Source organism: Artibeus jamaicensis, unplaced genomic scaffold, assembly GCF_021234435.1.
Source record: "Artibeus jamaicensis isolate MK-2021 breed Jamaican fruit bat unplaced genomic scaffold, CSHL_Jam_final contig_519, whole genome shotgun sequence".
Taxonomy (NCBI): domain Eukaryota; kingdom Metazoa; phylum Chordata; class Mammalia; order Chiroptera; family Phyllostomidae; genus Artibeus; species Artibeus jamaicensis.
In genome coordinates, this window is record NW_026521871.1 from 2,216,420 (window position 1) to 2,650,467 (window position 434,048).

A 434,048-nucleotide genomic window follows, 5' to 3' on the forward strand; every position below is an offset into this window, starting at 1 on the left:
GTTAACAACAAATTCTTCAGCCTGACCGGAAGGTCCAGGCACAGGGTCAGACCTAGCGAGCGACCCAGCAAGCAACCAGACAAGCGACCGAGGGGAGACAGCCGGGCCCGGGGCTGCGTGTTGACTGAGGTCGCGCATTTGTGCGAGGGTGGACAGGTGAGGGAGTGGGCGGTAGGACCCGGCCGGCGGGTCCCCACGGCAAGCGGCAGTGGAGGGCGCCGCCATTTCCCTGCTCTGACCCCACCTCCACATACAGCGTCATAACCCAGCGACTCTGAGTGGCCCGGCCCAGGTGAACCACCTAAGGCACTGCTCCTCCGCACCCAGCTGTGAGAAGCGGCAGAGGGGGTCGCCATTTCCCCGCTCTGGCCACGCCCCCACATACAGCGTCACAACTCAGCGACCTGGGAATCCAAGGCGCCGCTTCTCACACTTAAAGGGCCAGAACAGACCAAGAATGGCGCAGGAGGATCTCAGAGCCCCAGAGCCAATAAATCTAAGCAATGAAGAAATAGCAAAACTCACAGATGCACAGTTTAAAACACTGGTCATCAGGATCCTCACAGAACTGGTTGATTATAGCCACAAATTAGACAAATATATGAAGGCGAAACTAATTGAAATGAATGGAATTGCACAGGACACCAATAGCAATGAAAAGGAAACTGGGACTCAAATCAATGGAGTGGACCAGAAGAAAGCAAATAATGGCCAAACAGAAAAGAGTCAAGAAGCAAGAACTCAAAGAAATGAGGAGAGTCTTAGGAACCTCCAGGACATCTTTAAACGCTCCAACATCCGAATTATAGGGGTACCAGAAGGGGGAAAGGCACAGCCACCAGTGGAAAACTTATTTGAACAAATAATAAAGGAGAATTTCCCCAATCTGGCAAAGGAAATAGACTTCCAGGAAATCCAGGAAGCTCAGAGAGTCCCAAAGAAGTTGGACCCAAGAAGGAACACACCAAGGCACATCATAATTACATTAGCCAAGATTAAAATGAAGGAGAGAATCCTAGAAGCAAGAGCTAAGGGGACAGTCACCTACAAAGGAGTCCCCATCAGACTGTCAGCGGATTTCTCAAAAGAGACCTTACAGGCAAGAAGGGGCTGGAAAGAGGTATTCCAAGTCATGAAATCTAAAGACCTACAACCAAGATTGCTCTATCCAGCAAAACTTTCATTTAAAATGGAAGGACAGATAAGGTGCTTCTCAGATAAGATCAAATTCAAGGAGTTCATCATCACCAAGCCCTTATTGTATGAAATGTTAAAGGGACTTATCTAAGAAAAAGAAGTTAAAGAAACATGAACAGTGAAAGGACAACAAACTCACAGTTATTAACAACCACACCTAAAACGAAAGCAAACGAAAAGGACAGCTAGATCAGGAGTGGAAACATAGAAATGAAGATCTCAAGGAGGGTTAGCAACAGGGGAGTGGGAGGAGGAGAAGGGGGGAGAAGGTACAGAAAATAAGTAGCATAGACAGTAGATAGAAAATAGATGGGGGGGCAAGAATAGCATGGGAAATATAGAATCTAAAGGACTTGAGACACATGGTCATAAACTAAAGGGGGGGTGATGGTGGGGATGGGGGGTAGGGTGGAGGGGAATAAAGGGGGAATAGAACAACTGTAACAGCATAATCAATAAAAAAATTAAAAAAATATACAGATCAACAAGGCTAAAAAAAAAAAAAAGAAACATAGAATCTTCTAAAACTGAATCCAGTAGAAGCAGAAAACAGCTAATATAACAGCTAATAAAATTGAAGCAGTAATAAAAAAAAATTGCCAGTACACAAAAGCCATGGATTGGATGGCTTCACAGGTGAATTTTACCAAACATATAGGGAAGAGCTAACTCCTATCCTTTCCAATCTTTTCCAAAAAATTGAAGGGGAAGAAAGACTCCCATACTCATTTTGCAAGGCCAGTATTACAAAATGAGGTAAAGGCACAACAAAGAAAGAAAACTACAGGCCAATATCGCTGATGAACGCAGATGCTTAAAGTCCTCAACAAAATATTGGCAAACTGGATTCCACAGTCCATTGAAAAGATCATAAACCATGATCAAGTGGGATTCATCCCAGGGATGCAAGGATGGTATATTTGCAAATCAATAAATGTAATACACTGTAAACAAAATGAAAGATAAAAACCACATGATCACATCAATAGACTCTGAAAAAGCATTTGGTAATGTACAGCACCTACTTATGATAAAAACCCTTGGCAAAGTGAGAATAGAGGGAATATACATCAACATAATAAAGGCCATATATAAGAAACCTACAGCCAACATCACACTCAATGGGCAAAAACTAAAAGCTTTCCCCCAAGAACAAGAACAAGGCAAGGTGTCTGCTTTCATTGCTTTTACTCAACATAGTACTGGAAGTCCTAACCATAGTTATCTGACAAGAAAAAGAAATGAAAGGCATCCAAATTGGAAAGGAGGAAGTAAAACTGTCATTACTTGCAGACGACATGACAGTGTACATAGAACAGCCTACAGTCTCCACCAAAAAACTAACTACACATGAACTAACAAGTAAATTTGGCCAAGCAGCATACAAAGTCAATATTCAGAAATTGAAGGTATTTTTGTATATCAACAATGAAATGTCAGAAAAAGAAACTAGAGAAAAAACCCATTTATTATAGCAACAAGAAAAATTAAGTACCTAGGAATAAACCAAGGAGGTAAAAGACCTGTACTCGGAAAACTACAGAATACTGAAGAAAGAAATTTAGTTAAGATACAAATAAATGGGAGCATAGGCTGTGTTCATGGATTGGATGAATTCCTATCATTAACATATCTATACTACCCAAAGCAATCTATAGATCCAATGTAATCCTTATTAAAATACCAATAAAATACTTCACCGATTTAGAACAAATATTTCAGAAATTTATATGGAATGAAAACCAATCCCAAATAGCCACATCAATTTTGAGAAAGAAGAACAAAGTAGGAGAGATCACAATACTTGATATCAAACTATACTCCAAGGCCACTGTAATCAGAACACTCTGGTACTGGCATAAGAATAGTTACATATGGAGCAGAACAGAGAGCCCAAAAATAAACCCAAGACTCTATGGTCAATTAATATTTGACAAAGCGGGCAGGAACATACAATGGGGTAAAAATAGCCTCTTCAGCAAATGGTGTTGGGAAAACTGGAAGGGTACCTACAAAAAAAAAAAAGAAAGGAAGGAAGGGAGGAAGGGAAAGGAAAGGAAAGGAAAGAAAGAAAGAAACTAGATGACCAATTTACACCGTATACCAGAATAAACTCAAAATGGATAGAGACTTCAATATAAGCCATGACACAATAAAAGTCCTAGAGGAAAACATAGGCAGTAAAACTTCAGATATCCCACACTGCAACATTTTCACTGACATACCCTCAAGGGCAAGGGAAATAAAAGAAAGAATAAACAAATGGGACTACATCAAATTAAAAAGTTTCTGCATGCAAAGCTAAAGAAGACATCATCCAATGAAAAGGAAATCAACTGTATGGAAAAACATATTTGCCAACGATACCTCAGAAAAGGGGATTGATCTCCAAAATACATAAACAACTCACATGACTCTACTCCAGGAAGACAAACAATCCAATTAAAAAATGGGCAAAGGACCTGAAGAGATACTTCTTCAAGGAGGACATACAGAGGACCCAGAGACATATGAAAAGATGCTCAGCATCATTAACCATCAGAGAGATGAAAATTAAAACCACAATGAGATACTACTTCATACTGGTCAGAATGGCCATCATAAACAAATGAACACTGAATTCTGGTGAGGTTGTGGAGAAAAGGGAACCCTAGTGCACTGTTGGTGGGAATGCAGACTGAAGCAGCCACTGTGGAAAACAATATAGAATTTCCTCAGAAAACTAAAAATGGAACTGACTTTTGATCTGGCAATTCCACTGCTGGGATTACATCCTAAGAATCCTGAAACACCAATTCAAAAGAACCAATGCACTCCAATGTTCATCGCAGCATTATTTATAATAGCCAAGTGGTGGAAACAGCCTAAGTGCCCATCAGTAAATGAGTGGTTCAAAAAACTGTGGTAAGTTTACACATGGAGAAAAAAAGGAGTAACTCCTACCTTTCGCAATAGCATGGATGGAACTGGAGAATATTATGCTAAGTGTAATAAGCCAGGCAGTGAAAGACAAATGACATATGATGTCACCTATAAGAGGAACCTAATGAAGAAAACAAACAAGCAAAATAGAACCAGAGTCATGGAAACAAAGAACAGACTGACAGGAAACAGAGGGGAGAGGGAAGGCAATAAGGGAGGAAAGAAGGGAAAGGACCCAGTTAAAGAACAAGTGTAAATACCCAATGGACATGGACAACAGGGTAGGAATTGACTGTGGGAATGGGAGGTGGGTAGGGCACAGGAGCACAACAGGGGAAAATTGGGACAACTGTAATAGAAAACAATTAAAAAAAAAAGAAAAAATAGAATGGGGAAAGGATGAGAAATTGAGTCAAGGATGATCCCAGAGTTTTGGATGGCCACCTGGATGAGAGCAGTTTGGGGAGAGGTGAGTTAAGAGAATAAGGGACACTGTATTGTAAAAAGAAGGGGAGAAAAGAGGCTTTTTTATTTAAGAGAGAATGTTTATATGCTGATGTGAATGATTCGTTAGAATATTAGTTGAGAACACAATCTCAATCAACTGAAAATAATTTGATACCATTCAACATTTGTTTATGATAAAAATTGGAATAAATTAGGCATTACAATAGATTGGGAAATCCTGCCCTACTGCTGAGGAGATATTTAATGGTGAAGTATCAGAAACATAACCTTAAAAATCAAGACAGTGGCTATCATCAGTGTTGTGCTGAAAGAGGGGCCATTGATTATCTGCCAAAGGAAGCAGTGTGACCAGAGCTGGTCTTTGAAAGGAGTGTCCTATGGCCACTGCATTGTGGATGGGAGGCTGTTAAAAAATGCTGGATATGCCTGAAGCATTTGTGAATATGCACATGAGGATTTCTAAAACTGCTTAGTTATAAAACCTTAGTAACAATCACCACTATAATTTCTTAAAGAAATTATACATGCAAATACCCTTAACAAAACCCACGATCCTGAGGATGCAGTGCAATCTGTTAGACATACAGTCATTGTGAGCATACTATGTTCCTTTAAAAATTAGCAGAAGATTGTCTTTAGCAAATTGGCACAACGAAGTTCATGCTAGAGGGAAAACAAGTAGTACTGAAATGTTGGTTTCTTGAAATAACCCTTTCCCTGAACTCCCACCTATATAACCACTAGGGCTGAAGTGGTCACCGAGCAACTATGGCTTTTCAATCATGGCTTGGACTTACACAGTCTAGAGGAGAGGGAAGTCTCGAAACACTTCTCTTTTTTGTTTAAAATGTACTTGACTTTATTTCCCTTTTATCATTTTAGCCCAACTGCCTAAAATTAGTAGGGGGTGGGAATGGGAGGAAGATGGGGAGCACTGGGGGGTGGACTGGGATGGGAGTAAAAGACAGAAAACTGTACTTGAACAATTAAATTTTCTTTTCAAAAAAAAATTAGTAGGTGAGGATGACATGGTAAGTGATGCTAAAAGAAATGACATGCTATATCCAATCCCAGTGCAAGATGGGGACACTGAAAACTCAAGACTGCTGCTAAGTCAAGTAGAATACCTTACCTTCTGAGGAAGTAAATAATACAATTTTGAGAAGTACGAGTCTGTTTTTTCTTCTTTTTCTGAAAAGTATTACATGTTCATTATAAAATAAATCCAAGCAAGAGAATCAATCGCCTTGTAATTCTATACTGCAGAGACAGCTACTGTTGATACTTTGGTGAATATTCTCCATATTTAGACCTGTGTATGTCTGTGTATGTATGTGTGTGTATATAGTTTTTAATACATAATGTTCAAGAGTTATTCTGTGTAATTACAAATCCCAGTGGAATACTGTTAAGTCTCAAAGTAAGAGTTTGGACCGGAAAATGAAGTTGGAATCCAACAAATCTCTGTAAGGGAGGCCACATGGTATGAGACAAAGAGCACTGGACACTAAAGCCGGGAAAACCAGCTTCTGTCTGGTCCCTCACACCAGCCGTCTGATGTTAGGAGGAAGTACTTCCTTCATCTCTTCTGGGCCTACTTCCTCATCTGTAGAATAGAGAGCCAGGTTCATTTAGGTAAAAACACTACAAACTAAAGAATAGTATCCTTAGATGGATTTCTTAGTATATTAATATGAATGTCAGTAGAAAACTCCTGTCATCTAAAGTGACTAAGGCCACTATAAGCCAAGTTTCACACGTATAAGCTAAAGCAAGAATTCTAGAATTTTTATATACTTGATCTTATTTTTAAAAACAAATTTGTTGTGCTAATTTCAAACCCTGGTTCTCTGTTTTTTGCTAGAGTATTTTACACTTGATAAAAGGCCTGTCAAGGAAAATTTTGGCCCAGATCCTTATTTCCCACAGTTGGGGATACAAAAGGCTGAGAACTGAAGCAAGTCAGGATGCTAAAGGCGGCTTCCTAATGCTACAAGGTTGCAAATTGGTCACCTATGTGCTGCAACTATCCCTCCCCACAAGATGTTTTCAAGAAAAGAATTTATGGTCACCATATAAAAAATGAAAGATAATTAAAAAATCACTTACCCACCGACACTGGAAAAATGACAGATGAAGCTTACTTTGGGCTCGAATTCCCAGTCAACCAAAAAGGCTGTATGTGTTCTGCAGCATGGAGCTCACTCAGCCTGCTGTTATTGTACATTCCTGCCTGGTTGGCCCCACCAGAAGATGAGTTTGCTTTTCCCACACCGTCCCCTACACTGTGCACATGGAGTCAATGGTCACCCTCCTGCATTAATTACTGGGAGAATCTAGCCAAAGAATTCTTGAACTTCATCCTACCTCTGGTAGCTTCCATAATTTTCTGGTTTCACTCATGAAGGGCACAATATGAAATATCAAGTGATATTTATTTACTAAGTGATATAGAGCTAAACACTTCATTGTGTTTAGTTCCTTTTAATATTAGCGAATTTTTAAAAAAAATCAAAGTTGGAAACTTAATCTTGTCAGTTTTATAAAGCTGTATCATTTATAATACACTGTCCTAGTGTATGAAATAGAGTCACTGGAAAAAATTATCTTTTGTAATTATTTTGTAATGCATTAATACCATTTTTTTCTTAGTAAAATTTGATTGTGCATCAATTTTATCTATTCAATAAGAGATAAAGAAATATTTGAAAGCCATACCATGTTAGGGTAATATATTTCCTATATTAGAAAGAACAGCTTTGGGTCCATTTTTAATGTACTAACTCGCAGAATTTTAGGGATGAAAATACTGTCTAAAAACCATTTCTTGTTATTAAATATCTATACCTAACTTTACCTGAACCAAAGGACTAAAAGGATACCGATCTCATTTGCTCACTGAGCACATACACTGCAATACATGCATGATTTTATGACTGAACATGATTAGTCCTTTGTAGTCTAACCAATCATTAATAGTGGTTGATAGATTACTGATTGTTAGCAAATTATTGCATAATTCCAAATTAATCCTGGATACTGTTTTTAACCAATTTTTAAAAGAGGATTAATAACTGATACTTGAAATATTATTTGTTCCCATGATTATGGGAAATGGAGGGGGTAGGGGCTATGATAATCCCTCACTTAATGCTATCAAACTCTCAGTTGTTATTAACAAACCTCAATACTTCCCTGATAGCAATGGAGGAGTGAAGTTGAATCCCTATATGGAAAGTAGGAAAAGCTCTAATAATCACAGTTTGGATTTCAAAGCCATAGAGCCACAGGTTTGCATTATTCTTGTGTTTCTTTAGACCTACAAAAGATATCAAGAAATTGTAGCAGTTTGGTCCAGGACACTGTAACCTTGAAGTACGTGGTCAAGGGGGAAGGGCTTACCCCTTATCATCAGATATCTCTCATAATGGTGTAAGTTTCCTTGTACAGATTGGATATAAAAGGGACAATTTGCCAGTGAATGATCAGCCTTCAATTCAGCTATCATGTACCACAAATGTGAGACTGCCTTGGGGAACTGACTACTTGGACAAGACTGCAAGTAGGTGGTGCCCTGACAACTTCGCCAACCCTCTTAGCGGTTACCAGAGTCTTTTTCCCCAAGCATCTGCAATTACTGGAGTACCAATGCTGATAAAACTAAGTATTTGATTTTTGAGGATTCTGCTTTTCTCAAAACCCTCTAGGTTAGAGGCTGCTGGTTCATACACACCTCAGGAACTTTGGTGCCAGGAAGCAGCAGTTTCCTCTACTGGTCATTGTCCACTCTTGACCCTATACCCCTATTTTGTTCCTTGACCCTATACCCCTTGACCTGTTCCTAAAAGTGCTATGCCACTGTCATGACGCTGGTGCCTAGATCTGCCTCATACATTAGTCCCTCTTGAATACCGGTCATATTAAGTTCAACGTGGACTTTGCTCCATCACCTTGAACGAATCACTTGACTTGTCTAATCACATACAAGTTACCTGGAAGAAGGATCACAAGACTGGTCTTGAGAGAGCCTGCCTAGATCTGACACAGCAGCTTCCAGTCCACTCCGTGAATATCCACATTAGCCACACCCTCACACATACTCTTTAATTTTTGGCAATCTTCCTGCATAAGTTCTTGTAACTTTTCCATTCAACTAGTATCTGCTGTTCCACTTATCCTGGGGAAAGCAGGACAAAAAACAAAACAAAACCTATTACCTAAGTGGGTTCATAATTATGATGGAGTCAGTTGTCTCAACTTCTAGCTAAACCATCTTAACTCTATCCCTGATGTGATTTTTCACTCTTTATATTGGTTCTCTGTCTTCAACCAAATACTCTCTTCTTCAGGCTTTCATTTTGGGCTTTCCTCTCTCTGGGCCGTGGAGGATGGGCTTCAAGTGTGTAAAATCCTAGAAATGAAAGATAAAATGTGGTGCCTGTGCCTGTGATGAAAATGTGCTGGGGAAGGGAAAGCAACTTTATTCAGAAAGCCAGTAAGCCAAGAAGATGGAGAACTAATGTCCTAAAGAATCATATTAAGAAAATACAGAAATTCAGGTTTATTTTATGTCAATGGGAGGGGTAAAAGGGAGGGACAAGAGGTAACTGATGTCACAGACATCTGGGTGCCCGCAGGGATTCTGAGCAAGATTGTGAAACTTTGTTCTTAGTCTGCTGACTCTAACTGATGAGTCCTGTCACAATGTTCCTGCAAATCTTTGATAAACAATCATTACTTTTGAACATACTTCCCTTATCTCCTTAGGAGAGGCACTTACTAGTAAAGGACTGTTTCTGTTAAACTCAAGCCACTAGCAGAATGATTAGCATGTCTATATGTGAGACGGAGCAGGAGCTATCAACCTGAAGGCTGTGGGAAAAAAGCAGACTTGAACAAGATGAAGTCAGTGGTGGAGCTTTTTTCTCTTACATGCCTTTCCCAGAGAGAATCCATAACTACTTTCATGTGATTCTCAGAATCTGTGACAGAAAAAAAAGGTTTTCTTGTGAATGATAAACACAGATGAGCCTTGTACACTTGACTTCTGCTCATCAAGCAGCAATCAATGGTAGAGGAGGAGGAATATTACACATTAGGGGGAAAATGTAAGCCTGAGCTCTCCACCTTGGACCATGTATCATCCTTTTCTCTGGGAAGGAAATGGAAACATAAAGCCAACAGGGCAGGGTATTATAAGTGCAACTCCGGATTGACTTGTCAGGTCCTACAATCAGATTGTTTTCTTGGACCAAGTTTGGGACTCAGTTTCCTTGTATAAAGAGACCTGATTTTAAAATCATACATTCAGAACATTTTAGTCCACCTACAACAGGTTTGGAAAACCTATGGGTGAGGGGTGAGTATAAAGCTTCCTCCTCTTTATTTGTTCCTTCTGCCCTTCAAACTGTAGGTTTAAAAAAGAATCCTCCCCCTTGGATATGTTTACTGACTTTAGAGAGAGAAAAAAAGGGGTGGAGGGAGGTGGGGAGAGAGACAGAAAGAGAAAGAAACAACAATTGGCTTCTTTCCATACATGCTCTGAAGACTTGGCACCCACAACCTAGGTATGTGCCCTCACTGGGAAGTGAACCTGTGACCTGTGGTGTCTGGGACAATGCTACAACAGAGACACTTGGCCAGGGCATTTGCAGATTTTTTTTTTTCAAAGTGGGGATTTGTCCCTACTTGATTAAACATTGAGGAGAACTCTAAAAAGGTTAAGAGCCACTGATACGACAGACCAGAATTCACAGCCTGGTAATGCTACCTACTAACATTATGTAAAATGCTTGGTACAATAGGGACTCAATTAGATAAGCATTATTTTTAACATAATAATAAGCCAAGTTGAATAGTTACCTTTGTGAACTCATTCACTTCCATCTAAAAGTGAAAGACAACCCTCCAATTGTTTTACAGCTTCAAACCTGCCTCTAAAGCTCCATCAAGACTGTACACACAGTCACTGGCTACTAAACTTCAATTTCCCACCAGTAACTCAGTTTCATTGTTTTTTTCCTTCTCTGTCACCATATCATATATTTCACTCAAAGCTCATCAACCAGTTTGGCCAAGCTAGAAATCTGTGTATTATCTTTGAGACTCACTCTTCCCTTTAACATTTAACATGATTAGACCATAAGCCTATTGGTTCTTCCTTTAAAAGATCCCTGCAGCGGGTCCCCTCTTCATCCCCATGGTCACCACCTTAGTTTTGGAATCTTAAAAATTCCTACCTGGATTATTACAACAGCTTTGTAACTTATTTTTGTCCCAAGTTTCTTACATGTAGATTCTGTCCTGCTGTTATTGAAGAATCTTATGTGATGGGGATTTTTCAAAAAGTATTAAATTATAAGTGTGTGATTCTCTCCTTCCGCCTGAAATCTTTTTCTTTGGCTGACAGTCTCACCCTCCCCTTTAAGTGATACTTTGCTAGTGCCAGCTTTGGTCCCTGGGTTGTGAAAAATAAGAATAACAGACACCAAAAATCACAGCCTTACAGGGTCAAAGACTAATTCAATTAACTCCCATTAGTAACAAAAGTGAGAGTTTATTATAAGAAGGCAACTGCAAGAGTAGAAAGTGGGGTAAGAAGGGGGAGGACCTTAGGCTTGGTTTAGGGGGCAGCTTTTTGATTTGGACTTCAGAGAGACAAGGGTAAAGACAAATTTAAGGTAAAATAATCAAAATGCAAGAAGAAGGGAGACACTGAAGTGCTTCTTTGATTTTCCAATTTTGGTGGCTTCACCACACATGAACCTGTATCACGAGTATCTCTTGGCTCTAATAGTTACATTTGGTTAAACTATATGCTCCCAAGATGAAGGCCCCACGACATGTAAGGCCCTTCACTATCTGGCACCCACTTTTGCAACCCTATGTGCCCCCCCCAGCATACTTCACTCAGAATTATTCTCTATTCTGCATTTTTGGGTTTGCTTCCTCTGCCTAGAATGACCTCACCTACCTTTCCACTGTGAATTCCCTATACACCAAGATCCAAAACTACAAACCCCCTTCCTTGGAATTGGGATAGTTGCTTGCTTTCCATGGTCAAATCACCTTCAAGGAAGGGAATGTAAGAAAAAAGGGAAAGAGTTTGAGTACCTATATCTTTTCCCAGGAATTAAGAGGGACACCCAAAGAGAAAGGCGCTATCCACAGGGAGCTTTCTTGGAATGGATTTGAGTAATTGGTCTAGGAGAGAATGAGATGTCCACGGGCCAGTAAGTTTGAAGCCAGCCTAACTCCTTCATGTAAGGGATGGACATTTTTTCTAATACATAAATTAGTCGCTCCCGTTATTTTAAGCAACAAAAATAATTTGTAATTTATTAGAATTAATTATTTGCAAATGATAAAACCGGCCAAATTTCTAGAAATAACAGTATGCTCTGCTCTGAATAATGCTAAAATGCATTTGTGCTGTCAATAAAAGAGGTATGTAAAAACAAGGAAGAGACCAGACTAACACTGGATAAAAACTCACCTCTAAATCAAAACTGACCATGTGATATCAAATTTACACATAAACAAGTACAAGTAGAATGTGTTTCTCAATCTATCAACTCCTCTGTGTTGACAAACCTGCAGGGCAAGAAGCAGTAGTGTTCACTATTTACAGTTATTAATTTATCCAAGGCGAAGACCTGTGCCCAAGAATGGAAACATCCCAGGCCCACAGAAACACCTAGCTTTTAGAAAAAGGGAACTAAAGGAAGGTGCTTCACAAGGGTGTTTGATGACAAAAATGAATAAAAGACTAGATCAAAAGGAGCTTGGAATCACAACGAGGCAAAAACATGTAAAATAGTTCAATGCAGCCAACCTTATTTATTGAGAAGTCCTAATTTTATTGCCCGTTTAGTAACATGTTTGTTCCACAGACTAATTTCTCATAAAGCAAAGCACAACTTTTTCTTATAAATAGTATAAATTATTTTATTTACAGAAACCTGTTACAAAACAAATAGACTATATATTTCTTCTCTTTTAAATATCCAAAGTAATTTTCTATCCCTTGACATTTGTTCATGTTCTATACAGCAGCCAACACAAAGTCCAGCTGAGATGCTCTTGATTATGTGTACAAATTATCAAACTATTCACACACTTTAACACAGGAGATTGCTTTTATAATCAAGCTCAAAAAACAAAACAAAACAAAAAAACAAAACAAAAAACCCCAGCAAAATGCTTTCAAGCCCCTACATTCACACTGACAGTATGTAGTGCTCATTTAAATGATCTGAGAATGTAAAATGTTTTGCACAACATGTAAAAATCATTATTTTCTTCTAAACAATGAAACTTTTAACAATCATTTTCCAAAGCTCAACATTTTCCCCAGGACAGAATGAAAGATATTAAGAAATTCCTTGGCAACAGAACTCTTGCAGGAAGACAGCTGCCTTTATAAATTACATTTTCAAATTATACATTTTTTTCAACGTTCTCAGAGGTACTTTGTATTGTCTTTTTGGAATACAAAAATTTTAAATATTTGATTTTAAACTTAGTATTTTATGAGAGAATAACAAAACGGAAAACATCATGTACGCTGCTGGCTGACAAACATTTGTAACCCTTGGTGCCACTGGGCAATCCATCACCAGTTGAATTACTATGAACCAAAAAGCCTTAATTTTAAAACACCTTATAAAATTACCAGCATTGGTGGTTTTCAACTCGTTCCCTAAATTTTTAGAAACAGTATTTAGGTGGAAAAAGCAAACTCCAAAAGTTCCACTGAACATTCAAGTCTTTTTAAAGAGAGTCTGTCTATGCTTAAAATTAGGTTCAGGCACTTTCAGTTTTTTTTTCCATTAGTTTTAAACCATATCACATACCAACACACATGTGCTCAGAGGGTACACATACAAACACGCAGGCGCACGCACATACACTCTCTCACATAAAACAAAAGAAAAGCAGTGTGTCACTTAGTTACATGCTGTCTATCAAGAAACCAGGCAACTAGGGAGAAGCAATGCCCACTTCATCTGTATGAATCCACTCCCGAGACGCTAAAGGGACAAAAAAGACTTTCACAGAACAGAGGCATCCCTTAAACTGTAAAGGAGGCAGGTTCTAGAACTATTGGCTTGGCAGTGAACCACTTCAAATTATAAAAAGGTATTTACTTTTATTAATTAATAAATAAATACTAGATGATCTCAATTGTACCAAAACAGGATATCAGAAAAAAAGACCTGTGCAAAAATACATATTTAAATATGTACAATTCATTTTTAACAAAATATGTCTTCTGAGATAGGGATACTTCCATATTTATAATAGAACAAGAAATTCCAAAATAAAGGTACAAAAGTAGGTTTTCTATAATTCTTTGTTCATCATTGCAGCACTTTTTTTAAGGTTAAGAAAACTGCAGGAGTTGTCATGAAATTCTATTGGAAAGAATATAAAAATTATCTTGGTTTTAAATTGATACCAAAGTCTGTCTAGAAACAACCCAACCACTGCAAATTTGGTTTTTGCAAGTTAATTTAATTAAAAAAAAATACTTGTATTCCCATGTTTTAAATGGTCTTAATTGTCCATCATCATAAAAAGTCATTGTAGGAGAAAATAAAATATTTGAACAGTCTAAAATTTAATAGCACTGTTTAGAATATGTCTGTTTGTGGCAGGCAGAATCCAAAATGGCTAATTTCCTAATCCCGACGCTCTCTGTACTACCGGGAAACATAATAAAATCCAATTAAAACCTCAGTCTATGAAATTAAATAATCAACACCGCTAATCTAGATATAGCTACATTATTCTAAACCAACTTGCTACTGTGGATCCTATTCACATCTTTCGGTACAACATGATCTGTCTATAAACTCCACTGCTAAAAGCAACTTCATTTATAACCATCAATTCCCCTTGGCTCTGAAAATAAATTCTACCCATACCCCATTGCACTTGTCACCGAGGAATCAACTGAATATGTTCTGATTCCCTCTTACCTCCTCTTCTTTGTCCACTGGGATGGAACAACCAGACTGACTTCTCCTAACTACACCAAACCTGCCCTCCCAGGCTCAGGCTCTCTCCTTACTGAGCACTCCTACAGTATCATTTTAAAAACATTTACTGATTGATTGCATAATAAGTGCACAAGATACTGTTCTCCCCTTTTTAAAAAAATCAGTATTTTACATCAATTTATAGCTAAAGTATCTGCATAAAATTTTTTTCTTACATAAGATTAATTCTGTAGCAATTCACATTATTAGGCTGATAACCAAGTATTTATTCATCCCACCTGTTGTTGACTTGAAATTCCCTGAAACTGAAGTAACCCAAGAATTGCAGGGAAGAAAGGATGTACTGACTGGCCCTGCCCAGTCCCTGCCCAGGGTGGTCACCAGAGCCCCGGGAAATTTATCCTGTGTTCAGCAACTCTGTGTGTTCTTCTAAGCACACGTGCCTGGTTCTTGTTTCAGGAGCTGTGATCAGTTGACTGACCTGTTCAAAAGCTCCAACTTATCCCTCAAACTCCTTCTCAAGCAATGATGTTTTAACATATTAAGCTCCTTCTTTTGGGGTGGAGAACTAGAAAAAAATATCCTGGGGAGTCTCCAAAACTCTTAGAAAGATGGCCAGCATGAATCCCAAGAAAAGAGGGTGTGTCAGGGAAATACTAGATGTGCATCCATCCCCTCTTCATGGGTACCCGTACAGATTCACTACCCTCCCTCCCCAGGTGCCTGCTCCCTACCCCAGTGGCAACCAAATAAACATCTGTAATGGCAGGAGGGGGAGTGCACACACATAACATGGGGGAGTGCTCAAAGCAGAAATTTACCTTAGCCCAGGACAGTATGCAGAGGGGAGTTGGAAGATATAGTATGGAGAGTGCCTTGGAAATATTTAAGTATATTAATGACTTTGTGAATGACAGTTTCTGCTGCATCCTGATAATTTCACTTTACAAAGGTAAGTTTTTGAAAACAGGGGACTGGGCAGGACAATGAACCCAATCTGCCACAATGTTTAACATAAAGACTTAAATGGATAGAAAATTTCCACCTCTTTGGAAATCTTGGAAAAAATTTTTCCCGTATAGTGGTTTTTATCCACCACTCTTCAAAATTTTGGCTTTCCATTATCAAACTAGTTTTCTTCTTTTTTGTAAATCACACAGAATCGCTTTTGTACCATGAAAAGTAAGCTTCTAAAATGGTATATACTTGCTCTCTGGGCATCAGTAGCTTTAAACCAGTCTGTAAGTTTGAAACTTTTGACAGCTTCTTATCCTAAATGACTTGCAAAATGCTGGGAAAAATACAGGCTATTCTGTCATGATGTCTTGCACTAACACACATGTTCCATTCCTGAAACATGGCCATAAAAACCCAATGGCAGATTCCCTTCTCCAGAGGGCTGCTCAGGGTACAGTCCTGTCTCCCCTCTGGAAGGTGTCTCCAGTCAAGGTGCCTACCTGCTAGAACTGAACAAGTTCAATAGGCTAGACCCTACTCGCGTGAAAACTCACACCCAAAGCAGTTCCCATGCTCGGGGAGAGGGAACTCTGGCCATGAACAGACTACCCAGCCCTATCTCCTAGGCTTCACAGCATGTTCCACTGCATTCATTCCCTAGTTCAGGGAGCCTCAGCCAGGTCAGCTATCTAGCAGGGTGACACCTTAACTCTAGACAGTGACCTGCAGAAGACAGTGTAAAAAGAACTGGGGTGGAGAGAGGAGGAAGGGAGAAAATTCTACAGTAATGTTCTTACCAAAACACTCAACCCAGCCAATCTACTTAAAGAGTGGCTCCGTGATATACTGCAAGTTAAAAAACAAAACAAAAATGTCTCACAGATTGGTAACAAGCAGTCCAGACCACTTTAACACTGATAGAAGCAATTTGGTGGCTGAACCTGATCCAGTGTCCTTTACGAATACTCACTGCTACAGACAAAGCTTCAGGGAAATCCTGGTTAAAACAACAGCCCGGCAGATCTCTATCTTTGAGGCCCACAGGAGGTTGGGAAAACAGACTCAAAGGCATCTTGGAGTCCAGAGTGCTGAGTGGAGGTGTAACTTGTCGTCGAAAGTGTCCAGATTATTCCTCCCCATGCTATTTTCAGTTGTCAGGGACGTGTCTTTGGCTTTCAAAAAAGAGGGGGTAGGGAAACAATGAAAAGGTAAGTAAGCAGTAATGTACTGCCTGCACTACTCTGATGCTAAATAAGAACATTCCAAGGCCATAGGTCTCTAAAGTCTTCACTGACAGGGTGATGCCAGGAGCAGCCAGCTGAAGAATTTGGCCTTGGCTTTCAAAAGCCTTCATTGCTTTGGGCACAATCATTCTATAAGACTAACTTTTTAAAAAACAGTCTAGAAGAGATGCAGGCTGGGTTTCTAGCTTAGAGAAAAAGTTCATGTTTGCCTTTTGGTTTTATTTACTGACTTTTTTTTTCCTTGAAGGTACTGCAGGTTGTCAACTGAAAACTGAACAAAGTCAATAGGCTAGCCCATACAGGTATGAAAACTTACACCCAAAGCAGCTTCCATGCTCCAAAAGAGGGGACTCTGGCCATGAACAGACTACCCAGCCCCATCTCCTAAACTTCACAGCATGTCCCACTGCACTCTTCCCTAGTTTATGGAGCTTCAACCAGGTCTGCTATCTCTATTTTAAAGTCGGCTCCAATGAAGAACAGCAAGTTGGGGTCCCTACTTTTCTAAGAGCAGCATAAAGAATGCTTTAAAGAAAAGCATTTTTGGGTCATGGGTCTCTTTTAGATTTGGGTGAAAGCTATGGGATCCCTTTTGCAGTGAATGACATAGACATGAAAAATACAACACTTTGTTGGGGGTTCACAGATCCTCTGATTTCTAGCTATAGGTCCCCCTAGGATTTGTGCGGCATAATAAAAAGTGTTCCATTCCATGGAAGAAATCATTCTCAAATACAAACTTGTTAAAACTAATTTTAAAGAGAAGAATGGAAACTTAAGCTGTTTGTCCCAGTGGACATAGCTTCCCCGATGGTGGAAATCAGAGGTGGGAAATTGTTAGCTCGTAAGCCAAACTTAGCCTGTGTGGGCTATATTAGATTAAACAGACAAGACATGTTGCCCTGGCTGGTGTAGCTCAGTGGATTGAGCACAGGCCTGTGAAGCAAAGGGTTGCTGGTTCGATTCCCAGTCAGGACACATGCCTGGGTTGCAGGCCAGTTCCCCAATAGGGGACACGTGAGAGGCAACCACACATTGAGGTCTCTCTCCCACTCTTTCTCCTTCCCTTTCCTTCTCTCTAAAAATAAATAAATAAAATATTTAAAAAAAAAGATAAGACATGTAAAAAAAATACATAGCTTTAAACAGTGGCCAAATTTCTCACACAAGTCTGGATCTGCAGTTTCTCCTTGGAAATGGTAACAAGTCTATGGGAGCAGCATATGGGAATTCTACTCCCCAACTTTCCACAGGCACTGTTATTCTTTAATGGGCCTGCCCACCCTCTTCCTCTCCTTTCTGTCACTTGTGGGCCATGAAGTCTGCAGCCACAACTAAATGAAGACACACTGTATTCAGCAATAAAAAGTAGGCATCACTACACAATGGAATAACCCTCCTGCAGGGTTCACATAGAATCAGGAAAGTATATTCAGAATGGACTTTTAAAGGAAAGGTATATCATTTCTTGTGGCATTTGCACTGCATTTCTATGCTTCTCATATACTACATATAATCAGTAATTACAAACTCAGAAATAAAAGCAAATTTTCACCTGTCCGGGAACCTCCTGCTCAAAGACTTAAACAATATACAAAGAGCCCATATGTATTGGAGGCTCAGATAAAAGAATTTAAGCAGCTGCTATTTAAATTCATGGATAATTATTTCCCCAGACATTTGACACTGGGTATTAATTCACTCAGATATTAGAGGAAAATTATATCACAATAAGAAACTCCTTGGTATTTTCTGAAAAAGTCCTAACCTGGCATTTGAATTAGGTTCTGACACTGAGGAAGGACAAAAACAAACAAACAAAAAGAGCCTCACATTTTAAATCTGGGCTCGGGAGTGATGCTGCTGAAATTCCTTTTCGTAAGCAAGGTGAGGAGATATCCTGATGAATGAAATAACAAGATGAGAGATGAGCTGGAAGTTAGAGCAAAGGGAGTGGGAAAAACCGGCTAAAGGAGAGAAAGAAGGTCAGGAGAAAAGAGTAACGGAGGAGTGGGGAAAAGACGGAGCATTAGTAAGACATGGTTAATTAAGAATCTGACACCCACTTAGCCACTTCTGTACAAATGCACCACAGATTTCTTTTTAATCTGCTAACTTGGGAGATTTTAGTCTTCTGCTATGCCCATACTAATGCTGTTTTTCCTGCCTCTCTACAAAACAGAGGTGAAAACATACAAAGAAAATAGAAAATTCTCTGCTGGAAAAATATTAAAAGTGCTTTCTTTTTAAAATTTACATCATCCCTTTCTGGATCAGTTGGATTTTGGCCCAGCTTTCTTCTTGCTCTCCAGGAAACAGCCTGCCTCCTCCCTGGACAACATCGCAAATGAATGTTGTCCCCCGAGGACTACATTCACTGGTTGTGGGAATGGATTCTGCTGTCATGTGGGATGGTTTCCACAGCCCTATCTGTAAAATGCACTGCTCTGGCCTCCTGACCCAGGGGCATCCTCCAGGTCGTAAGAAATTTTGGCAAAGAGGAGCCTATTTTATCTTTGGATGGCCGTGAACTCTTCCTTTTGTTAAGATACCAGAAAGCTAGACATCTGTTTGTAGGCAAACCAACCAAGCCAACCACACAGATGTCCAAGCTGGCAAAAGATGTCAAGGGAGAGGAGTTAGCAACCCATAAAAGGCTTACAGTCCATTTCCTACCTGATGAAGGAAGGAACTGTTCGTCAGTCCTTGTGTCCCTGGGCTGGTGCCCATGTGTTTCATGTGGACGTTGTTCATGGCTGGCAATTTGGCAACTTTTGTGGGTTTGCTGCTGTTGTTGCTGATGCCACTTGAACCGGGTGAGCACTTTCTTTTCTTTCCTATGAGTTTGTCCAGAGGAGTGTGTGAGTGTGAGTAACTGCTATGGGAGTTGATGGGCAGTTCACTGGACTGGTGGATGAACGGGCCAAGAGAAAGCGTTGAGTCGCTGCTGTTCACCATCACACTCATCCTCTTGATGGACTCAGCAGGGCTCCCTCCAGGGGCAGCCCTCCCTGACTGCTCGTGCCGGACACTCACTGAGTTCGCTTTATTTGCCACACAATTGAGGCCCATGCCATGGGAAGATGTTAGCGTGGAAGGGTAGGGAGGCCCAGAGTGAGCCACACAGTTTTTCTTAAAAGACTCCATGGAATGAGAAGAAGAAGAGGAGGCAGAGGAGGAAGAAGAGTGAACTAACAGTGGAGAACTGGTTTTGCGTTTCTTTCCTGAGGTGCCGCTGGTACTGCTACTGGTGTTGTGACAGTTAGTGCTATTACCAGAAGACTCCTTGGGTCTTAAAGACTTGCTGGATTTCAACTTCTGAGGTTTCCTGGACATAGGGGAGGAGGGGACTGAGGAAAGGCCAGAGGGCATGGAAGGGGATGAGGATGAGGAGGACACTTGTCTGGATTGCATACTCCACACAGGATCCATTGCTCCGGACGTGGCAGGCTGTGCATTTAGGGTGGTTCCATGAGCTGGTACCGATTTGCTGTTTGGAGAGATGCAGGTGGATGAGAGCAGGACTGGGGATGTAGACACAGTGGCTGCTGCCAGGCAGCTGACCCCACATTGTGACGTGGGCACTGAGTTTGTCCGGTGAGGAACACGTGTAGAGACGGGGGACGTGATACTGGACACTGGTGGGATTTTCCTGAAGAGAGGAGAGAACAGTGAGTCACTTCTAGCAGAGCAATTCATAGACACTTTCACAGGGACACACACACACCCCTTCCCTCTGGCGCTGAGACACACACTGCTGTCAGAGGAATCACTGAAACACAGAGCCAATTCGGTCACTCCTCTCCTGCAAGCTCTTTAATGCCTTCCCTGGACTCTCAGGATAACCGTTCGCCAGGTCCCACGTGCAATCCAGCTGCTACTACGCAGCTTCACCCCCTGCCGCCGGTTGCCCTGCTTTCAGCTGTCCATCATTCCGAGAATAGACCATGATATAAGACCTGGTATATCTCCTGCCCAGAACACTGTTACTTCAACTTCTGCTCACCCTTCAGTTTTAGTCCATCATCTTTCTTAAGAAGTCTGTCCTGACCATCCATGGACTAACACTGCCCAGTCCCTGGACTCTGAAAGACTCAGTGGTTTTACTGTATGACTGTTGATCACTGTCTAACTTCTTTATAGAAAGAGCAATCCACAGCTTATTCAACACAGTAAGAGCAGAGCCCAGCATAGTGCTTGGAACACTTGAAGGCACTTAAACATTCAGTGAATTAGTGAGCGATAAAGGAAAGGCACAGCTAATTAGTAACAACTGTGGGCTCATCACCATCAACCTGAATGACTGGACAACAGAATTAAGCCTCAAATTTCAGGGGACTTCCAGTAGTAGTATTGAAACAGTGTATTCTGTTAATAATGCATGGGCAAGGTATTTATTTTGGGATGGTGGGCCATTTAAATAGTCAAAACAGGGAAGTCCCTTTCATTTAAGCTCTGATTTTAAAATACACCACCATCAAATTTCCAAAAACTCCATGGCAAAGTTAACTCAGAGGCGGCCAAACTGAAAGTGGCCTGACTGGAAGGGCAGCACCAAGACTGCTCTGCTCCTGATGGCATGGGGCTGCCCCAGTCAAGCCAGTCACCACGCCAGCTGGGGCTCCAGTTCCTCATCTTTCTAGTGAAAAAGTTGGCCCAGACTCCTGCCAAAGTGCTTTCCACGTGCTTTTAAAGAAGAACTATAGTAAATAACAAAAGGAATTAATTACTGAAGGTGTTTGCAGCAACTTTAAAACTCCCATTCAAGAGTGTGGCTCTGGCCCTAAGTCAGTGCTTCTTAATCTTGGCTGCATCAGACACCCGAGTTACTCGGGGGTGCAGCCCAGACATTGGTAATTTCTAAATCTCTCCAGGAGATTCCAATGTGAACCCAAGATTGAGAAGCTGGCTTCTAGCTTATCCTTGGACTCCCATGGAGGACAACCACTGATGCTACCTGAGAGCTTAGGAGGAATGCTGAGTCCCTAGGCCCCCAGGCATACTTCATCAGGATCTGACTCTCAAAAAGATGAGTTTGTGGGCACCAGCACCTTTAGGGAGCCCAGCTCTCAATGAAGTACTGGAGCTCCTGCTCACTGGATGCAATGGCTTCTCATCTCCACCAGGTGGCTGAGAAAGTCAGGCCCTAAAGACCAGGCTGTTGGACCAAGTCCTAGGAAATGAAAAAAGCCTGGGGTGGGTTTTTTCAAACAGAGTTGTGGATCTCTCTGGACTACATTACTGGTTTCTCTTTAACAAGCTCTTTTAAATCATTCATTACCTTTCATAAAAAGAATAAACAGAAAGGACACGTCATCACATTGGCCTGTGTTTGCATAAATGAATTCTGTGAAGATGCAAAAACAAATGGTAAAAAATGTTTCTGTCTGTGGAGGGTGGGTTGAAAACTGGGAGATGGAGAGGGAGAGAGAAAGAATGAACTCCAATTCATAATCCTGCTTCACAAGTTTGCAACAAAATGAGGAAAAACTCTCCATACAAGCCACTAGGAACTGAAAGCTTCCCCCAAATTGCTGGTCATAAACCACTTACCAATATAATGAGGATAAAATATCCTGAGGACCCCTCTAAACTCACAGAAGTACAATAATCCATAGTTTAGTGAGACTGATGAGCTCTCCAAGTCCCACCAGGTAGTGTAAATAAATAAGCTGAGATTTTGTGTACATTAGGGTTTTCTGATAGAGAGAGAGACCCCCATAATCTCTATAAACCACCACCCTGAGTGTGTCTCTGGACAGAGACAATGTTCCTCCATAAAGAAGAAAGAGGAGTCTTTTATTTCGTAAGAAGGAGGGAATATGGAAGAGAAAAACAGAGTAACATTACTCTGGCTCTGGTTTTCTTTCTTTTCTCTCTTCTCCCTCTCTCTCTTTCTTGAAGATTTTTATTTAACTTACTTTCAGAGAAAGGGGAAAGAAGGGAGAAAGAGAGGGAGAGAAACATCAATGTGAGAGCACCCCCAAAAGGAGACCTGAACTGCAATCCAGACATGTGCCCTTCACTGGGGATCAAACTGGCGACCTTTTGTTTCATAGACTGGTGCTCAAAACTCACCAGGACTGGCTCTGGTTTTCTAAGTGAACAAATTACAAGTCCTATTAATGATCATGGAGACAGTTTTCTAAATTGTGGACTACATGAGCTCTCTGGCTTCCTCTGACTTTATTAGCAAACCAAGAATGGCAAGTCCATTCAGGGAGGCACTAGTAAATGATGCCCAAATGGGGACTTAGGTTGGCCTATGGAATACTAACCATCTTCCTTTAGCAATGCTCAATGTTTCCCAAAGTAGGTACCCCTTCAACACTGGTTCCCCAAGATGCTATCCTAAAAGAGGTTCCCAGGTCAAAAGAGCTTGGGGGACATTCCATACTATACATGACATCTCCTGCTTTAAGATTACAATGGAAAGTACCCACTAACAGGGTCTGAAAAGTCCTACAGCAAGAAAAAAACTACAGCCCTTGCCAGGTAGCTCAGTTGGTTACAGCATCGTCCCATACACCAAAGGGTTGTAGGTTGGATTCCCCGTCAGAACATATATCTAAGCTGTGGGTTTGATCCCTAGTCTGGGTGCATACAGGATGCAACAGATTAATGTTTTCTCTCTAAAATTGATAAACATATCCTTGGGGAAGGGAGAAAGGGAGGAAGGGAAGGAGGGAGGAAGGCAGGAAGAAAGGAAGGAAGAGAGGGAGGGGAGGGAGGGAGGGAAGGAAGGGAGGGAAGGGAGGGAGGGAGGGAAGGGAAGGAAGAGGAAGAAACTACCTTACTTCTGGGATGACCATGGAACACTTCTTTCACTTAAAATACCATTGGGGAAACACCAGCATAAAACTGCCATACAAGATGATTGTCTTACCCTAAATTGTACATCAGGGCAAATGGCTCCTCTACCTAAAACCCTCAGCAGCCACCACTGCCCTCAGAGTCCAGGCCAGTGTCATGCGGCCCTTGCTGCCCTCTTGGATCTGGTCTTACAGCACATTCCCTTTCATGCTTTCTCAAACAAACCACATTCTATTCTGACTCAAGACCTTCCCACACATGGTTCTTTCTGCCTGGAACCCACACTTCCCCACCATCCCATGGCTGCTCTTTCTCATCCATCCACCTCAGTTCAAGATCAAGGGATGCCTCTGCATAGAGGATTTTCCTGACTCCCTCTGGTCTGCTGTCTTCCATCTCAGCTCTCTGGAACCAAACTGCCTTTGGGCCCAAATCCTGGCCCTACAATAACTTGCTGTGTGACTTTGTTTTTCAGTTTCATTACCTGTAAAATGGAGAAAATCAAGGGCGCCTGACAAAGTGATTTGTGAAAATTAAATACATTTAATAAGTTGCCTGGCATACAGTAAGCTTTAAGTAATTATCAGTGTTTCCATTATCTCCCTTAGGACAAGCCATCATCTAGCTCTAGTTTCTGTTTATTGGTTTTTTTTTCTCCACAAACTAGACTGTGAGCTCTATACTTGCACCTGGAACCCCAGCACCCAGAAATAAGACATATTTGCTGAAAAGAGTGAATGAATGAATGATGAGGGGCCTCTTTCTCAGGGCTAACGAAAGCCACAGTTTCATTAGATAAACATCTTCATGAAATTAGTCCCATAAGAAATAAAGAGGATGCAGTACTGAGTCATTAGTTGCCCTCCCATCCCAGAGGTGGTGAGACGGGCACTCACTTCCATAGCTGTGCGTTCAGATGCTTCTCCACCATGAGGTTGAGGGCACAGCGAAGCCTGTTCCACCTGGAGTCAAACACATAATAGCCTCTTCCAATCAGCCGGCTCCCGAATGTGCAAAACTGAAAGAGAGAGCACAGGTGCCCGTGCTTGCTAATTAGACAGCAGCACACCCAGCAAGGGCCCTCTCTCCTTCAGGCATGGAGCTACTGTGAAAGACAACTTACTCTGAGTACCACAGCCTATGAAGTGTAAGAGTGGCAATGCCTGGCCCTGAGTTTCATGGAGAGAAAGGGAAAAGCATGAGATGCCCCTGGACACAGTGAATGCCACCACTGGGACACCCTGTGCTGAGCTGATCTCACACCTTGAGCACGCCCCACGTGTATGGGCATGCCAAGGCCCCTGGCGTGCCCCTCTGCAGTGTCTTGTCCCTGCTATGCGGGGAGGGTCGACGCAGGGTGGGTGTGGCACTTACAGATGCTGGCTGAGGATGATGACCTGAATAATGACAGTCCAGTTTTTCAACAGATTCTTCTTTGTCATCGCCTTCTCCCTCCTCACTGGATAACCGAGAAGCTGGCTCAGTGGCAGGCAGGGGAGGGTGTAGAGATTCATGGACTGAAGGAGGGTCAATGGGGGCACTCCCACCTTGCTGAGCAGGGCAGCCTGGAGGCCTTGGTGAGCAGAAAGTGCAGGTCACATGTCTGGGAATCAGCCACCTTAACTCAGATACAGTAACGTATCTAAAACCACTTAGGGATCTGGGGCCACCTCTAGCACTGGGAAAACCTGAGCCAGGTGGCCTAGGAGTGAAGAATCATCTCCCCTGAATTGCAAGTTGTCAAATGCAGCTGTCTACCAGGTCTAGCCCAGGGGACTTAAAAACTAATTCTTCTTTCTACAGCCACTTGGGGGCTCAGGTCCTCCTCCTAGTCTTACCAAAGAAGGGAAAATATATATGGAATTTCAGAGAATCCTTTCTTTGGAGACTCCTCTTCAAATTTCACCTGGTTTTGGGTTTCTAAGGCAATGAATGAAATAACTGACAAAATGCTCTACAATAACCTAAGACAGACAGGAGGTGATAAAATAACTAGGTAACATTGGTACTTTATGTGAAAAAGTGACCTGAGATAGCAATGTATTTTTTCTCCACATACAAAGGCCTAGTGGTCCTAGAATTAAGCTTCATTTTTTTTTTTTAATAGATGGAAGAACTTCAATGAGAAGATGGCCAAAGAAAGCATTTGTTAAGGAATCATGCAGAGGCTCGGCTGCACTCTTGGGGAGCCTCCTTGACTGCTCTTCTACTGTGTTGCTCAGAAACCAGAGGGTTTGTGTTGGGATGGGCTCAAGGTCACGTCTGGGTTTCCATGGGAGAGGAACTTCCACCCCTCATGGAACAATTTCAAGGATCAGACATGAGAGTGTGAAATGTGAGGCTATGGCAACAAGAGTTGGCACATTCCTAAGCAGAAGCTTTTGCTGCCCATGGACAACCCTAGAGGATTCATTTTCTATGCTTTCTCTTTTCCTTTCCTTGGCAAATTGGGTACAAAGTCCTTTACTTCAATGTGGTTAAGTACACAAGCACAGACATACATATATGCAGCCCACCAGCACTGTTTCTGAGGCATGTGTATGATTAAGTTTGCGATAAAACACTCTGATCCATGGTTTAGTGCATGGCTAGCATGCCTAATACATGTTTAGGCCCAAAACCCATATGAATGAATGAAAAAAAATGTTGATAAATGGATGCTGAAAAAACTCAGGCTGAATATCTGACCCCAGCAAGGGATTCCCATGCTGCACTTTGCAAGAAGCAAGACAAATGAATGGGAAATTGTTGCCAAAGCCATGGGAAATGTTCTAGTCACTAACTGTGGACAGGACCCAAGTGTCAGTCCTGCTCAGTGGGCCTAAGAGACACAGAACACTGAGCAGGAGTGGGGCAGATAATTCTAGCTTTATTCTGCTGCCTGCACTGAGCCAAGAAGAGCCCAATCATGAGCTCAACAACTTTTTTTTCCTTACTGTAAAACCTAATTTAAAAACATCTCATCTTCTCATATGAGCCTGACATCATGACAACACTGGGGTTCTACTGTGTCTCCAATCTGTTCTCTGAATGCGGGGAAGGAGGTGGAAATCTCAGCTTACCTTGGAAGACTGGGGGTGTGAGGTTTAGGTTTACTAGCTACAAAAGGCTTTGATTCGGAAGGAGTCACTCCTTGACAGTTTGGGTGTGGCTCCTGTGAAGTTCTAGGAGGGGCGGGATGCGGGTCCCTGAGAGGCTGCATTGGTTGCTGAGAGTCCGGATGGCGAATCGTTTCCTTTTCCCTGGTTTTGTTTTTGTGCTCGGCTAATAACACATCAAATCGTTTTCTTCTACCCTGGACAGCCCTCCGCTGGGTTAAGGAATGTGTCTGTGGACCAAAAAAAGATAGAAACTGAGGTATCTCAGTAACAATTTTTTTGTCATATATCCCAAAACACCATTCCCAATAAAAAAGCAATCTAGACCATTAGCATAGTCAAAGGCTGCTCAGTGTTTGATAAGCTAAAAAACAAGAGTATGATCTTTTTTCTTCCACTAGAAGAGAGGCATGTGTTCCAGGTTCCACACGTAAGATAGCTTGGTGATTTTACTTCTGCCAGAAAGAAGAAAGAAGGAATGTTTGCTGTACTACTGGTATGTCACCAAGCAACAAACTGTAGAAACATGCAGGTGCCAACAGGGGCAATTACTTTTTCGGGCTCTTACTAACTCCATTACAGAATCCCTCTTTGTGCCATTCAGAGTTTTAAATGTTAAAGGCAAGAAACAATTATTCCACAAATTATATCAGAAAGTCTTCGTTTAGTGACCGTAAGAGTAAAAACTAAACATGACTGCTTCTCTATACTGCAATGAAAATGCCATTTCAAGACAGAAGTGGCTCAAAGCAAGCTGGAGACAGGGACTGTCAGGGCCAAGTGAAGTCTTATAAGGCTGACAGGAGAAGAATATAGAGCACAGTGTACCCCGAATTAAGTGAATTCACCCATATACTTCCTTCTCTCTTTTATATTACAAACCACTGCAAATGATACTTCATGTGCATTCATGGATCTACACATTATACAAATGTGTTGTTCTACAGGTTTACATGTTCCCCAAAATCAAGGGGTTTAAGAGGAATTAGGCCTCTACTGTCCTTTTCAAATTCAATAACATAACCTACCTCTTCCTCAGACACAATGCAAACTGTGTATGCCCAGAATCTAATCTGGCATAGACAATGTGCTTAGCTTCTTTCTAAATTTTGACTTAATTTTCTTTAATACGTAATATATTTACTTACAAGACAGTAAACTAAATGAAGACTAGGAACTGTTTTATTCGGTGCTATACCAACAATTAGAATAGCACCTGGCATTCAATAAATGCTTCAAACAAGAAATATAAGAAAATAATAGCCCTCCGACATGTGTCAAATGAACAAATGACTGTACAACATCACTGGTGCACCTGTTTCTCTAGCCAGATGTAGAAGTCTCTCCTCCCTGGTGCTCAGCACAGAAAAGCCAGGTGAAAAAAAATTGGGCTGGGATGATCAATATTTTCCCAGCTCAGTTTGAAGACTAAATAGTATTTCCACTGAGTGCTAAAGAGCCTTCCAAACACAAATCTGATGCCCCCAACCCCTATCAGTAATCTCTGGGGCTACCTAAAGTTTACAGGATAAAGACTGTGTACCTAGGCTTCTGAGCCATGCACCCATACCCTCTGTTCTTCGGTATCAAGTGCCTCCTCCGTCTGTTCAGTCCCCCGGCTGTCTTCAGACCACAAGGCCTGCCCATCACACAGCTGATGCACAAACCGTTTCCTCTGTCTCTCCCACCACTTTTCAGCCAGATAAATTATATGGGTTTTAGCTCCATGTTCCTGTGGCAAAGGAGGCTTCCCTGGCCCAGTCTCCCCACTGAAGGCTGTTATAACACAGCCCTCCTACTTTTCACTCATCATCAGTAACTTGATACTTATCTGAGTGATTATCAGATTAATCTGCATCTCTCTCATTAAACTGCAAGCCACACAAATGTAGGGAATATGCCCTTATTTGTTAAAACCTGCCACTTCTGGCTTGTGGACTCAAAATCTATTAGCACAGAGGGCACAGGACATTGGGCATATGAGAAAGCAAGGAGGGGAAAGTGACAGTGACAGGCAGACAACAGGCAGGGAACAATAAATAAGAGGTAAAGCAGTAGATCCCCTGACAGCAAAGAGAATGGAAAATGTTCTAAGTCCAAGACAGGAGACACCTGGGCAGTTAAGGTGGGGGACATTCAGTGAGGCACTTGAGCATGTTTAGCCCACCACAGCTGAATAGATTCAGGCCACTGAGGCAGAAAAGGGTGAGCCACCAACAGAGCACAGGAAGAAAGGAAGGGCATTCTATGAAAGGGCTGGCCTATCAAGATGCTGCATCTTCTGCCAGTTCTATGCTGAACTCACAACATGCCGGGGCTGAAGATATTAGTGTGATGAAAGGATCAGCATCACACCACAGATAGTACTGATACCGTTAATACATGGAGGGCATACATGATTTGAGAAGAAAGATGGGAGCAAAATGCAGGATCCATATCATGTCAGTTCACCCATCAATAAAGGTTCAGGAAGAAGGCTGGTTAAACCCCTTCCACATTCTGAGTTGATAAAGCTTTTGGTTCACTAGCATGCCTCAGAGGAGATTTAAAAAAAGAGCATGTTGCAAAAAGAAAGCATCCTTCACTGATCATAGGTATCATATCACTGAGAAATCTGTTCCTGAGAGTCAGGTAGGCAGTAAGAAAGCAGAGTGGATGGCAAACTATGACAATGATGTGAGGAGGCTGAGGTGCGCCTTCACAAGTACCTTAGGGGCAGTTAACATGGATACAATCCTGCAGAGCTTGAATGGCTATCTTCAAAGAACAATTACACACCATTGTGTGTATTCATTAATATTATATAAAACAAGAACAACTTGTTCTGAGCTAGGAGTTTTTAATCTAGTGATTTAGGAGTGGGCTTGCAGTGGGAATGTCCAACAAATCCCGAAATAGAATGCAAAATTCTGAGGTCAAAAGTTCAGTTTGGGATGCATAAACTTTGAAGACATCTCAGTGGAGGTGTCAAAAAGTTGGGTTTAAAAAAAAAGAAAGAATGCAAAATTCAGAATATACATGTAAAACATAGTGGGCAAATGAAAAAATAAAAGAATATAAATGGGTGTTTATATTTTTTCCCTCAAAGATGAATACCTATGATTTTTTAAAAATTAGTTATATTTAAAAGTGCCCATGACCAACCCCTTTCCCGAAAGGATCAGATCATTGTTGCAAGACAAAAATCCACATAATAAAGTTAAATTAGAAATTTAAATTACAATAAAACCACTGAGAAATAACATTTCCCATGTCTAGGAAATTATAATATTCCACCACTGTTTAGGGGTAGAGTGGAGCCCGATGCCCTTTATTCAAACACAATCTTTGGTAAAATTTAAATAATACCCCAACAATTTTACTATTAGAAGACAACAAATTTTTATAATTTTTAACCCCTGCAAAGAAGGAGTTTTAAATTACATAGTTCAACGCAATAATCCTTAATATTTCTTGAATTTTTCTGGAGGGTACATAAGGACACCCTCCAGAGAAATGCAAATAAACATACATGTTCATTTATGTTTGAACAGCAGGTACACTGATGCATGGAAGCCACCCTACATGAACCACCCTTATTTTATAACCAACATATCCCATCCTAGTTAGCAAAACGCCATTTTAACAGAAAACTCTGGACAAAAAGAAGGATCATTACATTTTCTTAGCTTACATATAAATTACATTGTATGTTACCTAATCATTATTTAAAATCTTTTTTTAAATTATTTTATTTTAGAGAGAGGGAAAGGGAGGCAGAAAGAGAGGGAGAGAAACACCAATGTGAGAAAGAAACAGTGACTGGTTGCCTTCTGCAAGCACCCCAGATAGAGCCTAGAGCCTAAAACCCAGGCATGTGAGCTGACCGGGAACCAAACTGGCGACCTTCTGGTTTGCAAGACAACACCCAACCAACTGAGCCATGCTGGCCAAGGCACCTAATATTAAAAACAAAACAAAACAAAACATCCTAGAAAAATAAGGCTATCTAAAAGCCACAAAATATTAAAGTGGCTCTTTAAAATTTAAGAACCACACAGATTATAAAAACATTTTAAGACTGTTCATATATCTGCAAAGGAAATTCCTGAACTTGTTCTAAGCCAGTATAATTTAAACATTAAAGGGTAGCTTTTCATATTAAATTTCTCTGAAGAAATGTTAAAAATCTTTGAGAACAACATACTGATAAATGAAGAACACTATTCTCCTGGATACAACACAGCTCACTGGAAACAAAACCTCTCTGAAAACTGCAGTTTATAACAACCAACTTCACATTTTCTGACCTGAGAGGCTTTCTCATTGAAACCAAGTTATTCCTTTATTTATGAAATTCAGAATAACCCACAGATTAGATCCCCTCTGGGTTACAGACTTGGGAGCAATGCCATCTATCCAAGCTCACTAAGCTTGTCAGAGCATTCAGTTCTGTCCAGGAGGCCACCTACCTTGCACGTCAAAGACCGGGTACAGGGCTTCTTGGTGTCGAGATCAATAACCCCACAGTGTATGTCAGGATCAAATTCTCTTTCTGTCAAAAGCACAGAGACATTACAATGGGCTCACCAAACATTCCCTTTTCTTATTTTGTAAATAAAAGAAGAGGAGAAATCTTAAAACAAATTGTAACTTGAATAAAATCTACATTTATCAATAAACATACAATAAACAATGTGTAAGTACTATAAAGAAGCAATGACATTGCTAAGAGAGTGGGAATTACTGCCACTAGGTGACATGAAAGAGACAAAGTCAGTATTACTGCATTACTCCATTCAGAAATACATTACTCGAAAGCTATTTTTACATTTATCCATACATCCATGCACTTTAAAACCAACGGTGAAGAGGTCAAGCATACTACTTAAGGAAATTCCTCCTAAAGCTGAAGTTAACCAGTTTTTAAAAGAGGACTTAATGATAGCAGTACATTTGCTCTCCTAAGAATGGCCAATTAAGACACAGAGAAGCATTAAGAGAAAATGTAAAGTTACCTGATAATCTCTTATTTAAAAATTTCCTGTTATTAGAATTATCTTCAGACTTCTTTTCCAGAGTGGGCAGTGTAGGAAGCCCTTTGCCATTCAGAATTTGTCCAGGTGAAGGCAAGGTTGGCTTTGGTATTGAGGGGCAGTTAAGGCCAGGCTTGACTGAGGAACTCACAGTAGCAGGACAGGTTGGCCCCATCGCAGATTTCAGTAGTGTGCCATCCATCTTCGGATGAATTTTCTCCACTTTAACAGAGGGCGTCATGCTGTGGTAGGAGAAACAAGAATACCAGTACCTAAGTGCCCAGAGGCCCCAGTGACCCAGAGAGATGGAAGGGAGCTTAGATCTACCTGTGAACTGCACACAGCTAGGCTCCCAAGACACCTTATAAAAATTTGTTAGGACTACCCAGAAAACTCAGGAAGGTGCACACTTACTCAGTCTATAAGTCCTTCTGGCAAGGCAAAGAGCTTGAGTAAACACCTGCTCTTTCACTATTCCAGAACAATCTTACACTATTCCAGAACAATCTTTCACAGGAGCCAATGGGAGATACAGACCTGATATCCAATGTAATCCCTACAAGAAGCAAAATCTGAAAAAGTCTAAAAGGATGAAAGGATACTTGCAGGGCCCATAGAGAATGTCTGAGAACTGTCATTTTTAAAAAGAACCCATCAAAATGAAGAAAATTGAGTGAGCAGAGAACATGGATTAAAATTTATAAGAAATGTCACTAAGGACTTACAAGAACTTAAATAAACCTAACAAGGTATCTCCAAGAAGAGGCTCTCTGCTCATGTTAGTAAGAACATGTTTAACTAATAAATGATGCATCACTGACGTGGTAATTCTGCAGTTCCTGAAAAAGGTTTCTAATATAGATGCTTGAAATAGTACTGCCTGGTACACAGCTGGGGACCACTAAATACTTGTGCCACTACCAAAGAATTGATCTCTTGGTATCTTACTGGCACAATTACTTGGGTGGCAAATGTTGGTACGAATCTAACAGTTGGCCTGGTCGCCCTCTAGAGCCCAGCTTCAAGTAAGAAGATTTGGATTGATGAGGTTTTATAAACTCTGTTCAGTAGAGGCAGTGCTCTAACAGCTGTTAAGCTGGCAAGTGACTTACACGCTGTGCTGGCATTTTCTTTGGCTTTCAGACAGCTCTAGGAACCAAAGCTAAGCTTGCTGTCCTTGCACTTCTGACAGATGAGCAGAGGCTGGGGCTTAGCAACGAGGACAAACAGCTCCAAACAGCTGTACCTGGGACAAGCCTGACAGCAGAGACACTGCAAGATGCCAGGGCCACTCCCAGCTGGCATGTCCCTGAGCAGGTGGGGGATGCTGCCCTGAGATTAGCCAGATACTTAGCCCTGGGACTGAGATGGGGCATACTCTGCAAAGGGAGGCAAGTCAGGGTAAAGCTGACACCATGAAGGTGAGGGATGCTGAGACAAGGCAATATATGCTTCTCTGGGAGTACACAGTGGCTCCATCACATGACATAGGGAGATGGTCAATCTGCAGGTCCGTTGTGGAAATGTGCCAAAGCCTTGCCTGGCTGGTGGGTGTGAACTTCCCCATCTTCCCTCATTGCACAGTACTGTGATGTGAACCAGGACAAGGGGAGGAAGCACTGTATCCCTATTTGGTCTACAGGCCCTGGGAAATCCTAGTACAGCATCTGGGAATCTCCTCCTCTTTTATTCCTACTATTACCTTTTAAAAGCACCAGCATCCATTTACTCTCTCCAGTGAGCCAGCCACTAAGCCAGACGCTTGGCTCTAATATATTAATCCTACTGCTCCCAATAACTGCAAAATGGTTGCTATTTTTAGACTTCAAGAAAAACAGTGTCATGTCCAAGGTCTTAGAGTCAAGAAGTGATAGAGTAGGGATTTACTTGAACCCAGGATTTGAATGAGGTCTCCTTAGCTAAATCTCCTCAACCTTACTATACTGCCTTCTCCTTAAAAGGGGGATAACAATACCTGTTTCATAGGGTTGTTGTGATAATTAAATGACAATACACACATAGGGCTAAGTTTTAATGGGCAGTACACAATAAAGGAGCAATAAATAAGTGTTATTCGCCTTACAATTAATGCAACTACTACTCTGTAAAGTTGTCCAAGATATGAAATGGAAACAAAAAGAAACCAAATATATCTGAATATTCCCTAAGGTAGGCCCCTCTTTCCCAGGATGTTCTACTTGTATCAGGTAAGCACTACGGAACCTCTTGGCCATACTCACATTCTAGCATGGGGGACTCGACTCTGCTGAGTGGGATGCATTGGCCTGGTGTTCCCCCTGAGCTGTAGTTTCTCTTTGGGCGATTTCAACAGCTTGGAACTTAATGAGGATGTGCTGAGAACACCTCCGCTGGCACAGTGGCTGCTTCCACCAGCACTGCTGCCTTTGCTTTTGGACAGAGAAGGGAAGAAGGAGAATACTGACGTGGGAGGAACGGCCAACGGAGGCTTGCTGGATGAGCTATGTCTTCTTTCTAAAAAGGAAAACGAAGAAAAAGAAAAAAAGACACTGTGGTTCAGGAAAGTCTCCAGTGGAATTCTGGAAAAGTCCCCTGAAATACAACACATTTAGGTTCAAAGATGCCTCACTAAGTTAACATATATTAAAATCTGCGGCTTTCAGAAAGGTCTTATCTAGGCCCCAGACTTATTTAGGATTCCAGGAACTGATCCTTCTGCTGAGGAAACAGCTCAGCATAAAGAGCTTTATCATTCATAGATAGCCATTAAAAAGTTAACCAGCCATTCTAAACCCGAGAATACTGGGTTTTGTACATGAACCTCACTGGCTTCAACTTGTAGTCAGAGAGAAGACAATGATTCATTCATCTGCAGAACTCTGCTAATTATCACCTTATTGAATTCATTCTTCCTTTCTTGCACAGTACCTCTCCAATTTTCAAAATAGCAAAGTGTTAAGAAACAAGGTGTACCTTCATTTTCTTCTGTCACTACCCACTAGCATATGACACCAAATAAGAATGTTTCTAGGGTTATCTTACCATTCTTTAAGAATTTGTGCTTAAATTTTCCAGTGAATCATTTCACCCCTCCCCTTTTTTAATCATGTCATTCAACTACAGATGGCATAGCTCCAGTTCACATCACAAAGATGCCAAAGGCACAAGACAAAAACACTACAAATAGCTGCAGCTGGTGTTTTACACCAGGAAGTAATGCACACTTAAGTAGAAATTATACAGGTATAACTGAAAATAAGTCTATCCCCTGGAGAATCAGGTTTTCTCAGAGTAAGGTAATCCATATTAAATAAAATGACAGCAGTTGAAGAATGTTACCATTGAAAACGGTAAATTATTTAGTAATGTTATCTACTTAAGTACCTTATGATGGTAGCTTGGTGCCTGCCTCACTTAAACTTATAATTTAAAATGACATTTGCTTAACTCTAAGTTTTAAAATGTATGTGGTCCAACATTTATTTATCACAATATGGAAGGTGCATGAGTATTTGAGAAATTAAGCATATTAGAATCAATGACTATAAGCATTACTTTAATGGCTTATTTCTGAAGGTCTTTTTATGCCAGTCTTGAGCCTCTCTATACAGCTGTGATGGCTCAATGATTTTCTGTGAGGTACCTAAGAATCTGCTCTACACCAGGACAAAATTATCATGCCATCTACAGTCAAAATTCAAATTCTCTAACTTGACCACACAAAGACCACAACCAGGTTAGAAAGGCTAAATTGACAGTGACTTATAAGTGCCAGTTGCTTCCCTGAGCCTCCACTTTCTTGATAAGAAAATTGTGCATAAAAAGTTTAATAAAATTACTAAACTTAAAATAACAAGTTTAATAATTTTCCAAATTTGACATTCGAGGTTTTTACATTTATTTTCTTGTCTGATCTCAAGCACTCTGAATATCCTTTCAGTCAGCACTTGACAGCCAGGACTGTAAAACTGTTTCCAACCTCCTGCCTGTCTCAAATGGTGAAGCTTCCCTAAGCCACAACTCAGTCCTCTTGCTCTGTAAGGCATGGATGGCACAGCGAAGGCCTTCAATTAAGACCTGCATGATCCACACAGCTTTTCTTGTGAATAAGAATGATTTTCAAATGGTCCTAGACCAGTGGTTCTCAACCTTGGCTACACATTGGCATAACTAAATGAGCTTAAAAAATTAGTGATAACTGAGTCCCACTTTCAAAGACTGTGACTGAACTGGTGTGGGATGTGGCCTGGGCACAACAGGGCAGCCAAGATTGAGAGCCTGCCTTACACCAGGCTAATGCCTCAAACACCATTAACCACAACTAAGTTAACATCTGCATACAACTGAGAACACTGCTTGGCACATGGCACTACATTTCAGAGTTTGTTAAAGCTCACTGCTGCTACTGTTCCTCAACTAGCATTTTCAAAATTCTATCAACTGTAAATTATTTTCATTGTTCTTACCAAAGCCACATAAAATACTACTTTGTGCTCAGCATTTTAATTTAAATGATTAACTCTATTGTTCTCTACTCCTCCTTAATCTAATATTAACCAGTCTCTCATGGGGGCATTATTGGTATTTTGGACAGGACAATTCTTATACAGGTAATTCCTGGTCTCCCATCCTTTCATCACAACAGTACCTGCCTCTCTGCCAGGTACAACCTGAAACTGCTCCCCAACCCATTTGCTGATAGCCTAGCATACAGCACAACACCTCACTTGATAGTTTTCCAAAACTGTAGTATCTATGAAAAAAAGGTCTGGTAATCTTGCCATACATATTTTTCTGAAAAACCAATTCAATTATAGCTGAGTTGGCCTCTTCTCATGGTTTTCACTGTGGGTCCTTATTTTTCACAAAAGATTTTAAACTGGACTTCCAGCTTAAAACAGTGTTATGGTTCTAGATCAAAAGTGAAATGGATTATATATATATACACATATATTATATATATATGGATTATATATATACATATATATATATGAATAAAATCAGTAATATTGTGTATCCCAACAGCAGTATACTAAAGAAGCTATACTATGTCTGTGGTGTGCAGATGGGGAAAAACCCAACAGAACTTGGACTTTAAAAAAGTATGCTCTTTTTACTATCCTCTGGGTATCAGAATTCTCAGGCGAAGTAGCTCCAGTAAATGTGATATATTTCCTCTTGATATCAAATGATATAAATAAAATTCTTAATCTAATTAAATAAGTCAGTTGTCTGATACAATGCTTGTTGTTTTGAGAATGTAAGTTTATTCCAAAGCCATTGATACACTAAAAAAACAATTTGAGCATAACAAAATTTCACATTTGGTTTTGCAAGATTTCACCTCCAAGAAGCACTAGATGAATGCAGAAACCTGTATGTGGCTGAACCGAACCCCATGGGAAATACAAAATGTCCCACACACCCACCATCCTCCTCAGGTCCCCAGGGATGTGAGGAGCCACACTCATCTACGTCTGGTGCTACAACCTTCCACTGATTTCAGAGCACCTTCCTCTCACCATGACACAATAGTTCACAAGCTGTAATCCTCTTGACACCTACTTCTAAAAGCAAATATCAGGTCATTTTCTAGGTAAATTGTCATATTTATTTAGTACTTATGTATTTTTAACCATTTAATCTATGTAAAATTGTACTACCATTTTTGTTAGGTTCCTATTTTTTTCTGTGTATTACTGAAGAAGTTTTTTTTTTTTCTGTTAAATCCTCACTGGAGGATATGCTTATTGATTTTAGACAGAGAGAGAGACAAAGGAAGGAAGGAAGGGTGGAGGGAGGAAGGGAGAAAGAGAGAGAGAGAGAGAGAAGAAACATCAGTGTGAGAAAGAAACGATTTGCTGCTTCCTGTACCTGCCCTGACCAGGTATGGAACACACAACCTTCTGGTGGATGGGATGATGCTCCAACCAAGTAATTCACCCAGCCAAAGCTCACTGAAGAAGTTTTTGAGGGTTGTGCCCATCATCTAATTTTCTCAAAGACTCTGATATGGTTTTTAGTGTAGAATTCTATATAGTGCAGTAATTTTTAAGGAATGTGTGTTGTTACAGCATAACCAAATGCAATGCTAAGCTTGTCCTTTTAATTTTCTATTCCTACTTTAGTCCTTTCTCCCCATTTTCTTTAGTTAACGCTTTTTTAGTTAATTCTTTTCTTGTTTAATGCTTGAAATGGGATTTCACTTACAAAATTAAGATTCCAAGCTTCCTAACATTAAAAGTCAGCTGATGTATCAATAACATTTCCAAAAAATTATATTTTCTACTTCAACAATAAAAGCTATTTAAAAACTGAGAATGGCAATCTATCATGTGAAATTCTTTCAGTTACTAAAACTGGAAACAGGCCTTTGTGCGTGTGTATGTGTGTATCTGAGATTCTGGGTGAAAAGTACCAGCTCAAATAAATCCTTGTCATGTTGCTGAAGGGAGTTGTTCCTTCACATCATAGTCTGGTAACTTAGTCTCTGGAATGGGCAGCATGTGGCTTTCCCTTTGAGAGAAAGCAAGGAGGAAAAAACCAATTCAATTATAGCTCAGTTGGCCTCTTCTCATGGTTTTCACTGAGGGTCTTCATTTTTCATAAAAAACTTTAAACTGGACTTCCAGCTTATTACAGGTAGGGCTAGGAACCTTATATTAAGTGGAAAAACTGGTGGCCAGATGCTAAGCATAACTGCAATGTGGCTTGGTGAGTAGTTGAACTTTCAAAGCACTCCTGTCTCCAGGGTCTGGAACAGGTCCAGACAAAGCACACTCTTGTCCCTGAATGAGGACGGCACTTTGAGTGACTATAGCAGAAGGGAGACCAACAGTCAGACAAACATAGATACAGAGAAAGATTGAGAAGAAGCAGAAAAAGATACATTGGTGAGCGTGTGTCGGGGGCAGGAGAGACTTGGTTGGTAGACAGATGTGAAAATAAAGGTAAAAAAAGAGACATCAAGATATGGATGCATTGGGCTTTCCCCTTGTGGCCTGAACATGTGACACCACTGAAGGCAAGGGCAGGATACTAGGGAGGGGACAGCACAGCTTTCTTTAAGTCTTTCAAAGTAGAAAGCAAGCAAAAATACTGAACCTGTAATTTAGGAATCATGCTGAAATTTATTTATACATATACATATACATATACATATAAATGAATATATACATATATAAGTACACACACACACACACACACACACACACGGAAGTACTGACCCAAGTACAAACCAAAAAGGAACTTGAAGCAAATACTTAGATCTTTTTAAGTCAAAAATAAATAATGCTGCCCTGGCTGGTGCAGCTCAGTGGATTGGGTTCGGGCTGCAAACCAAAGGGTCACTGGTTCGATTCCCAGTCAGGGCACATGCCTGGGTTGCAGGCCACATGAGAGGTAATAATGCATTGCTGTTTCTTTCCCTCTCTTTCTCCCTCCCCTCCCTTCTCTGTAAAATTCAATAAATAAAACCTTAAAAAAATAAATAATGCTTTGAAAATAACTAAAAATAATTTATAATGTACAAGTGTCAAGTTAGGGTGTAAACATAAAAAGCAGTCTAAGCAAACTGTAACTTCGAACTACTCATCCTTGAGGGAACCAACTATATGTGAAAATATATTTGCCAATGATACCTCAGACAAGGATTTGATCTCCAAAATATATAAAGAACTCACATGACTCTACTCCAGGAAGACAATCCAATTAAAAAATGGGCAAAGGACCTGAACAGGCACTTCTCCAAGGAGGACATACAGAGAGTCTAAAGACATATGAAAGGACGCTCAGTAGCCATTGGAAAGATACAAATTAAAAACACAACGAGATACCACTTTATCACACCTGTCAGAATGGCTATCATAAACAAATCAACAAATAGTAAGTGTTGGTCAGGATGTACATTGTTGGTGGAAATGCAGGCTGGTGCAGCCACTATGGAAAACAGTATGGAGTTTCCTCCAAAAACTAAAAATGGAACCGCCTTTTGACCCAGCAATTCCACTGCTAGGATTATACCATAAGAATCCTGAAACACCAATTCAAAAGAACTTATGCACCCCAATGTTCATAGCAGCACAATTAACAATAGCCAAGTGCTGAAGCAACCTAAGTGCCCATCAGTAAATAAGTGGATCGAAAAACGATGGCACATTTACACAATGGCATATTATGCAGCAGGAAAGAAGGACCTCCTACCCTTCACAACAGCATAGATGGAACTGGAGAGCATATGCTAACTGAAACAAGTCAGGCAGTGAAAGACAAATACCATATGATCTCAAAGGGGAAGCTAATCAACAAAACAAGCAAGCAAAATATAACCAGAGACATGGAAATAAAGAACAAGTTGACAGTAACCAGAGGGGAAAGGGAAAAAAAGGGAAGAATTGTCAAGGAACATGTATAAAGGACCCATGGACAAAGCCAAAGGGGGAAGGACTGAGGGTGGGGGTAAGGGTAGGTGGGGCAGGGGAGAGTGGTGGTGGGAAAATGGAGACAACTGCACTAAACAACAATAAAAAAAGATTAAAAAAAAAACCTATTCATGCTTGAAAAAAATCTAGACGTATATATGTCCAACCTTTTTAAAGAAGTAGAGCTATGATATAATCCCAGGCAGGATGACTCCAGCACTGAGGCTAAAACCACATTACAATCCATCTGCCCTTTGGTGGCATAATAGCAAGCATTTATGCATGGTCCAAAGGCAAAATGGGAGGGTAAAGGTGAAGGTCAGGGTGTATATCAGTACATCTTACCAACTTCTCAGCAAAAGTAGGATAACTATTAGCACCAAAGATTACATAGGCTGAACATACAACAAAGGTAAGGCTGAACATACAATAGGGTCAAGACAGAATTTTAGTAAACTTTGGGAGAAAGATACTTAATCTGTTTAAGGAAAACTCAGGATTTTGCCTTTCCATTTTGGAAGTCACTATCCTAAAGATTAGCTGTGATTGTTAGCCAGTGTAGGTTTTAAAAAAATTTTATTATTATTATTATTATTATTATTATTATTTTGCTCAGGGAGCCTAAAAACATCAAAGATGATTTGAAGAGTGAATTCTGGTAGAAAGTACCAGCAGAGCTGTCTGACTTGGCTAAAAAGACTCACCTTACAAAGTTCTGAGATAACTATGTTCTATAAAGAACCACCAATAGGAGCAGGAAATACCTCTTCTATAGGATTAGGCTGGCCCCCATCAACCAACACAATTATGCATGCTTCTCTAGTCCTGACTGCCTTTCCAACACAGGTTCGGGGCTGTTGTTGATAGATTTCATGTGAAATGATTGAGTAGCTAACCAGCCTGAATAGAACATAAAGTAAAATAAAAATACTGTTTTATAGGTCACCTGCATGGGCAAGAACTTTGGAGCCAGAGAGACATGTGAGTTCAAATTCTTATTCTGCCACTTACTAACTGGGTGACCCTAGGCAATGACCCAACTCCACCCACCTTAGCAGCCTTTTCATCTGTCAAGTCTACCTTGCAGGGCTGTTGGGGATTAAATAACAATTGTAAAGCCTGCATCCCAAGGCTGACTGACTATGGACCAGGTACTGGGAACTCAATAGGGAGTAAGACAGATGCCCCAATTAGTTCAGCTGATGCCAGTTACAGACTTAAGTGAGGAAGGCCTGCTGATTACCAAAGCAGGTACAAATCACTTAAAACAAACCAAACCCACTTTTAAGTTATCTTCTCTAATGTGGTACAGATTTAGTTTATTGTTAGTTCAGGATGATATTAAGTTCTCAAATAAGAGCTCAGAGGAACGACTTCTAGAATTCATTTTTTATAACTTCATATCAAACAAAAAGAATGCTCATTTAAGCTAAAATTATTTTATAAATAAAAGGTTGGCTCATTTTCTTGACAGAGTTGAGTCGCTCAGGAGGAAACACAAGTGAAATAAAAAAGGGTGAAGTTCAAGTTTATGAATCTCCGAAGATGGAAATTTTAGGCAGGTTATCAAAGTAATGATTACTAAAGCTCACAAAGTTTCTCTAAATCAAAGTCACACACTTGGATGGACTCGATCAGGAAAGGTTAAACAGTGCACACCTTGTAAGGAAATGGCTAATGAAAAATACGAATCCACGCTTCAAGGAATGTATGATTTCATGGGGTCTCTGAAGGCACCATTCCACTAAAACGCTACAATTGCTCCCATTTAAAGCAAGTATTTTTAACAGTGAAGCTTACCCAGGGCCATTAAGATGTAAAACACAAGTAAACATGTACAGGTTCTTTGTCCAAGCATAGCCAAGTAATAATTACATACACAAAAAGCTCAGTTTAAAAACTCTGGGTCATTCACTAAGCAACCCTTTCACAGAATTAGTTAAATTATTTATTCTGGTATCCAGGTTAAAAATAACTGCAATGTGCTACTATAGAGCTCTTGGTTAACCCAAACTGTTATACTTCCCTCTCAGGACACCAAACACAACCCACGAGGTATCAATTGGTATCATCTGTCTTTCATAAGGCCATTTATCCCCAAAGAAACATCCCAGATCAGGACCTGAGGTAGATTATAAATTAAGACTGAACAGATATATTTTTAAAGCCCAGAACTTCTTCCTTACAGATCAGATCTACTTTGATCCACACATCAGTGTTTCCCATAAATTTTACAGATTCAAAATGGAATCACATTCCAGATCTTTCATTCTATCTGCACATTATCTAGACTATTATTTACTTAATATACAGGCACAAACAACAACCTCCCGTTTAACAAATCATTAGTATGTAATTCTGTAACACAATATCACACTTGAGTATACCATGTCACATTTTAGGTGAAATGCTCAAGCTGCTGCCCCTCTCATGCAAAACATTCATGTACCCTAGACTCAGGCAGGTGTTATTTCTGCCAGACCCTGTATTCTTCAAAATTTAGTGGCTGACTAGGCATACCTAATTTAGCATTTATAAGCAATGTCTATGAAACAAGAATTTTGGGTTTGACAGAGTAATTATCTATTTTTCTCCTAGTAACTACTAAAAAAATACTTAGTATACCATTTAAAATCACACTATGAAGGCCCTAGCTGGTGTTGCTCAGTGGATTGAGAGCTAGCCTGTGAATCAAAAGGTTGCAGGTTCAATTCCTAGTCAGGGCACATGCCTGGGTTGTGGGCCAGGTCCCCAGTAGGGGGCATGCAAGAGGCAACCACACATTGATGTTTCTCTCCCTCTCTCTCCCACCCCCCTTCCCCTCTCTAAAATAAATAAAAAATAAAATCACACCAAGGACTATGAATGGACATAAGGCATTTAATAATGTCTTTTCACTACTTTCACTGTAAAATTCTCCCTATAATTCAGGGGTCCCCAACCCCCAGGATACAGAGCAGGATGTGATCCACGAGTGAGCAAGGAAAGCTTCATCTGTATTTATAGTTGCTCCCCAGCGCTCACATTACCTCGTGAGCTCCACCTCCTGTCAGATCAGCAGTGGCATTAGATTCTCACAGGAGCAAACCTACTGTGAACTGTGCATGTGAGGGACCTAGGTTGCAGGCTCCTTATGAGAATCTAATGCCTGGTGGTCTGAGGTGGAGCTGAGGTGATGCTAGCACTGGGGATTGGCTGCAAAGACAGATTATCATTAGAGAGGTTTGACTGCACAGAGACCATAATAAATCAACTGCTTGAAGACTCATATCAAAACCCTATCAGTTAGTGGCAAGTGACAATTAAGCCACACCTGGAGGCAAGTTATAAAGCCACCCCCCTCACCTCGGTCCATGGAAAAATTGTCTTCCATGAAACCAGTCCCTGGTGCCAAAAAGGTTGGGGACCGCTGCTATATGTTCCTTTTTTCTAAAAGCACTCACCATGTCCTGACCTGCAAACGTGATTCTACTCCACTCCTTGTTGTTTTCACATACTTTTAAAATCCCAAATATGCTTTTTCTTCCATCCAATTTCTTAACACCTCCCCCCCGCCCCCCACCCCGTACCTGATTAGTAATCTCATGCTAAAAAGTAAGTAAATGGGTGGGACTGTTCCTGGAACATTCCAATTTCAAGTAGGGGAATCCAGAGCTGTTCTGCAAAATGCAGTCCCTCAAAGAGTAATTAGCCAAAATTGGAGCCTGAGGCAGCCACAGAGTATGCCTAGGTGGGTCACAAACTGCACTGGAAAACTGAAGAAAAAGTCTTTACTGCAAAAGCACTTGGCATAATTTCCACTACAGAGATTTAACTGAAAAGGATGATTTCAACACTGGCTGCTCTAACAAATTAGTCTCCAGCTGCGACTTCTGCCAACTGCATTTCTCCTCCCCCAAACACAGAGGTGTTTTTAAATTAAAGCATAAAGGAAAAGTGCAGAAAAGACAGGACTTGAGGCACTTGAAACAACTTTTAGCCAAAGGTCTATAATCAAATTATCAAGTTCTTCAAGTCAGTGCTTTATGACAGAAATAAAGCCCACTAAAGTGCTCCATGTCTCTGGACATTTCTACATCTCTGGGCAGGGTGCAGGGCAGCACCCCATTCACAGGGCCGGAAGCATGAAAGAGAGCAGATCACAAAGGACAGATTACAAGGGAGAGAGACTCCTGTGGGGGAAGGGATGGTCATGAATGGATTGTAAATAATGTTGCTAAGAAAGAAGCAGAAATATGGCAACCTCAAATAATCCTCTGGCCAGCAATTCTTCCCATGGGGACTGTTCTTTCTGGACTTTGCTTTCAAGTATGTGAGAAATATGAAAAACTGACTGACTATCTGGGGGTACCCCTCCCCTGCCAGCTTAACTTGTAGCTCTTTGCAAACATTTTTAAAATGACTTGTTAAAAATCCAACACTTTAATTAAAAAGATAAAATGAGAGGTTCTCAATGGTGTAAGAGCTGATCACCTCAGTTTTATGTATAACATCATTTCTTCACAATCATGATCACGAGACAGCTTGTTTCAAGGAAAATTGAATGGTCTGAGTAAGTAGTTCATTTCCTTAAGGGGACCCTTCCTATACTCTTGCAACCTGTTCAAGGTGCAGACTCTAAACTTAGGGTTATCAGTGGGATCTCAGACACACACAGATGTTTTAGAGAAAGTACCTTTGGGAAAAAGCATCTGCTGCTGCCTTGAGTAAATAGTCATTCTCTATGTGGTTCTGTGATTCACAGAACCATGCCATTTCTGAGATCTTCTGGCGACAAATGTCACCATTTCTGTCTATGGTACACCATGAAATGCTGGTTTACATGCCTGCTTTGCTAATAGTCATAAGGGCCTCTCTCTGCTGTCTTCAGGAAGCACAGTGACACTCCAAGTGATATTGACAGAGTTCAGCAACCAGTCACCTGCCTGAAAGAAGCACAACGTCACTGTCTTGAGTGATGAACGCAGGTCCCAGGGTTTGCTCCTGTCTCCCTCCTACCCCAAAGTGGACTTGAAATGTTTGTATTCCTCAGATATCAATGTGTGAGATTGAAAAAAAAAAAAGCCCAAACCAAAAAGCCACAGGTTTCCAGCTATTTTTTTATTTAATCCTTTATCTGCTAGGGGAAAAAAAGGCACCCTATTTGTCATTTTAGGTTCAGCCTCTCAGTTCGTCAGACCATCAACACAGTCTTTACAAAAGCATCTCTGTGGTCATATTTTGGATCTGGGTCACAGTTTTTCCCAAATGAAAGATACAAGGGTAGAATCAAAATTCAAGAGAATTAAAAAAAACAGTATGTCTTTACCACTCCAATCCAATTTTTAAAAGGGTAGTGGGAGAAAGAGTTAAAGGAAGCTGGCAAAATGTAAATTAGGAGTTTTTTGTTGTTTATTCATTTTTTAAATGAAAACTTCTATGCAGTAACCCCTCTCGTCGAGCACTGTTTTTCTAGGCCTCAAATTTACTGCAAGTCCAAGGTGCAATGGAATGACAGCCCCATCTGCGGCCAACTGCTGCACTGAGGCTGTAAGTGACATCCTTATTGCTATGTCCCACTAATTTTCTATCCATTTTATTTTTTATTCTGGATGGGAGGAGCGGTGGTGCAAAGGACTGTGAACATGGGAATAATAACAAAACTCTCAAACTCAGAACAATCCAAAATGCCTCCTTCATTAAGCATTCCATTAGTAAGGAACGGGTGATTCATTACTTAACAATGCTGCTTGTCTTTAATGAGTTTACAGCAAGTATTAATTTTTTCTTAGGAGAAACATTATCTGCCTCACATATAGGTTGTGGCTGTCAACTAATAAAGACCAAAAGCAATATTCAAAAGTGAAACCAGAAATGGCAAAGCTAAAACTGCCTGACAACAAATAAGAGTTTTTAGAAAAATCAATTTTAGGGCGTTGACAGCAATTTGATTAAGGGTTTAAGATCTGTTTAAAGTCCTTCAAACTGGTAAAATAAATTTCAACCCCAATTAAAACTTTCTGGTCAAGCTCATTATTACAGAAGGAATGAAATGCAAATCTAGTGAAAAGTAAAGAACTCATCCATCACCTCACCTCCTGCTTTCAGACAGAGACATGAAATAGTTGAGGTAACTTGGTGAACAACCTCCCAACCCATCCAAGAAGAATCAGCTAAGCTATACTGTCTACCTTAATAAAACTGAGAAAACATCGTCTTTTCTGGCAGTCAGGCAGTAATTATATTTTTATACACTCAATTTAAGTTACTGAATGACTTCCCAGGGTTACTGTTTATATTCTGAAGTTATTTTTCCTCTCAACACAGTGTTCTGTTTGAAACTTTGCTGTGGATATGAAGTACCAGACAAAACAGCTTTCAAAAACATTTTTACAGGAAACAGTGTGAACTGCCTGTCATGAAACCTCACCACAAGTGAGATACAAAACAAACAGTTAAAGAATATTACAACGTTCCTCCATTTTTAGAGAGCGACGTAACCAATGCTCTCTCCCTGTTTTGAGATACAGGAACTGTTGGTGCAAACCTCAGCATTTTGTTGGAGTTAATAGCAAACTCAACTCCCATCTGCATTTGAACTTTGGCCAGATCACTCTAATGACATTTCAGAATGGCTCCTGTGGACGGCAGCAGCAGCTAATCCCTTCTGTGGCAATTCCACAGTCCACAGAGCTCACCCTCTCCACCACTTCAGCAACACAGCGCTTTGAGCCAGCCGGCAGGACAGGACAAATGCCAGAAGGGAAGAGGCCTTTACAAACTCTTCCTGCTCGCTCTTCTTGGTTCTGTGTAATGTTAGCAAAGACCTAACTCACCGTCTGCAGGCTCATCCAGAACTGGGATCTGAGCCAAGCCCAGCCTCTGAAAACTGCCTTAGAAAACTTACCCAGTGGAGCTTTCAGCCCTGGTGCGGAGGAAGGGCTGCTCTGGAGAGGCTTCTTGTTACCTTCCATTCACATAATTTGGCTGTGCTTAATTGCACACTTGCTACTGAAGGCTTCCATCATGATTTGGGTCTGCCCACCAAGTTGAAATATGCTCCATGTTTGGTCTTATGTAACATTTGCTACTACTGTAAAAAGCACTTGAATTACAAAGGTCCTGGCAGATCAACAGAAAACAAGGGGTGGAGTCTAATTTCATCTAATATGGTCATACAAGGAAGGCGTCCTGGTTGGTGTAAATTAATCCTTATATTTGAAAGGCAACTTGCCAAAACTGGGGAAGATGAAATTTATAAATTTAACCTGCTAAAATGTATTATTTGCACTCTGATTTTCTGAATACCTTTAAACAAACACTGCTACTACCAGATACATTAGAAAATCCACACAATTCTACCTTTTAAGCCTTGATAGACTAAGAAGTTTTTAAGTTATACATTTCTACAAATATCAGCAAGGCTTCCTCCACATTTTATCTCCTCATGATCTGTACTTTAAAAAAAGTTTATCACATCTAAGCACACCTTTTCTCCTATAGTCACAAAAAGTTGAACCCATTTTCTGTGCATATTTGTAAAACATATCTAATTTCAGAAGAATATGTACCTGATTGTCCAGAGTCTCAATCACTGAACAACTGACAAAAGCTGACTACCTTTTATATTCATAATCCAAAAACTTCCCTAAGTGGATCTTTGTAAACAATGTCTTCATGGTTTAGCTGTTTCTCTATCTCAGCCATATTATACTCCCCATATCAATACTTCGCCCCCCCCTTGTCAATCACCAAATCTTATTGTTAAACAGACATGGAAAAAAGAAAGCCAATGGATCTGAGTTTTACGATAATAAAGGCTACACACAAAAATAAGACTCAGGTATCTTATAGTTCAGAATGAACACTTTTAAATGTCAAGAGGGTGTGTGTCCTGGGGGTGTGGGGGCAGGCAGATTTGTTTAGAGAATCCCATCACCCCATGCAGAGTATCTGGCAACAAATCATGAACTACATGTGTGGAAAGAATTCAGCCTGGAAGGGGTGGGAAAGACTTGTGAGACATAGGAAATGGCTCCTATTAGACGAGATAAAAATTCTAAATTGACTCTAAAACAAAAGAATAGCAGCCACACTGCTTTATTTTCACAGCAAAATTCAGAGCCTAACCATTACAGCAATATTAAGACCCAGAGGATTCTCTGAAACATACTTTTTTTAAAAACAGATTTCTTACAGTCACATTCAAACAAAACTATGGTGGTCCTTCAAGGACAACAGACTACACAAAGAAAGAGCCATCAATGAGCCTTAGAAGGACAGGATGTGCAAATTTCTCAAAAGTTAATTAGCAACAAATAAGAATTTTAGGTTAATTCACTGAAGGTTTTCTTAAGCTAGTAGAAAAAAGTCCACTGTTGTACTACTACCTGATTGCATCAGGTCTTGGTACTATTCACTGTACTCACCCACCTCCCCAGAGGGCAGCACCTGATGACATCCAATGCAGAACAGAAGTGAGATGAGTGCATGCTTCTCAGACTATGCCTCAGTTCCACACAACTGTACCTGCCAGGCCTGATACTGGCCTCCTTACCAGTTTCCCAGCACTGATGCTTGCCTTTCTCATGTCCCCTTTTGTAGACAGAGGGTGACAGTGCAATGGGGAAAACAATCATCACAAGAACAGCCAATCCATGACAGTTCTGGGAACAAAGTCTCTGTAACCCTGACAAAAATCAGGATGAATTTCAGCAAATGTTTTTAAATGCTACAAACACATCTACATTTAATTTCATATATAACCAGGAGAGAAACAAACTTATTTCTAAGACCTATGTCAAAAAAAAGTGATGAATGATAGTGTACTCCAGGAAATTATAATTTTGTACAATATATACAAACACAGAAAAACCAGGCATAAAGCTCAAATTAATCTTTAAAACACACATACACCTCTCTCAATGCTCTGGGTAAAATGTTTAAGCAAATACAGCTCTGTTTGGCTTAAAAAGCAATATTATTATTTTCTTCAAACCATTTCCATTCTATAAACAAAGTTTCTACTGATATTAAATCCTCTGATGATGGCTCATATTAAGTGTCTAGGTCTGGGGACATGGTCACATGTCTTTTTTTAAAACATTTTTTTATTGTTGTTCAAGTACACTTTTTCTGCCTTTCCCCCACCCTCCCCACTTTTTAAAACATTTTTTATACTTCTTATGAAAGAATAAACGGGCTACAGACTAAAAAAAGACTATGGACTAAAGTAACATTTAAATCACAGGTGACAAACACAAGGCCCACGGGCCAAATCCAGCCCTTTACCTTGTTTTATCTGGCCGGCACCTTGTTTCTACCTGGCAGCAGCACCAAGCTCCTTGCCCCTAGTTAAGGAGTAGTTACATTTATACAGTCCTAAAATTACATTTGGCCCGTTGTAGGAAACCTCAAGGCTGATGTGGCCCCTAGTGAAAATGAGTTTGACACCCATGATTTAAACAGAATAATATTCAGGCCTTACAGTCCAAAAATTATAGGTAATGGCTATGGTGTGGATGGTGTGCACTCTGATCAGCTTTACTCTGGCTGCACAAAGGGAATCCTGACCTGACACAGATTCTTCTGTGCATTAACCTGCTTGCAACAAATGGTGGACCCGCTGCTGCAACTAGTATGGCCCAGGGCTCAGGCTCAGGGGCAGCCAGCCTGCAGTCTCAGCACTTTCAGCTGTGTAGCCTTGAACAGGAGATTTCTGTTCCTCTGGGCCTGTGTCCCCTGAGACGTGCTAAGACAGCCTTGCCCTATAGGGCTGCGTGAAGAGTAAGGGAGGTAAACACATGGAATGCAGTGCCCATTACATCCTAAATGCTTAGAAACAAGGACATTGGATGGTAGATACCACATTAAGAAATGAAGAGTAAGAGAAAGAGTGGTTTTGATCAGAGAACTTAGTGAAGTCTCCCCAAAATCTTGGGACCTCCTAAATCAAACCCCTGAGAAACCAGCAGAGGTGTCACCTGGTGGTATTCTGCAGGGCAACAAGCAGTTGGAAAATACTGTGTTCCTGTCACTGGTGGTAGCCAGTTCTCCAGTTTACAGGAGCACAACACGTCTCCATTAACTCCACTTCACTGTCTCAGCAGGCCGAGTAACTTATAATTGGCCTTAATTGGCACTTACAGGAGCTTTAACATTCTTTACCTGCTGCCAAGGAGCACTTGAAAGAGGGAGAAGTATTTTCAAACTTAGAAATACCAAACAATTCATTCAGCTGTGGGCCTGGAAGCTTGCTGTCCAGAATCAGATTAGTTTCACCAAGAAATGTTGCTATATTATTATCTATTGCTCATTAGGTCCTCACCCCAGATTAGGACAGATAGGACAAGAAGTGGAAATGGGGATAACTCACCTTGGTGGCTAAGAGCCCACAGCAGCCTTCCTCTGGCTGTCATCATCTGACCTTTTGGTGGATGGCTCCTTCAGGGTTCAGCCATACTTCATGTATGTGTTCCCTTTTCAACTGTTCCAATCGTTCAAAGGCAGGCAAATAAAATATAACCTCATGGCCTGATTTATACAGGCCATAATATATAATCATCATCATCATCATCATCACCATCTCAACCCAGTCATCATTTGATATACAAGGTGAACACTGTTAAAAAGGTGACCAATCACATCAAATGCAAGGAGGATAATGAGATCCAAAATAAAAATGGTAATAGTTTTCACTGGCCCTTCAATTATCTCACCAAAAACTGTTATCTTTTAGGAGATGACACATGTTATGGGGAGAAATACCAGCTTAACAGAACTAGAATTCCTCCCTGAAGGTAAATTCCCTACAGAATGATAGAAATTTTACATAGATGCTAGGAGTGCTAACATGCCTATAATTGTTTAAATGAGTATTTTTAAAAACCATCATTCATTTAAATGGCTTTTTGCCTCATGTCATTAATATTACTCAAACTCAGAAGATACATACTATTATAGAAAAAAAGTTTTCACTTGTTACAGAAAATTAGTTCAAAGTCAGATTTCAATTAATCACGTTTGTGTGTACACCTGATTGTAAAATGATGTGAGAGGCTATAGAAAAAGAAATGGAAGCTCAGAAAAATAAAGCACCTATTCCTAGTGGTGATACTCTCATACATGGCTGGTAGAAATATAAAGTATTACAGCCGTTAGGGAAACAATCTAGTAGTAGCCATTAACAATGCAAATAAATATCCTTTCTGATCCAGGGATCCCTTCTTGAGACTACTGCACAGAAACAAAACCACCAGAGTTAAGGACATGTAGTGAGGTAGTTATTGCTGCTTTGTTTACAGAGGCAGAAAACAGGAGACACAGTTAACCTCCACAGAGAACCAGGCTGAAGAAGTACAGTACAGTTCACTCCTGTATAGTACAGTCGTACCTTAGAGTAAGTTAGCATTAAACAGAGGGAATCAGTGTTATCCTGGGATGTGAATGAGTTTCAAATGTGCTTATTGAGTAGAAAAGAAGCAGAAGCATGCATAACAGGATTTTTTTTGGGGGGGGGGTACAACTATTATCCAAGGCCCCTGCTAATAAAACATGGAATTATATGTTCCTTTATAGAGTTTAAGCATGAGAAAAAATATAGAGTGATGTCTACTAATTATGTACAAGAATGTACCACATTACATAGATGGGTTAGAGTAAAATGGACTGTTACAGTTGGAGAAGGTGGTGAGGCAGAAAGAAACAATGGCAGTAAGAAATAAGGAGGCTTAACTGAAAATAGCATGGTTGAAATTATTCCATTTGTGTATGTAAAAATATTTGCTGGATGTATGTATTTGATATATTCACGTGCCAATCAAACAACCCATAGAGAAACTGATTAAATAAGTTTTGTTATAAAAAATGCACTGTACCCTGGGCTAGATCAGTGGATTGAGAGCAGGCTTGTGAACCAAAGAGTCACCAGTTTGATTCCCAGTCAGAGCACACGCCTGGGTTGTGGGCCAGGTCCCCAGTACAGGGCACACAAGAGGCAACCACACATGGATGTTTCTCTCCCTCTTTCTCCTTCCTTCCTCGTCTCTAAAAATAACTAAATACATAAAAATGCACTGTGGCCCTGGCTGGGTAGTTCAGTTGGTTAGAGTGTCCTTCAATACGCCAAGGTTTTATCCCTAGTCATCATGCATGGCACATACAAGAAGCAACCAATGAATGCATAAATAACTGAAATAACAAATTAATGTCTCTTTTTTTCTCCCTTTCTCTAAAATCAATAAAATTTAAAAAATGCACTGTGAAGGGAACTGAAAAAAGTTTTTAAAGTATGAAATTCTGGTATTACACTGAACAAGTTACCCTGTTTAAGATACCCATTTCATTTGTTTGGCTAAGCAAACTGAGATTCAATTAGCACAACTGAGCACAGTAATAGCCACACTGATGAAACATCTCAACTTTCAAAAGCTTACTACATATCTAGTATTAGGAATTCTAACTTCTAAAAATATGAAGCATGAGAAACAATAAAATTAATTTTCTTTCTAAAGTTTACTTTTGATCCTAGGAAACTACCAATCAAGAACTCTATCACGTGTGGGGTGGTTTACTGTTTGTACTGGGTTGGCCAAAAAGTCCATTTATGTTTTTTTCCGTAAAATGAAAGACATTTTTTATTTTCACCAGTAACTTTATTGATCTGGATATTATTGATTTGTATATTCCCACTATTGGCCTCTAGTGAATGGAGGCCAAGGGTGCTGCTGAACATCTTCCAATGCATAAGAGAGCCCCACAGCAAAGAATTGTGTGGCCAAAATGTCAATAGTACCAAGAAATTTCGCAAACCACTTTTGACACAGTCAGTCACAGCACCTTTTCCATACACTGTACAAATAAATCCTATTTTGCATTTCAGTTGTGTTTTTACCTTTCTTGAAATAATAAAGCATAATATTCTGAAAATGTTGCATTTTTCTTCCATCTTCAATATTAAAATGGCTAAATGAAAAGTCACCAATACTGATGGATGGTTTTGGAAACACATACTGTTACAATACAATCTAATAAAATTGTTTCACATGACAACTCAGCACTACTAAAGACATCATATGGAAAAAACTAAATAAACTTTTTGGCCAATCCAGTATTTTAACTTATTTTAAAATATGACAATTACCATCCCCAATCTTTCTCTCTCTCTTTTAACTTTCAGACACACAAGAGGAAAGGGTATATAATTTCTCTGAAGTTCAATTTAAGAAATGTGGTTTTAAAAAATAAAATGTGTAAGTAAACCTAAAAAATTGGCATTTTTATACACACAATCTGGGATCAGGAAGGAAATAGCTAAATTTAGCCACTACCCCCTTGCCACAAACCAGTATTTTTAATGGGCTTGAACTAGAACACGCATTAGAGGACTTATCCCAGCCAGGTGGTAGGTACTACAACCAAAGGAAGTGATAAAAACTCCCTCATCTGGTTCTATGTAACATCACAGCTTAAAAGGGTTGAAAGAGCAGGTGTGTATATGTATCTTAACCAGTCAACATACAAATTAGTCCTGTGAAATGATTTTCAGGAAAAACATCTTTTAGCAACTATAACCAAAATATGGGTTTATATCCTAAAATGTCCCCTTTAAAATCCAAAGTACAGCCATCCTAATGATTTCTGTATGTAGCAGGCAAGTCAAGAGCAGCACCAATGAATATTGACAATTTATTTATTGATGGTACTGGAAACTCAATTTTCACTGCTTCATCCTGGTGACACGAATCACAAGTTACAGTAGTTCATTAAATCATAGTCATCCTAACTTGCAGGTCAGCTATGAATGGCCTCCATGCAGAGAATCAACAGACTGAAGCACTGACAGAAATTCCCAAAGAAGAATTTAAAACACTGTGTGCAATAATGCAACACTGAAAATCTAAATCAATTGGAGACTAGTTAATTTACATACATTAATAAAGTAGTATAATAGGCAGTTTTCAGAAGAGTAATACATTAATGTGGAAAAATAAGGTGCATTATTGTTTTAAAAGTATATTTATAACAAATCTAATTTTGCATGAATATGAGGAACAAAAAGTATGCAGCCAAATATTGCTTTGCCCAGGTTTAGAAAGCTTCCAAGAGTACATACACACCACACTGTGCCCCTAAAAAGAAATATGAAGAAGCTTTATATTCATTCTGATTGGATATTTATCCTCTTGTTGGTTAATTTTTTTAATAATATATATTACTATTGTTAATAACAAAAGAAATTAAAACACGTTTTTGGTTTTTTACTAAGTCTTTGTTACCCAAATGAGAGCATGAGAAGTTCCAGAAAAGTATACGCATTCTCTTTTGTTTTCTAGCTTATACTGTTTCACTACAAAAAAAACAAACAAAAAAATCCTGAAATGAATAAATGACCCCAAAGTTTGGCATCTCTGTACTAATATTTTCTACCCCTACAATCTTTAGAAAATGTCTACTGACTAAATAATATATCAAGGCTTCAGCACGCCTCATTAAAAAAAAAGACACCCATATAGAAATTGAAAGAAGAAACCCATGATCCATAACCTAAATAAATTCATCCAGTTGCTTGAGCCAAAACCTGACGGAGTCATTCTTCATCCTTTCTTTTCCCATATTGCTCACCCCCAGCCCAGCAGCAGGCCCTGGCTTTCTACTTCCTTGCAAATTCCTATTCCAGCCATAGCTCTCAGCCTCTACTGCTACAATTTTAATCAAGCTTTCTCTCCTGATCCACTTGTCATGTGGACTGGTGCAGTACAACCCTCCAACTGGTCTCCCAGTTTATAATCTTACCTGAATAAGATCAAGATGCTTCCTTACTCAAAGCCCTCCTGTGGTTTTTGCCTTGCCCATACAATCCAATTCTGATTCCTTTAGTGGCTCACAAGGCCCAAAATGCTCTGGCTCCAGCTCCTCTTTCTCCAACCTCAACCTGGACCCCTCTTCTCCTGCATATTGCTTTCCCACCTCCTCACTGGCCTTTCTGCCAAATGCGTTTCTACCTCAGGATCTTTGCACTCTTTTCTATGTGGAACACTGGTCCTCCAGATATTCAAATGGCCGGCTCTTTTCCATCACTGGGCTTAAATATCAACTTCTCAGAGCAGCTTTCTTTGACTATCATCATCTAAAACATCTTGCCCCAACCATTCTTTTTCATATCATTCCTAGCATTTATCACTACTTGAAATAATTTTATTTTACATGACTTTGTCTTTCTTGTGCCACCCTCCCTAAACAGAATATAAGCTACATGAAATCAAAGACACTTCTTTTGTGGTCCAGTGGAGAGCAACGCCTGTAATAGATAGCAGGTAACAATAAATACTTGTTAAATACATGAATAGTGTCATTGTCAGTTTATTTTTCAAAGAAACCTCAAAGACACAGACATTGATAAAGGCACAGATTTCAGTATGAGGAAAATCAACACATATTTTAACAAAAAAGGAAAATGTTACTCTTACAAATAGCAAAATATAACACCATTTAAAGATGCCTGCTTATTACATAACAGAAAAAAAGATAAAATTATATTAGCACTATTTGGCTTATGCCAAAGAAAAACTGAATTCACTGCATCTATTTTACATCGTGCTATTCAGTGACAAGAAGTTTAGGTCAAATGCTCGACTGGGAATGTCCTCGGAGAGTTAAACTAATGTCCACTTTGACATGGTTAACGTTTTGATGTGCCTCCTTTGGTTAGCTCCCTTCCCTGGCTCAGCCCCTGACTGCTAGAGAAAAAGGCTCCGCATATGTCTCCGAAGCAAAAGGGCCAAGTATATTTTTGGCTCTGCAACAAATTTCAACTTTTATACTGACTTCAGAAATAAATATGCCAACCAATTCTCTAAAGAAGCTACAAAATGTCATGAGGCTGGAACAAAAAGAAGTTTGGCTTTGGCTAGCTACTATGATTTAGGGTTAAATAAAGTAGGAAAACAGTCTGGAAGAGAAATCGAAGGACTGTGCTAAATCAAATACCTACCTACTATCATTATATCTTTGAATTTCTAAATGTTCTCTCTGAGGTAATGGGTTTATAATGCTGACTCAGCTACTCTAAGCAAAATTAAAATTCCACCTGAGCTGGAAAATGTCACTAATGATAGTTTTGTGACAGGTGAAAGTCATCACATCTTCTCTGGATTTTTTTAACTCTATACATCCTTATCATATGCAAGAGCAACAGAAATAAGTGACAGAAATAAAACAGTTAGAAAACCTGGCCTGGTACATTTTATCTGTGTGAATGAAATTAAATTTAGGAGTTTGATCTGTAAACTGGGAATAAAACTATCCATTTAGTGGGTCTCTAAGAACAAGAAATGAGATAATACATGCAAAATGCTTTGTAAATATTCAAGTGCTAAAAATTACCATTAGTCTGTGGACTTTTAAATAAATGTCAATCCTAAAAAGATTAACTATCACTGATGTTTCAAAGTAGAAAGTATCTAGATTATAAAAATTTAGCAGCCAAATTTAGCTGGCACACTGGAGAGAAAAGAGAATTTTTCTTTATTCCCAAAGTTACTTAATAGCCACATAAAATAACTCATTAAAAAATACCTGATGCTGTCACTCCATGTGTAAGTCAATCAAATGACAAAAAAGAGAGGGAGTTATTCATTAAACAGCGAAACTTCTACTTTGTGATATAGATTAATTATACAATGGCAGTCACTGGACATACATATGTGAAGTGTCAACAATGGCCACCTGCATTTTTGCCAGAATCAGCCCACTGGATCTCAAAGAACAAGATTCATTTTGCTCTTATACTGTTCTTTGAAACCAATTAATTAGCTTAAATAAATATGAGTATTTTCTATTTACTCATCCTCTGATAAAAAGGACATTTAAAAAAATAGAATTTATATAAGTGAAGAAAGCTCTAAGATCGCAGGAGTGCTTCACAGTGTTATGGAAAAGTGAAAACTTACTCCTTTTCCAAATCTCTTTCATTTCTTTTGATAACTTCATACTACCATGTACATAACACTTACCTACAACCTGCTATCTCCTTTTCTATAAAGGCAGCAAGCCCCCGGGCTCAGAGCTGGCATTTGCAACAGCATCAAAAAATTTAATCATCTTTTCACTGAATTTATTTTTATACTTAACATCCAGTCAGGGCAAACAACATTAATTTTCCCATTGATGATTCTAGTAAGGTTTTTTAGGGTTTTTTTTGTTGTTCTTGTTTTCTTTTTTGGTAAAAGATTTATTTTAATATAAGCGATTTGATCTAAAGAAAAAATATTAAGTAGAATTAAATCATAAAGATGGATGGAACCCAATTGATTAAACTGGAAAGAGGTGGCAGAAGCACATGTGACTATGGGGGCCTTGCTCTGGGGCTCAGAGCTGAGCCAAAAGGTGAACGACTGGGTCAGCCTAACTATTCTGAGGCAAAATATCTCAACAGCTGATATTCCAGTTGTGTTTCAATTGATTACAGAGATTCTAAATATGGTACCTGTCTGAGCTGAATTAACATCACTCATTTATTTCACCTAGGTAAAGATCACCCCATGTCTGCATGAGATACGATGAAAAATTAAGATGTTCTTCATAAGCAAACTGAGAAAAGCAGCAGAGCACAGAGCAGTATAAAGTTATCACAATCACTTGGTATGCTCTTTCAACCCCAGAAGTACCCACAAGTCCTCTGCTAGTACTACCAATTTGATGCCATTCAGTTGCCAGTTTAGAACCAACACATTTATTACTAACTGATCAACTAAGATTCCCAACTTAGTAAACAACTTCAAACAAACAAACAAACAAATAAAAACAAAGGTGTTTCTGGCTCTACGAAATTCACCATCTGGTCCTCCTCCATACTAAAAGTTTTACAGATAACTAATGCAACATTTCCAGCACATAACATAAACAGTTAAAAACCAACTTAATAAAATAGCACCTCTTTTTATCCCATCCTTGCTAGGCTCAACAAATTTCTGAATGCTGACCTGTGTCAGTCACTATTCCAGGCACTGGGAACACAATGCAGTTGGGGATCTGTGAGCACAGGACACCCCAGAAAGCCTGTGGTTCTCAATCAGCCTTGGGAGCAGTTTAGAATGCAGATTCCTGAGTCCTATCCTTGGACATTCCCAGCTAGCTAGTAAATTCAGAAGGGCCTTAGGTAGTGGCCCACTTAAAAAGCTCCCTTTTGGTCAAAAGCACAGCAGGTCTGGAATCCATCAATTCAGATTACTGTATTTGTATTTTTTTCATTTACTTTCTTTTATTGATTATGCTATTATGGTTGTCCTGTTTTTTTCCTTCCCTTTATCGCCCTCTACCCTGCACCCCCCCCCCATGCCCTTCAGCACTCTCTTACCTTAGTTTAGGTCTGTGGGTCTTACACAGAAATTCTTAGGCTTCTCCTTTTCCCATACTGTTCTTAACCTCCCTCTGTATATTTTGTGCCTACCATTTATGCTTTTTATTCCCTGTACCTTTTCCCCTCTTCCTCCCACTCCTCCTCCCCTCCATGTGATCTCCATTTCTGTAATTCTATTCCTGTTCTAGTTATTTGCTTAGTTTGCTGGTTTTTTATAGGTTCAGTTGTTGATAGTTGTGAGTTTATTGTTATTTTACTGTTCATAGCTTTGATCTTCTTTTTCTTAGATAAATCCCTTTATGTGAAATGTGATGATGAACTCCTTTAATTTGACCTTATCTGGGAAGCACTTTATTTGCCCTTCCATTCTAAATAGCCTTGCTGGATAGAGTAATCTAGGTCTTAGGTCCTTGCTTTTCACGACTTGGAATACTTCTTTCCAGCCCCTCCTTTTCTGTAAGGTTTCTTTTGAGAAATGAGCTGAAAGTCTTATGGGCACTCTTCTGTAAGTAACTCTCCTTTTCTCTTGCTGCTTTTAATATTCTCTGTTTCTTTCTTTTTCTTATTTATTTCTAGAGAGAGGGGAAGGGAGGAAGAAAGGGAGAGAATCATCAATGTGCAGTTGCTTCTCACACACCCCCTACTAGGGACCTGGCCCACTATCCAGGCATGTGTCCTGCCTGGAAACTGAACGGACAATTCTTTGAATAGAGGATTGGCACTCTGTCCACTGAGCCACACCAGCCAGGGCTATCCTTATCTTTAATCTCGGTAATTTAATTATGATGTGTCTTGGTGTGTTTCTCCTTGGATCCAACATCTTCAGGACTCTCTGAGCTTCCTGGACTTGCATGTCTAGTTCCTTTGTCAGACTGGGGAAGTTTTCCTTCATTATTTTCTTAAATTCATTTTCAGTTTCTTTTTTTTTTAGATTTTATTTATTTATCTTTTTTTAAATATTTTTTATTGATTATGCCATTACAGTTGTTCTACTTCCCCCTTCATTCCCCTCTACCCTGCATACCCCCTCCTCCACCATCCCCCCCTTTAGTTTATAACCACGTATCTCAAGTTCTTTAGATTCTATATTTCCCCTACTGTTCTTGCTCTCTTTCCCCGTCTATTTTCTACCTACCGTCTGTGCTACTTATTTTCTGTTCCTTCTCCCCCCTCTCCTTCTCCCACTCTCCTGTTGCTAACCCTCCATGTGATCTTCATTTCTATGGTTCTGCTCCTGATCTAACTGTCCTCTCAGTTTGCTTTTGTTTTAGGTGTGGTTGTTAATAACTGTGAGTTTGCTGTCCTTTCACTGTTCATCTTTTTTATCTTCTTTTTCTTAAGTAAGTCCCTTTAACATTTCATATAATAAGGGCTTGGTGATGATGAACTCCTTTAGCTTGATCTTATCTGAGAAGCACTTTATCTGTCCTTCCATTCTAAATGAAAACTTTGCTGGATAGAGCAATCTTGGATGTAGGTCCTTGCTTTTCAGGACTTGGAATACTTCTTTTCAGATACTTCTTACCTGTAAGGTCTCTTTTGAGAAATCTGCTGACAGTCTGATGGGAACTCCTTTGTAGGTGACTGATGTCTTGTTGCTTCTAGGATTCTCTCCTTCATTTTAATCTTGGCTAATATAATTATGATATGCCTTGGTGTGTTCCTTCTTGGGTCCAACTTCTTTGGGACTCTCTGAGCTTCCTGGAAGTCTGTTTCCTTTGCTAGATTGGGGAAGTTCTCCTTTATCATTTGTTCAAGTAAGTTTTCCACTCATGGCTGTTCTTCTTCCCCTTCTGGTACCCCTATATAATTCGGATGTTGGAACGTTTAAAGATGTCCTGAAGGTTCCTAAGCCTCTCCTGTTTTTGAATTCTTGTTTCTTCATCCTTTTTTGTTTGGTCATTTTTTTCCTCCTTATGGTCCACTCCTTTGATTTGAGTCCCAGTTTCCTTTCCATCACTATTGGTTTCCTGTGCATTGCCATTCATTTCAATTAGTTTAGCCTTCATATGTTCCTCTAATTTGTGACTAAAATCAACCAGTTCTGTGAACATCCTGATCCACCAGTGTTTTGAACTGGGCATCTGAAAGTTTGGCTATTTCTTCATTGCTTAGATTTATTGGCTCTGGGGCTCTGAGTTGTTCTTGAGCCATGTTTTGATCTGTTCATGCCTGTTACATAGGAGGAGCAGAGCCTTAGGTTTTCACCAGGGCAGGGCCACCCAGGTCACTGGTTTGTGACGCTGTATGTGGGGGCGGGGTCAGAGAGGAACAATGGTGGTCTCCTCTGCCACTTCCTGCCGCCAGGGCCTGCGAGGGTCTGTCTCAGTGCTTGCTCCTTCGCCTGGATTTTCTGTGCGTGAATGTGTGGCTGCGGTCAGCCCTCAATGGGTCTGCCTGCTACTCCACACCTGGGATCCACCCACAGCTGCTGGAGCACCTGGGTCGGTCTGGTGGATCTTTCCTGCCCGATCCTGCTGTGCTGCTGGCTCTGCCCCTCTTAATGGTTTGGCTGACGGGTTCGTTGTTGTCAGACTTCTGTATAGTTCAATTTTCTGTGGTTTGGCTGTGTTTTTGTTGCTAAAACCTTGTTATTTTTAAACTTGGTTGTGCAAGAAGGCACAGTGCTTCCACCTACACCTCCATCTTGGCGGAAGACCCCTTTATTTATTTATCTTTAGAGAGGAAGGGAAGGAGAGAGGGAGAGAAATATCAATATATGGTTGTTTCTCATGTGTCCCCTTTTGGGAACTGGCCTGCGACCCAGGCATGTGCCCTGACTGGGAATCCAACCGCGGTTGTTTGGTTCACAGTCCTGCACTCAATCCACTGAGCTACAGTCTCCAATTTCTTGCTCTTCCTCTTCTCCTTCTGGCACCCCTATGATTTGGATGTGGGAATGTTTAAAGTTGTCCTAGAGGTTCCTAAGCCTCTCATTTTTTTGGATTCTTGTTTCTTCATTCTATTCCATTTGAATATTTATTTCTTCCTTTTGTTTCAAATTGTTGATTTGAGTCCTGGTTTCCTTCCCTTCACTGTTGGTTCCCTGTGTATTTTCCTTTATTTCATTTTGTGTAACCTTCATTTTGTGACTGAGCTCAATCAACTCTGTGAGCATCCTGATTTCCAGTGTTCAGAACTCTGCATCTGATAGGTTGGCTATCTCTTCTTTGCTTAGTTCTTTTTCTGCAGTTTTGCCTTACTGTTTCATTTAGGCCATATTTCTTTGTCTTGGCATACCTGTTATGTTGTAAGGGGTGGAGCCTTAGGTATTTGCCAGGGTGGGTCAACCCAGGTTGCTGTGTTTTCACACTCTATGTGGGGAAGGGGCCCAAGAGGGAACAATGCCACTTGCTTGGCTCTTGTCCTGCTTTTAGTCACTTCCCTCACTTCCCACCAGCTGATTGTGCCCTTTCAAGGTGGTGATTCCCAGGTGGGTAGGTTTGTATATGCTCTAGGACCCCATTGGCCTCTCTATGGATTTTCCTGTGAGGCCAGGAGTTTCTCCCGCTGCCTCAATCCCCACAGGTTTTTACAGCCAGAGGTTTTGAGGCTTTAGTTTCCCATCCTGGAACCCTGGGTTACACAGTCTGTCTCTCTCTCCACAGTTGTTCCTTCTGGCTTATCTGCATGTGAATATGGGATATCCTGGTCCACCAGCCACCATCTCGCCTGCCAGGTCTGCCAGCTACTACCTTGTTGTGTGTCCTCACTGCCCCCAGGTTCCCATCTCTGCCCCTCCTACCAGTCAGGATGAATGTTTCTTCTCTACCTCCTTGTTTGTCAGACTTCCATACAGTTTGCTTTTCTGGCAGTTCTGGTTGTTTTCGTTTTTGAATTGGTAGTTATCCTTCTTTTGGTTGTGTGAGGAAGCAAAGTATACCTACCCATGCCTCCATCTTGGCTGGAAGCCAGATTACTGTATTTTTAAATCTGCAATTAGTAGTAGGTAACATCTTGCTCTTAAGAAATACTGAGTAACTTTAAGAGAAATACAAGGCATGCTGGACTGTTTCAGAACACTAGAACAACATCAGGAAAGCATAGTATAACTATGCAGTTTCCAAGACAGAAAGTAACTTACACTATGAAAGCAATCACACTGTGTGAAACTGGAAATGCCAAAATGACACTATGTCACTAACATCATTGCTCACATGGAAATCCTAGTTAACTGTTAATTCCCAAAAAGGCAGCTCAGCTAGCAAAAACTTTATAGCCTCTTGCTCTGGTTAATAAGCTGCTCACCAGTTCAGAACATTACCACCAACACAAACTGATTCACCAGCCTCGTGTCCTTGGTAGCTTCCTTCCATGTGCTCATGGTAGTGGTTTTAAAGGAACTGTCTGCTGGATTTTGTAGCAACTGTTCATTTCTTCATAAAAGTCACAGATGAATATTAGCAACACATGAATTCAGAGAAAACTTCCCACACATTTTGACCAATTTCATCAAAGATTGGAAAGTAAAATAGGTTCTTCTTAATAGTCATTGGCTAACCAGTCATCTGCCCAGGACCAAGCAGGGGGAAGAGAGGGGGCAGAGGTGGTCCCCCTACAAGGAAGATAAGGGGGACCTTATCTTCTTTACTTACAGTAAAAACAGACTCCTGGGAAAAATTTTAAATTTGAAAATCTTTTTTGGTGTTAGAGAGCAAATGAGTAAGAATGAAATTATAACAAAAAAAAGAATGTATTTCCAAACTACTTTTTTACTGTTATAACCCCTATCCCAAAAGACAAGAGGAGACCCACTGGCAGCCCTGGGAAGGGTCCTTGGTTCTGGGGAGCATGCCCGCCTCTCCTTCCCTCCAGGTGAGTAGGGTACCACTCTCAAACCACTCCAGAGCCACCAACGGTGCCTCCCTCTATTTCACACAGATGTCCCCAACCCCTCACACCTATCTATCTTTAAAACTCCTGTTTATCCCATCAGCCCTCTTCTTGGTTTCTGCCTCAAGGATGGAACTCCTGCATTTCCCAGCCAAATCCTGCACTTGGCCACCATCTTTCTGCCAAGGACTCTCTTCTCTTCCACAAGATTAATATTTCTCTTACCACCAGAGGGACTAAAGTGACCCATCCAGTGGGTTTATCAATCACATTTCCTAAGTAGCCACAGAAGGCATCTGGTGTGTGAATCTCAAATTCATACCTTCTCATTTACATATTTGGAGTTACCACAATTCCTTTGTCATTCGACAAGTTTCTTATTAGAAGACACTGTTGTTGGGAACTGCCCTGCCTGTTTTCAGAAGCTGTAATCCCCTGTGGCCAAAGGACCTTGAGACCATAAGCCACTTAGGAGACAAAGTTTATCTTCCTTGAAGGGGGACCACCTCTGCCCCCTTTCTTCACTCTGCTTGGCCCTGGGCAGATGACTGGTTAGCCAATGACTGGTTAGCCAATGACTGGTAAGATTCCTCAAAAGAGGGACAACCTAAGACAGGCATGGTCATGAAGGGGCCCTCAGTGAAGGACTTGGGGGGCAACAGAAAAAGGGGGTGATGGACCCTTGCCCCTTGGCTTTGACAGAGCCTGAGTTCTCATTCTGTCTGCAAGAAGTCTCCTTATCTCATGGCTGCCTTACTTCCCCTGCCTGACTTAAGCTTGAAACAATGCCTTAAGGCTGAAACAATGCTGGTGGTGGGCATGACCCTGTGCTATAAAGGGTGGATTCCCTAAGGTGATCAGGCTTAACAAAAAATGCGTAAAATCCTATGAAACCTATTTTGCTAATACCCTCAATTTAAATGATAAGGGTCTAAGCAGGAAGTGAGTTTGTTCCCCAAAGTTTTGTGGCCCTTTAACTATCTGACCCTGCCTAAGAATAAGCCCTCAGAGTTCTTTGAATGTTATCTATTGTTTAATCATTTCTGCCTGACAATGCCTGATGAGCTTTACATATATACCCTGTATTCCTGTGCAAACTGAACCCAATAAAAGCCTGCCAAGGCAAGGGTCAAGGCACCTCCCGCTGCCAGAGTGGGAGAGGTGCTCCAAGGCGCTCTTCCCTTGAGAGAGAAGCCACACCGTCCCTTTTCCTCCACAGGACTCAGCAGTCCACGTGAATTTGTCTCATCTCATCCATAATACCGTGGATCCCAGGAGCCAGGATCCATGACACACTGTGCTTCGTGTGTACTAGTTACTGGTAGAAAAAAAGAGCAGAAAAAGGATTTTAAGATGTTCCTCCCCAATTCCTACTGTACACTGATGTTCTAAGAGAGACAGAGGAAGATAAAGAAAAGCATCTCTATGAAAAGTGCTATAATAGCTGTGTGAAGTATCTCTGGAAGACAAGACCAAAAAGTCCTCTTTCTGCCTAAGGAAGTCCTGGAAGAAGCTACATCTTTAAACGAGCCTTGACCTAAACTGCAGTTTTCACCCCTTCTTCCCCCCTCACTCCCAGTGCACTCTACCCATCAATCCCCAAGGTCCACTAAGTCACATCACTTTGGGGCTAAAAAACCTGTTAACAGGTCCCACTAACACATCAAGGCCAAAGGTGTCTGATGAGCACTGAGGCTCTCTGAGCTAGTCCCAGCCTGCCTTTGCACACAGCTCTTGCACACATGGGTACATCAGCTCCTGCCAATGGAGAATCCTGCAGTACATTCCAGACGGTCTGGAATTTTCTGCTTCTGCACTTGGTCATGTCACCACAGTTGCCAACCAGGGGCCACCACAAATGGCTGTTCAGTGCACTGTATGTGGCAGCCCTGTCTATCCCCATCAACATACTTCCCGTTTTAGGGAAATATAAGTGATTCTATAAAAGTATTTTCTATGTTTTCCACAATGCACAGGCATCATATATCTAAAAATTGAGGGGAAAATGCACATGGGAAAAGAATTCATTCTACTCTTTGGAATAGCTTATTGTGAAAATGCTTCAGAAGCCTTCTCTGAATTACTCAACAAGAAGTATCTGTTCTCTTCTTTATTCATAAGCCCTTGGACTATTTTATGACTTTAGACACATACTTTCCTGTATCCACATACAACTGTACCTTTATCTTTCGTATCTATTATATGTTAGGCACTATGTGAGGAGCTTTATCTATGTTGTTTCATTTAATCCTCATCAGGATCTATGAGGTTGCTATTACCATTCCCATATTATAACAAAGAAAACCAAGGTTGGAAAACTTGCTCAAAGCAAAGAACTAACCTATGCTTCTTGCCAGTTTAAATTTAAATATAGTCCAATCTAGCTTCAAAATCCTAACTCCAAAATACTTGGCAATTGATAATATCTTATTCATCTTTGTATTTTCTCTATCTGCCCCAGGGCCTTACCCAGAAGCAGAAACTCAAAGAACCTTCTTATGATTACATGAAAGATTTATTCCTTGGGAAAAAATGGTGGGATGTTGATTATGGTATCACTCTTAAAACAACTGCTGTCCTGACAACAAGCTCTGTAGGTTTCAGTTTTACAATGCATCTCAAAGCTATGCTGTCTCCTCAGTTCTACTGCCCTACCTAAGCCTTATTCTGTTATCATCTCCTGCCTCTAACTATTCTCCCTGCTTCTACGCTTCTCCCACAAGGTACAAGTGAGATTGGCCTGTGTTATTACCTTACATAAACCCTTTAATAGCCCACAAGCTTCTTCCTACTCTGGCCCAGAAGGCTGTGCACAATCAGGGTCCCTGCCTACAAGGCCAGATTTCTCTAGCCTCTACTTCTTTTCACTGTGTACCCTCTAGTCACACTGGCCTTCTTCAGGTCTGTGCACCAGCTCTTGCCTCTATGTCAAATGCTCTTATTTCAAATGGTCACATGGGTAGCTCCCTTCTTATCACTTAGGGTTCAGGTCACTGGGGTCACCTTCTCAGAGGCTTTGCTTAAACAGTATCTACAGAAGTACCCCATTGGTATTCTCTTTCTCAAGCTAGCATTGGGGTAGTGAGGAAAATGAGGAAATAACTTGTAGTTACTTTAAAAAATGTTTCTAGTCAGTTTTGCCAATTTCTTCAGCTAGATTTTAAACTCCATGGAGGTAGGAATCATACTACGATGTGTGTATTCAAATACTTCTGAATTTTTATTGAACCAAACTGAGTATATAAAACTAAGCTTTGTGATCAGAATTTTATTTTAAACACGTTAAGTGGCATTATGGTAATGCAGAAGACCTCACTGGGATACCTTTAGGACTAAACACCAGATAACAGGCTTGGAGACTGAAGCCCAGGGATAGCTCGAACTCATGAAACCCCTAAAGTCACAATGCATCATTTTAAGTACATGTTCAATTCTGATAGGGAGATCTCATAGCTTTAACACTCACAAATTAGAACATGACATAAAGACAGATTCAGAACGACTAAACTTGGAAGTTTCAAAATTACATTTCCTTAAAAAAACAAAAAACAAAAACCATGTTTCCATTTTGTGTGTATATTTATAATTTTACCTGCCACTAAATTACCAACCTCAAGATCTATAAGGAAAAAAACCGTTTATTATACTGACGTAATATTTCGAGAGATTTTATAAAATATGAAATATTTTATATTTAAAAAAATATACTCCCTGTCTAATAGAAATTGAAAAATGAACTTCACTTTCAATAAAATTCAGAAAATACCCAACATCTGATAGGCATTAACCCCTTCAATGAATGAAAAAGCATACTTCCTGACGGGAGGATAGCATATCCTACCTGGGCTGTCACTGGCCTCCAGTTTAATCCTGCTTTACCCTTTTACCCTCCAATAGTGACTTTTAAATGATTAAGCACTTACCATAATGTGACTGAAATGCCTGTGGTTTGACAACCTGATTACAATCATTACACACCACCAAGTAGAAATCATCATGGGCTGGACAGAGACCAAATATAGGCATGTCTGCAACAAAGAAAGAGAGCATCACTTACTCATGTGGTTCTGATCAATATGAAACCACTTGGGGTTGCCATGCTTTCTAAAAGAGCTACCTTAAGATAAACTGCACCATGACACATGTTACTGCAATTTAAAAGTAACTGATGTGGCATACCATGACTATTAAGAAAGAAATCGAATCAGGATTACAAAAAACAGTTACAAAGGATTAAAATAAAATGCACCCCAAATCATTGGTATGAGGTAAAAATGACAAATATATTGAAGTGCAAATAATGAATACATTGTACAATAAAGCCATTTTAGATGAACTCTACCAATGGTTATGGGGAAGGAATTTGCAACTGTATCAACTGCTTATTTTAGCAATTCACAAAGCTGTACCATCTAGTGCTTTTATCTCTTTGACTATGCATTCTATTATAGCCATCTGGTCTCTGAGTTCTATGAACAGTCAAGAAAGGAAGCAGAGGTTTCACTAAAGAGTAAAATTGCTGATTTTGTTTGCATGCAATACAAAGAAAATTATTTTTATACTTTTTTTTTTTCAGGTTGCAATAATCTCTAGTCCTTTTGCTTACATGCTTGATGCCACTAGATAGACAGAACTTGAGTACAAACATGGCATTTCACATAATACATTAATCTAAATTCAGTTACTAGCATAGAGTAAGATTTAAAGAAGTTAAATACTTTAAGTCAAGAGCTGGGATTCAATTCTGACTCATTGCAATGGCTTGGTTTTGGTCCCTTGAAGAGCACATGAATATGATTTCTACAAATTCCTTCCAGATTCCAATCCCAACAATTTGAAATGCCAGGGCTGACACCTTTGACTGCATAAACTGATTAGATAACATAAGTCCAGCAGACTACTGCTTCTCTGATTAAGACTAAAAATTTAATAAAAAAAGAGCCAAACAATATGCTATTTTCCATGAAAGCATTTCCCATGGCTATAGTTTTGACAGTTTATTTTTAAAAATAAAAATTCAAAATAGTTTTACCTTAAGTTCCATATACCCCTGAGCTGAATGCTTCCAATATAGGACAAATAAAAAGGAAAATCTGACTTACAGAAAGAGCACAACTGAAATGTCTATAACATCAAATCTCCAGCCTCATTAATAATAACTTAGTTTTATTAGTAAGTAGTAGTTAAAACAGTATTAAAGCATGTGCAGATCTAGGCCTCTTTGATGTGCTAGTTTGCATGGTTTCCTACAGCACTCAATGTCCAACAATGTTGTTTAAAATACATTACTTTGCCAATACCACTACTTCTCATAAAAAAGGCAATTTTTATAAAAATAAAAAATTGTACCAATCCTTTCAAGTCACAGGAATTCAACTGGCCACAATGACAGTTATGTAGAAAATTGTTATTTTTTGCTCTGATTCCTTTGATCATTTTGTTAGATACAGAAACACTAATAAAACTAAGCGGCTAGCAGTCATTCTGTAAGGGACCAAAAATCTATGCTTCTGTAAAAAGCTCAATTTCTCCATAACTTAAGATCATTTGCAGTAATAATGATAACTGTGATAGTAAAACAGTAGCATTTCCTGAGAGACTACTTTGCTAGGTCCTGTGCTAAGCACTTTGTATGCTTTATCCTTGAATATAATCCTGACTTGACTGATGGACATGTGAACCTATCTAGTATCACCCAAGAAGAAACTACAAACAGGATGCAAACTCAGGCTTGCACTACCTGTAAGCTCAGTTCTTAACCTCTGACTAGCATACCACATCTGCCTAAACAGCCTGTGTGTGGGCACGTTTACAGGTATGCGCACACACAGAATTCCTGTGGAAGAAACATGGTGTACTTATATCTCTTCCATGCTACCCTATGAAATCGAGCTCTGGTTATAAAAATCTAAAGCAAAATTAGTTTTCGCTTTCTAAATTCTTTACTTTCAGATATTCATATTTGGAAGTAAGCTAGATGATACAAAATAATTGAAATAAAACACCTTCAGAAAAAAAAAATTCTATATTCTTTTCTGCATTGGGACATTCCAGAGGCCTTAGCAACAGAAACAGAGCGTGGAATGTTGTGGCAATAGAGAAAATGAAGTAATTTTTTGTGAGATACAGTATATATTTGTGAATATATTTAAAGCATAAATTCACAATCAGCCCGTCTATGAATTAACATATGGACCTTGCTCAAATGCAAAGAGGAGAAAGTTTGATTTACTACTGAAAACAAAACAGAGTTGATAAAAACAAGTTCTTACTAAGTTTAAAAAAACTTACAAGATATACTTTAAATGTACAACTTAAACCATTATATACCTTAAAATAATAAAATGTTTAAAAATTTACGTGACCCCATGGACTCTGAACTAATTTAAAAGAATAGATTTTATTGTGTGTAAGCCCTGAATCTTCCTTAGAATTCAGGTCACCCCAATCTTCCAATTAGCGAGTGGCTCAGCACCCACATCTAGGCCATCACGTACTTTGTAGACCCCAGGCCAGCAGAGAAGGAAGAATGGGTTTAATTTAAGCACACGGACATGTGAGCACCTCTGTGCAGAACCTCCATGATCACATGCAGAATGAAGACCCTCTTCCTAAAATTAGACATTGAACAGGAGCAAATATATTCAGTTATTTGGTGCTGCTATGCCTATTTTGAGGATTGTGTCCATCAACAAAACTTGAGTGTTGTAGTAAAGCAACTCACATTTGCAATACCCTGGGTTGTCTCCTTTCTACCCTGCTCCCAAACTTCTATTGTACATGCCAACGACTCCCACATTTCTCTCTATCCCAGATGCATTCTCAAGCTCTGTCTAGATTCACATATCCAATTGTCTACTGAACAGTGCCATCTGTATGTCTTCTACACATCTCAAATGGAACTTCACTTTCCACCTTACCTTGTTCCCCACCCTTCAAAACTCTTCCCCCTTTGGGTAAAAGATACTATTCATCACCCCAACAATTCAACCTAAAAACCCATACCTCATATATGAGGGCTTCTCTTTTCCTCATCACATGCAGACCACTAGCAGGTCTGGTTATCTCTACTCTAAAACCTCTGTCCACTTTTCTCCATTATCTAGGCCACTGCTATTCAACCTGTCACTAACACCTTTCCAATGGACTGTGGAAGAAGTCGCCTAGGTAGTGTACAATTCCTTCCACAGAGCTGCCAGAATGATTCTTTGAAGTTCTCTGAATCATGTCTCTGTTAAAATTTCTCCAGTGGCTTCCCACTCTCCTTGGAGTAAAATCTTAGCCCTTCCCACACCCCTAAGGCCCTACCAGGTGTTTGTCTACCTTGCACTAGCTCTCTGTCCCCTTATTCCCTGCTCCTGTCTCCTTAGCTCGCTCACTCTACTCCAGGCACACTGACCTTTCCATTTTCTCCTTAGAACAAGAAAGCTCTTTTGGAGCCAGGTTCTGCCCTTGCACTCTTCACAAGGTACCTGGTGCATTCTCACACATCAGCTCTCCGGTTCAGCTGTCATCTCTTCGAACTGCTGTTCCTGTCCCCTCCTCAGTTAGTTACTCTGTGTCACAGGTATTTTAAGCAAAATGGCTAACAGTATGGGCTATTCTCTATTATTCTGAGTACAATGTGACCTTGGGCAAGATGGGTAACCTCTGAAATTTTCAGTCTCCTCCTTTGTTGAATGGTGAAGATCACAGTACCTAACTCGCCAGCACTTCACAGGGCAGAAAGATTAAAAGAATTAATTCATACAAAGGCATAGACGCTCCTAGGAACAGCTCACTCAATTTCCCCACCATAACCTGTGAGATGGGAGTCACGCACCCCTACTGTATTGCTCGGGAAACTAAGGCACACAGACACTAAGATCTCACAAGCTAGTAAGTGGCAGAGTCAAGATCTGAACCCAGACCTACCAGGCTCACAAGGCCAGGTAGTTCCCAGCATTTTCCCCAAAGCGCTGCCAGAATCTGTCTCTTTCATGCCACTCTCACAGCTAGTGCCCTGAGGTCAGGGCCTTGGTGACCCCCCACATAAACTCCATACCGAGGACAGAGCTCCTCACAGGGGCAGAGTTTCTTCTATCTTCAGCCTCCTCCACTCCGTTGCCAAATGCCATTTCTCTTCTTGAAGACCTCTAATGGCTCCAAAGTTGGGCTTGGACCCCTGACCTGCCCATCTACAACCAAGGACCCTAGCACTCTGGCTCCTACCATCTTTCCAATGTGAGCCAACCTGCTCCAGTTTCAAGATGGTCTCAGCCTTCTCAGGGCCTGACTTGTTCCCCCACAACACCATCTACTGGCTAGAAACATTTTGTAGTATGAAAAGCTTTTCCCTCTTCTTTCTGGAATTCCCACCATTCAACAAGAACCACCTTCAAGGCCCTCTCTACTGTCCCCTTCCTTATACCATTCACACCTCCATTACAGCCCTTCAAATCACTGACTCCTGATTTATCAATGGCAATTTATAAATGGATACCTCTGTAGTCATGTCTGACAGCAGCCTCCACACCTTACCTAGCACAGATCCTGAGAAGTGGGCTTTCAGTGTGTTTGAAATAATGACTAAAAATAATCTGGAACTCTTCCACTTCCAGGTGCTCTTGAGATAAAAACTTAGATTTGTGATGTGGTCCACAAGGTCTTGAACAGCCTGAACCTGCCTCTCTGCATCTGGCCCTTTCGTCCATCGTTTTGTTCCTGAAACACAACATGCTCTCTCCTGTCAGAGCACCCTGATGCTTGCTGTTCTCTCTGCCTGAAACTCACTTCCTCCAGATCTTTACTTGGCTTGCTGCTTTATTTCATTCAGTCTCAGCCTCAATGTCACTTCCTTCAAGACTTGGCTAGGTGAGGCCCAGGAACATGCACTCAGAAAACTGACTTACCCTGTTCAAATGGCAACATCCCTATTTATAAGTACCCATGTAGCTGTGTGAGCCTTATTCTGCTCCCAGGAGCCTAAATTCCATGTCTGTCTTATTTTCTGCTCTAGTGAGAGTGCCTAGCAAAGCCTACCTGGCTTTGATGGAAAGCAGCAGTGTTAAGTGTTATTTGATGGATAATAACTGAAGTATTCAATTAAGTCTCTGTGGTGCCATCATCAATCAAGGTTATAATTGTGCCTTTATGTCATTTAATGACAGAGTCAGTCAACCACTAGAATTGGGAATGCCACTCAGTGAAACAAAACTTCAAAATGAGAATGTTTCCCTGAACACATGATCCCATTCTAGCAAGCAGTTTCTTATAAACTTTCATGTTTCAGAGTCTGATTCTCCACATTATACCTTGGCCAACTCTCTTTTTCTAGTGTTAGCAGTGCAGTAACTAAGGGCAATTTTGGAGGCAGACTTCCTGAATTCTGATACTTATCCTTCCTCTTACTACGTATGTGAACATGGTTAAATTACTTAAATGCTTTGAACTTCATTCTCCTCATCTATAAAATAAGATTCAGGATCTATATTTCATAGCACTATTGTGAAAATTAAATAAACTAATCCATGAAGAGTACTCAGTGCTAAGTAGGCAGTAAACACTCACTAAATGTGGGCAAAAAAAAAAAAACCCAAAACATAAAATATACACACATTGATATGTCTGCTGCAATTAAACTCACAAGAGATTGATATACAAGGTCTGTCCAGAATAAGTCCAGTCATTGTTAATATAATGAGAATGGTTTGAGTGTCATCGATAGAACCTGGCAGCCAAGGAGAGTGGACTGGAATTCGCATGCATAAACAATGATGACTTCACTATACTTGTCAGTGGGGGTGGTAGATGTTGTTAAGTGAGCATATACACTTGTGTGGCTGTCACATTCAAAATGACCGAGCGAGTGAAGCAACAAATCCGCATCAAATTTTGCGTTAAGCTTGAACATTCCTCCATGGAACCTATTCAGATGATTCAGAAAGCCGCAGCTATGGGCAACTGGTGATAGACAGCTTCCTCATGACAATGTGCTCATTCATGCTTTACGCCTCATGCAGAGTGTTTTGTCAAAATATCAAATCACCCAGGTGACTCAGCGCCCCTACAACACAGATTTGGTCCCCTGAAACTTCTGGCTTTTCCTAAAACTAAAATCACTTTTGAAAAGGACAAGATTTCAAACCATCTGTGAGATTCAGGAAAATAAGATGGGGCAGCTTGATGGCGATTGGGAGAACTATGTGAGGTCCTAAGGTGCCTACTTTGTAGGGGACTGAGTGTCACTGTCCTATGTACAATGTTTCTTGTATCTTGAATCTTTTTTCAATAAATGTCTCTATTTTTTATAGTACATGGCTAGATACTTTTTGGACAGACCTTGCCGTACACCAAATACTAACTATTTTACAACCGCAAGTAGACCCTTTCTCCTACTGTTGACCACACACTCCTCCTCCCTGTAAGCAATGAAAGGGTGATGAACAGCAGAAGAGGGTTGCTAGTGCACAGTCAAGCCTGTGCTTCAGAGTTTAAGCTCTATCCTAAGCCAGGAAGAACCCAACATTTTAAGCAAGGAGGGTATATGATACAAAAAGTCACTCTGGCATGAGTGTGGCTCCACTTAGGTAAGAGGGGAAGGGTGATCTCCAAGGGCTGATTTAAAGGTCAGAATGAGACAGAAGTTTGACAAAGATGAGAGAAAATGAAGACATGCTCTGGAGGATCCTGCGAAGAGCTCAGGAGACTGCACAGGGAGGTAAAAGAGTGAGAAAGCCAAAGGTGAATCTACAGTTTCTTCCTTCTTCACTCACTGCAACTGTTGTGGACACATGGATGGTGGGAGACACTGATGAAAGAACTTTGTTAAGTCAGCACAGCCTAGTTCAAGGCAGAGCCTCTGAAGCCAGACTGGCTGTGTTCAAATCCCAGCCATGCTATTTATTAGCCTTTAACCTCACTTTCCTCATCTATCAATGGGTAAAGTACAAGTACCTCCCTCACAGGTTGCTGGAAAGACCAATGAATATATGTGAAGTGCTTAGAACGGTGGAAAGTACTTCATAAATGTGAGCTATATTTATCATCTTCCCCATCACTGTCCTGATCTTTCATCTAAACAGTGGCTGTGCTTCCCTACACCTAGTCTAATTCCCTCAGCCCCTGCACCATGATGTTTTTAAATCATAAATGTTACCTGGTGTGATTACAAAACCCCTTAGTGGTTCTCCAATGTAGTCAGAAGGAAAACCAATGCTTAGGAGGCCCTGCATTGACTTGAAGACACAGCTTTCTCTGCATACTTTCCAGTCCAGAATTTCAATCTCCTTGACAATTATGCCAACCTGCCAATCACTTTCCTAAGTCTGAGCTTCTGCTAATTCTGCTCCCTCTATACAGAATGCTTTGCCTGAATGGCTTCAGGTCTCAGCTTACTTTCCAGCAGAAAGACCCTCTTTTGGGAGATGGCTGATTTTGGTGCTATGGGCTATGTCGATATTATGCCTTTAGATCACAGGTGGCAAACACAAGCCCCGCAGGCAGTTATCTGGCCTAGCACCTTGTTTCTACCCAGAGACAGCACTGAGCTCTTACTTAACTGTTAAGAAACAGTTACATTTATACGGTCCTAAAATTGCATTTGACCCTTTGAAGGCAACTGCGAGGCTGATGTGGCCCCCGGTGAGAATGAGTTTGACACCCCTGCTTTAGATGATGCTTTAGAAAACCTAAATTTAAAAGAGGGTAATAAAGGAAATGAGCCTCCCCCACATCCTCTTGGATGACATCCCAATTCGTAGACAATGTCCTCTGTGCTGTATTTGTCAATGAAAGTAGACACCAAGAATCTTGGGTTTGTTTGGTGATTGTAATTTTAGGTCTGTCACTCGTTACATTGTGTACATTCAAAAGAAATAGAGAAAATATATACGATAATCATTTCCACATAACTGATTTTTACTTCTAGCAGGTAAATGCAGGAAGCAGTTCAGGGGTGATCTTTGATTCCTGTACTTTGACATGCAAAAGGCTCTCCTAATACTCTACGTTCAAACTGAGGAGGAAAACTGAAATCTCTAATGAAGTTGCTGTGTGTATTTATGAATATTAATGGATAAAAACTGCTTGGACGGTTAAAAAAAGACTTTCCCTTAACAACCCGATTTATAGCAGAACCCTCTTTTCTTCAGACAATACTCTCAGTCATTAGTTATGTATTATTGGTGTTTTGACTATCTCCCTCAATGAGATATAAGCTCCATGAGGGCAGGGGACGTGTCTACATAATAGCACAGTACCTGGCACATAGTAGATTCTCAATAAAAGAAATTGGAGAAAGGCCTCTGGATCAGACTTTCTGAGGTCAAATCCCAGTGCCATTACTTACTATCAGTATGACCTTGGGCAAGTTCCTCTGCATCAATGTCCTCATTTATAAAATGGGAATGATAATAGCAGCTACCTTAATAGATAGCTATGAGGATGAAGTACATTACTACATATAAAGCTCTTAGAATTATGTAAGGCACAGAACCTATCTATGTTAGGTCTGTCTTACCTATTATGATTATAATTACTTCCACTTTTACTCTCAGTGGATTACACTGGCCACTGCTTCTAATCTCTACTGGTCTACACCCACCACATCCTATAACACTCTGTATTAAATATGTATTGTGTGTCAAGTGCCATGGCAAGTACTTTATATGTATCATTCATTCATGTATTAAGGGCCTACTATGTCTAGACACTATTCTAGGTACAGGTATATTATTAGTGAGCAAAAATCACAACAAAAACCCTTAGAAGCATTAATATATATGACAAAAACAGCAACAGTTTGCAATTACTGAGTATTATCTAAACTCCAGGTAAAGGGCTAAGTATCTCTCAAGGTCACTTCCCCCAGCTTACACATAAAACAAGTGAGACACAAGATTACCTGCTTTAAGTTAGAGAACCATGATGTGTAGGAGCTGAGACTTGAAGGTAGGCTGCTCCTTTAAAGAACATGTTCTTCACGCTTCACTACCTGAGCCTCTCCACTGCTCAGCACCACTACTTCTCCCAAGAAATCTCTACTCTTCTACCTTATTTAATAAAAGTCAACCAACACATCCTATTGAACAGCAGATTTCTGAGTACTTCTGGACTGTCTGCTCTCACTGCTACTCAAAGGCTTGCTTAGATACCAGGGCTGTCAGAACCATTGGTGTCTGAAACACTGTGAAGTAGTCTGATAAACTTGAAAGTCTGGTCTGCATGTAACTGGGATTTATTTCAAATGATAACTTTCAATTCTGGGTAATCAAAGTAATATCAATGATATTTTTTAAAGTTTTAAATTGCTATTAAATGAGTTTTGACATCTTAACTCAGAAAAGATAAAACAGAATTCTACTTCTACCTTCCACACACACTTCAACCAAGTCCATATCCTTTGCTCCAATAATGAAAAGGGTTGGGTTTTCCTTTGACTATAAGATGTTGAATGATGAAACAAACCAGGGATAAGAAAGACTAATCAACAGCCTACTAAAAATGTATGTCATTTGGGGTTTTGTGTGAACTAAAGTAGTCAATAAAAACCGATTAGGAAAAACAGAAAAATGAGATGTTTTAAGTGAAAAAGCAAACAATCTAACAACAGTGGACTAAAAAGTCAGACAAAAAAACCCAGTTATGTCTAATACTTATTAATCACTAAGTACAAGTGGCCAACCTCATAGTAACTTTCCAAAGATAAAAGTCACAAGTGCTATTGTTGTCACTGCTTGTACTAAAATTGAGATATAGCACCTGGGATAGAACAGAGGAGGCAAATATCAAAATCATGTGAAACCTGGGTTAGAGAAGGCAGGTAGGGCTACAAAGATGACCAGCATCGCAGTATACAAAACAGGCTGTCTCATGTGTACTCAAAATACTGTTTGCAGATTCTGACCTTTCAAGTAAGCAACTAAGTCTAACATGTATCTTAAATCTCGAAGTGCCTGTGAAAATCCTTACTGAATTTCATCTGCATCATTACAATCACCTAAACTTGGAGCCTATGATAAAATGTGGACTATAAGGCAATTTACCACTTTACTACTATTCTCATCTCAAGCAAGATACTTAACTTCTGGACATCCAATTTTGGCATTTAAAAATGGTTAAAACAATAATATTTACCTCAGCAGTTTGTTGAATTCAATAACATAATTCATGTAAAATATGCTTATGTGTAAACACAGTAAGCAGAGTGTATATAAGGGCTCAATAAAGAGTAGTGTCAATTTTATTATCATTATTATTGTCATGGTTATACTCCCATGACAGTTAAGAATACCATTCCATTTTTTGTTCAAAAGACAGTCAATACAGCAACAGCACTTCTGCCAGAAAATCCACAGCTCTCACACAACTAAGAACAGCATTAACTATGGAATAGCACTGCCTACTGGCCTATCTTTTTAAATGGTTGACCTTTTAAAGACCATATCCTGGGCCATAAAACAAACCTCAAGGAATTTAAACGAACTGAAACTATACCAAGTATGTTGTCTGACCACAACAGAATCAAATGAGAAATTGTATCAGAAAGATAACAAGAAAATTTCCAAACACTTGGAAACTAAACAAGACATTTCATATAATCCACAACCAAACAATGTAATCCATGACACTGACAGATTAAAGAAGAAAAATCATACTACCATAATAATTGATGCAGAAAAGTATTCATAATTAAAAACAAACACCAGATAACCAGAAATAGAAGGGACTTCCTTCAATTGATAAAGAACATTAACAAAAAGCATAAACAACATACTTAATGAAGAAAGAATTCAAGTTTTCCTCCTAAGATCAGGAATGAGGCAAAAATATCCTCTCTCACCACTGCTGTTCAGCATAGTACTGATGTTCTAGCCAGAAAAATAAGGCAAGAAAAGGAAATAAAAGGCATATAGATTATAAAGAGAGAAGTAAAACTGTCCCTATTTTCAGGTGACCCAATGTTCTATGTAAAAAATCATGAGGCATCTATGAAAAACCTAGAATTTATCAGTTTAAAAATATCACAGGGTACAAAATTCCCTTAGATTATCTGGGCTGCTTTAACAAAATACCATAGACTCAGTGGCTTAGGCAAGGGAGCTCTCTTGAGCCTGTTTTTTATAAGGGCACTAATCCCATTCATGAGGGCTCTACCCTCATCCCAAAGGCCTCATGTCCAAAAATCATCACATTTGGGAGGTTTCAACACATGAATGGGAGGAAGGAGGACACAAATATTCAGTCTATACACAAGGTCAAAATTAACTGTCTTTTGCCCTAGCTGGTGTGGCTCAGTGGATTGAGCATGGGCCTGCAAACCAAAGGGCTGCTGGTTCAATTCCCAGTCTAGGGCACATGCCTGGGTTGTGGGCCTGGTCCCCAGTAGGTGGCCTCCAAGAGGCAACCACACATTGATGTTTCTCTGCCTGTCTTTCTCCTTCCCTTCTCCTATCTCTAAAAATAAATTGTGGGAGCAACTGTGCCCGCAAAGTCCCCCCACCCAAAGTCCCCCCATCCAACATGGATGAAAATGAAACAACCAAGACAAGATCTGCTTGGGGTGGAGAGGTGGCCAATCTCTCAGAGGAGAAAGGCTAAGAGCCCCTGCCTCAATAGCTTTTATTGGGTTGTAATACACAGGTACACAGGCGGCAAGGATCAAACAGTAGATAACATTTCAAAGAAATCTGAGGGCTTAGTTTGAGTCAGTGTCTGTCAGGTAAGGAGGTGGCAGAAACTTTGGGAAACATACTCATTTCCTGCTCAGGCCCTTAACATATGAATGAAAGCACTCTCAGCAAAGCAGGCTTCACAGGACCTTTAGGAATTCTTTCTTATGCCCGATCACCCCAGATCCTGCTCTAGCTGGCAACAGGCTGCACCACCTCCCCCATCGAAGGTTTTCAGGCATACTTGAATTAGAGCCAGAAAGCACTTCTCCCAGAGGACGTGGGGACTTCGGCTATGTCAGAATAGCCAGGGGGAGAGGGTCCATCACTCCCTCTTTGTTGCAGGCCTCGGAGTCCTTCCATGATGGCCTCCCCAGTGATCATGTCTGGCTTAGGTTGCCCCCCCTCTGAGGGGTTTTACCCACCATGGACTATCCAACCATGCACTGGGGGCAGGGAGGTAAAGCAGAAGCAGCATTTGCTACCAGAGACAAGCTTTGTCTCCTTCATGGCTCGCATTCTGGAGGTCGCTCACTTAGTCTTAGTCATGAGGGGCAGTTACAACTCCTGAAACCAGTCAGAGCGGTTCCCAACACTAAATAAATATTTTTTTTAAATTGTCTTTCTATATATTAATAATGAACACATGAAAACTGAAAGTAAATGACTAGCCTTCAGATGGCACATGCTAAGCATGTTATTTGCTTTATGCTATAGTTGAGTATTATTCAACAGCCATGTGGCTGTGATGAATGTAGCAAACTAGAGATCTGGATCTTTTGTAAGTACCTTAAGGGGATGTTATAAGACATAATTAGCTCATTATTTGTAAGTACCTAAATATCTTATGGAAAACATGCCCCAGAAGGTTCAGGACTTCTAATAGATGATGTAAGTATAGTTAAGTGTGTTAAGTGGTTCAGATGGCACAAGTCAGAAAATTCTCTTTAGTGCTTCTATCTTAAAGGTCACAATGGAAAAGAAAGTACACCTAACTCTATGTTCATCCTCAATATAAAGCCTTGCTACTTGAAGTATGGACATGTACCAATAGCCTGTGTATCACCCAAGAACCTGATTAAAATTACTGCATTTCAGGCCCAAAACCAGACCTACCATATAATAATCTGCTCTCTAAGGTTCCCATGTGACTTGTATGTCTGAGAAGCACTGAAAATAGTGCATCATGCAATCTAAACTAAAACTTAAATATTACTAATATTGGAGAAATTATTCAGATTATAGTAATCCAGATTTTTCCAAATCTATCCATCTACCAAATGAATATTGAGCATATTTGCTCAAATGTATATTTAGTATATTACATTGTAGAACATATTAAACATATAACATATATCAACTCTATTAGTTTATTTTTCCAGTTCTTGCAATGTCCTTGGTTTTGGTGTCAGAGTACTGGCCTTACAGAATAAATTAAGAAGTATTCCCTCCTTTTAGTAAAGCTTGGGACTTCCGCTAAGATGGAGGCGTAGGTGGAAACACTGTGCCTTCTCGCACAACAAAGTTTAAAAACAACAAAGTTTTAGCAACAAAATATGCAGCCAAACCACAGAAAATTGAACTATACTGAAGTCCGACAACAACGAACCACTCAGCCAGACCAGTACGAGGGACAGAGCCAGCAGCAGAGTGGGGTCGGGCAGAAAAGATCCACCAGACCGACCCAGGTGTGTAGGCAGCCAAGGACGGATCCCAGGTGTGGAGTAGCAACAGATGGACCCCCTGAGGGAACAAGGTGGCAGGCTGATCTCGGTCACACATTCCTGTGCAGATAAACCAGGCAAAGGAGCGAGCAGTGAGACAGATCACACAGGCCCCAGTGGCGGGAAGCAGCAGAGGGGACCTCCATATCCCTCTCTGACCCCGCCCCCAAACACAGCATCACAACTCAGCAACCTGGGTGGCCCCGCCCTGGTGAACACCTAAGGCTCCTCTCCTCATACGTGTTGTAGTAACAGGCGCGAACAAATCAAAACATGGCTCAAGAACAACTCAGACTTGATAAATCTAAGCAAACAGGAAATTGCCAACCTATCAGATGCACAGTTCAAAATACTGGTGATCAGGATGCTCACAGAACTGGTCGATGTTAGTCACAAATTAGAGGAACACATGAAGGCTAAACTAATTGAAATGAAGGGAAATACACAGGAAACCAATACTGATGGAAAGGAAACTGGGACTCAAATCAAGGGAGTGGAACAGAAAGAAGAAAAAAATGACCAAACAGAAAAATACGAAGAAACAAGAATTCAAAAAAATGAGGAGAGGCTTAGGAACCTCCAGGGCATCTTTAAATGCTCCAACATCCGAATTATAGGGGTACCAGAAGGGGAAGGGGAACAGCAACAACTGGAAATCTTATTTGAACAAATAATAAAAGAGAACTTCCCCAATCTGGCAAAGGAAATAGACTTCCAGGAAATCCAGGAAGCTCAGAGAGTCCTAAAGAAGGTGGACCCAAGAAGGAACACACCAAGGCACATCATCATTACATGAGCCAAGATTAAAATGAAGGAGAGAATCCTAGAAGCAGCAAGAGATAAGGGGACTGTCACTTACAAAGGAGTTCCCATCAGACTGTCAGCTGATTTCTCAAAAGAGACCTTACAGGCAAGAAGGGGCTGGAAAAAAGTATTCCAAGTCATGAAATCCAAAGACCTACAACCAAGATTGCTCTATACAGCAAAGCTTTCATTTAGAATGGAAGGGCAGATAAAGTGCTTCTCAGATAAGATCAAATTCAAGGAGTTCATCATCACCAAGCCCTCATTATATGAAATGTTAAAGGGACTTACCTAAGAAAAAGAAGATAAAAAAGATGAACAGTGAAAGGACAGCAAACTCACAGTTACTAAGAACCACACCTAAAACAAAAGGAAACTAAGGCGACAGCTAGATCAGGAGCAAAACCATAGAAATGAAGATCACGTGGAAGATTAGCAACAGGGGACTGGAAAACGAGAAGGGGGAAGAAGGTACAGAAAATAAGTAGCATAGACGGTAGGCAGAAAATAGATAGGGGGAGGGCAAGAATAGTATGGGAAATGCAGAATCTAAAGAACTTGAGACGTGGTCATAAACTAAAGGGGGGGAATGGTGGGAGAGGGGTGTGCAGGGTGGAGGGGAATGAAAGGGGGAAATAGAATAACTGTAATGGCATAATCAATAAAATATATATTTAAAAAGTTTGCATAAGATGGGTGCTGATTCTTTATACATTTAGTAAAATGTATAAAGCCATCTAGGTCTGGGCTTTCCTCCTCTAAAACCCAGGTGAGTCTTACGGTCTGAAAAATATGTTATTTAAGCTTATTTTATTACAGCCTAACATGATCCTAGAGAATGTTTCATGTTTACTTGAAAAGAATGTATTCTGCTATTGTTGATTAGGTCTAGCTGGTTTATGATGTTGAATTACTCTGCTTTCTTCTTGATCATCTGCTTTGCTTTTGTATCTGTTAATGAATTCAGCTATTACTGTTGTGGAATTGACCATTTCTCCTTCTAGTGTCAGTTTTTTGCTTCATGTATTTTAAAGTTCTGTCATTAGGTCAGGTGCATATATCTTCATAATTGTCACTTCTTCCTGGTAGACTCATTCATGATTTAAAAATGTCCTTCTTTATCTCTAATGACAATTTTTTTCAAAAAGTCTATTTTGTCTGATACTTGTATAGGCAGTTTAGCTCTCTTTTGACAACTGTTAGCATAGTATCACTTTTCCATGAACTTTTAACACTCTTCTGACTTTGAATCTGAAGTATGTCTCTTGTTGATAGCACATTGTTGGATCATAACCTTTCATAACTTATTTTAATTTTTGCCTGATTAGTGTTTACTTACATTTAATATTAGTTACTGATACAATAGAACTTATGTCTGTGATTTTTACTTTTTCCCTCTGTATTCTATTACTGTCTCATTTTGTGATAAACTGATATATTCTAGGATACCTTTTAATTACCTTTTTTTCCTTTTACACTTTTTTCTTTAAGTTATTTTCTTAGTGGTTGTCCTGGGGATTACAATGAACACCTTGACTTTAATGCAATCTGAATAAAATCAACTTAATTTCAACAGTGTATAAAAGACTTGCTTAGACATGGCTCCATCTCATGTCTCCCTCCCCACACACACACATATGGGCCATATTTGCTGTTTCTTTGGCTATCTTATAATTTTTTTGTTGAAAACTAGACAATATAATATAATGTGCCAACTGTGGGAATCAGATCCACATATCCTTTTTGTTTAATTATTTACTTGGTAACTGTGTAAAGTCTATGGTTCTTTGTCATGTTTGGTTAAGTCAGGTCTCTGCTTGGTTAGCTAATTATTGCACAGGGATTTTCTTAAATATCTTGAATCAGTAAGTTTCCCAGTTTTTGCTGAGGTGTTCTGTGTTTATATTGGAGTATGCTTCCAATGCTCTACCAAGCACTTTAAAACTCTTCTTTAGCCTTCACTTTCTGCATACACAGAGCCTCAAGGTCAGCCAGAGGTGAGCAATTAAGGACTTTTTCAGGTCATTCTCGGGCACATGTATAACCCTGTATATACATGCAGTTTTCTAGATTCTCAGGAATATGTTGGAACTCCTTAAAACCTTCACTCTACTCCTTATTCCCCAGTGTTTCATACTTTGTTTTTGGTTAGCCTCTTGTTACCCCCCAACTGGTATCACCACCTCAGACAATTTGGATGTTCAGTAATTGCTAATTTTTTTTAACAAACACCCAAAGGAGAGAGAACAGAATGAGCTCCAAGCCAGCTCAAATAAAGACAAATTCTGAGAATGGAGCTTTTTAGGAGGGTACCAGATAGTTCAAACAGTGACAGTTCTCTGGAAATAAGACTTTGGGGGGAGTTCCAAATTCATTCTGTCTTTCTGGTGGCTCCTAGGCTGCTAGGGTTTTATGTTTGTTTGTTTTTGCAGCTACCACAACTGTGAAGCCATTGGTTTTTAAAAGTTACTGTGGAACTGGGAGGGGTAGTAGTAGTTGAAATAGGAAGGATTTAAACACGACAGAGTTTGCTGTATTTACAGAAATTCAGCCACTTTTCTTGTATAAATGCTAAACAGATCCTGCAAGCCTTTAATTTTCAGAATTCTGAAAAAATTAATTTTGACAATTCTTGCCAGTGTTGTCAATGCTTTTATAGACAAGATTTTTGGAGGTCCTTACTCTGCCACTTGGAAATGCTTACTGAAGTATTTTAATAGAGAGCAATATCAGATTGCTTATTCTCATTTTCAACATTGCTCAAACCACAGTGTGGAGAAGGGTGGAGATTCATAGTTCAAAAGCAGAAGTGAGAAGGCCAGTCAGTTGCTGTTTGCAATACTACAGGTGAAAGACACGAGGTAGCTTGGACCAGGAGATGGCCAAGAGATGGCAGAGAAAAAATTCAGTGATATTCAGAAGGAACTGCTGATGTAACTTGGTAATAGTCTGGATACAAGGGTGGTACAGAGAATGATGCCAAGTCTCCCATCCTGCAGAACAGTACGGATGGGTGGTACTAATCTCTGAGGAAGAATCCTGGAAGAATGCCAGGTCCGAAAATGAGGAACAATATGAGGACATTTGAAATCAAAGTGCCTCTGAGATTTCCAAGAAGATACCAAGAAAGCCATCACCTTAAAGACTCTCCCCTAATTTTAGATAAATGCTTTATAAATTAAGCCCTAAAACATTATTTCCCCCATATGGAAAAACAATACAAAAAAGAAAAATAGGCAAGGCATATATTCTGAAGTCAATAATTCAAAATCACCCAGGAATTAAAAATATGGTTCCAAGAATGAGAACCATGCATAAACGTCTGAAACTACTCTATGCTTATATTCAAGTGAATTAAAGCTTTCCCTGAAGGCAGTTTTATTTAAAGAGGAGTTACAATAAAAATAAAGATAAATCTTCTCTATGTCTACTAAGATTCTATTGCACTCACACACATATGTCAACTTAATGTTCTCACTGATGCCTATGAAAACAACTCAAATCAATCAGATTTGTTCATGCCTCCACTCATTCCATAAATACTCAAGTGCCTCCTGGCTGACAGTACTTGGTCAGACCTAGAAAACAACTGAGAATAACTGTTCAGAGTAGGTTCCTGAAGTACAAATTGTTTTTTTGGTCTTAATACGAACTTCTCTGATTTCACTGTTTTTTTAGTTCTGTAATCATTTCTGTTCACCTTTGCTTCACACACAAAGCTCGCACATAGAGCTGCTTTTTCTGGTTGGGTTTGGGGAGGGATAGATTTGTAAGGAAACACTAATGGGGGGGAAGAAAACTGTTGACTGCTGGTTAATTAATTCTACTCCTAATCTCTCTTAATGTTACAAAGGCCTTTTCTCCTGAAACAGATTAGATACAGTTTATTACCACTAGAAAACAGTAAAGTATTTCATGTTCAGACTGTTAGCTCATTACTATTTCAATAACTGGAAGACCTAATGGCCAATACTTTCACAAGAAAGTTTCACGCATTCTCTTATCTCAGTTTTACTTCTTCAGACTTCGCAGTTTCACTCCTTGTCCTTCCAGGGGAAACAGGTCAAGACACCTGTACAAGGTACTCAAAGCTCACTACCACAACCATAATATGCAAACAGATGTGGCTGGCAGAGACAGCACCCTGTGTACCACAGTTCAGAGGGATGGCCCAAGTGAAACACCCACTTCTCCCCAGCTGTTTGTTTTTTGAGTGCTTCCAAAGCAAATGTAACGCAAATGTTTAAAATACAATTTAATACCAACAGCCACCTTACCAAACATTTATAGAGAACTTACTGCACCAACGTGCTAAGTACATTACATGCTTTGCATTATGTAATCCTTATAACAACCCTGTGGTATAGACACTATTTTTAGTCCAAGTTTACAAATCAGGAAATGAGCTTGGAAAGATTAAGTAATTGGCACGAGATCACAAGGATGACAGAGGTGGGGCTGGGGTTTAAGGTTAAACCTAGCTGACTCTAGATCCTAGTCCCTAACCATCATGCAATGACATGTCACTGGTCGGAGCTTCACTCCTTTCTGGTCCTAGTAGTGTCCACCTCTGGGGAACAGTAAATAAGAAATACAAAGATTCCTCACAGAAATAAAACAGCTTTTTACGTTATGAAAATTGTTTACTTTAAGGCTCTTGTCTGTGCAAAACTATTTGCATACATTATTTTATATATATTATCGTACTTAAAATTCAACACTAGCCTAATAAATTCCAATTACCCTAAACTCTGGTTCATAAAAATTTATATTGAAAAATGATTTTAGTGGGTGAGGTAGGATCCATTTACACTCAACTGAGGTACAAAGCATTCAAGTATATTTTTAAAAGACTAACATGACAATCCATACTTTCTCCCCCCATTCAGTTTATCAAGAATTACTTAATAGGGAAAAAAGGATTTTATGTGCTAAGAAGAGAAAACAGAAACTATACTTTTTGCCCAACTAAGCCTTTAGTTAACATCTTTCAGCCTGACCTCATTACAGAAAAACAGCCGACACACTGCTTTATTTACATCTGTGCTTATCAGTAGTGACGTGGCCATATCTCTGCAAGCAGTTAGTTAATTAAGTTAATTAATCTGCACCCCTATCTTCTGGCAGCCTGCCTATTCAACCGAACAGCAAAAAAAAATCACACTAGACTAAAGCGGGAACATTTCCACTCTTCTTGAGATTTCTTATCCTGGGGCCTGTTGCCTTTCTTTAAATGGGTTTCAGTTGTAGAACACTTGCAGATCATATTAAGGTCATCAGAGGATGATAGTTTCCATTCTTTATTGTAGCACAAATATTCAATCAGAAAAGAAAGGAGGAGACTGGAAAAGTGACCTACCAAAGGCATAAAAGTAAGGGCTGAGTGGAATCAAGAAGAAAAACCCAGCTTGATTCCAGGACAGATCTTCATCTCTTTTATTATATTAGAGCTGAAGTTAATATATCAACAAATATTTACCTAGAATCTATCACAGGCAGTCCCTTACTTTCCTTAAAAAAAAAAAAAAAAATCACACATGAGAAAGTCAAACAGGAGACTACTGGGAACCTCAGCATCACAGATCACAAAACTTCTAATCAGACATCACCTTCAAAAGTCTCCAGGGATATCTCTTTATCACTTCAAAGGTAAACACAATAGTTTCTTGAATGGTTTAAGTCCACCTAATATACAACTGATGTCACAGCTTTTTGCATGCCTAATTTTGATCTGTCTAGATTTTGACAGTGGAGTTCCAGTTTAAGAGAGGATTTGGTTGGTTAGTTTCTAAAGTCAGTTGAATTCATTCTTTTAAATTTATTTAAAAATTAATTAATTATAAAAATTTTCTCGCATACTACATGGAGCCCAGCTAGTAAGTCCTACACAGTCAGCTGTGTCGCTAATACTAGAACAGAAGGCTGTTTCTACTAGATCAAACAGTAGGCTTCTATTTAAGGCTTTTATTGTGTGAAAAAAAATCCATGGATTTAAACATCAGAATCATAGGACAATGAGATACTTACACTTTGAGATACTTGAGGGAACTAAGACCAAATAAGGAAGGATCAATATTCCATAACTATTTGTGTGCTTACTATGTTCAAAATATTCTTTCAGGATGAAGACGTAGCAGGGAGCAAAATCATGTCCTCATGGAACTTACATGTTAGATGATGCATACCTCCCATTTAGGCACATTTCAGGACAATGTTATATATTAGATAACTGGTGAAATTATCTACACTACTTTTTTATCTTTTTGTGCCATCACATAGTATAATTTGCTTAAGTTAACAAGCACTTATGATGCAACTGTCCTGTAAAAGTTTGAGACATGTTTTTTGTTACCAGTGTCAGAAAACTAGTTTGTACTGTATACTGATCTTTATAGTGAGCAAATGCAGTAAAACAGGCAAATAACCACTGAAACACTGCTGAATGAGCAAAACAGGGACTACTGAAAAAAAACACCAAAAACAAAAACAAAAACCTGTTGGTACTGACGTCACGTGAGAGACTGCAGTTTCTCATCCTGAGCTGTATCGAGGTCTAAAACCACTCGAAAGGCAGTTTAAGAGCACCGTAACAGAACACTGGAAAGTACAAGCTGTTCAAATGTTTGAGATGGTGTATTTGAACTACTGAGCTTTTCTGATCCATCTGCAAAGCCCAACATTCACAGAAATACATACTACAGTCCTTAATTTCAAAGCTGCCATCTAGTGTGTGTCATATCAGCCTCTGAGGAAGAATAAAATAATGTATCCTTCAGCTTTGCAATCCATTCTAATTTAAGAGATAACTAAAATAAGAGAAAAATAGGCACCTTGGAATCAAAGATAGTAACAACTGCTCTAGCACTTCATAGCACAGGTGCTGTAGTACATCAGTGACTCTGCAGGGAGCCAGAGTGCTCCTCTTGGTAGCCACCCTAAAGAATTAAGTACAGCAGTGCTCTAAGAATCTCAATGAGGGAAGGAGCACTCTTTCAACAGAATAACACCAGCAACACCAACATGCAAACATTTATCGACCACCTTTTATACAGACACTGAAGAATATTCCTATATGCCAAGCAATGAGTGGCATATAGAAATGTTTTACCTAAATAAAATTGGTGGTTCTTGACTGGGGGCAATTTTGCATGGCCCCTATGCCCCCACCTCCCCACATTGACAATGTTTGGAGATGGTTTTGATTGTAACAACTGGAGGGAGTGGTGCTAATTGGCATCCAGTGACAGAGGCCAGAGATCTTGCTAAACACCCTACAAGGCACAGCAGATTCCCCAACAATAAGGAATTATCTGGCCCCAAATGTAACACAGGTTGAGAAACCCTGCCTTAATTAAAAAGTACCCTCGAAATGGCCCTATGGAGGAAACTGCTATTGTGATACATGCCCACCTGCGAGGACAATGAAGACAGGAGGTTTTAAGTAACTTGCCCAAGGTCAGCAGGGAGGTGATGGAGCAGGGGTTATAACGCAAGGAAACGTGATGCTGCTCCGCTCCTGTAAAACTTTGGGTGTGATTCCAGGGACCCAGACAGGAAGTACTTAAAAACTGAGTCACCACCACATAGCACTCTTCATTTCACTCTTCTTCTCTCAGTTCCCAGTCAAAAGGATTCCCTTTCTCCCATCCCATCTTGATCTCTAGAGAGAGGTGTAAAGTAGGATGACTGTCTCATTTCTGATTTCTCCATCCAATGTTCAAAGAGGAATTACCATAAGCATAAATAAAAACATCCCTTGCCCCCAAGAACCCAGAGAACCAGGCAGTTCTTTCAGAGAATTCTCTTCCCAGAAGTAATGAGACTTCAGCATACAGTATGCCAAAAAGGCCAGACTCATATAGCCTCTGAGTATGGCAGGAATGAAGAGACTGAGAGGTGGGAGAGGCTGTCGGCTAGCAGGCAGGTATGAAAGGACAGGACACAAACGTGGTTTTCAAACTTCCCCAAATCCTGGAGAAATTAGTTTTTGGCCTCTCAGTGGCAGTTAAATGTTGGCCATTAGCTGCAAGGGCAATTCATAATTCTGAAAGTAAGGATGGAAAGCAGTAGCTTTTCAAGTGAAAAATTGGTGAATTAACCCAACCATCCAACTTCCAATTTTTTTTTTTTGAAAACTGAAGCTTTTATCTTAAAATAAATACCCCTCTTAAAAAAACAAAATCAACTAGCCACTCTCCCCATTATGTACCTGGTTTATTAAAAGTTTATTATCTCTTCAGCAGGAACCATTACACACATTCCCAGAAATGGTAGCTAACAAGCTACTTTGCACAGGTTTACTTTAATACCCAATAAAGAATATAACTTTATCAAGAGGGAGGTCAAGAGATTACCACAGTCCCAGGGAAATAATAGTTCCTCTCTTCTGTAAAAGAAAATTAGCTGAGACTACAGTCACTTGACATTCTGTTCCTTCGTCAACCCCAAATCCTGTTATGGGATGTATAGTTTACTCATTGTGGACTGTTTCCCAGGGAAGTAGAATACAGCTTTTGCCTTTGTTTGAGACTGTGAAGGATAGGGTTGGCACAGTAGATGAGTACAGTCAACCATAAAGTGGCAAAAAATTGTACCAGATTTTGTGTAGATTAAAGAGCAAATATCCTAGGTACTTTGCGATTCTCTGATGAAGAATATTATTGTAATTAGAAAGCCCATAACTAATACCTACCTTTAACAACAACACCTTGAAGGTCAGACTGCATCTTCAAATCACAGGACTCTTTTAAGTTTCTATAGAACAGAAGGCTGCAATTTCAATAGCCCCAAACTTAGGGGGAAATCCTGGATCCTGCCAGTTCCTTAAGGAGAGAGAGACTCCAAGAGAAAAGAATTGTGCCCCAAGCCATCGACATACTTTGTCAACTAGATAGACCTCCAACACTTGAAAAGCCTTTGTGGGGGGCCCTTTGACATTATCTACTTAAATATACCCTCCATTTGTCTGGTTATTTACAAAACAAATAAGCAGACAAAAATTTCACTAGTGGTAAGAAACTTGTAAAAGTACTTTAACTGCAACACTATTGGTGAAAGTAGCAAAAGCATCAACAGCGTAAATATTCATCCAAAGAAGTCAAGCTTAAACAACCATAGAAATATTCATAATACAAAAGACCATGTGGCAGTTAAAAAAAAACAAACAGGCTGAACTATACACAATGACATGTGAGGATCTCAAGGCTGAACACAAAAAGCAGACATAGAGCAGGACCAGCGGCTCAGAAAAGCTGCCTGGAAGAACTAATATGTAAGTTTGCATCTACAACATGAGGGTTAACTTTCTGTTGGGGAAGAGAGTTAGAGGAAAAAAGGGAACAGGGAAGAAGAAGGGTATCCGGGGAAAGGGAGCCACTGTCCCTACCTGGGAACAGCACGTAACCTAAAAGGAAGAGCTAAGGAGCCGTGGTGGCCTTAGGCAAAGAGAGCCTCGTGTCAGTCAGCCACATTAAGTAGTTTTACCTTTACCCTACGGGCAAGGGTAATCAGTGAAGTCGGTTAAACAAGAACAAATCATTTAAGCAATAATACATAGTTTGGGATGTGAGTATCAAAGAATTACCCAGTTTGTCCCTCATTTGTCCCTGATTTATGAACAGCTTCAGTAACAAAACTTTAGGTAAGATTGAACTTTATCTATCTATCTGAAAGGATGCAAGCCTGCAAGGTATCACTGACAAAAAATGGTTGGCATCTCAGGCTGGCTCACTTATGACCTTAACCTTCAATGCTATCTATATGTTACTAATGAGAATTACAGAAAATATTGCTGTGAATGCATTAATTAATCAAAACAAAAAAATTTAGAAACCAAACAGAGAAATTTAAAAACTTATCTTCAATATGGGAAGTTCAACAAATAAAAGGAATGCTGAATACTACTGGGTTATAAAGGTCTTTGAATATCTGTTGAAAAGTATGTACTCTTCCCCTAGAGAACTGTATTTATTCAAATAAGACAATATTTTGCATGTATCTATGAAGGGGTTCATGGACCTCCCACTGCTTAAATAAACCCAATTTGAGAACCCCTGATTTCAAAGCCTACGCATTAATTCTTTGACTGAATTAATTCTTTGACTGAAGAATTAATGTGGAAGTGTCTACTTCCACTTCTGTACTTAAGACTTTTCTCTCCTTTTTCAGATTTATTACAGTCATACTTTACATCACCCATGTGATGGAGGGCATTAAAAGAAAGCAGGATTTAAATGTGAACTCTTTTCCTGAAGAGTCAGAGGTAGGCGTAATATAAGGAGGGTGTGAGTGTAGAAAGGAGACCATGTAAAGCAGAAGAAATGTAGCCAAGGACATTTGGCTACAAAACAACCCCCCCAAAACAAACAAAAACAACAACCAAAAAACAAAACTGAGAGAGAGAGAGATATGGCAATGATGTACCTTTCTGAAGAGCAGGCAAAAGAGCCTTGAAGAAAAAGGAACACTGGGTCAGTCCCTCCCATCCTCACAGGCCAGAGACACAGCTTGTTTTCTGCAGCAAGACAAATTCCAAGAGCACCCTCTCGGTTCTTCATGGGCTCTTCCTTCCTGACACTAGTCAAGGCCAGACAGTCTATAAGCACAGAATCCATACATGGAGTGTCCACAGCTATTCCTCACAAAACCTTTATCGGAGCTAAGTTACAATTTGGAGCAAGTAAGCTTCATGCTCTCTCCTCTACTTTTTTGGGGAGGGCGGGGGGGGGGGAGATGCTTATAAGACGTAATTTTAAGATCATCAGTGGAAACAAGAAGTTAGAACTTTCAGTATACATGCCACTGATGCCAGCTTTAAAGGTCAATCTCTTCTAGACTCCTCTGTGTTGCACTTTAATTCCTCAGAGTTCTCTGAAACAGCACTCAGCTACTCTCCCATAGGGGAGCTACAGAATACTGAACATCCTATTTTAACAAAATCAACACACAAGCAGACTCTTACTATGTCTCCGCAGAAGTAGTCACCTGCCCAGTGTTTTAAAACTTGGCACAAAAATCCTTAGCAATAGGGGCATGTTAGAACCTACACCAAATTGTAAACTGTGGGATTTGAAAAAGATCAGGTAGCTGTCCTTCCACTCTGACTTCGCTCTTCATTTCACAGTGCCCAGATACAGACAATGATTATGGACAAGGCCTTCCAGGGAAAACTGTGGAGAAAGCTGCATACAAAGGGATCTCATTAGAAGATATTTTCATCAGGCAAATAGGACTTTGAGTGATGATGCCAAACCAACCACTTGCACAATATATTCCCTACTCACTACCTAATTACCTTTTCATAAAACTGACAGCACTTAAAATTTCCTTGGGATTTGGAAATAAAAATAACATGTTATGACAACAGGGACTGCTCAATTTCACCAAAATCAAGCATCAAAGTCTGACCTCTCGAAGTAATTGGCACTGTTTAAAAACCATGAAAATATATGTTAAAATCTATTTTTCCTGTTGAAAAGAAACAAATTATGCCCAATTTAGTCGTAACCATTTTAAAACTCTAGATTCCTGCAAAAGGCTATTGAGCAGGTAACTCCCAGTTCCTTGGATGGATGGGGAGTTTCTTACTCATCTCTACTACTTGTTAACTGCTTCACTCTCAGGCAGTATGAACCCACTGTGTGCAAAGATGGGATACTATGAGGGGCTTTTGTGGCCAGGAGGAGCAGCCTGGCCTGGCCTTCAAACTCCCATTTGCCTCACGCTAGTCGTAGCATACATAGGCAAGACCACAGGAATGCAACATGACAAAGCAAAGAAAAATATCTGATGAAAAGGATTGTTGTTGTAATCTATGTCCATTTTGGGAAGCACCACCACCAAGACAAGCAAAAATGGGGAAAAAAGAATGAACAGTCACACTAATCAAGTTAGCTACTTATTATCAACCAAAACACAGTTTGCTGAGTGAGAAAGACTCCTGGTTAATCTTGGCTTACAAGAATCTCTGTGCATTATTATAAAAGGTTGTATGAGCTGTGTTTTAGCTTTATCTTCTCAGCTGAAGACACTGTCCTGAAAGATTAGCATACATGTCACTCCCGTTTAAAAAATTTCTAAATTATCTTTATCTGTTTCAGCTAACAAACTATTACAATTTACTTTCTGAGAATTAAGCATTTCTCCATTATGAATTCTACAAATTAAGTTCACTATGGATTTTAAATGAATCCTTGCACGACCTCATGCATATATACACATACACACATACATGCTCACATTTCCCCAACCCCAGGATTTTAAGTCCAAAGTTCTCAGACAATATCCCCTCTCTCCCTGCCAGAACTCCATTGCTGTTGCTATTCCCTGAAACAATAACCAAGCAATTTTCTTGAGTTTAAACTGCTCTCTGGAATGTGTACTAATACTTTATTGGTTTACCAATATAGTAAAACCTATTCCAACTGTCCCCTCAAAAATGGTAGCTCAACAAACAGATTAGTTGCTGCTAATCGGACAAATCAAGGAACTATCTGGTTTTGGGATCTGCCAAACCAGAAATCTCGGCTTTGCCACTTATAAACTATTTAATTTGATACAAGTTAACTTGCTTTGGCTTCAGTTTTTTTCATCTTTAACATGGGGACACTATAAGTATCTGCTTCACAGTATTATACTAAGGATTAAATGAGGCAATCCATGTAAAGCTCCTAGTGCAGTGACTAACATATAGGAAGTACTCAAATAACAAACGCTACCTATTATTACTATTACTACCAGGTACTGGCTATGATGCTTAATTGTTCAAGATCTCAAATACCTTAAAAAAGCATTTCCCACTCAAATACAAAGGGTATGCCAACGGTATAACTATCAGGATTAGACAGGTTTTCATAATTCTTAAATTCCATCTATTGAAATCCTATATTTAAGCTGTTTTTATTTCAGAATTACTAGTGGGGAAAAATTAATTTTTGTGAATTTCTACAAAGATTTACCTGGCACTTGATGAATACTCATGCTTACCAACTTTATTAATCTGTCAGGATGGTTTGGTCTTTAAAGAATAAAAAAATCAATTGTTTTATCTGCTACTCTGGCATAACTATAATTCATGGATAGATTATAGCCTCACACAACATGGATTATTTTCAGCAACACTGGCTTTTAAAAGAAAACATCTACGAAACACAAGATCTTTTAAAGAAATAGCCACTGCAGCTGCCAGTCAACAACGAAAAGCTCATCAGACATGGGGCCAAGTAGAGAAATAGAAAGTGATGGGTACAGTATCTACAGTAAACTCTGAATCTGTCTCCAGTACAGCAGCTCATCAGAGTAGGCAGGAAAAGGCCTACACACAAAAATAAAGGGAAAGGAGAAAACAAATTTCCTATTCGAAGGCTGAAAATAGCACTGAGTTTATCTTGGGAAAGAAAACCATGGTGATATAATAGATATCTATACTGTTTTCCTGCTCTAAGTCAATACTGCAAATTTAGCCAAGACATATGTAAAAACTTGTCCTAATTCTTCCTGCCTGGCATTAACACCCCAAATCTAACACTAATGTCACATTCTAGCAAGAGTGATGGCTTTATATCAAAAAAAAATACCAATGAACAATTTTTGATAGGAGCTCTAAAATGAAAGATGACACCTAACCTAAGGAATGGGTGGGAAAAGAAGAAGCAGCAGCTTTGTAAAAGTTCAGAGGTGGGAAAGAGCCCAGTGTGTAAGAGGAACTGGAAGGTGGCTAAGGTGCCTGAGGCATAATAGGCAAGGAGGAAAATGGAAGGTGAAGAGGCCAGATGAGCACAGCCTGTGGACCACTGTAAAGGAATTGGGATTTTCACTGAACTACAAAGCCCCATGTGATCTGCCTCCCCAATGCACTCTCAAATCCTTAGCATGCAAATTCTATCTACTATTACCCTCTCCTAATACTTTTCTAGTCACCCCGGCCCACTGATGTTCTTAGGATACTCCTAAATCCTCTCCCACCAAGAACTTTTGGATTTGTTGCCCCTTCAGTCTGAAGGCTCCTTCAGGATATCCACTAGACTCATACCTTCATATCCTACAGTCACTGGTTTAGAAAACTCATCACCCTATTTTAAATTGTATTCTTCTACCTTTCTTCAGAACACACATCACTGCTTAACGTATATACTTCCCTTTGCTTTTCAATTTATTGCCTATCTCCCCCACTAAAATAGCTCTCAAGAGGGCAATTCAAGAATGTTTGCTGTTTTTCTGAAAATTAGAATACCAGCACTAAGTAGGTGCTCAGTAAATACATGCTGAAAAAAATGTATGCAAATGGACAGAAATCATTACAAGGTTCTATTAGGAAGAAACAATCTGCACTTCCTCAGTTTATCATTACCTAGACACTTGAGGATTCCACATCAATGAGGCAAGCGACATACCCCACTGGCCTCCAACTTCTACTTTGGCCACTGCCAATTCAAGTTTCACACTGTTATCATGGTAAGCTACCAAAGCCCACCTTCAGGACAAAGCACAAACTTCTTTCTAGTATGACTTGATTCCTGTTTCATAGGGCTCCATCACTGCCCTCCACTACTCACCCTCAAGGGCTACTGCCAAGTTTGAGACTCCCCAGAGATGGCCCTACCTCAAAAGCTGCTCCCATACCATACTGGCTGACTCACCAATCAAGGTTTAACAAAAGCTCTAACGTTCCCCTTAACCTCCTACAGGTAGGCTTCCTTACCTGTCCTCTGTTTTTGAGATTTCTAATTTTCTGGGCTCACACTACTACCTACCATCCAAGGCCTCACAGGCCTTACTAGGAATTTTGGATTTTCTTCGAATTGCACTAGGAGATTTCTAAAGGATACATGACAGGTTGTTTACTTGGGTATTCCGCTTTAGAGAAAGACACAAAATTCTTCTTCCTACCCTTTCTCAACTGATGACCTCCTAACTTCTCCCTTACTTCACAGAAATGACAAGAACTACCTACCTTATCTTCCCACAATTCCCCATCTCTATCTGCAACTGATCTGCATGTTTTGCCTCTCATTACAACAGAAGGAAGTCTCTGGTTCTATCTGAAACTGACACATTCACTTGGGCTCTGAGTCCCATCCCATTTTCCCAAATCAAGGTTATTATCCTTGTGATTATCCATCTTCTCAAATGTGCTCAATTATTCCTCAATACTGGATAATTTCCAAAGCAGACAAACATGCCCTAATACTATCTGAAATAAATAAAATTACACAAAACAGAATAAAATAAGCCTTCCCTTTATTCATGCCCCCATCCTGCTATTGCCTCATTGTCCATTCTCTTTCAAAACCAAATCCTTTAAAGACCTGCCTACACTTATCCTCTCCACCTGCTCTGCACCAATTCTTACAGCCTCCTCTAAATGGGCATCTGCCTCCCTGACTCTTCTGATTAAGGTCATTAATGACCTCCGCACTGCAAAAGCCCAAGATCAAGTCTCTGGCCTGGCTTTACCTCTCAGCAGCATGTGACACAGGCAATCACTTCTCACTTAAAGTGGTTTGTTTTCTCAAATTCTACACCACCTCACTCACCCGGTTTCCCTTCCCACATCACTGAAAATTCCTCACCCCTTTTGCAGATTCCTCCTTACCACAACCTCTTCAATGAGAGCTCAGCCATTGGCCCTCTTCTGTTCTTTACTGACACTTACACTCCATCCTGCAGTTTTCCAGGCCTTCTGTACAGTGATGATGCAGACTCACCTACTGTCTCTGGCCCAGGCTGTTCCACCAGCTCTAGGCTGTATATTCAATTGCCCATTCTCAACAGGTACATATGAATGCCAAGTATATTAAACACTGTGTGGCCGAAACAGAGTTCCTGACCCTGAGTCAAGACATTCTCTGCCATTCCTCAGCTCATTAAATGGTACCAACCTAGCTATCATTCCTCACACCCCAATCCTTCGCTTTCTGCCTCATCCACATCCAGTTCTTCACTAAATCATGTCAATTCCACCTCCAAAACATACCCTTAACAGGATAATCTCTCTGCATTGGTATTGCCATCAACAGGATCTAAGTCACCATCACCTCTCACCTAGTCTTTTGGGACTCTATACCTCCCCCCTTCTGGCTACCCAATTAATTTATTGTACACCAGCCAGCAGTCCACACACGGCAAATGAGATCAGGCCACTCCCCTGCTGAAGCAAACTTCCCCTTCCCCCAGGCTCTCATTACCCTTAGAATAGAGCCAAATTCCTGACCTTTGACCATGAAGATCTTGATCTGACCTTCATGAGCCTCACTTCCCACCACTGTTCTCCGTTCCCATCTCAGAGGCCATGTACTTGCTTTTTCTTTCTGCTTGGAACACTCTTTCCCCTCTTTTCACATGAGCCATAGACCACTTTTCTTTTATCATTCACATCTCAGCTCAGATGTTCAGTTCTCAAAAAAGCCTTCCTGATCATGTTAGCTAGAACCCTGCTTCCCCATCCCCAACTCATTAGCCTACTTTATTGAGTTTACTCAAAGTCCTTGAAAAATGTTTTCTATTTACTGTGTTTAGCTTCATTAGAGAACAGGGGCTCTTTCTGACATGTGTCCATTTACTTCCAACACCCATCAGAGAACCTGGCACTTAGAGGGCGACTCCATAAATATTTGCTAACCTAGTGCCTGACTTGGGGGTTAGGGCTGTGCCTTCTCACCTTGTTTGCAGTTGTGCCCTCAAACTCTTGTACAGCAAGTAGCACAGAGATTGTACCCGTCAAATGTGTGTGGAATAAAATCTAAATGAATGAAGGTGAAACAGCCAGAGAATTCTCAAAGTAGGAATCACGCTGGACAAAATATCTTGAGGCCTGCTCGATGACAAGATCTGGATCTTGTCAAGAAGTGAAATGAAAAGGCTGGCAAGTTTGAGCACTGTCTGTCAATAAGTGCTCAAAGTATTTACATGGGTGTCCTTGAGTAAGTATGCAATGCCCTAAGTCCAAATCCTATAACTGAGGATTTAAAATTGGCCCAGAGTAAGATTATAGAGAATGATGGCTTTCATCTTCCTTACTTCCATTAGTAGTAAAATCCTTATGAGTATGTATTAACTTCAATAATAATAATAATAATAATAATAATAATGTTTTTCCACTAAAACATATCTGTCTATAATTTCCAAAGACAGAAAAGTAACTTAAATGAAGAACTGCTTCAAGTTAAAATGGAAATTTCCAAGCCTTGAAGAGGAAATTTTCTAAATTCCTTCATCATGTAGGGACTGCCTGTGAAAACTCCCTGTGACTACCACGACATATATAAAATCATATTACTAATAGCCTCAATTATCTCTGATCCATTTCCCAACTTAGTGGAAATGACTTTATTGTGTTAAGCTGTAATTTACCTTTCTTGCCCCCCACCAAAGGGTCTGTAAAACATTGCAAGATGCTATCTAAAGAAACACAAACGGGTTTATGGGCTTCAAGAAGAGGAGAAGCAAAACTCTGCACACAGGGGAAGGTATATAACCACACTGGGCTTTTCTCTGCCTCTCCAAAGAAATGACAAAAGAGGAAATAAGAAATGTCGATTCCCACTTCTCATTTTTACTAGAGTCCAAAAAAGTGTGAACCTGGGGTTCATTTGCTACTCTATTATCCTGAGACCCTGCAGTTTCCTCACACTGTCTACATATTGCCTGCTAAAGGAAAACTGACATTTCACTGCCTGCTGCTCCCCTGAGCATCCTGGCTGACCACTTGATTAGAGGTATGCTTATGACACTGCATCCTCATTATTGATAAAAATAGTAAAATTAGCGCCTGGGACAGCATAGCTCAGTTGGTTGTGGTGTTGCCCTGTAACCAAAAGGTTGTGGGTTTGGATCCAGGTCTGGGTACGTACAGGAAACAACCAATTGATGCTTCTTTCTCACATTGGTTTCTTTCTCTTCCTTCCTCTCTAAAAAAGCAATGAAAAAATGCCCTCGGGTAAAGATAAAAATAAATAAATAATAAAATTAGCAATTAATATTTATTCAATAGTTACTCTGCTGGATACTATACAAAGTGCTGAACCTTCATTATACTATTTAATCCTCCCAAATACTATGAGGTACCAATTTTACAGGTAACTTAATTGAAGGTTAGCAAAGCTACAGGATTTGCCTTAAGTTAGTCACTTATTGGAGATGAGAGTTGAACCTAAGTTTGTTTAACTCTGGAACTGGAGTTCCTAATACTGCTTCTCTCTGAAAGCTGTCTTTTGTAAACTCACCACATGGAACCCTTTTTCTGCACAATACCCACTAATAGCACACAGAAGTAGAATTACATGGAAGATCCTTTGGGAAGCTTATTTAAAGCAGTGGTACTCAAACCTACTGATCTCCAAAAAGTCCACAAAGAAAAAAGAGAGAGGCCTTCCAGCCAAGATGGACACATAGTGAAAACACTGTATCTCCTCACACAACCAAAATTGAGTATAAAAAAAATTTAAAAGCAAAAACACAACCAGAACAAACATAAAATTGAACTGTATGGAAATCCAACAAATGAACCATTCATCCAGACTGGTAAGAGGGGCGAAGGTGGTGGCCAGTGAAGAGGGGCCTTGGCAGGAAAAGGCGGTGGCTGGCAGATCCATTACCAACTGCGCAGGCAGCAGCTGGCAGACCCCAGGCACGGGGTAGCAACAGGCAGACCCAGTGAGGTGCACAAGGTGGCTTGTTGACCACAGTCACACATTCACATGCAAATAAACCAGGCAAAAACAGGCAGTGAGACAGACTACACAACCAAGGGCACCAATGACAGGAAATAAAGCCTAAAAGCACCGATTGAAAAGGTATGGAAACTCCCAGCCTCACAGGAGAAATTGTTGGAGAGACCCACAGGGGCCTAGAATGTACATAAGCCCACCCACCTGGGAACCAGCATCAGAAGGGCCCAATTTGCTTGTGGGAATCAGAGGGCACTGAAATCCGAGAGAGAGCTGAGCAAGTGCATTGTTCCCTCTCTGACCCCGCCCCCAAGGAGTCACAACCCACCCTGGTGAACACCTAAGGCTCCACCCCTCATACATTATAAGTGCGACCTGTCCAAAAAATTATGGCTCAAACAGAAGAACAAATCAAAGCCCCAGAGCCAATACTTCTAAGTGACCAAGAGATAGCCAACCTATCAGATGCACAGTTCAAAACACTGGTAATCAGGATGCTCACAGAATTGGTTGAATTTGGTTACAAATTACATGGAGAAATGAAGGCTATGCTAAGTAAAATAAAGGAAAATGCAAAGGGAACCAATAGAGATGGGAATGAAACTGGGACTCAAATTAATGGAGTAGACCAGAAGAAAGAAAGAAACTACCAAACAGAAAAGAATGAAGAAACAAGAATTCAAAAAAATGAAGGGAGGCTTAGGAACCTCCAGGACATCTTTAAATGCTCCAACATTGGAATTATAGGGGTACCAGAAGGGGAAGAGGAACAGTAACAACTGGAAATCTTATTTGAACAAATAATAAAAGAGAACTTCCCCAATCTGGCAAAGGCAATAGACTTCCAGGAAGTCCAGGAAGCTCAGAGAGTTCCAAAGAAGTTGGACCCAAGAAGGAACACACCAAGGCACATCATCATTACATTAGCCAAGATTAAAATGAAAGAGAGAATCCTAGAAGAAGCAAGAGCTAAGGGGACAGTTACCTACAAAGGAGTTCCCATCAGACTGTCAGCTGATTTCTCAAAAGAGACCTTGCAGGCAAGAAGGGGCTGGAAAGAAGTATTCCAAGTCCTGAAAGGTAAGGACCTACATCCAAGATTGCTCTATCCAGCAAAGTTTTCATTTAGAGTGGAAGGACAGATAAAGTGCTTCTCAGATAAGGGCAAGTTCAAGGAGTTCATCATCATCAAGCCCTTATTATATGAAATGTTAAAGGGACTTATACAAGAAAAAGAAGATGAAAAATATGAACAGTGAAAGAACAGCAAACTTACAGTTATTAACAACCACAGCTAAAACAAAAGCAAACTAAGCAGCTAAAACAGGAACACAACCACAGAAATGGAGATCACATGGAGCAACAGGGGAGTGAGAAGAGGAGAGAAGGGGAAAAGGTATAGAGAATAAGTAGCATAGATGGTGGGGAGAAAAAAGACAGGAGGAAGGCAAGAGTAGTGTGGGAAATGTAGAAGCTAAAGAACTTATGACACATGGACATGAACTAAAGGGGGGAATGTGGGTCGGAGGGGGTATGCAGGGTGGAGGGGAATGAAGGGGGGAAATGGGACAACTGTAATGGCATAATCAATAAAATATATTATAAAAAATAAAAAGTATCAACATAAAAGAAAAAGAAAAGAAAGAGAGAGAGAGAGAGAGAGAGGAGGACAATGCAATGAGTCTTTCCTAAACCTAAACTTTCTTCAAATTTAGATGACTGTCTTTTATTCCAAAACAATGGCCCTCATAGTTTTATGATGGTAAGAATTATATGTGTGTCTAATTATATTTATTATAAAATGTTAGCAATCTGGTTTGGTTCTCAGTTTGTTACAGAAACTTTATGGTTTAAATTATAATAGCTTAAAGGAGCATTAGGTAAAAACTTTTTTTTTCCTATTGCAATTTTTGGAGCTCATAATTGTGGAAAACATCTGTATTATGGGAGGGGAATATTTTGTCTTAAGATTGTGAATCTAGTTGATAATAAACTACTACTTTTTTCTTCCCATAAGCTTACGTGTAAGAAAAAAAGCATTTCATGTTAGCAGGGTCTTTATTACAAAAAGGAACAAGACCATTTAATCTAGTTTTTATGTTATGAGTGCCTGAAATGTAATATCCATTATTCTCTTTCTCTTGCTCATTTATAATAATCCCTGCTGTACAAGATGAATACAAATGTAATCCTTTGCGCCTTTCTCTCAAAAGCACAGTAACTCCAACTGTTAAGTCTACTAACAGGCTTCCTTGTCTCCTTAGAAGTTCAATCAAAAAATACTTTAGTAATCAAGGGGCACATTTACTAGAAATACTGCCATAAACTTTGAATATCAATGTGATTAAAAGTAATCTTATATTGAAATGCTATTTAAATAGTGAAATTTCACTTCTCCTTTTTTAATGGCACAGATCCCAGGTGATAGTTTCCTATCTGCTGCAACCTTAGCTTTCATTTAACCTTTTTTAAAAGCCAATTTCTTCTAATGCAAACCTCACAATTCCCCTCCCCCTCAAAAAAAAAAACAGGGTTGGGCAAGTTCTTTTAAAAGAACTGCTAAATACAACATATAGACTGTTGTAAGGACACAGCAAGGGAAAAGCTCTGATATTTTTGCTTAAAAACATTTTTTTTTTTTTTTTTTTTTGGTAAAGATCAGAATTTCTAGCCAAGGGTAGGGACAACAAAGGTCACAGCAACCTGTTTTCAAGCTCATGAGAAGCAACTATACATTCTGGAATGGGTCAGCAAGGCAAAAAATTAAGCATGTGGATTGTGGAGTTAGGCAGATCTGGGTTACAGGGCCTCTTATATGCTTTGTGATCTTAGTGAGGTACCTCACTCCTCTGAGCCTCAGTTTCCTCCTCTGTAAAATAAGAATCCAGGTAACATTTAGGTCAGAGGACTGCTATGAAGATTACATAGGTCAAACCTGTGCTGAAACAGAATAAAAGTTCTCACCAAATCTGAGCTGCCCATACACACATAGGTTCATTGTAAGATGTGGACACGAGGAAGCAGGATGTCTTTACAAGTAAGAAATGAGACCACGTAAGATATAGGTCATGCTCAATAATGATACATAAATTCTTTTCACTTCCCTTCTGAGATTAGAGTTTACAAGAATCAATCAAAACTAAATGGAGTACAGTTGGGAGCCCCATCCTACTACAGGTAACACACATGGTTTCCATTAACTGTGAAGCTTTGAGGGTTGAGGAGTTCAGCATGGATTGTGCCAGGTGTTATACTTTTCAGTAAGTAAAAACTTCTATGATGTGGGATCTAAGGACACTGTATGCCTGCTTCATCAGTCAAAATGCAGATTTGTTTCCTGGTAAATCCTCCTTACAATTCCCAAACCTCCAACAAAGCTTCAGCTTCTCTTACTTATCCAGCTAAAGGGCAGAAAATCTGAAGAATATGAGTCAGGTAACGTTTTGAGTGGCCCATAAAAGTTTAGATTCTTTCACTAGAATATTTACCTACATCCAGGGGCTTAATAGAAGCTAAGCATCACCCTCACAGCCCAAGGCTCTTAGAAGTTGAGGCCATTACAGCTCCGTTGATGCTCTTATTTGAACTGCCCTGAAACAGGTTTACGCCCTAGAAAAGGGGTAGTAAATGACAAAAGCAAACAAGGATAGGTACCATCTTACACAAAACCGTTTCTATTTTTTTCTTTCTAGCTAAACAGATTTCTTCAATATTGAATAAACTCTTGGTTTACGAATAGTAGATTTTACTATTTGAAAGATTCACCCTCTCAAAATAAAAAGTTCAAGAATCACATTCTATAGAATGAGTTTCCCCTTCATTAACCAAGAAACCCATTAGAATAAATATAGCAAACTTTTTCTACGGAGTCAGACAGTTTACATGCAACTTGGGTTCTACAGTCTCTCTTGCACCTATTCAACTTTGCTATCCATTCTATGGAGATAGCAGTCAAGACGATAAGCAAATAAATGGATGTGGCTATGTTCCAATAAAGCTTTCCTTATGATGGACACTGACATTTGAATTTTATATTTTTCACATCATAAAACAATCGTCCTTTTTTTATTTTTTACTTAAACCATTCAACAATGTAAAACTCATTCTTAGCTAGTTTGCAGGCAGGATTTGGCCCACAGGCTATAGTTTGCATCAAAATAGCAAAGGTGCCACAATGAGGAGAAAGACTTCCTGCTACAGGGATTCTCTCCAGGTCTCTAGGGAATTACCTACAAGAACTATCACCAAGGATACTGACCTAAAGCTCACAGAAGTATGCATCAAATGTGGGCAATCTGCAACTGAATCACCTGAGTACTCAAATGCATATTAATGTGATTCTGATGCTGTGAACTGGATCTTGCAGATTCCTGTCTGTGGCTGAGATTCAAACTCCACTTGAGATGTAGGCAGACTATAAGTACTGTCACCTGCTGGACCCTTACACACTCACAGGAGACACCAGAAACAGAAGTCTGGCTTGTTTCAACAGAAAGTGCAGAGCACTTCAAGCCTTCATTTTGTAGGAGACAAGCTGAAGTCCAAGGAAGCATAAAAAACAAAACCAAGAGAAATGATATGATGTTTGAGACATGCCTCAAACTAATTTAGTGTGGGGAGCTGAGCAGAGGTGAAACAAGAATGGGCAGTGGCTCAGTTGTTTAAGCTGCATGATGGATACAAGGGAGTTGGCTCATTTTTCTCTATTTTTGTATATTTCAAACTGTCCACGCCCCCTAAAATTGGGGGGAAAACATAAGAAAAATCTTAGAGAAAAATAAAAATGCTCTTAACCTCAGGGAGAGGATTTTATGCCTACAACGTTACTTTAACAGTACTTCACAAAACACTATTTGTTTTATTATGAATCTATTTTTTTTTCTTTTTTACCTAGGAAGGAAAAAGGTGGTACTGTTATGTTCACTCGGTCTGTGTTGATCGAGGCTACCTACCTCTCTAATCTGTGGGGGTTTTTTTAACCTAGCTATCTGTAGGTGCCAATCAGCCTCTTTTCCATCTTGCCCTAGGGTCAACTGTGTTCCTGTTATTGTGATGAAAAATCACCTGTCATCAAGTATGGACATCATCCTGGGTTGCCATCTTATGCCTCTGCCTAAATATCAGAGATAACAGAAGTGATGTCCTGTTCTGTCTGCACTCTTTCTGGAAAGTGTAAATCAGGGGTGTCAAACTCATTTTCACTGGAGGCCGTATCAGCCCAGCAGTTGCCTTCAAAGGGCCGAATGTAATTTTAGGGCTGTATAAATGTAACTACTCCTTAACTAGAGGAGCTCCCCACTGCTGCCAGGTAGAAATAAGGTGCCTGGCCAGATAAAACAAGGAGATTTAGCCCTCGGACCTTGTGTTTGCCACCTGTGGTGTAAATGGAGTGCTAAACTCAGGACAGGGAGAGCAGCAAACAGGAAGTGCTGAAAGACAACCTCTGGCCTCCCCCTGGGGCCATAAAGCACATCTCTCCATAGAGGAGGTAACTTTTTTTTTAAGAGTCACAACACAATGGAAAATTGGTCACTTGAACACTTCATCTATGAGTGATTCGGTACAATCTTCCTGACAGGCCAATCAATTTACTTCGGGGGGCAAATATTTACTGAGCACAAAGTGTGCAGGACCTAAATACAGAGTAGGGCAAAAAGTAGGTTTACAGTTGTGAGTACACCAGAGTTTATTTTTGCATTATTAGTTATTGTATTATTTTCCATGTGAACAACCGTAAACATACTTCTGCCTCTCCCTGTGTATGTCAATCAGCCATGCCCCTGTCCTCTGGGAGACCACACTCCAAAGACAGGCCATCATGCTTTCACATGGTGATAGGTAAAATGTCTGGAGGAAGGAAAAGGACAGGCTACTCCGATATTCCAGTAACACTGTTGGCTCCCACAGGACACCATATAAATATTTTTAAATTGCTGTGAAATTAAGGCATTTAATGTTTTCATTTTTAAACTCTCCCTATATGTTCAGGCACTAATATAAAAACCTTAATCTCGGTAGGTAGATATACTGTGCCTCCTCCCACAACCAAAATAAGGACAACAAAAATTTAGAAACAACAATAACAAAAAAACAATCAGAACTGAATGAAAATAAAACTGTACAGAAGTCCTACAACCAAGGAGTTAAAACAGACACATTCATCCAGACTGGTAGGAGGGGCAGAGTCGGGCAGCCTAGTGGAGACGGGTCCAGGCAAAAAAAGCAGTGGCTTGCGGACCCCAGGTGCACACTATGGCAGCAGGTGAACCCTGGGCGCACAGGCAGCGGCTGGCAGACCCAGTGAGGTGGCAGATTGGGGAAGGGTGCGGCACACAAGGTGGCTGACTGCCTGCGGTCCCATACTCGCACGCAGATAAACCAGGCAAAACTAGGGAGCAAGACAGACCACTCAACCCAGGGCTCCAGTGTGGGGAAATAAAGACTCAAAACACCAATTGAAAACACCTGTAGGGGTTGAGGTGCCAAGAGAGACTCCCAGACTCACAGGCAAGTTTGTTGGAGACCCACAGGGTCCTGGAAAGTACACAAACCCACCCGCCCAGGAATCAGCACCAGAGGGGCCCAGTTTGCTTGGGGGAAGAGGTGGAAGGGACTAAAATCCGACAACAGAACAAGTGCCATTTTTTCCTCTTGGACCCCTCCCCACATACAGTGTCACAACACAGCCACATGGGTTGCCCCCCCCCATATGTACTTAAGGCTCTGCCCCTCATATGTAATAAGCACGTCAAGACAAAAAAAAATGCCCCAAATGAAAGAATAGATCAAAGCTCCAGAAAAAAATACAACTAAGTGATGAAGAGATAGCCAACCTACCAGATGCACAGTTCAAAACACTGGTAATCAGGATGCTCACAGAATTGGTTGAATTTGGTTACAAATTACATGGAGAAATGAAGGCTATGCTAAGTAAAATAAAGGAAAATGCAAAGGGAACCAATAGAGATGGGAATGAAACTGGGACTCAAATTAATGGAGTAGACCAGAAGAAAGAAAGAAACTACCAAACAGAAAAGAATGAAGAAACAAGAATTCAAAAAAAAATGAAGGGAGGCTTAGGAACCTCCAGGACATCTTTAAATGCTCCAACATTGGAATTATAGGGGTACCAGAAGGGGAAGAGGAACAGTAACAACTGGAAATCTTATTTGAACAAATAATAAAAGAGAACTTCCCCAATCTGGCAAAGGCAATAGACTTCCAGGAAATCCAGGAAGCTCAGAGAGTCCCAAAGAAGGTGGACCCAAGGAGGAACACACCAAGGCACATCATCATTACATTAGCCAAGATTAAAATGAAGGAGAGAATCCTAGAAGAAGCAAGAGCTAAGGGGACAGTTACCTACAAAGGAGTTCCCATCAGACTGTCAGCTGATTTCTCAAAAGAGACCTTGCAGGCAAGAAGGGGCTGGAAAGAAGTATTCCAAGTCCTGAAAGGTAAGGACCTACATCCAAGATTGCTATATCCAGCAAAGCTTTCACTTAGAATGGAAGGACAGATAAAGTGCTTCTCAGATAAGGTCAAGTTCAAGGAGTTCATCATCATCAAGCCCTTATTTTATGAAATGTTAAAGGAACTTATCTAAGAAAAAGAAGATCAAAAACACGTAGAGTAAAATGACAGCAAACACACAATTACTAACAACCACATCTAAAATAAAAACAGAAACAAACTAAGCAACAAGTAGAACAAGAACAGAACCACAGAAATGGAGACCACATGTAGGGTCAGCAACAGGGGAGTGGGAGGAGGAGAGAGGGGGAAAAGGTACAGAGAATAAGTAGCACAGATGGCAGGTAGAAAATAGACAGGGGGAGGGCAAGAACAGTATGGGAAATGTAGAAGCTAAAGAACTTATGACACATGGACATGAACTAAAGGGGGGAATGTGGGTGGGAAAGGGTGTGCAGGGTGGAGAGAAATGAAGGGGGGGGAATGGGACAACTGTAATGGCATAATCAATAAAATATATTTTAAAAAAAGAAAAAAATCTTGACCTCATACCAATCAATTTCATCAAGTCATAATTTTGTGAACTCCATAAATTCACAAATCTCTTGGAAAGAAAGGTAATTCATGTTCTGAGTTTAGTCATTTGGAAGACATCAAATGTATTACCAATTTTTTTCCCACCAATTGTGCAATCAACTCATGCTGCAAAGTAAAGAAAATAGTCCAGTAAACACATAAGGATACAGGTTAAAAAGAAGCTGACCTCTGAGAGATAAGTGAAATTTTATTCTAACATTTGCGTACTGTGCTAATAGGAAGAGGGACTGATATATCAGCTAAACCACAAATAATCTCACTTCCACATATATCAATTATTCCAACCTCTCCCACAGAATTAACTATTGGGCAGTCTTGCCATGGAGAAATTGGTCGAGATAAGTGCCAAGAGGATAAAGAAAAAAGAGAAAAAAAAGACGGAAATCCTAGGTTAACAGTTTTGAATTTAGAGGGTACAGAATGTAAAGCTTCTTGAAAATCCAACGAAATCTTTGTACACTCTCCCTAAGGATACATACTATTTTGCATACCATTTCAGGGGGACTATGACCTCCTGAAGTCAAGTCCCTGGTTAAAAATCCCTGACCTACATAGATATCAAATTAGGAAATCAGGTCTCAGATTATCAGCAGTTGAAAGGATTGAAAGAAGCATGTAGAGTCATTTTCAATACATTACCTAATTTAATGTCAAATCCTACAACAACTCTGGGAAGTATTATCATCTCCTTTTGCAAAGAGGGAAAACTAAATTCTGAGAGGTGAAATAACTAATTCAAGGTTAAGCATTCTCCTTTCACACCCAGATTTCTAAACTGAAGTCCTCAATCATGAATTAGAGAAGTCAAGAAGTCTAGCCCATATTCATCTTCCAGATATCCTCCAGGATGGAGAGATTCTGACTTTTAGGATTTTGTTTATATGATCAAGTTATCTACATATTTCTTCTCAATTTAACCTTATTGACAGGAGGAATTTAGCACAGATGTAATTCCAAAATACTATTTCTTGGAAGTAACTGTAACCAAAAACAAAGGGTAACTGTCTAATAATTTTTGATGATTTAAAATATATTTTCACTTCTTAAGCAGTCTGACATAAGCTCTTTGTTACAAAAACAAAGGCCCACTGCATGAGTGCTGAACCTTGATTGGCTTTTTAAAACTGTCCTAGAAAACTCAGTCACGAATGAAGAACGGACTGAATTAAAACTTCAGTTCCTACTCCAGTTTCTACAGGTAGCAGAGTTTCAGATAAGCTGTCCCCTCTGGCATCCCCTAAATGGTTAGAGCAGTTTTAAAAATGACACCCTTAACAATCACTAATAATTTGATAGGTCAGAAGCACATACAACCAAATCTATTACTGCTTTGTGCATCAAGAAGGTAATTAATAGGTCTTAGATCTTCATGAGTATGTCCCAGCAAAAAATGACAAATACAAGAGAAACCAGGTCCAGGTCACTAAATTAATTGGATCTCAGTCCAGACCAAGTTGTCCAGTGAAACACTAATACACTTACTCACCCCCTTTAGAGAAATCACCAATAATTAATACACTGTTTTCACACAGATTTAGAAACCCTTTATGGGGAATATATCCACACCCAGAGAATGAAAACTAAGAACAAGAGTGGGTCAGGTTCTCTACAACTCTACTCCAACTGCTTCCTATGCGAGTTGCCACCTAGTGATTTTAATTTTTTAAGCCCAGGCAAGCTGCCAATTCAACACTAAAACCAGACTAACAACTGACTTTTCCTATTGCAACATCACCATCAAGTCCTGTGCTTTCCCTCTTTATCCTCTGCTTGCAAACAAATATTCTCATCTTCAAAATCAACTAATTTGCTAATCTGTTCCAACTGGAAACTCTCAAAGAGCTGCCAGTGGAATTACTCTTCTTCCTAGTGCCAAAAGGCCAGTAAGTGGCTAATCCAAAAAACCAAATTAGTGAATGTGAAGACAGTAACAAAAAGCCAAATCTGGACTTTAATATGGCCCACTCACCAAAGTTCTACCTATTTTGGGGCCCTGGATAATATGCCAAAATTAAATAGCTGCATGTGAGACATAAAATTGCATAGGGGAACATAAAAATATTTTGTATACCAAATTTCCCTCACGGCCTTGTCCACAGTACCACTGAAAAAAATAACTTGAACTGAACCTAAAGTCTACTGGCCTCCAGAATTCTTTTCTGACCAATGTGTCCAGGCCTGCCACAGGCATTAATTAGACAGCAAAGGTGACTGTTCAAGGAAAATGAAAATCTGAAGGAAAGTCTGACAATTTGGATAGCTAATCCGACTTTCATTGGGAAGCACACCTTTATCTACAAATATTTCCCTAGAGTATCCTTACACCAAACAATTTTATTAAAAAACTGACCACTAATTACTCTGATTTCCCCTTTAGAGCACCAGAGGCTTATTTCACCATATGCCGCCTGCCCCCCCCACCCCCAATCTTGGCAGCTCACAAAAATCTGACTAACTGCTCCTTGGGTATGATGATCCCGTTGCACCTTTGTAACTTAAATTCCATAAAAGTAAGAGTGCAGAAGTAGAGTGTCATCTTTCCTAAAGTTTAAAATTCATTTTGACTTCCACCAGAAAAATTCAGGTGGCAAGGTTTCCTTCCCAGAGCCCCCTGAAGCATTTGTGGAAATGCTTTCAGAAGCGGAGAATCCCTTCCTTCACTGGTGTTTCTCCATAAGGGGCCAGACCTGAACTCACTGCAGGTGGCCAGTGATCATCAATGAGTACGCAGGCTGCACTGGGCCAGGCCTCCTCTGAAGGGTTCCAGAATGCTCCCCATCATGAGAAGACCCCCTACCCACCAAACCAGATTTTCCAAAAGCTCTATCCGTCCCTCCGCTTCTTTCTCCTCCTCTGGCAGCATCCTCGAGTGGCAGGAAGGAATGGGTAACGTGGGCCAGAGTCCTTTGCCCAGGTGAAGCCGGCAAGGAAACTTCCCTGAGGCTTGTACAAATTCCTTCAGTGGCCTGGACTCACCTTCACGACAGAGCCCCATGACTTCGCGGTTTTTCCCAAACTCCTTGAAACTTTCATCCAATTCCGACCCTAGGAGATACACACATACAGGAAGGGGGGAGAGGCAGGTCAGTGGCTGTGAGTGTGACGTGGGCTCACGCACACATGGAGTAGGTGCGGGCACCTCTGCCCTACCCAACAGTGTGATAGTATCTCGGACCCGAGGGGGCTGGTCACAAGATGGGGGAGGGGTGGAGCCGGGCCAGAAAACAGGGGGGAGCGGGGGGAAAAGGAGGGTGTGGACACTCACCATCCTTCCCAGGAAGTTTGGAAGCCTCGACCCACAGATTCCACGACTGTCCCAGCATCGTTTGGGGACTGGGCAAAGGCCTGCGCTCTCCGACGGTCGCCATTGCGGCAGCCGAGGAGGAGGCGGTGCTGGGGCCGCTGTCCTCCGGCCGTGGGCGCCGCGGCGGCGTCGGCTGCTGCCGCTGGGGCGGCTGCTGCAGCGGCTGCAGTTGGTGTTGAAGCCGGGCGGCCGCTGCTGCGCCCGCCGCCGCTGCCACTCGGCGCGGCTCCCCCCTGACGTCATCTACGGCCCGCTCCGACATTCTTTCCGCTCCTACAATGTAACAAAAAAGGGGGAAAAGAGTCGCTATGGGGGCTGCTTTTAAGGAAGCGCCGCGAGTTCCGGCGGCGTGCGCGGCCCACAGGCCGGGTGGGGTGCGCTGACAGCGCCCTCCAGCAGCCCAGTCCGCCTCCTCCAGGGCTACCCCTCCCGCCCAGGACTCAAAGTCCGCTGCGCGGGCTCGCTTTCGCTTTCGACTCCCGTGGCCCCTCGGGGGAGGGGACGAGACACCGGCGGCCTCTGCCGCCGGACCGGCAGGGAGGCCAGCATCTGTAGCAGCGCCCACCCCTCGCCCTACCACCGCTGCCTTTGGCCGGGAGGCCAGAAACACACCCCTGGCCCTGGGCTGCCCAGCCTGAGGCTACTCGCATCCCCAGCTCGGGCCCTGTGGCCCCGCTCCTTCCTTCCGTCTGCGCGTCCGTCCAAGCGGCGGCACCCAGCCGGCTCCCTTAAGTGGAGGCGCCTCCCGCCGCCTCCTCCCCCTCGTCGGTCCCTCCCTCTCAGCTTGCTCCTGTGAAGTTTGCACGTCAAGCCCCCGGAGTGGAGCCACAGCGAAGTCGGAAAGGCAGCCACCTATGCAGGAGCCGAGAGGCTGACCCCAGGGCACCGCTGAGTGTTGTGGCCGTTGGACCCTCTCGCACAGGGGCCTCAGGGACTGGTGCAGGGGGCACTAAACTGTCCGCTCACAGGGCCGCACAGCTGTCCAAAAAACAAACAAACATGAATGGGAAGCCACCACAGGGCGTCTGGCGTACAGGAAACCACTGGCAGTCAAGGAAATGTAGCCCAGGTGAGATTCAAGGTATGTCTGCTGGAGGTCCACCACTGGAAGTGGCAGTGTGCGCCTGGGGGACGTGAAGTTCTTGTCCAGCAAAGAGGAGACCATGAACTCAGAGAGAGAGAGAGAGAGAGAGAGAAGGAGGGAAGGAGGAAGAGGGGCAGGCATGAATCCGTTGACATGTTTTGGAGACACTACCCAAAACTTCTCTATTTTCTCTTCTATTGCTCCTGGAAGTGATTCCTTCACTCCCCAAATTAAAAAATAAATAAATAAATCTTGCCATTTTAAAATCGAATTCATTTTTAATTCTAGTTAATATAGTCTCTCCCTCTTTGCTTAGGGCCGGAACCCAGGGCTTAGAAAACCACAGTGCACAGCATTCCTAGAAAATGTGTTTAGAAAATACGGTTTTCTGTCAGATTTAGTTCACTAAATTAAGCACTGACCCACAACATTTTGAACCCCTCCCAACCACACACGCAGAGCCCAAAGCTTTTGCTTCAGTGATAAGATGCTGAAAGGCTACTTAATAAATTAGAGCATGTGAAGATGTGAAAATCTGAAGCCTGAGACAAAGATTTTGATCATGTTTCACAAAGCAGTAATATCAGCACTCCTGTGACACGTGTGTCTTGGTTGCTTGCTCACAGGTACTTTCCTTAGGTACAAAGAAAGCAGGTTTATTCATGTTTTTTATCTAGGACATCTGACGTGATAGAGGTGGCCAACTTCTCTGCTAAAGAAAAATAGTCCAACTTGCAGAAACATAAAAATGTTTAAATAAAACTTAATAAAGAAATGTTATTGCATGTAAATTCTACAGAGTGCTCTTGCGGAATGGATTTTAAATTTTAGGTTCAAAATTTGAAAGCTTTAGAAAAAATATATGAATTTTTAAATTTTAAACATATTTAGAAGTGTGTGCAATTTTTTTCTGGATTGCATGCAAACCTAAGTTTCAAAAAGTTAAACTATGGATGTTTCCTGTTCTTACCCAAGAAGTAGTAAAAACAAATTAACCAAACAAAGTAGAAACAATTGAAATTATTCAGAATCATTTCTAAAGCTTTAACCTAGTAAGAGCACCAATGAGAAAAATGCATGGGTAAAACATATAATTTCCCTTGGTAACAACAGGGTTCCTAACTCTTAACACAGGACCTCAATCTTAGATGGCCCCTTTGCAGACTTTAAATTTTTCGTTCTTACCAAATACTGAAAAACTGTGTAATTACATAAAAGCATCCAACTTCTCTGTTTTCTTAAAGTACAGAGTTTATGTGTTGCTTTGAATTTTGTAATTCCATACAAGATAATTGAAAATACGAACTTTAATGGCATTTGGAGTTACCACTAAAAGGGAAAGCTTAAGTCCACCCAACTATATGGACAAGATCCATGAAGTTGATCTCCTGAGGACAGCCCTTTTGAACCCTCAGAGGACAGGGTGAGAAGGAAAATAAGGGGAAGGCTGGCAAACATGCAGTACATTCCCACTTCCTCAAGATACTGCTTAATTTCCCCCTTTTTAAATGCAAAAAATACTTCAAGATTCACTAATACAACTTCTAGCCAATGGGGGTCAATACGGTGATTTGTTTAATACTTCAACTTCTGTCCTTATTCCAACTTGCTACCTTTTTTTCCCTTCAATTTTGATTGGTTTAGCAAAGAAAAAATAGGGCTTAAAATGAAAAAAATACTAAGTATCCTGTTAGCATTATGACAATTACTAAGAGAAATTACTAATAGTAGTTATCAATTATTAAGCACCTATTAGCACTGTCATTGGTACCTACTGCATTGTCTCGATATTCACAATTGTGTAAGGTAGAAGTTGTATTACTTAGAATTGACAGATAATGAGGAAATTGAGGAAAATGAGGGAGAGCTCTGGAGCAAGTCCCTAGCAACTCCAGCAAGTCCCTGGAGCAAGTCCCTACTTCTGGGTTCATAGAGTGGCTCTTCCACTTGTAAGCTGTGTCACCTGAACAAGTTATCTAACTTACGTCCACCATAGTTTAAAAGGGAGTTAAGAGCCAGACTTCTGGGAATAACATGAAAAGATTCATGGAAACTACTTTGTATAACATTTAACACAAAATAACACTATAAGTGTCCTATATCAAACCAAGCAATTCAGATCAATTCTTATCTGAGAAATTTATTGCCATGTAAATGAAGATGTGGGGACCAAGAGAATGGCAGGCAATTCCCCACAATCTCTTCAGCTACAGTTAATGCATTTTACCACACTCTCTTCAGACGTAAGTCCTAACCCTTCTGGATCAGGCAGTTTCTAATATCCATAGTTGGTATGGGTTTCCCAAATATTCAAATGAGTCACCAACAAAAGTCAAAACTGCCAGCTGAGAAAGTACAGTGCTCTGATATTCAATTTGGGTAACATATTAAAGGAGTTCCATACACAAAGGGTACTATAAACAAGGTCTATAAACAAGAGTATAACAGAAACTCAAGCATTAGGTCTTACCTACCTAGAAGGCCATAATAAAGAAAGGATGACCTCTTACCTAGTACCCCTCTTCTACACTAAAAAATATTTTTAAAATAACCCAGTACAGTTTATATTCATGTAGTGTAATTATTTTAATATAGCAGTGTGCCTTACATACAATCCATCAATCTGTTCTCCCGTCAGTGCACTTCTAATGATGTTATGTAACTGAGGATCTTTAGGATCTGCAGATAAGCAGTATGTTTTATAATGAGGACTCAAGTTGTCAAATGGGTCTGGATTTCCTACCACATAGTAGGCACTCTGCTAGCTAGGCACCAGTGTAAACACAATATAGTAATTTTGCTGAGGACATGAGATGAGTAAGAAGTAGCGAAAAAACATTTAATTCATCAAAATGCTCTTATGGAAAAAGCTGTAGTAACTACCAATTAGATTGTTTGTGGCTTAAGAACCAGGCTGTCAGAAGTGAAACTCTGCCAAGTCCTGAGCATTTCATCCCTTCCAGGGATGTATTTAAAATATGGCCTTACTTCACCATCCAAATTTAGGGATGTTCCCAATAGGTGCCAAGGGTAATAAGGTCTCTCTTAACAAGAATGATTCTTTGCACAACAGGTTCACTTGTAAAATGCTTGTTCAAATGCCAAAGGCATCAATAAGTGGGGGGGGGGGGAGTTGATCATCCCAGTTTTTAAATCCAGTTTAATGTAAAGTGGCTGAAACTTTCCAAAAATTTTCTAAGATGCAAGACCCCACACAACCTGCCTTTCTATTTAGAAAAAAACACTGGTCCCAATACAACATTTTAATAAACTTGAAAACAAGCAACCAAAGTATATTTATCTGTGCAAATTTCAGGGTTGGTAACAGATTCTTCATTATCAACCCCAAAGGACTGCCTTCATGAGTAACAAGAAACTCAGATCCACTGAAATAGAAAGTGTTGGCTTTGGTTTCTTTATTTCCTCCTAAAATTGGCTGAGCCTGTGCTCCTATCCTTTCTCCCTCCTCTGACAATATCTCTCTCTTTCATTTTCTCTTTTTCAGACAGAGCCAGGACTCTATTCTGCATATCAGGTATGGCAGGCAAGGCCCCACCTTAACTGTGCTCTCTCTAGTGAAATACTGTACCTTCCTTACATACTGTCATGAATAACTGTTCCACTAGGGGGAGAACAGTGGAAGGAAATTAAATTTATCAGCTCAGTGGCTGGAATTGCTGAAAAGTGAAAAATTAGAAATAATATAAAGAACTGCAAAAGTGGAGATTTAAAGATGAGGGTAATTATCTTTTTAAAGACTTAGACTGTCCACATATTACTTCTACACACTGTATCATTTGCCAAGAAGTTCAAAGCTTTGAATTTTTAGTTTGTTTTCTTAATCATATGTGTGTAGCTACATACAAATTCTCCCAAAGAAACTTTAACTAGTGATAAAAACTTTTAAAGAGAAAAATTAAAAAATACACACATACAAGGTAGTAAATTGTAACTTTAAACTGAATAATACCCAAATGTTTCTAGGAATTTAACAATGACCTGTACTTTATTAATTACTGACAAGGTTGATTTAAAATCTTCACCTAAAGACTTCAGGTAAAGTAGTAGTTTAAAAAAGAGAGAGAGAGAGAGAGAGAGAAAGGATTTAATAATAGAGAAGGAATGGAAAAGTTGGACGAACATTTAGCTATAAAAAGATGCTGACTGTTTAGAGTTCCAGAGTACTGCCTCATATATAATAAAATGCAAAATTAAACACACTGTTAAAAATAATTTCCTATGTCACCTTTGTATTAATACAACTATCACTGAAGTGACTAAATAACTGGCCCCTGATGGGCCCAACAGTTAATTGAAAGCATGGGTTCTAGAGCCAATCTGCCCAGGTTGAATCCCAATACTACCTACCACTTAATGGCTGTGTAACTCTGGAAATCACTTAACCTCTCTGTGCCTGTTTCCTCATCTATAAAATGAGGTATCTACTTTATGATAGTATTATTAAAGTTAAAGGTACAAAACACCCTTATAAGTGTTAGCTATTATTAGTGCCATGCCTATCATATAGTGAGTCCCAATTCTAATCTATCCATGTTAAACTATCAGATCAGTCTTGCAGAATGAAGCATGGCTTTACTTATGTTAGCCCTTGCTCTAACACTTTTAAGGGCTCCCCACTAACCAATGAATTTAATAAAAACTTCTCTTCTAGCACTCAGGGAGTGTGAGTGTTCCAGGTTCAACTCATCACATCTAAGTTTCCCATCTAGCAAGCACTCTACAGTCCAGCCAAAATGAGCAGTTCATAGTTTCAAACATGTTTCCTCCTCTAGATCCCAGCTCTCCAGTCTTTGTTTGTACAGGTAACTCCATCTATAATACTTTCCTTCCCTTGGCTGAAACCCTACTGCTCAATCAAGTACCCCTGCAAATTCCACTTCGTTAAGAACATCTTTCCTGATACCTTACACTAAGCACAGGGGAACTCATCCCCGCCCCTAAATCATAGGACTTCATGAATTGGGTTTAAGAGTACACACTCTGAAATCAAGGTGGCAATGAGATATATGCTTATTCCTCCAGGAATCAATAGTTTGCATTTCTAACATAAAGGTGTCATTTGGAGCTTAGAACTCACCTCCCCACAAATCATTAGATCTGTGTTTGTCAGGTCCCCAACCTGGTCCACAGAATTAAGTTAGGGCTGAACTCTTGACCAACAGTGCAGGCATGCTGGCACAAAAGGAAAGCAGCAGCATCACTGATCTTTCCTCTCCCTTTCCTCAGTAAAATCCCAACTCTAAGTAAAGTCATAGATCTGGCAAACAACACCACCCCAACTTTTTCACATTCTTTATGTGCATCTTGATTCAGTAGTCCATCTGGGTTTGTACTGCTTTCCAAAGGATACACTATCCCACAAAGGTTTGTATCCCCTTTCCACCTCTCAAATAAAACCTTCCTTTTCTTGGTAGAGATAAACAGCATGTGGATTTAACTGTTTTTCACTAACATGTGAATGAATGATGAATGAATACAGTTCCCTGTTACCAATACCCAACCCAAACATACATTGTCCCATATAAAAGAGGAGACCTTAACCCAAATCACTTTCTGCATGATCCATAAACTTTTCTTCCCAGAAATACATAATTACTACACTCTCATTTCAAATGGCACCATCTATGACTCAAGGCAAAATTTCTGGCCTTTTATTTTAATCCATTCAATATATATTAACCTCTCTTTTGATCACATAAAATCTCCAGGACCCAGACCCCAATCCTCTTCCCTACTGTGCACAAATTTCTTTACTTTCTTCTCCACATCCTCTTCCCCACCAAACTGCTTTAAGTCAGCGATTTTCAATGTTTTTCATCTCATGGCACACATAAACTAATTACTAAAATATTTCAGCACACCAAAAATATATTTTTTGGCTGATCTCACAAAATATAGGTATAATTTTGATGCATTCACACTAACGGCTATTACTGTATTGGCTGTTGTCATTTTTTTTAATTTGACACTCTAAGGGAAAAGGGGTCAGTGCCCCTACTGAATAGTCAGGTATTGCATGTTTTAAAAATTCTTGTAGCACACCATTTGGAAATCACTGCTTTAAGTGAAGGAACTTCAGGGGCAGAAAAGGTGAACTGAAACAATATGGCCACAGATAAGAAATCTTTACTACTTTCCAGAGTTTCTTGCCCTTCTCCACTTCAGTAAACGGGTATTTTCACAAAGCATTAGTTTCTAAATGATTTCTGGGGGCAATGGCAACAAAGCGGCAATCACAAGTGTGTGGTTAGTAGGCTATAGTCCAGTTTACCAGGTATTTCTTTAAGAACAAAGCCAAATAGGGATTTTTTGATAAATTGGGCTATTAAACTTTTGTACTTCAAATAATACCTTCAAGAAAGTGAAAAGACAACCCATAGAATGGAGAAAATTTGTACAAATTATATATCTGATAAGGAACTTGTATTCAGAATGTATAAAGAACTATTACAAATAATCCAATTTTCAAAATGGACAAAAGATCTCAATACATACTCCTCCAAAGAAAACAATACAAATGACCAATGAGCAAATGAAAAGGTGCTCAATATCATGTTAGTAGAGAAATGCAAATCGAAAGCACAATGAGATACTACTACATACCCACTATGATCACTATGAAGAACACAAAACCAAAAAAAACAAAAACAGAAAATGACAAGTGTTAATAAGGATGTGGAAGAAAAGAAATCCTTGTACATTGCTGGTAGGAATGCAAAATGGTACAACCCTGTGGAAAACAGTTTAGCAGTTCCTCAAAAGGTTAAATCTAGTATGTTCCAACAATTCCACTTCTAGGTAAATTCAAAAGAATTGAAAGCAGGGACTGAAAGAGATACTTGCATACAATGTTAATAAGAGCATTATTCACAATAGCCAAAAAGTAAAAACAACCCAAGTGTCCATCAACTGATGAATAAATAAAATGTGGTATATTTACACAGTGACACATGATTTGGTCACTAAAAGGAATGCTACAACATGGATGAACCTCAATAACAAGCCAAGTAAAAGAAGCCAGACACAATAGGCCATATATTATATGATTCCATTCATATGAAATATCCAGAATAGGCAAATCCATTGAAACAGAAAGCAGATTAGTAGCTTCCAGCATCTGGCTAGAGGGCAGGGTGAAGAGTGACTGACTATTTAATGGAAACGGGGTCTCCTCTGGGAATTATGAACATATTTTGGACCTAGATAGAGGCAATGGTTGAGCAACATTATGAATACACTAAAAACTATTAAATGGGCAAATCTGGGATATTTGAATTATATCCCAATAAGGCTATTGTTTTTTTAAGCAAACATTAAAACCTGAAAAATTTCACACAAGATTACAGATTGACTTCTTTTGAAAAACCTCTATAATCTCACACCATTGTTCACAGGGTCCCTCATGACAATAATTACTTGCAACTGAAGCTGGTCCTGGAGCCCATCTCTGGCACTGCCTAGCTCTGGCCATGTTTCATCCCTGCCTCATTTAAGCTTCTCTGTAAAACGAGGACCTTAACGCTATCTACCTCATCAGGTTATTATGTGGAGTCAGTGAATTAAAATGTTTAGAAAAAGCACATGGTAAATGTTAGTTACTTTTATATATTATGACATATCCTCTTTGTATAGAGGTAAATGGCCCCTTCCTTCCTTCCTTCCTTCCTTCCTTCCTTCCTTCCTTCCTTCCTTCCTTCCTTCCTTCCTTCCTTCCTTCCTTCCTTCCTTCTACAAATGGAAGTATATCATATAATGTAGAAAGAAGTGGAAAGGCAGACAAGATTTCCAAAAATATTTAAAAAAAATTGTTTTTATAGAGAAGGGCGGGAGGGAGAAAAAGAGGGAGAGAAACTTCCATATGCAAGAGAATCACTGATCAGTTACTTCCTGTGTACCCCCAACCTGGGCTCTGGCATGAGACCCAGGCATGTGCCCTAAGGGGATTAAAACTGCAGCCTTTCGGTTTGAGGGATGATGCCCAACCCACTAAGCCACACCAGTTCTGGCAAGATACAATTTTTTAAAAAGCAACATGGAAATGCTATGCATAGTAGATGCCTATTTATGTGAAAAAGAAATAATGATAAGCTATACATAGAAAACAGTCTAGGTAACTTGGATTTATGGGAAGCAGGAAGTTAAAGAGTGTAATTAAAGGGGCTGTTTTATCAACATGTTTATGTAATATTTAAATTTTTCTAGCTGTATTGAAATATCATTGACATATAATATTGTATAAATTTAAAGTATACAATGTGATGGTTTTATATAAATATATATAAATGTGGTCAATTTATATATATATATAAAATCATCACATTGTATACTTTATATATATATATATATAAAATCAGTTGACATATCCATCACCTCACACATCACCTAATTTTATTTTTAATGACAAACTCTTAGGAACTATAATAAGGATGTTTTAATTTTATTTTATTATTTAGAGGTCTTTTGGCTAAGATGGAGGCATAGATAGATACATTCTTCCTCCTCACACAACCACAAGAATAACACATTTAAAGATAAAAAACAGCCGGAACTGCCAGAAAATTGAACTGTATGGAAGTCTGACAACCAAGGAGTTAAAGAAGAAACATTATTTACATAGGTAGAAGGGATGGAGATGAGTAGCTGGGGAGGAAAGGACACACAGCAAGACTGTGGCTGGAGGACCAGGCAGTGGCACAATTGCATATAGATAAACAAGAAGAACAACTGGGGAGCAAGACAGATTGTGCAACCCAGGTTTCCAATGCAGGGAAATAAAAATCTCAAAACCTCTGAATGAAAAAACCTGGGTGGGTTGTGGTGGTGTGAGAAACTGCCAGCCTCACAGAAGAGTTTGTTGGAGAGACCCACAGGATACCAGAATGTACATACACCCACCCACCCAGGGAATCAGCACCAGAAGGGCCCAATATGCATGTGGGTAATGGGGAAAGTGACTGAAAGCAGCCTAAGAGCCAAGGAAACATCACTGTTCCCTCTTGAATCCCTCTCCCACATACAGTACCACAATGCAGCAATGTGGGTTGCTCCACCCTGGTAAACACCTAAGGCTTTGCCCCTTACTGCATAACAGGCTTGCCAAGACAAAAAACTATGGCCCAAGTAAAAGAACAGATCAAAGCTCCAGAAAAAATACGACTAAGCAATGAAGATATAGCCAACCTATCAGATGCACAGTTCAAAACAATGATAATCAGGATGCTCACAGAAATGGTTGAATATAACTACAAAATGGAGGAAAAAGTAGAGGCAACACAAAGTAAAATGAAGAAAAATGTAAAGGGAACCAATAGTGAAGGGAAGGAAACCAGAACTCAGATCAACAATCTGGAGCAGAACAAATAAACATCCAACCAGAACAGAATGAAGAAGTAAGAATACAAAAATATGAGGAGAGGCTTAGGAACTTCCAGGACAACATTAAACATTCCAACATCCAAATCATATGGGTGCCAGAAGGAGAAGAAGAGCAAGAAGTAGAAAACTTATTTGAAAATATAATGAAGGAGAAATTCCCTAATCTGGCAAAGGAAATAGACTTCCAGGAAGTCCTGGGAGCTCAGAGAGTCCCAAAGAAGTTGGACCCAAGGAAGCACACACCAAGCCATATCATAATGACATTACCCATGATTAAAGATAAGGAATATCAAAAAAGCAAGAGAAGCCCTGGCTGGTGTAGCTCAGTAGATTGAGCGCAGACCTGTGAACCAGAGGATCCGCAGTTCAATTCCCAGTCAGGGCACATGCCTGGGTTGCAAGCCAGTTCCCTGCGGGACAGTTCCCAGCAGGGGACACACTAGAGGCAACCATACATTGATGTTTCTCTCCCTCTCTCCTTCCCCTCTAAAGATAGACAGATAGATAGATATTTAAATATTACAAAAAAAAAAAAGCAAGAGAAAAGGAAAGATTTACCTGCAAAGGAGTACCCATCAGACTGTCAGCTGATTTCTCAAAAGAAACCTTGCAGGCAAGAAGGGGCTGGAAAGAAGTATTCCAAGTCATGAAAGGCAAGGACCTACATCTAAGATTACTCTCTACCCAGCAAAGCTATCATCTGGAATGGGGTAGATAAAGTACTTCCCAGATAAGATCAAGTTACTTATTTAAGAAAAAGATGATCAAAATTATGAACAGTAAAATGACAACAAACTCACAACTATCAACAACTGAACCTAAAAACAAAAACAAACTAAGCAAACAACTAGAACAGGAATAGAATCACAGAAATGGAGATCTAATGGAGAGTTGTCAGTGGGGAGGAGAGGGGAGAAAGGAAGAAAAGGTACAGGGAATAAGGAGCATAAAAGGTAGGTACAAAATAGAGAGGGGGAAGTTAAGAATAGTATAGGAAATAGAGAAGCCAAAGAACTTATATGTATGATCCCTGGACATGAACTAAAAGGGAGGAGGGGATGAGGGTGGAAGGGGTCGTGCAGGGCAGAGAGGAATAAAGGGGGGAAATAGGGCAACTGTAATAGCATAATCAATAAAATATATTTTTTTTTAAAAAGGAAGAGTTCAAAAGGAGCAAGACACGTCCTGCTCACCAATGCAGAATAACAAGCACAGGACATAGCACTGGCTGAGTGGGAACAGGACTGCTTAGCAGAGGTGATGACATCCTTATCCTTTAGTGGGTTTTGACCTCAAAACTGGCCTTAGTTTTTACGCCTCTTTTTGATGCTCAACACAGAAAATTGTTTAAAAACCAGGGGCCAATTTGACTCCCTTTGAAACCCAGAGGCTGGGATTCCTAAGGCACCAACCACCCTTCAGTTTCCTTCTTCCTTATGAAATACACATACACTGCTGTATTTTACTGCTGCCAACTGACACTCTAAACTCCTTGGTCTGGCAGTCAACACCTTTCACTGTTTTTCATGTACAATGCTAAGATCTTACCTTTTCAAAATATTCTACACTGACCATTTTTATTTAAAATTGTAAGTCTCACCCCTCATCAGCACGGTTGACTTTCCCTTCCAAGTGGTAACTGGGCCAACCCTTCCCAGATCAGAGGAGATCTGGCAGTTCAGCATGGATTGACTTGACAGCCCTCCTGACTTTCCTAACCCTGACATGCTATTTCTAACCAGTTACCATCATCTCGTATAATGAATAATGTATTTATTTATTGCATTTGCTATCTATTATCTGTTCCTTTCCATTAAAAAGGTAAGTGCCACAATGGCAGGGACTTTTCGTCCCTTTGATTTACTAATTAATTCCCAGTGCCTAGAAGAGCACAGTATGTAAGTAAGTATGCAATAACTATTTGTTGAATGGATACTGGGTTTACAAGGAGATAGTACTGAAAAGAGGCTGCCACTTTAGGTTGGTTATGAATTTGATAGTTTCTCAGTTCCACCTGCCCCATTTCATTTCTCTGTTTGGCTGGTCCCTGCAGACTAGAGTTCAGGACGCTTCTTTTGTCCCTGCCTCTTGCCAGTGACTTCTAGGTATCATATTAATCTTTTCATCAGAATAGTACTCAAAAAACAAACAAAAAAACCCAGATATAATAAATGCAATCTGTGAAATCACCCATTATTCTCCTCTTTTCGTCCTCAGATGATCTCCTTGCACATAGTAAAAACTCGATAAATAGTTATGGACTAAAGTGCTCCTTTGGCATTTCTGTCATATGTTTCCTCCCTCCATCCCCGCAAAATCTCACCATTGCCAGTTGCTGACCACCATGTAGGAAAGCCCTGCTTCTCTCTTCTCTGGTATCTTCCAGACATACCACAATAAATGTCATCCTTTGTGATGACTTGGATGATCACTGAAGGGCACCTATGCATTGCTGCCCTATCAGCTTTAGGCCAGAAAATTCTAAGGGCCTATTTTAGGGTTGGCCACTTCAGAGCTACCCAGTACTGTTATTCTAAACACCTAACCAGAACTGCCACATCTTTCCTGAAGTTCCTGTTTCTGCCTGGTAACAGTAAAAATATTATCTTTGTAGGTAAAATGTTCAAGTTGTTCAAAATGTTTCTAACTCTGCTACAGTTGCCTAAAACCTGATGGAAGCATTACATTTGTTACCTAAAGTAAACATCAATTTCAGAGGCTAAAAAGCTTTTGATCTTTCCTATTTGGATTCTGTTCAGTTTTATCTTTCAATAACTCATCTTAAATCTCATCTTAACATTTAAGCCCCACAGTGCTTTTAGGAGATGGGAGCATGAGTCTTTTTTTTTTTTTTTAAATAAAAATTCATCCAGGAAAAGGATCATTTGATTTGACAGCTCTGCACCTGGCACCATACTACACAGCTGGCCCAGGATAGCTAATTGCCCTTGTGTATGTGGGGGTGTGACAGAATGATACTAGGGAGAGGGGAGTCAGAGAGGCTTCACTGGGCAGGATTTCTACAAATGAGGTCTTTGTAACTTCATGAGGTGGTTCATATAATTGAAAGCTTTATGTTATTTTTCACCACTGTCCATAAAATTTAAAATAGGAAAAAAATTTTTAAATCCATGGGACAAAAGAAATTCCTACAAGAATTTTTCCTTTTTCATATGATGTGAAACTTAACCTTCCCTTCTCCCCAAACAGTAAATGCACAATGGCAAATGCATAGTAAAAAACAACTAGTGGTGGCCTCTATTCTTGTAAAGATGTGGGACTGCTCACGAGCACAGAGCCATCTGGCAGCTGGGCAAAGGCAATGGGCCCAGAAAGTGAATCTAAAGAACGCCTGCCTGTTTTGTAATTTGTAGAGAATCTTCCCAGCCCTGAGTAACTAGGTCTATGTTGCTTGTGGAGAAAAGAAAGGAGCTGGGGAAAGCAAAACTGGACAGAAACACAAGAGCATTATCTTTGGACTTCCTAAGAAAAAAATGAATATGAATTTATTGGGGGGGTGGCTATCCTACTTCCAAAGTCTTCCTGTAATTTTTAAAAATGGGGGCGGGGGTTGGACAGTATGTAGTAGTTTTTGTTTTGACAAACACGTAATAATACTATACTCTCAAATTTACTATCATTTCATGTTAGCAAAATCACATTCAGAGTTATGCTTAAAATTTGAAAACTTACTCAGATACCTTAAACTTAAAAACCATCATCCTTTGGTAAAACTTGCTCTGTTATATTCCGAAGCACCCCGTTTTTTCAGCTATGCTATGCTGGAACAGCCAGTTACCTTTTCTTTGGAGGGCAGGCCAAAACTCCTGATCAGTTTACCAGTGGATCTTCATCTGCTGTGAATGTGGAAGTGCCTTCTTCTTAATTCTGTTCAAATCTACAGAGAAAAGGGGCAAAGGGATGAAACAACAGGTAAAGCTAACTAGAAATCTACAATCTCATTAGTTCAGATGTTCCAAAATTATTATATGTGCTACGAAATGTCAAAGTGTTAAAATCTGAGGCACTTTATCAATTTTATAACAAATGTAATTCAGGTTTTTTTACAATGAACTTAATTGGCTATATTTACAATAAACTAAGAACAAATGACTATTCATGTTGACTAATACATAGAGAAGGCTCCTGGAGCTTAAAGTCATTGTGCATAACTTGCCACTAATGAGTTTTCAATTAATTTGTAAAATGGCTATTCAGAAAAACTGCTCCTATGAAACCTGTCAGAATCACAGATTTAAAAACACACACACACATTGATGAGATTATTATTTGGAGAGCTCACTCTGTCCTTTATCATCTAACAGTTTATAAAAGCAATTCATAATACCACAAACAGGAAACAAAAACTCAAACCATCTTCCTAAAAAGCACAAGAAAACTGTGTTTCATTACCTATGTATTTTTGTGCATATGTGTGCATGTACATTTCAAGTAGAATGTGGCTACTATTCAAATTATTGTAATTTGGGGTGGCTCACTGAGTTAAGGAGTCAAGGAACTGGAAATTAGCAAACCAGAGTTAGAAATTTAACTGGTTTTCATGTCTGACTCGCAGAAGAAGAGAACAACAAATATGGGCAATGACAGAGCTATGAAGCAGATGCTGAAGCATAAAGCAAAAGGCAGCCTGACATCGCATGAAAAATTCACCAGAAACATACTTCTCTTCCTACAATCTCATTGGCTACCACCAAGGTCACATGACAGGATTATTGCTTTGATCAACTTTTACTTATTTTCATGACTGAGATAATAAGTCAAATATTTCTATGGTGAGATATTAGAAAAACATCTTGGAAAGTTAGTACCTGAAACTCTATGCCATGTTTTAAACATTACTCTTAATTATCTTTATTGGCTTTTAAGTTATTCCTGTATCATATCCTTCTACTCTCTTTTTTTTAGACAGTTTCAGTTTTATTCACCCACAAAATGTTATTCAGTGATGTAATCACTCGGTAAAGTGATCATTCCTACAATTGTTATAAGCCAGGTGCTCTCTTCCCCAGATTTATAGTTCCTTCCCAGTGCTCCATCTTCCAAAATTTTCCTGATTTTCATTTTAGTGTTTCTTTCCTGCCTTCTTTTCAGTAAAACCCACTATCTTGTTTAACATGTCTGTCCTGAGCCAAACTTCATTTCTTTGCATCCTAAATACTGAAGGCAAAAATCACTCAAAGGAAGCTACAAATTACCAGAGAGAAGACAGCTAACAAAGATGTTATATGTTAGAGATAACCATTCACCTCACTAGTGGTGATTCCTTCAAAGTACACTTGAGGTGCAGGTGGAACAAAACCAGCATCAGATTAGACTGTGTGCTTGATCTTATTTCACTGGGTCAAGCTATTTTTCAGTTTTCCATCAGGACATTCCAACTATGTCTCCAAAGTATCCAAGGAAGCCGTCAGATTTTAGATGCTATCAAATTTCTCCCAAGATAGTACTTATCATAAACTCATTTTTCCAGTCCACATACCTTAAAAATGTTTTAAAGGAAACCCTATTCTTAGAGGAAAATGGTAGTGGCAGTTACTAAAAATAAGCACTTAAAAATAGTAACTTCTCTACTTAGAAGAGGGGTCAAAAATCTTTTTTTCATAGGGGAAAAAACTATCATATGTTTATATATATTCTCTTATTTTATCTTCACAGTGATGCTACTCAAAAGAGCAGTTATTATAATCTCCATTCTGCTAGTGAACAAGCAGATTAAGAGCAGTCATAATTTGCTCAAGATTACCCAGCAAATAAATGATTTGAAATTGGAACTAGGATGGAAGTCTTTGGTGCTATTTAGTACCCTTTCCAGTATATCAAACTGCCTAAACAACAACATTTTGTTTTGCCAAGAGAAAGAGAAATAGTTTAAAATGTAGACTGGGGAACACTTTCTAAGAATAGAAACAAAATTTGATAGCTTTTATTTATTCACTACCTACTATGTAACCAGCATTCAATAAATACAAAATTTTTAAAGATTTATCTTAAATGACAGAAGTGAGACATAACAAGGGGGGAAAAGGACCTAACTTGAACGTTCTCCAGTCATGAAAGGATAAATTTAATTTATTTTCTCTTTATTTTTTGAGGGCAGGAGAGTGAGATAGGAGATGTTGCCACTCTCTGAGTTAACTAGCCCATGGTGACTCTTTTTCTTAGCACTATGTAATTCTCAACTCTGTGCCAAGTCATATTTATTCTATGGGAGTCCCAACTGCTCCCATGTTAGCCAAAGTTGGACACATGACCCAAAGTGAAATTCAACTTGTTTCTCTTGAAACTAAAAATTAGAATGAAGAGGTCTCTTCTGTTCTAGGCTGCAAGTACTCCCGTGTGTTCTCAGTCTACAGGAAAGAACCAGTGGGCAAAGAGAAAAGAATAAACATGCTGCTCAAAGTGAAAGGGACCTAAGAGGCCACCTAACCCTACAGAAGAGAATGGAAAACAGTTTCTGCTTGGCACTCTTGGTCTTTCCTGTCCCAAGTCAAGTCCCCAGAGACCCAAGCACTTCTTCCCTAGACTTTCAAGAATTCCCTGGACCTGAAGGGAAGTTGGCCCCCTCTTCTGAGCTTAAATCTTTTCCAATTGATTTCTGATAACTGCAATTATAATAATCTTGCTCAAGACAGTTAAAACTTTTGTACTAAAAAAATAAAGGGGCTGATATCACTAGAATTTTTAATAAAAGAAGATTCAGTGCCCAAAGGTTCAGAAAAATCCTCTCATTACCTTTAAACAAAGAAAAGCCCATACTGTTTCATGGGCAGCATTCTATCAACTTTTACAGAGAAAATGACTTATTTTACAGAGTAACACCTCTAAGTCCTTTTAAAACTCTGAGACCCTTGTTGCAATTTAAGGCATAATCTGAAATATTCTTGTTATACAGTAGAGTCTGTAAAAATTAAGCAAAAACCTACTAGTGATGATAAAGAAAAAAAACAGGCTAAACTGAGCAGTCTTGTTTTGAAGCACAACAATACAAATTTTCTTTTTATTTCACAAACTTTCTTAAATTCTAGGCAAACCATGGAGATGTAATGTGAGAATGGTACCCTGGGTGCTTAGGGAGGGATGATAAGGAAGAGAGAAGTCTAGAGAGGCAGGCCCTACAAGGAGGGCAACACAAGTTTTGACTTGATTCTGTCTTCTAAGTTAGAGGCTGAGGGAAAGCTAACTCCTATCTTTCCATTCTATGTGTGAAAAAAACTGAAAACTAAGGGAAGTTCACACAAGCTGGTCTCTTTATTTAATCAAACGTGTTAAGTGTGTGTTCCCTGACAGGTACCGTGCCTGGCACTGGAATCAGCAGTACATCCAGCTTAGACACCTAACTCCTTATGCTATGCATTTCTCTCCACTCTTTGACCCTCACTGCATACAGAAAATCCAGAGGCCTACAACAGTTTACTTTTTTGTCTCTTTGGTGATCTTAGGGAAAAAGAAAAAAATGTTACTAATATTTAAAAGGTGTTAAGATTTACATAAAATGTTATGTTCCCATTTTCTCTTAGAATGTCCAAAAATCTGTTTAGGGACAACGGGGTGATGCTGCGTCCTGTGAAGCCTCTTGTCATTTCTTTCTAAGGCACCCACTTTTCTGAGTTACTTATTTTCTTGCCAGGCCTGTCTCCTATAGGCAGTCAAGCTTGTGACTCTGAACCTATGTTGTTTTCCTAAGTTTATTCTCCCAGATGAAAAACCACAAATGAAAATTTTTTTTTCTTTTTATTGATTCTAGAGACTGGGAGAGTCTAAATACTGATGTGAGAGAGACACTGATCAATTGCCAAGTGCATGCCCACAACCTGGGACCTGGCCCACAACCCAGGTGTGTGCCTGATGAACCGACAGCTTTGCAATTTGCAGGATGATGCCCAACGAACTGAGCCACACAAGCCAGGGTGAAAACCCACAAATTTTAAAAGCAGGTTACATGTCAGTGGTAGGGATAGTCTACAGAAATCTGAATTCATGAGATCCCCAGTATACTCCCAGTCCTCCTACCCAAATCCTACTTTGCTTTTACTCTGCTCAGCTTTTTTTCTGGCCAAGCAAATTTCAGAATGAACCTCTATTTCCCATGCAAACTTTCTTTTTCAGTCATGCTACTGGGTATTCCCCTCTTTGAAGCTCAGCTGGAGATTTTGCAATTAATGAACAACAGGTACTGCTCTCAAGGTCACTCCACTGAATACCAAATGAGAGTTTGAAAACAACTGGTAAAGAAGGAGATGAAACCACTTACCAGGAAGAACTATAACACCTCTGGACTAAGTGTCATTATTTTAGCCCCTGTGGGCAGTCTTGGACTTTGCGACCCTATTTGAATCTCCTCGCAGTCTTAACATTTTTAAAGGAGCTTCCATTTTCTGACAGCTTCTACATATCTGTACATACCCACAGCTCTCTTAGATCCAAAGGGTTCCATACTACCATCCCGCACCCCCTTCACTATTTAAGGTCTCACAGCTCTCCCATCTCCCAGGCTTCACTGAGGTTAACTGGTCTCTTTTTCCTTTTAGTTCAGGGATCAGCAAACCATTTCTCTACCAATTGTGCCTACAACACACTATTTCACCATTAGCCAAACAAAGAACCAAAGATAAAATAAAAGTCCCAGTACTTCTCAATTTGTCTCCATGCTGAAATCCTTGGTCAATTAAGTAAATTTTCAGGTTGATTTACAAAAGCACATGACAAAAACAGTAGTAGCAGCTGATATTTACTAAGCACTTATTATGTGCCTATCATCTCACTTAATCCTCTCAGGTTTGTGATACAGGAACTATTACTACACACCTTTAACAAAAGAAAACTGAGGCTTGTGAGATAAGGCCAATAAGGGGCAGAAGCGGGACAGTGCAGACCTGGGCTTAAAATCATTTCTTCCACTGTCAGCCACAGCAATCCCTACCTCTATTCCTCCACAACTACTGTTTTCACTACCTAAAACTCCTTTCATTCCACCTTGTAAGTAACTCCAGCCTTGAAAACCTTACTCAGATGATCTCTTCAGATCAACACCTATCACCTAAAATAGATTTCTTAGAGGCCATGTTTATAAAATTTCATTTCATTCTTGTATCCCCAGATCCTGACATTCTAAGTGTTAACATATGCCTACTGAATAGAATTGAATTAAGTGGAACCACAGGCTTTGACAGCTATGTCCACTAAGGTTAACATATGCCTGGGGAGGGATGTTCATGTCTTGCTAAGGACTTGCAATTAGGTCTGAGCAATAACTAGCTGTTCTGGTGTTTATTCTCAGTTATCCAGCCAAGCTCACCTACAAACCTCAACTCTGAGGAAGGAGAAGAAGGGGTAAGAGGTAAATTAAAGTGCAGTTCTCTTGTCCTCTTAATAGGGTAATGAAGTCTGTCAAGTTGACTGAGGGGAGAGAAGCCTGGGGGGGGGCGGGTACAGAAGTCTTCTCCTTCAATATTGTACAAGGGGAACATTAATCTCCTACTGGCCTGGAGTTACAGAATTCTAAAATTCATATAAATACCCTCAGCTGAATCATTCTTTGCTAGTCTAAGGTGATCCTTTTAAAAAAAGATGTCAAATAAATGAACTGCTAGTAAGCATTCCCCTCTAGGGCCATATTTATTAATAAGACTACCAATAATAACAACTTACTTCCTGAGTATTTACTTTGGGCTAGACTCTGTGTACAGAACTTTACATGCACTATCTTGTTTAATCTTCGACCCAACTCTATGACGAACCTTTGTAAGTGAGGAAATGGAGGGCTATAGTAGTTAAATGACTTACAGTAAAGGCAGTGGCTAGTGGATTAAATGTGTCATTTGATGAATAATGTTTGCAGCATTGAAAAAAACACTCTGGACTTATGGCCAGGATGGAGGTGTAGGTAGTAGATACACTTTGCCCCCTCGCACAACCAAAAGAAGGACAACAGCAAATTTAAAAACAAAAAATAACCACAACTGCCAGAAAATTGAACTGTATGGAAGTCTGACAACAAAGGAGTTAAAGCAGAAACATTCATCCAGACCCATTGGAGAGGCAGAGACGGGCAACCCTGGGCAGAAAGGACCTGCAGCAAGGTGGCAGCTGGCAAACCAGGCAAGGTGGTGGCTGGCAAACCAGGCGATTCCACATTTGGGCTTGGATAAACCGGATGGAACAACTGGAGAGCAAGACAGATTGCGTAACCCAGGATTCCAACCCAGGGTTCCGACACAGGGAAATAAAGCCTAAAAACCTCTGACTAAAAAAACCTGTGTGGGTTGAGGCAGGAGGAAAAACTCCCAGCCTCACAGGAGAGTTCCTTGGAGAGATTCAGAGTCCTAGAACATACACAAACCCACCCTCTAATGAAACAGCACCAGAAGGGCCCAAATTTGCTGGTGGGTAGCAGAGGAAGTGACTGAAAGCTGGCCAAGAGCTGAGCAAGCAGCATAGTTCCCTCTCGGACCCCTCACCCACATACAGCCCCACAACTGCAACAATGTGGGTTGCCTGTCCTGGCAAATTCCTAAGACTCCACCCCTTACTACATAACAGGTGTGCTAAGACAAAGATATAAGGCTCAAATAAAAGGACAGAGCAAAACTACAGAAAAGGAACTAAGTGACAAGGAGATAGCCAACTTATTAGATGCAGAGTTCAACACACTGGTAATCAGGAAGCTCACAGAAAGGACTGAGTACAGCTGCAAAATAAAGGAAGAAGTGAAGGCTATGCAAAGTGAAATAAGGCTCAATATGCAGGGAACCAACAGTGAAGTAAGGAAACCAGGAGTCAGATAAACAATCTGGAGAAGGAAGAAGTAAACATTCAACCAGAACAGAATGAAGAAACAAGAATTCAAAAACATGAGGAGAAGACCCTAGCTGGTGTAGCTCAGTGGATTGAGTGTGGGCCTGCAAACCAAAGGACTGCAGTTGGATTCCCAGTCAGGGCACATGCCTGGGTTGCAAGCCAGTTCCCAGCGGGGGATGCATGAGAGGCAACCATACATTGATATTTCTCTCCCTCTCTCCTTCCCTTCCCCTCTAACAATAAATAAATAAAATCTTAAACACACACACACACACACACACACACACACACACACACACACACGGAGAGGCTTAGGAACCTCCAGGACATCTTTAAATGTTCCAACATCCAAATCATAGGGGTGGCAGAAGGAGAAGAGGAAGATCAAGAAATTGAAAACTTATTTGAAAAAATAACAAAGAAGAACTTCCCCAATCTGGCAAAGGAAAAGAACTTCCAGGAAGCTCAGAGAGTCCCAAAGAAGTTGGACCCAAGAAGGCATACAGAAAGGCACATCATCATTAAGGTACCCAAGATTAAAGAGGAGAGAATCTTAAAAGCAGCAAGAGAAAAGGAGAGAGTTACCTCCAAAGGAGTTCCCATAAGACTATCAGCTAATTTCTCAAAAGAAACCTTACAGGCAAGAAGGAGCTGGAAAGAAGTATTCCAAGTCACAAAAGGCAAGGACCTACATCCAAGATTACGCTATCCAGCAAAAGTTATCATTTAGTATGGAACGGCAGATAAAGCACTTCCCAGATAAGGTCAAGTTGAAGAAGTTCATCATCACCAAGCCCTTATTACATGAAATTTAAAGGGATTTATTTAAGAAAAAGAAGATCAAAAATACAAAAGTAAAATGACAACAAACTCATAACTATCAACAACTGAATCTGAAAAACAAAAATGAACTAAGCAAATAACTAGAACAGGAACAGATTCACAGAAATAGAGATCACATGGAGGGTTATCAGTGGGGCAAGGGAAGGGAGATAATGGGGGAAAAGGTACAGGGAATAAGATGCATAAATGGTAGGTACGAAATAAATAAGGGGAGGTTAAGAATAGTATGGGAAATGGAGAAGCCAAAGAACTTGTATGTATGACCCATGGACATGAACTAAGCAGGGGGAAAGCTGAAGGGGGGAGTACAGGTCAGAGAGGAATAAAGGGGAGAAAAAAAATGGGACAACTGAATAGCACAATCAATAAAATATATTAAAAATAGAGATAAAAACTTATAAAAAATTCTTCTACCCCACCTTTTTAAATAACACCAATTAAAGGCAGGCTGGGTAACCTATTACAAATTTCACTTCTCTAAAAGATTCAAGAAAAAAACCTCTCCTCTTCCATTAAGCCTTTCTAAATATTATTTGTGATAGAGATTGTCATTGCTCACCTATATCCACATCCTTATCTTCCAGAGCACATAATTAGACTAAATTTTCCAGTATTCATTGCAGTGAGGCATAGCTTATGTGATGGAGTCCTAAATTGTGAACGGAAAGGTTGGCTACCATTTCTAGACCTGGCCCATGCAAACCTCATTGTCTTCATCTTCAGTCTCTCTGCTGGTCAAAAAGAGAGGGCTTCAACCACTTAGAGGTGGACAGAGCTACAAAATTTCACTCCTGAATGACTGAGTGAAGTAAGTGTCCGTAACAATCCACTCTGAACTATGACTTGACTGAGAAATAAACGTGTATTGTGTTAAGCTACTGAGGTTTTGTGTAGCAAGAGCAGTCAGCCTACCCCAATACAGTACTATTGTTGCTCCAATTACCATAAGAATTTTCATCATCAATAGCACAGCTAAAACTTATTAAAGGTGTAGTAAGTAACAGGCATTATGTTAAGTCTTTACATATATCTTTTATTCATTTCTCATTATGAGATACGTATTACCAAATTTTGCAGGTGAGAAAAATTAAGGATCAGAGATCAATAACTGTTTCCTACTCTGAACATTTATAGCTCTTATAATATGAAATACTTGATAATTAATTATGGGTTGCCTTTTTATACACATAGCATTGACAGGTTAAGCAGTTTTCATTCTTGTAGTTAGATGATTTTTCTTGTAATTTGTTTTCCTCAACTGTATAGAAAACTATTTTAAAAAGGGGTAGGCCTTACGTCTCTTGATTCTGTATTATTCACACATTGCCTCATGAACAAACAAATTAACAAATGTTTTGAAACTTACTATACATATTACATATTTTTAAAATTATACTATATATGTCTGTGTATATATGTATATATATGTGTGTGTGTATATATATACATGTATATGTGTATATATATATATATAAATAAAAAGATACATTGTGTTTTCAGCAATAGACCTTTTAAATAAACCTATCAAGAAAATTGGCCTATTTGTTAAGTTACTTAGTACTTAGAGTGCTGTTTATTTCAGATCCATGACTTAATGAGTATTATTAGTGCAATTTTTCAATACTGTAATTACATGTATGAGTATACACATAAACACTTAGAACAGTGTCTAAGAGATATCTGGTTGCCAATAAATATAATCATATGGTGCTTGAATAAAACAAAGATGATCAATAGAAAGCTGTTAAGCCCATAAGTAGAAGCTGATTTTAATTACAAAGAATATATTCCTATCTGAAAGGAAAACCATCTAAAACAGAGGTGTCAAACTAACTCTCACCAGGGGCCACATCAGCTTCGTGGTTGCCCTTTAAGGGCCGAAATAATTTTAGGACTATATAAATGTAACTAACTCCTTAACTGTTAAGGTGTTGAAATTACATTTGGCCCTTTGAAGGCCACCACAAGGCTGATGTGGCCCCAGGTGAAAATGAGTTTGACACCCCTGAAAAATGTAGGAGCCAGAGCCAAATGAAGACCAACCGCCAATCACACAGTTATAAGATGATCCCATTCATAAGAATCTGTCCTGACATAATCTCCAGGAACATACATTCTGGGCAAGCATAGGAGCCAGGCCTCAAACCCCCTCCTTCACTGCTAGTGAAGTGCAGAATGGTGCTGTGGGATTCAGTTCTGTAGGTCTGGCCACATGGGATTTCCTAGAGCCCTAATATCATTATTTGTAGCCAAACACGAACACGCCCTCCTACGGCTCCTGGAGTGTTTTTTATATTTTGTTAGAAAACAACACATTGGCATCTGAGAAAGATTTGTTCCTTCTGAGGCTGTGTGTTCCCAATCCTCTTCTACCCACAGGGCTCCATATTCTACTCTCAAGACATTCAAAGAATTTGATAAACAGGCTAGAGACACTGGCTTTCATATGGTGACATTTTATAATGATCACATATAACAATTCTGTGATACAATCTTTACATTAACTAATTAATGTAAATATTTCAATTGCTGTTCATTTAAATATGTTCCAAAAGTCTTTCTTCTTTGAAGAGTTCTTTTACTTTATTTGGTATACTTTAGTACACATTTAGACATTCATATTCAGTAATCAATTGTAATACCTACTTCATTGATGGGCTTTTCCTGAGGTAATTTTCCCTTTAACTTCATGGTATCAGCCTTCACAACAAGCAATAAGGTAAATGCTATAATCAGATATTATATCAGCACATACAACTTTATTGGCTGTTCAAATATAGCAACATAGAATACAGAACACTCAAGCTAGAAAACCATAGGTGTGACAATTAGTGAATCAAACTCTGGATAAAAACTTCTTTGAAAAAAATATTCTTTAAAAATGTTTAACATAGTTTTTTAAAGTAAAGTTCTTTGTTAAATGCTGAACAAAAAAGCCAATCTCAAAAAATCACATCTATGTAACATTCTCCAAATGACAAAATTACAGAGTTGGAGAACAGATTAGTAGCTGCCAGGAATTAGGGGCTGTGAGGATAACAAGAATGACTGTGCCCTGTACTCGCATCACCGGTTGTAGGTGCACATATTCTCTCCCCTCCCCCCCCTCTAAAGATAAATAAATAAAATCTTAAAAAAAAAAAAAAAAGAATGACTGTGACTGCATAGGGTTAGCAAGGGGGAGACTTCTGCAGTGATGGAATAGTTCTCTATCTTGATTATGGTAGTGGTTACTAGAATCTACACAGGATAAAATGACATAAAATTACATATTTTCTGCCAATATCAATTTCCCGATTTTGATATTGTACTATACTTAGGTAAGATATAATCAATGGGAGAAACTAGAGAGTAACCAGGACCTCTTTGTACTATCTTTGCAACTCCCCATGAATCTACAATTAATTCAAAATAAAAAGTTAAAATTACCTAAAAATACATTGTATTATACACATATTTTACAGAATAATGTATTCAGTTAAATAATACCCAAAACTTCATAAATAAATGTTCTGACTTTCCATTTTGTACAGATGAATTACCAATTATCTTGACATAGGCAAGAGAGTGGAAATGGAGTAGAGCACAGTAGGTACTGCAGTCACGATGCTTACTGTTCATGGCCACGTCAGCCACAGGGACCACACTAGCAGCCAATATCTGAATGTCTTACAAAGGCAGGGAGCATACAATGTATACAAATAAAAACATGTATTTAGAGACTTCTTATTCTTAAAATCGCTAAGATTTAGCCATTAAAAATGGAGAACAATGGGACAGCATTTCTAAAACATAACTGAGAAATAAAAACATATTTTGTGATTTCTATATGCTAATCAAGATTCCATTGAGTATATAATTACATATAATTAGGAAAATATATTAATTAGATCTATATGACTACCAAAAAGGGTTCTTTTTTTTAAATGTACATATGGCAACAGTTTCTAGAATCCATTTCTCTGGGTAAATTAATATAAACTGCTGCAATATGCCAATAATAAATAAGAGACAAAAAAATTCTAGAAGCTGGGAGATACAAATTAAACAAGTCAGTGTAAGCTATTTTCACTAGGGCTTTAGACAAAGATCTTTTTTTTAAAATCCTGATTAATATATAAACATTCTGGAACTACCTGTATCTCATACCTAAGCTGCTCAACACTGGTTCTTTGTGACTCAGGGTCTAAAGAGAGGTTGGCAGCACTCATACATACCTTGCTGTTCACTCCTTTCTGCAGTGAAGCAATTTGACCTACATTTCCAGTGCCCATTGAAACTTCTTAGGAGGGGAAAAGAAGAGTTTTTCATTAATCCTACCCTCTGATTAACTAGGACAGCAAATGCCACTCACAGGACTGCTACTGGGCATAAGCAAAGGGGTGAAAGATGTGCTACAGGAAACTGCATGCGAGAACATTTAGAAATACTGTGTTCTCTGATTCTGCAGGCAAACTGCCATGGCTTTACAAGACAGCAGCAAGGAAGAGCTGCTCCACTTCTACACAATAATCTGGCCAGAACACCAAACACTGGTTTATTTATCAGTACTTCAGGCTACCAGCATGATGAAAATTAAACTTGAAACATAGACTTGTCTTTGCCATCATTTTTAAAAATAAACTTTTAATTTTAGAATGGTTTTGTTTAGAAAGAAGTTAACATTATTCACAGTTCCTATATGGCCTGCACTTGGTTTTCCCTATCATTAACCTCTTACATTAGTAATTACTACATTTGTCACAGCTAATGAACCAATATTGTCACATTATTACTAAAGTCCATATTTCAAATTTCCTTAGTTTTTGCCTAATGTCTTTTTCCTGTTCCAGGATCCCATCTAGGGTCCCACATTATATTTAGCTGTCAGGTCTCCTTACTCTTCCTCTAGGCTGTGACAGGTTCTCCACACTATACTTTCTGATGACCTTGACAACAGTATTAAGGAGTACTAGTTCGGTATTTTGTAGAAAGTCTCCAATTGTCCAATGGTTTTCTTGTGATTATAATGTGATTATGGGATTTAGGAAGGAAGATCACAGAGGTAGCCATTTTCTTCTCTTTTTTTTTATAGATACAAAGATTTTCTTTACTAATGACCCCAACCATATTTTAAGTACAGGAGTTTGGAACTCAAATACTTAGAAGAAAACAAGTTAAGACTGCATTATTCTGGAGACTTCCAGCCAAGATGTTGGCATAGGTAAACACACTGTGCCTCCTCACACAACCAAAATAAGGACAACGATTTAGAAACAAAAACAACCAGTACCAACAGAAAATTGAATTGTATGGAAGTCCAACAACCAAGGAGTTAAAGTAGACACATTCATCCAGACCAGTAGGCGGGGCTGAGCCAGGCAGCTGGGATGGAGAGAGCTTGAGGCAAAGTGGTGGCCGGTGGACCCTGAGAGGCAGCGGATTGTGGAGGGACCAGGTGGTCCCACCATTTGTGCACAGATAAACCAGGCGAAACTGGGGAACAAGACAGACCCCGCAACCCAGGGTCCCAGAGCAGGGAAATAAAGCCTCAAAGCACCGCTTAGAAACACCTGTGGGGGTTCAGATGCTGGGAGAAACTCCCAGCCTCACAGGAGAGTTCGTTGGAGAGTCCGACAGGGTCCTGGAATGTATGCAAACCCACCCACATGGGAATCAGCACCAGAAGGGCTCAATTTGTTTGGGGAAGTGGGGGAAGTGACTGAAATCCAGCAGAGAGCGGAGCAAGCGCCATTGTTCCCTCTTGGACCCCTGCCCCACATACAGTGTCACAACACGGCCATGTGGGTTGCCCCCCCCTCAGGAGAACACTTAAGGCTCTACCCCTCATATGTAATAAGCACGTCAGGACAAAAAAAAAATGCCCTAAATGAAAGAATAGATCAAAGCTCCAGAAAAAAATACAACTAAGTGATGAAGAGATAGCCAACCTATCAGATGCACAGTTCAAAACACTGGTAATCTGGATGCTCATAGAATTGGTTGATTTTGGCCGCAAATTAGATGGAAAAATGAAGGCTATGCTGAGTGAAATAAAGGAAAATGCAAAGGGAACCAATAGTGATGGGAAGGAAACTGGGACTCAAATCAAAGGAGTGGACCAGAAGGAAGAAAGAAACTACTAAACAGAAAAGAATGAAGAAACAAGAATTCAAAAAAATGAGGAGAGGCTTAGTAACCTCCAGGACATCTTTAAATGCTCCAACATCGGAATTATAGGGGTACCAGAAGGGGAAGAGGAACAGCAACAACTGGAAAACTTATTTGAACAAATAATGAAGGAGAACTTCCCCAATGTGGCAAAGACAACAGACTTCCAGGAAGTCCAGGAAGCACAGTCTCTCAAAGAAGGTAGACCCAAAAAGGAACACACCAAGGCACATCATAATTACATTAGCCAAGATTAAAATGAAGGAGAGAATTCTAGAAGCAGTAAGAGATAAGGGGACAGTTACCTACAAAGGAGTTCCCATCAGAATGTCAGCTGATTTCTCAAAAGAGACCTTACAGGTAAGAAAGGGCTGGAAAGAAGTATTCCAAGTCAGGAAAGGTAAGGACCTGAATCCAAGACTGCTTTATCCAGCAAAGCTATCATTTAGAATTCAAGGGCAGATAAAGTGCTTCTCAGATAAGATCAAGCTAAAGAAGTTCATCATCACCAAGCCCTCATTATATGAAATGTTAAAGAGACAGATTATCTAAGAAAAAGAAGATAAAAAACGTGTACAGTAAAATGACGGCAAACTCACAATTATTAACAACCACACATAAAGCAAAAACAAAAACAAACTAAGCAAACAACTAGAACAGGAACAAAACCACAGAAATGAAGATCACATTGAGGATTAGCAACAGGGGAGTGGGAGGAGGAGAGAGGGGGAAAAGGTACAGAGAATAAGTAGCACAGATGGTAGGTAGAAAATAGATAGGGGGAGGGTAAGAATAGTATGGGAAATGTAGAAGCTAAAGAACTTTATAAGTATGACATATGGACATTAATTAAAGGGGGGAATATGGGTGGGAGGGGGTGTTCAGGGTAGAGGGGAGTGAAGGGGGGAAATGGGACAACTGTAATAGCATAATCAATAAAATATATTTTAAAAGAAGACTGCATTATTCTGTAACTCATTAGTAATATACTGCAAAGCAAGAGCTTGGAAGGAGGATGGAAGGGAAGGAGAGTGAGGGAGGGAAAGATAAAGAAGTGGAATTAAGTTGATCAAGTGGATTTTTCTTTTTTCTTTTCCTTTACTTTTAATTCTTGGTAACTATGAAGTCCTTGCAAGAACAACTCATTTCTGCAGATTATTTTTCAAATGTGTACTAAATGGAACCAAAATGGAGAATCCCTTAAGAAACTGAAGAGGTGCAACATTGGAGAGCTATGATTATCCAGTAGCAAGTGTTCCAGCCTTCAAGTGCCAGCTCCTTCCTCTTCTAGTTACCAGGAGTTAGATGGATGAAAAGGTCTTCCCCGTAATTATTTTCATTTATCTTTTTCTCAGCATCTGGGCTTGCGCAGTTCAGCAACTTGAGGAAGTCAGATGTTTTTGCCTGCATATGTATATGAATACAGGCCTTAAGAGCATTTGATGTGCTAGTACAGGCTGTCCCGGAACATGTATATCCAGTTGATGGTATTGTCTCGAGCACTGGCTTTGGTATAGCAAGGGAACAGTACAAAGGTAATAGCCGATGTTGTCACCCACAGCAGCACTGGTGTCTTTCAGCTCCAGAGGAGGTTCCCTGTGGCCAAAGAGGACCTGTGGGTTTGTGTGGCTGACTCTGTGTCCTTCTTTGAACTCCTGGATTGAACACCTTTCCAATGACCTATTGGCACCATTGTTGTTATATTTAAACATTGTGCTTAAAACTACTATGACTATGTCCTTTTAAAACTCAACATACATGGTCTCATCATCTCTATAATCGATGACTGCCCTGTTCCCACCTTCCTTGCCCTCTTCTTGGAACTGGCAGTATTTCTCACAGACAGAAACAAAACAATTTCATTTCAACAAGCCAACCTGGTGCACAATGGAATCCTTGGATGCAGGCAGATTTTGAAGGTTGTAGAGCAAAGACACATTGTATCCTGATTCTGGATTTACCAAGTAACTCCCATACATTTTCTTTAGTAACTCATCAGCAGCACATGCCTGAAGTTCCTTGTAGAATTTCAAAGAAATACTGACCATCATTTTTGTTTTGTCTCCGTTAGGATTTGAAATATGATAGAGGACCATCAGAATCTGCAAATGTTACTTCTGCTTCTGGTTTGTTACTGGCGGCCATGTTTTGGAACTTGAGCATGAGCGTCTCCTGGATTACACAGTTGTTCAACTCCAGCAGGATCATGACCGTGGCTGGCCCCAGAAACCTGAACCTGCCTGCTGAGCCACCACTGCCCTACCATTGCTGCCACTGCTTCACCCACAAGACTGGTCCCTGCCCAGTCCCCTGCTCTAGCCTGCTGCTTCTCCCCAATGCTGCCATTTTCATTACATCTCATCAAGATCACATTTATGGCTATTCACACTAACTTAATTATCTGGCTGAAATACTGTTTGGCAGATTTCTCCACTTTAAATATATATTTTTTCACCTTCCATACTGTACTCTTTGGAAGGAAGTCACTATGTACAGTCAGTCCATTTAAGGAATGGGCAATTACGTTTCACCTCCTTTCAGGAAATTATCACAAAAATCATTTGGAATTCTTCAACATATAAAGCCTGTCTATTCTATCTGCTTACTTATTCGATCATTTATTTATATCAGTATAGACTCATCAGTATTTGTATCAGTTTGTTTTATATTATTTTATTATATTTACATTATATATTTTATGTTCATATTTATAGTAATACTTATTTTACTACATATATGTATATTATGTATTTTATTTATATTTATATTGTATATTTTATTTATCATTATCTCTTTAAGACTCTTCATTTTGTGGCATGATAAACCATGAAGAAAATACATAGTTATCAAATTACCATCTAACTGGCACCTTTCAGGTTTGATGTGGCCAATAAGTGCCGTATCATAATGAAGTTCTTCCAGAAGAAATAATTTTTTTCTGTTGTTGGTGAGAGGGAGAGGAAATCTCCCCTAAATGTAGCATGTTAGATGTCCCACACAATCAGGTTTCCTGCCTTCTCCCCCATTATCATTAAATGGTATTTACTTTATGTCAACTCTTAATTACATGAGCTAAAGGAAAAAAACAAGTATCAGTCAGAGCTAGCTTTAAAATATAATACTGATGACTTAACAGGTGCAGCTGCACCTTCCAATTTATGCTTTGTATATTAATGCACACAGTTTTTCTCCATCAGCCCAACACAAGGACTGAACCAGGAGCTTATTGGGCTGTGGGGGTACCTAGTGGAAAGCAAACAGATTTCTATAGATAACTAAACTGCAAAGACCAGAGTTTATTCCCTGCAACACACAAAGGAAATTCCTTCACCATAGGTCCTCAGATTTCAACCTTTAGCCTGTATAAATAGGCTATGCCAGTGATTTTCAACCAGTATGCCACAAGAATTTTTAAAACATGCAAATTCCTGACTACTTAGGGACACTGATCTCTTTTCCTTTTGACTATCAAATAAATAATTACAACAGCCAACACAACAATAGCCATCTGGTATGAATTAATCAAAATTATAACGATTTTTTTGTCAGATCAGGAAAAAATATATTTTGGGGTGTACCTCAAAATTTTCATCATCAGTTCATGTGTGCCATGAGATGAAAAAGGTTGAAAATTGCTGGGCTATGCTAATAAAATCTTTAGTGACCTCAGACTTTTCTTTAAAATAGGAAGTAGGCTGAGCCCAGCACCTAATACTGCTTTTCTGTGTCACCTTTTTATTTTTCACCCAATCTGATCAATATTTATATTCAATAAAAATTTCCTGAGCCTCTAGTATGTACTAGGCAGCACATTATGCCTGGTGCTTCCAATTAATGTAACAGATTAGAAAAAGTTAAGAGCCCTATTTCTGTTTTTCCCTTCTGGCAAAGATGATGAAGTTGATGGAAGATAAGTGAAGCCTTTACAAAGCTGAGGACACAAAATGGTCTGGAGATGCATATGGTTTAATGTCTACCTCTATAGTTATCTGATAATATCTTAGAAAGAAAAAGATCTTAACTTCCTTATCCGTATAATAGATACAATCAAACCTACTTCCAGAGAGAACGCATGGAAAACTTAGTCCAGGCATATACAATGGTGCTGTAAGAATTAGCTCACATTTTGTATTTCATCATAAACACACGTAAGAAATACTAGAACCGCCCCATTAAGGTGTTTGCTTTTTTTCTTTGTCAATTTTGCTATCTTTGTAAACTCTAAAATCATGATCTTTAAAAATATGTTAATTCCTAAGTCCCAGTCAACCTATTTTTTGATAAATAAACAATGCACATTCATTCAAGCAAGGGACATGAGCCAGAATAGGCAGGAAATACTAACAACAATATAGCTAAGATTGTTGGAAAGCTTATTTGGCACCAGGCACTGTGTGGATGTTGTAAAACAAACCTATGAGGCGGATATTTTAATTATCCTTAATTTCCGAATGAGAAACAGGCCAATGAAGTGAAGTAACTTCTTCCAGGTTGCCACTCATCTGGGCTAAGCAATCTACCCTTACCAAAACAAGAACAAACAACATCAGAATTACACCAAACACCTGAATGTAAACATCTATTCCTTACCTTACATAGCTGATTCCTTCCCAACCACCATTGTGCTGAGTACTGCAATAGAATAAAATAATCAGCTAAAATGCTTCCATTCCTACAGAGACATAAACTGGGAGAAGGGTTTTGGACACTTCTGCTTCCACAATATTTTTAATACATAAAACCCATCAGGGTCTCCAGGCACCATTTTACAGAAAGTAGCAACTCCCTGGCCCAGCCAGCATATATGTACATTATATGTACATATACATAAGTCTTTCCACTCTCTGGCCCCAGTCTTTCCACTCTCTGGCCCCACTCTCAGGGCATTTGTACTGTAGGCTGCTTCCAGATCCAGCTAACTTCATGTTAGAACTCAGGTTAGAAGTCACTTCATCTAAGTGGAGTAAGTTACTCTCACACTCTGAGTTCCTAAAACTGTTTAAAAGATCTCCAGCCTGCTTCTACATTAATTTCAACATTCTCAGCATGGGCATCTCCTCTGCATATTACATGCCCCACAACAATCACATAAAGGCCTGGAGAAGAACAATCCTGTTTTGGAATTAAACAGACCAGGATTTAAATCCTGTTATGTAGAGGACTTCCACCAAGATGGAGGCGTAGGTGGAAACATTGTGCCTTCTCGCACAACCAAGTTTAAAAACAACAAAGTTTTAGCAACAAAAACACAGCCAAACCACAGAAAATTGAACTATACTGAAGTCCGACAACAACGAACCACTCAGCCAGACCAGTAAGGGAGCAGAGCCAGCAGCGGAGCGGGGTCGGGCAGGAAAGATCCACCAGAGCGACCCAGGCACACAACCCAGGCACGCAGGCAGCCAAGGATGGATCCCAGGTAGGAGTAGCAACGGGTGGACCCCCTGAGGGCGCAAGGTGGCAGGCTGCTCTCGGTCACGCATTCGTGTGCAGATAAACCAGGCAAAGGAGCTACCAGTGAGACAGATCACGCAGGCCCCAGTGGCCGGAAGCAGCAGAGGGGAACGTCATTGTCCCTCTCTGACCCTGCCCCCACATCCAGCATCACAACCCAGCAACCTGGGTGGCCCGCCCTGGTGAACACTTAAGGCGCCTCTCCTCATACGTATCATAATAGGTGCGAACAGACCAAAACATGGTTCAAGAAGAGCTCAAAGCCCCAGAGCCCATAAATCTAAGCAAACAAGAAATTGCCAGCCTATCAGATGCACAGTTCAAAACACTGGTCATCAGGATGCTCACAGAACTGGTTCATTTTGGTCACAAATTAGATGGAAAAATGAAGGCTAAACTAAGTGAAATGAAGCAAAATGCACAGGGAACCAATAGGAATGGAAAGGAAACTGGGACTCAAATCAAGGGAGTGAACCAGAAGGAAATAAAAAATGACCAAACAGAAAACTATGAAGAAACAAGAATTCGAAAAAATGAGGAGAGGCTAAGTAACCTCCAGGACATCTTTAAATGCTCCAACATCCGAATTATAGGGGTACCAGAAGGGGAAGAGAAAGAGCAAGTAGAAATCTTATTTGAACAAATAATAAAAGAGAACTTTTGCCCCAATCTGGCAAAGGAAATAGACTTCCAGGAAATCCAGGAAGCTCAGAGAGTCCCAAAGAAGGTGGACCCAAGAAGAAACACACCAAGGCACATCATAATTACATTAGCCAAGATTAAAATGAAGGAGAGAATCCTAGAAGCAGCAAGAGATAAGGGGACAGTCACCTACAAAGGAGTTCCCATCAGAATGTCAGCTGATTTCTCAAAAGAGACCTTACAGGCAAGAAAGGGCTGGAAAGAAGTATTCCAAGTCATGAAATCCAAAGACCTACAACCAAGATTGCTCTATCCAGCAAAACTTTCATTTAGAATGGAAGGGCAGATAAAGCACTTCTCAGATAAGATCAAATTCAAGGAGTTCATCATCACCAAGCCCTTATTATATGAAATGTTAAAGAGACTTACCTAAGAAAAAAAAGATAAAAAAGATGAACAGTGAAAGGACAGCAAACTCACAGTTATTAACAACCACACCTAAAACAAAAGCAAACTAAAAGGACAGCTAGATCAGGAGCGGAAACATAGAAATGAAGATCTCATGGAGGGTTAGCAACAGGGGAGTGGGAGGAAGAGAAGGGGGGAGAAGGTACAGAAAATAAGTAGCACAGATGGTAGGTAGAAAATAGATAGGGGAGGCAAGAATAGTATGGGAAATACAGAATCTAAAGCACTTGAGACACGTGGACATAAACTAAAGGAAGGATGGTGGGGGAGGGGTGTGCAGGGTGGAGGGGAATGAAGGGGGAGAAATAGAACAACTGTAATGGCATAATCAATAAAATATATATTAAAAAATAAAATAAATCCTGTTATGTATTAACAAAATGTGTGGCCTCAAGTAAGTCATTCAGTTCTGTGAGGAAGAATTGAGATGACACAAATAAAGCACAGTCCTGACATTTACTAAGTGTCATTATCATTATTACCCCATTATGCAGATACGAAATTGAGACTCCCAAGTGGTCAGATACCAAAAGCCACAAAACTGATGAGTGAGACGTAGGGGTCAGGGCCTGATACCAGTTATTTTCCTTTCTTCTACAATTCTTATTGAGCACCATTAAGCACCATGCTTGGTACTGAGGACATTGCTGTGAAACAGGCAGACACATAAACTATTCACATGGTGCTTACATTATGGTAGGGAAGATGGCCATCAAATGTTTACACAGATAAACTGAAAGGTGTTTGAAGGAGAAGAGTGGAGTACCTAAATCCATGTTCAGGATTTTAGAGCAAGTAACAAAATCCCTGGGTTTTGTCTGTAAGATCAGGGAAGGCTTCTGTGAAGAGGTGGCATTTAAACTGGGACCAGGAGGCAGAAAAGGTGTATGGAGATGAGAGTGGCAGCTGGCACTCAGCCAAAGGAAATCTCAATCGAAAGACTGAGGACACATGGCAAATATGAGGAACTAAAAGGAATGGCAGGGGAGGCTGGAGATGCAGATGGGGCCAGATCAGAGGACCACCGAGGGGCATGGTATGGTTCTGGATGTCATCCATTCTTGAAGGAATAGGAAAGCATCAAAAACTTGTCTTTACTGAAACAGTCAATAATAAAAGGCTCACTCTGACCACAGCTGGACATGACAAACGCAGATTTTGATACTGTGTGTGAGTCATATGAACAAGTTTCTGGTAAAGACAGACCAAATCACTTCTTTTTAATTACACAGCTAAATGGAAACTTTCATGTTTCCATTTAGTAAATACCTTATTTACCTTCCTATCTCTCAAAACCAAATGCTCAACAAAGCTATGCACATTAGAGAGAGAGCTATGCTTTTAGAGAGAGAAGAAAGGAGAGAGAGATCAACGTGAGAGAGAAACATTAATTGGTTGCCTTCTGTATGCAGCCAGACCAAGGACTGAACTCACAACCTAGATATGTGTCCTGACTAGGAATTGAACCTACAACCTTTTAGTTACAAGATGACACTCCAACCAAGACACACAAGCCAAGGCCAGACCCACTTTTAAAAACTAAAAATCTCATATTTATATTGGCTGAGTAAGAATTTTCTTGCCAATTCATTCTACCTTAGTTACATAGATCTGAAGAGATAATATTCAAGGACATAAACGAAAGTTCCACTTTTCCTTCATAGCTTAACAACAAAAACCCATTCCACCAATGTGTGATTAAAACCATAATTTTTATATTTTAGGATAAATCACTTGTGTACAGTTCACATGTATAAATTTTAAAAATCTTTGTTTAATTTTAACCAAGAACAAAATCCTCCAACAGAAGGTCTTTCAGTGATTTTCCAATTCTTTTGAGAATTTTTCAGATTCTTTCTTTGAATATTTAGCTACTCTGATAAGGGTAGGGTAACTGTTGTGACTTATATTAAAAGATAGAAATGAGTCATAATCAATCATTCACATGCTTTAAGATTTATTTTTCATATTTCAGGGAATGAGGATGATGGGATAAAATGATAAAAGTGGGATTATGAATGTGCTATTAGGGTATGATAGAAATTTTCTATTTGATCCCTCTTTTATCCCCAGATGAATTTTCCACCATTCTGACCCTGCCCTGTGCCCCAAAACCTGTCGTCTATGGGTACCATCTCTGGGTTCATGCAAACAGGCTTCCAAGTGGATATGGCCAAAACAACACACTGGAACTCCAAAGACCAAAAAGGTGGAGGGCAAGTGGGGGAAGGGTATAGTGCTTCTCATTCCCTCCTTCTTCTGGGTTGCATTTTCAATCAGTGGCTGAATCCCTCTAGTGGCCTTCTCCTCTGTGGCTCTAGCTCTCTCTCTGGACTCCAGGAGTGAATGCTATTTCTTCTCTTTGCTCCAATGGACCTAACACTAATAGCAGTTCTCAATGCATTAGTTTCTGGGTGAAGGAACCCCAAGTCACACTTAACTCTGTCCCCTCCTCTAAAAGTAAGCTCTTTATTAAGTCTCCTGAACTTTGTGCACTGGACTCTGTTTCCTGCCAGTCCTAAGAATTCAAACCATAGATTTGTAAAACCAGCAATCTCCCTTCTTTGCTTGTGAGCAGTTATCACCATGGTTATTCATCTTCCAGAGCAATTCCTTCAGACAAAGCACTGTATGTAAGCTCTTACAATTCTCAGGTAGAAATGACAACTTTCAAACCGGTCAGTGCAGGAGAACACCGGAGGTGCTTCTGAAAGGCACAACAGAGGGGCTGACAGGTAGGAGTCTTTTACACGTCAAGAACAAAATGTTTACAAGGAGATATCACTTTCTTCTACTTCTACATGGTTTTCCTCTTGCTGAGAGCTTGGAACTGAAGTCAGCATTGTATTTTCACCCCAAATACTAGTGAGTTGTATCACTGCTTGGGGAAGTGGCCTTATGTGTCAACTTCACTTTGTTACTTTCTCAGACCTGAAGATCTGCTTACCACTAGCCAATACAAACAGAAAGAAAGCCAACCATCTTATATTACTAGCCACCTGCCCATGATCTTTTCTTCTTTCATCCCAGGATAAATCTTTCTTCTGCACTAATGTGAAAGATAAGCAGGATAAGAAAATTCTGCTTTGCTTAGCCTTACCTGTCTCTTTAACAGATGAATACTTCTTTTCCGAAAGAGAGGATTGGCATATGCTTATACAATAATCTGCTCTGAGCTCCTTCTTTGGATTTTTCTTTTACCAAGGTGACTGAATTTGAGGTTAGATGTTAATTGGAAATCACCTGGGAGTCTATAAACACTCCACTTTGCTTTCACTTGGCACAAGTAACCTAGATGTTACTATCATTTCTAAATATTAGGGCATTCTTCTGAACAAGAGCAGATTTAAAGAATTCTTCCAGGGAGTTGATAAGAACTGACGTGGCTTATGTCAACAAGCTATTCCAACAAGAACTCAAATGTCTCCCCCTGTACCCAGCAGGCATTCAGAGCTGACAGAGCTGCTAAGATAAAGACAAAGGCACACCCAACACCCCTCTCCCCCCCCCCGATAAATAAATAAAATCTTAAAAAAAAAAAAAAAAGACAAAGGCACATAGATAAACGGCAGTCTGCAGAAAAGATAGATAAACGGCAGTCTGCAGAAAAGATATTCTAAACTCTAGCCATGACCAGCCAAAGGGAAAGACAGATCTCTTCTTCCATCCTGGTGGGGAAATCCCTTTCTTCAGCTGTAAGGCAACACCTGAGAGAGGCAGCGGGATTAGCAAAACTGAGTTCCCACTATATGAATATTTCTACCACGCTTTACTCTTACTTCTAAGCATTCATTTTAAAAGATACTATATTGAGGAACTATATAAGGAGCTGGGTGGATACACATCAAGTGTTAAAAGTGTTATGTCTGGGAAATAGAAGTGTAAGTCACTTTTATTTCCTTCTCCATATTTGTGAAATTTTCCAAATTTTTACAAACACCTATATGTGATTTTTGCAATCAGGAAAACATTTTTTTTTTTTTTTAAAAAAACATGCTGTAAGTATTCAGGAATCTGTTTTCTATAAGAACCTAATTTATGTAATTCTTGAAACTCAAAATCCAAATTACATTTCTTATTTCTTGTGTATTTTAAGATTGTCAATTGTATAATTATTTTATAAACTATTTTTTAAAGTTACAAAACCATTCAAAATGTGAAAAACAAGAATGCTAAATTGGATTTAACATTCAATTTTTTCTCCTGGTATACATCATGAACTTAACTGAGACAATTTAAACTCTTTAAGGTCAAAACTCACGATTTTCACACTTTGAAGTACTCCCTAATACACATGAAAAGGAACGGAACTGTTTCTCTTTGTAAGAACACCACACAGACAATATCATATGAAGTTATATGGCTAAGACACTACAGATAAAAAACAGACTGGTGTTTCTTCCACTACAAATGCTAGCCAATACAAACTTTCCAGTCCACAGTTGATTAATACTTGACACCAGATCTATGGAAAAGAAAGCTAATCGTTGCTGGCTGTTAGCTAAAGCAACGGACACACTAGAAAACCTGCCTACTACCAGTTCATGACTGCTGTTTAATAAGACAACTAGTTTTTCAGTTTATCACTATTTGTACTTCTAAACAGAAAACTGAAATACTATCTTTTCTAGAAGCTACCTTTCTCATAATCTATAATAGGTACACATGTGTTATTTGCTGTCTTATAATACTAAAATATACTAACAGTCTTAGAAATCATAAATATTCTTTACTAGCTTCAGGAAGCCAGTAAATTTGAACAAGTGATTCCTTTTAAACTGTCCTAATGTTGTAGCAAGTGGTCTCTTTTCTAACTTTGATTTCCAAGTGATTTATAGTTATAACTACCAGAAAGATAATAAACAACAGGATGGAGAGGGGAGGGGATAGAGAATGGAGTCTTAAATATGTCCTCTTAGAGCATGTAAGAGGAGATATGTGCCAGACCACTAAAAATTCCTTTGTGTTCAATATGTTGAAACTTAAACACATCAATGAATAAAATATATAAAAATAGAAGATCAATGTATCTCTTGCATGTTTCTCTCCCTCTTTCACTCCCTTCCCCTCTCTTTAAAAGTTATAATATCTGCCTTGGCTGGTGTGGCTCTGTGGATTGAGTGCTGACCTGTGAACCAAAGGGTCTCGGGGTTTGATTCCTGGTCAGGCACATGCCTGGGTAGAGAGCCAGGTCCCCAGTAGGGGGTGCACGAGAAGCAACCACACATTGATGTTTCTCTCCCTCGCCTCTCTCCCTTCCCATGTCTAAAAAGAAATAAAATCTTTTTAAAAAAAGTCCAGAAACTCTGCAAAAATAAGACCATAAGACAAACTTGAAATGCAAGAGAAAAAAAAGGCATTTTTTGAGTAGTGTTCTCTTAATTGAACATGGTTATAAGCTGTAGAAATCTGTACCTGAAACAAATTTAAAAAGACATTTCAAAAACTAGTGTTTAAAGTTATGACAGAGTTCTAAATGCTAGGGAAAAGTATGAGATCTCTCTATTAACAAAAAAGGTCTGGTGAAACAGAACCACCACATTACCAAGAGGAGCACATGTATGGTTCAGACTACAATGAAACTTTAAAAGCATGGGGGAAAGAGCCTAACATAAAACATTGCTAAGAGAAAACTGCCCAAAGACCCTAATTAAACAAAAGCGTCTAGTGGTCCTTTCAAAATCTCTTGTGATAGTGGACCTTCTGAAGAACAGAAAACAGAGCAGACCATTTAAAAGAAGGGTCCACAGTTTGAGAGGACAAGTGACTGCATCACAAGGTGGTAATTATACCATGGGGAAATAAAAAAGGCCAGACTGAAGGGCTCTAAGAGGTACTTTAAAAGAGCTAATCATTGCTAGAAGAGGTGGGGTAAGTCGGCTCCTCAACATGGGTATTTGTGGGGAAATAAAAAGATGCTGGGCCTCCAAAGTGATAATAAACAAAAGTGGTTGCTAATGACCAAGGTGACTACTAGACACCTTCCTTATACCCGAATGTTCCCCCAGTAATAGAGGCCAAACATTATGTATCCATCTCCGATTCAGCGCAGAACCTTCAGAAACCGGAAAAGAGGCTTCTGCAGTTGGTAAACCACAGTTCTAGAACCTCCTTCAAGCAAGGGCATGGGTAGAACACTCAGGTTCTCCAGCCTACAGTCCTAGACTGAAGGAGAAACCACTTGCCTTTTCTAAATCATGTGCTCATCTGAAAAATGAGGGAAAATCTGCTCTTTCCTGACTTCAAAAGATTAGAGTATAAAATAAAACACGGAATACATGTGAAAATGCTCTGAATAAAATCACATTGGATTTGCACATTTTATCATTTGAAACATAGTTTTACTTAAAACTATTAAGGATAGATAATGTTGGTTGGTCCTTTAGCCTAGGAGCTGTAAGGTCTAAAATGTCTGAAGTATTGTCAAGGTTACAATGTAAGCAGCTAGACACCAGCATAAGACAGAAAAACAAATGCAGGGAAGTTTGTAGAAGTTTAGTGCAGGGGCCAATTTATCTTACTGTGCCCTAAGAGGGTCACTATGTACTGGGTAAAAAATGTTTTTAACAGGGACCCAGTTACCAATAAACAGTTAAATTATAGTCCATATGCTTTTCTTTTTTAAAAATATTTTATTTATTTATCTTTAGAAGGGAGGGGAAGGGAAGGAGAGAGGGAGAGAAATATCAATGTATGGTTGCTTCTTGTACATCCGTCCCCTGCTGGGAACTGGCCTGCAACCCAGGCAATATGCCCTGACTGGGAATTGAACTGAGGTTCTTTGGTTTGCAGGCCCACACTCAGTCCATTGAGCTACACCAGCCAGGGCCCACATGCTTTTCTTTAAAAATCAGGAAAGACTTACGCCAAGATGGAGGCATAGGTGGAGACGTCATGCTTTCTCACACAACCAAGTTTAGAGACAACAAAATATTAGCAACAGAAAACACAGCCAGAACACAGAAAATTGAACTTTTCGGAAGTCCAATAACAACGAATTCTTCAGCCTGACCGGTAAGAGGGGCGAAACCAGCAGCTGGCGGAGCAGGGTTGCACAGGAAAACTCGGTCAGATGGACTCAGGCATGCGGATCCCAGGCGGGGTTGCAGAGGGCCAACCCAGTGAGTGACCTAGTGAGCACAACCCAGTGAACCACTGGCAGATCCAGCGAGGGTGAAGGGCGTGGCGGGTTTACTTGTGCTGGTGCATTCCTGGTGAACACCTCAGGCTTCCAGACTTCGCTCCTCTCCCAGTGGAGGGGACGCCATTTCCCCACTCTGACCCCACCACCACATACAGCATCACAAACCAGTGACCCCAACCTGGAGGCCCGCCCCGCCCCTAAGGCTCCGCTCCTCATACTTAATGGGCGCGAACAGACCAAAAATGGCTCAAGAAGATCTCAAAGCCCCAGAGCCCATAAATCTAAGCAAACAAGAAATTGCCAGCCTATCAGATGCACAGTTCAAAACACTGGTCATCAGGATGCTCACAGAACTGGTTGATTTTAGTCACAAATTAAAGGAACATATGAAGGCTAAACTAATTGAAATGAATGGCAATGCACAGGAAACCAATAGTAATGGAAAGGAAACTGGGACTCAAATCAAAGGAGTGGACCAGAAGGAGGATAAAAATGACCAACCAGAAAAGAATGAAGAAACAAGAATTCAAAAAAATGAGGAGAGACTTAGGAACCTCCAGGACACCTTTAAACGCTCCAACATCCGAATTATAGGGGTACCAGAAGGGGGAAAGGCACAGCCACCAGTGGAAAACTTATTTGAACAAATAATAAAGGAGAATATGCCAAATCTGGCAAAGGAAATAGACTTCCAGGAAATCCAGGAAGCTCACAGAGTCCCAAAGAAGTTGGACCCAAGAAGAAACACACCAAGGCACATCATCATTACATTAGCCAAGATTAAAATGAAAGAGAATCCTAGAAGCAGCAAGAGATAAAGGGACAGTCACCTACAAAGGAGTTCCCATTAGACTGTCAGCGGATTTCTCAAAAGAGACCTTACAGGCAAGAAGGGGCTGGAAAGAGGTATTCCAAGTCATGAAATCCAAAGATCTACAACTAAGATTGCTCTATCCAGCAAAACTTTCATTTAGAATGGAAGGGCAGATAAAGTGCTTCTCAGATAAAATCAAATTCAAGGAGTTCATCATCACCAAGCCCTTATTATATGAAATGTTAAAGGGACTTACCTAAGAAAAAGAAGATAAAAAAGATGAACAGTGAAAGAACAGCAAACTCACAGTTATTAACAACCACATCTAAAACAAAAGCAAGCTAATAGGACAGCTAGATCAGGAGCAGAACCATAGAAATGAAGATCTCATGAAGGATTAGCAACAGGGGAGTGGGAGGAAGAGGAGGGGGGAGAAGGTACAGAGAATAAGTAGCATAGATGGTAGGTAGAAAATAGATAGGGGGAGGGCAAGAATAGTATGGGAAATATAGAATCCAAAGAACTTGAGACACATGGTCATAAACTAACTGGGGGGGGGGGGAATGGTGGGGGGGAATAGAACAACTGTAATGGCATAATCAATAAAATAGAAATAAAAATAATAAAAAATAAAAATCAGAAAAATGCATATGCTTTAGAAAAGAATTACACATAAAAATGAATGTATTATTGCACTTACAATGGTAAGCACTGATCAGCAGAAATGGAAATGGATGATATAGAGTCACAAGAGTTCTCATACTGGCGTTTAAAAACTCTTGGAGGCATGTGAATTTGAGAGAATGAAGAGTGAATCAGGGACCACTGAGGTGTTGCAAATGTTAAATGTGACAGATAATACACAAAGCAACTCTCACATAGCAGCCCACAAGTGTTCGGACAGTGGATATCTGTTGGTTTTACCAGCCCTACATGAACTCCCCTGGCTGGGGAATGACAACTCCCCCAGTAAGTACTTTCTGGGAGAGGAAGTAACCAAGTACCTGTCCAGGGCCAGTCTGGGCCTGCGAGGTACTCTCAGTAGAGGATGGTGTTAATAACAGTTAGTTGGAGAGGTTAGTAAATCCAGTGTCCTGAGGTGGCACTGCTACCTGGATCCCTGAAGCTACTCTGGATCTGATCCACTCTGAGGTTTCCTTCCTCAGCTCTGTTGTCATTTCTGGGAGCTACACCACATCCTTCCAGTAACCTCCTTTTTTGCTTCAAGTAGCCAGATTTAGTTTCTAATGCTTACAACCAAAGACCTTTAGCTCATTAGCTAGTATTTCAAGTCCAGAAATATCCATTTTCTCAAAGCTTTTGGGAGATAAAATTTAATTTGATTGGCAAGCAATTTAAACTATTAATCTGATGGTAAGAAATGGATGTATCATGGAATAGAATATAAAATTCATGGAAAATATTATTATATTGGATTTTTCCATTGAGATTCTTTAAACATGTGCTTTCTTCTACTTCTCACTCTCCCTTTCCCATGAAAGTTTTTACAGCTGTGGGTTTATAAAGCACTGGTATAGTGATAAGTTTCCCCCAACTTTTAGGATCTGCCCCTAGCTAGGTAAAAGATCTAGACCAAATTACTTAACCTCCCTAAGGCTCACTTAACACACCTTAAAATGGGAATAACAGTGCCTACCTCATACAACTATTACCCCAAGAGAATACAGGGAAGCACTCAGCACTGCTTCGCACAGGAGTTTATCAGTCAAGGCAAACAAAAAATTTGGTTAATACAACAAAGTAAGGGACATGTTGTTTGCAAAGATAGCCTCAACAATGACCCCCACCCAATTTCCTGTAGGCAAGACCTGTGGTGTACTGGTTTTATGGCTTGCCATGACCAAGTGAATCTTGCAGAGTGTCACTACATGACTTTTCTTTTAAAGATCTTATTTATTTATTTTGGAGAGGGGAAAGGAGAAAGAAGAAGGAGAGAAACATGGATTGATTGTCTCTAGCACGCCCCCCAACCGGGGACCTTGTCGGAAACCCAGGCATCTGCCCCAAATGGGAATCAAACTGGCAACCCTTTGGTCTGCAGGCTGGTGCTGAATTCACTGAGCCACACGAGCCGAGGTGACACTGTATGACTTTTTAGTCCAGGCCTCCAAAGGCCTTTCAGCTGTCACCTTCTTGTAATAAGGTGCCTCCAGGTGAGAAAATCTGTTCCAGCTGCTGGAAGGTATGATCAAACGAAGATCTGATAAACTGCCCCCAACTAGAGGTCCCTGGACCAAAACTCCAAATGGAGTTTTCAATTGACAACAGCCACATTAGAGACCTCAGACCAGGCAAGACCAGCTAAGAAACTACCCTTCCCTTAATTGTGAGCAGATAAATGCTCACTGTTTTAAGCCACAAAGTTTTGGAGAGGGTTGTTGCTACTCAGCAATAGATAACTGACATATTTCATGAATTGTCATATTTCTACATTTTTTAAAATTCCATGCATTTCCCAAAATTTCCTATGAACAAACTCGAAGCTCAAGGTTGCCAAATAACTATGTCACAGCCAAATGTGGTTATACTTCTCAATCTTCCTGACCAGGTCAATGATTCCAATTCCTTATAAACACTGAAACATGTCTTTGCTAGAACTTGGGGGTATAAGGCAGGGAGTTGAACATGCTCTTAAAGCATAAAAACTTATGCGAAAAATTTTCTAAATTTATCAGTTATACCACAAGAATGCAGATGTAAATATAGTCAAATTGAAATTTAAGGTAAGAGAAGAAAAATAAAACAAAATTGCTATAATTTATTAAAAAACTAGGAATAAAACAGATTCTCCTTTAACAGTTTTTGTGCCTGCATTTTTCCCATATACTTTATTTTTTAAAGATTTTATTTATTTATTTTTAGAGAAGGGAGGGAGAAAGAGAAGGAGAGAAACATCAACATGTGGTTACCTCTCAAGTACCTGCTTCTGAGGACCTGGTCCGCAACCCAGGCATGTACCCTGACTGGGAATTGAATGGACAACCCTTTCATTTGCAGTCTGGTGCTCAATCCACTGAGCCACATCAGCCAGGGTTTCTTCCATATACTTTAAAGATGACAACAACCCTCTTTTAAATATTCATCAGAAACTATCAAGAGGAAAATGCTTACTTAGGTTACCATCCAACTGACAAATATTTATGTAGCACCAACTCCATGCCAGTGAGTTGTGTGCACCTGAACTTTTTCTTTTTTGAATTTTTTCTTTTTTTCTTCATTTTTGATAGTACACAGAGATACCAAGGGTTAAAGGAACATGATTGGGTGAAACTAGACCGCACACCTGTCCTGGTCAAGGTACCTGGTGTGGTTAGAGGAGTTACTCTAGTGAATGTAGCAAATGAGGCTCTACCCTAATGTGAACCTATGACTAGAAGGGAAGAAATATTAGCCAACACTATAATTATCAACACCAATATTATCATTATCATTACTGTTATTATTCGATACCCTATTGCTTCTACCACTTCTTCCTCATTAGTTACTATTTAGTATCTGGCACTCTGCTAAGCACTTGCCCCCTTTAATCTTCATAACAACTTAGCAAAGTATGACGCACATTTTAGAGATGAGACTGAGGCCTTTACCGGGTAAAGTAACATTGACAGTAAGTGATAGAGCTCATGATTTTAAATATTAAATACTACTCTATACTGCCTCCGCACATATGAATTCATTATGGTTTTATAGGAATTTCAAAAGGGGAAAAAGTCCTTCCACCGCAAGAATTGAACTTCAACATACTACTTGATCAATGTAAATGTGTGTGTTTTCAGTGAGTTTCTTCTGAAAACTGTTTAGTCCTGTGTGGAATTTTTTTCTTTCCTTTTCGAAGAGTCTGAACAACATTACTATCAGTAATACAGAAAACAGTTTTAAACGTACGCGAAAGTGTATTTCATTTCTTATTCAATACAACACAGACAGTGAATTAGTCATCTCAAGGAATGAAGGATCAATTAGCCACAAAAAGGGGGCATTTTCAATTACTGTTTATTCTTTAATAGCTTTGTTATTTTTTCCTGATTATCAAAGAAGCAAATGCTAAATAAGAAAAAAAGAGAAAAACACTTTTTAAAATTATCACCCACAATCTTATTACCTAGAAATAACAAGTACCTATTATTAAGTGTATTATATCCTTTCAGATACATCACACATTATACATATTCACATGCTATGCTTTTTTCTGAATATCATTACATACCAATAAATATTAACCTGCACCATCCTTTTTAAAGCCTGCATAGTATTTCACTGTATTGATACACATTAATTGACTTAAACCCTTTATTAATAGGCATTTAGATTACTTTCCATGTTTTTCTATTATAAAAAAAATTGGGGCACTGAGTAGTCTGGTTCATATATCTTTGTACACTTGACCAGCAGTTGGTTTCTTTAGGTTAATTTCCTTGATGTTGGCTTGCCACTTTATTTTATGCCTTTATTTTCATTGCCCAAAATGTCACCCAGAAAATGTATATCATGTTTACCTTTTTAAAAAAGGAAACCCTTAAATGTTAAGTATAATAATATATTTTACATTCCTAATATCTAGATAAAATGGCAACTTTTAAAAAATGTAACTTATTCCTAAATAGCTAACATGTTGATTCATGCACCTAGTATTACATTAGGTTTATATTTGGAAGGGGAAAACTCTAAAATACTCAATAACTTCTAGTGGTTTTATTTCCAGCATAATGTTGTTTTAAAAGTTAAAACTGAAAGAGAACATATTTGTTGCAAAACAAGCAAATTAGTACAGAATGTTAAGGAATGGATATATCAATCAGTTATAGCAATTACTCGGTCACCAAATCTTCATCCTATATAATGGCCGTGAGAGAAGGGTCACTGAAGAGAAAAAGGTGAAACTAAAAGCAGCATCCCTCAGAGCTTCAGTGATGGCTAGATGAAATTAAACAAAGACATATACATCTACATGCTTTGTACACACTAATTCTGGAGCTAATCTCTGGGGGTTAGAGCGCAAGAGGAATCTTTGTGTGCTTTATTTAACCAAACATCATGCAGAAAGAGGGTGAGGGAGGCTGAATAAAGATTTCCTTAACATAAAAGTGTCCAGTTAGCAACCTGAGGGCCTAGTATAAATTACTTCCCCTCCAGGGCTAGGGGAGAATAAGAGGAACTTGAAGCATAGGGCACCTCCAAAGGCACTGATTGCCTACAAAGCCATTACTCAGGACAAGGTGCAATCACCAAGTTCTACAAAAAAACTAAATGGTGAGAACTTTTTTAGCAATAAATAAAATTTACCGGTCATACAGTACAAAATGTGTGCTAAGAAGGCCATACATTATAATTAATAACAACATACTTGAGTTCCATCCTAATGGGGAGATGGAGCATTAGATTATGCATGAAATACCTGAAGTGGCAAATGGCTCTGTGTGTGGAGAATGAGAATTGCTTGGTGATGCCACAAATCTATAGGACTGACAAGTCCAATATTTTTCTAGGCAAAACACATTCAATGGGTCAAATCCAGTTGCTTGCCCATACAACACCATGACCCCAGAATGGCTTTTACACTTTTAAATGGCTGAAAAAGTAAAATATTTCATGGCACATAAAATTTCATGAAATTTAAATGTTAGTGTCCACAATATTTTACCGGAACACAGCCATGCCCATTCCCTTATGTTTATGACTGCTTTCTAGATTCACTGATGGAGTTGAGTAAGTACAACAGAGACCTGGACGGCTTGCAAATTTGAAAATATTTACTACCTTGTCCTTTATAGTAAGATTGCTGACAGCGGTTCTGGGCCATAAAATCATGCTGTTTTGAATGAATCACAGCTCCAAACCTGTGTGTTCTTGTTGGTTTGGCCCTTGAAATACCCAGAATTTAATTGCCAGCCTAACAGAGAATTCAACCTAAATGTTAAGTGTATGGGACAGGTCTAACAGGTCTTATAAAGCAGGGGTACCCACCCATGGAAACCAGAAAGATGTAAAAGGCTTTTCCTGAGTTGAAAGTAGGATGGTCCCGGGTTTATATAAGAATGGGTATAATTAAAAGTTTTCACTTTGAAAGAATGTATTAGCTATCTCCTCCAAAGGTGAGAATGAAACCATCCTCAAAATGGCTACCACCTTTGAGCATTTACTAGGAACCTAGAACTGGGCAAAGCTTTTTGTTTTTATTATCTCATTTAATGGTCATCTCTTCAAGACTCAGCAACTTGAGCTGACTGGCTCAAGTTGAACACAACCAGAAAGCTAAGGAAATGGAAGTCAATCTAAGGCTATCAACACCCAAGAGTCTAAAGCCGTGTTTATAGCTACTACCCCACTTGAAAACAGAAGGCATGAATGCTCACCAGGAACAAACGAGAAGGAAAGGAAAAGACCACAGAAATACTAGAAGCAAGTTATATCTTTATGGCCATGATATTATAAGCATTTTATTTATATATATATATCTTACTTTTTACTCATTACCTTAATACAATTCAGTTCTTCCAATTTCCCTATTGAGAAATGCTGGTCCAGGTAGCAGTTGCAAAGGCCTTTTAATGATACCAGAATTAGACAACCAAAGTTATAGGTGTAACTGCCACTAATAAAATCCCTGGGGTATCAGTGAGGATCCCATAAAGCAGGGAGTAAGCAAACCTCTTTAGAGATGATGGACTAGAAAATACATGTGTTTTTCTGTATTTTTTCCATTATGTCCGGCTGTCTTGCCAAGGCACAAGCACATTCATAGAGTGATTGCCCCCCAGTCAAATTTCAAATTTGCTGGGGAGTAATTAAAGAGTGGAGTTGAATGAAATGTTTGCTCCAGGAGCTGGAAGTCGAACCCAAGTCTCTGCTGATAGACCAAAAATCTTTCTCTTCTAAGTTTTTTAAATATAATTTAAAAACAGACATAGTACACTCAAGATAGCATGTCAAGCCTTTATGTGTGTGGTTTATCAACTAACAGGCAGCACTTTGCAGTGGGAACCAAATGGAAGTGTCTTTCTGCACCACATGACTAGGCTAAAGAAAACTTTAAAAGGCAAGCATTGAACACAAAGATCTACTTTTCCTACTTTTCCTCTTAAGTATTATTCCAACTCCCATTTTATTTAATAAAAACATATATACCTGAACTTTTTTTAGGCCCTGGTCCTCTTTTATAACAAAAACTATAGATAGGCCTTTTCCCCAGAAAAATATACATACACAAAAAGTCAGGGTAACAAATAGGGGTTTCAGGAATCTCTTGAAACCTATTTATGAACTCTAGAAGTCCACAGACCTCAGGATAACCCTTGTTTTGAACACATATTATAGAAATGCCTACATCATTTCAAAGAACCAGGGTAAAGACCATTTACCTAGTTCTTTCATCATCCTTTATAGTTTCAGAAACCTAAAATTAAATAAACACTCAAACTTTCTCAAATAGACTGCCACAGTCTCAAAGAAACCAGGAATCTAATGACTTGAATAAATCGCCAAATGTAAGGTCATATAAATCCAAAGTCCAAATCAGTTTGTTATAGCTTAAAATCTGCTACTTCTTTCTGCTCGGACGTTTCTCAGGAAAAGAAAATAAAAATAAATTTAAAAAGCAAAAAAAAAAAGAAATGTTAATATGGCCTAGTAGAGCTTGAGTCCTTTCTACTTTCACATTCATGAACATGTTGATATATTATTATTGATCACATGAAAAAGAGACCATTTCTAAAATTTACTAAAAGGTGTTCTTTCACTATATATGATATAAAATCTGTTAAAATTCTTAAATATTCAACACATAGATATGTGTCAATGGAATTGGGAGTTAAATTATGTGGCTGATAAAGCAGATCTTTAAAAGTTCATAAAGGTTCAAGTTATGATGTGTTTCCCATCACTTGAGTCAAGAACTTTCAGAAATGTTTATTTTCAGATACATCTCAAACTCTAACGTTTTCCCAATCTCTCTTGGTCAACTATCACTTTAGAACATTTCTAGAACTGTCCAATATGTAAGTTACAAAAGGACCTTACAAAAGCAGCCAGGATTCCATCTATGAATAGAATGTCTCATGAAAATTTAATTGCAGGGGGCAGGATACTTGTCTATACACATTAAAGATTATTTTGAATCACTAGACACTGTTTCAAATCAGCACCCTGATAAGACTAGTTATCAAGTAACTTAAACAAGAACTTCATTTCACCACTTGACGATTACCTTTTAAACAATAATTATCCTGACCAAAGTGCTACTTGGGATACACAGATAATCAGTTAATACTTTTGATTTATAACGTGTAGTACTTAAGATTTTGAGTAATTCTTTTGGTTACAGTATCTTCTCTTCTTCTAAAACCAAAAAAAAGGGGGGGGGGCAGCAAGTATTTTGGCCAGTATTATTAAGCCAGGGAAGGATTCCCACCCTGGAGGGGAGAGTTATACCTCAGAATCTTCACTCAAAGCTAACTTTTTTTTTTTGGGGGGGGGGGGCTCTCTGCCAAAAGTTAAAGATACTAACTCTTCAAAGTACTGTTCAAGAGCATTACTGAAATTTCGACCTCATATATATGAATAAAATTTCACATATACTGGTTTCTAGCTAAAGGTTAAATTAAACACACTTCACTTTCATTGACAACTTTCCCCTTTTGAAAGACCTGAGACAAACAGGGAGAATGAATCCAACTTCAGAAAGGAAACTGGAACAGCCAGATCCATCCTACATAATTGTTTCATCACGGAAATGAAGAGGCAGGATACTTGGGGGACAGGAAAATCGGAAAGTACTTCTACGCTCAATAAAATATCAAACCTCGGTTCGAAACTCAGGCTGTTGTAGCTAGCTGAATCTATCCCAATGGAGATAAAGCCAGTTGAATCGGCGCTTGCTTCTCCTCAACCTCTTATCACCTAAAGGTTGCCCTTTGGGAGAAACTCATCGAAACTGAATCAAAGTGACTTTTGGGAAGAGATGTCAATGTAATCCTCAGTGTGTTCCGGAAATGTGTAACTCTACACACAACTCAAGGTTTCTCATTAAGTACCTCCCTCCTCCTTCACTTTCAACTTCCCCTTAAGATGGGAACAGTCACAAAGACATTTTTCGAAAAACCAAAGAGTAAAGTGAATAAAAGCACCCCGTCCCTGATCAGCTACAGGACCCCGACGCCGGGTAGGACGCTCTCAGTCGAGCAGCGAGCTCCGCTCGGAGGTCGCCAAGTTTCTCCTTCCCCTTTTCCTAGCACCCGCTGGCAACCCCGGGAGTACCGGCGGCCGCTGGGGCCCGCTCCGCGCCACCTGGCCGAGGGGCCTTATTCAATCGCCTGGCGTGCAGGTCGCAACTGCGCGCATTGGAGACCCTCCCGGGCACGCGTGGACGCTAACTTCGCGGGACCCTCGCGCAACGTCCCTGTTCCACGTCCCCCCGGCTCAGCTGAATCCAGGCGCCCTCGCCGCCCTCCCCACCCCCTAGGGAACGAGCACACCCCAACAGTGGCAGCACCGATGGGGCGGCCGGCGCCGCGGTCTCCTTTCCCCGGAAGGCGTAGGGCCATGACTTCAGGGCTGCTCGCAGCCCCTGCCGCACAGACCCACCCAGAGATCTCACCTGGCTCCCGGCATCGGCCTCCCGGGCGGCCTCTGGGCGTGGGCCGGGCGGGGGCGGCGGGGACCGGGCTGCTGCCCCGGCTGCAGCCCTCCTGACCAGGCTCCCACACGCGCCGGCCGCAGCCGCCCCCGGGGAGTGCGGGCAGCAAGAGGAGCTCCGGTCGCGCGGCGGCGCGGCGCGGCGCTGAGCCGCTCAGGCGTCGGAGCGGGCGGCCGCGGGCGCCGCCGCCTCCGCCTCCATGGCTGTTTACCCGGCTGCATTGTGGGAGTTTGACCTCCGCCGCCGCCAACCGCCGCCTCAGCCTGCGCCGCCGCCGCCGCCGCCTTGCACGCCATGGGAGCCGTGACTGACGGTGAGGCCGCTCCTGCCACCTTGGCCGGCTCCCAGGAGCCGCGGCCTGCACCACTGCTTCAGAGAATCCCGGGAGCCCCTGGCCTCCCTGCGCAACCCCCCGGGGCTGCGCGGACTCCCCGGGCAGCTCCCTGGAAGCCGCGCCGGGCCAGATAAGGCTGTGCGGGCTGGGTGGTCGGGCGCCTGGGACGCACGTGGGCGGGTGGAGCACGGAAGAGGTCCGGGCTGTGGGGGCTGTGCCGAGGGAGTGCTCGGTGTGGTGGTGGGCTGTGAGGAGCCGCACCCTGAGTCCGCCGGTCGCGTGGAAGGCGGGAAGCAGTGGGAATCCGGGGATGGGGCGGAGTTGGGGCAGGCCGGGAGTAGAGAAGGTCCAGGACTGGTGTGCAGGGGGGTTCGTACCGAGGGTGACACCGTACAGAGTGTGACACCTGGTGGAGTCCTCTGGACAGAATGGGAAGGGTCCCTCACCTTGGGGTGAAGCGCAGTGAGGCCCGGAACTGGCCCTGGGGTGGGGGGTGGGGAGGAAAGAGCGCCGGGAGAGTATTTTAGACTTGGTGTGAGCCGCATCCGAACGACAGCCGGTGAGGGGCAAGTGTAGGGATGAGGCTACCTAGGGTAGATCTTTAAAGATTTGCGGGGGGAGCTTCATCCGCTGGAGTGGGGGAGGGGCAGAGGCTGGAAAGTTGTGACGGCAGTTTAGGAAGGTGACCGGTGTGAGGAGGGGCCCACAGGGAGGTTTGAGAGCTGGTGTGAGAGGTTGATTCCTCGGGGAAGGTGGACTGGCATGATGGGTAGCTGGAGGGAGAACCCAAGAAGCCGTCCAGTTAGGAAGGAAGTCCTTTAACATCTGGGAAGGGGACGCATAAGGGCGCTGTTTATTTGAGGAGAGAATAACTAGTAACCATAGCTACCAGTGGAGAGGACACTTTTGAAGAGTTGGGGATAGACAGGTCTCCACAGAAATGGGCAGAAGAGTAATAGGCCCAAATTTGTGGGTGTGATAAGGAGTAGTGGGGACATGGGTGATCTTAAAGATCCAGGAACTTCATGGGAAAATTTAACTTGCTTATTCCAGTTTCATTGATTCAGTAGATGTTCATCCCACCTGGTCTAGGCTTTAGGCTTACAGCCCAGAACCAACTGGCAAGACCTTTTGCCCCTTCTGAGGTTACAGTCTGGTGGGAAAGACATTGGATAATAGTTTTTGGCCACTGTTACTGTAGGGGAAGTACAAGGTTGGGAACTGTAGAAGCTTGTAACAAAGATTTCTTTAATCATTCTCGGAGATCAGAAAGCCTCCTTGAAAAAGTTACCCTTAATCCCATTATAAAGGATGAATAGATATAGTGGGACTGGTGTTCCAGGTGGGGAATGACTTGTGCAAAGGCCCCAAAGTGTTGGGAGAACTCAAAGATGGCAAATATTGGCTAGAACTTAGAAAACTATGAGCAAGAGATTTCTTTCTTTTTCCTTTTATTTTTTATATTTTTATTATTGTTCAAGTACAGTTCTCTTTTACTCCCAACCCAGCCCGCCCACCCCAGTGCTCCCCGCCCCCCCCATTAGTTTTTGTCCATGTGTCCTTTATACTTGTTCCTGTGAATTCTTCCCCCTTTCCCCTGAAATTCCCTCCCCTCTCCCCTGTGGTCACTGTCAGCCTGTTCTCTATTTCAGTGTCTTTGGCTATATTTTGCTTGCTTGTTTGTTTGGTTGTTTAGCTTCCTGTTAAAAGTGAGATCATATGGTATTTGTCTTTCACCGCCTGGCTTATTTCACTCTGCATAATGCTTTCCAGTTCCATCCATGCTGTAGCAAAGGGTAGGAGCTCCTTCTTTTTCTTCTGCTGCATAGAATTCCATTTTGTAAATGTACCATAGTTTTTGGATCCATTCATTTACTGATGGGCACCTAGGTTGCTTTCAACACTTGGCTATTGTAAATTATGCTGCTATGAATATTGGGATGCATAGGTTCTTTTGGATTGGTGTTTCAGGGTTCTTAGGTTTTACTCCTAGCAGTGGAATTGCTGGGTCAAAAGGCATATTCATTTTTAGTTTTCTTAGAAAATTCCTTGGTGTTTTCCATAATGGTTCTATCAGTCTGCAATCCCACCAACAGTGAACTAGGGTCCCCTTTTCCCCACAACCTCTCCAACATTTGTTGTTTGTTGCTTTGTTTATAATGGCCATTCTGACTGGTGTAAAGTATCAGCAGGGGATTTCTGAGGGCATTGGAAAATCATTAAAAGTTTTTAACATTGGTCTGTTGTGATTAGATTTGCATTAAATTTGACCACTATACTCTGCTATGTGAAGAATAATTAGAGAAGGGAAAGTGAGAAGTTCCTTTCCCCATTTCTAAAATTTATACAGTATTTGTTATATGTCAAGTAGTGTTCTAATTATTTTCCCCACTTTACAGGTGAAACTAGGACATGAAGATGTTAAGTAACTTGCCCAAGGTTGCACAGGGGTGTCAAACTCATTTTCACCAGGGGCCACATTAGCCTCAAAGGGCGGAATGTAATTTTAGGACTGTAGAAATGTAACTACTTCTTAACTAGGGGCAAAGAGCTGGGCACTGCCACCTGGTAGAAACAAGATGCCTGGTGGGATAAAACAAGGTGGAGGGCTGGAATCAGCCCACGGGCCCTATGTTTGCCACCTGTGTTCTAGAGCCTGGGTTCAAAATGACACAGTCTGGCTCCAGAGTTCTTGCCCTTCACTATTATTCATCCTGTCTTTCCCCTAATACTGCTGGATTCTGATAAGAGCTAGTGGGGGTTCCAACATAATGGGAATGCAGAGAAGTAGACATGTGGGAGAGAAATTTATGAGGGACAGTGTCAGGACATCCATGACTGAGTGGATATGAGGGGAAGGGTGAAGGATAATCCCGGGTGTCTGGAGGCGAGTGACTGTATGCTTGTTAATGGAACTATGCTTCTCTGTTTATTGAGGTAGAGAACTTTCAAGGAGAGGGGTTTTGTCAGATAGGAGATAAGAAGGAAAGATGAGTTCTAGTAAAGTTACTTACTGCAGTCAAGTGCCCCCTAAATCCTGAGAGGCCCATATGCCAGCTGTCTGACCTTATGCAGGTTAATTAACCTCTTTGAACCTTAGTTTCATTCTTTTTATGGGGATAATAGTGAAATCTACCTCATAGGATTGTTTTGAGGATTAAATGCAATAAAAGTTATAAAGTGCTTTCCACTGAATCTGACACGTAATAATGTTCAGTAAGTACCAGTAAGTATAAGAGCTGGTTTACTCATTTCTCCTCCACTATCCTTAGATGAGAACTGTGCTTTCTTCCTCTTTTTAATTTGTATGATTGTCCTCCTATGTCTATAGACAGATCTACCTCATCTATTCCCCATTCTGTCTCTTAGAATCAGTTAATTTTTCACCTGTAACCATATTAGTTCATGTATATTGCTGCTGTAGCCCTTGACACTTAACTTGGCATATTCTAAAAATGTTTACAGCAACTCATCATATGAGTAAATACAAAGTAAATGGATGAGGAAGCAAGGCAAAAAGAACATGAAGTCTAGGAAAGATAATAGGAAGTTAGAAGTGGGGGTGATCTTTAAAATGCTAAGGTACATTTATTAAGAAAGCTGTGGTGGTTCTTGTTTCTCTAGCAGTCCATACCAAGAGACAGGAGCTGGTCCATTCTGTGATGTACTGTTTATGAGAGAAAGCAACATTAGATAACCAAGACAAGCAGTGTCTTTTTTTAAAACACTGGAGAAAAAGCTTATCTTTGAGGTGCTTATAAAGCAAAGCCAGTGTCATATTAATTTTGCAGCACCAAGGATCTTGCGGCTATAAATTAGCATATCACTTACTAGGTGAAGGAAGACTAAAGCACCAGTTAGAAAGCATTCCAAAGCCAATAGACTGTGGTTCAGGTGAGTAGCTTTGCTGGTCTGCCTTATTTTAGAGCAAGAGTTGTTTTGTGGTTTGGGTTTTTTTGTTTTGTTTTGTTTTTTTTGCTTGTTTGCTTTAAGAATATCTAGACCATACAGGAAAGGACAAACTACAACTTTTTTTTTTTCCAGCATGGAGATTTTATTTTTATTTATTTTTTTAATTTTTATTTAGTTATTTTTCAAGTACAGTTTTCTATTTCTCCCATCCCAGCCCCCCCCACCCCGTGCTCCCCACATCCCTCCCATTTCCACCTCCCTTAGTTCTCGTCCCTGTGTCCTTTATACTTGTTCCTCCAAATCCCTCCTCCTTTTTTCCCCTTAAATTCCCTTCCCTCTCCCCTCTGGTCACTATCCCCTTGTTCTCTATTTTAGTGTCTTTGTTTTTATTCTGCTTGCTTGTTTGCAAACTACAACTTCTTTAGGCAATTCTCTATAAATGTGGTTTTCTTCAATTGAGATTTTGGTAAAATCAAGCAGAAGAGGTGTGTGATAGGCCAACAAGTGTCTATTGTACCTTCTAGGTACAATGCCAGGTGCTGGCTACAGCAATAAACTACAGAGGAAGGCCTGACTCCTACTTGGGGGAGGGAAGCAATTATGTGTGATCAATTAGTAAATAAGATAATTTCTGAAAAAGAGCATAAGTTATTTCTGAAGTTAATTGAGTTCTGAGAATGAACTAGATAGAATGTAAGAGCGAGTAATGGAGAAGGGCTGCCAACAGCTAGGTTAAAATAGAGTGATCAAGTATGGGTACTCCCCAAAGTGACATTTAATGTGAGACCCTCAGGGGTCAACTTGGTGAAGACCCCAGAAAAGTGTTCCATATAGAGGCAACAGCTAGTGCAGAGGCCTGAAATGAAAATAAATCCTTCTCCCTTTAGGGAGAATAGGGGCAGGGGGTGGGGGCAGGTGGACCAAGGAGCAGTGTGACAGAAAAGGAGGTTGGAAAAACTTGCAAGAAGAGCCTTATGGGCTATGGAAAGGAGATTGGGTTGTCTTTTGTGGGTATTTGGAAATTATTGGAAGATATTAAGCAGAAGATTAATCATCTGATACATCTTTTCAATCATTCTGTATAGGCTAAGAATGGATTCTAGGAAGGCAATAATGGAAGCAGGGAGGTCAATGAGGGGTATTGCAAGTGAGAGACAAGGTAGTTTTGAATTAGGGTGATGGCAGTGAAGACTGAGAAGTGGGTGGCTTGGATACCACAATCATCCTGAAAAGTTCTTGAAGGAGTACCAGTACCTGTCTCTGGAGCATAGAGGAAGGCTGTTGTCCTCTTCTGAATCTGAAGTGCCTGGCAAGGTGTTGTGCCATGTAATCCTTACATATGGGTCTATTTAACTGAACTGGGAACTCTTGGAAGACAAGCTCTTTATTTCATGCACCCAGCACAAGTATGCATTGATTAATTTGAGGAACTTTCGTGCCTCCCAGGGAAGTAAAGAAGCACCATATTGTTATGTATAGATACTGTACTATGGATACTATCCCCAGCACAGTCATTTTATGGATGGAAAAATGGAGGTCTTGGGAAGTCAGTGACTTTGTCATATAGTCAATTATTGGTGAAGCCATTCTTTCTCCCCTCCTGTTGTATGTACCCCAGCATTTTGACTAACTGAAAAGCAGTTTGGATGTTGTCACTTCTAATTTAAACTGTGTTCACAGTTTGTATTTTGTATGTTTAATTTAAGGGGTGCTAAACAGTATCAGTACACTGATAGAAATCATTTCAGAAGCCCTTTCTGCAATACAAAGAATGTTAAGTAGATATATTGATATGCCAGAGCAACAGATGGGAGATGAGAAAAGGGTGGTAGGGAGCTGGATGTAACCGTACATTCCATTTAGGACAGCGTGTTGTTTTTGACAGTGTTTATTTGATGTTTTTAAATTAGAATGTGTAATTCATGGCTATATGCTTGTGAAAACTTAAAGTAATGGTTTTAATTATGCCTATGAACAATGTGACAAAATGATGAAACTGTACTATGACTTTCTAATCATGTAATTATTTATAGTTTTATTTGACTGCAGAGGAGACACCACTAATCTGTAAAGGAAAATAATACACACTCTATAGGATTGTTTCAAGGATGAAGTGTAATACTATGTGTAAAGCACTTTGACCATTTATTTTATTATCCAAAGCAGGATACTTTTCAGAGTCATAGAAAACAAATAAGATGTATGTAATCAAATAGGAGTATATAAACACTGTATAAGTGTTTGCTGCTGCTATTTCTATTTCATTTGCCTATCTAGTGTTAATTAGATGCTATGGGCACAGGGGTCTTTTTGTTCTTTATTTTTTTTCACTAGTGCCAATGAATTTGCCCACTTTATTCATTAGGCTTTTGCCCCAGCACAAGGGTTACTACTACTGTTCAACTATTAAATAATGTTTCCTTATCCAAAATAAATGGTTTCACAATGCCAGATTGGAGTTTCAACCTTGACTTTATTAGCACCATACTCTAAATATTTAAATAAATCTAGAGAGAAACAAAGGACCTCAACACAATATTTTTGCTTTTCTAAAATTGAATTTTGGTTTAAGTAATTTACTTTGACATCAGCAATTTATTTAGACTGGTCCTAAGTATCTTACAAGAGATCACTATTTACATAAAGGAATCAAGTTATCTTATTTTTTCCACCTTCCATTTTGTGTCTTTCTAATAGTGTTGGCCTTAAAAATTGTTTTTAATGATTTTAAACTTCCTGAAAGGAGGGGCTAGGTGTTATTTTACCACAAGAAAGCTAACACAATGGAATATATGTAATTCACCACCTTGAGCAGTGGTGAGCTAATGATAATCTAACAGGAATCAGCACACGCATTGTTTTTACATGGCTTTAGTTTCTCCTCTTGTTAACAGTTTAGGCCAAGCCAATTTTCTTCTTCTTGCTGATATATCATAGATTTATTAAGGAACATTGATTAGAATTTTTAATACACAAAAAAATAAAGGAAAATACCTCAAAATGACTATTACATTCACTACCTAGATAACCATTGTCAATGTTTTTTTTTAAGTAATGTGTCAGAAAATTCAAGAAGAAATTTGACGAAGTGAGTACCTTCCTCTAATCACCTTCCATTACTAATCCCCTCTCCCCAAAGGTAATCAATCACTAGAAACTTTTTTGTGTGCCCTTCCAAAATGATTTTTAAATGCTTATAAATAAGGCAAATAGCACCTTCTCTGGTTCTAGACTCCTGAGTTTGAGTCCCAGCTCTACTCCTTACTTCTTGTGACATTAAATTTGGGGCAAGTAAAAATATTTTTTTGCCTTCATCTATAAAATAGGAGTAGTAATGTCCGTTTACTAGAGCTGTTTAGATTAAATGTGTTTACATGTGAAAATAATTTAGAACACTACTTAGAATATTGCAAGCATTATGTATTTGTTAATATGCCAATATGTATATATCCTTTAAAATTGTATACAAGGGGGACCTCCAAAAACCCTTATCTTCTAAAGGGTGGGCTCCTTGTTATACAGGCTTCCCCCCAGTAGGTGAGTGATCTAGGAACCCATCTGCATCAGTGTCCCAGCTGGTGTTGTTATGAGAAGCTGCATTCGGCTTCACTGAATTTTTTTGAAGACTCAGTGTATTTGCCCATTTCATGATGGGTGATTTATAAGCATTCCTGCCCACACCACACTGAGTGTTCAGCAGTTTTTGACCAAAAAATGGCATGACCCCTGTGCCCCACCCTCCCTATTCACCTGGTCTTGCCTCAAATGACTTATTTTTGTTTTCCTGGATGAAAAAAGTCCTCGAAAGGAAATGTTTTACCTATGTGAAAGAGCTGAAACATAAAGTGGCAGAAGCATTAAAAGGCATCAAAATTGATGAGTTCAGAAACTGTTTTAGGTGGTGGAAAATTTGTCTCAGTAGGAGTATTGGGTCAGATGGAAAGTACTTTGAAGGTGACTGAAGTTTAAACATATAAAAATAAATATACAAGTTTTTATAAATAAATTCCATTCTTTTGGATCCCCCCTCATACGAGTGTTTCCACACTCTTCTGTGTTATATGTCTGTTATCAGTGATAGAGCTTGGAGCTCTTCCTACCTCATTTTTTTTGTATAAATGTATAGTATTCTAATTTATAAAACATTTAGCTATTTTCAGTTTTTTTACTCTTAGAAATAGTGTTACAATGGAGCTATTTGCACAGATGCTTTTGCACACTTGTAGGAATAATTTCTAGCATACAGGTCATATGGTATATGTACTTTTAATTTTGATACATATTACTACATTGCTCTAGTGCCAGCTGTTTTTTCACTGTAATCCTGTCTCAAATTGTTATACCTTCCTTGGTTTTCAGTTTGGATCCAGAGGGTTTGAAAAAGCCAGTGGTGGGTTTGTATACCTACAGAATTCCTTGCTAACTTGCCTTTAGAAAAGGAATGCTAATAATCATTGATAGAGCTCAGGATTGCTCTTTCCTGGGAGCAGGTGAGGTGGCAGTACTGTAGGGCTTCCAGTGTGGGGAGTCACATTTGATACTAGGTGGAGGTTTCCTAACAGTGAGGGTCTTGACATTGGTTTTGAATCCTTCACCTGTCCCTAGAGAAATAAGTATTTTGGACGTTGGCCCACCATTATTATCTTCCAAATAGTTTTCGTCTTTCCTTTTTTGAATATTTACTCTTAGATATTCTTAAAAGTTGTTTTTTAATGGAGGTTCTAATAGCTACTGTGAGGAATAACAACTGGGTTTCAAAAGGAATATTAATAAGGGTTTATGAGAGATTGTCTTTCCACACTAAAATGAGAACACAGTTTAAATGGCTGTCACCCGACAAGAGGCTTGGAAATGGAGAGTAGGTCTAGTGACTGTAAAGGAATAATTTTTTTTGCCTATTTGTGGAAAATGGGCATTAAAATCTAACCCCCTGAAAAGACTTTTTAAGGCTTAGTGTATTAAATAATTTTATATTTCTTCTAGATATAGGTTGGCAGATAAGATAGGAAGGGATCTAAATGCATCTCAATTTTGTGAGCAAATATTTGCTTATCAGTATACAGGTGTCATAACTGATTTTAAAGTGTTTTTGAGTGGCAGACATTTTGTAGGTATAATTATGGTACCACATACAATATAACTGAATGCAGTGGGAAATCTTCCTACAAATGTAAAGTCAAATGGAAAAACCACCATTCACCAGACAAATGATAAGCATTTGGGTTTAAAAGCTCTTTCTAGATGGTGTTGATCCTCATAGTCAATAAAGAAAATAATTATGACAACTAAGAATGATGTTGATAACATCAATAAAATAGTTTCTAAGCCTTTTGTACTGTTTTTACAGGGTGTGCCAAGGTCTACCAGAATTATTATTAGCATTTGAATTGCTTATAAAGGGCTTCAACCATGATAATAGTTTATGAAGTCAATGTATATAGTAAACAAAACATGTTTTAGGTGTGTTCAGTCTAGATCTAATGGATGATGTATCATTAAAAATAATAATGCTTACACCATATGTGTTAGGAACTGTCAGCAGTGGGCCATCCTTGAATTTCACAAGAGCAGAGCCTATTTTCAAACTGGTACCTCATCCCTTTGATTTTGTTGCTGTTGGGAGTTGTACTTCGTTTTGTATATGGTTTTTCAGGAATTCTCATCCCCAGAGAATTTTTTAGGCAACTGTCTGTGCAGTTTAAGCTAGAAATATTGTAACCTTGCAATATGAAGTTTGAGACAGAAGTAAACTTGTGAGAGATCGTAACTGGGCAAAACTTTGTATGTATAAATGCATAGTATCTATTTAAGTATATTGATTTATCTATAGATATTCAACATTTACTTATTTTTGCCATTTTTAGAATGATACAAGTTATAAATTAAATTTAACATTAAGATAAGGATACCTTTTTTTCCTGCTTTTCTACTATGAACGAGCATTATGCTCCTTTGTATATATTTTAATAAAGTTTCATGTAAGTTCTATAAAGTGGATAGTTTTATTCCCATTTAATATATGAAGTTAAATACTTGTCACATACATACATACACCCAAAGTAAACACTGTGTGGGCTGAGCAGAACAGTGGCCCCAGTTTTGACTTCTGGCCTAGCAGTTTGGCTGTGAAGACATGCTCCTAGAAGAGGGATAGGACTGAAGCCAGAAAGTGGCCTTGACTGCCTTGATGGAATCCTTGGCTGGGGCTGCCAGACTGGTCATACCAAACTCCTCCTTGTGCCTCCCAGTGTTGGCTTTGCCCCTGCCTTTTCCTAACCAAATCTCTTCTCAGCCCAGACCTGCCTTCCAGGACCTGTGGTTCTCTAATCTCTGCTGTAATTCATGCCATTTTAGCTCCTAACTGTGTATGCTTTGGTAGCCTCCTAACCTCTCTCCCTGCCTTTGGCCTTTCCTCAGTTGTAGTCCATTTTGTACACTACCTTCAGCTTAATCCTGCCAGAAAGCCCTGCCCATGAATCTTTAGGAACTCCCAGTTGTCTACCAGCAAGATCCAAGTCTACTAGTATGGCTTTTACTAGTGTGGACACCCACAATCTGACCACAGTCTTTATGGGCTCGGGTCCCAATATTTGTCTTCACTCACCCAGCCTCACTGGTGTTCTAGGGTAGTCATGTCCCTGATCCAGCTGCTGCAGTTTATAGCTTTGTTCCTGCCTGGAGTGGAGGCCAAAAAAGGACTTTAGCTTGCTATCTTTTTAAACAGTGTTATGAGGCATAATTGATACACAAAGACCTTCATGTATTCAATGTGTACAGCTCATTACATTTGGACATATGTAAACACCTATGATACCGTCATTACATCATAGCTTTTTCAAATAATAGCTAACAGATTTTAAGTATACATATGGTTCAAAAGCAAATAATATAAAAATATTTCCCCATCTTCGAGCCCATTCCCCATCTATTCCCCTTATACTTCCCCTGTCTTGCTTTTATTAGTTTCTTGTATATCATTTTGGGGTGTCTTTGTCACAGTACTCAGTGAGAGCATATATTCTTAATCCCCCTCATTTTTATATGAAAGAAACATGCCAAACACAGTTCTTCGCCTTGGTCTTTGACAAGTTATCTTAAGTCATCTCTCTGTGTCAGCACATTGACATTTTTGCTTTTTTAAGGCTCATGCTATTTCATCATATTCCTATACCAGAATGTATTAACTAGTCCCCTGTTGATGGACATATATCATATTGCACATATGCAAGTATATTTAGCATTATTGGTTCAAAGGTTATGTATTTGAAATTTTGCTAGATGCCTTGTAGTTTTTTTTGATTGATGATTTTTAAATATCAAAAGAGCAGCTCAAAATCAACTTGCCCTAAAACCCCCAAGCCAAAGGGAGCTCTCCTCCTAATCTCTTGTATTGTGTGTCTGTGTCGCTCATTTAACAATCACAGCCTTCTCTGTGTGTGTATTCATATGTGTATTATATCTCCAACCAAAGAGAAAGAACTTGGGTCTGTATTTCACATCTTCAGAACTTAGTCTGGTACCTTAGAGACAAACACATCTGCTCATTGATCAAATATTCATGTCTTTTATTCAAAAAGAGAAATCTCTGCTGCTGACCTGAAAATAAGACAATTCCCTGCTACTTCTTGTTAGTGTTTTATGGAGATCAAGCTCTCTTTGGAGGGCAAGTGGTCCCAGGCAGGCACCCCAAATTCAATTGTAAAATATTTATTGAGCATAAGAAATGTAGACAGAGTGTGAGAGGCTCGGAAGGGAAAAGAATGAGCAAGACATAGGACTGGCCCTCATAAACCCTTTCCCAAGTTTATTTGACCTTTACAATGTTTTAAACATCTTTCAAAAACTTTTGTAATTGGGATATTACATACATATATAAAAGTGCACAAATTTTAAGTAGACAGGTGGAATGATAGCAAATCTGGTTGAAACATTTTTTTTTTGTTAGTCACCAAATTTTAAAAAAGTCTTTTTTTCCCACATGTGTTTTAATGGTCATTTCAAGTACAGTGGTCTCTATTTTAGCCCGAGTGCTCCCCCACAACCCCAGCCATCCCTACTTCCTACCCTTGATCCTACCCCCCTTTGGTTTTGTCCATGTGTCCTTTATACATGTTCCTGAAAACTCTTCCCCTTTTTCTCCCATTATCCCCTCCCATCTCTCCTCTGGTTACTGTCAGTTTGTTCTTAATTTCAATGTCTGGTTATATTTTGCTTGTTTATTTTGTTGATAGGTTCCAGAACTTATTTTTTGTTGTTTTTTATTTTTTTAATCTCTTGAAAAACAAGTTCTGGTAATAACTTTCCCCTAGGGTAGTCACTCCCCAATTTCTCTATTCCTTGAATGCATTTACATTTGAAATCCCTGGTCCTCAATGAAGTAGTATGTCCAGGTATCTGGGAGGAAGAAGGGGTTTAGGGAGACAGTGTTGGAGTAGGGGGTTTGGAAAAGCAAGGATAAGAAGACTGGCAAAGGAATTGAACAGTGTTAGTTTAACACCAGATTGCTTACCTGTTGTTATGTTTACTTATATTTTAACAAAGTTAAAACATGTTTGTGGTTTTTAAAAAAATCAGTTCATTTTCTGCATTTTAGTCTCTTCAAGGACTGAATTCCTAGAATGCAGAGAATGTGCATTTGTCTCAGTCTCCTCAGATAACATTGTTGGTGGTTAAAAACTAAAAAGTTTTTACGGACTAATTTTGAATTTTATTTTATTTATTTTTATAGAGAAGGGAATTGAGAGAAAGATCAATGTGGGTTGCCTCTTGCATGCCCCCACACTGGGGATCTGGCCTGCAACCCACGCATGTGCCCTGACCAGGAATCAAACCAGCAATCCTTTGGTTTGAAGGCTGGTGGTACTCAATCTACTGAGCCAAATCAGGCAGGGCACTAATTTTGTATTTTAAAATGTAAAATTAAAACACGTGATGAATCTGTAGTTTGAGCAGCCTATCAAAGCCATAACTTTGAGAACAAAACCCAATTCTAAAATGTTTATCTGATGTCACAGAGTAAATTTTAAAATGAGCCATCTGCCTTCTAGAATTTATCTCCACTGCACCTGCACTCAAAAATACTTCTGCCTACACACAGGAACTATTGTTTAAAGATTTGCTGTTGATTCATCAGGCAAGCTCTCCAGGAACTATTTACACTTTCAGATTTTTTACTAAAAATTGCATTCACTTGTTAAAAACCAAACACAGTTCTACAAAGCCATTTAGAAAATCAAATCTTTTCTCATCGTTTGTCATCTTTCTTACCGGAAACAACTAGTATTATCAGTTTCTTGTGTATCTTTCCAAAGATATTCTCTGAATAGATAAACACACCACATGTGGATGTGTGCACACATACACAAGACACACACCACATCTCCCCCTTTTCTACACAAATGGCAACAAGCTCTGCTCCTCTGCACCTGTTTTGTTTACATTTTACTTAACATATCTAACTTTTTTGTCAATGGTATGTACACCCACACTATGTGGCTGTATAATATGCTTCATAATTTAACCAATTTTTTTCCTGGTGAATGTTCAGGTTTTCAGTCTTTCCTTTACAAACAACACTGTTAAGGACATCCCTTTACATTTATCTTTGTGTGTGGATACACAGGTATCTATATTATGAATTCCTAGACTGCATTTTAAATGTTTGTTGGTTTTTGCTCAGTTGCCCTACTAAGAGTATACCTGTTTACATTCCATCAGTGTAAGTGCAGTTTCTCAGCACCCTTGTTAACATTTTTATTATTAGGCCTTTTGATCTTTACCATTGTGATATGTGAAAATGATATATTGTGATTTCAAGTTGCTTTTCTTTTGTTGTGATCCAGCGTGACATGATGCAGGAAGAACACTAGCCCTTGACTTCCAGACCACTTCTTAACTCATCATAATCATCTGTGCTGCTTTTCTAATTCCTTTTTTCCTTTGCCTTACAGCAAAAGTGACACAGGATCATTTAAACAAACAAACAAACAAACAAACAAACAAAGCCCTCATGGGGAAGAACATTGCAGATATAATAACTAAATTACACATTTTAAAAAACAAATTCATTCTTTTTTCTCTGATCTGTGTCATCCTTTTTCTTAGTCTGCCACTTAGTCTATTGGTTTTTGAGTCTGCTCAAAAACCAACAAACATTTAAAATGCAGTCTAGGAATTCATAATATAGATACATGTGTATCCACACACAAAGATAAATGTAAAGGGATGTCCTTAAATCCTCTTCTCTCTCTATTCCTTTTACTAGGACCTTAAACTATTCAGAGACGTGAACACTTCAGTCTTCCTTTTGTCTGAATGGGTTTTTCCCAAAAAAGTTCTCTAAGAATTATTGGCTTATTTCCTTAGTGGTACCTGAAAATTAATTCTACTCAACAACTCAGCAAGTAGAATCACAGTTTTGTGAGGACTTGGCTTTTCTCTGCTCCAACCCCAGTCCCTAGAATAGTACCTGACACAAGTAGACAATAACTATTACAAATATATAGTAGTAAAACCTATATAATACAGAATTGACCATTTTTAACAATTTTAACTGTGCAGCCTAATGGCATTGAGTACATTTACATTTCAGTAATTTCCTTTTGGATGAAAGAATGAGTAGTGATATTGGTGGTTGTTCCTGAAATTAACAAGAGCCAGATGGTCTTTTTAATTCACATCATTCTTCTTTCCTCCAGACGAAGTCATACGGAAGCGTCTCCTAATTGATGGAGATGGTGCTGGAGATGATCGCAGAATTAATCTACTAGTGAAAAGTTTCATTAAATGGTGCAATTCTGGATCCCAGGAAGAGGGGTATTTCTGTTTACTGTTGTTTCCATACCAGTGTCTTGATGTGACTTTAGACCTTATACACAATCCTGTTACTATTGCAAATTTTTACTCACCTTATATGTCCAATTAAGTCAACTCTTGGTTAGTCAAGAGTAGATTTTTCTGGCCTTAATTATCTCACTGGAGAGGCCTGCTTAATGTTTATTAACATGTGCAGAAGGAATGGTGGTAAGAAAAAATGAAGATTAAATTCAGGCCATTATTTGGTCAATTTTAGCAGATAAATGTTTAAGTATCTAAATGAAATGTTCTTTCTTTTAGCTAATAGGTTGCTGCAAAGTTTTACATAGATTTAATAAATTTTTTTAGTTAGAAATTTTCGTTTGAATTAGCTTTTCACATAAATAACTATATAGAGTGAAAAAATTGTGAGAACAGAATTATGAAGATTTAAAAAATCTGGTCAAAGTATTTTTTAAAGTATTTAAAACAAAATTCAAGCAAGTAGCTGTTTGAATTAAACTTGATAGGAGCAGCTCCATCTTTGTATTTATAAGTAGAGCAGTTTATGAATTCAAATTTCTTTTCCCAAATTTATTTGGGAAAAGAAAACACAAGGGACAGATATTCTGAATTATTTTAAATAAAGCAAAGGATTCTCTCAGAACTTTAAATAATTTAATTAGTAAATCTTTGCCTACATTATAAATATTTCGACTTTGGTAATCCACAGAAGTCTTTATTCTGTTTCTCTTTTTTATTAGGTATAGCCAGTACCAACGTATGCTGAGTACACTGTCCCAGTGTGAATTTTCAATGGGTAAAACTTTGCTGGTATATGATATGAATCTCAGAGAAATGGAAAATTACGAAAAAATTTACAAAGAAATAGGTAAAGAAACCTAAAGTAATTAATATTTCTCTATTTGTAATTTTAATTCTTATGGCCTAAAGGAAATAATGCCTGCTAATATTTTTCTTTGATTAGTGGCAAAAGGGTAACAGTAACAATATTAATAGTAAGAATATAGTAAAATTAGTTATAAAAATGTATTTCAATATGATACGGTACTTTAAGTTACAACTATTTTTAAATGGCAGCATTGATTTTATTAGCTTATTAAAAATATTTAAAAATTGAAAATGGATGGAGATTATAAATGTTATGACTATCTTAAAATAACTTTTTCTATAGAATGTAGCATTGCTGGAGCACATGAAAAAATCGCTGAGTGCAAAAAGCAGATTCTTCAAGCAAAACGAATACGAAAAAATCGCCAAGGTAAGGGTTTTATGGGATTTAGTTTGCAAATACTTTATTATTGACTAGTATTTACATGCTATGTTTTATGTTGTGGGGTAGAATCTTCAACTAGAATTAACCTGAATTATAAAAAAGAATTAGGAGCCAAACTTAATTCTTTAAAATTATTTTACTTTTTAAAATAGCTAAGAAGGAAGGCTATACTGAAAAAACTTTTTTTTTCCTGTATTGAATTGATTATGCAAGTATTCAGTATTCAGGATTTTGTTTGTTTGTTTTTTGTCTTTAGACAACTTTGCCTAAATAATATTATGGTTAATCAGCAAAGGCTATTTATGCAAGTACACTAGATTTATGTTTTTTGTTTGTTGTTTATTTATTTGTTTAGTGGAGCTATTATAAAAAAAATTAAGCTCATTTTGTACAAAGCAGGCATACATTTATAAGCTGCCTAAATAATAAGAGGAAGTTTAAGTTTTGTTTTTAATTTTTTTAAAGATTTTTATTTATTTATGTTTAGAGGGGACAGGAAGGAGAGAGGGAGAGAAATATCAATGTATGGTTGCCTCATGCGTGCCCTGCCAGGAACTGGCCTGCAACCCAAGCATGTACCCTGACTGGGAATTGAACCACAATCCTTTGGTTCACAGGCATGTGCTCAATCCACTAAGCTACACCAACCAGGGCTAAGTTTCGTTTTGTTTTGATCTCTTGTATTTAAATCAGGGTATGTCATTATTGCAATCTATAAAAACTATTTCAAAGTAATTTGTAATGGCACAGGCATTGTTCCTCCTATATGCAAATTCAAAGATAGACAAAAATATAATATATAATCAGAATTGTGACATATGTGAGAAACTAGAAGGAAATGAGAATTGTTAATGGTTATTTGGGGGTTGTGGGTTTTTTTATGGCTTAAATTTTTTGGTGTTTTTTTTACACTGAGCATATATTTTTTATAATCTAAAAATTTTTTGTTAATCACACTAAATATGCTGATTTCTAAAACAATGAATTTTTTTCATGAACCTATTAAGATGATGTTGAACTCCTTATTTTTAAAAAAATGTTTTTTGATTTTTCTTTTTTAAATTGTATTTCTTTATCTTTAGTAAGGAAAGGGAAGGGGAGGAGAGAAATATCAATGTATGGTTGCTTCTGGTGCATCCCCTGCTGGGAACTGGCCCCTGCTGGGAACTGACCTACAACCCAGGCATGTGCCCTGACGGGGAATCAAATGATCTTTTGGTTTGCAGGCCCATGCTCAGTCCACTGAGCTACACCAGCCAGGGCTAAAAAGATGTTTTTTGAATTCAGTGGGCAATTTCCAACAGGATATACCAACTTATTTAATAATTAATATAATTCTAAATAATGTTAAAAAGTTTTACATTTTTTTTGTTGATTAATGAGGCTTTCAAGTGAATGCTGCCGTTAATCATTTCAAAAGAAGGTTAACAGGAGATACATGACATATCCCGGAAGTCTCAGTGGTGCAGAAACAAGGTTCCTGATTTTTAAATCATTTCTAAGTTTCTAAAATCATTACCTTTAGAATGAGTGAGAAGTATAATTTGCTGTTGTCTAAGATCTAAAATTAATGGTATGACGTATTTACCTTGCTGATCATTTATTTGCTGGGCAAATAGGAAATACAGTTCTCTTTAGAATCAGTCCATTTGGTAATCAATAATGACTTAAGATCACTTATACTTCTGCTGGTCTCTTGTATTCTGCCCATGAATAGGTAAATGAAAAACAGAGTGGGAGGTAAAGGCCTTGTTTGGAACACCTGAAGTCATGTATCATTACAGTTATAGTCAAATCAAGTGAAGCTGGCAATACTTTCTGTTTTGCAATGTTTTCATCTCTTTATGTACTAGGAAAGTGATTAGGAGAAACTTGTGATATTACACATTGTATTTTGATATCCAGGTTAAAAAAAACTTAATTTGGTAAATATTTTTGTATCTTTCAGAATATGATGCTTTGGCAAAAGTGATTCAGCATCATCCAGACAGACATGACACATTAAAGTACGTTTAGAGTTTTACTTGAAAGTAACTAATCTTTACATATAAATGTTTATATACTAGCTAATCCATTTTAACAGGAATACATAATATGCTCCAAAAGGAGGGATCAGATAGTCAATATGATGTATTCTAATACTGTTGATTAGATTTTATTCTTCCAGCCTTACTAAAATAAATGTATATAATATGCATTAATATGAAAATGACAAATAGAATATGGTCTAGTCATACAGTATAACACTAAATATAAGTTTAAAAGAATATAGTAGATATACACATTTTAAATGCAGATCTCAAAAACATAATCAGTAAAAAAAACAGAAGACAAATATATAATAAGTGTTAAATTATTCCTAAGCTTCTGAAGTATATATAGAATCATAATCATGTATAAAAGTTGTAGGACCCCAAAATACTATATAGTAACACTGTATATACTATTTAGAGATATAAATATATACATTAAAAAAGGATTGGAATGATATAGTGATTGCCTGAGTGGGAGGGAAAGGAAGAAAAATAGCTTGGGATAGAGGATTTGGGGTGAGGTTAAAAGTGTATTTCAAATTACTCAGCAACTAACCAGGAATGTTTCATTTCTTTTACAAAAAAAAAAAAAGAGACTTGAAATAAGTATGGTAAAATGTTGTTAAACATATCAATTGTTGGGGTTTGATATTCTGTTATCTGTAGTTTTCCTATTCTGTAAAGATTATCTAGAAATTTAATTTTAATGAAAATAAGCGCATATTTAGAAGTTGAGAAGAAATCACGTTAGTTTTAAAAGGCTTATCATAGCAAGATGGAGGTGTAGGTAAACACAGTTTTCCCCCTCGCACAACCACAGCAAAAGTTACAACTGACACACAAAACAACTGTCACTCAGAATCATTAGAAAATCAAGCTGTATGGAAGTCCAACAAGCGAAGAATTAAGGAAGTCAGTTCATCTAGGCAGGTACGAGGGGTAGAGACACACGAAGTTGTGAAGACATGGAACAGGTGGTCCCCCATGCATTTATGGTAGATAAAAATTGTGAGGAATACTTCTAGAGTGAGGGATCCCAGCCTCACATCAGACCACCCAGCCCAGGGCTCCAGTGCCAGGAAGACAAGTCCCTATAACTTCTGGCTGTAAAAACCAGTGGTGGTTGGGGCAGTGGAAGAAACTGCAGTATTCTCAGGAGTCTCCTCTTAACCCACAAAAGACTTAGGACTTACACATACTCACTCCCTCTGAGCTACAGCACTGGGGAAGCAGCTGGAAGGGCACCAGTGGCATACAGAGAAAAACTGAAGTGACTGACATCAGGGCGAGTGCCAGGGGACAGATTGCTCCCAGACAAAACTCCAAAAGCCAGGAAGCAGCATTGTCCCCTTTCTGAGCCCTCCCCCACACAAAGCTACAGAGTGGGTACACCTTGTTGCAGACTCCATCAGCCTGGTTCACTGAGGTTGCTCTGCCGTCGTGATTACCTAAGGCTCTACCTCATCCAACTTACGGGTGCTCTTTTCTGCAATAGGCCACACTACTAAGACAGGGAATCAAAGCAGTTCTACCTAATACATAGAAACAAACACAGGAAGGCTGCCAAAATTTCAGAACAAAACTCTGGAAAAAGGACTAAACAATGGAGATAAACAGTTTATCAGATGCAGAGTCCAAAACACTGGTTCTTAGGATGCTCAAGGAACTCATTGGGTACTTCAATAGCATAAAAAGACCCAGGCAGAAATGAAGGTTACACAAAGTGATATGAAGAAAAATTTACAGGATACCAACAGTGGAGGGGATGAAGCCAAGAATTAAATCAATGATTTGGAACATAAGGAAGAATAAAACATTCAATCAGAAGTGTAAGAAGAAAAATGAATCCAAAAAAATCAAGGATAGGCTAAGGAGCCTCTGGGACAACTTCAAATGTACCAATATTCAAATCATAGGGGTGGTGGAAGGAGAAGAGAAAGAGCAAGAAATCGGAAATCTATTTGGAAAAATAATGAAAGAAAACTTACCTAATTTGATGAAGGGAATAGACATACAAGTCCAGGAAGCACAGAGGCCCACACCAAGACATATCATAATTAAAATGCCAAAGGTTAAAGATAAAGAGAAACTCTTAAAAGGAGCAAGAGTTAAGTACCTACCTACAGGGGAGTTCTCATAAGACTGTCAGCTGATTTCTGAAAAGAAACTTTGCAGACTAGAAGGGATTGGCAAGAAGTATTCACAGTGATGAAAGACAAGGACCTACAACCTAGATTATTCTATCCAGCAAAGCTATCATTTAGAATGGAAGGGCAGACAAAGTGCTTCCCAGACAAGGTAAAGCTAAAGGAGATGATCATCACCCAGCCATTATATGAAATATCAAAGGGATTTATTTAAGAAAAAGAAAACCAAAACTATGAGCATTAAAGTGGCAATAAATTCGCAACTATCAATTGAATCCACAAAGTAAGCAAACAAGCAGAACAGAAACAGAATCGTAGATATGGAGATTATTTGGAGGATTATCAGTTGGGAGGGGGAAGAGGGAGAAGAGGGGAAAAGGTACAGGGATTAAGAAGTGCAGGGATAGGTACAGAATAGATAGGGGATGTTAAGAACAGTCCAGGAAATGGAGGAGCCAAAGAACTTATATGCATGATCCACAGACATGAACTAAGGGGGGGGGGGAATTGCCGGAGGAAATGGGGGTACCAGGAAGAGGGGGGCAAAGGGGGAAAGAATGGGACAACTATAACAGCATAGTCAGAAAATATATTAAAAAATAAAAGTCTTATCATAATAGAGTGTTAACTCATCCTTTTTTATTTTTTTATTTTATTTAGTTATTTTTCAAGTACAGTTTTTTTATCTATTTCTCTTATCCCAGCCTCCCCCACCCCATGCTCCCCACCTCCCTCCCATTTCCACCCCCCTTAGTTCTTGTCCCTGTGTCCTTCCTATTTGTTCCTCCAAATCCCTCCCCCTTTTTCCCCTTAAAAATACTACTTAGTAACTAAAAAGTTAGGTATTGTAAATTCTGTTCCCCCAATTAGCAAAATAAACAGTTTTACTATTTTTCAGGGCACTAGAGGCTCTGGGCAAAGAATTAGAACATCTTTCACATATTAAAGAAAGTGTTGAAGACAAGGTATTTGCATACATATTTTATAGATTTCATGATATGTGTGTTTATAGATCAATGTGAATTAATTTTTCTCTTGTTAATACAGCTGGAATTGAGACGGAAACAATTTCATGTTCTTCTTAGTACCATCCACGAACTGCAGCAAACACTGGAAAGTAAGTAGAAATAGTTTCATAACAAATGTTTATGATTTTTAAATGATGTAGGAGCATGCCTTCTAAAATACACATCTTTAAAAGAAATATACACCTTCAGTTTTAGAACAGCAGTATATAGTTGGATAATGTTATAAGATACTCATGTTGTTTGACTTTCTAATATATGAAGAAAAGTCTGAATTTGTGACAATTAATGATTTAAATACATTCAGTAGTTTATATTACGAGAAGTTCAAGGATGATATATTTGGAAATTTCTTGGCTTATTATAGTTTATTGCTATAAGTATAAAGTAACAATTTCAGACTCAGGCAGACCATGGTAAGGGAGTGAAGTAATTAGTGATAAGCATATTTGCACATTTAGTGAACAGTGGATGCTTTGAGGCAACTGAAGATTTGCTCATTGTATTGACTATAGCCAATTGGAAATTATTGTGTTAATCTGATCTGATTGTTTTCAAGAAAAGCCTAAGACATAGAGGTGTTTTTTTTTTAGTGAAATCTATTATATAAATTTTACATTTTGATTCAACTAATTGCACAAGAACAGTCAAAACAGAACTTTTAAAACTAAAATGATTTTGTGTGCCAATTATAGTCCTAGGCTGTCATTTTGCCATCTTTGTTTTAAATATATTGGCTAATTAAGGCTAAACATGTTTTCATGTATTTATCAAATGTAATTTAATCATATTTGACTAAGCATTTATGTTTCTCAACTGCAGATGATGAAAAGCTCTCAGAGGTGGACGAAGCTCAGGAAACGAGCCTGGAAGCAGATCCAAAGCCATAGTCAGGCGGGCCACCATTCCCAAGACTGTTAAATCAGCAACATGATCTTAGTGTGTTTAGAATTTGCTGTTCTCCTGAGATATTTAAAGTTTTGACAGTGAACTACTCTGCTTTTAAATGTTATGTACAGTTTATGTTTCTTTACACAAAGGCAATTGACTTCAGTATAGATTTGTTTTATTGAAATACCTTATTTATTCTTAAACTTAAAAGGTAGAAAACAACATCCGAAAATGTTTAATACAACTTTTTCAAGTCAGATAATGTTTGTGCCCATAGTTCTTAAATGTTAATATTGATTTGTTGATAAAATAAGTTGAAGATTGTGAGAAGGTGGTGTTTCTAAGGTGTACGTGAAGAAAATGAGTCCGCTTCTGTAAATTGTTAACACTTTTGAAAATGGAGTACTTGAATATGCTTCAGGAGGTCTGTGAACTTGTGAAATTGTGTGCAAAATGTTTGTGGTGTATGGTCATTGTGGGCCAGGTTCCATGATATAAGAATCACTGGTGTAAGAGGAAATAAAATACAAAGTTAATCCATATGCATTACTTTCTAGCTCTCCTTAGTACTTAAGCAACGTGGTTGTTAAATGTTTTTTTTCATGTTTTCTCTCTACTGTTTTGTTCTTTAGAAGTTATTTTCAATGGGAAAAAAGTTGATAAAGTGAAGAGTAGTTTGAGGAAATTAGCCTATGAAGATGGTCTTGCATAAAGAATTTTATGACCTTTTTAAAAATTAAGCTAAGGCTGAATCACCTGTCATTTTCTTAAGTATTTAATTCTATTTTTAATACTTGTTAGATTTCATTCTTAGTCATTTCTTTTAGTTCACAAACATGATACTTTACATGAATCATACCTTAATAATGTTACATTTTTATAATTTTAATGAGAATTCTTATTTTTTTAACTAAAATTTAAAATTAGTCAGTTGTAGTTCATATTAAAAGTGTTGTAATATGGCCCTGGCTGGTATAGCTCAATGGATTGAGCATGAGCCTGCGAACCAAAGTGTCACTGGTTTGATTCCCAGTCAGGGCATGTGCCTGGGTTATAGGCCATGTCCCTAGTAGAGGGTGCACTAGGGCAACCACACATTGATGCTTCATTCCCCCTCTCTCTCCCTCCCTTTCCCTCTCTCTAACAATACATAAATAAAATCTTTTTAAAAAGCTATTTTTTAAAAAAAGTGTTGTAATACCTTTAAATGCTTCCGCTAATTTCATCTGGCAAATTGTAGAAATTTTTTTGCAGAATTTTTATGCCTTAATAAATGTTTCTATTTTCCATTATTAGTAAGAAATATAAAGCAAAAATTACTTATATTGATTCAGAATTAAAAAACAATTTTTGTAAAAGCATTTTTTTAAGGACTGTTGGGCAGAATATTCTTAAAAATTTACCTTCCCACATTGATTAAGTCACTAGAGAAATTTATTCAGGATTATGTATCAAAAGGGAAGAATCTCTATGAAGATAACTTTTATGCAATCAGGAACACAATCAGAAGCAGCAGCAGGTACATGGGAAACACACTTTTCAGTTTATAGTTCCTCATGGTTCTCTTGGAAATCCTCTGGAACTGTTTAGAAGACTGAAGAATTTTGTCGCCTAGAAACTCACACTGGTGAAGCTCAGCGTGTCTCTGGGCCAGTGACTTCATGGACTTACCAGTAACTGTTTCTGTGAGGTCATCCACCTATGACGTGCAGATACAATGAAATGAGGCCATGTGTTGGAAAACCTTGTCAAAAACCTAAGGGCTGGTTGTTTTTCCTGAGACATGAGTTCAGGAATTAGTGGATATTTTGCAAGTATCAAAGCATTATTCTAATTCGTGATAGAAAGTATCTTAAAAACTCACATATACCACCTAGTCATAAAGACAACCTCATTCCTTCTCCAAAGCATACTATGTGCATGCCTTTATTTTAATTGAATTCACTTAGTATTTATTAGGCACATAAAATCATTCTAGGTGCCCTTAGCGGTCCTTAAGCCACTTTCAAAATGCCCCCCACTAACATTACTTCTTAATGGTAATCATTAATTTTGTCCCCCATTCTTGCTGTCCAGCAGGGCTGTGCATTCAGTTAAACCTGATCTTCTGATGCTTTCAAAACACAAAAGTGAAAAACCCTTTGTCCACTACCTGCATTTGAAGCTTTCCTACTGTCAAATGTGTATGTTTTCCATGCTGTGTTTTTTCCTTTTAAGTACTGGAAAGTGTGGTCTCTTTTTTGAGGAACCTATCATAAAAATGCAAAAACATCAGATTAGGAAGTGCCAACATTATTTTTGTGACAGTACTTAAATAAGAATTCTCACCCTTGGGCAGTCTGTTACAAACTGGACATTTGCCACGTAACAACGTTGAGTTGGTGACCATATTCAGATTATTATTCACATCCCATGTATCTCCTTTGTGCCCAGAACTCTCTTTGAAGAGATCTATAGGGTGTGGAGAAATGAGGTGGTCTGGTTCTGAAAGAATATACAGTGTCTGGAAAAAAACAGGTCATTCGTAAGCGGAAGAAGAAATTGCCTGCGCCGCTGCTGAGCACAGTGAGTGTGGAGCTGCTGTGGACCAGTGCCCCAGAAAGCTCATTATCACTGGATCCAGTTGTTAATTTGGTCTTTTTTTTTTTCTGTAGGTTTCCTTATTTTCATGAAAGACATGTCTCCAAACATAAAAAGGAAGCTCTGCATTCTTTTCACTGCATGCCTGATTTTTGCCTCATCCCTGGCATGCTGGTTACAAGTATCTGTTCTAATAGTATTGCTATTAGAAATCATTCCTAGGTCATGGCTCCTGGCTAATATGCCCTTTTTGGTCTCATTGGGTTCACTCTTCCCCATCTGTCTAATAAACAGCATTAGGATGATTGTGAGACCTATATAAAGTAGGCTATGAGACCATATCTGGTTCCCAGACTTTGCCTGGTGAGGGAGTTTACAAATGAGTCAGCTGAGCTGCCTGCAAGCTTGCCCAAGCTCAAATGTTGCTTGCAGTACCTCCTCCAGTCTGTATATAGTTGGACTCCTCACTTCTGTCTCATAAAATTCAGTACTTTTTTGCCTATGAAGTACTTACCACCCTTGGTAATTACTAAGTTACTTGTGTGTTGTTGAATAACATTAATGTAAAGTCAAATGCCTAAAAAGGCCAGGCAGGTTTTGTAAAACAGGACCAGTGGGGCTGGTGTGAACTGGAGAAAACATGCCTCAAGCAAAGGGGGCGGCCCCTGCACAGCTCCTGCTGTTACCATGAGGAACTGGGGGCCTAGAGTTTACCTATCTTCCTATTTTTCAGAAGAATGCTGAAAATTCTGATTTTTATTTGAAATACTCTAATTTTTAAATGTTGCAAGTTAAATATTTTTTAGAATATTCTGCGACCTAATCAAAATCTTTCTATACCCAGTAGAGAACATTTTATTTAATTTTGTAAAATAAAAATTTTCCTGCTTTTTGTTCAGCAGTTGTTTACTTGAGCCTTTGTAGCCCAACTGATCCAAAAAGAATGGGTGTATGTATGTCGGGAGCAGGAGCCTACAGTGCATGGAGACAGGCTGGCCCTTGGCGGGACAGCCAGGTCTTGTGCCCTGTTGGTTACTGCCTCTGAGTTTTGGGGTAAGGCAAAGGACTTGAGGAGCCACTTGGGTTCTGGCCCTGTTCTAGAAGGGCTGGTTTTCACTGCTCCAGGGTCTAGGAAGAAGGGGAGGACACAAATTTTTTGTGGGTATCATCAGCCCCAAAATTTTATTTTACAAAATTAAATAAAATGTTCTCTACTGGGTATAGAAAGATTTTGATTAGGTCGCAGAATATTCTAAAAAATATTTAAATTGCAACATTTAAAAATTAGAGTTTTGTGGGAGCCCAGTGAGTGTTGGGCTGAAGGGTCCTGGGGCTCTGGGGCCTCTGTGTCCTTGGAGTGCTCCATCATCTCAAGATAAGCATCTCGCAATGCAGGGTCTGTAGGAACAGGTCCCCGGCCACTGTTTTCCCTGGCTGGAAGGGGGTGCCCTTTATTCAGTTAAATGGGGCTCTGAAAAGATCTACAAAGTTGCCCTTGGATGCCTGGAGCCACTTGACGTTCTAAGCTCTGTGGACGGCCAGGATCACTTTGGGATGCAGGTGGGTGTCAGGTGGATACAGGATAGCAATGAGCTGCTGGAAAGCCAGTGTGCTCACCAGAGCAGGAACCAGGTCCTCTACCCTCCAGCAGTGGAACTCAGCATTGATCAACTCATTGTTGTGGGTGTTCAGCCAGACAACTGTCAGCCTCCTGGCACATCTCAGTCCCCATGCCTCCATTTTCCAGGTCAGGGCCAGGCCGATGGTGTCAGTGCCTCAGACACATCCTGCACTGTGTTCCTGGTATCTAGCTGAGCCAGTCCTGGATGACTCTGCAGAGCACCTCAGCAGTAGGGCTGTTCACCTGGAAGGTGTGAGGGGAAATCTGGCAGATCAACCCCAGCAGATATTTGTGAATATGCCGGTCCCCAGCCATGCACTCCAGGGGCGAGTCCTTTCGGCTGGGAGTCTTACTGTCCTTCCTTCATGAATAGAGACAGGTAACTCCACTGGCCTTACCCGGCTCCACTATGAAGTGCTATACCAAGGAGGCCTTCAGCCCTGCCAACTCCTCAGGGCTCAGTTTCTGAGGGTGGAAGTCAGTGGCCATGACTTGGCCCCCGACAGCTAGTGCACACAGTCAGCTTCTTCCAGTGATCTGAGAATGTCTCTGGGTCATGTGCCAAGTGCCAAGTAGACTGGGTGAATTCCTGGAAGGCCTTTACTACCTACTTGGTGGCCTCATGGATGTGCATGGTGTCAAAAGGGGCCACCACAGCACATGTCTATGTACTTTCTTAGCCACACCTGACAGTGTTGTCCCTCTGTCCACTCGATGCCCATCAGAAACTCAAACTTGTTATGACACTCAGTCTGCTGGGGTGAAAGCCTGACCCCCTCCAGTGGCTGGCGGGCTTTGTTGTGCTTATGCCTTAGCAGGACAGCAGGGCATGGTTGGTATTCCCAATTTCCTTGGCAAGCTTCCGCAGCACCTGTTCATACTCTAGCCATTTCCAATCAAGCTGCTTAGCATAGGATACAGTCCAAAGAGTGTATGTTTGGATACACTCTGCCATGCATCCTCGCACTGCCTCTTCCTCATGCTGCCTCTTCCTGGCCATGGGTTCAGCCTTGGGCCTGACCAGGCCCATGCTGAGAGCGGGGCCCTTCCTGAGGACACTGTGTAGCACACAGAAGGCCTTGTCTCACTTAGTGGTACTGTGGAATGTCACAAAGGCACAGAAGGTTGCCCAAAGAATTTAGTCTTATGCAACTGCAGGCCAAAGTGGACCAGAAAACACCAGACCTCACTGAAGCTGACGTATGAGGCATATTCTGCAGCTCCAACTTGAAGCTCTCCAAAGTAAATAAGTCCCTGATGCAGGTGTAGAGCCCAGGCTAGGCCCTAACTGTGAAGCTACCCCAGACTCTTTTTTTCCCTCCCATTTGTGGGGGGCTAAGGCTGCAGAGAATCCCAGGGCACTACTGCCATCCTGGCTGCAGCCCTACATTGGCCCTAGACATTGACTGTCGAGCTCATCATTCGTCATTCAGTCAGTCAACTGCCTGGACTGAGGGCCTCATGAGGGCCGCCTGTACTGCCTCACCCTGGGCCTGATGCACCCTTTGGCGACCTAGGGGTGGAACTGAACCCTCTATACTCAGGTCCAGCTCTCGGGCATGGGGTGCACCACCCACCAGCCAGGGGCCTGTGCCAGCTGCTTATCTCCACACCATTCTCCCATTGGCCAGCGCATGCAGATGTGGCAGCACCTGATGTAATGTTTTTTGATGAACAAAAATTCTTGGTGTTCACATAGCCAAATGTATCTGTAGCAGGGAATGAATATACTATACTTATATAAAGCCACCCATATTAATCTTAGTAAATATCAAACCCAGCTTATTACTCTAGTTTTCCCCTCAAAACTAGAGCTGGAGTGTTCTGAGTTTCTTTTCTAAGTACACTTTATAGTTCAGCAGTGACAGTTGCTGTGTGAACCTAAGGAGCAGCCTGACTTCGAGGTCCTGGTTCACGAATTCAACTGACAAGAATCCAGGTGGCCAACTCAGGGATGTTGACCATGAACATTCATAATGTGACCTGCATGTCCATAGCCCCTCCCCTTACTCCCACCTTCCTCTTTCACCAACCAGCACCTACACATCGTCACTCCTCCTGGGAAGTTCCCTCCTTCCCCCCCCAAATTCCCACCACCTCCCCTGAGAACTCCTGGCTTGACCAGAGATGGCAAAATGGGCTTTGGGACAAGACTTCCCCCAAATCCTGGTGACATTTGAAATAAACCACATTACTTTCTCACCAATACCTGTCTTATGTGTTGGGCTTTTCCTTTTGATAGGTAGCTAGTCCTGTGTTTGGTTATATATCCATCTTTTCCTTTGTGGTGAGTGATGTGTTCTAAGAAGTCTTTTTCTATACTGAAAACATGAAGATATTCTTATTGTCCTTAAAAAGTTTTAAGTTTTTGCCTGTTCCATAAGGATCTATAACCCAACAGAAACTAAGCTTGCATATGGTGTGAGATAGGAATTAAATTTCATCTTTTCCTCCACCTCTGCCTGTCTCAGCACCATTTATTCAAATGATTATCCTTATTCCTCTATTCCACAGTGTCATGGTTTAATGTCTCTCTCTTCTATTAAACTATAGAATCCCACAAAATAGGACGATGTCCACAGGATCACCCCTGTAGCCTCAAACCTAGGAACTGCCCAGCACATAATAGGAATACGATAAATATGAACCTTGCATGAAAGAAGCCAGATTCAAAACTAATGTTGGTACACTCTGACAGTGATGTTTTAGAGTGGTGCTTTTTAACCAAACTCTCTGTGAAAACACAAATGTTCTTTATTTGTGTTGTCACTGGCCACATATTTACTGAGTACATCGAGTGTAGCTAGTGCAATAAAAAAACTGAATATATACTTTTTAAAATTTTTAAAAAATATATTTTATGTAAGCCATGGCTGGTATAGCTCAGTGGATTGAGCGCAGGCCTGCGAACCAAAGGATCGAGGTTTGATTCCCAGTCAGGGCACATGCCTGGGTTGCAGGCCAGTTCCCAGCAGGAGACGCACAAGAAACAACCATACATTCATAGTTCTCTCCCTCTCCCCTTCCTTTTCCCTCTAAAGATAAATAACTAAAATATTTTTAAAGATTTTATTTATTTATTTATTTTTAAAGAGGGGAAGGAAGGGAGGGAGGGAGAGAAGGAAACATCAGTGTGTGATTGCTGCTTGTGTACACCCCACTAGAGATCTAGCTCACAACCCAGGCATGTGCCCCAATTAGAAATCAAGCCAGCAACCCCTTGGTTCACAAGCCCATGCTCAATCCACTGAGCTACACTGGCTAGGCTGAATATTTAATTAAAAATTTTTTTAAAGATTTATTTATTTATTTATTTATCTTTGGAGGGGAAAGGAAGCAGAGAAATATCAATGTATGGTTGCCTCTCGTGCATCCCCTGCTGGGAACTGGCCTGCAACCCAAGCATGTGCCCTGACTGGAAATCGAACCATGATCCTTTGATTCACAGGCCCAAGCTCAATCCACTGAGCTATGCCAGTCAGGGCTAATTTAATTTTAATTAACAAATAGTCACCTGTAGCTATTGACTGCCATATTGGATAGTACAATTAGTACTTAGCATGATAATTAAAGAACAAGGACTCTAAAGCCAGATCTTCCTGGGTTAGAAGCCTGACTCTGCCACTCATCTGGACAAATTACTTAACCTCTGCGCCATCTCCACACTAAGGATAGCATTGCCATACCTTATGGTACTGTTGTAAGAATTATCTGCTAAGTCAATAAACTTTTTATCTTCACCAAAGGATATGTTTTTATTGCTTTTAGAGAGATAGGAAGGAAGGGAGAGAGAGGAATATTGGTGTGAGAGACACATCGGTTGGTTTTCTCCCATATGCTTCCTGACCAGGCATGGAACCTGCAACCTAGGTGTGTGCCCTGACCAGGAATTGAACCCGTAACCTTTTGGTGCATGGGATGATGCTGCAACCAATTGAGCCACCTGTCCGGGACGGATAAGTTGATATTTTTAAAGCACTTAGAATAGGGCCTAGAATATAGTTAACTATGTAAATGTTTGTTATATTTAAAATAATAATACTTCAGTCTGAGAAATTAAGGCTCAAATTTACCTACCTACAGATAAACACAAACTCATGTTTGGACAGTCATAGACTGTCTGAGGCTGCACTCTCTATGCTACCTATACATGTGGCCATTCACATTTTAATTTCAAGTAAAATGAAATAAAATTAAAAATTCAGTTCCTCAGCTGCACTGGCAACATTTCAGTCTGAAAATGCAGACATGGCTAGTGTCTGCTGTATCGGCCAGATGCACACTTGTATTCTCAGAGAAAGTTCTGCTGGGTAGTGCTGGTCTAGCAAATGCTCTCCACGTAGCATGCATGATAGGCCAGATGCTAGTATACTAACTTGGTATTGGAACAGTTAAAATAGTAATATAGAGCACTATAGTCTACTGTTGCCCAGGTTGTGGTAGAAATGACACAGCTTGTGCTCAGAAATGGAGGAATCGGACCTGATTAGCCTGTTTTCTGGACCCCAAATTTTTGGAAAGGAGACATAAACAAGAGGTTGAATGGCTTTCTTATGAGGTGGACATGTGGCGGGAGAGAATCTGGCATTTATAACATTCTGAACATTAACCATATGTGAGTCTTTAGAGGCCAATTTGTTTCAGCATTTTACAAACCTTCTGCAGTCCTGAAGGAAGGGATGTTACAGAAGACCATTTGGTGGTTCTCCTGGCCCAGAGGAGTGTATTTCCTTGGGTTATCTGCTCTGTCTCTGCTTCTACAACATCAAGTTGTGTGGTCGCTTAGAGTGAAAGGGGGAAGAAAAGAACCTGTAATGCTCACAATGATAAACATATTCTTCCTATTAGAAAGTATCCTGAAAAGGACGGCATCACCTGCTGCCTCAGTAGTTTTTTCCTTAGGATTAAAAATTACATATGGATTTGCTTTTCTGTATCTTATACTTTCTCTTGCCACATTTGCATTTTCTTGGGGTTGTGATATCAGTGTTAACAAGGTTGCTCACCTCTCTGCCTTGGAGACTTCAGTTTGCCCTCTGTTGCTTTTCCCTTCAACTCTTACGAAATTAGAAAAAGTAACCTTTAACATGTAAGACATCCTGAAATATTTGTTGCTGAAGTAAATTTTAAATTTACCCATCAGCAATATGGCTCAAGGCTCAGGGATTGACATACCATCTTAACAAAATTTTCCATAATCCAGGAGCCATGTGAACTATTTGTATTTTGATATCAATTCAATTTTTGATACAGTAAATGTATTTCTAAAGAAAACTTTAAAATGCTACCACAAATCAAAAACCAATATCATAAATAGGCATTAACATTAATATGGTAAAAACAAAACTATGTTACTGCCTATAGAAGGCACTAAACTTGAAGTTTATTTAAAAAAAAAAAGAGGAAAAGGCAGGAAGTGAGACATTTTCCTTGACGTAGTTAAAGAGATTGATGGGGGCAGTGGGAAAATGTATCTGCAGTTTGCTGTGTTCCAGTGATTTGCTGTGCACAGCACCTCAAGTCATCTTGTCTTGCTTGAGGTCTGTAGATAAGGACACTCTCCTCGAGCCACAACATCTAATCTTGGTGAATGGGGGCTCTCCTTTCAAAGCAGGTGCTCAGCCCAGGGACTCTTCCCTCTCCCCCACCCTCCACTGTCTACCTCCTCTATCCCCACTGCTGTGACCAGGCCTTGCTAATGTCATCCCTTGCCCGAATAAATGTAAGAGTCTGTTTATTGTTCTTCCTGCATTTGCTCCTGCCTTCCTCCAAACCAGCCTCCACTCTGCAGACTAAGCTATCTTTTAAAGACTCAAATCAGATTATATAAATCCCCAACTTGCAAGCATTTGATGGCTTCGTATCATTTTTAGGAAAAGTAAAAAATTCTTAACAGTGCTGATAACACCTTTGCCTCCTCAGTCCGAGCTGGATTAATTTCATTTTTTTCATTATATCTGGTGCTCTCTTGATATTGGGATTGAACATGCTCTCCTTTTCCCTGGGGCACAGTTCTCCTCATTCTTTCCTAATTTGACTCAAGGTGTCCTTCAGATCTCCCCTCAAGTGTGGCTGCTGTGTAATATGTATTTAGCAAATATTGCTTGAAAACTGGTATGGGGGTCAGCAGGGAAGAGCAATGGTATTTGGGCTGTAGCTGAGACAAGGTTGTAATATTTTAGCTGTAGTGTGAAGGACAAGCAGGTTTTCTGGAGAAATCTTAGTGTACAGATTTGTTACTGCAACTAAGACAAAAATAAGCCAATGCACACAAAGCAGGAAAAGGAATACACTCTTCCATTCCCTGCTAGACTCTTCAACCCCTGCTCCATCAATTACTTTCAACTCCTCCCTTGTTGAATAACTGCTCCCCTGTTACTTTCAACAGAAAAAGGCGGGTCATTCACTCCATACCAGGTAATTGATAGATGCTTGGATGTTTACATAGTTACTGCCTTTTCCAGAAGAGTTTGTTTGAAAGGACCATCAGCCAACTTCAAGTAATCAGTTTTTCATTTTATTTTTTCTGGGAAAAGTACCCACACGTTTTCAGCCTTATCAATGTGTGAAATGTGAAAATATGTTTGGCTTCCCTGCAAACACAGAGGGTTGTATATGTTCTCTGATGCTATGCTGAAAAGTATATTAAAAAGCTACAGGGGCTCTACAGGGCAGTGAAGCTATCCTGCATGATGTTGTCATGGTGGACACACGACATGACTTCATGAGTTTTTCAAACCCATAGAACTCTACAGGGCACAGAGTGAACCCTAATATAAACTAGGGACTTTAGTTCATAATAATAATATATCAGTAAGGGCTCATAAAGTGTGAGGGTGGGGTGAGGAAAAGGGCCATATTGGAACTAACTCTAGGTATTTTCTGCTCAATTTTTCCAGTAGAGCTAAAAACTGCTCTAAAAAATAAGATCTACTAATTTTTAAAAGTGACAGAAGAGAATGCAAATATTAGTGGTATTTGCATTAGTGGTTACCTACCACTCATAGGACCCCATAAATCAGCATTACTACCTTGCAGAAAAGACAATGTTTTTCTTCAGATGTTGATTCTCCCATAAAGTACACGAGAAGTTGATACAATGTAATAAAATATCCTTTATGACTTACTAATCAAAATTTTATTCAGAGAATTCTATCTATACCCTCTCTGTTAGAATTAGCCATCCCACTTTAGTCTGATTCCCTGTGCCTACACACATACATATGTCTATGTGTGCATATAGAGGGTCTATCAGAAGTAATGCCTGCTTGAGTGTGGTTGGTAGGACAATGATATGGGTATAATAATTGTAGTTTTAATTTGAACATTACACCTAAAATACCATATAGTATGCTTGAATGTGATATGGTTATGTTACAGAATTACATGCTTATTATTTTATAATAAAAGATTTTATAATAATAAAAGGGAGTTATTCGTGCCAGACCCTGTATATTTAAACAAAAAGGGGCTTTAAACTGATTAAATTAGTGATCAATTGGACTGGGAGGCGCCTCAAAGGCAATCTATTTCCAAACTTTTAAAAATGTGTGTACATTCAAGTTACCTGGGGATCTGTCTAACATGCAGATATTGACTTGGTAGACCTGGGTGGGGCTTGGGAGCCTGTATTTCAGACAAGCTCATCATTGGGTAGCAAGAAAATCCACCCTAATTTCATTGTTCCTATTGGCCTCAACCCTTAACTGTATATTGCCTATGATTGCCATTCTGTGAGAGCTTTCTCATTCTTGGTGTGGAGAATAATCTTGGCGATGGAAGCTCCTTGACAACTCTAGGAAGAAGGCTCTGCATGGTGCCCTCTCCACTGACATTTGCTGGATTGGATCTGTACTTGTATGACAACATCCTGTACACAAAAGTCTTCACTTTCTTCATCATATTTTTCTTCTGACTTTGCTGGCTTTCATGAAATTCCATGTCACTACTACTAGATGATTCCTCTTTGGGGACAAATATACATTTGTTTTACTAAGTTGGTAGACACAGCTCTGTGCTATCCAAACAAAATAAAAATAATTTGTATTAAGAAAATTAAAAACAAGCATTTGAAATCATTAAAATACAAGCTGTAAATGTGAACAAACTGCACGATCCAGAGAATAAAGTCACAGAAAAATAAAGCCAAAGTAACTACTTGGTGTCTTATCACCGAACTATAGTAAGTGCATTCTGGCCACTATTTCATTCAATCCTCATAGCAGGAAGGTTATATTATTATCCTAATTTTACTAATGAGTAAACGGAGACATAGAGAGGTTAAATTAACTGACCAAGCACAAATGCAGATTTTAATCCTGGTTTGTGACTGTTAGAATATATTACCTCATACTGACAAATTGGTGATCTTATTTCAATGATGGTTTGAGATAGTTTTTGCTAGATTTGGTGATTCTAAGGCTGTGGTGGTGAGAGGTAGGTGCTAGGGTAGTCAATACAGAAATAGTTTCCAAGGTCCCATTTACAGAGAACATTCATTTAGAATAATTCTAAACACGTAGTTCCAAACTTCTAAACAGTCACATACCATCATCATTTGGGCATATTTTAGTAATGAAAATAAATAAAATTTCTGAATAGCTTTCTATGTGCTAAACACCCTGCTTTTTTTTTCATGTGTATCACATAATTTAACCCTCATATGGTCATCTCCCTTTTGCAAATAAAGAAATTAAAACTTGGAAAGATTAAATAACTTATGCCCAACCAATCTGATCCCAAGGTCTGTGTTGTTATCCTCTGTGCTAGAGTGAACATCACCCATTATATGATACCAGGATTTACCTAACATTCTTCCTCAATTAACAGATTTTTATTAATCTCATTCAAAGCAGTAATACCCATAAAATCCCAGGAATTTTTAAAAAATTATAGTTTTTATTTTAATTGTAGGTTCATATGTAGTTGTAAGAAATAATTTGTTAAGTTTTTTAATATATTTTAGAGATTAAACCCTTGTCCAATGTATCATTGTCAAACATGTTTTCCCACATGGTCAGTTCCCCCTTTTCATTCTGATGATGTTTTCTTTAGGCGTGCAGAAGCTTTTTAGTTTTATGTAGTCTCATTTGTTTATTTTTTCCTTTATTTCTCTTGCCCTAGGAGATATATTGGCAAAAATATTGCTACATGGAACATCTGAAATTTTTCTGCCTATATTTTCCTCTAGGACTTTTATAGTATCATAATTTATATTCAAGTCTTTTATCCATTTTGAATTTATTCTAGTATGTGGTTTGAGTCGGTGGTCTAGTTTCTTTTTTTTTTGCATGTACCAGTCTACTTCTAAAACTGCTTACTGAAGTAAGAAATTTTCTTTAAAAAAAAAGATTTTATTTACTTATCTTTAGAGAGTGCGGAAGGAAGAAAGAGAAGTATAGAAAATTCAATGTGTGAGAGAAAAATGATGGGTTCCCTCTCAGCCTGCAACCTAGGCATGTGCCCCAACTGGGAATCAAACTGGCAACCTTTTGGTTCAGAGTGCTCAATCCACTAGGCTTTACCATCCAGGGTGAAAAGATTATCTTTTCTCCATTGTATGCTCATGTCCCCTTTGTCAAATATTAAGTGACCATAGAGACATTGGTTTACTTTTGAGTTCTCTATTCTGTTCAATTTATATTTGTCTCTTCTTATGCCAGTACCAGACTGTTTTTATATAGTGGCCTTGTAGTATAGTTTGATATTGGGTATTGTGATCCTTCCTACTTTGTTCTTCTTTCTCAAGATTGCTGAGGCTATTCAGGGTCTTTGTTGGCTCCATATAAATTTCTGAAATATTTGTTCTAGATCTGTGAAATATGCCACTGGTGTTTTAATAGGAATTGTGTTGAATATATAGATTGCCCAACACTGGGAAGACAAACAATCTAATTTAAAAAATGGGCTGAGGACCTGAATAAGATGCTTCTCCATACAGATGGCCCATTAACATATGAAAAGATGCTTAACATCGCTGGCCATCAGAGAGATGCAAATTAAAAGCACACCTCACACAGATCAGAATGGCCATCATAAACAAATCAACAAACAACAAACTGGCAAGGATGTGGAGAAAAGGGAGCCCTAGTGCACTGTTGGTGGGACTGCAGACTGGTACAACCACTGTGGAAAACAGTATGGAGTTTCCTCAAAAAACTAAACTGCCTTTGACCCAGTGATTCTGATGCTGGGAATATACCCTAAGAGTTTGGAAACACCAATTCAAAAGAACCTATGCACCACAATGTTCATAGCAGCACAATTTACAATAGCCAAGAGATGGAAGCAACCTAGGTGCCCATCAGTAAATGAATGGATCAAAAAATTGTGGTACATATACACAGTGGAATTCTATGCAGCAGAGAGAAAGAAGGAGCTCCTACCCTTTGCAACAACATGGATGGAACTGGAAAGCATTACGCTGAGTGAAATAGGCCACGTGCTGAAAGACAAATACCATATGATCTCACCTTTAACAGGAACCTAAACAACAAAACAAACAAACAAGCAGAATAAAAACAAAGACACTGAAATAGAGAACAAGGGGACAGTGACCAGAGGGGAGAGGGAAGGGAATTTAAGGGGGGAAAAGGGGAGGGATTTGGAGGAACAAGTATGAAGGACACAGGGATGAGGACTGGGGGGGGAGGAAATGGGAGGGAGGTGGGGAGCACGGGGCGGGGGAGGCTGGGATGGGAGAAATAGACAAAAAACTGTACTTGAAAAATAACTAAATAACTTTTTAAAAAAAAGAATACTACCCTTCTTAAGATATTATATTACTTCATTAGTAGTGAATTTATACAGTTGTAGTATTCAACCCTTATTTCTTCATATAAGTGAACATATCTGCAAATTTCATTTTGTTCATGAAAGTTCAAAAGTTTAGTCTTTGATGCTTCTGGTCTCATAAAAATTTATTTCTATGTGTCTGAGCTATTGCTAATGATCCTACTAAGAAAGAAGCCGAAGAAATTGGAAAATAAATAATCTGACTTGCCACATTAAAATGTATTATGTTTGGAATATTTCATGTCTGTGTTCATGGTGTTGCCATTGTCAAGAAATATCAGGTGTAAGCCAGTTTTCAGGCTACATTGAAGAGTATACACAGGTGAAATTCATTTAGTACATCTTTTAGCAGCCAAAATTGCTGAGGAAAAGGAATAAAAGCATTGACCATGAACTCATCTTGAAAGCATTAGTGAATTTTCAAAATAATTGGGGTAATGTTTAAAACTCTGAGACTAAAATTAGTGTCAGTGTTTCATTGGGGTCATATGCCACATTAAAACTCAAGCTCAGCCCTGGCTGGTGTAGCTCAGTGGATTGAGCACGGGTCTGTGAACCAAAGGATCGCGGTTCAATTCCCAGTCAAGGCACATGTCTGGGTTGCAGGCCAGTTCCCAGCAGAGGACTCATGAGAGGCAACAATACACTGATATTTCTCTTCCTCTCTCCTTCCCTTCCCCTCTAAAGATAAATAAATAAAATCTTTTAAAAAACCCTCAAATTCAGGGGAAAGGAAAGGTTTTCCTCATTATGATAAAGACTTTTCTGATCACAAAATGAAGCTTCTTAATCTAATGTCTAAATGCAGTACCCTTTTCTTCCATTGTACAGAGCCATGATTTTCAAATGCAGTGCTTAAAAAGAGATGCTACCTTTTCTAATGTCACAGTGAACATTGTTTAATGCAAAATCCAAAGAAACTCACTCGGTGAAAAAGAAAGCAAGCCCCACTTTCCTACCTTTCCATCCCCTTACTTTTGAACGAACCGTTTTTTCTTCTGGGTTGCCCAGCTCCTCGGTACTGGCTAACTCTTCCATAACCAGACTGAAAGGGCTCTGGTTGATGGAGCTAAGGGCTGTCCATTGCTCTCAATGTTACCTGCAGCAGCAATTTGGGGTATCTTTAGTTCTAGAGCTGACAAACTTCAAAACGAAATTACCCCGTGACTGAGGCACATTTAACTTCTGGACTGTTTGGGATAAAATATGTAGGAGACTTTTGAAATTTCTTTTTATTCCCTTCCAGGTGTTAGAGATATCATTGGTGGGACTGGCCTCGTCCACCACTTCCCAGAGGTCCCAATGATGCATTTGGCAGAGCAGTGGGAAATTCCTTTTCACTTTGTGGAATAGGTGTTGGATCTTCCTGGGCCAGGCAAATGCAGAAAAGCTGACCTAACCACCACCATTCTGGTTGGTAATAAAATAATCACACACAAATTGATCATCACATTCAGCTGTGCATGCTGAATTCCAGAGAGGAAAGAACCTGTAGCAACACAAATGATGTCGGTTTTTGTCAGATTTCTCAACTAGAGCTTATGATACTCTTTGTCCCAGAGATACACATGGAAAGGCCAGTAGTTATCTGGTCTTCTCAAACTACACCCCAAGAATTATTTTATTATATCTTGGAATTTTGTAGTGGTCTCTGAAAACACATGGCTAAAAAAGTTGAGCACCTGGTCCACCCCTTCCTTCTATTTCATGGAAAAGAGCAAATGTTGGCTGGGTTGAAATTGCTAACCACAAGGTGGCAGCAGACACTAGGATTTAATCCCATCACTCTCACGGGTGCTTCAGTTTTTTAGTCTGAAATAACCGGATATTAAGAAGGAAAAATCTAGAAAAAAATTAATTGGGAGATACAAAAATTACTCTGCTTTTTGTGTTTGTATTCATCAGTAATCTGGAGCATGCTTCTCAAACTTTCATGTGCACACAAATTACCTGGGGTCTTATTAAAATGCAGATGTCAATACAGTAGAGATGGGGTAGAATCTAATAATTTGCACTTCTAACAAACCCCTAGGTGATACTGATGATGCTGACCTACATGCTATACCTTGAGTAGCAAGCAAGGGCATTTGATGTCCTAGTACTGGGGGAAGGAACTTAAAAATGCTCAAGAATTAAATATGTAACTTTGAGAAGTTAAGAGAGTGCGTTTGGGAGTTACGCCTGGGCTTTTATTCCAGCTCAGTTGTGTGGCTTTCATCAATTCACTTAATTTATCTGTTTGTTTTCTCATCTGTAAAGTAGAAATACTAATAGAGCCCATAGGATAATGGAGGCAAGTGGTCCTTTGAGAAACACTGAAACACAGCACACCTGATGTGCTTTAGCGAAATGGGCATGTGGTTCTACCTGGTCAGTTTTTCTTCACCCACTGGAATCCCCAGAGCACAGTAAAAAAAAACAGGCGTATGAATGAGCATTTTCCTTAACGTGGCCCAATTCTTTTCATTCAGTTATTGGAATAGTTGTCTTAATCCGGAATGAAATTAATTCTGTAGTGGAAAAAGAGAGCTGATTTTTATTTGTGCATGTGTATGTCTGTTTGCACATGTCTATGAGTGTGTGTGTGTGTGTGTGTGTGTGTGTGTGTGTGTATAACAGGCTGAAACATTTGCTGCTTTGGCTTCTGTGATAAGATACCCAGGTTCTTCAGGGAGTCCTGAAGCTGATGATAGAAACTGCAAGAGTGGAACATGGGAGAAGACAGAAGAGCTAGGGCACCAATGGGCACTGACTTCAGCCAAATCTCTTTTCAAATTCTAGCTCTGCCCCTTACCAGTTTTGGGGCCTTGGACAGGTGGAAAAACTTCTCTGTACCTCCACTTTCTCATCTGTAAAATAGGAATAGTAACTGCCAACTTTCGTGGGTGTTTTATTCATTGTTACCCAACAACTATTCAGATGCTGGTGGATACTGGCATTTGACTACTCTCGACACTTGGAAAACTACAGAGAACAACAGTATCACCGAACTAACATAACTTATAATGCAGTGGGAGTGGATGAAACAGTTCTGCTTTATGAATCATTGGCCCTGAGAACTGAACTAGGAGAGTCAGTCACGTGAAAATATTTCTGTCCCAGGATGATGAATCAGCAGTTACCAAAGTTCCAAGTTGGAATAGTCTGATGCCTTAGGGAAGTATGATGCCTTAGGGAAGTCATAATGTAATCAAATGTAGGTTCAGCTGCCTGCAGCTACGAAAGCCAATACCTGAGAGGCAGGTGCTGATGTAAAGGAAAGGTGGTTTATTCGAAGATGCCAGCCATCTGGAAGATGGGGGAGTCAGGTCTCAAAGCTAATTGCCACTGCTCATTGAAGGCAGAGGTTTTTATAAGGAGGGAGAGGGGAACAGAACAAAGTGATCAAGGAAGGACCTTGCAAAGTTCTCTATGTGGAGATAAACACAGTCCATTCTGATAAGCCAAGTGATGGTCCGGTGAGCATCACCCTGGTTTACTCATCCTGGTCACATGTCCTCCTGGTCCCATGGTTGAAGGTCAGCAAATCTCCTGGAGTTGGGAGCCCTGGCTGGTGTAGCTCAGTGGATTGAGCATGGGCCTGCGAAATAAAGATACGTGGTTCGATTCCCCGTCAGGGGAACGTCAGGGCACATGCCTGGGTTGCAGGCCAGTTCCCAGCAGGGGATGCACCAGAAGCAACCATACATTGATATTTCTCTCCCTTCCTTTCCTTCTAAAAATAAATAAATAAAAATTTTAAAAAAATCTCCTGAAGTTGGGATGCCTGAATGTTGGGGTTTGTGTCTTTTGAAGTTAGAATCTAGGATTCTTTTTTTATTAAACATTTTATTTATTTATCTTTAGAAGGAGAGAGGGAGAGAAATATCAATGTATGGTTGCTTCTCCTGGGTCCCCTGCTGGGAACTGGCCTGCAACCCAGGCATGTGCCCTGACTGGGAATCGAACCACAATCTTTTGGTTCACAGGCCCGCAGTCAATTCACTGAGCTACACCAACCAGGGGAATTCTACGATTCTTATATGAATATACTGTAAATCTACAAGCTAGCATATTAGAGTCAGAACTTACAGAAACAATGTCAAAAGAATGCTGGGGTAGGTTATAATTTTCCACTGCAATAGTCAGGCAGGTGGCTATAGCAAAGAGCCAATGCAAATGATGAGCTGGAGGGATAGGTGGGGCAGAGTGGCTGGATCCTAATGAACAAATGACAGATCTTGGTCTTGATCTTCAGAGCAGTGCAGAGTTATAAAGTGTATTTAAAATTATTTAAAAATTATAATTAAGGTAAAATATACATAATTTTAATTCACCATCTTAGCCATTTTTTAAAAGTATATTTTATTGATTATGCTATTACAGTTGTCCTGTTTTTCCCCCCTTTGCCCTGCTCCACCCAGCACCCCCACTCCTTCAGGCAATTCCCCCACCATTGTTCATGTCCATGGGTCATGTGTATAAGTTCTTTGGCTACTCCATTTACTGTACTGCACTTTTATACCCCATGGGCATTCGGTAGCTATCTATTTGCACTCCTTAGTCCTCTCACCTCTTCACCCATTCTCCCCCATGCTCATTCCATCTCGCAACCATCAAAACTCTCCATATCCATGACTCTGTCTCTGTTCTTGTCTGTTCAGTTTTTTTTAGATTCAATTGTTGACAGATGTGTATTTTTTGCCATTTTATTGCTTAAAGTTTTGATCTTTTTATTAAATAAGTTTCTTTAACATTTCATATAATAATAAATCAGCAATAATGAACTCCTTTAGGTTTTTTCTTGTCTGGGAAGCTCTTTATCTATCCTTTGATTCTAAATGATACCTTTGCTGTGTAGAACAATCTTGGCTGTAGGTCCCTCCTTTTCATGACTTCAAATATGTATTGCCAGTCCCTTCTAGCCCGCAAAGTTTCTTTTTAAATTTTTTTTTAATTTTTATTTTTAAAAATTATTTTTCAATTACAGTATTCTTTTACTCCCATCCCAGCCCACCCCTCATGCCCCCCACCTCCCTCTCATTTCCACCCCCCTTAGTTGTTGTCCATGTGTCCTTTATACCAGTTCCTGTAAATCCTTCCCCTTTTCCCCCTGAAATTCCCTCCCCTCTCTTCTCCGGTCGCTGTCAGCCTGTTCTCTATTTCAGTGTCATTTTTGTTTTGCTTGCTTGTTTGTTTTGTTGTTTAGCTTCCCGTTAAAGGTGAGATCATATGGTATTTGTCTTTCACCACCTTGCTTATTTCACTCAACATAATGCTTTCCAGTTCATCCAAGCTGTTGCAAAGGGTAGGAGCTTCTTCTTTCTTTCTGCTGCATAGAATTCCATCGTGTATATGTACCATACAAAGTTTCTTTTGAGAAATTACCTGATAGTCTTATGGAAACTCCCCTGTAGGTAAGTAACTTCTCTTGCTGCTTTTAAAATTCTCTATCTTTAACTTTTGGCATTTTAATTATGATGTGTCTTGGAGTGGGTTTCTTTGCATCATCTTTTTTGGGACTCTATGCTTCCTGGACTTGTATGTCTATATCCTTCACTAAATTAGGGAAGTTTTCTTTCATTATTTTTTTTTTCAAATAGGTTTCCAATTTCTTGTCCTTTCTATTCTCCTTCTGGCACTTCTATAATGGAAATGTTGTACATCTTGAAGTTGTCCCAGAGGCAGCTTATACCATGCTCATTTTTTTGGAATCTTGTTCTTCTTGTTTTTTGGCTCCTTGTGTTTCAAATCATTGATTTGATTCTCAGCTTCATCCACTCTCCTGTTGTTTCCATGTAAATTATTCTTTATTTCTTTTTTTTAGGATTTTATTTTTTAGAGAAAGGGGAAGGGAAGGAGAAAGAGAAAGAGGGAGAGAAGCAGCAATATGTGGTTGTTTTTCATGCACCCCCAACTGGTGACCTGGCCTACAACTCAAGCATGTGGCCTGACTGGGCATTGAACTGGAAACCCTTTGGTTTGCAGGCTGGCACTCAATCCAATGAGCCGCACCGGCCAGGGCTGTTCTTTGTTTCTATCAGTGTATTCTTCATTTCTGACAGGATTTTTTTATGTCGATAAGGTCCTCACTAAGTTTCTTGAGCATCCTAATAAGCAGTGTTTTGAACTTTGCACTTGATAGATTGCTTATCTCCATTTTGTTTAGTTCTTTTTCTGGAGTTTTGTTATTTTCTTTCATTTGGGCCATGTTACTTTGTCTCCTCATTTTGGCAGCCTCCCTGTGTTTGTTTCTATGTATCAGATAGAGCCGCTTTGACTCTGTGTCTTTATAGTGTGAACAAATGTAGTAGGTGTCCTGCAGGGTCCAGTGGCATAGCCTCCCCTATCACCCAAGCTACATACTTGAGGTGCACCCTTCATGTGGGCTAAGCATACCCTCCTCTTGTAGTTGACACTTGGTTGCTCTGGCAGATCAATGGGTTTATCCAGGCCAGTCAGTTGCAAAAACTGGCTTTGACCACTGACTTCCAACCTCTGCTCTCCATGTAGGAACAGCTGTGCAGGGGCAGGGGCAGGTGCCAGGGGATGCTCTGATGTGGTCTGTAGCTGTCCACTGGGTAGGCTGGTCCTGGGGTTTCCTGGGTGGTGCAGGCCTATGTCAGTCCCTACTTGTGTTTTACCCGGGGCACCCTGTCTGAGCTATAAAGCAATCTGAGATGGCTGTTACTTGTGTTGGGCTTGGAGATTCCCAGGAGAAAATAAGTTGTGAATCTAAGCTGGCTGCTACTAGTGCTGGGCCTGAAGCTCACTGAAGACAGCTGTTGCTTGTTTGACAGGGTTTAGGAAGTTGTGAAGCATAAGCCAAGACCATTAGCATGTGAAAGCAGCCATTCACATGGGAAAGCAGCTTGGTAAATTGAGTGGAGCAGTCTGTGGGTACCTCTAAGGCGGGTCAAACAGTGTTAGCCAGGTTAATGGAGTCTCAGATATGCCACCAGCTTACTGGCTCTGTTAGGGGAGGGTTTAGAAAAGAGACAATGGCCTCTGCTTGCCTTGATGCAAAACTTCAGTTTTTCCCTGTATAGCATGGGGGCCTTTCAAGTAGCTACCCCAGTGCTGGAGCTCAGAGGGAGTGAGCCTAACTAGGTGACTCACTTCTTTACATGTATTCTTTAAGAGTAAGAGGACCTGCTTGGGGCTTCAGAAGTTTCTTCCACCTACTCAATGCCTCCTGGATTTTGCAGCCAGAAGTTGTGGGGACTTATCTTTCAGGCGTTGGAACCCTGGACTAGGAGGCCTGATGTGGGGCTAGGACTCCTTGCTCCCGAGAGGTGCCTCCTGAATTTTTATCCACCACACATGGGTGTGGGATCAGCCTATTCTATGTCTGGACCCCTCCTACCAGTCTGGGTGGATGTGGTTTCTTTAATTCCACAGTGGTCAGATTTCCATTTAACTCAACTTTTGATGTATCTGAGTGATGGTTGTTCTATAGTTTAGTTGTAATTTTGATGTGATTGTGCAAAGAAGCAAGCCATGTCTGCCTACACCAACATTTGACTGGAAGTACCATCTTAACCATTTTTAAATGTACAGTTTAGTGTCATTAATATATTCACATTATTGTGCAACCATCATCACCATTCATCTCCTGAACTTTTTTTATGTTGCAAAAGTGAAACTCTATAGCCGTTAAACTAACTCCACATTATCCACAAGCTTGGCCCCACACCCTAGTTGGAAACCACCATTCTGCCTTTCTCTCTCAATGAATTTGATGTTGTTTTTTTTAAAAATTTTTTTGCAGAGATAGTAACTATTTATTCTGTGCGATGGGGATCCAGCTGTGAACAAAACAACTAGAATGCCTGCCCAGGAATTACAATTTAGTGAAGGCAACAGATAGCAAATATATTAACAAATAGATAAAGCATTTCAGGCAATGGTAAAAAATATGCTATGAGAAAACTAGAAAAACATGGTAGAAAGTAAGAGGAAGTGGGTGCTTCTGCCAGAGTGATCAAGAAAGACCTCTTAAAGGACTCATATTTGAGGTGAGACATTTCATGTTGAAAAGGAGGCAAATGATGGCAAGATCCAGCAGAAGTATTTCAAAGAGGAAAGACAACCAGAGCAAAGGTCTGAGGAGGGCAGCGACTGGGTCATGTGAAGACCAATGTGGTGGGAACATAGGTGACAAAGGAAGGCAATGTTATGCTTGTGTATTATTCTTTTAAAATTTTATTCTCTATATTCACCCAAGGGCATGCTTATTGATTTTTTAGAGAAAAGAAAATGGAGGGAGATAGAGAATCATTGAGGTGAGAGAGAAACATCAATAAGTTGCCTCTTGTATGTGCCCTGACCAGATACTAAACCTATAACCCAGGCATGTGCCCCAATCAGGAATCAAACTGGTAAGCTTTCACTTTGTGGGAACATGCCCAACCAACTGAGCTATACTGGCCTGGGTGGTGTACTTGTACTTTAAAAATCTTGTTGTGTGCAGCTTGGAAAATGCATTGGAGGGTAAAAGTATAGTTGCTTAAATGCCATTATAGGCAATTGGTCCAGGCTAGACATAATGGTGGTTAGGACTAGAGTGAGATAGAAGTGTATAGGTTCAGGAAATACTTAGGAGGTATAATACTGAAATGAACTGGGTATGAGATGAGTAGAAAGAGGAAGATTCTGGACTGGAAAGGTGGGTTGCTGCAATCTTTAAAGGTGAGATTATAGTGGTTTAAGTAGCAGGTCCCCATAAGAGTCCCCATAAGTAACCTTCTCTTTTCAACCATCTTCTAGGGTTATGTCTTGGAGTCATATCCCTAGCGTCATTCCTGGGACATTTGTAAATGTTCCTCTGAAAAGACAAAAAGCCAAAGCAGGGCAAAGTCTGGTGAGAACACAATCTCCTTTTGTTCTCAACATTATCCTTGCATTGAATACATCTGAGATTGCATAATCCTATTTAGGTAGCCAAAACAATAGTGAACCCCAATTGAGATAGCAATTGATTGAAACAGCTAAATCAGAGATTGCAAACATGAATGCCTGCAGGAACCAGGCAGGTAAATATGAGCAGCTGTGGGGCATAGCAGGGAGGGATGAGAATGGTGGTAAACTGCAGAATGCTGGACCAATCAGATCCCACTGAGCTTCAAAGTTTTAAGAAGCTTTGCACATTTAAAATTGTGGTCTGCTGGTCATGTTTGGCTTGTGAATCACCAATTTGCTGCCCCCAGAGATCTTTTTACATACATACACTCTGCATTCAGCTAGTTAGGTCTTTCCCCTCAGTGGTCCTAAAGCTGATTTTCCCCAAGTCTTATTTTTAGTGTATTCACTTGCATTCTATTGGCTTTTGACTGATTGTTAAGTAGCTTTTGCATCTTATCTCTATCTGGTTGTATGTTAACCTCACCTAGCAACTTGTAAGCCCTCTGTAAACTTGGTAAGCAGAGATCCTGAGTCCTATTCCAATTCTGGGAGAGATAAACACATAGCACAGGGCAGTACACTATACCTTAGTGACCTGGAATCATTTTAAAACAAAATCCTTTTGAAAATAAATGAGCCTAGTGAGCCAACTGTTACCTGAAGGGTACCCACACATTCTAGATTTACCAGGACTTGGGAGGTCTTTGCATGTGGAGTAATATGAACTGGGGGATTTCCCCCCTTGTTCAAGCAAATCTCCTTACAGAACCTTTTGTCCTTTTGAAAGAAGGTGTCACTTTACGGATCACTTAGCAAGAATTGTGTCATGAGGAAATGTGTGCAGGACACCTAAGAGACAGAATGTTTCTCTGGAGAAGACTCCTGACCAAGAAGGTGCCACTTTCTGGAAGTCAGCAAAGGCAAGGGTTGGAGTGAGTGTTTCTGTAGAGGCAAGAGGCTTTCCAGTACATGATGCCTTTTTTATACTTGCTTTTGGTGTCGGTTGCTGCCCCAGGTTGGTATCTTTAACTCTGGACTCATAACATGTAACTCTGAAATAGTCATTTGATTTGGTTTTACTTTCTTTAGTAACTTCTCAGTGTTGGTCCTGGAAGTTGTCAAGCATGCTGGGCTGTGCCACATTGAAAAGTCCACATTTTCATCGAAACAACCTCTCAGATACAGTTGATCTGTGTTTAGATTGGTACAAGTTCTTTGAATGGTACTTTGGCAATATGTACCAGGTCTCAGAGCCAGCATTCCACTTCTGGAAACATTCAGTGGAAATACGTAAAGACAGGATATATGTAGGCTTATTTGTAATAACAAAAACTAGAGTCAACCTACATGTCCATCAACGCAGGATGAAATAAATGGTTCTACAGACATACTATGAACATTGGAGCCATTAAAAGGAGAAAGCAGATCTGTGTGTTCTGATATGCAGGTAAAAGGTAATCCATGGTGTACCATGGAGTAGAGACAGGATGTCCTAAAACTCTGAACATAAGAAGATCCCTTAAAATCTATCTATATTTATATGCACAGAGGAGTAGAAAGTTCTGAAAGAATATATACAAAATATTTAACAGTGTAATTTTTGGAGATTGAGAGTGGGATGGTAGTAGAACAGCAGAGGTGGGGAGGAATAAGTGGGAGATTAAAAAAATTTTACTTTATATACTTTATATTGTTTCACTTTTAAAAATGAGTATATATCACATTAAACTAAAATCAAGCCCTAGGATTTAAAAATTAATTACAAAAATTTTGAATGCATAACATCAAGATGTTAAAGTAATTTTTTTCTTACTGTTGCATGGTTTGATTTCATAAAATAACTCAATTGATGAATCGAGCCATTTGCTCTAGAACCAGTTACGTCTAGAACTGGATAAAAGCAAAATTGTCATTATAGCCAACAAAAGGTCATTTAAAATGTTTAATATTCTAAGAATAAGCAACAGCTATGTGAAAACTGAAAGAGCTCTCTAATTTCCAGATTCTTATTTAGGTGTGATTAGATTTGATATTTCCAATAAAAATAAATGATAATATTTGCAAAAACAACACCAAAGTTCTAGAGCTGTGCTGCCCAGTATGATATCCACTGTTCAATTATGGCTATTCAGCACTTGAATGTGACTAGTGTGACTTGAGATATACTGTAAGTGTAAAACACATAATAGATTTTGAAGACTTCATATGAATAAAACAATGTAAACTATTCTATTAACATAAACTTATTAAAAGTGTTAATTACATGTTGGAATATTTTGAATGCATTGGGTTAAGTAAAATATAATACTAATATTAATTTTATCTTAAAAAACTTTTAATATGGTTACTAGAAAATTTTAACTTACATATTGGACAGGGCTATTCTATGGTCCTGATATTCTTTAAACAGAACTTTTCTTCAGGTACGGAATAGTCTATATGAATTCACCAGTCCAGTTTTTTGTATTCATCTGTCTCTTTGAAATTGAAATAATAGATTAATCACATTAATTCAGTGGGTGGCACATTTAGTAAAGTAAGAATAAAATGAAATCTAAGTAAGATTTTATTTCAATATAATTTGTTCTATTTTCACTGATTCTCTGAGTGAAGAATTTTATCTTAAACCTGACGTCACAAACTAAAAACCCTCAATGCATTTGGTATACCAGATGTTTTGAATAATTGACTATCTCACCAACGCATCTCCATTTTAGGACCCTCACAAGAAATAAGAAGATCTGGCAACTCAATCCACATTCCCATGTGGGCAAATAGTTGATGTTCCCCTTATGTAGAAACAAATTCTCGGTTTTACTACAGTCTCCACTATGAAGTACAACAAGTTTTATCATTGGGTACAAAGGCGTAGCCTTTCAATCTTCATTATTAGTCTGTGGGCCTACCATCATTTTGATCCTTTTTATTTTGACTTGATTTAATTTTAGAAAGTAGAGAGTTTAATATTAAACTATTTTGACAAAGGAAATACATAATAAAATGTCAACTTTTTAACATTACAGTTTGGTGGATGAGTTGATATGCTCTAAAAATTATTGTTCTCTCTTCTAGAGATTATTATGTTCAGGTATTGGGTGTTTTTCAAAATATACTTTTTTAGTGGGAAACTAAGTATCCCCAAATTTTTCAACACATAAAAATAAGTTAAGAAAATCTAAAATTAATTAATTTATTTATTAATGCAATGGCAATGAGGTATAATCAAATACAGAAGTCACTCTTGACATGGATCAACCTATAGAACCGAATAGAAAATTTGAACCAGTGAAATGTCTTGCAGTTGCAACTTTTCAAATAATATAATGTCACAGAATAATAAGGTCTTGAGGAACAGGCCAATAGTATGTAATTGATATACCTCAGTGAAACAGAATAATTAAATTAATTAATTAATTAACTAATTAATTCACTTATTCATTCAACAAATATTTATTACCTGCCTACTCTGGCCAGACACTGTTCTTGGTCCTGGGGATATAGCAGGAACCTAACGATGAAAGTCCTCAATTTCATGAAGGTTGTGTTCAAGGTGGGAAGAAGGAGGTAGGAAATAAACATATACTATAAATAAATTAAACAAATATAAACAAACAATATATGAATTTTTATAATTTTTACCTGCAGGAGGGAGAAGACCTTTCAGATACATGGGCATTATATCAGAGTCCTAAAAGAAGTGTATAGATGAGAAATCCAAGAGAGATGGATTTAGACAGGGAGACTGGTAAGGGCAAAGGCCCTGAGGCAAGACCTGCTTGATATGTTTAAGGAACAGGAAAGTGTGTATGGCTAGAGCAGAGGAAGTGAAGCCAAGAGTGTAGAATATGAGGCCAGATACATAAAGGGGAGCATTGTCTGTCATGTGTGGCCTGGAGGCCAGCATATGAACTTGGCTTTCACTCTGTGTGAGATGAAACTCTGCCGAAGGATTTTGAGAAAAAGAGGGATGTTACTTGATTTCAGTTTCAGCATATTGTGGGTGGCTCAATTAAGTAAAAGCTTATTTATATTTTCTTATATAATCTAAATAAGGCCTGATTTACTTTTCTTTTGCTGCCATAACAAATTACCACAAAATTGGTGGTGACTTAAGTCAACATAAATTTATGAACTTCAGTTCTGCAGTTAGAAGTCTGACATAAGTAAAATCAAAGTACTAGCATATCTGCATTTTCTTCTGGAGTCTGTAAGGGTATGCCCATTTCCTTGCCTTTTCCAGCATCTAGAGGTCACCCCTAGTCCTCAGTGTGTCACACCTTTCCTCTGTGTTAAAGCCAGACAATTTGCATCTTTTCGATTATTCTTAACATCTCTTCTGACTCTCTTCTTCTGCTTTCCTCCTCCACTTTTAAGGACCCTTGTGATTATATTGGGCTCATCCAGATAATTCAGGGTATCTCCCCATCTCAAGATCATCACATTTACAAGGTCCCTTTGCCATGTGACATAACATACTCAGAACTTTTGAGGATTCGGAAGTGAGTATCCTTGGGGTGGAGCTATTATTTTATCACAACCCCCAAGCATCATACCTGCTAAATACCCACGATCCCCACCCCACCATACCCATGTATCCCTAATAGGATGCAAATTTCAGCTATGGAGAAAATATTCTGAATAAGACTTTGAAATGCTGTTCCAGATGGAAATCAATGAGCAGAAATTAAAATTTTCCACTTACAAACTTCATGGTTCAGAAACTTTCAAATCATATCCTAAACAGAAAGGATATGTAATGACCTTAAGCACATATTTAGAAGTAGAAGAGAATTTATTGATTTAGGAAAAAGTACAATTAAAATATTTAGGGGAGAGGCTTGCAAACATCTTTAGAAATAAGCTCATGAAATAACTCAGTGTCAAGAAGGATCTTTGGAAAAAGGGGAAGGACTTACAGGAACTAGTATAAAGGATACATGGACAACAACTAAGGGGGGTGGAAATGGGAGGGAGGTGGGGAGCACTGGGGGGTGGGGTGGGATGGGAGTAAAAAACAGAAAACTGTACTTGAACAATAATTAAATAAATTTAAAAAAATTTTAAACAATATAAATAAAATCTTTAAAAAAAGAAGGATCTTTGGATGGGGGAAAGAATAAAAAGAACGAAAGAAACACTAATTTCTTAGCACTGAAGTGCTAGTGGGCATCATCAGGCAAAAATATGTAGGTGTCAGCAGAAGGAAGCTGGGCCTGAGTGCCGTGAAATGATAAGAACTGAGGGAGAGTGGCAGGGCACTGAGAGTGTCTGCTTCATTCCTCTGCCTAGATACATCCCACATTCTGTTAGGCTGGGATAGTCTGGGGTGGGAGAGAAGAAGCAAATAGCAGGTTCTTATTCATTATTGTATAAGAGCATACATATACATGCTCTTACTGTGAATGGCCATTGGAATGTTCTTTGGGTTTTGTTATGCATTGTAAAAAATAATCATATAACAATACCAGGCTTACCTTAGCACTCACTAATTGCTTGACCAACTAAATTGGATCAGGGTTTTCACTTGAAAATGGAGAGGCCACAGGACCCAAATTCAGGGCATTGTCTTAATTTTTGCTTTTTCCAAAGAAGCTTTGAGAATCTAGACTTAATTCACTTTGACTAAAATCTCTACTCTAAAGTCCATCTGAAATTTAAGGGAAGTGGAGAACAAATAAAAGAGGGGAAAAGAAGGAGAGACAGAAAAACAGAGTCAAAATAGGCCAGCCCAGTAGGACATATATAATGATTTTTGTCTCAGAAGGCATTGTGATTTTGAGCACTGAGTAATTTCATGACACTGTAGGGTTATACAGAAGTTATCTGGAATAATGTGGTTTAGGGAACTATATTTACCCACTACTAAAACTTAACATAAATTGATGTAAAAAGAAATCCTACATTTCCTATGAGAGTGAATGGCAAATCTTAATATAATGACCAATAACCAAAGTTGCCTATATCTTAAATACAGTGATCTGCTCCCCAACCTACTTTGGCCAAAAAGTTTCTTATCAAGTAGCAGTTGACTTCTAGCATCAGAGAAGATTGTTTCCTCATGCAAGTGGTTATGTGGCCAGTAAGATGCAGAATTAGGATCTAAGTCATGATCTTCTTGATTCCAAGGTCTGTTGCTGATGTAGTCTCTTTCTTCCTTGAACTATTGCTAATAGTTTGGTAAGAGTCTTCTCAAATTTTGGAATTCTGAAGACTTTAGCTTTTTCCAATTTTTATACCAAGGAACTTCACACTGAATCATGAACTCATTCATTTAAGAATATGTGGTTTGGATCTAGCAAGTTTGAGGTTCAAATCTTGGCTCTACCTTTATTAGCTGTATAATTTAAGGCCATTGGACCTTTCTGCACCTTAGTTTTCTTATGTGCAACATGGAAGTAATAATAATAGTACCCCTCACCCAAGTTGTTTGTGAGGATTTAATGAAAAAATTTATGTGAAAAGATGTTCTGTGAAAGGCCACTAATATTATTTATTATTCATTCAACAAATATGTGTTAGGTGCTCTTCTTATTTAGTGTTCACAAGAAATACATCTCTTACAGTTAGAGTTTGTGGTTCCCTGGGGAGTCACATACATGAAAGGCAATTATGTAATACAACATCAAATGTCATTATGGGGACATGGAGAAACTGCAAAGGAGTAACCTAAGGAGCAGTGCAGGGCAGGCTTTCTGAAGGAAGTGGCACTTAAGAGGCCACTGAATGACGGGTAGAATTTTAGAATGTAAAAAAGTGTTTTAGTAACAATCTATATAATTGTCCAGACATAGACTAGAGAACTGGAAAGAAGGTCAGGAACAGAGAGTGTGAAGAGGAAAGACTAGAGAGATTAGGCCAGAGAGGTAGGCTGGGACAAGATACAGCAGGACCAGAGATCTTTCCAAACTTCAGTTTTAACCCAAGAGAGCTGCCTGATTTGATTCTCATTACTCTGAAGTCCACTGCAGTAGTCTTTGTTTTATCATACATTGTAAAAATGGTTATATCAATCAACTTACTTTGGATTCTCCTGGAAGTAGAACCTAAGAGAAGGGTTCAAGTACAAGTAATAAATTTGGGAGGTCATTCCAGGAAACACCAATATAAGAATAAGGAAATGAGATGATGAGTGGAAGGCAGCCAATGATGGGTATGTTATCATGCATGTGAACACTGAGAGCAACTGAGCTCAATCTCACTGGGGCCTCAGGGATCCAATGCAGACACACATTTTGAGTCTCCAAGTTACCCACACTGAAGGGTGGTTGGGGTTTTAACTACCAGGTCCCTGTGGGTCTTTGGCTGAGGGCTGCTTCCAGGGCCATGAACTCTTTGGTACCCACCCAGGCAGAGCTGTATATGCTCTCGAAAAGTAGCCTTCTGCACAGAGGTGAGTATGCACTGAATGGGGTGGGGCACTGAGCACTGGATACACATTTCTAAATAAATTTGGAAAAAAAAAGAAAAAGACCAAGCCTGCCTGGAGACAGTTCTCCATGGTCACTTGAATTCCTTGACAGCTCATGAGCTCTGGCACTGGCTGCCTGTGTTCTGGACTATCTCTTTGAGTGTTTAAATAGGGATAGAGGGAGTGCTTCTCTCCGTAAGAGAGTCCGCTGTTTACCATATTCTAAAATGAAGCTCTTTTCTCCCTCTGGGCAAGGATCAGGCAGGCTTATGGTTCATTTAAAAAGATTTGGGTTCCCTGAGCTCAAGGTTTCTCAAATGTGATGCAGGCCCAGTGCATGCATAGGTCTACTCTGTGTCATTCCCATGGGGCTTGAGGAGCCAGGGGAACCTATGTGAACATGAAGCTCATGCTGCCTGTTGCGCCAGGAGTAATAAAGTCCTGACTCTGAAATAGTCAGCTTGGGCTTTCATAACCAGGTAATACCAACCGAGTGGCTTAAACCACAGACATTCATTTTCTTCCAGTTCTGGAGGCTGCAACTCTGAGATCAGGGTATCAGCATGGTCAGTTTCTGCTGAAGGTCCTCTTTCTGGCCTTCTCCCTATGTTTTCATGTGCAGAGAATGAGAAAAAGAGGAGGGGATGGGGTTGGGTGGAGAGAGTTATCTCTCTTTTTGGGTTGGGGAATTCTATGTAATTTTATTTATTTTCCAAATTAAAAATATAAATTTTAATAGAAGTCATATATCAAGTATATGATAGATCCACCTCTTCTTATAAGGCCTCAGTCCTATCAGTTATAGGTTGCGCCCCTATAACATCATCTAATGTTAATTACCTTCTAAAGATTCTGTCTCCAGATACAGTCACATTGGAGGTTAGAGTTTCAACATATACATTTTAGGGGGACACAATTCAGCCTATAGCATTCTGCCTGAATTCAAGGGCCCTGATTCAAATATTAACCTCATTCAGAATGATGCTCACAGGCACATCTGTCATAATCTTTGGCCAAATGTATGGGCACTTTGAGGTCTAGTCAGATTGACACTTAAAATTAACCCTCACAGTCTCTGACCAGAAGACTGTGTACAACTGAGCAGGCCAACTTGTTAGCAGGATATTAGGCTGAGGTCTCAGATCCTTCGTAGTTCTTAATAATTTTACTAAGCCCCCTCAGCTGATTTATGACTTTCAATAAAAAAGGGACTGTAAGTTTTTACTTTGCTCTTCCTTTGTGGTTTTAAAATATAAAAGAGGTTGGGAAGCATTGCAAAAACCCTTATCAAAGTAATATTTTGTGTTTCCTTTTCTAAGATGTCCTAGCTTTTCCAAACTTTTCCATCGAAAATGCCAGCCCTCTTCTGGAGAATGTCTCTGAACATACACGGGTAGCTGTAATCACGGTGTCTGTCCCACCTCCTGCTTCTCTGATTGGAGATCCTGTTATCATTAATGCCAATCCTGTAGTCCATCCATTTGTGCTATCTCGTCGATCCAAACATCAGTGGGAAGTAAGTATCTAGACAAGCCGTAACTTGCTATCACAAGGATTCTAAAATAAAACAATCATCCTTTCCCTTCTTACATTCTGCATATTATTTAGCACCTACTCATTGGGACCGCATTATGTGCCAGACCCTCTAAACATTGTTGAGGATATCAAGAAGTATTTATTTTACAGAGATCTGTTGAAGACCTCCTCACACACAGGGCAAGGCACTGGGACTCTCATGGTGGAACATCATCCTTATCCTCATGATATTTATTGGTTCATAGGGAGGTCTATTAATCAAGTGAATGCTCACACAGGTATAAAAGTATAAATGTAATAAGAGCTATGAAACACAGGCCCACAGGTCTGTGAACACACCTAAAGGGGGCATAGGACTTGTTAGGCTTCCCTGAGGAAGAGCTATATAAGAAGAAATCTTAAGAATGATTAGGAATTCAGTAGATGAAGACAGAGAGAGGAGAACTTTAGGTAGAGCATGTGCAAAAGACCCGTGGCAAGAAGTACAGTGAGGGAATAGGACCAAAGGAGGCCAAAGTATAGGAGCTGATGGGAAAGTGTAGTGAGAGATTAAGCTGGAGAGGAGGCAGAGCCAGTATGGCCTGCAAGCCATGTTAGGAAGTTTTTTAAAAATATATTTTATTAATTATGCTATTGCAGTTGTCCCAATTTTTCCTCCTTTGCCCCCTCCACCCAATACCCCCATTCCCTCCAGCAATCCTTCCCTTAGTTCATATCCATGGGTCATGCATATAAGCTCTTTGGCTTCTTCATTTCCTGTACTGTTCTTAATATCCCATGTCTATTTTGTACCTACCGTTTGTACTTCTTAATGGTTGCACCTTTTCCCCCATTCTCTCTCTACCCCTTCCCAACTGATGACCCTCCAAATGATCTCCATATCTATGACTGTTCCTGTTCTGATTGTTTGCTTAGTTTTGTCTTTTAGATTCAGTTGGTTTTGGTTGTGCATTTTCGCCATTTTGATGTTCATACTTTTGATCATCTTTTTCTTATGTAGTTTCCTTTAACATTTTATATAATAATGGCTTGGTGATGATGAACTCCTTTAGCTTTACCTTGTCTGGGAAGCACTTTGTCTGCCCTTCCATTCTAAATGATAGCTTTGCTGGATAGCTTAGCTATTCTTTGCTGAATAGCTTTGCTGGTAATCTAGGTTGTAGGTCCTTGCTTTTCATCACTGTGAATACTCCTTGCCAATCCCTTCTAGCCTAAATTTCTTTTGAGAAATCAGCTGACAGTCTTATGAGAACTCCCCTATAGGTAACTCTCTGCTTTTCTCTTGCTGCTTTTAAGAGTTTCTCTTTATCTTTAACCTTTGGCATTTTAATTATGATGTGTCTTGGTGTGGGCCTCTGTGCTTCCTGGACTTGTATGTCTATTTCCTTCACCTAAATTAGAGAAGTTTTCTTTCATTATTTTTTCAAATAAATTTTCAATTTCTTCCTCTTCCTCTTCTCCTTCTGGCAAACCTATGATTTGGATATCAGTATATGTGAAAATGTCCCAGAGGCTTCTTATTCTAGTCTCATTTTTTAATGCTTTTTTCTTCTTGCTGTTCTGATTGAATGCTTTTTTTCTTCCATATGTTCCAAATCCATTGATTTGAATCTCAGATTCATCCCCTCCACTGTTGTTTCCCTGTGCACTTTTCTTTGTTTTACTTAGTGTAATCTTCATTCCTTTCTGGGTCTTTATTTTGTTGCAGTACACAATGAGTTCTTTGAGTAACCTGATCACCAGTGTTTTGAACTCTACATCTCATAGGTTTCTTATCTCCATTTCATTTATTTCTTTTCCTGGAGTTTTATTTTTTTCATCTGGGCTGTATTTCTTTGATCCCTCAATTTGGCAGCCTCCCTGTGTTTTTGTTTATTAAGTAGAACTTCTTGACTCCTTGTCTTAGGAGCATGGCCTATTGTAGGAGAGGCACTTATAAAATGTGTAAGGCAGAGCCTTCAATAGTTACCAGGATGGGGCAATCTGTTTAATCAGTTTGTGGTTTTGTGTGAGGGAGGGCTCAGAAAGGGGATAATGCCACTGCTTGGCCTTTGGAGATTACCTGAGAAGAAGCTGTATCCCTAGCATTTTCCCCCTTGCCAGTCACTTTACTTTCTCCCCTTTTGCCTATATGCTACTCATGCCCTTCTAGCTGTTGGCCTGGTGCTAAATCCCAAAGCGGGTGGGTCTGCATGAGTCCTAAGTCTATTGTGGGCCCTTTAAGAGAAGTCGCTTGAGAATCCTGCAGTTTTTTACTACCCCAGCCCCCACTGGTTTTGCGTCCAGAAGTTATGGGCACTTATCTTCCTGGTGCTTGATGGGTCATCTGGCTTGGAACTAGTATTGCTTGCTCCTGAGGTGTCCCTCCCAATTTTTATCCATCACATGTGAATGTGAGACTGTATTTTCCACCACCTGTCCATGCCTCTCTACATCACTCTGTGCCTCTGTGTTTCTGCCCCTCCCACCAGTCTGGATGAATGTGGCTTCTTTAAACCCTTGATTGTCAGGCTTCCGTACAGCTCAATTTTCTGACGAATCGGTGAAATTTGTTTTGTAGTCTAATTGTAATTTTTGCTGTAGTTGTGCATGGAGGTGAAGCATGTTTACCTATACCTTCATCTTGGTCAGACCATGTTAGGAAGTTTTGTTATCATCCAAGATAATAAAGCTATTTTTTTCCACTGGGGTAAAGTTCAAGCAAGCTTACTGCTCACTTTAGAAGAGCTGAATTTCCTAAGCTCAGGGTTCCTCAAATATGATGCAAGCCAACTGCATGCCTAGCATTCATCTTGTCCTCTCTGCAACCTTCCATGGGACCTGGAAGCAAGGTGAATGATATTAACATGAAGCTCATGCAACTTGTGTGACGAGTAATAAAGTCTGTAAGAACAATGCGTGATTTCCAGCATAGGGTCTTATGTAGAAGAATCTGAATTGTCTCCTGGTTTTAAGAAATTCTGAAACTGGTAAGGCGGACAGATAACTAAATGACCAATTGTGGTGTATTATGAGAGGCAGTAAGAAAGAGTGGTTTAGAAGCAGGGACTCTGGAGCCAAACTGCCTGGGTTCGGATCCTATTTTTTTATTATTGCTTAGGGCAAATGACTTAAACTTTCTGTTCTGGTCACATTTCCATGGCATGGGGTGGAGAGATACATGCTACTTTCATTTCAGGGGGAACTGTTAAGTCATATGGCAAAGGACATGATTATAGTGAAGGCCAAAGGATTGGGGGCATTCATTTCACCACCCACATCTAAGAAACCATTGGGGAGTTTTATAGAAAAAAAAAGATATGATTTGCTTACATTTTATGGGAAACACTTTGGCTGCTGTGATGAACACAGACTACAGAGGGCAAAACATATGTGTTAGGAGATTGCTGAATATGCTTACCAAGCTTTGGTATGCTCAGATTTTAAATTTGCTTCCAACTTCAGTCTGGTACAAAATGGTATTCATGTATTTATTATTTAGATTTTTAAATAACTCTATACAGCAAAATGGCAGCAAAGACTATTCAATAGTTAGGTTTATTGACTTTTTTAGTTGTTTTATGTGTGTGTGTCTGTGAGGCAGTAAATTATAGCTGTTCTAAGCACAGGTTTGGGGGTCTGACAAACTTAAGATTACACCACAGCTCCTCCAACTAGCAACAGCATGACCTTGGGTAAGTTCCCTGACTTTTCTGCTCTTTGCTTTTCTTTTGTATACAAAAAGATTAATAATAACAATACCTCACTCAGGGCTTAGTAAGAAGACCCTGTAAAATAATGCATGCAAGATGCCATCTTAGTGTTTGCCCCATCACAAAGAATTAACATACAGTGGTGGTTACTATAATAAATATATTTATGCCTCACTGTTCAGCACCATTGTAGTCAAACTACAGATAACAAAAACTATAAGAAAGATAGTCACATTATAATGACTTTATCATAGACCAGTTCTAGATAGCTTTTTATAAAGAGTTCAATCATGAAAGTTTTCTATCATGGAACTAAGTCTGCAGATAAAGGCAGAACTAAATGAGTTGATCTGTCTACCACATTCTAGTACAAAAGGGTATACACTTCTATTTGAGGTGTGGCATGTTATTATCCATTGTTGAACTTCTTTCCTGCAGGATACAGGCTTGTTCATTTTGCAAGACTGAGCTCAGGGGAGGTGATGGGACAGGCAGTCAAAAAATTTTTGCTAAAACCAAACTATCCTCCTGGAGAAACAATAGCAGAGCTTGAAGCAAACTAATTATACAGATAAATAAAAATTTCATGAAAATGAGTCAAGGTGCACTCCGGTTATATAATCTTCAAATTATTACCTATCATTGAGCAACTGTCAGGATAGAAAAAGGAATTCAAGTTACCCTTTGTATGTGCACTTTTCCTGGATGAAGGTAATCACCAGAGGGCTACTTCAACCACCTTCCTGTCTTCTTCCATTAATAAGTCTAAAGAACAAACATTTGCATTTTAAAAAATTCAGTAAGTATTTGTTGAGAAGCCTGATATTTTATAAAGTGCTAAGGAGCAAGGAGGACACAATGCTGCCGCACCCACAGGACTTCCAGGGCAGAGGGAACCACAGCAGTGGGGCCAGCCTGAGCCTGGGCCTGTGCTTCCTGGGTAAGAAAATCTGTGAGAACAGAATGTGCTTAATGACAGCTTGAAAATCCGATATATCATCAGGAACATCAGGGTATGATAAAAAAATTAGAGTCAGGAAAACTTGCTTTTAAATCTTTGTCACTTGCTCGCTGTATTACTTTGGCTTCTAAGCCTCAGTTTCCTCATTGTTAGCATGAGGCTGATAATAGCATTTGCTGTCTGAACTAAAGAAATAAAGAAACTTGGCCATTCTGTGTTAAGTGTTCAATAGAGGAGAGCTCTCAAATATGAGTGTGTTACTGACTTCTCTTGGCAGTGGCAGGATAATACTCAGGTGTTACTTCCATTCACAGTATTGGTCAGTGCAAGGTCCTGGGGCTATCTGTCTAGGTCTTCCTCTTTCTGTAGCATCACTTTCCTAGCTGTATATGTAATCTAAGCTTCAGTTGCCTCATCTGTGAAATGGTGGTAATAATAGTATCTTCCTCAGTTTTTTTTCCATGTTTCGGTGAGGTGAAGAACCACCAGCAATGCCTGGATCCTTTCTCATCCATGTTTAGGTACCAGGTAGTTTAGTTTTGATGAAAAACATGAGCTTGAAGTCAGATGCAGTCAGAGCCATTGCATTTCCCTGTGAAAACTTGGCCAAGTTGCTTAACCTCTTCAGACTCAATTTATCATCTGTAAAATGCATCCAATAATAGTACCTATTTGCAGTAAAAAAAAAAAAAGGTAGAATGATATATTTGTTAACTGCTTAGGATAATGCTTGAAAAAATGGAGGTGAAAGAGAGTCAATAAACTGTTACTAGGAAGAATAACACTGAAAGCTGGGAAGGGTGAAAATGAGATAACACATGGGAATTCTCTGTTCATGATACTTTCAATAAATCAGGTTACATTGCTTCCACACTTTATTTTTCATTTTTTAATTGTTGTTCTATTATAGTTGTCCCAATTTTGCCTGGTTTCTCTCCCCTGCTCTGCACTGCCCCCACTCCCACAATCAATCCTCACCCTGTTGTCCATGTTCAGGGGTCATTTACACTTGTTCTTTAACTAGGCCTTCCCCTTCTTTCCTCCCTGATCGCAATCCCCACTTCCCTCTGGTCCCTGTCAGTCTGTTCCTTGTTTCCATGCTTCTGATTCTATTTTGATCATTTGTTTGTTTTGCTCATTAAGTTCCTCTTATAGTTGATCTTACACTTAATTTCTCTTTTTTTAAAATATATTTTATTGATTATGCCATTACAGTTGTTCTACTCCCCCCTTCATTCCCCTCCACCCTGCACACCCCTTCCCCACCTCTCCCCCCCTTTAGTTTATGACCACGTGTCTCAAGTTCTTTACATTCTGTATTTCCCATATTATTCTTACCCTCCCCCCTGTCTATTTTCTACATACCATCTATGCTACTTATTTTCTGTACCTTCTCCCCCCTTCTCCTTCTCCCACTCCCCTGTTGCTAACCCTCCTTGTGATCTTCATTTCTTTGGTTAGCTCCTGATCTAGCTGTCCTCTTAATTTGCTTTTGTTTTAGGTGTGGTTGTTAATAACTGTGAATTTGCTGTTCTTTCACTGTTCTTATTTTTTATCTTCTTTTTCTTAGGTAAGTCCCTTTAACATTTCATATAATAAGGGCTTGGTGATGATGAACTCCTTGAATTTGACCTTATCTGAGAAGCACTTTATCTGTCCTTCCATTCTAAATGAAAGCCTTGCTGGATAGAACAATCTTGGTTGTAGGTCTTTGGATTTCATGACTTGGAATACCTCTTTCCAGCCCCTTCTTGCCTGTGAGGTCTCTTTTGAGAAATCTGCTGACAGTCTGATGGGGTCTCCTTTGTAGGTGACTGTCCCCTTAGCTCTTGCTGCTTCTAGGATTCTCTCCTTCATTTTAATCTTGGCTAATATAATGATGATGTGCCTTGGTGTGTTCCTTCATGGGTCCAACTTCTTTGGGACTCTCTGAGCTTCCTGGATTTCCTGGAAGTCTATTTCCTTTGCCAGATAGGGGAAGTTCTCCTTCATTATTTGTTCAAATAAGTTTTCCACTTGTTGCTGTTCCTCTTCCCCTTCTGGTACCCCTATAATTCGGATGTTAGAACGTTTAAAGATGCCCTGTAGGTTCCTGAGCCTGTCCTCATTTTTTTGAATTCTTGTTTCTTCATATTTTTCTGTTTGGTCTTTTTTTCCTTGCTTCTGGTCCACTCCCTTGATTTGAGTCCCAGTTTCCTTTTCATCACTATTGGTTTCCTGTGTATTTCCCTTCATTTCAATTAGTTTAGCCTTCATATGTTCCTCTAATTTGTGACAAAAATTAACCAGTTCTGTGAGCATCCTGATCACCAGTGTTTTGAACTGTGCATCTGAAAGTTTGGCTAGTTCTTCATTGCTTAGTTATGGGCTCTGAGGCTTTGAGCTCTTCTTGAGCCATAATGTTTTGCTCTGTTCATGCTTGTTACCTATGAGGAGTGGAGACTTAGGTGTCCACCAGGGCGTGGCCACCTAGGTCGCTGGGTTGTGATGCTGTATGTAGGGGCGGGGTCAAAGGGGGGCATTAGCAGTCCCCTCTGCTGCTTCCCACCACTGGGGCCTGTGCTGTCTGTCTCACTGCTCGCTTCTTCACCTGGTTTATCTGCGCACGAATGTGTGACTGCAGTCAGCCTGCCGCCTTGGGCCCTTGTGGGTCTGCCAGCTACTACTCCACACCTGGGACTTGCCCTCAGCTGCCTGTGTGCCTGGGTCATTCACCTGGGTCAGTCCAGTGGATCTTTTCTGCCCAACCCCACTCTGCTGCTGGCTCACCCCTCTTACCAGTCTAGCTGAAAGGTTCCTTGTTGTCAGACTTCTGTATAGGTCAATTTTCTGTGGGTTGGCTGTGTTTTTTGTTGCTAAAACTTTGTTATTTTCAAACTTGGTTATGTGAGAAGGCATAATGTTTCCACCTACGCCTCCATCTTGGTAAAAGTCCCCAGTTAGTTTCTCTTATAGGTGAGATCATATGGTATTTGTCTTTCACCACCTAGTTTATTTCACTTAACACAATACTCTTCAGTTCTGTCCCTGCTATCTTGAAGGATAGTAGCTCTTTCTTTCTTTCTGCTGCTTAGTATTTCACCGTGTAAATGTACCACGTTTTTTTGATCCACTCATTTACTGACAGGCACTTAGGCTGTTTCCAGCACTTGGCTATTGAAATAACATGGCTGTGAACATAGGAATGCATAGGTTCTTTTGAATTGGTGTTTCAGGATCCTTAGGATATCATTCCAGCAGTGGAATTCCTGGACCAAAAGGCAGTTTCATTTTTAGTTTTTTGATGAAATTCCATTCTGTTTTCCACAGTGGCTGCACCAGTACGCATTCCCACCAAAGTGCACTAGAGTTCTTTTCTCTGCATCCTTGCCAGCACTTGTTTGTTGATTTGTTAACAATGGCCATTCTGACAGGTGTGATTTGGTATCTCATTGTGGTTTTAATTTAAATACAAGATTTTTACCTTTTTAAAGAATACTTATTCATATTGGGATTATAGGTCTAAAATATTCTTTCTACATCCTTATGAAGCCAATCATTCACTCTGTTATTCTGCACTTTTTGTTTGATTTAGTTATTCACCACTGGGGTACCCAAGCTGGACTTTGAGATGGTGACTCTCTACTCCTTGATAGTCTATGCCAAAGACAACCAAGGGGCAGCAGCATCACAGACCATTTTAATCCAGATCACAGATGTGAATGAGCCACCCACTTTCACTGGAACCTTTGCTCAGAGAGACCAAGGTACACATATCTTCTTTTGGGGGAAGAGGGTCCACTGGATGCATATGTGTGGATTCTGTGTCCTGCATCCTAGGTGCATTCATGATGTTGTGGTTATATGAGTGATAAGGAGAATAATGATAAATGTCTGCCACTATGTAGCAAGCACTGTCCTAATAGCATCCAATGGACTAATTTATGACATGCTCATAGTACTGGAGGTGGGTACTATTCACATATGTATTATAGATGATTTATTAGACTTAGAATGGTGAAATAACTTGCTCAGTGTTAAAAGATTCATTTTTCTGTTTGATTATTATATATTAAAGTTATTCTTTTATTCATGTGATTATTTAATTAACAGTGTGTCTATGTCATTAAGTTAAAAGCTTTGTAAGGGCAGGGATCACATTCTTTTTGAATGTTTTCTCATTGTCTCTCTCTTTGGTTTTCAACTTATGTGAATATTTCTCTCATGCTTGTCTCTGTCCTTCTCATCTCTGCCTCTTTCTATGCTGTCAAATATTTCATACCTGCATGTGAATAGTTCATGTTCTCTATTGAAAAAACAATATCATTGTAGTTTAAATTAATAAATTTCTTCACTTTCTGACACATGATACTTGACAAATGGTGTCTTATTATTATTATAATTATTGCTATAATTATTATGATTAATGGGAGTCAACTTATAAAATCATCTGTATGGAGCAATCACAATGCCTTCAGTTTTATCTAAAGCCCAGGAATGGATGAGAGGTTTGGGGCTTATAATATCTATTATACATTTTCTTGCAGTTACTGAGATTTATATCCTAGAAGATACTGCCCCGGGCACAGTCATTTACAGAGCAGCAGCCAAGGATCCAGAGGATGCTGTTTTGGAGGTAATTTATGGTTTTGGGCAGAGAATATCAGTGCCTGGTAGTTTATGTATGACTGCATTCACATATAAAGCTACAGTGATAAATCAGTGTATTATACCACAGTTCTGGTTCTAAACATAACTTTCACCTGAAACACCAGGACATTTTAGGTGAAAATGATTGAGGGCTGGACTGTCTGGGTAATTGCTTCCCTCTAGTGCATCACACCTATGCAGAGAGTCACAGTGAATCCTTAGGTGTTGACAAAAGATGCCAAGCCATTTCATCTTATACTTGAGGATTTTGGCTACACACACACATTGTTGAGAAACGATATAGCTTTCTGGTAGAATTAATTTGTATTTCAAAATACTGGGTCTTATCTTCGGGCTTTATAGGCTTTATATTGCCCAAGAATGCACTTATTTTCAGAATAGGTGTCTTCCACTCATAGATACCATGGGAGGTGGAGAAAACTATCCACTCTTTGCCAAGAGGCTTGGAATTAAATCTTAACTTTATAGCTGCAAGTCATTTAACATTTCTGCTTTTCTGTTTCAACCATAAAATTGGGGAAAGGATATCTGCTTTGTCTTCTCTCCTATCACTTTCTCTCATATTATAATGAACTTATAAGTAATTTTTCAACTGTATGATATTTTACAAGGGACCACATTTATATTACTGTCTCAGTTTTTGATGCTGTATGGAATGGTTATGGTATTATTAATTTGTAACAGTTTAGCTAATAAGCTGAAAGGTAAGAATATCATGCCTTTAATTTTTAATGTATCACTTTCTAAAATTGAATAAAACCTAGAAAATTGTACATATTGATACTGTACTTTCAGCATTTATAATTTATTGGTAATGCTACTGGGTTATTCATTGCTCAAGGCAACTTGACTTTTACGCAATTTTCACTAAACTAATAGACAGCCATTAATATTTGAGGCATTGTCCATATGGTTTTTAAAATCACTGAATACACTCAAGTAATTACACACAAAAACACTGTTATTGTCAAGACCCCTCCCCCCATTTGTCTCATCCTCCTCCCAGTAGAACAAAACCACATCCAGGATGAGAATGGAAAGGTCACAGCTTCCTTTAAAACATGTAATTAAGCCACCTAATTGTGCATATTGCTCCACATCAACTCGTTCAAGATTATAGTACTGAATCTAGCACTGAGCAGTTCCAGCTGTAAGAGAATCAGATATTATATTGCAATCGCTTTTTTGGTGTTTTCAATGGCAGCTCATCTACTGTGTTGACATTTTAGGGTGGAAAGCACATCACAATCCAGCTATGCTTCCAACATGCAATTACAATGACTAGTCAATTAATGCAAGTAATTTATTTCAAATGAAGGGCTACCGAATGCTTATTTATATAGGTTAGATACTTCTGGCCCTGTCTCTATTCTTCTCTAAGAAGAGAACTGGTTCCTGAGCCATATTTGGAAGGCTAATGCAGTGTTCTTTGTGAATTTTCCCCATCATGGAATGGCATAGGCTGTGTCATTCAGTGTTGACATAGGCTGTGGGAACTTCCATTTAGACACACTCTTATACACATTATTCTGACATAGTAGATCAGACCAGATGTGTTGTTCAAGTACTCATGACTTTTTGAGTCTTCATATTAATTCATAGTAAAATTTGTTCTAATCTAAGGAAAAACTCACACTGTTTTGGAGTCTGATGTATGATGATAAAAATAATGCAACTAATAACTGTTTATCATGTGACAGACACATACTTTATATAATTGAATCCCCATTTAATTCTTGAAATTAGATGCTATTGTCTACTCTAATATTAATGAATAGCTCAATAAGCTAGAGTGTTGTATCTTTAACTTATAGTTGAGAAACATTTAGTCTAATAGAGATCAAGTGATTTGTCTAAAGAGTAAGTAGTACAGTTGTGATTCAAAACCATGTCCATTTTGCTGTATAGCCTATATGTTTTCTATCATACCAACAATTGCTAAATTGCTCCCACAAATGCTCCATGAGAAAAATAACAGATCTTATGCTCAAATGATTTTGGGAAATAATGTTTCCATATGTTCTCTAAATTTAAAATACACAGCATGTTAAATGCCCTGAAGAGTTCTCCAATAGACAGGTGTATATTGAGTCATATTTTTCTAATTATTTTCCCATAACACTTTGTATAAATAATTTTATTCTATTTTTTTCTTTACTATTTAACACCCTTTTACTTTCCTTGCTCCTGCAATCACCACATTGTTGTACATGCCCATGAGTCCTTTTTCCTTTTTGCTTGATCCCTCCACCCACTAAGCTATCACACCCTAATAGTTGTCATCCTGTTCTCTATCTGTATGTCTCTATTTTGCTTCTTAGTTCAGTTTGTTAATTAGATCCCACATATAATTGAAATCATATGGTATTGGCCTTTCTCTGACTGGCTTATTTCACTTAGCATAATGTTCTCCAGATCCATGTAGGCTGTTGTAAAAGGTAAAATTTTCTTCTTTTTAATGGCCAAGTAGCATTGAATTGTATAAATGTCCAATAGTTGTTTTATCCACTCATCTATTGATGGACACTTATGCTGCTTCCATATGTTGGCAATTGTAAGAAAACATTGCAATGGCCCTGGCTGGTATAGCTCAGTGGATTGAGCACAGGCCTGTGAACAAAACAACCATGGCTTGATTCTCAGTCAGGGTACATACCTGGGTTGCAGGCCAGTTCCAAGCAGGGGATGCACAAGAGGCAACCATACATTGAAAAAACAAAACAAAACAATACATTGTAATGATCATAGGTGTGCTTCTTTCAAATTAATGTTTTGGGTTCCTTTGGATATAGTGCCAGAAGTGGGATTGCTGGGTCAAAAGGCAGATCCATTTTTAAGTTTTTGAGATCCCTCTGTACTGCTTTCCACAGTGGCTGCACCAGTTTGCATTGCCACCAACCATGCAAAAAGGTTCCCCTCTCTTCATCTTCTTTAGCACTTGCTGTTTGATTTATATTTGTGATGTTGTTATTTTTTAAATTTAAGTTGCTTTATTGCTGTTCAGTTATACCTGTCCATATTTTCTCTCCACTCCTCCCCTCACCCCCTCCAAAACCACCTCCCTCCCTTGCTTCCACCCTCCCCCTTGGTTTTGTCCATGTATCTTTCATAGTAGTTCCTGAAAACCCTTTTCTTCACTGTACCTCCCCCCACCCCGGCTATTTTTAGATTGTTCTTAATTTCAATGACTCTGGTTATATTTTGTTGGCTTTTATTTTTGTTGATTATGTTCCAGTTAAAGTTGAGATCATATGGTATTTTTCCCTCACTGCCTGGCTTATTTCACTTAGCATAATGCTCTCCAGTTCCATTCATGCTGTTGCAAAGAGTATAAAATCCTTTTTTCTCTCTGCTGTGTAGAATTCCATTATGTAAATGTATCACTGTTTTTTGATCCACTCATTTGCTGATGGGCACTTAGGTTGCTTCCAGCACTTGGCTATTGTAAATTGTGCTGCTATGAACATCGGGGTGCACAGGTTCTTTTGGATTGGTGTTTCATGGCTCTGATAGCCATTCTGACAAGTGTGAGATGATGTCATTGTGGTTTGAATTTGCATTTCTCTGATGATTAGCAACATTGAGCATATTTTCATATGTCTATTGGCCACCTGTATGTCCTCTCTGGAGAACTCTCTATTCAGGTACTTCACCCATTTTTTCCCTTTATTGTTGCTTATGCACAATTGTCTTCATTTTCCTGCCTCCACTCCCCACCCTCAATACTTCCCCCCTTTGGGTCCTTTATACATGTTCCTTGATGAAACTTCCCCTTCTTTCCCCCTTTATGCCCTCCCCCTTTCCTCTAGTTACTGTGAGTTTATTCTTTATTTCAGTGTCTCTGGTTATATTTTGCTTGCTTCTTTGTTTTGTTGCTAGGTTCCATTTACAGGTGAAATCATATGGTATTTGTCTTTCACTGCTGGGCTTACTTCACTTAGTAAAATACTCTCCAGTTCCACCTGTGCTGTTGTGACAGGTAGGAGCTCCTTTCTTTCTGCTGCATAGTATTCCATTGTGTAAATGTACCACAGTTTTTTTTGATCCACTCATTTACTGATGGGCCCCTAGGTTTCTTCCAGCACTTAGCTATTGTACATTTTGCTGCTATGAACATTGGGGTGCATAGGTTCTTTTGAATTAGTGTTTCAGGTTTCTTAGGTTATAATCCCAACAGTGGAACTCCTGGGTCAAAAGACAGTTCCATTTTTAGTTTTGAGGAAATTCCATACTGTTTTCCACAATGGCTGTACCAATCTGCATTACCACTGGCAATGTACTAGGGTTCCCTTTTCTCCACAACCTTGCCAGCACTCATTGTTTGTTGATTTGTTTATGATGGCCATTCTGACTGGTGTGAAGTGGTATCTAATTGTGGTTTTAATTTGCATGTCTCTGAAGGTTAGTCCTTTCATATGTCTCTGGGCCTTCTGTATGTCCTCATTGGAGAAATGTCTGTTTAAGTCCTTTGTTCATTTTTTAATTGGGTTGTCTTCCTGGGGTAGGATTTTGTGAGTTCTTTATATATTTTGGAGATCAAACCCTTGACCAAGGTATTATTGGCAATTATGTTTTCCCACATGCTTGGTTCCCTTTTCATTTTGCTTTAGCCATGCAGAAGATTTTTATTTTTATTTATATACTTTTATTTTTATTTTTATATTTTATTTTATAAAGTCCCATTTGTTTATTCTTTTCTTTATGTCCCTTGTTCTAAGGGACATATTGGTGAAAATATTGCTGTGTAGAATATCTCAGATTTCCCTGCCTATGTTCTGCTCTAGTACTTTTATTGTATCATGACTTATATTTCAGTCTTTTATCCACCTTGAGTTTATTTTTGTATATGGTGTAAGTTGGTGGTCAAGTTTCATTTTTTTTTGCATGTAGCTGTCCAGATCTCCCAACACCATTTATTTTTTAAATATATTTTATTGTTTATACTATTACAGTTGTCCCATTTGTTTCTCCCCTTTATTGCCCTCTGCTCTGTACCCACCTCCCACCATCATTCCCCCATCTTGGTTTATGTCCATGGGTCAGACATATAAGTTCTTTGGCTTCTCCATGTCCCATTCTATTCCTAACCTCCCCCTGTCTATTTTGTACATACCATTTATGCTTCTTATTCCCTGTACCCTTTCCTTCTTTCTCCCTGCTCCATCCCTGCTGATAACACTCCATGTGATCTCTTTCTGTGAATCTGTTCATGTTCAAGTTGTTCCCTTAGTTGGTTTTTGATTTTTAGGCTTGGTTATTGATAGTTGTGAGTTTGTTGTCATTTTACTGTTCATAGTTTTGATCTTCTTCCTTTTCTTAGCTAAGTCCCTTTAACATTTCATATAATAAGGGCTTGGTGATGAGGAACTCCTTAAACTTTACCTTGTCTTGGAAGCACTTTGTCTGTTGTTCCATTAAGAATCTATTTTTACTGTATTTTATGCTTCTGCCCCCTTTGCCTATTTTTTAAAAATTGGATTGTTTGTTTCTTTTGTTGAGTTTTGCCAGTTCTTTATAAATTTTGGATATTTTGGCAAATATGTTCTCCCATTCTGTGGGCTGTGTTTTAATTTTGTCAATGTTTTCCTTTGCTGTGAAAAAAAAGTTTTTAGTTTGATATAGCCTCATTTGTTTATTTTTCATGGGCTTCACATTTAATTATTTTGAATAAAAATAATATAAAACATAATTCTTGATGGAAAAACAAGGGCTATCTGCACATTCAGATTTATCTCTTGAGTTCAGGCACAGAATAAAAACCTACAGAGGATTAAAAGATAAGGGTCAGCTGCAAATAAAATTAAAGTTGTATGGAAAAAGAAAACAATAAATCAACTTTTGAAAACCAAAAATATCAATTTTAAAATTGAGAACCTGTTGAAGGAAACAAAATATACTTGATTTGTTTATTTTTTCTTTTGTTTCCATTGCCAGGGGAAATACATATGATAACATGATATATGCACTGTCTGAGATTTTACTGCCTATGTTTTCTATGAGATCCCTGAGTGACTGGTGGCTGACCTTACTCCTCCCTGCAGAGGTCCTCCTGATGCTTCCCTGAGTCTCAACTCTACCCCTACTGTCCACACCATACCCCATCCATAATACAACCCCCATCCACCACTCCCAGTGTCATCTTTTCAACCCTCCTGGTTCAATGATGGTGAGAGAATTGGTGGTGAGGTGAAAGCATGTGTCTTTCTTATTGTTTATTTCACTGAAAGTCAGTTCGGGGAGTCAAAATACTTTATTTCAATTCAATTCTGCTTTAAAAATCCTACTTCTCGAGGCCATGTCTATGCTGCCAACAGTCATGAATAAGAAGTAGGGCAGAGATTCATCTTATTCAACATGCATTCTGTCTTTTCCTCTCTTAACGTGAAATAAACATATACCCGAAAAGTTATCTTTCAAGTAGTGTGTTATGCCTTATTGTGTCTATTGAACTTGTGAAAAGAAGTCCTGGCTTTGAGACCAAGCAGTATGAAGATACCAACAGTGGAGAAGGATGAAAGTGAGGTTGAGGTTAGGGAAAATAAAATTGGGATAGAATTAGAATGTTGGCATGAGGTAAGCTTTAGTATCTCCATTTCAAGTAAACTATCTCATTCGAGGTATCTCAAAGTTGATGACAAATCTTAGTCTATAGATTTTAGATCTATTATTATTTCTTTAATGCATTTTTAAATTTTATTTTGGGAATTATATGAGAGGATAAAGAAATGATCAGCTAAACCAGCATTCTAAAAACTTTTTTGGAAAAAAATTTTAAAAATTCTAAAAGAATAATTTATGAAAGTGTTATGGTAGTCTTTAAAAGATAAAAAGGTACACCATTTGCCCTGACTGGCATGGCTCAGTGGGTTGGGCATTGTCTGGTTCTATTTCCAGTCAGGGCACATGTCTGGGTTGTGGACCACATCCCTGGTTGGAGGCATGAAAGAGGAAACTAACTGATGTTTTTCTCCTTTTCTTTCTCCCTCCCTCCCTCTCTTTCTAAAAATGAATAAATAAAAATTTTTTAAAAAGATATACCATTTCATGACAAATGGAAACCTATTTCTATGGTTTCATTATTTTTCCTTCTGATAAAATAAGTGCTATGAATATAGGCCACAGACTATATGTGGAAATAAATAATATTTTCCATTTAGCCAAGTATATTGACTGAAGGCTGACAATAATCAGATTTTATAGTAAAGTGATATTTGGAAATTTGAAGAGGCATAATTAGTGGTTGAATCATCAAATGATTCAACAATTATACTGCATTAAAGCTCATAATTATGGATTTGAGTATTTTAACTATATACTTCTTTTTTCTAACTCAGCTATAAAACAGACATTAAAGAGGAAAAAAGATGAGTCTATTGAGCTAGAAACAAGAGTACGTGAATTTTGCTTTATGATTTTGGATGTCAATTCTGATTTTAGTATATTGTTTTTAAGTATAATAATTTTAGGGAAAAGGCCCAATATTGTCCTTTGAATAGCATCTACATTTTCAATTTTTGTAAGTTTCCTGTATGTAGGGAAACATATCAAATAGGTAAAAATGTATCCAACTATCGAAAGTATTAGATTATGTCATTTCTGTACATATTTTGTAGACAGAATTAATAAATCAAAATCTGTTTCTTCCTTAATCACTCAGAAAGTATATTAGAATCCTTGTGGTTGGAACTAAAAGAAAACTTGACCCAAATGAAAGTTTTTGCTGCAATAACTGAAAAGACAGCTACAGCACAGCAGAATTCTGGGTTCACATGATGTAGGCAAGGCATAATGTAAGCAAATTTACTATAGGACCCATGAACTTCAGTCTTATCTGTCTTCCATTTGGTAACATGGAAAGGGCAGGAATCTAAGTCCCTACACCCCCCAGTTTAAGACCCATCCGAAGTTCTCTCCTTGAGTTCAGGACATCTTTGATGCTCTGATTGCCTCATGCCCTAGTCCTTAACCAAATACTGTGGCAAGATAGAAATAATGCATTGATTGGCTTAAGCATAGGTCACATGACCAGCAGGAATTTTAGGTGGGAAGGGTTTGGACCACAAACTCACAGGGATTGAGAATGAAGGAGGTTGATTTAGCAAATAGCTGCTATTATAAGTGCCTAAATAGACGCTCTATAATTCAAAACCAAATGCTGCTTACTGTAATGAGATTGTGTTGAATTAGCCTATCAAAACTGGCCAGTCTTCCTTAACTGCTTCCTTCACTGATATAGACAGAGTCTATTTATAATCCAGAAATTTCAAAATCCCTTCTCATTTTGTCCATGTTGGCAAAGTTAAATTCTATTTCCCTGAAAATATTTATAGAAAGATAAATGATTAAAAAACAACTAACTTTTAGTTTGGGTTATTGTTTGGCAAAGAAATAATTTTGTTTTTCCTTCTTATAACACTAATCATACTTTGCCATCATTAAAAAAAGTCTCTCATGAAAGCAGGGATTAGATCTATCTTCTTCACAGCAATAATCTAATGTCTATGAAGTGCTTAATAAATAAAACTTAAAATCAGTGGGAAAGACCATAAAATAAAATATATTTCAGCCCTGGCTGGTGTAGCTCAGTGGATTGAGTGCGGGACTGCAAACCAGATGATCACAGTTTGATTCACAGTCAGGGCACATGCCTGGGTTGCCGGCCAGTTTCCAGGAGGGGACACACAAGAGGCAACTATACATTGATATTTCTCTCCCTCTCTCCTTCCCTTCCCTTATAAATATAAATGAATAAAATGTTTAAAAATATATATATATTCCAAAAAGTAGTTTAAAATATTTTGACATGTAATAGAGTTTTCAAATATTTAAAAATATTAACTGCAAAGGAGAACTGTTTTTTTTTAATTTTATTTATTTATTTATTTATTTATTTTAATAATTAATTTTATTTAGTTATTTTTCAAGTACAGTTTTTTGTCTATTTTTCCCATCCCAGCCTCCCCCACCCCTTGCTCCCCACCTCCCTCCCATTTCCACCCCCCTTAGTTCTCGTCCCTGTGTCCTTCCTATTTGTTCCTCCAAATCCCTCCCCCTTTTTCCCCTTAACTTCCCTTCCTTCTCCCCTCTGGTCACTATCCCCTTGTTCTCTATTTCAGTGTCTTTGTTTTTTTTTTCTGCTTGCTTGTTTGTTTTGGTGTTTAGCTTCCTGTTAAAGGTGAGATCATATGGTATTTGTCTTTCAGCACCTGGCCTATTTCACTCAGCATAATGCTTTCCAGTTCCATCCATGTTGTTGCAAAAGGTAGTAGCTCCTTCTTTCTCTCTGCAGCATAGAATTCCATTGTGTATATGTACCACAATTTTTGGATCCATTCATTTACTGATGGGCACCTAGGTTGCTTCCAACTCTTGGCTATTGTAAATTGTGCTGCTATGAACATTGTGGTGCATAGGTTCTTTGATATTGATGTTTTAGGATTCTTAGGATATAATCCCAGCAGTGGAATTGCTGGGTCAAAAGGCAGGTCGATTTTTATTTTTCTGAGAAAATTCCATACTGTTTTCCATAATGGTTGTACCAGTCTGCAATCCCACCAACAGTGAACTAAGGACCCCTTTTCCCCACACCCTCTCCAACATTTGTTGTTTGTTGCTTTGTTTATGATAGCCATCCTGACTGGTGTAAAGTGGTATCTCATTGTGGTTTTAATTTGCATCTCTCTGATAGCTAACTATATTGAGCATCTCTTCATGTGTCTCTGAATGTTCTGTATGTCCTCCAAAGGAGAACTGTTTTTGAGATCTCAATTTATTCATAGTATGAATAGTTACTGAGTGACTATTCTGTTCTAGGTGCTGAGAAGAAAACATTGAATGTGGCATGTAACCTCAGGGAGCTTACAGTCTAGTGAAGAAAATTGAACAACCAAAGGTTTAAATAAATGATATAATGTCAGATAGTAAGTGGTGTGCTAAAGATAATAATAATAAAGTAGGGCAAAGGAAAAGAATGATAAGAAGAAAGGGCAATGGTGTGTATTATTTTGGATAGGATGGTTAGAAAGGTCTTCTCTGGGGAGGAGATGTTTGATTAAAGACCTGAATGAAGTGAGGGAGGTAATTAGGCACATATATTGGGGTAGGATATTGCAGAAAAAGTCAGCAGTCATAAGTGAAAAAGCCCTGAGGCAGAAACGGGCTTAGCATATTTAAGGAACTACGAAGAAACCAATGTAAGTGAAAAGCAAAGAGTGAGAGAGTTCAGAAGATGAGGATGAATAGGCAGCAGCCAGAATACCAAATCCTTTTACATATTACTAAGGACTGGATTTTATTTTGATTAATGTGGAATTTTGGGGGGTAGAGGAATAAATAATATGATTTACATTTTAAGAAGATTATGCTAGTTTTTTTTTAATTGACTGTGAAGAGGTAACATGGGAAGAAGAAAGATCATTTACAGCTGATTGCAGTAGTTAGGTGAGAGATGATGTCCTGGTCTAGGATGATGGCAGTTGGGGGGTGAAAAATCATTGGAATTTATAATTTTTCTCCAATATTTTATTATGAAAAATTTCAAACACATAAAAAAGTTGAAAGAGGTAAAAAAATGGAAAGAATGGACATCCTTATATCCATCAGTAGTTTGTATAGTTAATATTTTTCATGTTTATTATCACTCAGCTACCCATCCTTGTATTCATTCATCAATTGTATTTTATTTATGTATTTCAAAGTAAGATGTAGTAAACTTCACTACTAAATAAGGTAATTTGCATATATTTTAAAGGTAATGTTGACAGACTTGTAGACAAATTGGACATACAGTGTAAAGAAAAGAGGAAAATCAAGAAGATTTCTGGATTTTTTGGCCAAAGGAACTCTTGAGGAGGGGTGGGATAGAGGAAGAAAATCAAATGCTTTGTTTTAGACATGTCAAGATTGGGAAGCCAGGTAGACATTCAGGAAGCATAGGTAGTTTGATTAAAAGTTTTGAAGTTCAGCAAAGACACGGGGGCTGGAGCAACAATTTATGGTTTCCAGTCAACACTTAGTACTTACTGTTGAGAATGAAATGAGATTATCTAGGAAGTTTAGTGTGGATATAAGAGAGAAGAAAACAGTTCAAAAACTGAGCCTGGAAGTGCCCCATACTTGGAAGATAGAAAGAGGAAGAAGACTGAGAAAATAAACCAAGTAGAACCAGTCAGGAAAAGGAAATCAGCAACGTACAGTGTCTCCCAGAAGCCCGAGAAGATTTATCTTAGGAGGTGATTGATCAAGTGCTGCCAAGTAGCTGAGGTGATGAGAACTGAGATTATCTGCCACCAAAAGTGGCAATATGTTAATTGCTAGAACTCAGGTACATATCTAGCATATAGCAGGTGTTCAATGAGTGAATAAATGAAGATCTTTGGTGATCTCGATAAGTGCAGAAGTTCAGTGGAGTAGTGAGAATGAAAATCTGACTGAGGAAGCTTCAAGAGGCTCAGAGACGAGGAAAGTAGAAACAGTGAGCATAGATGAATTTCAAAGAGTTTTCTTAAAAATCAGGGCAGAGAAATTGGGCAGTATCTTGAGGAAGATGTAAAATCAAGGCAATTTCCAAAGTTTGAATGATGAGAAATATTATAGCATGTTGTCTGTTGGTAGTGATAATCCAGTAGAGAGGAGAAAATTAATACTGCAAGAGCTAGTGGCAACAATTGCTGGAGTGATGGCCTTGAGTAGGCAATGGGTTTGTAAAATAAATGGTGCTGAAAAAATGGATATTCCCATATAAAAGAATGAAACCGAACTCTTATCTTATGCCATACATAATTATCAACTCAAAATGGATTAAAAACCTTAGTGTAATATCCGAAACCATAAAACTCCTAGAAGAAAACATAGAAAAAAAGCTTCATGACACTGGTCTTTGATTTCATGGATATGACAACAAAAACACAGGCAACGAAAGCAAAAATAGGCAAATGGGACTACAGAAAAGGGAATAGTCAATAGAGTGAAAAGGCTACCTACAGGATGGTAGAAAATATTGGCAAACTATCAGCTATTGATGAGATTACATTCCAAAATGTACAAGGAACTCCTACAACTCAATAGCAAAACCAAACAAACAACTAAAAATGAGCTAAGGACTGGAAAAGACATTTCCCCAAAGAAGACATGCCAATGGTCACAAAATATGTGAAAAAACACTCAATATCACTACTATCAATATTGATGACTAACCCTTATAAAGGACACTGTATTCTGCTATTTATGTTTAAAAAGACATTTTTATGAGACTAAGAAAGGAATTATAAACAAAACATTTGTTTTTTGGAGAATTTCTTTATTATTTTAAAGTATGCCTGAAAATATCAAGGAAATGCAAATCAAAACCACAATAGATATCACCTCACACTTGTCAGTATGGCTATTATTTTTAAAAAATGACAGTAAGTGCTGGCAAGGGTGTGGAGAAACTGGAAACCTTGTGCATGTTGATGGGAAGGCATAATGGTACAGCTGCTGTAGAAAACAGTAATGGAGGTTCCTCAAAAAATTAAAAATAAAACTACAACATAGTTTTATTTATTTATTTTATTTATTTTGGCCATTTATCCTAAAGATTTATTTCTGAGTTGCCCCACATGGCTTGATTTTCAATCCTAACATCACCTTAAAATTTTGTCTCATTCTGACACCAAGAGAAAGAGGGGAAAAGTTTAAATCAGACAGTTTATTATTACATTCTTGGAAATTCTGGTATGTAGAGAAATATTATTTAGTTTAGGCGCATAGTAGCCAAATAAATTTGAGGACTGAGGCAATTATCTGAGTTATTCAAGATAAATAACAATTTTGTTTGAAATCATATATAATTGGAGAAAAACAGCTTTTAAGAAAGGCTCTAATTATCCAGAAAGTAATTTTTAACTCTCTCCATGAAAGCCAGAGGTATAGAGGAAACCAGTCAAGTTTTCAATAAGTATTTTAGGGGAGTATTTTCTTCATATTTATACAACTTGCACCATCCTCCACAAGATGGCATGCAAGTTTGTAACATAATGTAACCAGTAGTCATGATATTGCAAAATCACCATGTAAAATGCAGTAATACAGAACAATCACACGATAAATGATTATTTTGCTTTCCAAATTGCAAATGTATACATCACAGCAATGTTTTTCATGGGTAAAGACTATTATCTTACAGCAATATATACATCAACATGTAATTATTTAAAGGATACGTGACAAGAATCAAAAGTTCATTTACACAAGGCAAACGAAGAGTTGGCAATGACTAAACCTTATAAAGGACAATGTATTCTGCTATTCATGTTTAAAAAGACACTTTCATGAGACTAAGAAAGTAATTATAAATAAAACATTTATTTTATGGATACTTTTCCCATTATTTTAAAGTATGCCTGAAAATAATTCCTAGGGTGGGTTGAAATGGCATGGCAATTCATACAGAATATTACTGTGCTTCTTCTGACCGTAGAAGCACCTGAGATGCTTTTAACAAAACACAGATGCCAGGGCTCCCTCAGATTAATGAAATTATAATATCTGGAGGGGAAGCGCAGCCATCAGTATTTTCAAAGAGCTCCCAAGCATCCTAATGGTCCCTTGGACATTTAAGGTCCCTCGAACATTAAAATTCTCTGATAGTACTGATTGCCTTCTTGTTTGCTTGTGATTGACATCACTACTTGAACATGATACTTTTCCAACCTGAGCTTAGAGTTTTTCTTGCTATAATGCACCAGTTAGCCCTTACCAAACAATTCAGAGTTAAAGTGAAGCCTGATTGCTATCAAAGTTGTCAAAGAATATGGGACAGAATTGAATGTTACTCAAAAATAAAGTGACCGGGATCTTAATGTGGTAACTAACTCTGCCTTCTGTCATGATTCAGCCAAACAACTGTTTTTAGCTGCTATAATGAAGGATGTGGTGGGTCATATCCATGCTCTCCTGAGGTCTCGTTGGAGACCATGTAAGCATTTCTGTTTGGTGGTCCCCGCTCCTGCTACCTTCACTGTGCTTTGACTTCCTTTAGTAACAGAAAGACTGTCCTTGGACTTTTCAAAAAGAAATGGATTAGTCTCTCTTCTTTTTAAATATTTTATTTATTTATTTTGAGAGAGAGGGGAAAGGAAGGAGAAAGAGAGGGAGAGAAATATCAATGTGTGGTTGCCTCTCACTCACCCTTTACTGGGGACCTGGCTCACAACCCAGGCATATGCCCTGACTGGGAATTGAACTGGTGACCTTTTAGTTTGCAGGCCAGCACTCAATCACTGAGGCACACTAGCCAGGGTCTGTCCTTGGACTTTTCTTGTACTTCACAGAGCCAGAAGTACCTGGGAATTTATCTCTCTCTGGGGTAACCCTTAACCACTGGATGCAAGGTGAGGAGTAGAAAACTCCCCTCTCCTTTTCCTTGGGGAGGGAATAGCTCTGAGGCATAAGGTCCACTCTGCAGCTCCTGCTGGGATGGGGCTGACACTGCCTGTGTTGAGGTGGCCCTCCAGCTTGACTTCCTTCCCTTCTTAGTCTGGATTCCCTACTTCCACACTGATTTTTCCAGAGCACATAATTAATAAGTCACCTGCACACAAATTTTCACCTCTGGATCTGTTTCTGAGGAATCTTTAAGCCAGATATCAAAATCTCAGGCCACTGGGCTGCAGGACCATGTGTGTAATTAAAAAAACACAGATACCAAGGTTGTACCCTCAGAGATTCTGATTCCATTAGCCTCAGGTATGGCCTGGACATTAGCATGTTTAAAGCTTCCCAGGTAAATCTGTTTCTAAGGTTAAGACTCACTTTTAAGAAATCAACTGTAGAGTACATAAAAATCACTCTGGTTAGCCTGTTGTAATACATTCACATTCCTAGGCCTCCTTACACTAGGTATTCTAAATCCATAGGTCTGCATATCTGACAAAAATGAATGTTTCACACATATATAAGTACATAGAATAGTATAATGAATACCACTGAATTATCCAGCTTTAACAATTAACTCATGGATGAAGGTTTTTAAGGTGTGGGTGGTCCATCCATGAGCCACAGGCTGAGAAACATTGCAAAAATCTTTGTAAAGTTAGCTCTGCAAATGCTGTAGCAGTTATTGGATGTGTAATAAGTACTTAAGTAAGTCTACTGGGGACACCTGGCTCAGCCAGAGATGGCAGATTAGTTCAAATGTGCATACCTTGACTTCTGGCCAAGATGGAGGCATAGATTGATACACTTTGCTTCCTTGCACAATCAAAAGGAGGACAACAAAAAAATTAAAAAACAAAACAGAACCAGAAGTGCCAGAAAATTGAATTGTATGGAAGTCTCACAACCAAGGAGTTAAAAAAGAAACATTCATTCAGATCAGTAGGGGGGTAAAGACAGGTAGCCTGGGTGGAGAGGACTCATTAAAAGGCAGTGGCTGGAGGACTGGGGTGGGCATTCCCACATTTTTGTGTGGATAAACCAGGAGGAACAACTGGGGAGGGAGACAGACTGCACAACCCAGGATTCCAGCATGGGGAAATAAAGCCTCAAAGCCTCTGGTTGAAAAAATCTGTGGGGGTTGAGTCAGCAGGAGAAACTCCCAGCCTCACAGGAGAGTTCTTTGGAGAGACCCTCAGGGTCCTAGAACATACACAAAACCACCCACCTGGGAATCAGCACCAGATTCCCCTGCTACCCACAATTTGCTTGTGGGTAGCAGGGGAAGTGACTGAAAGTCAACTGAAAGCTGAGTAAAAAAACATTGTTCCCTCTCCGACTCCTCCCTCACATACAGCATTACAATTCAGCCACATGGATTGCCTGCCCTGGCAAATACCTAAGTCTCTGCCCCTTACTATGTAACAGGCATTCATGACAAAAAATATGGCCCAAAAATGAAAGAATAGATCAAAGCTCCAGAAAAAAATACAGCTAAGTGACAAAGAGATAGCCAACTTATTAGAAGCAGAGTTCAAAACACTGGTAGTAAGGATGCTCACAGAAAAGGTTGAGTATGATTGCAAAATAGAGGAAAAAGTGAAAGCTATGAAAAGTGAAATAAAGGGAACCAACAGTGAGTGAAGAGAAGAGAACCTGTGCTCAAATCAATGGTTCAGAGCAAAAGGAGGAAATAAACATTCTACCAGAACAGAATGAAAAAACAAGAATTCAAAAAAATGAGGAGAGGCTTAGGATTTCTGGGGCAACTTTAAATGTTCCAACATCCGAATCATAGCAGTGCCAGAAAGAGAAGGGGAAGAGCAAGAACTTGAAAACTTATTTGACAACATAATGAAGGAGAATTTTCCTAACCTGGGAAAAGAAATAGACTTCCAGGAAGTCTAGGAAGCCCAGAGAGTCCCAAAGAAGTTGGACCCAAAGAGGAACATACCGAGGCACATCATCATTAGGTTATCCAGGATTAAATATAAAGAGAGAATCCTAAAAGAAGCAAGAGAAAGGGAGAGAGTTACATTAAAAGGAGTGCCAATAAGGCTATCAGCTGATTTCTCAAAAGAAACCTTGCAGCCAAGAAGGGGCTAAAAAGAAGTATTCCAAGTCATGAAAGGCAAGGACCTATATTCAAGATGACTCTTTCCTGCAAAGCTATCATTTATAATGGAAGGCCAGATAAAGTGCTTCCCAGATAAGGTCAAGTTAAAGGAATTCATCATCACCAAGCCACTATTATATAAAATGTTAAAGGAACTTATCTAAGAAAAAGAAGATCAAAACTATGAACAGTAAAATGACAACAAACAAGAACTAAGCAAACAACTAGAACAGGAACAGAATTAGAGAAATGGACATCACATGGAGGAATTTCAGTGGGGAGGGAGAAGGGAGGAATGGGGGGAAAAGGTACACAGAAGAAGAAGCATAATAGTAGGCATAAAATAGATGGGAAGAGATAAAAATGGCATAGGAAACAGAGAACACAATGAACTTATACGTACAACCCATGGACATGAAATGAAGGTGGGGAAATGCTGGAGGGTTAGGGGGCAGGGTGGAGGGGTTATAAAGGAGGAAAAATGGGGAAACCAGTCAAGTTAAAGGAGTTCATCATCACCAAGCCATGCTGTAATAGCATAATCAATTAAAAAATACTTAAAAACAAATAACATATATTAAAAATAAATTTGCATAATTCTCTCATTGATGATTAGAGGCTCTCAGGAGTGTTGAGAAGACTTCTGAGTCTGAGTCTGTGTTCATCCTGTAAATTTAATGGGATGAATGCTTGCATAGTGGTTTCTAACTTTAATTAGCCATTGGACAAGATATTAGATATGGTTAATAAGGCTTTCTTCTAGGAATAATGAGGGCCCTAACAGTCCAGTGTAAGTATATAGGTAGCAAACTATTCCTTTTGTTTATAAAGTTAATGTAAGAGAGTGCCCTAATACTCGTAGGAGAGTAAAAAGGATTGCACATGAAACTCCAAGGCCTTCAAGGGCAAGGTTACATACCATGATGCTTCCATTGAAGAAAATGCTCAGGATGAGGTGCTATAACTTTCTGTATAGGTCTCAGACTAAAATGCAGGATTACAACATAATTAATATTTAGTTTAGAATAGTATCTGTGTTATAGTTTAAAAATATTTTCCTGAAAATATATCCCTATGAAAATATTTTGTAGGTGATCAATAATTAGTCAGTATCTGTGCTTTATAAACTCACAGAATATTTTGTTATATATAATCTCACCTTTAATTGGAGCATAACCAACAAAAGAAAAATGCAAACAAAATATAACCAGAGACACTGAAATAAAGAACAATCTAACAATAGCCAGAGGAGAGGGGGGAGGAGACAATGGGGGGAAGGGTTTTCAGGAACTACTAAAAAGGACACATGAACAAAACCAAGGGGGAGGGTGGAAGGAAGGGAGGGAGGTGGGTTTGGCTGGGGTCAGGGGTAGTGTTAGGAGAAAATGCAGACAGCTGTAATTGAACAACAATAAAATAATTTTTTTACCTTTTTTTTAGATTTTATTTATTTATCTTTAGAAGGGAAGGGAAGGAGAGAGGGAGAGGAATATCAGTGTATGGTTGCCTCTCCTGCATCCCCGGCAGCCCAGGCATGTGCCCTGACTGGGAATCGAACCTTGATCCTTTGGTTCACAGGCCTGCGCTCAATCTACTGAGCTACGCCAGCCAGGGCTAATGAAATAATTTTTAAAAAAAGAAAAGAAAAACATTTAGCCCAGATCATACATATATACTAATTCCTTCAAGAAAATATTACCTTGGGTCAAACAGATTAAACACAGTATATCAGCATAAGAGCTCAGATTCTAATGTCAAATAGCCTAAGTAAAAATTTAGGTTTTACCATATTCTTGCTCTGTGGCCTTGGGCAAGTCTCTTAACTGCTTTTTGTCTCAGTTTCTTTATTTGTAATAGGTTAACAGGACTTACCTCAGGGCTCTTATGAAGATTAAATGAGGTCATACATGTAAAGGGCTTAGAATAGTGTTTAGCAGATAATGCTAAAAATTAGGTAATATTATTAGTATTCTGGGTTAATAAACTCTTTTTTTCCTACCTTTATGACAACTCTTTCTTATTTTCTTTCCTGGTTTACCCTCCTCCATGGACCTACAAATTTTGGAAGTTTCTCAGGGATCCATCTTAGCCTAGCCTGCCTCCCCTCCCCTTTCTTTTTCTCCCTTCCCTTCTTTCCCTCCCCTCTCCCTTCTTTTCCTTTGTAAAAAGCAACACTGAGATTTTCTGTTTCTAGATCTTCAGCAACTAGATTCCTTTAATCTCCACACAAAACATTTTAAATCAATTTTAAATATAATATTTTTAAAAAAGAAACACATACCACCTTTCTTGCAGGAAGACAGAGAAAGAAACACAATGGCTCTGGAGTGAGAAAGACCTGGGTTTGGGTTTTAGTATAACCACTCATTGGTAATGTGTTTTGGACCATTTCCTTAACATTTATAAGCCTCAGTTTCCCCACCTGTAAAATGGGGCTGAGAAGAGTGTAATCTCGTAGTGCCATTTTAAGGGTTAGATGAGAGAATTCAGGAAGATGCTGAGCACAGAATCCGGGTCAGAGGGACTGTCAGCCATCACAGTTGTTTTTATTGTCACTGATGCTAGGGACCCAAGGAACCCAGCCACAGTGCCTGTGTGGCTGATCTCAAAGCCCCAAAGCCCCAGCTCTGCTTGCCGTGCTTGTCCTGCAGTTCAAGCTCTGACATTTCTAATTCTGGAGCTTCTCTGAGAGCAAATAGTCATGAACAAGTCTTTCAGAGAAGCTGGATTTTGAAGATAAGTCCATCCAGCAGGACCCAAGGCTCCCCTGACCCCATAGTCTCTGCCGTGAGCTGTTGTCACATCCTGGATCCTGGGAATGGGACTGCTATTGTTATAGCCCAGATAGTTCCTTACCAGTTGATGGTGTTATTGCAGATAAATTGGAGGATGGGGAATGAATTTAAGTTGCTTGGTCCCACAGAGAGTTAATTTCTCATCCCTTGGACTGCCTTCCTATTCTGGGGGATCATTCATTTGGGTGGCTTTCCCAGCAATGGTCCTGGCTGCCTAGCAACCACCAGCTCCAACCTTTCCTGAAAAATGGCAGGAAACAACACTGATATGAAGAACATATCAGTGCCATCAATTTTTTAAAAAAAAGACTATCTTATTTTATGAGAAATTAAGCAACATAAAAATAGAGCTTTTCAATATATGTTTTTTCCCCAAACTGTTTTACATGGGAAATACGTCAGTATTTCCCATGTAATACTGAAATAAAATTGGGAACTGCAAATTTCGAGTGTCTACAAACATAAATATAGGTGACTTAAAAAATTATATACATTTATGTATAACGAGACTTAGTGCTTGTGAGCCATGAAACAGGCATCACTACTCCTGTGTTTACTCTAAAAGTAAAATATGTGGTGGATTTTACTGCAGTTCCTGAATGCTAACATCCCTCAGCATTGTTACACACACACACACACACACACACAGCAGAAATTAATTTTATCTTATTTATATCTGCAGGAATGGATCGTATAAATTTAAATCAATCAGGACATCATGATTCATCACAAAAATTGATAGATTAAAAGGTCATTAATTTTTTCAAACAATTTTTAGGTTGCTTTGCAAACCTTTTGGGTTTAATCTTCTCTATTAAATTATGTTTGGGTCTACATAATTAGTCAGTAGCGCTCAGTATATTAACTCCCAATATTAATCCTTTAGGGTATTTTTGCCCCAGCTTTTTCTAATCACTTGACTCTCACTTCATCTGGAAATGACCTCACCTTTCCTCTTTGGCAGAAGTTTGTCTTAGGAATGAGATGTGGTGAGCAGAGAGGCATTATGTAAAATGACTAAAAGCTCAGCTCTTACACTGGGGGCAAGCCACTTGAATTTTCTAAGCCTCAGTGCCATCTGTGAAATAGGGATAACATGAGTACCTATCACACAGTTGTTGTGACAATTAACAGAGAGCATGTATTTGAAGCATTTAACAGACTAACTGGAAGATAGTATGAATGAATGAAAGTCAATGGGACACTAAGAAAAAACAACCTGATAAAGCATTGCCAGTACCTCTCCCACAGAACATGAGATGAACAGATAGATGTTCTAGGATTTTACTTTTTACCTCTACAGCTCCCTGTCTCTTTACATCACTTACCCCAAAAAACATATCTCCAGAACCACAAAACAAACAAAATAATTTCTGGGCTCTCATTGTACAGTCGGCTTGCTTCTGTAAATGTAACTCCTTTTAATTTTACCTTTGAGTGAAGTTTTGTAAGCGAGAAATGTTCAAGTAGCATACTGAATGTAAGAGGTTAGGAAAATTAATTTGTAATATTTAAGTGCAGGTTATTTGGCCTGGAGTCAGTTGAATGGAGTATAATTTCATCATCATTGCTATTGGCAAATGTTGAATGAGCACCTGTCATACACAGGGCAGGCAGGAGGGCCCAGAGCACAAAGAGATTTCAGGCCAGGTTCTTGGTGCACACCATCTACCTAAGGATATTGTTGGTGTCTCTGTAATATTTTGCCTTCTTTTTACTCTCCAATAAACAGTATTTCCTTTCCCCGGAGGGCTCTGGCTTCGCAATTGACAGCATTGGAACCATTTCCACAGCAGCAACTTTTGATTTTGAGAGGGGAGCTAGAAGGTAAATACTGCTACTGGCTATTCATTAACCAAAATGTCTGCCCTTTGGTTCATATTTCTTCTTGCAAGAATGGTTTTCTTCCTAAGAAGGCCCCCTCTGGCGTTAATGGGCTCCTAAGTGAAGGTGCTGTTGTCATTGCCTTAATATTAAATAATCACCCAAACTATATTTGCACAATGTCTACTTTAGATACTAGGTATAGATGTTTCAGCCCCTCTCAGTTTATCTGGTGTCCCCAGAGCCAAACACTGATGTGATATCAGTGGTGGTGTTTCTGACCTGAAGTGGAAGTTGGTGGGGACTTCTTTCTGGCCAGCTGGGACACAGAATTTATTCACAATGTAATCCAGCAACTTTGAAAAGTTAATTGACTGACATTTCCTCCTATTTCTTCTACATCTGCCAAATGGGGAGCCATTGGTTTGTAGTTACTATTTCTATTTTTAATGGTTTCTATTACCACCTTTTCCAGTGATATGTTCTGCATCTAAGTACTTTACAGGAAAAGCAAAAAAGACTGTTAAGCCCTCCCAATAATCTTGCTCCGGATTCTCATGAGGAGTTTCTTCCTGATCACAAAGTTGAGGATGGTACATATCCTAAAGAGTCTGAAAGCAGAATGTACTTTCTCCTGCTGACTTCATATAGTCTGCTGGAGAAGAGTTCTCCTAAATTGTATTATCTTTATATACTTCGGAGGTAGAAAAACTTTAAAATTTTTTATCCATTTTCCATTACTTTTAAATTCCTGTCTCCTATATTTATGCAGCCTCAATAGTTCTTGGAATAATGGATAATGTTCATCACAGTTTCCTTTTATTTCAACCTGGTTCCTTATGGAAAATGATTATATACACATTTCAAGTTATTTATAAATCTTAAGCTTCATTAACAAATGAGAATAAAGTAATTAATGAGAGTTTTAAAAATTAATTTTTAGCCATGGCTGGTGTGGTCAGTGGACTGAGCATGGGCCTGGGAACCAGGGGGTCACCAGTTCGATTCCCAGTCAGGGCACATGCTTAGGTTGAAGGCCAGTTCCCAGCAGGGGATGCACGAGAGGCAACCATACATTGATATTCCTCTCCCTCTCTCCTTCCCTTCCCCTCTAAAGATAAATAAATAAAATCTTCAGACAATTAAAATTAATAAAAATTAATTTTTTTGATAAGTGAAAACTAAACTTTTCTTTTTTTCTGTGTCTCTGATATCAGAGGTGCTAACACAAAAATGGAAGCTCTGCCTGTAGAACTTGAATATATAATAGATACTATAGTCCTCCAAAGATAACTTTATTTCTTAATTATCTCTGCAACTCTAGAGTTCTTAGGGTGCCCAAGTGGACCTCTGAGTATGAACAAAAGACATTCGGAATGCTTCATTGATTCTTATCAATTCCTTCCCTTCAAAGGAGATATAGGGGCTGTGAGATTTATTATTCAAATGCTGATGCAAGAGTTAGAAGAACTCATTGCTTCTTTGCCCCCTTGCAGTCCACTTTCCAGCATCCAGTCAGACCAAATGTAATTTGATGTCTTTGGGGCCATGGAATGCTGACCACACCTCATTTCTCACATTCTTGTTGGTTAGATGTCCCAGAATTATTTTTAATACATCTTTATTCTTAAAAGTAAATTGGACTTATGAAATTATCTAAAAAATAGCCACCTTCTGGTAGAAAAAGTTATAAGACAGGAGAAAATTGAGAGCTGGTTCAGTTTTTAGGATAGATAAAAGGGAAGAGTAGTGTTGTCCTCAATTATTGATACATTTTAAGTAGAATAGATTTTTTTTTTTCTGAGAGGGTGTCCTACTATCCTGGTTTGCCTGGCACTGAGAAGTTTCCTGGGACCTGCATGGGACTGTCAGAGCTTAAACAAGACAACCCTGGCAAATCGGGATTGTTATCCAGATCATAGTTTATGGACACAACAACCATCTTTCCATTAGGATACATTTTTCCTCCATTCCAAATACTCTCATCCTTCAAACCCACACACATCTCTGCTAAAATAACACCTCTTTGTTATCTAATGCTCCTAATATGTTTCCATAGCCATTATGTTGTTTTGAAGTATACTTACCACCTTTTCTTTTGCATTTGTTATCAGTTTTCAGTATTGAAATGTCAGCGTTTTTTTTTTATATTTTTTAAAAATTTATTTAGTTATTTTTCAAGTACAGTTTTCTTTTGTCAATTTCTCCCATCCCAGCCCCCCCTCCACCCCATTTCCCCAGAAATGTCATCGTTTAAAGGTAAGAGCCCATAGTCATATCTTTGCTCTACCAGCTAAGGAGTCCGCTTTGCTTTTTTTTTTAATTGATGAAAATTAATAGACTTTTACAAGTTCCTGCTTGTGCTTTCAACAGATTTGACTAATTTGTTTCTTAATGAAGTGTCAGCCATTTTCAGCTGTTAAAATAACTGGTATGAGTGACAATTTAACTAAATGAGTCAATTGTTTTAACTGGTTAGTTAAGCCCCAGAGTTTCTGTTTCTATGAAAGTCTGTTAGTTACTATAAAATCTTAACTGTCTTTTGTGTGGTTGCACCTTCAGTTTCTCACTAGTTATTAAAGTGGTTGATCCTGGAGGACTGTTCGCTGCTGGGAATCTAAAGATTTTCCTCATCAATGTCAACAATAAAGACCCAGTTCTTACCTGTAGGTAAGAAAATAAAACTTATTCTTTTAATTGACCTTGAAAATTGGATATGAAGATGTAGTCTCCAAAATTTATAAATTTCCATTAGAATGCAATGGGTTTCTTTTCTGAGAAGAAAAATAAACAAGTAAAATATAAATAATCACTTAAGATATAAGAGTCTAAATAAAGGACGTTCTTAAAAACAGCAAAGAAAATAGTTTTAAAGTATAAAATGTGTTGAAATTGTAACAGAATAAGATGTTATTAGTGTAATATATGTTTTTTGCTATTTTTTAAAGTAACAGCTTTATTGAGATATAATTCACATACCTTAGAGTTTACTCTTTGAAAGTTTACAGTTCAATGGCATTTAGTACAATTGTACAGTTTTGTCAAAATCACCTTTATTTACAATAATTCCAGAAAATTCCATCACCCCAGAAAGAAGTCTCTTCTCCATTAGCGGTAGCTCTACAAACCCTCATCTCCCCCAGCCCCTGGCAACCACTAACCCATTTCCATCTCTGTAGATTTGTCTGCTCTGGGCATTCCATATAAATGGAATCACACACCATGTGGACTTTTGTGTTTGGCTATACACACATGTAAAGTGTAAGCACAGATATTAAAAATATACATGAAATTAAGGAAATAAAAAAGAAATTATTGGCCCGTGCAAGCTTGGAGGAAGTTACTATGAAGCAGATATATAAAAAGGTATTTGAAAATTATCCTGCTTGTAGTTTAACTGAAAGAAAATCTTTCATATAGCAACTTTAAAGTGCTAATTTCTTGAGCTAGAGAACAGAGGCAGATGACTTGTTCCACGGATTTAAAGATTTAATTTATGGCCCCAAATAGTGTGGCTCAGTTAGTTGAATGTCATCCCACAGAGTGAAAGGTCACTTATTCTTATTAATTAATTAATTAATTTGGTTTTGCTATTACAGTTGTCCCAATTTATCCTCCTTTGTCCACCTCCCTCCAGTACTCCCCACCCCCTCTGGCAATCCTCCCTCTGTTGTTCATTTTTGGCAACTCCATTTCCTATACTTGCTCTTAACATTCCCCTGACTATTCTGTTACTACCAATTTGTCCTTCTTAATCCCCCCTGCCCCCTATTCTCCCTGACATGGCTCCCCACTGACCACCATCCCAGTGTTCTTCATATCTATAATTTTGTCTCTGCTCTGCTTGTTTGCTTTTTAGATTCAATTGTTGATAGTTACATTTTATTGCCATTTTAATATTCATAGTTTTGATCTTTTTCTTAAGTAAGTCTCTTTAACATTTCATATAATGGTTTGATGATGATCATTTCCTTTAGCTTTACCTTGTCTGGGATGCACTTTATCTCTCCTTCCATTCTAAATGATTGCTTTGCTGAATAGAGTAATCTAGGCTGTAGGTCCTTGCTTTTCATCACTTTGAATATTCTTGCCAATCCTGTCTAACCTACAGTTTCTATTGAGAAATCAGCTGAAAGTCTTATGTGAATGCCCCTGCATGTAACTAACTGCTTTTTTTACTGCTGCTTTTAAGATTCTTTAACTTTTGGTGTTCAGATTGTGATGTGTCTTAGGGTGGTCCTCTTTTCATCCATCTTGTTTCGGAAAGTCTGTGCTTCTTGGACTTGCATATCTATTTCCTTCATCAAATTAGGGAAGTTTTCTTTTATTATTTTTTCAAATAGATTTCCAATTTCTTGATCTCTGTCTTCTTCTTCTGGCACCACTATGATATGAATGTTGGAACATTTGAAGTTGCCCCAGAGGCTCCTTAAACCATACTTGATTTTTCAGATTTTTTTCTTGCTGTACTTATTGGATGTGTTTTTCCTTTTGTTCCAAATCATTGATTTGATTCTTGGCTTCATCCACTCACTGTTAATTACATATACATTATTTTTTATTTCAGTTAGTATATTCTTAATTTCTGCCTGGTCTTTTTTATACTGTTGAAGTAGCCACTGAGTTTTTTGAGTATCCTTATAACCAGTGTTTTGAACTCTGCATCTGATAGTTTGCTTATCTTCATTTTGTTTAGTTCTTTTTCTGGAGTTCTTTCATTTAGGCCATTTTTCTTTGTCTCCTAATTTTGGCAGCCTCCCTGTATTTGTTTCTATGTATTAGATAAAGCTTCTTTGACTCTGTGTCTTGGTAGCATGGCCTAGTGCAGCAGGAGTCCTGTAGCATCCAGTAGCATAGCCTCCCCTATCTTCCATGTCCTGTACTCAAGGTGGGCTGAGTACTCTCTCTTCATGTAAATGAGTCTTAATTGTTGTCAGCAGGTCAATGGGAGCAATTTATCCAGTTCAGATAGCTGGTAGGACTGGTCGTGACCCCTGGCCTGCAACCACCTTCCTCTTTGGCTTGTGGAGGTGATTGGAGGTTGCTCCAATGTGGTCTGTAACTGTCCTCTGGGTGCACAGGCTCTGGGGTTTCCCAGTTGATGCAGGCCAAAGTCTGCCTCCACCTGTGTTTTGTCTGGGGTCCCTTGGTGTAAACTATAAAGCAATGTGTAGATGGCGGCTGCTAGTGCTAGGCCTGGGGCTACTCAGCGAAAAGTGTGGGGGTCTGGGCTTAGTTACTGCCTGTTTGAGCAGATTTAGGAAGGTCTGAAGCCTGTGCCTATCCCAGCCCTTCATATGGAAAAGCTGCTGTTACTGGGGGGAAGAGTTTCCTGGGTGTGCTCTTAAATTGGTTGGGGCAGAACCTGAGGTAATTGTCAGGGCAGGGATTACCATGCAATCCAGGTTGATGGAGATTCAAATATGGTGCCACCACACTGCATCTGTGTGAGGGAGGGCTTGGAAAACGTACAGTGTCACTGTCTGCAGTTCTCTCTGAGAGGAAGCTGTCTCTCAGTTCTTGCCCTGATGTCAGACACTTCAGTTCCTCCTTGTATGCCACTGGTGCCCTTCAAGCTGCTGCTCTGGTGCTAGAACCCGGAGGGGGTGAGTCTGAGTAAGTTTGTGTGTAGTGTGAGGCCCTCTAAGAGTAGAGGCCTGAGAATCCTGCATTTTCTTCCACTGAACCAGCCCCCACCTGTTTTTACAGCTAGAAGTTATGGGTTCTTATCTTCCTGGCACTGGAACCCAGGGCTGATTGGTCTGATGTGGGGGTGGGATCCATCTCTCCTGAGACACCCCTCCATTTTATACCCCACACATAGGTTTGGGACCAGCCCATTCCATGTCTCTGTATCTCTGTATCTCTGCCCCTCTGTCCCTCTACCTATCTGGATAAATGAGGTTTCTTTAATTCCTTAGTTGTCAGACTTTCACATGGCTATAATTTCTGATGGTTCTGAGTGATAGTTGTTCTGTATTTTAGTTGTAATTTTGCTGTGGTTGTGTGAGGAGGTGAGCAGCATTCACCTATTACCTTCATCTGGACTGGAAGTCAGTGTAATATATTCCTAATATCTAATGGGTTAGATCAGGGGTGTCAATCTCATTTTCACTGGGGGCCACAGCAGCCTCAAGGGTCCTTCAAAGGGCCAAGTGCATGTAATTTTAGGACTGTATATATGTAACTACTCCTTAACTAGGGGCAAGGAGCTCAGTGCTGCTACTGGGTAGAAACAAGGTGCCTGGTTGGATAAAACAAGGTGGGGGGGCTGGATTTGGCCCATGGGCCTTGTGTTTGCCACCTGTGAGCTAGATTATCTCTTACTATCTTCAAGAAAAATTGTGATTAAAATGATCACACAGATAGTTTATAAAAACACATTGGGGTCAGCAATTTTAAGACACTGGTTCTTACTCTAGGGGGATAAGAGCACTGTGGTTAAGCATACCATCTCTAGAGTCAAATACGTTTGGGGTCAAATCCTATTTTAGCCACTTTGATATTTACTTATGAAAGTTACTTATTTTCATAAAAGCTCAATTTTCACATCTGTAAAGTGAGGGAAAATGGTATGTACTTCATGGGATATGAGAAATAAATAGGAAATATGTAAAAATGCTTAGCACTGTGTCTAAATAATAGGCAAGTGCTGAAAAACTGGCTTAGCTATTACTAACATTGTCAGTTTCCATTGTTATCATAAACACCTGTAGCCCCTTACCCCTCCACCACCTTAATACACATTCAACAAGCACCACTCTAATAGTCTTTTCTTTTAAAACAAGTTTATACAATATTGAAAATGGTGTCTTGAGTGTTACTTCTATAAAGTCAACTCTGCATAATAAAGTCAACATCACCCTGGATGAAGAAATTCCAATTGGGAAAATGATTGGAGTATGCCAGGCAACTGATGAAGATAATTTGGGAGATTTAACCTTTGAACTAAATCCGTGGAATGTTTACTTTGCAGTTGACAAAGGTAGGTTGAGATTTGTTTTCAGCAAATTATATTTTTATGTGCTATTTTATTATTTGCTTATATTATGTCTCCTCTGTAAGACTGAGTTTCTTGAAGGTAGGTTATCAGATTGTCTTCATTTGCAGAACCCCTGAAAGAAGCACATAGTATTGTATATATTGAATAACTCTGCAAGACTAGTTTTTTGTCCACAGATGAGCTAACACATGGATTTTCATGGCTGCTACAGAAAGAACGCTTTGGCTCTGCACCTTATATGATATTCCTGTGCATCTTCTTATATGTAAATCATTCTGCTCTGCTTTAGGTCTAAATTTTTGTGAGAGAAAATCTGATTGGACTTTTTAGAGTCAGTGATTTACTTCTCAGCCAATCAGCTGTGGCTGAGGCTGGGCATCAGTAAGATTATGTGGTATATAGGACTTCTGGAGCTGAGAAGAGAGGAGATGGTCACTTAGCACATGTGCAGGTTTGAGCCATTGTAGCAAGTGCTGTCAGTGTCCTATCTATATTTCCCTGACCTTAACATTTCAGTTTCCTGACTTCAACTGCTAATATATGCCTTTCTTTGCTTGAGGTATTATTTGAGGTCTGACATCTGTCCCCTTCCTGACCCAAAAAATAGCAGGTTCAAAATGTTGGGAAAAATACTACCTGTGCCATAACCTCTCAACCAAATGCTGAAGATAATTGGTATAAAAGTGGCCCAGCTCCTTGTCCAACTTACTGTAGTAAGTTGCTTGATAATATATTTTTATCAGCAGCCTTCCCATCTCTGTTTCACTATACCCATGCCATGTTGCTCTGGATCACCTACCAAATAAACTATTGCACTCAAATCCTCATCTCTGATCTTGCTTTTGAGGAGGCCCCACTTAAGACAGTCACCATCCCTTCTTATTTGCATTACTGTAGAGATCGCTTAACTGGGCTTCTGCTTTCACAGTTACGCCCTCCATTAGTGTCAGCAGAAGAACTAGAATGAATGAAATAAAAAAGGCAAGTTGGGTCATACTCCTCCTCCAAGTAAAACCCTCCTGAGATTTTTCTTTGCACTTGGAATGGAATCCAGACTTCTCATCCTCAAGAACCTGTCTTCTCTGGTCTTTATCTCTCTCTCTCTCTAACACCTTCCTATTTCTTGTTTCCTCTTTGTCCATTACACAATAGCCAAGACACTAGGCTGCCTGATTCTGGACCTTGGACCTTGCACCTTTCAGAATCTGACCATTACACATTAAATTTATCATATTATAGTTTTTATTCCTTTAATAATATGCCTATGGATTTTTTTACACTTGTTTACTGGTTCAGTTCTCAGCCTAGATTGTAAATTCCATAAGAACAGGGAGTGACTTTGTTGTGGTATATACAGTATTCAGCACAGTACCTGGCACACAGCTATCATTCCATAAATGTTTGTTGAATGAATGAGTGGATAGATTGGGTGGAAGGGAGTATAGTGAGTCATTATTTTGTTAATGTGTTTTTAGTTATGATGTTTTCTCTGCTGGGAATGATCTCTGTCTACTCACCACCATTTCCTATCCTGTATATTCATCAAGTCCTAAATCAGGGGCCCTCTCTTCCAGAAAGTCTTCCCTGATCACCTAAATTTTAAAAAAATTGTTTTTTACCATCAGTTAACATAACATTATGATTAATAAAGGCATTTTTGGCAATAAACAATTGCACATTGTACCTACATTTTAAATCAGTTTTTTAATTCTACTGAGGAAAGCACAAATCACATTTTATCCCATTCATTGAAGTATAATGAAGTAATTTTTTAAATGATAGCATGGGCAGGTTTGCAGCAAGATGCGTTGTTTTGTTGTAGAGCATGGGACCATAGTCACTGCTGCCCGCCTTGATGTGGAGAGAGCTGGATTTGCACGCGTTCAATCCTTCTCCATTAAGGCTTGTGACCAAGACCAGCGGTGTTCTGCAATTCCAGTGACAATCTATATCCATGGCATTAATGACAACTCTCCTTTCTGTGATCAATATCTGATTAGGTGAGCTGAAATGAGTGTGCTGGATTGAGAATTCAGAGTGGAAAACAGAGGTATTGCTATATTTATTTGCTCAAATAAACGTGGGTTAATCATCACTTGGACTCTTGCTCAGTCTCATATTCTGGTACTCAGAAATGACCTGTTGGAAGCGGTGCTTTCTGGATCTGAGTTAGTAAGTTCTTAAAAGCCTATGTTTTGGAGTCACAGATATGGCTTGGAATCCTGGTTCTATCACTTATTAGTAATATGATCTTGGGTAATTTACTCAAGCCCTTTGATCTTCAGTTTCTTTTGTTATTAAATGGGGTAACAATAGTGCTTACTCTGTGGGGGGTTTTGAAGAATAAATGAGATAATTAATGTAATGTTCTGAGCACAGTGCTGAGCATGTGGTGTCAGTTTTACAATTGCTATTTATCATAGTTCCATAATCCCTCTTCTGAAACCCTTGGCACTGAGTATGTTTCAGGATAAAGATTTTTTTTTAATTTTAGGAAGGTAATACGGTGTATGTACCATGTATTACACAAATGTCCTAAATTCAAATCCATTAATATCTTTGCAGGAAATATATGAATACTCATAGTAAGTGGGACAAAGAAAGATCTGACAGTTTGGGTAATGTATGGATATCAATAATTTAAGGTCAGGTCACATTTTGATGACAAATAAGCTATGAGAAAATTCTGAGTTTCAAGACTCTTGGATTTTGCAATTTGGATAGGGATGGAGTTGTGTTCTTGTCAGCATTACTGTTTTATTACCGAAGCTCAGTCTCCTAATCTCCATGTCTGTCACTCTTCTATGTCCTCTGACCCTAAGCTCTCAGCTCACATAGGAGATCTGTGTCTGTGTTTCCCAGTCTTTGTTTCTGATTATTTGGCTTCTGATAATTACTACCAATGTGGTCTTATTTGGGTCCCCATTACTCTACCTTTTAAGTGGAGTTGATAATCTCATTGCCTCATAGAATGATTATAAGGATCAAATACAGCAAGCCTTGGAATTTGTTCAGTATGGGGTTTGGCATATTTTCAAAAAATGTTATCCTTTTTTCTTCTTTCTCTTTTTCCTTTTTCTTTCCCCAGAAAAATTATAGTTAATTAACCAAACACCCACCATGTGCTGTACCCAGTGCCATAGTCCCTGGAAGTGACAGAAGTATTTGCTATGTTATTATGAGGCTGTATTCTGTCAGGATGATAAGATGAATACATATGAAAGAAACAATAGTAAAAAGTACAAGATGGTTTTAAATTATGTCTGTTGTGCTTTAATTGTTGAGAGGAAGGACATGCGGGCTTGAAGTATTCAGGGGGGCTTCCTGAAGGAGCAAGATCTATGCTAGTCTTTGAAGAATTAATAGAATTTAGACTCTGAAGGCTTATGAGTGAGCATTGAGGAAGAGAGATCCCAGGAAAAAAATGGGTGCACACATAGAGATGGAGGTGTCCACTATAGAATGGTAAGGTTTGTCCCTCTTGACCATACCATACAGACATTCTAGATTGGAACATTCTCACTTTTCTGATTCACACTCAAGCATCTTCATTGAAGTGTCCATGATAAATTTCTAAACAAGCACCTAGCTAGGTGCCAAAAAAAATATTCCCAGAAAATGAGGAATGGTTTACTAAATTCATAGCACTTTTTGGAAATGGCTTCCCAGATGATGCTCCAAACCTGGACTCTTTTCCCATGATAAATAGAGAAGTTGCACATGTGCTTTATGCAAACTACTGGATGTTTATGCAAAAAATTATGTTTTAAAAGACCATCTAAACCAATTTTTCTTCTTAAAAAACAGGTACATAGGCAAAGAGGTGATTGCAAATAATACTGTAGTTGCAAAACTCTTATGTCATGACCTTGACGAGCCTCCTGATGTGATATATTATGCTCCAAGCTTGGGGCCGATTGGTTCTGGACAACTCTTTGAGCAAGTGCCAAATGCTGAAAATTTCATCCAGGTGAGCACCACCTGCTGTACCTTCCAGGAGTTTTCCTAAGGAGGCAGAGTCATTTCATGGCCACAGTTGGGTGCTGGTAGATTCAGCAAGAGGAGCTCTGACATAGCAGATAGGGTCTGGCCCCCTCTGCTCTCTTGCTGGAAGGCATGTGGTCAAGTGCTTTATTATCTCACTGCTGGCTGTTGTTTTCTACTTTAAAAAAATATATTTTATTGTGTATGCTATTAGAGTTGTCCCACATTTTCTCCCTTTGCCACCCCATCACATAGCCCACCACACACTTCCTTAATCAGTCCATTCATTGTTGTTCATGTCCATGATTCCTTCATATATGTTCTTTGACTAATCCCTTCACCTTCTTTCAATCAGTCCTTACCTCCCCTCTTCCCCTCTTACAGCTGTAAGTTTGTTCCATGTTTCCATGCCACTGGTTCTATTTCGCTCATTAGTTTATTTTATTCATTAGATTATTCTTATAAGTGAGATCATATGGTATTTGTTATTCACAGACCGGCTTATTTCACTTAGCACAATAGTCTCTAGTTCCACCCATGCTGTCGTAAAAGTAGGAATTTCTTTCTGCTTTGTATTATTTCATTGTGTAGATGGTGGATGGACCACATTTAATCCACTCATCTACTGATGGGTACTTAGGCAGTTTCTAAATCTTGGCTATTGTAAATAGTGCTGCTATGAGCATGAAGGTGCATAAGTGCTTTTGAATTGGTGTTTTAGGATTCTTAGGGTATATTCCCAGCAGTGGAATTGCTAAGTAAAAAGGTAGTTCCATTTTTAGATTTTTTTTGAGGAAATCCTATATCGTTTTCCACAGTGGTTACACTAACCTGCATTCCCACCAACAGTGCACAAGGGTCCCCTTTTCTACACACCCTCACCAGCACTTGTTGTTTGTTGATTTATTAATGATAGCTTTTCTGACCAGTGTGAGGTGTTATCTCATTGTGGTTTTAATTTGCATCTCCCTGATGGCTAGTGATGTTGAGCATTTTTTTTATATGTCTATGGGCCATCTATGTGTTCTCCTTGGAAAAGAGTCTATTCAGGTCCTTTGCCCATTTTTAATTTGATTATTTGTCTTCCTGGTGTTGAGTTGTATAAGTTCTTTATGTATGTTGTAGATTAAACCTTGTCCAATGTATTTTTGGCAAATGTGTTCTACCATACAGTTCTCTTTACATTTTGATGATGGTTTCTTTAGCTCTACAGAAGCTTTTTAATTTGTGTAGTACCATTTGTTAATTCTTCCTTTATTTCTCATGTCCTAAGGAGAGCTATAGCAGCAAAAATATTGCTACATGAGATATCCGAAATTGTACTGCCTGTATTTTCCTCTAGGATTTTCTTTATGTATTTAGGTGCTCCTGCATTGGGTGTATATATATTTACAATGTTTATATCTTCTTGGTGGATTCTTCCCTTGAGTATTATGAAGTGACCTTCTGGGTCTCTCTTTTTGAACCTTGGTTTGAAGTCTATTTTGTCTGATATGAGTATTGCTACCCTGTTTTTTTTCCTGTCCATTTGCTTGAAAAATTTGTTTCCAGCCCTTCACTTTTAATCTGTGTAGGTCTTTTGTCCTAAGGGGGTCTCTTGTAGGCAGCATATGTGTGCGTCATGCTTTCTTATTCATTCAGCTATTCTGTGTCTTTTAATTGGAGCATTTAATCCATTGAAATTTAGGATTATTATTGACAGGTACCTATTTGTTGTCATTTTCATACCTGTGTTCCTCTGTGTCTCACTCTCTTTTCCTCCTTTACTTAAAGCAGTTCCTTTTGCATTTCTTGCAGAGCTGGTTTGGTGGAGGTGTATTCTTTTAGACTTATTTAGTCTGGAAAGCTCCTTATTTGGCCTTCTATCTTGATGAGAGTCTTGCTGGGTAAAGTAGCCTTGGTTGCAGTCCTCTGGTTCTTATTACTTGGAATATTTCTTGCCATTCTCTTCTTGTTTGAAGCATTTCCATTGAGAAGTCAGCAGCTAACCTTATCAAGGCTCCCTTGTATCTGATTTCCTTTTTCTCCCTTGCTGCCTTTAAGATTCTCTCTTTGTCTTGAAATTTTGCCATTTTAATGATGATGTGTCTTGAAGTGGGCCTCTTGGGGTTCCTCTTGATTGGGACTCTGTGTTTCTGGGATTTGTGTGACTTTTTCTCTCATCAAATTAGGAAAGTTTTCCATCATTATTTTTTCAAATAGATTTTCTATCCCTTGCTCTTCTTTTTTTTCTGGTATCCCTACTCGGATATTATTACGTTTCATATTGTGTTGTATTTTTGTTAAACTCTTCATTGTTTCTGAGCCTCTTTTCCTTTTCTTGCTTTTTCTGGATTTTTTTTTCTACTTCGTTCTATAGCTCAGTGATCCAATCTTCTGCTTTATTGAGCCTTCTTTTGATTCCTTCTAATGTGTTCTTCAGTTCAGAAATTGTATTATTCATTTCCTCTTGGCCCTTGTTGATGATTTCTATTTTCTTTCTCATTTGATATAGTTTGCAGCGAGTTCATTCTAGTTTCCCTGTAGTTTCTGGTTATTTGTTTTGAGCTCATGGAGCTTCCTGATAACCATTGCTTTGAACTCAATATGTGATAGCTGACTTGCCTTTATTTCATTTAGCATTCTTTCTGAGGCTTCCTCCTTTTCTTTCATTTTGAGATTGTTTCTTTGCCTTCCCATTGTTTGTGAGACTCTTCTTGTCAGCCTCAGCTTCTTAAATTGATCTGTTTTGACTCCCTGGGTTTGTGGTGTGAACTTTTGTGACAGAATACTTGTGAGATTCAGTGGTGCAGTCTCCTTCAGGTATCCTGGTGTTCACTGCTTCCACCTACTCTTATTTGTGATCAGTTGGAGGGGTAAGGCAAAACTGTTTAAGACAGCAAAAGAATATTTTATGCTATTTACAGTAGCAGCCAGTAGAGAAGACATAGGAGGTCCTCTGGCTATGTGTAGTGTTAACTATGATCTTCTGCCCAACTAGCTACCTTTTAGAAAGGATGGAAAGAAGGTAAGACTCTTGCTGGGGAGGGAAGGATTGTGAGTTGAATCTAGGAAGCAGTGAGATTGTGGGAGGTCAGATTCTGAGGTAAGGTGAGAATAAAGAATAGTAAATAGGTGTAGTGTGTGAGAGAATAGAGTTAACCACTACAGCAATAGTGTTCTGGAAACCGTGAAGTGGGTTAAGATCTGGGATGGGTGTTATATAGTATTTATAATAGTAGAGAACAGCTATTGTTTATAATAATATTAGAGCAACAATCATATGATAGAATCTATGAGCTCTAGATAACAAGAATAGGGAGTATAGTACCTTCAGTAGTGTGCTACTGGAAAACAGGTGAAGTGAAGGACAGTTAATTAGCAATACATTATGAATGATAGAACAGGGGAAACCTGTCAAACCAGCCAAGCAAAGAAGACTAAACAGAAAGGAGAGGAATACAAAAATACTATTAAAGTAAAAAAATGTAAGAATAAAGAAAAAATAATAATACAAATATGCAATAACTTGCAGGTTCTCTGTAATAGCAAAGTGAAATTTGTATCTCTCTCTGAGCTGTTGAGATGCCCCCTCTTTGGGTCCACCTGTGGTCTTTTCACAGTTCTGAGTTTTTTTGTCTCCCTTGTGGGAAAAAAAAAAGCAGACTAAGGAAGGAAGAAGAGATAAAATTGGAAAGAAAAGAAGAAGAAATAAAACAAGAAAGAAGAAAGGAGAAGTAAAAGGAATCGAGAGCTAAAAAATAATAAAAATAAAAAAATTAAAAATTACTTTAAAAAATCAATCAAACAAACAAAAAACCAAAAACAAACAAACAAACAAACAAACAAACAAACAAAAAACCCTCTTGCTGGCTTCAAAGTTGACAAACTGGTTTTTCTGTTCTTGCTGGCTGTAGCACTCTGCTGGGCTACTGGTATGCTTTTCTCTTTTCCTGTTTAGCACTCAGTCAGCCTCACTTGCACTCTCCCCAGAGATAGCCTGGTGCCCTTCTGCAGGGCCCTGGATGTGGGTTCTGGGCCTTCTAAGGAGTAAACGTTCACACAGGGCTTACTGGTGTGGGCCCTCAGCATTCCACAAAGCTCTCTGTCCCGGGGTTGTGGGTGCATGTGCACCTGGCTAGGTCATCGCTGTTTGCACAGGTTTGGGCACACACTCTTTCCAGGGCTATGGGTGGGTACTCACAGGCCCGTGTTTTTGCCACTTAGTCCTTACTCCCCTCTCTGTGACTTCAAGCAACCAGGTCTCTCCTGGTGCTGCTCAAACCCTGTTTGGCTGGGGGTAGTGGAGTGCCCACCCAGCTCTCTCCCAAGTGGCCCAGTGGGCCCTGGGCCTGGAGCTGCAGTCTCCCTGGTTCCCTTGCTGATCCCTGGGCCCTTATTGTCCTGAAGCATTCTCCTTACTGTCTTGTTTTTCAATGTCTGCTACAATTTTTCATCTCCTGTTTTCATATATGCTGTGGTACTGGTGGCTATCTGCTCTGTTCCTCTGTAGATCAGCCAGGTTTTTCTCCTGTGTATAGGGGGAAGTGGAATCTGCTCCCTCTTACCTAGCCACCATCTTTCCTCTTTCCCCATATACATTTTTCGAATATTTGTTCTAGTTCTGTAAATATGTCATTGGAATATTGACAGGAATGACATTGAATATAGATTGCTTTGGGCAGTATGGACATTTTAATAATGTTAACTCTTTCCATCCATGAACACGGTATGTGCTTCCACTTATTTGTATCTTCTTCAATTTCTTTCTTCCCTGTCTTATAATTTTCTGAGTATAGGTCTTTCACGCCTTGGTTAGGTTTATTTCTAGACCCTTTATTCTTTTTGTTGCAATTGTTAATATGATTGTTATCTTAAATTACCTTTCTCTTAGTTTGTTTTTGGCATATAAAAATACAACTGATTTCTGGATATTAATTTTGAATCCTGCTCCTTTGTTGAATTTACTTATCAGTTCTAGTAGTTCCTTGGGGAAATCTTCGGGGTTCTGTATGTACAATAACATGTTATCTTCAAATAAGGACAGTTTTACTTCTCCTTTTCAAATTTGGATGCCTTTTATTTCTTCTTCTTGTCTGATTGCTATGTGTAGGACTTCCAGTACTATGTTGAATAAGTGAGGTGGAAGCAGAATTCCTTGTTCCTGATCTTAAGAGGAATGCTTATAGTTTTGCCTGTTGAGTACGATGCTGGCAATGGGTTTGTCATATAGTGCCTTTATTATGTTTAGGTATGTTCCCTCTCATCCTATTTTGCTGGGTGTTTTTTTTTTATCATAAATGGGTGCTGTATTTTAGCAAAAGCTTTTTCTACATATATTGATATGATCATGTGGTTTTATCCTTCATTTTGTTTATATGGTGGAATACATTTATTGATTTGTCAATGTTGTACTAACCTTGTATTTCCACAATAAATCTCAGTTGATCATGTGCATCATCTTTTTGATGTGTTGCTGTGTTGCTAATATTTTGTTGAGGATTTCGTTGTCTATATTCATCAGAGATATTGGCCTATAATTTTCTTTCTTTTTTTAAAAAAATATTTTATTTATTTATCTTTAGAGGGGAAGGGAAGGAGAGAGGGAGAGAAACATCAATGTATGGTTGCCTTTCGTGCGTCCCCTGCTGGGAACTGGCCTGTAGGGAACTGGTCTGCAACCTAGGCATGTGCCCTGACTGGGAATCGAACCGCGATTGTCTGGTTCGCAGGCCCGCACTCAATCCACTGAGCTACACCAGCCAGGGCATTTTCTTTCTTTATAGTTTGTTTATCTGGTTTTGGAATTAAGATAGTGCTGGCCTTGTAAAATGAGGTTGGGAGCCTTCCCTCCTCTTGAATTTTATAAAATAGATTGAGAAGGAGAGGTGTTAGTTCTTCTCAGAATGTTTGGTAAAATTCACTTGTGAAGTCGTCTGTTCTTGGACGTTTGTTTCTTGGAAGTTTTTTATTACTGCTTCAATTTCAGTTGGTGTAATCTGTCTATTCAGGTTTTCTGCTACTTCCTGATACAGTTTTGGGAGATTGTGTTTCTAGAAAATTTCCCATTTTGTCCAGGTTGTCTAGTTTGTCCACATATAGTTGTTCCTATTCTCTTACAGTCCTTTGTATTTGTTTGGTATCAGTTGTTATTTCCTCTCTTTAATTTCTAATTTTATTTATTTGGGTCTTCTCTCTTTTTTCTTGATGAGTTTGGTTAAAAGTTTACTATTCTAGTTTATCTTGTCAAAGAATCAGCTACTGGGCTCTGATATTTTGTACTGTTTTTTTAGATTCTGTTGTGTTTAACTCTTTGGGTTTTGTTTGTTGTTCTTGTTCAAGTGCTTAAGGGTAAATTTAATATTTTTATTTGAGCTTTTTTTTTTTTAGATAAGCCTGTAAACTCTATGATTTTCGACCTTAGGATTGTTTTTCCTGTTGCTCAAATTTTAGGTTATTGTATTCTCCTTTTGATTTGTTTCAGGATTGCTACCTTGATCTCATTGTTGATCCATTCATTGTTTAATAACATGTTATTTAGCTATCATGTCTCTGTATATTTTTCAGTGTTCCTCTTGTGATTGATTTCTAGTTTTATAGCATTGTGGTCAGAGAAAATGCTAGGTATGATTTCAATCTTCTTAAATTTATTGAGATTTGTTTTGTATCCTAATATGTGGTGTATCATAGAAAACATTCCATGTACCCTTGCCAAGTATGTATACTCTGCTGCTTTAGGGTGAAACTCTCTGAAGATATCAATTAAATCAATTTGACCTAGTGTGTTGTGTAAGGCCGCTGTCCTCTTATTGATTTTGTGCCTGGACGATCTATCCATTGAAGTAAAAAAGGTGTTAAAATCCCTGACTATGACTTTATTTCTCTCCCTTTACATCCGTCAAGATTTACTTCACATATTTAGGTCCTCCTATGTTGGGCACATAGGTGCATAAATGTTTACTAGGGTTATATTCTCTTGTTGGATTGTTCCCTTTATCATTGTGTAGTGAATTTTTTTTTGGTCTCTAAATATAGCTGTGGTTTTAAAATCTATCTTGTCAGATATAAGTACTTCTACCTTGGCATTTTTTTCCTTTGCATTTGTATGGATCATTTTTTGCATTCCTCATTTTTAGCCTGTGTGTATCTTTCTCTCTGGGGTGGGTCTTTTAGAGGAAGCATATATGTGGGTCTTGCTTTCCTATCCATGCAGGTACCCTATGTCTTTTGGTGGGAGCATTTAAGTCATTTATATTTAAGGTGATTGTCGATAGATAAGTATTTAGTGCCATTTTTATTGTTAGACTATTCTCCTCTCTCTTTTTTTTCCTTTTCCTTTTTCTTCTTCTTCTTAAAGCAAGCCCTTTAACATTTGTTACTATACTGGTTTGGTGTTAAGAAACTATTAGCTTTGTATTGTCTGAGAAGCTCCTTATTTCTTCTTCAATTTTAAATGATAATGTTGCTGGGTAAAGTAGCTTCAGTGTGGGTCCTTGATTTTTATTCCCTTGAATATTTCACACCATTTCCTCTGGCCTGAAATGTTTCTACTGAGAAATCAGATGAGAGTCTAATTGATGCTCCCTTGTATGTAACTACTTTCTTTTCTCTTGTGACTTTTAGAATTCCCTCCTTGTCTTTAAACCTTGTTATTTTAATTATGATGCATCTTGGTGTAGGTGTCTTTGGGTCTAACTTGTTTGGGACTCTGTGAGGTTTCTGGACATGTGTCTTTTTCCTTCACCAGATTAGGGAATTTTTTGTCATTATTCCTTCAAATAGGTTCTCAATCCCTTGCTCACTCTCTTCTGCTTCAAATATTCCCATGATGCTGATGTTTTTATACTTCATGTTGTCCAAAATGTTTCTTAAGCTCTCTTCATTTTTTAAAATTATTTTTTCTTTTTGCTGCCCTGCCTGGGTGTTTTTTTTTTTTTTACTTTGTCCTCCAAATCAGTGATTTGATCCTCTGTATCATCTAAGCTACTGTTTATTCCTTCCAGCATATTATTTATATTTGATATTGCATTCTTTATTTCTTTTGTTAATATACTTTATTGATTATGCCATTACAGTTCTATTCCCTCCTTCATTCTCCTCCACCCTGCACACCCCTCCCCCACCATTCCCCCCTTTAGTTTATGCCCATGTGTCTCAAGTTCTTTAGATTCTATATTTCCCATACTATTCTTGCCCTCCCCCTATCTATTTTCTACCTACCATCTATGCTACTTATTTTCTGTACCTTCTCCCCCCTTCTCCTTCTCCCACTCCCCTGTTGATTATAGTCACAAATTAGAGGAACATATGAAGGCTAAACTAATTGAAATGAATGGAAATGCACAGGAAACCAATAGTAATGGAAAGGAAACTGGGACTTGAATCAAAGGAGTAGATCAGAAAGAGGAAAAAAAATGACCAAACAGAAAAGGATGAGGAAACAAGAATTCAAAAAAATGAAGAGAGGCTTAGGAACCTCCATGATATCTTTAAACGCTCCAACATCCGAATTATAGGGGTACCAGAAGGGGAAGAGGAACAGCCATGAGTGCATTCTTTATTTCTAACTGGTCCTTTTTTATGGTTTCTGTCTTTTTTTTCCATGCTGTTGATTATTCTTATAATCATTACTCTAAACTTTCTATCTGATAAATTGCTTGCCTGCATTTCATTTAGCTTTTCTTCTGGAGAATTCTCTTGCTGTTTAATTTGGGGTCTCTTTCTTTGTCTTCCTAATTTGGATGCTTCTTGTATTTGTTTCTATGTATAAGGTAGATCTGAAAGACTCTGATGTAGGCCTTTGTCAGATGCTGCTTGTGATTGGCTCTGGTCAACTGTTTGTAGTTATCAGTGATCACTCATGTGGCTCCTTCTGTTGTTGCTGTTTGTGTGCAGAAAGAACCAAGCTGTGCACCAATGTCAGCTATTATCAGCATTGGGCCCTGAGGGTGGTCAGCTGAATCACTGGGAGGGAAGTGATCTACCTGAGCAAGATGGCCTGTCCAATATGGGGAATGACACAGCTCAGGGGTCCTGGCAGCTCTTCCTTCAGTTTTTTCTGTCCAAAGCCTTCAGCTCCAGACTCTCCTCATGTGCCTTTAGTCCACTCTGCCCACCCTCTGCTGGATCCTGAAGTAAGTGGCTGCAAACGGAATTTTTTGTGTTGGCCCTTTAAGAGGCTCTTTGCTAGCTATCCCTGTCAGACAGAAATTCTGCTGCTTTTCACAGTTGGGCGTTACCTGGGTTCTTTTCCGTTTTGGTGCTGTAGGCTGGGGAGCCGAGCTTGTGGTTGAAACCCCACGCTTCTCAGGGGGAACCTGCTAACCACTGAAATATCCCTCCAGAACTGCAGCTGCTGCCCATGGGAGCCCAGCCAGCACTCTCGTGCCTCTTCCACACTTTCTACCAGTCTCTTGTGGTTAAGTGGTTTCTTCCATCTGTCTGTGACCATAAGGCTTCTCTCCAGTTAGTGTTCAGTTGGTTATTCAGGATGATTTCTCTAGAATTTACTTGTAATTCCAGCTTGGTCCCGGGAGGAGGTTAGTGGAGCTTCTATCTACTCTTCTGCCATCTTGATCCTTCACTACCTCAGCTTTCTTCTTTTTGTCTTAATTTTCATGAAATATTTTTTTTCATCCCTTCCCTTTCAGCCTGTGTAAATCTTTTGCTCTGAGGTGGGTCTCTTGTAGACAGTATATACTTGGGTCATGCTGTCTTATCCATTCAGCTACCCTATATCTTTTGATTGGAGCATTTACTTCATTTACATTTAAGATTAATATTTATAGGTACTTATTCACTGCCATTTTTTCCCTTTGTACCTGTGTTCTTCTTTCTCTCTTCTTCTTAAAGCAGTCCCTTTAGCATTTCTTGCAATGCTGGTTTTGTGGAAATGCACTCCTTAATTTTTTTGTTTTTTGGTCTGAGAATGTCTTTATTTCACTTTCCATTTTAAATGAGAATCTTGCTGGATAGAGTAGTCTTGGTTGCAGGTTCTTGCTTTTCATTACTTGGAATATTTCATGACAATTTTTTTCTAGCCTGTATTGTTTCTCTTGAGAAGTCAGCTGACAGTGAATAAGTACCTATAATGTTAACCTTAAATGTAAACGAAGTAAATGCTCCAATCAAAAGATATTGGGGTACCCTTGTTGCTAACTACCACATATTGTTGTATATAATGCACACACATGTTTTAGGCCAAAACATTCAGGAAAAAAATCTTTTATTTTAATTTTTAATTCCATTTTTTACTTATATATACTTAGAAATAAAACTGATTATTGTATTTCAGGTTGTTATTTAGCTTATTGGTATCGTTATTGCTTTCTAGAGTTATACTTTTAATGTATAAGCATAAATAAAAGAATCAAAAGCATTTAAATATAGAATTAGTACTACCATGTTAATGTTCATCCTTATTTTTCTCTCAAGAATTCATACAAAAAAGTGTGCATTTCATATGGCAAAATATGGTAATTGTTTCTCTCTTGCTTCCTTTAAGATTCTCTCTTTGTCTTTAAACTTTGCCATCTTAATTGTGATGTGTCTTTGTGTAGGCCTCTTATGATTCATTTTGAATCATGTAGGCCTCTTTTGATTGGGACTCTCTGTGCTTCATGAACTCATGTGACTTTTTCCTTCACCAAGTTATGGAATTTTTCTGTTGCTATTTCCTGAAACAAGTTTTCCATCCCTTGCTCCCTTTCTTCTCTTTCTGGCTTCCTGATGATGTGAATATTGTTACATTTCATGTCCCTGAGCTCTCTTAAACTTTTCTCATTCTCTTTAAATCTTTTTTTTTTCATTTTGTTGCTCTTACTGAGTTTTTTTATACCTTGTCTTCCAAATGACTGATTTGATTCTCTGCTTCTTTTTGACAGCTTTTAATTCCTTCTAGTGTATTTTTCATTTCAGTAATTGCATTCTTCATTTCTCTCTGGTTCTTATTCACAGTTTCTATGTCCTTTTTCATGCTGATGTAGTTTTCTCTAAGTTCCTTGTAGTTCTAAGTTCCTTGAGCATCTTTATAACCATTACTCTGAACTCAGTGTCTGATCGTGTGCTCTCATCAGTTTCATTTAGCTCTTTTTTCAGGGGATTCTTCCTTTTCTTTTGATTGAGGTTGTTTATTTGTCTCCCCATTTTTCCCTTTCTTTCTTTTTTGTTGTTTCTTTGTTTTAGGTAGATCTGCTTTGACTTCCTGTCTTATTGTGTGGGAGTCCTGTGGGCCCCACTAGTGCAGACTCCCTGATCTCCTGGTCAGGATGCTCTAGAAATGTTCTTTGTGTGGGTTATGTGGGCTCTTCTGTTTTATTTCAGTCCTGGTTGTTTTTGGCTTGTTCATTTGTGGGGTCTCCCCTCCGACTGGCTGACTGAGGGGCTCAATCCTATCATGTCTTGTATGCTGTTGTGCAGGCACTGCCAGCAAAACAATAGATAAAAATTAAAAATGGGTCCAGGAGTATGTCAGTAAATCTATTGACTGAAGTCACTCCCAGATATGCCTCTGTCTGCCTCCTCCTGCTGGCCTGCTGTGATCCTTAGACTAATTGCAGATCAAACTGTTTCTCAGAGGATGTCTGGTGGGACTGAGGGCATGAGACTTCTAAATCTCCTGTGGCAAGTGCCTTTCACACTTCAGGAAAGATGGTTGATATATTCCTCCACCTCTGAGCTACTGGTCTGAGTCTGTTCAGGAGTATTTCTCTGTACTCAGCAGGGTGGGGCCCCCAGGGTCCAGGTTTTGGGTGTGCTGGAAACCAGGAGGGTGTTTCCATGGCTGTTCCATGAGGGGGAAGTGCCAGTCTGTTTGTCAGGAGATTATATGTGTACAGCTGTGTCCTACAGCCAGTATCTGACACCTTTGAGTCTGCTGCTTACTCCTCAATAGGGGTTAAAATGCAGAATGGGAGAAAAGAAGGAAAAAAGGGAAAAAGCCACACAAAACAAAAGAACAAACCACACAGAAGTGGGAAAAAATACGTAGGGTGGAGGGAGCAGGATTGCAGAGTGTGGATGGGGTGAGTGATACCCCATAGGGTATGGTAATTGCTTTCCCCCATGGGAGGGGCTTGCTCTTCTCAAGCAAGATGGCGGCTGAGGAATCCAGGTATATCCTGGTACCAACAGCCCCACAGCTGTTCCCCCACATCACTCCCTACTTCCTCTCATACTAGATTCTCTTTGCAAGACTGCAGTCCATGCTGCCTTCCCTTTTCTGGGGCCCAAGGTGAGTGGTTGAGAACATAAGATGTGCTTTGGCTTCTTCAACAATTAAGAAATAGAAAGGAATAGTGGCTTTGTCTCCTGCAGGCCTCACCTCTCCCTGGCAGAGACAAACCCTGCATCTTTTCACCACTGGGTGCTATGTGGTCTGCTGATTCCAGCACTGGTGCTCTGTGTTTGGGAGCTTGGTTTGTGTTCCCCACTTTTCTCCTTTCAGGGGGAAACTCCCACAGCTGCACCCCCACTTTGGCCCTCTGCCCTTGTGAATGGGCTAGTCCCTTTAATGACCTAATCCTTCCTACTGGCTGTGGTGTTTTCTTTTTTCCTTATTCTTCGTTAAGAGCCTCTTTTTCAGGTAGTCTTTGGTTTATTTCAGGTGTCTAGTCTCCTCTTTAGTTTTATTTCTAATTTGGTTCTGGGAGGAGTTGTGCGATATATCCTCCTACTCTGCTGCCATCTTTTTTTTCCTCTTATTTTTTGGTAATGAGCACAAAATAACTTATTTTCTACTTAGCTGGAGAATTAAATCAGAGTTAAAAAATTGTACTAATTTCATCAGAAATAACTCCATGTGACTCCATGTACTTTAATGACATCCTTTTGGAATTGTCAGTGGTAGTTCAGCTCCTCCTTTTTTTCAATTCTCTGGAGACTTCCCAGTGGTGGAGAGTGAACACAATAAGCTTTTTTCTGCCTCTTATGAGATTCTGCCTTGGAAGAAATCTTTTCTTCTAACTCCTACTTTTCACAAATCTTTATATCAAAGTGTCAATCCTTGTTATTTGGCATGATTGTTCCTTAAACCAAAACAGAACTAAATGCTCCCCTTAGCCAGAAGATATGGCCTAGAAAGCCATTAATGACCTCTCTTTTGCTTTGATCCTAATCCTAAATTTTCTAGACAAACTCCAAGAGACACAAGCTGAGTTTTTGCATATGTTGTGAATTTTGGAACTTAGTCACTGAGTTAAGAGATTTTCTGTGTTATGTTGTTTTTGAAATGCAATGCCAAACTGTTATTCTTTTAAAATGAAATTTGGATAAAGATGGATGTTTTATAAATATGATGCCAACTAACATTTGGGCCCTCACATATGCTTTCTCTATTTATGAATAACTCCTTCTACCCATCACCTATCTCTAATTAAGTTTTACATTTTCATAATTATCCTTTAAGTCTTAAATACTACTTATTTCTATAAGCTTTCCTTTATTACCATAACTGGCTTAGTTTTCCTGGGTATGAGCTCGCATTATAAGTTCTGCTTTCCCTGTCAGACACTTGTTAGATTCTATTATAACTGCCTATTTAATTGTTGGTCTTTTTCTGAGTGGTTGATTTTTGTATAGCAACACCTTCTATAGTGCTAGGTGCATACTGGATACTCAATATACTTGAATAATAAATAAATTAATATATGAATCAGATACTAAATTTTTAAAAATTTGTTGTTTCTACCAAACACCTAGGTGTTCAGGGTCATATTGACCCAGTTCAACTAAGCTTTGTGCCAATGATCTTATATTATTAGGGCTGTCTTCAAATCTTTGCTCTGCAGTCATATTTATTGTTATTCCCTAATGCCTTCAACTAAACCTGGAACTTAATTAGTATTCAATAGATGTTTTTAAAATGTTGAGTACCTGGTAATGATAGGAATAATGTACATGTATTATAGTGTTTTTTAAATTACAAAGTACTTTCAAAATATTTTCTCTTTTTAAATATTTTGCCAAAGGTCACACAATTAGTGTGTATTGAAGGCAGAATGTGACCCATGCTTTTTCCCTATTATGCCAGAATGCTTTATCTAAAAATAGGGTGCTCTGGAAGGAAATCAAAGGTGTCTCTTTGTTCTATCAAAATGCTTCCTTCTGTGTCACACTTCGACCAGCCTCAAAAATATTCCGATGCCATCTTTATTGAGTTAAAATGCCCATACGCTTGTCTTTTCCAGAATGACTTATTACTTAAAACATGTACAATAAAAAAGTCAGGTGCTTCTCCTGAAATAGTTTTGTTTTAAAAGGTTTCCAAAGGAATGGATTATGAAAGCCCAAAGATGATTGCAGCTGGACATATCTATGAAATGACAATTTCAGTATTTGATGATGTACATCCTTCCCATACAGGTAAGCTTGATAAACTTTTCAGGGAACATTAAGTGAGGTACTTTAGATTCTTGATTTTAGTTTTTAAAATGTAAAGATTTATATTATTTGGGGGATGGTTTTCTTAAGTAAGGCAAGGAAAGAAAGAGATAATTAAATAGACTCATGTTGGAAGTTATCATTAGATCCAGGAAGTCTTTTTCAACTGCTAACAGCACCTTCAGAAATACATACTTTCTTAAACACAGGTCTGCCTAAAGATCTTTGATGTTGGAAGTAGCAGAGGATATGCAGAGTTCACCCTTTATGTTTGACACTTAAATGACTGTATGTCTAGTGTCTTAGTCTTTTTAGGCTGCTATAACAAAATACTCTAGTTGGAGTGGCTTATAAACAATAGAAATTTATTTCTCAGAGTCTGGAGGTGGGAAAATGCTAGCAGATCTGGTGCCTGGGGAAATTCACTTCCTAGGTCATAAGTATCTGTCTTCTCACTGTAGTGTCACATGGCAGAAGGCATGGGGGAGCTCCCTGGGGTCACTTTTGTAAGGGCTCTAATCCCTTTTATGAGGGTTCTACTCTTACAATCTAATTACCTCCCTAAGGCCCCACCTCTAAATACCATCACATTGGGAACATAGGTTTTAACCTATGAATTTTGGAAGGACACAAATATTCAGTCTGTAACATTTAGTAATGCCAAATATCTCTTATTTGGAAAGACTCATATATTGGGTGACATAAAGTATAAAACATACAGGTATTTGGATGCTTTTTTTGCATTTAATTGGAATATTTTTACATGATATACCTAGAGCCATTATTGATGCAAACCACAGGCCACTTGCCAAGTTCCACAGCTCATCACTTGTATGAAAGGGCAAGGAATGGTCAACCCCTCTGCCATTTGGTCTTCTTATAACTATTGCACCATTTTTGGGTTAGTCTGTGTTAGCTAGAATTGGTCTTTGGTACAGAGAGATTAAATCCATACAGATGGCACGGTCACAATCTTTTGACATGTGTGGAATTAACAGCCTGTTCTTTGCTAGCTGTAAAACACCCTAAGGCACAAATATGATTGTTTGTTGTAGATCCAGAGCAGAATGCATAGCTAGTGAGTAAGCTTAGCCAACCACTTGACATCTACTTCTCTCTGTTTCTTGTTGTAGAAATGAAAACTCACACTGAGTGCCCCAAGGGGTCATTTACATGTTCAACTACACTTTAATAGTAAATTTGTTGCTAGAGGTATTTGTGAAAATAGGGATTCACAAAAATTTCTGGATACATCCATTATTAATATCAGGTGTTTATTGTATCTGGAACGTATGATAGTGATCTAGTAAGTGATTGGCATCAAAGACATTAAGAGGATGTGGGTTTTTGGGTTGTGAATATAGGCTTTACAGTAAAATGTCAATGCTTGGTAAGGGAGGACCTAGAATAGGAGTGGCGCTTGGGTTTTAGCTCTTGCCAACTCTGATCTGTTGGTAGTGTTTGCCTGGTCACTGAGTTGAGAAGGATTCTGAGGTTGCATCTAGAAGCAGTGGGAAAGTACTTTGTCATGGATGTAGGAAGGCAGAAAAATGGTATGTGTCTACAGGTTTGCAACCAAAGAGAACTTAATGCTGGACTTCAAGCAAAAAATCTAAAGTTCTTTAAATCTCTCTTGACTAATAGATGTAAGAGTTTTAATCAGTCTGAGTTTACAAATGTGATTTTTAGACTTAAGTGACCCAACTCTGTTGAGAAGCGATGTGTGGGGAACAGGGACACATCATGACAAGCATACCGGTATGCCCAGAAGTGTTCCTGTTGTGTTTTCTCTGCTCCCCACTGGTGGAGTTGTATTGTTCTGTGCAAAAGCCTATTACATAGTCTGATTGATCTTTTAGGAAGAATGTGATTTCGTACATTTCTTGTTTTCATCCTGTTGGCCTAAATAATCAAATAAAGAATTTGTTCCTCTCACCAGATTTGAGCCTTTCTCCAATACAGAGAGAAAAAAAATTCACAGTAATAATCCACATCCTCTCTGGTCCTCACACACTAACATATTCACAACTGCTCATGAAGGGAGATTTTAAGACCCCATACATGGTTCTATCTATTTTTATACGTCAGGTAATTAGCACAGTTTTGAGTCTTTATGGATGCAGTAAAAAATCATAGTAATAGCAAAGCTGGAAACAACACTTGAATAGGATTTAGTGAAGGAAACTCAGAGGCTTTCACATTAATCACGTGTCTCCATGAAACAGTGCTTCTTAACTTTCTTGGTGGTCACTGATACATTTGAGATGCTGATAAAAACTCTAGACCCTGTTCCTAAAAAAATTACACACAATCATAAATACCAAAACACAAAGAATGCCACAGATTCTCTAAAGTTGATTGTTTTATAGATCCCAGTCTAAAATTTGTTGTTTGACACAATTTGGAAAAGATTTTATGGAGATAAAATATATGTGTTCTCCAGAACATGATTTCTGCAAGATAATCCACTAGATAAAAATTTCAGGGTCAAATAACTATAGATAACTAGGACATTCAAAATACAGAACGTTATATAAGAAACCCTATGAAGTCTCACCAGAAAGAAACCTTTTCATCTTTGTTTAGCTAAGCATTTTGCATTCGACATATTAAGCCTTTCAGGGAAGATATTTTGGGAGGTGTTGGTAGACACAATTAAGTTCAATACCCACTCCACAACTTACTAGCTGTGTGAGTTAGCAAACCACTCGACTCTGAGAACCTCAGTTTCTTTATCTGTAAAATGAAGATAAAAACTACTACTAATGCCTTGCATAGTAAATTATTATTTTATTTTTATCACAAAAAGTTTCTTCTTTGCAATTTGCTTTTATGTTTAATTATCAAACCCCTTCTTTTTGACTACTTTCTGGTTAGTTTGAGCCTGTTGGTCTGAAATGCACACTCCTTTTCTATGGCATACTGTACACAAACATCTGGCAGAGATAAGTAAAATATACTATTTTTACTTAACTTTTTGTAGTGTAAGTAAACTCACAATCATTAACAACCACACCTAAAACAAAAACAAAAGCAAACTAAGCAAACAACTAGAGTAAGAACAGAACCACAGAAATAGAGATTACACGGAGGATTATCAACAGGGGAGTGGGAGGGGGACAGAGGGGGAAAAGGTACAGAGAATAAGTAGCATAGATGGTAGGTAGAAAATAGAAAGGGGGAGGGTAAGAATAGTATAGGAAATGTAGAAGCCAAAGAACTTCTATGTATGACCCAAGGACATGAACTAAAGGGGGGTAATGTGGGTGGGAGGGGGTATACAGGGCAGAGGGGAGTGAAGGGGAGGGGAAATGGGACAATTGTAATAGCATAATAAATAAAATATATTTAAAAAATAAAGGAAAAAGGGAAACCTTCTTGGGAATAATCTCATTTTGCCTTCACACTTTGTGAAAAGTGGAAGATTAAAACTGATGTTATTCCTTTTCTATTGATGAAGAAACTGAGCCTCTGAGAAGTTAAGCTAGTTAAAGGCCATAGAGCACATGTCAGAGCCATTCCTTGGACATGCATTTTCTGAGTCTCCTTCCATTTCACCTCCTAAGATATACAGTAAAAACAGAATGTAGACTGTTGTATGCTGGGTTGAGAGTGGCACCCTAAGAAATTCTCTAATTGAGAAGATTGTATTAATAAAAAAATACAATAAACTCTCTTTTGTAAAATGTAAAACTACACATTTATATGTGATATACACACATATATCACTATTGCATAAAATATGACATACAGCCATTATATATTTTTGACTAATTGCTTTTGCTAGAATTCATTTGTGTTCCTTGAGAATGCAGAGTCACAGGAGAGGGATTATTTGGAACCAGACAGAATCCCATTGTACTTTCGAAATCTTCCAGTAAGCCTGTTACTGGGGGCACATTTAGCTTTTCTGTAGACTAAAACTACCAGCATAACAAAGCATTTATTCACTGTTACCTTTACAGTAACTGTGACGATCATTGTACAGATTGCTCCAGCCAATGATTTCAGCCCTGTGTTTAAAGCTGCATACTATTCATTCTCTGTTCCGGAAACATCAAGAGGTGAGAGATCGCCCTTCCACGGTATTGAAGCATAAGGAAAATTCTACCAGATCACAAACAAGTGAGCAAAGGAAAGATGACAAAACACAAGGATATGAGGGATCTTTATGGGGCTCCACACCTTCAGAAAATATGAAATTGGCAATGACCTCAGTGTATTACCCTGACAGTTACCCAAGGGCTCCCTTGTGATTTCATGAAAGATCTCAGATTTTTGTAATGGACAAATAAATGTGATAATTATTTTATTCTATTTCTCTTCTCTTTTGCCTCTGAATTAGGTCCAATGTAAAGATAGTAGGGACAACGTGGCCATTGTCCAGGCAGTTTATATCCTGTGAACATCTGAAGTCAAATTTCAGGACTGGAGTCAAGATCTTGATCAGGGTCCTTTCTGAGCCATGAGTTAGAAATGAATTAGGTCATATTCACTAGCACAAACCAAGGAACATTATATTTAGAGGGACAGCAGAGATAATGCTTATATCTTTTGTCACTCCAAGGGAGGAACATATCCCTTCCTCAGCATCTCTGGATGGTGGGTCCTCCAGGCTTAGCTTGCATACTTCAAGTTGTGTGCTGAAGTCAAATTATAATACTTGCTCAGAGGAGCCAGTTATTAAAATTTTAGTAATTTTATAACCTGATTATTACTGTCATTAAAAATGAGATTATATAAACTTAGTTGCACAAGTTATTTTAAAAATAAAATTAGTAAATACTAAAAAAACTCAGCACTTCTTAAATATGTTACTGCATTTCACTAGTATCTGTACCCTTGAGGTTATTTACATTTATTTGATCTGCATGGTGAAATTCTGTATATAAAATAGTTTGCTACTATACCTTTCTTCCCAACTTAGTACTATTATATTGATAGCTAAAAATTGGTAATTGTGGGAGTTTTTATACCATGGAAATAGGCAAATACTGCACACAAGGGCTTGATTCATCATTTTTAATTATTATTATAAAAATTGAAAAAATATTCTTCTGGAAATTAACAACTATTACCCAATTCAGTGAAGAAGATTATCTGGAGGAACTACACACTGAAATCACAGCAAATTGATTTTAAATATGTGGGCTATAGATTCAGCAGATACAGATTTGATTCCTGACTCCAATATTACTAGCTTAGTGACCTTGGGCAAGTTACTTAAGACAACTGGACTGCATTTTCCTTATCTGTAAAATGGAGACAGTACTAGTACAGATAATGCCTTTGAGAAGATCAGTGAGATAATATGCATAAATCTGATATAGCATTTATCAATATTATATGTGAGGAACTATTCTAAATACTTCATATATTTATTTTAACTTATGTAATCCTCACAACTCTATATGATATGTACTGTTATTATTCTTTCTTTTCAATAAAAAATATGAGGGCCAAAGAGGTTATAGAATTTTTTATTGAGTTACATCTAGTAAGTAGCAGAGCTGGGACTTGAAACCTAGGCAGTCTAGTTGTAGAGTCTGCATTGTGAACCATTATCTGATGCTAATCTTAGCATAATGTCCAGTAGAAAATTAGTGTGTAAAACATGTAAGTAATTATAAATCGTATGAAGTTATTAGTAACTCATATCATTTGGTGTATGCCACGTGGTTTAAAGTGGAAGAGGACTGCCTGTCAATTCACCTCCCATTATGTGGAGTTGGGCTTGTCAAACACATTCACTGTCCAGAAGGATTCAGATTGATCCTTTGAGAAACTATGATACCATTTCAAAGGCAAAGACATCTTAAGCTTTTTAAAGTAGTGTCTCTGCATGACAAGAATGAATCTTAATAAATGTTATTGACAGCTTTCTACAAAGTTGGAAGAGTGACTGCCATTGATGAAGACTACCCACCAAACTGTGTTACATACAAAATAATCAGTGGTGACATTCAAGTCATACAAATATTCTGGATTAACCCTCTTTCCGGAATGATTGAGCTCACCACACAGCCAGACTATGAGACTGTGAAGCAGTATAACCTCACAGTGGAAGGTGTGGACTGTGACAGATTTCACCCTCGCACAGGGATGACCATGGTAAGTAAAGAGCCTCAGGTTTTGATGTGAAAAAAAATGCTCTATTAAGTTCTAATTTATTAAAATTTAAATGGCCAAACAATAACAATGAAACATGGTAAAATAATAACAATAATTCTCATGAGATTAACAACTTTGTAATAATTGTAAATATGCATCTAGCATTTATCATGTGCAAGCTCTTATTGTTGGTACATTTTATATGATGATGTAGTTAATATTCTCATTAAGTATTCATGGAAAGCAATATTATTATCATTTCTACCTACAGGTGAGAAAATTCAGGCACAGAGTTTAGGGAAATTAACTGAAGTTACTCAGGGTTTGTAGAGCTGGATTCAAACCCAGGATGCTTCTCATTGGGAGGCAATGTTTTCAACAAAGGTAGTTAAATAAGGTGCATTATTTTGGCATCACAGTGGGGGAAGTGTGTGTGGGCCTTAAATTATTTTAGGAACTCTTGAAAGATACCAGGAATGAATGCTGCTGTGTTGATAATATGGTATATGTTATGAATGACTATAAGGTTTTGTCATTGGAGAAAAGATAGAAATAGAATGGAAATATTTTAAGATTCCCGACCTGGCCTATAATTCATTATGCAATTCCTTTTACTGCACATAGCCCCATGGCTTGCCAATTACGGGGTGATTAAGATTCCTGAATGTGTCATTGTGGATAAAATATCAGGTCCATTCTCACCAGCAGTTAGAATGAATTTCACGGGGGCTGACGTACAGTCATGTAGACAAGATTTTATGTCTTGGTTGTCTCAGGAAAATACCCATGAGAGTGATCTCCACAGTAAGGTATCTGTGGCAGTTTTTCTTGTAGGCATTTATAAACTCCCGAAATAGTATAGGATAATAGCACTTGCAATTATCATTAACTTATTACAAATTAGAAGAGAGCAAAAGCAAATAAAAAAGCAATGTTTTGTAATACTATTCTTATAAAAATAATTTATATTTTGGCTAAAGACAGAGAAGAAATATATTTATTCCTTATTTTTTAAAAATTATATTTTATTGGGACATCAGTCTAAGATGGAGATGTAGCTGGATACACTTTGCCTCCTTACATGATCAAAAGAAAGACACCAATAAATTAAAAAACAAAAACAGCCACAACTGCCATAAAATTGAACTGGATGGAAGTCTAACAACCAAAGAGTTAAAGAAGAAACATTCACCCAGACTGGTAGGAGGGGTGGAGATGGGCAGCCAGGGTGGAGAGAACACATGGCAAGGTGGCAGCTGGCAGACTAGGGCAGGAAAGGCAGTGGCTGGGGGACCCAGTCGTCCCACATTCATCTGCAGATAAACCAGGAGGAACAACTGGGGAGCAAGACAGACTGCACAAACCAGGGTTCCAGCATGGGAAAAGAAAGTCCCAAAACCTCTGACTGTAAAAACTTATGGGAACTGTGGTGGCAGGAGAAACTCACAACCTCACAGGATAATCTATTGAAGAGACCCACAGGGTCCTAGAATGTACAGAAACCCTCTCACCTGGGAATCAGCACCAGAAAGGCCCAATTTGCTTCTGGGAAGCAGAAGTGACTGAAAGTTGACCAAGAACTGAGCAAGCAGCATTGTTCCTTCTTAGACCACTCCCACACATACAGTGCCACAATGCAGCAATGTGGGTTGTCCTACCCTGGCAAATACCTAAGGCTCTGCCCCTTACTATGTGACATGCTCACCAAGACAAAAAAAAATATGGTCCAAATGAAAGACAGATCAAAGCTCCAAATATAGAACTGAGCAATGATGAGATAGCCAAACTATCAGATGCAGAGGCCAAAACACTGATAATCAGGATGCTCACAGAAATGATTAAGTATGGTGGCAAAATAGAGGAATAAGTGAAGGCTACGCAAAGTGAAATAAAGCTAAATATACAGGGAACCAACAGTGAAGGGAAGGAAATTAGGACTCAGATCAGCAATCTGGAGCAGAAGGAAGAAGTACACATTCAACCAGAACAGAATGAAGAAACAAGAATTCAAAAAAATGTGGAAAGGCTTAGGAATCTTTGGGACAACTTTAAACAGTCCAACATCTGAATCAATCATAGGGGTGCCAGAAGGAGAAGAGGAAGAGCAAGAAGTGAAAAACTTATCTGAAAAAAATAAGAAAGGAGAACTTCCCCAATCTGGCAAAGGAAATAGACTTCCAGGAAGTCCAGGAAGCTCAGAGAGTCCCAAAGAAGTTGGACCCAAGGAGGCACACAGCAAGGCACATCATCGTTATATGCCCAAGATTAAAGAGAAGGAGAGAATCTTAACAGCGGCAAGAGAAAAGGAGAGAGTTACCTCCAAAGGAGTTCCCATAAGACTATCAGCTGATTTCTCAAAAGAAACCTTGCAGGTAAGAAGAAGCTCGAAAGAAGTATTCCAAGTCATGAAAGGCAAGGACCTATGTCCAAGATGACTCTATCCAGCAAAGCCTTCATTTAGAATGGAGGGGCAGATAAAGTGCTTCCCAGATGGGCTCAAGTTAAATGAGTTCATCACCACCAAGGCCTTATTATATGAAATGTTAAAGGGACTTATCTAAGAAATTGAAGAAGATCAAAACTATGAACAGAAAAATGACAACAAACTCACAACTATCAACAACCAAGCCTAAAAAACAAAACAAAAACCAACTAAGCAAACAACTAGAACTGGAACAGAATCACAGAAATGGAGATCCCATGAAGGTTATCAGTGGGGAAGGGGAGGAGGGAGAATGGGAGAAAAGATATAGGGAATTAGAATCATAAATAGTAGGCAGAAAATAGACAGGGGGAGGTTAAGAATAGTTTAAAATATGGAGAAGCCAAAGAACTTATATGCATGACCTGTGGACATGAACTAAAATTGGATGGAGTACTGGTGGGAGGGGAGGTGCTGGGCAGAGGGGAATAAAGAGAGAAAAAATGGACAACAGTAATAGTTTAATCAATAAAATATATTAAAAACTGAATTTTATAGGTTATGCTATTATAGATGTTCCAACTTTTTCCCTTTTGGCCCCCTGCATCCAGCAACCTGACTCCCTCAGGCAATCCCCACATCATTGTTCATGTCCATGGGTTATGCATTTAAGTTCCTTGGCTACTCTATTTCCTATACTGTACTTTATATCCCCATGGCTGCTCTGTAACTACCTATTTGTACTTCTTAATCCTCTCACTTCTTCACCCACCACCCAACAACTCCCTCCTGCTTCCACCTGCATTCTGCCTGAGGCCACCCTTCATGACCTATAAAACAATCTGAGATGGCTGCTATTTGTGCTGGGCTTGTAGGTTACCAGGTGAAGCCAAGCTATGAAACTGGGCTGGCTGCTTCTAGTGCCAGGCCTGGGACCACTTACAAGTTGTATGCAGTCTGGGGGCTCACTAAGGCTGGCTGTTGCTTGTTTGAGAGGATTGAGGAAGTTTTATGGAGCACGAGCCAAGACCAGCTATTCATATGGAAAAGCCACTGTTAACAGCTTGAGTAGGCCCATAAATTGGTTGCTACAGAGTCTCAGGGGATCTCCAGGGCAGGGCAAATTGTGTTAGCCAAGTTGATAGGATCTCAGAGATGGTACCCATGTGCCAGCTTTGTGGCTCTTTTGGGGGAGGGTTCAGAAAAGGGATTATGGCCTATGCCCACCATACTGTCTGGGAGAAAGCTGTCCTCCAGCACTGTCTTGATGCACGACACTTCAGTTTTTCCTCATATGCCACTGGCACCTTTCAAGCTCCTACCCCAGTGTTGGAGGTATGAGGGACTAAGTCTGAATAAGACTGTGTATGGGTTCTTTAAGAGGAACTTCTTGGGACTGTAGAAGTTTCTTCCGCCTACTCAGTACCCGCTGGGTTTTGCAGCCAAAAATTATGGGGACTTATCTTCCTGGCACTGGAACCCTTGGCTGGGAGGCCTGGTGTGGGGCTGAGACTCCTTGCTTTTGAGATATCCATCCTGAATTTATATTCACCATACATGGATGTCAGACCCACCCACTCTGTATCTTCACTCCTCCTATCAGTCTGGAAGGATGTGGTTTCTTTAATTCCATAGTTGTTGGATTTCCATTCAATTTCTGATCTTTCTGAGTGATATTTGTCCCATAGTTTAGTTGTAATTTTGATGTGGTTATGCAAGAAGACAAGCTGTGTTTTCTTGACCAGAAGTTCCCTTCTTTTCTCTCGATTATATTTTCTAAAAAATTGAGGTACAATTGACATATAACATTATATTAGTTTCAGTTGTACAACATAATGATTTGACATTTGTATAAATGTGAAATGGTCATCACGATAAGGCTGGTTAACATCTCTTACCTTACATAGTTACAAAATTTCCTTCTTTCTTTTTAAACAAATATTTATTGAATGTTTTCTCTGTGCACAACATCCTGTGTTATAAGAAAGTGTGACACCACATATGTCTTTTTAAAAATTTTGAAAATTTTTAGTTGTTCAAGTACAGTTTTCTGTCTTTTACTCCCATCTCACCCCACCAATCCAGCCCTCCCCTGCTCCCCTATTGGGGGAGCTCCCCTAGGGTACCTATTTTCACCCCCTAGTTTTTGTCCATGTGTCTTTTATACTTGTTCCTGTAAATCCTTCCCCTTTTCCCCTGAAATTCCCTCCCTTCTCCCCTCTGGACACTGTCAGCCTGTTCTCTATTTCAGTGTCTTTGGTTATTTTTGCTTGTTTGTTTGTTTTGTTGTTTAGGTTCCTGTTAAAGGTGAGATTATACGGTATTTGTCTTTCACCGCCTGGCTTATTTCCCTTAGCATAATGCATTCCAGATTCATTCATGCTGTAGCAAAGGGTAGGAGCTTTTTCTTTCTTTCTGCTGCATAGAATTCCATTGTGTAAATGTACTATAGTTTTTGGATCCATTCATTGACTGAAGGGCACCTGGGTTGTTTCCAGCACTTGGCTATTATAAATTGTGCTGCTATGAACATTGGGATGCATAGGTTCTTTTGGATTGGTGATTCAGGGTTCTTAGAATATACTCCTAGCAGTGGACTTACTGGGTCAAAAGGCAGATCTATTTTTATTTTTCTGAGAAAATTCCACACTGTTTTTCATAGTGGTTGTACCAGTCTGCAATCCCACCAATAGTGCACCAGGGTTCCCTTTTCTCCACAAGCTCTCCAACACTTGTTGCTTGTTGCTTTGTTTATGATAGCCATCCTGACCGGTGTAAAGTGGTATCTCATTGTGGCTTTAATTTGCATCTCTCTGAAAGGTAGCGATATCGAGCATCTTTTCATGTGTCTCTGGACCCTCTGTATGTCCTCTTTGGAGAAGTGTCTGTTCAAGTCCTTTGCCCACGTTTTAATTGGGTTGCTTGTCTTCTCGGAGTGGAGTTGTGTAAGTCCTTTGTATATTTTAGAGATTAAAACCTTGTCTGAGGTATTACTGGCAAATATGTTTCCCCATATGGTGGTTGTCTTTTTATTTTAATACAGTTTTGTTTAGGTGTGCAGATGCTTTTTATTTTGATGAGATCCCATTTGTTTATTCTTTCCTTTATGTCCCTTGCTCTAGGGAACATATCAGCAAAAATGTTGCTGTATGAAATATCTGAGATTTTTTATCCTATGTTCTCCTTTAGGACTTTAATGGTGTTATGGCTTATGTTTAAGTATTTTATCCACCTTGAATTTATTTTTGTGTATGGTGTAAGTTGGGGCTCGAGTTTCATTTTTTTTGCGTGTAGCTGTCCAGTTCTCCCAATGCCATTTGTTGAAGAGGCTATTTTTACTTCATTTTATGTTGCTGCCCCCTTTGTCAAATATTAATTGACTGTAGAGACTTGGTTTATTTCTGGGCTCTCTGCTCTGTTCTACTGGTCCATGTGTCTGTTTTTATGCCAGCACCAGGCTGTTTTGATTATAGTGGCCTTGTAATACAGTTTGGAATGAGGTACTGTGATTCCTCCTACTTTGTTTTTCTTTCTCAAAATTGTGGCTGCTATTTGGGGTCATTTATGGTTCCATATAAATTTTTGAAGTGTTTGTTCTATGTCTTTGAAATATGCCATTGGTATTTAATAAATACTATATTAAATCCATAAATTGCTTTGGGTAGTATGGAAATTTTGATGACGTTAATTCTTCTGATCCATGAACACATATGTTTCCATTTGTTTGTCTCTTCCTGGATTTCTTTCTTCAGCGTTGTGTAGTTTTCTGCATATAGGTCTTTTACCTCCTTGGTCAGGTTTATTCCTAGGTATTTTATTTTTCTTTTTGCTATATCGAATGGGATTTTTTTCTTGATTTCTGCTTCTGCTGTTTCATTGCTGGTATACAAAAATGCCTTTGATTTCTGGATATTGACTTTGTATCCCACTGTTTTGCCAAATTCATTTATTAGGTTGAGCAATTTTGAGGTGGAGTCTATAGGATTTTCCATGTACACTATCATGTCATCTGCAAACAATGATAATTTTGTTTTGTCCTTTCTGACTTGGATGCCTTTTATTTCCTTTTCTTGTCTTATTTCTGTGGCTAAGACTTCCAATACTATATTGAATAGAAGTGTTGAAAGTGGACAACCTTGTCTTGTTCCTGATCTTAGTGGAAAAGCTTTTAGTTTTTGCCCATTGAGTATGATATTGGCTGTAGGTCCCTCATATATGGCCTTTATTATGTTGAGGAATGCTCCCTTTATTCCCACTTTGCTGAGTGTTTTTATCATAAGTGGGTACTGCACCATATCAAATGCTTTTTCCACATTTATTGATAGATAAAAATTGAGAGAGATAAAAATAATAAAAATTTAAAAATATAAAATTACTTAAAAAATCAAATAAACAAACAAACAACAACAAAAAGCAAAAGAAACCCTCTTGCTGGTTTCAAACTAGCGAAACTGGTTTTTCTGTTCTTGCTGGCAGCAGCAGGCCAAGGGGCGTGGTGTGACTGGTATGCTTTTGTTTCTTCCTGTTCAGCCCTCAGTCAGCTGGGAGCACACTTTCCTCAAGGCTGGTCTTGTACTCTCCCCCGACCTAACCTGGTGTCCCTCTGCAGGGCCCTGGGTGCAGGCTCAGGGCCTTTTGCAGAGGTGGGCTCTCTCCAGCTCCATGGGTGTGGGCCCTCCTCCCCCCAGCATTCCACAAAGCTCTCTCTCCCAGGGTTATGGGTGCATGAGCACCTGGCTAGGTCACCTGCCTTGCTGCACAGGATCAAGCACACACTCTTTCTGGGGCTATGGGTGGGTGCTTACAGTCCCTGTGTGTTTGCCACCTGGTCCTTACTCCCCTCTCTGCGACTTCAAGCAACCAGGTCTCTCCCAGTGCTGCTCAAATCCTGTTTGGCGGGGGTTGGGGGAGTGCCCACCCAGCTCTCTCCCAAGCGGCCCAGTGGGCGCTGGGCCTGGGGCTGCAGCCTCCTTGGTGCCCTTGCTGATCCCTGGGCCCTTATTGTCCTGAAGCATTCTCCTTACTGTTTGGTCTTTCAATGTCTGCTACAATTTTTGATCTCCTGTTTTCATACATGCTGTGGTACTGGTGGCTGTCTGCTCTGTTACTCCGCAGATTGGCCAGGTTTTTCTCCAATGTGTAGGCGGAAGTGGATTCCACTCCCTCTTACCTAGCTTTCATCTTTCCTCTCTCCATATATGTCTCTAAGGAGTTTAAAATTTTTAACATAGCGAATTTAAACAGTATGTAGAAAGTAAATTGATGATATAGATAAGTGTGACTTTTAAGTTCAGAGAACAGAGATAGGACTTTAGACTCCAAAATTTAGAAATCATCATAATTTTTGTTGTCATCATCACTATCAATATCATCTACCCTTTATTGAGAACCCCCAGAAGGCAATTACTATGTCTCATTTAGTCTTCAGTCTCATCCCATGAGGTAGGTATTGCTTCTTCTTTTTACAGATGAAAAATTTGTACTTCCAACACTAAGAAATTAAGTAACATATCCAAGTTTACCCAGCTCCAGTGGAGTATTGTAGAAGGATTAACTCGGGGTCCTAAATCACTATCATATACCCTAAATTATCTCTAAAGTCCATCAACAAAGTCAAATAAAATGTCTCTACATTAAAAATATATCCTTAATCCTTCTATTCTCATCCACCCACAGCTAGCACCCTGCTTGTACCACCATGATGCAGTACCTGGGTTGGGGAAGCAGCCTCCTAACTAGAATATCCACTTCCACATGTGCCCTTTGCAATCTACTCTTCACACAGTAGCCAGAGCAAACCTTTAAAAAGACACCACCCTCTTCCTCAAAGCTCTCCAGTGGTTTCCCATCACATTTAACATAAGCTCCAATGTCATTTCTAAGGTCTTCTCAGCCTTGGCTGCTTCTTTGCCTTCAGCTTCTAACTCTCTTCCCCTTACTTCAGTCTAGACACATGAACTTCTTGCCATTGTTTCAACATACCCATAGTGCCTACACCTCAGAGTCTTTGTTCCAGGCTGTGATGCTTGCCATCCAGATAGTCACATGACTATTCTCAGTTTAATCACATTTCTACACAAAGGAAACCTGCTCACAAGGTTTTTTCTATTGTGTGTAATGGTGAAATTTTAAAAAATTATTTATTTATTTATTTTTAGAGAGGGGAAGGAAGGGAAAGAAACATCAATGTGCAAGAAAAACCTTGACTGGTTGCCTCTCACATGATCCCAATTTGGGATCTGGCCCATAACCCAGGCATGTCCCCTGACCAGGGATTAAACTGAAAACCTGGTTTGTAGGCTAGCACTCAATCTGCTGAGAAACACCAGCCAAAGCGGATGGAATTTTGAAGCAACCCACGTGTTCATCATTAGGATAATGAATGAGTAAAATAAGGTAGGTACATATGATGGGATCATGAGAATCAAGAAAAATTAGAAAACTAGTTCTCCAAACAGCAACATGGAAAAAGCAAGAAAATATGGTGCTTTGGGAGAAAAGTAGTAAATAGCACAATATCAGTGATGCAAATTAAAACCACATGACCAAATACTACATATTCTGTGAGGATATATACTTGCTGAAGGGCATATAACAAATATAGGGGAGGAGGAAGGAAATAGGGGAGTGAGTCAAAAATGAAATGCCTTCTCTGAACACTGTTAAAATGCTTCCATTGCTATTCTCTATCTCCTTAACCTGCAGAGTGTCAATTTCCATATAGAATTGGCTAACATATTTATTTGTTAGTTTGTTTGTGCTTTGCCTCCTTTTTAAGAATGTAAATGTAGTAGGATGGGCTCTTTGGTTGGTTGACCAGAGGACTTCTTGTGTCTAGGTCACTGTTTAGCACGTAGTGCAAGTGTTAAATAAATATACACAAATGGATGAATTTATACCCCAACCATTCTAAGAAGGAAAAAATTGAGATCTCTTTTTTACAGATGAGAAAAACAAGGTTAAATCATTTGTACCAAATAAAGAATCTGGCAAGGTGAAGGGCCAAAGTTTTGTTTTTTCCCATTGATCCATTTTTTTTTATTGTTCAAGTATAGTTATCTCCATTTTCCTTCTACCACTCCCCCCACTCCTCCCACCCCAGCCAACCCCACTTCCCAAGCTTGGTACTACCCCATCTTGGTTTTGTCCATGTGACCTATATACATGTTCCTGAAGACCCTTCCTGCTTTCCCCCCCGTTTCACCCTCCCACCTCACCTCTGGTTACTGTGAGTTTTAATAAATATTTCTGATTTCAATCCCTGTGCTGTTTTCACTTATCACCATAGTCTCTCTAAAAATCATATAAAAACACTTCACATATTGAATAGAACAAATAGAAATATTCAACATATAGAAATAGCATTGAAGAATGGATTATTCCTCAATAATTTGCTGTGTTGTTAAAATATTACAAAAACACTTTTAAAAGGTAATACTCGCAAATATGTGCACACCAGGATTCTTCTGAAAATGTTGAGAAAGTTATTACTCATCCAATAGGTGGGCAGATAACTTTTATAAGCTGACTGGCATTCATTTACTGACATTGAAAAATCCTCAATATGCTTTGGCCAGTGTGGCTGAGTGGATTTAGCGCTGGCCTGGGAACCAAAGTTTTGCAGTTTTGATTCCCAGTTATGGTATATGTCTGGGTTGTGGGCCAGATCCCCAGTAGGGGGCATGTGAGAGGCAACCACACATTGATGTTTCTCTCCCTCTCTTTCTCCTTCCCTTCCCCTCTCTCTAAAAACAAATAAATTCTTTTTAAAAATCCTTGATGTTTCCATCTTTTTCAATGTAAATCACAGTTGAGAAAAGGTTGATAACAACCACTGATTAAGTATCTGATGAGCATACTTGGAAGTATTAATATTGTAACCAAAAAAATATACTGTGCTTGATTGAAAAATGTGTTGTTCAGGGGAGGCCCCTAAATTTTGAAAGAGGAAGAAAACTTGAGCTACATTTGCCATTAAGCATAGATATTTAAATTAAAAAATTCTCATCCAAGGATAAGTTTATTAATTTTAGAGAGGGAAAGAAAGAGAGAGATAGAGATAAAGATAAAGATAGAGAAACATGAATTTGAGAAAGAAACATCAGTAGGCACCTCCCACACATGTTCTCACTGGGGACTGAACCCACAACATTTTGTTGTATGGGACAATACTCCAAACAACTGAGCCACCTGGCCAGGGCAAGCACAGATATTTAAAATTTTCAAGGAATTACAATTTTTAGAAGCATCATTCCTGAGCTTTTCTTCTCTCATCATTTCTGTAATTTGTGAGTTTTCTTTCAACATGTTCTTCTAATGAGCCCAAAGCTCTCCTAATGACCACGCCAAATGACACAGTTGACCCAGGAGTAATAAGCCAACCTATTGGCTTACTATTTACAGCTAAAACCCAAATATGCAGGAATTTCTTCAAACTCAAAATTCCAGACTTTTTAATAAAATTCCAGACTTTAAATTAAATAATTCTAAATAACCTGTCTCTACCCAGATGCTTATTTCTAATTTTCTGTGTAAATAGTCACATGACTTGGACGTGATATTTCTTTCTCCTTCATTGCTGGCAGGTCACTGTTGACATTGAAGATGAGAATGATGAAGCACCTGTTTGCATACCCTCTCTATATAAGGCAGTCATTTTTGACAATGTTGTTGCTGGGTCAAATGTCAATGGCTTCAAACTAAACTGCCATGACAGAGATTCAAAGGATTTTGAAATGCACTTTGAGATAGTTTCTGGTGAATAATTTTATTATTTCTTTTAATCATAAGCATGTGTTTAAATTGACATTAGCTATACCCTCTTCAAAGTGATATAAGCTTAGAAATAACTATGTTTATGAAGATTAAGCTATTTCATATCTATGGCATTAAGTTTCCTCAAGGAACCCTTTTTACTTCCACATACCAGTCTAATTTCTCTTGTGGAACTATCAGTAATTTGACTGATATTTGACAGTGAAGAGACTTGGACCAGCAAGGGAGACACTGAAGGTTAAATTACAATGATCTAAGTCTGCTGTCCTTGGTGCTGACTGAAACAGCTTCCACCTTTCGTATGATAGTAGTACACATCCTTTAGCATAGATGTTTTCAACTGTATTGTTGTTGGATTCACAAAGATCCATATAATTTTTGCTCATTATCTTGTGATATATGAGAGAAAATTATTGAAGACCAAATTTGTTTTAAAAGATGGGTATACAGCAGTGTACAAGACAGATATAGATCTTACATTCATGAACTCATTGTTCATTAAACTAGTAGCAACATCAGCAATTATTAAATTACAAAGTATTAAAAGTTCTATTAAGGGAAATTACTGGGTATATCATGAGACAGTATAACATGAGAAATATAGCTAAGATATGGACGTTAGACCTGCTGTCATGTATCAGAAAGAACGGGAGCATGTATGTCAGTAAATAACTTACTTAATTATAAGAACTAGTTAAATGTCTGCTTCTCTCACTAGATTATAGGGAAGACTTTGTGCATGTTGTTTACAACAGTGTACCCAGGACCACTGAGACTGGACTTGAAGCTTAATGGTGGTTAAATAGATATTTGTGGCCCATTTGATATTGATCCAGACTAAGATGAGGGTAGAAATAAAATTTCTCTGAGTGGGAGATAAAGGAAGAGGAAGAAATTAAGGTAAAATAATTCGATAATAGTCTGATGTTTGCTGACCTTATATGGAGATCAAACTAATGATCTTAACCTTTAAAACAATTTTTTCTAATTAACTTCATTTATTGTTTAATTTCAATTTATTATGGACCTTATGTCATTGTAGGAATTCAAAGAACAATAGCAATTTTATTTATTTACATGTATTGTGTTTCTAAAAGCTATGTGTGGCAGCTTGAGAAGATATTTTAATATATCTCAAAATAATTATACTTTTAAAATTATCCCTTTTAAAGGAAATGAAAACCATCACTTTGGATTTGACCCAACTCGAGGTTCAAATACTCCAAAATTAATTGTGAAGAGTCCTTTTAACTTTGAATCTGGAGCTGAATTGCAGCGGCGGTACCATCTTGTGGTGCACATAACTGATGACAACCTGAAATACGGCAAAGCCACCAAGCCCAGGACAGGCACTGCTATTATAGATATTTATGTGACCAGGGCCAATGTGCCACCTCCTCCAACCACCAGTCCTGAAGTAAAGGGTTATGGAATTTAATCTGGGTCTCTGTGTGGGAAATATTCTCTTGTAAATTTGAGTTTCATCTAGGAAGGCTAAAAGGCTGCCTAGGGTAGCACCTTCACCTGTATGCTCACTTGCTCTCTGTCTACCCACCCAGCAGGCCACATTTTAGAGTGTGCATCTGTAACTATAAACTGTGAGTGTAAACCATGGGTGAGAGAAAATTTGTGATGATTGCAGGTGGAGCACAGTGGACCCCCAAGAAACTAATTATATCTGAATGGTCTGGAAGCCCTGCCCACTAGAAAGGCCCACTAGTCAATGATATCTGCCAGTTACAAATCTCACAAATGGACACTTTCAAACATTGTATGGGATGTTTAAACATAGTAACAGGAGTATGTCCATGTTATTTGTAGTAGTGGGCACCTACCTGTGGCAGGCACTATACTACATGGCTTATATTCATCATTTCATCTAATGGTGATCTAATCCTGTGAAGTTTAGCAGACTCTTTAGTGTTTTGTTATTTCAAAAATAGATAAGCAAAGCCTCTACAGCACTCCACAATGGCCTCTCAGTCACCCGAGGTTAAGGTATGTTCAGCAGACTGTATGTTTAGTGTATTTTATAGTTTTCTGTACTTTGAAAGAGAGTCTTTTTTTTTACAATATGGATGATAAATCTTTCCACCAGGATATTTGATTTTCAAGAACACACTCTTCTCTCAAGTTGCACAAAAGGATTTATCCTGTGTAGAGTAGAAAAAGCTGAAAAAACCTCAGATATCATCTAGTTCAACCTCTTGATTTTATAGATGAGAAAACTGAAAGCAAGAGGAGAAATGTTTTTGTCCAAGTTCACAGAGCAATCACTGCATACAACTCAAGTCTTCAGATCCTTAAATTGGTGCCTTCTGTAGGCTTGGGTGTTCCTCAGTATTGTCTGTGGTATATACAAAAACTCATATATCTGAGTCACTACCCCTCTGTCTGTATAGGACCATGCTTCTATGATGATGCTGCTATTTGTAAACAGATATTCTCTGAAAATACAAACTAATGCTCTGTTTACTTTGAAAAATAATATTTCCCAGCAAAAAAAAGGCCTGACCATTGTGTACACAGCTATCAACACATATACATCCAGTGACTGGTACATTCCTTTCATCTTCACTCTGATGGCAGTTTTCCTGGCTGGGTTGTTTTCCTGGGTATGTTTCCTGCTTTGGAGATACGGAAACACTATAAAATGGTGTCAGAAAATGGCCAAGGAAGTCTCCAAGCCCAAACCTAGGTATGTGATTTTTTTCTTTTAAGCATCTGATGTTTATAAAGAGTTGAAATCAGTTAAGGTTTGGTGATTTTACCCTGAGGGCTTCTGCCTAAGTGCCTTTAAGGGGCACAGAGGAAAGTACTTGGGATAATCCCTTTCACCATGGCTCCAAAACTGTTCTATCTTTAAAAAACAGAAACAACAAATCCTCGGCTTCTACCTTAGAACATCTGAAACAGGTTTTCTGTGAGAATAGATTTTAAGTCAATTTGTGAGCAGACAAGCCAAACAACTCCCCATATTATTTTGAGCCAAGCAGTTCATGGGCAGATGTTTGACGACCACCAGGGACTAGCCAAGAGACAGGTGATATATCAATCCAGCCTCCCTATCCACATTGTTTGAATTTATGTGAAGCTGGACAGAGGCCAAAGAAATGGGAAAAAATGCAGGCACTTTCATCTCCATCCAAAAATACTTCAGGGAGCATAAAACCATGGCCTCAAAAATAGTTAGTTGATTATGAATTTTTATTAACTAAGCAAAGATAATTTATGATTCAGTATTGGGAGGTGTAGATAGTTAATGAGATCAGTTTATTTACCATGCAACATTTAAAAAAATTGGAGATGAGAGAGATATAATAGTCATAAGCTGCAAAAACTGAATTTTGTTTTGCTATGTGGTGGCATAATGAAGCTGATATTTTGTCAAATTTTCTTTTCATATAGGGGAATAAATTATATTGCAGGTAAGATGATTATTATGAATTGTGTGATTTAAAAAAACCACTCATCAGACACCTACCATTTGTTTGTTTGTTTATTTATGTATTTATTTATTGAACAGGAGGTAGAAATCAAACAGAAAAGATTGTCATGGAAAACAGAGATAAAAAACTAGAGGTATTAACAGTAAGTACATTTTTATGATCCCTCTATAGTAGAAGAAGGAGGACTAATTTTTCTCTCTAATTACGGTTCAACAAAAAGGCCTTTCATATAGACATATGGTAAGTTTACCCAGGCATCATAGAAAAAAAAATAAAATTATTTCAATGTCTGCTTCTGTTGAATTTCTGTGTATTACAAAACTGGAATTTCAGATCCAGTCTTAGAATCTGGCTTTGGTCAGAATTTGCTGCAAATATTGTATGTGTATTCAACAAAAATAAGACTAGACAAATAAAAATAGCGCATTATTTACTATTACTAAAAATAAGATTTAGATTAGAAAATATATTATATATATGATAAAAATGAACCTTCAACCCTGGAGTTTCTTAGCAGATGGTAAAATCTGCACCCTGAAGAACAGAAATTTTGAATTGACTGGTGCTCATTCATTAAATAATCCATGTAAACAACCATACAGGAATTATAAATGTGGAGCATAACAAGAAAAAGCATTTTTAGTTTCCATTTCCCTTTTTTACTCTCTACGTGCTTCTCCATTAACAATGGATATTTCCATCTGAGTCCTGACTGATCATGACATTGTTTCATGAGCTAGTTCTCTTTCAATGCTCTCTTCTACTACCTTGCTTTCTGAAACTGACACCAGCTAATCACCTGTATTGTGCACAGACTGTGTAGCTTAAACAACAGACATTTATTTTCTCTAAGTTTTAGAGGTTAAAAGTCTCAGAGGAAGGTGCTGGCAAGCTTGGTGTCTCCTGAGGTCTTTCTCCTTGGCTTGCACACAGCTGCCTTCTTTTTGTATTCTCACATGACCATTTCTTATCTGTTTTGTCTGTGTTCTAATCTCTTGTTTTTATGGTGACATCCATCGTATTAGATTAAGGCCCACCCATATGACCTCATTTAATCTTAATCACCTATTTGTAGGACCTATCCTTAAATACAGTCACATTCTGAGGTACTGGGGTTAGAGCTTCAATATGTGAAATTTAAGGGAACAAAGTTCAGCCCATAACACTTCCCATCCAAGATAAGAAGCTTCACATCAAGAAAAAGATCTCAGTTAAGAGAAGGCAGGGTGGGTAGGGGCTGATGTAGGGGCTGGGGCTGGGAGGAGACAAAAACAGTAGGAAATTTTTGAACCCAAGTTGCTAGCCCTCTTCATAAGAAAAATGAGATAATTTATAAGTCACTTCCTCCAAATACTCAACACATGTCAAAAGTAATTTTATCAGGCTGACTTTATTGTTGATATTTTGTTTTTGTTTTTTAAAGGAAACTGTTGTGTATGAGACCATATTTGATGGAGAAGCTATTGATCCAGGTATGGTGTGGAGTGTCTTTCAAGTTAAGCCCATTTTGCCTATTTGGATGCCAGTGTTGGGCCTGAGGCTCCTCAGCAAAAATCTCAGGCAGCAAGACCAGCTGCCATCTGCCTGGGTCCTTCAGACTTTTGCAATGAGGTGGAATCTTAGGGAATTACCAGGGTGGATCTAGTGTAGTTTATTGGGCTAGTGTACATTAAGATTTTGTGTGTGTGGAGGGAAGAAAAATGGTGCCCATCAGCTTCACAGTGGATGGCTCAATACAGTGACAATGGCAGATACACCTTCAACACTAGCCCCAAGACACACAACTCAGTCTTTCCCTGCACATCTCTGGTATCCCACTTTTACCTCGGGGCTGCAGTTTCTCTGCTGGAGCTCTATGTGAGTGCTTGTGAGCAAGAGTTTGTGTGTTAGCTCTTTAAGAGGATGCCTGGGTTTCCAGCTGCCTTTTGTCTCCCCTGGACAGACAAAATTCCTGCTTTTTTTTTTTCACAGCCAGATGTTAAAACCTACATAAGTACGTTCCTCTTCCTGGTACTAGCACTGAGGACTGAGTAGCTCAGTGTGGAACTGAGACTCCTCACTTCCCAGGGGGACCTTGGCAGCTGAGATATCCTCTGATTATTAACTGCCATACCTGGGTATGGAGCCGGTTTTAGGACTCTGCCTCTCCTACCAGTCTTGATGTGTTATTTTTGTTTATTTAAAATTTTTTATAATGTATTTTATTGATTATACCATTACAGTTGTGCCTTTCCCCTCTTCATTTTCCTCCACCCTGCACACCCTCTCCTGCCCACATTCTCATCACTTTAGTTCATGTCCATGTGTCATAAGTTCTTTAGATTCTACATTTCTCACAATACTCTTGCCCTCCCCCTGTTTATTTTCTCTCCACCGTCTGTGTTACTTATTCTCTGTACCTTCTCCCCTGCTGTCCTCCTCCCACTTCCCTGTTGCTGACCCTCCATGTGATCTTCATTTCTGTGGCTCTGCTCCTGTTTTAGCTGTCTGCTTAGCTTGCTTTTGTTTAAGGTGTGGTTGTTAATAACTGTGAGTTTGCTGTCCTTTCACTGTTCGTCTTTTTTATCTTCTTTTTCTTATATAAGTCCCTTTAACATTTCATATAATAAGGGCTTGCCAATGATGAACTCCTTGAACTTGACCTTATCTGAGAAGCTCTTTATCTCCCCTTCCATTGTAAATGAAAGCTTTGCTGGATAGAGCAGTCTTGGATGTAGGTCCTTGCATTTCATGACTTGGAATACTTCCTTCCAGCCCCTTCTTGCCTGCAAGGTCTCTTGAGAAATTAGATGACAGTCTGATGGGAACTCCTTTGTAGGTGACTGTCCCCTTATCTCTTGCTGCTTCTAGAATTCTCTCCTTCATTTTAATCTTGGCTAATATAACTATGATGTGCTTTGGTGTGTTCCTCCTTGGGTCCACCTTCTTTGGTACTCTCTGGGCTTCCTGGACTTCCTAGAAGTCTATTGCCTTTGCCAGATTGAGAAAGTTCTCCATCATTATTTGTTCAAATAAGTTTTCCACTTATTGCTCTCCCTCTTCCTCTTCTGGTACCCCTATAATTTGGATGTTGGAACATTTAAAGATGTCCTAAGCCTCCCCTTATTTTTTTGAATTCTTCTTTCTTCATTCTTTTCTGTTTGGTTGTTCCTTTTTTCCTTCTGGTCCACTCCATTGATTGAGTCCCAGTTTTCTTTCCATTCCTATTGGTTCCCTGTGTATGTCCCTTCATTTCACTTAGGGTAGCCTTCATTTTTTCATGTAATTTGCAACTAAAATCAACCAGTTTTGTGAGCATCGTGATCACCAGTGTTTTGAACTGTGCATCTGATAGGTTGGCTATCTCTTTGTCACTTAGAAGTATTGGCTCTGGGGCTTTGATTTGTTCTTCTGTTTGAGACATAATTTTCTGGTCTGGTCACACCATAACTGGTCACTGGTCAGACCAGTTATGTAGTGAGGGGCAGAGCCTTAGGTGTTCACCCCAGCTGGCAACCTACTCACTGGGTTGTGACGCTATATGTGGGGGAGGGGTCAGAGAGGGAATAATGGCGCTTGTTCCAGTCTCTCTCAGATTTCAGTCCCCTCTGCTACTTCCCACAAGCAAATTGGGCACTTTTGATGCTGGTTCCTGGGTGAGTGGGCTTGTGTACATTCTAGGACCCTGTGTATCTCTCCAACAAAATCTCCTGTGAGGCTAAGAATCTCTCCCGATACCTTTTCAATCGGTGCTTTTAGACTCTATTTCCGGGGTTGTGTGGTCTGTCTCGCTGCCCATTTTTGCCTAGTTTATCTGTGCACGAATGCGTGACCGTGGTCAGCCCTGCACTGCCTGCACTCCTGGGTTTGGTAGCCAGCCCCTTTTCCTGCTGTGACTCCTCTCCCCCAGCTGCCCACTCTGCCCCTCTTACTGGTCTGGTCAAATGGTTGTCAGACTTCTGTACAGTTCAGTTTTCTGTCTGTTCTGGTTGTATTTTTGTTTCTAAATCTTTGTTGTCCTGAATTTTGTTTGTGTGAGGAGGCACATTATTTCCACCTATGCCTCCATCTTGGCTGGAAGTTGATGTGTTTTCTTTATATACTTAGTTATAGGACTTCTGTTCAGCTAGTCCTCAAATGGTTATCCAGGTTGATTGTTCTATAATTTAATTGTAATTTGATGTGGTCAGAGGAGAAGGTGGTGAGTGCAGCTGCTATGTACTCCACCACCTGGGCTGGAACCTCCCACTTACTCCTCACATAATCTTAGGGCTGCTTCATGTGGTTTCTTAAGCTGGTGGAATTCCAAGGTATAGGAAGATAAAGTTGCCTGTCTCCTGAGGCCTGAGCCTGGAAGCTGGCACAGTGTCACAACCACCATATTCTATTGATTAATCCAACCGTTTTACCCAGATTTAAAAAGAGAAACATATATTCCAACTCACAAGGAGTGAGGGTTAAAGAATTTGTGACCAACTTTAGTCACCACAACATACATAGTCCAAATGGATCATGGACTTGCAACTCATTGATCTAAGATTTATTTCTTATTAACTTTGAAATTGTGTAGCAGATCATAGTTCAATTGATAAAACATTTCAGAAGCTTTTTTTTCCCATGCATTTTTTTTCTCTAAAGAAGGGGTAAGAATTGGAAGTCATTAGAGGTATTAGTAAAGCTCTGGATATTCATTAGAAGTTTTGGGTTTGAGTGCCAACACAAAGTGAACCTGAACAAAGTACTTAATTTCTCTGACTCTATTTTTCAGCTGGTATTAAGCTGAAAACCAGCATAATACTGTGGGTTTTGCCTGTTACATGGGGTGATTGTGATGTTTAAATATGAATGAGTTTAGATCAATCAGTGCATCTGGCTTCATTTGAAATTGGTATTTGATGTGTGAGTACTTAACAATTATTCTTTAAATTTCAGCATGCTCTATTGAGTGATGGCATAGAGTTATTGGTGGAGGGAGGTATTTTTCATGGAAGTGCATTGTTTGCCCTAACACAGTGGCCCTGGCAGAAGAAGCATCTTTTTAATCAATGGAGTTTTTTGAGACTTCACTTAGCACATTGAAGTGTTACCTGATACTTACAGAAGAGAAATATTTTAAAATAAAAATGTTTTGCTATACATTTTCAGACATGCCATCATTTATCTAATGTTCAGTGGGACCCAGAATATAATGCATAAAGCATTGTTTTATTCATGATGTGTAATCAAAGTAAGAGAAGACATGGGCTCCTCCACTAGATGGTTAGTAGCTGGGCATCTTGGGTTCTCACTGGCAAATCTAGGTTTCATTGGCAAATTACTTAACATCTCTGTGCCCCAGTTTCCTCATCTCTAAAATGTGGCTCATAACATATATGCATGACACAAGGATGTTGTTGGATTAAATAAATATATGAAATAGAGTTTTTCATACAGTAGATACTATAAAAGTAAGATATTATTATATATTACTGTTATATTATTTTTATTTATTAATTATGTCCTAGACACCTAAGAAAGAATGATTTCTTGACTTTCTACTATATCATGCCCTACTTACCATTTCTTTTGCCTCTTGCATATTACTACGTTTCACTATTATTTCTATAAAAGGTTGGTAGATTAAACCTTACACTGTGTAAGGCACATCATTTGAGGGGCAATTAAAAATAGTTTGACATGTTATTTTATTCAAAGTTTGATTTTAAAATAATTACAGAATCACAAGACAGTACAAAATAGTACAGAGAGGTACGTTGTACCCATCACCTAGCTTCCCCAAAGGCAACATTTTCCATAATACAGTACCAAAGCCAGGAAACTGACATTGGTCAATGAACTAGACTATAGACTGTACTCAGATATGACCAGTTTTGGCATGCACTTTTTTATATGTCTCTGTGAATAGTTCTATGACATTTAACCACCTAAATAAATTCATATGACCACTACCGAAGTTGAGATGAAAAACCGTTCCTTCAGCACAAAAGAGATCCCTAGTGCTAAAGGGGCAATTTTTAATGTGTGTGAAATCATATACTGCTTCAAATTTTGCTTATAGTTTTTCCTTTGATAGCAGAGCAAGGCTTGAAAAGACCAGAAACTTGTCGCTATGCTGGATATATAGCAAATGCTCATAAACACTTTGTGGGATGAACAAATGCTTTGTGAGTTCATTGTAACTCACTTTTTCTATGTTTTGTGTCCCTTCACAGTGTCTGGGAATGTATATGAGTATAACAGCAGAACAGGTGCAAGAAAGTGGAAGAAGCCCCCTGGCCCCGCACCAGGGGTTGTCCCTGGTAAACACGTGCTCCCTCCTGGAGTCCCACCCTTCTGAGGAGTCTACATCCTTACAAATTTCCATGCAGGAGTAGCATTTTCTGGTGTTTCTGCATGGTTGCTTTTGTGTGTGTGTGTGTTACTCTCATGGCAATTTTTTCTTGGCTATCTAAAATTAAGTTGTATATGTGAGGGTTAGCTGCTTTATTTATAGCTTTCTGTAATCTTCCAGTTCAGGGTGTCTGGGTGAGGGCAAGCAGGACTGAACTTCAGTCCCTAAATACGCTTTGCTAAAAACTGGAGACTAAATTGATATATGTTCACTGTCTGACTTTGTGCAGTGAAAGGAGTGCTTGTTATGACTGGAGACTTTGTTTTGCTCACCCCTATAGCCCCAGCACATGCTTGGCACAGAGTGGAGACTCCATACATATTTGATGAATAAATAAATTTGAATATATAAATTTAGATCTCTTGCCTTTAATTAAAATTGCTTATTACTCCTATGATCCACAGAACAGAAATGTGAATTATCTTTAGGGAAGAATGTTTTTGTTTCTAGTAGTCATAAAAAATGAAGAACTTTTTTCAGCATTTTCAAAAGTACAGCTGATCTTGCTTTTAATTTGCTTTTTGTAGTACTATGGAGAACAAAGCCTGGAAACTTTAATTATTATTACTGATGACTTGCCAAGAAAATGTAGGCTTCCAATCTTTTGAGAGCTATGTACTTAGACATATAAGTTTTAAATACACATGAGCTCTCTGATAGTTTCTCTCCTTGGTTATCAGAAGACATATGATAGCAGGAGACCAGGGTGCTGTTGATAGTGAGGCTAAACCCATTTTTAACCCAAAAATGAATTCAACTTAGGCTAATTTTTAAAAATATTATTTATTCATTTGTTTTTAGAGAAAGGAAAAAGGAGGGAGAAAGAGAGGGAGGCAGACACTGATGTGAAAGACAGTATCCATCAGTTGCCTCTCATATATACCCCAACCAGGGACTGAACCTGAAACACAGGCATGTGCCCAGGATTCAAGCATATAGCCTTTTGGTTTGTGGGATGACACCCAACCAACAGAACCACACAGGTCAGGGAGAGAGAATTTTTTTAAACAAATCTGATTCAACATAAAACATACCATGAGCAATGAGTTCAAGTCAAAAGATAATGAGAGGTTGGATGATCAGAAATGCCTTGATACTGGTCCCCCTCTGCACATGTGCATACAGATGATTCCTTTTCAGTCCAGGGACACCTCACCTTCAAAGAAGAGAGAGTACTTGATGATGAACAGGCTAATTTTTTTCATTTATTTCTAGCTCAAATGGGTCAATCTTCAGGGAGCATTATGGTGTAGGGGAACTCAGTGGATTTGAAATCTGGAGCTTGGACAAGTGGTGTAGAATTTTGAAGTTCAGTTTTCTTCCTCTAGACTGTTGTATACAATATATACAATCACCCTGCCTAATTTCTATCTCCTAATTTTGTTATGAGAAACAACATAAAAGAATTGAGATTGTACATTTGGTAGTGCATTTTAAACTATGAGTGTTGTTTAAGTGTAAAGCAAGATTAGTTTCATTAAGTCAAAATTGGCCTGTGAGAGAGCAGTGGCTTGGAATACAGAGGGGATCACTCCATGTTTCTAAGCCAGTCTATGTTGGAATTGTTTGGTAATTAGCTTCACAATGTTTGCAAAAGGAGTATACTGCCTGGTTCCAGACAGTATAATAATTTTTCACCAGGGAAGAGACTAGAGACTGGAAAAATGCTCCCCCATCTCTGGAAAGACTCTCACTGGATCAGTTACAATGAGATGGATGTGGATATGTAAGTCTCCATCTGCCACCACCTGAGATTTTAAGAAAAAAATGCAAAGCATTTATAAATTTCCCTCTCAAAGTGAACTGAATCAATTTGTATTGCATGTACTTGTGCCAAAATCAAGAAAAATTGGTAAGTAGTGTTAGCATTCCTTTGATTAGTTGTGTTGGCTCTCAGTTTCAGATATGACCAAGAGAGAAAACACACACTGAAGACAACAGGGAGGTTTGGGAGAAGGCTAAAGAGGGCTGCTATTGGGGGCAGGACCCTGGAATTTGATCTCCCTTTTGGTTCATAATCAATTTGCATTCAAACTCTAAGTGCTATTTTCTGTTTTACCTCCCGGCTCCAATTTAACAATAATGATTGTATTCATTTCCTCAGGCTGCCATAACAAAAGAGCACAGACTTGGTAGCTTAAATAACAGCAATTTGTTCTCTCACAGTTCTGGTAGATAGAATTCTAAAGTGAAATTTTGGCAGGACCACACTTCTTCAGAGCTTGTAGGGGAGATTTTGTTAATGGCCTCTGGTGGCTGCTCTGGCCTTCCTGGGTTTGTGGCTGCCTCCCTCTAATCTCTGCTTTTCGAATCACTTTCACCTTTATAGGTCTGCCACATTTCCCTCTACCTAACTTCTATAAGGCCATTTGTTATTGGATATAAATCCTCCTGGGTAATCCAAGATGATCTTAATTTGTTAATATCTGTCTACTTCTTAACCCTAAGAAGGGTTAAGGGTTTTGTTTCTTGATTTGAATAACTATTGTTACTTTTCTGTCTCTTTTTTTTCTTTTGAAATTAATTGTTCTCATGTTAGGTCTCCAGGATTTAGTAGCTAAACCTCTTATCTTTTCCTCTTATGATTTGTAACCCATTGAATTTTTGCACTGCTGTTAGAGATTTCTTCCACATGATATTATAGTTCACTAACTTGTGTCTCACCAGGGACCACCCTCAAGTCCATCTCATCTACTGATATTTTAGGTTTTAAAATCCTATTTTTAGTTCTAGGAAGGTGTGTGAGTGTGAGTGTGTATGTTTGAGTGTGTATGAGTGAGCATGAATGTGTGAGGATGTGTGTGTGTATATGTACAGAATGTGTGTATACATACATTATACCTGAATCTAAGTCATCATATAATATATTTTTGTTGAAGTTGTCCATTACAGTAAAGGTCTATCTGAATATTTTATATTTTCTTCTTCAGGGTTCATGGTTCCATTAGGCTCTTGGATTCCTTGGCCTTCATGTCATTTTTTTCTATCAGCTTTGGGTTGGGGTCAAATTGCTATGTACCTTTCTGAGGCTGCAAAGGAGGCACAGTTGTTTCTCTCCACGTGGCCTGATGAGAGAGCAGAAGAGGCCGTTGACTCTCTCATGATGATAAGGCTTTGCTTGCCCTCTTAGTTTCAGGGACAGAGGAGACTTATGCAACCCTTTCAGTGCTTCTGCACATGTTTGCGGGCCAAGGAGACATAGCATCTCCTTACTGGCTAACATCCTGTCTCTCTGGCAGTGGGAAGGGGTCCAGGGAGCTTGATCTGCAGGTGTGAGATCCTAGATCTGTGCAATAGGACTCTTCTGTGTTAGTCCTATACTTCTCTTCTGGTTCAGAGAGGAGGAAATCTTGGCTGACTTTCAATCACTTTCCCCTTGCCTAATCTATATACCACCTGGATGCCCAAGCCAACCTACAGTTACATGAATGTAGCCTAGATGAGCAAAATGGCCCTGCCCATGTAGCCTAGTTCAGCCAACCTTCAGCTGACCCTCAAACATGTGAGCTCCAACAACAAATGCTTGTTGTTCAAAGCCCCTGGATTGCCACGCAGGAATAGCTACCTGATAACAGAAAGAAGATGGGATTCTATACTCTTATATGTCTCTATACTTTAAGACCCAGGCACAAAATTTTTTATTTAAAAAATTGAGACCCAAGAAAATATTGAAAAGGTGGAGAAGAGAGAGCTGATATAAAGTTCTGAGATAAATTTGTGGAACCTCAATGTTAGAAGAAATACCGGACCATATTTACCTTGAAGATAAAAGCTGTGAACTACCCGAAGTTTCCTTCCATGGTGCCTGGCCCAAGAGAAAGGCCAACAATATTTAGTAAAAAAATTACTTTCAAAATATTCCTAGTCAAATCCTTAAATGTAGACCAATTGTAAATAATTTCCCCCTACAATGTTTCCAGTATTGATCCTGGGTCTGCTTAAATATAGCATGCTGGGGAGCTCACTACTTACCAGGCAGCTCTCTCCACTGCAAAACAACAGTAATTACAGGATCATTTTATTAAAACATGGAAATCTAGTTGATAGTGTTAAATCTGAGCTAAATAATTAAAAAACACAGTTCTTTTCTCATTATCATTGAGGAAAGGCCTATGAAGAAGCTGCTGTGGGTGAGAACAGCTGCACACTTGTTACCCTTCATCCAGCTCCAAGTTATACTCCTTCATCTATAATAAATGGTTTGATTCTGTTAGAAAAGCAAAATGATTCATTTTGAATAAAAATTACCCAGGAACGTAATTAACAGCATCTCATTTTGTTAGTTCATCATTTGAAGTCTCGGAGAAAAGTTTAAGTAGAAAAAATTGGCAGTTTTATTGTATTCTTGCTGTGTTGTGAACATCACTTACTAGTATGGCTGCAGGGCCAGTGTAGATACTTCACTGGATCTAAAACAAATTCAATTTGTGTCTGTTGTTGTGAACAATAATTGGATTGAAACAGCTCCTTATTTAACATTATAAAATATCTTAACAGACAGCAACTTACCTGATTGTAGGTAAGGCTCCAGGACAAAGACTACCCGTTGAGTTCTTTCTCACCCTTTAATTCAGCAGTCCCCAACTTTTTGGCACCAGGGACTGGTTTTGTGGAAGACAGTTTTTCCATGGATGAGGGGATGGTTTGGGGATGATTCAAGTGCATTACATTCAAGCTCACTGCCTGCTTTGCAGCCCAGTCCTTAACAGGCCCAGACCATTACTCATCCATGGCCCGGAGGTTGGGTACCCCTGCTTTAATTTTAAGAGGTCAATATGAAAGTCTGTGTTTAATTTATACAAAATTATCAGCAAAATATATAACGTGTGTTTGAGAAAAGTTATCAATTACATTTATTATTATATGCAACTACAGTTACTACTCTTGTTAGTAGTATTATTACTAGCCAGTAGTAATATTACTATTTTCCAGCTCCTCAAACAATATGTTGGATCCTCAACTCTTTCCCACCTGCACATTCATTCCCTCCTTCCAATAGACAAATGGAAAAATACTCCCTATCACTAATCATTAGAGAGATGCAAATTAAAACCACAATGAATATCATCTTATATCTGTCAGAATGACTATCATCAATAAATCAATAAACAAGTGTTGGTGAAGATGTGGAGAAAAGAAAACCCTATGCACTGTTATTAGGGAATGCAAATTGGTGCAGCTGTTGTGGAAATCAGTATGGAGTTACCTCAGAAATTAAAAATGCAACTGCCATATGACCCAGCGATTTTACTTCTGGGTATATATCTGAAGAAACCCAAAACACTAATTGAAGGAATATATGCACCCCCATAGTCACTGCAGCATCATTTACAATAGCCAAGCTATGGAAGCAACACAAATGCCCAGCAATACACAAGTGAGTAAAAATGTGGTGGTACATATATATACACAATGTAATATTACTTGGCCATAAAAAAGAGTGAATTCTTACCATTTGCCTCAGTATGGATGGACCCAGAGGATATTATGCTACATGAAAGAAGTCAGAGAATGGCAGATACCATATGCTTTCATTTATATGTGGAACCCAAAGAACAATATAAACCAACACAATAGGAACAAACTCATAGATACAGAGAACAGACTGATGGCTGCCAGAGGGGAAAGGCTACTGGGAGGCCAGGAGAAAAAGGTGAAGATATTAAGAAGTACAGATTGGTAGTTACAAAATTGTCATTGGATGTGAAGAACAGCACATGGAATATAGTCAATAATATTGTAATAACTATGTATGGAGCCAGGTGGGTACTGGAACTATTGGGGGAACACTTTGTAAAGTATATAATTGCCTAACCACTATTCTGTACACCTGAAACAATTCGAAAATATTGAATGTAAACTTTAATAAAAATTAAAAATATTGTTTTTAAGTAGAAAAAAGAAATAAATTGGATTTACAAAAAAAAAAAATCCATAGGAGCCTGAGGATCTTAGATGGGAAGCCACTGCTCCAGGTGAACAAATGAATGAACAAATGGAAGAGGAAGGGAGGGAAGAAAAGCACATCTAATAATTTAAAAATAATGTATAAAAGAGTATTTTATTAACAAAAAGCAGCATAACAATGACAATTAAACCCTCTTCTTACCAGACTTCCAAGATCAAAGATAGTGGAGGCTCCGTGGAGAGGGTTAGGTGGAATTCCAAAGGTCTGTTGTAGTACTGGGCTTTCCTAGCTGGGGCTGTAGAGACTAAAGAAGCCCATGGGCTAATGACACAAACATAATTAGGTAAAAGCCAAATCCATAAAGCAACAAGTGCAAACCTTATGAGTTTAAGAGTGAAATCATCCATTGCCAATGCCTCACTCTTCTCTGTCACATTCCAACATCAAGCTTCATGCTTGGCACATAGTGAGTATTTGGTAAGTCAATGAAGAATAAACAGAAGTGGGGGGGGGGCAACAGATTTCTTATCAGAAGCCAAAGGAATGTTTCATGGAAACATTCCATGTTCAATCCAGCCCAATAGATAGTTGACTAGATGGCAGGCAGGTTTCATTCCTCATTTGACTTGTATACTTTTTGGTTTTCTTCCACATCCAGTTTAGTTTTAGGTATTATCATGATATTGCAATTATAGGACTTACCTATTGGTTTCTGGATTGTCAAATACCTGGCACAGATGCTAACCTGAACATGGCTTGTGGCAGACATAGCTAATGGATTGTGGTACACCTTTTGCTGAGTGTGGACATACCATGTAGTGGCCATGGAGATGTGCCACCCAGATTCCTGTTCAAGGAAGGACTTGTTGTCCAGCTGCAGGGATGTGGTCAGCAGACATTCCAGCTATCAACATCTTTAAGGTCAGCCTCAGCTGCACAGTGCCACTTACCCAGAAGTCATATTCTTCCCAGGGCAACATTTACTGAGCCTGGTGTGTAGCTAAGGGAGAGAGGCTCATAAGGACCCCACTATTGCAGCCCACTGTTGGACAACTCTGATGAGAGTACCAGTTCCAAAGTGTCCCTCTGCCTCCACCTTGTTATAGAACCAAAAGAGTTTTTCCACCCAGTGCTGGCAGAGCCAAACACTTTATAAACACCAAAAACTGCGGTGGAGGAAGAGTGACTATTTTATTGTGAGTGGAAAGGTAATGCTCAAAAGCCCAAACTCCCTGAGGGCATGTAAGATACAGGTTATATAGGGCAAAATCACAAGACACCATGGGATAGGGGTTCAGGATTGTCCTGGGAGCTCACTGGTCAGAGGTAAGGTCTTGAGGACAGTTTGAGATCTGCTCTGGCATACCTCTGCCTGGTTTCATGAGAAAGCAGCCAGGGGGTTTGTTCCACCTTAGGGCTCAGGAGCTGAAACACAACCTAAGTCAAGATGTTATCTTTAGCTTAATAGAAACCTGAACATTGTGACCGTTAGTCCAGACATGGCCATTGTTTCTGGCTGTCCTACAGGGTTGATGACCTGTAAGGAAAAGGGCTAAGGGAAAGTGAATAGAGTGCTTGGGCTACATGTTACATTGAGTTCATACGTTAAATTAGGACCTTCAGTTTCATCCCCACCCCCTGCCAGGTGGGCTGAGACTTAACCAGGCCTTTGTGTTTTGTCTTCTCCCTGTACCCAGTCCTACTTCGTCTCTCTTCTTTTCACAGGTGCTGATCTCTATTAAACACCATATACTATAAACCTTGTCTTAGGGTCTGCTTCTGGAGAAAGCACCTGGCACTCACTCCAATACTGAAGCTGACATGTGGAATTCAGCCCATCCTCTACACCTATCCTCCTCAAGGCCCACGTTCACCGATAAGGGCATAATGAAGATACTCAGAACATTCAAATAATTTCTAAAAATAGATAAGCCCAAATCCTCCTCTGGCCTGAAGGCTAAAAAGAATATGGCCAGGCATGAGGAATCTGGCTCATTTCAGCAAAAAAACATGCCTTCCTTCAAAACATTCAAGTATTTTCCTTCATTGTCTAAGACAGAGTTTCTCAATGTTGGAACTATCGACATTAGGTACTAATTTTTTGTGTAGGATGCCAGTAATGACAACTGAAAATGATTCCATTCACTGCCGAGTGTCCCCCAAGGGGGCACAATCTACCTGTTTGAGAACCCCTGGTCTAATAGTTTTCACAGGGAGGCAGCCTCCAGTTAAGGTAAATGAATGCTTACCATGTTTTGAAACATTCCCTCCCCATGGGCCTTGACCCCCAATCTGAGCTCTTCTCTCAGGACAGAGAGAAAGGCTCCTTGAATTAATCATCACCAAGATGGGAGAAAGGTGGGTGACTCTTCTGTTTCCTAGTTAATGAGGCTGAATTCCTGACAGGATTGGTTGGTGGCAGCTGTGCCAAATCTCAGGCCAGATTCTGACTCCCATACCCAGGTCCTTGGAGGCACCCCTCCACCCCAACCCAGGCAGCCTGCAGGTGGGTGCTGGTTTCTATTCACACTCTGAGGGAGCCTTCATTCTCCATGGCCTGGAGAGCACTGAGGGCTGACTTTCTGTCCCTGGGACTAATTTGAGCCCGAAGCGGGCAAAGTCACTTATTTAAAAGCTAAAGAAACAATGTAACCCCCAGGAACTTCTAAAAATATATAGCACTTAAATACTGTTGGAATATTTGGGATCATATGTGGGTGTATAGATGGGCATAGACTTATTTACTTCAAATGTTCACTTGTATTCTTTTAAAACAGGTAATACTCATTAAAGAAAATTCAAAACTGTAGATCCACCCATAGAGTAAATAAAAAGTCACTCATAATTTTACTAATAATAACTCTAATTAATATTTTGAAAAATAATCTTTTGCATAATATATGTGAAATATGAATTTTATAATGAAGATAGGATTGTATCATGATACCATTATATAAGTAACTCTCTTTGTTTTACTGATAAATATAGGCTGAGCCTATAGTTCTCATATCTCCACTTTCCCTCTCTTTTTCTTTTTTTTTTTTTTTGAGGTTACTGTTTCTTCATTTACAATGAAATCTCCTGGGAGAGGAAGTTTTTTTTTAGGATGAGCCTAACTCTGGTTTTTCAGAGGGAGTAAATATAGGCTGGGATTGGGAGAAAGCTGACCACATTCTCTGCCCTGATCTCACACTTGCGGTCCCCACCTGCCTCCCGCCCTGGGCCTTGGGAAGGAGTGCTAACTGACTCAGTTTGTAGCTTCACACGAAGAAATTGAGGGTGAATCCTGAAGGAAATATCCACTAATAATGCACTAGCTGCTCAGAGTTTCAAAACAATATCTGCAACAGTTAGTGTGTAGCACCTAATGCTGCTTACATAATACCTATCAATCTGTAGGATTTACAAGGTAATGGAAAAGACTTTTCTCACAAAATCAAATTCTTCTTGTCTTTGGAGGTAAAGTTTTTAATAACAATGCATTGGGATGAGCTTTGGGAGCACACATGCACCTAAAGGGGCAGATTGATCTGAGAGATGTCTACAGTTTCCAGGAGACACTGGGCTATAGACTCTAGCTTGGGGCTATCAATGGCTCACCTTTAATAAGTCCTGTGACATTGGGCCAATCACTTCTCCTATGTTAGCTTCCATTTCTTCCTCTGTACAAATATTCCCTTTTAACCACCCCTAACCCCCCCCCCCCCACCAAAACACCAAACACTTATTTGGCTCTTCCCTTGAGCCAAGCATAACCTAGTGCTGTGGATACTGTAAGACTGTCAAGTTCTGTGCCCTTGAGGAGTTTCCCATTCAGAGCTGAGCTGTCCATGATGATAGCCATGAGCCACATGTTGCAATTGAATACTTAAAATGTGGCTTGTCCAACTTGAGTTGTGCTATAGATTAAAATACACACTGTATTTTGAAGACTCACTACAAAAAAATGTAAGATATACCTATAATAATTTTTGTGTGTAGTTAATCTGTTGAGATGGTAACATTTTGGGTATTGGGTTAAATAAGGTATATTAGTAAAATTTCATTTGCTTCTTTTCATTTTTTTAAATGGCTGTGAGAACATGCAAAATGACATCTGTGACTCTCATGTAGTTCTACTTGGCAGTGCTGGTCTCAAGAGGAGATAGGCAACAGACGCCATGTAGACATGCAGTTATGTGATTCCAGTGGTGCCAAGTGATTAGAAAGTAGTGCAGGGTTGTCCAAGGGCAGCTAGGAGGAGCATGTGACTGCATCTGAGGGGTTACCTAAAGGATGAGAAAGAGTAAACCAAGTGAATAGTGAGGTGGCTGCTGAGGTTGGGGAAGGAGCATCCAGGCCAAAAGAATAGCAAGTATGCATTGGCAAGTTTGAGGAACAGGAGGGCTGGCATCACTAGATTCAGAGAGTAAAGGGGAGAGAATGGAGAAAGATGGTAGGGAAATCCATGTTTAGGATCTGGGATGTTATCCTGAGGAATTGTTGGAAAGTATAGGCAGAGGAATGACCTGATCCATTCATTTAAAAAATCAAATTGATATAACTGAAGAGTTGAGCAGAGTCCTTAAAGAAGTGGAGAGACCCTGTTATCTCCCTGGTGGTATTTTCAGGTGGGCTCTGCTGAAGTTTTTTCCCAGGAGTCATCAATTCTGACCTCAGGAACTCACCAGACTAGGAGAGACAGACCCAAATGAAGTTCCCTCCATAATACAAGGGAGGTATAATTCTAACAAGGAGTCCAGAAAATTTCAAAAAAGGATTTGAGGGGTGCTGAAGAATGAACAAGATTTCATGAGCAGAGAAGGCAGGGAAGGACATTCTAGGTAATAAAAAATAGCTACCATGAAATACTGTGGGCTTTTCATACTCCAGACTCCCTGCCGGTGCTCAAGCAGGCATGATCTCAAATGATCTTTAAGTGATACTTTAAGTTAGGCATTACTGTTTTTATTTTACAGATTACATTGAAGATTAGGGGTTAAGTAATATTCCTGATCTTCATATCAATATTAATTGAATCCTGTTAGTAAACAGTGGACTAAGAATTAGAAATGAGGTGGGTCTAATTTCAGAGGTTCTGTTCTTGAAATACATATTGGGGAAACAGTCTACTAACATATGTGTGTATGTTTTATTTTTTAATTTTAAGAGGCATTTTAAAACTGGTATTTATCCAATGTTTTATGTGTGCCTATCTGTGTGTACAGTGGCTATGAGCACAGAGGCTACACCCCCACTTCCTGGCTTTCAATCCAGGCTCTGCACTTGGACTCTCTGTGTCTCTGCGTTCCTGGCTACGTGGAGATGACAATAAGAGTTTCTTTTTCAAAGCTGTGGTGAAGATTCAGACAGGTAAAAAAATTATTTTCACATAATTTATCTATTCTAAATATAAGATAGCATGAAGATGATGAGAATCTAACATTTTTGGTGGTGGATCTCTAAACTAAACACTTGGAAAAAGAGGGATATTTATGAAGAACTATTTTCTGATATAAAGGCAAGGTATGGAAGAGTTTTTGATATTAACTGTGACTTACGAAAGATCCACTGGGCTATATATACCACTATCATCTCACACTAACAACAACAACAACACAATTCTTATAATAGCTGTTAAATAAGAACCATCTCATTTAATTCTCAGTCCATTCTCCAGGTGAGCTAAGCATGTTGCCTAAGGTTACATGGACACAAAGTGGAAGGGCCAGGATTCAAACAATGTTCTTTCTGACTCCGGTACCCTGTGTTGCTTCTTTGGTTTAGGTTTGAGCCATGTAGCAGGTGTGCTCTCAGTGGGCTGGTTTCTCCTTCCTTCGATCAGAATAATTTCAAATAAGTCAAACATGCCCTTTCCCATGCTTCCTCTTCTTGCCCATGTTCATCTCTTACCTTTCCAATAAATCTGGTGGGTGGTGCTCTTGCAAACCCTGACACCCCAGCTAAAGCCACCCAAATATAAATTCATTTCCCTCTCTTTCCTTTATTCTCTTTTCCTGAAATTGCCACCTGAGTATAACTCTTTTCTGGGAAGAAACTCTTGTGAATCAAACTAGAGACAATTTGAGGAGTGGAGAGACAGGAATCTGAGAAGTTCCTCAGCTTAGGTCAATGCTGAGCTACTGCAGAGACAAGAACAGGGCAGATAAGACCAATCTGAAAAGAAAGGCCTCATCCTGGAACCTGTTACAGTCAAGTCCTCTTCCCAGAAAGTGAGGCAGCTGGGTACCATTCATTTACACAGTTTAATTGTATAGTAAAGAGGTCTGCAAACTTTTCCTTTAAAGAGTCAGAAAGTAAGGATTGTAGATTTTGTGGGCCATTATGGTCATTGTCACAGTTACTTAACTTTGACTTTGTACTTCGGAAACAGTTATAGAAGATATGTAAATAAGTGGGCATGGCTATAGACCAAAAAAAATGTAGTTATAGACTCTGGACTTTGAATTTCAAATAATGTTCACATGTCATAAAATAGTAATGTTCTTTTGATTTTTTTCAACCACTTAAAATGTGAAATCCACAATTAGCTCATGGGCTGAGTTCTGCTTACTGGCCCCAGGTTGCCAATGCCACACTGTACCAGGTGCAGTGTGAACACATGGACATGGCCTTGACCTTCATAGAGCTTGTGTGGAGTTGTTAAATTTTCTCAAAGTGTGTTCCTTGGAACACATTTTAATTAATGTCTCATCAAAAATGGCATTTATGCTCAAGAATGTTTAGGAAATACTGAGTTAAGGAAAGTTCCTTTACTATAGGACTTTTCAGAGCCTGAAATATGCTAACACCCATTGTGAATTTCCAAGAGGGGGAATATAATAAAAGAAACTTGCAAATGCAGATTCATTTGAGTACAGAACATTTTTACATTTGGAACATTTTTTTACAATTGGTGTTCCATGGAACACACTGTGAATAAACCCTCTTCTCTTTTTAAATAGGAAAATGAAGTCATTTGCTAAGGTCCCCTCTACTGTGGAACTGAAAGCGGAGGTCTCCTTTTTCTAGGGTTATCACCTATCTCTGAAAGTACAGACAATGTTTTAGAATTACATTTACTCTTTCAAAAAGATGAAACTAATAAACAGAAGGATCTGTTTTTTTCAATTTTCTAAAGCACATTGTGTTACTTCTCATTTTGTTATGTAAACCCTGGTGAATGTGTCTGTGGCTCTGAGTTTTTACAGTCCCCATGGCTCCTCTCAAACTCACCTCACCATCAGCTGCAGGATTCATTTCCAGTTCCATTCTTCTCAGTTATATAATTGCTGCTTTAATAATGAAACTTCAAAGCCCATTGGACCCTAAGCTCTTCAGGTCCAGGGTCCACAATGCTAAAAGCAGCTGAAATTAGACTGGGGAAAGCTCTCACACATTCAATCAAGGTGTGGGTTATTTAAAAGAAAACATGAATACAATACTAGGGTTTAATGGGACCAGTTCAAATAGAATCAGAGAGCCTTTCAAGAAACTCATATATTATGAATGATCTCCAGGCCTTGGGTGCTAAAGAACTTAAGAGTAAAGTCATGTCTTATGAGGGAGTCAGTGTTTGAAGCCAGCAGATAAACCAAAAATCATCAATAAAATGCCAAAAATACCCATGACTTTGTGTACTCTCTGTAGTCTCTTAGTAAGTCTAAAGAACTACAAAGTCATTTCCCCCCTCTAGTATTGTATGAATTCCCTTAGCATCAGATGAAGTAGATGGCCTCACATTTTGGGGTCTTGCTGTACAAAAATTATCTTGCCCTCTTTGGTGGTTCACTTTCCCTGAGAGATATGTACCTCTGATATGGCCTGTTTGCCCTGAAATGTCTTATCATAAATGACTTAGATAAATCACATTGCAAAATGTGGTTTTATTTTTCATCTGTCTTGCTTGGAGTGTCCCAAATTTCTTCTGAGTTTAAGTTTATTTATCACTATCATAATGTCCTTGGCATGTTGTGACACTACATATTCATGGAACCCCGCCTGGCTCTACCCACCACCCAAAAAAGATCCTGAAAAGGACATAGGTAACTATAAGGATAAGAAATATTGGTAAGATCCATTTCAGCTGGAAGAGTAAAAAGGAAATAAACAAGATGAGATGAAGTAAAATAAATATCTTAATACTCTTATTGACTCCAGCCCCTGCCCTTTCCCCCACATATATGCATAGAGTAGAGGGAAGGAGAACAATATTCTGTCCTCAGAAGGTAAAACAATTTCCTGTGGGACTCAAGCCCAGGCCTTCTGACTCCAGAGTCTTCTATACTTTGATCCCTATTCTTTAGCACATACACAAGCTTTCCTCCTGGAGTCACCACATGGGCTGACTGGATGTGGCTACAAGTATCTCTGGAGCTTCAGCCAAATGATCTACCACTGACCATCATGGTATGGCCATCACCTGGTATCTGAATGATTTCAGACATTATCTCATGGGTGAGGCAGTATTTAAACAAAGTTTTTAGAATAAATAGAATTTAGGTGTGCTTGAGTTGGGCTGCAGGTGGGACATCAAAATGCCATTTCTGGAAGAAGAAACATTAAAAAAATACATTTTATTGATTATACTATTACAGTTGTCCCATTCCCCCCCTTTATTTCCCTCTGCCTTGCACATTCCTAGTTCATGTCCATGGGTTGTACATATAAATTCTTTGGCTTCTACATTTCCTATACTATACTTAACCTCCCCGTATCTATTTTCTACCTACCATTTATGCTTCTTATTCACTGTACCTTTCCCCCCATTCTCTCCCCTCCCTCTTCCCACTAATAACCCTCCATGTTATTCCATGTTATTCCCCTCCATTCTGTGATTATGTTCCTGTTCTAGTTGTTTGCTTAGTTAGTTAGTTAGTTTTAGGTTTGGTTGTTGATAGTTGTGAGTTCATTGTCATTTTACTGTTCATATTTTTTATCATCTTCTTTTTCTTAGTCGAGTCCCTTTAACATTTCATATAATAAGGGCTTGGTGATGATGAACTCCTTTAACTTGACCTTATCTGGGAAGCACTTTATCTGCCCCTCCATTCTAAGTGATAGCTTTGCTGGATAGAGTCATCTTGGACATAGGTCCTTGCCTTTCATGACTTTGGAATATTTCTTTCGGGACCCTTTTTGCCCACAGGTTTCTTTTGAGAAATCAGCTGACAGTCTGATGGAAACTGCTTTGTATGTAACTGTCTCTCTTTCTCTTGCTGCTTTTATGATTCTCTTCTTCTCTTTAATCTTGGCTAATATAATTATGATGTGCCTTAGTGTGTTCCTCCTTGGGTCCAACTTCTTTGGGACTCTGAGCTTCCTGGACTTCTTGGAAGTCTATTTCCTTTGCCAGATTGGGGAAGTTCGCTTTCATTATGTTTTCAAATAGGTTTTCCATTTGTTGCTTTTCCTCTTTTCCCTCTGGCACCACTGTGATTCAGATGTTGGAATGTTTAAAGTTGTCCCAGAGGTTCCTAGGCCTCTCCTGATTTTTATGAATTCTTGTTTCTTCATTCTGTTCTGATTGACTGTTTATTTCTTCCTTTTGCTTCACATTATTGATCTTAGTCCTGGTTTCCTTCCCTTCACTCTTGGCTCCCTATATATTTAGCTTTATTTCACTTTGCATAGCCTTCACTTTTTCATCTATTTTGGGACTATACCTAACCATTTCTGTGAGCATCCTGATTACCAGTGTTTTGAACTGTGCATCTGATAGTTGGGTTATCTCTTCATTGCTTAGTTGTATTTTTTGTGGAGATTTGATCTGTTCTTTCATTTGGGCTGTATTTTTTGTCTTGCTGTACCTGTTATGTAGTAAGGGGCAGAGCTGTAGGTATTCTCCAGGGCAGGGCATCCCCCTTCAATTCATTGTGGTGCTGTATGTGGGGTAGGGGTCTGAGAGGGAATAATGTTGCTTGCTCAGCCCTCTGTCAACTTTCATTCACTTCCCCTGCTACCCACAAATAAATTGGGCCCTTCTGGTGCTGATTCCCAGGTGGTTTTGTATGTGTTCTAGGACCCTATGGATTTCTCCAGTGAACTCTCCTATAAGGCTGGGAGTTTCTCCTGCCACCTCAACCCCCAGAGGTTTTTTTTAGTCAGAGGTATGGAGGCTTTATTTCCCAACACTGGAACCCTGGGTTGTGCAGTCTGTCTTGCTCCCCAGTTGTTCCTCCTGGTTGATCCACAGGTGAATGTGGGATCGCCTGCTCTGCCAACTACTACCTCGTGTCCAGTGGTTCTCCAGCTGCTGCCTCGCTGTGTGTTCTTTCCACTCCAGCTGTGCATCTTCACCCCTCTTACTGGTCTGGGTGAATGTTTCTTCTTTAACTCCTTGATTATTGGATTTCCATACAGTTCGATTATCTGGCAGTTCTGGGTTTTTTTGTTTGTTTGTTTTTAAACTTGTTGTTTTCCTTTTTTGGTTGTGTGAGGAGGCACAATGTATGTACCTACTTCTCCATCTTGGCTGGAAGTAGAAGAAGGAACATTTTTAAAACAAATGCATAGAGAAGTCCTCTAGGTAGAGACCTGCTCTAATCAGATTTATTTCCCTAGGATAGAAGTACATGAAAGATCTTTAATGAGATTTATTAGAGTGAAATTTATGAATCATATTTATTGGCATTTCTAGAGGAAGGCAGACATTTATGTTTGGCTAGAGCACAAGGAATATAAAGATGAATCAAGGGAAAGAAGGTTGAAAAACAGATGGGGTCAGATCCTGGAGGGCCTATGGGAGGCAGAATAATGGCCCTCAAAGACATCCACACATTAATCCCCGGAACCAGTGACTACATTAGGTGACATGGCAAAGGGGAATTAATGTTACAAATGGAGTCAGGGTTGCTAACTTATGATGGAGGTATTATCCTGAATTATCTGAGTGGGCCAATGTAGTCATGAGTGGAAGAGAGAAACTGACAGCAGATAACCAGAAAGATGCAGAGTGTGGAAGACTCAGCCATTGTGGCTGGTTTTGAAGATGGAGAAAGGAGCTGTTTGCTAGCCAAGGAATGGGGTGATCTCTAGAGGTTGGATAAAGCTACAAAATGTATTCTCCTGGGAGAGTTCAGAAGAAATGCAGCTCTGCTGACACCTTGATTTTTAGCCTAGTGATGCTCATTTCAGATGTCTGACCTCCAGAATTGTAAGATAATACATTTGTGGTGGTGTAAGCCACTAAGTTTGTGATAATTTGTTACAACAGCAATAGGAAACTACTGTGCTGTTTTGAGGAGTGGTTGTATGTCCTGCAGGGTACAGGCTGGAATAAGCCCAAACTCTCACTAGCCATAGAATCTTGGGTAAATTCCTTCACCAATTAGAGCAACTTCACTGAATGGAGCTTTCCACAATGATGAAAATATTCTAAACCTGTACTGTCAATATGGTAGCCACTAGTCACATGTGTCTGTTGGCCTTTAAAAATTGTGGCTAGTAACTGAATATTTAATTTAATTTAAATTAACTGAAATTTAAATTCAAATAGCCTCATCTGGCCAGTGGCTACCCTTCTGGAGAACACAGTGTCAGAGCCTTGATTTTCTCATATAAATAGAAGGTAACAACAGAACCTATCTCTTAGGGTGACTATTTAATAATAGATATGCATTAGATAATATAAAATAATGTTTCGTTTATTTTCAGTTAATGAAAACATTTGCATCCATCTATGTGGGCAAAAACATCTCATTTTATTGGAGGTTTGGATTAAGTCCTACATCCTTGAAAAACAGAAAAATTTGTCATGATCTTCCATGACTTTCCTCTTTAGCAGGCTGAATAAATTTGCTACTATCTTGATGTTTTTCATACATGCCCCTTTCTAACCTTTTAAAGTAACAGTTGAAGTTTTCTCCTAACCATGTGAAAATTTCTGAATTGCTTAAACCACATCAGAATCTGTCTGAGCTCATCTATATATGATTGGGTGTATGTGGCAGAAGGCAGCCATCCATGGCTTGTGCCCCAACTGTAGGGTGTGTTCAGTCTTCCAGGCTCTGTGACTTGTTCTTCTATACCATCTCCCACACCTCATTCTCCTTTCATTGCTGAATACCTGCTGCACCTCTGGCCTCATGTTCCCCATTCCAGGTAGGCAGGAAGAAGATATGCACTTTCTTTGAGACTTTGCCTTTTTATTTTCAGAGAAAAGCCTTTCTCAGGAGATTTCATTTCATTTATTGACATTTCATTTCTGTCAGAGACATGTCACCTGGGTACCACTGGGAAAATAATGCACCGCATTTCCTAGCCTCTGGAGTGGTGGAAGAGAAGGTGGTTGGGTTGGGTATTTATTGAGGCAGCCTATGTTATCTGGCTGGGTGTTTAACAATTAATTCAAGCTGCAACTCAAACCAAATACTTACTATGTATCTGAATATTCTGAGATTAATCTCTTTGAGTCTCAGTTTGTCCATCTCAGAAAAATGGAAACACAGCATTTACCTGTCAGAGATATATGTGAAAAAAAATTTTTGTAAACTATACAGTGATGGAAAATGAAGCGATAGGATGATGTTGGTCCCTCGCTTAAAATGTCCCCCTTTCCTATACTTGATCCATTATCCTCATATGCTCTAATTAGAGTTCCTTTTACAATGGCCCTGTTAATCCTATTAATAGCTAGTGTGACTTATCAGAGGCCTATATCTTAGGCTGAGTTTTTTAAAAGCAGAGTCTAAGTGGGAATCCTTTTGCAAATGAACCATTGAGGGGGTATCTCAGCAGAGACATGTAAGGGAAGGAAAGAAGTATTAGGAAGGGGAATAGGTAGGTACAGATGTATTTATCATGTGTTGTTCAGCTTGACCCCAAGAGGAGCCCTGGAATATGAATTCTACCTCGGGGTTGTCCTGCCTAAAGGTTCAGGGGCTTGGGCTTTCAAACACACTTATCAGGCAGTCACTGGCCACAGGATGTCCTTGGGAGTAGGGCTTATAAACCCCAGGCTTCTTTAGATTAAGCAGGTCATCAGCCAAGGGCAAGTCTCTGGAGAAAGGTACAGGTGTGAGTACAGAAGCTGGGGATGGTGCAAGCCAAGCACAGAAAGATCTGGGTAGGGTGTCAGTAGCATCTATTGCAAATGAATGTGGAAATGGAAAAATTGCCTATTCTTGTGAGTTGAAAGAATCTATCTTATTCTTATTTGTCAGAGAGCCATCTTCACCTGTTGTCTTTGCTTTCTCCTTCTGTGATAAAAACCTCAAGATTCCATTAATGGAAATTTTGGAACAAAACTGGAGAGGGTGATCTAATTGTATCAGTGAATATATAATGTGCCCATGACAATAATCCTCTTTTCCCATTTTGGCTTTCTCCTGACCTGTAGGACCATGTGAGACTCAGAAAAAAATTGTTTTTCTTATTGAGACAGTTTTAGAGAATTGTTAGCACTTGGTATTTAAAAGAGCTGGAGAAAATGAGAATGAAAGCAGGGAAGTCCTTTCTATAAGTACAGTGGATCTCTGAGGAGGGTGAGTGAGGAGTTCTCACTGAGGGTATACCTAGAGTCGAATACAAAAATAATCATGATCATAATAATAGTTAACATTTCTGGAACTCTGGCCCAGACCTTGCACAAAGAACTTTACACATCTGTTCTTACTGAATCATCACAACAACTTTACAAAGCAGGAAGCATGACTATCCCCATTTACAAATGAAGAAATGGAGGCTCAGAAAGGTGAAGTTGTTTGCCTAAGGTCACATAGATGGTAAGAGGCAGAGCTGGGACTTTAATCCACAATCTGAATGACTATGTGGCAGAAGCATCTGAAAGCATGCAAATGAGTAATGTGCATGCCCTGTGGGTCCAAGGGCTTGTTTCCTCACTAAGAGAATAGCCAGAAATGACAATACAGGCAAAAATATTTGTATTTTGTAGGGAGGGAACATTTAAAATAAGCTTGGAAGCAATATTTTAAATACTACCATACTATTCTTCATTCCACAATTATTTAATGAGCTCCAGGTGTGCCAAACCCAAGCCAGGCATTGGGAATAGGATCACAAAGTAGTTACAGCCTTCACAGTGCTTAGGGTCTAGTTTGGAAAGATGGATATTAAATGACTGTATATGCACAATTATGTTTGTGATAAGGACACAAAGAAAAAGGCCAGCATACTACAAAATTATCAGAGCAAAGATGCCTCACTTAGTGTGGGACTGAGGCATTAGGGTGAGCTTCCCTGAGGAAGTAACCCTTAAACTGTGGTATGAAAGGTGAATGTGGCAGGGGGAGAATGTTACAGCCAGAGGGACTAGAGAAGGCCATGAGGTGTGAGTGTTATGCTTACTGCAGCACCTGAAGTACCTGTTTTTGCCCTGTAGTATTGTGGCCAATAAATTAAGAGGGGCTTAGAACAACTATGTTCGCTTAGAGGAAAGTATCTCAGATGTTCATGATCCATAATGACTTTGTAATCAATGATACCGTAGATATACCCAGGACTAAAATATACTGAGAACATTTTAATGTGCCATACTCTAGACAAAATGCCTTATGTTCAGTATTTAAGTCCTATAACTCTATAAGGTAGATTACTACTACTATGCAACTTTACAGATGAGAAAACTGAGGCACAGAGATGCTTACTTAGTAATGTATCCAAGAGCTAATAAATATCAGAGTCATGATTTAAAATCAGACTTCAAAGCCCACTCCCTAAAACTTAAGCTCTGAAACCATTTGGAAATCATGTGGCATGAATATTGTTGAAGGACTTTGGCATAAAATCTGGACCTTTTAACCAAGCCACGCCCTTTTGTGCTTCCCATCTTAGTAAATGGCACTGCTGTCCTCTCACTTACCCAGACAGCCTGGGTGTCACTAACAGCCTCTCCCTTTACTTCTGCACTCATAGCCAGCTGTGACGGGAGTCCTCAGAATTTCTCTGCCGTCTGCATCCCTAAATCAGCCAGCAAGTCCCAGCCACCATCATTTTTCTGTTTCACTTCTCCAATTCATCCTTCACCCACCCCACTGCCCAAATTCTCTCGTTAAAATGTAAAATTTTTGTACTGCTCTCCTTAATTAAAATCCCCTGAAATTTCCTAACTAATATATAGCAGCACTCCTTTATAGATTAATTCTTAAAACCTCACTGTGACACAGTAGCCTGTTTTTTTTTTTTTTAAAACAGAGGGTTGGTTTATGCCAGAATTTAGGCAGAAACTCTAGAGGGCAAGATTATTTTCTCAGTGTAAAAGAGAATTTTAAACTTTTTTGAAGTCTTGCCTCAGTCAAGTTCTGCCTTGTATACTTCAGGAGTACAAACATCAAGTCTAACCTAATTTTGTCTCCCCACATCTTGTGTTTTATATTCTAGAATGCAGTTCTTCCTTTTGATAACATTGCCATGTTTCTCAGTTCAGATCCAGGTGTTCCATCTTTGTTTTTCATCACATCCATGAATTTTTAGGTTTTAACAAAGAAGGCTGGGAAGAGAGGTGCAAACTTGGGATAGGACTAGACTGGCTCTCTGGCCTAATTAACATGTAAATTGAGAGAGTGTTTTTTTAAGTAGTGATTTCTTTCTACACATATACACAGGCATTCTGGTCTTCTAACTCTTCTCATCTTCTATATTAGTAGTTCCTTCAATTTATTAAATATTTATCATGTTTCTTTATCGGATGTTATTTGTAATTGCCTAGATATTACCCTCCATGTATCTTCTTCAGAAGTATTAATCTTTACATTTACTAAGATCAATAGCCTCAGTGTTTGGGGATTTGAAATAAACATGAGTCTATAGCTCACACTTGAAAAAAAGACACCCTTAGCAAGGTAGAATATAATTTTGTTTGCTCGTGCTTGTGGATTGGAGGAATATTGAAAGTATTTTGGAAATTAGTTTTTGCTGATTTTCTAGGGAGAGACTATGTATTCTCTGGTGCCATGTGTCAGAGTCAGGAAGTGTTGCTTTTTGAAATGAAGACAAGCAGGCATCTGTCATACCTGGCCAATCACAAGCAATCACACATCTCCTAGAATTCAATTAGATTTGTCATAACTTTGGTCTAATAAGAGAGGAATTTGTTATCCACTGAAAGCCCTCATAATTCACTGGGTTTATTGAGTGCTGAGTGTTTCTGAATTTCAAGCTTAGAAGCTGGTTGCCAACTTTGTTTTATATACTAGAGTTCAACCTAACACCCTAGTGAAGCCCTGGCAGGGGGACATTACATCCTCTTGTGATGAAACAGAGGAGCTCTAGACCCAACCTGTCCAGATTCAAACCCCAGTTCTACTGCTTGATTGTGCGGCTTTGTGCAGATAGTTTAGCCCCTTTAATCTTGGTTGCCTAATAAGGGTTCCCTTGCCTCATAGAGCTGCCAGGAGAATATTAGATGAGATAATGTGCATAAAGCATTTGGAATGGAAGCTGGTCTATATTAAATGCTCAATAAATGCTTCATTATTAACAGTCTCGACAGTTAGTCTGTTAAATACTTGTCTAACTTCCTACTATATTTCCTGGGTCTACTCTGGCATTGAGTCAGCACTTAGTAAATATTAATTGACAGAGTAGAGAAATGATTTGGTCAGAAGGAAGAACCTGAAGGAACTAAAAACCAAATAACAACAACAGCAGCAACAAGTACTCTTTTGAAGCATGAGCATTTCTTCATTCATTAAGTCATTCATTCCCCAGGATAACCCTGGGAGGAGGTACTGTTATTATTCTCCCCATTTTACAAATGAGGAAACTGAGACCTACAGGTGTTTAGCCACTCACCAAGGCTACTGAGATAATAAATGCTAGAGCTATTTCTTAAACTCAGGTTTGTCTGACTTTGGGGATGGACTACATTTCCATGGCAATTGACAAGAAATAATTGAGTCTCAGATGTAAATACGCTACATTTATTTTCAGGGTCTCTTTGTCCTCCCCTCCATTTTGTCATCTTCCTCTTTTTAAGGCAAACTCCAGTGTGATATGGCCAGTTTTGTATCCTTTACTTTCATTGGTATACCTATGTGTAGCTGCAGAGAAATGTCAGGAAACATATTGGTGATGGTTTTCACGTGGGGGCATCTGCACCAATTATTTGCATAAAGACAAATGATCTACTTGAGATTGTGTCTTAGGAACACATGCAACGCACATGTCCACATTCACATGTGGAAAGAGGTCCAGACCTTCTCAGATGGCCTGGATGGGCCAGGGACAGTGCTGAGTGTGTTTACAGACTACATATCTTATTTAATGCTTTAACAACAACAAAAAGACAATGATACTAATCAATGTATTCCACAAATGTTTACTGAGTACTTCCTCTGTACCAGGCACTGTTTATGCTCAGTGTGTGTGCAAAGAGCTGGAAGTGACTGGGCATATACCTCCTCCCAGGTTGCTTATAGCCAATAAAAGCCCAGATTTCTTGCTCTCAGCAGGACAAACTTGGAAGTGTAATGTGCCCTTCACAGCTCCCTAATGGATTAGGCTGAGGCTATACCTAGCTTGATGCCGCACCCTGTTTAGCCTTTTCCTTTTCCCCTCTTGTTTTCTTATTTCCTCATTAGCTTCTACTGAGAGTACTGAGAGACAATTTCAATGTCTCCAGTTATATTTTGCTTGTGTGTTTTGTTGATTAGGTTCCACTTAAAGGTGAGATCATATGATATTTATCTTTCTTACTGCAGTAACAGGAAACTCTTCTTGAGTATGCTCACCCTATGAAAGGTAGAAAGTTATGTCTTAACTATGGTTACCTCTAGACTGAGGACTGAATCTTCATCTTCAGTCCCTACCTCTCTCATAGGACTGAAGCATAACTCCAGCTGGGCTCTCCACCTCATTGTCTAGTAGACTTGTCAAACACCAAGGGCATTTTTCATTACATGACAGGTTGGACAAATTTTTTATATGTCAAGCCACATTCCTAGCAATGTTATGTTGCATGAGATGGATTCAATGGCTCTTGAGGATTTGGGGGTGTTCTTTGGGATAACAATGACTTATTTGTGTGTTTGAAATTCATGTGACTTACAAGTTGAGAGTGTCATGGAACTTAATGAGAGCTATGTGGGCCTCCTCTCTCTAACAGTCCCTTTCTGGTGAACTGGTCAGCTTCCATACAATAAGCTACTCCCAGTAGAAACCTGGGTGTTTTCCTCAACTCCTTACTTTTACCCATCATTGACAGTGTCCAAGAATTACAATTTGACCTCACACATATCCCTCATTTATCTTCTTTCTTCTCCACCATCGTTACTCTCCCCAGGCCAGGCCCTTCTGATTGCTTACCTGAATTACTACAGTGCCTTCTATCCGACCTCCATTCCTCCATCCTGCTTTTTATCCACCCATCTTTACTTGCTGCCTGGGCAGTGAAGACCTGATTTTGTAACTCTTCTCCTTGAAACTCTCAAAGTTTCGCTATTGTTATCTGGACAAGTTCTACCCCCTCTCAGTTTCTTGACGACCTGACCTGGTCACTGTTCCCATCTAATGTACCATTTCATTTCCTGCTCCACTCCCTTCCCTTTCACCAACTGGGTCCTGGATAGTCCTCCATTATTTGTACTTCCGTGTACTGAGCCGGACTGGCTTCTCCCTGCCTCCTTGCCCGAGTTCATGCTGTTTCCCTGCTTGGGGAGCATTTTCTGGCTTTTTTTTTTTTGGCCTACCTAACTGCTACTTATTCTTCAGGACAGTCAGTTTGGGTTCTCCAAAAAGCAGATGCTAAGACAGGATTAAACATTCAAGGATTTTTTTAGGGGAAACCCTTATGTGAAAAGAAATTGGGAGGGTACTAAGAGAACCATCACACTGCAAAGAGCCAAATAGAAGGCTGATTGGAAGCATCTGGACTACTACCCAGTTCAAGAAAGGTTGGGCAAAGCATCAGCGAGTCTCTGAGTTAAAGTTTTGCTCTGTTCTTTAATTTGGGCCCTATTTCTTTGTTTTGGTGCACCTGTTAAGTTGCGCAGGGCCTTAGGTATTCACCAGGGAAGGACAACCCTTCTTGCTGCACTGCAGTGCTGCATGTGGGGGGTGTTGCTGGAGAGGGAACAATGCTTGGCTCTAGCCCCACTTTCTAAAGAACTCTTGTGTGAGACTGGGAGTTTCTTCCACCATGGCAAACACCCCCCCCAGTCAGCTCTGAGTCTCAGTTTTCCATACAGCCAATCCTGCCCAAATGGTCCACAGCCTTGCAGGGGGTTCTCTTCATCTGCCTGTCTTACCAGTCTGATTGACTCTTTCTTTAATTCTTTGGTTGTCAGAGTTCTATGCAGTTTGATTTTCTGGCACTTCTGGTTGTTGATGATTTTAGATTGGTTGTTATCCTCCTTTTGGTTGTGCAAGGAAGCAAAGGGTTTCTACCTATGCCTCCATCTTGGCTGGAACTATGGAACTCCAATTATACATGTTTGTTTTTAATATTGTTTAATAAGCCCTTGAAGCTCTGTTTATTTTTTCTCTTATTCAGGTTGAATAACTTCTATTTATTTATCTTAATAGTTACTAATTTTCTTGTTTATCATCTTTATGCTAATATTAAGCCCATTCCCAGAGATTCCTTTTAGACATTATATTTTTTGTAAAATATTAATTTTTAAAATTGTTTTTAAGTCTCTGCTGACATTTCTTAACTTTGTGATTCATCGTGAGTGTATTTTTCTTTATATCATTAAACATAGACATAATAGTATGGAATTTCCTCAGAAAACTAAAAGTAGAACTGCCTTTTGATCCAGCAATTCTACTGCCTGGGTTATACCCTAAGAATCCTGAAAAACCAATTAAAAAGAACCTATGCACCTCAATGTTTATAGCAGCACAATTTAGAATAGCCAAGAGCTAGAAGAAACCTAAGTGCCCATCAGTAAATGAATGGGTCAAAAAACTATAGTACATTTACATGAAGAACCTGTTTTTTAAATATGACCTGTGGTACTGTTACTATACCTGATAAGTTAACAATATCTCCTAATATAAATTATCAAGCCAGTTTTCAACTTCTCTTAAAGTCTCACACATATTTTGTAATTTGTTCATTGATCATGTTCCAAATAAGGGCATGCATTGTAATTGATCGATATAGAATTTATGTATCTTTCATATATGTATATTTTTCCTTTTTTGCCTGTAACATTTTATTGAAGATACCAGGTAATTTTTTAAAGAGTTTTTACAGTTTGCATTTTACTAATTGTACCCTGTTTGTGTTATTTCACATGGTCCTCTGCATTTCCCATGAAATGGTAACATGATCCAGTGGATTATCACACTAAAATTTGATTTCTTTACCAGAAGAAATGAATGAATGAATGAATGAATGAATGAATAAATAAATAAATAAAGTCCTTGTCTGATAACATCTAGCCCATTTCAAAGCTAAACTTTGTTGATTATCTTCATTGAAAATGATCACATTATCCTAAGTCATCATATTTGAGTAATTTTAAATTTTATGCTAGATGTTGTTACTATTATATTGTGGGGGCTCTAGGTTCTGTTATATTCTTCTAAAGAGGCTTGCTGTTGTTTTAGCAAACAATTAACTTGATTATTCTCAAACTATATATTCTGTCTACAGTGTTGTGGGTAGTGGTTCAAATCTAACTCCAGTTAGCTTTTCCTGAAAACTGCTTTGTGTTAATAATTTATTCATTTACCGGCAAATTCAGCAGAGCTTGCATACAAAATTTGGGGTTTTCCTTCTTTGGAATTCTCCTTACCAAAGTTACTGCTCCATTTTCTAGCAACTCTGATTGTCTTGAGTGTCTCTCCTCAAGTTCTGCAGGCCAAAATGATGAGTTTGCTATTGGAGTTTTGTCTACACTAAGTCATGTAATGATTGCAGTTCTCTTTCAGGATAAAGCCATAAAAATGAAAATCTCTCTGCAGAATTCTTCAAAATTTTGACTTCTCTTTAAAATCTGCCTATTTTGCTCATTCTCTAAAGCTTTCAGCCAGTTGATTTTTGTATGTTGTCTAAAGTTTATAGTTGTAATTTTTGGGAGTTCAGTCTTTCAGGAGCTTATTCTACCATAACAGAAGTGGAATTCTGAGTAAACTCTTCATGATCCCTGATTTCTGAGGTTGTTGTTCCAAGCAAGCAGTATATTGTATTCTTCCCTATTCTTTGATTATTCCATGGGAGTAAGAGAGAAAATATTAAATAAGCTCTTTGGGTGCCAATAGTAAGAAAACAGCTGGTAGTGGGAAAAAAGGACAGCAATTTGCCCAAGTAAAATTTGTGTATTGTCTTTGGATATTGCTTTCTATACACAGGCTAGCCACCCATTGAAATTCTGAGAGATATTATCTACACTATAGTCTCTACAGAAGTATGCAGTGGGAAATCTGGGTGGCTGAATGTGGCAGCTCTCTCTGTCTTCTGTTAACCACAAATTAATCAGAAGTGAGGTACACTGAACATAGATACATCTAATTAAAAGCAGAAAAATTTGAGGGGGAAACAGCAGTGATGTAAGTGGGAGCTGAGCCCACTTGCTCGTGCATCCAACTGGGACACCTAGCAGATCTTCTGAAGAACAGAATCAATAGCCAACAGAATCCCAGCTGATATGAAGTTTAGAAACCAAAGAGTGCAGAGGACAGTTAAAAAAACACGTGGTAAAGAGATTTTGTAGGTCAATGAGAAAGTCCCCAGGCCTTGCTCTGGGGACCACTGCTTCAGGGGCATTGGAAGAGAGCTGGGTAAGTGATAGTAACCTAGCAGCTCCATCCCCTCCCAGAGCGGGGAAGTCTCAGATCTGCACTAGGAGAGACCTGGACTATTAAAGTCTCTGTGGAGATAAAAAGGCAGTTAGTGACATGAAATCTGCAGCACACTCTGACTGGGGTTGCAGTCGCCAGCTGAGACAATACCAGAGAAGTTGGGGGACTGGGTGACACCTGGAGCTGAGAGAAGAGAAGGGCTGCAACTGGCCATGACCCAGGTATACTCTGGACTGGTCAGAGAGTTGGAATGTGTGAAAAGCCAGGCACTTGTTAGGAGCGGCAGGTGGCACCCAAGGGGACTTTTGTCAAAAGATGATCTCAGCTACTATGCAGGGGCCTTGCTCACATAGGGACCTTCTGAGCACAGTGGACAGGCCAGTGAAGAGGAAGGAGTGTGGTACAAAATACTTCCACTCAGGGTGCCTCACAGACTGATCAAGGATTGCAAAATGAGTTGGATTATCAGTACCCACCTGGCACAAATGCATAGGGTACACAGTGCAGACAGCACAGTCTCTCAGAGCATGGGCTGTAAACCAGGCATTTGTGATTACTGTAGCCCAGACTAAGCCCCCATCCTCTGGGAACCATAAGAAAGGGGAAAAAGTGGAGCCCAGGATCTTCCTCTGTCTGTGGAATCTGGGAAAACCTGCAAAACCAGACTGGCAGGTTTAAAATCAGTAGGACCCCACCCCCCAAAGAGTAAGACACCAAGAGTAAGACAATACAACCTGGAGCTGTGAGAAAACCAGAGAGAAGTCAGAAAGCGAACACCAATCGTTGAGACAAATTTTATTTTGCTCTCCGGCCTTCAGAACTTGCATGTTTTTTTTTAAATTTTTCACCTTTCCATTTATTTAGTTTTCTGTTCTTATTGTTTGATTTGCTTTTTTATTCTTTTATTTATTTTTTTTTATTTAATTATTTTTCAAGTACAGTTTTCTGCCTTTTACTCACTTCCCAGCCCACCCCACCCCCCGTGCTCCCCACCTCCCTCCATTTCCACCCCCCTTAGCTGTTGTTCATGTGTCCTTTATACTAGTTCCTCTAAATCCCTCCCCTTTTCCCCCTGAAATCCCCTCTCCTCTGTCCCCCTGTTCTCTATTTCAGTGTCTTTGTTTTTGTTTTGCTTGCTTGTTTGTTTTGTTGATTAGCTTCCTGTTAAAGGTGAGATCATATGGTATTTGTCTTTCAACACCTGGCTTATTTCACTCAGCATAATGCTTTCCAGTTCCATCCATGCTGTTGCAAAGGGTAGGAGCTCTTTCTTTCTTTCTGCTGCATAGAATTCCACTGTGTATATGTACCACAATTTTTTGATCTATTCATTTACTGACAGGCACCTAGGTTGCTTCCGACTCTCAGCTATTGTAAATTGTGCTGCTATGAACATTGGGGTGCATAGGTTCTTTTGGATTGGTGTTTTAGGGTGCTTTTTTATTCTTTAATTTTGCATTTTAACTTTTCATATTGCATTTTAATTTTACTTCTTTCACTTCATTCATATTCCAAATAACACACTACTCTTGGTCTTTTACTTTTTATTCACATTACATATTTTTATCAAACTATTGTTATTCCAAATTCCACATAGAACCCTTCCCTGGTCTTAATCCATTTCACCATCTTCCTAAGTTCTATTACTGTTGTGGTTAACTTTATTTTCTCTTACACTATGCCACGTTTATGTCCCTTAGTCTCATAATTTCTCTTCAATTTAAACTTGCATAAGCACTCTTCTTTCAGTCAGTTCACATTCTTTTTCCCCTTTTATAAGAGTCTTATTTCTTTTTCAATTTCCATAAACAGTGGCTAGTTGAGTGATATTCTGTGGTTATTGCTGTACTTATCCAAAGGATCTCCTCTTTGTTCACTACTCATTTATACTTTAAATCCCATGGAATACTCTCCCACTGTCTTACTTTATTTTGCCTTCCCCTGGCCCCTGATGAGTTGAGTAAGGAATTTTATTTTATTGTTTTCTCCCTTGCATTTTTCTTTTTTCCTTTTCTCCCTCTCTCTCAACATGGGCTTTACTCCTTACTCTTATTAGCTTGCTTCCCCCATCCTCTCAAAATTGTTTTTCTTTACTGTAGACATTTAATATTCACTTTTTGCTTTTCTATGATATTCTTATTCCCATTCCACCTTTATTAAGCTTCATTCTACTGTCACTGCTATCAACCCTGCTCTGGTTTTTCTGCACTTTTGTTCCTGTTGCTCAAGTACCATTTCAATTTTACTTCAACCTTGTAGTATACTCTTCCTTTTCCTTACCCCATTAATCTCATCACCCTTTTGCGGTTTTCTTATATTGTAAATTTTTCTCTCTCCCTTTCTTTGCCTTGGTTCTTTCCCAACTATCATCAATTTTCCTTCCTCTTACCACACAACAACATTTTCCCCTCTTATAGTTATCTCATACTCTCTTTGTCATATGTTATAATACCAACAATCCTTCTTCACCATTATTAATCTTAGTTCAATTGTGGTTGAGACTGCTGATGTGGCAGGAGGTTCTTTTTGCTTGCATAGGTTTGTTTGTCTGTTAATACCACTTTGTTAACCAATACCTGTACAACAGCATACAAAACAAGGTGGGCGTGAAGAATACCAGTATACTTGCTTGAGGGGAGAACCTACCAACAAAGGAGCCACTGACAGGTAAAACCCAAGTACAAAAATAGATCTGCAAATGGCGGAAAGGGCAAACCTAGAGCATCCAGACCAGGAGATCAAGAAGACTGCACCACTGAGTCACCAGGAATCAGGAAGAAATGAAGAGTACAATATCTGAAATAAAAAATACACTAGAAGAAATTACAAGGAGGCTAGATGAAGTAGATGACTGAATTAGTGAACTGTAAGACAAGGTAGAAAGAAATACCCAGGTAAAGCAGCTGCATAAAACAAGACTAGAAAATATGAAGATAGCTTAAGGGAACTGCAAGACAACATGAAATGCAACAACATTTGTATAATAGGAATACCAGAAAGAGAAGAAAAAGAGCAAGGAATAGAAAATTTGTTTGAAAAATAATGACAGGAAAATTTCCTGACCTGGAGAGGGGAAAAGCCACATAAGTTCAGAAAGCACAGAAAATCCCAATAAAGATAAACCCAAAAAGGCCTACTCCAAGATACATCAGAATTAAAATGCCAAATTTTAAAGACAAAGAGAGAATCTTAAAGAGAGCAAGGGAGAAACAGGAAGTAACATACAATGAAACTCCAAAGACTAGCAGCTGATTTCTCAACAGACACACTATGAGCCGGAGTGGAATGGTAAGAAATACTCCAAGTAATGAAAAAAAAGGCCTGCAACCAAGATTTTTCTATTCAGCAAGGCTCTCAGTTAGAATGGAGGGTGAAATAAGGAGCTTCCCACACAAATGAAGGCTAGAAGAATACACCTACACCAAAACAGCATTGTAAGGCATGCTAAAGGAATTGCTTTAAGAAGATAAAGGAAAAGAGTGAGAGAGAGAGAAACACAGGTACAATGGGGGGGGATGGCAGTAAATAAGTACCTATCAATAATAACCTTAAATGAAAATGGATTAAATTCTCCAATCAAAAGACATAGAGTATCTAAAGGAATAAGAAATCATGACCTGCACATATGTCTCCTACAAGAGACCCACCTCAAAACCAAAGACCTATACAGACTGAAAGTGAAGGGATAGAAAAATATTCCAAGCAAGTGGACAGAAAAAAAAGAAAGAAACACAGAAGGACACTTCATGATACTAAAGGGAAGAATCCATCAAGAAGACATAAACATTGTAAACATATATACACCCAACATAGGACCACCAAAATATATAAGGAATATCTTGGAGCACTTCAAGAAAGACATAGAGAGCAATACACTTATAATAGGAGGTTTTAACACCCCACTGTCAACAATAGATAGATCTTCCAGACAAAATATCAGCAAAGATATTATGGCATTGAACAATGCCCTAGATCAAATGGACTTAACTGAAATATTTAGAATCTTTATCTCAAAGAAACAAAATACACATTATTTTCAAATGCAAATGGAATATTTTCAAAGATAAACCACATGATAGGGCACAAAACAAGCCTCAAGAAATTCAAGAAAATCAGAGACAGAGAAGATGGTGATGAGGTAGGAGGGAGCAGATTCTACTTCCCCCTACACACGGCAGAAAAACCTAGCCGATCTATGGAGAAACAGAGCAAACAGCCAATAGTACCCAATATATGAAAATAAGAAACCAAAAATTATGGTGGAAACTGAAAAACCAGATGGTAAGGAGGGTGCTTCGGGACAATAAGGTCCCAAGGACCAGCTCAGGGACCAGGGTGGCTGTAGCCCCAGGACTGGTGCCCAGTGCCCACTCATTGGGAGTGGGCCTGCCATAGAGTCCTTGGGAGAGAGCCAGATCGACTGCTCCCTCCTTCCCTGGCCAAACAAGGTTTAAGTAACACCAGGAGAGACCTGGTTGCTTGAAGTCACAGAGAGGGGAATAAGGGCTAAGTGGCAAACACGCAGTGACTGTGCTCACCCAGCAGACTCTGTGGATGGTGGCTTGGGAGAATTGAGTCACACAGTGACAGGCCCTGACCCCAATAGTCACTGGTCTGGCTGGAGAATTGGGCTGTATGGAGTGGCAAGCTTGCATAGGAGGAATTTCTCAAAAAGAAAAAGTGAAAAGAGAGACACCATTTGTAGAATTCTCCTGCAACAGCCACTCCGGCCTCCTACCCACCCAGCCTGGGCAGTGATGCTGAGGTTGCACAGAAGGCTGCAAGAAAGGCCCTGTGCACCCCCACAGCACTAGGATGGGTGTGTGCCTGAACCTGTGGGACTGAGGCAGTGTGGTTGAGTGCATGCACCCACACCCAGCCCACAGCGGTAACCCTGGAAAAAGTGCATTCTGAGGAAAACCTGGATCCCACACCCAAGGTGCCAGGGAGATACGTCAGGCTAGCTCTGGGGAGAGTGCCCATGAGGCTGACTGAGTACAGATCAAGAAGGGAGAAAAGCCATACCAATCATCCCTCAGCCTGCTGCAGCCAGCAAAACCAGAAAAACTGGTTTGGCAGTTTGAAACAAACAAGAGATTTTTTTTAAGTAATTTTTTATTTTAAATTTTTATTATATTTTTATCTTTCAATTTCTTTTTCCTCTTTTCCTTTTTCTTGTTTTATTCCTTCTTCCTTTCTTTCCAATTTTATCTTTTCTTCCTCTCTTCTTCTGCTTTTTTAAAATACCCACAAGTGAGACAAAAAACCCAGAACAGTGAAAAGACCAGAGTTGGACCCAAAGAGGGGGCATCCCAACAGCTGAGACAGTGAGACACATTTTACTTTGCTATTACAGAGAACCTGCAAGTTATTGCATATTTGTATCATTATTTCTCATTATTCTTACATTTTTTATTTTAATAGTATTTTTGTATTCCTCTTCTTTCTGTATAGTCTTCTTTGCTTGGCTGGTTATATCATATCACTTGACAGGTTTCCCCTGTTCTCTCATTCATAGTGTATTGCTATTTTACTGTCCTTCACATTGTTTGTGTACCATTAGCACACTATTCAAGGTCCTATACTCCTTATTCTTGTTATCCAGATCACATAGATTCTGTCACATGATTGTTGCTCTAATATTATTATAAATAATAGCTGTTCCATACAACTGCAAATACTTTACAATAACTCTTCCAGATCTTAGCCCACTTCACGGTCTCCTGAACTCTATTACTATAGTGGTTAACTCTATTCTCTCACACACTACACCTATTTATTATTATTTACCATCACCTTACCTCAGAATCTGACCTACCACAATTTCACTGCTTTCTAGATCCAACTTAAAACCTTTTCTTCCCCAATAAGAGTCTTATCTTCTTTCCATCCTTTCTAAAAAGTGGCTAGTTGGATGGAAGATCATAGTTAACACTATGCATAGCCAAAGGATCTCCTATATTTTCTCTACTGGCTGCTACTGTAAATAGCATAGAACACTCTCTTGCTGTCATAAACCATTTTGCATTCCCCCTCCAAATGATCATAAAAAAAGTAGATGGAGGTGGCAAACACCAGGATACCTACTGGAAGAGGAAACCCAAAACAAAGGAACCACCAACATATAACAATAGAAGAAAGTGAAAGAGTGAGCGGATACTACGCTAACCTCAATACAGGGCCTATCTAGAAATACAACAAAACAGTGGAGAAACTACCAAGTACAAACAATTGAATGAGAGCAAGGGAGAATCCTCCAAACCTTGTGCACATTGAAGAACCAGCTTTGACACAACCTGCCCTCACCAGCAAAATAAAATACAAGAGGTGGTGGACAGAGTGACCCTCAGTTAACCAGCTGATGGGAAGGAACCACCAAAGAAAGACCCAACAGCAATTAAAACCCAAAGACAAACACAAAGCCAACTTAAACAACAACCCAAGACTGGTGAGCTTGGAAGGTTAAGGAGACTGCACCACCGAATCTCACAGGTATTCTACCACAGAAGTTCATGCCATGAACCCAGGGAGCCAGAACAGATCAATTTAAGAAGCTGAGGCCAACAATAAGGGTCTCACAAACAATGGGAAGGCAAAGAAATGATCCCCAAATGAAAAAAAAAAAGAGGAAGCCTCAGAAAGATTACTAAATGAAACAGAGGCAACTCAACTATCAGATATTGACTTCAAAGCAATGGTTTTCAGGAAGCTCAATGAGCTCACAATGAACTATCAGAAACTACAGGGAAACTACAATGAACTCACTGTAAACTATATCAACATGAAAAAGGAAATGGAAACTACCAACAAGGGCCAAGAGAAAATTAAGAATACAATTTCCGAACTGAAGAACACAGTACAAGGAATCAAAAGCAGTCTTGATGAAGCAGAAGATTGGTTCAGTGAGTTGGAGGACTAAGTAAAAAAAAAAAAAAAAAAAAAACCACCCAGAAAGAGCAAGGAAAGAAAAAGAGTCTCAAAAAGAATGAAGAGAGATTAAGGGAAATGCAACACAATCTGAAATGTAATAATATTGGTATAATAAAAATACCAGAAAGAGAAGAAGAAGAGCAAGTGATAGGAAACCTGTTTGAAAAAGTAATGATGGAAAACTTCCCTAATTTGATGAGAGAAAAAGTCACACAAATCCAGGAAACAAAAAGAGTCCCAATCAAGAGGAACCCAAAGAGGCCCACATCAAGACATATCATCATTAAAATGGCAAAATTCCAAGACAAAGAGAGAATCTTAAAGGCAGCAAGGGAGAAACAGAAAGTAACATACGAAGGACCTCAATAAGATTATCACTTGACTTCTCAATGAAAACACTCCAAGCAGGAAGAGAATGGCAAGAAATATTCCAAGTAATGAGAACCAGAGGCCTGCAACCAAGGCTACTTTACCCAGCAAGGCTCTCAATCAAGATAGAAGGCCAAATAAGGAGCTTCCCAAACAAAAGAAGTTTAAAAGAATACACCTCCACCAAACCAACTCTACAAGAAATACTAAAAGGACTGCTTTAAGGAAAGAAAGGAAAAGAGGGAGACAGAGAGGAACACAGGTACAAAAATGGCAATGAATAAGTACCTATCAATAATAACCTTAAACGCAAATGGATTAAATGCTCCAATCAAAAGACACAGAATAGCTGAATGGATAAGAAAGCATGACCCACACATATGCTGCCTACAAGAGACCTACCTCAGGACAAAAGGCCTTCACAGACTGAAAGTGAAAGGATGGAAACAAATTTTCCAAGCAAATGGACAGAAAAAAAGCTGGGGTAGCAATACTCATATCAGACAAAATAGACTTCAAAAAAAAAAAAAGGGCCAAAAAGAGAGATCCAGAAGGTCTCTTCATAATACCCAAGGGAAGAATTCATCAAGAAGACATAAACATTGTAAATATGTATGCACCCAATATAGGAGCACCCAAATATATCAAGAAAATCTTAGGGGATTTCAAGAAAGATATTGACAGCAACACAATAATAGTAGGGAATTTTAACACCCCACTGTCAAAAATGGACAGATCTTCCAAACAAAATATCAACAAAGATACTGTGGCATTGAACAATGCCCTAGATGAAATGGACTTAACTGATATGTATAGAGCCCTTCATCCCAAAGAAGCTAAATACACATTCATGTCAAATGCACATAGAATATTTTGAAAGATAGACCACATAATAGGACACAAAATGAACCTCAACAAATTCAAGAGAATTGAAATCATACCAAGCATTTTCTCTGACCACAAGGGACTGAAACTAGAAACCAACCCCAAGGGAAAAAACCCAAAACACTCAAAATCATGGAAACTGAATAACATGCTATTAAACAACAGATGGGTCAAGAATGAAATTAGGGGAGAAACCAAGAAGTTTCTGGAAACAAATGAAAATGAACTCACAACAACCCAAAACCTATGGGACACGTAGAAGGCAGCCCTGAGAGGGAAGTTTGCAGCAATACAGGCCTACCTAAAAAAGATAGAAACATTTCAGATAAATGCCCTAACTTTACATATGCAAAAAGTGGAAGAACAAAACAAACAAACCCCAGAGCAAGTAGAAAAAAGGAAATAACCAAAATCAGAGCAGAATTAAATGAGATAGAGACTAAAAGAACAATTCAAGGGATCAATAAACCCAGGAGCTAGTTCTTTGAAAAGGTAAACAAAATCAAAAAGGCTTTAATCACATTCACCAAGAAAAAAATGGGAGAGAACCAAAATAAATAAAATCAGCAATGAAACAGGAGAGATTACAACCGACACCGCAGAAATACAAAGGATTGTAAAAAATTATTACAAAAAAACTATATGGCAAGATATTTGAAAAACTGGGTGAAATGGACAAATTTCTAGAAATATAAAATCTTACGAAACTGAATCATGAAGAAGAAGAAAGCCAGAACAGACTGATAACAGCTGATGGAATTGAAGCAGTAATCAGAAAACTCCTAGCACACAAAAATCCTGGACCAAATGATTTCACAGGAGAATTTTACAAAGCATTTAAGGGAGAGCTAACCCTAACTTTAAGGGAGACCTATTCTTCTTAGACTGTTCAAAAAAATTCAAAAAGAGGAAGGACCACCAAACTCTTTTTATGAGGCCAGCATCATATTAATCCCAAAACCAGACAAAGACACAACAAAGAAAGAAAATTACAGGCCAATATCACTAATGAACATAGACACTAAAATACTCAAAATATTGGCAAACCACATCCAGCAATACATCAAAAAGATCATACACTTTGATCAAGTGGATTCATTCTGGGGATGCAAGGATGGTACAATAGTTGCAAATAAATAAACATAATACATCACATAAACAAAACAAAAGTCAAAAATCACATGATCATATTGACAGTTGCTGAGAAAGCACTTGATAAGGTACAGCACTCATTTATGATAAAATATACTCAGCAAAGTGGGAATAGAGAGAGTGTACCTCAATATAATAAGGGCCATATATGAAAAACCTACAGCCAACATCATACTCAGTGGGCAAAAACTAAAAGCTTTTCCACTAAGATCAGGAACAAGACAAGGATTTCTGCTTTCCACTTCAATTCAACATAGTATCGGAAGTTTTAGGCAAGTGATTTGACAAGGAAAGGAAATAAAAGGCATCCAAATTGGAAAGGAGGAGTTAAAACTGTCATTGTTTGCAGATGATATGATAGTGTACATAGAAAATCCTATGGACTCCACCAAAAAACTACTCGACCTAATAAGTAAATTTGGCAAACCAGCAAGATACAAAGTCAATACTCAGAAATTGAAGGCACTTTTGTACACCAAAAACAAAATATCAGAAACAGAAAGCAGAAACAAAAAAATTCTATTTGCTATATATTCTGTTGCCACAGCAACAAGAAAAATAAAGTAGTTAGGAATAAACATAATGAAGGATGTAAAAGACCTGTACTCAGAAAACTACACAACACTGAAGAAAAATTAAGGAAGTATATTATTATGGTATATACTTCCAAATAAATGGAAGTATATACCATACTCATGGGTTGGAAGGTAAACATAATCAAAATGTCCACACTACCCAGTGCAATTTATAGATTCAAAAATACCAATGACATATTTCACAGATATAAAACAATTAAAATGGGACCCTAAACAACCCCAATAGCAGCAGCAATTTTGTTCTTCTGAGAAAGAAGAACAAAATAGGAGGGGGTCACAATACCTGATGTCAAACTGTATTTCAAGGCCACTGTAATCAAACATCCTGTTACTGGCATAAGAACAGACACATAGATCAATGGAACAGAACAGAAAGCCCAGAAATAAACCCAACTCTCTATGGTCAATTAATACTTGACAAAGGGGGCAGACACATAAAGTGGAGTAAAAATAGCCTCTTCAACAAATGGTGTTGGGGATCTGGACAGCTACATGAAAAAAAATGAAACTCAACCACCAACTTACACCATAAACAAAAATAAACTCAAAATGGATAAAAGGCATAAATATAAGTCACGACATCGTAAAAGTCCTAGAGGAGAACTCCTAGAGGAGGACTTCCTGGAAGTCTCTTTCTTTTGCCAGATTGGGGAAATTTTTCTTCATCATTGTTTTCAAATAAGATATCAATTTCTTGCTCTTGTTCTCCTTCTGGCACCCCTATGATTTGGATTTGGAAGATTTAAAGTTGTCCTGGAGGTTCCTAAACCTCTCCTCATTTTTTGAATTCTTGTTTCTTCATTCTGTTCCAGTTAAATGTTTATTTTCTCCAGCTCTTCCAGATCTTTGGTTTGTGTTCTGATTTCCTTTCCTTCACTGTTGGTTCTCTGTATATTTTTCTTTATTTCACTTTGAATAGCCTTCTTTTCTTCTTTTATTTTGCAACCGTACAACATTATTTCTGTGATCATCTGATTACCAGTATTTTGAACTCTGCATCTGATAGGGTTGGCTATCTCCTTGTCATTTAGTTCTTTTTCTGGAGCTTTGATCTGTTCTTTCATTTGGGCCATACTTTTTTTCTCAGCACAGTAGCTGTAACATTGTAAGGGGTAGAACCTTAGGTATTTGCCAAGGCAGGGCATCCCCCATCACTTCGTTTTGATGCTGTGTTGCGGGGAGGGATCAGAGAGGGAACGGTGCTGCTTGCTAGGCCCTGGCCCTGCTTTCATTCACTTCCCCTGCTACCCACAAGTGAATTGGGCCCTTCTGGTGCTGATTCCCATGTGCATGCATTTGTATACATTCCAGGACTATGTGTGTCCCTTCAATGCACTCTCCTATGAGACTGGGAGTTTCTTCCACCACTACAACCCGCACAGGTTTTTACAGACAGAGATTTTGAGGCTTCATTTCCCTGCATTGGAAACCTGGGTTGTGCAGTGTGTCTCACTCCTCAGTTGTTCTTCCCAGTTTATCCACAAGTGGATATGGGACTACCTGGTCCACTAGCCTCCACCTTGCCCCACATCTTTTCCATCTTGCCTGTCTGTCTCCACCCCTCCTACTCATCTGGATGAATGTTTCTTCTTTAACTCCTTGGTTGTCAGACTTCCATAAAGTTTCCTGTTTTTTTTGTTTTGTTGGTTGTTTTTTGTTTTTAAATTTGTTGTTATCCTTCTTTTGATTATGCAAGGAAGCAAAGCATATCTGCCTATGCCTGCATCTTGGCTGGATGCGGAGATGTCTCTGTCCTTTCATTTTAAATTATAACCTTCCTGGGTAGAATATTTGGGTTATAGGTCATTGCTTTTCATCACTTGGAATATTTCATGCTGGCCCCTTCTGGCCTGAACAGTTTCTTTTGAAAAATCAGCTAGAAATCTTATGAGTGTTCCTTTAGGGGTAATTAACTGTCTTTCTCTTGCTGTTTTTAAGATTCTCTCTTTGTCTTTAACCTTGGCACTTTAATTACAATGTGTCTTGGTGTGGGCTTCCTTGGGTTGATCTTGTTTTGGACTTTTTTCATTTCTTGGACTTGTATGTCTATTTCTTTTACCAGGTTATAAAAGTTTCCCATAATTATTTCTTTAAATAGGTTATCAATTACTTGTTCTCTGTCTTCTCTTTCTGGTACCCATATGATGCAAATGTTGTTATACTTAATGTTGTCCTAGAGGTACCTTAAACTATCCTCATTAAACTTTTTTTCTACTTTTCTTGTTCTTTTTTATTTATTTTAATTTTTTCCTTTATTTATTAAAAATATATTTTATTTATTATGCCATTACAGTTGTTCTATTTTCCCCCCTTCATTCCCCTCCACCCTACACACCCCTCCCCCATCCCCCCTTTGGTTTATGACCATGTGTCTAAAATTCTTTAGATTCTATATTTCTCATACTATTCTTGCCCTCCCCCTATCTATTTTCTACCTACCATCTATGCTACTTATTTTCTGTACCTTCTCCCCCCTTCTCCTTCTCCCACTCCCCTGTTGCTAATCCTCCATGTGATCTTCATTTCTTTGGTTAGCTCCTGATCTAGCTGTCCTCTTAGTTTGCTTTTGTTTTAGGTGTGGTTGTTAATAAGTGTGAGTTTGCTGTCCTTTCACTGTTCATCTTTTTTATCTTCTTTTTCTTAGATAAGTCCCTTTAACATTTTATATAATAATGGCTTGGTGATGATGAACTCCTTGAACTTGATCTTATCTGAGAAGCTCTTTATCTGTCCTTCCATTCTAAATGAAAGCTTTGCTGGATCAATCAATCTTGGTTGTAGGTATTTGGTTTTCATGAATTGGAATGCTTCTTTCCAGCCCCTTCTTGCCTGTAAGGTCTCTTTTGAGAAATCCACTGACAGTCTGATGAGAAATCCTTTGTAGGTGACTGTCCCCTTAGCTCTTGCTGCTTTTAGGATTCTCTCCTTTATTTTAATCTTAGCTAATATAATTGTGATGTGCCTTGGTGTGTTCCTTCCTGGGTCCAAGTTCTTTGGGACTCTGAGCTTCCTGGATTTCCTGGAATTTCCTTTGCCAGATTGGGGAAGTTCTCCTTTATTATTTGTTCAAATAAGCTTTCCACTTGTGGGTTGGCTGTTTTATGCTACATTGTTTTTCAAATTGCTAATTTGATCTTATGCTAATCTAATCTACTATTGACTCCCTCTAATGTAGTCATTTCAGTTATTGTATTTATTTTTAAAAATTCTCCCTGAGGATGTGCTTATTGATTTGAGAGATAGGGGAAGGGAGGGAGAGAGAGAGGGAGAGAAACATCAAGGTGATAAACATTCATTGGTTGCCTCTTGTACATGCCCCAACCAGGGATCAAAACCACAACCCAGGTATGTGCTGTGACCAGGGATTGCACCCATGACCTTTTAGGTTATGGGACTATGCTCTAACAAACTGAGCCACACCAGCCATTCTTTATTTTTAACAGGTTCTTTTTATGTTTTCTGTCTCCATTTTTATTTTTCTAGTTTTTAATTTAAAATATAGCAGATCATATGTTCTAACCCTGATTTCACTGAGCATCCTTATAAGTGTTTTAAACTCTGTATCTGGTAGATTTCTTGTCTCCATTTTGTTTAGGTCTTTTTCTGGAGTTTTGTTTTATTCTTTTATTTGGGACACATTTCTTGGTCTCCTCACTTTGGCTGCCTCCCTGTGTTTGTTTCTGTGTATTATATAGGTCTTCTACATCTCCCGGTTTTGGTGCACTAGCCTTATATAGTAGGTCTCTTATTGGACCCAGTGGTGCAGTCTTTCTGATCACCTGAGTTGGATACTCCAGGTGTGTTTCTTGTGTGTGTTGTGTATGCCCTCTTGTAGTTGAGCATTGATTGCTGTTGGCATATTAGTGGGAAAAATTGTCTCCCATGTTATTTGGTTGTGAAGATTGGCCAGTACTACAGAGGAGCTGTTATGCAGAGGCCAGCCACATAGAACAGAATTTGCTTCAGTGGAGCTCTGGTGCCTGCCAAGTCTGCCCTTTGGGTATGCAATTTTTGGAGATGACTGTGTATTTGAGGAGATGGTGTGATCTGAATCTTGCCACCAGATGTGTTGGTTCTGAGGCTCCCTTGGGGAGTCGCATGCCTCTTGTGCTGGCTAAGGTCATCCGCTGCCTGTGCCCTGCCATGGGCTACCTAGTATGAGCTACTAAGTGACCTAGAGATAGTTGGTATTTATGCTGGGCTTAGAGGTGCCTGGGAAAGGCTAAACTTCAAACCAAGATCAGCTGCTGCTAGTGCCAAGCTTGGGGCCACTTAGGAAGAGGTATGACCCATTCTGAAGCCAGATGTTGCTTATTTGGCATTTGTGAACCTTTGAAAAATCTTAGAAAAATCTGCAGCATGAGCCAAGATAGGCCTCTTGTATTAAAAAGCCACTGGAAGTGGCTTGGGTGGACCCACAGCCGGGGGGCGGGGGGTGGGTCTCAGGGAAACACCAGCATGAGATGAATAGTGTGAGACAGGTTAATGAAGACTCAGATATCATGTCTGCTTATGCCTGCGGCCTCGGTGAGGGGAGGTCTTAGCAAAGGATCAATGGCTTCCTTTAGCACTTCTGTCTGGGAGAAAGCTGCCACTCAGCTTTCACCTGAAGTTAGACAATTCAGTTCTTCCCTTTAGGTCCCAGCACCTTCCCTGCTGCTGTCCTGGTGTTGGAGCTCAGAGCAGGTGAGACTGAGCAAGTCCATGCATGAGTCCTTTAACAGGAATGCTTGGGACTCTAAAAGACTCCATCTCATTCAACCATAATTTACTCCAGTATTTACAGTCAAAAGTTATGGGATTTTTCTTCCTTGTGCTGGAACCCTGTGCTGGGGGCCTGGCATGGGACTGGGACCCCTGGCTTTTGCAAGGAGACCCCTAAAACCAAGATACCTTCCTGATTTGTAACCATACACATGTGTGTGGGACCAGAAAGTTCTGTGTCTCTGCCCTTCCTATCAGTCTCAACATGACTTCTGTATACCCTTAGTTATAGAACTTCTATTCAGCTAGAGGAAATTCTCAGTGATGGTTATTCTGTAGTTTAGCCATCATCTTGACCAGAAGTTAACAAGTTGGTTTTAAAGTAATGTCTGAAAAAAACAAGCTGGTTTGTGTAATATTCTCATTATAAGCCTACATTTTCATTTCTTTCAATATCCAATATCTGAAAATCCCTAGAAGACATAAGGCAGGAAAATGTTGACTTTCATTATTAACTGAAAGACCTGAATTCAATTCTAGGTCAGTTATTTACCAGCCATCTTACTTCAGCAAGATAACTTTACCTTTCTGAATCCCATTTCTTTTTCCTTATGAACACACTATTGTTAGAAATAATATTTGTTTATTGTAGAACACTTAGAAAAATCTGAAAGGAATTAGAAAAAACAAAAAAATCATATTTCTGGCCCCTCCTTATAGCTATTGTTATCATTCTAAGTATGGAGAGACTGAATACACAGATAGACAATGGCCAGAACATATATAAAATTAGAACTGTGACCCATAAGCCCAACAATCAGGATAGGAAGTCAGACTACAAACTCTGCAGCAATCAAGCTCCAAACCATCAGGGCTTGGTTAGTAACCTCTGGCTTCCCTAATTTTTGGCTCCCACTTACAATTTAGTACCAACCAGAAAAAGACAAATATGTTCTCTTAACTAATCACACAGGATGCCCCAGTCATCAGCCCATCTCCAGTTTACCATGCCAACAGTCTCCCATCAGGATATGCCTGAAGCCTTCCCCTTTTTCCACTACAAAGCTTTTCCTTGCTTTCTGTCTTGGTTGACTCCTTTGTATAGCAAGCTCTGAACAAATAGTCTTTGCTTGTTCCCATTTGGGTGGTCTTTTTTTAAATTTATTTTTTACTGATAATGCTGTTACAGTTGTTCTATTCCCCTCCTTCATTCCCCTCCACCCTACCCCCCCATCCCCACCATTACCCCCCCTTTAGTTTATGACCATGTGTCTCAAGTTCTTTAGATTCTATATTTCCCATACTATTCTTGCCCCCCATCTATTTTCTATCTACTGTCTATGCTACTTATTTTCTGTACCTTCTCCCCCTTCTCCTCTTCCCACCCCCCTGTTGCTAACCCTCCTTGAGATCTTCATTTCTATGTTTCCACTCCTGATCTAGCTGTCCTTTTAGTTTGCTTTCGTTTTAGGTGTGGTTGTTAATAACTGTGAGTTTGCTGTCCGTTCATATTTTTTATCTTCTTTTTCTTAGATAAGTCCCTTTAACATTTCATATAATAAGGGCTTGGTGATGATGAACTCCTTGAATTTAATCCTGAGAAGCACTTTATCTGTCCTTCCATTCTAAATGAAAGCTTTGCTGTATAGAGCAATCTTGGTTGTAGGTCTTTGGATTTCATGACTTGGAATACCTCTTTCCAGCCCCTTCTTGCCTGTAAGGTCTCTTTTGAGAAATCAGCTGACAGTCTGATGGGGATTCCTTTGTAGGTGACTGTCCCCTTAGCTCTTGCTGCTTCTAGGATTCTCTCCTTCATTTTAATCTTGGGTAATGTAATTATGATGTGCCTTGGTGTGTTTCTTCTTGGGTCCAACTTCTTTGGGACTCTCTGAGCTTCCTGGATTTCCTGGAAGTCTATTTCCTTTGCCAGATTGGGGAAATTCTCCTTTATTATTTGTTCAAATAAGTTTTCCACTGGTGGTTGTTCCTTTCCCCCTTCTGGTACCCCCTATAATTCGGATGTTGGAGCATTTAAAGATGTTCTGGAGGTTCCTAAGCCTCTCCTCATTTTTTTGAATTCTTGCTTCTTCACTCTTTTCTGTTTGGCCATTATTTGCTTTCTTCTGGTCCACTCCATTGATTTGAGTCCCAGTTTCCTTTTCATCGCTATTGGTTTCCTGTGTAATTCCATTCATTTCAATTAGTTTTGCCTTCATATGTTTGTCTAATTTGTGGCTATAATCAACCAGTTCTGTGAGAATCCTGATCACCAGTGTTTTAAACAGTGTGTCTGAGAGTTTTGCTATTTCTTCATCGCTTAGATTTATAGGCTCTGGGGCTTTGAGATCTTCTTGAGCCATTTTTGGTCTGTTTGCACCTGTTAAGTCTGAGGAGCGGAGTCTTGGACTCCCAGGTCGCTGGATTGTGACTCTGTATGTGAAGGCGGGGTCAGAGTGGGGAAATGGCAGCCCCCTCTGCTGTTTCTGGAAGCTGGGTGAAGAGCAGAGCCTTAGGTTGTTCACCGGAGCAGGGCCACTTAGGTCGCTGGATTATGACGCTGTATGTGCAGGTCGGGTTAGAGTGGGGAAATGGCGGTGCCCTCAGCTGCCGCATGCTGCTGGGGCTGCTGGCTCTCATCCAATCGCCCACTCCCTCGCTTGTCTATCCACACAGGAATGCGAGACCACAGTCAACCTGCAGCCCTGCTCCCTAGCTGTTTCCCCAAGATTGCTAGCTGAGTTGCCCACCAGGTCCAACCCTGCGCCTGGATTCCGCGCACCTGAGTCTATCTGACCAAGTTTTCCTGTGCTACCCCGCTCTGCCAGCTGCTGATTTCGCCCCTCTTACCGGTCATGCTGAAGAATTTGTTGTTATCAGACTTCCGAAAAGTTCAATTTTCTGTGTTCTGGCTGTGTTTTCTGTTGCTGTTATTTAGTTGTCTCTAAACTTGGTTGTGTGAGGAAGCACAGCATCTCCACCTATGCCTCCATATTGGCGGAAGTCCTCTGGGTAGTCTTTTTTTATTCGCACAATATTCTTCTTCATTCTTTTTTCCTATGGATATTTATTCATAATCGTATATTTTATCATTTAGATATACTGTATTATGTAGCTCTGAAGATATATCATGAAATATCTAGTGACTTGGAAAAATCATTAGATAGGATTTTTAAATGGCTGATGATAATCCATCTTATGAACATATCTTCAGTTAACCATTGCTCTGTTGTTTGGCCCTTTAGCTTGTCTTTGCTCATCTGTAAAATGTGCATATGAATATCAATTCTTAGGATAGTTGTGAGAATAAAATGAAATCAAATCTGTAGCTTCTAGAAGAATTTCAGGCACATAATAGACATGCCATAAATGTTAATAACTCTGCTAGTGAAACAGGGTGCTTCATGTCAAGGCTCCATCACTCTTCACTTTTCTACCCCTCCTCCCCACAATCTGGATCCCTTTGCAGACTTCCAGTCTTCCCAACTGGGGACAATACAATTGTGTTTTCCAGGAAAGCAGTCTGAGAGTCACAGATCAGGTTTCTTAGTTTAGCTCATAGCAAAAAAATCTACTCAGAGAGAGAACTGGTGATGAATAAACAAGGCCCCTATAGGGGTTTTCCTGTTGACATGGCAACCTGACTACCAGCTGTCAGGCAGTTAGGGTACTTCACCACCAGGGCCTGATTAACAATTCTCATCTGTGGCAGGGGAGTGGTGGACATATAAAAACACTTGTTCTAGAAGCTCCTTCAATCACCCCCTCTGCCACATTAAACAATTTCCTCTTTGAAGCGTGATTTAGGGTATGCTCTTTTTTTAAAGATTTTATTTATTTATTTATCTTTAGAGGGGAAGGAGGGAGGGAGAGAAACATCAATGTATGGTTGCCTTTAGTGCATCCCCTGATGGGAACTGGCCTGCAGGGAACCGGTCTGCAACCCAGGAATATGTCCTGACTGGTTATCGAACTGTGATCCTCTGGTTCGCAGGCCTGTGCTCAATCCACTGAGCTACACCAGCCAGGGCTTAGGGTATGCTCTTTATTATCCTCCCCTACCCCAGCATCTGCTTAACCCAGGGCTGCAAATAATATCTGCTTGAAGACTTTTTGTCTTCCAGTTTCCACCTGACTGGCTTTCAAAAGTTTTCCCAGCCCCTGCTTCAGCTCATCCTTTGGGCTACAGGAAGACACAATAGACAAGAAACAGCCAATTGTCAAAAGCACCAGCTGATTCAGAGACAGAAATCACTTACTTAAGGACCAAGTTATTGCCCTGGAGTCAGAGACAAATAGTTTGGAGTTCAGTATTCTGAACACACAGCACAGTGGTGTCTAGGTTGTCTGATACAAGTAGATTCGATCTCCTTTTTACTTCTTAAACTTCAGACAAAGGGTATGTTTTCTTTTCTGGAGGAGCACACAGTTGTCTCGGCAGATTTGTATAGTGGTGCAGATTGTACATCGCATAACGTCACCTGACAGAGGGACTCAATAGGACCTGAAATCTACAGTAGTTGACAGAGGTGGCATGGCCTGCAAATCCTAAAGTATTTACTATCTGGCCCTTTACAAAATAAGTTTGCAGAACCCTGGAATAAAAGGAATTGTCTGGTTTCAAAAATAGATTCGAGTTGCAGGGTGAAAAATGGTAATACCCTCACTTTTAAAACAACTATTTATTGATTTTAGAGAGAAAGGAAGGGAGAGAAAAAGAGATGAAGATTTGTTGTTCCACTTATTTATGTATTCATTGGTTGCTTCTTGTATGTACCCTGAGCAGCACTTGAACTTGCAACCTTGGCATATTGTGATGACACTCTAACCAACAAAATTACCAAGCTAGGGTTGGCAGAACCCTCACTTTTTGTAGTGGTGGTACCTCTCAGGGTAGCAAGACATCAAAAAAGTGATTGGACTGAAAACACCAGGGCCTTCTGCTTTAGCAAAATTTGTGTTCCCACAGAAGCTTAGAGCTTCTGAAAGTGGGGGCAGGGACCCACTGCCAGCTTAGAGAGTGAGGAAGTTGGTGATCATAGGGGATGGGTAGTCAGGATCCTTTTCTATGTCATCTGGGTACCACAAATGTCTTCTGGATTCTGAAGTGACTCCCAGAGAGGCGACTAAGATGGAATTTCTACCCAGCCTGGAGGAAGTGAGGCTTGAAAACTGATTTAAACTGAGTTCAATGAAAACAAAGAAATAGCCATTTCTTACATATCTGAGTGTGGAGACTAAGACTGATTAGTCTTGCACTCTGGAGGATTGTGTTCTATGAGTTGTAATATCAGAGAACTACAGAACTGAAGTGCCTGTGGAATCCAGGAAGTTCATCTGAGCCAGGAGGACTGAAGGATGAGAAGCAGGACTGGGTGAGAGAGATTGGTAATGTCCACAGGCTTGTCTCCCCTCCACCCTCCAGGGACAAGCACAAACTTGGGTCATAGTTGGTACTAATTAAATGCATCATGCGTACGCAGGCCAATTGTTTTCCTTCTCTCTTCTAAGCCTTCAGAAACTATGATAATCTGATGTGGGTCATTAATATAAATTTAATGTAAATTTAACTAGATTGCTATCCCTATTATATATTTACATTTAAGCCTTACCTATAGTAGTGAGCCAAAAAGACTATTTTGTACTTAAAGGGACTCAAACATCAGCAAATTAATAGGGGGAGCAGGTGACTCAGCCAACCTCCTGGGCATTTGAAGTCAGAACCCCAGCAGTGATGCTAGTAGCTACAGTACACCCATTAGGTGTCATGTTCTAAGAAAAGTACCTTAAATGAATTGTCTGGGGTCATCACAGAACTGCTGCAAGGCAAGTGTTTTTATTGAACGGATGGTGAAATAAGGTTGAGAGAGAGACTAAGAAACGAGCTCTAAGTCACACAGCTACCATGCATTTTCTCAGACTTGTAAGTCCCAAAGGGAGGATAGTCCTGCAAGGAAATATTTAACCACCATTTCCTAAAACAGGTTGCCAGGACTAGTCTTCTAGTCTTTTCTTCCATGTGTTGAATTTCTGAACATTAGCAGTGACTTGGCTATAGAAAACATATTAAGCTTTCTCTGAATTTTTTCCCAAATTGCAGCTGATTTTTTCATCAATCATCTCAAAAGAAACATAGCTAAATCTCCGCTTCATTAGATTTCTCTGAAGCCTGGGAAGTTTAAGAAGAGAACATTATTTTGAATAATCAGCATTCTATCTTAGAATTTCCCTGTGTATAAGAACATACCTGGATTAGAGTCCTGTGGGTTTGTCTGGCTCCTTCTTTAACAATGTATATGGAAGTTTGTATAATGCAGAGTCTGGTTTGGTTATATTCTCAGCAATAAAATGCAGTATAAATTAGGATTTCTCCTCACTCCCATTACCAGACCCGTTACTGAACAGACTTCAAGATCCAATTATAATTCATAATGTAATATAACATACTTCTAATTCTCATAGTACCTCAGGGACTTCAATGATTTACCTGGGACTTATTTACATTTGTTGCTTCCTGTTTTCATAATGCCAAATGACTCAATTTGTTATGTAAAGAGTGTATATTTTACTGAGTCTTTGCTCCAATGCTTCCTGTGTTATCTGCTCAGGGAAACAAGGAGCTTGTTTTCTGTGAAGGAGAGAAAGGGGTTCGTTCTCCAAGGGAAGGTGCATCTCAGAATGGAGTTTGTAAGGAGCTTACTTTGTGGTCTTATATTGTTTTGGCATTAGTGGAACACTGAAGACCCAGGCTTTTAGAAAATTAGCCTTTTTCTCTGAGCACAAAAAGCAAAACAAGCAAAACAATTTGACAAAAATTAAAATTCATATTATCATACCATTTATATTTGGCATATTTATTTATATGTGCAGTGTTTCTTAAGTGCTGAGCAGTATGCTTAGTGTTTTACATCAATCTACTTATTTAATTCTTTCAGCCACCTTAGGATATAAGTAAGGTTATTATTCATATTTTATAGATGACAGGGCACAGAGAAGTTAAGTAATTTGCAGGAAGTTACCCAGAGGGAGTAAGAGTTGCATGTGGGATTCAGTTCCACCAAAGCTGTCTGACAGCCTGAACAGTTATATTTCCTTATAACCATTCAATAGATTTTATATCAGTGGCTATACATACATCACATTAATGAAGTTTCTTGTACTGTGTGTATAGCTCAGTGTCCCCCCTTTTTTCTACTTAACATGTCATAAACATTTCTCCTTGTCATTAAATTGTTAACAAAAACATTTAAGTTGAGGAAGACCAATCTGTTACATATTTGGAAAACAAAGTATTAATGTGTCATTTCGCATTATATTTTAAAACAAATTCCATATGGATTAAAGACTTAAAAGTTCTAAAAAAAATTTAAAAGTGTAAGTGAATCAGGATTACCAGAGTTCCAGTCATTTATCATCTCTATGGCCTGGGCAAGTTATTGAACTTCTCTGAGTCTTCGCTTCTTAATGTGTAAAAATGGAAATGATACAGTTGTTAAATCAGAAGGCCATTAAAAGATTAAATACAAAAAACTGTACTTGAAAAATAACTAAATAAAATTAATTTAAAAAAGATTAAATAAAGGATTCAGCACTGTGACTGGCAATATAATATGCTTTCAATAAGTGTTAGATATTGGTACAGTATGTAGGGAGAGAAAAAATTTTGTCCTAGATTCCAGGAGATTAGCAGCCTCCACTTCCTGTTCCAAATACTGACACTTAATAACCCCTATTTATTCTATCTAAATAACCAGATTCCCCTGACTTCTCCCCCATCTTGATAAGATAGGTTTATTCTGATTTATATGTAAGAGAAATCATTTTTATTCTTATATGTGGCTCACAGTGAATTAAATCAGCTTAAAAGTAAATTCAGAAATGAGAATTTTGTCTTCCTTCCTTTCAGCTTTTTTATTATTATTACTGAATCACAGATGAGAGGTTTGGAGTATGAGTCTGTGTATTTAGAAGAGACACAAATCTGATTTTCATAACTAGTCTCCTCTAATCCCCAGGGAAGAAAACTGGAATAATTGTTAAACAAAAATGGTGGGTGAATTCTATTTTGGAGTCCTGGGTGAGATTTAGTCCTACTCACTCACCCAAATGAAGCAGAATTATTTGCAATTCAATGTGAAATTGTGTACACAAACATTTTTATTTTGCTCTGCACCCTGGAGGGTAAATCTACATGTAAATCCAGATATATGCTCGCATATTTAGGTCTGGATGATGAAGTTGGATGGCAGCATTTCAACAGAAGGCACCAAAATGTCGGGAAATGAATGAAGCAGTTGGCACTTCCAAGAAATTTGAGAGAGAATATTTCAGCAACAGTGAAGTGCAGTGTCTTTGGGTTAAAAATTACCTTGGAGAAACACACAATTTGAACAATAGACTCTTTCCCACCTTTATTTTTATTGTTGACACTAGTACAGATTTCACCATTCCCCACCCCCCTTTGCCCATTTCCACCCATCCCCCCTGCCATCACCATACTGTTGTCTGTGTCTATGAGTTATACATATATGTTCTTTCACTAATCCCTTCACCCTCTTTTATCCAGTCCTCTTCTCCCCCCTCCCCTGTGACAGCTCTCAGTCTTTTCCATGTGTCCATGCCTCTGGTCCTATTTTGTTCCTCAGTTCACCAATACTTTGATAGCCTAACAGAGTATTTAAGGAACTAGGAAAGTCATTGTTGAGAACAGAATAATGTGAGAACAATCTAAAATTTGCTGAATATTTGAGTGACAAGGTATATGAGACAAACCTAAACAAATTGGGGTAGACTTTGTTGAAAATTGTTATTAGCTGAAAGATTTGGCTAAGAATATATACATATAAATATATACACATATACATACTCACATATATAATATTAATATATAAATATTAAATATAATGTATAAAAACATATTCATCACTGCCATGTCTTAGTTTTAAATTGGCATCATTAGTAGCCTAATTTGGGGAGTTGTGTGGGCTTTTTAGAAATTTTGGGGTTTCGTGTCAGATTTCTGTACAATTTTCATACTCTTACTGAGTTTATGGCTTCCTGTTGGTAAACATCGCAAGTTCTCCCTGTCACCTTTCCTTAAAGAGGTTTGTCTCTCAGCTATTATGTAATTTGCAGATTTATGAAATGACACTTGTTGCTTCAACAGTTACAATCATCAAGTGCAATGGAAGAATATTAGAAAAGTAGACTAGTAAAAAGACAACACCATTACTAAAATCCCCAAAGCAAATATTTAGTTTGTGCATCTGTAGCAGACTGTATGAGCTGTCTCCCAGCATAAAGTACCCCTTGTACTTTAGTAATAGAACTCATTGATGTTTAATTGGGCTCATGACTTTCTGGAATAAAGATTCCATTTTCCAACCTCCTTGGCAATCAGTGTGCCCATGTTTAAGTTCTGTTCAATGGATATGAGGAAATGGTCCTGGTAGTGGTTCTGGGATGTGTTCTTCAAGGGAGGGATGTGCCTTCCTTCATCCCGCTGGCAGGAAGGATGACACAATTACTGGAGCTCGAGACCAACGTGGACCATGAGAAGGACCACCTGGGGTAGTCTGGTGCCATGGCAACTGGGACCTGTCAAACCAACCCTGGGCTTCTCAACAGTGTGCTTCTCTAGGAAAAAGAGAAATAAACTATCTATTTTGTTTAAACCATCTTTATTTTGTAGTTGAACCTCTTCCTAAGCAATATAATCTTCTTCCTAACCTTCTCCTTTTCAGCTTTCTTCCCTCACTGAACTACTCCAAGTTTTTGTACCATTTCAGAGTTTGTCTATTTTTACACTATTGTTATTTTTGGCTAGACAATTCTTTGTTGTGGAGACTACCCTTGGCATGGTAAGATGTTTAATAGCATCCTTGGCTTCTATCTCCTATCTTCTATCTACAGACACTACAGACACTGCCAGTAGTGCCTGTCCCCCTGAGGTGTGATATCCAAAAACATCTATGGACATTGCCAAATATCCCCTGGTTGGAGGAAGGGTTGTAAGGAATTGTTCCAGCTGAGAACCACTGGACTAATCAAAGCATAGAGGATTGCTCCTGATAAAATTTGAGTCTCTGGTCCCCTGATCTGTATCTACAAAGGAGTTTTGGAAACTCACAAAAGCATCCAGTGAGATGGTCAGAGATATATCATCTAAAAAAGACAATCTTAATGCTTTGTAAGTGTTAAGTCATTGGGCCTTTCTGTTTTGTTCCTTATACTATGATGGGACTATGAAAATCTCTTAAGTCTTTGAATCAACCACTGATAGTTTGTTTTTTGATCCCAGGAAATGCCAGAAAATCTTTTGAATAGTAATGTGCAGAAAATACAAGACTAGACAAAAGGTGTTATTCTTCCCTGATTTAACCAATTTTGGGATGACTTTATTTTTTATTACAAATATGTTCCTTGAGTATAGGACTGTGTCTAGTTCACATCTGCAACACTAGTATGATGCACTAGGACATACACATGGAGTGAGTGAATAAATAAATGGGAGAGTGAATTTATCAATCAACGAATTGTCATTTCTCCCACCAAATTTTAGGCCATTGATATGTTTCTCCTCAACTCTTCAACATGTTTTCAACTTTTTATATGAAATAATTTTAATCTTATAGAAAAAGTTTCAGGAATAGCACAAAGATCTCTAAGTATCCTATACCCAGAGTTGCCAACTATTATCATTTTTCTGCAATTACTTTATTTGCTCTATGACTTATTTCTGAACCATGCATGACAATGCTTGTATATACCATACCTCTTTATCCCTAAATACTTCCTAAAAATGCTTTCCCCCAAATCACAGTAAAGTTAAAATTTCAAGAAATTTGGCATCGACAAACTTGTGTTTAACCAGCGTCCACATTTCACTTTTGTTAATTGATCTGTTAATGCCCTTTGTGTTAGCTTCCTTCACATAGGATCCATTCTAGGAGCTGGTAGGTATTACATTTAATTGTTCTATCTTTTCTCCTTTAATTAGGAACAACTTTACTCCTCCCTTTCTTTATTTGTCTTTTATGACATTGACATTTTAAGTACAGCATGACCCCTTTTAAAATATAATATTCATTATTCTGAGTCCTGTTGGTGTTTCCTTGTAATTGGGTTCAGGTTATGCATTCCTGGCTAGAATACTATGAAAGTGATATTGTGTCTTTACAAGCATTATATCTGGAGGCACATGATGTTTACTTCCCTTCATTGCTGAAATTACCTTTCAACACTAAGTCAAGGTGTCTGGTTTCTCCACTATATACTTCTTATTTTTATTCCCTGCAGTTTATCAACAATTTGTGAAGATTTCTCAACTGCAGCACTCCCTTGACATTTATTTGCCAGCTCTGGGAATTCTGCTTTAAGTAACAGCTCTCCCTTCTCCCCATCCATTACTTTTTACCAGTTTATTTTCGTTATGGACTCAAGTGTTCCTATTTTCAACTGTTTATAACTCAAAACTAGCCTTAATTATTTTGATGCCTAAGTCAAAATCATTGGAGCCCCAGCCAACTAGCTTCTGTGTCCTTGTGGAATGACCCCATCATTTTTTTTTTAGCATTTTCTTTCTTTCTAGTACAAGACATTTCGGTTTCATCTTGTACTTTTCCTGGTTGTGCCCTGAAATCAGCCAGTTCTCCTAGGGGCCCTAGGCGCTTAATCTCCAAATGCTAATAACTGTTAACTTCTGTGTGGGAGGACGTTGGGATGCTTGTTAATGTATTTTTGTGCTTTACCGTTTTGATTGAATCCTTAAAATAATGAGCATATATCTTCCCCCTGCCCACAAATGCCCTAAAGATCTGAGGAAAAACCAAGCATGGTGAACTTTAAGATGATTGTTAATGTATTTTTTGGTGCTTTCCTATTTTGCTGAAATCTTCGAAGTAACAAGCATATATCTTTTCCCACAAAAGTCATAAAGATATTAGGAAAAATCATCTGAGCTAGATCATTGCCAAGGTGAAGCTTCCAAATGGTGTCATCCCAGCACTTCTCATTCTCATTTCCTGCAGACTGCACTTTGTGGGCCAGGCAGCCCCTTTGACTCATATCAGACCTTCAGTATTGCCAACCTCAGACAGAAGGTTAACACACTGCAAACATGAAAATATGAGGTTTAAAAGTTAAATGAAAAGGGAAGTGTTTCCCCCTTCTCAGTGCTGTCATGGGATGCAGAAGCCCTTCTTCCTGTGTAGGTGGCACACAGAGCTGACCTTTCCAGCAGGACACAGATGAAGAGGGCAGATTATCAGCCACTGTGACCTTTGTGTCACTCTCCCACTGGAATTCACTGTAACAGCACAAAACCTAACTACAGTCCTTTTTGTTGAAGTGCTAGGGCTTCCAGTACCATGCAGACTAGGAGTAGTGAGAGTGGACATTCTTACTTGTTCTCGATCTCAGAGGAAAACCTTTCAGTTTTTCACTGTTGGGTATGATGTTAGCTGTGGGCTTTTCATATATGCTTTTATTATGTTGAGGTAATTTCCTTCTATTCTAGTTTGATTAGACCTTTTACCATGAGATGATATTGAATTTTACCAAACTTTTTTTTGCATCAACTGAGATGAGTATGTGATTGTTACCTTTTATTTTGTTAATGTAGTGTATCACATTAATTAGTTTTCATATATTGAATCATTCTTATATCCTAGAGATAAATCCCACTTAGCCATAGTGTGTGATCCTTTTGATGTGCTGTTGAATTTGGTTTGCTGCTATTTTGTTCAGGACTTATTTGTATGCTGTGTTTTTATGTATTTGCCTGTAGTTTTCTTTTGTTGTGGTATCTTTGTCTGGCTCTGATATCAGAGTAATGTTGGCCTTATACAAAATAAGTTTGGAATGTTCCCTTGTTTTCAATTTTTTGGAGGATTTTGAGAAGGGTTGGTGTTAATTTTTATGTAACTTATTGGTAGAATTCACCAGTGAAGCCTTTTGGTTCTGTGTTTTTCTTTGTTGGGAGATTATTCTGTATTTTTATTTGATAACTCTGGCAACTCTTAACACCAGTGGAGGAAGGGGAATTGAAAGGCTTCCTGGAGAAGGAACACCTGTACAAAGCTGTAGACACATCAATATGTGTGTTTGGAACAATAGGAAATAGTGTGTGGAGTTGTGGGGAACTTTAGTTCCCTCTAGCCAGGGTCTGGAAGTTTTTATCTCTCAGCCACAGGAAAAGGGTGAGGTTTAGGTAATAATACTAACTATACCCATTGAAACATTTATCACATGCCAGATATCATTAATTTACCATAAGCATGTTAATTTTCTCTCAACATTTCTCTGAGACAGGTGTTCTCATTTTACAGATGAGGAAACTGAGGCTGAGAGAGTTGATGTGATTTGCCCAAGGTGATTCAGGTTGTAAAAGAGCCCAAATTTAAATTCAGATGGGTTATACGATCATATGCTATTCAGATGTCTTATGGGCTCCACAGATGAACTGGACATTTTGAGGAGTCAACTTAAATGTCTGTAGCAGTTGGTGTTAGGCTTTTGACTTTCCTTAAACTTTTGAGCTTGAACTTAATGATTCAGGTGCCACCATATTTTTCAGCCACCAAAGTGCTTCTGAATTGGAAAAGGTGCTTCTCTGCCTAGCCTGGCATGGAACCATGTGGTTGATCATGTACCAGACCTGGCATGGGAAGGTAGGAGAGGGAAATAAGCTTACTCCTATTTCCTTGACTCAAGAGAGGCAAAATCGAGAGGAGCAAGTCTGGATAGATGGTTTCCTTCAGGAAGGGAGAGAAGTAGAAAGAAAGGCTTGGGGACTTTTCACATAGTGGACAAGAGCATAAACTTTAGAACCAAAGGTCAGTATATACCTTATATCAGCCATTTCCAGCTGTGTGACTTTGGACACATTACTTGAAATCTCTGAGCTTTTACTTTCTTTTAAGCAACATGGTTTAACAAAACAGCTTGCTGTGGTGGTTCTGATAATCTGAGATAATGTTTATAAAGACATTAAATGCACAGGGCTCAATAAATGATAGCCATCATTATCATCACCATCATTATTATCATCACTATCATCATCATCAATGATGATTATCATGATTAAAAAGCTGGGAATGTTTGTTCTAGTTCTGTGAAATATATTGTTGGAATCCTGATGGAAATTGCATTGAATATATAGATGACTTTGGGTAGTATGGACATTTTAATGATGTTAGTTCCTACCTATAAACACAGTATATGCTTCCACCTATTTGTATCTTCTTCAGTTTTTTTCTTTAGTGTCTTAATTTTCCAAGTACAGGTCTTTTATATCCTTGGTTTGGTTTATTCCTAAGTATTTTATTCTTTTTGAGGCAATTATAAATGGGATTGTTTTCTTAATTTTCCTTTCTTTTAGTTCAGTATTAGCGTATACAAATGCAGCTAAAAGTGGATATTAATTTTGTATCCTGCTACTTTGCTGAATTCATTTATCAGTTCTAGTAGTTTCTTGGTGGAATCTTTGGGATTCTCTACATAGAGTTATCATGTCATCTACATATAAAGGCAGTTTTACTTCTTCTTTTCCAATTTGGATGCCTTTTATTTCTTGTTCTTATCTGATTGCTGTGGCTAGGAATTCCAGTGCTATGTTGAATAAGAGAGGTGAAAGTGGACATTCCTGTCTTGTTCCTGATCTTAAGGAGAACATTTGTAGTTGTTGGCTCATTAAGTATAATACTGGCAATGGGTTTGTCATATATGGTCTTTTTTATGTTTAGGTTCTAAATTCACTTTGCTGCATGTTTTTTAATCATAAATGGGTGTTGGATTTTGTCAAGTGTTTTTCCTGAAGCTGTTGATATGATCATATGATTTTTATCATTCATTTTTTAATGTGGTGAATCATATATTTCAAAAATTTACATGGAACCATAAAAGGACCTGCATAGCAACAACGATCTTGAGAAAAAAGAACAAAGTTGGAGGAATCACACTACCTAACATCAAACTACACTATAAGGCCATAGTAATCAAAACAGCTTGGTTCTGGCACCAAAACAGACACATAGATCAATGGAACAGAATAGATAGCCCAGAAATAAACCCACACCTTTATAGTCAATTAATATTCAACACAAGAAGCAAGCACCTACAGGGGGTAAAGATAGTTTATTCAATAAATGGTGTTGGGAAAATTGGACAGATGCAAAAAAAATGAAACTAGATTACCTTCTCACACCATACATAAGAATAAATTCAAAACTGATCAAAGATTTAAACGTTAGACCCAAAACTATAAAAATCTTAGAAGAAAACATAGGCAGCAAAATCTCAGACATAGCTTGTAGCAATGTTTTTCAGCTATGCCTCCCCAGGCAAAGGAAACAAAATAAAAAATAAACAAATGGGACTACATTAAACTAAAAAGTTTTTATACAGCAAAGAAAACATCAACAAATAAAAAATATAACCCATGGAATGGGGGATACCAATACATTTAATAAGAGGTTAATATCCAAAATTCATAAATAACTTACAAAACTCAACACCAAAAAACATACAACCCAAGTAAAAAATGGGCAACGGACCTGAATAGACACTTCTCCAAAGAAGACATACAGATGGCCTATAGACATATGAAAATACACTCATCACTAATCATCAGAGAAATGTAAATTTAAACCACAATTAGATATCATCTCATGCCTGTCAGAATGGCTATCATCAATAAATTGTCAAATAACAAGTGCTGACAAGGATGTGGAGAAAGGGGAACCCTTTTGCACTCTTGGTGGGAATGCAGATTGGTGCAGCCACTGTGGAAAGCAGTGTAGAGATAGATAACTCAAAAATCTTAAAATGGATCTGCCTATGGATCTAGGAATTCCACTTTTGGCAATATATCCAAAGGAACCCAAAACACTAATTTGAAAGAACATAAGCATCCCTATGTTCATTGCAGTGTTTTTTAAAATCACCAGGTTATAGAAGCAGCCCAGTGTCCATCAGTAAATTAGTGGATAAAACAACTATGGGACATTTACAAAATAGAATAGTACTTGGCCATAAAAAAAGAAGAAAATTTTACCCTTTGCATCAGTATTGGTAGACATGGAGAACATTATGTTAAGTAAAGTAAGCCAGTCAAAGAATGACAAATACCATATGATTTCACTCATATATGAAATTTAAAGAACAAATTGAACTAACAAGCAAAATAGAAACAGACTCATAGGGAGCAGGAAAAGCTAAGGGGGTGGGAGAGGTAGTAGGTGGAGGTATTAAGCAAAAAGGAAAAAGGACTCGGGGACATGGACAACAATATGATTGTGGGGTGGGGTATATAAAGGGACTAAATGGTTATGGAAAAATACAATAAAAAAGAGAAAAAAGCTGGGAATACAGAGCTACTGTATCTTGGAACCTAACTCTTTATATTGCTTTCTTTTCACATTTATTAATTACTTGTTAATTTGTGTCAATCCCTGAGCAAAGAGGAAAAGGAAGAACTCAGACTCTAGTGGGAGAGAACAACATAAAATCAGACCATACTGAGTGATAGATAAAACTGGAGGGAGGGATTCAGGGGCTGTAAGATCCTAGGAGAGCAGTAATACAAGTGGTGAAAGCTTAGATTGGTTCAGGTCAAAACAGTGACATATTGGTTGACATCACTGAGAGGTACAGGAAGAGTTATTGCTGTAACTCTGGATTTCATGGGTTACTGCTCTCCAGATAAAGCTGGGGTCAGAGGCTTGTGCAATATTGCTACAAACCCACCTCTCTACATCTCTCAACTCTGGCTCCTACTGTGCCACTTTGATTCTCAGGTTACATTCCACTGGCCTAAGAACCTTTGCTAAAAGTAAGTTGATTTTGCTAAAGAGTGACAGCAACATTTCCAGCATTGACTCTTTGGCCTGAATTGGGTGTAAGCCCATCCCTAAACCAATCACTGTGATTGTAGGTCTACCTCAAATTCAGGAGTGTGATAAGACCATTCAGTACTGATGAACAACTTAGTCTGCTTTCCAAAGGAGAACTGTGAGGTATGGTCATGAGATGTGAGGATGGACACCAGGTAAGGAAGGACAAGAAATGTATGTTACTGAAATGGTGGAAATGAGGCCAGTGAAAGAAAGACTCTTTTAAATTTAATTTAATTTAATTAATTTTTTTCCCATATTTTTTATTGTTGAAGTGCAGTCGTCTCCATTTACTTCCCCCACTTCCTCTACTCCAGCCATCCCCACATCCCCCCTTGATCCTACCCTCCTTTGGTTTTGTCTATGTGTCCTTCCTGAAAGCCCTTCTTCCTTTCCTCCTCATTATCTTCTCCCACCCCTCCCGATTACTGTCAGTTTGTTCTTTATTTCAATGTCTCTGGTTATATTTTGCTGGCTTGCCTATTTTGTTGATTAGGTTCTACATGTAGGTGAGATCATATGGTATTTGTCTTTCATCACCTGGCTTATTTCACTTAGCATAATGCTCTCCAGATCAATCCACACTGTAGCAAAGGCTAGGAGCTCCTTCTTTTTTCTGCTGCATAGTATTCCATTGTGTAAATGTACCATAATTTTTTGATCCACCCATTTACTTAGGTTGGGAACTTAGGTTGCTTCCAGCACTTGGCTATTGTAAATTGTGCTGCTTGAATTAGGGAACCTTGTTTAAATCCATGGAGGCACAAATGTGTTTGTTTGAATAAAAGCAAACTGAAGATGAGAGGAATATGTAGTGGAGGAGGTGAAGGCAAGGGATAGAAATGGAAAGACCCTGTAATATGTTTGGAGAATTTCAAATTTCCAAGTGCTGTCACTTATGTTTTCTTCCTTGAGACTTCTTTGGACTACCTGCGTAGGAGAGTCAAGTTCAGTCTTCTCACTGATAAATAATAGACACTTATGCCTGCTCTAGTAACAGTTCCAGTATCTCCCACTCTCACTAGGTCTGAGGTGATACGTCACCCCTTCTTGGTTTCTCTTACTCTGCCCACACTGTTGTAAATGCTCCCTTTGTTAATGTCTCCTCAATTGTTTGGGTGGGATAGCTGTTATAAGAGGAATTCAACTGAACAACAGCATCTACAATGAGCTAGTGTGCACTAGAATTGGTTTCCCCAAACCAGGTGTCTCTCTGGGAAGAGACCTGTCTCAGATTCTCCCAGTGTGTAGAAAAGGGCTGCCAAATTACAGTTACATCTATCTTACAATGTGTGGGCCAGAAGTCAGCAGCAGAAAGGAATGAATTGCATGCTGTCACCAGCAAACCATCCAGTCAAGTTCTTCGAGATTTGAAATACAAAATAAGTTTCAACAAAAAACATTTATTTTAGCTTGATCATTTCCTCTTTCTAATGATGTTTACCTTGTAAAACTACTTCTCATAATTTTTCTTTTTTTGTGTGTGAATGCATCCTCCTCTCAGTATCCGTTTTTGTGTGTGTGTGCCAAGAACACAAGCATCTCATATCCCAATGTTGTCATTAGAAATGTGACTCAATTACTCTCTGAAAGGGAACTTCTGAAACTTCACTGTAGAACTAAAAAAGAACCTGAGAAATATCACAGGAGAATGAGTGAATGATTTTAGCCACATAGATTCTAGAGGTCAGGATCAAGGTACTTTCCTAACAGCTACATTCAGAGGCCACTAATTCTACCCATTCATCATTCCTTTTGTCCATCCATCCATTATATATTCATTTGATGCTAGGGCAGTAGGCTGGGCTCTAGAGACGATAATGAGCAAGACAGATATGGTCTCTGCTTTCATGGAGTTCATGATGCAAAGGGGTGGTTGGAAAACTAAATAAATAGTTACAGTGCAGTGTAACCAGTTCTAAATAGGTAGGTTCAAGGTGTCACAGGAGTATATTAGCTATGGGACCTCAGGCAATCCAGAAGAAGTCTAGCAAAGGCTTCCTAGGAGAAATAATGTTTAAAATAGCCATGGAGATAAGAAGAAATTAGCCACATGAGGGAGGAAAGTTGTACCAGGCAGTAGGAACAGCATAAACCAAGGCTTCAAGGTGAGGGTCTTATACAGATGGCTTTCTATATCTCTCATTACATTTCCAATAGCACCTCCATCCAGCTGGTCTGCATGTTGATCTGGCTCTTACTAGATTACAGCAGTAGCCTCAGAGTCCTTCATCCATTCCCCAGTTTATCTTCAGTCCATCTCCTTCTCACTTTTCTCAGGTTAGTGCCCCCCTTATACCTTTCTCATCACATCACAGCTTTGTTCTGACACACTGTGGCTCAAAGTCCCACTCCTTAAGCTTAGCTGGTCAAGACTGTTCCATATTTTGTTTGTAATCAACCTTTGCGGTTTAAGTTCTACAATGTTCTTCATGCCCTCTCTGCTCACAATTCTTCTAGCTGTTTCTAGCTTGGCTTATGTGCCTTCGGTTGAGCTCTTTTTTCACTAGTATTTTTATGCCTTTCACATGTGTGTTAGTCAGTGTCCCAGTGCAGTCCAGATTGTACACTCAAACTAGGTAACTGAGAAGGATTAAAAAAAACCTGCTTGCACTATTCTGTGTAGGATTTAGGAAAACCGACATGAGATGGTCCATTACCTGCAGTTATGTATTACCACCTCTGGATGTTAAGGGGCAAGAAGTTGAACAGTTACTAGATACAGAAAGAGTAGCTCTATGATGAAGGCCATTTGGTTCATGCTTTTCCACCCTCCCATCATCTTTAGGCTCATTGATCTAATCCAAACCAGAAGCCAGAGACAATTTTGCTTGTTAATGCAGTCCATACAGGTCAGCCTTCCTGCACACAGAGCAGGGTAGACAAGAGTGCAGAGAAGACCCGAAGGCATAAGCAAAGAATGGCACAATACTTTCTACTACTTCCATAATTTATCCTGAATTTTTTAAAATAAATTTTATTTAGTTATTTTTCAAGTACATTTTTTTATCTATTTCTCCCATCCCACCCCCCTGCCCTGTCTCCCCCCTCCCTCCCATTCCACCCCCCCCAGTCCTCATCCCTGTGTCTTTCATACTTGTTCCTCAAAATCCCTCCCCCTTTTTCTCCTTAAATTCCCTTCCCTCTCCCCACTGGTCGCTGCCCACTTGTTCTCTATTTCAGTGTCTTTGTTTTTATTCTGTTTGCTTGTTTGTTTTATTCTTTAGCTTCCTGTCAAAGGTGAGATCATATGGTATTTGTCCTTCAATGCCTGGCCTATTTCACTCAGCATAATGCTTTCCAGTTCCATCCATGTTGTTGCAAAGGGTGGTAGCTCCTTCTTTCTCTCTGCTGCATAGAATTCCATTGTGTATATGTACCACAATTTTTTGATCCATTCGTTTACCGATGGGCACCTAGGTGGCTTCCAACTCTTGGCTATTGTAAATTGTGCTGCTATGAACATTGTGGTGCATAGGTTCTTCTGAATTTTTGAAATAATATCCATTAATTAAAACCCAATATGAATGCCAACTAATCCAAGATTTCTCCCACCAGTGCCTCTCACCCTCTAGCTGAAAGCACTTTTCCTTATTTCTCAATGTGCCTAGAATTTTCCTTAGTATCTCTAACATGGTACTTCTCATTTTGAACTTATCTCTCCAAATTTATGTGTATGTGTTTTAGGTTGAGTTCCCTCAAAACAGACCTTGAAATGAAAATTTGTGTCATGGTGATCCAGTAGGAAGTATTCTCATGAAGAACTGGTAGGAAGGTGAGAACTATTATAGGGAGGAAAAGGAGCCAAGCTGGAGTATGACTTGATGCTGCAGGGGAGATCTGGGATCAGTGCACATCTGGCCTTAGGCTTGACCCCAGCAGGGTCAATGAGTCAACTAGATGTATGCCTACCCAAGTCATTCATTGGTGAAGACTGTCAGTTATCTGAGCTTGCAGATAGACTCTGGAAGCCTGAGTTTAGATGCTAACAAAGGGATGGATATAGGTGCCAGTTGTTGAATGTGGGCACTCACAGGGATCTGATGTGGACAAAAGCAGTATAGGAATTGAAAAGATGGAGTGAAACACTGATTTGTGTTTTATTATGCACATCTCCCCTTTCTCGGAAGTAATCTTCTCTAGGGCAAGGACTAGAGTTCTTTTTGTAATACCATATATACATACATAAAACATAAACATCAAGCACCAAGGCTGGAATTAGAGTATAACAGATGCAATTGTACAACACTTAGAAGGACCCCATACTTAGTTTAATACTTGGTTGTCACCATTTTGAAATTCTTAGTAGTCGTTGAAGAAGGAGTCTTGAAATTACACTTTGCACAGGGCCCCACAAATTATGTAGCCAGGCCTGTATAGCACAGTGTCTGGCACAAAATAGTCATTTGATTGGTGTTTATTGAACAAAGTAATAAATGCATGGCACTCTGTAGGTGGTTGATAAAAGCAGGGTACATAGACATACCAGGAGGAGAAACTGTTTTCCTAATGTCTTCAAGTGCAGAAGGAGCTGGAGTGTGATCTTGGCACCTGATTCCTCTCCTGGTTCCCATAGTCCTCATACCTCTCTAGGCTCCTGATTATGTGTGGGTAAGACTTGTTTATTTTGAGCTGCTATTATTTTTCTCCTCTTGTGACATGGAAAGTTCTTGGCATCAGGCAGCCTCAGGGCAACACTATTTTTATTTCCCCAGCAAAATAATTAAATATAGGGTCAGTTGCTTTTCTGCACAGGGAGACTGTGGGCAAAATGGGAGAATAGGCTGTTGGGATGGGTTCCAGAGAGACAAGCTACATTGATTTGAAAAACATTTGCCACCTATTCAAGTGAGGAGGAGGGAGCAAAAGCTTTGCTAAGATCAGTCAAGCAGACATTTGTGTGCTCTGTAGGACAACTCCAAATACCTTACAATCCTAGGGCTAGATGGAACTGTAGGAATGATCTAGACCAAGGGTCAGCAAACTACAGTTCACAGGCCCACTGCCTGACTCTGTAAATGAAGTTTTATTGCAACATAGCCATGGCTATTCATTCACATATTGTTTATGGCTGTGTTCATGATACAACAACAAAGCTGAGTTGTTCCTTATGACCTGCAAAGGCAAAAATATTTATTATCTAGCCCTCTATAGACAAGGTTTGTTGACTACTTATCTGGACAAGGAATCCTCCAAATATGCTATGTGGACCTTATTAGTCCTTCTGGATGCTCTAAAAAAAGGTCAAATATATTTGAAAAATGCACAAACTTTATCTCCCTCTCAGAACCTCACAAACCACATTACCATTCTGAAGCTGACCCTGTCCATGTCCTGTTCATATACTCTGCACACTCTGCTGTCAGTACTTGCGGCCCTTGCCCTAGGTTCTTGTTTTTTTACTTGTTTTCTTTTACTCTTGGCCTAGGGAGTACACATGGTGGCTTGCAGGGCAAGCTGAAAGCATCCGAGAGTCAATGCCCTTGAAAGCAGACTTCAAGCAATGATAGATAGTAGTGGAGAGAAAATTCTACACCTTTCTTGCCTATTGGTTGGGACACTCTGAGGCATGTTCTCTATCTTCCAGAGCTCACATGTGGAACCAAGCCTCTGCTGCTCACAGGGGTCAACTTACTCATGATTATTTTCACTTTCTCTAGTGGAGTTCTCTAAAATCACCTCCCAAACAATTACATTCTGATTCTTATCTTAAAGTGTACATCTTTGGGAACCCAAACTTGATAGTCACAAACTAAAAGCTCTGAGAATTCTACTATACATATATCCCTTGAAGTTATATATAGATATAGATTATATAGATATAGATATAGATATAGATATAGATATAGATATAGATATAGATATAGATATAGATATAGATATAGATATAGATATATTCCTCAAGGCTTTTTATGATCTGGTCTCTATTCAACTTCCCAGACTAATATTTTCCTCAAATCTCCCTCACTGATATTAAACATGTTTTTCAATTTTTTGAACCTGCCGTATTCTTAATGATGTTACTCTTTCCTCATGGCCTTGCAAACTCCCACACATTTTTCCAGCATTAGAGATGGTGTTATATCATCTGGAAAGCCATCCCTTCTAAAAACACCTGTACCACCAGAGTCAGGTGCTTCTGTGGGTGTTTCAGTGCTTGCCCATCATGGAAGTCATCGAACCACATAATTCCATTTATCTACCTTCCCTCCAAACCATGTACCTTCATAAGAAAAAGGACTATGTCTGTCCTGATTCTCCATTGTTTCCTCAGAATCCAGTAAAAGTACTTCACAAATACATGTTGACTGTGTGGATGGAAGGTGCCTTTAGGTGAGATAGAGGTAGCTCACAGGTCCTGGACAGGTTTCTGGATCAAACTTTAGTCAGGCTTCTTGGAGTCCTGTTAACTAAGCCTTTACCTGGGCCACTGAGCCAAGTTTCAGCAAGAATCATATGCAGACAGTTTAGTGAGACTTCTCTTACCTTTGATATTTAATCCAAGTTTCTTTTAGTAATTTTGTACCCATTCTTTGCCTCTGCCCATTGACTATACACATCTAATTGTCCCTGTTGTTTTCAGAGTTGAGTTCAATCTCTCTCCTCTATTTTAATAGTCTTGAATAAAGTAATCGTTGCCTGTTTAACTTGGAGTTGAGTTCAATTCTATACTGAAATCTCTCTCTCTTCTATTGTTATAATTTGTGTAAAATGAATCAATGGGAGGGAGGGGTGATAGATAACTACTTCCTGTCTCATTTTCCACCATTCATCTTCTACTTAGTGAGTCCCAGGCATGCAGAACTATGACCTTTCCTCGCATTTAACAATATAAATTCCTGCTTTCACATATATGCTGTTCTTCTTGGAAAAAGGGGACTATTTTATTATCTTCTCTGTTTCATGATCACCAATTGTAAATAACCTCCCAAAGGACTCCAAGGAATATCTGGAATTATCACTAGGCACACTTCTGAAGATAACCAGAAGTACTTTTTGAATGCTTATTATGTGCCATGCAGTATTCTAAAATTAAGGGAACAATTCTGTCAGTTTGAACTCCTCCCCAAAGAAGACCCTGAAACAAGGACTTAGGTAAAAGAAGCTTATAGGAAGGCAATCCTAGGAAATAAAAGTGAGAAAATTGGGAAAATGAATTAAGAAGAGGAGAAAAAGCATTAAAGGTATGTAGGTAGATTACCACTGTGGATAACTAAGGCTCAATTATACTGGGGACCTTCTAAAAGCTGTGATAGACTTGCCTCATAATCACAGGTTGGGGAGGCTGGAGGGTTTAGTCATTGACTTCTTTACCCCAGTGGTTGAAAGTCGCCCCTGGGGTTTAACTCTTTTGCATGCTATGGCTTCCTCTGCCTGCTGTAAATCAAGCTTCAGGAGCTGCAGAGAAGAGTCATAAGTGCACGTGAGGCAGGAAGTTGTCAGTGCACTGGAAATAGTCTCCTGAGGTTACAAGTGAATGCAGGTGTGCTCAGGAAATACATGCTGGGCATCAGCATCAGCATCATCTACTACAGGGTCAAATTCAGAATCTATAACTTGTTGGCATGAGCACAGACCAAAGAGAGTAGATGCCATTTGTGAAGATCTACTGTGGACATGCCAATGAGTGTACCTGTCAGCACCTCCAAGCATACAGAATAAATAGAATCTCAGTTCTCAGACTGAGATGATCTAGGAACAACTGATTTCCATGATGACATCTTTCAGGACTTTGGCATCAGCCTCATGTTGGCTCAGAACAGTTTAAATAAAAATCTAAGACAATATCATAATCAGATTGATTTTGTGTGTAGCCTCAAGACACAAACCAAAGTTTCCCACTTCTCTCAGCCAAGTCACCTGCCTCTAACTTAATTTCAAAGTGTTCCAAGAGTCAAGAAACCCCCGTTTCTTCCTCCATGGTTATCCCAGAAGTTAGGAGAAATTCTCATTCTTCACTTCTCCCTTTCAGATTTCAGAGGAGGGTGTGGGTGATAGAAAATCTCATACAGACAGCTCATGAGTCATGAGCTACCACATCAGTCTGCAATTTAATGTCTTCATTATTCCACAGATGCTTTTCAGGTGGAATCAAAACTGTTCCAAGAAATTGAAGATCCTTTAGAAACTTCTTTGTGGCTCTGTGTTTCCTACTTTTAATTTCATTATTGATTTTCATTAAGCCCTTCAGCAGCCCCCAGTACTTACAGCTTTCTATCCTTCAAAAAGAGATTTTGAAAAAGCAGCCAGTTCCAAGCCTGTACAAGCCCTTAGATATGTGGCAGCTTTACCATTAAATAAGCCCTCATCCTGACCCTGAGGCCTCAGTCTCTCTCCAGTGAAAGGTCCAAAGATTTCCAAGGATTAACCTGTCCTGCTATGGGCTGCAAATCTGTTTGAGGTGTAAGTAAAAAAGGATAAGAAACTGGGTTGAAAAGCGGACAAGGCTAGGGAAGTTACTTTGAATATAAAGACAAATCATTGAATTTTGAAATGGCTTTATTTTATTAGTAAAAATGTGCTTTGAAAAATGGCTGGACTGGCTGAGGTACCCAAATTAATAAGACATAGAAAGAATGTCCATGTGGCTGTGTCCCAGATAATCATAGTTGCTGGGGGTTTGCAGGCTCTGGTCTCCTCTGTCCTAATGGTTTGTCTACTCTGTGTGAGCTTCATTGACCCCTACACAGTGAGGACGCTTCATTCTCTGTCTTTGATCTTGAGAATATTTTTGTACTGCTTATTTGCTGGTTCTGAGCTAAACTTGAGTAAATGTAATCTTCAACTAATTTTAAATCTTTCTCATCAGTTTTTTAAAACTAGCACAGTCTTTGTAACCAGACCCAGCTTACTCATCTACTACCCTTGGAACACACTGTGCTTTCTTTTCTCAGCTTGACATTGACCTGCATTCAAGCAAATATCTTAATGTTTTCTTTTTTACCTTTTGTATTGGAAAAGGCCTCATTCATTTCCTTATTTGTTTATTCAGTATTCAATGAGCATTTTCTATGTTCTGGGTGGTAAGATACTGTACAAGACAGGCAGGCTCTTGTTTTCAAAAATGTTACTTACAGGCCAGTAAACAGCCACATACATTGTGTGACTTATGCAGCACTTTCAAAGCAGATAGAGTATGTCTTCATATTTTAAGTATATTTTATTGATTATGATATTACAGTTGTCTCAAATTTTACCCCTTTGCTCCCTGCTACCCTGTACATCTCTTCCCTCCAGTAGTTCCCTCCCCCTTAGTTCATGTCCTTGGGTCATACATGTAATTTCTTTGGCTTCTCCATTTCCTATACTGTTCTTAACACCCCCTGTCTATATCGTACCTGTCCAATTATGCTTCTAAATCCCTAAATCTTACCCCCCATTGTCCCCCATCCCCACCCAGCTGACAACCCTTCAAGTGATCGCCATAGTTTTGATTCTATTCCTGTCCCAGTTGTTTGCTTAGTTTGATTTTATTTTTGGTTTGGTTATTGATCATTGTTTTTGTGATCTTAATGTTTATAGTGTTTTTTATTGTTATTCAAGTACAATTGTTTCCATTTTCCACCACTACTTTCCCCCACCCCACCCAACACCACCTCCGACCCTCAATCCTTCCCTCCTTTGGCTTTGTCCATGGGTCCTTTATACATGTCCTTTGATGGCCCTTTCCCATCTTTCCCCTGTTTTCCCCCTCCCCAGTAACCCCTCTGGTTACTGTCAGTTTGTGTCTCTGGTTATATTTTGCTTGTTCGTTTGTTTTGTTGATCAGGTTCCACTTATAGATGAGATCATAAGGTATTTGTCTTTCACCACTTGGCTTACTCCACTTAGCATAATGCTTTCTAGTTTCATACATGCTGTAGTGAAGAGTGGGAGCTCCTTCTTTCTTTCCATTGCATAATATTTCATTGCATAAATGTACCACAGTTTTTGATCCACTCATTTACTGATGGGCACCTAGGTTGTTTCCAGCACTTGGTTATTATAAATTGTGCTGCTATGAACATGGGGGTGCACAGGTTCTTCTGAACTGATGTTTCAAGATTCTTAGTGTATAATCCCAGCAGTGGAAATGCCAGGTCAAAAAACAGTTCGATTTTTAGTTATTTGAGGAAATTCCGTTTGATTTTCCACCATGGCTGCAATAATCTGCATTCCCATCAATGGTGCACTAGGGTTCCTCTTTTTCCACAACCTCACCAGTACTTATTGTTTATTGATTTGTTTATGATGGTCATTCTCACCAGTGTGAAGGGGTATCTCATTGTGGTTTTAATTTGCATCTCTCTGATGACTCGTGATACTGAGCAATTTTTCTTATGTCTCTGGGACCTCTATATGTCCTTCTTAGAGAATTGTCTGTTAAGAATCTTTGCCCATTTTTAAAATTAGATTGTTTATCTTCCTGGCATGGAATTGTGTGAGTTCTTTATATATTTTGGAGATCAAATCCTAGTCTGAGATATCATTGGAAAGTATATTTTCCCATATGGTTTGCTCCCTTTTCATTTGTTAATATTTTCTATATCCATGCAGAAGCTTTTTATTTTGATGAAGTCCCATTTGTTTATTCCTTCCTTTATGTTCCTTGCTGTCAGAGGGATGTATTGGTGAAAATATTGATTCATGGAATATCTGAGATTTTCCTGCCTATGTTCTCCTCTGGGATTCTATGTTATTGTGACTTATATTTAAGTCTTTTATCCACCTTGAACTTAGTTTTGTAAATGATGTAAGTTGGTGGTTGAGTTTCATGTTTTTGCATGTAGCTGTCTAGATCTCCTAACACCATTTGTTGAAGTGGCTATTTTTACTTCATTTTACGTTTCTGCCCCCTATGTTGAATGTTAATTGACTACAGAGACTTAGGCTTATTTCTGGGCTCTCTATTCTCTTCCATTGATCTATGCATCTGTTCTTATGCCATTACCAGGCTGTTTTGATTACAGTGGCCTTGAAATACAGTTTGATGTCAGATATAATCCCTCCTACTTTGAGCTTCATTCTCAAAATTGCTGCTGCTATTGGGGTTGTTTAGGGTTCCATATAAATTTTTGAAATGATTGTTCTACATCTGTAAAATATGTCATTGGTATTTTACTAGGGATTACACTTGATCTATAAATTGCTTTGGGTAGTGTGGATATTTTGATTATGTTTACCTTCCAACCCATGAGCACGGTATAATACTTCCATTTATTTGTGTATCCCTTAATTTCTTTCTTCAGCGTTGTGTACTTTTCTGAGTACAGGTCTTTTACATCCTTCATTAGGTTTATTCCTAACTACTTTATTTTTCTTGTTGCTGTGGCAACAACAGAATATATAGCAATAGAAAATTTAAATCTTTAGAGGGGAAGGGGGTAAGGAGAGAGGGAGAGAAACATCAATAGTTGCCCCCCTCTCCTCAGGGAACCCCCGGCTGCAAATAGAATTTTTTTGTTTCTGCTTTCTGTTTCTGATATTTTGTTGTTGGTGTACAAAAGTGCCTTCAATTTCTGAGTATTGACTTTGTATCTTGCTGGTTTGCCAAATTTACTTATTAGGTCGAGTAGGTTTTTGGTGGAGTCTATAGGATTTTCCATGTACACTATCATGTCATCTGCAAACAATGATAGTTTTAACTCCTCCTTTCCAATTTGGATGCCTTTTATTTCCTTTTCTTGTCTGATCACTGTGCCTAAAACTTCCAATACTATGTTGAATTGAAGTGGTGAAAGCAGAAATCCTTGTCTTATTCCTGATCTTATTGGAAAAGCTTTTAGTTTTTGCCCATTGAGTATGATGTTGGCTGTAGGTCTCTTATATATGGCCTTTAATACATTGAGGAATGCTCCCTCTATTCCCACTTAGCTGAGCATTTTTATCATAAGTGGGTGCTGCACTGTATCAAATGCTTTTTCCACATCTATTGATATGGTCATGTGATTTTTGCCTTTTGTTTTGTTTATGTGATGTATTACGTTTATTTATTTGCAACTATTGTATCATCCTTGCATCCCCAGGATGAATCCCACTTGATCAAAGTGTATGATCTTTTTGATGTATTGCTGGATGTGGTTTGCCAATATTTTGAGTATTTTAGTGTCTATGTTCATCAGTGATATTGGCCTGTAATTTTCTTTCTTTGTTGTGTCTTTGTCTGGTTTTGGGATTAGGATGATGCTGGCCTCGTAAAAAGAGTTTGGTAGTTCTCCCTCTGGATTATTTTGAACAGTCTGAGAAGGATAGGTGTTAGCTCTCCTTTAAATGATTTATAAAATTCCCCTGTGAAACCATCTGACCCAGGGCTTTTGTGTGCTGGGATATTTTTGATAACTGCTTTAATTTCACTAGCTATTCTCAGTCTATTCAGGCTTTTTGCTTCTTCTTGATTCAGTTTTGTAAGATGATATATTTCTAGAAGTTTGCCCATTTCACAGTTTTTCAAATTTCTTGCCCATATAGTTTTTTTTGTAGTAATTTCTCACAATTCTTTGTATTTCTGTGGTATCAGTTGTGATTTCTCCTCTTTCATTTCTGATTATATCATTTTGGTCCTCTCCATTTTTTCTTCTTGAATCTCATTAGAGGCTTGTTGATTTTATCTTTTCAAAGATCCATCTCTTGGATTTATTGATCATTTGAATTGTTCTTTTCATCTTTATGTCATTTAATTCTGCTCAGACCTTGATTATTTCCTTCCTTCTACTTGCTCTGGGTATTGTTTGTTATTCATCCAGTTCTTGTAAGTGTAGGGTTAGGTCATTTATTTTTTAAATGTTTCTATCTTTTTTAGGTAGACCTGTATTGCTATGAACTTCCCTCTCAGGACTGCCTTCACTGTGTCCCATAAGTTTTGGACTGTTGTGTGTTCATTTTAATTTGTTTCCAGAAATTTTTAATTTCTTCTTTGATTTCATTATTAATGTATTCATTGTTTAATAGCATGCTATTTATCTCCATCAGTTTGAATATTTTTGAATTTTTTTCTTTAAGATGATTTCTAGTTTTAAGCCCTTATGGTTGGAGAAAATGCTTGATGTGATTTCAGTTTTGTTGAATTTGTTGAGGCTTGTTTTGTGTCCTATCATGTGGTCTATGTTTAAAAATGTTCCGTGTAATTTGAAAAGAATGTGTATTTTGCTTCTCTGGGATCAAACACTCTCTGTATATCAGTTAAGTTCATTTGTTTTAGGGCATTGTTCAATGCCACAATATCTTTGTTGATATTTTGCTTGGAAGATCTATCCACTTTTGACAGTGGGGTGCTAAAATCCCCTGCCATAATTGTGTTTCTGTCAATAGCTTTCTTGAAGTCCTTCAAGATTTTCCTTATATATTTGGGTCCTCCTATGTTGGGTACATGTATATTTATAATTTTATGTCTTCTTCCCTTGAGTATTATGAAGTGTCCATCTGGGACTCTTATTATGGCCCTTTTTTGAAGTCAATTTTGTCTGATATGAGTATTGCTACCCTGGCTTTTTTTTCCTGTCCCTTTGCTTGGAATATTTTTTTCTAGCCCTTTGCTTTTAGCCTGTGTAGGTCTTTTGTTTTGAGTTGGGTCTCTTGTAGGCACCATACATGCAGGTCATGTTTTCTTATCCATTCAGGTACCCTATGTCTTTTGATTGGAGATTGTCTTTTTGATTTGATTTAATCCATTTATATTTAAGGTTATTATTGATAGGTACTTATTCACTGCCATTTTACTTCCTTTGTACCTGTGTTCCTCTCCTCTTTTCTCACTCTTTTTCTTCCTCTTCTTAAAGCAGTCTCTTTAGCATATCTTGCAGTGCTGGTTTGGTGGAGGTGTATTGTTTTAGCCTTCTTTGTTTGGGAAGCTCTTTATTTTACCTTCCATTTTAACTGAGAGCCTTGCTGGGAGAGGAGTCTTGGTTGCAGGCCTTTATTTTTCATTACTTGGAATATATCTTTCCATTCCCTTCTGGCTTGTACTGTTTCCATTGAGAAGTCAGCTGCTAGCTGTATGAAGGCTCCTTTGTATATTACTTCTTATTATCCCTTGCCACCTGTAAGATTCTCTGTTCGTCTTTGAATATTGCCATTTTAATTCTGATGTGTCTTGGAATGGGCCTTTTGGGGTTCCTCTTGATTGAGACCCTTTGTGCTTCCTGGGCTTGTGTGACTTTTCCTCTAATTAAATTATCAATGTTTTTCATTATGACATTTTCAAATAGGTTTTCTATCTCTTGCTCTTCTTCTCCTTCTGGTATCCCTATTACTCAGATATTATTATGTTTCTTGTTGTGCTGAAGTTCCCTTAACTCCTCTTCATTTTTTTTGAGACTTTTTTTCCTTTTCATGCTATTTCTGGGAGTTTTTTTTCTGTTTTGTCCTCCAGCTCACTGATTCAATCCTCTGCTTCATCTAATCTGCTTTTTATCACTTTTACGGTGTTCTTCAATTCAGAGATTATATTCTTCATTTCCTCTTGGTCTCTGTTGATTGTTTCTATGTCCTTTTTCATCCTGATATAGTTTTCAGTAAGTTATTTATAGTTTCTCTGTAGTTTTTGGTGATTTGCACTGAGCTCATTGAGCTTCCTTATAACCATTGTTTTGAACTCAATATCTGATAGTTGACTTGTGTCTCTTTCATTTAGCACTCTTTCTGTGGATTCCTCCTTTACTTTTGATTGAGGGTTGTTTCATTGTTATCCCTTTATTGTGAGATTCTTCTTGTTTGCTTCAGCTTCTTAAATTAATCTGTTTTGACTTCCTGACTTTGTGGTGTGAACTTCTATGGTAGGGGAACTGTGAGATTCTTTGAGGCAGTCTCCTTGATCTCCTTGCTCTTGGGATGCCCTTTGTGCCATTTATGTTGGTTCTCTGCATGTATTTGCATTTTGATTGTAGTTGGATCTTTCTTTGATGGGTCCTACCCTCTGGCTAGTTGACTGAGGGTCACTCCACCCACCACGTCTTGTATGTTATTGTGTAGGTACTGTGAGAACAAAACCACAAAGCCCAGGAAAAAACCCACACCTGCAAAAATAACTCCCCCCTGCAATCTCACTATCAACAGCAAATGAACCAGTATTAATAAGGGTGTAAAAAGATTAAGACTATTATAAGTTTCAAATATGAGGTGACCTACTGAAAAGAAAGTAATTTTGAGGGTAGAATGAGGAGCATTACTAAGAGTTGGAAGTTGGAACAAAGTGAAGAAAGTAAAATTTACAGCATGAATAAAAAGGGAATGAAGTATGTGGGATGAAATATAAAAAGGGAAGTGTATAGTATTAGGTTTAAATTAAAATTAAAATTAAATTAAATAAAGTGAGAGAGAAAAAGGAAAAAAACTAAATAAATAATAAAAATATAGGAGCCAAATTGGAGAGAAAGATTCATCACAGCACTATTAACAACAAATGAGCTAAATTAATACAGGTAGTATGGGAATAAGAGGGAAAGTAGAAACAAATAAAAACTTAAGAGATGTCTAGGGGAATAGGAAGTGATTTTGAAGTGATAGAGGGAGAGGGAATACTAAGAGTGAGGAACAATAACCAGGCTAAGACAGGGAAAAATTAAATTTGTGATGAAAGGAAAAAGAAAAAAGAATAGAAAGGAGAATAAAGGAAAATAAAAGGACAAGATGAAAGATAAGTAGAAGAGAAAAAAGAAAAAACAGGCTAAGACAGGGCAAAATTAAAAATTTCAGATAAAAAAGGAATAGAAGAGGGGGCCACTAATATTTCATATTTGGGATAGAAAATTAGTGATCTATAGATAAAATCGAGAAAAATGCAATAACAACTACCATACCCAGAACCAATAGACAAGGATTGCTAAAGGTAGAGAGAGAATATGGGTATTTTAAGAGTGGGGAGAAAAGGATATGAGATGACCATTGACCAGCAAATTGGTTTTGTGCGTCGGGATAGGGGTGAAATAGTAAGAGTGTGGAATGGAACCTAGTTGTAGCAAGAGAGAAAACAAAATATAAAATGAAAATAATGATAGGGAGGTAAAATGGGGTAAGAGAAGGGAGGAGCCAAATATGTGAATTGAAAGAAACTTAGTACAGAATCTAGTGACTTACTATGCACAAACTTGCTGGACAAGAAATGAATGTTAAAAAGCTATGCAGGAAAGAACATATCACAAATCATGGAGAAGACCACAGTGGACCTCATCTGGTAGCTTCTAGTATTTATTATTATTTATTTTTTCTGTCTGAATCTGCCATTGGTGATGTCAGATGTTGACCTCGTCTTACCTTAGGCAGCCAGTTGGAGACTTCCAGGGATCTACTCTCTGTGGCTGTGTCCTTCAGTTGTTAATCTAGTCACTCTGCACTCAGCAATCAGGTTTAAGTCCAGTAGGGCAGGGCAGTTTCCCTCCTGGTGTCAGGGCTATTGTTTACCCTCAGGCTGCTACTTCTTGGAAGGGAGTGGTCTGCCTGAGCAGGATAGCTGTTACCATATTGTTGATGCCATATTGTTGCCATATCAATCCTGACTCCAAGCACCAGGATCCTGGAAGCTACTGTCTCAGTTCTCTCCCCAAAACCTCCATCCCTAGTCTCTCCTCAAGTGTTTCTAGTCCACTCTGCCACTGCTTTGCCAGGGATATACTGTCTGTAGCTGTCTGCTTTGGTCATTAATCTAGTCACTCTGCACTCAGCAGTCATGTTTAAGCACCTCAGAGCCAGGGCAGAGTCCCTCCTGGGGTTGGGGCTATTGTTTCCTCTCAGGCAGCTACTGCTTGGAGGGGAGTGATATACCTGAGTAGGATGGCTGCTGCCATATGGGAGATGGCTCAGCACTGGGAACCCGGTGTCTACTCACTCAGGTCTCTCCCCAAAGCTTCTGTCTCCAGTTTTTCCCCAGTCATCTCCAGCCTGCTCTTCCCCCACCTTTGCCATAGCTCTGGATATATGGCTACAAATGAAAATTTGTGCATTGGCCCTTGAAATGGCTCCTTGCATCTCCAAGTTCCTCTGGCAAATAGCAATGCTGACACTTTTCACTGCTGTTTTTCATCTGTGTACTTTGGGGGCTGTGGTGCTCTAGCCTGGGAATGCCAGTTTAAGATTTAGACCTCATTCTTCTCAGGGGGATCAAACTAGCTGCTTAATTATCCATCTGGAATGGCTGCCTGTGGGCACCTAGGCAGCTCTCTCAAGTCTCTACCACACTCCTTACCAGACAGGTTGTGCTGATGCTGATTTTTCTCCCTGTCTGAGGTTATAAGGCTTCTCTCTTGCTATTGCTCAGTTTTTTGTTTCAGGCGATTTCTCCACAATATAGTTATAATTCTAGATTGTTCCTGGGAGGAGGTTAGTATGACTTCCATTTACTCCTCTGTCATCTTTTTCCCTTCTCGTGTTCATAGTTTTGAACTTTTTTTCTTAAATAAAATCTTTTAATATTTCATATAATAAGGGCTTGGTAATGATGAAATCCTTTAGCTTTACCTATGCAGGAAACATTTTATCTGCCCTTTCATTCTAAATAATAGCTTTTCTGGATAGAGTAATCTAGGTTGTAGGTCCTTACTTTTTGTCACTTTGTATACTTCTTGCAAATCCCTTCTTGCCTGGAAAGTTTCTTTTGAGAAATCAGCTGATAGTCTTATGTGAACTCCCTTGTAGGTAGCTCTCTGCCTTTCTCTTGCTGCTTTTAAGAATCTCTATTATCTTTAACATTTAGCATTTTAATTATGTTGTGTTTTGGTGTGGTACTCTTTGAGTCCAACTTGTTAGGGACTCCTTGTGCTTCCTGGAATTGTATGTCTCTTTCCTTTGCCAAACTAGGATGTTTACTTTCATTATTTTTTTTGAATTCTTGCTCTTCCTTTTCTCTTTCTGGCATCCCTATGATTTGGATGTTGACCCTTTTGGAGATGTCCCAGGGTCTTCTTAAACTCTCTCCCTTCGTGTGTGTGTAGGGGGCATTGAATTCTTATTTCTTCATTTTTTTCTTGTTGAATGTTTATTTCTTTCTTATGTTCAAAATCATTGATTTGAATCCCAGCTTTCTTCCCTTTACTGTTGGTTTCCTGTGTATTTTTCTTTATTTCCCTTAGTATAGCCTTAATTTCTTCCCATATGCTTTTGCTGTATTCAACAAGATCTTTGGGCATTCTGACCACCAGTGTTTTGAATTCCGCACATGATAGGTTGGCTATCTCCATATCAGTTTTTCTGGTGTTCTGTTATGTTCCTTCATTTGGGCAATATTTCTTTGTCTCCTCATTTTGGCAGCCTCCCTGTGTCTGTGTACTAGGTAGAGCTGCTTTGATTCCCTGTTTTAGCGCACCTGTTAAGTAGTATGGGACAGAGCCTTGGGTAGTCTCTGGGGGTGGGTTGGCAACCTGTTTCACTCCTTTGTGGCTTCGTGTGTGTGGGGTCTTCAGGTCAAGATAGAGGCATGGCATAGGAAAATATGCTTAACCTCATTGCACAACCATGAGAAAGAACGCTAAAAATGAAAAACTAACTTAAAAATGAAAAACACCTAGAACTGCCAGAAAATCACCCAGAACTGTGTGGAAGTCTGACAACTGAGCATATCTTCATGATTTTAATCTAAAGAGCATTGAGAAGTTATCAGCTCTCCTTCTCCTCCTCCTCCTCTTCCTACTCCTCCTTCTTCTCTCTTTCTCTCTCTCTCTTTTATCCTCCGGGACCCTTTCTGCTGATGCCATAGACAGCCAAAGTCAAAAGGTAGCAAAGAGAAGTAGAAGAGACAGGTTTTGAAATGATTAAAATTTGTTCATATGCTCACTGGTATCTTATGACAATTTTCTTTTAGAAAATCTTGGTTTACACAAAACTATATTGGAATGGGGGGTTAGGGAACATCTGATGGCAGTGACCATTTTTACTGAGTAAGGAAGAACTTTGGACCCCATGGGGACCACAGCAAGATCTGAGCTGGGAAAAGCTTAGGGTTCTGACCTCCATCAGCATTTCTGCCACTTCCCCCAGCACATGCCAGTCCCCAACCAGTGGCTCCACTGGCCACCTTCCCCTTCTTCCCCGGCCCCCTTCCTGCCATTTTCACTTTCTTTAAGAAAAACCATGGCTATAGGACACACAGTTTTAAAAATTGTATTGCCTTTCCTCAAAAGAAAAACTCCCTGGAAAAAATGTAAAATAAATAAAAAGAGACAGGAAAATATGTTATAATGAGATGTTATAAGTGCAACAACATGGATGGAACTGGAAAGCATTATGCTGAGTGAAATAGGCCAGGCATTGAAGGACAAATACCATATGATCTCACCTTTAACAGGAAGCTAAATATCAAAATAAACAAGCAAATAGAATAAAAACACAGACACTAAAATAGAGAACAAGTGGGCAGAGACCAGAGGGGAGAGGGAAGGGAATTTAAGGGGAAAAACGGGGAGGGATTTTGAAGAACAAGTATGAAAGACACAGGGATGAGGACTGTGGGGGGGGGGGAATGGGAGGGAGGTGGGGAGACGGGGCGGAGGGGGGGCTGGGATGAGAGAAATTGACAAAAGAAAACTGTACTTGAAAAATAACTAAATAAATTTTTTAAAAATGTGAGGAAAAAATAAATAAAATACACAATCATATGAATGTAGTCTCATATGTGAAACAACCTTAATTTTCTGAAAAGATGTTTAAAATTGCCCTACAATCATGAGTAATCATAAGAAAAAATATTATATTTCTGCTTCATAGAGTACATTAAAAGCTATAATTAAAATAAAAATTAATATGTTATAATATGTTATATGTTAAAATAAATAAAGAGAGACAAGGAAATATGTTATAATGTCACTGTTACCCCCCCACACCCCCGTCTCTTGATTTTGGGGGGGTTTTGGACATATGAAATGCTGCTGCTTTTTCCTCTCCTGCTTTCTTCTCCTTTTCCTTGTCTTCTTCCTCTGTATATTGGAGACTAATTGTACTAAGATAAAAATCTTAATAATGGAGAAGCTGTCTTTTCAGAGTTTTACACCTACCTATGTCATCGCCAAAAGAAAAGCCAGACCATGGTATGAAATAGGCATAAGGTGGAATTCTGGGTTATAGCTGCCATTTGTTGCTATGTGACCCTGAGTAAGTTACTTGACCTCTCCAATTTGTGTTCTCTTTTGTAAGACAGAGATAATAATAGCAATTGTAAAGTTATTTATTTAATTTTGTAAAAGACCACATGGCAATACTCAAGTGTAGTAGATATTTATCAGGAGCAGTGTTAATAAAAATGATTATAATTTGTCTATATTTAGACAAATTAGAATGGATATGAGACATGTATATAGACCTACTTCATTTTTTTGAAATGTTTAAAAAATTTTCAGTTATAGTTGACATACAATATTATATTAGTTGTAGGTACACAACACAGTGATTAGACATTGGTATAACTTATAAAGTGATTACCCCAATTAATCTAGTACTCTCCTGAATCTATAGTTATTATGATATTATTGATGATATTTCTTATGGTAAACTAGTATATTCATGTTTTGTCACCAAATGAGTATGAAAAATCTTGTATTCATTGTTCTTAGATTCAGAATGTGAATAAAGTATTGAAAGCTTATAGCAGAAATGTATGGTGTTCCTTAAGTGTGCTGAAGTGGAAACTATGCTGGGTCCCTTCTTTACACCCTGCCACCTCTAGAATTTGATAATTAAAAAATCATATTCTTGCTGCAGAGAGAAAGAAGGAGCTACTACCTTTTGCAACAACATGGATGGAACTGGAAAGCATTATGTTGAGTGAAATAGGCCAGGTGCTGAAAGACAAATACCATATGATCTCACTTTTAACAGGAAGCTAAACAACAAAACAAACAAGCAAGCAGAAAAAAAAAAAAAAACAAAGACACTGAAATAGAGAACAAGGGGATAGTGACCAGAGGGGGAGAAGGAAGGGAAGTTAAGGGGAAAAGGGGGAGGGATTTGGAGGAACAAATAGGAAGGACACAGGGATGAGAACTAAGGGGGTGGAAATGGGAGGGAGGTGGGGAGCAAGGGGCGGGGGAGGCTGGGATGGGAAAAATAGACAAAAAACTGTACTTGAAAAATAACTAAATAAAATTAATTATAAAAAAAGAACAAACAAACAAAAAATCATATTCTATCAAGGTATCAATGAGAAATATGGATCTGCATGTCCTAGATTGAAATTAGAGGAAAGGAAAATGGCACAATATATCTTTCATGCCTGAGTTCTCTGGGTCACTGTCTGCCTGGGCCCATGGGCTGGTCCCCCATGAGCTTCTATCAGCTCTGCCAATGTCAAAGTTAGCTGATGAGCTGGATTCCCATTGGTTTTCTTCCATCCCTTTCCTCCTTTCTTATAAAGGACTACTTGAAGCAAAAATTCTAATTTCTTACTTGGACCCATTTTTAGATGCTAAAATAAAGAAAATTAAAGGTACTAGTACTGGGTATGTTTTTGTCATGCACACCAAATTTCAAGGGTGCTCACAGCTCTTGTAAAGGAATATCTTCACTATTTAATCATAGGAAAACTTCATAGGGAGGCTTAGGTTAGCTCTTTTTTATCCAGTAACAATACAAAAAAGATTTCACTTGGAGTAACAAATGAGATTATTCTGTCATGACACTTTTGCAGAGCCTATACTTGAGAAGCAAATAACTACTCTTCTAGTCCAAATTATAAATTTTGTATTAGAAATATTTATAATTTTCTCTGTTAATCATTTCTCTGTGAACATATCCATATACTTTGTAGAGATAATTCCCACGGTCCTTGCTGATTGGGCATGTGACTTGCCACCCTGACCACAGACAATTAGATCATGTGTAACCCCTTCTCAATTTCAGCCAATCAGATTCCCTGTCCTTGCTATTGAATTTGGGTTTCTGAGAGCTACATTGTGCCTGTTGAGCATATAAAGAGAGAAGTAAAGTCAGCAATGGAGACTTTGTGTTTGCTCTTGTGCCAAGAAGTGGAAAGAACTGATTAAGAGAGATAAAAAAGAGATGTAGAGACAGAGAGAGAAATGACAGAGAGAGAGGTTCCTAGTCCACTGAGGGTAATCATGACAGCGGAGGTATGGAACATTTGTAAAACGCTATGAGGATAAAATAAGAGAAGGCTATGCATTGTTAGATAGCCCAGGAAAAGTTCTCCTTCAGTCCAAGGACCAGGTTACAACAGGAAATGCAGCCAGAACAAATCACTTCAAAGGAAAAGCTGTAATTTCATATGAAATTACCAGCTGTATTTTTCAGTTGCTACATGAAGCAGGTATGAAAACTATTTTCACCAGAGAATGTGAGGAGACAGCATTCATTGTACCTAATTGTGAAATTATTCTAAGAATAGGTTTATGGAAAAATAGCAACTGGTTCTTTCCTAGTGTTAAGGAAGGATACAAGTTTTAAACACCTAAAGTGGTGATATTTTCAAGGGTGGTGCCAATAATGATCCACAATGGTCTGAGGAGCAGCATATTGCTGCAAAATTTTGCTTTTCTGAAGTTGTAGACCAAACTGAAGGGGATATCATGAATCATGCAACACAGGCTATTTTTAAAAAGATTTTATGTATTTACTTATTTGTTTTAGAGAGAGAGGAAGCAAGGGAGAAACAAGACATACAAGAGAAACATTGATTGTTTGCCTCTTGCATGCCCCTAAATACAGATCCTTAACCCAGGAATGTGATGATCGAGAATTGAACTGGGGACCTTTTGGTTCACATGCCAGTGCTCAATCCACTGAACCAACCCAGCCAGGGTGTACACAGGCTATTTTTTAAATACTAAAGAAATTCTGATTGCCCCAGGACTGTACACTGGTTGATATGGAGATTGAATTTGGTGTTGATGTCACCACCAAAAAAATTATTATTCCCACTGATGTTATTGATAATGATTCCTAAAGACTTTGGTCATCAGATCAAAGCCAACAGAAAGACAAACAGTCATATTGTGAACTCAAGAATGTAACTTCTGAAGGGCTCCAGATGGTAAAGAAAAATTTTGAGTAGGTGGCAGGAATAGCAGAGTTGCTTCTAAAACCAGGAAGTTGATGCAGTGTTGTAGAATTGATGGGCTCAACCTCTGATCTCAGTCACTATGTAAATTAAAGAAGGCTTGTGGAAATGTTGGCATCCATGTGAACTCTGGGTAACCTTTGTCCATAAAGGACAGATAAAACTCTGAGGATTAAAGGTGAGTATGAAGGGTACTATATTCTTACTGTATTTGTGGCAGCAGCAGACAGAAGTAATAGTGTAGGGCCATCGATGTCTGGTAATATTGCATATCCAGTTATGAGCTGTCTTCCCCTCCATCCAGACTGAGGAGCTCAGGATGTGTGGTCTTCTCTTTGGCTACCCAGTGGTCTTGGCTGTTCAACTATACTTTCTCCAGGAGGGCCAGCTCTGTTTGCTGCTCAGATATTTGGATTAAACAGCCATTTGTTAGGGCCAAACTACAAGCAAGTATACTGAGCACATGGATTTCCTTGAAGCAGGCTGACAAAAAAATCAGAGAGGGTAATTTTTTTAAAGGAGAAAAAGTACAAATTTTTAGTTTAGCTGGAGAAAAAAATCAAGCAAGATAAAAAGATTTTTAAATCAATCATAAGAAACAAAGAACATTTATTAGTGAAAAATGTGTGTATGACAGAAAGAATGCAGAATAACAACCACATGCAGACAGAGACAGAGATAAGAAACCAATTTAAAAGAGATTAAGAGCAAACCTTGCTTTTGCTTTCTACTACTGTTTGCAGTACTTTGTGGATGTTAATTACATTTTATATTTTTTCATTTCATAATATGTCCCTGTACATTGATGATAAATACAACCTTTCCTTTTTTTCTTTTGTAAGTTTATATATGATATACGTGTGTATGGTTGTTATTTGAGTGGGTTTTGTTCCTTGCAACTAAGGAATCCCAAGACAGATTTACCTTTATAATCTCACCTATGATCAGTAGCATTTTCAAGATGGTGAGTTTTTAAATTTTATTTTTTAATCCTCATCCAAAGATATACTTTTTACTATTGATTTTACAGAGTCAGGAAGGGGTAAAGAGAGAGAGAGAGGAAGAGAAAGAGATATGAGCAAGGAACATCAATTGATTGCTTCCTGTACACACCCTTACTGGGGATTGAACCGGAAACCTAGGTATGTGCCCTGACTAGGAATTGAACCCTCACACTTTTGGTGTACTTGATAAGGCTCCAACCAACTGAGCCACCTGGCCAGGGGAAAATGGCAACTTTGTTTTAGGAGTAGAACTTATGATCATAGGACTAGAACCAAGGAATGAGGCTTCTGTGATCTAGAGTCTTAGCATCATGCTAATTGATTTATCTGTCACTGATGCTCTAACATGTACATATGTATTTCCTATGATTTAATTCTTTGCATGAGACAAAAATAAACACTATAATTGATATCCTCTGCAGAAGACCATGACCTTCCATCTGGGATAGATTTCCAAAAATGTCTTACTTGGAGCCCAGAAGGTTGGAATGATTCTAAGATTTCCCATCACACCATTGGCCAGGGTCTCTTTTTTCCTTCTCCAAAAGGTGTGAATTTGACCTTTTCCATGGTCACCAAGGTTGCCAAATTCAGCTTCTTGTGACTTTGATGGAGAGCATCCCACAGAGTTCTATTTGAGGAATGCCAAATGGTCCTTCAGGACACAGCTGGTACCACCCTCTCTTTCACAGTACCTGAAATGTGCACAGCTATTTTTATTGAGTTGTAATATTATTGTTTCTAACAACATCTAATATTAACAAAATTAGCAATGCAAACAGAGAGGACAGAGAACTCTCAAAACTGCCAGTTGTATAATGTTGGGAAAGTCAAAACTCAGTGCTTCAGTTTCTCCATCTGTAAAATGACAATATCTATCTAGGTTTATTAGGGAGTTCAATGAGTTTATATTTGTAGAACCCCTATGATAGTGCCTGGTATATAGTATGAGCCTTGTTAAACACACGTTTCCTGTTAAAATGGTGAGAGGGCAAAGTCTGGACTTTCCCTCACATGGCATGTAAACACTTTCTGTCTGCTTGGAAAGGGGGTGAGTTAAAAATAATAGGGCCTTGGTGGATTTGGGGTACTGCTGGTTGAGATAACACTTCACCAGACTAAGGGTGAAAGTCTCCCTCCTGAAAGAGTTTTCTTAACATATTTCTGTGAGGTTTACTGTGTCAAGCAGGGAAAAAAGAAGAGGTGAGGGAGAAAACTTGGGAAGTTATAATAATTTTAAAATAAGTACAAGTCTTCATGAAAGTCAGTCTCAAATGTTCAGGAATTGACCTCTGTGTGTATGTAAATTCATATATAGATACAATTTAAATTCAGGAATACATTCGTGACCATAAAGGATGAGGGTCCTTAAAACATGGCCACTTTTAGATCATAATCTCAGGGTCTGTTAAACCATGGTCACAGATTACAAGGTTGTTGTTGTTGTTGTTATTTTGGTTTTAAGTCATGTTTATTTAAGAATAACTCACATACAATAAAACTAACCATTTTTAGAGTACAGTTTTAAGAATTTGACAAATGCATGTAGTCATGAAACCACCACCACAATAAGATACAAAACATTTCCATCTCTCCCTAAAAGTTTTCTCATGTGGAAAACTGCTGACCACCCACAGCACTGGTGACCACTGATCTGTTCTGTTTTTCTCCCATAATTTTGTCTTTTGTAGATTGTCAGTAAAGCTTCTTTGACTTTTGAGACCAGGTCAGATGGTAACATCACTTTTAGTATCCTGTAGCTTTTATCACAATTATAATTACACTGCATATGCAATTGATTTATACATTGATCAGTGTTCATCTCCACTGTTACACTTCCCCAGACATGTGTGAGGGCAGAGATGGTCTGCTGGTTCATTACTGCATCTCCAGCAGTTCTATGGAGCAGATGCTCAGCAAATGTCACTTAATGAACAAATAATGAGTGATTCACTAACGATAAGGAAAGTACTCTGTCACTATCAACTCAGCAAGAGTAATGTGATATTCAATGGTATAAATCTTTCATATTGTGAAACACCAAGAGATCATCTATTATTCAGAAATTCCTAAAGCATATGCATGGAGTTTGGAGTTATATTGGGTCTGAGTATTAGCAATCAGAACCAGCCATGCTATCCCAAATGCATGTCAGGATATCAATTAATTGGAAAAAAGGGAGATAATCTTTAATTACTCAACACTGTCTTTGGTCATTATTTTGTCTAATTACATAGTTAAAGCTGTTTATTTGATCATTTTACATTCCATATATTTTGTAGCAAATCTGACATTATAGTGATACTTAACAATAAGACCATGAAATCCTCAAAATCAAGCTTATTTTCTGTATGCTCATCAAATTCAGAAAGAAGGTCTTTGTATTTTGGGTTGGTTTCTTGTCTCTGTAATAATAAAGAAAAGGTACAAACCTAATATATTGTGCCACCTGGGTTTTATAAATAATTAGCTATAATGAACTTGTTATTAACTAATATAACATGTCAAGTTGCTACTAGTGCTACTAGACAAGCACTGTGTTAAATCTTTTTGTGGGATATCTCATTGAATCTTTGCAGTAGCCATATTGAATATGTACTATCATTGTCCCTATTCTACAGGTGAAGTATCAGATACTCAGCAAGAGTTAAGCCACAAGCTAGGTAGCTACTGGTTTGGAGCCAGACATAGCCTTGGCTACCTCACCCACTTTTAACTGTTAAGTCATCCTGCTTTTTTACAAACACAAATAGTGTTCAGTTTCAGATTTTCAAAACATAATCTCTTTGGGAGTTATATAGCATGTGTTCCACTGAACAATTAGATTATCCAGAAATATGAAATAAAATATGCTAAAGAAAAATATGTACTTTGGAAGATTGTTGAACATTTAGTTTGAACACAAATCAAATTCAAGTGCATTGTTCTCATAAATGGATTGAAGCAAAACATATAAATAGTACATAAATGGAGAGGCTTTTTAGTTTTCAACCGCAGCTTGTGAAATATATTCCAAATTGAAAATGTTAAGGTCACTTGATTTGCTGTTATACTGACCTATGTTTGCATTTAGCTCAACACCAAATGCTCACCCATGTGCTAGCTGCAAGAAAAAAAAAACATCACAGGAAGGACTGAGGCATGTTAGGAATGATGATATATTCCTCTACAGTCTTTGCCCATTATTGCTTCTCTACACTCATTCTCCTCAAGAGATTACATCTACCAGTGAGGGCCAAAAGAGGACTCCCAATCCTTCCAAGAGAGCTGAATGCTATGTATCTTAAAACTGACACATTCTAATGGAATTCATTGTCTCCTCCCCACCCCCACCTTACTTCAAATATTTTGATTCTTCAGTCTTTCTCTTCTCTGGGAACAGGACTACCACCCATTTTCTTCCCAAAGTCAAACTGAAATATCATAATTTTCTGTTCCTGTCCTTTAAACTCACAGCCAATCAATGCTCAAATTCTGTTCATTCCACCTTCCAAATGTTTCTCATATTCATCACCCTAATCCAAACCATCATATTAGCTTCCCTTTGGATTGCCTCCCCACATTTACTCCATTCTTTCATGTCTCATCCCCACCCCTACCCCAATCTGATCTTCAGTTGGTGTAATTTATTCTTCCTGGACTTAGAAACCATTGCTGGCTTCACTCTGCCCTCAGGTTATGCCTCTGCGACATTTAGCTTCTCTCCACCTCCCCAACCTCATCACATACTGCTTCCTGCTTTTTTCCCCTCCCTCACCAATGACTTACTGCCTCTCACAGGTCTCTGACATGCTTTATGGCATTTTACCTGCCATTTCCACACCTTGAAATGCTATTATCCTCACCCCACCACCTTGAATTGTAACTCTTGCTCATTCTTTAGATCTCAGTTATACCTTAATTTTCCAGGAGCCCTTCTTTGACCACTCACACCAACATAGTACCTCTGTTTTATTCTTTCATTCATACTTACTATTTTATCATCCTTTTTCTAATTACTCTTCAGCATATCTCTCTAGACTGCTGGATCGTTAGCTTTTCACTGGATTAAGCCCAGTGCTTAATTCACATATGGCATAATTCACCTCATGACTTATGGTAGATGTTCAATAAATATTTGGTGAATGAATCAACATGGTAGGTCCTTGAGCTGGAGCTATAGGCACTTTGGACCAGCCATTATGGTGTGGTGCCTGTTATTTTTCTTAACCTCTGTGAAATTCCTAAATTGGGTTTGTAGAAGATTTTTGGCAGTAGCTTTTTCAAGTTTACCATTGGGGTCAGAGAACTTCTGAAAATCAGAGCAGTTGATAGCAATAGCTTTCTCCAGATCTGAGCCCTTCATGACAGCTGTGGGAGAAGACATACACAATGATATAGCCCAAAATTAGAAGTAATCTTTCCCCAGACATGGGATTATACCCTCCGTGGAAACAGAGGGGAACAGGGTGAGAAAGTGTATGTCAACCTGGCTCTGTTCTTGAGCCATTTGTTCCCTACTGAGAGTGGGACATGGGAGAGTTTCATCCTGGACCTTTAAAGAATGGAAACAAAATTTTTTCAGGAGTAATAAAATTGGTAGAATTAGGATAAGATTTACCACCTGCTTGCCGTGTGACCTTGGAAAAGAAACCTCATCTCTCTACACTTGAGTTTTCTGATCTGTAAAATATTTACAGTGCACATCTTGTGGGCTAGGCTCAGTCTCTGGCACTGAGGATACCTCATTGAATAAGACAGAGTCCTACTCTCGTGGAGTTAATATTACTTGTCAGACAGATTATCACCTCAAGCCAGTGTGATAAAGTAGAATGACATGCAGAACAAGCTCTTTGATGTCATGATAGATAAGCAATCTCTTTGACTCACTGCCTCAAACACCGTGATCTCTCAGCTGGTTTTTCTGGTTTAAATTTCTTGAAATGTCACTACTAACTCATTTCTTTCCAGTGGGTAGCAACATCAAGAACTGCACAAAGTAGAGTGAAGACCATTCTTAAGCTGTCTCCTCTCTGAGTCCCTACTATAGAATACAGTCCCTATTATAGAATTTACATTTCAGTTATTGGATGTTTAACTGGCTTTCTCCCCAGCTGGAATGCAAACTCCATGGGGCCAGGGATCATGCATTCATTTATCATTATATTCCCAGGATCAAAAGAGATGCCAGGTGCTAATGCTGTTGAATAAATAAATAAATAAATAAATAAATAAATAAATAAATAAATAAGAAAAAAAAAAGAAAACCTTCACAGCTTTCAGCTTATGTTATGTGCAATAATTGTCCATTCAAAGGCTACTGGTCAGTCAGAATAATGTGACTTTTGTATTGAGCAGTCGCTGTGCTCTTGGTACTCTCTTAAGGGACTTAACACATAGAGGTTACACAACCAGCTGTGGACTCTGCCCTATATATCTTACAGTCTAGTGGAGATATAAATAATAACCAAGAGGAACTATGTATACATACATATGTATTATATATTTTTAATAATTATTCCTCCATAGACATATGTAATATTCATATTTGGGACTTGTGATGTATGAGGCAAAGAAGGTCCAGAAACAGAAAAAAATTTACAGAGTGGGGCCAGGAGGAAAGCTATTTAGATTGCCAGTCTTGGAAAGGAGTTCTTTCTAAGTTATTAATATTTTGACTAAGACCCATAGGATGAGGAGAAGTCTGTTTGGTGACAATGTGGGGTCGTGCTGGGGTTAAGGTTGTGCAGAGCATCCCAGGTTCAGAGAGCAATAAGTGCAAAGGCTTAGATCACAGATCTCAGATCAGTTGGAGCAGTTGAGATGAGACAGTTGTGGCTAGAGTCTAGAAACCGAAATGCGTTTGATTGGGAAAGGTAGGCAGGGTTAGAAGATGCTGCTCATAGACCATGGAAGGAAACCAAGATTTTCTTTAAAGTGTAGAGAAAAAAAATTGAAAAGTTTTAACCATCTATTTTTTTCAATTAAAGGTGAAAGAAAAGAACAGGGGTTAAAAGAAATTGAGGAAGGAGGAATTATGTGGGCTTTCTCAGTTTGTACTGTAGCTTTGAGCAGTAAGTAAAACTCAAGTAAAAACTCAAGCTAAGTGGTGTTGCTACAATTTTTGTGTCTATAAGCGTCTGCTGACAAACAAAACAGAACCACAAGCATGGAAACACTGGACAGACTGACAGTGTCCAGAGTGGAGGAGGGAGGTTGATAGTCCTGGAGCGAAGGAAGGGACTAGTTAAAGAGCATGTATGAATGACCCACAGACATGGACAACAGTGTGGGAATTGACTGTGGGAGTGGGAGGTGAGATGGGTGGAGGAGGGCAAAGGGGGAAAATCTAGGACAACTGTAATAGAATATCCATAAAAAAATCTTTTAAAAAATCTGCCCAGTATTCTAGTCAATGTGTTGGCATCTCTCCTGTCATTGAGGAAATAGCCCTCTCCATTCCCCCAGGCCATTTTCCCATACCATTTAGCCTGAAGCTTGAATTATTTGGACTTCCTGAGGTTGCAAATGGATTAGATTACCCTTCTCTTTGATCCTCACTCCTACTTATTTGCTCTAAGCTAAAGCAAGTAGAGGACATATGTGCATGCAGCAACCTGGTTTGGGTAGAAAGTTGGACCTGCAATGTACTGCGCATTTACTAAGTATAACATACTTTAATAATTTGTACAGTACATTTAATTTTCATAATACCCATAGGAATTATTATACTATTTAACATAGTGGTTTATGATATGAATGTACCATAGTTTGTTTAGCCATTCACCTTTGAGGGACATTTGAATGTTTTATAATTTTGGCTATTACAAATCAAGCTTGCAGGAACATTTGTGTACAAGTTACTATACAAAATGTAGTTTTTGTTTTCTTTGGAATTAATGCCCAAGAATGGGTCATATGATAAGCCCAGTTTTTCTTTAAGAAACTACAAGCTGTTTTTTACAGTGGATGTACCATTTTACAGTCCCATCGGCCATGTGTAAGAGATACAGTTTTTTCTCCATCCTTTTCAGCCTTTGTACTGTCACTGTTTATTAGTCATTCTGTTGGTGTGTCATAGTGTTTCAGTGTGGTTTTAATTTGTATATCCTACTGGTTAATGATGCTGGATAGCTTTTCATGTGATTAGTTGCCATACGTATATCTTCCTTGGTGAAACGTCTGCTCAGTTCTGTTCATGGATTTTGCCAATTTAATAACTGAATTTAAAACAATTTCTGAGGCTTGAGAGTTATGTATCTATTAATAAGATTCAAGTCTTTTATAGAATTTATAATTTGCAAATATTGTCTCCCAGTCTGCAAATTGCCTTTTTATTTTTCTCAATGGGCTGTTCTGTGGAAGAAATGTTTTCAATTTTTATAAAGTCCAACTTAACAATTTATTCTCTTATGAAAAATTTGTCCCATGCATAATGAACAGTTTTATAACTTAATGTCCTGCATTTTAATCCATGATCCATTTGAGTTAATTTCTGTATAATGTGTCATGTTGGGAACTACTCTGCCTGGTTTCAGGCACTGCAACCATTTAAGGCTGAATGTGTGACCTCCAGAATGTGAGCCACTGAGGAGACAAGGCTCGTCTCTGGCAGCAGATGCTGCCCCTGCTTCATCATCATGCCCCCAAAGTATGGTCGGATGGTCAGAGACAAGTGAGACCCCTCAGAGGAGAAGCAACGTAGGCCAGACACGATCACTTGGGAGGCTATTATGGCAGGACTTTGGGGGGGGGCTGCTACATGAAGGGAGTGATAGGCCCTCAGCCCCCCTGGCTACTGTAACATAGGCCAGTCCCCATGTCCTCTGGAAGAAGCACTTCTTGGCTCTAATCCACTTAAGCCTGAATACCTGTGATGGAAAAATGGTGCAACATTTCACCAGCTAGTGCAGGGCCTGGGTAATCTGGCAAGATAAAGAATTCTTAACAAACCTGTGAGATCTGCTGTGCTAAGAATGCTTTTAGTTAAATGTTTCTATTTTCCCATAATTTTATAGCCTTTTAGTTGATAGACCTTGATTCAAGGACAAGTTCAAATGGTTTTTGTATAGTATCTGCTGTTTACTGTCTATCCATAATAATAAGCTTGTATCTGAATGCCTGTGCAAAAATCCCAATAGAAGCCTGACTAGTCAAGGGTCGGAGCGCTTTCTCTCCCCTGGGAGAGAGTTGCCAGGATGCTCCAATCCACTCTCCCCTTGAGAGGGTGGCGAGGCCATTTTGAGGCTCTCCCCCCTTGAGGGAGTAGCCTTGCTGGCCCTTTTCCTCTACAGGATTTGGTAGTCCCTGTGGATTTGTCTTGTGTCTCATCCATGATGCCGCTGGCACTGCTTGTCAGTGCATGCGTCAGTGTTGGAGTTAGGCTGAGGTTCATTTTTTTACCTGTTGATGACCACACCAACTGTTGAAAACTCTGTCCTTTCTTCACTGGATTGCTTTTGCCTCTTTGTCAAAAATCAGTTGAGCATACTTGTGTCAGTCAATTTTTGGGTCCCCTCTTCTGTCTGATTGACCTATGTGTCTTACTCTTTGTTACAGTGTTCTGATTCTTGTAGCTATATAGTAAGTCTTAATATTAGAAAGAGTGATTCCTGACACTTTATTTTTTTTCTTAAAATAATTTTTGCTATTCTAGGGCATTTGTCTTTTTATATAAATTTTAGGATAAGCTTGACTCTTAAAAAAACCCTTAAACCCTTTATAAAAATTGCATTAAACCTAGGAAGCAATATAGGAAAAATGGATGTATTTACTACACGGATTCTTCCAGTCCATAAACCTAGTTTGTTTCTCCAGCATTATAGCATTTGATCAGTGATGAAAGGAGATGATCCTTCTGAGGACACAATGCTAGTAAATGACAGAACCTGAATTTGGATATATGTTGAAAACATAAGATTCATGGACACAGTGATATATTTTTTTTGCCTGTCTTTTTTTCTGTAGCTCATAGGTGCTTCACAAATGAATGTCCCACTCCTTGATTTTTTCCTTGGTTTCTGATGCTCAGTCTCACCATGGCCTGTGGTTTGTGTCTTGTGTTTCCTGCTTCCACCTGCATACCCAGTGGCTGCTCCTCCATCTAGCCTGCAAGCTTAGCTTTAGAAAATCCCCTGCTTTTATAATTCTATTTTTATCTCTTCCCCCCATATCACTTTACCTCTGCCATACCTGGAAACCTAAATTAAAAATGGGATTTTCATAAATTACTCAAGACTTTCCTGCTCATTAACATACAGGAAGATGGGCATGTTTCTTTTTAGCTCACGTTTGCCTTTCCTGGAGTGTGTGTATTTGAAGTGGTGGGGTGCTATATGGTGGTAACTATGAATTCAAATGGCTTACATTAATCTCTGTTTATAAATAGCACTGTCTTTAAAAAGCAAATTGCTTAGAGGAAATACCTTAATTCCTCAGGAGGTAAATACTGCCTCTATAATTTTGACTAGTTGACTTCTTAATGACCAAGAATAATTAGAAAGCAAGCTTAGTTTAAAAATTGCTTTACTGGGAGAAGGGGGGAGAAGGTACAGAAAATAAGTAGCATAAACGGTAGGTAGAAAATAGATAGGGGAGGGCAAGAATAGTATGGGAAATATAGAATCTAAAGAACTTGAGACACATGGTCATAAACTAAAATGGGGGAATGGTGGGGATGGCGGGTGCAGGGTGGACGGGAATGAGGGGGGAATAGAACAACTGTAATGGCATAATCAATAAAATAAAATTTTTTTAAAAATTGCTTTACTGGGTCTGAGACTTCTCACGGGGGATAGTAGTCTCTGGTCCTGATGACTGTGTCCTTCTGGAGAGGAAGTGTTGAATTTCCAAGCTACAAGTGTACTTTCAAATAATGACAGACACCTTCCTTGCTTACTATGGACCAGGTGCTTTACAAACATAATCTTATTTAATGCTTAGAAAAACCCAGAGGAGTAGGCATTGTTTGTACCTAAATTTTGCACATTAAAAATTGACACATGGAGAGATTAAGAATTTTAAGACAATTTTGCTCAGAAGTGACAGAGAAAAGATTTGAATGTCTGTCTAACTTCAAAGCTCATGGAGAGATCTGCCACTTTGGAATATCCCCTTGGAAGGGTATCCCTACAAAGGCTGTGGAGTCCAGACATTTTCCAACCCGTGGTTGAAGTACAGGTCTGATTGCTTTATAGATGGGGAATCCATAAAAATAGCAATCTTTCTTCCATCTCCCCCATTCCTTTAAACATAACATGTGTTTTCCCCTGACTATAAAATAGCATATGCTCCTTGAGTTCTGGCCAAGATGGAGGCATAGGTAGAATCTAAATCATAGGGGTGCCAGAAGGAGAAGAGGAAGAGCAATAAATTTATAACTTATTTCAACAAGTAATGAAGGAGAACTTCCCCAATCTGACAAAGAAAATAGATTTCCAGGAATTCCAGGAAGCCCAGAGAATCCAAAAAAAGTTGGACCCAAGGAGGACATACCAAGGCACATCACAATTACATTACCCACAATTAAAGATAAGGAGAGGATATTAAAACCAGCAAGAGAAAAGTTGAGAGTTACCTCCAAAGTAGTTCCTATAAGATTATCAGCTGATTTCCCAAAAGAAACTTTCGAGGCAAGAAGAAGCTGGAAAGAAATATTCCATGTCATGAAAGACAAGGACCTACATCCAAGATTACTCTATCCAGCAAAGTTATCATTTAGAACAAAAGGGCAGATAAGGTGCTTCCCAGATAAGGTCAAGTTAAAGGAGTTCACCAACACTGTGCACTTATTATATTAAATGTTAAAGGGACTTATCTAAGAAAAAAAGATGATAAAAATATGAACGGTAAAATAACAAAAAAATCACAACTATCAATAGCTGAACCTAAAAAATAAAAACAAAAACAAACTAAGCAAACAGCTAGAACAGAAACAGAACCAAAGAAATGAAGATCACATGGAGGGTTATCAGCAGGGAGGTGGGGGGGATGGGGAAAAAGTACAGGGAATAAGAAGCATAATAGGTAGGCCTACAATAGACAGGGGGAGGTTAAGAATAGTATAGGAAATGGAGAAGCCAAAGAACTTATATGTATGACCCATGGACATGAACTATGTTGGGGGAAAGATTGTGGGAGGGGGTGTACAGGGTGGAGGGGATTAAGGGGGAGAAAAAAATGGGGCAACTGTAATAGCATAATCATAATACTTTAAAAAAAAGAAGTATTATTGGTAGGTACAAAATAGAAAGAGGGTGTTAAGAACAGTATAGGAAGTGGAAAAGACGAAGAACTTACATGCACGACCCATGGACATAAACTAAGGGGGCAGGGGGATTGCTGTAGGGAATGGTGGAACTGGGTGGAGGAGGCAATATGAGAAAAATTTGGACAACTGTAATAGTGTAATCAGTAAAATATATTACAAAAATAAAAATTCAAAAAAATAAAGAATTTAGTAGGTAGTGCTGATTACCAAGCTCCATTATCTTCATTGTGGGGATAAAGATGTGAGCAATATCAAGAGAATAATTCTTGATTTCCTTGAGCTTTGGTTCTGGCAGACAGTATTATTGAATGATTATGGAGCTCATTCTCTTTGCCAGCCACTCATCCAGTGCTTAAAAAGAAATATTAAATTAACAAAAATATCATTTTAACATGTGATCAATACAGATGATTGAAATGTATTACTCTATTTTACCATCTCTTAAATTTGACATATATTGAATATTTTATACTTACAGCATGTTCCGGTTCAAACTAACCATGCTTTAAGTGTTTGATATCTACATGTGGCTAGTGGGTACCATACTGAACAGTGCAGTTCTAGACTATGTTCCCTGGAACAATTAATGCATTTTATTAACCTTTGCTCATTCCCAGGACCTGGCATGTTGTAGGACTCAGCATATATGTTCTAAACTGAGCTGGCTTCAACCTCAAAACAATGCTCTGCGTCTTTCTCCTCATCTGCCCTGGAGCATGAAACCCTAAACATTAAACATATGGTAGATTAAGTTTCTGGCACTTTAATAGAAACACAACTCTCAGTACAGCAAGCAGTCAGAATCACCTCATTTTAGAATGTTTTGTATTATTTGTTATTTTTGGAAATGAAGACCTATAGGAGAAAAGTCTGAGTTCACATGTCACAATTGAATTAAACACATTCTAGGAAGATAAGCCATGGTGACCCTGTGTTTTCTTAAGGTATGGGAATAAATGTGGCACAAATGTAGAATCTGGGACTAGTAACAATGAATGTGTTTGTGAGTGGGGTGGGGGGCAGTGAAGGTGATAGAGCTACAATCCCACCTTAGCCTCTCAGAGGGAGGAAGCATTAGAAATGTCATGAATATTTATCATGTCATGGGCATGATATTGTCATAGAAATTATCAACAATATCTGAAATTGTATAAATTATAAAACAGTAATCATGGATCTCATGTTGTGATAGTGTAAAAATAATATTTTCATTAACATGAAGACTTATTAATATGAAAATAAAAGAGTCTCCTTTGGTGGCATTGACTAGCCATCTAGTCAATTAAAATATTAATAAAAATATTAATATTCTTACTCAAAAGTAACTACAATATAGTCATATCCATCTGTGCCTGTTTCTCTGTAAACGTGTTAAGTCATATGTCTTGGAGAAAGATAATGATCAAGTATATGAGTGTTTCTCCCTTATATTCTTATTGCCATAGCAATAGTGTTAAGTTGAAAGATGATTTACCTATAAAAATGAAATTATTTTTTAAAAAATTATTTTATTGTTCAATTACAGTTGTCTGCATTTTCCCCCCACCATTTCCTGCACCCCAGCCAAACTCACCTTCCTCCCTTCCTTTCACCTTCCTCCTTGGTTTTGTCCATGTGTCCTTTGTATCCTTCTCCCCACTGTTCCTGAAAATCCTTCACCCCACTGTTCCCTCTCCCCTCCCCCTGGTTACTGTCAGATTGTTCTAAATATCAATGTTTCCGGTTATATTTGTTTGCTTTTTTCTTTTGTTGATTATGTTCCAGTTAAAGGTGAGATCATATGGTATTTGTCCCTCACCGCCTGGCATATTTCACTTAGCTCTCCACTTCCATCCATGCTGTCACAAAGGGAAGAAGCTCCTTTTTTTCCTCTTTACTGCATATTCCTAAAAATAGAATTCTGAGGACAAATATTTATACTTTGGGAGTTGGCCACTCTGTTTCCCCTCAATCAACAGAGGCAGTTGGGGGTTGATTGCATTGGACTTCCAATGAACATTCACAAATTAGTTGTTGATTGTCTTGTTCTGGACTTAGTGAGGATGCCAGCAATGGGGAGATAGCTGGCCCCAAAGGAATCACACTGATTTAGGAATTGGGATCCACCATATCTTGGCCTTTAATGAGCTAAGTTTGGGTGGGCTAATTCTGATCACTGGATCTCAGTTCCAACATTTTTAAAAAGAACAGCATGAATGTTTGATGATTTATTCATAGTTTCCTTATATCTTTGGCATTCTGTGATGTCTTGTTATTTTTAACTCTTGGCATACTGTCATAGTAGAGAAGAAACACGTACATTTCAGTCGCCTACACCTTACCTTTTATTGAAGCCAGTTATTTGGATATTGAAATACTGCCAATAAAATGAAAGAAACATAATAATTCTGGGAGTTTGGGTATTGATATTAGCATCTAAAGTAGGGCAATACAATGGCTAAAAGATTATGTTCAGTAAATATTCACTGAGCATTCTGGTGGGACAACCACTTATTTGTCTTTTAAAATTCTTTCTTCCCTTTACACATTTAGGTCAAGTGCTTGACAATGGCTGGCCCACATATCCTAGTCTTTTGGCATTTACGTGAACAGTGACTAAATCCACCCCAATGGAAAAGAGGTAGAAGAGAAGCGATCACCTTTCAGATGAGCTCTTATACATTTTTTCCCATTTCCAGCTGATTAAGATAGAAATTATCAGAGATAATTTGGAAGCCAAATGTTGAAGCCATGAGCCCCATCAGCCTGTGTCCAGATATGGTTGTATAGAGTAAAACTGACACCAGGCTGAAACACTCACTCTCACATAAAAAAAGGAAAAATAATGTCTGTAAAATGCTGAGGTTTGAGGTTTATTTTTTTCTGGCAGTGTAGCCTACCTACCTAAGAATCTAGGCATTGTACTGGCGAGTGGGGATGCATCAGTGAATGATAGGGACAGATTCCTAAACCCTTGGGGGCTTAGAGTCTAGTGTAGAAGATAAATATTAAACATATAGCTTGATAAAGTGTAATGACAGAGCACATACAGAAGACAGGGAAGGATGAACTCATTCTACTTGTCAGGGCAATGACATTTTTCTTGAGCCTAATGAATTGGAAGGTTAAAAAGGAGGAGGTGTTATGAGCAGAGGAAACAGAATATGCTGAGACTCAGACATGGGAGAAACTGTGGCATCAGTGAAGAGCCAAAGGAAATAGAGTGTGGTTGGAACCTGGAGAAGGAAAGAGCTAGTGGTGGAAGGTGAGGCTGCAGTCATAGGCCAGAGCCAAAACATGGTTGAGCCTTATGATGAACTCAGGTTGTTATCCTAATGGCACTGGGAAGGAAGGGAATGACATGATCAGATTTCCAATTTGGGAGGTTATTTCACCTGATATATGAGAAGATTAGAAAGAGGCCAGGTGGGAAGTGGGAAGATGACTCTTACTCCTCTAAAAAGACCATATCAATGTGTGCTTGATATATCAGCCCCTGATAGTTTGAGGGTTTTGAGAAAGCCAATAAGAACAATAGAATTTAGTCATATCTTAGTCATATATTCTTGGTTGTATTATATCCTTAAAGGGAAAACTTAGGTTCAAGATCTGGTTTTGGCATCAACTTGTCAAGAGATCATTTTTCTTAACAAAATAGGAAGCTGGACTCCATAATATACTGGATCTTTTATGGTCTTCCTAGGGAACTCCTCTTGATTTTCTAGAAATTCTGCAAAATTATTATCTCCTTCATAAGAGAAAGGATGTGCCATCTTCTCTTTTACACATGTGCACTTCCCACATGACTTGTATTATTTTCTATGCCACGGCCTCCTCAATTAGTTTCTGAGGATTTTGAAAGCAAACCTATGAAGATTGTCCCATGTCTCCCACCCTGAGCTAAGTGTTAAAAAATGTATTCTGAATTCAAGTAGGCCCCCTAAAGGGAATTACATGAGAAAAAATGTATTTCATTTATTAGTCATAATTTTGCATATTTGAATAATATAAACAATTTCCTCTGCCATGAATAATTTAAAAGAATATGTTATATAGTTAACATCACCAACAATTTTGATTTACAAATATTTTTCAAGAGCAAGCAAAGATATTTGAATTAATTGTATCTCCTTTACAGTTTGCAATTAAAGATGAAAATTTGTTCTTTTGATTTTTCCAGTTCAATTTAAAGATGGACTGGGTTCCTGACTGAAGTGGTGCAGTTGGTTGAGCATCATCCTGCAAAGCAAAAGGTCAACAGTTCCATTCCCATCAGTACATATACTTGGGTGGCACATTTGATCCTTGGGAGGGTGGATATGAGAGAGAACTGATTGTTGTTCCTCTTCATGTCTTTCTCCCTCTCTCTTAAAAAATAGAGTATTTTTAAAAAGCTGGATTGGAGTGGATAACAGGCACCAAACCTGCAATATCTTGGATATGAAGTTGTTGACATGAACTCTTTGGAAATACACCTGAAAGCTCAAATGAAACTCAACAAAGGAGATCCAAGTGCCACTGACCTTTTGGGCATTTTCTTAAATGCTAAAGCAGACATTGGGACTGTAGAAGGATTGAGATCCCCTTCCAAGTGGAGAGCCTGCTCCTGGGTACTTTGTATACAGTCACACATACTCTGCTCTCCTGTTGTGTGTTGGCCCTTCCTAAGCAACAGTCACTTGCCCACTGTTACTATTGTCATTTACTTTAAAACAGGCAAAAAATGGCACTTTTATAGGAGATTTACCCACTGTTGTTATACATAGACATTAAATCATTCATGCATTCAACAAACATCTGAGTGCCTACTGTGAACCAGGCACCTTATAATATACTGGGGATGGGGACACAACAGTGAGGCAAAATCAGATATAGACTTTGATCTCAGAGAGCTTATAATCAGAAAGAAAATTGATATTAATCAATTAATCGCACAGTGACACTGATGAATCATTATAAGGGCAAGCAAGGAGGGTTCCATTGAGACTGGTGTCAGTCATGGGAGTCAGGGATACATCCCTGGTGAAGTGATGGTTGATGAGGAGTAGAAATTAAGTATGTGAAAGGAAAAGGGATCCATGTTGCAGGCAGATGAAATAGCCTGTGCTAAACTCAGTGGCAGGAAGGAGTGTGATGAACAGGGGGAACTGAAAGGCCAGTGTGGCTGGACCAGAGAGTAGAATGGGATGGAGGCTCCAGCTGAGAATGAAGAGGAGGCATAGATACCAGACAATGCAGGAACTTGTGGGCCACCACAGGGAATTTTAATTCTATGTCAAAAAATAGGAAATAATTTGTGAGTATTAAGCAAGAAAGTTAATAAAATTAGATGGATATTTTGGAAAAATCACTCCAGCTTCAATGTGCATAATGGTTTAGAGAGATGGCCAGAAGAAATGCAGCAAGACTGGTAGGGAGGCTATTTAACTTGTGTTAGTGTAGAGGTTCATGTGAAAACTGAGGATGTGCCAACTGAATCAGATTTGTCTGTGTCAGGGAAGACATGACCAATAATTATTTAGATCACTGTTGGGTTGATGGATGGGAAGAAGTAGATCTCAAGAGAAGCTAAGAATAATCATTGCTCAGGCTTCAAGTTGGCTCCAGGGACATGCCATCTTATTACTGCATTGCTGGTCACTGTTCCACCATATGGCATGCCACACTCTCATTGCTTGCTTCTTTGGGTTTTCTTTTTTCTCCTCCCTCTACCACCTGATCAATTTCCTTAGCATTTTTCTTTTAAACTTGGGAGGGAGAGTTTTATTTGCCTCACTGATTTATGGTTGCCCATACTGATCAGGGTTTTAATGCCAGCATACCCCATACATTGCCAGTTTGCCTATGCAATTATCCACCTTGGATCAGGTGATGACCCTGAGCCAACCCACTGCTCAAGTTAAAACCTAGAGCTGGTTACTTCAGCGGAGAGCTCTGGGTATTTTTCTCAGAATCTGGATTTGTAACAAATACTCCAGGACTCTGACATGGACAGGAAAGCTGTGGGTGGTGTAAAAGAATTGCTGAATTAAAAAAATTTGAGTTTGCTTTTTGACTCAGCCATTTATTAGTTGCATTACCTACACTAAGGCTTTAAAACTGCCAAATTTAATTTTTCATCTGTAAAATAATACTTTCCTTGTAAGTTATGAGGCTGGGTGTTAATATTTGTGAAACAGTCAGCACAGCATCTGATACACGAGGAGAAATCAGTATGCAATAATTGTAGAGAAGATAATGTTAGAAATGACTATCATCAAGTTCCTGGCAGGGCACAGATTCTAACTTTGATGGCACCAGAGATATCTATGAAAGGTTTACTCAGTAGGCAGGGTAAGAAAACTAAACATGGGTGTTGAAGCCCTTGGAGGCTAGCAACAGTGAAGGATTTACCACCCTTTGTCCTGGGAAGGCAAGCAGAGAAAATTGTACAACAGAGCTGAGTGAGAGTTGGGTTCTTTGAGCAGAGGCCACCTGATAAAAGCCTGGGTTGAAGGGAGACAGCCATAGCTAGAAATCAGGCAAATTAGTAAGAGAGTGGGGGAGAGATACCCCATGTTTTAATCTCCAGCCTGTGCCTCTCATTGACTGAACCAATCAGGACACAAGTAGGATGTATGGGTGGTGGAATATATAGGAATCAGCCTTTTGGGATACACAGAAGGGCAGAAATGGAATTAGGGGTGAACAAATGAGCAAGAAACAGCATGATTATGATGATGATGGAAGAAAAATACTGAGAATCAGGCTTATTGATAATCATTTTTTGTCAAGATTAAATCAAAGCTGGAATTCTAAACAACACAGTAGCATTTACAGACAGTTGGTGATAATACATAATTTTTTCCTATACAAGAATTTCAAAATATCATGAAACATTTAAGCTATTTATACACAGTGTCAAGCAATCTGAGGAAAACTATTAAAGAATAATAATCCATATTTTTAGACATGGCAGCCCAGTAGGTGGAAGCTGAGTCCGCTTGCACTTGCATCCAACTTGGACACCTGGCTGATCTTCTGAAAAATAAATTGAACATTCAACAGAATCCTAGCTGATATGAACTTTGGAAGCCAAGGAGTACAGAAGATGCTTCACAATGGGTGGTAATGATATTTTATAGGTGGAAGGGGAAATATCCCATGTGTGGCACTTGCAGCCACAGACAGCCTGGTCAGAGATGGCGGCTTTGCAGCTCCCTCCCCTTCAGGGCAGGAAACCCCCAGACACAGGCTGGGAGTGACTTGGGTACCCAAAGTCAGGGAGATCCAGGCTACACACATGTGAGCAACACACCCATAGCTGCAGCAGCAAGTGCAAACCAGGAAAGTGCCAGAAAGAGGGATTCTATTTGTACCCGGATGGACAGAAGAGGCTGGCCACTGTGAGACTCTTGGCTTTTTGGAGAGGTGGTGTGTACAGAAAGCCAGACTCAGTGCTGCAGTGGGAGTGCCCAGAGGGACAATTTAAAAGGTGGGGAGGGGGCTGAGATATGTTGGGCAGGGACGTCATGATTAGCTGCTCTGCTAGGAAGGGGAAAAGATTGAGGGCACAGTTTGTTCCCACTGAGTGCAACTGGGCAGAGAGATTATAAAGGTGCAAAATGAGTGGATTTCTCAGCCCCAGACAGAAGCAGCTGGTGGGACAGAGGCTTTGCAGAGTCTGGGACTCTGCCCGCTGTGAGGGCAGTGGGCTGGAAACTGGAGGAGCGGGAGGTGAGCACCTGAGATTACTTTCAGCCAGATAGACCCATTCCCTAACAATCTTAGAACCTCTAGGAAAGATAGGTCACACCCAGCCCCCATCTTCTGTAGGATGGAAAGCACCACCAATGGGGAAGATATGCAAAACAGGTAGATCAGGCTCAAGAACCCTATGCAGAGTATGTTTCCACAAGAGAAAGACAGAAAGAGGAATACCTAAAAGGCCCATTTGAAGTTCTTTCAGGGAGACAAAATAGGGCCCTGGTTCCTAGGGCCCTATTTTACTGAGGCCAGCAAAGCAGGACGATCAGAAATGAGGAAGCAGGGAGTAATCAGAACTTCACCCAGCCTCCTCTGCACACAGAGCTGCCATCAATACCAAGTAGGCAAGAAGTGGATGGAAAGTATTCAAAGTCATGAAAGGCAAGGACCTACATCCAAGATTACTCTATCCAGCTAAACTATCATTTGGAATGGTAGGGCAAATAAAGTGCTTCCTAGATAAAGTCAAGTTCAAGGAGTTCATCATCACCAAGCCCTTATTATATGAAATGTTAAGGGGACATCAAAAAAATAGAAGATAAAAAACTATAAACAGTAAAGTGACAACAAACTCACAACTATCAACAACTGAACCCCCCAAAACCCAAAAACTAAATAAACAACTAGAACAGGAAGAGAATCAGAGAAATGGACATCACAGGGAGGGTTTTCAGTGGGGATGGGAGGGGAAATGGGGGTTAAAGGTATAAGAAGCATAATTGGTAGGCATAAAAGAGATGGGGAGAGGTGAAGACGGGTATAGGAAATAGAGAAGACAAAGAACTTATATGTACAACCCACAGACATGAACTAAGCAGGAGATGGGGGAAGGCTGGAGGATTAGGGGGTGGGTGCAGGGATGGCAGAGGGAGGATAAAAGGGGAAAATTTGGAAAACTGTAATAGCATAATTAATAAAATATACTTAAAAAAAACCAAAACACCAAGCAAGAAGAGCTGACTTAGACCAATTGGCCCCTTGCTTGAAACTGATAACTAGTTCATCAGAAACTATACATTATTGGAAATAAGCTGGGACAGACCGAGATGGGTGGTGCAGGGACAGGGAAACACACACACAATTTTCCCAGAATACTGCAAGGTGCCTCTCACGGGAGACTCAGGGGTCCCATATTCCCAATCACAGGAGAAGCTCTCTCTAGAGGCAGGTGAAGGTGATACAGGTGGTGCTGCCAGAAATTGGAGGACCCACCCTAGGATCTTGAGCTGATAAAAACAAAACAAAACAAAACAAAACAAAACAAAACAAAACAAAACAAAACAAAGGTGGATACAAGAAGAGAAGTCAGAAAGTAAACACCAAATTGCTGAGACAAATTTCACCTTGCTCTTTTTCAGAATTTTCATTCTTTTCTTCTGTTCACATAGCTTTTTAATATTTTTGGCTTCAATTGTATTCCAACTTATTCATTATTCTTTGTATTTTAGTTTTTATTATTTTTATTTAGATTTAATTGTTTTTCTTTTATTGTTATTTCAAATCTCACATTGTACCCTTCTGTTGTATTACTTCATTTTGCCTTCATCCTGCCCTTCTCATTTTCATTGTAAATATTATTTTCCCACATGTTATGCCTTTTTTCTATTCCTTACTCTTACTATTTTTCTTCTGTCTATCCTCTCAAAAGCATTCCTCCTTCATTTAGTCAACTCAAATTTTTCCCTCTTATAATATTCTTATTTCCTTTCCACCTTTGTAAAGTGTGGCTTGTTTGACATAGATAATATGGTTATTGCTGTTCTTCTTCAATGGTATTCCTATTTATCCACTATTTTTAAAATTTCAAATAACATATGTTACTCTGCCCCTGTCTTACTCTATTTTGCCTTCTTCCTGACTTTTGTTACTTAAGAATTTTATTTTTCCCCCTTTATTAGCCTGGATCCCATTCTTTACTCATCATTTTCCTCCCCCTATCATCTCACAATCATTTTTCTTTACTTAGATATCTCATATTCTCCTCCCTCTTTTGTATAATATTCTTATTCTCTTTCTAGCAAGGCTCTCCTTGAAAATGGAAGGCAAAACAAAGAGCTTCCCAAAGACAAAAGAAAGCTAAAAGAGTATATCTCCACCAAACCAGCATTGTAGGACATGCTAAAAGGACTGCTAAAAGGGTGAAGAAAGAGAGAAAGACAGTGGGAGGGAGAGAGAAAACACATGTAGGGAAAGATTACAATGAATAAGTCCATCAATAGTAACCTTAAACATACATGGATTAAATGATCCAATCAAAAGACATAGCATAGCTGAATGGATATAAAAATATGAAAAATAAAAATAAAATCCAGCACCCATTTATGATAAAAATACTCAGCAAAGTGAGAACAGAGGAAGCATATCTCAACGTACTAAAAGCTATATATGAGAAATCTACAGCCAACATTATACTCAATGAGCAAAAACTAAATGCTTTTCCTTTAAGACAGGAACAAGACAGGGTGTCTGTTTTCACCACTTTTATTCAACATAGTACAAATTCTAGCCACATCAATCAGACAAAAAAAATAAATGAAAGGTATCTGAATTGAAAAGGAGGGGGTAAAGCTGTCATTATTTGCAGATGACATGATAGTGTACATAGAAAGCCCTATAGTCTCCACCAAAAAACTATTCAAATTAATAAATTAACCTGGCAAAATAGAAGGATACAAGTCAATATTCAGAAATCCAAGGCATTTTTGTATACCAACAATGAAATGACAGAAGAGAAACTAGAAAAAATATCCCATTTATTAGAGCAATAAGAAATATAAAATACCTAGGAATAAACCTAACCAAGGAGGTAAAAGACATACACTGAGAAAAGTATAGAAAGCTGAAAAAAGAAATTAAGGAAGACACAAATAAATGGAAGCATATACCATATTCATGGATTGGAAGAATTAACATAATTAAAATGTCCATACTACCTGAAGCAATCTATAGATTGCTTCCTATCCCTATTTCTATTAAAATACAAATGGCATATTTCACACATCAAGGGCAAATATTTCAAAAATTTATATGAAACCAAAAAGACCCTGAATAGCCTCAGCAACTTTGAAAAAGAAGAACAGAGTAGGAAGAGTCACAATACCTGATATCAAACTATACTACAAGGCTACTATAATCAAAACAGTCTCATACTGACATAAGAAGAAACATACAGATCAATGGAAGAGAACAGAGAACCCAGAAATAAACCTAAATCTCTACAGTCAATTAATGCTTGGCAAAGGGGGCATGAAAATACAATGGAGTAAAAATAGCTTCTTCAGAGCTACTACCCATTGCAACAACATGGATGAAACTGGAAAGCATTATGCTGAGTGAAACAGGCCAGGTGTTGAAAGACAAATACCATATGATCTCACCTTTAACAGGAAGCTAAACAACAAAACAAACAAGCAAGCAGAATAAAAACAAAGACACTGAAATAGAGAACAAGGGGACAGTGACCAGAGGGGAGAGGGAAGGGAATTAAAGGGGAAAAAGGGGGAGGGATTTGGAGGAACAAATAGGAAGGACACAGGGACGAGAACTAAGGGGGGTGGAAATGGGAGGGAGGTGGGGAGCACGGGGTGGGGGGGCTGGGATGGGAGAAATAGACAAAAAACTGTACTTGAAAAATAACTAAATAAAAATATTGTCTGCTATATTTTAAAAAATAGCTTCTTCAATAAATGGTGTTGAGAGAACTGGACTGGTACATGCAAAAAAAATGAAATGAGGCCACCAACTTACACCATATACCAAAATGAACTCAAAATGAATAAAAAACTTAAATATAAGTCCTGATACCATAAACATCCTAGCAGAAAACATAGGCAATAAAATTTCAGATATTCCATGTAGCAATATTTTTGCCAATATATCTCCCAAGGAAAGGGAAATAAAGTAAAAATAAATAACTGGGGCTACATTAAACTGAAAAGCTTCTGCACAGCTAAAGAAACCATAATCAAAATGAAAATTAAACCAACTAATGGGAAAACATATTTTCCAATGATACATTGGACAGGGGTTTAGTTGCCAGAATATATAGAGAACTCATATGACTTAACACCAGGAAGACAAACAATCCATTTAAAAAATGGGCAATGGACCTGGATAGACAGTTCTCTAAGGAGTACATACAGAGGGCCCATAGATATATGAAGAGATGCTCAACATCACTAGCCATCAGAGCGATGAAAATTAAAACCACAGTGAGATATCACCTTATACCTGCCAGAATGGCCATCATTAACAAATTAATAAACAAGTGGTGGTGAGGATGTGGAGAAAAGGGAATCCTAGTGCACTGTTGGTGGGAATGCAGACTGGTGCAGCTACCATGGAAAACAGTATGGAATTTACTTAAAAAACTAAAAATGGAACTCTCTTTTTTGACCCAGTGATTCCACTGCTGAGAATGTACCCGAAGAATCCTGAATCACTAATTCAAAAGAACATATGCACCCATATGTTCATAGAAGCCCTATTTATAATAGCCAAGTGCTAGAAACAGCCTAAGTGCCCACCAGTAGAGGAGTTGATGAAAAAACTGATACATTTACACAATGGTATACTATGCAGCAGAAAGAAAGAAGGAACTCCTACCTTTTGTCACAGCATGAATGGAACTGGAGAATATTATGCTAAGTGAAATAAGCCAGTTGGTGAAAGAGAAATAGCATATTATCTCACCTATAATTATGAGGAATTTAATGAACAAAATAAAGTAAGGAACAAAATAGAACCACAGACAAGGAAATGTGGAACAGACTGAAAGTGACCAGAGAGGGTAGGGGAGGGGGATGATAGTAGAAAGAAAAGGAAGCGACTAGACACAGAACATGTATGAATGACCCATGGACATGGACAACAGTGTGGAAATTGACTGTGGGAGTGGGAGTTGGGATAGGCAGAGGAGGGCAAAGAGGGAAAATATGGGACTACTGTAATAGAATAACAATAAAAATGATCAAATAAAAAACAATAAAATTGCAGTTATTCTTACATTATAAAAAGAAGAACAAAAATCCTTGGTCAATCTGGTTCTTTGGCAATGGGAGGATGGTACTTGAGTTTACTGTAGTGGGTATCAGTTTGAGGAAGGAAAGGTATAGATGGCAAGCAGGGATTTGACAAATAACTTCATGTGACTTACTGACAAGCACACAAGACCACCTGTCTGAGGCAAGATGAAGACAAGAGTGATAGTGCTTGAAGTTTGGTAAACTGAGTGAGAAAAAATGTAATCACAGAAGAGTGTTTTTACCTAGTTTGCTCTCACACTGGGTTCACTGTCTTGCTCCCTACTTAGCAAAATAAAATAGCAGATATTAGGAGGATAAAATAGCAGATGTTAGTTCTAAGATTCTTGCCTTTGATGGTTTGCCTTGTTCTTTTTTCTGCTGGTAAGTTCTTCATTGAGGGCTCTGGAAGCTCAGCAGCTCCATGAACTATGTTTTTGGAAGTCCTAGAACTTGGACTTCATGGAATTATGTAAATTTATATATATATGTGTGTGTGTGTGTGTGTGTGTGTGTGTGTGTGTGTGCATTTCCCCATTTAATAAGCTGTTAGATTCTTCTAAGTGTCTTATTTTTACTGGGCAAAACAGCCCTAAGAGGGCCTGCCTCAGGCTGGCCAGTAGTGTGTGATTTCTGGACTTTATGCAGGAAAGATTTCACAAGAGTCCAGGTGATTTTGAGAGTATATTTATTAAAGCTGGAGACAGTGAAACTAAGGAAGAGCTTAGGGTAGAAGAAGCAACAGGAAAAAGCCTAGGCAGTGCTCTGCTTTGGGTCCCTGGGAATGTTTTTGTAAAGAAGTAAACCCAAGTGGGGCTGCTGTTAGCTCACTGTAAAGTCAGAGAAAAGGGGGCCTCCCTGGTTTACCCCCTGAACAGACAGGTTCAGGGGGTAAACCAGGAAGGACCTGCCACTGCCCACTTCTCTCAGAGTTGCAAGTCTCATGGGGACCCTTAGAGTTTAGGAGAAAGAATGTAAAAAGTTCATGCTTAAGAAAAGGTATGGGCATGTTCCAGAGAGAGTTCATACAAGCATCCTTTGTGTTGAGGGTTTTTATCTTTCTTTTGCAGGGTGAGAATCTTAGGGGAGGGTTTCAGCAGAATATTCATCAGCTTTCCAGGTGTGTTTTTAATGTGCTGATGCATCAACATGAGTGTATAGGGGAGTTTGGGATTTTTCTCTGGTTGGCTTCACTGATTTACTTTTGTCTTGTGGCTGTCTGTTGGGTTTTTTGTTATTTGCTCCCCTGACTTCCTCTGTCCTTGGGTTTGGCTGGCACAAATGGCACTAATTGCATCTCTGATCTCTATCTTCCTGACCAGGATGATTTATGCTGATTATTCTCCAGTTAGGGAGGAGATATATAAGCCATTGGATCTTAAGTGTCTTTGGTTGGGGAAGATAAGGTCTTGTGATTCACTAGCTGTCTGTAAGTTATTCAAATTGTTTGGCCTTGTTTGATTATCTTGTCTATTTCCCCATTCCACTAGCCCAGGAATTTTTCTAGCTTCTTACCTCATGCCTCATTATAAACCACTGTAAAAGTTATTGCTGTAGGCAAATGCAACCCTATTGGTCATGATACTTCCTTTTTGAAAAAAAAAAGCCTCAGCCTCACCCCAAGAGGAACAGTGTATGTGGACCTTTACTTTCTCAGTTAGTGTGATTGTATTCTCAATAACTACTAGAAATAGGAATTGTCATCAGTTATAAATGACAAACTTGAAGCTTAAAGGGATTAAATTACTTGACCGAAATCCTATGGCTTATAAATGAGAGAGCCTAGATTGAAATGTAAGGCTGTAGGGTTTCACATTTGATGCTCTTTGATGACATCAACTTGCTCCTTCTTGCAGGTTTGATCGCTAATATTACAGCTGCACTTCACAGATTCTAAGCTGACACCCAACTCTTTATGAATCTTGTGAGAAATCTTACCAGCATTTTCTAGCCCAAACTAATCTCTTATTTCTCTCTGTATCCTCAAAGCACATTTCACCTCTATCTAACACCTCTGATCATCTGTTTTGTATTCCCAGTTAATTATGATATGTCTTTTCTCCTCCCTAGCTTGTGAACATTGTAATAATGAAAATAACAATAACAAATAGCATTGATTAAAAACCTTCTAAGGGCTAGATATTGTGCTATGTACTTCACTTGTCCCATCTCATTCAGTTTTTGGGGCACTCTTTTGGTGGCATTATTATTATTTGTATTGTGTACATGCCTTACACAGATTAAATAAGGGCTTGTATATGTGACTAAGACTTGAGATTAAAAAAAGCATTCTCACTGTAAATAAAATATATGCAATACTCAATGCTATAAAAATGCTTGTTTAGTTAATTTTGAGTTTGTTAGCTTGTTGAATTTCCAGATGTGGTTAAAAATAAACTGTTATTTTGCTTAAAAAAACCCTAGGTATTCAAGCACCTATCTTTAGACTCCAAAAATCAAGCTCTCAAACGCTGTGTCCTATGCAGATGCTATGTCTTACTCATGTTTGTATCTTCCTCTCAGGGTCCATCATGCTTGGGAATATTTTCCTCTTTGGATGACTCTCCATCAATATAAACAGACAAACAAACTAGCTACAAATACATACAAATATATGAATTAATTGCAAAGCCAATATGTTCAATAAAAAAACCAAACATAAAAACAATGTATGTGCTGTATGATTTTATGTGAAGTTTCAGAAAAATAAAAACTAATCTATGGTGACAGAAGGTAAAGTAGAAGTTACCCTCTGGAAGGGACAGTGACTGTGAAGCAGCATCAGGGAACTTTCACATATAATGAAAATATTTTATATCTTGATCTGGGAGGTGGTCACTTGGGTATGTACATTGTTTACTAGTTTTGCTTCAATAAGATTATTAAAACTTTTGCCAAATGAGTTCGCTTAAAGAAAGAGATTCAGGAAGCATGGATCACATCAGTTTGAGGTCACTGTCAAGGAAGGCTTTGATCATATGTCCCTAGCAAATGCCACTGAGGTCCCCCAGTTAAAAGAAAAAATACCACCCCACTCAATTACCTACTAGTGTTCTGATCTTTTCTTTGAGTACTTTCTTCCACCAGGCAAGGATGTCCCTTAGCCTCAGGAACTTACTTCTTCAACTAAGTATGTCTTCAATTCTATTAGTAAAGATGTTCCTTTCCTCTCTAATGGGAATTTGATAGTCATAATTTAGTTTCCTGAGCTCTTCCTCAATTTTGTTTCCATAAACTCTGTTGAATAAACTACAAAGTTGGGCTATGGGTATTGGAATAACTGGTAGTGATTTTTTCAAGGCCTAATCTAATTGTTTTTCTATAGCCAGCTCTGTCCTTTTTTTGCAGTGAAAGAATTCCAGAAACTTATTCTCTTTCTTGCTGAGACAGTGCCTGGCAATCTAACTTCAGGTAGTAGTGTCATTGCAGCCATTGACCCTGACTCTTCCCTGACATTCAACTTTTTCTTGGTTGGTCTTGCCAACCTGGTGCAGAGAATGAGACCTACTTACATAGCTCTATCCTCTTTTCCCAACGATAATTTTAGACAAAAAGCACTAGGTTGTCTGATATAAATTTTGTACTCCACTTCTTTAATTTACTATTTAATGCTTCTCACTAGGTTGCTGATATAGTTCAAGCTGTTTTTTAGTTATAAAAAAGTATGGTAAAATCATGTAACATAAAATTTATCATATTAATAATTTTTAAATGTACCATTTACTGACATTGAATACATTCACATTGTTGTGCAGTCATCACCACCATCCACTTCCAGAGCTCTTTATCTTGGGAACTAAAACCCTGTACCCATTAAACAATAATTGCTGATTTTCCTTTCTCCTCATTGTATGTATAGACCTTTTTTAAAATAATTATTTTATTGTTGAATAATTACAGCTGTCTGCATTTCCCCCAATTACTCCCTCTCCTCACCCCAGCCAAACCCACCTGCCCCTCCTTGCTGCCATCCTCCCCCCTGGTTTTGTCCATGCGTCCTTTATAGTAATTCCTGAAAACCCTTCCCCTCATTATTCCCTTCCACCTCCCTGCTGGTCACTGTCAAAATGTTCTTAATTTTTATGTCTTTGGTTATATTTTGCATATTTTTCCTTTTCTTGATTAGATTCCAGTCAAAGGTGAGATCATATGAGATTTGTCCCTCACTGCCTCTCTTACTGCACTTAGCATAATGCTCTCCAGATCTATCCATGCTGTCACAAAAGGTAGGAGCTCCTTCCTTCTTTTTGCTGTGTAGTATTTCATTGTGTAAATGTACCACAGTTTTATTATCCACTCATTTAATAATGGGTACTTAGGTTTCTTCCAGCACTTGGCTGTTGTACATTGTGCTGCTATGAACATTGGGGTGCATAGGTTCCTTTAGATTGCTATTTCAGGGCTCTTAGGGGACCAGCATTGAAATTATTGGGTCAAAAGGCAGTTCCATTTTTAGTTTTCTGAGGAAATTTCATACTGTTTTTCACAGTGGCTTCACCAGTCTGTATTCCCACCAACACTATACTAAGGTTCCCTTTTTTCCACATTCTCTCCAACATTTGTTTGTTGATTTGTTTATGATGGTTATTATCACTGGTGTGAGGTGGTATCTTATTGTGGTTTTAATTTGCATCTCTCTGATGGCTAGTGATGTTGAACATTTCTTCATATATCTGTGGGCCCTTTGTATATTTTCCTTGGAGAAGTGTCTATTCAAATATTTTGCCATTTTTTTATTTTATTTTTGTCTTCCTGGAGTGAGATCATGTGAGTTCTTTATATATTTTGGAGATCAAACCCTTGTCTGAGGTATCATTGGCAAATATGTTTCCCATATAGTTGGTTCTCTTTTCATTTTAATGCTGGTTTTTTTGGCCATGTGGAAGCTTTTTAACTTGATGAGGTCCCATTTGTTTATTCTTTCCTTTATGTCCCTTGCTTTAGGGGATGTATCAGTGAAGATGTTTCTATGTCGAATGTCTGAAATTTTCCTGCCGATGTTTTCTTCTAGGACTTTTACGGTGTCACAACTTATATTTAAGTCTTTTATACATCTTGAATTTATTTTTGTGTATGGTATAAGTTGGAGATCAAGTTTCATTTTTATGCATGTATCTGTCCAGACCTCCCAACACCATTTGTTGAAGAGGCTATTTTTACTGCATTTTATGCTTCTTCCTCCTTTGTCAAATATTACTTGACAATAGAGACTTGGGTTTATTTTTGGGCTCTCTATTCTGTTCCCTTGATCTATGTGTCTGTTCTTATGCCAGTACCATGCTGTTTTGATTACAATGGTCTTGTAATACAGTTTGATGTCAGGTATTGTGATCCCTCCTATTTTGTTCTTCTTTCTCAAAATTGTTGCAGCTATTCTGGGTCATTTATGGTTCCTTATAATTTTTTGAAATGTTTGTTTTATATATGTGAAATATGTCATTGGCATTTTAACAGGAATTGCATTGAATCTATAAATTGCTTTGGGTAGTATGGCCATTTTGATTATGTTAATTCTTCCAATCCATCAGCATGGTACATGTGTCTATTTGTTTATGTGTTCCTTAATTTCTTTCTTTAATGTTGTGTAGTTTTCTGAGTACAAGTCTTTTACTTCCTTGGTTAGGTTTATTCCTAGGTATTTTATTTTTCTTGTTGCTATATGAAATGGTTTTTTTTCCTGATTTCTGTTTCTGATATTTCATTGTTGGTGCACAAAATTGCCTTTGATCTCTGAATATTGACTTTGTATCCTGCTGTTTTGCCAAATTCACTTATTAGGTTGAGTAGTTTTTTGGTGGAATCTATAATGTGTTCTGCATACACTATCATATCATCTGCAAATAATGACAGTTTTGCTTCCTCCTTTTCAATTTGTTTCTTTTATTTCTTTTTGTTGTCTGATTGCTGTGGCTAGGACTCCCAATACCATGTTGAATAGGAGTGGTGAAAGCAGGCATCCTTATTTTGTTCCTGATCTTAGTGGGAAAGCTCTAAGTTTTTGCCCATTGATTATGATGTTGGCTGTAGATCTATCCTTTATTATGTTGAGGAATTCTCTCTCTGTTCCAACTTTGCTAAGTGTTTTTATGATAAATGAGTGCTGTATCTTATCAAATGCTTTTTCCGAATCTACGGATATAATTATGTGATTTTTGTCTTTTGTTTTGTTTATGTGGTGTATTATGTTTATTCATTTGCTAATATTGTACCATCCTTGCATCCCTGGGATGAACCCCACTTGATCATAGTGTATGATCTTTTTAATGCATTGCTGGATGCAGTTTGCCAATATTTTGTTGAGGATTTTAGTGTCTATGTTCATCAGTGATATTGATCTGAAGTTTTCTTTTTTTGTTATGAGTTTATCTGGTTTTTGCATTAGGATGATCCTGGCCTCAAGAAAAGAGTTTGGGAATCTTTCATTTTCTTGAACATTTTGGAATAATCTGTGAAGGGTAGGAGTTAGCTCTTCCTTAAATGCTTTGTAAAATTCTTCTGTGAAACTGTCTGGTCCAGGGCTTTTGTGTGTCAGAAACTTTTTGATTAGTGTTTCAATTTCATTGGCTGTTATTGGTTTGTTCAGGCTTTCTGCTTTTTCTTCATTCAGTTTTGGAAGGTTATATTTTCTAAAAATTTGTCCACTTCACCTAGGTTTTCAAATTTCTTGGCATATAGTTCTTTATAGTAATTTCTTACAATCCTTTGCATTTCTGTGGTGTCAGTTGTAATCTCTCCTCTTTCATTTTTGATCATGCTTATTTGGGTCCTCTCTCTTGTTTTCTTCATGAGTCTGCTTAAAGCCTTGCACATTTTGTCTATCTTTTCAAAGACCAAGCTCCTGAATTTATTGATCCTTAAAATTGTGCTTTTAGTCTCTATGTCATTTAATTCTACTCTGATCTTTGTTTTCTTCTTTCTCCTTGCTCTGGGTTTTCTTTGTTGTTGTTCCCCAAGTTCTTGTAGGCATGGGGCCAAGTTGTTTATTTGAAATGTTTGTATCTGTTTTAGGTAGGCCTGTATTACTATGAACTTCCCTCTCAAGACTGCCTTTGCTCTGTCCCATAAGTTTTGGATTGTTGTGAGTTTATTTTCATTTGTTTTCAGAAACTTTTTGATTCCTTCCTTAATCTCATTTTTAATCAATTCATTGTTTAATAGCATGCTATTCAAACTTTGTGAATTTGAGTGTTTTGGAGTTTTTTCTTTGAGGTTGGTTTCTAGTTTCAGGCCTATGTGGTTGGAGAAAATGCTTGATATGTTTTCAATTTTTTTGAAATTGTTGAGGCTTGTTTGAGTCCAGTCATGTGATCTATCTTTGAAAATGTTCCTGTGCATTTGAAAACAATGTGTATTTTGCTTTTTGGGGAATGAAACACACTCTCTCTCTATATAAGTTAAGTCTACTTCATCTAGGGCATTGTTCAATGCTACAATATCTTTGTTGATATTTTGTTTGGAAGATCTATTTTTGATGGTGGGGTGTTAAAATCTCCTACTATTATTGTGTTGCTGTCAATACCCTTCTAGAAGTCTCTCAAGATTTTCTTTATGTATTTGGGTGCTCCAATGTTGAGTGCATGTATATTTACAATGTTTATATCTTCTTGATGGATTCTCTCCTTGAACTTTATGAAATGACCTCCAGGGCCTCTTGTCACAGACCCTTTCCAGCAGAGTCCGCCTGTTGTGGTTGACAATGAGAATCAATGCACAGGGGACAACAATCCTGTGTGGGAAAAGGGAACAGGCACAAATACTCTCTCAAGGGGAGAGTGCCTATGGTGCCTCAGTCACTCCCTCAAGAGGGGAGCACCCTGACCCTTGCCTAGACAGGCTTTTATTGTTTTCATGGGGTCTTATATCATAGAAAGATTTATTATCTATCACCTAGAACATTATTGTCTACATTCTAGGTACAATCAAGGAAATAAAAATAACATGCAGAGGGGGGTGGCAATGAGCTGATTAGCTCTGTCCTTGGAAGAACTCATACAGGCTTTGGATATTACCTTGAAGATAGACAATACACATTTGTTGTTTTAGACCAGGGTGATGGAGTTTTAGCAAGAGCAAACCATAACAATCTGTATGCATTTTCTAGGCCTGATTCCCATGGGAAAACTTGGTTTGAAGCTCTGGCTCCTGCCCACCACTTCGCTTTTGTAGGTTTTCCATACAGAGCTGAGTCACATTTGCCAGGCCAAGACAAACCAGTACCCTATAGCCTCTCTTTATGGCCTCTTTTTTGAAGTTTATTTTGTCTGACATGAGTATGGCTACCCTGGCTTTTTGTTGTTGTTGTTCATTTGCTTGGAAAATTTGTTTCCACCCTTTCACTTTCAGTCTGTATAAATCTTTTGTCCTGAGGTGGGTCTCTTGTAGGCAAGAGAAAGCATGTGTGAGTCATGCTTTCTTATACATTCAGCTATTCTATGTCTTTTAATTGGAACATTTAATCCATTTATCTTTAAGGTTATTATTGATAGGTACTTATTCATTGTCATTTTCGTAATTGTGTTCCTCTGTCTCTTACTGTCTTTTCCTTCCTTTTTTTAAAGCAGTCCCATTAGCATGTCTTGCAGAGCTGGTTTGGTGGAAGTGTATTCTTTTAGACTTTTTTTTTTTTTGTCTGGAAAGCTCCTTATTTGGCCTTCTCTCTTGATTGAGAGCCTTGCTGGGTAAAGTAGCCTTGGTTGCAGGCCTCTGGTTCTCATTACTTGGAATATTTCTTGCCATTCTCTTCTGGCTTGAAGCATTTCCATTGAGAAGTTAGCAGCTAACCTTATTGGGTATTGTGGACTGCTCTGCTTGGTTTCAGGAATTGTAACTCAACCCCCTGTGGCTAAGGGCTAGGGAGAACCTCTGGAATGTGAGCTGAAGGAGACAAAGCTTGTCTCTGGTAGCAAACACTGCCTCAGTTTCTTGTCCTTGCCCCCAAAGCTTAGTTGGAATTCAATGATGGGTGAGAACCCTCACAGTGGAGGGCAACCTAAGCCAGACTCGATCATGTGGGAGGGCATCATGAAGGACTTGCAGAGCTGCAACAAAGAAGGAGCAATGGACTCTTGCCCTTGTCTTTGACATAGCCCTAGTCCCCATGTTCTCTGGGAGAAGTGCTTCCTGGCTCTAATCCCCTTAAGCCTGAATACCTGATGGGGAAAGGTGCAGCTCCTTGAATTGCTAGAGCATGTCCTGGGGAAAAATCTGGCATCACAAAGATTTTCTGATAAACCTGTGAAATCTGCTCTGCTAAGAGTACTTTCATTAATATATTAAGGGTTTGAACAGGAAACCCTAAAATTCTGTTCCTGACAGACTCTGACTGAAACTAAGCCCTCAGATATCTTTGAAATGTTATCTACTGTTTGATCCTTGTCACCCTGTATTTCTGTGTATTACAAACCAATACAAGCCCCTGGAGAAAGGGGCTTGAGGCCTTTTTCTCCTCAGAGAAACTGGCTGCTGGCCTTTATTTCCTCTGAGTAACTGGCCACCTCTCTTCATCAAGCAGATCACAGCTTGTCTTGTTTACTTTTATCCGTGGTGGTCATGGGGAATGTGCAGGAAAAGTTGCCCCCACAATTGGGCCTCCCTTGTATGTTATTTCCTTTTTCTCCCTTGCTGCCATTAAGATTCTGTCTCTGTCTTGGAATTTTGCCATTTTTATTATGATGTTTCTTGAAGTGGGCCTCTTTGGGTTCCTCTTGATTGGGACTCTCTGTGTTTCCTGGATTTGTGTGACTTTTTCTCTCATCAAATTAGGGAAGCTTTCCATCATTACTTTTTCAAATAGGTTTTCTATCCCTTGTTCTTCTTCTTATCCTTCTGGTATCCCTATTATTCAGATATTGTTATGTTTTATATTGTCTTGTATTTCTCTTAAACTCTCTTCATTCTTTCCGAGCCTCTTTTCCTTTTCTTGCTCTTTCTGGGTGTTTTTTTTCTACTTTGTCCTCCAGCTCACTGATTCGACCTTCTGTTTAATCGACTCTGCTTTTGATTCCTTCTACTGTGTTCTTCAGAAATTGTATTCTTCATTTCCTCTTGGCCCTTGTTGATAGTTTCTGTTTCCTTTTTCATGTCGATATAGGTTGCAGTCAGTTCATTGTAGTTTCTCTGTGGTTCTGGTAGTTCATTGTGAGTTCATTGAGCTTCCTGATAACCAGTGCTTTCAACTCAATATCTGATAGCTGACTTACCTCTATCTCATCTAGCATTCTTTCTCATGCTTCCTTCTTTCTTTTCATTTGGGGATTGTTTCTTTGTCTTTCCATTGTTAGTTTGTGTTCAGTTGCAGGGGGAAGGCAAGATGGTTTAATACAGTGGGAATATAGTCTATGGCATTTAAAGTACTAATACATAGAGAAGAAAGATAAAATCCTTTGGATATATATAGTGTTAACCATAATATTTTACCCAACTAGCCACTTTTTGAAAAGGGCGGAAAAGAGATAAGACTCTTATTGGGGGTGGAAAGATTGTGAATTGGATCTAGAAAGCAGTGAGCTTGTGGGAGGTCGGATTATGAGGTAAGGGGAGAATAAAAGTTAAAAATAGGTGTAGTGTGCAAGGGAATAGAGTTAACCACAACAGTATTGAAATTCCAGAAATAGTGAAGTGAAACGAGGTCTGAAGTGCTGTGTAGTATTTACAATTATATGGAACTGCAATTACATAAATAGTAATGGAGCAACAATCATGTGATAGAATCTATGTGATCTGAATAACAAGAATAGGAAGCACAGGACCTAGAGTAGTGTTATGTTGGAACACATAGATTCCAAGTGAAGTGAAAGACGGAAAACTAAAAATTCATTATGAAAGAGAGAACAAGGGAAACTAGTCAAACAGTGCAATTTAACAAACCAAGTGAAGACTAAACAGAAAGAAGAGAAATAAAAAATATGAATAAAATAAAAGATGTAAAACTAATGAAACAAATAATAATATAAATATACAATAACTTGCAAGTTCTCTGGAGTAGCAATGTGAAATTTGTCTCACTGTCTCAGTTGTTGGGTTGACCCCTCTTTGGATCTAACTCTGGCCCTTCCACAGCTCCAGGTTTTATTGTCTCACTTGTGGTAATACAAAAAAAAGATGGCAGGGAAGGAAGGAAGAAGGAGTTAAAAAAGAAGAAAAGAAAGGAAGAAGGGATTTAAAAAAGAAAAAAGAAAATAAATTAAAAAAAAAAAAGGAAGCCTCCTGCTGGCTTTAAACAAGCCAAACCAGTTCTGCTGGTCTTCCTAGCTGCAGCAAGCTGAGTGGGGATTGCTGGGATTGGGTGCGTTGTGCCTCTGGGTGAGAGGGTGCTGTGTGTGTGAGGTACTCACCCACTGGGGTGGGACCCGCAGCTGCTAGACCATGGGTTTTAGCATGGGTGTGCACTATCCCTGGGGCTGTTGGCATGAGTGCTTGGCCTCCTCTGCTGGGGCAGGATGGGCAGCTGTTGGGCCAGGGGTTTGGTGAGCACCAGGGTTTCAAGTGTGAACATGCAGCTGCTGTGGTGGCAGCTGGGGACAGGTTGGGGTGTGGCTGGGTTGGTTGTGCACCTCTGGGGTTGTGGGTGCAGCTGGGCACCCTCTGTTGCTGGGGCCGGGATTAGGGGTGCAGTCACGGTCCTGACTGCAAAGGTGGGCCCATGGCTGAGGCTGGAGAGGCTGCTCAGGTGCAGCTGGGGGATGTGGGCGTGGCTGCCTGGAGAAGATTTCCCAAACAGCCCCTGAGTGCCTCTTTTTTCTTTTTTGTTTTGAAAAATTCCTCTTGCTCAAGCCTGCCACTCTGTACAAGGGCCTGGACTCTCACACAGCCCAACTGTCCAACCAGACTGGGGACTGACCAGGCCAGGGCCCATCATGGCCCAACTATTCCCAGTCAGAGTCCACAGTCTCAGCAGGTGCACACCACCCCTGTGTGTTTGCCACTTCATCCTTATTCCCCCACTGTGGCTTCAAGCATCCAGGTCCCTCCTGGTGGGTTCCAACCTTGTTTGGCAGGGGAGGGAGCCCCTGACCTGGCTCTCTTCCAAGAATCTTGCAGCAGACTGGGCAGGCACTAGGCCTGGGGCCGCAGCTGCCCTGGTCCCCATGCTGGTCCCAGGGACCTCATTGTCCCAAAGCACTCTCCTTACCATCTGATTTTTCAATGTCCTCTGCAACTTTGGCTTCCAATCTTCATATATGCTGAGATACCATTGGCTGTACATTTTGTTCCTCAAAAGATCGGCTAAGTGTCCCACCTGTGTGCAGGGGGGAGTGGACTCCACTCCCACTTATCTCGCCACCATCCTAAACCATTTTTTGTTTATCCATTCAATAATTAGTGGACACTTAGGTTGCTTCCACCTTTTGGATATTGTGAATAATGCTGTTATAGATTCAGTGCACAAATACCTGTTGAAATCCTTGCTTTTAGTTGTTTTGGATCTATAGCAAGAAGTGGAATTTCTGGAGCATACAGTAATTCTGTTTTTAATTTTTTGACCTACCATAATGTTTTCCATAGCAGCTGCACTATTTTACATTTCCACCTATGGTGCATGAATAGGGTTTCTATTTCTCACTTCCTTGCCAACTCTTTTTTTTTCCCTCCCTCCCTCCCTCCCTCCCTTCCTCCCTCCCTCCCTCCCTCCCTCCCTCCCTTCCTTTCCTTTATTCCTCCCTTTATTTTATTTTTTTCCTGGTAGCAGTTCTATGAGGTGGTACCTCATTGCTGTTTCGGTTTGCACTTCCCTAATGATTAGCGATGGTGAACATCTCTTCATGTTCTTTGTGTGTGTATTCATTTGTATATCTTCTTTGGAGAAATGTTTATTAAAGTTCTTTGCTCATTTTAATCAGATTATAAGAGTTCTTTATATCCTAGGAAAGTTGTATTTTTAAAATATAATCTAATTTAATCCTCATATTAGTATGGATAGAAGTATCATTGACTCCACTTTATAGCTGAGGACCCTGAAATACAGAGAGAGAAATTAACTTATAATTAATTCCCTAATCAAATATTTATTGATTACTCACTATGACTCTGACATTACTGAAAGTAATGAGGGTACAACAGTGAGAAAAAACACTGACAAAGATCCTTGCTCTTCTACAGCATGCATTCCAGTGTGAAGACACACAATAAACAACATCAAATACAGAACACATTATGTTTAGAGAGCTTCCTTTAACCATTTTTAAAGAGTAGATCTGCTGACAACAAATTCTCTTAGCAGGGATGGGAAGGATAACTCATTACTACCAGGTTTGGGTAGAAGGCTAGGCTCCCCACATGGTCTCAGCTAACAACATGATAGGCAGGAGGACTCAGTACTATCCTTGGAGAATGAAAATGCTGACCTTCTCCTCAGCCCTCTCTGACATCACCCTCGTGTGGTAGCTGGGGCCCTTCATTACTGTCTGGAGAGGGTGAGTTCTAAGATTTTCATCTGATCTTTGCTAATGTGGGTGGGTGGTGGGCACAGTTGTTTATAATGGTGTTCAGCTGTGGTAGAGTAGTTATTTTCTAAGTTTTCTGTTATGGTGGGCTGTCCCTTTCCTGTTCCTTTGACTAAAAGCCTAAAAAAACAGGCTTTTTAAGTTTGTGCCCTTTGGTGTTTCAGATGGGTGGTATCTTCCTGGGATATTTGTGGCAAAAGGAAACTCCAGGGAACTTTCAATCATGTTACTGTAGTCTTGAGGTCCCTCACAGTCTGACTTCTTTTTTCGGCCTTTTAGACTTTTGTTTGTTTTATGTATAATGTCTAGAATTTTCAGTTGTACTTCACAGCAGAATTACAGAAAATATGTCTACTCCATCCTCCTGGAAATGGAAGTCGCTGTGTAATTTTAGAACTATTAGCTTATTTAAATAATTTCAATATGGCTTCTTGGTAGGATGGTGGAGTAGGTAAATCCTATGCTCACTCCCTCACACGACCACATCAAAATTATAACTGAACTACAGAACAACATCTCTGAGAACCAACTGAAGTCCAGCTGTACAGAACTTCTATAACTACAGATATATAGAAGTCACACAGAGAGTAAAGAAAACAAATATATATTAATAAAAATACTTGCACTATATTTATTGACAGACTCAGCTTAAGTAACTTGCTCAAGAGCCTGTGTTCTGACCTAATATCACACAGCTAATATGACCTCAGCATGCTTCTTTGCCAGTAATAATACATGCACTTATGGAACTCTGCTGCAGTCCTGTCACTGTCCCAGTTGCCTTCATATACTGTGTAGTAAGGTACTTATTTATTTATTTATTCTCTCTAACAAGTACTTATATTTACTTTTTTCTAACCTTGTATGCCCTTGCGGTTGTGATCTCTTAATGGTCTGCATTAGAGTGATCTTGTTTTTATGACAGGACTTTGCTGCTAATTGCCCTATGCTGACAGCCAACACATGCCCTCAGGTGGGTAAAGAATCATGCTTCATGGAAATATGGTTAATACACAACAGAATTTGACCCTCTGATATTATATATTTTATACAATATCTTTTTTATCTGTTTTTAATCAGACAGTTCTTTTGAACTTGTTACCCAGAAGCCAGCTGTCAGTGGGGTCCACATCTGTGGACAATCCAGCCCTTCTCCTCTCCTTGGTTGGTTATCAGCAAAACCACTTGGAAAGACTGTAGCTTTGACATGGACCCACCCAGTGAAGTGGCCAGCAGGTGGCCTAAAGCATTTAACTGCCTGTCTGATGTAGTGAAAATAAAATTTCTGAGTAAGAATGCTTAATATTTTACTGGTTTAGACATTATCTTACAGTGGAATGGGGGGAAAAGAGAGAACCTTTAATTTTCCATTGGTGACTATTATTATGGAAACATTTCTGATGTGTATTTGAGAGGGAGAAACTAATTTAAGTGCTCACTGGAGCAGTTTGGGCCTCACTTGTGAATAAAACATGCCATGTAATTGCAGCAACACAGCCAACACACATATATATGTAGAATTGATGCTTATTATCCTGTAAATTAACACAAAATTAAACAGGATTGTAGACTTTGTTATTGTTAGTAATCTACCACTCTTTAAGAGGGTTTGGAACCTCTTTGGTTAATCTATGGGTTTTTAATTTAGAATTTTAATGCCCAGCTTCGTAAAAATGCTTAAAGAGGCTTGACAGAAAGCTAGAAGAAATTGTTTACCCTGACAAGATAATGCTCATTTGCACTTTCCCTGAAATGGTAGCTTATGTGGCAAAAAAGCTTGCTTTCAAAGTATGTGTGTATATATGTATATATATATATATATATATATATATATATATATATATACATATATATATATACACATACACACAGATAACTTTCAATACATTATATTTAGAGAAATTACTTTTTAAAGTATTTTTATTGATTATGCTGTTACAGTTTTTCTAATTTCCCCCCTTTATCCCCCCTCCCTCTGGGGTCCCCCCACCCCTGCTTAGTTCATGTCCATGGGTTGTACATATAAGTCCCTTGAGTCTTCTGTTTCCTATACCATTTTTTATCTTTCCCCATGTATTTTATGCCTAACAATTACATTTCTTCCCTATACCTTTTCCCCACTATTCCTCCCCTCTCCTCCCCACTGAAAACCCTCCATGTGATGTCCATTTCTCTGATTCTATTCCTATTCTAGTTGTTTGCTTAGTTTTTCTTTTTATTGTTTTTCTTTTCTTTTAGGTTCATTTGTTGATAATTGTGAGTTTGTTGTCATTTTATTGTTCATATTTTTTATCTGCTTTTTCTTACATAAGTCCCTTTAACATTTCATATAATAAGGGCTTGGTGATGATGAACTCCTTTAACTTGACCTTATCTGGGAAGCACTTTATCTGCCCCTCCATTCTAAATGAAAGCTTTGCTGTATAGTCATCTTGGATGTAGGTCCTTGCCTTTCATGACTTGGAATACATCTTTTTAGCCCCTTCTTGGCTGCAAGGTTTCTTTTGAGAAATCAGCTGATAGTTTTATGGGTACTCCTCTGTAGGCAACTCTTTCCCTTCCTCTTGCTGCTTTTAATATTCTCTCCTTATCTTTAATCTTGGGTAGCTTAATGATGATGTGCCCTGGTGTTTTCCTCTTTGGGTCCAACTTCTTTGGGACTCTGAGCTTCCTGGACTTCCTGGAAGTCTATTTCCTTTGCCAGATTGGGGAAGTTTTCCTTCATTATTTGTTCAAATAAGTTTTCAACTTCTTGCTGTTGTTCTTCTCCTTCTGGCACCCCTACAGTTTGGATATTGGAACATTTCAGGTTGTGTCCAAGGTTTGTAAGTCTTCACTTTTTTTGAATTCTTATTTTTTTCATTCTATTCTGGTTGGATGTTTATTTTTCCCTTTTGTTGCAAATCATTGCTTTCAGTCTTGGCTTCCTTTCTGTCACTGTTGGTTCCCTGATTATTTTGCTTTATTTCATTTTGGGTATCTTTCTTTTTTTTTTTTTTTTCATTTTTTGGCCAACCTCAATCAGTTCTGTGAGCATTTTGATTACCAGGGCTTTAAATTCTCCATTAGATATGTTGGCTATCTCCTCATCGCTTAGGTCTCTTTCTGAAGTTTTGCTCTGTTCTTTCATTTGGGCCATATTTATTTGTGTTGGTGCACCTGTTAAGTTGTAAGGGGGCAGGGCCTTAGGTATTTACCCTGGAAGGCAACCAACCCTCTTTGCTGTGCTGCAGTGCTGCCTGTCTGGGAGGGGCCAGAGAGGGAACAATGCAGTTCACCTGCTCTGCTCTCACCCACTTTCTAACTCTCGTGTGAGACTGGGAGTTTCTACTACTGAAGCAACCACCATAGTCTACTGTCAACTGTGAGTCTTGGTTTCACCATCAGCCAGCCCCACCCACACAGTCTGCCACCTCGCCATGGTTTTTTTTAGCTGGCCCCTCTCACATGGACTTGCCTTGTGTTCTTACCAATCTGGGTGTTCTGGTTGATTTTTTTCTTAGTTCCTTGGCTGTTGGGGTTCCATGCAGTTTGATTTTTCTGGTGCTTCTAGTTGTTTATGGATTTTAGATTGGTTGTTTTCCACCTTTTGGTTGTGTGAGGAGGAGAAGGGTTTCTACCTATATCCCCATCTTGGCTGGAAGAGAGCTTCCTTTGAATATATGTATATATATTAAAACTTTTAATTTGTTTTTGAATAAATAGCACATTTTCATAGTTTAAGTCAATAATAGGCATGGGATGAAGAAATATTTTTATTTTTTAAATTTATTTTTATTTTTTTATTTTAATTGTTGTTCAAATACAGTTTTCTGTCTTTTACTCCCAGCCCAGCCCACACCCCCAGTCCTCCCCACCTCCCTCCCATTTCCACCCCCTTCCTAGTTTTTGTCCATGTGTCCTTTATACTTGTTCCTGTAAATCCTTCTCCTTTTCTTGTGAAATTCCCTCCCCTCTGGTCACTGTCAGCCTGTTCTCTATTTCAGTGTCTTTGGTTATATTTTGCTTATTTGTTTGTTTTCTTGTTTAGGTTCCTGTTAAAGGTGAGATCATATGGTATTTGTCCTTCGCTGCCTAGCTTAGAAGAAATATTTTTTTCAAATCCTGCCCCCAACTGCCCAATTCCTTCCTCTCCCCTATTCTAATGTTATAAAATCTGATTTTTTCTTAAGAAAATTGTATGCCTAGTTTTCATATAGTATCAAGATGATCTTAAGTCATTTAGGGCACTAGGCACGGAATAAAAGAAGACATAAATTCCTAGCCACCACACCAGGTATCCAGTAGAGACATGAGTGATTGGTGATTGTTTTTCTCCCTTGCCCTCTACTGTGGATCTCTCTGGAGCTGTGTGCCTGCTGTCTGATTTATAAAGAACCACTTTCTGTATTTCAGCAAGGGAGAGAACTACCAGAACCACTAAGCTCAATAATTGGGAGTACTAGGGGGCCTGGCTATTGTCCTGGTGGAGTTAGTGCTTGACTGTTTCATCCTCCAACTTGATGACTAGTCCTTTTCTTGCTGCTCTGTTTCCTTTCTTCTTATCCCCCAGGGCAAAGGCGTCCTCAGCCTTTACCCGGATCCTTATGTTTTTCATTTATGTTTCCAGTAGATGACTTTCAAGCACAGTGGAAATTTTTTCTATACTGGTGTCCAAGTTTGAGGCTCATCTGCACTGAAGAAGTAAAAATGGTCTGAAATAAATCTCCATGGGTGTTCCTGTGTTAAAGGGAATTTAACCTGGAGAGTCTTGCAATCATGGAATACTAGCAAGATCTACTTTAAACAACTTTTGTTTTTCTCTATTTGAAGCACATCCTCACCATAGTGTGCATATGGGGCTTAAAAATATTGTGTTGGTAAAATTGGCCTTTTAACACTCAAAGCAGCTGGCAATACATCTTCCTAGTGGCACGCTTGAAACTGGACAGATTCAAATAAAGATAACCAAGTTGTAAACAGAAATATCTAATCTGGAGCACAGCAGAGAAGAATCTATTTGGAGAATTCTAATTTCCCTAACAAAATGTACTGCCTCCTGAGCTCTGACTTAGGAAAGTGGGGAATCAGCAAGTTGCCTTGAACTCTTCAGCACCTGTCATGATGATAAATTATTACATGGCACATGTGTTGGAGTAAATCTCACTATCAATTTGAAGTTGTTAAGTCATTTGTAGGTTTCAGGGAGCACAGACTACCCCTAAACAGCAGCCAAATAACCTCTACCTACACTGATCAGAAAGAATTCTAGTCTCTTTCATGTAATCTGAGTTTTCTTCTTTCAAACATCTAATTTAGAATGTGTTGTATTTGGAAGGAACACAAGAACACATTTTGGAACCATTTCTTCATAGTTGCATGAGTTGATGTGTCCCCCTATGTTCCTTACAAAAGTGACAGGTTCTAAATTAGATATTTGATATTCAGTAACCAACACTAGCTGGGTGCCCAGTATAACAGGCACTGTGTCAAGGGCTGAGTGCTACAGATAGGGTACCCATCCTCATAATGCTTGCATTTTAGCAGCAGAAACAGACAATAAACAAATATGGAAATTATTGAATGTGATAAAGATATTTGATATGACATTATGGAGTAGCATGGTGTGACAAGTTTAGGTGGGGAGCATTTTGAGGCTGGAGGATCAGGGATGGCCTCTCTGATGACATTTGAGCTAATTCCTGAGTGAGTAAATAGTCCTTCACAATCACCTGAAATTCTGGGGGAAGAGCCTTCTAGGCAGAGGGAAGAGCATGTAGTGTGGGAAGGCAGGCCTTGTGGCTGGAGCACAATAAGGAGAAGCTAAAGGGTGGCCTTATCTGCCATGCCTGGTGGGTTGAGGTTTATTCTGAGGACTGTGGGGAGCTATGGAAAAGGTTCAGAAAGTGGAGGGTGGGTTAAGGTGAAAAGTGGATTAGGCTGGTGTAAGGACAGGCTAAATTAAAGACTGCTGAAAGAGTTGACCTTTGATAAGAATCAGAAGTGGGAGAGAGCCCTGGCTGGTGTAGCTCAGTGGATTGAGCGCGGGCCTGCGAACCAGACAATCGCGGTTCAACTCCCAGTCAGGGCACATGCCTGGGTTGCAGGCCAGTTCCCTGCAGGCCAGTTCCCAGCAGGGGACGCACAAAAGGCAACCATACATTGATGTTTCTCTCCCTCTCTCCTTCCCTTCCCCTCTAAAGATAAATAAATAAAAATCTTTAAAAAAAAAAAAAGAAGTGGGAGAGAATAAGGGAATGAATTTATATCCTCCAGAGAGACCCTATAGGATGTGGGCATGCCCCTTCTGAAGAAATAACTAAAATGACTCCCCAGTAGTTGGCTTGGATAATTAACTATGGAATTGTTAGAGGGTCTCTGCCATTTCTACATGCAGAGAAAACAGGAGGAATAACAGACAGGGTGAGAGATGGGGAAGTAAAGGGGAGAATGAAGGCAGGCATATCAGGCTGAAAGCCCTCAATGTCCTTCAGGGAGACACCAGGAGTCAGAAGATTAAAACATTGACAGTTTCTCCTGATCCACATAAGAGGCCTGGGCTGTAGACAGATTTCAGAACTCATTCATTCATTACCTCAGAATTTATTTATTTTGTTTTTCTTATTTTTTATTTTTTTAATTTATTTTTTATTGTTGTTTACAGTTGTCTCGATTTTCCTGCCACCACTTTCCTTGGTCCCTCCCCCAACTTCTTACCTTTAATCCTATCCCCCTTTGGCTTTGTCCATGGATCCTTTATACATGTTCCTTGACAACACTTACCCTTCTTTTCCCCATTACCCCCTCTCCCTCCCCTCTTATTACTATCAGTTAATTCTTTATTTCAATGTCTCTGGTTATATTTTGCTTGTTGTTTGTTTTATTGATTAGGTTCTACTTATAGGTGAGATCATATGATATTAGTCTTTCACTGCCTGGCTTATTTCACTTAGCATATGTTCTCAAGATCCATCGAAGCTGTCACAAAGGGTAGGAGCTCCTTCTTTCTTTCTGCTGAGTAGTATTCTATTGTGTAAATGTACCACAGTTTTTTATCCACTCATTTACTAATGGGCACTTAGGTTTCTTCCAGCACTTGGCTATTGTACATTGTGCTGCTATGAACATTGGAGTGCATAGGTTCTTTTGAAAAAAAAAAAAAAAAAAAACTATGTTTCAGGATTCTTATGGTATAATCTCAGCAGTGCAATTGCTGGGTCGAAAGGCAGTTCCATGTCTAGTTTTATGAAGAAATACCATACAGTTTTCCACAGTGGCTGCACCAGTCTGCATTCCTACCAACAGTGTACTAGGGTTTCCATTTCTCCACAACCTTGCCAGAATTTGTTGTTTATTGATTTGTTTATGATGGTCATTCTGACTAGTGTGAAGGGGTATCTCATTGTGGTATTACTTTGAATCTCTCTGATGGCTAGCCATCAGAGAAACCTTTCATATATCTCTGGGCCCTCTGTATGTCCTCCTTGGATAAGTGTCTGTTCAGGTCCTTTGCCCATTTTTCATTTGGATCGTTTGTCTTCCTGGAGTGAAGTTGTGTGAGTTCTTTATACATTTTGGAGATCAAGCCCTTGTTTGAGGTATCATTGGTAAATATATTTTCCCCTATGATTGGTTTTCTTTTCACTGCTGATTTTTTTTTGCCATGCAGAAGCTTTTTATTTTGATGAGATCCCATTGGTTTATTCTTTCCTTTATGCCCCTTGCTCTAGGGCACATATCAGTGAAAATATTGCTGTGGGGGATAGCTGAGATTTTCTTGCCTGTGTTCTCTAAATCTTTTATGGTATCATGACTTATATTTCAGTCTTTTATCCATCTTGAGTTTATTTTTGTGTATGGTGTAAGTTGGTGGTCAAGTTTCATTTTTTTGCATGTAGCTGTCCAGATCTTCCAACACCAAAACCCAAGAAAAAAGAAGACTCCCAAACTCTTTTATGAAGCCAGCATTATCCTAATCCCAATACCAGATAAAGACACAACAAAGAAAGAAAACTACAGGCCAATATTGCTAATGAACAGAGATGCTAAAACCCTCAACAAAATATTGGTAAACCACATTCAGCAATACATTAAAAGGATCATACAACATGATCAAATGGGATTCATCCAAGGGATGCAAGAATGGTATATATTCACAAATCAATAGACTTAATATATCACATAAACAAAAGGAAAAGCAAAAATCACATCATCATATCAATAGATATAGAAAAAGCATTTGATAAAGTATAGCACCCATTTATGAAAACACTCAGCAAAATGGTAGTAGAGGTAGTATACCTCAACATAATAAAGGCTATATACAAGAAACGTACAGCCAACATTATGCTCAATGGACAAAAACTAAAAGCTTTCCCAATAAGATCAGGAAGAAGACAAGGGTGTCCGCTTTCACCACTCCTATTCGACATAGTATTAAAAGTCCTAGCCACAGCAATCAGACCAAATAAATAAATAAATGGCATCCAAAATTGGAAAAGAAGAGTTAAAACTGTCATTTTTTGCAGATGACATGATAGTGTACGTAGAAATTCCTATAGACTTCACCAAAAACCTACTCAACCTAACAATATATTTCAATTTGCTAGAGCATGTTAACAGGGAATGTGATAAACTACCTGACTGGGAGCATTGTCAAAGTTGACATCTTATTATATGACCATTGAAAATCATCAGTCACTACATTTTAGTGCTATAGGCTGGATCATTTTGTAACAGAATAGTTAATACTATAGGGAGTAATCAATTTAGATTATTATTTTCAGCTACTGTACACTCTGAAAAGGGAAATCTGCTAAGAAATGTACTTACATTATATTTGATTCTTTCCTTGTGGGATAATTTGGCAGGCCCTCTCCCTCCACTCTCTACCCAAGATGTCCATGTCCTAACCCCCAGAACCTGTGACATGTTATGTTACATGGCAAAGGGGAACTAAGAATGCTGGCATAATAATGTTGCTAATCAATTCACCTGAAAATCAGATTATTCAGGATGGTCCACTGAAATCACAAAGGTCCTAAGAATGGAAGTAGGAGGCATGAGAGGAGGTAGGAGTGATACATTGTCAGAAGAACTTGGCCTGCTATTGTTACTAGCTTTGGAGATAGAGGAAGTGGTCACAAGTCAAGAAATTCAGCTGGCTTCTAGTAGCTGAAAATGACAAGGACACAATTCCTCCCCCAGAGTCTCAAAAAGAGAAAACAACCCTGCCAACTTCTGGATTTTAGCCCAGGGAGACCTATGTAGGACTTTCATCCTACAAAACTGAAAGTTAATAAATTTGTGTTAGGTAAGCCATTAGGTATGCAGTAATTTTTTTCAGTCATATAAAATTAACTGAGGTAGATATCATTATTTCCCATGATGTTGCTGATGAGTTTGAGGCACAGAGACAATGAGGCACATTCTCAGAATCACACAGCCCAGTTACAATGATGAAATCAAGATTTAAATTCAAGATTACTGGAAATAATCTGGGAGAGACCAAGACATGGGGCACAGTGGTGGAGGAATATATCACAGCCTTCCCTGAAGACTGAACAGCACCTGCCAGGGTGGGGGATGATCCAGGGATCCCACCCTCCTGATTGCACCAGGGGCCTCCTCTGGAGGCAGGTGGAGGTGGCACTTGCAGTGCTGTTGGATGTTAAATGAACCACCCCTGGGCCTTGTGCTGATAAAAAGCCAACAAGACAGAACATCAAGGAGCAGCCAAGCCTGAAGAGACAGGCACAGACTGGATAACTTGTAGCCTTGAGCAAGCTGCTTAAAGCAAGACTGGGACATTGGCTGACATCAGTGACAGATCCTGAAGGAGAAGACAGTAGGCCAACAAACACTAGGCTCTGCTGAGATGAATTCCTCCTTGTTCTTTTTCATTATTTGCACTATTATTTCTCCTGCCTAGCTTTTTAGCATTGTTTTTTTTAAAATTTTTATTGATTATGCCATTACATTTGCTCTATTCCCCCCTCCCTTCCCCTCCACCCTGCATACCCCTCCCCCACCATTTCCCCCTTTAGTTCATGAACATGTGTCTCAATTTCTTTAGATTCTGTATTTCCCCCTACTATTCTTACCCTCCCCCTATGTATTTTCTATCTACTGTCTATGCTACTTACTTTCTGTACCTTCTCCCCCCTTCCCCTCCTCCCACTCCCCTATTGCTAACCCTCCCTGAGATCTTCATTTCTCTGGTTCTGCTCCTGATCTAGCTATCCTCTTAGTTTGCTTTTGTTTTAGGTGTGGTTCTTAATAACTGTGAGTTTGCTGTCCTTTCACTGTTCATCTTTTTTATCTTCTTTTTCTTAGGTAAGTCCCTTTAACATTTCATATAATAAGGGCTTGGTGATGATGAACTCCTTGAATTTGGTCTTATCTGAGAAGCACTTTATCTGTCCTTCCATTCTAAATGAAAGTTTTGCTGGGTAGAGCAATCTTGGTTGTAGATCTTTGGTTTTCATGACTTGGAATACCTCTTTCCAGCCCCTTCTTGCCTGTAAGGTCTCTTTTGAGAAATCAGCTGACAGTCTGATGGGAACTCCTTTGTAGGTGACTGTCCCCTTAGCTCTTGCTGCTTCTAAGATTCTCTCCTTCATTTTAATCTTGGCTAATGTAATTATGATGTGCCTTGGTGTGTTCCTTCTTGAGTCCAACTTCTTTGGGACTCTCTGAGCTTCCTGGATTTCTCGGAAGTCTATTTCCTTTGCCATCTTGGGGAAATTCTCCTTTATTATTTGTTCAAATAATTTTTCAACTGGTGGTTGTGCCTTTCCCCCTTCTGGTACCCCTATAATTCGGATGTTGGAACGTTTAAAGATGTCCTGGAGGTTCCTAATCTTCTCCTCATTTTTCTGAATTCTTATTTCTTCATTCCTTTCTGTTTGATCATTTTTTTCTTCCGTCTGGTTCTCTCCCTTGATTTGAGTCCCAATTTTCTTTCCATTACTATTGGAATCTTTTGTATCCCCATTCATTTCAATTAATTTAGCTTCCATATGTTTCTCTAATTTGTGGCTAAAGTCAACCAGTTCTGTAAGGATCCTTATAACCAGTGTTTTGAACTGTGCATCTGAAAGACTGGCTATTTCTTCATCACTTAGGTCTATCGGTTCTGGGGCTCTGAGTTGTCCTAGAGCTATTTTTGGTCTGTTCGTGCTGTTAAGTGAGCGGAGCGAAGCCTTAGTTGTTTACCAGGACGGGGCGACCCAGGTCGCTGGTTTGTGACGCTGTGTGTGGGGGCGGGGTCAGAGAGGGAGCAATGGCGTTCCTCTCCGCTAGCCCAGCGCTTCCAGTCACTCCGCACGCCTGGGGTTTATCCGATTGGAATTGCACGAGCCTGCTGCCCCACGCCGGCTTCCCTTC

At 39.1% G+C, this 434,048-nt stretch overlaps 5 protein-coding genes and 2 pseudogenes across 12 annotated transcripts; 3 read left to right on the top strand and 4 right to left on the bottom strand.

Annotated features, from left to right (window-relative positions):
• Window positions 1-12,420: 12,420 nt before the first annotated feature.
• Window positions 12,421-164,170, bottom strand: ATXN7 (ataxin 7). 8 transcript variants are annotated; one of them, XM_037136126.2, is made up of 14 exons: window positions 163,931-164,170; window positions 125,784-125,882; window positions 111,466-111,777; window positions 111,177-111,245; window positions 67,211-67,315; window positions 33,959-34,211; window positions 31,701-31,960; window positions 31,155-31,237; window positions 26,668-26,933; window positions 24,980-25,178; window positions 24,502-24,623; window positions 19,469-20,444; window positions 18,626-18,692; window positions 12,421-16,720 (listed from the first exon to the last, which is right to left on the bottom strand). In XM_037136126.2, exons 3-14 carry the CDS (start codon window positions 111,764-111,766, stop codon window positions 16,611-16,613), a joined length of 2,811 nt encoding a protein of 936 aa, XP_036992021.2. In that variant the 5' UTR covers window positions 111,767-111,777; window positions 125,784-125,882; window positions 163,931-164,170; the 3' UTR covers window positions 12,421-16,610. The 8 variants fall into 8 exon arrangements, with proteins under 8 accessions (XP_036992021.2, XP_053525328.1, XP_053525329.1 ...); XM_053669353.1 differs by lacking the exon at window positions 125,784-125,882; XM_053669354.1 differs by lacking the exon at window positions 67,211-67,315.
• LOC119042415 (actin-related protein 2/3 complex subunit 2-like) lies at window positions 141,097-142,127 on the bottom strand (annotated as a pseudogene).
• A 2-nt stretch (window positions 164,171-164,172) lies between the features above and the next one.
• On the top strand, window positions 164,173-186,944 carry THOC7 (THO complex subunit 7). Its single transcript, XM_037136133.2, has 8 exons — window positions 164,173-164,282; window positions 178,913-179,030; window positions 179,774-179,901; window positions 180,205-180,291; window positions 182,255-182,312; window positions 185,385-185,451; window positions 185,534-185,603; window positions 186,334-186,944. Exons 1-8 carry the CDS (start codon window positions 164,264-164,266, stop codon window positions 186,399-186,401), a joined length of 615 nt encoding a protein of 204 aa, XP_036992028.1. The 5' UTR covers window positions 164,173-164,263; the 3' UTR covers window positions 186,402-186,944.
• Window positions 186,945-187,885: 941 nt separating this feature from the next.
• Window positions 187,886-202,435, bottom strand: CUNH3orf49 (chromosome unknown C3orf49 homolog). Its single transcript, XM_053669006.1, is given in 8 exon segments — window positions 187,886-188,101; window positions 188,555-188,586; window positions 188,589-188,651; window positions 188,731-188,905; window positions 195,260-195,384; window positions 198,331-198,583; window positions 198,585-198,620; window positions 202,373-202,435. Coding segments are annotated over 8 exon segments (963 nt in total).
• An 8,814-nt stretch (window positions 202,436-211,249) lies between these two features.
• LOC119042417 (cadherin-related family member 3-like) lies at window positions 211,250-302,095 on the top strand. Its single transcript, XM_053669045.1, has 19 exons — window positions 211,250-211,295; window positions 219,008-219,204; window positions 227,452-227,623; window positions 228,404-228,492; window positions 249,586-249,680; window positions 252,240-252,347; window positions 256,466-256,662; window positions 258,503-258,680; window positions 260,488-260,650; window positions 274,902-275,004; window positions 278,988-279,086; window positions 280,901-281,133; window positions 292,141-292,312; window positions 293,503-293,747; window positions 294,829-295,028; window positions 295,739-295,758; window positions 295,857-295,921; window positions 297,203-297,251; window positions 301,971-302,095. The coding sequence occupies exons 1-19, from the start codon at window positions 211,250-211,252 to the stop codon at window positions 302,093-302,095; spliced, it is 2,556 nt and encodes an 851-aa protein (XP_053525020.1).
• Window positions 302,096-383,243: 81,148 nt separating this feature from the next.
• On the top strand, window positions 383,244-386,947 carry LOC119042418 (bifunctional phosphoribosylaminoimidazole carboxylase/phosphoribosylaminoimidazole succinocarboxamide synthetase-like; annotated as a pseudogene).
• Window positions 386,948-387,500: 553 nt separating this feature from the next.
• Window positions 387,501-401,105, bottom strand: SNTN (sentan, cilia apical structure protein). The gene is given in 4 exon segments (XM_053669038.1): window positions 387,501-387,650; window positions 389,456-389,595; window positions 398,815-398,849; window positions 400,996-401,105. Coding segments are annotated over 4 exon segments (435 nt in total).
• Between the last annotated feature and the right edge of the window lie 32,943 nt (window positions 401,106-434,048).

Excerpts from the sequence above, each read along its gene's own strand:
- LOC119042417 (XM_053669045.1), top strand. The coding sequence starts at position 211,250 with ATGATGCCTTTTTTATACTTGCTTTTGGTGTCGGTTGCTGCCCCAG. Across the intron at positions 228,493-249,585 it reads CAGAGGATGCTGTTTTGGAG|TATTTCCTTTCCCCGGAGGG; the intron begins GTAATTTATGGT and ends TCCAATAAACAG. Across the intron at positions 260,651-274,901 it reads ATGCTGAAAATTTCATCCAG|GTTTCCAAAGGAATGGATTA; the intron begins GTGAGCACCACC and ends TTGTTTTAAAAG.
- ATXN7 (XM_053669353.1), bottom strand. The coding sequence starts at position 111,766 with ATGTCGGAGCGGGCCGTAGATGACGTCAGGGGGGAGCCGCGCCGAGTG. Across the intron at positions 67,316-111,176 it reads CATGGGGCTCTGTCGTGAAG|ACATGCCTATATTTGGTCTC; the intron begins GTGAGTCCAGGC and ends TCTTTGTTGCAG. Across the intron at positions 25,179-26,667 it reads CACACCCCCAGTCTTCCAAG|GCCTCCAGGCTGCCCTGCTC; the intron begins GTAAGCTGAGAT and ends CTGCTCACCAAG.
- THOC7 (XM_037136133.2), top strand. Across the intron at positions 179,031-179,773 it reads TCTGGATCCCAGGAAGAGGG|GTATAGCCAGTACCAACGTA; the intron begins GTATTTCTGTTT and ends CTTTTTTATTAG. Across the intron at positions 185,452-185,533 it reads AAGAAAGTGTTGAAGACAAG|CTGGAATTGAGACGGAAACA; the intron begins GTATTTGCATAC and ends TTGTTAATACAG.